At 42.8% G+C, this 501358-nt stretch overlaps 1 protein-coding gene across 2 annotated transcripts; it reads left to right on the top strand.

Moving 5' to 3' along the window:
* The first annotated feature begins 139553 nt into the window (after positions 1-139553).
* LOC135544663 (netrin receptor UNC5D-like) lies at positions 139554-473032 on the top strand. 2 transcript variants are annotated; one of them, XM_064972452.1, is made up of 17 exons: positions 139554-139799; positions 364635-364841; positions 381816-381959; positions 383888-383991; positions 410074-410248; positions 413498-413665; positions 416235-416399; positions 417704-417736; positions 421597-421782; positions 445522-445929; positions 446495-446582; positions 452859-453030; positions 455836-456066; positions 460371-460520; positions 469124-469288; positions 469710-469888; positions 472513-473032. In XM_064972452.1, exons 1-17 carry the CDS (start codon positions 139712-139714, stop codon positions 472754-472756), a joined length of 2907 nt encoding a protein of 968 aa, XP_064828524.1. In that variant the 5' UTR covers positions 139554-139711; the 3' UTR covers positions 472757-473032. The 2 variants fall into 2 exon arrangements, with proteins under 2 accessions (XP_064828524.1, XP_064828523.1); XM_064972451.1 differs by having other exon boundaries at positions 452856-453030.
* Positions 473033-501358: the final 28326 nt, after the last annotated feature.

Here is a 501358-nt window from a genome sequence, read left to right as displayed (position 1 = left end):
AGACCTGATGGACATTATTGAAAATGACATGGTCACCGATAATGTTGGCTTAGTAGTTCTCTGAGCCTGATGGACATTATTGAAAATGACATGGTTCACCGATAATGCTGGCTTGTAGTTCTCTGAGCCTGATGGACATTATTGAAAATGGCATGTTCACCGATAATGTTGGCTTGTAGTTCTCTGAGCCTGATGGACATTATTGAAAATGGCATGTTCACCGATAATGTTGGCTTGTAGTTCTCTGGGCCTGATGGACATTATTGAAAATGGCATGTGTCACCGATAATGTTGGCTTGTAGTTCTCTGAGCCTGATGGACATTATTGAAAATGGCATGTTCACCGATAATGTTGGCTTGTAGTTCTCTGAGCCTGATGGACATTATTGAAAATGGCATGTTCACTGATAATGTTGGCTTGTAGTTCTCTGAGCCTGATGGACATTATTGAAATGGCATGGTCACCGATAATGTTGGCTTGTAGTTCTCTGAGCCTGATGGACATTATTGAAAATGGCATGGTCACCGATAATGTTGGCTTGTAGTTCTCTGAGACCTGATGGACATTATTGAAAATGGCATGTTCACCGATAATGTTGGCTTGTAGTTCTCTGAGCCTGATGGACATTATTGAAAATGGCATGTTCACCGATAATGTTGGCTTGTAGTTCTCTGAGCCTGATGGACATTATTGAAAATGGCATGTTCACCGATAATGTTGGCTTGTAGTTCTCTGAGCCGGATGGACATTATTGAAAATGGCATGTTCACAGATAATGTTGGCTTGTAGTTCTCTGAGCCTGATGGACATTATTGAAAATGGCATGGTCACCGATAATGTTGGCTTGTAGTTCTCTGAGCCTGATGGACATTATTGAAAATGGCATGGTCACCGATAATGTTGGCTTGTAGTTCTCTGAGCCTGATGGACATTATTGAAAATGGCATGGTCACCGATAATGTTGGCTTGTAGTTCTCTGAGCCTGATGGACATTATTGAAAATGGCATGGTCACCGATAATGTTGGCTTGTAGTTCTCTGAGCCTGATGGACATTATTGAAAATGGCATGTTCACCGATAATGTTGGCTTGTAGTTCTCTTGAGCATGTTATTGAAAATGGCATGGTCACTGATAATGTTGGCTTGTAGTTCTCTGAGCCTGATGGACAGTATTGAAAATGGCATGTTCACTGATAATGTTGGCTTGTAGTTCTCTGAGCCTGATGGACATTATTGAAAATGGCATGTTCAGCTTATAATGTTGGCTTGTAGTTCTCTGAGCCTGATGGACATTATTGAAAATGGCATGGTCAGTATTGAAAATGGCATGTTCACCGATAATGTTTTGCTTGTAGTTCTGAGCCTGATGGACAGTATTGAAAATGGCATGGTCACCGATAATGTTGGCTTGTGGTTCTCTGAGCCTGATGTGCAGTATTGAAAATGGCATGGACATCATTGTCACCGATAATGTTGGCTTGTAGTTCTCTGGAGCCTGATGGACATTATTGAAAATGGCATGGTCACCGATAATGTTGGCTTGTAGTTCTCTGAGCCTGATGGACAGTATTGAAAATGGCATGGTCACCGATAATGTTGGCTTGTAGTTCTCTGAGCCTGATGTGCAGTATTGAAAATGGCATGGTCACCGATAATGTTGGCTTGTAGTTCTCTGAGCCTGATGGACATTATGAAAATGGCATGGTCACCGATAATGTTGGCTTGTAGTTCTCTGAGCCTGATGGACAGTATTGAAAATGGCATGTTCACCGATAATGTTGGCTTGTAGTTCTCTGAGACCTGATGGACATTATTGAAAATGGCATGTTCACCGATAATGTTGGCTTGTAGTTCTCTGAGCCTGATGGACATTATTGAAAATGGCATGTTCACCGATAATGTTGGCTTGTAGTTCTCTGACCCTGATGGACAGTATTGAAAATGGCATGTTCACCGATAATGTTGGATTGTAGTTCTCTGAGCCTGATGGACATTATTGAAAATGGCATGTTCACAGATAATGTTGGCTTGTAGTTCTCTGAGCCTGATAGACATTATTGATATGGGATGGTCACCGATAATGTTGGCTTGTAGTTCTCTGAGCCTGATAGCATTATTGAAAATGGCATGGTCACCGATAATGTTGGCTTGTAGTTTCCTCTGAGCCTGATGGACATTATTGAAAATGGCATGTTCTTGTAGTTCTGAGCCTGATGGACATTATTGAAAATGGCATGGTCACTGATAATGTTGGCTTGTAGTTCTCTGAGCCTGGTGGACATTATTGATAATGGGATGGTCACCGATAATGTTGTCTTGTAGTTCTCTGAGCCTGATGGACATTATTGAAAATGGCATGGTCACCGATAATGTTGGCTTGTAGTTCTCTGAGCCTGATGGACATTATTGAAAATGGCATGGTCACCGATAATGTTGGCTTGTAGTTCTCTGAGCCTGATGGACATTATTGAAAATGGCATGGTCACTGATAATGTTGGCTTGTAGTTCTCTGAATGGACATTATTGAAAATGGCATGGTGTTGGCTTGTTGTTCTCTGAGCCTGATGGACATTATTGAAAATGGCATGGTCAACGATAATGTTGGCTTGTAGTTCTCTGAGCCTGATGGACATTATTGAAAATGGCATGGTCACCGATAATGTTGGCTTGTAGTTCTCTGAGCGATGGACATTATTGAAAATGGCATTATCACTGATAATGCTGGCTTGTAGTTCTCTGAGCCTGATGGACAGTATTGAAAATGGCATGGTCACTGATAATGTTGGCTTGTAGTTCTCTGAGCCTGATGGACATTATTGAAAATGGCATGGTCACTGATAATGTTGGCTTGTAGTTCTCTGAACCTGATGGACAGTATTGAAAATGGCATGGTCACTGATAATGTTACTTGTAGTTCTCTGAGCCTGATGGAAATCATTGAAAATGGCATGGTCACCGATAATGTTGGCTTGTAGTTCTCTGAGCCTGATGGACATCATTGAAAATGGCATGGTCACCGATAATATTATTGTAGTTCTCTGGGCTCTTTGATGGACATTATTGAAAATGGCATGGTCACTGATAATGTTGGCTTGTAGTTCTCTGAGCCTGATGGACATTATTGAAAATGGCACGGTCACTGGGATAATGTTGGCTTGTAGTTCTCTGAGCCTGATGGACATTATTGAAAATGGCATGGTCACCACAGTCGTTGGCTGTAGTCTTCTGAGCCTGATGGACATTATTGAAAATGGCATGGTCACCGATACTGTTGGCTTGTAGTTCTCTGAGCCTGATGGATATTATTGAAAATGGCATGTTCACCGATAATGTTGGCTTGTAGTTCTCTTGAGCCTGATGGACATTATTGAAAATGGCATGTTCACAGATAATGTTGGCTTGTAGTTCTCTGAGACCTGATGGACATTATTGAAAATGGCATGTTCACCGATAATGTTGGCTTGTAGTTCTCTGGGCCTGATGGACATTATTGAAAATGGCATGTTCACCGATAATGTTGGCTTGTAGTTCTCTGAGCCTGATGGACATTATTGAAAATGGCATGTTCACCGATAATGTTGGCTTGTAGTTCTCTGAGCCTGATGGACATTATTGAAAATGGCACGGTCACTGATAATGTTGGCTTGTAGTTCTCTGAGCCTGATGGACATCATTGAAAATGGCACGGTCACTGATAATGTTGGCTTGTAGTTCTCTGACCCTGATGGACATCATTGAAAATGGCACGGTCACTGATAATGTTGGCTTGTAGTTCTCTGACCCTGATGGACATCATTGAAAATGGCACGGTCACCGATAATGTTGGCTTGTAGTTCTCTGAGCCTGATGGACATTATTGAAAATGGCATGGTCACTGATAATGTTGGCTTGTAGTTCTCTGAGCCTGATGGACATCATTGAAAATGGTATGGCTTCACCGATAATGTTGGCTTGTAGTTCTCTGAGCCTGATGGACATTATTGAAATGGCACGGTCATCGATAATGTTGGCTTGTAGTTCTCTGACCCTGATGGACATTATTGAAAATGGCATGGTCACTGATAATGTTGTCTTGTAGTTCTCTGAGCCTGATGGACATTATTGAAAATGGCACGGTCACTGATAATGTTGGCTTGTAGTTCTCTGAGCCTGATGGACATTATTGAAATGGCATAGTCACTGATAATGTTGGCTTGTAGTTCTCTGAGCCTGATGGACATTATTGAAAATGGCATGGTCACCGATAATGTTGGCTTGTAGTTCTCTGAGCCTGATGGACATTATTGAAAATGGCATGGTCACCGATAATGTTGGCTTGTAGTTCTCTTGAGCCTGATGGACATTATTGAAAATGGCATGGTCACTGATAATGTTGGCTTGTAGTTCTCTGAGCCTGATGGACAGTATTGAAAATGGCATGGTCACTGATAATGTTGGCTTGTAGTTCTCTGAGCCTGATGGACATTATTGAAAATGGCATGGTCACTGATAATGTTGGCTTGTAGTTCTCTGAGCCTGATGGACATTATTGAAAATGGCATGGTCACTGATAATGTTGGCTTGTAGTTCTCTGAGCCTGATGGACATTATTGAAAATGGCATGGTCACTGATAATGTTGGCTTGTAGTTCTCTGAGCCTGATGGACATCATTGAAAATGGCATGGTCACCGATAATGTTGGCTTGTAGTTCTCTGAGCCTGATGGACATTATTGAAAATGGCATGGTCACTGATAATGTTGGCTTGTAGTTCTCTGAGCCTGATGGACATTATTGAAAATGGCATGGTCACTGATAATGTTGGCTTGTAGTTCTCTGAGCCTGATGGACATTATAGAAAATGGCACGGTCACCGATAATGTTGGCTTGTAGTTCTCTGAGCCTGATGGACATTATTGAAAATGGCACGGTCACTGATAATGTTGGCTTGTAGTTCTCTGACCCTGATGGACATCATTGAAAATGGCACGGTCACTGATAATGTTGGCTTGTAGTTCTCTGAGCCTGATGGACATCATTGAAAATGGCATGGTCACTGATAATGTTGGCTTGTAGTTCTCTGAGCCTGATGGACATTATTGAAAATGGCATGGTCACCGATAATGTTGGCTTGTAGTTCTCTGAGCCTGATGGACATCATTGAAAATGGCATGGTCACTGATAATGTTGGCTTGTAGTTCTCTGAGCCTGATGGACATCATTGAAAATGGCATGGTCACCGATAATGTTGGCTTGTAGTTCTCTGAGCCTGATGGACATTATTGAAAATGGCATGGTCATCGATAATGTTGGCTTGTAGTTCTCTGAGCCTGATGGACATTATTGAAAATGGCATGGTCACCGATGTTGGCTTGTAGTTCTCTGAGCCTGATGGACATTATTGAAAATGGCATGGTCACCGATAATGTTGGCTTGTAGTTCTCTGAGCCTGATGGACATTATTGAAAATGGCATGGTCACCGATAATGTTGGCTTGTAGTTCTCTGAGCCTGATGGACATTATTGAAAATGGCATGGTCACCGATAATGTTGGCTTGTAGTTCTCTGAGCCTGATGGACATTATTGAAAATGGCATGGTCACCGATAATGTTGGCTTGTAGTTCTCTGAGCCTGATGGACATTATTGAAAATGGCATGGTCACCGATAATGTTGGCTTGTAGTTCTCTGAGCCTGATGGACAGTATTGAAAATGGCATGGTCACCGATAATGTTGGCTTGTAGTTCTCTGAGCCTGATGGACAGTATTGAAAATGGCATGGTCACTGATAATGTTGGCTTGTAGTTCTCTGAGCCTGATGGACAGTATTGAAAATGGCATGGTCACCGATAATGTTGGCTTGTAGTTCTCTGAGCCTGATGGACAGTATTGAAAATGACATGGTCACTGATAATGTTGGCTTGTAGTTCTCTGAGCCTGATGGACATTATTGAAAATGGCATGGTCACCGATAATGTTGGCTTGTAGTTCTCTGAGCCTGATGGACATTATTGAAAATGGCATGGTCACCGATAATGTTGGCTTGTAGTTCTCTGAGCCTGATGGACATTATTGAAAATGGCATGGTCACCGATAATGTTGGCTTGTAGTTCTCTGACCCTGATGGACAGTATTGAAAATGGCACGGTGATAATGTTGGCTTGTAGTTCTCTGAGCCTGATGGACATCATTGAAAATGGCACGGTCACCGATAATGTTGGCTTGTAGTTCTCTGAGCCTGATGGACAGTATTGAAAATGGCATGGTCACCGATAATGTTGGCTTGTAGTTCTCTGAGCCTGATGGACATCATTGAAAATGGCATGGTCACCGATAATGTTGGCTTGTAGTTCTCTGGAGCCTGATGGACATTATTGAAAATGGCATGGTCACCGATAATGTTGGCTTGTAGTTCTCTGAGCCTGATGGACAGTATTGAAAATGGCATGGTCACCGATAATGTTGGCTTGTAGTTCTCTGAGCCTGATGGACAGTATTGAAAATGGCATGTTCACTGATAATGTTGGCTTGTAGTTCTCTGAGCCTGATGGACATCATTGAAAATGGCATGGTCACCGATAATGTTGGCTTGTAGTTCTCTGAGCCTGATGGACATTATTGAAAATGGCATGGTCACCGATAATGTTGGCTTTGTAGTTCTCTGAGCCTGATGGACAGTATTGAAAATGGCATGGTCACCGATAATGTTGGCTTGTAGTTCTCTGAGCCTGATGGACAGTATTGAAAATGGCATGGTCACCGATAATGTTGGCTTGTAGTTCTCTGAGCCTGATGGACAGTATTGAAAATGGCATGGTCACCGATAATGTTGGCTTGTAGTTCTCTGAGCCTGATGGACATTATTGAAAATGGCATGGTCACCGATAATGTTGGCTTGTAGTTCTCTGAGCCTGATGGACATTATTGAAAATGGCATGTTCACCGATAATGTTGGCTTGTAGTTCTCTGAGCCTGATGGACAGTATTGAAAATGGCATGTTCACCGATAATGTTGGCTTGTAGTTCTCTGAGCCTGATGGACAGTATTGAAAATGGCATGTTCACCGATAATGTTGGCTTGTAGTTCTCTGAGCCTGATGGACAGTATTGAAAATGGCATGTTCACCGATAATGTTGGCTTGTAGTTCTCTGAGCCTGATGGACATTATTGAAAATGGCATGTTCACCGATAATGTTGGCTTGTAGTGCTCTCTGATGGACATTATTGAAAATGGCATGTTCACAGATAATGTTGGCTTGTAGTTCTCTGAGCCTGATGGACATATTGAAAATGGCATGTTCACCGATAATGTTGGCTTGTAGTTCTCTGACCCTGATGGACATATTGAAAATGGCATGATAATGTTGGCTTGTAGTTCTCTGAGCCTGATGGACATTATTGAAAATGGCATGTTCACTGATAATGTTGGATTGTAGTTCTCTGAGCCTGATGGACATATTGAAAATGGCATGTTCACCGATAATGTTGGCTTGTAGTTCTCTGAGCCTGATGGACATTATTGAAAATGGCATGGTCACCGATAATGTTGGCTTGTAGTTCTCTGAGCCTGATGGACATTATTGAAAATGGCATGGTCACTGATAATGTTGGCTTGTAGTTCTCTGAGCCTGATGGACATTATTGAAAATGGCATGGTCACCGATAATGTTGGCTTGTAGTTCTCTGAGCCTGATGGACATTATTGAAAATGGCATGGTCACCGATAATGTTGGCTTGTAGTTCTCTGAGCCTGATGGACATTATTGAAAATGGCATGGTCACCGATAATGTTGGCTTGTAGTTCTCTGAGCCTGATGGACATTATTGATAATGGGATGGTCACCGATAATGTTGGCTTGTAGTTCTCTGAGCCTGATGGACATTATTGAAAATGGGATGGTCACTGATAATGTTGGCTTGTAGTTCTCTGAGCCTGATGGACATTAAAATTGACTGATAATGGGCTTGTATGACCTGATGGACATCATTGAAAATGGCAACTGATAATGTTGGCTTGTAGTTCTCTGAGCCTGATGGACATTATTGAAAATGGCATGGTCACCGATAATGTTGGCTTGTAGTTCTCTGAGCCTGATGGACATTATTGAAAATGGCATGGTCACCGATAATGTTGGCTTGTAGTTCTCTGAGCCTGATGGACATTATTGAAAATGGCATGGTCACCAATAATGTTGGCTTGTAGTTCTCTGAGCCTGATGGACATTATTGAAAATGGCATGGTCACCGATAATGTTGGCTTGTAGTTCTCTGAGCCTGATGGACATTATTGAAATGGCACGGTCATATATGTTGGCTTGTAGTTCTCTGAGCCTGATGGACATTATTGAAAATGGCATGGTCACCGATAATGTTGGCTTGTAGTTCTCTGAGCCTGATGGACATTATTGAAAATGGCATGGTCACCGATAATGTTGGCTTGTAGTTCTCTGAGCCTGATGGACATATTGAAAATGGCATGGTCACCGATAATGTTGGCTTGTAGTTCTCTGAGCCTGATAGCATTATTGATAATGGCACGGTCACTGATAATGTTGGCTTGTAGTTCTCTGAGCCTGATGGACATTATTGAAAATGGCATGGTCACCGATAATGTTGGCTTGTAGTTCTCTGAGCCTGATGGACATTATTGAAAATGGCATGGTCACTGATAATGTTGGCTTGTAGTTCTCTGAGCCTGATGGACATAATTGAAAATGGCATGGTCCCCGATAATGTTGGCTTGTAGTTCTCTGAGCCTGATGGACATTATTGAAAATGGCATGGTCACCGATAATGTTGGCTTGTAGTTCTCTGAGCCTGATGGACATTATTGAAAATGGCATGGTCACCGATAATGTTGGCTTGTAGTTCTCTGAGCCTGATGGACAGTATTGAAAATGGCATGGTCACCGATAATGTTGGCTTGTAGTTCTCTGAGCCTGATGGACATTATTGAAAATGGGATGGTCACCGATAATGTTGGCTTGTAGTTCTCTGAGCCTGATGGACATTATTGAAAATGGCATGGTCACCGATAATGTTGGCTTGTAGTTCTCTGAGCCTGATGGACATTATTGAAAATGGCATGTTCACCGATAATGTTGGCTTGTAGTTCTCTGAGCCTGATGGACAGTATTGAAAATGGCATGTTCACCGATAATGTTGGCTTGTAGTTCTCTGAGCCTGATGGACATTATTGAAAATGGCATGTTCACCGATAATGTTGGCTTGTAGTTCTCTGAGCCTGATGGACATTATTGAAAATGGCATGTTCACCGATAATGTTGGCTTGTAGTTCTCTGAGCCTGATGGACAGTATTGAAAATGGCATGTTCACCGATAATGTTGGCTTGTAGTTCTCTGAGCCTGATGGACATTATTGAAAATGGCATGTTCACCGATAATGTTGGCTTGTAGTTCTCTGAGCCTGATGGACATTATTGAAAATGGCACGGTCACCGATAATGTTGGCTTGTAGTTCTCTGAGCCTGATGGACATTATTGAAAATGGGATGGTCACCGATAATGTTGGCTTGTAGTTCTCTGAGCCTGATAGCATTATTGATAATGGGACGACCGATAATGTTGGCTTGTAGTTCTCTGAGCCTGATGGACATTATTGAAAATGGCATGGTCACCGATAATGTTGGCTTGTAGTTCTCTGAGCCTGATAGCATTATTGATAATGGGATGGTCACCGATAATGTTGGCTTGTAGTTCTCTGAGCCTGATAGCATTATTGATAATGGGATGGTCACCAATAATGTTGGCTTGTAGTTCTCTGAGCCTGATAGCATTATTGATATGGGATTGTCACCGATAATGTTGGCTTGTAGTTCTCTGAGCCTGATGGACATTATTGAAAATGGCATGGTCACTGATAATGTTGGCTTGTAGTTCTCTGAGCCTGATGGACATTATTGAAAATGGCATGGTCACCGATAATGTTGGCTTGTAGTTCTCTGAGCCTGATGGACATTATTGAAAATGGCATGGTCACCAATAATGTTGGCTTGTAGTTCTCTGAGCCTGATGGACATTATTGAAAATGGCATGAATAATGGCATTCTCTGAGCCTGTCATTATTGAAAATGGCATGTTCACCGATAATGTTGGCTTGTAGTTCTCTGAGCCTGATGGACATTATTGAAAATGGCATGGTCACCGATAATGTTGGCTTGTAGTTCTCTGAGCCTGATGGACATTATTGAAAATGGCATGGTCACCGATAATGTTGGCTTGTAGTTCTCTGAGCCTGATGGACATTATTGAAAATGGCATGGTCACCGATAATGTTGGCTTGTAGTTCTCTGAGCCTGATGGACATTATTGAAAATGGCATGGTCACTGATAATGTTGGCTTGTAGTTCTCTGAGCCTGATGGACAGTATTGAAAATGGCATGGTCACCGATAATGTTGGCTTGTAGTTCTCTGAGCCTGATGGACATTATTGAAAATGGCATGGTCACTCTGAGCCTGATAATGTTGGCTTGTAGTTCTCTGAGCCTGATGGACATCATTGAAAATGGCATGGTCACTGATAATGTTGGCTTGTAGTTCTCTGAGCCTGATGGACATTATTGAAAATGGCATGGTCACCGATAATGTTGGCTTGTAGTTCTCTGAGCCTGATGGACATTATTGAAAATGGCATGGTCACCGATAATGTTGGCTTGTAGTTCTCTGAGCCTGATGGACATTATTGAAAATGGCATGGTCACCGATAATGTTGGCTTGTAGTTCTCTGAGCCTGATGGACATTATTGAAAATGGCACGGTCACCGATAATGTTGGCTTGTAGTTCTCTGAGCCTGATGGACATTATTGAAAATGGCATGGTCACCGATAATGTTGGCTTGTAGTTCTCTGAGCCTGATGGACATTATTGATAATGGCATGTTGGCTTGTAGTTCTCTGACCTGATAATGTTGGCTTGTAGTTCTCTGAGCCTGATGGACATTATTGAAAATGGCATGGTCACCGATAATGTTGGCTTGTAGTTCTCTGAGCCTGATGGACATTATTGAAAATGGCATGTTCACCGATAATGTTGGCTTGTAGTTCTCTGAGCCTGATGGACATTATTGATAATGGGATGGTCACCGATAATGTTGGCTTGTAGTTCTCTGAGCCTGATAGCATTATTGAAAATGGCATGGTCACCGATAATGTTGGCTTGTAGTTCTCTGAGCCTGATGGACATTATTGAAAATGGCATGGTCACCGATAATGTTGGCTTGTAGTTCTCTGAGCCTGATGGACATTATTGAAAATGGCATGGTCACCGATAATGTTGGCTTGTAGTTCTCTGAGCCTGATGGACATTATTGAAAATGGCATGGTCACCGATAATGTTGGCTTGTAGTTCTCTGAGCCTGATGGACATTATTGAAAATGGCATGGTCACCGATAATGTTGGCTTGTAGTTCTCTGAGCCTGATGGACATTATTGAAAATGGCATGGTCACCGATAATGTTGGCTTGTAGTTCTCTGAGCCTGATGGACATTATTGAAAATGGCATGGTCACCGATAATGTTAGCTTGTAGTTCTCTGAGCCTGATGGACATTATTGAAAATGGCATGGTCACCGATAATGTTGGCTTGTAGTTCTCTGAGCCTGATGGACATTATTAAAAATGGCATGGTCACCGATAATGTTGGCTTGTAGTTCTCTGAGCCTGATGGACATTATTGAAAATGGCATGGTCACCAATAATGTTGGCTTGTAGTTCTCTGAGCCTGATGGACAGTATTGAAAATGGCATGTTCACCGATAATGTTGGCTTGTAGTTCTCTGAGCCTGATGGACATTATTGAAAATGGCATGGTCACCGATAATGTTGGCTTGTAGTTCTCTGAGCCTGATGGACATTATTGAAAATGGCATGGTCACCGATAATGTTGGCTTGTAGTTCTCTGAGCCTGATGGACATTATTGAAAATGGCATGTTCACCGATAATGTTGGCTTGTAGTTCTCTGAGCCTGATGGACAGTATTGAAAATGGCATGTTCACCGATAATGTTGGCTTGTAGTTCTCTGAGCCTGATGGACATTATTGAAAATGGCATGTTCACCGATAATGTTGGCTTGTAGTTCTCTGACCCTGATGGACAGTATTGAAAATGGCATGGTCACCGATAATGTTGGCTTGTAGTTCTCTGAGCCTGATGGACAGTATTGAAAATGGCATGTTCACCGATAATGTTGGCTTGTAGTTCTCTGAGCCTGATGGACAGTATTGAAAATGGCATGTTCACCGATAATGTTGGCTTGTAGTTCTCTGAGCCTGATGGACAGTATTGAAAATGGCATGGTCACCGATAATGTTGGCTTGTAGTTCTCTGAGCCTGATGGACAGTATTGAAAATGGCATGTTCACCGATAATGTTGGCTTGTAGTTCTCTGAGCCTGATGGACATTATTGAAAATGGCATGGTCACCATAATGTTGGCTTGTAGTTCTCTGAGCCTGATGGACATTATTGAAAATGGCACGGTCACCGATAATGTTGGCTTGTAGTTCTCTGAGCCTGATGGACAGTATTGAAAATGGCATGGTCACCGATAATGTTGGCTTGTAGTTCTCTGAGCCTGATGGACAGTATTGAAAATGGCATGGTCACCGATAATGTTGGCTTGTAGTTCTCTGAGCCTGATGGACATATTGAAAATGGCATGGTCACCGATAATGTTGGCTTGTAGTTCTCTGAGCCTGATGGACATCTAATGTTGGCTTGTAGTTCTCTGATGATGGACATTATTGAAAATGGCATGGTCACCGATAATGTTGGCTTGTAGTTCTCTGAGCCTGATGGACATTATTGAAAATGGCATGGTCACCGATAATGTTGGCTTGTAGTTCTCTGAGCCTGATGGACATTATTGAAAATGGCATGTTCACCGATAATGTTGGCTTGTAGTTCTCTGAGCCTGATGGACAGTATTGAAAATGGCATGTTCACCGATAATGTTGGCTTGTAGTTCTCTGAGCCTGATGGACAGTATTGAAAATGGCATGTTCACCGATAATGTTGGCTTGTAGTTCTCTGAGCCTGATGGACAGTATTGAAAATGGCATGTTCACTCTGATAATGTTGGCTTGTAGTTCTCTGAGCCTGATGGACAGTATTGAAAATGGCATGTTCACCGATAATGTTGGCTTGTAGTTCTCTGAGCCTGATGGACAGTATTGAAAATGGCATGGTCACCGATAATGTTGGCTTGTAGTTCTCTGAGCCTGATGGACAGTATTGAAAATGGCATGGTCACCGATAATGTTGGCTTGTAGTTCTCTGAGCCTGATGGACAGTATTGAAAATGGCATGTTCACCGATAATGTTGGCTTGTAGTTCTCTGAGCCTGATGGACAGTATTGAAAATGGCATGGTCACCGATAATGTTGGCTTGTAGTTCTCTGAGCCTGATGGACAGTATTGAAAATGGCATGTTCACCGATAATGTTGGCTTGTAGTTCTCTGAGCCTGATGGACAGTATTGAAAATGGCATGTTCACCGATAATGTTGGCTTGTAGTTCTCTGAGCCTGATGGACAGTATTGAAAATGGCATGTTCACCGATAATGTTGGCTTGTAGTTCTCTGAGCCTGATGGACAGTATTGAAAATGGCATGTTCACCGATAATGTTTGCTTGTAGTTCTGAGCCTGATGGACAGTATTGAAAATGGCATGGTCACCGATAATGTTGGCTTGTAGTTCTCTGAGCCTGATGGACATTATTGAAAATGGCATGGTCACCGATAATGTTGGCTTGTAGTTCTCTGAGCCCGATGGACATTATTGAAAATGGCATGGTCACCGATAATGTTGGCTTGTAGTTCTCTGAGCCTGATGGACAGTATTGAAAATGGCATGGTCACCGATAATGTTGGCTTGTAGTTCTCTGAGCCTGATGGACATTATTGAAAATGGCATGGTCATGGTCACCGATAATGTTGGCTTGTAGTTCTCTGAGCCTGATGGACATTATTGAAAATGGCATGGTCACCGATAATGTTGGCTTGTAGTTCTCTGAGCCTGATGGACATTATTGAAAATGGCATGTTCACCGATAATGTTGGCTTGTAGTTCTCTGAGCCTGATGGACAGTATTGAAAATGGCATGTTCACCGATAATGTTGGCTTGTAGTTCTCTGAGCCTGATGGACAGTATTGAAAATGGCATGTTCACCGATAATGTTGGCTTGTAGTTCTCTGAGCCTGATGGACAGTATTGAAAATGGCATGGTCACCGATAATGTTGGCTTGTAGTTCTCTGAGCCTGATGGACATTATTGAAAATGGCATGTTCACCGATAATGTTGGCTTGTAGTTCTCTGAGCCTGATAGCATTATTGAAAATGGGATGGTCACCGATAATGTTGGCTTGTAGTTCTCTGAGCCTGATAGCATTATTGAAAATGGCATGGTCACCGATAATGTTGGCTTGTAGTTCTCTGAGCCTGATGGACATTATTGAAAATGGCATGGTCACCGATAATGTTGGCTTGTAGTTCTCTGAGCCTGATGGACATTATTGAAAATGGCATGGTCACCGATAATGTTGGCTTGTAGTTCTCTGAGCCTGATGGACATTATTGAAAATGGCATGGTCACCGATAATGTTGGCTTGTAGTTCTCTGAGCCTGATAGCATTATTGAAAATGGCATGGTCACCGATAATGTTGGCTTGTAGTTCTCTGAGCCTGATGGACATTATTGAAAATGGCATGGTCACCGATAATGTTGGCTTGTAGTTCTCTGAGCCTGATAGCATTATTGAAAATGGCATGGTCACCGATAATGTTGGCTTGTAGTTCTCTGAGCCTGATGGACATTATTGAAAATGGCATGGTCACCGATAATGTTGGCTTGTAGTTCTCTGGGCCTGATAGCATTATTGGCCAAAACCATGTTAATTATCTCTCTCTCTCTTGTTCTTGCGTGAATATGGGCCCCCTTCCTCCTTGTCTTTCCCGACCCTCAATCCTACGTAGAGAATAATACATGTAACTTACTGTACAATGTCACAGGAAGGGGTATCACAAGTGCTGATTTGGTGCAGACAATAAGCAGCTGATTACTGTAACTATAGACAGATCTTCTTTTACCTGTTTTACTGTCGACTAGTGGTCCACTAGTGTTGCACGAATGTCATTTAATAAGTTTGGTCCTCTTCTTCTTTGTGCACGTTCTCCTCCTGCTTCAGGTCTTCCCTGACCTCTGGCTTGGCCTCTGCCTCTTCCTCTTCCTCTTCCTCTTCCTCTTCCTCTTCCCCTTCCCCTTCTCCTTCTCCTTCTTCTTCTCCTTCTTCTTCTCCTCCTCCTCCTCCTCCTCTCACCCTCACTCCTTCCATTTTGGTTGAAGGCAGGTGAACCTACCTGCTGCATTTTTATAGTGCTTAAACCTGATTGGTGCGTGTACAATTTAGCAATCATGTGTTTGTGCACCTGATGGCTGTGTTTAACAGATTGGCTCATAGGTGTGGTAATTTGACAGTCAGTGCTTTGGAATTGCAAGGAAGTGACATCATGATATACTTCTGTGTCTGATGTATACAAGTGTGTTTCTTGTTTTGCAAATCACTGTGTGTAATGTTTTGCAAATAGTGTGAAGCTGACAATGTGCTTACAGTTGCGCAAATCTAGCCTTGTGTTTTGCTCCTTGAGTGTAAGGTTTTTGCTAATTGTGGGAAAAGTTCAATTTTAGTGTGTATCGTAAAAAAACTGTAAGCAAACCAGATGACACGATTTTCTTGTTTTTTTTCAAGTTTACGGATAGCCATGGGCACAGTTCAACACTCAGACATAATTTACATTAGGAATGTAGTGGAGTAAAAATAAAAGTTGTAAAAAATATAAATAGTCAAGTACAGTACAGATACCCCAAAAACTACTTAAGTAGTACTTAAAAGTATTTTAACTTAAGTACTTTACATCAATGCAGACATGTATCCACAAACTGCACTGGTATACATGCACATGCGTGCGCTCACCACACTTTCACACACACACAAACTCCCACACCAATGTACACACATACATGCGCACACACATGCACACGTACACGACGCACACACTCAGACAGCACTGTTTGATTAATCTGTTTAATCACTGAACTTCATTGCACTAGCGAGTCTGACAAAATGACTTTTAAATAATGTTGTTCAATTCCCACTTATGCTCTGAAGTGTTTACACAATCCACCAATGACTTTTCAACTTCAAAGCTTGAATTTGTGCGTCATTTATTAGATTCTGATTCAAGTCTTGTTCTCCTTGAGTTGGCAAAACAACGACTCCCCATACAGCCTTTTCCTCCTCCAACCCAGTAAAGCAGGCTTTGTCCTCCAGCTTTATCAAAGGCAACCTCTCAAAACCCAACTGCCTGTAGTCATGCTCCATTCATTTTAGGGCTCTGTTCAATCAGATCCGCTTTAGCTGACATCCGCTGAGCATTTGTTTTGGCGGTGTCGGAGATGGAACTGCATTAGAGCTGTCAAGTCGACAAGCGGCTCCTGGCATTATACCTAAAGCAGACAATGCCATTGGCTAAAAGGAGTTGCATTAAGAGAAATCCCATGCAACCTTGTTTACAAGTTCAAACACTGAAATGTGAGATGTAATCTACACCTCAATTAAGATGATAGAATTCCACATTATTTCATTTAATGATTTTCAATTTGAGTGTCAATATTTCCATATGGTTTACCTGTACTTCTTCTGACCTAGCACGAGTGGAACGGGTGGCTCCATGCCAGTGATCAAGAGCAGCTGCTAACCGATTTGACAACTCCTGCATAGTTACAGTTCTGACACGGCCAAAACTATCGCTAGTTAACACTTGAGCTGATTGAATCGAGGCCTAACATTGTATAAAGCAATGTTTGTTTATCGTGTATGAGAGTGAGAGTGTGCATGCGCTTGAGTGCATGCAGGCGTGGGTGGGCATGAGAAATACAGAGTGAAAAGAAGAGCTTTACAGAAAAAAAATGTAAAAACAGCTTCAAATCAACGTTTATTGGTCGCGTACATAGTTTAACAGATATTAAAGCGGGTGGATGAAAATGTGTGTGTTAGTAGCAATTAGAAATGAGAAATCACAATCCAATCTAACTCCGTATCAGTACTCAAATGCAATCTATGCTTATATACACCAAGAATATATATTTAAAATGATATGTACAGCAGTATATATATTGTATTACAGTGAGCTATGTTGAGAATCCAGTGTATAAATAGACAGTGTAAAAAACAAATCAGCCCAATCGTTCAAGATCGACTTCGAAATTGAACGTCTGTCCATGTCCTGAAGACGTCAGGAAATGCCTTCAAAACCGGCCAATGGGGGAAACAGTGAGTGCTATAACCATCAAGTAGGCTTGTGTTTTGCTAGCTCATTGTGGACGGGGATGGTGGATGCGTGTAATCCCATGACTCTGGATCCAAAAGTTGCATGCTCATTCGCAGTGGTGCCCTTGTTAAAAATACATGTTTTAACCCTATCCCAAATGTTAACCCTCAACCATTTGGAATGAATGGCTAAACGTAATGTTTTAACCGTATCCCAAACCTTAAACCTTAACGTAAAAACACTTTGTCATTTGGAGAAAGATCCTACTTGGAAGGAGCAACCCAGGGTGACAAAAACACTAACATTTGACTTTTGGAGCAACTTCGAAATTTGATGATTGGAGAAACATGGATAAACGTCAGAATATGAAGTCAAATTGGTAAAACTGTGAGATCTTTTTAAACAAAATGCAATGACCAGTAGTATATATATTCAAATGAGCTATGTGAAGAATGCAGTATTTAAATACACAGTGTGAATAACAGTATAAAAAAAATGGTCCAGTGTTACATATCTCAATATACATGGGGCAGCAGCGTTTGCCGTGTGTGTGTGTGTGTGTGTGTGTGTGTGTGTGTGTGTGTGTGTGTGTGTGTGTGTGTGTGTGTGTGTGTGTGTGTGTGTGTGTGTGTGTGTGTGTGTGTGTGTGAGTGAGTGTGCGTGTGCGTGTGTGTGTTAGTACAGGAGTTTGCGTGTGTATGAGGTGGGTGTGTGTGAGTATGTGATAGAGAAAGTGCGAAGGAGAGAGCTTGTATGTGTGTTTTGCATGAGTGAGTCTATCTTTGTCTCTTACTACAGGGGATGACGTGAAGGCTGTTCAACAGTCTGATGGCCTGAAGATAGAAGCTGTTTTTCAGTCTTTTGGTCTCAGATTTGATACGCCTGTACTGTCTCTGTCTGCTAGATGGTAGCAGAGTGAACAGACCATGACTTGTGTGGTCATTGGCGAGTTTCTTGGCCTTCCTTTGACACCAAGTGCTGTAAATGTCCTGGAGGGTAGACTTGATGTGCTGGTCTGACCGTACTATCCTCTGGACAGCCATATGGTTGACGGCATTGCAGTTGAAGTACCAGGTGATGTTGTAGCCCGACAGAATGCTCTTGTCCATCTATAGAAGTTTGTGAGGGTCTTAGGGGCCATGCCGAATTTATTCAGAAGCCCGAGGTTTAAGAGGCACTGCTGCGCACTATGGTGTCTGTGTTTTGGGACCATTTTAGGTTAGTGAAAGTCTGCTTTTTCGAAGAAAGACGAGTGAGTCTTTCATCCTTTAAACTCTCCATCATTTGATCATTGTCTTACCCATCCAAACCAAACCAATCAGTAACTCCACAACTCTCAACTCTACCTAAACCTTATTTTGCAGTCTGTCTATGTTCTCTTGCATCAGCCACATAACAAACTCCACCACATCTGAGGGAAAGGAAAAGCTCTCTTTCATGCAGGCCGGCTGCCAGTGAAACGACTGTCCATTAATAAACATGGTCATGGAAGTGAGGCTCTGCAGGGGTTTGTTATTGATAGCATCGGTAAATAGAAAAATCCCCAGAGGAATACTCTAAGCTTTGACTCGTAGAGCTAACACACTACTGCCAACCCGCCAATGCATGATAATAAGTCCAAAGCGAATCGAGACGGTCATAGATTAGTGTTTATTTGAAGACAGAGAGAGAGGGAGTGAGAGAGAGAAGGAAAGAAGGGACAAGAGTGGTAGAGAAAGAGAGGGAGAGGGCACAGAGGAACAATTCTCTCGTTTCCCTCCGAGAAAACATTCCATGAATTTCATGGCAGATTATTGTCTGTCTAGCTCAGTGTCAGCCATGTTTGTCAGGCTATTCAACATAGCATTATCACTTCTTTTTAGGGCAGAGATGGGGTTTTATGTTTCAAATCCCAGCCAGAGAGCATCTTCCTCTGATTGGCCCCGCCAAACTCTTCTAAAAAAAACACATATCAGATTAAGACCCATGTAAGGCCCAATGTCTCTCATTGAGATTCAGGAAGTGTTGAGTTATTCCATGTTAATGCTAATCATACTTAAAAGTACATATTTTCACTCGCTCTACCGCCAAGATGGAGGGAGTGAACAGGGGCTTAGGAGTAATGTCAGATCTCTTGCGCTACATCTGCCTCTTCTGCCTCTCCAGATCTGAGTGCCAGTGAGACGATTATTGAAGTGTGAACTTCATCTAGGGCTCCCCAGGGATTGGCTGAGGATAGCACCTTGAAATGGAGATATAGTTACTTCAAACTCACGCCAGCATTTAGACTTCTGTAGCAAAGTGTTTATCCCCTGTTAGTGGACTTATTTTCAAACAAAGAGTGAATTAATCTATGTTAGTGTGGTCTGTTAGGAAGTTTGTCGATGTGTGTAGTGCATTCTTGGAGAATAAGGATTAATCTCTGTCAAAAAAACACTATACAAGCCACACCAAAGACATGCTAATAGCTAGCCAGGGCCTTGACCTGGATTAAAGCTGAGCTACTAGCGCTAGCTATCAATACTATTCAAAGCTAAATCTAGAACATATGTGATCTTGGTGCAAATTACAGATCAAAGCAGTGAGTTATTTGGAACACACCTCACAGGATCAGGGTTCTCCAGGGAGAACCTTGGCCATCCCCAGGCTGACACACTGATCCAGTCCTCCAAGTATAGCCTCTTAGACAGACCCATCTCTTACACCTCACTGCTATTCATCTTTTTTTAACCTTAACTAGGCAAGTCAGTTAAGAACAAATTCTTATTTACAATGACAGCCTACCCCGGCCAAACCCTAACCCAGACAACACTGGGCCAATTGTACGTCCCCTTATGGGACTCCCAATCACAGCCATTTGTGACACAGCCTGGAATCAAACCAGAGTCTGTAGTGACACCTCTAGCACTGAGATGTAATGCCTTAGACCCCTGCACCACTCGGGGGCTCTTCCTCCTGTTGTTTCCAGGGACAGGGTTATGAATCATAGTCTCAGGTTAAAAAGAAAACAGCCAGAGTTCATTTTCATTCGGTTACATGTTGGTTTCTTCCATTTTGTTACATTTTCTTCAAATGTGTTACTTTTCTCGATTCCTAATTGTATTATCAAACGAGGATGTTAATGGCAAACAGAAATAAATACTTTCCACCAAACCCCTCCACATACCTGGTTAAGAGGTTTGGATCAATTGCCTACACATATGGTCTTATGAATAACCATTATCCTGTAGTCAATCAGCTCCCCCTTCTGCACCAATGACTTCTATATAACCCCCATCACAACACTGAAGTGCTTCGCCCTCCCTAGTCCCGACCACATGGTTGCCACAGCACCTTGTGTAAACCACATTAAAACAGCGACAGAAACGTAATTACACTTTAGGCATCACTAAGCATTGGCTCAGCGGTAATTCACTCCTTTCTTCTTCTTCCCCTCTTGACGACTGAGAAAAGGGATGAGGAAGGAAGATGCAGTTTTCTGAGGACCCGGGATTCAGGGAAATGCATACGGAGGATTAAGCAGGAAACACAAAGACCCCTGTACTCTCTTATTAGATGGGCTCAGGTTCTCCAATAGGTATGCGTAGAATCATTTTCCTCTCTGATGTTCTTTAGACTGGTGACCTTAGATGAGGAATATGTGGAGAAATATATATGGAACTCCTTATACTGGGGTCTTCTGTCAGAGGCAGAGCTCTTTCTGTGGTTATGAAGCATTACATTATTAAAAGTATCTCATATTCAGCAGGCAGTCATCAATATAAAACAGCTAAATGATTCTGACTGTGGCTCGTTCGTTGACTGATTGCCATTTCTTCCCTTGCACTAAGTGAATTAATTACATAGCCCTGTGTCAGCTATAAGCACCTGCAGAAAAGATGAATAAGAGGGAATAAAAATAAAAATTGTACAGTCCATTAGTGACAAATCAGGTCTCATGATTTAAAACCTGCAATTAATATGCGTACGGGCGTATGGTAGAATGTTAGAGAATATCAAATTAACTTTTAAGACCTGGGCCCTGTACGTTGCATGAATACCAACTAATGACGATCAAACATTTAATTGGCGGATAGCGGGCGTGCACAGGTTTTTGGCATACGTGTACACCCACCCTATGTTAGAAATCCGTGCCTGTGTTAAGGCCCCTGGATCTAATTAAACCAATTGAGGCAGTGCGGTGGCACACTGGATTTGCTAATGCAGCGCTGTGGAACAAGTGGAGGCAAACCCAGGGAGCTCAGAGTTGCGTGGCAACCTATGATGGTGAGCCTCTCATAAAAGCATAAAAGCATGGCTGATTTCTACTGTGTGTGTGTGGAAGGGAGGGGTGGGGGACATGTTATTGGTGTGTGTGTTTGTGTGTTTATACTCCGCTGTCCTGGCGTCGTGAGTTTATATAAATCATTGGAAGAGGGGGAAGTTTTCAGGTGTCCAAGGTGGTGATTGACTCCGCTGTCCTGGCGTCGTGAGGATGGGGGGGTTGCTGTTGGTGTGTGTGTGTGTGTGTATTTGTGGTGTGCACGTGTGTGTTTCTATAAATGTAGGTGTGTTTGTGTGTTAATGCCACAGGGAACTCTATGGCTACTCACTGGAGGGAGTTTGAGGGGGAATGGTTTGCTTTATGATCATGATTAGTGATGAGGAGATGAGTGATTGAATATGCTTTTTAGAGTTGGGGGTGGGTGGGTTTGTGAGGAGAGAAGACTGCATAGTATGTAGTGTAGAAGAGGTGGTGAGGAGTGTGTGTGTGTGTGTGTGTGTGTGTGTGTGTGTGTGTGTGTGTGTGTGTGTGTGTGTGTGTGTGTGTGTCACATCAGCCCTTCTTAATCAAGTCCAGTCAGTCTACAGCTTAGAATACCGCATATCTACTGGGAATGAGAACCTAGTCAATTTTGCTGCTGCAGCTGCTACCTGACAAGAGTGATGTGAGTTAGATATGCAGAGGCCTGGAGTAGTGGTCCGATGACTGATGCTTATCCACGGCTCCACTGTCACTCTGGGTCTTTGGCTTGGTAGAACTTTTTAGTATTGGATGCAGCAAACTGGCTAACACCATCTATCTATACACTACATAAAAGTTGAAAATATAACCCAAACCGTATTTATGGTTTAATTTATTATTTTAACTCTGTAGGTACCTTTGTCCTCCTGTTTTTGTTTTACGCCTTCATGGGAACAGCAGGTGAAACAGGTGCAAATATTCAGTAAATCAGTAAATCTGTCCCTAGTGGTAGAGTGGTAGAATAAAATAGACAGTCAGTCAGAGGGAGTGAGATAGAAAGAGTGGTAAGAGGAGAGGAAGAGAGCAATTGCTGATACGGAGATCTGCCTCATATATTCAATAGTGACAGGAATTGTGTCAGTATTCTGGGTCTATTCTTCACCACACACTGAGCTTGAGAGTCAATAACATGGGTCAGCAGCCTGCCCTGGTTTATATCAACAATGTACTGATTATACAAGCAAATGGTTTATTTATTTTCCGGTCCGTTATTAACTCAGAAATTACATGTTAGAAAAAAAAGAAAAAGAAATGACATGGTAAAATGATTATTTTATAATAAATATATGTAATTATTAATTTATCTGCACGAACATAAACAGCTGTGGTGTGTGTGTGTGTGTGTGTGTGTGTGTGTGTGTGTGTGTGTGTGTGTGTGTGTGTGTGTGTGTGTGTGTGTGTGTGTGTGTGTGTGTGTGTGTGTGTGTAGCTGTATGTACAGGATACAGATGGTATACACCGTCCAACGAAATGCTTACTTGCATTACTTAGAATTACTTACTTGCTTAATTATTTGAATTACTTACTTACTTCCTTCTGGACAATGCAACAACAATAAGAAATAATAACAGACAAGAATACGGACATAAAGTAAATGGCTCAGTAGAATAAACATTTTTAGCATGAGTATAATAATAAAGGAAGGCACAATTTGCAATTTGTGTGTGTGTTTGTGCACTTTTGCATTCGTGTGTAGACATTTAAGCTCTGCCTGCAACTAAAGCGGTCCAGCTATAGCTAGTGTGTGACTTGAAGGTTATCTGTGTCTGCATCATCTCTCATGTTGCTCCTGGCTAGCTTCCTGTGCACTCTCATTTTTCTTCCTCTCCCCCTCCCCCTCTCTCTCTCTCTCTCTCTCTCTCTCTCCACTGATTCTTGCTGCATGCCCGTGGATTGTCATTGACTTCATCGACAACTTACCTTTTGGCATAACTGAGGAGGCTGAGCATAAATGTACACACTCATCAAATATTCTAAACCTTATTGCGTTATAGTGTATCATATTTGGCTGTCTGTGCCAACGCTTTGGGGACTCAGTCAGTTTTCTGCTCCCTCTGCATTTTCTTAACCTTCAGGCAGGGGCTTTGTCCTCTCTGCACCTCCTCTGTCCCCTTCACTGGTTTTATTTGCCATTCCCCTTTCAAAAAAATGGGACTCTGCCCAGACATGTCCAGCCTATTTCCTACAGTAGTTTGGACAAGAACAGAGGAGAGGAGTCTGGGTCAAGATTGCATCTGCAGAGTCACAGACTGGGAGTGATTAAATTAAGGTACTGACAGAACAAAGTGTCATGTCTCCCCTCACCTCATCTTTCCTGGATGGGCCTAAATACCTCCCTCTGGATCCATTTTCCCCAGGCACAAACGTTGGAATGGGCCTGTGGCTGGCAGCTGCTGGACTGAAAGGACAAGCTCCACCTCGCAGAGTTGAAGGGATAATAAATGGCTTCAATTCTTATAACTGCACCACTGGTGTCCATCTCTGCTGTCCCCATAGGATAACCTTTTTCGTTCCAGGTAGGACCATTTTTTGGTTCCAGGCAGAACCCTCTGTTGAAAAGACTCTACATTGAACCCAAAAGGGTTCTACCTGGAACCAAAAGCGTTTTACCTGGGTTCTTCAAAGGGTTCTATGGGGACAGCTGAAGAACCCTTTTAGGTTCAGGATAGCATTTTTTTGTTGTTGAAGATTGTAGATGGTACATTATGGACTTTTAGCCAGGGATTGGTTGTTGACTAGGGAACTGGAAGACTGAAGAGCTACAGTACCACAGGCTTGAGAAGAGGGGACAATCCTTTACTTTGTAAAGAGATGTGAAATGAATACGCCCATCTTCTCGAGTCAAAGCTTACGCCAGAGATATGTACCTACAGGCCTAAAAATCTGAGCAGCTCACCTGGGTGCCTATAATGGTAGAGGACGGTTGAGACCCCATCGTGGTAATGCTATTCTCAGTCAACCCTTGTAACTAGCAATCACTGGCATAATGATTATTTTGCAAACATGGCCAAACAATTAAATCGTTCAGGTATTTGGGTCATGAAATTGCATCCTTGATTGGCAACAGTAGGATCTTTAGCAAGTTGTGCTCAATGGAGTTAAATCTGGTTGGTATTGAATTACGAGCTACTTAATTATTCACAGTTTCACATTCAGACAAGACCTGTAATAAAGTGCTGTGTAAAAAGCCCCATGAGCACTGACAAGTGATGTTCATAGGAGCACATCAAATGTGGTGTTGAATGAAAGCGAACATTGTTGAGAAATTAAGGCATATGTCAATTATTTGCCATCCCAAAAATGTGGAATAAGGAAAGACTTTGATTTCTGGTTAAGCAGGTTGAAAAAGGGGTTTTAGAAAACATCTAGCAGAAAAAGTCTGAAAAGGTAGTAGAAATACATCAAAACACAATAATGCGGAAGTAAAAATCCCTGCCAACTAATAAATATTTATATTTTGTTTTGCACAGATTATTTTCATTCTGTAAGTTTAAGAACTATTTCCTAGTGTCTTGTCATTCTGTTACCAAAAAACCCACATATCTTTAAGATATTTTCTCATTTCTTTCCCTCACGAGGAGGGAAGATAATGACAGTTCACAGAAGTAACAAGCAAATGTAGAACTACCGATTCGCTATAGCATTTTTACTGATAACAATTTGGTTTATGATTTATAGAGTGATGAAAACGCGTCATTCTGTTACCAAGTCAGCTACAATGGGAATTCATAGTAGTCACAAACCACAGTTGGGTAACCTGCTACTATCCTCCCTTCATAGCTGTTTTCTTTCTGTTTCTATCACGTGGTGGTCAAAGCAAGAGATTGAAAACAGTCTGGAGAACTTTCTCCCTGACTCTTATCGCTCTCTCTCCAATTAATGTCGTCTCTCCCGACTCTTACTGACACCTACCCATGAGCCCCCTTTCTTTCCATTTACTTTGTCATTGGACGTCCTTGGACGTTGAAAAGTAGTTGAAATTTGGTCTGTCCAAATTGGAACCAATTATAGAAGATCTGTTTCACAAGTTTAGACAGTATAGTAGTACAACAAAGAAAAGTAGCGTATAGGTCAGCTCAATGGAGTACTGTAATGTACAGCAGAGTAGAGTTCAGTACAGTACTCTACAGCGCAGTAGAGCACACTAGAGTAGATTACAGTATAATTTACTGCATTGTACTGTATTGTCCCGTACTGTACTGTACTCTACTGTATGTACAGAACTATCCTCTAAATCAAATCTAATTTTATTGGTCACCTACATGTGATTAGCAGATGTAATTGCGGGTGTAGCGAAATGCTTGTGCTTCTAGCTCCGACAGTACAGTAATATTAAGCCTGTATACATATGGATGAGAAATGTCAGAGCTGAACGGACTAAGATACAGTAGAATAGTATGGAATACAGGATATACATATGAGATAAGTAATGCAAGATAAGATTTTTTTATTTTTTTATTTCACCTTTATTTATCCAGGTAGGCCAGTTGAGAACAAGTTCTCCTTTACAACTGCGACATGGCCAAGATAAAGCAAAGCAGTGCGACAAAAACAACAACACAGAGTTATACATGGAATAAACAAACATACAGTAAGAAAAAAATATATATACAGTGTGTGCAAATGAGGCAAGATTAGGGAGGTAAGGCAATAAATAGGCCATAGTGACGAAGGAGCAAAAAAAAACAACTACATGGGGATGAGGTAGTTGGATGGGCTGTGTACAGGTGCAATGATCTCTGAGCTCCTCTGGCAGCTGATGCTTAAAGTTAGTGAGGGAGATATAAGTCTCCAGCTTCAGTGATTTTTGCAATTCATTACAGTCATTGGCAGCAGAGAACTGGAAGGAAAGGCGGCCAAATGAGGAGTTGGCTTTGGGGGTGACCAGTGAAATATACCTTCTGGGGCGCGAGCTACAGGTTGGTGCTGCTATGGTGACAAGTGAGCTGAGATACCTAGCAAAGACTTGTAGATGACCTGGAGCCAGTGGGTGTGGAATATGAAGCGAGGGCCAGCCAACGAGAGCATACAGGTCGCAGTGGTGGGAAGTATATGACACTGTGATAGACTGCATCCAATTTGCTGAGTAGAGTGTTGGAGGCTAATTTGTAAATGACATCGCCGAAGTGTAAAACAGTATTAAACGAATGAGATACCGTAGAATGGTGTAGAAAACCATACATACGAGATGAGTAATGCCAGATATGTAAACATTAAGTGACTAAGATACCATAAAATACAGTATATACATATGAGATGAGTAATGCAAGGTATGTAAACATTATTCAAGTGACTAGCGTTCCATTCCTTAAAGTGGCCAGTGAATTCTAGTCTATGCCTATAGGCAGCAGCCTCTAATGCGCTAGTGATGGCTGTTTAACAGTTTGATGGCCTTGAGATAGAATCTGTTTTTCAGTCTCTCTGTCCCAGCTTTGATGCACTTGTACTGACCTCACCTTCTGAATGATAGCAGGGTGAACAGGCAGTGGCTCGGGTGATTGATGTCCTTGATGGTCTTTTTGACCTTCCTGTGCTGTACTGTTGTACAGATTTGGTCCAGTCCGGACCTAGTAAATTTCATCTTGTTTGGTGCAGAGGTCATTAGAAAATTTGCCTGTATGTAGAATAATACGCAAATAGGATATTACATTTTTCTACCTTTGTGTAGCTATTCAGGATACATCACCATGAAGAGAATGACAGTCATATTTATGCATTTCTTTATAGTACAGATCAGGGACTCTTGGTGTCATTATGTTACTCTTGGTGTAGTTTACTGTAGATTTTGGGTGAACCATTCAGAAATTACAGCACTTTTTGTCCATAATTCCTCTATTTTAGGGGACCAAAAGTTTGGGAACAAATTCACTTACACTGTATGTGTAGTCAAAAGTTGAGAATTTGGTCACATATTCCTAGCACACAATGATTACATCAAGCTTGTGACTCTGCAAACTGGTTTTTGCATTTGCTGTTTCTTTTTGGTTGTATTTGTGATTATTTTGTGCCCAATAGAAATTAATGGTAGAAAATGTTTTGTGTCATTTGGGAATCACTTTTATTGTAAATAAGAATATAATGTTTCCAAACACTTCTAAATTAATGTAGATGCTACCATGGTTATGTATAGTCCTGAATTAATCGTGTATAATGAAAGTTACAGAGGCATAAGTGTGAAAGTTATAGAGGCATAAATATCATACCCCCAAAAATGTATTATAATGGTGAGAGGTTAGCATGTCTTGGGGTTATGACCTAGATCCGCCTGGTCAGTCTATGTCACGGAAAGAGTAGGTGTTCCAAATGTTTCGTAAACTCATATATGTGGGAAAAATACCATATATATATATATGGTAGTTTTGGTATATGGTATATGGTAGTTTTCCCACATATGAGTACAGTGCAGTATATATATATATAGTATATATATATGTGTGTGTATATATACAGTTTTTAGTCAGCCACCAATTGTGCAAGTTCTCCCACTTAAAAAGATGAGAGAGGCCTGTAATTTTCATCATAGGTACAGTTGATTTATTCAAACCAAGCTGCTTACCTATTACAGATTCAGTCTTCCCAGCCTGGTGCAGGTTCACAATTTGTTTACAATTTGTTTCTGGTGTCCTTTGCAAATAAATTCATTGAAAATCCTACAATGTGATTTTCTGGATTTCTTTTCTTCTCATTTTGTCTGTCACAGTTGAAGTGTACCTATGATGAAAATTACAGGCCTCTATCGTCTTTTTAAGTGGGAGAACTTGCACAATTGGTGGCTGACTAAATACGTTTTTGCCCCACTGTGTGTATATATATATATATATATATATATATATATATATATATATATATATATACTACCGTTCAACAGTTTGGGGTCACTTAGAAATGTCCTTGTTTTTGAAAGAAAATCTAAAACAGTTGTCCACTGAAATAACATCAAATTGATCAGAAATACAGTGTAGACATTGTTATAAAGGATTATTGTAGCTGGAAACGCCAGATTTTTAATGAGAGATCTACATAGGCGTACAAAGCCCCATTATCAGCAACCATAACTACTCCAATTGCATATTGTGTTAGCTAATCAAAGTTTATCTTTTCAAAAGGCTAACCGATCATTAGAAAACACTTTTACAATTCCTGACATTTAATCCTCGTGAAAATTCCCTGTTTAAGGTCAGCTGGGATCACCACTTTATTTTAAGAATGTGAAATGTCAGAATAATAGTAGAGAGAATGATTTATTTCAGCTTTTATTTCTTTCGTCACATTTCCAGAGGGTCAGAAGTTTACATACACTCAATTAGTATTTGGTATCATTGCCTTTAAATTGTGTAACTTGGGTCAAACGTTTCAGGTAGTTGGGTGATAATAAGTTGGGTGAATTTTGGCCCATAAGTTGGGTGAATTTTGGCCCATTCCTCCTGACAGAGCTGTTGTAAGGTTTGTAGGCATCCTTGCTCGCACACACTTTTTCAGTTCTGCCCCAAAATTTTCTATGGGATTGAGGTCAGGGCTTTGTGATGGCCACTCCAATACCTTGACTTTGTTGTCCTTAGGCCAATTTGCCACAACTTTGGAAGTATGCTTAGGGTCATTGTCCATTTGGAAGACCCATTTGCAACCAAGCTTTAACTTCCTGACTGATGTCGTGAGATGTTGCTTCAATATATCCACATAATTTTCCTGTCTCATGATGCCGTCTATTTTGTGAAGTGCATCAGTCTCTCCTGCACCAAAGCACCCCCACAACATGATGCTGCCATCCCCACACTTCACTGTTGGGATGGTGTTCTTCGGCTTGCAAGCCTCCCCCTTTATCCTCCAAACATAACGATGGTCATTATGGCCAAACTGTTCTATTTTTGTTTCATCAGACCAGAAGACATTTCTCCAAAAAGTACGACCTTTGTCCCCATGTGCAGCTGCAAACCATAGTCTGGCTTTTTTATGGCGGTGTTGGAGCAGTGGCTTCTTCCTTACTGTGCGGCCTTTCATGTTCTGTTGATATAGGACTCGTTTTACTGTGGATATACATACTTTTGTACCTGTTTCCACCAGCATCTTCACAGGGTCCTTTTTTGTTGTTCTGAACGCGTCTCCTTCCTCAGAGGTGTGACGGCTGTGTGGTCCCATGGTGTATAAACTTGCGTACTATTGTTTGTACAGATGACAAGTCACATGATAAGTTGCATGGACTCACTCTGTGTTCAATAATAGTGTTTAATAACCTCTCTGGGATAGGCGGGACGCTTGCGTCCCACTTGGCCAATAGCCAGGGAAAATGTAGAACGCCAAATTCAAATAAAATACTATAAAAATCTAACTTTCATTAAATCACACATGTAAGATACCAAATTAAGCTACACTCGTTGTGAATCCAGCCAACATGTCAGATTTCAAAAAGGCTTTTCTGCGAAAGCATAAGATGCTATTATCTGATGATAGCACAACAGTAAACAAAGAGAGAGTAGCATATTTCAACCCTGAAGGTGCTACACAAAACGCAGAAATAAAATATAAATCATGCCTTATCTTTGACGAGCTTCTTTTGTTAGCACTCCAATATGTCCCATAAACATCACAAATGGTCCTTTTGTTCGATTAATTCCGTCGATATATATCCAAAATGTCCATTTATTTAGCATGTTTGATCCAGAAAAACACAAATTCCAACTTGCACAACGTGACTACAAAATATCTCAAAAGTTACCTGTAAACTTTGCCAAAACATTTCAAACTACTTATACTCACAGACATGATTCAAACAGTTTTAGAAACTTCAGAGTGTTTTCTATCCGAATCTACTAATAATATGCATATCTTATATTCTGGGGATGAGTAGCAGGAAGTTGAATTTGGGCACGCTATTTATCCAAAAGTGAAAATGCTGCCCCCTATATTTTTAATGACTACCTTATCTCTGTAACTCACACATACAATTAATTATCTGTGAGGTCCCTCAGTCAAGCAGTGAATTTCAAACACAGATTCAACTACAAAGTCTAGAGAGTTTTTCCAATGTCTCACAAAGAAGGGCACCTATTGGTAGATGGGTACAAATACAAAAAATCTGACAGTGAATATCCCTTTGAGCATGATGAAGTTATTAATTACACTTTGGATGGTGTATCAATACACCCAGTCACTACGAAGATACAGACATCCTTCCTAACGGAGATGTCGGAGAGGAAGGAAACCGCTAAGGGATTTAACCATGAGACCAATGGTGACTTTAAAATAGTTACAGAGTTTAACGGCTGTTATAGGCAAAAACTGAAGATGGACCAACAACATTGTAGTTACTTCACAATACTAACCTTATTGGCAGAGGTAAAAGAAGGAAGTCTGTACAGAATACAACTACGAAGTCAAAACAGGTATTTAAGTGTTTGCAAATGGTAAAAAAAGTTATAAAGAAATTCCTTATTTATGTATTTAGACCCTTTGCTTTGGGACTCGAAATTGAGCTCAGGTGCTTCCTGTTTCCATTGATCATCCTTAAGATATGTCTACAACTTGATTGGAGTCCACCTGTGTTAAATTCAATTGATTCGACATGATTTGGAAAGGCACACACCTGTCTATATAAGGTCCCACAGTTGACAGTGCATGTCAGAGCAAAAACTAAGCCATGAGGTGGAAGGAATTGTCCGTAGAGATCTGAGACAGGATTGTGTCAAGGCACAGATATGGTGAAGGGTACCAAAACATGTCTACAGCATTGAAAGCCTGCACGAACACAGTGGCCTCCATCATTCTTAAATGGAAGAAGTTTGGAACAACCAAGACTTGTCCTAAACTTGGCCGCCCAGCCAAACTGAGCAATCGGTGGAGAAGGGCCTTGGTCCTCTGTGTAGATGGGAGAACCTTCCAGAAGGACAACCATCTCTGCAGCACTCCACCAATCAGGACATTATGGTACAGTGGCCAGACTGAAACCACTCCTCAGTAAAAGGCACATGACGGCCCGCTTGGAGTTTGGCAAGAGGGATCTAAAGAATCTCAGACCATGAGAAACAACAAACTCTTTGTTCTGAATGTCAAGCGTCACATCTGGAAGAAATCTGGCACCATCCCTACGGTGAAGCATGGTGGTGGCAGCATCATGCTGTTTTTCATTGGCAAGGACTAGGAAGATTAGTCAGGATCGAGGGAAAGATGAACAGAGCAAAGTACAGAGATCCTTGATGAAAACCTGCTCAGGACCTCAGACTGGGACGAAGGTTCACCTTCCAACAGGACAACGACCCTAAGCACACAGTCAATACAATGCAGGCGTGGCTTCGGTACATGGCTCTGAATGTCCTTGAGTGGCCGAGCCAGAGCCCGGACTTGAACCCAATCTAACATATCTGCAAAGACTTGACAATAGCTGTGCAGCAATGCTCCCCATCCAACCCGAGCTTGAGAGAATCTGGAGAGAAGAAATACAAGCTTGTAGAGTCATGCCCAAGAAGACTCTAGGCTATAATCGCTGCCAAAGGTAATTCAACAAAGTACTGAGTAAAGGCTCTGAATACTTGTGTAAATGTGATATTTCCATTTTATTTTAAATAACTATGCAACAATTTCTAAACGTTTTTTTGCTTTGTCGTTATTGGGTATTGTGTGTAGATTGATAAGAAAAAAATAACAATTTAATAGATTTTTAATACATTTTTGCCAGTCTAGCATTAGAACAATAATATCCTAATTATCCGGTAAACCGACACACAAGAGGAGGAAAAACAGCCTCACACTTGACCACTAACACCCTATGAACAATGAGTTGGCTACACAGTCTTCAAGTATACAACACCAGGAGAGCCATCAAGTGTATTGAACAATGAGTTGGCTACACAGTCTTCAAGTATACAACACCAGGAGAGCCATCAAGTGTATTGAACAATGAGTTGGCTACACAGTCTTCAAGTATACAACACCAGGAGAGCCATCAAGTGTATTGAACAATGAGTTGGCTACACAGTCTTCAAGTATACAACACCAGGAGAGCCATCAAGTGTATTGAACAATGATTTGGCTACACAGTCTTCAAGTATACAACACCAGGAGAGCCATCAAGTGTATTGCGGCAGGTAGCTTTTCAGTTAAATTTTTGGACCAGTAACCGAAAGGTTGTTGGTTCAAAACCCCGAGCCGACAATGTGAAAAATGTGTCAATGTGCCCATGAGCAAGGCACTTAATCCTAACTGCTCCTGTTAATTGCTCTAGATAAATGTTGGTCGCTCTGCTAAATGTATTGTGCCATCAATATGGCTTCTAAATGAATCTGCATAATGATCTCTGAGCCTGTTATATTGTATGGTGTATAGGCCTAGGCCTATTTATTTTCAGTCTCAATAGACAATACAGACATGTCTCTTTTCGGATGACCCTGGAGTGGATGCTGAAGGGATAATATCTAGGTCAATGCCAAAGACTCCCAGCCAACTGTGGCACTCCATGTCCTATCCTCCATCTCAAAACTCAAAACCTTTCCTACGTCTCCACCAAACACTGCTGCTCCACATTCGCTCCATTCATTAAAATCACAATTTTACCAAAACCCATCTGATTTTGTCATTACCGAGATCTACCGTTTGGTTTTGAAGTACTGAAACCAAACCATATGATTTAAATTAAAAATATTTGAATAAGGTGAATGTAAGAAGGGTAAATCATTTCAAATAGGCTACATGTTCTATTACACAGCATATAAACACTCTAAATAGGTCAGGTGCCAGACAGGGAACCGTAACTAGAAACGAAAATGAATTATTTAAGCTATATTATTCAATTATTTCAACACTACGGCCCACAAATAAATACATTGAAGCATAGGCTGGTAGGGACATAAAGCACTCAGCATTTAAACAACATTTCATTGTATTAAATCATTATAGTCTATACATTTTGCATAGTCTTTGACTTCTAATTAAATACAAATTAAACTAAAAATGACTTAGTGCCTTTGAATTCATTTTTGTAATTCATTTTTAGAAACACGAGTTTGGCCAGTCTGTGGCTTCAGGCTCATGCGATGGTACCTGGAGAGCTGACCAGCAACTGAGAATATCCTTTCCATACTTGCAGAGCAACTGGGGATGCTAAACATCCTTTTGGTGATTCTTGACAGGCTAGGCAGAGATTCAGAGTTTTTATTTTTCATTTTACCAGTCCCCATTGTAGTCAGTGGCCCCAAAGTGATCACTAGACACAGTCAACCGCAGCTGTTGAATAACTTCAGGCGTCTACACCATGACTTATTGACACCATGACTTATGGCATAAACAGGATGTCAGCTGGCCTGCAGCCGTGCCTGACACACAGCTCTATCGCAGTCAGGAAAATAGTGGTAATGTATTTGTATCTGACCGGAACATAATTGCATTTCATTTTGGCCAACGTCCCTCAGCTACTTGACTACTAACGTTATTCACCTTACTATACTTCAGAGATTGCTAACCACTAGCCTAGCTAGCTACCTTCTTTGATTACTTAATTTTGTTCTGATTTCCTTTCTTGAAGACCAATAGCAGGACGCTCCTCCGTCCCGCCTTCTGTAATTATCCATTTCAGAACCACGAGGAAGAGTATCTATCGGATTACAGACTAAATGTGAGTAGTTTCAGGAAAGTAGCATCTATCATGTGTCACTACTTCACAGGAGAGCCATTTGAGTGTAAACATTTTTTTTAATGGAAATGTGTTTTTGGGCAGAAATGCCTTCTGGAACGTGTGAACGTTCATGTGCCTTAATAACACACTTGTGTGCCATCTTTAAATAGAAATAAAATTGTTACATTATGAGCCTAGTTGGTTTAGCAAAACAGCAACCTTCCCGCTTGCCATGATTGCCTGAGATAATGAGTGGGCTGGACATGGCGAGAGACGTTCAAATTGGTCTGCCACGCTTCTGTCTATTTGAGCTGGTCAGTATGTGTAGGTAATCCTGTCGAAAAAAAAAATATTGTGTTGTAGAACTGCATAAGTGTTGCTCTACATTTTCTGGAGGACCAAGTTTTTAAATCAGTGGAATTAGAGCAGAATAGCTAAGAAGATGGAGAACACCTGTCTCCGGATTACATCAACTAAGGGCAACCATGGCATCCGTAGCAGAGAGGGAGAAGTGTCCATCCATGTATATGGGTAAGATAGTCTACCAAGTTGCATTTTCAGATATTACACGTTTCTAATTTTGTCAAAGTCGTTTTCATTTCAAGTTAAAGTGTACTGTTAGCTAGCTAATGTCAGCTGGCTCGCGAGCTAACATTACGTGTATGATCAGTGTAGTAATAGTATTCGTATCTCAGGGCCATTTGCATTGTTAGTTATAGCCTAATGTTAGCTAGCTAACATTGAACCTGGTTGGTTAGCTACCTGCAGATTCATGCAGGGTAGTAATGTCATGAGTTGGGGCTATGGTTCATTGTTTAGCTAGCTAGCTAGCTAGTTACATGTCTTAACAAAAGATTCCACTATGCAAGTATCCATTTCAACAGAATGTTAATGTCACACTACGACACGACAGCTGTAGATAGACGTAGCTGGTATATTTGTGCAGAATAAATGACGAATATGCGAATGCTCAATACCCGTTAAAAATGGCCAGTGTCAGTAAACATTGGCAAAAAAGCGTAGATTGTTGCCAGCAGCACAGTTGCAGTCACCAACACTCTGGATAACAGCTCTGATAGGGAAAGTAAAAGTGTCAGTGAGCTGTTCTCTTGTTTGTGCCTGGAAGTAACCAGCTCTGCTAGGGTGAGTAAAATTGTCAGTGAGCTGTTCTCTTGTTTGTGCCTGGAAGTAGCTAGCCAACGCTAGCCAGTTAACTTGGGTGCTTGGCTGCTGCTGTTAGGACAGAACACTCGGATCAATCCTTAAAGAGATGGGCAGGACTGAAGCTTAAGAGTGTATGAACTATGCTGGATGGGTGTAGACAAAGAAGAGTTCTCCAGTAGGTACCAAAACCTTCAAAAGCCATTTTCTCAAAACTGAGGTTACAAGTTTAATTTTCAAAACATGATTACATTCCCATTGTCCCTCAACTGTAGTGTTTGATACACCATTTTGTAGCTCTAATTCTCTACAAAGTAAAAAACACAATTTCAAATTTTGCTACATGAGACCGTTTAAATATAATTAATTTTTAACATTAAACACATATTTGACAATTCAATGCAGAGACACTGATTGTTGTTTAGGTGACTGTAAACACACCGTTTTTAATGCATTTTAGGTAATATAACTTCTTGACGGTACCCATCCCTTAAGCGCGATAATTGTCATCAGCAACAGCTGAACAGCACAGTCAAATAATATTACTAAAAATATTCATATTCATGAAATCACAAGTGCAATATTGCAAAACACAGTTTATTGATCGCATGACAAAACATTAAGTGCACATAGCATCAGCATTAAGTACACTTAGCATCAGCATTAAGTACACTTAGCATCAGCATTAACTACACTTAGCACCAGCATTAAGTACACTTAGCACCAGCATTAAGTACACTTAGCATCAGCATTAAGTGCACTTAGCATCAGCATTAAGTACACTTAGCATCAGCATTAAGTACACTTAGCATCAGCATTAAGTACACTTAGCATCAGCATTAAGTACACTTAGCATCAGCATTAAGTACACTTAGCACCTTTGAGGATCTTCGGATGTTTTCACTCACGAGACTCCCAGTTACACAACAAATGTTCCTTTTGTTCTATAAATACTATTTTTATATCCAAAATACCTCAGTTTATTTGGCATGTTATGTTCAGAAATCCACAGGAAAGAGCAGTCACGACAACGCAGACAAATTCCAAATAATATCTGTAATGTCCACAGAAACATGTCAAAGTTTTTTTTATAATCAATCCTCAGGTTGTTTTTAAAATATATAATCGATAATATATCAACCGCAAATGTCTTTATTAGTAGGAGAGGGAAAAACAATAGCTGTCCAAACTCAGTTGCGCGAGCTAAACTCATGTGACCACCTGATGCGATGTTATAGTTCTGGCTCATTTTTCTAAATAAAAGCCTGAAACTATGTTTGAAGACTGTTGACACCTTGAGGAAGCGGTTGATATCTCTTTAAATGGAGCAAAGGGAGGCTATGGAACATGGAGTTTTCAAAATAGAAGCCACTTCCTGGTTTGATTTTTCTCAGGGATTTGCCTGCAATATTTGGACAGTTTTGGATACTTTAGAATGTTTTCTTTCCTAATCTGTCAATTATATGCATATTCTAGCATCTGGTCCTGAGAAATAAGCCTTTACTTTGTGAACGTTATTTTTCCAAACATAAAAATAGTGCCCCCTAGCTTCAAGAGGTTTTAACAAATTCAGCATTTTTATATAAAAATACAGAAATCAAAATACTCAAACAAGTGACCTTCAAACTGTCTGGGGTAAAACTTGTGCTTTAACAAGAGAACAGATGAACAGGTGCTGTCCAATGCATGACCGGGAGCAAACTGCCTGCCCTCCAGGACACCTACAGCACCCAATGTCACAAGAAGGCCAAAAAGATCATCAAGAACATCAACCTTCTGAGCCACGGCCTGTTCACCCCGCTGTCATCCAGAAGGTGAGGTCAGTACAGGTGCATCAAAGCTGGAAACAAGAGATTGAAAAGCAGCTTCAATCTCAAGGCCATCAAACTGTTAACTTAAGGATCGGTGTCCCGCTAAACATTTAGGTACATATAAGTATCTTATATCGGCTGAAATCTTAAATGCTTGTTGATCTAACTGCACTGTCTGATTTATAGTAGCTATTATAGCAAAAACATGCCATGCGATGGTTTGAGTATGGCGCCCCACATCAAAATATTTTTTTGAAAATCTTCCTCTGATTTGTCATCCCAAGGGTCCAAGTTATAACATGTAGTTTCGTTTTGTTCGATAAAATCCTTATTTATATCCCAAGAAGTCCATTTAGTTGGCGCCATCGATTTGAGTAACTCGTTCAACTTGCAGAGAAAGGAATCTGAGAATCTATCCCTAAACTTTGTTTCAACAAGTCAGATACCCTAAAATGTAATCAAACCGTAATTGTCAGGACCCGGTTTCGAACCTGGGTCTCCGGAGTGAGAAACAGTCACTTAACCAACTGAGCCACGAATAGTCAGCAGAACCCAGAAGATGAGGCAGACACAGCAGTACTTAAGACGGTGTATTTAATAAAGAAAAAATCCTAAAATACAAAAAATGGCAAATCCAAAAGGTGGTAGGAAAAACACAAAAAGACCTCAAAAGAAACTCACCAAAAAATAAACAAAAACAAAAAACAGAATACCACAAGAACTTCACCCGGAATCGACAAGAGCACACAGAACACTAGGGCAGGGTGCTAACATACAAACACAGAGCACAGAACTGAGGGAAACAAAGGGTTTAAATACAATCAGGGGAAACGAGACACAGGTGCAAACATTAATGGAGATCAAGGGAAAAACACAGGGACAAAAAGCACAATGGGGACATCTACTGACAAAAACCCGGAACAACCCTGGCCAAATCCTGACAGTAATACTTCCAAAAGAAGTATGTTCAATAGGAAACTGGTTTTAGCAGGTCCGTAATGTCTTCATGGAGTTTTCTGCGAAAACTGATATTTCTTATTCATTTTTTAGCTTACAAGCCTTAAACCTTGAACAGACGGACACCCTGTGGAAGCCATTGGAATTGCATCCAGGGAGATCATTTTCAATATGACGTTTCTCTTGTGTTTTCTTTGGATTTCCTCCTACCATATATATTGTGTTTATATTCTCCTACATTATAATAACATTTCATTCAAATATTAATTTTCACAAAGTCTGCTGCCTCAGTTTGTATGATGGCAATTTGCATATACTCCAGAATGTTATGAAGAGTGATCAGATGAATTGCAATTAATTGCAAAGTCCCTCTTTGCAGTGCAAATGAACTGAATCCCCCAAAAACATTTCCACTGCATTTCAGTCCTACCACAAAAGGACCAGCTGACATCATGTCAGTGATTCTCTCGTTAACACAGGTGTGAGTGTTGACGAGGACAAGGCTGGAGATCAGTCTGTCATGCTGATTGAGTTCGAATCACAGACTGGAAGCTTCAAAAGGATGGCGGTGCTTGGAATCATTGATCTTACTCTGTCAAATATGTTACCTTCAAGGAAACACGTGCCGTCATCATTGCTTTGCACAAAAAGGGCAAGAATATTGCTGTCAGTAAGATTGCAACTAAATCAACCATTTATCGGATCATCAAGAACTTCAAGGAGTACGGTTCAATTGTTGTGAAGAAGGCTTCAGGGTGCCAACACTGCAAATATTGACTATTTGAATCAACTTCATGTAATTGTCAATAAAAATCTTTGACACTTATGAAATGTATGACGCACTTAAGCGTAGTGGGCGGAGTCAGGCGCAGGAGGCAGAAAGTACTGAGTAGTGCTTTATTTAGGCACGGGGAAAATCATGCGCTCCAAAACACATAGGCGCAACAAACACGATACCCAAAACCAGGACCAAACAAGTCAAGAGGGAAAACCCGAAAATGAAACACACTACCACACACAAACACAGTAGGAAAAATAAGCCCGCACAAAGAGCAGGCGGGCTGACCAGCTTAAATAGCCCAACTAAACGTAAACAAGAAACAGGTGTATTTAATAAGACAAAACCAACAGAAAAAGGAAAAGGGGTCGAACAGGAAGAGGAGCCACCTTCGGTAGGAGTCGTGACAAAATGCTTGAAATTATACTTCATTATTCCATAGTAACATCTGACAAAAAATATCTAAAGACACTGAGGCAGCAGACTTTGTGAAACTTTTGGCCATGACTGTAGAATAGTGAAGACATCAAAACTATGAAATAACACATGGGAATCATATACTAAACAAAAAAGTGTAAAACAAATCAAAACATATTTTAGATTTTTCTAAATTTGCCCACTCTTGGCAATCTCAATCGGCTTCACCTGGAATGCTTTTCCAATAGTCTTAATGGAGTTCCCACATATGCTGAGCACTTGTTGGCTGCTTTTCATTCACTCTGCTCATGTTTCTTGGCCCAAACAAGTATCGTATTATTATTGGTGTCCTTTAGTAGTGGTTTCTTTGCAGCAATTTGACCATGAAGGCCTGATTCACGCAGTCTCCTTTGAACAGTTGATGTTGAGATGTGTGTTACGCTGAGTAGAACAGGGGAACCCAAGAGCAGACTCAGACGAGGGATGATTGAAAGGTATTTATTGAAACACGGGGGAGATGGATTGCAGGTCAGGGGCAGCTCAGGCGGGTTACTGGAAACCAGGTACGGAAGCTGGGGCTGGAGCGAGAGGGGTTGAGACGGTAAGCAGGTCCAGAGGGGAATCCAAGGGAGTAGTAGAGTGTGGAATCCAGGACAGAGTAGCAGGATGACGAGACGTGGGACTGGAAACAGGGACCAGAGTCAGAGTGGGCAGAACTGTAGCAGAGAGGAAAACAGCATCAGGCAAGGGAAACAGGCACAACAGGATAACAGGATCTGAATAGTAACAAACGGCAAGAAATGTTCACTGACTGAGCAGAGATTACGAAGTGGCAGGGCTGAGTACGTGTAGAGGTCTTGATTATGGAACAGTTTACAGCTGGTGGGAATCTGCTCTGACTCCAGCACACCTGTCTCCGCCCACACAATCACACACAAAGAGCGTCTGATGGCTTTTGCGACTGCACTGATTGGCTCAAACGCAGTAAGAAGCAAATCAATTCCACAAATTAACTTTCAACAAAGTACAGCTGTTAATTGAAATGCATTCCAGGTGACTACCTCATGAAGCTGGTTGAGAGAATGCCAAGAGTGTGCAAAGTTGTCATCAAGGAAAAGGGTGGCTATTTGAAGAATCTCAAATATAAAATATATTTAGTTTTGTTTAACACTTTTTGGGTTACTATTGATTCCACATGTGTTATTTCATAGTTTTGATGTCTTCACTATTATTCTACAAATCAGAAAATTGTACAAAATAAAGAAAAATCCTTGAATGAGTAGGTGTGTCCAAATTTTTGACTGGTACTGTACAGTATATACTGTATTTTATTCTACTGTATTTTAGTGAATGCCAGCCCTACATTGCTCCTAATGCTCATATATTCTATTATTTTACTTTTGGATTTGTGTATTGTTGTGAATTCTTAGATGCAACTGCACTGTTGGAGCTAGGAACATTTTCATCTTTCATCTTAACTGATCCTGGTTCTGCTGTAAGTCATTACATTGCACAGGTGTCTGGTGTGTGTTTGCAAGTTTCAAGGTGTTTGTTATTGTTGTGTGTCTTTATGTATGAATTTCAATGGGTGTGTTTTATGAGTATATGGTACAAGTGTGAGCTTTTGACACTGTGAAGGCAACTTCAATGTGTGTGTTTGCGCGCGTGTGAGAGAACATGCTGATCAATAAGAATAAGTCAGCAGCATATCTGAGGAAATGTCTTTATACTTTATCTGGTGAGGACTAGAGATCGTTACAGCCTTCTCATCAATCTCCATCACACTGCAGTTCACTCAGAATCACTGAGAGTTATTGATCTAGAGATGCACTGAAAAGTCCACAAATGGAGGGTCAGAAAATGGTAAATGATTGAAGTGCATGTGCAAGATGTCAAATAATTGGTCTTGGATAGGAATTGTCTTGGAAATGGTGTAACGGATCTCGTCCTCCTCTTCTGAGGAGGAGTAGCGAGAAGGATCGGAGGACCAATTTGCGGCGTGGTAAGCGTTCATGATGTAATATTTAATTAATCAAAACTGAACACTGAAATACAAAAACAATAAAGTGAGCGAACGAAAACTGAAACAGTCCTGTCTGGCGACATACAGAATGACAGAAAATAACCACAAAAACACTAAAACAAAAGACAAAACTAAGGAACTAAGGTCAGAACGTGACAAAGGGATTGGTGTAGAAAACTTCTCATGTTTTATCTGATGACGTGACGGTAGTGCACCAGGCAACGTGAATACATATTGTGTAAAAACAAATCAACAATTCTCAGTTATCTTAATTATTGTTGTAATAAATAGCATCTTACTCAAAAGAGTGAAGAAATGAATATCCCCCTGTGATCCCATCTCAGATCTTCAAGGTTACCGATGATATCCTCCCCTTGGAATATGTGGCGTTGTGGCTTCTCTGTTTAGCTTCAGTAATAAGCTCTGATTCTTCTGAGGTTTCTCCCGCCACAGAGGGGATGATTCCAGACATCTGCTTAATAACTTCTCAATTTGTTCAATTTTCAATTAACAGGCAGCTATTGCGAGGCGGCGAGATTAAACAAGGAAGAGAGGGAAGGGAAAAATGAAAACAACAGGATGTTTCTTGTCATAGTCTTTGATCTGGGTTTTGCTTGACAACACAAAGGATTAAAAGACTTACAAATGGAGAGAGATGGAGTCCCCCTTTAAGCTGCTTTAGCCCAGCTAGCAGATCCACTGAGTTCTGTTCTCTACTCACGGCTCTCATTTAGAATGGAAGGCACACGTGCCCATCACTTAGAGTCTGTCAGCTCTCCTTCCTCTCTCTTTTCTCCTCAAATTATATTTCAAACCCCCTTATCATCTCACACCTTGTCATGCCAGGACTAATGAAGCGTTAGCAGAAGCACACATTAGCCGGAGCATGCACACACACACATGCACAAGCACACACACGCACAAGCGCAGACGACATACATATGAACACACATACAAGCACACACACTCCTGTGTGTGTGTGAAAAATACATACACAGGCACACACACCATTCACACACACGCTTGTGCACACACACACACACACACACACACACACACACACACGCACCCAGTGCCTAGCGTACACACAAATCAGGAAGAGTAGTGTCTGCCATTTTTAAGCCTGTTTGACAGTGTCTGTGAGGGGGATCTATCATTGTTCGTTGTCAGCTGAGATACTGAGATAATGGATGGATTTAATGGCTTGATTTAGGCCTCAGCCTGACTGACTGGCTAGCTTCTGACTGACTGGCTTGTTGGCATCTGGCTGAATGACTGACTGACTGGCTTGTTGGCTACACTCTTAGATATAAGGTTAGGGTATTGTGCCCTGGGGTACAAAAAGATTGGAATACATATAACATATCTTCAGAGGTACACATCATCTCACATGGTACTGTTCGGTATGTTTTAGGGTACATGTGTGGATAAAGAGTATAACAGTACATTTCTGTACCCAATATTTTGAATATGAAAAGTTGGTAAAAAAAAGAAGAAAAACCCGCTCACTGCTCTTGATAGTATCACTGTTCTTTAATAAGCCTTACGTATCGGTGTCAAGGCCTTCGTCAGAGCTTTGACCACGGCGTTGAAGCCGATATGTTAAGCTTATTAAAGAGCAGTGATACTATCAAGAGCAGTGTGCAGGTTTCTTCTTTTTACTACTCATCTAATTCAACTGCTACCGTGCACCTGCAAAAAAAGATAGCTCAGATGTGCGAGTGCCTTTTGAATATAAAAAGGTACAATCACACTCTCACTTTCGATGTACAGTAAAGGTACATTATGTTTCCCAAGGTACAAACATATTTTGTGTACCCTCAACTCTTGATGGCACTGATCTGTACCTTCGCTTAGCAGAAAAGCAATGTATTGAAGAAATGTACATATTTGTACCCACCATAAGGTACAATGATGAATTTTAAAATAACTAATGGCTTTGTCTCTGGAGTGGTACACTAAAAAGGCACATTTGTACCATAATCATTATCACATTTCCCATGCTCTACTTCCGGGAGATTTTTTAAAATTGTTTTTAATATCTGTATATCTGTACATGTTTTTGCATGTAAATTAATTGATTAAATCTCATGCTACACAAAGATAAATAACATGCATTTTTCTAAAGTAATCTAATCAGTAATATTTTTTCTACATCCGTTACTGAAATGGTTGTTTCAGTTTATAAAATGGCTTAGGTAGTCTTCTCACAATGTCCCTAACCTTGGCTGTCATTCTGAATGCTGGTTAAAAAAAGACAACTGTTGGATATCCTAATTCTGCCTGGATTCCAATAGAAAGTAAACATCACTTTGCAAGTCAGCATAATGTGGTTTGCAGGTAGGGTTACTAAAATCTGATACATTTCCCGGACACAGCTGGGAATAAGCAGGAAAATTATGGGAAAGTTAATAACATTTTGCAACCCTACTAGCAGGCCTGTAAAATGTGGTCTGTAATACCACGAGGTTCAGGCCACTCTATTAGGGTAAAATTAGTCCTCAAAATAAAGACTTATGACTGGGTTACCCAATGGGGTTATATTTGCCCCCCCCCCCCCCCCCCCCAAGATTTCTGAGGCAAAAATATTTTGGGGTGTGACATTTTCATTGCTGGACATAAACGTGATTTTAATTGAATGCATCTGTTCCCAGGTATTCCTACTCATAATAGAGAGACAGGATGTGATCATATATAAATGCAAGCAAGGTTTGAATTGATTATGTTTTAGTCAAACATATACTATATATACAAAAGTATGTGGAAACCCCTTCAAATTAGTGGATGTGGCTATTTCAGCCACACCAGTTTCTGACATGTGTATAAAATCTAGCACACAGCCATGCAATCTCCATAGACAAACATTGGCAGTAGAATGGCCTGTACTGAGGAGCTTAGTGACTTTTAACATGGAACCGTCATAGGATTCCAGGTTCCAACAAGTCAGTTAGTCAAATTTCTGCCCTGCTAGAGCTTCCCCAGTCAACTGTAAGCTCTGTTATTGTGAAGTGTAAACATTTAGGAGCAACAATGGCTCAGCCGTGAAGTGATAGATCACAAAGCGGGACCGTCGAGTGCTGAAGCGCTTAGCATGTAAAACATTGCCTGTCCTCGGTTGCAACACTCACTACCAAGTTCCAAACTGCCTCTGGAAGCAAAATCAGCACAAGAACTGTTTGTCAGGAGCGTCATGGAATGGGTTTCCATGGCCGTGCAGCCGCATACAAGCAATCACCATGCACAATGCCAAGCGTCGGCTGGAGTGGTGGAAAGCTCAAAACCATTGGACTCTGGAGCAGAGGAAAGATGTTCTCTGGAGTGATGATTCACGCTTCACCATCTGGCAGTCTGACAGACAAATCTGGGTTTGGCAGATGCCAGGAGAACGCTACCTGCCCTAATGCATAGTGCCAACTGTAAAGTTTGGGGGAGGAGGAAGGGGGCTGTTTCTCATGGTTTGGGCTAGGCCCGTTAGTTCCAGTGAAGAGAAATGTTAATGCTACATCATACATTGACATTCTAGATGATTCTGTGCTTCCAACCTTGTGGCAACAGTTTAGAAAAGGCCATTTCCTGTTTCAGTATGACAATACCCCCATGCACAAAGTGAGGTCCATACAGAAATGGTTTGTCGAGATCGATGTGGAAGAACTTAACTGGCCTGCACGGAGTCCTGACCTCAACCCCATCGAACACCTTTGGGATAAATTGGAACGCAGACTGCGAGTCAGGCCTAATCGCCCAACATCAGTGACCGACCTCACTAATGCTCGTGTGGCTGAAATGAAGTCCCCGCAACCATGATCCAGCATCTAGTGGAAAACCTTCCCAGAAGACTGGATGCTGTTATACCAGCAAAGGGGGGACCAACTGCATCTTAATGCCCATGATTTTGGCCTTCTTGCGTTTAATTTGCAGTCTACAAATGATTTGTAATTATGTTCCAGCCCCCTGACCATCCACTGAAGAAACAAATAGTCGAGGTTGAATATAATTGATGATCCCCTCATGAGATATCTAATATATTGTCATAAGAGTTTAATTTTTGTGAAAACATTCGCTTAGGAACTCACTTGGGGAAGGTCACTGGACTGAAAATGAAGGAATTCAACAACATTGTCTCTGTCACTACAGTCATGGGTGGTAACTCTACAATTCATGCAAAAAGGCAAGGTACACTGGTAAATTATATTGGAGGTGTGTTTTAGTGGGTACGTGGTTTTCAGTTAGTTATTTTGGCGACCAGTGAGTGGAAGTGTTGTACCAGTTTAAGTGGCCTATGGTAGAGGTACATTTTCTGAGGTATGAACTGGGGTACAATTGTACATATAACTAGTGATTGACGTTTACTGAAGCGTTGAGGTTGTGTCAAAAGTACCTTCAATACTCAAGGCTTTGATCAACATAGTGTACACTAGTGGCACCTGCTGGTCAAAAGAATTTAGCCAAATTATTATAGATTATGTCCCACACACCATAGCGGGTGCATAGCGTAGCCTTTTTGTCTTTTACAAAAACCAATCAGGTGGTTGTTTGACGAAGCGAAGTTTCAGACATCATTGATCACATGCTTCTGATAAAGTGATACCGGCATCAGCACACTGCTTCGAAGTATACTACTTAGCGACTTAGACGCATACCTCGGCGCTCCGGTATCAAACATAACATCACTACCTATAACTAATGGTACCAAGAACGTACCAGACAGGGCACCACCCCAGTGACAGGCGTTTGTACTCCTTTAGGAACAAATGTAAACCTTTTTTTCTGAGAGTGTAGATTCTGACTGACTGACTGGCTGGCTGAGTGAGTGAGTGAGTGAACAAGGGAGCGTTTACCTCGAGATAGTGGAGGAGGGAGATGCTGACTGACTGGCTGGTAGACTGACTGAGTCTACTAGGGAACGTTTACTTCGAGGTAGTGAGGGGAAAATGCACTTACTCTCCAGCTTCTCCAGAGTAAAGTTCATCCATCACTCCAGTCCAGTGTCACGTTAGTGTCTCTCTAAAGGCCATTGACATGCTTTATTATATGACAAATGAATGGGAAGTGAGTGTTTTCTTCTTCTCTCGCTTACCTTGCTCATCCGCCGGTAACACATTTACCTAAACAACAAGCATATCCATGGGGAAACAATTCAGGGGAGAATAATGCACCCAATGAACATAGCTATAATGTGTCTCCATTTCGTTGACATTAACCAGGTTTCTGTCCAACCACTTCAAGTCGATGAGTTACCTGATGCTTAAAAAAAAAGTCATGACAGGGCTGATGGAAAAAGGAAATGTCGGTTCAAATTCATAAATGTCGACAGACAATTTGTTCGTTCGACATGGTGGGCTATTTTTGTATCTGTAAAATTACTTATGTGAGAAATGTTGGAGGAAACGCCTTTATGCGCAAATATTGATAAACAATGTATTCGAAAAGTATTCAAACCTTTTTCCACATTTTATTAGGCTACAACCTTATTCTAAAATTGATTAAATTAAAATAATTCCTCATAAATCAACACAATTCCCCATAATGACAAAGCAAAAATAGGTTTTTATAAATGTAAATGTATAAAAACTGTTAAACTGATACCTTATTTGCATAAGTATTCAGACCCTTTTCTATGAGAATCGAATTTGAGCTCAGGTGCATCCTGTTTCCATTGAACATCCTTGAGAAGTTTCTACAACTTGAGTGGAGTCCACCTGTGGTAAATTCAATTGATTGGACATGATTTGGAAAGGCACACACCTGTCTATATAAGGTCCCACAGTTGACAGTCTATGTCAGAGCAAGAACTAGGCCATGAGGTTGAAGGAATTGTCCGTAGAGCTCCAAGACAGGGTTGTGTCAAGGCACAGATCTGGGGAAGGGTACCAACATTTTTCTGCAGCATTGAAGATCCCTAAGAACACAGTGGTCTCCGTCATTCTTAAATGGAAGAAGTTTGGAACCACCAAGACTCTTCCTAGAGCTTGCTGCATGGCCAAACTGAGCAATCGAGAGTGAAGGGCCTTGGTCAGGGAGGTGACCAAGAATCCGATGGTCCTCTGACAGAGCTCCAGTGTTCCTCTGTGGAGATGGGAGAATCTTCCAGAAGGACAACCATCTCTGCAGCACTCCACCAATCGGGCCTTTATCTTAGAGTGGCCAGACAGATGCCACTCCTCAGTAAAAGGCACATGTCAGCCTAGTTGGAGTTTGTCAAAAGACACCTAAAAGATTCTCAGACTATGAGAAACAACATTCTCTGGTCTGATGAAACCTAGATTGAACTCTTTGGCCTGAATGTCAAGCGTCAACTCTGGAGGAAGCATGGCACCATCCCTATGGTGAAGCATGGTGGTGGCAGCATCATGCTGTGCAGATGTTTTTCAGGGCAGGGACTAGGAGACTAGAGAAGATCGAGGGAAAGATCAATGGAGCAAAGTATAGAGAGATCCTTGATGAAAACCTGCTCCAGAGCACTCAGGACTTCAGACTGGGGTCGAAGGTTCATTTTCGAACAGGACAACAACCCCAAGCAAACAGCCAAGACAACGCAGGAAGAAAATCCCATTGAAATAGGTCATACCTAGCTGTGCCGGGCCGTGTGGGGCAGGGGCTTACAGGTTATGTCCCAAATGGCACCCTATTCTCTATATAGTGCACTACTTTTGACCAGAACCAATAAGGCAATGGTCAAAAAAATAGTGCACAATATAAGGAAGAAGGGTGTCATTTGGGACAGGAGTCTCTGAATGTTCTTGAGTGGCCCAGCCAGAGCCCATTCTTGAACCCTATCTAACATCTCTAGAGAGACCTGAAAATAGCTGTGTAGCGACGCTCCCCATCAAACCTGACAAAGCTTGAGAGAACCTCCTCAAATACACGTGTCAAGCTTGTAGCGTCATACCCAAGAAGACCTGAGGCTGCAATCGCTGCCAAAGGTGCTTCAACAAAGTACTGAGTAAAGGTGAATACTTATGTAAATGTGATATTTCATTATTTTTTATATTATTATTTTTTATAAGTTTTCATTTGCAAAAAAATGTACAAACCTGTTTTTGCTTTGTCATTATGGGGTATTGTGTGTAGATTGATTTTTGGGGGGGAAAAAAACAATTGAATACATTTTAGAATACGTCTGTAATGTAACAAAATGTGGAAAAAGTTAAGTGGTCTGAATACTTTCTGAAGGCACTACAATACCCATCATATCGAATTAAACTTGACAAGGCCACAATGTGGAAAAGCATTACAAGTTTATAGGCATGGTGGTTAAGTGCTAAGTGTTCATGTAAATTTACAATAGGCTAAATATCGAGCGTAGGCTGTTATTTGAATCCTGGTGATGATGGTCGGTGCTTGGCTGCCAATTATCAATTACAATTATCTTGCTTTTATTCTTATCTCATCATTAAAGCTGTTTACTTTATCAGCAAACTCTTGGCTAGAGAGCATGCGTCAAAATCAGATTGGGCAAGTTTGCTATTTATTGTAACAGTTTTTGTAACAAAACCATTGGCAGAGTTGAAAATGCAATGGAAACACATTTAACTTCAGTTGTTTACATGGGAACTAAACCGCAGAAGTGCTTTTTATGTGCACCATGTCATCTCGCACAGCCTTTTATCCGCAACAAGTCAGTTTAATGGAAACACCTCTGGTGGGAAATGCGCATTGTTTTTATGCCGATTTTAGAATATTGACATGAAAATCTGTCCCAATTGGAAGGACATCTAGCTATTGAGACCAAATTCCACTCATTGTTACTCTACAACGATGGACCACTTATCTTCCTGCACCTCAGCTGCTTCGTCTGGTGTGTGGTAGGTATATTTCTTTAATTTCTTCAATCTACTGTACAAGGACTTAGCTGCTAGAATTACTCACTGATCCTCTCATTATCAAACATTCATACTGTGGGCCAGGGGTTACACACCCCTCCATGTACTGTATGTATCCATCCCTGAAGGTCACTTCCATCATCCGCACCCTCCTTTATTACTGTCTGTCCCTGCAGTATCTCAACACCGGTCAGAGCTCTGGCACTGTTAGATAGTACTAATTACCCTGGTTTAGCATGGTTTACTGGGTGGTCTTACCTAAGGGAAGGCAGGGGTCCATGGGAAATAATGAACGCCAAGCAAAGCAAATGCAAATGCTTATCAACATTATTTAGCTCGATCTTGTGCTGTCTTCAGTAAAGGGAATCAACAGTGAAGTAAATGTAAAGGTCAATTAAGTAAATATAAGTGATTAAGTCATGGCGTAAAAAATATGTTTTGTTTCATAGTTTCATAGTGAGCAGGGAATTTGTAAAAAACGCAAATTGAATGAACAGTCGCGTAGAGAAAAACAAATGTGTCCTGACTGACAATGGAAAAGTAGTTGTGTGGTTATCCTTGGAAGAAAAAGAAAAAAGCTCCCTAAAGGAAAGAAGAAAAATCGATCACCGTGTAAATGATAAAATGATTGCCAATATGGAAGCATGCCTTCAGCATTGCCTTAATGTAAACTGACTAAGGTACAATTTGGATGGAATTGCCTGTGTGTTCTGTAATTTACATATGAATAACCTGCAAGCCATGAATTTATAGAGCGAGATTGACAATAGTATGCAATTGCTACAATTTTCCGGTTAATATTACTCACTCTCTCAGTCTCATTTGATCTGCAGAAACAAACCCAATGGAGCAGATATTCAACCAATATCTTCATTGTCAAAGATTATAATGCAATTTACAGATGCAAACTGTGGACTGATATATTTTAATATGATTCCCCCTCCCTCCCTTGAGCTGTACTCTCCAGCAGGATTTACACACTTGAGCTGCTACCACAGACCATGAGCTCTGGCACCCTACCTCAGAGCAGGTTGCTGTTCATTAGAGGTCTACCTGAGTTCAAACTGCTGTTGACACTGCATGGACACTGAGCACTAGTACTGGCTGCTGGTGACAAGTCACTTTTAACAAGCTGGTTCCTGCCCTCAAATAGACCTGGGCCTGTTGCTATGAGACCACTTTACTTTGGCATTATCAGTCTCATAAAAGGAGATAGTGGCATTTAAAAACCACACACAAGAGGTCTTTGTACTATTGCTCGATTGTATAATACATCAACAACATTACAACGGAGCTTACGGCAAGAACCTCAGAAGACAATAATCAGAATCTCCAAGTTACATAAAAAGACTATAACAGGCTACTCAACACCTGACAATAAAGGTGGCTTGTCATTTGAGATACATATGTGGATCGTTAATCTTAATCACTTAATCTATTGCCAATGATTATATACAGGCCTAAGTCATTTCACAGGCCACCTATGAAGTAGCAGGTTGCTATGAAGTCCTAGTATTTAACAGCATCTCAGAGAGCATTATCTCTCTCCAGTCTCCGGCCAATGACAGTGGCTCTAATTGGAGTGTCAGGTAACCTGGTCTATGTCAAAAAGGAGACGGGCTGGAGAGAGGCTCAAGGACATCAGTGATTAGAATTGGATGCAGAGAAGAAAGCCCTGTTGTTATCCTCATTAATCTTCTCTTGAGCTAATGTGTAAATCACTTGTTAATGTCAATAGAACATTTGCATAAAAATGTACAGGTAACTGCCAAAATAAAGGAAACGCCAATATAAAGTCTCTTAGTAAGGCATTGGGGCACCACGAGCCAGAACAGCTTCAATGCACCTTGGCATAGATTCTACAGTGGTCTGGAACTCTATTGGAGAGAGGTGAGAAAAGAAATTCTATAATTTGGTATTTTGTTGGTGATGGTAGGAGACGCTTTCTCCTGAATCTCCAATAAGTGTTCAATTGGGTTGAGATCTCGTGACTGAGATGGCCATGGCACATGGTTTACACCGTTTTTATGCTCACCGAACCATTTGTGCCATGTGTATGGGGGCATTGTCATTAGTGGTGGGAGTTGACTCCAAAATAATAGATCACTCTACTCATTGCGCGTCGACTCCCGGAGTCAATTTTTGCATTTCTGGTTGTCAAACTCAACTTCTCCAATTCAGTAATTTTTGCAACAGAGGAAACTATTTTTCACAGCAAAGAAAGAGTGAGCTAGCGAGGGAAAGAGAGAGAGAGATGGGAGGGGCAGGTAGGCATAGGTAGGCATGTTAACCACCAGGCAGAGAGTCAGAACCAATCAAAAGATTGCAATTTCTTGTCTTGCAATGTCTCACACAAGTTCACTAAAGTAGGGGCTATCAATGAGTAGGTAGAGCTATTCTACATGCAACAGACCGAAGACCAAACACACTAGCGTTTTTTATAGTGAAGAGAAAGAGTAGCAGGTGAGCCAGTGAGGGCAAGCTCTAGGGAGAGGATGGGGGCAGGCAGTCAGAACTGTGCGCATAGGCTATATCTTGGTAATCTGTATCTAGCTATGTCTTGTCTAGCAATGCCTTGTAAATTCACCAAAAGTATATTACAGTATTTATTAGGCTATCAATGAGTATGGCTAAGCTATTCTTCATAGTGCCAGTGAATTGAAGTTGAACATTGCCAAATGCATCAGTTTAATTGGGCCTAAATGTGGAATGAAAATTGTGCCTACAGTTTGTTTAATGAAACCCTGGCTGGCTGTTGATGTCCTAGATTAGGGCTCTCCAATCCTGTTCCTGGATAGCTGCCGTCCTGTAGGTTTTTGTTCCAAACCCAGTTGTAACTAACCTGATTCAGCTTATCAACAAGCTCATTTTTCCCAAGGGCTCCCGAGTGGAGCTGTGGTCTAAGGCACTGCATCTCAGTGCAAGAGGCTGGTTTGAATCCACGCTGCATCATATTCGGCTGAGATTGGGAGTCCCATAGGGCGGCGCACAATTGGCCCAGCGTCGTCTGGGGTAGGCCATCAATGTAAATAAGAATTTGTTCTTAACTGACTTGCCTAGTTAAATAAAGGCTACATTTAAATAAAAAAAATGATTATTGAATCAGCTGAGCTAGATTAGGGTTGGAGAGAACCTGCAGAATGGTAGAGCTCTATGAACAGGGTTGGAGAGCATTGTCCTAGGCAATAGATTGTAAAGCAGCATCCCAGCTAAACCTTTTGGAAATGGCACGTTCACGTTCACGTTCTCATCCGTAAACACAGTCAAGTGCAAATACGGTTCAGTAGCTCAAATCAGCAGGTTGGGGGAACATTGTTATTAGGAAGCACGTCTACCATAGATCCCTGAAATAATGATTATTTAAATACTATGAAGAGACCTATACATTTGACAGCCAAGCACGAGTTATCAGGGTAGCCTATTATTATCTAGACATAACGTTGAAATATCTTCTCACCTATAATAAAAACCTCCAGGCTCTCGAGTCAATTCATTTTGAAAAAAGTGAATTACAGGGGGCAGATTGGAAAAACTAATCCTGTGCGAGTCGTCCTCTGGAATAACGCACCTGCTTGAATAATTACAAAACCAACGACTCTAGTAATACCCGTCCGTATAGGGCTATAACATGGCAAAGAATAGGCTTATCAATGTAGAGAGAGCCGCATCATCCCATGGGATCCGTTCAAGGCTGCACACAGCAGAAATATCACAGGAATATTCTAGTTCCTACACATCACCCTCTATATTCAAACAAAATAGGCCTTTTTATAGGCTAAGTTGATGAGCAAATGGGCAGCATCATGCTCATGTCCGTCCACTAGAACACAAATGTAGTCTTCCTAGTTGCCACACCCTGATCTGGTTCAACTGTCCTTGTGCTCTGAACTGGTTTTGACCATTTGACTGTCCACGACCATTCTCTTGCCTACCCCTTTTGTATTATTAATACATATCAAAGACTCAAACCGTCTGCCTCCTGTGTCTGCATCAGGGTCTCGCCTTGTGCCCTTATACTAGTAAGACTGCCTTAATGAGTTGGCGTGTAAATGTGTCAAGCAAGCGTCAGAGTCAACTGTCATCCTATGGGGGCATAGCCATGGTATCCTTTTTATACATGACCCTAAGCATGATGGGATGATTGCTTAATTAACTCAAGATACACACCTGTGTGGAAAAACCTGCTTTGAATATACCTCGCATCCCTCATTTACTCATGTGTGGATCCAGAAGGTTTTGGTGGTGGGGAGTTGGGTAAAGTCCCTCTTTCCTTCTCTCTGTAGCTGTGTGGTGTACCTTATTCATGCCATTGTCGTCAACTAGAAGCAAAACAGCCAGCGCCAACTGTTTGTGTGTTGATAGAGTTTTGGTGCCAGGGCTACCTGTTTTCTGAGATTAGTTTGTTCAATCAGCTGTTTGCCAGCTGCCTGTCTCCCATAAAAAATTATCTATTTTACCTCAGTTGCTTTCATTTTACAGCCTCCAGCTGCCCTATTAGCCCAGTTCACAAACCAGACGCGCCGACAGTTCATTGTGGGTTTGCTCTCTCTGATTTTATGTTTTTGATGTTTTGTTCTCCCAGTTTCAGAGTTTGGAACATTTTAGGCTACTTCTGTACTCTGTAAACAAATGAAATACTGACAGGAGACTGGAAATTTAAAGCATATCAATTCACCTCTCCCATGCATGATCATAGGAAGGAAAGAACAGAAGTTCATGACCAATAATTTGACCAATATGTCTCCATACATCCAACTTATTGTATAGCCTAGTTGTTACTGTGCACCATTTGCCTCATGCAGCCCAACACATCTCCTCCGCAGAGTTGATCAGGCTGTTGATTGTGGGCGGTGAAATGTTGTCCCAGGACTCCCAAGTGTGCAGTGGTCTAAAGCATTGCATCGCAGTGCTAGAGGCGTCACTACAGATCCGGGCACTCTGTTCGCAATGTTAACATCAGCAAACCCCTCGCCCACACCATACACTCTGTCTGCCCGGTACAGGTGAAACCGGGATTCATGTGTGAAGAGCACACTTCTCCAGCGTTCCAATGGCAATAGAAGGTGAGCATTTGCCCACTGAAATCGGTTACGATGACGAACAGCAGTTCAAGTCATGGTGAGGACAAGCACCAGATGAGCTTCCCTGAGACGGTTTCTGACAGTTGGTGCAGGAATTATTTGGTTGAGCAAAAAAACCCGCCTGTGAAGAAAACTGGTGTGGAGGTCCTGAGCTGGCGTGGTTACACGTGGTCTGCTGTTGTGAGGTCAGTTGGACGTACTGCCAAACTCTCTAGAATGACATTGGGGATGGCTTATGGTAGATAAATTAACATAAAATTCTCTGGCAAAAGATCTGGTGGACATTCCTGTAGTCAGCATGCCAATTGCACGCTCGCTCAAAACTTGAGAGATCTGTGGCGTCGTGTGACAAAACTGTACATTTTAGAGTGGCTTTTTATTGTCCCTAGCACAAGTTGCACCTGTGTAATGACCATGCTCTTTAATCAGCGTATTGATATGCCACACCTGTCAGGTGGATGGATTATATTGGCAAAGGAGAAATGCTCACTAACAGGGATGTAAATATATTTGTACACCAAATTTGAGAGAAACAAGCTATTTGTGCATACAGAACATTTCTGGGACCTTTTATTTCAGCACATGAAACATGGGACCAACACACCTCGACATCATCGTTTTTTAAAAGTGCAAGATGTCTCCAGTCTTGCACTTGCTGTTTCTGGTTGATGACAACAGCCACACAAATACGACAACAAGTTAATTTTGAGATATTGATCATATTGTTTCTTAGATCATATTGTTAGAAAAACAAGTTCGTGGCCACTATAGTCATTTAAAGAAAGGCTATAGGTTCTAAATTAAGTGGTTGATGGTTATGTTGTCAAAGGTTGAACTAGTGCTGCTAGTAGCTAGCAGCTCACTGTACCTTTGCTGAAACAAAGTAGCTCACTGACATCAGGGTCAGTGAACATGACAGCAAACTAATAGTAAGTTATTGAAAATTAAACTAAAACTTCCCAGTGACCAACCTCCATTAAGTACTTGAAAACACACAGTAACCTCTTGACAGTCCAACTCTTGATTGTCCAAGCTCTTATAAAGATTGCAGCACTGGGATTGGACAAATAACGACATCAACATAATGATAAAATTACTTGGAACCTGGTACAACACTTCCACTAACGGTTGGCACAAATGTAAACATATTTTAGACCATGCCCCCAAATATGCTAATCAGCCCCCTCCAGAACATTGCCCTCACCTACACTGCAAAGTGCAGTGAAAGTAAGGTAAAAAAAAAAGAAAAAGCATTACGTCATTTTACTAAAATATTATTTTTTAACTCAGTTAAATTACGTTAACTTACTGTCAACTTACAGGTCATTTTTATATTGTGTGCCAAAAGCACAGCTGAAGTATCGTATAAGTTTAACTGTAGAACCTATCATTGGATCTCCTGGAAACGTAGGGTTCTTCGTGAGAGGGTTATACATGGAACTCAAAATGGTTCCTTTACAGAGACAAATAAAAGGGTTCTACGTGGCACCCAAAAGGGATCCCAGATAGAACTATGAAACCAGGGGGTTACAGCCTTATTCTAAATTGCTTTTTCCCTCTTGAATCTACACACAATACCCCATAATAACAATGCAAAAACAGACTTTTAAAATAAAAAATATATATACTAAAGGTCAAAAGTTTGGACACACCTACTCATTTAAGGATTTTGTTACACAAAATATATTTTATATTTGAGATTGTTCAAATAGCCAACCATTGTCTTGATGACAGCTTTGCACACTCTTGGCATTCTCTTAACCAGCTTCATGAGGTAGTCACCTGGAATGCAATTTCAATTAACAGGTATGCATTCTTAATAGTTAGTTTGTGGAATTTCTTTCCTTCATAATGTGTTTGAGCCAATCAGTTGTGTCGTGACAAGTTGGGGGGTATACAGAAGATAGCCCTATTTGGTAAAAGACCAAGTCCATATCATGACAAGAACAGCTCAAATAAGCAAAGAGAAATTACAGTCCATCATTACTTTAAGACATGAAGGTCAGTCAATGCGGATAATGTCAAGAACATTGAACGTTTCTTCAAGTGAAGTCGCAAAACCCAACAAGCGCTATGATCAAACTGGCTCTCATGAGGAATGGAAGACCCAGAGCTACCTCTGCTGCAGAGGATATGTCGCATGAATTGAACCACTTGTTCAGTTTGCCTTACATCAGAAAGAGACTGCAATTGGACATGGCACAGGCAGCAAAATATTGTATAGAGGACTTCCAAAAGGTGTACTGTCATTTTCTACTGTTTTTTAAACGTTTTTGTGTGTGTGTGTGTGTGTTAGAATTGCTTTTTGATATGTTGTATATAGTTATTTGCACTGTTGTATATAGTTATAGGTCATTTCACCAATTCGGCCTCTTGGGTACATTTGGGCAACTTGTGTGTGACACCTGGGTGACTTCATGCTAAATGTCATGTAGCTCACCCATTCCTGAAGTTATCAGTCTGAAACTTTGCACACCTACAGTTGCCCTCTTGCGTTATCCATCAAAATTATCTCCAGCATCCTATCTGTGTGGCTATTCTAGTACATGTGAAAGATGATGCTACAACAATAAAACACAGAAAACGTATGCTCTTTCTTTCTTTCTTTCTCTTTTCTTCCACCAGATCTACTGTGTTATATTCTCCTACTTTCAATTAACATTTCCACAAACTACAGAATGTTTCAAATGATACCAAGAATATGCATATCCTTGCCTCTGGGGCTGAGCTACAGGCAGTTAGATTAGGGTATGTCTTCAGGTGGAAATTGAGAACAAGGGATGCAGCCATAAGAGGTTAGAGCGGTGGAAGGTTGTCCTTTGGTCCAAATTTGAGATTTTTTGTTCCAACCACTGTCTTTGTGAGACACTCTGTAGGTGAATGAATGATCTCGCGTGTGTATTTCCCATCGTAAAGCATGAAGGAGGTGTTATAATGTGGGGGTGCCTTACTGGTGACACTGTCTGTGATATATTTAGAAATCAAGGTACACAACCAACAAGGCGATATGCCATCCCATCTGGTTTGTGCTTAGTGGGACTATCATTTGTTGTTCAACAGGACAATGACTGAACACACCTCCCAGGATGTGTAAGTGCTATTTTATCAAGAAGTGGTGATGGAGTTCTGCATCAGATGACCTGGCTAGATGACAATCCCTCAACCTCAACCAAATTGAGATGGTTTGTGATGAGTTGGACCGCAGAGTGAAGGAGAAGCAGCCAACAAGTGCTCAGCATATGTGGGAACTCCTCCAAGACTGTTGTAAAATCATTCCAGGTGAAGCTGGTTGAGAGAATGGCAAGAGTGTGGAAAGCTGTCAGCAAGGCAAAGGGTGGCTATTTGAAGAATATCAAATATAAAATATATCTTGATTTGTGTCACACTTTTTTTGGTTACGACATGATTCCATATGTGTTATTTCATAGTTTTTGATGTTTTCACTATTGTTGTACAATGTAGAAAATAGTAAAAATAAAGAAAAACCCTTGAATGAGTAGGTGTTCTAAAACTTTTGACAAGTAGTGTATATCGTGTATGTATGTGTATATATATTTATATATATATCACATTTACATAAGTATTCAGACCCTTTGTTGTGAGACTCCAAATTGAGCTCAGGTGCATCCGGTTTCCATTGATCGTCCCAAAGATGTTTCTACAACTTGTTTCGAGTCCAACTCTGGTAAATTCAATTGAATGGACAGTCATGAAGAGGACACGACAAAGCCTATTCCCACTCGGAAAAGATTTGTCATGGGTCCTCAGATCCTCAAAAGGTTCTACAGCTGCACCATCGAGAGCATCCTGACGCGTTGAATCACTGCCTGATATGGAAACTGCTAAGCCTCCGACTGCAAGGCACAACAGAGGGTAATGCGTACGGCCCAGTACATCACTGGGGCCAAGGACCTATATCATCCAGGACCTATATACCAGGCGGTGTCAGAGGAAGGTCCTAAAAATGGTCAAAAACTCCAGCCCCTCTAGTCATAGACTGTTCTCTCTGCTACCGAACGGCAAACAGTACCGGAGTGACAAGTCTAGGTCCAAGTCTAGGTCCAATCAGCTTCTACCCCTAAACCATAAGACTCCAGAACATCTAATAAAATGGCTAACCATACTATTTGCATTGTCTTTCCCCCCTTTTTTACGCTGCTCTCTACCTACATGTAAATATTACCTCAATTACCTCGACTAACCGGTGCACCCACACATTGACCCCGACCGGGGCCCCCCTGTATATAGCCTCGCTTTTGTTATTTTACTGCTGCTCTTTAATTATTAGTTACTTTTATTGAATATTTGTTTATGTATTTTTCTTATAGCTGCGTTGTTGGTTAAGGGGACGTCAGTAAGCATTTCACTGTAAAGGCCTACACTTGTTGTATTCGGCACATGTGACAAATACAATTTTTAGATTTTATTTGGAAAGGCACACACCTGTTTATATAAGGTCCCACCGTTGATAATACATTTCAAGGCAAAAAAACAAGCAAAAAAACAAGCAAAAACCAAGCAAAAACCAATGGAATTGTCCGTAGAGCTCCAAGACAGGATTGTGTCGAGGCACAGATCTGGGAAAGGATACATAAAACCTTTTTTGAACAAAAATAAATAAATCCCGCTTGAAGTTTGCCAAAAGGCACCAAAAGGACTCTCAGACCATGAGAAACAAGATTCTCTGGTCTGGTGAAACCGATTGAACTCTTTGGCCTGAATGCCAAGCATCACATCTGGAGTAAACCTGGCTCAATTCCTTCGGAGAAGCATGGTGGTGGCAGCATCATGCTGTGGGGATATTTGTCAGCAGCAGGGACTGGGTGACCAGATAAGATTGAGGCAAAGATGAACGGAGCAAAGTACAGAAAGATCCTTGATGAAAACCTGCTCCAGAGCACTCAGGACCACAGACAGGGGTGAAGGTTCACCTTCCAACAGGGCAATGACCGTAAGCACACAGCCAAGACAATGCAGGAGTGGCGTCGGGACAGATCTCTGAATGTCCTTGAATGGCCCATCCAGAGCACGGATTTAAACCGAATCGAACATCTCTGGAGATAAACCTGAAAATAGCTGCAGCAACACTCCACATCCAACCTAACAAAGCTTGAGTGGATCTGCAGAGAACAATGTGAATCTCCCCAAATACAGGTGTGCCAAGCTTGTAGCATCATACCCAAGAAGACTCGAGGCTGTAATCACTGCCAAAGATGCTTCAACAAAGTGCTGAGTAAAGGGTCTGAATACTTATGTAAATGTAATATTTCAGTGTTTTATTCTTAATGAATTGATGAGAAAAGCATTTAAATTAGTATTTAGAATTTAATCCCTTTTAGAACAAGGCAGTAATGTAACAAAATGTGGAAAAAGTCAAAGGGTTTGACATACTTTCCGAATATGCACTGTACATAGAATCCAAAAGGGTTCCCATACAGGGACATAATGAAGAACCCACAACTGTTCCTTGTGAGAGTTCAAAAAAAAATGAAGGGTCCTACGTGGCACTCAAAAGAGATCCCCCCCCCCCCCTCCATACATAGGGTCAAACTTCAAACTGCAGAATGTCTATTGATTCTAATCATTTAACAATCTTTATCAAACCCACAGATCCAGTGGTGTTGCAGGAAATTCAGGTCGCTGGTCAGTGAGCGTGACAAGTTCAAATCCCAAGTATTCATAACTGTGCTGGTCTACAAACCACGCCCATCACTATTATATTTCCCAGCGTGTTCTATTGCAGTTTGATTTTTTTATAAGTTTGTTCCAATATCTGTGTTTTTGCATTTGCATTTACAATGTCACAAATTTGCATTGTAAACAGATATTGAAGCTCTGAGTAACAGTTTGGCACCATTTGGTGAAAGCACTAAAGCCTTCAGAAAGCCTCAGGTTCCCATCACCTCTTAATGGAGCTGTCATTTGTGAATGACACTTGTAGAAGTTTAAAACAAACAATGTACATTTGTTGAATGCTCGGCACACAAATAAGATCATTTCTTGATACACCCATTACAACCAGCATGTCCAGAGATACAACCTCTCTCATCATCACCCAGTGCCTGGGCTTACCTCCTCTGTACCTGCACCCCACCATACCCCTGTCTGCGCATTATGCCCTGAATATATTCTACCATGCCCAGAAACCTGCTCCTCTTATTCTATGTCCCCAGTGCTCTAGGCGACCAGTTTTGATAGCCTTTAGTCGCACCCTCATACTACTCCTTCTCTGTTCCGCGGGTGATGTGGAGGTAAACCCAGACCCTGCATGTCCCCAGGCACCCTCATTTGTTGACTTCTGTGATCGAAAAAGCCTCGGTTTCATGCATGTCAACATCAGAAGCCTCCTCCCTAAGTTTGTTTTACTCACTGTTTTAGCACACTCTGCTAACCCTGATGTCCTTGCCGTGTCTGAGTCCTGGCTCAGGAAGGCCACCAAAAATTCAGAGATTTCCATACCCAACTATAACATCTTCCGTCAAGATAGAACTGCCAAAGGGGAGGAGTTGCAGTCTACTGCAGAGATAGCCTGCAAAGTAATGTCATACTTTCCAGGTCCATACCCAAACAGTTCGAACTACTAATTCTGAAAATTACTCTCTCCAGAAATAAGTCTCTCACTGTTGCCGCCTGCTACCGACCCCCTCAGCTCCCAGCTGTGCCCTGGACACCATTTGTGAATTGATCGCCCCCCATCTAGCTTCAGAGTTTGTTCTTTTAGGTGACCTAAACTGGGATATGCTTAACACCCCGGCAGTCCTACAATCTAAGTTAGATGCCCTCAATCACACACAAATCATCAAGGAACCCACCAGGTACAACCCTAACTCTGTAAACAAGGGCACCCTCATAGACGTTATCCTGACCAACTGGCCCTCCAAATACACCTCCGCTGTCTTCAACAGCAAAAAACATCCTGTTGCAGACTGCAATAGCATCGAATAGTCCCCGCGATATGCAACTGTTCAGGGAAGTCAGGAACCAATACACGCAGTCAGTCAGGAAAGCTAAGGCCAGCTTCTTCAGGCAGAAGATTGCATCCTGTAGCTCCAACTCCAAAAAGTTCTGGGACACTGTGAAGTCCATGGAGAACAAGAGCACCTCCTCCCAGCTGCCCACTGCACTGAGGCTAGGCAACACGGTCACCACCGATAAATCCATGATTATCGAAAACTTCAACAAGCATTTCTCAATGGCTGGCCATGCCTTCCTCCTGGCTACTCCAACCTCGGCCAACAGCTCCACCCCCCCCCGCAGCTCCTCGCCCAAGCCCCTCCAGGTTCTCATTTACCCAAATCCAGATAGCAGATGTTCTGAAAGAGCTGCAAAACCTGGACCCGTACAAATCAGCTGGGCTTGACAATCTGGACCCTCTATTTCTGAAACTATCCGCCGCCATTGTCGCAACCCCTATTACCAGCCTGTTCAACCTCTCTTTCATATCGTCTGAGATCCCCAAGGATTGGAAAGCTGCCGCAGTCATCCCCCTCTTTAAAGGGGGAGACACCCTGGACCCAAACTGTTACAGACCTATATCCATCCTGCCCTGCCTATCTAAGGTCTTAGAAAGCCAAGTCAACAAACAGGTCACTGACCATCTCGAATCACACCGTACCTTCTTCGCTGTGCAATCTGGTTTCCGAGCCGGTCACGGGTGCACCTCAGCCACACTCAAGGTACTAAACGATATCATAACCGCCATCGAAAAAGACAGTACTGTGCAGCCGTCTTCATCGACCTTGCCAAGGCTTTCGACTCTGTCAATCACCATATTCTTATCGGCAGACTCAGTAGCCTCGGTTTTTCGGATGACTGCCTTGCCTGGTTCACCAATTACTTTGCAGACAGAGTTCAGTGTGTCAAATCGGAGGGCATGCTGTCCGGTCCTCTGGCAGTCTCTATAGGGGTGCCACAGGGTTCAATTCTCGGGCCGACTCTTTTCTCTGTATATATCAATGATGTTGCTCTTGCTGCGGGCGATTCCCTGATCCACCTCTACGCAGACGACACCATTCTATATACTTCCGGCCCGTCCTTGGACACTGTGCTATCTAACCTCCAAACGAGCTTCAATGCCATACAACACTCCTTCCGTGGCCTCCAACTGCTCTTAAACGCTAGTAAAACCAAATGCATGCTTTTCAACCGATCGCTGCCTGCACCCGCATGCCCGACGAGCATCACCACCCTGGATGGTTCCGACCTTGAATATGTGGACATCTATAAGTACCTAGGTATCTGGCTAGACTGTAAACTCTCCTTCCAGACTCATATCAAACATCTCCAATCGAAAATCAAATCAAGTCGGCTTTCTATTCCACAACAAAGCCTCCCTTCACTCACGCCGCCAAACTTACCCTAGTAAAACTGACTATCCTACCGATCCTCGACTTTGGCGATGTCATCTACAAAATTGCTTCCAACACTCTACTCAGCAAACTGGATGCAGTTTACCACAGTGCCATCTGTTTTGTCACTAAAGCACCTTATACCACCCACCACTGCGACTTGAATGCTCTAGTCGGCTGGCCCTCGCTACATATTCATCGCCAGACCCACTGGCTCCAGGTAATCTACAAGTCCATGCTAGGTAAAGCTCCGCCTTATCTCAGTTCACTGGTCACGATGGCAACACCCATCCGTAGCACGCGCTCCAGCAGGTGTATCTCACTGATCATCCCTAAAGCCAACACCTCATTTGGCCGCCTTTCGTTCCAGTACTCTGCTGCCTGCGACTGGAACGAACTGCAAAAATCCCTGAAGTTGGAGACTTTTATCTCCCTCACCAACTTCAAACATCTGCTATCTAAGCAGCTAACCGATCGCTGCAGCTGTACATAGTCTACTGGTAAATAGCCCACCCATTTTCACCTACCTCATCCCCATACTGTTTTTATTTATTTACTTTTCTGCTCTTTTGCACACCAATATCTCTACCTGTACATGACCATCTGATCATTTATCACTCCAGTGTTAATCTGCAATATTGTAATTATTCGCCTACCTCCTCATGCCTTATGCACACAATGTATATAGACTCTTTTTTTTTCTACTGTGTTATTGACTTGTTTATTGTTTACTCCATGTGTAACTCTGTGTTGTCTGTTCACACTGCTATGCTTTATCTTGGCCAGGTCGCAGTTGCAAATGAGAACTTGTTCTCAACTAGCCTACCTGGTTAAATAAAGGTGAAATAAAATAAAAAATACAAAAAAACATTTAAAACAAGGTCGAGTTGTGGCTGCAAGCGAATGAGACTGGGAACTACTCTTGGGGAAAAGCATTGCTTGACTGCCGTGAGGGTGATAAGGACTATATCGCTCGTGAACTGTAGCCCCACAAACAATTTGTTCTTGAGTTCGAGTTTGCTGAGCATTTGCTGAGATTCAATAATCAATTAATGAATTCTTGTACCATGCAATAGTTTCTAAAAATGTGTTTTTCTCCTCTATGCTGTCTGCAGCATGATCTATTTTTCTGCAAGAATATATGACATACAGTTGTTGGTCGGAGCACGTCTCTTGAGACGCTGAGCCGGAGGAGCTTGTGTCAATCCTGCTATATGACTCATTGTGGCCAGCAAGCAAACGAACAACTAAAATTAACGAGTAAAAAGAGTTGTTCAAAAATAATTAATTGTTCACGAATTGTGCATCACTAATACCAATAGAAATTAAACATCACTTTGCAAGCCAGCAGAAGGTGACTTGATGCTGGTTTTGCTTTAGCTTATGTGTCCAAAACACAACAAAGGCTGTTTACCTGCGAAAACACAACAAAGGCTGCTAAACCAGCTAAACCATGCTGGTCAGACCAGCTTGAACAGCATGGACCAGTTTCAAATGTACTCTGGTCTTTACTGTTTTTTTCAGCAGGGATTTTCACTCTCTTTCTCTCTCTCTCATTTTCCTACTTGGCATTAATCACAATGGAGAAAGAGAGGTGAAGAGTATGGAAGAATAGAGAATGTTAGATCTGTGATTGATGTGCAATATCCTTTAAGAGTGACAACTGAGGTGCAAAAGCCAATAAACTAGTTGTACTAAAAAAACTAATGTCACTGAACGAAAGGAGGGAACTCTAAGTAGGCTTGTTCGGCTTCAGCATTGGTCAATGTGTCTGATTATTGACACGTTGATTGCCATGTGTCAGTACAGACACGTGATGACCGGTGGTGTGTGGTGCTTGAAGAGAAATCATTCAGGGAGAGAGGTGGTTCTGATGATGATTTATGCCTTTCAACTGGAGAGAGGGAGAGCGATGGAGGGATGCTGCAGCACTGAAAGCAGCAGAGAGAATTCATTGCATGACATCGAACTTAATTATGATAGTTTGCTTTGATCTACAATTACACATGTAGGATCTTAATTTGAGCCCAGTTTGCTACAGAAGGAAAATAATCCGGCAGCAACAGGAAATGTGAAATATTATGTGGATTATAATTAATGGATATTTTTGTCGGGGTTGATACAAGTCTGAAATTTCAAAGTTGGATTTGCAAACTAGAGAAGCCTTTTTTTGTCATTTAGCAGACACTCTTATCCAGAGCGACTTACAAGAGCAATTAGGGTTAAAGGGACGATTGCAGAATTAGGTTGCTGTTAAACAGGAAGGGTTACATCCTTCCAACTAAAAGTCTTAATACGACATATCACTTTACATTTGATCAGAATTTGTTGGAAAAGCTTTTGGGAAAAGTGACGTCAAGGAAAGAGCACGAGTGACACAGCAGGAGTGAAGCCACTGTCCACATAAGATGGTATACAAATACATCACACCATGCCCTCATTGTTTTAGAAAACATATTTTGGCACTGAATAAAGCAAAATTATTATCTGACCATATCCTGTGATTTCTTTATTCTATATCAGCTAAAAATGTTTTTAACGCTTATAAGCGTGCTGGCTTTTAGAATAGCCCCTTTTACACCACTGCTGGTTTGCTAGCTAACCACTAACAGCATTGAAACACATCACTTATTAGCAGTTCAGCAAATCAGTATTTCCCGTACTGTTACAGAACATCAAGATAAATCGTTACCATCATAGTAGACATTGAATGTCAGTAACCAAACTAGCTAAAACTCTGTTGTTGGCTGATGGTAGATACAGCTAGCCACATGCTAACTTGAGTGCTAATGTTACTAACAGTAACAGTAAATACACGTACAATGGCTAACACACACATTAGCTACCATGATATCCTCAAGTTATATGGGCCAATAAAGATCAGTCAGTTCAACAAAAATAGAGACATACCTTGAAATAAACAATCATGTTAATCCGATTGGTATTTGACCATTCATTTCTGTAAAACATGCAGTGTTGATGGACCTACTGAAGCTTGCTTGCTAGAAAGCTATCTTATTACATCCCCAAACACCATGCTAGATCCAAGTGGGCCAGTTAGTTTTGCAAGACCAGGTGTGCGTCTAGATAGCTATCTTCATTGTTTAGCATCTACTAGCTACATAGCATGACCAAACTCTTTACAAACTCCAAACTCTTTACTTACCCAATTCTCCTGAAGCTACCAGCAGGCTGTTCCTTTCTTGACATCAATGTATTGTTGGTATTTTAGTTTTTGATACATGTAATTCAAATTGTGAAAATAGAGGTGTATAATATTATTTTATAAAAACATTTGCATAAAGACCATTTTAATGGAATATAATCCATCAACATGGTTAGATTTCTGAAATATATATTGTGGAACATTTCCTTTAAAACCTCTACAGGATTGGTGGGTCCCCGCGGGACGATTGAGCTAACGTAGGCTAATGTGTATGTAACAAGAACATTTCCCAGGACATAGACATATCTGATATTGTCAGGAAGCTTACATTCTTGTTAATCTAACTGCACTGTCCAATTGACAGTAGCTATTACAGTGAAATAATGTTATGTTTGAGGAGAGTGCACAGTTATGAACTTCAAAAGTTATTAATAAAGCATATAGGCACATTTGAGCAGTCTTGATACAACATTTTGAACAGAAATGTAATGGTTCATTGGATCAGTCCAAATGTTTGCACATACGCTGCTGCCATCTAGTGTCCAAAATCTAAATTGCGCCTGGGCTGGAAGAATACATTATGACCTTTCTCTTGCATTTGAAAGATACAGGTACAATATACTGTATATTTTTTAAATGCATGTTTTTTTCTTTTTCCAGATCTAATGTGTTACATTCTGTAGGGCTGGGCGGTATAACTTATTTTACTACATACCGGTATTGATGCACGGACCGGTTTGGGTTTTTACTTTACCTTCTATAACGTTTTTTGAATGTTTTGTTTGTTAAATGTGATATGCTATGTGTGAAGTCCATTTGTATGGTTTACTCCGCTACTTGAGTCATCCCTCTCCACTCTCTCTCTCTCTCTCTCTTCATGCCGCTTTCCACACAGACCTAGTCCCACTCCATCACTCAAGGCGCGCATTTGTTGTGACCACGAGACTCTTTCGTTCAGTCTGCATGGTCAATGCAGCACATGCAACAATGGTGATGTGGACACCAAGGAACTTGAAGCTCTCAACCTGCTCCGCTACAGCCCGTCGATGAGAATGGGGGCGTGCTCGGTCCACTTTTTCCTGTAGTCCACAATCATCTCCTTTGTCTTGATCATGTTGAGGGAGAGGTTGTTTTCCTGGCACCACACGGCCAGGACTTTGACCACCCTATAGGCTGTCTCGTCGTTCTTGGTGATCAGGCATGTCACTGTTGTGTCATCGGAAAACTTAATGATGGTGTTGGAGTCGTGCCTGGCTGTGCAGTCATGAGTGCACAGGGAGTACAGGAAGGGACTGAGCACGCACCCCTGAGGGGCCCATGTGTTGAGAATCAGCGTGGCGGGTTTGTTGTTACCTACCCTTACCATCTGGCTGCGGTATTGCAAATTGGAGTGGGTCATGGCTACAAACGTGAGTGCTACAGGTTGGTAGTCATTTAGACAGGTTACCTTAGTGTTCTTGGACACAGGAACTATGGTGGTCTGCTTAAAACATGTTGGTATTACAGACTTGGATAGGGAGAGGTTGAAAATATCAGTGAAGATACTTGCCAGTTGGTCAGTGTAAGCTCGCAGTACACGTCCTGGTAATCCGTCTGGCCCCGCGGCCTTGTGAATGTTGACCTGTTTAAAGGTCTTACTCACATCGACTACGGAGAGCGTGATCACACAGTCTTCCAGGACAGCTGGTGCTCTCATGCATGTTTCAGTGTTATTTGCCTCAAAGCGAGCATAGAAGTACTTTAGGTTGTCTGGTAGGCTTGTGTCACTGGACAGCTTTGTGACATCAGATGAGCATCAGAGCCGGTGTAGTACGATTCGATCTTAGTCCTGCATTGGCGCTTTGCCTGTTTGATGGTTTGTCAGAGGGCATAACGGGATTTCTTATAAGCTTCTGGGTTAGAGTCCCGCTCCTTGAAAGCGGCAGCTCCAGCCTTTACCTCAGTGCGGATGTTGCCTGTAATCCATGGCTTCTGATTGGGGTATATACGTACCGTCACCGTGGGGACGACATCATCGATGCACTTAGTCTTCGTGCCAGTATCTGACTGTGGTGGTATTTAAAGAGCTACAAAAAATACAGATGAAAACTCTCCTGGTAGATAGTGTGGTCTACAGCTTATCATGAGGTACTCTTCCTCAGGCGAGCAATAGCTTGAGACTTCCTTCTATACCGTGCACAAGCTGTTATTTACAAAAATACATAGTCCCTTGTCTTACCAGACGCAGCTGTTCTATCCTGCCGGTACAGTGTACAACCAGCCAGCTGTATGTTGATAGAGTCGTCGTTCAGCCATGACTCCGTGAAGCATAAGATATTACAGTTTTGAATGTCCTGTTGGTAGTTTTATCTTCCACGTAGGTCGTCAATTTTATCCTCCAAAGATTGCACATTTGCTTGCAGAATGTGGAGGTTGAGGAAGTGCAGGTTTATTCGATCGCCTACAAATTCTCAGAAGGCAGCCTGCCCTCTGGCCCCTTTTCTCTGCCTCCTCTCACACAAATCACGGGGATCTGGGCCTATTCCCGAGAAAGCAGTAAATCATTCGGGTTGGGCTCGTCAGACTCGTTAATGGGGAAAAAAAGGATTCTGCTAGTCCATGGTGAGTAATCCCAGACCTGATGTCCATCAGTTTTTTTTCGGTCATATGAGATGGTAGCGGCAACAAAATGTCAGCCTTTGTTTGTAAGCTAAGTTAAGCTAAATCGCTAGTTAGCTGACTAGCTAATAAAAGTACAAACGTAGCTAGCTAATACAGCTGATACCAGTGCTGGTGGAGGCCTAAATCACCATGTTGTTCTTGCAACAGTAACTTCTAAATCAAAGAGGAACAGGCGAAGTATGAATATGTTGGCTACATGAATAAAGATTTAATGTATCCAAAGATTATAGTGTCCCCTAGGAAACACTGAACATCACTTTAGTTCCTACCCTGTCACAATAACTCGTCCATGGTATTTTCATTCATTGTCATGTCAAACACTGTATTCAAAGTGCCAACTATTATTTATATTCTAAGTATGGAATTTGAATAAACATTCTATTCCTATGATTCCAAAAGTTCACCCAAGTGTTTTGATCTAAATTGCAATTGCAACATTTGGTCAAAAATAAGGCCTAGGTTTTTTGCCCATATCGTGTCAGTTTGGAAATAACTGAAATGAGTGCAGGAATTGCAGAAATTGTTTTAGGTTGATGTTGAATTGAACAGTATAAAACAATCAGAATGGAGAAAGACCCATTGAAATCATTTAGAATATATTTGTTACCACCCTAGGCTCACGCACTACTCATAAAGCAAATGTAGAACTTTTATTAGAAAAAAACATAAAATACCGTCATACCGTCAAAACTGATAGGATATTTTGGCCATATCGCCCAGCCCTAATATTCTCCTACATTCATTTCACATTTCCACAATCTTCAAAGTGTTTCCTTTCAAATGGTATCAATAATATGCATATCCTTGATTCTGGTCCTGAGCTACAGGCAGTTAGATTTGGGTATGTCATTTTAGACGAAATTAAAAAAAGGTGCAGATCCTTTAGTTAAGTGCCTTGCTCAAGGGCACATAAACATATGTTTCACTTTTCAGCTCGGGATTTGAACCAGAACCCTTTTGGTTACTGGCCCAATGACCGTAACTGCTAAGCTACTTGCCAGTCATGCCTCAAATACACTACACTAAGTTTAACTTCTCCTGAAACAGGATGATCAAATTAAGATCCTACATCTGTATCAGTGGCCATTGAAAGTAACACTGAAGCTGCTGTTTCTCTCCACCACCACAGTATAGACAAAGTGACAGGCTGAAATCATCAACGTTAGGTGTCACTCATTCTGTTTAGCTGCTCTTTTGTTCCAAGGCCTCTTGATGCATTTACCATGCTGAAGGCAACCTTTTGTTTCCCATATTTCCTGAGTCTGGCGAGACGATGTGCTTCATTGTCTCTGTAGAATCAGCTGCAGTTGAGAAAGAAAAGAGGGGGATTTTTGAGTGATCCTGAAGAGTCCATGCATAATACATGCGAGCGCTCAGTCGGAGGCATATGGCTGAGAGCTACGCTCGCCATGTGCAGAAATTTATGCAGATTACATTATCTAGATTAAAGGAAACGGTTGGTTCAGGGATAATAAAAGAACTCAATGAATTAACGCAGCAGGTTACGCGTGGCAGAAACATTTCGTTTTCAGCTGGTGTTTAAAATGTGCTTTCTGGGTCATTTTATGCATCCTTCTTACAGTATATGTGCTTATAGATGGAGAGATTATTCTCAGAATGTGATCAGAATACATTTGTTTTCTCGGTTGAAAATGACACCATTGACATCTCTTGTGAGGATGATTTGGATCTTCTGATCGACTGCATGATCAATGTCAATAAAACACATCAATCACTTGATAAACCGTGACACGTGAGCCTCCCGACACCACAGTCATTAGCACTTTTATTGCCACTTCATGTCATCAACATCGTCATATCGTGTCCTAATTGGGGAGATGGCTTTATGATTGTGCCATTTGAGGAAATCCCTTCACGTGGGGGTGATTAGTGAAACACGTTAATTTTCCCCAAGTCGACAGTTAAGAATCCTAAGCCTACCCTCCTTGTGATAAACCGTGTTTCCAGTTGGAACAGAGTCAACAGGGGAGCTCTGATTAACACATTACAGTTACACTTGATCTCTGTACACACAGCTTTGGGGTGTACAGAGCATCTGAGGCACCACAGACATAGCCATAAGAGAAAAGATTAGTTGTTTGGAGGCAATGGTTGATTTGAGACCAAGCAGCCATTTTAAATGGCCCTTGTCTGACTTTTAAGCGGTCCAAATCATCTGCAAAACACTGTGTTCTTGGCATCACGGTATGCAATTCTCCCGCAGAAGAGTATTAATGGCCAGTCCCTTTCACAGCAAATTGGTTATGGTAGACAATGACCTTTCATGGTTTACTGGGTATTCTAGCCAATGACCAGTCCCTTTCATAGCCTACTGAGAAGCCTGTGATGGAGTGAAGGCTGATCAATTAGTTCTCCTCCAACCTGATAGAGCAAGTGTCCTCTGCTGATACACGCCGACCCTGGCTGCCATCCCCACCTCTGTCGGCTACCCATCAACCCACCACGTTACTACAGAACCTTCTCTCTCACTATTGTCACCCCTCCTCTGCCACATGCGCCACACACCAACCAGCCCCTCACCTCCTCGACCTCTGGGTGCCCAATGGAGACCCATGTCATGACCCATCACCTTGAACCATGTCTGATGCACGTTTCTCCAGGGAAAGAGCACTGGAGTGGGCGAGAGACACGCAGTTCGCCCCTGGGCTTTCCAGAGACCCAGACCTCTCATTTGTCTGAGATGACACTCCCCTGTGTTTTTCTCTTTCTCTCTTGATGTGGAGGAGAGGAGGATGCTGGGTAGGAATGATTGGGCAGGACAGGTGACTGTTCTGGTTTGAGTCGAAGCCGATCCCTGACGCTCCTCTGCCATGTTTTTTCCCCACTGAAGGTCGACGGTGAAGAGGGAGGTTAAGAGGTGTCACTCTGGCTTCTAAGACGTATAATATGCAGTGACAGACAAGTGAAACGCCTATGGCTTTGCGTTTTGGTGCTGATTCAAGACCTGGGGAATGAGTTCTCACTCTGTCTTCTCCCCTGACTCTTATTAAAGATGCATTATGCATAAATCGGCTCCGCCATTTTATGGTTGCTAAAATTCTAATAGTTATGTGACAACACAAGCAAGTATAGTGTAGAGAATCATTGTACCATCTAAACCGCTGTGAAATATATTTTCTATTGCCAAAAATATTGTATTTTCAGCTGTTTGACACTGATGTACAAAACCGAAAGTAAAAGACACAAACACTAAACTTAGGACCAGGAATCATAGAAATAGCACACAAAAAAACAGATCTACTGCTTCTTAGACTTGCTTTAAATGATAATGCCACATTTCTATGTGAATTTGGTTGGGTCGCCCAAAAAGTTACATATTGCAGCTTTAAATAAAGATGTATGTATTTTTTTGTCTCTTTTAATGTGATTGGAATTTCCCTTAACAAGTCAGATAACAGGTTATGTGGCATATAATCTGGACTACTTTATCCTTTATTCTTCGGGATGGATCCTGTGAAATCTGTCTTGAACCATTTTCATCAATAACAACACTAACAGACAGCATGGTTGACAGATGACGTTAAGCTGTCACCTGCACTCCAGAGGATTCTCTCTGATATGAGTTTTGCGTTCGCTAAACATTCAAGCAGTGTTTCCCAACCCGAGTCCTCTGGGAACTCCGAACCGCTGAACATATTTGTTTGATGGGACCACTAGCGTGTCTGATTCAGCGAGCCAACTCATCATCAAACATTTGACTTGTTGAATCAGATGTTCTAATAGAATAGAACAACAACAAAAAAGATAGGTAACAGAAACGAGTCAGAAGGACAGATGACTCACAAGGTTACGTTTTATAAGATTTGTGGGCTGGGTTCTAGAGTTCATGTCTCCTGCTAAACAGTTTGGTTGTCTCTTCTCACCCTCTCGTCACGCTGTGGTTGTATGATGAGGGGAATGTGATAGTTGTGCGAAGAGAAGACAGAACCTGCTAATTGGCCTCGGTGGATGTGATCTGTGATGTTGAACTGAAATAGGTTCAGCTTGGTCTTGTCTTAATGTTTTATCACAACGCCGCTGCTGGCTCACACATGGCACCTCTCTCTCTTTACACACATACATGGAGGAGGGTGTGTGTGTCTGTGCGTGTGTCTGTGTTGTGCACACACACACAGACACACACATGCATAGAGCCACTCACTGACACGCACAGACACACTCACATACATGGAGGAGGGTGTGTGTGTCTGTGCGTGTCAGTGTGTGTGTTTGTGTGCACAAGCACAATGCAGATACACAACACAAACATTCACACACAAACAGACACACATGTGCGTGCCCACACACACACACACACACACACACACACACACACACACACACACACACACACACACACACACACACACACACACACACACACACTAAAATGTTAGTTTTGAAAAGTATCCTATGACTCATTCCTCTCCAGCTTGGAGTTTTCCCTTACATTTAATCAAACCATTTTTATCCTGTATTGTCCTGTCCTGTATTTGTGGCAGGGGTGAAACTCTGTATGGTGCCATCCAGAATAGGTCTGAAAAGGGAACTAAAGCAACACGAAACAGTCATGTGAATACCAGCTCCCACCTCTCTTCCGCTGCTCTTTCTAAAAGACAAACAACAAAGAGATGGCTCTATGTCTCGCTCTGTGTGTACCTCTCTGTCTGAAAGTACCTGTGCAGGTCTATCATGTACAGCCCTCTCTCTCTGTCTGTCTGAGAGTGAGATCTGAAACCAAGACTCTCCCCAGAGAGGTGACTGAATGCCAAATCATCCAAATTATGCATATCACTGATATTCTTCTCCACCGAGGTGTGTGTGTGTGTGTGTGTGTGTGTGTGTGTGTGTGTGTGTGTGTGTGTGTTTAACTAAACAAACAAAAACTTGACCAGCTGGGGACTTTTTGTTGGTCCCCACAATGTCAAATTATATTTCTAGGGGGTTTCGGGTTAAGGTTGGATTAGTGTTCTGGTTAGAATTTAGGGTGAGGAGCTAGGGTTAGTTTTAGGGTTATGGTAAAGATACGGTTTAGGGTTAGGGGTTAGAGAAAAAAGGATTTTGAATGGGACTGAATTATGTGTCCCCACAAGATTAGTTATACAAGACTGTGTGTGTGCGTGCGTGCGCGGATGTGTGGGTGGATGTTTTTGCAGGTGTGCATTATGCAGGTGTGCTGCCAATGTGAAAGTATGCTCATATTTGGATTTGGTGTGCTTTATGTCGGTGGACTTGCACAGCATCCTGCGTGTATATGTAGGTGTGTGTGTGTGTGTGTGTGTGTGTGTGTGCTCAGTATGTGTGTGTGTGTGCTCAGTATGTGTGTGTGTGTGTGTGTGTGTGTGTGTGTGTGTGTGTGTGTGTGTGTGTGTGCTCAGTATGTGTGTGTGTGTGCTCAGTATGTGTGTGTGTGTGTGTGTGTGTGTGTCTGTGTGTGTGTCTGTGTGTCTGTGTGTGTGTGTGTGTGTGTGTGTGTGTGTGTGTGTCTGTGTGTCTGTGTGTCTGTGTGTCTGTGTGTCTGTGTGTCTGTGTGTGTGTGTGTGTGTGTGTGTGTGTGTGTGTGTGTGTGTGTGTGTGTGTGTGTGTGTGTGTGTGTGTGCTCAGTATGTGTGCCACGAACATATTGACCACAGCAGAATAATAATTCCTATTTAGCATTACAATTCCCCAAACATGATTTATGATGAAATCCCAGACTGGAAGCATTGCAAATAATATTTGAATATCTTATATCTGTGGTGCCGAGAGCTCAGAGTATACAATTTAAGCTTCCCTTTTTCTTTCGCAAACTCCTAAGACTATATAGCATGCAGGTAAAACACTCATCGATTTAATAGGCTTAATCTAGTAGTCAATGAGATTGTGATTTGGCCCTATATACACCTCCCATCCCCAGGCATGTTTTATAGCTCTGTTCCCCATTATTCACCCGCATTACTCTATAATAAGCTTCACATATACTCCGTGTAATGAGACCTACTGTTTGAAAAATGAAAAGGGAAGTATGAACCCAGTCTACAGTACTGACATGAAGTAATAAAATGGGTTGTAATCTGGCGCCTAATGTAAAAGTTAATTTCTGCACTTTCCCTCCATCTATATTTTTGAGATCCCATGCAGAGAGAAAAAAGCTGTCTTGACAGACTGAAATTGGATGGAACTACTACTTACCTAATTTCAAGGCGTCTGACTGGCCAAGGTCTAAGCCTCAGAGTAGCCGTCCCCCAATCGTTGCGGAGAGCTGACTGCGTGTTTTTTGGGTTAATGCCAGGCGCTTCAGGGCAAGATTACACCGGAGCTTTGGGAGATTTGATTAGTGGATTCTGACATTTATTTCCATAAAAAAAACAGGAAGCTGTGTACCTAACTGTCTGTGGATTGATTGGCTGGAAATACCCAACTTCCCACATTTCCAATCAAATCCTTCCCTGTCAATACTACCAGTGCACAGAAAGAGGCGAATGCTCTCTGACCTTGAGTGAAAGTCATTTGAACAACATAAACAAAGCCTTACCTGTCTAAAATTGTACTAAAACTATTCTGGCACCTGTTTTATATAGTTGTTTTCATGGAAGTGGAGTTATATCTATTCATTGAGTTCAAGGAATTCTAAACCATTCAAATGAAATCTATATCAGAGGAGAAATCAAACCAAACAGTTATTTTTTCTCCAATCAAACAATTTAATAAGGTGTATGAAGCAATACCAAGTAATCTCTTACAGATAGTATTTTTCCAGCTGTGCTTTATATGTGAGCCTTTCTATGAAATCCCACCTGAGTTCTGTTGGAGTAAGCTTCTGTGGCACGTGGCTTATTGAAAGATCCGCAATAACGATCCTACCATCGTGTGTGCTTGTGTGTGTGCTTTCATTATGTGCAAGCATGTTTTGCACATGTGAAATAATGTGAAACCATGAGTTTCTGGAAGACATATGGTGATATTTTACATTAAGTTTCACATGTGGATTTTCACATGATTACATAACACTTCACATTCAAATTTTCACATGAGTCATTATCATACACACACAGTGCTTTTAACTTACATATTTTACATATGGTAACAGTCAAAAGTTTGGACACACCTACTCATTCCAGGGTTTTTCTTAATTTTTTACAGTTTTCTACATTGTAGAATAATATTAAATAACACATATGGAATCATGTAGACACCAAAAAAAGTGTTTAACAAATCAAAATATAATTTATATTTGAGATTCTTCAAAGTCGCCACACTTTGCCTTGATGACAGCTTTGCACACTCTTTGCATTCTCTCAACCAGCTTCATGAGGTAGTCACGTGGAATGCATTTCAATAAAGAGGTACAACTTGTTAAGTTAATTTGTGTAATTTCTTTCCTTCTCATTGCGTTTAAGCAAATCAGTTGTGTTGTGACAAGATGGGGCGGTATACAGGAAATAGCCCTATTTGGTAAAAGACCAAGTCCGTATTATGGCAAGACCAGCTCAAATAAGCAAAGAGAAATTACAGTCCATCATTACTTTAAAACAAAAAGGTCAGTCAATCCGGAAAATGTCAAGAAATTGAACGTTTCTTCAAGTGAAGTCGCAAAACTCACCAAGTGCTATGATGAAACTGGCTCTCATGAGGACCGCCGCAGGAATGGAAGACTCAGAGCTCCCTCTGCTGCAGAGGATATGTTCATTAGAGTTACCAGCCTCAGAAATTGCAACCTCTGCTGCAGAGGATATGTTCATTAGAGTTACCAGCCTCAGAAATTGCAACCTCTGCTGCAGAGGATATGTTCATGCTCCCTGTCACCATGAGCTTACAAAGGACACCAATAATAAGAAGAGACTTTCTTGGGCCAAGAAACATAAGCAATGGACATTAGACCGGTGTAAATGTGTCCTTTTGGTCTGGAGATTTTTGGTTCCAATCACCGTGTCTTCCCACCGTGAAGCATGGAGGAGGAGGTGTGGGGGTGCTTTGCTGGCGACACTGTCGGTAATAATTAGAATTCCAGGTACACTTAACCAGCATGGCTACCACAGCATTCTGCAATGATACATCATCCCATCTGGTTTGCACTTAGTGGGACTATCATTTATTTTTCACCAGAACAAGGACCCAAACCACATCTCCAGGCTGTGTAAGGGCTATCTGACCAAGGAGAGTGATGGAGTGCTGCGTGAGATGACCTGGCCTCCACAATCACTTGACCTCAACCCAATTGAGATGGTTTGGGATGAGTTGGACTGCAGAGTAAAGGTTAAGCATCCAACAAATGCCCAGCATATGTGAGAAGACTGTTGGAAAAGCATTCCTCATGAAGCTGATTGAGAGAATGCTAAGTGTGCTAAGCTATCATCAAGGCAAAGGGTGGCTACTTTGAAGAATCTCAAATATAACATTTGTTTCAAAAAAATGGTTACTACATGATTCCATATGTGCTATTTCAGAGTTTTGATGTCATCACTATCATTATGAGATTTAGAAAATAGTACAAATAAAGAACCCTTGAATGAGTAGGTGGGTACAAACTTTTGACTGGTACTGTACATGACATATGTTTACAGTAACTATGATTCAGCGTCCTTATCTGTTGTTTGAACTCACAAGCTCTTGGTTTACTATAGCATCCCAATCTTGCTGCTACACTACCATGTCTGTGCCATCATCTGATGTCACCTGTAATCCTACACTTTGGACATCAAAGTAAATCTCATCTTTGTAAAAAATACACAAAATGAAACAATAATATTTATCATAGTGATTCAGGAGTAACATTTAAACAGAATAATATGCCCCACCAACATTAGGCAACTTAACAGAAAACCCTCAAATTGCTGAAATAAGTCAATGAAATCAATGATGAGAGAACAGTCAGAATAACTGATAACTAAAATAGCTGTCATGTCTTGTTATGTCTGTTCCTGTCCTTTCTCTTCATTCTCTCTCTCTGCTGGTCTTTTTAGGTTACCTTCTCTGTCTCTCATTCTTCAGCTGCTCTACATCTCCTCTAACTAGCTCATTCACTCTTTCACACCTGTTCTCTCTTCCCCCTCTGATTAGGTCTCTATTTCTTTCTCTGTTCCTGCTACTTTCAGTGTCTGATTCTTGTTTGTATTTTTGATGCCAGAAGCAAGCTGTCGTCTCGTTTGCTTCCACCTTGTCCTGTCCTGTCGGAGTCTGCCTGGCAGGTGTAACCAGCACTATACTAACGTTCTTTTTGTTCCGCTGACAACATTGGAAGAGGATTTATGCCATTCCTGTTTTTTCATTAAAGAACTCTGTTTTCTGTTAAAACCGCTTTTGGGTCTTCACTCAAGTTCATAACAGAAGAATCAGACCAAGAATGGACCCAGCGGCTCCGGACCCTTTTCACTCCGCCGTCGAGATCCAGGGAGCGATGCTAGGCAGACACGAGGAGGAATTGTCTGCTGCTCAACATGCCGTTGAGACCCTGGCCGTCCAAGTCTCCGACCTCACAAGACAGGTTCACCAACTCCACCTCGATCCACCGCCCACTTCCAGGGTTTCCGAGTCTCCGGAGCCCAGGATCAACAACCCGCCGTGTTACTCTGGGGAGCCCACTGAGTGCCGCTCATTCCTCACTCAGTGTGATGTGGTGTTCTCTCTCCAGCCCAACACTTACTCCAGGAGCGCAGCCCGCATCGCCTACGTCATTTCTCTCCTTACCGGACGGGCGCGTGAGTGGGGCACGGCAGTCTGGGAGGCGAGGGCTGAGTGTATTAACCAGTATCAGGACTTTAAGGAGGAGATGATACGGGTTTTTGACCGTTCTGTTTTTGGCGAGGAGGCTTCCAGGGCCCTGTCTTCCCTATGTCAGGGGAATAGATCCATAACGGATTATTCTATTGAGTTTCGCACTCTCGCTGCCTCTAGTGACTGGAACGAGCCGGCTTTGCTCGCTCGTTTTCTGGAGGGTCTCCACGTCGAGGTTAAGGATGAGATCCTCTCCCGGGAGGTTCCTTCCAGTCTGGACTCCTTAATAGCTCTCGCTATTCGCATAGAGCGACGGTTTGATCTTCGTCGCCGAGCTCGTGGAAAGGAGCTCACGTTCTCCGTTGCTCCCCTCTCACATCACTGCCACCTGCCGCATCACTGCCACCCTCCTCCGCCGGCTCGGATGCTGAGCCTATGCAGCTGGGGGTATTCGCATCTCGGCCAAGGAGAGGGAACGGAGAATCACCAATCGCCTCTGTCTCTACTGCGGCTCCGCTGGTCATTTTGTCACCTCATGTCCAGTAAAAGGCCAGAGCTCATCAGTAAGAGGAGGGCTACTGGTGAGCGCAACTACTCAGGCCTCTCCTTCTGGATCACGCACTACCTTTCCGGTCCATCTCCGCTGGCCCGGTTCATCTGCTTCCTGCAGTGCCTTGATAGACTCTGGGGCGGAGGGCTGTTTTATGGACGAGACCTGGGCTCGGGAACATGACATTCCTCTCAGACAGTTAGGGAGCCCAGGGCCTTGTTCGCTTTAGATGGTAGTTCTCTCCCCAAGATTCAGCGTGAGACGCTGCCTTTAACCCTCACTGTCTCTGGTAATCATAGCGAAACCATTTCTTTTTTAATTTTTCGTTCACCTTTTACACCTGTTGTTTTGGGTCATCCCTGGCTAGTGCGCCATAACCCTTCTATTAATTGGTCTAGTAATACTATCCTATCCTGGAATGTTTCTTGTCATGTAACCTGTTTAATGTCTGCTATCCCTCCTGTTTCCTCTGTCTCTTCTTCACAGGAGGAGCCTGGCGATTTGACAGGGGTGCCGGAGGAGTATCACGATCTGCGCACGGTGTTCAGTCGTTCCAAGGCCACTTCTCTCCCTCCACACCGGTCGTATGACTGTAGTATTGATCTCCTTCCGGGAACTACTCCCCCCGGGGTAGATTATACTCTCTGTCGGCTCCCGAACGTAAGGCTCTCGAGGATTATTTGTCGGTTTCGCTCGACGCCGGTACCATAGTCTCCTCCTCCTCCCCCGCCGGAGCGGGGTTTTTTTTTGTTCAGAAGAAGGACGGGTCCCTGCGCCCATGCGTGGATTATCGAGGGCTGAATGACATAACAGTTAAGAATCGTTATCCGCTTCCTCTTATGTCTTCAGCCTTCGAGATCCTGCAGGGAGCCAGGTTTTTCACCAAATTGGACCTTCGTAACGCCTACCATCTCGTGCGCATCAGGGAGGGGGACGAGTGGAAGACGGCGTTTAACACTCCGTTAGGGCACTTTGAATACCGGGTTCTTCCTTTCGGCCTCGTTAACGCTCCAGCTGTCTTTCAGGCACTAGTTAACGACGTCCTGAGAGACATGCTGAACATTTTTGTTTTCGTTTACATGGACGATATCCTGATTTTTTCACCGTCTCTCTCGATTCATGTTCAGCACGTGCGACGCGTCCTCCAGCGCCTTTTGGAGAACTGTCTTTATGTGAAGGCTGAGAAGTGCACTTTTCATGCCGCCTCTGTCCCTTTTCTCGGTTCCGTTATTTCCGCTGAGGGCATTAAGATGGATCCCGCTAAGGTCCAGGCTGTCATTGATTGGCCCGTTCCTAAGTCACGCGTCGAGCTGCAGCGCTTTCTGGGCTTCGCTAATTTCTACCGTCGTTTCATCCGTAATTTCGGTCAGGTGGCAGCTCCTCTCACAGCCCTTACTTCTGTTAAGACGTGCTTTAAGTGGTCCGTTTCCGCCCAGGGAGCTTTTGATCTTCTTAAGAATCGTTTTACATCCGCACCTATTCTTGTTACACCTGACATCTCTAGACAGTTTGTTGTTGAGGTTGACGCGTCAGAGGTGGGCGTGGGAGCCATTCTTTCTCAGCGCTCTCTCTCTGACGGCAAGGTCCATCCTTGCGCGTTTTTCTCTCATCGCTTATCGCCGTCAGAACGTAACTATGATGTTGGTAATCGCGAACTGCTCGCCATCCGCTTAGCCCTAGGCGAATGGCGACAGTGGTTGGAGGGGGCGACCGTTCCTTTTGTCGTTTGGACTGACCATAGGAACCTTGAGTACATCCGTTCAGCCAAACGACTTAATGCGCGTCAGGCTCGTTGGGCTCTGTTTTTCGCTCGTTTCGAGTTTGTTATTTCTTATCGTCCGGGCTCAAAAACACCAAACCTGATGCTTTATCTCGTCTCTTCAGTTCTTCTGAGGTCTCCACCGACCCCGATGGGATTCTCCCTGAGGGGCGTGTTGTCGGGTTGACTGTCTGGGGAATTGAGAGGCAGGTAAAGCAAGCACTCGCTCACACTCCGTCGCCGCGAGCTTGTCCTAGGAACCTTCTGTTCGTTCCCGTTCCTACTCGTCCGGCCGTTCTTCAGTGGGCCCACTCTGCCAAGTTAGCCGGCCACCCCGGCGTTCGGGGTACGCTCGCTTCCATTCGCCAGCGTTTCTGGTGGCCCACTCGGGAATGTGACGCGCGTCGATTTGTCGCGCTTGTTCGGTCTGCGCGCAGACTAAATCTGGGAACTCTCCTCCTGCCGGCCGTCTCAGACCGCTTCCCATTCCCTCTCGACCGTGGTCTCACATCGCTTTAGATTTTATCACCGGACTGCCTTCATCAGCGGGGAAGACAGTTATTCTTACGGTTGTCGATAGATTCTCTAAGGCGGCTCATTTCATTCCTCTCGATAAGCTCCCTTCTGCTAAGGAGACGGCTCAGATCATTATCGAGAATGTTTTCCGAATTCATGGCCTTCCGTCTGACGTCGTTTCCGACAGAGGCCCGCAGTTCACGTCTCAATTTTGGAGGGAGTTTTGCCGTTTGATTGGGGCTTCCGTCAGTCTCTCGTCCGGCTTTCATCCCCAGTCTAACGGTCAAGCCGAACGGGCCAATCAGACTGTTGGTCGCATTTTACGCAGTCTTTCTTTTCGTAACCCTGCGTCTTGGTCAGAACAGCTCCCCTGGGCAGAGTACGCCCACAACTCGCTTCCCTCGTCTGCTACCGGTCTATCCCCTTTTCAGTGTAGCCTCGGGTACCAGCCTCCGCTGTTCTCATCTCAGCTCGCCGAGTCCTGCGTCCCTCCGCTCAGGCTTTTGTCCAGCGTTGCGAGCGCACCTGGAAGGGGGTCAGGTCGGCACTTTGCCGTAATAGGGCGCAGACTGTGAGGGCCGCTAATAGCGTAGGACCAAGAGTCCTAGATATTGTTGCGGTCAGAGAGTATGGCTCTCCACTCAGAACCTTCCCCTTAAGACAGCTTCTCGCAAGTTGGCCCCGCGGTTCATTGGTCCGTTCCGTATTTCCCAGGTCATTAATCCTGTCGCAGTGCGACTTCTTCTCCCGCGCTATCTTCGTCGCGTTCACCCGGTCTTCCATGTCTCCTGTGTTAAGCCCGTTCTTCGCGCCCCCGCTCGTCCCTCCCCCCCCATCCTTGTCGAGGGCGCACCCATCTACAGGGTTCGTAAGATTTTGGACATGCGCCCTCGGGGCCGTGGTCATCAGTACCTAGTGGATTGGGAGGGGTACGGTCCTGAGGAGAGGAGTTGGGTTCCCTCTCGGGACGTGCTGGACCGTTCGCTGATCGATGATTTCCTCCGTTGCCGCCAGGTTTCCTCCTCGAGTGCGCCAGGAGGCGCTCGGTGAGTGGGGGGTACTGTCATGTCTTGTTATGTCTGTTCCTGTCCTTTCTCTTCATTCTCTCTCTGCTGGTCTTTTTAGGTTACCTTCTCTGTCTCTCATTCTTCAGCTGCTCTACATCTCCTCTAACTAGCTCATTCACTCTTTCACACCTGTTCTCTCTTCCCCCTCTGATTAGGTCTCTATTTCTTTCTCTGTTCCTGCTACTTTCAGTGTCTGATTCTTGTTTGTATTTTTGATGCCAGAAGCAAGCTGTCGTCTCGTTTGCTTCCACCTTGTCCTGTCCTGTCGGAGTCTGCCTGGCAGGTGTAACCTGCACTATACTAACGTTCTTTTTGTTCCGCTGACAACATTGGAAGAGGATTTATGCCATTCCTGTTTTTTCATTAAAGAACTCTGTTTTCTGTTAAAACCGCTTTTGGGTCTTCACTCAAGTTCATAACAATAGCAGTGCAGATGGCATTCTTCTTCAAAGTGTAAAAATGCATTACAGATACTGAATGTTTAGGGGAATGTTACAGACTTTGTGGCACAGCAGAAAGATCAGCATAGCTCAGTTCCATGTCACACATGTAGTGTTCCAAAACTACACTATGACCAAAAGTATGTGGAAACCTGCTTGTCCAACACTTTTGCCTCCACACTTCTGGGAAGGTTTTCCACTAGATGTTGGAACATTGCTGCGGGGACTTGCTTCCATTCAGCCCCAAGAGCATTAGTGAGGTCAGGCACTGATGTTGGGTGATTAGGCCTGGCTCGCAGTCGGCATTCCAATTCATCCCAAAAGTGTTCGATGGGGTTGAGCTTGGGGCTCTGTGCAGGCCAGTCAAGATCTTTCACACCGATTTCTACAAACCATTTCTGTATGGACCTCGTTTTTTGCACGAGGCCATTGTCATGCTGAAACAGGAAAGGGCCTTCCCCAAACTGTTGCCACAAAGTTGGAGGCACAGAATCATCTAGAATGCATGCGGTAGCACTAAGATTTCCCTTCACTGGAACCCAAGAAGGCAAATGTAACTGAACTAAATGACTATCACCCTGTAGCTCTCACCTCTGTCACCATGAGGTGCTTTGAAAGGCTAGTCAAGGATCATATCACCTCCACCTTACCTGTCAAACTAGACCCACATAAATTTGCTTACCGCCCCAATAGGTCCACAGACGATGCAATCGCCATAACACTGCACACTGCCCTATCCCATCTGGACAAGAGGAATACCTATGTAAGAATGTTGTTATTTGACTATAGCTCAGCATTCAACACCATAGTACCCTCCAAGCTCATCATTATGATTGAGGCCCTGGGTCTCAAACTCGCCCTGTGTGAATGGGTCCTGGACTTCCTGACGGGCCGCCCCCAGGTGCTAAAAGTAGGAAACAACATCTTCACTTCGCTAATCCTCAACACTGGATCCCCACAAGGGTGCATGCTCAGCCCCCTCCTGTACTCCATGTTCACCCATGACTGCGTGGTCATGCACGCCTCCAACTCAATCATCAAGTTTGCAAACGACACAACAGTAGTAGGCTTGATTACCAACAATGACGAGACAGCCTACAGAGAGGAGGTGAGGGCACTTGGAGTGTGGTGTCAGCAAAACAACCTCTCAGTCAACATCAACAAAACCAAGGACATGATCGTAGACTTCAGGAAACTGCAGAGGGAGCACCCCCCTATCCACATCGACGGGACAACAGTGGAGAAGGTGGAAAGCTTCAAGTTCCTCGGCGTACACATCACTGACAAACTGAAATAGTCCACCTACACAGACAGTGTGGTGCAGGAGACACAACATCCATATATTTATATGTATATATTCTTATTCCATTCCTTTACTTAGATGTGTGTCTACTAGGTAGTTGTTGCGGAATTGTTAGATGACATGTTAGATGTTGCTGCACTGTCGTAACTAGAAGCACAAGCATTTTGCTACACACGCAATAACATCTTCTAACCACGTGTATGTGACCAATAAAATGTGATTTGATTTGATTTGAACTAAGGGGCCTTGCCCAAACCATGAAAAACAGCCCCAGACCATTATTCCTCCTCCACCAAACGTTTCAGTTGGCACTATACATTTGGGCAGGTAGCATTCTCTTGGCATCTGCCAAACCCAGATTTGTCTGTCGGACTGCTGATGGTGAAGCGTGACTCATCACTCTAGAGAATGCGTTTTGACTGCTCCAGAATCCAATGGCGGCGAGATTTACATCACTCCAGCCAACTGTTGGCATTGCACATGGTGATCTTAGGCTTGTGTGTGGCTGATCGGCCATTGAAACCCATTTCATGAAGCTCCCGACGAACAGTTATTGTGTTGACGTTGCTTCCAGAGGCCGTTTGGAACTCAGTAGTGAATGTTGCAACTGAGGACAGACATGTTATTCTGTGACCTTGTGTGGTCTACCACTTCGCGGCTGAGACTTTGTTGCTCGTAGACGTTTCCACTTCACAATACAGTTGACCGGGGCAGCTCCAGCAGGGCAGAAATTTGACCAACTGACTTGTTGGAAAGTTGGCATCCTATGACAGTGCCATGTTGAAAGCCACTGAGCTCTTCAGTAAGGCCATTCTACTGCCAATGTTTGTCTATGGAGATTGCATTGCTGTGTGGTCAATTTTGTACAGTACACCTGTCAGCAGCAGCAGAATCCACTATTTTGAAGGAGTGTCCACATACTTTTGTATATATATATTGTATATATGGATCAGACAATGTCGTGTTTTAAATCTGTGGTTGTCAGTGCAGAGTAGGCTACCCTGTAATATTTGTCATGGTTTTTTTTTCTTTACAAAGAAAAGACACAAAATGTATCTGATATATAGCTTGATATATAGCTGCATTGAGCAGTCTTTTTTTGAAAACAGTGATTGAGTTATATTATTAGCCTAAATTATGACCATGCAATTTAATCATGACATTAGGAATAGCAGGCATACATATCTTACGTACAATGCATTTGGAAAGTATTCAGACCAGTTGACTTTTTCCACATTTTATTACGTTAGTCTTTTTCTAATATGGATATTTTTTTTTAATTCCCTCATCAATCTACACACAACTCCCCATAATGATAAAGCGAAAACAGGTTTTTAGAAACGTGTGCAAATGTATAAAAAATACTCAACTGAAATATTACATTTACATAAGTATTCAGACCCATTACTCTGTACTTTGTTGAAGCACCTTTGGCAGTGATTACAGCCTCACGTATTTTTGGGTATGACGCTACAAGCTAGGCACACCTGTATTTGGGGAGTTTCTCCCATTCTTCTCTTCAGATCCTCTCAAGCTCTGGCTGGGCCACTCAAGGAAGTTCAGAGACTTATCTCAAAGCCTGTCCTCCATTGTCTTGGCTGTGTGCTAGGGTCATTGTCCCGTTGGAAGGTGAACCTTCACCCCTGTCTGGGGTCCTGAGTGCTCTGGAGCAAGTTTTCATCAATGATCTTTCTGTACTTTGCGCCGTTCATCTTTCCCTCGATCCTGACTAGTCTCCCAGTCCCTGAAAAACATCATCATAGCATGATGCTAACACCACCATGCTTCACCGTAGGGATGGTGCCAGTTTTCCAACAGATGTGTCGCTTGGTATTCAGGCCAAAGAGGTCAATCTTGGTTTCATCAGACCAGAGACTGTTCTTTCTCATGGTCTGAGAGTCTTTAGGTGCCTTTTGGCAAACTCTAAGCGGGCTGTCATGAGCCTTTTACTGAGGAGTGGCTTCTGTCTGACCACTCTACCATAAAGGCCAGATTGGTGGAGTGCTGCAAAGATCCTTGTCCTTCAGGAAGGTTCTTCCATCTCCACAGAGGAACTCTGGAGCTCAGTCAGAGTGACGGGTGATCGGGTTCTTGGTCACCTCCATGACCAAGGCCCTTCTCCCTTGATTATGCAGTTCTAGGAAGAGTCTTATTGGTTCCAAACATCTTCCATTTAAGAATGATGGAGGCCACTGTGTTTTGGGGGATCTTTTTAGTACCACTCCTCAGATCTGTGCCAAGACACAATCCTGTCTCTGAGCTCTACAGACAATTCCTTTAACCTCATGGCTTGGTTTTTGCTCCGACATTCAATGTTAACTGTGGGACCGGTATGTGCCAGGTGCCGTTCCAAATCATGTCCAATCAATTGAATTTACCAAAGGTGGAATCCAATCAAGTTGTGGAAACTTTTGGCAAACTACAAGCTGGCTGTCATGTGCCTTTTGCTTCCATCTGGCCATTCTACCATAAAGGCCTGATTGGTGGAGTGCTGCTGATGGTTGTCCCTCTGGAAGTTTATCCCATCTCCACAGAGGAACTGGAGCTCTGTCAGCGTGACCATCATGTTCTTGGTCACCTTCCTGACCAAGGCCCTTCTCCCCCGATTGTTCAGTTTGGCCAGACGGCCAGCTCTAGGAAGAGTCTTGGCGGTTCCAAACTACGTCCATCTAAGAATGATGGAGGCCGGGCTTCCGGTTGAGCGATGTAGAAAGAAGTCACACGGGGTATCTCCTCCGACAAATATTTGTAAATAATCGTACATTTTGCCTAAATTCATACTTCCCATGACCTCAAAATGTGTTTCAAGTACCCAGTAATAGAGTGTAGCTAAATTAACATGAGCAAACCAGTCACACGCTTTGGAAAATCGCTGAAAAAAATGATAACTCTTCCAAATCAACTTGATCTAAAATAGCTACCATCCCACCTTCATTGAACGGTAAATCAATGAATCAACGGATGCTGAGTAAGAGAGAATTCCTGCTGCTCGTCTCTTCATAATGACGAGTTTAGGATTTGTATTTTTTCCTTTTTTTCCTTGAATGGTGTTGTTTCAAATATTTTTTATTAAACACACACAAGAATGGTGTATAGGTATACAAGACAGGTATACAATTCTTATCTAAACATAAAAGAGCATTCAGGAACAACAAGACCCAGAGCCCTGGGTGCAAAACAAATAATACAAAACACGACATACAAAACAAGGACACGTAGAAAGAAAGAGGGAAGATGTTCCCCCTATCCCCCCCCCCCCCCCAACTGCTCGGGTGGCAGGGCCAGCACATGCTGCCCAAAGGTAGATTACAATATTACAATTGAGAGTGCGTTAATAAGTACAAATTCACAGCGCCGACTCGTCCAAGTAGGAGACGAAAGGCTGCCAGATTTGATCAAATGTTAATAATTTATTGTTCAGAATGTATCTAATTCTTTCTAAGTGTACAGTGTTTGCCAATTCACTGAGCCATAATTTGGTAGAGGACGCTTCCCTCCTTTTCCAAAACAACAAGATGAGTTTTTTTGCCGAAATGAGACCGTACGAGATTAGTTGTTTTTGGGGGTTGGTTAATCTGTTTAGGGACTCAGATACTCCCAGGATTATCAGAAGCGGGTCTGGATCTATTGAAGTCTCCAAATCTTCAGAGAGGATCCCAAAAATTCCACACCAATAACTGTCAGGACCCGGTTACGAACCTGGGTCTCCGGAGTGAGAAACAGTCACTTAACCAACTGAGCCACAAATAGTCAGCAGAACCCAGAAGATGAGGCAGACACAGCAGTACTTAAGACGGTGTATTTAATAAAGTAAAAAGGAGAAGTCATTCAATACAATAATGGTAAATCCAAAAGGTGGTAGGAATAGCACAAAAAAGCCTTAAGAGATACTCAAAAACAAAAACAGAATTCCACAAGAGCATCCACCGGAATCGACAAGAATACACAGAACACTAGGGCTGGGTGCTAACATACAAACACAGAGCACAGAACTGAGGGAAACTAAGGGTTTAAATACAATCAGGGGAAACGAGGCACAGGTGCAAATAATAATGGGGAACAAGGGAAAAAACATAAGGTCAAAAAGCACAATGGGGGCATCTAGTGACCAAAACCCGGAACAACCCTGGCCAAATCCTGACAAATAACCATGCAAGCTAGAGCATAGGGCAAAGCAGTGGAGTAGTGTACCCTGCGCAGCCTGACATTTATCACACAGGGGATGCATCAGGAAATATCCTGTGCAGTTTAGTTTTGGAATAGTGTAATACCTTGAATTGTATGAGACGATGTCTGGAATTAATGGAGCATGTGTGGATATACTCCAAGCTCTCTTCCCAGTCTGCCACAGAAATGTCAGTCCCTAGTTCTTCCTCCCATTTTGCCTTGATGGCATCTGTAGAAGGTGTGCTAACAGATTGAAAAGCATCATATAGATGCGATATCAGTTTATCTGAGGTGGGGCATATTTGTATGCATCCGTCAAACATGGAAGGTTTAGCATTCCCAAATTTTGGGAGGTGTTTTCTAACGTAGTCTCTAATTTGTAGGTATCTGAAAAAATTACTTCTGGGAAGATTATAAGTTTCCCTCAGTCCCTTCTATGTATAAATCCCCTATGGTACTTATCCCCAGCTCTCCCCATCGCTCAAAGGTGTTATCAAGGTTAGAAGGGGCAAAGGAGGGATTCCTGGCGACAGGGAGCATGAATGACATTGGTCTAAGCTCAAAGTGGACTTTAATTTGCTTCCAGATTCGGACTGTGCTATGTATAATAGGATTGTTACAATAAAGTGACATCTCCAGATTGACAGGCAACAAAATCACAGCGCCAATAGAGAAGCTCCATAGTAAGCCAGCTGGATGCCGGAAGTGCGTCATCCAGCAGAAACGTAACAACGCGGAGGTTAGCGGCCCAGTAATAAAATATTACATTTGGGAGAGACAATCCTCCTTCCATCTTGGATTTACAGAGGTGTTTTTTACCTCTCCTGTGTGTTCTATAATCCCAGATGAAAGGATTGATAATTGAGTCCAGTTGTTTATGAAAGGATTTAGGTATGAATACTGGGATGTTCTGATATAGGTAGAGCAGTTGTGGGAGGAGGACCATTTTAATGGCATTAATTCTTCCGAGCAGAGAAATTGGGAGAGTTCTCCAAAATAGTATGTTTGCTTTGAGTTTTTGTATCAGAGAGGGGAAATTCTCTTTAAATAGTAAGGAGTATTGTTTGGTAACTACAATTCCTAGATAGGTAAATTTTCTGAAGATAACTTAAATGGGAGATGTTCTAGCCAGGAGGTGTTTTGCGACCGTATGGGCAATAATTCACTCTTGTTCCAATTTATTCTGTATCCCGAGAAGGTACCAAACAAATTGATCACATCAAGAATAGCTGGGATACTAGCCTGGGGTTCTGTTACATAGAGGACGATGTCATCTGCGTATAGGGAAATCTTATTTAGAGTATCTTTAGTATTATAGCCGTGTATTGCTGCATGAGATCTAATCGTCTGAGCGAGGGGTTCGATAATTAGGGCAAAGAGCATAGGCGACAGCGCACAACCCTGCCTTGTCCCCCTGTTAAGGTTAAATCGTGGCGACAATGATTGGTTAGTGAGTATTCTGGCACAGGGGTTCCTATATAAAAGCTGGATCCAATTTATGAACTCATCTCCAATATTACATTTCTGTAGGACCTTGAATAGATATGTATGTAGGTATTTTATGTAGGTATTCAAGAATTCGCTTGAATAGGAGGTAGAGGATCTATCCAAATACTGGTCTAGCACACAGTTAAGGTCCCCGCCATTGACCAGGTTAGTCTGGGAGATATCTGGAATCAGGGCAAGGACTCTTTTGAAAAAAGAGGGGTTATCAATGTTTGGCCCATAGATATTTAGTAGTTACTGACGTAGAGTGGATTTCTCCTATTACAATCATATAACGACCCTCTTTATCCGCAAGGGTGGTTTTATGTAGAAAGGGAATTCCTTTCCGTACCAGAATCGCTGTGCCTCTCATTTTGGAAGAGAAGTTAGAGTGATACACTTGCCCAACCCACCTACACTTAAGGCTGCTATGATATTCTTTAGATGGTGTTTCTTGCAAAAATATAATATCAGACGAGAGTGCTTTCAGGTGGGCTAGGACCTTGCCCCTCTTAATTGGTTCATTTAAACCCTTGACATTCCAGGAAGTGAATGTAAGCCCCACCCTCCTCTCGTTTGTAGTTCCTAGCGAACCAAACCATCACGATCAGCATATGTAGCACCTACACGCGAGCAGTATCCAACCCACCCCTCCCACCCTGCAAGCACCTTTACTTCCCACCCTGTTCCCCTAATTGCCCCAACACTTGCCCCCCCCCCCTTTTCAACCCATATTTAACAGGCATGCACAAACAGGAGAAAAAAAGGAAAAATAAAAATAATAAACACATTGTCTGGCCGATGTCAAAAAAGCACGGCGCGACCTCGAACAAGAGGTAAAACAAAAATAAAATCCCAACTATGTGTTCACCTCTCACTATCCTAGAACTTCTACTAACATATGAACTGAGGAGGCTCCCGCGAATAAAGTGTTCAGTTGGCATCTAATAAACCTAAACAGAATAAGTTGCAACTTAAACATATTGCGCATTTAAGAGTCATCCTGGGTCAATCCCAGAGATAAGCAAGATATAGCCTCAAGATTATATTGCTAAGCACTGCCGGTCAAAAAATAAACCATCCGCAACCGACATAGTCAGCCGTACCTTTACATACTGTGGGTCAGGAGATCGGAACAAGGATTTGCTCAATTAAACGTTCCCCCCATTACATGTTTTTTTTAATAAAAAAATAAATATATATATACACACATACACACACGCACGCACGCACACACACACACACACACACACACACACACACACACACACACACACACACACACACACACACACACACACACACACACACACACATACATACATACATACATACATACATACATACATACATACATACATACATAAATACATTACATACCCACAAAAAAAATTTGAATATAAAAATATATATTTAAAGAATATGTATATACATCCATATGCACATATACACATACAAACATTCATACCCCAGTATAACAATCTACACTGATTTAAAATATACACAGACATAATACTAAAATGCTAAGAGAAAATAGTAATAAAGTACAAATAGTAATTATATGTACGCACACCTACACAGCCATAAGCACTAAAGAGGGCTGGTGGGACTCTAGTCGGGAGAGCGGCCCACGGCTAGACAAAGGCAGAACGGCACAAAACATCAACTTGCTAACCAGGTGTCTGCGTCTGCCCCTCCCAACCATCACCCCCAGTCCCCTGCAAGCAATAAATAAATGGTATGGTAGTAAGAATAATGTAAGGATTGTAAAATAAATAACGAAACAAAACAAAAGTGGGGGAATATAAGTATATCCATCCGAAGGTGTCAGTGATCAAACCTGGAAGTAAAAATATGCATCGCTCTAAGCACAGCCGGGATGAAAGTGAATTTAACGTTAAATGAGAGCTCTGACCGCCATCCATTGGTCGGCTCAGCGTCTTACATGTTCGGTAGCCCTTGTTGAGCCCGTTTAATACGGTTTCACCCAATATGGTATAGTATGGATTCGAGTCCATGAGCAGGCCCTAACACGCAATGACAAGGCACTCTAACCTGTACGGGGGATTGGTGTATATCCCCGGATAAACTTCTCTGCGTCCAAAACCGAGGAGAGCCAAATCTTCTCACCAGAATGCGGGGTAATTCTTAGTCTTGCAGGGAAGAGCAAGGCTGGGCGAAGATGGAGTTTGTAGACTTTGGTCATGACCTCTCTGTAGCCGGCGCGATGCATTGCCACATCGGGCGCATAATCCTCATGTATACGGAATGGATGCCCTTTATGTGACAGGTTGCCCCTCGTTCGAGCTTCACGCAGGATAAGATCCTTGGTCATGAAACTGTGACAACAGATGATTACTGGGCGAGGACGTTGGCCCGGTCCAGGCACTGGGACAAGGGCGCGATGTGCACGGTCCAGGTGGGGATCCGAATCCAAAACATCCGATCCCATTGCATCCTTCAATAGCTTGGCGAAGAAGTCGGTGGAAAGAGAGCCCTCCTCTACCCCCTCTGCCAGACCAACAACACAAAGGTTATTACGTCTGGATCGGCCCTCCAGGTCCACCACTTTCACAGAAAGCCTCTGCACACTATCCTGCAATGACGTGCATAACTTCTCTAACTCGGCGATCCTACCAGCGTTGAATTCAGAAGCTTTCTCAAGGTCCACAATACTCTGGCCATGCGAAGCGACCGTTCGAATGATGCTCTCGATTTTGGTGTCCAGTTCAGCAATAGTGGCCTTAAGATTCTCAGCTATAGCAAAACGTAGCTCCCCCAAAGCCCGGGTAAGTTCTGTAAGTGTCACGTTGTTGCAGGTGCCTCCCGCCATGTCTGTCTCGTTGTTTAGTGGGGAGTAGGCTTCCGCTGTGGATTTATTGTCCTTTGGTCGCTTATTACTCGGCATTTTCATATAAAAAGTTACAATCTTGTATTAGAAAGAAATGTTTGTTGTAAAAAGTGCCATAAAGTAGGTTAAATTAGATTATTTCGCAAAAAAGTTGCAGGAGCCTCTCACGCACAGCCGTTCACTCCAACATGCTAGCTCCGCCCCCCCTTGAATGGTATTGTACTATAACTTTTTATTTTATTTTTTTTGTTCGGGGTGGTTGGGGGTTATGCTGGCATTCAAAGATTCTTGTGCTCTGTTTCTGTTTCTCAAAGGGATTTTAGTTTTATTTCTTTCTGCTCCTCTCTCTCTCAATCTATCTTTTTCTCTTTCTTCTTCATTTGACTTCTCTAATATGGATTAATGTCTAGTTTAACAACAAGTCAGGATGGTATTTTGGGGCTTCAAGTCAGACTGGTGACATAGAACATTTGTGGTTGTGGAGGGCAAATTAAGCGCCCCAGAGTATTTTCATATCTGAAGAGCCTGAATACTGATATCGTATTTCTTCAAGAAACGCACCTACGTGTTAACGAACATACTAGATTGCGTAAAGCATGGGTTAGACAGGTTTTTGTCATTCAAATTTTAACGGCAAAGCCAGGGAAACAGCCTCACAGATAATTTCAGATCCTGGAGGACAATATGCAATAGTTAGTGGCAACCTCTTCCAAACCCCTGTAGTACTTGCGAATGTTTATGCCCCTAACTGGGATGACATTAGATTTATGACATCTCATTTAGGCTCTCTCCCTAACCTTGACACCCACCGCCTCATCTTCGGCAGGGACCTTAACTGTGTTATTGAACTAAGACTTGACCGGTCTAATCCCAGAACATTTACTCCTTCCGGGATGGCAAAAGCTCTTTCTACATTCATGTCCCAAATGTGTTGTGTTGATCCATGGTGCTTTCTCCACAAGGTCACAAAGGACTTCTACTTTTCTTATGTTTATCAAGCCTATTCACGCATAGACTACTTTTTTTAGATAGAGCCCTTCTCCCCTCAGTTAAAACTACAGAATATTCTGCTATCCTCCCCCCACATTATGAATATTTAGCCCTATTGTCTAACAATGAATTCAGTGACTTTATTTCAACCAACAAAGATGTATTCATTCAAACAAATAAAAATGTGACTTTCAAAGCTGTATTGTGGGGAAAGATAATTTCTTACAATGCTCATTATGTCAAATAAAGAAAACTGAAAAGTTAAGAACTGGTGCACTCAATCCTGGCAATAGTCCGCCAATATTCAACTTCACCATTAATTATATGCAGAGAGGCTGAAACTTCAAACTCAGTTACATCTGCTTTCAACTGATAAAGCAGAGTTTCTGTTGCCACGTAAAAATGGCACGTACTACAAATATGAGACCAGCCGCCACATAAATTGGCACACCAATTTAAACACCAGTCAGCATCTCATCTTATCGCTCAGGGACTGTATATAACTCTTCCTGTAATCTTACAAGCGATCGCTCTAATATTAATTCAACTTTTGTCTCATTTTATTCTAACCTCTTCAAATCCGAACCCACATCAGATAATACGGCTATGAACAACTTTTTAGATAACTTGGATAGTCCATCCATTGATATGGACATGAGTAAAGTTCTGGACATCCCTCTGCATCGAGATGAGATAACAAAGGGTCTAAAGTTAATGCAAAGTGGCAAGGCTCCAGGCCCTGATGGCTTCCCTGTCAATCTTTATAAAACATTCTCAGATCAACTCTCCCCAATACTATTAGATATGTTCACCGACTCATTATCACAGGACTCTCTCTCCCCCCGAAGCTTACTCAAGCCTCCATCTCTCTTATACTCGAGAAACATAAAGATCCGGCAGAATGTGGTGGATATCGGCCCATTTCACTTTTTAACCCTGATGTTAATTTGGTGCTAAGGTTCTAGCATGCCGGTTGGAACCCTGCCTTCAGGATGTTATATCTGATGATCAAGCAGGTTTCATCAAAGGGCGACAACTGTTTTCCAATGTATGCCGTCTTTTGAACATTATACTCTCTCATTCTGTCTCTCCAGACACCGAAATTGTTGTTTCTCTTGATGCGGAGAAGGCTTTAGACTGGGTGGAATGGAATTATTTATTTCAGATTTTTGGAAAGATTTGGTATTGGGTCCAATTTTATCTAATGGATACGTCTCCTCTATTCTGTACACACCAACTCTCAACATTCCCCCCTCTCCAGAGGGACCCGTCAAGGATGCCCTATGTCCCCGCTCCTTTTTGCACTTGCGATAGAACCGCTTTCCTTGGATTTAAAATGATCATCATCATCCACTGGAATCCACCGAGCTGGTGAAGAACACAGTGTCACTGTATGCAGATGATCTACTATTATATATCACTAACCCTGTGAACTCTGCTGATGTCATGTCTCCTTAGCTGGCAGAATTCAACCTGTGAAAATGAAAATGTATATACCTATACCCTTTTCAATGTCTTCCGTACATTTTTTACCAAGTTGGATAGTCTCATTAGTCATTTTACCTGGGCATACAAATAACCTAGGATATGTAGAGCAATACCTCAAAGAAGGAGACAAGATGGAGGACTGGCACTTCCAAATGTACTGCTTTACTATTTGGCAGCCTATATTCAGAAGATGGTCTGGTGTAATGCTCCAAGTACAAACTGGTGTTCTTTAGAAGCACACTCCTGCCAATCATCCTCCCTTTCTCCTCTTACTTGTGCCCCACTGTCCTTGTGTCCTTCAAAGCATACTGGAAACCCCATTGTGCTCTCTACTATGAAGATCTGGAGACTTTCTGCCTCTTCTTGTCTAGGCCCTATTTTTACCCTCCAAATATGATCAGGCTTTTGTTTTGTGGCGAGAGAGAGGTTTGGTATGTTTCAAATATTTATTTTTAGATGGGAAGTTTGACAGTTGTAATGATCTCAAAGCTACATGTAATCTGTCTCATTCTGATATTTTCTGCTATTTTCAGGACAGTAACTTTGTTCGCTCTCATTTTCCAACCTTTCCTCAACTACCTCCCAAGACGTTGCTAGGAGAGATTTTGTCTGATTTCTCGATTATAGGATATTCTGCTTTCCTCTGAACCCCCTTCAATAAACAAAATCAAGACAGACTGGGGTAGTCTGGGTAATTTGACCTTACAACTGGTGGGGAGAAGTCTTTCTTAGGGTTGACTCCACATCCTCATGTGCTCGATTAAGTTGAATTCGGTTCAAGGTCTCGCACAAAACGAACGACACCAAAGAAAAACTTAGTAAATTCCTCTCTCTTAGTAAATTACATGAGATAGATGTTCAATCACTATGGCAAACCACATGTATATATTTTATTAATGTTATAAGCTGTCTGAGTCTTGGTCATCCTTTTTTAATACTCTCTCTAAAATTCTAGACATTGACCTGCAGTCCTTTGATAGCTATATTTGGAGTTCCATCTTGGTTGCCTAGTCTCACTAAAAGTAAAGCAGACGTTGTAGAGTTTGCTTTCCTCATAGCCCGCCGGCAGATCTTGCTTAATTGGAAATCCTCCAAACCTCCCACTGTATCAGCCTGGTTGAAAGAACTAATGTCTTTTCTACATTACATTCACTTTGAGAGGTTGTAGTGATAACTTTTTCTTGAGATGGCAGCCTTTAATTTCATTTTTGGAACAGTTGCCTCTATTGATCAGGAGTAGGAATTTTGGCCAACAGGGGATATGAGAGGGTGTGGGAGGGAAGGGACAGTATGTTGTTATGTTTTTATTTTATTTTAGTGTATGTATATGTGTGTATGTATGTGTACATATCTGCATATAAATATGGATATTTACTTACGATTATTTCCAGTTGTATGTTTAAATGTATTTATTTCTGTATAGGGGGATACAATGATTTATCTGTTCAATTTTTAATTTGTATTTCTTTATGTCCAATAAAACATATATATAAAAATATAAAATTAAATAACAAATAAAGAACGTTGAAGGCCACTGTGTTCTTGAGGACCTTCAATGCTGCAGAGATACATTTCCCCAGATCTGTGCCTCGACACAATCCTGTCTCGAAGCTCTACGGACAATCCCTTCAACCTCATGACTTGGTTTTTCAGGATGCAACCGAGCTCAATTTTGAGTCTCATAGTAAAGGGTCTAAATACTTATGCAAATAAGGTATTTCTGTTATTAATTTTGAATGCATTTTCAAACATTTCTAAAAATCTCTTTTCACTTTGTCATTATGGGGTATTGTGTGTAGATGGATGAGGAAAACATTCTATTTAATCTGTTTTAGTCGATGGTGAGGTGAGGAGAGGTGAGAGGAAGACCATCGGACTGTGCTGAACCTTTCTGTGCCCTTGTATGTGGAGAATGCCCAAGTATCGATAGCAGAAAGTGCTGCCTAAGAGCCTCTCCCAGGGGTCTTATTACCACCATGGCCCCTGGCCCTGTCACTGAGAGCAGAGGAAGGCTGGGGCTGGCCATCACTCCAGAACACACACATTGGTGCACGGTCGGATGCACACACATACATGTATGTATGTAAGACACACACGTGCACAGATGGATGTACACACACACACAGAATGACAATGGAATTTATAGCTGCCATTTTACAGGATTCATATATTTTGTGTGTTTTTTTTTGCTCTGATCTTACCTTTGTTTGTTAAATAATGTTTCCGCAATGGCCGAAAAGAGCTTTTGGACATCAGAACAGTGATCACTGACCTTTGCATGAAGATTTTCACATTCAACGAGTCGGCAGCACAGGACATACTGCTCACATCGGACCAAGCCGGGAAGGGCATTCTTTTTAATCCCAGAGAATCGGGAAGAGAAAATGACAGGAGCAAGAGAGGCCGACGTTCAGGCACCCTGACAAAACTACGGCGGCAGGTTAATAAACTGCCTCCACCCTCCCGAGTTGGTGAACGAGAACAAGCTGGATGAGTTCCTTTCAAGACTATCCTATCAACGGGACCTGAAGAACTGTAATATCTTATGATTCTCGGAATCGTGGCTTTACAAGGACATGGATAATAAACATAAAGCTGGGTTTTCTATGCATCGGCAGGACAGAATGGCAGCTTTGGGTATTCTCAAGGAGGGAGGTGTGTGTCTCTTTGTTAACAACAGCTGTTGAGTGATCTCTAATATTACGGAGGTCTTGAGGTTCTGCTCGCCCAAGTTAAAATACCTCATAGTAAGCTGTAGACCATACTATTGGCCAAGATAGTTTTTCAATCTATATTTTTCATATCTGTCTATTTACCACCACAAATCGATGCTGGCACTAAGACCACACCTAATGAGCTGTACAAGGTCATACACAAACAAGGAACACGTTTTGTTCCTTTTGCTTCTGTTTAAAAAACATTTTCCAACAGAATTGGTGGAATGAATACACCCCTGATCACATGAAAACACAGCTCACTTTCATAGCAGCCACATACAAACAGCATGATCCATTTGATCATTGTGTAATTCCTTCTCGCTTCTACGCGCTCTCCTCCTCTCACCTTTTCTGTCACGCCCTGATCTGTTTCACCTGTTCCTGTTATTGTCTCCAGCCCTCCAGGTGTCGCTTATTTTCCCCAGTGTATTTATCCCTGTGTTTCCTGTCTCTCTGTGCCAGTTCGTCTTGTATGTTTCCAAGTCAACCAGCGTTTTTCCCGTTCTCCTGCTTTTTGCATTCTCCTTTTTCTAGTCCTCCCGGTTTTGACCCTTGCCTGTTTCTGGACTTTGTACCCACCTGCCTGACCATTCTGCATGCCTTGACGATGAGCCTGTCTGCCACTTTGTACCTCCTGGACTCTGATCTGGTTTTGACCTTTTTGCCTGTCCACGATGATTCTCTTGACTACCCCTTTGGATTAATAAACATTGTAAGACTCCAACCATCTGCCTCCGGTCTGCATTTGGGTATCGCCTTGTACCTTGATACTTTTCCCTTTGCTTGTGGACTTCAGTGCATAAAACATCAGCTGTCTGTGACCAGGAGAAAAAACCTTTCCAAGCCAAACCTTCATATCATAACCGCTAACTACTACACAAAGCCTATATTGGTGTCACCATATTAGCTAATGTCATAATGAACATAGCTAATAGAACTAATGCATTAGTAAACCCGCTTACAATCATGCAATTATTGTTGGGAGAGGGAGTGAGAGAGACAGTGTGTGAGAGTGCCATAATTTAAGTCTTAGAAGTGTACAGTCAGCAAGCAGTTTAGCAGTTACACCTGTGGGCCTCTGTGGCAATAAATTAATTAAACCAAAAGCTTACTGGATATTAGCCATAGCCAGCTAGCTAACATAGCATCCGTCTCTGTTTGAGCCAGGTGTTTGAATAGGCTAAACTCCATTCTCTAACTAAGTGAAAGTGAATAAAAAATATATATGGCTATCTCACTTTTGCTCCTCATTCATTTTTAAAGAAATTAATTTGTTTAAAGCTGTTCAACTATTTTCTTTCTCTCTCGTTGAGTCAATTACTCCCCACATTTTATGCAATGCAGTGCTAGCTAGCTGTAGCTTATGCTTCCAGTACTAGATTAATTTCCTGATCCTTTGATTGTGTGGACAACATGTTAGTTCATGCTGCAAGAGCTTTGATAGGTTGGAGGACATCCTCTGGAAATTGTAATAATTACTGTGTAAGTCTATGAAAGGGGGTAAGAACAACAGGCCTCCTAGGTTTTGTATTGAAGTCAATGTACCCAGAGGACAGAAACTAGCTGTCCTCTGGTGCTACCCTACAGAGTGCTGTTGAGACTACTGTAGACCTTAATTGCAAAACAGTGTTTTAATCAATTATTTGGTGACGTGAATGTATTTAGAATATTTTTATCTAAAAAGGTAACTTTTTTAATGTTTCACTAATTAAATTTTTTGAAATTCAGTGAGGAGGATGGTCCTCCTCTGAGGAGCACCCACTGGATTATATGTACGGCCGCAACGCAATAAGCTGTTCAATATTTGGTGTGTGTGCTGCCCAAATTCTGTCAGTGTTAAGAAACGAGTAATTATATAATTTTGGAAACATGATTTCAATTTATCAGGGAGTGCTGCAGCAACTTCAGCACCCCTACTTCCCGTGGCTAGGGAGGAGGTTGGGGACTTGACAGTGTGGTGCCAGGACAACAGCCTCTCCCTCAACATCAGCAAGACAAAGGAGCTGATAGTGGGTTACAGGAAACAGAGGGCTGAGCACGCCCCCATTCACATCGATGGGGATGTAGTGGAGTGGGTCGAGAGCTTCAAGTTCCTCGGTGTCCACATCACTAAGGCGCTATCATTGCTGGAAAATGTATCCAATTGACATATTTGAGTAAAAAGGATACCTTAAAAGAAGATGACTCAAGTAAAAGTGAAAGTCACCCAGTAAAATACTACTTGTGTCAAAGTCCAAAAGTATTTGGTTTTAAATATACTTAAAGATGAACTATCACTATTTTCTGGTTGCTAAAATTCTAATAGTTCACTTAATTTCCGTTTATGTGACAAAACAAGTATAGCGTAGAGGATCATTATACCATCTAAACCACTATGAAATATATTTTACAATAGCTGAAAATACAATATTTTGGGTGTTTGAAGCTGGTGTACAAAACCGAAAGTAAAAGATGCAAAAACAAAACATAAGAATGGGAAGCATAGAAATAGCACACATAGAACAGATATAGCACTTGTTACACTTGCTTTCAATGATAATAACAGATCTATAAAAACATGTGAATGTGTTCGGGTCGCCCAAAAAGTTAGATATTGCAGCTTTAGTTATCAAAAGTAAATGTAATAGTTAAAATATGCATAAGTTTCAAAAGTAAAAGTATAAATCATTTCAAATTCCTTATATTAAGCAAACCAGATGGCAGAAGGTTTTTATTTTTTTATGGATAGCCAGGGGCACGCTCCAAAACTTTGACATAATTTACAAATGAAGCATTTTTATTTAGTGAGTCCGCCACGTCAGAGGCTGTAGGGATAACCAGGAATGTTCTCTTGATGTGTGTGTGAATTGGACAATGTTTCTGTCCTGCTAAGCATTCAAAATGTAACGAGAACTTTTGGGTGTCAGGGTAATGTTACATTATTTTTCATTAGGAATGTAGTGAAGTAAAAGTGCAAATCTAAATAATAAAGTGTATATATACCCCAACAGGTACTACTTAAGTACTTTACACCACTTGGATCTATAATGGCTCACACACACCAACACACCCATGAAGGGGGCACGACAACGCCTCATCCCCCTCAAGAGGCTAATAAGATTTGTCATGGGTCCTCAGATCCTCAAAAAGTTCTACAGCAGCACCATTGAGAGCATCTTGACTGGCTGCATCACCACTTGGTATGACAACTGCGGTGTGTGGGTAAAATTAATGGGGAATCCCAGCCAGGAAAAATATTGTCATATTTGACAACCCATATGTTGTCAAAATTGTGTTGTTTGGTCTATGTATCCTTTTAGTTCATATGCCTTGCCACCATGATTGTAGCATATATGCCAGGAGTCAGAAAGCAGGTGCAGAAAGTGAGTTTAATACTGAACAGATACAAAAGAACAAACATGGGAAGCGTACTGAATGTGAGAGAGAACCAATAACACCTACGGACTGATGACAACTGAGGGCTAAAAAAGGGGGTGTAATCAGGGTATTGATAAAGTCTAGGTGTAGTCTAGGTGTACCAAATGATGGTTGCCAGGTGTGCGTAATGATGGTTGCCAGGTGTGTGTTATGATGGTTTCCCAGGACTGGTGGTTACTAAACCACCGATATTGCACACCGGAGTGGTGGAGCGGGATTAGACGTGGCAGTACACCCCCTGACGTGCGGCTCCAGCCACAGGACAGCCCTGAGGGCGAGGAGCGGGCCGGTCTGGATGGCGAAGGTGGAAATCTCGGATGTTGTTGGGATCTAGAATGTCATCCACCGGAACCCAACACCGCTCCTCTGGACCATACCCCTCCCAGTTCACCAGGTACTGTAGCCGACCCCCACAACGTTGGGAGTCCAGGAGGGATCTGATGGCATAGGTGAAGCTTCTCTCATTGTTCAAGGGTGGCGGAGGGTGTCATGAGGGACAGCATCAGCCAGGGGACCAGGAAAAACCAACCTGAGGACCAGGAAACATCAACCTGAGGAGGGAAACGAGAAACAAGGGTAAGACCCGGTAGTCAGTGGGGAGCTGTAATCGGTATGGTACCTTATTGACCCTCCTTTGAAAAGCCCCACAAACCAGGGGCTCAGCTTCCAGCAGGGCAGGCGTAGCGGGAGGTTACTGGTGGTTTGGAACACGGGAACCTCACTGCGGTAGCGGTTTGCCTGCTCCTTCTGTCAGCAGACAGCACGTTGGAGCTTCACGTGGGCAACGCTCCAGACCTTCTTTGCGCACCGGAACCACTCATCCACCACAGGGTCTAGCTCGGGGTCCACGGGGCCAGGGCCGGCTGGTACCCCAGGAAGCACTGTAAGGGAGACAGCCCAGTGGAGGAGTGGCAAAGTGAGTTTTGGGTGTACTCCGCCCAGAGAAGGAACGGGGCCCACTCCCCCTGCAGGTCCTGACAGTGACTCCGAAGGAACCTCCCCAGCTCCTGGTTGGTCCTCTCCACCTGCCCGTTGGGCTGAAGCCGATATCCGAATGTAAGGCTGACCGTGACCCCCAGCTTCTCCTTGAAGGCTCACCATACCCGCTGCGTGAATTGGGGGCCACGGTCGGAGACGATGTCCTCCAGAAGGCCATAGTGCTGGAAAACCTGCTGGAACAGTGCCTCAGTGCCCTGGAGTTTGGTAGGGAGACCAGAGAGAGGGATAAAATGGCAGGATTTGGAGAATCTGTTCACAACAACCATAACAGTGGTAAAACCATCAGACGGGGGAAGATCAGTAACAAAATCTATGGACAGATGTGACCAAGGCCGAAGTAGTTTCCCTGCTGGAGAAAGGTGGGGAGACTTGGATTGTGTACATATGGAGCATGAGTTGACATTCTGGGTATCCAGCGGCGAGGGATGTATGTTCAACAGCCGATCTCTCACCCCAATGGGGACATATATGTGTTCTGGAGGGCAGGTCGCAGGAGCAGGTTCAATCTCCAGAGCCTGCAGATGTCCACATCTACGTCCCAAAACATAGGGCCAACAATACGGGAGGAGCGATTGTTGGGCTGTTGGGCACTTACAGGCCTCTCAACTGGCATGGAGCCACAGGGTACGGGGAAGCAGGCCTTTTGACATCCTGGCAGTGATTTTCATGCTCAACGATGAGATGGTGAGGTTGTGACGTTGGAGCCACGGGAGGCCAAGGATTACTTTGTGTACGGGTGCGGTGGTGATGTAGAAGGAAAGGCTTTCCTGGTGCATAAGTCCCACCGTGAGGGTGAGTGGTGCGGTGATGCTGCGTAAGTGTGCCGGATCCCAATGGTTGTGTATCCAGGAGAGTGGGTATGAGGTTAAGTTCAGGAAGGAGGCGAGGGCCTGGTCGATGAAGTTCCCAGCGGCACTGGAGTCCAATAGAGCTGTAGAGACAACACTTGAGGGACAGCCAGCCAGTGAAATAGGAACCATAAATGGTTTGGCGGGAATTATGGTAATGGAATACCTACACCTAACCTGGGAGACGGAAGATCACAGGGCTTCCACTCTGCTCTAGTGGTCCCGGGGTTAAGGCTCACCTGACATCGCTGACACTGGTTCCCCTCCTGGCCGCAATAGAAACAGAACCCCAGCTGTCTCCGGTGACAGCGCTCTGCCGCGGAGAGGTGTGTTGTCCCTACCTCCAATGGGTTTCAGGCTCTGCCTCAGGACAGCCCAAGGAGGGAATTGAGTCACGTGGTCGACACTGGCGCTCCCGAAGTAGGTTCTTCAGACGGATGGCCATCGAAATGAGAGTGTCCCGACATGCCAACTCCATCTGGACCTCCTGACGCAGTCCAGTGTAAAATAGAGTGCGGGGCGCCGGCTCATTCCATCCGCTGGTGTCTACCACAAGACGAAAGGTGGGGGCGTACTCTGCAGCGGTCTGAGCACCCTGCCAGAGCTGGAAAAGTTGCTCACATCCCTCTCTTCCCTATGGAGGATGGTTGAAGACCACCCTGAACAGAGCCATTAACTTCTCATAGGAACACAGCTCCTCCTCTCCACTCTCCCAGACATCCATACCTCACTCCAACGCCCGTCCAGGCAGCAGGGGATTGACCGTGGCAACTTTGGACCTCTCATGGTAGGAGCTCCCATCTGATAGGCAAAGTAGAGGGAGCGCTGGAGTAAGAAACCATGGCACTTTGATGGAGTGACGTCATATTTCTCTGGAAGGGACAGTCAGGCATCGCTGACCTGGGCAGAAGGCTGGATAGGCTGAGTGGCTCACTTGACAAGCTGTGGTAGGAGGCCCTCTGATAGGGGTATGAAGACCCTTGCTGGTTGTGTCGAGGCGGGGGAGAACGCAGAGGACACAGTTTCGTCAGCTGGTGGTGGAGTAGATGACGTTGTTCGGTAACCGTCTGGGAGAGGCTTGAATCTGCTGCTGCTTCCATATTGTTGAGGTGTAACATATACACCACGAGTCAGGAAACAGCTAATACTGAACAGATACTTAAGTGGTAATGTCTAAGAAGCTGATGTTTGTTGGATATATCGGAAAGACGAGGGCGGCAAACTGTGCTAATATATTCAACAAACATCGGCTTTGAGGGCATAATCACTTTTATACAACGTGTTACCAACATATTCAAATAATGATCTACATATTTTCCTTAAACTTTATTTTTATGAATTTATTCGTACTATTTCATCCTTCCACAAAATATAGTCCCGACACAAATCTTGGGTTGCCAGAGACGCTACCCAGTCCTTCGTTCTTTTAGTTCTGTATCTATGGACGCGACCCAGTCATTTGTTCTTTTTGTTCTGTATCTACTGTATACACGCGACCAAGTCGTTCAAACTATATGTTCCATTGCCATACTGGCTGGTAACGTTCTCTACCCTTGCTTGCTAACTAGACAACTACGGCTAATTTACAGTCACGTCAAAAAGTGCAGCCAGAATAACAGCAAACTAGCTGCATTTGCGTTTGTTTAAAGCTGTTTTCTAGTTAAGATTTATTTGGATGCACCCACAACAATGAGCTTATGATGCGCAAATTTGCCCGGCAGAAAAAAATGTGCTCTCTTGTAAGGTCACTGTTCAGACAGAACAAAGACAATCCTTGGCATTCATTTTAGTAAATTAAACCATACAGTTTTAGTTATCGACCCTGTTCCTGCTGCGCTGCAGATCTTGGGTAGAAGTGCTGCCAGATAGTTCACATCCATCGGCTCTGACGTGCACCTGATCGAGTCCCCGAAATACATGATTTGAGGTGGTAAATTCAATGTCCTTCATAAGGCACAAGCTGCGACCGATGGCTGGGTCATTTAGAAACCGGTTGAGCTCACTATGGAGTGCCAGGTAGCTGCTTATGCTGCACTGCTCCCCCTTCCCATTTTGTGCATTTCCATAAAACTGTCGGAGAAGGATGTTAAACTCTTCCTTAGTGGGTTTTCAAGTCAACAACTTTTTTTCTTCTCTGCTAGCCATCCCCCGGAGTAACGCACAGCCCAATTGGCATTCTTAACTGTGTTTTTTCTCTCTAGTTCATTGAATGCAGTATCCCCCAAATCTGCATACATGGGTATTATTGCCATCTCTTTCTCCCATTCATCCATAGTCATGCCGCCGAAAATATCAAAAGTAATGTTCCACTCATCCATTTTAGTTTTCGCAAACAAAGTATCGATTTAGCCAGTCAACTGAAAAAAGTTTGGCATGTCCTCTCTGACAACCTGCTCAATACAATTAGCATGATAAAAAAAAAAAAAAATCACCATAAAAATCTGTCAGTTCAAAATAGAATATCTGTTTTTCAATCCACCCCATCCACCTATGTAACACTTCTGCATTTACGGTGAAAGGTGACAGAGCAATGTTTGTCAGACCATCCCGAAAATCATAGCATCCGAACAGTTTGGCCTATGTAACACTTCTGCATTTACGGTGAAAGGTGACAGAGCTAGAGCAATGTTTGTCAGACCATCCCGAAAATCATAGCATCCGAACTGTTTGGCCTACAAACTATTACCTCTCTCAGGAAAGATGAGACTCTCACAAACACGATTGTGTTCTCTGTTTTGCTCTACAACCGCCACAAGCATATTGGGACTCCTCTGAGGCCAGTGCATTCAACCTTTTGTCTGTTGCATCTGAACAATGTGGGCTACACACTAATATGACCCCTCTGTGTAAAGATGAGACGCTCATGAACACGTGCATGTCGCTCAAACATTGGCTCAATTTACCCTTTGGCCATTGTCTCAACCCCAGGGCAAACGTTTTGGCCAAATTAGCCCAGACAGCTACAAGGATATACTTTTATGCTAGGATTAGGACCTCATATTGAAGTTTATAGAGATCCCACCTGATGTTTAGAACAATTTTAAAATAATCTACTTTGATTTAGATATAAGCATTTTTTGGGATAACTTGATTACCACCTGATTACCACCTGATGACCTCTTCCTAAATAATTATTAACTTTGTGTATGGTTTTCTAGAAACAAGGGTGGCTCAATTTACCACTTTGAGTCAATTTACACAGCTCTCTGGTCTTGGCCATTGTGGAGAGTCTGTTTGATTGAGTGTGTGGACAGGTGTCTTTTATACAGGTAACGAGTTCAAACAGGTGCAGTTAATACAGGTAATGAGTGGAGAACAGGAGGGGTTCTTAAAGAAAAACGAACAGGTCTGTGAGAGCTGGATTTCTTACTGGTTGGTAGGTGATCAAATACTTATGTCATGCAATAAAATGCAAATTAATTACTTAAAAATCATACAATGTGATTTTCTGGATTTTTGTTTTATATTCTGTCTCTCACAGTTGAAGTGTATCTATGATAAAAATTACAGACCTCTACAGGCTTTGTAAATAGGAAAACCTGCAAAATTGGCAGTGTATCAAATACTTGTTCTCCCCACTGTCCTTTGGGGGGTGGACCACACAGGATACTGAGTGTGGAAAAACTCAGCATCTTTGCAGTTCTTGACTCAAACCAGTGAGCCTGGCACCTACATCATACTCCGTTCAAAGGTACTTAAATATTTTTTCTTGCCCATTCACACTCTGAATGGTACACACACACTCCATGTCTCAATTGTCTCATGACTTATTTAAGTGCCTTAAAGTGACTTCTCATTCTTTAACCTGACTCCTCCCCTTCATCTACACTGATTGACGTGGATTTACCAAGTTACATAAATAAGAGATCATAGACTGATCAGGTGAATCCAGGTGAAAGCTATGTAATGGAAAGAGCAAAGAGTTTTGCATACTCCGTTTTATGTGTATATATATATATATATATGTGTATATGTGTGCGTTTTTTTGGGGGTGGGGGTGAAGGCCCCCAGAGCCCATGGGCCCACCTGCCTTGCCTAGGGTGTGGTACACCAGTACTCCGGTTACAGATCTTAAAGCTTGTAATATGAACTCACCGATGCACAGCCTCTAACAGAGAAATGCATTGTTTTCGTCTGTGAGCGAGTCGTTTGCAATCGCCAAGCAGTAATCAAGTTATAGAGGGAGAAGACAGAGGAAGAAGGTGGTGGAGAAGGAAAGAGGGATAGAGATGGAAGGAAACCAAATTATTTTCCCACAGAGAGGATCATCTATCTGTATCTTATTTAGCTGGGTCACTCAGTACTCCCCTGGTCCTGATTACAAAATTTCAGCTCACATTACCAAAGCTATTATTAATTTACTACCATACAGAGAGAGCAACAGATCATTACTTCTGTGTGTGGTGGGAGTGTGTGCGCGTGTGTGTGTATGCGTGTGCATGTGCGTCGAGCATGCTTGTGTGTACTCTCGTGCGTGTATATGTTGATGCGTGGAAGAGGGACAAAGAGAGAGAGACGTGTATATAGCGTCTGTATATTTAGGCCTATAAACTTTTTTTAAAGGTGCTAAGTAGGACCATATAGGGTCCTTCAGTTTGACCCCATAGGGGAGCACTATAAACCTCCGTGTAGGGTTTTTAATATAACCCCCTGTGAAGGGTTCTACCTAGAACCCTCTATAAATGGTTCCACCAGCCCTATTAGCCTTTAAAATTAAACTATTTATGACAATACATTACATACAAGGCCTTTCTTTGAGTGACTAGTTATACTCTAGCACTAGTCGCATTTCCGTGGGTGGCGGGTACCCTAGTGGTTAGAGCGTTGGGCCAGTAACCAAAAGGTTACAGGATTGAATCCCCGAGCTGACAAGGTAAAAATCTGCCGTTCTTCCCCTGAACAAGGCAGTTAACCCACTGTTCCCCAGTAGACCGTCATTGTAAAGAAGAATTTGTTCTTATCTGACATTCCTGGTAAAATAAAAAAAATAATATGGAGTTTGTGAACTGCTTGTTTTCAGGCCTGCAAGTCAAATTACCATTTGGAACCATTGGCACAGCGGTGTAAGGCACTGCATCTGTGCTAAGAGGTGTCACTACAGTCCCTGGTTCAAACCCAGGCTGTATCACATCTGGCAGTGATTGGGAGTCCTATTGGACAGTTGGCCCAGCGTTGGCCGTCATTGTAAATAAGAATTTGTTCTTAACTGACTTGCCTAAATAAATAAAACAAATGTGGATTTGTGAACTGACATGTAATTCCTATATGAATCCAGCCAGAGTGAGGCTATCCAACAATTGGAACTTTTAAACATTCAGAATGACTGCCAAGGTAGGGAAGACAATTGAGACTACCATATTAACTGGAACTACTAACAGATTTGATTGTATGTTATTTATCTTTGTGTAGCTTAAGATCAATGAAATAATGTATATGCAAAAACACAGATATCTAAACAAACAATTCTAAAAATCAACCTGCTAATAGAGCGTACTGGGAAATATGATAATGATGGGTGTGGTTTTCAGTGTTTTACTCTACCGACCCATTTGTCACGCCCTGGTCTTAGTATTTTGTGTTTTCTTTATTATTTTGGTCAGGCCAGGGTGTGACATGGGTTTATTATGTGGTGTGTTTTGTCTTGGGTTTTTTGTAGGTGTTGGGATTGTGAATTAGTTGGGTTATCTAGAAAAGTCTATAGTTGCCTGAAGTGGTTCAATCAGAGGCAGGTGTTTATCGTTGTCTCTGATTTAGGCATATTTAGGCAGCCATATTCTTTGAGTGTTTCGTGGGTGATTGTTCCTGTTCGCACCAGTTTAGGCTGTTTCGGGTTTCACGATACGTTTCTTGTTTTGTAGTGTTTGTGTTTATTTGTTTTATTAAACATGAATCTAAATAGCCACGCCGCATTTTGGTCCGACTCTCCTTCACATGAAGAAAGCCGTTACACCATTTGGAAAAAATATATTTATATAGTTATATTTTTTTGGATACATTGGCCAAATGTATTTTCTATGCATTTGTAAATGTGTTTTATTTGGAATACATACATTTGTATGGAAATATGTTATTTGGCATTTTTCTTATTTATATTTTATCATGTTTGGTGTGGGCAGAGTAAAAATTACACAATCACACTCACTTTGGATATTAACAGCAACACTTGGGTTATTTTACACCACTGAGTGTTTATTGACCTCTTTACAGAGTTAATTTCATTCCTGATTCAACTAGAAACATTACACTGAAAGATCTAGGTGACGAGGTAACACTGGCTAATTTGATGTGTACAAATATTCCTACATAGGTACAGTTTAAATAATTCTCACACCTATCATTTTAAACTCTAGAGGATCAAAGTTAAAACACTGAGGAAAACATTAACGCTCAGCCAATATTTTAAATAAATAAAATAAAATATCTCTAAAAAAGTTTATTGAGATTCTTCCAAAAACGGTTCTTAGGATGAGAAAGTTTCTGTTTGAATTATTTGCTTTACAAAGAACCCTTTTGGAACCTTTTTCTAAGTACGAGCACCGACACAGAATTGCAAGGGTTACTTTAATATACACTAAATATACGAAAGTATGAGGACACCCCTTCAAATTAGTGGATTCGGCTATTTCAGTCAAGGGTTACTTTAATATACACTAAATATACGAAAGTATGAGGACACCCCGTCAAATTAGTGGATTCGGCTATTTCAGTCAAAACCATTGCTGACAGATGTATAAAATGTAGCACACGGACATACAATCTCCATAGACAAAGGCCCCTTAGTTCCAGTGAAGGGAAATCTTTTTACATTTAGTTTGATTTTATTTCACCTTTATTTAACCAGGTAGGCAAGTTGAGAACAAGTTCTCATTTACAATTGCGACCTGGCCAAGATAAAGCAAAGCAGTTCGACACAAAAAACAACACAGAGTTACACATGGAGTAAAACAAACATACAGTCAACAATACAGTACAGTCAACAATACAGTAGAAAAAGTCTAGATATGATGTGAACAAATGAGGTGAGATAAGGGAGGGAAAGGCAAAAAAGGCCATGGTGGCAAAGTAAATACAATAGAAAAAAGGTTAATGGAGGCTATTTTGTAAATGACATCGCCGAAGTCGAGGACCGGTAGGATAGTCAGTTTTACCAGGGTATGTTTGGCAGCATGAGTGAAGGGTGCTGGGACTTTATGGTGTCCCAGAACTTTTTTGAGTTTGTGTTGCAGAAGCAAATTTCTGCTTGACCATTTCTGCTTGCCATTGGCTTTTCTAACTGCCTGTGTATATTGGTTTCTAACTTCCCTGAAAAGTTGCATATCAAGGGGGCTATTTGATGCTAATGCAGAACGCCACAGGATGTTTTTGTGTTGGTTAAGCGCAGTCAGGTCTGGAGAGAACCAAGGGCTATATCTGTTCCTGGTTCTAAATTTCTTGAATGGGGCATGCTTATTTAAGATGGATGGTATATATATATATATATATATATATATATATATATATATATATATATATATATAGAAAAGATATGCAAAAAAAATATGTAAATATATATATATATACACGGGACACGACAAGTGGTGGACAAAGGACGTGTCACGTTCTGACCATAGTTCTTTTGCGTTTTCCTTGTTTTAGTGTTGGTCAGGACGTGAGCTGGGTGGGCATTCTATGTTGTGTGTCTAGTTTGTCTATTTCTATGTTTGGCATGATATGGTTCTCAATCAGAGGCAGGTGTTAGTCATTGTCTCTGATTGGGAACTATATTTAGGTAGCCTGTTTTGTGTTGGGATTTGTGGGTGGTTGTTTCCTGTCTTTGTGTTTTCTGCACGGGTGAGGACTGTGGCGGTTTGCACGTTTATTGTTTTGTATTCTGTTCATGTTGAGTTACCTTATTAAAATAACATGAACTCTAACCACGCTGCGTTTTGGTCCGCCGATCCTGGAAGAAAGCCGTTACAGGACGTCTGACTGCCATCTTGGGTCGAAAAAAATCAAATCTTAACATTACAACAATACAATTACACTCTCTAGACGACTCTCAAATCAAATCACAGTTTGTCACGTGTGCCGAATACAACAGGTATTTACCTTACAGTGAAATGCTTACTTACAGGCTCTAACCTATCGTGCAAAAACAAAAGGTAAGAAAATAAATTAAACAACACTAAAAAGACAGGCTATCTACAGTAGCGAGGCTACATACAGACACCGGTTAGTCAGGCTGAATGAGGGAGTATGTAGATATGGTTAAAGTGACTATATATATATATATATATGAATGAATGAATGATGAACAGAGAGTAGTAGCATAAAAGAGTGGTTGGCAGGTGGTGGGACACAATGCAGTTAGCCAATGTGCGGAAGCACTGGTTGGTCGGCCCAATTTAGGTAGTATGTACATGAATGTATAGTTAAAGTGACTATGCATATATGATAAACTCTGCTTACAACTTTGTGGCAACAGTTTGGGGAAGGCCCTTTCTTGTTTCACCATGACAATGCCCCCGTGCACAAAGCGATGTCGATACAGAATATGGTTTGTCGGGATCGGTGTGGAAGAACTTGACAGACCTGCACAGAGCCCTGACGTCAACCCCATTGAACACCTTTGGGATGATTTGGAACACCGACTGTGAGCCAGGCCCTAATCGCCCAACATCAGTGCCCGACCTCAATAATGCTCTTGTGGCTGAATGGAAGTAAGTCCCCGCAGCAATGTTTCATCATCTAGTGGAAAGCCTTCCCAGAAGAGTGGAGGCTGTTATAACAGCAAAGGGGGGACAAACTCCATATTAATGCCAATGATTTTGGAATGAGATGTTCGATGAGCAAGTGTCCACATACTTTTGGTCTTGTAGTGTATTCTGTTGGCATGTAAATTGATTAATCAACCTTTGTGAGGGTAATTAAAAAAGGGCACTTATAGAGCACACATCAGAGCTGAGTGCCCTTCACTATGGATGAGTAGGGATATCTGGGAGAGGTTTGCCTCTTGAAATGCTAGATTAATAGGTTACCCTTTGACCCTACATAAAAGTATTAGAATGCAAGCCAAGGTAAACATTATCCTGGATGTTTTTAAATAACATCGAAATGTGAAATCCAACAACATACAGTGCCTTGCAAAAGTACTCATCCCCATTGGTGTTTTTCCTATTCTGTTGTATTACAACCTTATTAAATAGATTTTTATTTGGATTTCATGTAATGGACATACACAAAATATTTTTATTTTTTTAAACAATGTATGTATTCACCCCCTTTGCTATGAATCCCCTAAATAAGATCTGGTGCAACCAATTACCTTAAGAAGTCACATAATTAGTTCAATAAAGTCCACCTGTATGCAATCTAAGTGTCACATGATCTGTCACATGATCTCAGTATATATATACACCTATTCTAAAAGCTGCCAGAGTCTGTAACACAACTAAGCAAGGGGCACCACCAAGCAAGCGGCACCATGAAGAACAAGGAGTTCTCCAAACAGGTCAGGGACAAAGTTGTGCAGAAGTACAGATCAGGGTTGGGTTATAAAAAAAATCAGAAACTTTGAACATCCCACAGAGCACCATTAAATCCATTATTATAAAATGGAAAGAATATGGCACCACAACAAACCTGCCAAGAGAGGGCCGCCCACCAAAACTCACAGACCTGCAAGGAGGGCATTAATCAGAGAGGCAACAAAGAGACCAAAGATAACCCTGAAGGAGCTGCAAAGCTCCACAGCGGAGATTGGAGTATCTGTCCATAGGACCACTATAAGCCGTATACTCCACAGAGCTGGGCTTTACGGATGAATGTGAAAAAAATAAAATAAGCAAACACATTTTGGTAAACACCAAAGGCACGTGGGTTTACTCCCCCAAACGAGCAAACCCAACACCTCTCAACACCCTGAGAACACCATCCCCACATTGAAGCATCATGCTGTGGGGATTTTTTTTAATCGGCAGGGACTGGGAACTGGTCAGAATTGAAGGAATGATGGATTGTGCTAAATACAGTCTTCCAGAGATTTGAGACTGGGAAGGAGGTTCACCTTCCAGCAGGACAATGACCCTAAGCATACTGCTAAAGCAACACTTGAATGGTTTAAGGGGAAACATTTAAATGTCTTGGAATGGCAAGGCCCTGATCTCATTCCAATTGAGAATCTGTGGTATGACAAAGATTGCTGGACAACAGCGGAACCCAGCCAACCTGAAGGAGCTGGAGCAGTTTTGCCTTGAAGAACGGGCAAAAATCCCAGTGGCTGGATGTGTCAAGATTATAGAGACATACCCCAAGAGACTTGCAGCTGTAATTGCTGCAAAAGGTGGCTCTACTAAGTATTGACTCTGGGGGGGGGGTGAATAGTTATGCACGCTCAAGTTTTCAGTTTTTTGTTTCACGATTTTAAAAAATGTTGCATCTTCAAAGTGGTAGGCATGTTGTGTAAATCAGATGACACAAACCCCCCAAAATCCATTTTAATTCCAGGTTGTAAGGCAACAAATTAGGAAAAATGGTGAATACTTTCGCAAGCCACTGTACCACCCCTGTATCATCCCTTAAAAAGTCATCTTTTTTTAATTTCCTGAACAAATCCTGAAGCAGTTTGTCATGAAAAGTGTATTTTAGGTTTTGTGATTGGCACTGGTAGAATGACCCTGTGAGTCAAGGACGTTGCCGACGTGCAAACGTTGGTCTCAACTGTGAATGGAACTCCTTAATCTCCCTCTTGACCTCAATTATACCTCCACCATGCATTGTGCAGAGCAGTGAAACTAGTTCTGCTTCCTGTGTTTGTTTGTTTTCAGAATAAAGACTTATGAATGTGTCTTCCCAATTTTGTCAGATATCATGGAAAGATGTTTATACCATGAATCCTTCAGCAAGAAAAAGAAAGTGAAAGATAGATACTGGTGAAAGATAATAGTACCTTTGTTTAACTTTAAGAAACACTTCCTCAAGTGCCAAAAGTCAACTCGACTTGTACTATTACAGTCACAGTACAAGAGTGATTAAGATCTTACCACATTAATCTTGGGAAGCAGAGACTCTTAAATCCTCTCAAAGACCTCCCTTCATTTCTCCTCTGTTTTTACCCACATGTCCACGCTTTCTGATAACATTTTGCAAATTAAATGTTGGGAGTGAATTAAAGACAAAGTCCACTGGACATTCCTAATCCACGAGACGAGACTGCTAAACAGCTACAGGAGAAAGTGACATTTTAGCAAAAACAAGACAAAAATATGTTGTGAATAACAAGATGTGCAGGGAAAGGAAGGGGCGGGTCTAGGTGTTGTGGCGGATCAAGCCGCATACTGTATCTCAAAGTAAACAGGTAGCAAGCAGATGCAGGACCCCCAGAAATTGTTGAGAATGTGTGTTTCTCTGTGTGTGTTTATTTGTTTTTTTGTATGTGCTGAACGTCCATGTGTGTGTGCATGCATGTGTGGAGAATAGGGGAGTGTGTGTGTGTTTGTATACGTGGGTGGAGGTTTGCTTGTGTGTGTGTATGAACGCTCACTCATTAACAGAGGGAGACATGCCGATAGATACACAACCAATTTGAATTATCATGGTGACTGCTGCACGCACCAGGCAGAACCCTGCTGTTTGCTGAACTTCTGATAACCCGTATCGCTGACAAGCCTGAATCAACACCATGCTCTCAACACTATGTTAAAGGAACGATTCCTGTTCATAGATGAGCACCTTTTTGATGAATTTCAAAAGAAAAATACAGTGCCTTCAGAAATCATCACTTTTTCCACATTTTGTTGTGTTACAAAGTGGGATTAAAATGGATTTAATTGTATTTTTTTTGGTCAACGATCCACACAACATACTCTGTAATGTCAATGTGGAAGAAAAATGTTAACATTTGTGAAAAATGTATGAAAATAAAACCCTCATTTATCTTTAAACACGTTTGAATCACCTTTGGCAGAGATTACAGCTGTGCGTCTTTCTGGGTAAATCTGGGTAAATCTCTAAGAGCTTTCCACACCTGGATTGTGCAACATTTTTCCATTATTCGTTTGCTCGACAACCATTTCCAAGTCTTTCCATAGATTTTCAAGTAGATTAAGGTCAAAGCTGTAACTCGACCACTTAGGAATATTCACTGTCTTCTTGGTAAGCAACCAGTGTAGATTTGGCCTTGTGTTTTGGGTTATTGTCCTGCTAAAAGGTGAATTCATCTCCCAGTGTCCGGTGGAAAGTAGATTTATCCAGGTTTTCCTATAGGACTTTGCCTGTGCTTAGCTCTATTCTTTTTCTTTTTATCCCAAAAAACTCCCCAGTCCTTGCCGATGGCAAGTATAAACATAACGTAATGCAGCCACCACCACGCTTGAAAATATGAAAAGTGGTATGCAGTGATGTGTTGGATTTGCCCCAAACATAATGCTTTGTATTCAAGACAAAAGTAAATTTCTTTGCCACATTTTTTCTGGATTACTTTAGTGCCTTATTGCAAAAAAAGTTTTGGAATATTTCTATTCTGTACAGACTTCTTTCTTTTCATTCTGTAATTTAGGTTAGTATTGTTGAGTGACTACAATGTTGTTGATCCTTCCTCAGTTTTCTCCTATCACAGCCATTTAACTCTGTATCTAGTTTAAAATAATCATTGATTGGCCTCCTGGTGAAATCCCTGAGCGGTTTCTTTCCTCTCCGTCAACTGAGTTAGGAAGGACACCTGTATTTTCATAGTGACTAGGTGTAGTAGTGACTACACCATCCATAGTGTAATTAATAACTTCACCATGCTCAAAGGGATATTCAATGTCTGCTTTTTAAATGTTTACCCATCTACCAATAGGTGTCCTTCTTTGTAAGGCATTGTAAAATCTCCCTGGTCTTTGTGGTTGAATCTGTGTTTGAAATTCACTGCTCGACTGAGGGACCTTACAGATAATGGTACTGTATGTGTGGGGTACAAAAATTGCATAGTCGTAATTTTTTTTCTTCATCACCATTATTGAATACAGTGTTAGTCCTTGCAATTTATTATTGTTAAGCACTTTTTTTACTCCTGAAGTTATTTAGGCTCCTTGCCATAACAAAGGGGTTGAATATTTGTTGACTCAAGACATTTCAGCTTTTCAATTTGTATTAATTTGTAAAAATTTATAAAAAACATAATTCCACTTTCACATTATGGGGTTTTGTGTGTAGATCAGTGACACAAACTAAATTGAATCCATTTCAAATTCAGGTTGTAACAAAATGTGGGAAAAGTCTAGGGGTTGAATACTTTCTGAAGGCACTGTAAGTGGGTCTTGATTGTGAATTGGTATGACTCAAAGGTTCCACAACTATTCAGTACATCAGAACAACACCATTGTGATTCATCAAACTTCTCCAACACCTCTGTTAAGTTTGTCTTTAAAGGGGGAATGTATACCACCACTACCTTTTCACAACATAACTGATTGGCTCAAACACATTAAAAAGGAAAGAAATCCCACAAATTAACTTTTAACAAGGCACATCTGTTAATTGAAATGCATTCCAGGTGACTACCTCATGAAGATGGTTGAGAGAATACCAAGAGTGTGCAAAGCTCTTGTCATGACGTTGCCCTGCATTCGGGAGGAAAGTTATTAGAAGTCATGAACCATGATCACACCAAGTACGACTCAGTTCAGTGCTTAGAGAGTACTTCCGTTGTGAGGTTAGCTCCTCCGTGGATAACGTAGCTATGAAATAGACGTCTTCATACCTACGGCCACTACAATAGCGGAAGACAATGACTTGTAGTAAAACCACTACAAACTCCTTCGACACCAATTCTGACTGACCTCCAGGCATTGACCTGAAAATGACCTGATTATGTCAGACTCATTCTGAACAAGTTGTAGTCTACCAGGATACTTTTCTTCCCTTGACATGTGCACTTGTGTAAGTATAAACACACATGTACAACGGAACATCCCATTAGGATTTATGCTAGGATCACTTAAGGGTTCAAGCAAAATACCAGCCTTAGTAAAGTTGAACATTTACTTTGAGTCCTTTGACTCTACAGCTACAGAAATTACCAGTTTTCTTCCCAGAAGTCCATGTAGACTGCCCAAAACTAGTGCCTTACAGTTGTAGACTTATCATGTAGTTATCAACTTAGGATAGTCCCTAAGCAACACACCGCAAATTAGAAAAGCCCTAGATATGACATTAGACAATGCCATGATAGGGTCATTTTGCCAAGACCGTGGACGTATATAGAATACTGTGCATTTAGATGATTAAGGTGGCATAACTATATTTTGTTTTGTGTATGCTTTCATTCATTTTGTTTCACTTTCTTCGACACTTAGAAAGTGATACGGCCATAAACAACTTCCCCATACAACCATCAGTTAGTGCCACAACACTGCTTATTTGGGAGGAAATGTAATGATATATTCATGAGTGTGTGTGTGTGTTGTTAACATCTGCCTAAGTTACTCCCCAGATCTTCCAGTCTGGACGACCAAATGACGGGTCTGGAACGGCGATCCCAATCCGGACATCCCCTGCCCAGCCTTGGAGCGGACTTCTTCATTTGCAGACATCCTACCCGGGTCGACCACCAGAGGGGGAATGCAACGGCGATTCCTCAACCCGGACATCCCCTGGCCATTTCTGTGTTGCTTTGCAGCTTCCAAAACCCCTACCAAGGTAGACCACCAGAGGGGGGACTGCAACAGCGATCACCAACTGGACATCTGCTGCCCAGCCTTGGAGCGGACTTCTTCATTGGCAGAAACCCGACCCGGGTCAACCATCAGAGGGGAACCACAACGATGGTCCACAGCTAGGACAACCCACGGTAATTGTTATGTTGGTTTGCAACGTGCAGGTTAATCGCAAGATCGAACCCAACAAAGGGGGACTGTCATAACGTTGACATGAATACCTTTCCCCCTTTTCTCTCTCTACTCTACAGATTGGACTCTTGGAAAGCCCTTTGTTAACATAGAGAGAGTCTGGTAACATCAACAATTTGGGAACGGAACCATATTTCGGTAATCCAACCAGTTGAAAATATTAGTTGGTACTTAAAGAATATCATGTCAGATCAGTTGTCATTTGAGATATCATTACTGAGGATAGGATGACATAAAGTCTATCTTGGAAAATCTACACATTCTAGTTATCAGATTCACATGGAATTGCTGTGCAATTTAAATGTTTAAATACAAAACTCTTTGTGAAAAGATTAAATGTAATTTTAGCTTCTAAATGAGAGAATTGTTTTCATAAGTGAACTATGCCTACTCGGTGGCCCCACCCAGGCATTGGTTGTGAACTATGAAACACGCCCTTCTCTCCCCCACTAAAAAAGCCCATTGATGAAAAGCAACCTCTTGTGTTCCCAATAGGTGAGGACTGCTGTCCATATGTTTAAAAGGGCTAATATAAACTACAGAACTAAGCCAACCTCAGCGTGAGCTCTGGTTGTGAATGGTTGAACAACCACAACATTGTGTTCCTGATGACAGGAGGACAGATGTCCATGCATTTCAAAGGGCGAATTTCAATGTGGAGGTTACGATCGACACGCTGGAAGGATGAATTTCGACTATACCAGCCAAAATATAGCATGAGCTTATAGTATGGCAACTTGGTATATACTTTTAACTCTTATTCACTAAAGAAGTGATCCATCCTGGGCGTCGAGTTATCAGCAGCAGCTGTGGACGTGCGTTGCCTGGGAACGGACGGAACATCTCTTCGGAATGACAGGGTGCTACATCGTATCCGTTCTACCACCAGACGACAGGGCACTATAATGTATCCGTTCTACCATATTCTTCAAATGACAGGAGAGATCTCTGCTGGGCAACCCAGCCTTCCATCTTTGACCTATCTATCAAAGCATAGCTCAGAGTAAATATATTTATTGTATTTTCCTTTTCCGAATTGGCAGTTATTTAGAATAGATATGATTCTGTATTTACGATAGCATAGCTTTATAAGTTCCGATAGAGAGACAATTCTTTTGTTCCTCAGTCTTCCCGCTCTTTCATCCAAACCCAACCAGCTTTCTTTGTGTAACCACCCATCATATTGGTTTCGTCCGCCAGGGACATTTTCTTTTATGACATAATTAGTAATCAATGTATGCTCAATCCTGTGTATATGTAATTCTGTGTGAATATTTAGTAAATTAATAATTAATCCAAATGTTGTATTGCTGATTCAACTTGTTGGGTTCGTGAAGATAACCAAGAATATTATGACGTTCAGATGAGACTGAATAAGGTGACGATTAATAATTGACTGCTATTGATATAAAATATTACCAAGTCTTTCAGAGTTTATTCGGAAGGCAACAGCTCCATAAACATTCTTCCGTGGTGCCCCAAATTCCTAGTTAATTACATTTACATGATAAGTAATCAGGTAATATTAATTAAAGAGAATTGATTTGATAAAATAGCATGTCATATATCACGTAATCCATAGTAAAGACACGACACTGTCATCAAGACAAAGGATATGTCACGCCCTGGTCGAAATATATTATGTTTATTCTTCATTTATTCGGTCAGGCCAGGGTGTGACATGGGTTATTGTGGTGTGTTTTTGTCTTGGGGTTTTGTGGGATGTCTAGCGTAGTCTATGGCTGCCTGAGGCGGTTCTCAATCAGAGTCAGGTGATTATCGTTGTCTCTGATTGGGAACCATATTTAGGCAGACATATTCTTTGAGTGTTTCGTGGGTGATTGTTCCTGTCTCTGTGTTTAGTTTCACTAGATAGGCTGTATAGTTTTTCACGTTTTCCGTCTGTTGTTTTCATACATTTCAGTATTTTCATTGTCTAGTCATTTTCTTTAATAAACATGAGTAACCACCACGTTGCATTCTGGTCCGCTCCTCCTTCAACAGAAGAAAGCCGTTACAGGATGGCTACTTTGAAGAATCTGAAATATAAAATATATTTTGATTTGTTGAACACTTTTTGGCTACTACATGATTCCATATGTGTTATTTCATAGTTTTGATGTCTTCACTATTATTCTACAATGTAGAAAATAGTAAAGAATAAAATTTAAATAAACCCTTGAATGAGTAGGTGTGTCCAAACCTTTGACTGATACTGTATGTTGTAAACATATCTGAACAATACATGCATTGTTCGCATCAATGATTGTGAAAGATGTCCTCAATGATCACACATGGGATAGAAGAAAAACATGTTGATGGGTAAATTTCGATGGATAATGCAAATGTATAGCCTAATTTTGAAACATGCGCATTGCATTTTTTGGGGCTATTTGATTTAACTGGTTGTTAAAATAATACATTTGTTTTATTTCACCTTTATTTAACCAGGTAAATTAGTTGAGAACAAGTTCTCATTTACAACTGTGACCTGGCCAAGATAAAGCAAAGCAGTGCAACACAAACATCAACACAGATTTACACATGGAATAAACAAGCGTAAAGTCAATAGCACAATAGAATATAAAGAAAGTCTATATTTAGTGTGCAAATGGCTTGAGGAGGTAATAAATAGAGGCAATAAATAGGCAATAGTAGCAAAGTAATTACAATTTAGCAGATTAACACTGGAGTGATAGATGAGCAGATGATGATGTGCAAGTAGAGATACTGGTGTGCAAAAGAGCAGAAAAGCAAATAAAAAACAATATGGGGATGAGGTAGGTAGATTGGGTGGGCTATTTACAGATGGACTATGTACAGCTGCAGTGATCAGTTAGCTGCTCAGATAGCTGATGTTTAAAGTTTGAGAGGGAAATATAAGTTTCCAGCTTCGGTGATTTTTGCAATTTGTTCCAGTCATTGGCAGCAGAGAACTGGAAGGAAAGGAGGCAAAGGGGGTGTTGGCTTTGGGATGACCAGTGAGATATACCTGCTGGAGCGCGTGCTATGAGTGGGTGTTGTTATCATGACCAGTGAGCTGAGATAAGGCGGAGCTTTACCTAGCATAGACTTATAGATGACCTGGAGCTAGTGGGTCTGGCGACGAATATGTAGCGAGGGCCAGCCGACGAAAGCAGAGTTGCAGTGGTGGGTGGTATAAGAGGCTTTGGTAACAAAACAGATGGCACTGTGATAGACTTCATCCAGTTTGCTGAGTAGAGTATTGGAAGCTATTTTGTAGATGACATCGCCGCAGTTGAGGATCGGTAGGATAGTCAGTTTTACCAGGGTAAATTTGGCAGCGTGAGCAGACGAGGCATTGTTGTGAAATAGAAAGCAGATTCTAGATTTAATTTTGAATTGGAGATGTTTGATATGACTCTGGAAGGAGAGTTTACAGTCTAGCCAGACACCTAGGTATTTGTAGTTGTCCACATATTCTAGAGTAGTGATGCTAGTCGGGCGGGCGGGTGCGGGCAGCGAACGGTTGAAAAGCATGCATTTGGTTTTAAGAGCAGTTGGAGGCCACGGAAGGAGTGTTGTATGGCATTGAAGCTTGTTTGGAGGTTAGTTAACACAGTGTCCAAAGAAGGGCCAAATGTATACAGAATGGTGTCGTCTACATAGAGGTGGATCAGGGAATCACCCGCAGCAAGAGCGACATCGTTGATATATACAGAGAAAAGAGTCGGCCCGAGAACTGAACCCTGTGGTATCCCCATAGAGACTGCCACAGGTCCGGACAAAAGGCCGCCTGATATGAAACACTGAACTCTGTCGCCGAAGTAGTTGGTCAACCAGGCGATGCAGTCATTTGAGAAAACCAAGGCTATTGAGTCTGCCGATAAGAATATGGCGATTGACGGAGTCGAAAGCCTTGGCCAGGTCAATGAAGACGGCTGCACAGTACTGTCTTTTATCAATGGCGGTTATGATATTGTCTAGGACCTTGAGCGTGGCTGAGGTGCACCCATGACCATCTGGGATACTGGATTGCACAGTGGAGAAGATACGGTGGGATTCAAAATGGTCAGTAATCTGTTTATTAACTTGGCTTTCGAAGATTTTAGAAAGGCAGGGCAGGATGGATATAGGTCTATAACATTTTGGGTCACCCCCTTTGAAGAGGGGGATGACCGCGGCAGCTTTCTAATCTTTAGGGATCTTGGATGGTATGAAAGAGGTTGAACAGACTGGCAATAGGGGTTGCAACAATGGCGGTGGATAATATTTAGAAAGAGAGGGTCCAGATTGTCTAGCCCAGCTGATTTGTCCAGGTTTCTCAGCTCTTTCAGAACATGGGCCATCTGGATTTGGTTGAAGGAGAAGCTGGGGAGGCTCAGGCAAGTAGCTGCGGGTGGTGCGGATCTGTTGGCCGGGGTTGGGGTTGCCAGGAAGAAAGCATGGCCAGCCGTAGAGAAATGCTTATTGAAATCTTCGCTTGTCATGGATTTATCGGTGGTGACCATGTTACCTAACCTCAGTGCAGTGGGCAGCTGGAAGGAGGTGCTATTGTTCTACATGGACTTTACAGTGTCCCAAAACGTTTTGGAGTTAGAGCTACAGGATGCAAATTTCTGTTTGAAATAGCTAGCCTTTGCTTTCCTAAGTGACTGTGTGTATTGGTTCTTGATGTCCCTGAACAGTTGAATATCTTGGTAAATTTTCAATGCTATTGCAGTCCGCAACAGGATGTTTTTGTGCTGGTCAAGGGCAGTCAAGTCTGGAGTGAACCAAGGGCTATATCTGTTCTAGTTCTTCTAAATTTTTTGAAGGGGCATGCTTATTTAAGATGGTGAGGAAATTACCTTTAAAAGAACAACCAGGCATCCTCGATTGACGGAATGAGGTCAATATCCTTCCAGGATACCTGGGCTAGGTCGATTAGAAAGGCCTGCTTGCAGAAGTGTTTTAGGGAGCGTTTGACCCATAGTGGATGCAGGCAATGAGGCAGTGATCGCTGAGATCCTGTTTGAAAACAGCAGAGGTGTATTTGGAGGGCAAGTTGGTCAGGATAATATCTATGAGAGTGCACATGTTTACAGATTTATGGTTGTACCTGGTGGGTTCCTTGATAATTTGTGTGAGACTGAGGTCATCACGCTTAGATTGTAGGAGTGCTGGGGTGCCTCTTGGGGCTAGGGGGCAGAATTTTCACTATTGGATAAATAGCGTGCCCAATTTCAACTTCCTGCTACTCATGCCAAGAATATACAATATGCATATTATTCATAGATTTGGATAGAAAACTGTTTGAATCATGTCTGTGAGTATAACAAAACTTACGAAACCTGAGGACTAACCGTTCAGGAATTATTTTTTTTGAGGTCTATGAGCTCGTTGGAAAACTATTTTTCTTAGGAACTGGTTTTCAGTTCCTACTGCTTCCACTGGATGTCACCAGTCTTTGGAATTTGGTTGAGGTTATTCCTTTGTGCAATGAAGAAGTATGCCAACTAGGAACTGGGTAACACTGTTGAGAGTTGCGCAAGATGTAAAAGTATCGCTGGTTTGTTTTCATTCCTGTATTGAAAACAGATTGCCCGTCTATAATTTGATTGATTATTAACGTTCAAAAATACCTAAAGTTGTATTACAAAAGTAGTTTGAAATATTTTGGCAAAGTTTCTAGGCAACTTTTGAAATATTTTGTAGTGACGTTGTGATTTTTTGGAAGCTGTTTTTTTCTGGTCAAACGCACTTTATAAATGGACATTTTGGATATATATGGACGGTATTGATCGAACAAAAGGACCAATTGTGATGTTTATGGGACATATTGGAGTGCCAACAAAAGAAGCTCGTCAAAGGTAATGCATGTTTTATATTTTATATCTGCGTTTTGTGTAGTGCCTGCAGGGCTGAAATATGCTAACCCCTTTGTTTACTGCTGGTGCTATCATCAGATAATAGCTTCTTATGCTTTTGCCGAAAAGCACTTTTAAAATCTAACATGTTGGCTGGATTCACAACGAGTGTAGCTTTAATTGAGTATCTTACATGTGTGATTTAATGAAAGTTTGATTTTATATCATTTTTTTATATTTGCCGCAATGCATTTTCCCTGTTTTTGGCCCAAGTGGGATGCAACTGTCCTGCCTATCTGTAAGAAGATTAAGCATATCCCAGTTTAGGTCACCTTACAGCACAAACTCTGAAGATAGATTAGGGGCAATCAATTCACATATGGTGTCCAGGGCACAGCTGGGAGCTGAGGGGGGTCTATAACAGTAAGAGACTGATTTCTGGAGAGATTCATTTTATTTCTGGAGAGGTTCATTTTTAAAATTAGAAGCTCGAACTGTTTGGGCATAGACCTGGAAAGTTTGACAGAACTTTGCAAGCTATCTCTAAAGTAGATTGCAACTCCTCCCCCTTTGGCAGTTCAACCATGATAGAAAATGTTGTTGTTGGGTATGGAAATCTCCGAATTTTTGGTGGCCTTCATATACCAAAATTCAGACACGGCAAGGACATCAGGGTTAGCGGAGTGTGCTAGAGCAGTGAATAAAGCAAATTTAGGGAGGAGGCTTCTGATGTTAACATGCATGAAACCAAGGCATTTTCGATTACAGAAGTCAACAAATGAGAGTTCCTGGGGACACGAAGGGCCTGGGAGTAGGATGAGGGTATGGTTAAAGGCTATTAAATATGGTCGTATAGTGTGTTGGGGACAGAGAATAAAAGGATCAGATTTCTGGGCGTGGTAGAATAGATTCAGGGCATAATGTGCAGACATGGGTATGGTGGGGTGCAGGTGGAGGTAATGTCATGGCTGGCTGAGGGACTGGACCAAAGTGCAGCATGGAAGCATACATTTAGTCTTTATTCAAAAATGCTGCTGACAAAACGAAGAACAAAAAACAAACCGTGAAGCTTTGGGCTATGTGCCCTGAACAAAGACCAAGTTAACTTCCCACAAAACTGGTGGGGGAAAAGGGTACCTAATTATGGTTCTCAATCAGAGACAACGATAGACGGCTGCCTCTGATTGAGAACCAAACCCGGCCAAGCACATAGAAATAGAAAATCATAGAACATAGACTGTCCACCCAAATCACACCCTGACCAATCCAAAATAGAGACATAAAACGCTCTCTACGGTCAGGGTGTGACAGGTAAGCCAAGGATTTGAGTGATGATAAGAGAGGTTGCATCACTGGTAGAGGTTGACCAATTGATCGGAATGGCCGATTTAATTAGGGGCGATTTCAAGTTTTCATAACAATCGGAAACCGCTATTTTTGACACTGATTTGGACGATTTTTATTTATTATTATTATTTTTACACCTTTATTGAATCTTTATTTAACTAGGCAAGTCAGTTAAGAACACATTCTTATTTTCAATGACGGCCTAGGAACAGTGGGTTACCTGCCTTGTTCAGGGGCAGAATGACAGGTTTTTACCTTGTCAGCTCGGGGATTCAATCTTGCAACCTTACAGTTAACTAGTCCAATGCTCTAACCACCTGATTACATTGCACTCCATGAGGAGCATGCCTGTTACGCGAATGCAGCAAGCCAAGGTAAGTTGCTAGCTTGCATTAAACTTATCTTATATAAAACAATCAATCAATGATTCATAATCACTAGTTAACTACACATGGTTGATGATATTACTAGTTTATCTAGCATGTCCTGCGTTGCATATAATCAATGCGGTGCGTATTCGTGAAAAAGGACTGTCGTTGCTCCAATGTGTACCTCACCATAAACATAAATGCCTTTCTTAAAATCAATACACAGAAGTATATTCGACCATATAAATGACCTAATTCTCATATATTTCTCATATATTTCTGTGTGTTATTATGTTATAATTAAGTCTATGATTTGATAGAGAAGTCTGACTGAGTGGTGGTAGGCTCCAGCAGGCTTGTAAGCATTAATTCAAACAGCACCTTTGTGCGTTTTGCCAGCAGCTCTTCGCTGTGCTTCAATCATTGCGCTGTTTATGACTTCAAGCCTATCAACTCCCGAGATTAGGCTGGTGTAACCAATGTGAAATGGCTAGCTAGTTAGCGGGGTGCGCGCTAATAGCGTTTCAAACGTCACTCGCTATGAGACTTGGAGTGGTTGTTCCCCTTGCTCTGCATGGGTAACGCTGCTTCGAGGGTGGCTGTTGTCGATGTGTTTCTGTTTCGAGCCCAGGGAGGAGCGAGGAGAGGGACGGAAGCTATACTGTTACACTGGCAATACTAAAGTGCCTATAAGAACATCCAATAGTCAAAGGTTAATGAAATACAAATGGTATAGAGAGAAATAGTCCTATAATTCCTATAATAACTACAACTTAAAACTTCTTACCTGGGAATATTGAAGACTCATGTTAAAAGGAGCCACCAGCTTTCATATGTTCTCATGTTCTGAGCAAGGAACTTAAACGTTAGCTTTCTTACATGGCACATATTGCACTTTTACTTTCTACTCCAACACTTTGTTTTTGCATTATTTAAACCTAACTGAACATGTTTCATTATTTATTTGAGGCTTAATTGATTTTATTGATGTATTATATTAAGTTAAAATAAGTGTTAATTCATTATTGTTGTAATTGTCATTATTACAAATAATCGGTATCGGCTTTTTTTGGTCCTCCAATAATCGGTATCGGCGTTGAAAAATCATAATCGGTCGACCTCTAATCTCTGGACACGCTGGTTATACTGGGTGAGGTGTGTGGGAGATGGAGCAAAGGATGTATCTGAGGGGTGTAGAGGGGCTCTACAGTAAACTAAAACAATGATAACTATCCTAACAACAGTATACAAGGCATATTGACATTTGAGAGAGACATAAAGCGAGGCATAAAGCAATCACAGGTGTTGATTGGAAGAGCTAGCTAAGACAACGGGTAAGACAACAACAACTAATCAGCAAAGACAACAACAGGTAAAATGGCGATGAATGGGCAGAGAGGGTCGGTTAACTACACACAGGGCCTGAGTTCGGGGCTAGGGACGACAGATAAACAAAAAGGAGTACCGTGATAAATTAACAGTCCAGCAGACATCAGCTATGTAAGCCAAGTGATCATAGGGTCCAGTGAACAGCAATAGGTGGAACAGGGAAGCAGCGGGGTAGTCGTTACTACGCTAGCACGCGGTAGACACCTCGTTTAAAGTTAGCAGGCCGGAGTAAGTAGAATCGTCTGCTCCAACGTCGAGGGCACGTTGAGGGCACAGTGGATGGAATTACGTCTGCGGACCAGTTGTGGTGGTGCGGCGGGGCGCCGTGGCGACAAATGGTCCGGGCCAGATGGAAAAAGGTGTTGTAGTAATTTTGTTTGCTAGCCGGGAGATGCGCCTGGCTCACGGCTAACTGGTGCTAGCTTTGGGGCAGGGGCATTAGCCACTATAGCCACTCGGTAGCAGCTAGCTAGTAACAATGATCTGATGCAAAGCTCCAGAGCTTACTGCAAGTATCCGGTGGAGTAGTGGATTGTGGGAAGAGTCCGGGAGGCATCGGTTGAGTAGCCGGATGATCACAGAGTAGACCGGGAGGTGGGCCTGGCTCAGGGCTAGCTTTGGGGCTGGGTCACTCGGTGGCAGCTAACTAGCTGTGATGATCAGGAGTAATGGTCCAGTGTTTACGGCAGGATTCCGGCGTTGTAGTGGAGAAAAACAGTCCGAGGCTGGCAGGTATTATCCAGGCTAAAGAAATGGCTGGTGCCTGTGCAGAAGGTAAAGGCCGTTAGCAGTGGCTAATAATGACTAAATAGCTAGTAGCTAATAAGCTGGTTAGCCTCTGATGGAGGTTCTGGCTATAAGGTCTAAAAAACATAACTTATAAAGCGGATCCGTGTCACATTGAGTAAGGCGAGTTACCAGAAGGTATATTTCATTTAAAAATGGAAAAGAGATTGAAAAATACATTTAAATATATACAAAAAATACAAAAAGTAAACGAAAGGATGACAAACCACGTCTGCACTGCTACGCCATCTTGGATTTTTTTAAACTAAATTGAGCAAATATCATCAGTCTTCCCCCAGGAGACTTAACACGTTCGATACAATGTATCTCAGAGAGCTTATTTGACGAGCCACCATGAAATGCGCAGCCACAGGGTTTTATTTTATTTATTTATTTCACCTTTATTTAACCAGGTAGGCAAGTTGAGAACAAGTTCTCATTTACAATTGCGACCTGGCCAAGATAAAGCAAAGCAGTTCGACACATGCAACGACACAGAGTTACACATGGAGCAAAACAAACATACAGTCAATAATACAGTATAAACAAGTCTATATACGATGTGAGCAAATGAGGTGAGATAAGGGAGGTAAAGGCAAAAAAAGGCCATGGTGGCAAAGTAAATACAATATAGCAAGTAAAACACTGGAATGGTAGATTTGCAATGGAAGAATGTGCAAAGTAGAAATAAAAATAATGGGGGCAAAGGAGCAAAATAAATAAATAAATTAAATACAGTAGGGAAAGAGGTAGTTGTTTGGGCTAAAATATAGGTGGGCTATGTACAGGTGCAGTAATCTGTGAGCTGCTCTGACAGTTGGTGCTTAAAGGTAGTGAGGGAGATAAGTGTTTCCAGTTTCAGTGCTTTTTGTAGTTCGTTCCAGTCATTGGCAGCAGAGAACTGGAAGGAGAGGCGGCCAAAGAAATAATTGGTTTTGGGGGTGACTAGAGTTTCTGGTCAAGAGTCCTGATATTACTCCTGTGTTCTTTATCCTTGTTTTCAGAGCAAGTTATGCTTCTCCTACATACTGTAGCATAGACCACAAATACACTTGATCAGGTAAACCACATTTTGTGTGGAACACGTAATGTTGCCCTGAATCTTAATGGAATTGGCCGTGATAGCTTGATTCAACATTGTGCATTTGTTTGTCAAGTTACACTGGGTACATTGGCCACATCTGTAATTACCATCCGGCACATTGTCTACAGTAGGAAGGTGCTCCGTCACAACCAGACTTCACCACTTGAGGCGCAATTGTGCATTGAATCGTTTCCACATTACGCGTCATATGCGTAATGGTCATGTGAGGTGAAATGTGTATATTTTTGGATGCCAGCACAAGATCCATTGAAACGTAGTCAATAAAGCAGTGAATTGGGAGCTTAAACATACATTCCAGTATTTCATTTTCAACCACATAAAATATGCATTCAAGACAAACTTAAATACTATCAGAAACTTGTCGGATTGTTTTCACAGCTTTTCATTTCCTTTAAACCGGTCCAACTGATGTTATTTGGAAATCTCCCTGGTCCCTTAATGTCCATGAGAAAAGCAGAAATAGAGAGAGAACTTTACCCATGTCAACTAGATTGTTGCCATTGTTCTGGTGAGCAAGGCTTTTATTGATGCTTTATGACAGGTTTAGTTTATGCCACATTAAAAGGTAAGCTAATATATTTTAAAAGTTAAAGGACAAATCTTTACTATTAGGCTCAAAAGGATCCTATTAAATGAATAGGGATTCTATATGTAATTCTAGGAACAACAAAAAAATTGTAAATCGCGTGCACACATATAAGAGGAACCCGTACCGGGAAGAAATTCAATTGACTTTTACCCCTTCTTACTCTCCTAGAATAAAAGCAACAACCCTACTACTGGGCTACTTAATCTAGACATTGAACACCTACCTTGCTATTCCCATATGGGCTTTGTCTCATTGTAATTGTCAGTTTTTACTTTATTTGTTCGACTGCAGTAGCCTTGAGGCTAGCGGTAGCTCGTGCGAGAGAGAAGCCAGGACATGTTGGCTAAACGTTTCTATCTCGTCTTCGGCATAATCGCTTTGTGTTCACAAGGACAGAGCGTCTGCAGATAACCTGCTGTGCTTGCCGTGTGGGTTTGCTGCCTTATTGAAATGGTTTTGGCCTTTTTCTCTCTCTCTCTCTCTCTCTCTCTCTCTCTCTGACACACACGCCTGTGGTGATACTTTCAGGAAGCACAGTAAAATCTAAAAAGCAGTATATTTTGAGCATTATGATGTGACACCGTACATTTGCACTATGTGACACCGTACATTTGCACTATAAACATGTGTCATGTGTCTATAGTGCATTACAGGTGCTGGACATCCTCATTAGATCAAACCAATGCTTGTGTCAAGTTATATTGTCCTTATAAAGGTGCTATAACCCTTCTAAGCCTGATGTACCCTTTCAAATTCACACTTCAAAATTGAATCCCATTTTCATATGGAGTTCACAGCCATTTGTTTTCCCACTTAGTGGTGTTTTTCTCCCATACAGTGTCTACTCAACTCATATACCCACCCTCTCTCTTTACATGTAGAGGTAAGCCAATACTGCTCACACAGTATTTATCGAACAAGCCTAACGCTACTTGCCGTCCTTGCATTGTAATAATTGAAAAAGACATTCACACATTGAGTGGTGGGGAGAGTGCTTTTTAATGGAGTGTTAAATGGTGCAATAGAAGGCACATAAATTGTGGCCGTAAAGAGACTCAAGGAGACGTAATTAGAGGTCATATGATATCAAATTAATTAAAAAAGGGAAAGAAAGAATAAAGAAAAGAAAATTGTCGCATTCTCTTGGTTTCAGTTTCTTACTCATAGTGCAGTTCATAAAATTTACTCAAATTATTTTATTTTACACTGAACACAAATATAAATGCAACATATAAAGTCTTGTTTCCATGTCTGAGCTGAAATAAAAGATCTCTGACATTTTCCATATGCACAAAAAGTTTATTTCTCATGTTGTTTTTGTGCACAAATTTGTTTACATCCCTGATAGCAGGCATTTCTCCTTTGCCAAGATAATCCATCCACCTGACAGGTGTGGCATATCAAGAAGCTGATTAAACAGCATAAGCATTACACAGGTGTCCTGGAGACAATAAAAGCAATAACAGGGGTAAATTTAGATCCCAAGGGGTAAAAGATCCTTCTGAAATTTGGGACTTTGTCAAGCAACTAGTTACTGACAAAGAAAAACAAGTAATTTACCATGATTTCTATGTTAAAATGGAGGAATGAGAAATAATTTATCTTGTGTTGTTACGTCCGTCGCCGGAATGAGACCAAAGCGCAGCGTGGAAAGTGTACATCTTTCTTTATTTTCTAATGAACATCAAAAACCAACAAAATATCAATGAATGTAAAGTGAAACCGGTGCACATGACACCGGACTGGTGTCATGCTTCTCAGCACGCCCGCCCTGCAGCGCTCTTAACGCCAGCACCTTTCTCTGGAATTTTGCATCGAGCTCCTCACTCGACTCCCTGACTGGCTCTGGTTCACCCCTCGGCTCTGCTGCCCACTCCATGTGCCCCCACCCCCAAAATGTTTTTGGGGCTGCCTCTCGTGCTTGCGTCGTGTCCTAGCTTCCTGATCTCGTCGCCGTTCCTCTCTCGCTACCTCCACCTGCTTCCATGACAGGGTCTTGTCCATTACCTTCTCCCAGGTCCTGGATGTTCTCCACTTCTGGGCATGCTGCTTGGTCACTTGGTGGTGGGATCTTCTGATACATCCGTCATCGGAATGAGACCAAACCGCAGTGTGGAAAGTGTACATCTTTCTTGATTTTTTTGATGAACACCAAAAACCAACAAAAGATCGTAAAGTTCTGCAGGGCTATACAGCTACTGTGCAAAAACAAGATCCCACAAACTAGGGTGGAAAACAGGCTGCCTAAGTATGATTCCCATTCAGAGACAACGATAGACAGCTGCCTCTGTTTGGGAACCATACCCGGCCAACAAAGAAATAGCAAACTAGAATGTCCACCCAAATCACACCCTGACCTAACCAAGTAGAGAAATAAAAAGGCTCTCTAAGGTCAGAGACTCTTCCCAATTTTGATCGTGTCTCATCGCTGCAACTCCCCAATGGGCTCAGGGAAGGTGGAGTCATGTGTCATGTCCTCCAAAACATGACCTTCCTAACCGCGCTCCTTAACACCCGCCAGCTAAACCCGGAAGCCAACCACACCAATGTGTTGGAGGAAATACCGTTCAACTGTCTACCAGAGTCAGCCTGCAGGCACTGGCCCGCCACAATGAGTCACTAGGGCACCGTCATATAGGACTCCCGGCCACGGCCGGTTGTGGCACAGCCGGGAATTTTACCTGGGTCTGCCTTCGACAGCTGTGTCACTCGGGAAGCCCAGGTTTTATAAAATCCATTTTACAATAAGGCTGTAACATAACAAAATGTGGAAAAAGTCAAGGGGTCTGAATACTTTCTGAATGAAGCGTATATATACACTACCGTTCAAAGGTTTGGGGTCACTTAGAAATGTCATTGTTTTTTTATTAAAGAAAATCCAATTTTTTTCTTCATTAAAATAACATCAAATTGATCCGAAATACAGTGTAGATATTGTTAATGTGGTAAATGACTATTGTAGTTGGAAGCGGCAGCTATATCTATATAGGCGTACAGAGGCCCATTATCATTAACCACCACTCCTGTGTTCCAATGGCACATTGTGTTAGCTAATCCAAGTTTATCATTTGAAAAGGCTAATTGATCATTAGAAAACCCTTTTGCAATTATGTTAGCACAGCTGAAAACTGTTGTTCTGATTAAAGAAGCAATACAACTGGCCTTCTTTAGACTAGTTGAGTATCTGGAGCATCAGCATTTGTGGGTTCGATTACAGGCTCAAAATGGCTAGAAACACTTTCTTCTGAAACTCGTCAGTCTATTCTTGTTCTGAGAAATTAAGGCTATTCCATGCGAGAAATTACCAAGAAACTGAAGATCTCGTACAAGGCTGTGTACTACTCCCTTCACAGAACAGCGCAAACTGGCTCTCACCAGAATAGAAAGAAGAGTGGGAGGCTCCGGTGCACAACTGAGCAAGAGGACAAGTACATTAGACTGTCTAGTTTGAGAAACAGACACCTGACAAGTCCTCAACTGGAATCTTCATTAAATAGTACCCTCAAAACACCAGTCTCGATGTCGACAGTGAAGAGGCGTCTCCGGGATGCTGGCCTTCTAGGCAGCTGGGCAGTTTGTGCTACAGTATATCACCGCGTTCCTCAATCCATTCCTCTACTGCAGCACCTTGAGCATTTTCAGGTAAATGACAAATTATCCTATTGATCTCACATATGATCTAGATGTAGCATGAAATTATTGAAGATGTACAGTAAAATAACTGCTGTGAAAATAACTTGGAGACAGCTAATATTACATAATTCTGGAAGCCAAGATAAACGTTTCTATCTTGTTCAGTCCTAAAAATTCCCCCCCAAAGTACACAAACCAGTCTGATTTGCACTGGACCACGACATGAATACGGGCCTTATTTGAGCGTGAGCACAGGTTGTCGCACTCGTCTTTTAAAATAGATACTTTCCCAGTGTGTTGAGAGGCAATCAGCACCTGTCTTTGTTTCATCACACAATGAAATAGTTCGTTGACATCTTCTCCGCTATCAAAGTGCGAGGGTTCTTATGTTCCATCTGGCGGAGAAGTGATGCCTCAGATCATCTCCAAAGTGTCTCTGTTGCAGGTGTGTCTTCACAGATAAATTGTAAAGCTTCAGCTGCAAATTAACCATGAGAGAGAGGCGTCTGGCTTATTAGCCACACCTAACACAACACTGAGAGCCCTCCGCGAGAGCCTGTTCTGGCCTCTATGGAGGCTGCAGTGCATTTAAAGGAACATTGTGAATCCATATTCAACGCTGGAAAGAAAATTTAAGCTGAGGCCTTGGGTCTCTCAAACAAAACGTAGTACTTCTAAACATGGGAGCCCACCGAAAAATAGCAATGAGACATGCAGTAGAAGACTCAATGCACCGCTTGCACCAAAGGCACTCGGAATGAGTGAGGAGTTTGTTTTGGATGTGGGCAAAGACTAGAGTGTTATGTGTTATGAGTACTCTGATAATGGCTATAACCCCACTTTCTCAGAAGACTATAGGCCTATAGGTGTGGCACAAAGGATGAGTGGGTTAGAGAAACCCTACAACCACCAACTAGTTAAGTGCATCCTAGGAACCTTTGTAAATAATGTCTTTGTTAAAAGTCAATGACACATTTCAATGGATGATTTACTTTGATTCACACTTTACTGTCTGTACATATTAAGCCGTAAAGGATCAAGCTTATTTTTTTAAGTCGGGTCCAAACGCTAATGATAAGCAGAAATAAGTTGTTCCACAAGTATAGCTAATAGGACAGGATACTCCAATTACCAGACCCACTCTAGTTAATTATGGTTGTCAGGACCCGCCTAGCATCTACTTGAAAGAGTTCCCCGACCAACCAATGGAGGAAACATTTTTTTTAAAGACTTCAATCACACTTTCATCTTTCCTTCATGGGAAAATAATTACTTAATCACAGACCAGATCACCATGCTATTCAGTTATCCACTAGTAGACAATGTTGCTTCGTGTTGATTAGCCTAACCAAAGCAAACTGTCTGCAATGCATTGTGTCAATTACATACGGCACTTTGGGCGGTATCATGCTTTATGACGATAAGCGATCTATGCTATCTGTAGAGATTTTCTAACTAAACGCTCTAAGAGCAATTTCAACTCCCCTAAAATATGCACGCAATAACACACTGTTATAACTGAGTGTTGACGGGAATAACCGCACACCTCCCGTGATGTGAGAAGCCACATTATACAACTGTATTAGTATATTGGTGAAACTAGTGGTTTGTTTACATCTTTATATATATATCCTGTTGTTTTGTTGCCTATGGTGACTATGTCAACATTACTTATTTTGATAGGCCTATCTACCAGAGGGTTGTTTAAACCAACAAAGTTCTCAGGCTGACAGAGTCGCTCACATCCACTCAAAGGCCCCTTCTAGGGGTGTACAGTCTTTCCACATCCATTTGGAAGAAACTGGTGTTTTTCTCAACAGAGTGCACGCATTAAGGTCCTGCCAAACAGCTTTGACAAGGCTGTGTCACCAACTTCCTCATTTCCTTATTTTTAAAATAATTTTTTCACCTGCTTTTGCTGTTAGAAATCACATAAAATGGAACATTAACAAATGTGTTATCTGATGTAATTATCATGCTGAGTCTGAAAGGACTGCCAGGCTGAACCCACGGAGAGAGTTTGACACTGACCAGAGGGAGTGAGAGGGAGATGTGCAGGGGAGAGTGGTAGATGCAGAGGTGAGGTGGGAGCCTTTCAAAAACACATGTGAAATTTGTAGTTTCAGATGTGAAATCTTATTTTCACATGTGAAATAGCCTTTTCACATGTGAGTTGAACAACATGTTTTCACCTATTGTGAATTGCAGTTTCAAGGGAAATGTGCAGTTTCACATGTTAAAAGCGTTCACATGTGAAAATCGGATATGCAGTTTCACATGAAAAACATTCACATGTGAAAGTGAGATTTTTTTTGATTCTATGGATTTCAGGGTGGTTACATTTCTCCAGCCCCATCGCTTAGCTTTTTACCAAAACTGGCAGGGAGAATGTTTGTGGATGTTTCAATTAAAGATTGCTGCTTTAAACATCTTTAATAGAGTAACTGTGTTGTTATACGATGCAATCATTTAGTGAGTCAGTTCATTTTGTGCCATTAATATCAAGCCAAAAATCTAGAACAAAATTCTTAGTATTGCGAAAAAGTAAAATTTGGGGGGTGTAATTTTACCCCTATTTCGTGACATCCAATTGGTAGTTAATCTTGTTCCAGCTCCCCTACAGACTTGGGTGAGACGAAGGTCGAGAGCCATGAATCCTTCGAAACTGTCACGCCCTGACCATAGAGAGCTTTTATTCTCTATGTTGGTTAGGTCGGGGTGTCACTAGGGTGGGTCATCTAGGTCATTATATTTCTATGTTGGCCTGGTATGGCTCCCAATCAGAGGCAGATGTTTATTGTTGTCTCTGATTGGGGATCATATTTAGGCAGCAATTTCCCCTTTGTGTTTTGTGGGATCTTGTTTATGTTTAGTTGCTGGTTAGCACTGCATTGTTATCAAGGTTCGTTTATTCTTTATTTTGTTTTGTATTTGCTTAAAGTTTCACTTTCATTAAAATATGTGGAACTAAACATTCGCTGCGCCTTGGTCCAACCATTATTATTACGAACATCGTGACAGAAACACCACCCTGCCAAGCCGCTCTGCTTCTTGACACACTGCTCGCTTAACCCGGAAGCCAGCCACACCGATGTGTCGGAAGAAACACTGTCCAGCTGGTGACCGTTGCCAGCTTGCAGGGGCCCGGACACCACAAGGAGGGCCAATGAAATGGGACAAGAAAATCCCTGCCGGCCAAACCCTCCCCTAACCCTACCCTAAAACCCTCCCCTAAAACATCAACCCAAAAGGTTAAACAAAATATATAATACAATTTTGAGATTTCACGTGAAAGTCTTTAACTTGTGAAACTGCAATTAATCTAATCTTAAGTGAAAACATTTTATTCTCCTCACATGTGAAAAGGTGGTGTTAAACTCTAAATTGAATACATGTGAAAATATGGTTTCACCTGTAAAATTTGAGTTCAATATGCGAAAACGGCTATTGCAAATTTGACATGTTTTTTTGTAATGGAGATGCCTGCAGTATGTCGTTCTGACAGCAGCTTGCCATCTCTGGCCCTATCCTCAGCATCAGGCTAGAAGCAATGTTTACAGCACCAGTTACGCCTCACTTGAGCAACGTTGTCAAGCACTTAACCCCACCTAACAGGCTGACCTCCGATGAGGACCCTGGGAAATAAACTATTGAATCTTCACTGAATAGGGTAATTGTGCCTGAGAAGTCAACTCACATTGATTTACATGTAATACAGATGGTAGGTTCTCTATGGTATTTAGGTTCTCTGTGGCGTTGTTGTTTTTGTTGCTGCTATAGGAAATTGTATACATCTCTAGGCTAATGTTGAACATTTCACATTATCATAGCTATTCAATGTCAATCCACTCTGTGGAGCATTAGTCCATGAAGCGGATGGGAGATGTTTGAGATGTGAGAGAGGCTGACGCCGTATTGTATTCTGCACAATGCTGTGTACTCCTGTATATACCAATTACCGCTGTATATACCAATGCTCAATCAAAGTGGTATGTTAATACATAATCATGTGATCGATGGTGTGTCTAGTAGGTGTGCCCAAGGGCTAACGGATACATACACACACCCACATGCGCACACCCACATGCGCACACACATGTATATAGATAGACATGCGCTAGTGATGCTCGGGTAAGCTGTTTGTTCACTCACACACGCACACAATTGTTAATAACCCATCAGCAACCGCCCGATTATGTGTGATGAAGTGAAAATCTGAGGCCTGGACCTGACCATAACCAGCAAATATAGAAAATGCGCAGTAGGCTACAGTCAGAGACAGCAGAATGATTTTGTGCCTCATTTAGATATGTTTATGCTTATAATTTCAGATATTTTGTAAGGCTATTTGTTAGTCAACTGGTCTATAATTAGATACATGCAGCTTCTCTTCTGTCGTTATGTGTTCCCCTAGAAGACTAAAGAAACCCATGCTCACCAGAATACATTAATACATCGATAGAATGAAAGCTTTAATCGAGTTGACATCAGTAAAGTTTTTTTCTACATTTCTGCTTGTTTTGCAGAGAAAATGTGTTTAGGGAGAGGAGAGAAAATTCAATAACAAAAAAATTGTGAAAAGGTGAAATTTTCTGCACAAAATTGCCAACTGATATTAGTTTGACCAGTTGTAAGGAAATACAAAACGGTGAAATCGACCCAAAATGTTTCCGATAAGATTTCAGTTCAGCTTGGATGCATATTTTATGTTGTTGAAATACTATCTGCTTTTATGATGCTGGTAAAGATACCACCTATACAGACCGTCCCTAACTGCCAGTAGCAGTGCATGGATAAAATCACTGGGGAAGCCAAGCCAGAAAAAAAGCATATTACAACCTATGTGTTGTGATAATTGTGTTGTTTGCTCTATAACCTGTTAGTTCATATAACTTGCCACTGTGCTATAAAGGCCTAAGGCAGAGACAATAAGAGACAGAGTGGCAGAATACATTTGACCACGCCTTTGTTTCATCACAAAACCAGAGAGCAACCTCTGTCTGGTGGAATCCACAAGGCATATTGCTTGTAACAAACAGTTACATGACCTACAGCATGGTCAAGCAAGTTAATGTTTCTGACATTTTTGGACTACTGAACAACTATTGATTTAGAACCACAGAGAGTTTCCACAAGTCGCAAAGAAAACAGGAGCTGCCTCCACTATTTCAACTTCAACATTTCTACATCATTAAATCAACTATGCTTAGTCTAATACAGTGACAATCAATGTGTGCTAAATAAAATGTGTGGGTGTGTGTGTGCATTCATGCTTCTGCATTGCTTTCTGTTTGGGGTTTTAGGCTGGGTTTCTGTACAGCACTTTGTGACATCGGCTAATGTAAAAAGGGGATTATAAATACATTTGATTGATTGATTGAATTTCTTTTAAACGTGTTGAAATGCCAATATCTTCCTCCTCCTCTCTTTCGGGTTGACAAAACGTTATATGACTCTGTCATACAGTACACGCTTTTAGATTTTTGTTGTCCTAGGCTACACGGCTAAATTTCTTGCTCGCTAGCCTAACTTCCTTTCATGGGCAACGATGAGCCAGCTAGTTAACATTAGCCCACTACATCTAGCTACATATTGAACTTCCATTCTCTCAGGCCAGGAGAACAATGTATGAGTTTATGGTTAGATCAGAATCTATGTTATAATCATTGGCCAGTACAGAGAAGTAAAACCCCAAATCTGAATCTCCATCCATGGCTAAAGGGACAATTTCTGCTTGCAAGATAGCCACCCGGAGGACAACACAACGTTGTCAATGACATTTCACTTTTGATGTGATGTGATTGGTGTGAAGCCAAATCCAAACTGGCTTCCCTTCACTCTTTTTTTTTGGTGCACCAGGACCGTTCATAGTTGAGCTCACTCAGTTTAGCTTAATGATGATTGGCTATTATTTTATACATTTTTTTATCAAGGGAGTACAAATGTTCGCTACACATACAGAGACAGAGGGGCACTGTTTCACTCGCTCAGATGCTGTCTCTGGTGAGAAATTCAGCCTCTTGTGAATTGAAGGAAAATTATGAATCAGAGAGACGATAGATCAATTATTGTATATGTTTTTTTCTTGGTCAATGTTTTGTTGAAACCTGGCTTCCCTTGGCATCCATGAACCCCACTGCTAACTGCAGATTCACATTTTCTCAAGATGCTGAAAAAATGTATCATATTTCTCCACTCCTGTTTCCGAGTGTATCATTTGGTGTATCATTTTACTGCAAGAAATGCTTATTTCTGACAGTTGGCTACAGTTCCCTTGAAGTGCTATATTTGAAGGCCTATTTGAAGTCTCCATATTGAACAAATCTTCAACAAATCTTTACCAAACATTATTTTTCTGGCCCTTCTCTTCATTTTATTTCTTTATATATATTTTTTATTTCACTTCCTTCGTTTGACAATAAACGAAATCATACATAGACAAAAATAACTCAGCTTAACATTTACATACATACAGTACACCTCCACAAACACAAATGGACTCTTTCATTTCAACTCTCCATTTCGCAGCTTTCTCTTACTGAACTTTTTCTGCAAGTTCCCAAAAGCAGTTGGTGATTGGTGTGGTGAGCATACCGTTAGGCCCTGAAGACCTAAAGTTTAGGCTTACATAAAACATAATAAATGAAACACCTCAATGTAGCCTGTATATATAGATATTCCACAATTATACATGTATGGATTTTATAAAGCGTTGTTTTATCTTTATTCAACCCACCTGCACACAATATTTAATGACCTTAGAAGCCCATCCCGCGCGAGTTATGAGTCAACCCGCGCTAGTGCATGTCTCTCTCTCTTTCATTCTCTGCCCCAAAGCTGAGAGCTATTGGCTTGCGCGCCTTAATTATTTCACTCTCTCTCACACAGTTTGCCCGACCGCCGACACAGACACCGCGCACCATCTGTCTGTATTGTGAAGCAGAGATGCAGTCGCTGTTCGCCATCCTTGGCGACAGATTGGCCCTGTGTAAACGTTATCAGTGCAGGGTAACCTGTTACTGGTGACAGTCTACGACGACAAATGATCGAGACCCTCGCGCAGCATACCCGGGTCAGATTGGGAGGAAGACGACCGGCGCAATGATGGGACAGTTTTCGGGGGTATGGTGCCGGAGTTTGGTCATCCTCTTGTTTCTCGGTTTGCAGTTCCCGGCCACGGCGGCACGAGGTAAGAACAGTTCAGAATGTGTTATTCTTGTTTTTGCCAGAACAGCTGTGTGTTGGAATTTGCACTTGCACTATAGATTAGTCAGGGTGTGTTATATGGTATCCAATCGCACACACTAACTGTACTATGCTTAACTTTGTCAATATTATTTTTGGTATTGTAAACACATTTTAAATGCTTTCCCTTCTTACGTCAACGTCCGCAAATATTACACCTATCGTATGCAAAATAGTTATAGGCTACAAAAAATGTATCGTCGTATCTGACCCTAGGCTAATTATCTTAGAAAAAAGGGTTCCAAAAGGGTGATTTTGCTGTCCCCATAGAACCATTTTTGTTTCCATGTAGAACCCACTGTAGAAACGGTTCTACATGGAACCCAAAACGGTTCTACCTGTAACCAAAAAGGGTTCTTCAAAGGGTTCTAGATAGCATTTTTTTAAGAGTGTAGGGAGTAAGACAATAACGCAGTGTATTCTGTCGGCCCACACCGAAGAAGGCAGCCGCGAAAATATATCATGTATATGATCCAAATGTTTCTCAGCGATAGACGCCTTTTGGCTTTTGAATTAAAACACATTGATTGTGCACAGCGGGTAAACCGCTCGGCCAGTTCTTCCATGCGTTGACATGTGTTACTGTGATGGTCTCTCCGGGAGAATGATGGGTTCACATCCCCAAAACACTGCTCTTTGAAGTAATGCATAGTCGATAGTGACAGCTCAGACATAGTGGCTTGAGTTAGACTTGTGCTGTTGGGGTGGCAGGAAGCCTAGTGGTTAGCGCACTGGGTCAATAACCAAAAAGTTGCTGGATCGAATCCTCGAGCTGACAAGGGGGAAAAAAACTGTCGTTCTCCCTCTGAACAAGGCAGTTAACCCACGGTTCCCCGCTAGGCTGTTGTAAATGAGTGTTTGTTCTTAACTGACTTTCCTTGTTAGATGAAGGTTATATTTGAAAAAACAACACCTCTTTGGATAATTACATCATGTGCTTCTTATTTTTATTCTGAAAAGATTACATGAAATAGGCAACACATTGAAAACAATACTATTCAGGTCGTTAGGCTGTAAGGCACGATTCAACTCCTGCTATAGGTCTCACTATGGACCCTATCACATGCTCTCCTCCCTACCTTGACCTCTTGACACCCACTTATAGCCTATCATGTCTTACAGTGAGTCATTTGCAAGCCAATTACCAAATTAGCCATAAGGATTTTATTATTCCATATCAAGTATGGAAAGAAACTGAACCTGAGTAATATAAATATTAGATTAGGGCTCTATTCAGGTTCAGTGGTTTAGCTTTTTGAGGCTGATAGTTGAGACAGTGTGAGGTATTCTACTGTGTATTGGCAGACAGAAGTTCATTAATAAGGAATTGGGCCCATCCTTTTAAGCTTGTAAATAACCCTTATTGTCGTTTTCACTCTTCCCTCCTCTGTCGTTTTTCTCCTCATTCTTACTCTCTTGGCACCAGAAGCTTCAGAAACCTAATGAATTTTGTTGTTCTACATCCCAATAGAGGACATTGATATCTCCAGACCATTGATAATCTGATCAGAGCCTATGTATGCTCACCCAGCCTTGGGTGATAATATCCTAATGCCGGTTCCCGACCGTGTGATATTGTTCTGTTATGTGCACTTATTTCATGATCCACTATATCAGAGACACAATTGAGACATAGCCTGCAGGTGTATAGTAAATGGAGAGATCTGAGTATTGGGGTTGAGGAGAGAAAAGAGAGAGACACACAGCACCAGCGGCAGGTTTGACAGTGCCGTTTGATGTTTCAGTTGCGACTCTCGCCATCTGATATGGAGAGAGAAAGAGAGAGAGTGAGGGGCAGTGAGAGAGAGAGAGATGAATAAAGGGCTACAGAGAGGAGTCGTCTGTGGGAGAACCCATGTTTTATGTATCCCAAATATGTCAACCCGTCTCTCCAGCCACCTCTTTGATTTAACTGACTTTTAACATGAGATGAATTCATGAGCTCAATATGGAGAGGATTATACAGGATTTTTTTTCTTCTCCTTTTTTTGAGAATGACAAATCAATTTTTTTTTGCCACTTGCACCGAATAGTATTGGTGTAGATAATAATAAGAGTACGAATAAAGAACAGAGTAGCAGCATATGATGAGGGTGAAAGTGTGTGTTTATGTAGTGTGTGTGAATTAGAGGTCGACCGATTAATCGGAATGGCCGATTAATTAGGGGCGATTTCAAGTTTTCATAACAATCGGAAATTAATATTTTTGGAGACCGATTTGGCCGATTTTAACTTTTTTTTAATATATATTTTTAAACACCTTTATCTCATCTTTATTTAACTAGGCAAGTCAGTTAACCTCTCTGGCCCACCCGACACGCTAGTGTCCCACCTTGCCAACAATAAATGCAAATGCGCTACGCCAAATGCTAATAGCACTCGTTAAAACTCAAACGTTCATTAAAACTCACATGCAGGGTACTCAATTCAAGCTACACTCGTTGTGAATCTAGCCAACGAGTCAGATTTGTAAAATGCTTTTCGGCAAAAGCACGAGAAGTTATTATCTGATAGCATGCAACACCCCGAAATATCAAAAGGGGACGTAAATAAAATAATTAGCGTAGCCGGCGCTACACAAAACGCAGAAATAAAATATAAAACATTCATTACCTTTGACGAGCTTCTTTGTTGGCACTCCTATATGTCCCATAGACATCACAATTGGGTCTTTTTTTCGATGAAATCGGTCCTTGTATACCCAAAATGGCCATTTATGAAGACCGTCAGATCCAGGAAAAACACCGTTTTTAAACGCAACGTTATTTTTAAAAATTAAAAAAAGTTGCCTATAAACTTTGACAAAACACTTCAAACTACTTCTGTAATCCAACTTTAGGTATTAGTAAACGTTAATAAATAATCAAATTGATCACGGAGCGATCTGTATTCAATAGGCACAAGTTTGGAAAACGTAGCCCACTTTTCCGGTTCCATTTTTCACAGCTGTGGACCTGAAGACCGGATGTGGCTATTACTCAGATGACCAAGGATTTAGTTGCATCGAAATCACAACACTGGTGACATTGTGTGGAAGCTGTAGGAACTGTAATCCCATCCTTAAGTATTTTTCCTTCCAATAGACAATACATAGACTGGCGGATTGATTTTTTCTCCGTCGATTTTGTGATCAGGTTTCCTTGCGAGTTTGACCACGGAACTTGTTCTGTTATCGTCCCAGACACCATTGAACCAGTTCTAGAAACTTCAGAGTGTTTGCTATGCACACATACTAATCATATGCATATACTATATTCCTGGCATGAGTAGCAGGACGTTGAAATGTTGCGCGATTTTTAACAGAATGTTGAAAAAAGTAGCCTGATCTCTAAGAGGTTGTTAAGAACACATTCTTATGTTCAATGACAGCCTAGGAACGGTGGGTTAACTGCCTTGTTCAGGGGCAGAACAACAGATTTTTACCATGTCAGCTCGGGGATTTAATCTTGCAACCGTTAACTAGTCCAACGCTCTAACCACCTGCCTGTCATTGCACTCCACGAGGAGCCTGCCTGTTACGCGAATGCAGTAAGCCAAGTTAAGTTGCTAGCTAGCATTAAACTTATCTTATAAAAAACAATCAATCAATCAATCATAATCACATGTTAAAAGGAACCACCAGCTTTCATATGTTCTCATGTTCTGAGCAAGGAACTTAAACGTTAGTTTTCTTACATGGCACATATTGCACTTTTACTTTCTTCTCCAACACTTTGTTTTTTCATTATTTAAACCAAATTACTTCCAGACACAAATGAGAGAACAGCTCACTGACCATTTTACTCGCCATAGCTAGGCTGTTTTTATATTATGCAGAGCATTGGTGACTGTAACTGTGCTGCCGGCAACAATTTACGCTTTTTTGCCAAAGTTTACTGACACCGGCCATATTCAATGGGGGTTAAGCGTTCGTAAATTATTCTGCGCTCTAGCTCAGACAAGAGTGCTCTGAAATTGCAGTAGTTAGAGAGAGCGAATTTACCAGCCACTTCTATCAACAGTTTTGCAGTGACATTCTATTGAAATGGTTACTTGTATAGGGGAGTCTTTTGTTAAGATATGTACTTAGCTAGCTAGGTAAACAATTAACCATAATCCTTGCTCATTACTACCCTGCATTAGGCTATAACTAGCAAAGCAAATGGCTCTCAGATACGAATAATAAGATCATACACGCAACGTTAGCTAGCGAGCCAGCCAGCCAGCTAACGTTAGCTAGCTAGCCAGCTAGCTAACATTACACTTGGGGTAACTTGAAATTAAAATTACTTTCTGTCAAAATTAGTAACATGTAATATCTGAAAATGTAGCTAGCTAGAATGTCTTACCCATTGTCACGTGTGCTCCATCTTCGGCCTCTAGGTCACCAGGCTGCTCATTATTGCACACACTTGTCACCATCGTTACGCTCACCTGCGTGTCGTCAGATTCAGATTTGAATTGAGGTCTGGACATTGACTTGGCCATTCCAAGACATTTAAATGATTCCCCTTAAACCACTTGAGTGTTGCTTTATCGTCCTGCTGGAAGGTGAACCTCCGTCCCAGTCTCAAATCTCTGGAAGACTGAAACAGGTTTCCCCTCAAGAATTTCCCTGTATTTAGCACCATCCTTAATTTCCTTATTTTTCGACCAGTTTCCCAGTCCCTGCCAATGGAAAACATACCCACAGCATGATGCTGCCTCCACCATGCTTTACTGTGGGGATGTTGTTCACGGGGTGATTGAGAGGTGTTGGGTTTGTGCCAGACATAGCGTTTTCCTTGATGGCCAAAAAGCTACATTTTAGTCTCTTCTGACCAGAGTACCTTCTTCCATATGTTTGGGGAGTCTCCCACATGCCTTTTGGCGAACACCAAACATGTTTGCTTATTTTTTTATTTAAGCAATGGCTTTTTTCTAGCCACTCCTCCGTAAAGCCCAGCTCTGTGGTGTGTACGGCTTAAAGTGGTTCTATGGACAGATACTCCAATCTCACATGTGGAGCTTTGCAACTCCTTCAGGGTTATCTTTGGTCTCTTTGTTGCCTCTCTAATAAATGCCCTCCTTGCCTGGTCCGTGAGTTTTGGTGGTTAGACCTCTCTTGGCAGGTATGTTGTTGTGGTGCCATGTTCTTTCATTTTTTTAATCATGGATTTAATGGTGCACAGTGGGATGTTCAAAGTTTCTGATATTTTTTTATAACCCAACCCTGATCTGTACTTCTCCAAAACTTTGTCCCTGACCTGTTTGGAGAGCTCCTTGGTCTTCATGGTGCCACTTGCTTGGTGTTGCCCCTTGCTTAGTGGTGTTGCCCCTTGCTTAGTGGTGTTGCAGACTCTGGGGCCTTTCGGAACAGGTGTATATATACTGAGATCATGTGACAATTAGATTGCACACAGGTGGAGTTTATTTAACTAATTATGTAACCTCTTAAGGTAATTGGTTGCACCAGATCTTATTTAGGGGCTTCATAACAAAGGGGCTGAATACATATGCACTCACTACTTTTCTGTTTTAAATTTTTTGAAATAAGTTATTTTTAAATTTCGCTTTAACAATTTGGACTATTTTGTATGTCCATTTCATGAAATCCAAATAAAAATCCATTTACATTACAGGTGGTAATGCAGCAAAATAGGAAAAATTCCAAGGGGATTAATACTTTTGCAAGGGACTGTACATAATCCATGTCTTATTTGCCTCGAGGCTTAAAAGTCCTTCTTTATCCTGTCTCCTCCCCTTCGTTCTACACAGATTGAAGTGGATTTAACTTCTTGAAACTCCCCATCCCGGATCCGGGATCGTGACTAAAGCCTCAGACTCATTAGCATAACGCAACGTTAACGATTTCTGAAAATCGCAAATAAAATGAAAATAATGCGCCTACTCTCAAGCTTAGCCTTTTCTTAACAACACTGTCATCTCAGATTTTCAAAATATGCTTTTGAACCATAGCAATTCACTAATTTGTGTAAGAGTATGCTAAGCTAGCTTAGCATTTTGAGTAGCATTTAGCACGCAACATTTTCACAAAAACCAGATAACCAAATAAATAGAATCATTTACCTTTGAAGAGCTTCGGATGTTTTCAATGAGGAGACTCTCAGTTACATACCAAATGTGCAGTTTTTCCTGAAAGCGTCTTTGTGTAGGAGAAATCGCTCCGTTTTGTACATCACATTTGGCTACCGAAACGAACCGAAAATTCAGTCACCTACAACGTCAAACTTTTTCCGAATTAACTCCATAATATCGACCAAACATGGCAAACGTTGTTTGGAATCAATCCTCAAGGTGTTTTTTCACATATCTCTTCATTGATATATCGTTCGTGGAAGCCTGCATTCTTCTCTGAATTCTGTGGAAAAATACTTGCAGCTGACTTTTGCGCACCAATTTCGGCGCAGGACACCGGGCGGACACCTGGTAAATGTGGTCTCTTATGGTCAATCTTCCAATGATATGCCTACAAATACGTCACAATGCTGCAGACACCTTGGGGAAACGATAGAAAGGGCTGACTCACTCCTCTCGCATTCACAGCCATATAAGGAGACAATGGAAAACTGAGCCTCAAAAATCCTGCTCATTTCCTGGATGCCGTTTCATCTTGGTTTTGCCTGTAGCTCACGTTCTAGGGCACGCACAGAAAATATCTTTGCAGTTCTGGAAACGTCAGAGTGTTTTCTTTCTACCAATTATATGCATAGTCGAGCATCTTTTTGTGACAAAATATTGCGCTTAAAACGGGCACGTCTTTTTATCCAAAAATGATATAGTGCCCCCAGAGTTTCAACAGGTTAACATCAATAAGGGATTGTAGCTTTGACCTGGATTCACCTGGTTATTATATGTCATGGAAAGAGCGGGTGTTCCTTTTTGTTTTGTACACTCATTGTATGTTAGGATAAGGATAAGTAATCCTTCTCACCCCCCTTAATGATTTAGATGCACTATTGTAAAGTGGCTGTTCCACTGGATGTCAGAAGGTGAATTCACCAATTTGTAAGTCGCTCTGGATAAGAGCGTCTGCTAAATGACTTAAATGTAAATGTAAATGTAATGTTGCATGAATTCATAGTGGGGGTACGATAAAATTGGAAAATTATTTAATTCCAACTCTCACAATTTCACACATTTTCAACATATACTGTATTTTCCTCATTCTACGCTTGACAAGCAGTTAACTTATTCCACCACTTGGCACTGCTGTTGTCCCCTCTTCACGACTGTGCAGGTGTGTGTGGACCATGTTAAGACTTAGTGATGTGGATGCCAAGGAACTTAAAGCTCTCGACCTGCTCCACTACAGCCCTGTCGATGTGGATAGGGATGTGCTCTCCCCTCTTTCTCCTGTAGTCGTTGATCAGCTCCTTGGTCTTACTGACGTTTAGGGAGAGGTTGTTGTCATGGCACCACACTGTCAAGTCTCTGACCTCCTCCATGTAGGCTATTTCATCGCCGTTGGTGATTAGGCCTACCACCGTCTTGTCATCAGCAAACTTGTTGATGGTGTTGGAGTTGTGTGTGGCCACCTAGTTGTGGGTGAACATGAAGTACAGGAGGGGACTAAGCACACACTCCTGAGGGTACCCCGTGTTGAAGGTGTGGAGGAGGTGTTGTTGCCTACTCTCAGCACCGAGGGCCGGCCCGTCAGGAAGTCCAGGATTCAGTTGCAGAGGGAGGTGTTCAGTCCCAGAGTCCTAAGCTTGGTGATGAGCTTGGAGAGAACTATGTTGATGAATTGAGTTGTAGTCTATGAACAGCATTCTCACAAAGTTATTTCCCCTCTTCTACAGGTGGGAGAGGGCAGTGTGGAGTCCAATAGAGATTACGTAATCTATGGATCGGTAGGGCAGTATGCGAATTGGAGTGAGCCCAGGGTTGGGATGATAGTGTCAATGTGTGTCATTACCAGCCTTTCAAAGCACTTCATCATTACAGATGTGAGTGCTACAAGGCGATAGTCATTTAGGTATGTTACCTTGGTTCTTGGGAACAGGGACAATGGTGGTCATCTTGAAACATGTTGGGATTACCGAATGGAACAAGGAGAGATTGAATATGTCAGCCAAAACAATTGTCTGCTGGTCTGCGCATACTCTGAGAATGTGCTCAGGTTTTCCCCTTGGCCTCGCATCTGCTTCATCGGACCACTTCCGTATTGAGCGTGTCACTGGTATTCCTGGTTGAACTTTTGTATGTAAACAGAAAGCAGGAAGATAGCGTAATGGTCTGATTTTCCAAAGGGAGTTCTGTATTCAGAATGTGGAGTATATACACTATATATATATACAAAAGTATGTGGACACCCCTTCAAATGAGTGAATTCCGCTATTTCAGCCACAACCGTTGCTGACGGGTGTATTATATCGAGCACACAGCCATGCAATCTCCATAGACACACATTGGCAGTAGAATGGCCTTAGTGAAGAGCTCAGTGACTTTCAACGTGGCACCGTCACAGGATGCTTCCTTTCCAACAAGTCAGTTCATCAAATTTCTGCCCTGCTAGAGCTGCTCCAGTCAACTGGAAGTGCTGTTATTGTGAAGTGAAAATGTCTAGGAGCAACAAAGGCTCAGCCGAGAAGTGGTACACAAGCTCACAGAACGGGACTGCCGAATGCAAAAAATCATCTGTCTTCGTTTGCAACACTCACTACCGGGTTCCAAACTGCCTCTGGAAGCAACGTCAGAACAAGAACTGTTCATTGGGAGCTTCATGAAATGGTTTTCCATGGCCGAGCAGCCACAAACAAGCCTAAAATCACCATGCACAATGCCAAGTGTCGGCTTGAGTAGTGTAAAACTCTCTGGCAATGAACTCAGGAGCAGTGAATACGCGTAATCTGGAGTGATGAATCATGCTTCACCATCTGGCAGTCAGACGGACGAATCTGGGTTTGGCGATGCCAGTTAGAACGCTACCAGCCCGAATGCATAGGGCCAAATGTAAAGTTTGGTGGTGGAGGAATAATGGTCTGGGGCTGTTTTTCATGGTTCGGGCCTCGGCGCCTTAGTTGCAGTGAAGGAAAACGTTAACGCTACAGCAGTCAATGACATTCTAGACAATTATGTGCTTACAACTTTGTGGGAAACAGTTTTGGGAAGGCCCTTTCCTGTTTTAACATGACAATGCCCCGTGCACAAAGCACACAGAAAAGTGTGCATACAGAAAAGTCTTTTGTTGAGATTGTTGTGGAAGAACTTGACTGGTCTGCACAGAGCCCTGACCTCAACCTCATTTGGGATGAATTGGCACGCCGACTGCAAGCCAGGCCTAGTTGCCCAACATCCGTGCCCTAACTAACTAATACTCGTGACTGAATGGAAGCAAGTCCTCGCAGCAATGTTCCACAATCTAGTGGAAAGCCTTCCTAGAAGATTGGAGGCTGTTATAGCAGCAAAGGGGGACCAACTACATATTAATGTCCATGATTTTGGAATGAGATTTTCGACGAGCAGGTGTCCACATAGTTCTGGCCATGTACTGTATGTGGAGCAATCATGACACAATTTTCTGTATTGCATGCTTTCAGGGGCACTATTTTGGGGGGACTTGTGTCTCTCCTGTCCCCATATGCCTCTCTCTGCCACATTTATTGGATATGGCCAAGCTTGGCAATAGTGACAGAGCAATAGCGTTGTGACAATGCAGCTCTGATTTAATTACTTTCCATGAGTATGAACATTTTACATGGAAAGTCAGCCAAACCCCTCAAATTAAACGAATCTAATCAAAGATATGACTCACTCGGGGTGAATTGGATTGAAACACGATGGAGAAAGGTTCCCATTCATTATGGTAGGAATAATATGTACAGATGCAATATGTAGATACTGTATCAACCTGTTGTTTTCCAATTTAGATCCACACATTTTTAAACCCCCAATTTCACATGAGAAGAGTCCCTTTCTTTACCAGTGGGACACCAACCACAGTACAAAATAATACAAGGCCTACTCCGTACCATCATGATAAGATGATGGACTCCATTCAAGTCCAGCTTTAGAGATTTTACTCAGTTACCGCAAAAACATCATAATGAGCCATACAATCTCCTTTTGAAATATATGTCAGGCAGTTACATTATTAGTATTGATTAATTTCAAGATGAGGTTGTAGTTTACACCCTGATATTAGGCTAATTATATACTCTATAGGCAGTTTTTAAAGCAGTGTGTGAGTGAAGGGTGTTTCCATGAAATAAACAGTAATTACATATATTAACACAAACCTGAAATTAGTCTTTCCATATTCTGATGTTGACACAAAACATCCTAGAACCAAATTGCACAAAAACGTGTGTGTGTGAGTGCGTCTGCGTGTGTGTGTGTGTGTGTGTGTGTGTGTGTGTGTGTGCGTCTGCGTGTGTCTGTGTGTGTGTGAGTGCGTCTGCGTGTGTGTGTGGTCTTCCCTGGTTCCATTGGCATTGGATTGAATGTACTGTAGCAGAATATTCTGTGAGGATATTGAGTTGGAATGACAATAGGATTCATTGTGTGTGGATTAATACAGAATCTTGTTTGTCGTTGGATTTGTTTCTCCGTGGGGTTTCTTTGAAGGCTTAGAGGAGCTGTTGTCATTACAAACCTCTGCTGTGACCCACCTCCTCACTGTTTTGGTGTGTGTTTTGTGTGTGTGTGTGTGTGTGCACTCCATTAATGATCATTTCAATGTAAAGTTTACCCCAATTATTTGACTGGTTGATTGTTTGGTCGTTAGGCTATTGGTCGACCGACATTGTTTTAGTTGAGCAGTAACAAATATATATATACTGTGGGCCTAGACTAAAAGACCATTTATGCTTGATCTGAAAATGGGTTTGGAGGCTCCATCTGGAGGGTACGACGCAATTGTCGAGTCTCCAGAGGCATGCAGAGGCCAAATCGAGCGCCATACCGCATCGCCATGTGCCTACCAAATGTAACAATGTGGAGGGCTCTATATAGCTAATTGACATGATTGGTTGATGGTAGGTGGGGGCAGTACATCCTTTATAAACACAAACTCACTTCCTTGACAACAGCTCTGCACTGCTCCGCAAAGCGCGATAAGTATGAATGCAACCAAAGTTGTTGTTTTTTGTTGTTTTGTTTTTAGTTTCTTTCACCCCCCTTTTCCCCCCAATTTTGGGAAAGGCGAAGGTCAAGAGCCGTGCATCCTCCGTAACACGACCCTGCCAAGCTGCACTGCTTCTTGATACAGTGCTCGCTTTACCCAGAAAACCAGCTGCACCTGTTTGAGGAAACACTGTACACCTGGCTACTGTGTCAGCGCGCACACACCCGGCCCGCCACAGGATTCGCTAGAGCGCGAAGCGACAAGGACATCCCAGTCGGCCAAACCCTCACCTAACCCGGACGACGCAGGGCCAATTGTGTGCCACCTCATGGGCGATGCAGTGCCTTAGACCACTGCGCCACTCGGGAGGCCCAGTATGAAATGGAAAAAATGTGAAATGGAAAAAATGTCATGCTCTGATCCAGTGGAAAAGTAATAAAATAGGCTTACATGATTACTTCTTATCAATGCTTGACTTGGACTGAAATAAGTTCTGGTACTCACTTTGGGTGCTGATAATGTTTATATTTAGGTGCGGGAGCTCCACAATACTTTTTAGCTAATATTCTATAAGAGGAACAGGAGCTCAAGCAGTACAAAATTGGAGGTGCCGGTATTTGGCTCCGGTGAGCTCCTGCCCAAGTCAAGCATTGTTTCTTATCCCTTGCGCAAATAACCAACAGCTGTGTCTGGCCAGAGCTCACTGGCACTGGAAACTCTGAGGGGCCAGAATATTTAATACAATGTTGCAAGTTCGCTAGTGCAAGCCTAGGGCCAGACCCAAGTTAATAGTTTATACAATGTTTCAAGTTCATTGATTTATGGGATATTTATTTTTATCAGGATATTTTCTACCTGCAGGCTGCAATGTTTTTATTTGTTTACTTTTTTTACATTAGTAGTTGGCAATGGCAGTAGAAGTTACTTTTTAGGTTTGTATCATTTTCATTTCGATTTAAAATTAAGTCTGTTTTACCACATGATAATGCTAAATGTAATTTCACGGAAAATGGCATTTGAAAACCATAACTGGCACCCATATCTGTAGAAATGGTAAGATAAATTGGCATTCCACATGAAAAAGGTTGCCGACTCCTGGTGTAGCCTATTACTGGCAACTTCAGGAGAGTAATGGCACAATCTACGAAGGCCAGCAGTATCGGGAATCGTTGGGCCAGGTAAATATTTTTGTTCTTCTGGTTATCTAGATATCTTGCGCCCTCTTGAGGCGTTTGTCTTATTTCATCAAACCTTAACACCTTGATCACACCGACAGCGTCATTGCGCAAAATGGTACGCAGCATCATCTAGATATGCTTGCAACAAAAGTTCAACATTCACCTTCTGCTACCATTTCTGTCAAGCCGTCTACGCATACAGTTTGACGTATGCATTTGATAAATCCAACGTACGCACCTCACAGAATTCCCTACAATTGCCTCTGCAACACAATGCTGCAAGGCAAATGCAGCGTTTCATTGGAAATGAATGTACTTCGGGTGTACCAAAATGCAATGACGCTGTCTGTGTGATCGAGGCAGATGCTTAAAGCATCAGACAAGCTCAATGCATATAGTTGATTTCATTTCACATAGGGTTTGTGTAGTGGCATGTATTCTAGTGGTTAGAGCGTTGGACCAGTAATTGAAAGGTTGCAAGATCAAAACCCTGAGCTGACAAGGTAAACATTTGTTGTTCTACCCCTGAACAAGGCAGTTAACCCATTGTTCCTAGGCGCTCATTGAAAATAAGTTGTTAAGTTGTTCTTAACTCAGTTGCCCTAGTTAAATAAATATATGTAAAAATACACGTTTAAACATTTCAAACAATGGAACATACAACTTCAATGTCAAGTAAAATTCTCCTCTCCACATTCATGCTATTTTTACTGGTCTCTCTCTCTCTCTCTTTCTCTCTACTTCTACTCCTCTCTCTCACTCTCTCCTTACCTCTCTGCCCCCCTCCGCCAGTGGGAAACGCTTAACTGTCCAGAAAGCTTTCATTTCATAAATATATCCTCCCCTTTCTCCTCCGTGTTTCTTTCTCTCCCTCCCTCACAGCTTCTGCCAGTGTTATTTGGTTTCAGCAGATTGTTGCTGTGACAAATGCTTAGGTTCTGGAGCCATTCCTCACCTGACAGAGGGAGGAAGACAGAGAGGGACGGATGGAAAGATACGAGGACTCGGCAGAGGGGAAGGCAGGAGGTTTAGAGAGTGGCATGCCGGGGTATCTGATGTTATCCCTCATTGCCACGGCGGCATTCATCAATAACAGCATCCATCTGTCATCATGCTCCCTGACAAATACATTTGGAGAGTAATCAAAAGCAAATAGAAATGTGATGACTTTGAGGGCTGAGAAGGGAAAGAGGTGTGTGTTTGGAAAGGTTTTGATCCCGGGAAGGGAGAAAGTAAAGATTGGTGCCTGGATGAATCAATGAGAATGCACTTTGACAACATTGATACCTTTCAAATCAAATATAATTTTATTTGTCACATGCTTGTAAACAACAGATGTAGACTAATAATGAAATGGTTACTTAAGAGAAAAAAAGACAAATAATAGAAAAATTGTAACACAGGGAATAACAATAACTTGGCTATATACACGGGGTACCAGTACCGGGTCGATGTACAGGGGTACGAGGTAATTGAGGTTGATATGCACATATAGGTAGGGATAAAGTTACTAGGCAACAGGATAGATAAACAGTAACAGCAGTGTATGTGATTGAGTCAAAAGATTTAGTGCAAAAAGGGTCAATGCAGATAGTCGGTGTTAACTATTTGGTTAACTATTTAACTACCTATCTAACAGTCTTATGGCTTGGTGGTAGAATCTGTTCGGGGTCCTGTTGGTTCCAGGCTTGGTGGTAGAATCTGTTCAGGGTCCTGCTGGTTCCAGGCTTGGTGGTAGAATCTGTTCAGGGTCCTGTTGTTTCCAGGTTTGGTGGTAGAATCTGTTCAGGGTCCTGTTGGTTCCAGGCTTGGTGGTAGAATCTGTTCAGGGTCCTGCTGGTTCCAGGCTTGGTGGTAGAATCTGTTCAGGGTCCTGTTGGTTCCAGGCTTGGTGGTAGAATCTGTTCAGGGTCCTGTTGGTTCCAGGCTTGGTGGTAGAATCTGTTCAGGGTCCTGTTGGTTCCAGGCTTGGTGGTAGAATCTGTTCAGGGTCCTGTTGGTTCCAGGCTTGGTGGTAGAATCTGTTCAGGGTCCTGCTGGTTCCAGGCTTGGTGGTAGAATCTGTTCAGGGTCCTGCTGGTTCCAGGCTTGGTGGTAGAATCTGTTCAGGGTCCTGTTGGTTCCAGGCTTGGTGGTAGAATCTGTTCAGGGTCCTGCTGGTTCCAGGCTTGGTGGTAGAATCTGTTCAGGGTCCTGTTGGTTCCAGGCTTGGTGGTAGAATCTGTTCAGGGTCCTGTTTGTTCCAGGTACATCGGTACCGCTTGCCGTGCTTGTAATGCTTAATGCTTGTAACACATCCATCTAATATGAAAGATACACATTTATCAATTTATGCATCAATTCTTTGCTATGCTTATATAAAACAACACTATAAGCTTTGCCATAAACCTTATTATATGAAAGTAGTTTGATGCATTGTGTAGTAATAGGTCAGTGAATTACCTTGACAGTTCATGTCAGCAAGCACAAATTTTCAGAGGATCAACTGTGTTATGAAAACTAAAACATTTGATTTACTGATACAACCCAGTCTAGCAATTTATGGATTTAGCTAAATGATGGACCAGTTCATACATATTTCATAGTGCCTTTGCCCTGTCTGTCTGTCTGTCCATCTGTCTTGTCCTCCCAGCCTGATAGGAGCGTTTGTGTCAGTGAGGTGCAGCATGAGGGATTTGACATCACACAGGTGTGATCATTGTACAGTGGTCCCTGCAGTGTACGCTCAAACCGGTGTGATTAGAACGCTTATTTAGAACGTCCAGTTATGATTGATGCAATAGTCAGCGTTTAAGCTGGCCACACTTTTTTCACAGAAACATTTTGCACAAACAGTCCTTACAATGTTATGTCCTAAAAATGACCAGTTTATTTTTGGATGCAATGTTCAGACGGAAAATGTAGGCTACAATTAGTACTAGCGCTAACTGAGGAAAGATTGACGTAACACAAGAGGTCATATTTAGCTAACTCTTGGCTGACAGAAACCATAAATGAATTAGCTAATAGAAATTACTATTTACAATTCATCACATCACAGATAAGCTTACCACTGTAAGTAATCCGACGATACGTAGTTTGTGCGTGCCTACATATTTGTTTTTTTGCGTCAAAGATAAGAAGAGGCAAGATGAGTTTGGTCTGTTTGCAGTATGCATGTTCAAGGGGGTGTGTCATCTACCATCATTCACTTCTGAAAGTTTACTTGAAAGATCAGCCATCACTTCACCTCATGTTGTTAGAACATCTTTGGTCTGAGAGACCCAGAATGCATTGTAGGATGTCAACAAACATGGCGGCACACATAAGCTGGCAAATAGCTTAGGATTAGCTCATCATAATCAGTACAACCTTAAAAAAATATATTTTACACACATCATTTGTGTCCATTATAATTTATGCAAGAATCGGAATGCATGCTCTTTCACCAGTACTTGAAAACATGAATAGAACAGTAAATACATTATGATCCATACATACAGTATGCTACAGTAGAAATGACAACACAATATACAGAAAATAAGGCTGTCATGGGCGTCGTAAGAAGTAGACCAAAGCGCAGCGTGGTGAGCGTACATTTCCTTTTATTTAAGATAAATGCCCAAAGTTATTATTTGTAAGGAAAACAACAATGAAGGCAATGCGTGTGCCAGCTCGAAAATGTGCCAGGGGGAAAAGTTTGTGCAAGGCCTGTTCTGACTGGAGATGTGCAAATCTCTGCATACTTGATCTGGGGAAGTGCTTGGGCTTTTGTCAAAGACAGCAGTTTGTACGGCTCAGTAAAACCTCAAACATAAATTGTCCAGAACATTGAAATGGGCTACTTCTATGTGAATTAGGTGGAACACACCTCAATTAAAACTGTTGTCAGAAAATGAAACTTGTTAGAAAATAATATGAAATTGACAAGTTGAAACATAACCTATAGATTATTAACAGGCGGTGTGCCTTGGTTTGAGGGCCTGTTGCGTAACAATCACACTTTTAAACAGTGAGTGCATTCTGAAATCACATAAAAAACTCATGCTGGTGCGACCGTTAGAGATATTTGGAACTCACCGGTGAAAAGGTTAAGATTCCCCTCTCGACAAATGAACCTTGCCTCATTCCCTCTGTCGTCAGGCACCGTGGCTTGAAAAACCGGCAAAGCACTTCCTTACTTACAATAACATTTCCAATGCCCTTTGAAGATCTCCTCTACGCTCTCTTTTTAATAGCCAAATCAGAAATGCTCAACTGCAGAATATGCCTTAATGCAATATTAGCATTCAACATCAGCCTTGAACTGAACTGTTCAGAAGGCTTATAGGTTATTCTGGGCAATCACAACTTTAGCTTCCTGTCGAAGGGTTCACGTAATAATCGCTCAATTAAATTCCTATTATTCATCAACACAAAAACATCTTTATTCTACCAACTTACTCTAACTACTTAAAACATTGTCACACTTTCTTTAATTATTTAATTCACCATGTTACAACCTGTATTACTGTAGGTGATATGGCCCCTGCAGAGCCAGGCACTTTCTTCTTTGAGCTGTGTTTTTCTTCCCAGAGTGTGTTTTGCCTCTGTTAGAGTATTTCAGTGGTTGGGTGTATAACAGCAAGCCTCCTGCTGTTCTGCTGTGGTGAGAGACAGAGCACTACGGGACTGAGAGGCACACCTGCGTATGTAGCAGCTGGTGGAGACCGCCCCACGAATCATCGCAAACCTGTCCCCACACTTCCTACCCCGCTCCCTTTCTACCTCCCTCTAAGTAATGCTCTCTGACTCCCTCTCCCCATCTCCCTATCGCTGTATACTATTTCCTCCTTTCTCTCTCTCTCTCTCTCTCTCCCTCTCTCTCTCTGATGTGCTATGCTGCTGTGCTGGTGTCTACGACAGAAAGGTATTATGAGTTTAATCGGAATACAAATACTGTTTTGCACAATAGCACCGGAACTTCAAATGGAAAGGGGGTAGGGCAGGGACGGGGGTGCCATCCATGAGAAGACACAACTCCACTTGTCTGTCTACCCCTGGAGTTCACCCACTGCACATCACCTTGTTGTTTTCTCCCCGGCGGTCAGTAAGTGGGTGGCCCAGGGCCCTCCGGTGCTCAGGGTTGGTGGGTGGACGAGTCGGTTTACTCTGCCGATGACTGTCAACGTAATACCATTTGCTCCCCCTCATTTACATTTAAATGAAAACAAATGACAATTCATTTAAAAGTTAAATATGAGCGAGCGCGGTAACACGAGCCCCCCCTCTCTTTGAATTCCTCCTCTCTTCCTTCCTGTCTATAGGCAGAGGGGATATTGAGTTGAACAGCGTAATCTAAATCTGTTTATCCACTGGGGTACTGTTGTAGGTAATGTTTCCTTTCGATGCTTTTGAGCAACAAGGCCGTGGCAAGGTTACGCGGTATTGAGTAAAGTGGGAACTATGATGAGTGTCTCCTTCAACCCAAGGACTTCTGTCCACCATTAAGACTGATAACATCTGTTGTTTTCATCAATGCAGAGTTCGCGGACCGCATTCATCTAAGGCCACCTTTGTTTTGCAACACAGGCAGGTAGAATCGATAAAGAGCCGTGACTATCTCTGTTTAATTTAATCTCATGCGTTTTAAAGCACTCGCTGCTCTTCCTTCATAGTAGAGGACAAACCAGCCTCGGGCCACAGCGCCCTGCATGACTCTCATAATGTATGTACACATTATTATGGTTAGAGAGAGATTAGTGAAGGAGAAAAGCAGAGAATGACCTCTGCATAAGTTAACATTTACACTCTGGTGCCCTTAAATTGAGATTTTGTCTTCTTATCCCTCTGCTGTGCTCTGTGATCTCTGCTGTTTGAGTGACATGCCCTCATATTGCGCCTAGTCACAGCCTGAATACATATTTGTTAAAAATATTTATACTAGCAACTGATGAGGTTACCAGCGATGTCAGCCCTAGCTCTGAAGTCAAGAACTGGTGCGATTGAGCGTTACAAAACGCTGAGTATAAGATAAGTGCCAGTTTGATCCCCTACTCAAAACAGAGTGGCTACACGTGTCCTGACAAAGCCTGTGTTCACCGCAATAAAGCGAACAAACACATCTCAAATTGAAATGTCAAGTTGAACAGCCCTCGAATTGAAATGCGGAAATTGAAAAGAGTGACCAGCAACAGCAGCCGTGTTACAGTAACATCGCTTGTGTGGCTGCTTCCACAGGCATAACCAGGCCAGTATCCCACTGGGCACAAACTGGTTGAATCAACGTTGTGTCAATGTAATTTGTCACCGTATTGTGAGGTGGAATCAACGTGTAAAATACATTGGATTTGCAAAAAGTCATCAACAGCTGTTTGAGGGTGAAATTTCCACCACAGAATGTGGTCATCATGGTAACCAATTTTCAAAATAGACAACGCCTGTTTAAAATATGTTACATTTGTACCTCTGAAACAACATCAGACCTTCAACGTTATGTCCACTAAAATAACAAAACAAATGCCTGGGCAGCACCTGCTACTGGAGAATTGATCTATATACGGCAGGGTTTTCCAACCTTGTTCCTATAGAGCTACTGTCCTGTAGGTTATCACTCCAACCCCAGTCAAGCACATCTAATAATCAGCTGGTTGATAAACTGAATCAGGGGAGCTACTATTGGGTTGGTGCAAAAACCTACAGAGCGCAGTGATGTAAATTATTTAAGTAAAAGTAAGCACTACTTAGGTCGTTTTGGGGGGTATCTGTACTTTACCATTTGTATTTTTGCCAATTTTTACTTTACTACATTCCTAAATGGGATAATGTACTTTTTACTCAATTAATTTTCCCTGACACCCAAAAGTACTTGTTACATTTTGAATGCTTAGCAGGATATGAAATGGTCCAATTCATACACTTATCAAGAGAACATTGCTTGTCATCCGTACTGCCTCTGTCTGTCACTAACACAAATGCTTTGTTTGTAAATTATGTTGGAGTGTTGGAGTGTACCTCTGGCTATCCATAAATAAATAAAAAACAAGAAAATTGTGCCATCTGGTTTGCTTAATATAAGGAATTTGAAAAATATTTAAAACCATATACTTTAACTCAAGTAGTATTTTACTGGGTGACATAATTTTCTGTTAAGGTACACTATATATACAAAAGTATGTGGACACCCTTCAAATTAGTGGATTTGGCTATTTTAGGCACAGGTATTGCTGACAGGTGTATACAATTGAGCACACAGGCTTGCAATCTCCATAGACAAACATTGGCTGTAGAATGGCCTTACTGCAGAGCTCAGTGACTTTCAATGTGGCACCGTCATAGGATGCCACCTTTCTAACAAGTCAGTTCGCCAAAATTCTGCCCTGCTAGAGCCGGTCAACTGTAAGTGCTGTTATTGTCAAGTTGAAACTTCTAGGAGCAACAGCGTGAAGTGGTAGGCCACATAAGCTCATAGAATGGGACCGCTGAGGCGTGTAGCATGTAAAAATTCTGTCCTTGGTTGCGACACTCTACCAAGTTCAAAACTGCCTCTAGAAGCAACATCAGAAATAGCCGAACTGTTCGTCGGGAGCTTCATGAAATGGTTTTCCATGGCTGAGCAGTCGCAATGCCAAGTGTCGGCTGAAGTGGTGTAAAGCTTGCCACCATTGGACTCGGAAGCAGTGGAAACACATTCTCTAGAGTGATGAATCATGCTTCACCATCTGGCAGTCCGACAGACTATTCTGGGTTTGGCTGATGCCAGGAGAACTCTACCTGCCCGAATGCATAGTGCCAACTGTAAAGTTTGATGGAGGAGGAATAATGGCCTGGGACTGTTTTTCAAGGTTCGGGCTAGGCCCCTTAGTTGCAGTGAAGGGAAATGTTAACGCTACAGCATACAATTACATTTTAGACCATTCTGTGCTTCCAACTTTCTGGCAACAGTTGGGGAAGGCCCTTTCCTGTTTCAACATGACAATTCCCCCCCAGTGCACAAAGCAAGGTCATTACAGAAATGGTTTGTCGAGATTGTTGTGGAAGAACTTGACTAGTCTGCACAGATGAGTTGGAACGCTGACTGCGAGCCAGGCCTAAATCACCAACATCAGTGCCCGGCCTCACTAATACTGAATGGAAGCAAGTCCCCACAACAATGTTCCAACATCATACTAATGGCCATGATTTTGGAATGAGATGTTCAACGAGCAGGTGTCCACATACTTTTTTTGGTCATGTCTTGTATCTTTACTTTTACTCAAGTATGACAATTGGGTACTTTTTCCACCTCTCGAGGAGGGCAACTCTCCAGGGTTAGGGAGAACTAATCCACAACTATACCTTTGGTCTCCAGTCCAGGTTTGTAACCAAGCTAAGCTTTGATATGTCATTGACTATTACCACTGCGCTATTGTGAGAATGATTGTTGAGAGATCTCCACTTAAAAATGAAATAGATTCAATGCTGCAGTCGAAAACCTTTGGAATGACTAACAGAACAAATGAAATGTACCCATACTTTATCAGTCATATAATGTCATACTAATGTCATAGTAAGGTCATACTTTCCAGTTCCATACCCAAACAGTTCGAACTTCTAATTTTAAAAATTAATCTCTCCAGAAATAAGTCTCTCACTGTTGCCGCCTGCTACCGACCCCCCTCAGCTCCCAGCTGTGCCCTGGACACATTTGTGAATTGATCGCTCCCCATCTAGCTTCAGAGTTTGTTCTGTTAGGTGACCTAAACTGGGATATGCTTAACACCCCGGCAGTCCTAAAACCTAAGCTAGATGCCCTCAATCTCACACAAATCATCAAGGAACCCACCAGGTACAACCCTAAATCTGTAAACAAGGGCACCCTCATAGATGTTATCCTGACCAACTGGCCCTCCAAATACACCTCCGCTGTATTCAATCAGGATCTCAGAGATCACTGCCTCATTGCCTGCATCCACTACGGGTCCGCAGTCAAACGACCACCCCTAATCACTGTCAAACGCTCCATAAAACACTTCTGCGAGCAGGTCTTTCTAATCGACCTGGCCTGGGTATCCTGGAAGGATATTGACCTCATCCCGTCAGTTGAGGATGTCTGGTCATTCTTTAAAAGTAACTTCACCATCTTAGATTAGCATGCTCCTTTAAAAAAATTGCCGAACTAAGAACAGATATAGCCCCTGGTTCACTCCAGACCTGACTGCCCTCGACCAGCACAAAAACATTCTGTGGCAGACTGCAATAGCATCGAATAGTCCCCGCGATATGCAACTGTTCAGGGAAGTCAGGAACCAATACACGCAGTCAGTCAGGAAAGCAAAGGCCAGCTTTTTAAAGCAGAAATTTGCATCCTTTAGCTTTAACTCCAAAAAGTTCTGGGACACTGTAAAGTCCATGGAGAACAAGAGCACCTCCTCCCAGCTGCCCACTGCACTGGGGCTAGGTAACACGGTCACCACCGATAAATCCATGATAATCGAAAACTTCAACAAGCATTTCTCAACGGCTGGCCATGCCTTCCTCCTGGCTACTCCAACCTCGGCCAAAAGCTCCAGGTACCCCAGGCTCAAGGTACTAAACGATACCATAACCGCCATCGATAAAAGACAGTCCTGTGCAGCCGTCTTCATCGACCTGGCCAAGGCTTTCGACTCTGTCAATCACCATATTCTTATCGGCAGACTCAGTAGCCTCGGTTTTTCTAATGACTGCCTTGCCTGGTTCACCAACTACTTTGCAGACAGAGTTCAGTGTGTCACATCGGAGGGCATGTTGTCCGGTTCTCTGGCAGTCTCTATTGGGGTGCCACAGGGTTCAATTCTCGGGCCGACTCTTTTCTCTGTATATATCAATGATGTTGCTCTTGCTGCGGGTGATTCCCTGATCCACCTCTACGCAGACGACACCATTCTGTATACTTCTGGCCCTTCCTTGGACAATGTGCTATCTAACCTCCAAACGAGCTTCAATGCCATACAACACTCATTCCGTGGCCTCCAAATGCTCTTAAACGCTAGTAAAACCAAATGCATCCTTTTCAACCGTTCGCTACCTGCACCTGGTTCTGACCTAGATATGTGGACATCTATAAGTACCTAGGTGTCTGGCTAGACTGTAAACTCTCCTTCCAGACTCATATCAAACATCTCCAATCCAAAATCAAATCTAGAATCGGCTTTCTATTTCGCAAAAAAAGCCTCCTTCACTTGTGCCTGCCAAACTTACCCTTGTAAAACTGACTATCCTACCGATCCTCGACTTCAGCGATGTCATCTACAAAATAGCTTCCAATACTCTACTCAGCAAACTGGATGCAGTTTATCACAGTGCCATCCGCTTTGTTACTAAAGCACCTTATACCACCCATCACTGCGACCTGTATGCTCTAGTCGGCTGACCCTCGCTACATATTCGTCGCCAGACCCACTGGCTCCAGGTCATCTACAAGTCCACGCTAGGTAAAGCTCCGCCTTATCTCAGTCCACTGGTCACGATGGCAACACCCACCTGTAGCACGCGCTCCAGCAGGTGTATCTCACTGATCATCCCTAAAGCCAACACCTCATTTGGCCGCCTTTCCTTCCAGTTCTCTGCTGCCTGTGTAGCAGATTGCAAAAATCCCTGAAGTTGGAGACTTTTATCTCCCTCACCAACTTTAAACATCTGCTATCTGAGCAGCTAACCAAATGCTGCAGCTGTACATAGTCCATCGGTAAATAGCCCACCCAATTTACTTACCCCATCCCAATACTGTTTTTATTCATTTACTTTTCTGCTCTTTTGCACACCAGTATCACTACCTGCACATGACCATCTGATCATTTATCACTCCAGTGTTAATCTGCTAAATTGTAATTATTCGCCTACCTCCTCATGCCTTTTGCACACAATGTATATAGACTCCTTTTTTTCTTTTTTTCTCCTGTGTTATTGACTTGTTTATTGTTTACTCCATGTGTAACTCTGTGATGCTGTCTGTTCACACTGCTATGCTTTATCGTGGCCAGGTCGCAGTTGTAAATGAGAACTTATTCTCAACTAGCCTACCTGGTTAAATAAAGGTGAAATAAAAATATATAATCAATGATGCTATTTAAGACTATTTAACATTTGCAAATTCATCAATGGCTATTTCTTCAATTCAACCCAGGATTAAACAAAAAAATTAGCACTATGTATTGGCCAAGGGTTTCAAGCTCTGGTTGAGATCAAATGTAATCAAGTTAATAATATATATGTTGGATTCACGTCTCCAACCAACAATTAAGTTAATAAAGAATAAAGACTAAATCAAATAAAACTACATTTAAGGTTATTTGATTTGATTTAGACCTTATTCTTTAACTTGGTTGAGATGGAGCCATGAATCCAACAAATCAATCAAATCTATGTAATATCTTGGCAACCAACTACATATTCAGTATCAACTGCCATCCACTCTCTGATGCCCTCCACCCAACCGCCATCCACTCTCTGCTGCCCTCCACCCAACCGCCATCCAGTCTCTGCTGCCCTCCACTCAACCGCCATCCACTCTCTGCTGCCCTCCACCCAACCGCTATCCACTCTCTGCTGCCATCCACTCTCTGCTGCCCTCCACCCAACCGCCATCCACTCTCTGCTGCCCTCCACCCAACCCCCATCCACTCTCTGCTGCCCTCCACCCAAACCCATCTACTCTCTGCTGCCCTCCACCCAACCCCCATCCACTCTCACTTTTGTAATACAGTAAATAACCTATGAACTTCTTTACAAGTTAAGAAATTATATGTTAGATTCACGTCTCCAACTAAACCAAAAATAAAAGTTCAAGAATAGGATTAAGCCAGAGGCTCAGATAAAGCTGTCCAAGCAGTAGTAGATACCATCTCCTTTACAGTGCCTTCAGAAAGTATTCATACTCCTTGACTTATCCAACATTTTGTTTTTACATCCTGAATTCAACATGTATTAACTATGTTTTTTCTCACCCATCTACACACTAAAACCCATAATGACAAAGTAAAAAACATGTTTTTATATTTTGCTATTTTATTGAAAACGAAATACAGAAATAACTTTGCTGTGACACTCCAAATTGAGGACAGCTGCATCCAATTTCCTTTGATCAACCTTGAGACGGCACTACAACTTGATTGGAGTCCACCTGTGGCCAATTCAATTGTTTGGACTTGATTTAAAAAGAAACATACCTGTCTATATAAGGTCCCACAGTTGACAGTTCATGTCAGAGCAGAAACTATACAACGAAGTCCAAGGAACTGGCTGTAGATTGCCGAGGTAGAATTGTGACGAGGAATATCTGGGGAAGGGTAAAAAAAACTTTTCTAAAGTGTTGTAAGATTCCAAGAGCATAGTGCTCTCCACCATTTGGAAATTGAAAAAATATGGAACTACCCAGACTCTGCCTAGAGCTGGCCGTTCGACCAAACTGAGCAACTGGGCAAGATGGACCATGGTCAGGGAGGTGACCCAAGAACCCAAAGACCACTGACAGAACTACAGAGTTCCTTGGCTGAGATGGGTGAAGAAGGACAACCAGAAGGACAACAATTTCTACAGCACTTTTCAAGACGGAAAGACCAGGTACAGCTCATCACCCGTCTAACACCATCCCTACCGTGAAGCAAGGTGGGGGCAGCCAGAGATGGGCAAAAATGTCAAAATACAATTACAAAATACAGATACATTGACTTTCATGGTATTTTGTATTAAAATAAACTTTAAACTATATACATGTTTTAAAATACATTAGTAGTTGGCCTGAACAGCAACAAGAGTGTCTGCTAAATGACCAAAACCTATATGTGAAAATGAACATACCAAAATGAACTGCAAAGTACACTGGGGTATTATTATTGGGCTTACGGGAGCGTTTTGCCTGGGGGGGCTTTACCTGGCATATTGCGCTCTAGCTACTCCTTGTGGCGGGCCGGGCGCCCGCAGGCTGACTTCGATCATCAGTTGAACGTGGTTTCCAACCGACACATTGGTGATGCTGGCTTCTGGGTTCAGCGGCGGGTGTTTTGGAGGACGCATGACTCCCAACGTTGCCTCTTCTGAGCCTGTTGGGGAGTTGCAGCGATGAGACAAGATCGGAATTGGATCTCAATTGGATGTCAATAAATTTAGGGAGATATGCAAAAAAAGGAAGGAAGAATAGGAGAAAATCCCCAAATCCAGATGTGCAAAGCTGATACAGACATACCCAAGATGGCTCAAACTTTATTCTCCCCCAAAGGTGCTTATGCAAAGTATTGACTCAGGAGTGTGAATACTTATGTAAATTAGATATTTATGTATTTAATTTACAATCATTTTGCTAAAATTTCGAAAAACATGTTTTCACTTTGTCATTATGGGGTATTGTGTGTGTGTGTGTGTGTGTGTAGATGGGTGAATTCAGGCTGTAACACAACAACATCTGGAATAAGTCAAGGGGTATCAATACTTTATGAATGCACTGTAAATGTTATGTGGTTGCATTGTCAACCAAACACAATTCAATATTACTTTTTTTATACAGTAATAGCCTTAATTTTAGGCTCTTACAAACTAATATACCAGTATTTAGTAAACATGAAGACAAAACACATCCATGGCCACATTTTAAGTTTACTCTAACTATAAATGTCTTCTTATATAACTATATAATTCAACAAACTTTTGGCTGTTTTTTTGTTGGTAAATATAGGTTGCAATCTCATTGATTAACGTCTCAACCAATTATTACTGTAATGTGTACGCAGGGAGTTGGGAAGCAAGATCAGGGTATGTTATTTGCTTTTTTGTTAGTGTAGGTGATGTCGGGTCCGGTTGTCGCAACCGGGGATGCCTCAGCTGCCTCGTCGGGTGCTTGAGGACACCAGTTTGCTCATTATTACGCACACCTGTCACCATTGTTATGCGCACTAGCGCCTCATCAGACTCACCAAGACTCCATCGCCTGCCCGATTACCTTCCCTACATATGTCACTCCCTTTGGTTCTTTCCCTAGGCGTTATGGACTCTGTTTCTGTTGTCCACAACCTCAAACTGTCACACTCCAAACTCCACTGTGACCAAGACCAAAGAGCAGTCAACGGACACCAGAAACAAAATTGTAGACTTGCACCAGGCTGGGAAGACTGAATCTGCAATAGGTAAGCAGCTTGGTTTGAAGAAATCAACTGTGGGAGCAATTATTAGGAAATGGAAGACATACAAGACTGCTGATAATCTCCCTTGATCTGGGGCTCCACGCAAGATCTCACCCCGTGGGGTCAAAATGATCACCAGAACGGTGAGCAAAAATCCTAGTGAATGACCTGCAGAGCTGGGACCAAAGTAACAAAGCCTACCATCAGTAACACACTACGCGGCCAGGGACTCAAATCCTGCAGTGCCAGATGTGTCCCCATGCTTAAGCCAGTACATGTCCAGGCCCATCTGAAGTTTGCTAGAGAGCATTTGGATGATCCAGAAGAAGATTGGGAGAATGTCGTATGGTCAGATGAAACCAAAATATTTTGGTAAAGTTTTTGGTAAAAACTCAACTCGCCGTGTTTGGAGGACAAAGAATGCTTAGTTGCATCCAAAGAACACCATACCTACTGTGAAGCATGTGGGTGGAAACATCATGCTTTGGGGCTGTTTTTCTGCAAAGGGACCAGGACGACTGATCCGTGTAAAGGAAAGAATGAATGGGGCCATGTATCGTGAGATTTTGAGTGAAAACCTCCTGTGGCTGGGTCTTTTAGCATGACAATGATCCCAAACACACCGCACGGGCAACGAAGGAGTGGCTTCGTAAGAAGCATTTCAAGGTCCTGGAGTGGCCTAGGCAGTCTCCAGATGTCAACCCCATAGAAAATCTTTGGAGGGAGTTGAAAGTTTGTGTTGCCCAGCAACAGCCCCAAAACATCACTGCTCTATAGATCTGCATGGAGGAATGGGCCAAAATACCAGCAACAGTGTGTGAAAACCTTGTGAAGACTTACAGAATCGTTTGACCTCTGTCATTGCCATCAAAGGGTATATAACAAAGTATTGAGAAACTTTTGTTATTGACCAAATACTTGTTTTCCACCATAATTTGCAAATAAATTCATTAAAAATCCTACAATGTGATTTTCTGGATTTCTTTTTCTCATTTTGTCTGTCATAGTTGAAGTGTACCTATGATGAAAATTACAGGCCTCTCTTATCTTTTTAAGTGGGAGAACTTGCACAATTGGTGGCTGACTAAATACTTTATGCCCCACTGTACATACAGTTGGTGTTTACATACAATGAGGTTGGAGTCATTAAAACTCGTTTTTCAACCACTATAATTTTCTTGTTAACAGAATATACATAGTTTCGGCAAGTCGGTTAGGACATCTACTTTGTGCATGGCACAAGTAATTTTTCAAACAATTGTTTACAGACAGATTATTTCACTTATAATTCGCTATCACAATTCCAGTGGGTCAGAAGTTTAAATACACTACGTCGACTGCCTTTAAACAACTTGGAAAATTACAGAAAAAGATGTCATGAAGATGCTTTAGAAGCTTCTGATAGGCTAATTGACATCATTTGGGTCAATTGGAGGTGCACCTGTGACTTTATTGCAAGGCCTACCTTCCAACTTTGTGCCTCTTCGCTTGACATCATGGGAAGATCAAAAGAAATCAGCCAAAAATGTAGACCTTTACAAGTCTGGTTCAAGTCTGGGAGCAATTTCCAAACGCCTGAAGGTACCACGTTCATCTGTACAAACAATAGTACGCACCATGGGCCCACGCAGCCATCATACTGCTCAGTAAGGAGACGCATTCTGTCTCCGAGAGATAAACATACTTTGGTGCGAAAAGTGCAAATCAATACCAGAACAACAGCAAAAGACCTTGTGAAGATGCTGGAGGAAACAGTTACAAAAGTATCTATATCCACAGTAAAACGAGCCCTATATCGACAACCTGAAAGGCCACTCAGCAAGGAAGAAGCCACTGCTCCAAAACCTATATGAAAAAGCCAGACTACGGTTTGCAACTGCACATGACGACAAATATCGTACTTTTTGGAGAAATGGGCTCTGGTCTGATGGAACCAAAAGAGAACTGTTTAGCCATAATGACCATCGTTATGTTGGGAGGAAAAAAGGGGATGCTTGCAAGCCGAAGAACACCATCTCAACCGTGAAGAACGGGGGTGGCAGCATCATGTTGTGGGGGTGCATTGCTGCAGGAGGGCCTGGTGCACTTCACAAAATAGATGGCATCATGAGGGAGGAAAATTATGTGGATATATTGAAGTAACATCTCAAGACATCAGTCAGGAAGTTAAAGCTTGGTCGCAAATGAGTCTTCCAAATGGACAGTGACCCCAAGCATACTTCCAAAGTTGTGGCAAAATGGCTTAAGGACAGCAAAGTTAATGTATTGGAGTGGCCATCATCAAAGCCCTGACCTCAATCCCGTAGAAAAATTGTGGACAGAACTGAAAAAGTGTGTGCAAGCAAGGAGGCCTACAAACCTGACTCAGTTATACCAGCTCTGTCTGGAGGAATGGGCAAAAATTCACGCGTTTGACCCAAGTGAAACAGTTTAAAGGCAGTGCTACCTAATACTAATTGAGTGTATGTAAACGTCTGACCCACTGAGAATGTGATGAAAGAAATAAAAGCTGAAATCAATCAATCATTCTCTCTAGTATTATTCTGACATTTCACATTCTTAAAATAAAGTGGTGATCCTAACTGACCTAAGACAGGGAATTTTTACTAGGATTGAATGTCAGGAATTGTGAAAAACTGAGTTTAAATGTATTTGGCTAAGGTGTATGTAAACATCCGACTTCAACTGTGTGTATATTTAACACGTGAAGATCATGTTTTTGATTGCACTACCTCAATTGATGTAAGGATAAACAGTCCTTGGGCTAACATGGCTAAATCATCAAGAGAGGCTTGACTTGAGAGTTTGTGGTTAGAGCTACCTTATCACTGCAATAAACAACACATACCACCATAAATACTGAATGGTAGTCATGCTAACCAACTTCCATTCTGCCACGTCATTGTGACAACAGTCCATCCCTCTAAAGCAATGAACGATACTGCAATCTACCAGCACCCTTGTGATATTTTCTCTTCTAAAGTCTGTATGTTAGATATCAGTCATCCAAAACAAGACGCTGAAAAAAGAGGGTGATAAACCCCAATCGCCCGGCAGGCATGCTGAGTCACCTCCCTCCTCCCTTTTGCCATTTTCTCCGATCCTCCGTCTCATCCATCACTTTATCTATCTCTACCTGTGTGGTTTACCCAAAGACTGAACGGACTGACCATCAGAGCTGATTGCAATCTTTAGAAGGAACGAAGAGAAAAAATAGAAGGTAAAGTAATAGTGAGTGAATCGATAGGGCGATGGAGAGGAGAGGGAGACGTGGAACTCCAGCAGAGGACACTAGGGGAATCTCTTTTCTCGGCAGTGTAATCTGGCTGTGCAAGGAGAAGAGGAGGACGAGTGGTGTGTGAGGCAGGCGCTTGGGGGCCTAATTAAAGAAAGGTTGTCGTAGAGCCGGCCCCTGATCCGCTGCTCCTCTCCTCACCATACCGAAGCAGAGTTGACACGATCCATATCCCGGTCAATACAACCAGGCCTACCCAGTCAAACCCAATGAGTGTGTACCTGAGCATGGTCCCATAGGAAGTGAAAACAAAGGACTACTATTGTTCACAGGTAGTTCCATTTGGGAGGTGTAGGCTACCATTAATTCTACCTCTGTCTTAATTACAAATCAGATTTTTATTGTCAGTTTCTTTGATCAATGTGTTATTGATTTGTTATTTATGGAAAACTGGGGGTGGGCTGAAGGAGGAAACTGCCCTTTAAGCAGTGTTACAGGTTTTTTATATATATATATTTTGAGGTAGCACGTTAGCGCATAGGGTGCATCGATTGATGTCACAACTGTGCTGGCTTTCCCATCTCGGGTAGTCGGAAGGTGTCTCATCTGTGTTAGTCCAGGTGATATTTAAGAGTGGCTGGCCCAGTGCTCCAGTTGCGCTTGAGAGATGATGGGAGAGCTACAATTCACGTCAGCTGAGGTGTGATTTCGAGCTCAACCTATTTAAGTTTGAAAGAAGACAGATTTTTGGTTTGAGCTGCTTTATTTTTACCTCTCAGCCTAAGTTGTTGTTTTTTCATTTAGTTTGACTTTTCGAGGGAATACCTAGTGGACATCCATGGTGGGTGTCTTTCAGAATCCCTTACTAGTGGCTTTGCCAACTTTCACTGGGATGGATGCCAGGATGCCCTTTGAACCCCTTTTTGTTTTGGTTGTTAGTGATTTTCCTTGTTAGTTCCCTTATTGTGAGCGCCATTTTGAATTTGTGATGTGGGAACGTAACAGAATGGAGACTCGACCAGGATAATTGTTTCCCATGAGTATGATAGTTGCTCTAATCAACACATTTGAAGATCTGCTGTGCCCAGATATTTGTGCGTTCAGAATACACTTTTGTGGTACAGTTTCTGACACTGTCATCCACCCAAAGGGGTTATAAGATTGGAATCATTTTGAAATTTGCATGATGACATTCTTATAAATTAAAAACCATTAACTTTAAGTTAATAGGAAGCATTTGTGGAAGATCTTACATGGGAGATGCTAGATCAATGTACAAAGGCAAATCTGCTCGTAATTGCAAATCATTATGACATCGAAGTTGCACATGCTGATTGAAAAGCAGTAATTAAAGAGTTAGTCTATACTGCTTTGGTGGAGGAGCAAATCCTTCCGGAGAGGGAGGATGATGAACAGGGTCCTACAGGTGGTAGAGAACACCCCATAGACATACAACTGTGAGAGGTAGAACTAAATGCAAAATAGGAACATAAATTAGAGCTTGAGCACAAGGAAAAGGAAAGAGAACGTGCGACCAGACTCGCAAAAAGAAGGTGCGCATGCCACTCAATTGAAAAAGTAATTGATCTGGAAGTACTCTGAATCCAGGCAGGCCATCCTGCACTCTCAACAGAGTTTGATCTGGAAGCCTGCCACACCAATTGTGTCAGAGGAAAAACCGCCCAACTGACGACCAGGATCAGCTTCCAGGCACCCAGCCCACCACAAGGAGTCGCTAGAGCGCAGGGAGTCGCTAAAGCCCCCCTGGCCAGACCCTCCCCTAACATGGACGACACTGGGCCAATTGTGCACCGTCCTAGGGGACTCCTGGCCACGGCCGGTTGTGGCACAGCCCGGGAATGAACCTGGGTCTGTAGTAGTGCCTTTAGCATTGCGATGCAGTGCCTACAACTGCTGCGCCATTCGCGAGGCCCATCTTGTACTGCATTTAAACTAAAAAGAGGTGGATGTATATTTTACTGTTTGAGCTGATTGCCACATCCCCAAAATGTTTGGTCGCTGCTCCTCCAAAGGGTTCTTTGGGGTAAAGCTCAAAGTGTACGCCATTTTATCTCTTGACCAGAGTTCAGATTATAACACTTTTAAAGCTGTTATCCTTTGGGCTTACGAGTTGTTCCGATGCATACAGACAACAGTTCTGTAAATGATAAAAGACAGAATCACAAAGCCATTTTGAGTTCACAAGTGAACAAGCATGTCCTTTTGATCAGTGGTGTGGTTTTCAAGAGGTCAAGAACCTTGAGGATTTGAAGACACTCCTCCTTTTTGGGCAGTTCAAGAATTGCCTTCACAAAAGGGTTGCTACCTACATTCATTAGCACGATGATCTCACTTTTGAGAAAGCTGCAGTTCTGGCAGATTAGTTTGTGTTGTCACATAAAACTACATTTAACATCAAAGCACCCAGTCCAGAGAAGTCACCTCCTACTGGGAGGTTTCAGTTTTCTTCAGTGTCCAAAGATAAAGATTGGCAGAAAACTGTTTTTTCTTTTCCACCAGTTTTTCATTACTGCCGTGAGAAAGGGCACATTGTCTCTCAGCGTCCTAAGTTGAAACAGAACAATAAGACGGAGAAAAAGCCATTTCTTGTTGTGGTAGCACTCCAGCCCATTAAGTCTTTGGTTTGGACTGATGTATCTCCTAAACAAGGTTTTGGATCAGATGTGTGTGAACCCTTTGTTTCAGACGGGTGTGAGTCTGTGCAGAGTGGGAATGCTGCTAAGCAGCTGGTGAACGTACTGCGAGACACTGGGGCAGCCCAGTCCCTCATTTTGGAGGGTGTTTTGCCATTGTTTGGTACTTCAGCATCTGGTTACAGTGTGTTAGTACCAGGCATGGAGATGGGTTGCATGAAAGTTCCTTTGTATAATATGAAACTCGAGTTGGATCTTGTTTCTGGTTCCGCTGTTGTTGGATTGAGGCCTAGCCTACCAGTGAAGAGGGCTCATTCATTTTTGGAAACAATTTGGCTGGGGGGGAGGTCGTGGCAAGTCCTGTTGTTTGTAAGGAACCCAGAGTAGAGGAACCCAATGGGTTATCAGAAAAGTACCCGAGAGTGTTGCCAGAATGTGCTGTTACATGTGCTATGTCTAAGAAGATTACTGGGATCAAGTCTAGTGTTGAGGAGGATGTCAGCGATCCCACCATTGTCGATTTGTCTGAGACTTTTATGGGTGATCCTGTTTTTGGTAAACCTCCTGATTTTACCTCTCCTTTGAAAACCCCAGCGAGTTTGTAGGACCACGGAAGGAAGGGTTCCTACAGTTGACACATCGATGTCTAGGAAGCAGCTGACTGCTGAACAGAGTAAAGATATTTCCCTCTCCACTCATTTTGCTGAGATATGTCTGGAGGAGGAGTTTGATGAAGTTTGTGTGGGTTACTTTGACAGAGATGGTGTTCTAATGAGGAAATGACGTTCTCGCGCCACTTCTGGGCAAGACGATTAGCCCAATGTATCCGAAATTGTCGCTCCAGTTACGCTTTGACAAGAGATAGTAAGGTTGGGTCACGATGGTAGTATGGTAGGCCATTTTGGGGTCAACAAGATGTATGACTACTTCTGGCCTAGTCTGAAACAGGATGTTGTGGTTTAATCCTGTCATGTTTTCCAGCCGACAGGTAAACCAAACAATTTTTTACATTTAATTTACCTTTATTTGACTAGGCATGTCAGTTACCCTCTCTGGGATATGTGGGATGCTAGCGTCCCACCTGGCCAAAAGCCAGTGAAAATGCTGAGCGCCAAATTCAAATAAATTAGTGTAAAAATCAAACTTTCATGAAATCACACATGTAAGATACCAAATTAAAGCTACACTTTAAAAGCCAACATGTCAGATTTCAAAAAGGCTTTTCGGCGAAAGCAAACGATACTATTATCTGAGGATAGCACCTCCGTAAACAAAGAGAGAAAGCATATTTCAACCCTGCAGGCGCGACACAAAACGCAGAAATAAAAATATAAATCATGCCTTACATTTTTGTGAGCTTGTTTTGTTGGCACTCCAATATGTCCCATAAACATCACAAATGGTCCTTTTGTTCGATTAATTCCATCGATATATATCCAAAATGTCAATTTATTTGGCACATTGGATCCAGAAAAGCACCGGTTCCAACCGGTGCGTGACGTGACTTACCTGAAAAGTTACCTGTAAACTTTGCCAAAACATTTCAAACGGCTTTTGTAATACAACTTTAGGTGTTTTGTTAAAATAAATAATCAATAAAATTGAAGACTGGATGATATGTGTTCAATATAGGAAGAAAACAAACTGACGCTACCTTTCTGGTCACGCGCCTCTATCTAATAGTACACTTGAAGTGACCCTCGTTTTGAACAGGGCGACTTCTTCATTTCACAAAGGAGAAAACTCAACCAATTTCTAAAGACTGGTGAAATCCAGTGGAAGCGGTAAGCGGTAGGAACTGCAAGAAGGTCCCTTAGAAATCTGGATTCCCAATGAAAACACATTGACAAGAGAGTGACCTCAAAAAGAATTCTGAATGGTTTGTCCTCGGGGTTTCGCCTGTTACATAAGTTCTGTTATACTCACAGACATGATTCAAACAGTTTTAGAAACTTTAGAGGGGGATCTATCCAAATCTAATAATAATAATACTATGCATATCTTCTGGGGATGAGTAGCAGGCAGTTGAATTTAGGCATGCATTTCATCCTGATGTGAAAATACTGCTCCCTGTCACCTAAAAGTGAAGAACAAATTCTTATTTACAATGACTGCCTAAGATCAGTGGGTTAACTGCCTTGTTCAGGGGCAGTACGAAATATTTTTTACCTTGTCAGCTCGGGGATTCGATCTAGCAGCCTTCCGGTGACTGGCCCAACACTCTAACCACTAGCTAACCTGCCACCTCCAATCTGTACCGGGTTCCACCTTTGCAGACTATTCCTGCTTTTGACTAACCTTTCAGCAGTGTTTTGGTAGACTGTGTTGGTCCTTTGCCCAAAGAAAAGAGTAGTAATAATTTTCTCTTGACCATTACAGTATGTGTGCGGCCATTCCACTGAAGAAAATCATGGCTCCCAGTATTGTTAAGGCACTGGTGAAATACATTTCAACCTTTCGATTCCCGCGGGTCGTGCAATCAGACATACAGCAAGTGTTACAACAATTGGGTGTTACCCATTGCCCTTCTATTGCCTACCACCCAGAGTCTTAAGGTTCTCTTGAGAGATTTCATCAGGCTTTGAAGTCTATGTTGAGAGTTTACTGCTTTGAGTTTGAGAAAGACTGGAATGAAGGGGTCTCTCTTGTGATGTTTGCAGCATGGGAGGTTTTTCAGGAATCTCTCGGCATGAGTCTGAATGAGCATCTCAAAGGTCATTAGCTGAGAGAGGTTGGAAACACCTTAAAGAGAGAGGCAACACCTTAAACACACAAATTTGTTGGCGCACGTTAGCACTTTTCGATACAGATTGCACCATGCCTGTGAGTGCCAGTGAGAATATGGAAAAGGTGCAAACAAAAATACATTTTTGGTAAGATCAAATCTGGGTTATTTAATCGCCATACCAGTACAGAAAAAAACCCTGGCTGTGTTTTAATGTCAACATGTTGAAGCTATGATTTGGCCGAGAAGTCGGTGGAAACCTGTAGTGATGTTCTACCTGTGGCCATTGACTAGAGTCTTCTTCAAGAGCATAAAGAAAGCCCAATACAGAATGAGACGCTCGCTTTGGTACGGGCTCTTCAGTACTTCAAGGTTTATGTATCGGTCTTTACACCTCTGGTGGTCTATACCGATCATAACCCCAATATGGAGTCTCATATTGCAGGAGTTGTCCCTTGAAATCAGATATATCCGTGGTAAGGAAAACGTGGTTGTTGATTGTCTTTCAAGGGTGGGCAGTCAATAAGTTTTGTGTTTAGCCAGTGTGCTGCTCTGGCTCACAATTTATTTTGACTGCACGTTTTGCTATTTTGGAGAAGTTTTATTTGGTTGTGTTCTTTGCAAGGGGATTACATTATTTACCCTTGTTTCCCAATACTTACCAAAAAGTTTTTTTTTGTCTTGTATAATTGTTGACAGCCAGTAGACGCCATGTTTATATTGGAGAAAGCGACACACATAATTAACAACACATTTAAGTTGATTATGTTATGAAGTTAATGTTTTCTGTTGGTGGTGAACATACTTGACCATCAAAAATATAGGTGTTACAGGTTTTGGTTTTTCCATTTATATTTTGAGGTAGCACGTTAGCACGTAGGGTGCACCGATTTGTGTCACCTCGTTAGTAAGTATGTATTACACCTGTGCTAGCTTGTTGATCTCATTAGTCGGATGGAGTTTCACCTTTGCTAGCCCAGGTGTTATTTAACCTTTTCACGTGTCAGTTCCAAATATCTCGAACAGTCTAACAGTTTTTTGTTTTTTTTATCCGCAAGAATGTCAGAATGCACTCACTGTTCCAAAATCGGATTGTTACGCAACAGGACAGTTAACAAGCCTTGCCCTCAAACCAAGTCACACTGCCTGCTAATTACTGTTTCTATAGGCTGTTGTTTCATTTGTCAATTTCAAATTATTTTCTAACAAGTTTTATTTTCTAAAAACAGTTTGGATTGAGGTGTGTTCCGCTTCCTTTAATTCACATAAGAACTAGCCCATTTCACTGTTATCGACAATTTATGTTTGAGGTTTTACTGAGCCGGACAAACGTCTCTCTTCAATGAGAGCCCGAGTGTTTCCCCAGATATATAACTTTTTCTTCTTTCTTTTTTTGCGCATTTTATGGCTTGCGCCCGCATTACCTTCATTGTTGTTTTCCTTCCAAATTGGACTTTGGACATGTGTGCGTTCCAATCTAAGTAAGTGTCTTATTTTCTGCATATTGTATTGTCGTTTCTACTGTAGCATACCGTATGTATGTATGGATCATAATGTATTTACTGTTATTCACATGTTTTCATGTCCTGGTGACAAATCAAATCCGATTGTTGCCGAGCTTGTAATGGAAACGTATGATGTGTGTAAAATGCTTTTTTTGAAGGTTGTACTGATTATGATGAGATAATGCTCAACTATTTGCCAGCTATGTGTTGTGCTATGTTTGTTGACATCATACAATGCATTCTGGTTGTCACGTAAGCGTCTGTCAGACCAAAGATGTTATAACAAGTGATAGTTCACTCAACTGTCTTATGGTGCTTTCAAGAGAACTGGGAAGTCAGAAAAATATATGTCTTCAGATCGGAAGGTCGGAGCTCTAGAAAGAGTCCCCAGTTCCCAGTTGTCTGGAACTGAAGTCTGAGATTTCCAAGTTCCCAGTTGTTTTGAACGCGGCATCAGATTGGAACTATGGTATCTCAGGGTTGACAGCTCAGACCCCCCTTTCCAGGATTTTTCATTTTATTTAGCGTATAAACATCTCCTGTGTTGGCCCCCTATTTATTAATCCCCCATCATAGTCATACTTCTTACCCTCACGATACCTTCCCCCATTACAACCTCCCATGGAGTTGAAAACCCCCCTAAAATCACGCTATGGTTAGTCTAGGCAGTAGGCTTGTATTTGGGGTGATGATCTGTGAGGTTATAACATTTTATGAGCTTTGTGATTGGTCAAAACAGTAAACGACTTCTCAAGTCATGTGCTGTAGTTCTTGTATACACTGTAACATGTACATCGAAGATTTGTAATAGGAAAAGTGGCCAAACTAAGTTAATATTTTTCAGCCAATGGGTGCAGCCATCTTTGACTTTGTTTATTTGCGTCTTATAGTGAATGGCATTCTGGGATTAGGGAGGTTTTGCTTTTCAAACATCAACAAACATGGCTGCCATCGTAAATAATTTAGCTGCTGTTAGCTGAGCTGACACGCATCTCATGTCTAAACAACATTTCTCCCTTGTTCTCACCAGAGATGTGGTGCATTGTAAACAAGTCTATCTGTTAAGTTGCTAACTTGTGTTTTTGTTTTTTGTCAACGCAACTTGTTATTTAGACTGGTTTATTGAATGAGTGTGGGTGTGTTCTGTGTAATCAATCAATCAATCAATCAATCAAATGTATTTATAAAGCCCTTCTTACATCATCCGATGTCACAAAGTGCTGTTCAGAAACTGAGCCTAAAACCCCAAACAGCAAGCAATGCAGATGTAGAAGCACAGTGGCTAGGAAAAACTCCCTAGAAAGGCCAGAACCTAGGAAGAAACCTAGAGAGGAAACAGGCTCTGAGGGGTGGCCAGTCCTCTTCTGGCTGTGCCAGTTGGAGATTATAACAGAACATGGCCTAGATGTTCAAAGCTTTATAGATGACCAGCAGGATCAAATAATAATAATAATAATAATAATAATAATAATAATAATCACAGTGGTTGTAGAGGGTGCAACAGGTCAGCACATCAAGAGTTAATGTCAGTTGGCTGTTAATAGCCGATCATTCAGAGTTAGAGACAGCAGGTGCGGTCGAGAGAGAGTCCAAAACAGCAGGTCGTGGACAAGGTAGCACGTCCAGTGAACAGGTCAGGGTTCCATAGCCACAGGCAGAACAGTTGAAACTGGAGCAGCAGCACGACCAGGGGACAACAAGGAGTCATCAGGCCAGGTAGTCCTGTGGCATGGTCTTAGGCTCAGGTCCTCCAAGAGAAAGAAAGAGAGAGAGGGAATTAGAGGGAGCATACTTAAATTCACACAGGACACCGGATAAGACAGGAGAAATACTCCAGATTTAACAGATTGACCCTCGCCCCCCAACAGATAAACTGCAGCATAAATACTGGAGGCTGAGACAGGAGGGGTCCGGAGACACTGTGGCCCTATCTGACGATACCCCCAGAAAGGGCAAACAGTGTCTCACATGAATAGGCAGACCAATCCATAAAATGTTGGGCTGATGTTTGGACAATGAGGTTGGCATTATCTTTTACAATAAAAGGTGAAATTGAGGAACAAGGTTGTGAAGATCGTTTTTTTCCCCATCAGTCCAAAACATTGTTTAGATGCTTCTCAGACAACAATGCTGTTTAGACGTGTTTGTTGCATTGTATGTTCTGTGCTACTGTTCCAATCACATATTTTTCATGACACGTAGCAGTGACCACTCAACAATAATCGGAAATATGTGATTGTACGCATCAAAGGGTTAAGAGTCGCTGGCCCGGTGTTCCAGTTGAGCTTCAGAGATGTTAGGAGAGCGACACTTCACGTCAGCTGAGGTGCGATTTCGAGCTTAAGTTTGAAAGAAGCCTGATATTCCCCCTGTTTATATTTGATCCGCTTTCTTTTTACTCCCTATCCTAACCTAGTGGGCATCCATGGTGGGTGTCTTATCTTTTAAAACCCCTTAATAGTGGATTTGCCAACTTTCAGTGGGCACCCACATGGATGCTTTTCAGAACACCTTTTGAACCCCTTTCTGTTTTATAATTTGGTTGTCAATGATTTTTCTAGGAAGTACACTTTGTTGTGAGAGACATTTTGAGTTTGTCGTGTGGGAATGTAACAGCACGCAGATAGGATGAGGCATCCCAGCCAGCCCAAGCTAGCCAGCCCAGCTACGCTTTGCATACTGTTATCCTTCAGCATGTAGAACAGCACCACAAGAAATGTACATTTGGCAGAGCTGCCTCACAGAGACTACAGGCTACTTGATGAACATGTGAGTGTGTGTGCGTTTCTCCTTATCTCCCTGTGCATGTTGTGTCCTTATGTCCTCCTTGTCCGATTATCACCGTGTTTATTATAGTCCTCACATTATCACGCTAACCGGTTTTTGACATTTGGCCCTCTCCTTGCAGACCCGGCGTTTCTCCAAAGTGTTTAATAACCCAACAACGCTCTGTTTAAAAATGGCAGAAAGAGACAGGTAAAACACTGACACAATGACTCGCCTCAGGGGGAATACTTACGCCGTTGAACCGCTCCGGGCTTTAGCATTGTTCACCTCCATGCTCCCCTTTGTCCGTGGAGGTCAAAGGTCCCCTCAGTCTCCGGCAAGAGGGTGGTGGAGAGTTGATCATCCACTCATCTCAACTGTTGCTCTGCAATTCACTGGTTTGAAGGGTATGTTCAAAAGCCTTGGCATTTTCATAGAAAGACAATCAGTGTACTCGAATATACTGTATGATACTATACAGTGTAGGCTTGGGCGGTATACCCAGGTATTTGCCACGGGATGGTTTTTCAATACATTTTAATATCTGTAGCTATTTTTTAAAGGAAATACCTGCAGTCAACTTGTGCAATGTGTTAGGAGAAAAAGTAGATTGTGTTCTTATTTCACCTGCCACATTATTTTACCTTATGAAGCTTACTAAGTTCCCCAGCACAGTTGAGCCAGGCACTGTTTGTTTGTAAATAGCACAACAGGAGAAAGCTGGATCAGATGAGTCCAGCTGTGTATTGACTGGGGTCAAGTTTTATATTTAAAGTTGTGTTTTTTTCTTCTTCAATGGACTGATCAGGGACATGCAACTATAGTTTTCCTTCAAATGAAATATATTAGTGCAACACATTCAACATAAAACATTTTCATCAGATGACAACAGAAGTGCAACGCTATTTGGCTGGCAGGCTGGCTGTTTAAAATGAAAAAGCAAGGTATGTTTTGCAAAAACGATGTTTAGACCTATCATAAAGAATGTAGCCAGCTACATTTTCAAATGTTTTCCTTAAAGATAGGCTGACTTCCCCTAAAAAATGACTGGAGAAAAGAAGCCACCATCAGTCGGAGCGCTGTCTGCTCATAGAATCCCAGCTCTTGAATTTAGAAGTGCAGCTGAAGCACAAAAGTATTCTGACGCCGAGTAGAAATTACAATAAGTAGCATTTTAGATCTGTTTTTACAAAAATGCAGCAAGAGTTTTCTAATGCGTTTTATCTTTTTTTCCTGCGTGAAAAATAATTATGCGTTTACACGACCCTGACTTTAACTTGCTATCTAAGTAAGTGGCTGACTTAATAAGGTGATAGCTTTATGCTGTGTTTGAGAAGGCAAAGCCCTTTTGGATTAGTTATTTGTACAGCTGACACTGCTATCTTGATTTCCTTTCCGTTCTCAGCTGGTCTGCTCCTCCCCCTTCTTACCCCGAGCAGAGCAGGCAGGTCCGTTGCCCTAGCGACTCCAGACTCCACACAGACACAGCATGTAGACATGCTGCTGAAGAGACAGTACTGCATGTGTCAAAACTTTGTTCATTTGTACAGTACAATGTCTGTTGTTTGCTTGTAAATGTACAAACTCACCAAAAATGACATTCTGTTGCTCCTACCTACAGTATCAAATTGTATTTGTCACATGCGCCAAATACAACAGGTGTAGACCTTACAGTGAAATGCTGACTTACAAGCCCTTAACCAACATTGCAGTTAAGAAAAAGTAAGACATAAGAAAAACAAATAACTAAAGAGCAGCAGTAAAATAACAATAGCAGGGCTATATATAGGGGGTACCTGTTAGAGTCAATGTGCGTGGGCACCGGTGTCGCGGAAATATGTACAGGTAGGTAGAGTTATTAAAGTGACTATGCATAGATAATAACAGAGCAGCAGCAGCTTGGAATGGGGGGGGGGGGGGGGTTCAAATAGTGTGGGTAGCCATTTGATTAGATGTTCAGGAGTCTTATGGCTTGGGAGTAGAAGCTGTTCAGAAGCCTCTTGGACCTAGACTTCGGTACCGTTTGCCGTGTGGTAGCAGAGAGAACAGTCTATGACTAGGGTGGCTGGAGACTGACAATTTTTAGGGTCTTCCTCTGACACGGCCTGGTATATACAGTGGGGCAAAAAAAGTATTTAGTCAGCCACCAATTGTGCAAGTTCTGCCACTTAAAAAGATGAGAGGCCTGTAATTTTCATCATAGGTACACTTCAACCATGACAGACAAAATGAGAAAAAAAAATCCAGACAATCACATTGTAAGATTTTTAATGAATTTATTTGCAAATTATGATTGAAAATAAGTATAACACACAGAAATACAAGCATTAATATGGATAAATCTGGAAACTATAATTTCGAAAACAAGACGTTTATTCTTTCAGTGAAATACAGAACCGTTCCGTTTTTTTGTCTAACGGGTGGCATCCCGAAGTCTAAATATTGCTGTTACATTGTTCAACCTTCAATGTTATCTCATAATTATGTACAATTCTGGCAAATTAATTATGGTCTTTGTTAGGAATAAATGATCTTCACACAGTTCAGGCTTTTTCAACAGTCTTGAAGGAGTTCCCACATATGCTGAGGTAAAAAGAAAGAAAAACCCTGGAATGAGTAGGTGTGTCCCAAATGTTGACTGGTACTGTAAATATTTAAAACTTTATGAGCTGGATTGCCTGTCTTTGCAATTTGTTTATTTTTCATTTGCGCTCATTAGGATTTTAGCTAGCAGTCTCCATGCAAGTTTGCTATTACTTGTGCAAATGTTGTTAGCTTTCTAGTAATAAACACCCAATGGGCTTTTTAGCGTTTTGTTGGCGCCCACTTGTGTACTAAACCGGTAATAGTGCTTCTGGGCTTTTTACGTACAACAGTATCTAGGGTTTCCCTAGAATGGCGCGACAAACAAAAAACATCCAGTAAGCGGCAGTCCTGTGGGCAACAACAAGCTGTTTATGAGAGAGGTTGAAGGAAAATGGCAAGAATTGTGCAATCTCACATGCAGGCCACAAACAAATAATGGCGCAGTACAACAGTGGTATGCGGAACACCATCTTGGAATGCACAACTCGTTGATCCGTGTCACAGATGGGCTATTTGAGCAGACGACCACACCGGGTTCCACTCCTAAAAACAAGAAGAAGCAGCTCCAGTGGGCACACGATCACCAACACTGGACAATTGAGGAATGGAAAAATATTGCCTGGTTGAATCCCAGTTCCTGTTGCATCATGCTGATGGCAGTCAGGATTTGGCGTAATCAGCATTAGTCCATGTCAACGGTACAGACTGGTGGCGGTGGTGTACTGACATCCAATCTGCAGCAGTTGCATGATGTCATCGCGCCAGCATGGACCAACATCCCTGTGGAACAATTCTGACTCGTAGAATCCATACCCCAAATAATTCAGGCTGTTCTGGAAGCAAAGGGGGATCCGACCCAGTATTAGATGGGTGTACTTAATAAACTGACTAGTAAGTGTAAAGACATTATAGCCAGTTGCCAACTTATTGTGGTATAGTTTCATAATGGCGGTACTGTGTGCTTTTTGCTCCAATGAGCTGCGCCATTCCACCCAGGGCCTATAGGCTCCTTCCCTTCTTCTGTGCCCTCTTATCACCCTGACCCAGGATCACTTCACCTGATTCAATCAGCCCGGGGAAGGAGATAATGTCCCTCAGTTGATCCGTCCTGGCCTTCTGTGATCCCTAACAGGGAATACGGTTTACATGATAAGGGCTAAGGAGCCCCGTGCCACACTTCCTCACGCTCCCCTTAATTCCACATTAGGCTAATGGGCACCTATTCCCGCTCCCTGTTCGTTCCGGCATTCCATGGCATGGAGCTGGGATGGGGAAGGTAATGACATGCTGCTCACTGCCACAATGGCCCAATTATTTCCAAAATGAGATTCTGCCTTTCTCCCTATTTCCCTCTGTCTCTGTATGTTTTTTAATGACCATGGGAGTCTCGTTTTGGTGTTTAGATGTGGACGCTTAGGTCATAGGTGAAGTCCTCTATAGAGTTGTTGATGTGTGTGTTTAAGAAGGGGTGGTGTGTGGGTGTACGGCGTTAGTAGGGATTGTGTGAGTTGTTGTGTGTGCATGTATGTGTGTAGGTGCATATTCTGTGCTCCTCTGAAGGGTACTATACAGAGGCCAAAATATCCCATGTGGTCTAATTAAGGTTTTAGACAATATTGATTTCTATCTCTCTCTACCCACTTTGTCACACCGATCTATCCTAGTACCTTATCTGTCACTATTCTCTCTTTTACATCATCACTTTAATCATTTCATCAACAGTGATTTTACTGGATGTTAGATATTTGATCTAACAGCTTGTTAGATATTTGTATTCATATATTTAGATAAAAAAATAACAGAAATTCCAGTATTTGTCTACCACTACATGTCTTTGCATCTGCTCGTTCAAACCCCATAGAGCGGTATATGCACCTGTGTTTACCAACATTGAGTAAATAGAACACCTGGCAAATATTGGTGTTTATCCAGCATCAACACACCAAATATTGATGTTCAGGATCATCACTTCCTCATGGTGGACGCATGCATCTATTCCATTCTCCATTTGACACTGGCCCGTGTTGATTCTCTATCTCATTCTCCATCTCTTCTCTGACACAGAGTTGTTTCTATGTTGTCACCAACCCCTCTGAGGCCCTGCCTATGCAACGCTACCTTCGTGATGTTGTGTGAACTGCATCACCAAACAGCTGACTCGATGCCAACTTGGCTTCATAGTGTATACTGATTACAAGATGAAAGTCATGATGGGAGAGCATGGCACCCTGTTGTAAAGTGGTGGGAGGGCGCTTGGTTGTTAGAAGCACATGCTTTATGGTTCACTGCTTTCACACTGTGCAGGTCTCATACATTTTACAAGAGGGGAGATTTCAGATTGACTCCACATAAACCAACCAAGCCATATATAGTTAGTAGCCCTCATCCAAAGAGGTCAATTTATGGCAATAGTAATTTTTATAACACTAGGCACTAGGCCAGGGTTCCCCAACTGCCGGCCCACGTACTGAATTTGGCTCACGGGTAGTTTTATTTGTCCCCCATGTTTTCTGAGCAAAAAAAAAAAGTTTTTGTTTGGAATTTTCACATAAAAGACTGTAAAAAGAACACCAGGAAATCAGCGATGGCCAGCATACCGGAGTCGCCTCTTCGCTGTTGACGTTGAGACCGGTGTTTTGCGGGTACTATTTAATTAAGCTGCTAGTTGAGGGCTTGTGAGGTATCCGTTTCTCAAACTAGACACTAATGTACTTGTCCTCTTGCTCAGTTGTGCACCAGGGCCTCCCACTCCTCATTATATTCTGGTTCGAGACAGTTTTGCGCTGTTCTGTGAAGGGAATAGTACACAGCGTTGTACGAGATCTTCAGTTTCTTGGCAATTTCTCACATGGAATAGCCTTCATTTCTCAGAACAAGAACAGACTGACAAGTTTCAGAAGAAAGGTCTTTAATTCTGGCCATTTTGAGCCTGTAATCAAACCCACAGATGCTGATGCTCCAGATACACAACTAGTCTAAAGAAGACCAGTTTTATTGCATCTTTAATCAGAACAACAGTTTTCAGCTGTGCTAACATAATTGCAAAAGGATTTTCAAATAATCAATTAGCCTTTTAAAATGATAATCTTGGCTTAGCTAACAGAATGTGCCATTGGAACACAGCAGTGATGGTTGCTGATAATGTGCCTCTGTACGCCTATGTAGATATTCCAGCTACAATAGTCATTTACATCATTAACAATGTCTACACTGTATTTCTGATCAATTTTATGTTATTTCAATGGACAAAAAAAATGTGCTTTTCTTTCAAAAACAAGGACATTTCTAAGTGACCCCAAACTTTTGAACGGTAGTGTAATTGTATGAGTCTATTTATCTAGCTGCCAACTGTCCCTGTAATGTAGTTTTGATTGAGTATGTGCTGCAATCGCTGTATTGTCTGAGTACCAATAGCTCTGCCTCTCGATATTTTCAAACCAACAGCTGCTCTGATTGTTCTCGTCAAATCCATGGCTCTATTTGGCTGGGATAAGCTCAGCTATCCACATTTCAACGTATAGATGTTCTTGTAGAGAATGGTGTTCTTTATACAAGCTCACATTAATTACTGTATCGCTGTTTGGAAAGAGGAAACTTCTGTGTTCGATCTGGGAATGTAGTGATTGCGCTTTTCATTTTGTGTGTTTTGTTCACCTAATTTTAATATTCTGTCATAAAGAGGGTAAATATGTATAAAGAAATATTCCCCTGTACTTTAGGATACTTTTTAGCCAGTAGTTCTGAAAGTTGTTGGCCCACGAGCCAAAAGTGGTCCCTGGAATTTGCGTACTGTCACACAGCTCATTGGCTGAAACTCAAATTTCTATTGGGCTGGCCAACGTGGGGGGTAAATGTAGGGGAAATGGGATTCCTGAAAACATTCACTTTCAACCTAGGGATTTCGTGGCTAATTCAGGTAAAACAGTAAATCTACTCATAGAGTATGCATGTATGAACTAGAAAAAGTCGACACATCCACCCCAAAGTGGGAGGTGTAAAAAATACTTACTATTTGCAAAAATACCGGCGCATGTCTTTAATAAAAAAACATATTTTCCCATCTCGAGGTTAAATAAAATTACTATAGTAAGTGCTTATTGAGTGCCAAATAAAGTAACAAGGTTCACCGTTCAGCCACAAATACCCTTGTGACAGAGGGAATGGAAGGTTGTTATTTTCACCGGGGAGTGGTAATTGAATGGAAGCTTGTTATTTTCAACGGGGAGTGGTAATTGAATGGAAGCTTGTTATTTTCACCGGGGAGAGTGGTGATTGAATGGAAGCTTGTTATTTTCACCGGGGAGTGGTAATTGAATGGAAGCTTGTTATTTTCACAATGGGAGTGGTAATTGAATGGAAGCTTGTTATTTTCACAAGGGGAGTGGTAATTGAATGGAAGCTTGTTATTTTCACCGGGGAGAGTGGTAATTGAATGGAAGCTTGTTATTTTCAACGGGGAGAGTGGTAATTGAATGGAAGCTTGTTATTTTCAACGGGGAGAGTGGTAATTGAATGGAAGCTTGTTATTTTCACCGGGGAGTGGTAATTGAATGGAAGCTTGTTATTTTCACCGGGGAGTGGTAATTGAATGGAAGCTTGTTATTTTCACAAGGGGAGTGGTAATTGAATGGAAGCTTGTTATTTTCACCGGGGAGTGGTAATTGAATGGAAGCTTGTTATTTTCACCGGGAGTGGTAATTGAATGGAAGCTTGTTATTTTCACCGGGGAGTGGTAATTGAATGGAAGCTTGTTATTTTCACCGGGGAGTGGTAATTGAATGGAAGCTTGTTATTTTCACCGGGGAGTGGTAATTGAATGGAAGCTTGTTATTTTCACAAGGGGAGTGGTAATTGAATGGAAGCTTGTTATTTTCACCGGGGAGAGTGGTGATTGAATGGAAGCTTGTTATTTTCACCGGGGAGTGGTAATTGAATGGAAGCTTGTTATTTTCACAAGGGGAGTGGTAATTGAATGGAAGCTTGTTATTTTCACAAGGGGAGTGGTAATTGAATGGAAGCTTGTTATTTTCACCGGGGAGTGGTAATTGAATGGAAGCTTGTTATTTTCACCGGGGAGAGTGGTAATTGAATGGAAGCTTGTTATTTTCACCGGGGAGAGTGGTAATTGAATGGAAGCTTGTTATTTTCACCGGGGAGAGTGGTAATTGAATGGAAGCTTGTTATTTTCACCGGGGAGAGTGGTAATTGAATGGAAGCTTGTTATTTTCACCGGGGAGAGTGGTGATTGAATGGAAGCTTGTTATTTTCACCGGGGAGAGTGGTGATTGAATGGAAGCTTGTTATTTTCACCGGGGAGTGGTAATTGAATGGAAGCTTGTTATTTTCACCGGGGAGAGTGGTAATTGAATGGAAGCTTGTTATTTTCACCGGGGAGAGTGGTGATTGAATGGAAGCTTGTTATTTTCACCGGGGAGTGGTAATTGAATGGAAGCTTGTTATTTTCACCGGGGAGAGTGGTAATTGAATGGAAGCTTGTTATTTTCACCGGGGAGAGTGGTGATTGAATGGAAGCTTGTTATTTTCACCGGGGAGTGGTAATTGAATGGAAGCTTGTTATTTTCACCGGGGAAATAAATAAATGGAAGCTCCACAAAGGTTTTATTTATTGTTAACATATTTCTAGTCTGTCTATCTATGGGTAACAGGGTTGACGTGTTATTCTCGACCCTAGGCTACGTAGGCGCTGAGAAAAGAGTGACATAACACAATTCTCAGATGACAGAAACCATCATTTGAATTAGCTAATAGCAATTACTATTTACAATTCACAACATCATGGGTGACCTCACCAGTGATCGAAATAATAGTGTAAAACACTTTCTAAAATGCCAAAGTAATCGGACGATGCGTAGTTTGTGCGCGCCGCCATGTTTTGTTGTTGTTGAGTCAACCAAAGGCGAGATGGGTTGGGTCTGTTTGCAATATGCATGTTGAAGGGGGTGTGTCGTCTTCCATCATTCACTTCCGGGAGTTGACTTGAAAGACGATTGAAACATCCCTTTACCTCGTTTTGTTCTAACATTTTTGGTCTGACAGACATTTACATGCAACCAGAAGGCATTGTCGGATGTCAACAAACGTGACACCACATATAGCTGGCAATTAGCTTAGCATTAGCTTATCATAATCTGTACAACCTTCAAAAAAGTGTTTTACACACATCATACAGTACCTTCTGAATGTATTCACACCCCTTAATTTCTTCCACATTTTGTTATGTTACAGCCTTATTCAAAAATGTATTACATTAAAAAAAATCCTCATCAATCCACACGCAATACCTGATAATGACAAAGCATAAACGGGTTGTTTTGAATTTTTTTGCTAATTTATTCAAAGGAAAAAACGGATACCTTATTTATATAAGTATTCAGACCCTTTGCTATGAGTCTCGAAATTGAGCTCCGGTCCATCCTGTTTCCATTGATTATCCTTGATGTTTCTACAACTTGATTGGAGTCCACCTGATTTGTAAAAACACACACCTGCCTATATAAGGTCCCGCAGCAAAAATCAAGCCATGAGGTTGAAGGAATTGTCCATAGAGCTCCGAGACAGGATTGCGTCGAGGCACAAATCTGGGAAGGGGTACGAAAACATTTCTGCAGCATTGAAAACGTTTGGAACCGCCAAGACTCTTCCTAGAGCCGGCCAAACTGAGCAATCGGTGGAGAAGGGCCTTGGTCAGGAAGGTGACCAAGAACCAGATGCTCACTCTGACAGAGGTCTAAAGTTCCTCTGTGGAGATGGGAGAACCTTCCAGAATGACAACCATCTCTGCAACAGTCCACCAATCAGGCCTTTATGGGGCCTTTATGGGAGAGTGGCCAGACGGAAGCCACTCTTCAGTAAAAGGCACATGACAGCCTGCTTGGAGATTGCCAAAAGGCAACTAATGATTCTCAGACCATGAGAAACAAGATTGTCGGCTCTGATGAAGATTGAACTCTTTGGTCCTGAATGCCAAGCACCACATCTGGACGAAACCTGGCACCACCCCTACGGTGAAGCATGGCTGTGGCAACATCATGCTGTGGGGATGTTTTTCAGCGGCAAGAACTGGGAGACTAGTCAGGATCAAGGGAAAGATAAATAGAGCAAAGTAGAGAGAGATCCTTGATGAAAACCTGCTCCAGAGCAGGCAGGACCTCAGACTGGGGCGACGGTTCACCTTCCAACAGGACAACGACCCTAAGCACACAGCCAAGACAACGCAGGAGTGGCTTCGGGACAAGCCTCTGAATGTCCTTGAGTGGCCCAGCCAGAGCCCGGACTTCTCTGGAGAGACCTCCCCATCCAACCTGACAAAGCTGACAAACCCATCCAACCTGACAAAGCTGACAAACCCATCCAACCTGACAAAGCTGACAAACCCATCCAACCTGACAAAGCTGACAAACCCATCCAACCTGACAAAGCTGACAAACCCATCCAACCTGACAAACCTGACAAACCCATCCAACCTGACAAAGCTGACAAACCCATCCAACCTGACAAACCTGACAAACCCATCCAACCTGACAAAGCTGACAAACCCATCCAACCTGACAAACCTGACAAACCCATCCAACCTGACAAAGCTGACAAACCCATCCAACCTGACAAAGCTGACAAACCCATCCAACCTGACAAAGCTGACAAACCCATCCAACCTGACAAAGCTGACAAACCCATCCAACCTGACAAAGCTTGAGTGAATCTGCAGAATAATGCACAGATGTCAAAAGTTATTATTAGTAGGGAAGCTAGTGCAGGTGCCAGCCAGAAAATGTGCCAGGGAGGAAAACATTTTTGCTTGGGCTCTCATCAAAGAGAGAAGTTTGTCCAGCTCAGTAATGCCTCAAACGTAAATTGGCCGCCACAGTGAAATGGGTACTTCTATTTGAATTAAAGAGGAAGCGGAAAACACCTCAATTCAAACGGTTAGAAAATAAAACTTGTTAGAAAATAATTAGAATTTGACAGGATGAGACAGCCTACAGATTATTAGCAGGCAGTGTGCTTTGGTTTGAGGGCAGAATGGGTTATCTGTCCTGTAGCATAACAATCACATTTTGGACATTTTAATGCATTCTGACATCACGCTCATAAAATAGCTCACGCGACCATTAGAGATATCTGAAATTGACGCGTGAAAAGGTTAAGCGGCTACTACATAACCCCGGTTCTATGAACCCAAGCACAATTTATTTCCCAGCGTTTCTCTCGCAAACCCATTTTCAAATCAGGCGTGACCCCTAGTTTGGGAAATGCTGCTCTAGCTATTGTGAATGCATCCCAAAAAGTCGATCCCTTTGAGCCCCCCCCCCGTTCGATAGTTTCACCTCCCTCCCTTCCTCTCTCGCTCCCTCCGTCCCTCTCCTCTGTAGGTAGTAGAACATTAACCTTTAGCCAATGACTCTTTAATGAGGGCTGGGATTTAGGGGGTTGAGGGGACTAAGGGAGCATGGGGCCTCCCCTGGCCTCTCCGTTCCTCTGGTTCCCGGCCCTGTGAACCCTGCTCACACGCCTAGAGAAGAGGCAGTGGCATAGCGGATAGCTTTTGATCTGTCAGGGCCGCTCCCCAGCCACCCTGGGCCTGAAGCCTCTTAGCATCACCACCAGAGTGTGTAAACTGAATAATGTGTGCTAGCACGCTATGAGTTGTGTGGACCTGGCTGTAGCCTCGATGCAAGGAGAGCATGGGGAAATGTCTGACAGAGACCCAAGGACCTTTGGCCTCTCTTTGTTCTACTATCAAAGTGGCCCAGTTACGAACACAACGTCCACAATTTGAACCCGCAGAAGGGTGCATAAGTGGGTCTATAAGAGGAATGCAGTAATTTATATGCAAGCATTTGAGTTACTTCACCAATTAGCTATGTAAAGTAACGCTAACAGTCGTTGTGATTTGCATAAATGTTCTTGGCATTGAGTCAAAGCGCATTTTGCTAATTCATCCCCCACAAATCCTGGGTTTCACTGTGAGTTTAATGTGGTTTATGAGCAACTGAAAACTATGGAAATTAAAGTGTAATGATTGAAGCAGAAGGTAAGAGTATCTGACTAATTCACTGTTACGGTCTATTTGATCTCAACTGAATCCCAGCCATTAGGCCAGTAATTAACACAGTATTTATTAATCTCATATTACTGAATTTAAGTGTCTGAGGTTGCTTCCTTTGTACTGTACTCGAGTCTGTTTTTAACCGTGCATTTAGGATCTGACGATGTTAGTATCTCTTCTTGTTTCATACTGTAGTGTAGGGCTTTCATGTTATTCTGACCTCCTGCTACAGAACAGGGGGAAGGTTCCTGAAAGCTCCATGACATTAAGATAATTTTCTTCCATTGCCTACAATGGACTTAATTTTAAGTTACAAAGCTTTTGGGAACCTCACCCCATACCTGTTTCTCTATCTCCACTTCAGCTAGTCAGTCAGTTTTGTTCACGTTACACAGCAACAGTAAATCAAATCAAATTGTATTTGTCACATGCTCCAAATACAACAGGTGTAGACCTAACAGTGAAATACTTACTCACAAGTCCTTAACCAACAATGCAGTTTTAAGAAAATACCCTCCAACAAGTAAGAGACAAGAATAACAAATAATTAAAGAGCAGCAGTAAATTACAATTGCAGGGCTATATACAGGGGGTACAGTCAATGTGCTCGGGCACCAGTGTTGAGGTAATTGATTGATATGATTGATATGTACATGTAGGTATATTTATTAAAGTGACTATGCATAGATAATAACAGAGAGTAGCAGCAGCATAGAAAAGGGCTGGGCAATTTAGAATAGTCTAGGTAGCCATTTGATTAGCTATTCAGGAGTCTTATGGTTTGGGGTAGAAGCTGTTTAGAAGCCTCTTGGACCTAGACTTGGCGCTCCGGTACCACTTGCCGTGCGGTAGCAGAGAGAGCAGTCTATGACTAGGGTGGCTGTAGTCTTTGACCATTTTTAGGGCCTTCCTCTGACACCGCCTGGTATAGAGGTCCTGGATGGCAGCAGTATGTGCTGTTATTTGATGTGCTCATATGGCGCCTTGGTATATCCTTAGTGAGAAATACAGGAGCTCAGTGAGGATATCGCCCTGCTATATTGTCCTCACACTCACTGAGAGCCATAATGCTTGGTGCAATATCACTTCAATGTGGGATATCTTAGGATCTAGCTTCATAGCCCTATATTTAACTGGTCACTGGAGATTGTATACGATTTAATGGAAAGTAGCACAGTTTATATTTCAAAGGAGGGTAGATGGGGCCCGGGATATTGCTGCTGAACCCCAAATGAGGTCTGTATATCTAAATAAATGCCAGAATAAAAACCCTGCATTTGGAATGGTTTCTAAGAGAAATGGAGCTGTTTTTAGTGGCAGTGATGGGAACCGAGGGGCAGTGTGTAGAGAACAGCCATGCTAATACTGTATCTGAGATTTAAAAAAAATCTGAAATTGAGCTTGCGAGCACCTTCAGTCATCCGCTATCTCTCTATTTCAGGCTGGATCTGGGGCTTCTCTTTGACACACATTTAAGTGAGCTGACCAGTATTGAGTGTGACAGTCCCAGTTTTCTAACCTTTAAGAAAAGGCTAAGAATAAACAGAGCAAATAAACTATTTTATGATGGCTGACAAGCTGTGTAGGTCTGGCTACCTGGTTGTCTAGAAAGCCCCCAGGTGCTGAACGGTTGCTCTCCCCAACACATGCGGATAATTGGACCACAAATAACACCTTTAATGTTTATCATGCAATGTTGGTCCTCTCTCATAACGTATACAAGGTACCGCAACCTTCCACCTGTATACAGAGGTATTGTCCAATTATTGTGTCTATTTACTGTAAGTGTGTCTCTCAAGGTAGATGATATGTCTATTTGTTTTGCCTGTTCCTGTCTTCCTGTCTCCTCACAATGTTATTGTTTTGAATGCATTAAGTGAAAGCAACCATCTTTTTGATATTGAGCTGTTTTATAACAGTACATTATATGACTCTTATAGGCCACTTGTCATATTGTGCAAGTTATGGGCCATTGATTCTGTTTTCTGTAACCACACAGCATACAAATATTTATAGTCATCAATTTCTAAAAGTGGAGGATGAGTAGCCCGCCCACAAAGAGATGTCGTGCTCAACCCTCTGTTCCATCTGTTCCATTGGGAACTGAAATTTATGTCACCATACATCTATTCCCTGCGCTTTGTTTATGAATTCCTTTACTTTTGATGGATGGCGATGATGCGCGGCTACGGCATTCGCCTCTCGCGCCTCTCCCAGTCCACTGCCTGTGGTCGATGCAAAAAAACATCTCCTTATTGATTTTCCTGCGGCTACCTCAATGTCAGAACATCAGTGGGAAAATGTTATGTTTGCGTGGCGGCAGGGAGGCAGGGGTGTTTCTGTTTTGTCACTATGGCGGTGGCGACGAGAGCAAGGCCATCAATTAGTGAGTCATATCTGTCTCTATTGCCTAGACCAGGTGTGGCCTTGTCATTTGGAGGGATGGTAAGGGATGATTGTGTACCTCCCTGTCCTGTCCCCTCCGTGACACCCTCTAGCTCCTTCATTACAACAAGCAGGGTCGGGCACACCATGACTGACAAACACTGGAAATGAATGATCCCAGCTATCAGACACAGAGTGCTTTGCCTTCTCAGAATTTCGAGGAGCCATTTGAAAATGCATTCCATAGATTCATATCTGTCCTATTGGTGTGAAATAAACCACTCACATCTTAAAAGGTGAGATGAGGCTGTGTTTGGGATGCTCCATCCAACCTCTAGCTGTCAATCGGGTTGTTGTTGTTGATGGTTTGTACTTTGTATTGTTTTGACGAGATGTGATGAAACCGATAAGCCAAGGTTGTTTTAGTGTTGTAGGGTTGATCACTTTAATAAGGGAAGCACATGACCACCATAAACAGGGAATGGACTGAGCCTATCAAGGTAGTATTAAATGGGATCAAATGAAAACCAACCAGTATGAGTTTACTTTTCACTGTTTTTACCCTGGTTTGATTGACATACTACTAGTCTAGCTCGAAGGACCATATTTTATTTACTATTACTAATTACCCAAACGAACCAAATTCCCTTGTCTATTTCCCAGCTGTGTAAACCCTTCACTAGTTGCTAATTAGGCATCTCTTTACATCCTAATCAGAACCTCCTTTGCAGCAATTCCACTCCCTCGGTTTCTAGTTTAGGGATGTGTGATGTTATTTACTCGTATGGGGGTGGGAAATGGGAGTTCACAGGGAAATGCCAACGCCTTGGGGAAATGTCAAGCTCTGATCCACATTCCAGGGCGTTTATCGATCCAACTGCGTGCGCCTGCTGCCAGCTAGCCTAGAGTGGGAGGCCTGCACCCCGTGAGGTGCCCTCTCCTCCACCACTCTCTCCATTCTGTCTTTCCCAACTCCTTTTTTGTTATTTTTTGATCGGTGGGATGAGCAAGAGGACTTGTGTCCTGGAAGCATTTTCATGCACTCTCCAGACCTCCTCCAAGCCTCCTCTTTATTTCCTCTCTTACTCAGTTATTTTTTTTCAGCTTGCATTTTCCCGAGGCTCTTTTCCTTATTTAAAATTCTGGTACCAGAGTTCTTGGCGCTTTGCTCCGTGGAGGTTTGCACCTTGCCTGAGAGTGAAGCCTCACTGTTTTCATCCAGTTTCCCAAGGTAGCACAGGAAAGCAAAGAGCAGCTTTTGTTGATTTTCGCTCCCTCGCACCAACGCCACCGAACAACTAATTCTTGCTGTTTGAAATCCATGCTCTGGCTCGTGAGTTGGGATACAGGAGTTTGGAAGAGAAGAAGAGAGAGAGGAGGAAGTGTGACAGGGTAAATTTTCAAATCTCTTTGTCAGCAGCACAAAGGACGATAAAAAAATCTGGGGATTTGAGTCCAACGGCCGCTGCTAAATAGTAAAATTGGTATACGCTGGCTTATATCGGTGGTCTCATGGCATTTCAAATATGGTGAATGAGGGAAGGCTCAATTATGTTTTCCCATCAGGAAGTTGGAGAGAATAGCTTTTACAGTAAACATGTATTTTTATTTTTTATATCCTACCACATTCTCTCTGAAGATCAATACGTTTTCCCCTGGGTCGTAGGTGTGATTTCTCAATGACAACGAGAGCTGTGTGAGATAGTGGATTTATATGAAAGGTGTTGACAAAGTTTCTCCTGAAGCAGTAGTGATTACATCACTCTTGGAGCTGTGCGTTGACTTTGAAGAAACAGATATATAGTATGTGTGTAAACAGTTTGGACACAATGTACACACACAGTCAATGGTTTTTCTTTATCTGTACGATTTTCTATGTTGTAACAGTGAAGACATCAAAACTATGAAATAATTCATATGGAATCATGTAGTAACCAAAAAAGTGTTAAACAAATCAAACTATATTTAACTTGATTACAGCTTTGCACACTCTTGGCATTCTCTCAACCAGATTCATGAGGTAGTCACCTGGAATGCAATTCAATTAACAGGTGTGCCTTGTTAAAAGTTCATGTGTGGAATTTCTATCCTTTTTAATGCGTTTGAGCCAATCAGTTGTGTTGTGACAAGGTAGTGTTGATATACAGAAGATATCCCTATTTATTAAAAGACCATATTATGGCAAGAACAGCTCAAATAAGCAAAGAGAAATGACAGTCCATCATTACTTTAAGACATGAAGGTCAGTCAATCCGGAAAATGTCAAGAACTTTGAAAGTTTCTTCAAGTGCAGTTGCAAAAACCATTAAGCGCTATGATGAAATCGGTTCTCATGAGGACTGCCACAGGAACGGAAGACCCAGAGTTACCTCTGCTACCTCATTATCAGCCTCAGAAATTGCAGCGCAAATAAATGCTCCACAGAGTTCAAGTAACAGACACATCTCAACATTAGCTGTTCAGAGGAGACTTTGTGAATCAGGCCTTCATGGCCAAATTGCTGCGAAGAAACCATTACTAAAGGTCAACAATAATAAGAAAACACTTGGACCCGTGCAAATCTGTCATTTGGTCTAATGAGTCCAAATGTGAGATTTTTGGTTCCAACCAGACATGTCATTTGTGAGATGCATAGTAGGTGAACGGATGATCTCCGCATGTGTTGTTCCCACTATGAAGCATGGAGGAGGTGGTATGGAGGTGCTTTTCTGGTGACACTGTCAATGATGTATTTCAAATCCAAGGCAAACTTAACCAGCATGACAACCACAGCATTCTGCAGCGATACGCCATTCCATCTGGTTTGCGCTTAGTGGGACAGTCATTTGTTTTTCAACAGGACAATGACCCAACACACCTCCAGACTGTGTAATGGCTATTTGACCAAGAAGGAGAGTAATGGAGTGCTGCATCAGATGACCTGGCCACAATCACCTGACCTCAACCCAATTAAGATGGTTTGGGATGAGTTGGACAGCAGAGTGAAGGAAAATCATCCAACAAGTGCCCTGCATTTGTAGAAGTTTGTGAGGGTCTTAAAGGACAAGCCAAGAGGCACCGTTGCGCCTTCCATCCCACAGTGTCTGTGTGGGCGGACCATTTCAGATTGTCAGTGACGTGTATGCTATGGATCTTAAAGCTTTTCACCTTCTCGGCGGTGGCCCCATCGATGTGGATGGGTGCATGCTCCCTCTACTGTCTCCTGAAATCTAGGATCAGCTCCTTTGTTCTGTTGACGTTGGGGGAGAGGTTACTACTATTATTCTGACATTTCACATTCTTAAAATAAAGTGGTGATCCTAAGTGACCTACGACAGGGAATTTTTACTCAGGAATTGTGAAAAACTGAGTTCAAATGTATTTGGCTAAGGTGTATGTAAACTTCCATCTTCAACTGTAGGTATTCCTCTTGTCCAGATGGGATTGGGCAGTGTGCTGTGCATTGGTGATTGCATAATCCGTGGATATATAGGGGTGGTATGCAAATAGCAGTGGGTCTTTGGTGTTGGGTAAGGTGGAGGTGATATGATCCCTAACTCTCTCAAAGCACTTCATGACAGAAGTGAGTGCTATCCTAGTGAGATTTCTAAGGCAAACACAAAGTCCAGTGTGACAATGACCGAAGATGATTCTCTCTGGAGGAAATGCGGTTGTCAGTATTCTAGGTCGGGTGAACAAAAGGACTTGAGTTCCTGTATGTTACCACAATCACACCTTGAGCAGTTAATTAATGAAACATACACCTCTGCCTTTCTTCTTCCCAGATAGTTATTTATTCCTGTCTGCGCGATGTACTGAGAACCCAGCTGGTTGTATGGATGAGGACAGTTTTTCCGTAGAGAGCCATGATTCATTGAAACAGAGTATGTTACAGCCACCGATGTCTCTCTGGAAGGAGATCCTTGCCCTGAGCTTGTATACTTTATTTTCAAGGAATTGAACATTAGTGAGTAGTATACGCTGAAGCGGTGGATGGTATGCATGCCTCTTGAGACTAAAAGTCCACTCCGAAAAAAAGGTTTTCTCCACCGGCGGGTTCTTCGAGCAGTCTCTGGGATAAGTGGAATTGCCTTGGGGGTTACGAACAAAGAGTCCAATTCAGGAAGTCGTGTTTCTGGTGAGTTACCACCGCTCTAATATCCCAAAGTGATTTGAAGCTGTATGTAATGGTGCAACGGTCGTTCTGAGCTAATATTGGGAAAAATAACGCCCTGAAAAATACTGCAGGGCCTCCCGGGTGGCACAGTGGTCTAAGGCACTGCATCACAGTGCTAGCTGTGCTACTAGAGATTCTGGGTTCGAGTCCAGGCTCTGTCGCAGCTGGCCACGACCGGGAGGCCCATGGGGCAGCACACAATTGGCCCAGCGTCGTCCGGGTTAGGGAGAGTTTGGCCGGCAGGAATATCCTTGTCTCATCGCACACTAGTGACTCCTGTGGCGGGCCAGGCGGAGTGCAGGCTGACACGATCGCCAGGTGTACGGTGTTTCCTCCGACATTAGTGCGGCTGGCTTATGAGTTGGATGGGCATTGTGTCAAGAAGCAGTACGGCTTGGTTGGGTTGTGTTTCGGAGGACGCATGGTTCTCAACCTTCGCCTCTCCTGAGTCCATACGGGAGTTGCAGCGATGAGACAAGACTGTAACTACTACCAATTGGATACCATGAAATTGGGGAGAAAAAAAGGGTGAAAACATACAACAAAAAATTCATAAAAAAAATAATAAATAAATACTGTAAAGTTGCTTAGGAGCCATGAACAGGGAGACCATGTCTATCAGCACCAACTTACTGCCAGCTCTATTAGCTAACATGTTACAAGAGACCTTGATGCTAGTCAAAATGATAACCGGCATGACAGCATCCCATACGACATTCTCAGACAATTCCTTGGGGTCAAAACCATTATGGACATTATGACACAATCTAGCGTGACAGACACAGCTTGATCCTCCTGATTACTCCTAACGGTGGTGCTATGACAAAATAGCCACCATGTTAGCGTTATGTGACTCGTAGCATTGACCATCTGCCCTCTGTTGCCCTGAAATATCAGTGTGGGGCCAACAGTGACCCTCTGATTCAAACGCCAAACATCAGTCAGCAATCCAATCAGCTGGGGCAGGGTGAAGAGCTCCTGGCGGTCTGTGTCATCCACTCTCCACTGTATGACCGCTACAGAAAACCATGGTTGCCCATTGTTTCATAATATCATAACAACCTGTTGGATAGTGCTGGGAGTGATGGATATAACCTAACTGGAAGGTAGATAGGGTATAACTGGTGTTATTTCTGTAATTTAAAAAAAATGGGTTCAAATAAATAAATATTTGAATATATTTGAAATATCAGGGGGATAATAATCCTACAGCACATCATTAGACACATACCTGAAAGACAAGGAACTTGAAAATGAATGATATACAAAAACAGCAATTAACAGAGTTTTTGTTTTTGATTGATTTGATGACAGTCTCCGCTAAGGACAAACAAGCGTTTAGGAATGATGATGCTTTTAGACCTTCCACTGACTGGCAATGACAGTGTCTTGACTAGCTAGTTACCGCATGCATGTTGGATACTAAACAGACAGGCTGAGTGGGAGATTGGTAAGAGAAATTTGCTACCATTGATTCATTTAGATTAATGAGATGGATTGAGGCAAATGTTTTGTTTATATGCGTAGATTGGTTCGATAGAATGGGTGTCTGTGTTCAAAAATGTAGAACGATATTTCAGATATTGATCCGTATGATGTTAATAGATTGATTAGGTAGATACTGTAAGGCTCCAATGATAAGGTCACTCACTGGGGTTATTTGTTTGCTATGCATTTTGCAACGTTCAATAGCAGTATGACGTTTCATTTGTTCCTCCTCAGATGCTAAGGGTTTTAGTAGCTATTGATTACGTACATTTAGATTGAGATATTTTATTCAATCGATTATACCAATCAATATTACCATAGATATAAAGTCAATATTTCCATTTACTTTATATATCTGTGTTCCTTTTACACTCACATGACCTCTTATTTTTTTTAAGCTTCTGGAAAATTCAGCCCTGTATCCTTTTTGTCATCGCGTATTAAACAAGGAATTGGCACACAATCTGCGGTCGTTGTGTCGTGTGGGTTTTGAAATAGTCTGAATCCACTGGGTGCTTCTGAAACGTCTAAATATACATTTCTGCTGCCATAACTGTCCTTGTCTCCTATGCGAAAGGGATCCTTTTGTCTCCCACCGAAAATATGATACAAGTGGATTCAAAGGGCTTGATCCCAAGTCGCCCTTCATTTGATATCGGTCTAGAATAGACCGCTGTGATCTTGCCAGGTTTATTAATTCATGAATCAGTTTTTGATGGCCCACAGCCTATTGCAGGCAGGATAAAACACTGCTGCAGCAGTCAACATAGTGTTAAGAGTGTTTTGTGTGTGCGTGCGTGTTTGTGTGTGTGTGAGGACATCTCCACATGACAGCGCCAATCCCTTGCAGGGGGGGGGGGGCAACGATTCAATTACTGGATGAATCTTTTTTTTCTTGCATCCATCCTTTTTTATCTTTCCTTTTTTTCTCTCAAGGAGTTTCAAAGAGTCTAAACCCTAATGGTCTACGATTTAAATCAATTAATGTGTTGAAGGATATGTCTCTCATTCGTTCAATAACTCTCCACATTATCCTCTCACTCCCCCTTTCACCTGTCTATTTCTATCATCCACCCCTTTCTTCCCCTCCCATTATTCCTCCTCCTTCGTCTTTCTGAAATCCACCGCTCTAAAGCGGAAATCTCAATCTCCATATATCTTCTTCCGTCTCTTCCTTCCTTCCTTCCTTACTTACTTACTTACTTACTTCCTTCCTTCTTCCCTGCCCATTTTGCCACATTTATCTCTTTCTCTCTTATCCCTTACCACACTCCCTCTTTCTCTTTGTCTCTCATTTCTCCCTTTTCCTACTATCCCTTTCTCCTTCCTGTCCCCCCTCTCTTTTTCCTTCCCCTCTCCTGTCATCACCCTCCCACCCTCACTCCTGTCTTCCCTTTACCTCCGGTGAGGTGGCTGGTGTTGCATGCCCAGGGCGTGCTGCTCTCTCCCAGGCTGAGGTGGCTGAGGTGTGAGGGCACTGTTGGAGCCAACAGTGAGCTTGCATGTCTGTCATGTCATCAGTGGAGGGAGGGTCACAGCGCTCTCTCCTTCTATGGTTCATATTTTCTCTTGCTGTCACTCTCACACATTCTCTCTCTTTCACATTCTTTCTTTCCCATCGTAAGATTCTCACTGACACTGTTTCTCGCTCTCTCTCCTTGTCCCTCTGTGTCTACCTTTCTCTTTTTCTGGTATCTGTAAAGAAAACATGACCACGAGAGGACCTTGCCTGGCTCCTTCTTTCTACAGGGTGTGACAGCCTTTTCCCGCCAAATCCTCAGTATAAACGTCGCCTTTCATCTTACCATCTTTGGCATTAAATCATGAAGCTTTTACATTTGACATTTTCGGCGTTTAGCAGACGCTCTTATACAGAGTGACTTACAATTGGTGCATTCATCTTAAGACGGCAACACATCGTATCACATTTTCCCTCAACAAAGTATTTATCAACAAAGTCAGGGCGAGTAGGAAAAGGCAAGTGCCTTTATTTCTTTATTTGTTGATAATGGTAGAAACAACAATGTTGAATGTGTCTTGCTCCTTGTCGGGTAAAGCAATGGCTATATTAAAGGCTAATGCCGACAAGAAAGACGTAATAAATTGGGCTGTTTGAAAGGGGATTATATAAACATTGCCCAATTGTTTTTGCAGGCAACATACCATGCATTCTATGTGACTGGAATATTTGTATTTCTCTCTGTCTCTCGCATTCTCTCTCTGTAGTTCTGCATTCACATCTCATTTCTCTCTCTCCACTCTCCTGTATCTCTCTCTCTCTCTCTCTCTCTCTCTCTCTCTCTCTCTCTCACGCTTCGCCTCTCTCTCTCTCTCTCTCTCCCTTCTCTCGGCCTGTAATTGGGCACCCCTGGTTCAAGGATCATTAGCCAGCAGAAATTAGGAAGTGTCATAGTGTTTACAACATCGGTCCCGGGCATCAATAATTCAGACAAAGCTGCACATAAAGCCATTCGGATAATTGTCGTAACCCCAAGACATTCTAACCTCCCCTATTATTGATACTGGTGAGATGTCACGATTCATTCAGGATTATCCGCAATCATAGTATCATCCACACGAACACAATGAGTCCCACCATAGCGGCGGCATGATTCAGGTCTTCTAGCCCCTTTTAAGGATTGTGTTTTTGAGCTACAGACTTAGTCTATTTCTTCCGCATCCATTGGTACCAACCATTAGTATGTGTGATTAACGGGAGCTAAAGCTGTGCTTGTGAGACAAGGGCGGATCCTGAAGGGGGACCTGGGGCCGGGTCTGAACAAATAAAACCACACTGCACACTGCCCTAACCCATCTGGACAAGAGGAATACCTATGTGAGAATGCTGTTCATCGACTACAGCTCCGCATTCAACACCATAGTACCCTCCAAGCTCGTCATCAAGCTCGAGACCCTGGGTCTCGACCCCGCCCTGTGCAACTGGGTACTGGACTTCCTGACGGGCCGCCCCCAGGTGGTGAGGGTAGGTAACAACATCTCCTCCCCGCTGATCCTCAACACTGGGGCCCCACAAGGGTGCGTTCTGAGCCCTCTCCTGTACTCCCTGTTCACCCACGACTGCGTGGCCACGCACGCCTCCAACTCAATCATCAAGTTTGCGGACGACACAACAGTGGTAGGCTTGATTACCAACAACGACGAGACGGCCTACAGGGAGGAGGTGAGGGCCCTCGGAGTGTGGTGTCAGGAAAATAACCTCACACTCAACATCAACAAAACTAAGGAGATGATTGTGGACTTCAGGAAACAGCAGAGGGAACACCCCCTATCCACATCGATGGAACAGTAGTGGAGAGAGTAGCAAGTTTTAAGTTCCTCGGCATACACATCACAGACAAACTGAATTGGTCCACTCACACAGACAGCATCGTGAAGAAGGCGCAGCAGCGCCTCTTCAACCTCAGGAGGCTGAAGAAATTCGGCTTGTCACCAAAAGCACTCACAAACTTCTACAGAGGCACAATCGAGAGCATCCTGGCGGGCTGTATCACCGCCTGGTACGGCAACTGCTCCACCCTCAACCGTAAGGCTCTCCAGAGGGTAGTGAGGTCTGCACAACGCATCATCGGGGGCAAACTACCTGCCCTCCAGGACACCTACACCACCCGATGTTACAGGAAGGCCATAAAGATCATCAATGACATCTACCACCCGAGCCACTGCCTGTTCACCCCGCTATCATCCAGAAGGCGAGGTCAGTACAGGTGCATCAAAGCTGGGACCGAGAGACTGAAAAACAGCTTCTATCTCAAGGCCATCAGACTGTTAATCTTGAAACTCCCCATCCCGGATCCGGGATTGTGACTAAGCCTCAGGCTCATTAGCATAACGCAACGTTAACGATTTCTGAAAATCGCAAATAAAATTAAAATAATGCGTTTGCTCTCAAGCTTAGCCTTTTCTTAACAACACTTCGTGGAAGCTTGCTTCTCTCTCTGTGCCCCATGGAAAAATACTGGCAGGTGACTTTTGCGCACCAATTTCGGCGCAGGACACCGGGCGGACACGTGGTAAATGTGGTCTCTTATGGTCAATCTTCCAACGATCTGCCTACAAATACGTCACAATGCTGCAGACACCTTGGGGAAACGACAGAAAGGGCAGACTCATTCCTCTTGCGTTCACAGCCATATAAGGAGATCATGAAAGACAGAGCCTCAAAAATCCTTGTCATTTCCTGGATGCCAAGTCATCTTGGTTTTGCCTGAAGCTCACGTTAAAGGGCACGCACAGAGAAGATATTTGTATTTCTGGACACGTCAGAGTGTTTTCTTTCGAACAGTAGCAATTATATGCATAGTCGAGCATCTTTTTGTGACAAAATATCTTGTTTAAAACGGGAACGTTTTTCTTCCAAAAATGAAATAGCGCCACCATAAGTGTAAGAGGTTAAACAGCCACCACTAACATTGAGTGGCTGCTGCCTACACACTGACACTGACTCAACTCCAGCCACTTTAATAATGGGAATTGATGGGAAATGTTGTAAATATATCACTAGCCACTTTAAACAATGCTACCTTATATAATGTTACTTACCCTACATTATTCATCTCATATGCATACCTATATACTGTACTCTATATCATCGACTGCATCCTTATGTAATACATGTATCACTAGCCACTTTAACTATGCCACTTTGTTTACATACTCATCTCACATGTATATACTGTACTCGATACCATCTACTGTATCTTGCCTATGCTGCTCTGTACCATCACTCATTCATATATCCTTATGTACATTTTCTTTATCCCCTTACACTGTGTATAAGACAGTAGATTAGGAATTGTTAGTTAGATTACTTGTTGGTTATTACTGCATTGTCGGAACTAGAAGCACAAGCATTTCGCTACACTCGCATTAACATCTGCTAACCATGTGTATGTGACAAATAAAATTTGATTTGATTTGATTTGAAACATCTGTGGAGTGCGCTACAAACTATTAAAAGCTACCTATGAAAAGCTCTCACAAAGACTCACGAAAACGCACGTGTAACATGTTTTGTCCTATGACGCTCACACGCTAGTCGTTAGAAGGTGTCTACATAGACGATCATAGGACATCTCAGGACGTAGTGTCTATAATGCTGTAATAAGCTCACATGGTTGATGTCCCAAGCTCCAAACTCCACACAGTTGTCACTTGACAATTTGGATATTCATTTCTGTACCTACAGAATAACGAGTGCAACTGTTTATGTGAAATAGTTTTGTGTAGCGCTGGTTGTTCTGAAAAGAAAATGGTAAAGCACTTCATTGTGAGGCTAAATATAAGGGCTGGACATGCAGATGCATGATAGTCAGATAAATGGGATCTCGGGACTGATAGGGTTATTAATATCGACGTGTTTAGAAACATATTCTGTTCTTATTTAAAATGAAAGTGACTCCAAAATGACACAATACATTATTAACCATATATTTCTATACAAATGCATCCAACAAGTTTGTAGAGTCACAAGCCAACATACTGACTCAACTCTAGCCACTTTAATAATGGACAAATTGATGTAATAAATGTATCACTAGCCACTTTAAACAATGCCACTTTATATAATGTTTACATACCCTACATTACTCATCTCATATGTACAGTGGGGAGAACAAGTATTTGATCATTTTTATCATAGGTGCACTTCAACTGTGAGAGACGGAATCTAAAACGAAAATCACATTGTATTTTATTGCATGACATAAGTATTTGATCACCTACCAACCAGTAAGAATTCCGGCTCTCACACACCTGTTAGTTTTTCTTTAAGAAGCCCTCCTGTTCTCCACTCATAACCTGTATTAACTGCACCTGTTTGAACACGTTACCTGTATAAAAAACATCTGTTCACACACTCAAAAAGACTCCAACCTCTCCACAATGGCCAAGACCAGGGAGCTGTGTAAGGACATCAGGGATAAAATTGTAGACCTGCACAAGGCTGGGATGGGCTAGAGGACAATAGGCAAGCAGCTTGGTGAGAAGGCAACAACTGTTGGCACAATTATTAGAAAATGGAAGAAGTTCAAGATGACGGTCAAGCAAGATCTCACCTCGTGGGGCATCAATGATAATGAGGAAGGTGAGGGATCAGCCCAGAACTACACGGCAGGACCTGGTCAATGACCTGAAGAGAGCTGGGACCACATTCTCAAAGGAAACCATTAGTAACACACTACGCTGTCATGGATTAAAATCCTGCAGCGCACGTAAGGCCCCCCTGCTCAAGCCAGCGCATGTCCAGGCCCGTCTGAAGTTTGCCAATGACCAGCTGGATGATCCAGATGAGGAATGGGAGAAGGTCGTGTGGTCTGATGAGACAAAAATAGAGCTTTTTGGTCTAAACTCCACTCGCCGTGTTTGGAGGAAGAAGAAGGATGAGTACAACCCCAAGAACAACATCCCAACCGTGAAGCATGGAGGTGGAAACATTCTTTGGGGATGCTTTTTTGCAAAGGGGACAGGACGACTGCACCGTATTGAGGGAGGATGGATGGGGCCATGTATCGCGAGTTCTTGGCTAACAACCTTCTCTCAGTAAGAGCATTGAAGATGGGTCGTGGCTGGGTCTTCCAGCATGACAACGACCCGAAACACACAGCCAGGGCAACTAAGGAGTGGCTCCGTAATAAGCATCTCAAGGTCCTGGAGTGGCCTAGCCCGTCTCCAGATCTGAACCCAATAGAAAATCTTTGGAGGGAGCTGAAAGTCCGTATTGCCCAGTGACAGCCCTGAAATCTGAAGGATCTGGAGAAGGTCTGTTTGGAGGAGTGGGCCAAAATCCCTGCTGCAGTGTGTGCAAACCTGGTCAAGACCCCTACCTTTCTGAGGAAAAAAATGTTACTTGTTTAACACTATCTATTTCTCTGAGCAATTTTATTAGGATAAAATAATATAATTTCCCAAAATGTTTTTGCATACAATATAGCTCAGTATTTGAATTATTTATTTTATACAGTCATTATTACTCCTCGTTATCAAGGGTGTGTACATACACTGCAGCGAAATTGCATGTACTTTTTCAGACTTATTTTTCAGACTGTGGATTGGGGATGGGAATTGGACTTTCTGAGATATAGGGTTCAGCAGGAATGTCTAAAACCGATATATTGATGATGGTGATGCTAATGTTCCCTTGAATTAATGGGCCAGCATTCAGACATCATAATGGATCAGGGCAATGTGTGCGAGCGGAGCACAGAGCAGAGTCTGGCTCCTATTGAATTGATCATCTGCTCCGCCACTGCTGTCGGTGAGAGAGGGAGAAAGAGAGAAAGAAAAGGAGGGTGGGGAGGGAGGGAAGGAGGGAGGGAGAAAGAGAGAAAGAAAGGGAGGGAGGGAGGGAGGGAGAAAGAGAGAAAGGAAAGGAGGGAGGGAGGAAGGGAGAAAAGGAGGGAGGGAGAAAAGGAGGGAGGGAGGGAGGGTAGAGAGAAAGTAAAGTAGAGTGTGGGAAATGGGGCGAGGGAAGTAGAGAGAATAAGAGGAGAGAGAAAAACATACCACTTCATTTCAACTAAATTCCAACTAAAAAACGGTCAGATTTTTGGTTTAGTTGTCAATCAAATGTCTCACTGCACCTTCAACCGTGTAAAAGCACAGCAAAGTTGAAATGGGAATACAATGTCAGAGATTTTTTTATTTATACAACAGACTAATGTATTACATATCACTGTGCTTAATCTAATATCTGAACCAAATGACCTGGATTGCAATTGAGATTACATTAGAAGTACATGGTGCAAGGTATTCGAGACAGATTATTTCAGCATTCGTGAATACCTCCAAAGGCCTGCGACAACCTAAACATTCTCTCTGGAACATGCGCGCTTTAAATGATTACATAAAAATACATTTACAGTAACCTCAAAATGTGGCCATGGATGTGTTACTCGTTTTAAGGTTGAGCGTTCCATTAGTTTGTAAGATAACCTTAACTTAAGGCTATTTACCAAATTACAAAAGCAATATTGACTTGTGTTTGGTTGTCAACACAACCAAATATCAACATTTGAGGGAGATGTATCTTCTGATTCGATAGTTTCATCTCTGACATTGCCTGGCTTTCATTCCAGTTTGTCTGCAAAGAATTAGTTCGTAACTGACTTGCCTAGTTCAATGAAGGTTAAATGAAAAAAAAAACATGAATAATCAATATGTTAGATTTATGTCTACATCTCAACCAAAAATCCAAGTTAAAGAATAGTACTAAATCAAATAAAATCAAACTTGAAATGAAATCTGTTTTTGACCCAGTCCTATTATTTAACTTTGGTTGAGACGGAGACGTGAATCCAACATATCCATTTTTCATTTGAAAACATTCAAGGCAGACTATCAGTGGCACAGATGGAACTATCCAAGCAGAAGATACGTCTCCTTCAAATGTTGATATTTGGTTGCGTTCACAACTAAACGCAATTCAGAATCACTATCATTAAACTGGAAATCAACCAGAGCTTGAAACCCTTGGCCAATACATAGTACCTATTTTTTGGGGTTGAATTGAAACAACAGCTGTTGATGACTTTGCAAATGCAATATAGTCTTAAATAGCATCAATGATGATATATTGTATAAATGACAGAGTATGGTCCCATTTCATTTGCTCTGTTAAACCTACCCTTTTGGAATGACTGCAATGGCAACAGTAAATGTATTAGTTGACGTGGAGATTGCGCAATAATCATACTCACGATAGCACATTGGTAAAAGTCAGTGACGAGTATCATAGCTAAGCAGGACTGGCCTTGGTTACGAACCTGGATGGGAGGACAAAGGGTAGCTATAGATGGATCCAGTAGGAGGTGCTGCCTTGGCCCAGCCTGTTGTTTTTTCTGATTGTGGGTATAACATTGTACAAATTCTACATAATGTATTCAAGGTATGACTATGTTGAGCTTTGGTTACCATGATGACATAATCCTGTGGTTCAAAATGTACCCTCAAAACAACAGTTTACGTTGATGACTTTTTTCAAAGCCAATGCGTTTTCCATGTAGATACCACTTCACAATACACTGACAAATTACTTTGAAACAACGTTGATTCAACCAGTTTGTGCTCAGTGAGTAGTCTTGATTGATTTACTCTCTCTTTGTGAAACACAGAGGTCATTAATTGCTCTTCAGCAAAGGGCACAGGGTCTGTCTGTCCGCCCGACCATCTGTCTGTCTGTCTATCAGTGTCTGGCCCTCCCGTTCTGCCTCTATCCATCTACTGTATATCTATTCTGCCAGTCAGATCTGTCTATATAATAAGTTTGTCGTATCTCTTCGTACCAAAATGGTTAACTGGAGTGGATAAGTCCCTTGGCTGTGGCAGACTGATACTGATGGTGACACTCTGAGAACAGTTGGTTGGAAGTAGAGTTTGGATATTTGTTAAGGGCTTTAGTGCATTATCAGAGCCAGAATGTGTCTCTAGTCTAATCTACTGTCAACAATGCTCTATATCCTGTCACTGTGCTCCTCTCTATGCCTTTAACGACTCTTTACATAACCATTTTGGAAACAGTTCAATATGCTGCATTGATACAGGCTCTTTCAAAGGTTGAAGAAGAACACAGTCAATTTCTATCTCAGTTGTACCTCACACTTTGAATTTGAAGAAGAGGATTGGGTCATTCCACCAGTTCGGTGGCCTTTTGAGAAGTGTAACTTGGTAAAAAAAAAAAAAAAACTTTGATTTCACCTAATAATCGCCTGCACACGTTTCCACAGATGTAAATGAATCGCTAATCACATTAAATAAATCATTTTCAGAAATGACTTTGTCAATGCCACAAGATAACCCCCAAACACCACTGTAGTTAAGTGGGTTAAAATCCTCCTAGAAGTCACAGATGGTGCATCGAGAGACATGTCAAAATGCTGAATTTTGGCACTTTAGCCAGTCTTTATTCAGATTGAAAATCTGATTAATTGAATTCTCCATATTGTATATATTAAAGAGCACTTCTTTTAATAAAACAGGCCTTTAAAATGCAATTCTGGTGCACAATGTCTACTTAAAATATCAAAGGGACGCAAAAACCACTCTTCATTTAACGACCTGACCACTTGTCAACTATGCTGCAATGAAAAACAAAGAGAAAGTTGTTGAATACATGAACCCTATATTTGCAGAAAGAAACAGTTGATTATATTGAACCATGTTTCTTTCAAAGGCTAAACAACTAGATTTTCATCTCAGTTATGGTTGCTTCTCTCTACCTCCCGTTCTCCCGTACCTCGATCTTCCATGATGACCCGTAATGAGACATTTTTTATTTTATTTCCTTCCCCTGAAGCCCCACATGCTAGCTGGTTCCACCATTAACTTGCATCGTGTATCCTCCTTGCCATTCTCCCCTAGCTCCAAGCCATTCCCTGTCAAGAGGACTGAAGCTGTGGCGTGCCACTTTTAATCCTGCTGGTCTGTTCTTGGCCATGTTCCTGTGTGTGTCAAGTGATGCTATGCCTGGACAATGATGGCCAGCTTTACAGCTAGGCCCATGTTCATTTTAATTGGACCCAATTTATCATGTATCTGAACTCCGACCTCACTCAACTGTGTACAGTATTAGTGTACGGCTGGCTAGTGCACTGCCTGTTTGAGTTGGTTTGTTTTGTTTCTTCTGTCCCTCTCTTGTTGCGTTCTGGTTTGTGTTCTGTAGCTATTGGAGATACAGTAGCCTAGCAGTGTCTTGTTACAGATTGAGTCGTGGAAGAGATGAAGGGAGCAGAAGCTCGGGCGTTTGTTATTTTGAGATTCACTTGTGGAGACGCGATTGGTTTCCATGTGACCGACAAGGGACCTGCTCAACTTTTTCAAAAGGGGGCCTCATGACTTATTCACCGACTGATTCCGGTTGCCTGTCAGTTAGTCTCTCTGCGGGAGAGAGCAGGAGGGAAACGCATGAGTTTCAACTTGCAGACAAAATTAAATAAATAAGGTGAACGAAAGCACATATTGCACTTTTTTCTTTTTCTTTTCCTTCTCACTTATTTTTTGTGTTTTGCTGTTTTTGATTTGGTTGTCAGTTATTTTTTGTGCTCTGCCATTTTTCTATTTTCTATCCACATTGTCAGCTTAGTAAGCTTGTAGCCAGAGATTTTGGGAGGCGCACAGGGAGGTTTTGAGACCTCGTCATAGAGAAGCACAGGGGCTTTCATGTGCTCTTCCACATTCATGTGCTTTGTTTCTTTCCGTCACCTGTGGACAGTCAGTTGACAAGGGGGTTCAGTAGCTAAGTAACCCGGTGCAATGTAGAGGAGAGAGATATTGTGTGTGTGTGTGTGTAGAGACAGAGTTTAAGAGGGAACTGATTTTCAGTATTTCACTGAAGTTGGACAATGCAGCTTGTTCACAATTTCTGTAGCAATCACTCGACTCTGTTGTCTGAACAAAGAGGAGAATACCAAAAATGCCTCTCTCTACTACAATCAACCTCTTACATCAGAACTTCTTTTGGAGCTTTTTCTCATTCTCCTATCTACCAGACTCAACTGTATCCACAGAACACAGAACTGCCGACCCGACACTGTGAACAACTCTTACCTTATCGGACCCAGGCAATCCCTAGGTGAAAAGAGAGAAATGCTTTCATTTATCTGCTTCTCTGCCCTCATATTTAGACTCACATTGAAGTTTTTTTTACTGTTTTCTTTTCAGGACAACCAGGGCTACAAGTAGACCACAAAACAATTTGAAAGTAAACAGTTGCATTCATGAGTTTTATAGACAAATGTCAATTTGAAAAAACAAGGTCCGCCAAGCAAAAACCAGATCGAAAATGTATTTTTAAGAATGGGGCAGTAGGTAGCCTAGTGGTTAGAGCGTTGGACCAGTAATCAAAAGATTGCAAGATTGAATCCCCGAGCTGACAAGGTACAAATCTGTCGTTCTGCCCCTGAACAAGGTAGTTAACCCACTGTTCCTAGGCCGTCATTGAAAATAAGAATTTGTTTTTAACTGACTTGCCTAGTTAAATAAAAGTAAAACAAACAAAAAAAATGCTGTAAGTACATAAATTGTTTGCTTAGTTGGAAATATCCAACTAGTCAGTGACAACTGTTTGGAGTTTGTGACAGCAACTATGTGAGCTTATTACAGTATTATAGACACTATGTCCCGAGATATCCAATGATCTTCTATATAGAAGAACCATTACCTTCTAACGACTCTTGTGACTTGTAGCTCAAACCGTTCGGACTTTACAGACTTTTTTTTGTAAGAAGAAGCGTTTTTAGTATCAGCCCTTGTGTCACAAACACCGCTCTAGCTCAGCCCAGTTAATTGCACAGACAAATGGTTGGTATCCACGGATGCAGAAGAAATAGACAAATCCAATGCAAGCAGCAGTCTGTAGCTCAGATATATATATATTAAAAAAGTTCACCCGTCAAAATATGGGCCTGTGTGTTTCTCATCCCTGCAGTGAGTCAGGAGTGCCCATGGCGTTAAACTCCTAGTTGACCCAGGACAGACCAGGATAACCCAGGGTAAAATCATCAGAACTCGTTTTTTGAGTCACTGCTGCATGGACTGGACTGGCTTTAAAGGAAAAGCATGGCTAGGAAAGCAGTCTTTTGTCCACACACATTTATGGGTTTGGCTGTGCTATATCTGGGTTTGGAGGTATTCTTTTTTTTCCTTTTTTTCCGTTAAAATAAAATGGGAATGTCTGTAAATGCAGTTTATAAAAGAGGACAAGATACCGAGCCATATCATAAACCACGATTGAAATTCAATAACTCTGGTCTGCAACTATTAGTTCTGCTCCAAAAAACCTGCTCCGTGTTAATTTAAGTGATTAATTACGACAACAAGAAAGCGTTCACCCTTGGAAAACACTGCAGTGCGCTAATTATTTTTGCGTTCGCTCAACAAAAAATGCAACTGTTCAAATCTGTGTTTTTTTTTTCTTCATAATTTGTTCCTTTTTTGAAAAGGCACTGAAATGGACGACTTTCCTCATCTCTTCGGTCTTCAGCAGGGGCCTGAACAGATGATTAGACTAGACCAGAGTAACCTTCATGTTCTAAGTCCATCCAGTGAAACGCTGATGGTAGCAGACACACTGCTTTATGATGAGGAAATAGTGCCGTCCTTTCATATTTTCCGTAATCTCGTCTGTATTAGCCCTGGTGTTTCCAATAAAGCCCCACACCGTGAATTGTGCTGACGGGAACGCTTTCCTAGTTGCGAAAATCCAGGATGATATTCCAACGGAAACATAGCAACTCCTAAACCCTCTCATCTTCTACCTGTTGACAGACATTTACTGGAGCTCCTCTCTGTCTCCAAGCATCTCTAACATGCTTTGAGGCTTTTTCCATTTTTGAAAGCTTGGGCTATTTACTGTTTTTCATTTGTTCCCATACTTTCTTGTTTTGTCAAAGTTTTGGTTTTCCTTTTCCTTGGCTTGCTTCTTGCTGCTTGTGCTGATAGTTTGTTCTCCACTATAGTCTGCCTCTACTGCTTTCACTAACCCTCCTCTTTTAAGAGACCGCATCATCCTCTGTTTGTAACAGACATGAGACCATGAGTCAGTTTGTCAAACCTGAGTTCTTTGCCATTACATAACAAATGAGATTAAGAAGATAAACTAATAAACTGTAGCTGCTAATAGCTCCTAATATGGAGATTACCTTGTGTTGCACTATGCAGCATCTGTCTGAAATGTGCAATTAATTATGGCTTGAACACAAAGTTCGGGGTGCCCCAGGGTACTGTTGATATCTGTGCCTACAACCAGCCAGGTTTTTCATCTCTTCAGACTGAATTAAAATAAATAATAATTTTTTATTGTCACATTCACCAGATAGGTGCAGTGAAATGTGTTGTTTTACAGGGTCAGCCATAGTAGTACTGTGCCCCTGGGCCAAATTAGGGTTCAGTGCCTTGCTCAAGGAGACATCAACAGATATTCTTCCTTGTTGACTCAGATGTACAAATCAGCGACCTTTCGGTTACTGGCCCAATGCTCTAACCACTAGGCTACCTGCCGATCTTTGATCTTATCTTGGCTGTTGTTGATTCACTCTCCCTCTTTGCCTGCCCTCTCTCTCTTTCTCCCTCTCCCTCTCTGTTTCTCTCCTTCATGATCTCGCTCTCTCTCCCTCTCTATCCCTCGCTCTCGCTTTCTCTCACTCTCTCTCTTCTTGCTCTCTCGCTCTTCCTCTTCCTCTCCCCAAAACATAAACATCACTACACTTATATAAAGAGATGGGGCAACCTTGCCACCAGCTCAGACAAGAGCAGAGAGAGAGAGGCGGTCGACTTGGTACACTGCACCACAGGGCTCCACCAATGTAGGCTGTGCAGGTTGGGGGCCACAGCTAGTGTCATATAAGGAGATGTGTTTTGTGGGTGTGTGTGTCTACATGTGTGTTCTCTTTATTACTTTTTAATGGTGTCTGATTATCCAGTGTTCCTGTGGGCAGGTCTCGACCTCTCACTGTCATTGCCGCCCACTCTCTCCATGGCTACCAGCATGCTTCTCCGCTTCTCCGTCTCCGCGCTTAGCAACACCGAACCCAACTCGGGGGGGGGGGGAAAGTTTAATGACCACGAATACGCTCGCCCACCGCGGTCACGAAACGAAACTGCCAATAGCCTTCTCCTAACATTCACTTCTTCATCATCGCTGGGACGCAACACAGCTCTCTTAAGCTCTCTTTACCTCCTATTCCTTTTTTCATTAAGTGCTGAAATCCTATCTGGAGGCGTTGAAACCTTCTAGTGTGAAGTCACAGGTGTCTGGTAGAATACAATAGACCTGTTATGTGAAATGAAGGAACACACTGTATTTGGTTCCAAAAGCGAATATGCAAAGTTGTCAAAGTCAGCATTAACGGCCTCTATCAGCTTGTAGCAGCGTTAGCAGTTTGCAGATATGGGCACCATTTTCTGCCTTGATTTACCTTTGAGGAATGCAGGTACCGCAACTCAACTTTATAAATTGAAAATAATCTTTGGTAGGCGCGTACAACCAATAGTCCAAGATGAAGGGTGGTGCTTCGATTTATCTGTCGAGAAAGAATCCACAGCAAAAGTGGCACAAGGAAACTCACCATTAACAGACTCAGATACTTTTCCAATCGTTTGGGAGGAAAGCATAAAGTGGAGGAGAGTATGTCTCTGGCTTGGTAATGGAGGAATTTAGAACTCAGGTGTTTGAGGTTTTCCCTTTAAAGGCCTTCAGTAATTGGAGTGTCAGTACTGAAGGAATACACATCAAATACACATCAGACTCCCCGCTCCCTCACATCCTTCAGTGGGAAAGAGGAGAAAGAGTGAAGGGAGGGAGAGGTAGAGGTGGCTTGAGACAGTAATTACATTTCACTATCACCGACTAGGCAGCAGTTAAGCCTTGTTCACAGTGGCAGTTATTTTTTTGCATGTCTGACAGCCAACAACCACATTTAATTAGATGTTTCAAGCCACATTTCTGATCTGATTCCTGGCCATGCCAATTGTTTGTGAACGGTCAAATCTGGTGTATTTGCCCTCAGGTGGTTTTTGGATTGTTATTTGGCATATCTTGTTGCTTGCTAGCTACTCTGTTGTCCGTTTGACAAGAACGTGTGGCTAACTAGCTCGTTAATTGTTTACAAACACATTAGTGAATGTGATAGAAGGCTAAACAGCTACCTAGCTAGCTAGTTGACTGCTGTGGCCAAAAAGGACTCGTTTTGAAAGTTTTGTATCATCTTTTCCTTTGAGGCTTAAAGTGTTCATACACTATGATTTTGAACATTCAAAGCAACTGGGAAATGTCCATAGCAGGGATTGTTGTCACCTTAGTTTGCCACATAACTTCTGAAGTAACAGGACGCATGAACACCACCACCAATCAACCTACACCGCTGCTCACACACCCGCTGTTACTATGACAACTAGCGTAGACACGTTTACGAATGACACACAAATCTGATTTGGCAACTTGCTGTTTGGACAGTCAGTATTCCAAAACGATTTGAAAAACCAATCTGATTTGAGTATTAAGGCCTGCAGTGTGAACAAGGCTTTAGAGCTCAAGACCAATTTCACATACAGACCAATGAGTTGTGCAAAGTCTGTGTGTGTGTGTGTGTGTTTTTGCACATATGTATTAGAATGTATTAGAGCAGACAACAAAGATAACTGATTCCATTTCAATTGTTAGTTATGGTGTGTTTGTGTGTGTAAACGTGCTTGTAGTGCGCAAGTGTGTGCATGTTTGTGTGTGTGTGTGTGTGTGTGTGTGTGTGCGTGCCTGCCTGCCTGTGTGCGTGCATGTGTGTGTGTAGGAGATGCCAGTCAGTCTGTGCTAGGAAGTGGGGGGAAAGACAGTAGGTGGATGTTTTTACATTGGACAGTTATTACTGGCCTGGGAGATTGGCCTCTATACCGTTCTCTCTCTCTGTTTTGTAATTCATCACACCGCAGAACAACCATCAGCGCTCTTCAGGGAGTGTTTTGTTCAGTCCTGCAAACGCCTTCACTGTATATATCTGGCCTGCCTCTTTGAATAGTAAAATGTAGAGGTAAATTATACCCTGCAGGATGAATGGCATACTACTACAGTGCTGCTCAGTATGGGTTGTAGTGATGGAATGTGCTGATGGGGACTTTCAGGCTGGTATGAAGATGATAACAAAGATTTTATAAATTAGGAGGATGATGGCCGCCGTTATACGGGCTCCGAAACAATTATGCTATTTTGTGTTTTTTCACGTTGTTTGTAAGTTATTTTGGAATGGCGCCTGAGGAGATGGCCGCCGTTTTACTAACTAATTGTGCTATTTTGTGTGTTTTTTTTGTTGCATTATTTGTAATTTTATTTTGTACATAATATTTCTGCCACCGTCTCTTATTACCGAAAAGAGCTTCTGTGTCACGTTCTTTCAAAATCGAACCCAGGACAAGGAGACCAGGACAAGCAGACCAGGACAAGGAGTGTAGGAAGAATCTTTTGAAGGGGAGAGGTGATGATCAGGACAGGTGTGCAGATTACTGATGGGATACAGGTGCGGGTGAATATCGATCTCCCAACAAGCTAATTCGCCCGGCAACTAGACAGGGTGCGTTCCAGGACACCGGAAACACACTCCAGGACAGAAACACAGGCAAACACAGACTCAGGAAGCGGGATTCGTGACAGTACCCCCCCCCTCCGACGAACGCCACCGGGCGGACTACCTGGAGCGCCAGGGTGGAGGCGGTAGAAGTCACGAAGCAGAACGTCATCAAGGATCTGACGCCGAGGAATCCAACTCCTCTCCTCTGGACCATATCCTTCCCAATCCACGAGATATTGGAAACCTCGACCCCGCCGTCTGGAATCCATTATGCGGCGCACCGTGTAGGCAGGACCACCTCCGATCATCCGAGGAGGAGGAGGACGAGGGGACAACAGAGGACTGAGGAGAACCGGCTTGAGGCAGGAGACATGAAAGGTGGGGTGTACTCGAAGCGTTGCCGGCAATTTGAGTCGGACCACAACAGGGTTAATGATTCTCTCCACCAGAAACGGACCAATGAACCTTGGTGACAGTTTCCTTGACTCAGTCCGTAGAGAAAGATCCCGTGTAGCCAACCAAATCTTATCTCCGATCGTATAATCGGGAGCAGGAATACGGCGACGATTCGCCTGGATCTGATACCGGTCAGAAACTCTAAGGAGGACCTTCCTGGCCCGATGCCAGGTCCGGTGGCAATGACGAATGTGGGCCTGGACAGAAGGAACCGAAAATCCCTCTCCTGAGAAGGAAACAAGGGAGATTGGTATCCGTACAGGCATTGGAAGGGGGACATCCCAGTGGCAGATGAAGGAAAGGTATTATGGGCATACTCGACCCAGGGTAATTGAGATGACCAAGAGGTGGGATCAGAGGAGACAAGACAACGCAGCGTGGACTCCATCTTCTGGTTGGCTCTCTCCGCCTGACCATTAGATTGTGGGTGAAATCCAGAAGTGAGACTGACTGTAGCTCCAATGGCCAAACAGAAGGATCTCCAGACAGCAGAGGTAAACTGAGGACCACGGTCAGAAACAATGTCACTGGGCAATCCATGGACCCTGAAAACCTCCCTAACCAGGATCTCGGACGTCTCCATGGCAGATGGAAGCTTGGAGAGAGGGACAAAATGAGCAAACTTGCTGAATCTGTCCACAATGGTCAGAATGACCGTGTTCCCAACAGAAGGGGCAATCCCATGACAAAATCCAGGGCCAGATGCGACCAAGGTCGCCGAGGAATAGGTAGGGGCTGAAGAAGCCCAGAGCTGGGCCGATTGGTACTTTTGTTCTGAGCACAAACAGGACATGCGGCAACAAACCTACGGGTATCTTCTCCCATGGCAGGCCACCAAAATCGTTTGCGCAGTAGCGCCATAGTCCGAGCAACGCCAGGGTGACAAGCTATCTTGCTGGCGTGGGACCACTGAAGAACAGCAGAACGGACCGACTCAGGCACGAACAACCGACCGGGTGGACCGGGGCCGGGCTGCGTCCGAAGGGCCGCCATCACCTCCTCCTCAATCCTCCATGTAACGGCTCCCACGACAAGGTTCTGGGGAAGAATCGTCTCAGTCTTGGCCCCACTCTCATCCGTCTTGGAGAACATCCGGGACAAGGCGTCCGCTTTGCCGTTCTTCGACCCAGGTCGGAACGTCAGGGAAAAATTGAAGCGTCCAAAAAACAAAGCCCACCTGGCCTGACGGGAGTTGATGTACCCTGGAGATGATGTACCCGAGGAAGGATGTAGTGTGGGCGTGAAAATCACACTTCTCTGCCTTCACAAACAGACGGTTCTCCAATAACCGCTGCAGGACCTGCTTAACATGATGGATGTGGCTGGAAAGCTCCTTGGAGAAAATCAGGATGTCATCCAGGTAAACGAACACAAACAGACCGATCATATCCCTCAGCACGTCATTCACCAAACTTTGGAACACTGCTGGAGCGTTGGAAAGTCCAAACGGCATCACCTGGTACTCGAAATGTCCCATAGGTGTATTGAATCCAGTCAACCACTCGTCCCCCTCTTTGATCTGAACCTGATGATACGCATTGCGTAGATCAAGCTTCGTAAACACAGTAGCACCCTGTAAAGAATCGAAAGCGGAGCTCATCAAGGGCAAGGGGTACTTGTTCTTGACCGTAATATCATTCAACCCCCGGTAATCAATACACGGTCGAAGAGAGCCATCCTTCTTACTCACAAAAAAAAATCCAGCTCCCAGGGGTGATGACGAGGGACGAATGAGACCTGCAACAAGAGACTCCTTTATGTAGGTCTCCAGGGCTTCTCGCTCAGGTCGAGAAATACTGTATAACCGTCCCTTGGGAAAGGCAGCTCCAGGGAACAGCTTAATTGTACAATCATAAGGTCGGTGGGGAGGAAGTGACTGAGCTTTCTGCTTACTGAACACCTCACCCAACTCGTGATATGTTTCAGGAACCAGGGACAAATCAGGAGGAGCAGACTCACTGACCTGACTGGGGACAGCATGAGAACAGGCAGTCCTGAGGCAGTTAGCATGGCACTCAATGCTCCAACTAGTTACCTTACCAGTCACCCAATCGAACAAAGGATTGTGTTCTCTTAGCCAGGGGTATCCAAGAACCAGAGGAACATGGGGGGAAGGCAAAATTAAAAAAGAAATAACCTCTGAATGATTCCCCGACAACAACATCTTAACCGGTTCAGTCCTCATAGTGATCCGTGCCAGACTACTGCCGTTCAGAGTGGTTGCTTCAATGGCTTCCGGTAATTGCTCCTTGGAAAGCCCCAGCTGTTCCACTAAGTCGGCATCAATGAAGCTGTCATCGGCACCTGAATCGCTGAAAGCGTTAATCGCTAAACTCTGATTCTTATTTATGAGGGTAGCAGGAAAACGAGGTCTGACAGGACTCTTGAGAGGTTGAAACTGGCTCGCTAACAAACCTCCCAAACTTAACGAGACGAGCAGTTTAACGGGCGCTGAGGACAAACGGAGATGTAATGTCCCGAGCTACCACAGTAGAGGCAGCTCTTGGTCTCACGTCTACGTTGGCGCTCGTCTTTAGTTAACCCGTGCTGCCCCACTTGCATAGGTTCAGGATCTGGCGGCAGGACTCCTCTACTAATCCTGTGTGAGGGAAAATGATCAACCCGTTCTGGTCCACTTCCTGACCCGAATGGTAACCAAATCTCAGATTGATTAGATGGACCCCACTGCTTCTCCCTCCTTCTCTCTCGGACTCTATTATCTACCCGAATAGCTAAGGTGACCAAACTATCTAGGTCACTAGGCTCTGGATAGGAGATCAGCTCGTCCTTGAGTTGCTCCGACAACCCCTGGTAGAAAAACGCTTGTAGTGATTCCTCATTCCAACCACTCTCCACAGCCAATGTCCTGAATTCTATCACAAAGTCTGCCACACTGCGAGCTCCTTGGCGAAGAGAGAACAAACGTTTAGCTGCGTCCTTACCTCGGACTGGATGGTCAAAAAGCTTTCTCATCTCTACCGTGAAACTCTGGTATGACGTCATGCATGTGTCCCATCGTTCCCAAACAGCTGAAGCCCATTCCAGAGCTCTTCCACGCAGCAGTTCAATAACAAAGGCTATCCTAGCCTTGTCAGTGGCGTAAGAATGGGGCTGCAGATCAAACACTAACCCACACTGCATAAGAAACGAACGGCATCTTCCCAAATCCCCTTCATATTTATCAGGCGTCGGTACCTTGGGTTCACGGAAGGAAACTGCACCAGACACGGCAGGTGAGATGGGTGAAACAGGTGGTGAATGAATCGCCGGCAAACTGAGCTGATCCTGGATTTGTGTCAAGCTAGCAGATAAGTTCTGGATTGAACCCGCTATCTCCTGTAGCGCCGTCTTGTGTTGTCCCAATATCTTCCCCTGCTGGGTAATGGCATGGCAAACGAGTCCAGGTCCGCTGGGCTCATCCTTGGCCGGATCATTCTGTCACGTTCTTTCAAAATCGAACCCAGAAGCAGACCAGGACAAGGAGAGTAGGAATGGGTAGATATATCCAGGTGGCGTAGAGGGCAGCGGTGGTGAGTTGATTCGTGACATTCTGGATATCAGAAGAGTGATTACTCAACTCGAACTGGATGAAGATTGAAGAGTCAGACGCAAAGGATTTTCTCCAGATACCAGACCAGGCCCAAATCTCCATCATTCGCATGAAGAGAAGACCCCGATACAGGGGACGCAGGTCCGGGTGCCTTGTTAGAATTCGCCTTGGGTAACCTGCCTCTACCATCCGTCCTATTGGCCAACGTGCAATCATTGGAGAATAAACTGGATGAGCTCCGTTCAAGACTATCCTACAAACAGGACATTAAAAACTGCAATATCTTATGTTTCACTGAGTCATGGCTGAACAACAACATGGATAATATACAGTTAGCTGGTTTTTCCATGCATCAGCAAGACAGAACAGTTGCCTCTGGTAAGACCAGGGGTGGTGGTGGTGTGTGTCTATTTATCAAAAACAGCTGGTGCGCAAAATCAAATATTAAGGAAGTCTCAAGATTTTGCTCGTCTGAGGTAGAGTATGTCATGATAAGCTGTAGACCACACTATGTACCAAGAGAGTTTATCTACATTTTTCGTAGCTGTCTATTTACCACCACAAACCGATGCTAGCACTAAGACCTCCACCTTTACTCCACACACAGAGACTCTCTCCCCGCCCTCCATTTAGCAAATCTGACCAGTCTATCCTTCCAATTCCTGCTTACAAGCAAAAACTAAAGCAGGAAGTACGGAAGTACCAGTGACTCGCTCAATACGAAAGTGGTCAGATGATGCAGATGCTAAGCTACATGACTGTTTTGCTAGGACAGATTGGAATATGTTCCCGCACTCATCCGATTGCATTGAGGAGTATACTACATCAGTCACCGGGTTCATCAAGAAGTGCATCGATGTCGTTGTCCCCACAGTCACTGTACGTACATACCAGAACCAGAAATCATGGATTATAAGAAATCCCACTACTCCCTCAGACGAACCATCAAACAGGCAAAGGGTAAATACATGAATAAGATTGAATCCTACTACACCGGTTCCGACGCTCGTCGGATGTGGCAGGGCTTGCAAAGTGTTACGGACTAAAAAGGGAAGCCCAGCCACGAGCTTTCCAGTGACACAAGCCTACCAGACGAGCTAAACAACTTCTATGCTTACTTCGAGGCAAGCAACACTGAAGAATGCATGAGAGCACCGGCTGTTCCAGACAACTGTGTGATCATACTCACTGTAGCCGCAATGCTCGCCTTCTAGGCAGAGTTCCTCTGTTCAGTGTCTGTTCTTTTGCCCATCTTAATCTTTTCTTTTTATTGGCCAGTCTGAGATATGGCGTTTTCTTTGCAACTCTGCCTAGAAGGCCAGCATTTCAGAGTTGCCTTTTCACTGTTGACGTTGAGGCCGGTGTTTTGCGGGTAGTATTTAATGAAGCTGCCAGTTGAGGACTTGTGAGGCATATGTTTCTCAAACTAGACACTCTAAGGTACTTGGCCTCTTGCTCAGTTGTGCACCGGGGCCTCCCACTCCTCTTTCTGGTTAGAGACAGTTTGCGCTGTTCTGTGAAGGGAGTAGTACACAGCTTTGTACGAGATCTTCAGTTGCTTGGCAATATCTCGCATGGAATAGCCTTCGTTTCTCAGAACAAGAATAGACTGACGAGTTTCAGAAGAAAGGTCTTTGTTTCTAGCCATTTTGAGCCTGTAATCGAACCCACAAACGCTGATGGTCCAGATACTCAACTAGTCTAAAGAAGGCCAGTTTTATTTCTTCTTTAATCAGCACAACAGTTTTCAGCTGTGCCAACATAATTGCAAAAGGTTTTTCTAATGATCATTTAGCCTTTTAAATGATACATTGGATTAGCTAACACAATGTGCCCTTGGAACACAGCAGTGATGGTTGCTGATAATGGGCCTCTGTACAACTTTGTAGATATTCCATTAAAAATAATCAGTTTCCAGCTACAATAGTAATTTACAACATTAACAATGTCTACACTGTATTTCTGATCAATTTTATGTTATTCCAATGGACAAAAAATTGCTGTTCTTTCAAAAACACGGTCATTTCTAAGTGAACCCAAACTTTTGAATGGTCGTGTGTGAGAATGCTGTTCATTGACTACAGCTCAGCATTCAACACCATAGTGCTCTCAAAGCTCATCTCTAAGCTATGGACCCTGCGACTTAACACCTACCTCTGCAACTGGATCCTGGACTTCCTTACGGGCCTCCCTCAGGTGGTAAGGATAGGCAACAACACATCTGCCACGCTGATGCTCAACACGGGGGCTCTTCAGGGGTGCGTACTTCATCCCCTCTTGTACTCCCTGTTCACCCATGACTGTGTGGCCAAGCACGACTCCAACACCATCATTAAGTTTGCAGACGACACAACGGTGGTAGCCCTGATCACCGACAACGATGACACAGCCTATAGGGAGGAGGTCAGAGACCTACAAAAACCTATCTCTCAACATGATCAATATGCACCCATTCTCATCGACGGGGCTGTAGTTGAGCTGGTTGAGAGCTTCAAGTTCCTTGGTGTCCCCATCACCAACAGACTAACATGGTCCAAGCACACCAAGACAGTCGTGAAGAGGGCACGACAAATCCCCTCAGAAGACTGAAAAGATTTGTCATGGGTCCTCAGATCCTCAAAAAGTTCTACAGCTGCACCATCGAGAGCATCCTGGCTGGTTGCATCACCGCCTGGTATGGCAACTGCTTGGCCTCCGACCGCAAGGTGCTACAGAGGGTAGAGAGTACACCACTAGGGCCTAGCCATCATAAGACTTTTTCTAGACTCCAGCCATCCGAGTAAGACTATTTCTCTGCTACCGCACAGCAAGCAGTACCGGAGCGCCAAGTCTAAAAGGCTTCTTCACAGCTTCCACCCCCAAGCCATAAGACTGCTGAACAGCTAATCAAATGGCTACCCAGACTTTCCACACTGCTGATACTCTGTTATTATCTATGTATAGTCACTTTAATAACTCTACCTACATGTACACCGGTGCCCCCTGTACATAGCTTACCCAGACTATTTGCATTGACCCCCCCCCCCTGGTATGTTTTTCTACGCTGCTGCTACTCACTGTTTATAATCTATGCATAGTCACTAAATCCCTACCTACATGTACATATTACCTCAATTACCTCATTCCGCACATTGACTCAGTACCACTATCCCCTGTATATAGCCTCATTATTGTTGTTTTATTGTTGCTATTTTATTTTCATTTTTCTTGAAAACTGCATTGTTGGTTAAAGTAAGCATTTCACCTGTTGTATTCCACGAATGTGATCTATAAAATGTGATTTAATGATGTTCATGACTATGATTATTACGATGACAAGGACAATAATGATGATGGCAATTAGGGCTAGACTTAAATAGTCAAACTACTTCACTTTCAAAAGCCACCAAGGTCAAATAGGACTGACTGGGGCTCGAGTGAGGTCTCTAGAGCCACATCTTGTAATTGTGTCCTTACATATGACAACTTGTATAAAAAAAATTCTAATGAACCTCGTCCTCCATGGAGCCTATTTAAAATGGTGTTGGGGTAATCACGCATTCTATTGTTCCACCTTCATCTGATACTGGAAGTGGGTCACCGTCTCCCCGACTGGACCCAGGCATCACACACACACACACACACACACACACACACACACACACACACACACACACACACACACACACACACACACACACACACACACACACACACACACACACACACACACACACACACACACACAGTAACATACACACACAAACACACACACACACACACAGTAACATACACACACACACACACAGTAACATACACACACACACACACAACACAGTAACATACACACACACACACACACACAGTAACATACACACACACACACACACACAGTAACATACACACACACACACACAGTAACATACACACACACACACACACACACACACACACACACACACACACACACAGTAACATACATACACACACACACACACACACAGTAACATACACACACACACACACACACACACACACACACACACACACAGTAACATACACACACACACACACACACACAACACACACACACACACACACACACACACAGTAACATACACACACACACACACACACACACAGTAACATACACACACACACACACACACACAGTAACATACACACACACACACACACACAGTAACATGTACACAGACACACACAGTAACGTAATGCATGGCCAATTCATTAGGTCAGAATTGCCTGAATGGGGCTTGTCTCACACACTTCAGAGCAGTATGTAACGTCCCTTATAGCTCCCGTCTTGAACATCATACCACTCGAACAGAGGTCAATACACACTGCCTCAGCCTTTCCTACCAGTCTGTGGCGTGTTAGACTACGCGATGTTTAAGGACTTAACATAATTTGTGAAGATTTTACTCACTGAAGGGTTTTGTATATGCCGATGATAGGCGCTTAGTTAAAAGTAGTAAGTGCAATATGAAGCTTTTCCACCGGGATTTCTTTGCTTGAATGTCATCACAAGCTGAGGATAGAATTGAATTTAAATTCACTTTTGGGTAGAGTGCAGATGAGGTAGCAGGTAGAATGCATACTAAGCAGTGTGCCCTTCAGTGAAGTGCTATGCAGTATGCGGTCAGGGAGGATTACGTTTCTCTGACTTGGAGGTGTTATATAGTGAAACTAATGAGTCTATGAGTCTAATGGCTCCTTTTTGTGCCCCGACATTTATCTTTTTAACAGTGTTCTCTGCCTTTTCTTCTTCCCTCCGCTCTCTTCCCTCACTCTTCTTTTTTTGGTCCTTCGATGGAGGCTGATATGGCTTCACGTATTCCTTTAGGTTTCGTATCCCTTTCTTGTGAAAGGAACACATTCAATAATTAATTAAATTAAAGCTCCTCTTAATGTTTTATGAATGGTGTGCTCATTTCGTTCCAGCCAGCTTCACTGCCTGTGTTTTCGGTCTCACTGATCGGGCTTAGTTGAAGAAAGTGTGTGGCGCCGGCATTACTTTTCAGGTGAACTGATTAGCTCAAGACTGATCATGGCCTGAAGTCTTGTTGGAGAGACCTGTCTGTTTCAATGGTGTCCGAAGGGACTTGAATTATGGGTCAGCCCATGGAAATCGAATTGGTAGAATAGTTTTTTTTTAAACACTAAGAAAGCCAGAGTGTTAATGTGATTAATGATGCATTCAATTGATCGAGCATTTCAAACCCACCCAGTAGTGCTGCCATGTGTCATTTCAGTCCAGTTGGAATAGAGTGCTTTTTTTTTTTTTTTACATTTTTCGTAAATGTCTCGCCAAATGTCTCTCTTTCTCTCCCTCCAACCATGATATTATAACCGTCTTTCTACTCATAGTGCATTTCTCCCCTCTCAAACAAACCTCTCACTGTTTCGAGTTGGGCCAGGATGTGCAATGTTTCAGGACTGCTTCGTTTGCCAGTTCCTATCTATCCCCTTACAAAAAAATAGATGAAAAAAATCACATGAAAAAAATAAAGTACCTATACGGAGGTGTAAGGTGTCTTATCGGTGGATGACGCGCACACACATGTTCTCTAACGTTGAGTGTGAGCTATAGCCCAGCACATCACACAACTAGTGGCTAATGTGTTTGCCCGGCCCATTATGGCTCTTGCCTCCTCTTCCTGTTGGTCTGCCACTTCTCTTTTGATGAGGAAATATTGAGTGGAGGCTGGTAAACCCCTGGGTGGTGTCTCAGCTGCTCACACCAGCGATGTGCTCGGACTGTGAAAATGGGGGAAGGGAGGAGGGGAAGGAGAAGAGGGGACTGGGTGAGAGGGTTTGCAGGCAGGTGGAATTGCTCTCCATCTGTTGGGCTGGAAAATCTGCCTGAGGAAAGAGAAGATGTGTGGGAGGTGAAAGAGAGGAGCAGCAAGACGCGGTAATGCACTGTGTGAATGAACAGCGTGCAGAATGCACTGAAGAAAGAAAGTTTATCTTCAATTCCGGCATGGCCCGGCATTGCAAGGCATCACAATATTGATGCCAACAGTTAATCCTGAGAGCTGGTAATCAATGTAATCAATGGGAAAAACAGTAATATACTATACGTTTCCCATCAGGACATATGGCTTGGGAAACTACTGTAATATACGGTCATAGGCCTTTACCGATTTACCATGAATAAATATGGCCTGGGAAAATAAGCAGTTTATAGTTACAGAGATTCTCTGGTACTTTATAGCCAATAGTTCTAAAAGTAGGGCTCACAAGCCAAAAGTGGTCCCTGAAAGGTGCGTACTATGTCATACAGAATGTGCAGATATGTGCTCCACTTCATTGCTCTCGCTCTCTCTCTCGCTCTGCTGTGGGGGCATTATGTGCATCTTGCTAGCTGTCACTCAAATTGCTAAAGGGCTGGCCCACGTGGGTGAAAATGTAGCCCCGTCGATGCTCCTTCATGTTACTGATGTTGAGAGGGAGAGGTTGTTGTCCTGGCACCACACTGCCAGGTCACTGACCTCCTCGCTGCAGGCTGTCTCATCATCGCCGGTGTTCGGGTTTACCACCGTTGTGTCGTCAGAAAACTTGATGATGGTGTTGGAGTCATGCAAGGCCACGAAGTCATGGGTAAACAGGGAGTACAAGAGGAGACTAAGCACACATCCCTGTAGTGCCCCCGTGTTGAGGGTCAGTGTGGCGGAGGTAATGTTGCCAACCTTCACCACCTGGGATCGGCCCATCAGGAAGTCTAGGATCCAGTTGCAGAGGGAGGTGTCCAATCCCAGGGTTCCAAGCTTGGTGACGAGGTTTTGAATGCTGATCTGCAGTCAATGAACAGCATTCTGAAATATATGTGTATTCCTATTATTTAGGTGGGTGAGGGCAGTGTGGAGTGCAATTGAGATTTCATTGTAGTTGGATCTGTTCGGGAAGTATGCAAATTGGAGTGGGTCTAGGGTGTCTGGGATGATGGAGTTGATGTATGCCATAACCAGCCTTTCAAAGCACTAATGCACCCTGGAATTCTGTCCGGACCCGGGGCCTTACGGGTGTTGACCTGATTTAAAAACCTTTCTCACGTCAGCCTCGGAAAGCGAGATCACCCAGTGCCCTGGGTCAGTGGGGGCCCTTGTGCACGGCTCTGTGTTATTTTTGTCGAAGCGTGCATAAAATGCATTGAGTTCGTTTGGTAGAGATGCATCGTTGGGCAGATCACGTCTTGGTCTTCCTTTTGTAATGGACTGTAGCCCCTGCCACATGCATCAGGTGTCGGCACCTGGTTAATAGGTTTCCACCTTGCTTTTATATATTAATTTGCTTGTTTGATAGCTCTGTGGAGGTTGTAGCAGGACATCTTGTACTTGTTTGTGTCCTCAGTGGAAGCTGGCTGCGATCGCCCTGTGTGTTGTAGCCTTAAGCTAATGTGTTTAGCACCACCTCAGTGTTAAGGGCTTTTGATTGGGGAAGCAGAGAAACTTCACGTCTGCGATGCAATTCCTTATTTTAAATGTTTACTTCTTTCTACCCCAGTAACGATCTTGTCCCAGGATAGTAACTGCCGATCTGATGATCGAAAGTTCTTGTCTATCATAACAAATAATCATGGACACATTTAATACAAAAAAAAGGAACGATAAATGCAAAGAAAATCACAAAATCAGAACCAAATAAGTGTTATTCTCAGGATGAATGTGCGCATACACACATGCCACCCCCCACACACACACACACACACACACACAGGCCTAGGCTCACTCTAATATGCATAGGGATGTAAGAGATCCATGAATAAGGCAGAGCGGTTGGCTCACTTAGAGCTGTATCACATGGCAGTGGAGTGTGTCGGAGCAGAGCGCTGCCGTCAACAGCCCAACATAATGGATGGCTGTGGTCGGAGCCCTGAGAGCCCAGGGGTTTCACTGCCACACGCACGCGCACACACACACACACACACACACACACACACACACACACACACACACACACACACACACACACACACACACACACACACACACATACACACACACACATACATCATCATGGACACTCATATGCTAGCACACGCGCATAGGCACACACATTGTTTCCACGTCATGAAGGACCCTGTTAGGTTTTAGATAGCACCTTTTTTTCGAAGTGTGTACAGTTATGTGCATATCTGCATAAACACGCAAACACAGATACCAGTTCCTTCTCATGATGCTTGCGGTTATTTCAAGCGGGCTGCCACCTTAGATGAGCAATTGTTGTAAGCTTTGAGCTGTTATTTAAAAAATGTATCAGTGCAGAAACCCTTAGCCTTAAATCTACATGATGAAATACTATCTACAGCCTACACTTGGAATACATAAATAAAGGACGTGTAGTTATATATCAAATATAAAATGCTATATTGTGTAAAAACACTGCGATCATTTTATCAGTAACGCATGTATGCAGGCAGAGCTGTGTGCATGCGTATGACATGAGTAAAAATGAGAGCTCACTTATTGTGTCATGTTGTTTCACTTCAGTGGTTTTCAATAGGCTGCATTAAGGTCATTGCAGATGTGTATGGTTTGGTGACTGGTTATTGTATAACTCCAGACCTATACTGTATAATGAAATCGATTGTTAAGCAGACTGTGTGTGACGGTATTGTGACGTCACTGCTTCTTTTCTTCTCTCTATATTACAACAATAGTATAGCAGTCATTTGTTTGCTCTTTCTTTCTCCTCTCTTCTTCGGTGTCCCTTCTTTCGATGTCTAGCCTCTCGCTCCCTTCTCCCTCTCTTGTGTGTCTCTCCCCGCTCTCAGAGTATAGATTACCATTGTGTTTGTTCTTTTTTCAGTCTCGTTCGTTCGGTGCACGATAACGCAGCCTGCTGCCTGTGGTAATTGCGTTTCAAAGCGCCGGGATCAAGGTGACTTTACGCCAGTAAAACAGGAATAAGAGACAAACAACGTTTCAAATGGGTCACACAGATTCAATTCTCTCTCTACAGGAGAAAGAATAAACCTCTCAGTCCAGGAGGAAGAAAGTTTTTTTTAAATGTAATTTCCTCTTCAATTGGGCTTCTTGATGAATAGGAGGAAACTACCTCCTCAGGCCTCCAGATGCCGCTTGGAGAAATGCTTCCCTATTAAATTGCACAGACGAGAAGACCCCAACTCAATTTAACATGATGGCGATGGACCCGAACGATTTAAAGCGGTGTATAATGAAGACCGATTGCCTAGTCATCTTCCTTATTGTCCAAAGACAGACCCATTCAAGAACTTGTTTTTTTTGTTTTTATACAGGAAATGTTTGTTCATGTAACATTACATAGGAAGTAAGTGTCGCCTGCTGGGAGAAAGTATTGAAGTTGTTTTTGTGCTGAGTCGTGGAGAGAGCGAGAGAGTGAGTTATGGCTTGGAAACAACGATGGGAATAAATTGCAGTGCAGATAACAAAGAGCCTCAATCCTTACTGTGTACAGCCATAAGAAACTACATTTACAATAAACCCTGATGCCTCGCTGTGTAAGTCCATAAGAAAGTACAGTACCCTTTAACCCCAGCATCTATCTGTGTAGTGATGTCTGTAAGAAACTACATTTCCCATAAACCTGGGTAGTAGTGACACTTGGGACACACGCTGTAGGTGGTCATGGGCTATGCCATTTAAATATACTGTATATTTTCTGATATATTTTGAGGCTGTTTCAGAGTCTCTTCTATGACTGCTCTGTGATATGAGCTGGGCAGAAAACAGAAAATACAAAGGGAGAGAAAGGGTGGAGGGATGGAGGAAGAGAGAGAAGAAATGTGTGTGTGTGTGTGTGTGTGTATCTGTGAGTGTTTGCTTTTGCGTGTGTCTCACTGGGCGAAAAGGGTCAGTATCAGGGGATATCTTTCTCTAGATATATCTGACATTTTATTATATATAAGTAGACACGCTCCTGATACTCATGTCCTTAATTTCTTATATTGAGCTAGGATATTTTCCGTAATGGGACAGTTTCTACATGCATCCAATCCAGACCTCAGAAATCTCCCTGCTACCAAATGAGTCCAAGGAGATATCTGGGATGAGATCCCTTCAAGACACTCCCCTGATGCGCGTGCACCCGCTTACATATTTGTCTAATATTTTAACTCTGGAAGTGTATGTGTCAATATGCTGACATATCTAAGCCTTTATACTAAGGCATGAACGAATCCACATGCTTTTAGAAATGTATCATATCTGTAGTCCTTACCTGATCATTTATGGATCCGTATTCCTTACATGATATGACATTTTCATCCTCATATGTCTGATTGAAAAGGAGCTAAATCTGACACGTGATCAACGTCCAGCACCCAAAATGTTTTACCAGTTTAGGCGCCAAAAATCATTGTGCTTCTTAACATGAAGGTGACATAACTGAGCATTTGCACTACAGTGGTTCCTCCTTTAGAAGTAGCGAGCTTATGTCACGGGACTTAGAGGTAATATGTGGTTTAGTATGGTACCCCGCGTCACCACTTCATTGCTCTAGACCAGTGCAAGGGGGAGTTAGATCACTGATTATGCTTTGGCTCCTACTGTGTCTCTAACTGACATTGAATGGGCGACATAAGCCGAAATAGAAACTGATAGTTGTGCACGACTTCAGTATTACTTACTAAAACTTTTTAAAACACTAAGGTTTTCACTATTTTATTTTGTTAGGATTATTTTTCTCTTACTGTTGTAATGTAGGCCACTCCCGATCAGTCACGTTGTACAGCACCTGAGTGGCGCAATGGTTCAAGACACTGCGCAGCAGTGTAAGCTGTGTTGCTACAGATGTAGGTTTAATACCCGGGGCAGCCTCGACTGGGAGACCCATAAGATGACTGTAGGTTTTTGTTTTTTCTCACTCGAAAAACATAAATAAATAATTCCAAACAACAAACTGGCTTTATTTATTAGTAACAATGTCTCACACCATGTTCAATAATGGGCTTTTTCCTCGCTCATTTTACATTATTTGAAAACAAAATAATCTCCAAAATATGTAAAGGGCATTGCACTAATAATGGTGCTGACTAGGGAAACGTTCCCGATATTCTGTTCTTAGTGCCAGTCTGCACATTCAAACGAAAACAATGTAACTCATAATGGCATCTTTATGCTTTCATTAATAAAATAGTGATAAAAATACTCTTTCAAAATCCGATGTTTATTTAGTTATGTATCCATAATGAATTACTATGGGAATAAATATCACTGAATTACAGAAATATCCTCCAATCCTCTATATGCAATGTATTCTATGCTAAAGTACTCTGAAGTGTTACATTTCTAAATCAAAACAGTATTTCTTCATCAACATCTTGATGCTTTTGTTAATTTTTATTTTATTTATTTCACCTTTATTTAACCAGGTAGGCTAGTTGAGAACAAGTTCTCATTTGCAACTGCGACCTTCCCAAGATAAAGCGCAGCAATTTGACACATACAACAACACAGAGTTACACATGGAATAAACAAAACATACAGTCAATAATACAGTAGAACAAAAGAAAACAAAAAGTCTATATACAGTGAGTGCAAATGAGGTAAGTTTAAGGAAATAAATAGGCCATGGTGGCGAAGTAATTACAATATAGCAATTAAACACTGGAATGGTAGATCGGCAGAAGGTGAATGTGCAGGTAGAGACACTGGGGTGCAAAGGAGCAAAATAAATACATAAATAAATACCAGTATGGGGATGAGGTAGGTGTTTACAGATGAGCTATGTATATATAATAATGATAAATATACTCTTTCAAAATGCTTATGTTTATTTAGTTACAGATCCATAACAAATTACTATGGAAAGAAATATCAAACAAATTGTTGCTTACTGGAAAATACTCTTTCAAACACACGGTCACGTTGTACAGCGCCATTGTGGCTATAGGCAGGGATATATCTTGGCCTTTATGAGTGGCGCACAATTGGCCCAGCGTTTCTCTCCATCAAAAAAACCCCCAGAAATAAATGTTTTGGCCTTTAAAAATATTATTTTGGCCTTTACTCAGATTACAATCGCTCTCTTTTGTTTAGAAAAAAAGAAATAACATCCAAAATGTAATTATATATTATCAAGTTGAGGACAGTCATATGGCCTGCACCTAAATAAAGCTGAGTGATTCACTCATTCATGGCTCTGGATCCAAATAAATAAGTACCAACATTATTTCAGATAGTCTTAAATAAAGAATTGTTTTGGTTATCCTGACCTGGACACCATGTACAGTATTATAATAGCCATTATTTACATTTAAGTCATTTAGCAGACGCTCTTATCCAGAGCGACTTACAAATTGGTGGATTCACCTTCTGACATCCATTATGAACTATTAGCAGGAGAATATACCTTTACCAACACCTCTCTGTATTTTTTTGATACTTTGTGCATGGGGGCTCTGGAGTGGATGGGGGCTCCCACAAGACATCGAACCTGCTACAGATGCAGGTTCGATACCTGTGCCGGCCGCCATCGGGAGACTCATGTGGCTTTTGGTTTTAATTAGAATCCTCCAATCCTCTATAAGTAATTATTGGCAGAGAGTCATGTCTTGTTTTTCGATATAAGCCTTCCGTAGGCGACATGAGTCTCACTAGTGTTGAGGTATGTGCTGTTAAAAGTGGTGTAGGTCTTACTTATTTAAAGAGCATATTGAAGTTAGAAGCAGGATTTGAAGTAAGAGCCTACGACGCTTTTAGCACCGTTTCATGCTGCTCTGAGGCAAGCATGGGGACTGGTCTTGTTAAATCAAGCATGGGGACTGGTCTTGTTAAATCAAGCATGGGGACTGGTCTTGTTAAATCAAGCATGGGGACTGGTCTTGTTAAATCAAGCATGGGGACTGGTCTTGTTAAATCAAGCATGGGGACTGGTCTTGTTAACTTCTTGAAACTCCCCATCCCAGATCTGGGATCGTGACTAAAGCCTCAGGCTCATTAGCATAATGCAACGTTAACGATTTCTGAAAATCGCAATAAAATGAAAATAATGCCCAGTCTGCTCTCAAGCTTAGCCTTTTCTTAACAACACTGTCATCTCAGATTTTCAAAATATGCTTTTGAACCATAGAAATTGACTAATTTGTGTAAGAGTATGCAAAGCTAGCATAGCATTTTGAGTAGCATTTAGCACGCAACATTTTCACAAAAACCAGATAACCAAATAAATAAAATAATTTACCTTTGAAGAGCTTCTGATGTTTTCAATGAGGAGACTCTCAGTTACATACCAAATGCGCAGTTTTTCCTGAAATTGTCTGTGTGTAGGAGAAATCGTTCCGTTTTCTACATTGCGTCTGGCTACCGAACTTGAACCGGTTCAGTCACCTACAACGTAAAACTTTTTCCGGATTAACTACATAATATCGACCAAACATGGCAAACGTTGTTTGGAATCAATTTTTTCACATATCTCTTCATTGATATGCAGTTCCAGTGGTTGAACTTGCTTTCCTCTCTGTATCCCATGGAAAAATACTGGCAGGTGACTTTTGCGCACCAATTTTAACGCAGGACACCGGGGACACCTGGTAAATGTAAATTTGGATGAAAAACGTTCCCGTTTTAAACAAGATATTTTGTCACAAAAAGATGCTCGACTATGCATATAATTGATAGCTTTGAAAGAAAACACTCTGACGTGTCCAGAACTACCAAGATATTTTCTGTGCGTGCCCTAGAACGTGAGCTTCAGGCAAAACCAAGATGAGACGGCATCCAGGAAATGAGCAGGATTTTTGAGGCTCCGTTTTCCATTGTCTCCTTATATGGCTGTGAATGCGAGAGGAATGAGCCTGCCCTTTCTGTCGTTTCCCCAAGGTGTCTGCAGCATTGTGACGTATTTGTAGGCATATCATTTGAAGATTGACCATAAGAGACCACATTTACCAGGTGTCGAAATTGGTGCGCAAACCTCAGCTGCAAGTATTTTTCCATGGAATTCAGAGAAGAAAGCAGGCTTCCACGAACGATATATCAATGAAGAGATATGTGAAAAAACACCTTGAGGATTGATTCCAAACAACGTTTGCCATGTTTCGGTCGATATTATGGAGTTAATTCGGAAAAAGTTTGACGTTGTTGGTGACTGAATTTTCGGTTCATTTCGGTAGCCAAATGTGATGTACAAAACGGAGCGATTTCTCCTACACAAAGATGCTTTCAGGAAAAACTGAACATTTGCTATGTAACTGAGAGTCTCCTCATTGAAAACATCAGAAGCTCTTCAAAGGTAAATTATTTTATTTATTTGGTTATCTGGTTTTTGTGAAAATGTTGCGTGCTAAATGCTACTCAAAATGCTAAGCTAGCTTAGCATACTCTTACACAAATTTGTGAATAGCGATGGTTCAAAAGCATATTTTGAAAATCTGAGATGACAGTGTTGTTAAGAAAAGGCTAAGCTTTAGAGCAGGTGCATTAGTTTCATTTTATTTGCGATTTTCAGAAATTGTTAACGTTACATTATGCTAATGAGCTTGAGGCTATAACTGTATACAGGTTTTTTTCATAGCCAAACGTGAACAAAACGGAGCGATTTGTCCTACACAAATAATATTTTTTTGAAAAACTGAACATTTGCTATCTAACTGAGAGTCTCCTCATTGAAAACATCTGAAGTTCTTCAAAGGTAAATGATTTTATTTGAATTATTTTCTTGTTTTTGTGAAAATGTTGCTGGCTGAATTCTAGGCTTATAGCTATGTTAGCAGTCAATACTCTTACACAAATGCTTGTTTAGCTATGGTTGAAAAGCATATTTTGAAAATCTGAGATGACAGTGTTGTTAACAAAAGTCTAAGCTTGAGAGCAAATATATTTATTTCATTTCATTTGCGATTTTCATGAATAGTTAACGTTGCGTTATGCTAATGAGCTTGAGGCTATAAATTGAATCCCGGATCCGGGATTGCGCGACGCAACAGGTTAAAGGAGGAACCACTGTATATTCAGTAGTAGGCTACAAGGAATCGAAAAGCAAACATTGTCATTTTTATTCCAAAACATATCTCTGCTATTTCTGTTTCAAAATGGCAGCATAGCAAATCCAGAGCTCCAATCACAACACATTTTCTGTAAAGATGCAAACATAGGCCAATCTTTGCTAAAAATGTATTTTATTATTTAACAAAAAATAAAAGTTGCACACCCAATACCCCTGCCTGCACTGTTTGTTATGGACGATGGATGTAGATTGAGTCATTAGCGGAGCAGGCGGTGGTCCCTTGCAGTCCAGACCCAACGTGTTGGTAGTGTTGGTCTGTGATCCACTCTAAACTATCAATGCATAAATCATGAATCAAAATTGTGTTGTCATTGCAAGATAATATTGTCATTTTACCACAACTCTACCTGCTTCATTTATTACGAGAAAGCTAACTGGAACAAGCTAGATAGCCAAGTTGCTAGTTAGCTAGCTAGCTAAGTTAGTTAGCTAACGTTGGCTATCTTATATTAACCAGTAATACAAAATATGCCCAAGCGTTTTAAAACATTAGCTGTCACCATGAGGCTTGATAGGGGGTAAAAAAATGTATTCCTGAAAGGAAGAAAATGTTATTTGTTAGCTTTTATCCCATTATCCATCCTAACCAGCTGAAAATATACCCCAGGGGTCAGCGCAATACCGTCTGGGGTAGAGGTCGACCGATAAATTAGGTGCGATTTCAAGTTTTCATGACAATCGGAAATAGGTATTTTTGGGCTCTGATTTGCCAAATGTTTTTTTTTTATTTTTTTTATTATAATAATAATTATAATTATTTATTTGTTTTTAATTTAAAAATGTTATTATTATTTTTTAATTTTTTTTAAATGATGATGATGATTATTATTTTTTAACATCTTTATTTAACTAGGAAAGTCCATTAAGAACACATTCTTATTTTCAATGACGGCCTTGGAAGGGTGGGTTAACTGCCTTGTTCAGGGGCAGAACGACAGATTTTCACCTTGTCAGCTCGGGGGACCCAATCTTGCAACCTTACAGTTAACTAGTCCAACACAATATCAACCTGCCTGTCTCTCGGTGTACACCACAAGGAGACTGCCTGTTACGCGAATGCAGTAAGCCAAGGTAAGTTGCTAGCTAGCATTAAACTTATCTTATAAAAAACAATCAATCACAATCACTAGTTAACTACACATGGTTGATGATATTACTAGATAATCTCTAGCGTGTCCTGCGTTTCATATAATCTGACTGATCATACAAGTATCTAAGTATCTGACTGAGCGGTGGTAGGCATAAGCAGGCGCGTAAACATTCATTCAAACAGCACTTTCGGGCATTTTTCCAGCAGCTCTTCGTTGTGCGTCAAGCATTGCGCTGTTTATGACTTCAAGCCTATCAACTCCCGAGATGAGGCTGGTGTAACCGAAGTGAAATGGCTAGCTAGTTAGCGCACCGTAATAGCGTTTCAAACGTCACTCGCTCTGAGCATTCTAGTAGTTGTTCCCCTTGCTCTGCATGGGTAACGCTGCTTCGATGGTAGCTGTTGTCATTGTGTTGCTGGTTCGAGCCCAGGGAGGAACGAGGAGAGGGACGGAAGCTGTACTGTTACACGGGCAATACTAAAGTTCCTATAAGAACATCCAATAGTCAAAGGTTAATGAAATACAAATGGTAAAGAGGGAAATAGTCCTATAATTCCTATAATAACTACAACCTAAAAATTCTTACCTGGGAATATTGAAGACTCATGTTAAGAGGTTAAGAGGAACCGCCAGCTTTCATATGTTCTCATGTTCTGAGCAAGGAACTGAAACGTTAGCTTTCTTACATAGCACATATTGCACTTTTACTTTCTTCTCCGTCTCTCTGTTTTTGCATTATTTAAACCAAATTGAACATGTTTCATTATTTACTTAAGGCTAAATTGATTTTATTGATGTATTATATTAAGTTAAAATAAGTTAATTCAGTATTGTTGTAATTGTCATTATTACACATTTAAAAAACGGCCGATTAATCGGTATCGGCTTTTTTGGTCCTCCAATAATCGGTATCGGTATTGGCTTTGAAAAATCTAAATTGGTCGACCTCTAGTCTGGGGTACGCCAATTAAAAATGTGATTCACATTTTAAAGTACATTTATATTTTCCAACAGGGCTATACATTTGGGTGAGGTTCATTTCTCGCCTGAGAAGCCTCGTTTCACTGCCAAAAATTAAATTAAGCCATCTAGTGTTCAGCGAAATAACAACACAATGTCAAATTCTGGTAGCCTCGTCAAATAATTAACATCCAATCACATTAACCGTTACTCTCTCGCGGGGAACCTTCACTCTTCCACAGATAGTCAGAAATAAAACATGACAATAAGCCACAGAAGTTTTTTGAGTGAGGATAAAGACAACTTTAAAATAGTAAGACATGTATTAAAGCAACAGATACCATTAATAAGAAGGGGCTAGAAGCGTCTTATATGGTGAGCTACTGAGTGGCTAGGACACTTTATACTGAGTGGAGGATTTAATTATTCCTGCTGCCGCAGATATGGCTGGGACAATGCTCGGGGGAAAGGGCCTAAAAAACTATACAGACAATTCTTTCATCAAACAACACTTTTTCATGTTTCAATTACTGCTTCACATACAAGCCAGTGTATCCTGTGCGTTACAGCCGGGTGAGTCAACAGACGTGGCGGGCCTGGCACTGCTCCTGACATATGTCCATTACGTTTATGGGGGTCATCCTTTTCTGGAAACCAGGACAACATGAGAGGATATTTTTAAAGTACTGGGCAGCTTTGTGACAACAAATGGTCAAAATGTGTTGGTATCTGTACTGATGGTGCAACAGCCATGACAGGGAGACATAGTGGAGTGGTAACGCACGTGCAAGCAGTTGCTCTTCACACCACTTGAGTAGACTGCAGCATCCACCGAGAGGCTCTTGCTGCTAAGGGAATGCCTGACACATTGAAAGACGTTTTGGACACGACAGTGAAAATGGTTAACTTTGTTAAAAGTTTGGCCCCTGAACTCTTGTGTATTTTCTGCATTATGCAATAATATGGGCAGCGACCATGTAACGCTTTTACAACATACAGAAGTGTGCTGGTTATCAAGGGGCAAAGTATTGACACGCTTTAAAAAAATTGATAGACAATCTTAAAATGTTCTTTACTGACCATAATTTTCACTTGTCTGACCGCTTGCATGATGACGTGAATCTCACACGACTGGCCTATCTGGGTGATGTTTTTTTCTCGCCTGAATGATCTGATCTGATCTGTTAGCTACTTGGGATGTATTCTTGATAGAAGCTTGGGAGGTGTGAGAATGGTCAATGAAGTGCTAGGGAAGGTTAATGCCAGGACTAGGTTTTTGGCTAGAAAGTCCAAGCTGCTTGATAAGGACTCCATGAAAGTGCTAGCTACTGCCCTCATTCAATGCCATTTTGACTATGCTAGTACTTCCTGATTTGGGGTCTTATCTAAACTTATGAATGGGAATTTCCAGATAGCCCAGAATAAGCTGATCAGGGTAGTATTGAAGGTGAGTCCACGTACTCACATAGGCAGGAGCTGCTTTCAGGAACTAAACTGGCTGCCTGTTGAGGCTAGTGTGTCCCAGATTAGACTATGTTTGGTTTACAGGAGTATTTATGGTCCTGCGCCCAGATATCTAAGTGATTACTTTCCTTGTTAGGGATGCACACAATCACAGCACCAGAGCAGGTGTTGCTGGTGTGCGCTTATACAAGTTCAGGAGTAATGCTGGGAATGGTACTTTCTTGTATACTGGAGCCTCAGAATGGAATGAGTTGCCTCTGTCCATAAAAACAACGTCCTCTCTGGGCAGCTTTAAAAATAAAGTAAAAATATGTTTGATGTCTTCTGTGCACCTATGAATAACCTCTATGATGTAACTGGAATGATGAGATCGATGTTCTTCTTCTCTGTTTTTGTTTTATTATTTCACTGCCATACTGTGTTCGATCTTGTCTAGCCATCTTGTCTCAAGAGGACAACAATGGAAATAAATCCCAGACTTTATTGTGTGTTATTCTCAATGATTTTTTATGGCTTTTTCAAGTTTTATGTGTGCTTGTTCTTTCTAAATGGTCGAAATTAATAAACTAAACTAAAACTGAATCTAGGATTACAGGGACTACCTGCAACTACAGTTGAAGTCGGAAGTTTACATACACTTAAGTTGGAGTCATTCAAACTGGTTTTTCAACCACTCCACAAATGTCTTGTTAGCAAACTATAGTTTTGGCAAGTCGGTTAGGACATCTACTTTGTGCATGACACAAGTAATTTTTCCATCAATTGCTCACAGACACATTATTTCACTGTATCACAATTCCAGTGTGTCAGACGTTTACATACACTAAGTTGACTGTGCCTTTCAACAGCTTGGAAAATTCCAGAAAATTATGTCATGGCTTTAGATACTTCTGATAGGCTAATTTGTATAATTTGAGTCAATTGGAGGTGTATCTGTGGATGTATTTCAAGGCATACCTTCAAACTCAGTGCTTCTTGACATCAGGTGAAAATCAAAATGAATCAGCCAAGACCCCAGAAAAAAATATTGTATACCTCCACAAGTCTGGTTCATCCTTGGGAGCAATTTCCAAACCCCTGAAGGTAACACGTTCATCTGTACAAACACCATGGGACCACACAGCCGTCATACCACTCAGGAAGGAGAAGCATTCTCTCCTAGAGATTTACGTACTTTGGTGTGAAAAGTGCAAATCAATCCCAGAATAACAGCAAAGGACCTTGTGAAAAAAAAGTATCTATATCCACAGTACAACGAGTCCTATATCGACATAACCTGAAAGGCCGCTCAGCAAGGAAGAGGCCACTGCTCCAAAACCGTCATAAAAAAGCCAGACTATGGTTTGCAAATGGACATGGGGACAAAGATCGTACTTTTTGGAGAAATGTCCTCTGGTCTGATGAAACTGTTTGGCCATAATGACCATCGTTATGTTTGGAGGAAAAAACGGGGGTGGCAGCATCATGATGTGGGTGTGCTTTGCTTGGGGACTGGTGCACTTCACAAAATAGATGGCATCATGAGGAGGGGAAATTATGTGGATATATTGAAGCACCATCTGAAGGCATCAGTCAGGAAGTTAAAGCTTGGTTGCAAATGGTTCTTCCAAATGGACAATGACCCCAAGCATACTTCATAAGGTTGTGGCAAAAAGGCTTAAGGACAACAAAGTCAAGTTATTGGAGTGGCCATCACAAAGCCCTGACCTCAATCCCATAGACAATTTGTGGGCAGAATTGAAAAAGTGTGTGCGAGCAAGGAGGCCTACAAACCTGGCTCATTTACACCAGTTCTGTCAAGAGGAATGGGCCATAATGCACCCAACTTACTGTGGTAAGCTTGTGGAAGGCTACCCAAAACAGTTGACCCAAGTTAATCAATTTAAAGGCAATGCTACCAAATACTAATTGAGTGTATGTAAACTTCTGACCCACTGGGAATGTGATGAAAGAAATAAAAGCTAGAATAAATCATTCTCTCTAGTATTATTCTGACATTTCACATTCTTAAAATAAAGTGGTGATCCTAACTGACCTAAGAAAGGGAATTTTTACTAGGAATTGTGAAAAACTGACTTTAAATTTATTTGGCTAAGGTGTATGTAAACTTCCGACTTCAACTGTATATTCAATGTGCAGGACAAAATTGAGGCTAAGATTAAGAAGTTGGAGCTCTTTTCTCTTTTCTCTTTTTCTTTTTCTTTTTCTTTTCAACACACAGGTATGTCCTTCATTGTATGATTTTTGTGTGTGCAAATGAACTCAAACTTACGGGCAATGTCAAATGTGATATAGCAAAGCACCTGAGTGAGCTGGGTGCGCAATTACGCAGGTACTTTCCCGAAACGGATGACACAACTAACTGGATTTGTTATCCCTTTCATGCCCTGCCTCAGTCCACTTACCGGTATCTGAACAAGAGAGCCTCATCGGAATTGCAACCAACGTTTCCTGAAAATGTTATTTAAATCAGAAGCCACTGCCAGAGTTTCTTGCCGTGGCAAATCTCGCTGTTAAGACACTGATGCCCTTTCCAACCACATACCTATGTGAGAGTGGATTCTCGGCCCTCACTAGCATGAAAACTTAACACAGGCACAGACTGTGTGTGGAAAAGGATTGAAGACAGACTCTCTCCAATGCAACCCAACATTGCAGAGTTACAGTATGTGCATCCTTTCAAGCACACCCTTCTCATTAACCTGTGGTGAGTTATTCACAATTTTTGATGACAAATAAGCTTTTATATGCAAGATGGCTCAATAAAGAGCTAAATTATTTATATATTATTATTTTTATTATTTGTGCCCTGGTCCTATAAGAGCTCTTTGTCACTTCCCACGAGCCGGGTTGTGACACAAACTCACACTCGTTCTCATGTTTAATAAATATATTGTATAGTGTGTGGCAGGCTTTCAATGATGGCAAAAAAAAAACACATTTGAGATTGTGCTGACCCTGGTGCTAGAGGGGGTACTCAGCTGGAGGTTGAATGTTTGAAGGGGTACGGTAATATAATAAGTTTGGAAATCACTGATCTAGAGAAAATAAGATTTCCACATAGGCCTTTCAGGAGAATGTAATGAGTCAATAATATCCTGAAGGAATCCAAAAATGATTTGTGCATGAAGAAAAATATGGATTTCACATTTGACAAATTATTGAGCATGTGCTGAAAACTCTGAAATGCATCAGAAATCGTCCTTATTTTCAACATATCGAAAAGCATATCAAGATCTGGATATGAACCTCAGCCAAGAGAATCATATCAGGAATCAATACCTTGAATGTGCTGAGAAAACACAGATATGTGATGCATGAATACAGTCAGTAGTTGTCAACATGGAGAGAGAAAATAGGATGTCACATATCTCAGGATATTGAATGAGTCCATAGGAAATATCCATGTGTGATATTCGGATTAATTCCAATGTCATATATGTTTAAAAGACACATCTGGATTCAGAATGTGTCAGAATATGTTGCAAATCTACAAAACTCAAATATGCATTGGAAATGGTCTGTAAAATATCAAAATTTGTCATGTAAAGATATCCCCTAATATGGACCCTTTTCGCCCATTGCCTGTGCATGTGGGCTTGTGTGTGTGCACGTGTGTGTGTGTGTGTGTGTGTGTGTGCACGTGTGTGTGTGTGATGTCTATGATGAGTGTTTCCTATGGTGTTGAGGACATAAGCAGGTCACACACACACACATATACACATGCCTCATTCCTGTCGCAGCAGACCCAGAGGATTAATTTAACGAGCTGTCGAACGCTTATCCTTGACAGCCCTCGTTACGAGCGTCATGTAGAAGAATCTCCATTTGACTGCTGCCTGCCGTAACTAATTGACTTATTTTGCCTGTCTAAGCAGTACTGAAAGCTCTCATATTTCATATTCATTTATTTTCTAAGGGAAACGTCAGAAAACTTCAGTGATAAGACATAAGAGTGATGCGTCCTCAGAATACCAGCTGGGGGGACGATACTTCCGAGACTATTCCGTCCAGTGGATTCAATGTCCCCAATGCCAAATGTGCCACCATTTTAACTTAATTTACTGCTTTAGTTAGCAACTCTTACAACTTTAATAGCTCGAGACAGAGCTTAGGTACGATTTGCGCACAGAATGTTATCCAGTCACTGAGATTTCTCTTCATCTCATTCTAACTACATTATATTTTATCAAGATTGAAGAGGTCATATTTCTTCCCTCTCAGGTCCCCCTCCTCTGCTCGCCTGGCGCAGTAACGAATGCATCAATCTGGCTTTAGCTCGATGCTATGCTTACACCCAAACAGATCGGCCTGTTTGTGTTTTGACTGTAGTCCCTCTGCCATAATTACCAATGTTGTGTGACACTGTATTAGACTGTGTCAGACTCTATTAGACTATCAGAATTTGAGACTATATTGGACTGTGTTAGACTGTGTTAGATTGTGTTAGACTGTGCGAGAGTGTGTTAGACTGTGCGAGACTGTGTTAGATTGTGCGAGACTGTGTTATATTGTGCTGTGATAGACTGTGCGAGACCGTGCGAGACTGTGCAAGATTGTGCGAGACTGTGTTGGACATTGTTCTACGTTGTTTGACCTTTTTAGACTGTGTTAGACTCTGATGCCATGTTAGACTGTGTTAGACTACATTACATTACTCTGTAAGTATGAGACTGTGCAAGACTGCGAGTACACATCCACACACACTTCCCCTCTGCGACTTCCCTCACATAGCTTCTAAGAGCAGCCGTATCGACTTGAGTGTAGTTTCATTTGTCTCCTGGAAATGAGAAACAATGCCAGAACGCTGCACTCTCGCCCACATCCAGCTTAATTTAAGGAGGAACCTCAGCCAGTTGTGTCTCTCTCTCTCTCTCTCTCTCTCTCTCAGTGCACTGTTTGGATGGTGGACTTATTTTGGAGTGGCAGGTAGCCTACTTTTTTATGTGATTTTTTTTACAATCAGATGAAAACCTCATGACTGGCTGTGTTCATGCCACATTAAAACGTAATACATTTTTACAGTTAAAATACACGTTTTTACTATTATTCCCATGAAAACAAAATGTATGGGCCTAATAGCGCGTGCACAAATAGGAAGTTCCGTGAAAGAAAGATCCCCGAATGTCACAGTAAAATTCACACTTTGGCCTGGAGGGATGACAGACATGAGGACAAAAGTACACATGCGCACACGTACAAAGACACATATAAGCACACACAAACACACGCATGCAGACGCACACACACACACACTCTCGGTCCCACACACATTCACATGGACAAGCCTCACCCCCCCTTATGTAGCGGTTAGGGAGTGGTGATGGATTGACAGGATAATTGAAGTGAAGCTGGGCTGTGTTCCCTGTGCTAGATGGAGTACTACAAATGAAAGGCACACAGGCAAAACAGATACAGTAGAGGGCAAGAGGGCTGGACACACGCCCACTCACTCAACCATACTATCCCTACAACCCCACCAGAGGAGGAAGAGAGGAGAGATGGGGGACTAAGAGAGGGGGAAGAGTGGAGAGACTGATGAAGGGGAGGAGAGGAGGTGGTGGGGTTAAGAGATTGAGAGGGGAGAAGAGGTGCGTGGGTGGAGGGAATGAAATAGAGGGAGGGAGAGAGATGGAGGTGCGTGTGAGAGCTTGATGGTGAGGGGAGGGAGAGACCGAGGAGACTCTTTGAGAGGAGGAGCAGAGAGACAGATTTTGGGAGAGGAGAGATGGGCGGGACCTCGTTAAGACTCCTCGCTCATGTTGGAGCAGCAGGCCGTCCTGTGTTTGTGTGTTGGGGGGGTAGTGTGTCTGTGTGGTGCGGAGGGATGGTAGTGTGTGTGATAGGTTAACCCATGTTTGTGAGAGAGAGAGAGAGATAATCACCCAACATGTTTTCCATAATGTGTATGTTGTATTTGATGTTTGGTGTGACATGGTGCTTTTATTGTATTGCAGAGCTCTCCCGGAAATAAGGGAATTTATCTCAGTGATTTATCAGTTAGATGGACATACCTAATTATTTTGTATCCTCTATTCTCTTCCATGTGCTGTGGTCCTTTGCCACCACCAACTTGCACTGGTATAGGTAAGAAAGTCATTTTAGCTTTCTCTCTACTTTTTGCATCTGTTTGTGTTTTTGCATGCCTGCATGTGTGTGCGTGCCCAAACGCATACGTGCGTGCCTGCATGCTCGTCCCTCTATGCATGTGTGTATCTGAGAGACAGCCAGAGTCTGGTAAGGGCTTGTGCTCCCCAGCATGTTGACAGTGAACATGGCAGTTCATTAATCCGCCTAAATCCAAAGTTGTTCAAGTGTGGATTCTATTTTCACATTCCCTATTGGTTCCTCTTTGTGGATTAAGCAGTAGTTCAAGAGCGAGTGGCAAGCTCTTGCCCATTGCCCAGTACATCTTATAACTATAATTGGCTTGTAATGGATTTGGGGTCGCCTTTGCATCAGTGATACGGCTGGGTCTGAGGGCGAAAAGATGACAGCTTTTGAGCCTCTCTTGTTTTTGTTTTTTTTATTTATTTTTTCATCCAGCACATTTTGGAGCCTCTGGTTTTTGGATAATTCCTCTCTTCTCGACATAATGTCATTTTTATCCCTGTGGTGGTACGGGGTGGAGGAGGAACGTGACGGGGCTGGAGATTCAACATGTCATGTGTCAGCCAGGCTTAAGGCCTCTGTCACCACCTATGTCGGTACCGCCAAGAACCCCATTCTCTCTATCTAGTTGAGGCCATGTGGAGGGCTCTGTCCTTACTTATTTTCTTGATTATTTCCTTTCAAGTTGTCTTTTTCATGGTGGAGGGTTTACGGACTGTTAGTTTAGCGGTACCCACTGTTTTTTTTTTCAAAGTTAGGGAGGAAGAGGACAGAGTTTTATTTTCCTGGGGGTTTTGAACGGTGTGGTGTGCGCAATGGTTTCGCAGCCTAGTGCGGAGGAGGCGCTGTCGTTACGGCATGGATTCAGGTATGTTCCTGAGATTGGAGTTAAGGTGGAGAAGGTTCTGCTTGCAGTCGGCGAACAGGTAAGAGCTGAATTTATACATTCCACATCCAGAATGATCAAAGCTGTGGTTGTGCTCATGAACAGAGTAAATTTGGTGGGTAGGCTCATTGCCAGTGGAATATTTGTAAGCAACCAGGGTGGTAGTTGCGAATCTGCCTTCGTTTATTGCGGATGATCAAATCTGTGAAGAGCTCGTAAAGAGTCCGTTTGGTAAGTTTGCTAGCAGTTTTCGTGTACTGTCGGGAGGTTTTCATGCAGAGGCCGTTAAGCTTGTTGTTTTGTTCTGGAGGAAAGTGTTAATGTTTCTGAATAACAACAACAACAGTTAAAAGTGAGGCATGGGGGGGGGAGGCTCGACGTCGCGTTTGCCAGCACAGACACTCTACGGCGCTTTGAGTTTGGGGATTTGGGGCATAAGAGCTTTGCTTGCCCACAAAGGCCGTAAACAAGGTGAGGGTAAAAGCGCCATATGGGGACATCGAGATCAATGTGCAGGGGGCCATGAGACTCAGTCAGCAGAGGCTGGGCCTTGTCATGCTATAAATGGTGGTGTAGATGAGACTGGGCCTAGTCATGCTAGAAATGGTGGTATAGCTGAGGCTGGGTCTAGTCATGTTATGGATGGTGGTGTGGTGTAGCTGAGGCTGGGCCTAGTCAGGTTATGCCAGTGGATGAGTATAGTGGGGAAGGGAAAGTGACTAGGGGAGGTGGAGGAGGGTGTCAAGCGGAAGACGAAAAAGGAGGAGAAGAAAGAAGCTGGGAGGGGCGAGGCTGTTGTGGTCAAAATCACTAAGGGACCTTTGCCTGGTGCTGGGGGGAAGGCCCCGACTACTGAGAAAGGGCAGGTGGTCAGGATGAGAGATGGAGATGAGAAGGAGGAAGGTGAGTCTGAGGAAGAGGACGGTGAGGAGGCTTTCTTTTCAGACTCCTCCTCAATGGGACCAGTCAGGCAGAGGGGTCAAAGTACACGGTGAGGGAACTGTTAAGGTTCCCGAATTAGACTAAAGGGAAAAAGGTTAATCATGAAGCTTTTTTTTGCGATCTGGGAAAGTTTGTAAGACCAGTACAACACGGTATGAAAATTGAAGGGCATGGTGTCCTCTCAAGCAGGAAACGTTTTAGGTTGAGGAAGTGGGTTACAACCAGGTGTAAGGGTCTACCTTCAGATGCTGTTTACAGTTTTTTTTTCTGGCACTAGGACGTTTTGAGCTTTGCTATTGGTCTCTTTCTTTGCTAGCTTTTCTCCCACTTCCTATGGAGACTCATCGGGCAGGCTCGCTTAATATAAATGGCACAAGAGACACAGGAAAGAGGAGTCTGTTGGGTGAATATGTAAAATAAACAAAGGTGTTGTTTCTGCAGGAGACTCCTAGTGATGTGGTGAATGAAGACGATTGGGGGCTCTGGTGGAAAGGGGCAAGTGTTCTGAGCCATGGAACGAATGTTAGTGCAGGGCTGGCGGTCTTTTATGCACCTGGTCTGGCCGTAAACAAATGCTCCTCAAAGGAGGTGTGTAGGGGTAGACTGCTTGTCGTAAAAGCAGAAATTAACAACCGGGTTTTGTCCTTATAAATGTGTATGTGCCTAACACAGGGATTGAGAGGGGGCGTCTGTTTGGGTATTTTAGACAGGAACTCTCTCAGGTAGCGCCTGAAGAGATGCTGGTGGTCGGTGGGGACTGGAACTGTACGATGGATTTAGCAACAAAAAAATGGGGAGGAGCCTCATTCAGGATCAGTGGGGGTGTTAAGGGACATCATTAAGCAGTTTGACCTAGCGGATGTTTGGAGAACTAGACATCCCAACACAAGCCAGTATACATGGGGTGAAGGTCTTTGGGGATAGGGTGAGTGCAGCCAAACAAAATCGGTTTTACATGTCCAGGAATCAGAGCAATAGGCTGTTGGGCGCTACCATTCTCCCGTAGGTTTTCAGATAACCACATAACCATGACTCGCCTGTTTATTTCACCAGGGCCTCGGCAGGCATCCTTTTGGAAGTTTAATGTAAAGCTCTTACAAGATGCCACTTTTTGATCAGTATACAGCTCTCTCATCCTCAGAGGCTCGTAGAGTATTGGGGAACTCAAGCGTAGTATCGGTGAAGTGGTTGTAGAGCGGGCTAATTTAGCTGAATTACATAGGGACCCAGGTTAAAGCAAAGGGAGCAGTGGTAAGAGCTAGGTTCTCCATGCTCAAGGAGATGGATGCTCCCAGCTCCTTCTTCTTTGGTTTGGAAAGACAGAGCGGTAGAGCCAAGGGTAAGCATTGTCCACGGCTGTCGGATAGGCGGGTGACCTCTGTGGTGGGGGAGATGCGGGACTGGACTGTGGAGTTTAATACTGAGTTGTATAGGCCAGAACTGTGTGATCCTATGTGTGCTCAGGTTTTCTTTGTACAACTCTCTAAGCTCTCTCTGCCACTGAGGGATAAAATGGACATTCCCCTGTTGTCCCATGAACTGGCAGATGCCGTAACCCAGATATCCCCCGCCCGTGCACCGGGGATGAATGGACTCCCTGTGTAGTTTATAAAAAAATCTGGGGAATTATTTCTTCAAATTGTATTTAACCTTTATTTAACCAGGAAGAGATTGAGATTTGAAATCTCTTTTTCAAGAGCGTCCTGGCCAAGATAGGCAGCACCAAGTCATTACACAATTACAGACAGACAACATGAAAAACTACAGGTAATCTAGTAAAAACCATAGAAATCACAAGAGTAGTACAAAATCATAAAACGGCAAATTTAAAACATTGACAGGTCAAGGAATCAGCCTCAAAATCCTTCATCAATGATTTATAAGCATCAATCGGGACAAGTTCTTCCAGTTTAAAAGTATTTTGTAAGGCCTTCCAAGACGAGAGAGAGCAGAGGACATAAAAGCCCTTTTACCAAATAATTAGAATAACTGGACTGGACTTCTTCTGCGTGTTGAGTGAGTGCGTCGGGGTAGGAGAGTTGCCAATGAGGTGTCTTCGGGTGGCTCTGACTTTCCTGCCCAAAAAGGGGACTTGTGTGAAGTTGTGTGAACTTAAAACCTCTTGAAACTCTGGGGGCGCAATTTCATTTTTGGATGAAAAACGTTCCCGTTTTAAACAAGATATTTTGTCACAAAAAGATGCTCGACTATGCATATAATTGATAGCCTTGGCAAGAAAACACTCTGAATTTTCCAGAACTGCAAAGATATTGTCTGTGGGTGCCCTAGAACAGGAGCTACAGGCAAAACCAAGATGAAACGGCAACCAGGAAATGAGCAGGATTTTTGAGGCTCTGTTTTCCATTGTCTCCTTATATGGCTGTGAATGCGACAGGAATGAGCCTGCCCTATCTATCGTTTCCCCAAGGTGTCTGCAGCATTGTGACGTATTTGTAGGCATATCATTGGAAGATTGACCATAAGAGACTACATTTTCCAGGTGTCCGCCCGGTGTCCTCCGTCGAAATTGGTGCGTCATTTTCAGCTGCTGGTATTTTTACATGGGATTCTGAGGGGAAAGCAGGCTTCCACGAACGGCATATCAATGAAGAGATATGTGAAAAAACACCTTGAGGATTGATTCTAAACAACGTTTGCCATGTTTCGGTCGATATTATGGAGTTAATTTGGAAAAAGTTTGACGTTTTGGTGACTGAATTTTCGGTTTGTCTCGGTAGTCAAATGTGATGTACAAAACGGAGCGATTTCTCCTACACAAAGATTCTTTCAGGAAAAACTGAACATTTGCTATGTAACTGAGAGTCTCCTCATTGAAAACATCCGAAGTTCTTCAAAGGTAAATGATTTTATTTATTTGGTTATCTGGTTTTTGTGAAAATGTTGCGTGCTAAATGCTACGCAAAATGCTAAGCTAGCTTGCAATACTCTTACACAAATGCTTGATTTGCTATGGTTCAAAAGCATATTTTGAAAATCTGAGATGACAGTGTTGTTAAGAAAAGGCTAAGCTTGAGAGCAGGCATATTATTTTCTTTTCATTTGCGATTTTCAGAAATCGTTAACGTTGCGTTATGCTAATGAGCCTGAGGCTGTATTCACGATCCCGGATCCGGGATGGGTAGTATCAAGAGGCCTGTGGCATTGCTCTGTGCAGACTACAAGAAAAAGAAGGTCCTTGCTAACAGACTGAAGTCCCATCTGGACTCTGTAGTGCACAAGGACCAGACATTTGTGTACCGGGATCCTCAATCACAGACAACTTGTTCTTAATCAGGGACATGTTGGACTTGTTGAGAGTTTCTAATGTGAACTTTATACTGGTTTATACTGGAACAAGAGAAGGCTTTCAATAGAGTGGACCATTTGGGGAAAGGTTTTGGGCCTGTGTGAAGATGTTGTACGCTGGGTCATCATGTATGGTCAGGGTGGAACGGAGGCTCAGTACGCCAGCCTGTGTGAGGTGGGGCATTAGACAAGGATGCCCTCTATTGAGGCAGTTATATACACTAGCCATTGAGCCTTTTTTGGGCCTCCTACGCAGGAGACTGCAGGGAGTGTGCTGGGCAGGCATGGGTGTGTTGACAGGCATATCTGTTTCGGCGTATGCTGATGACGCTTCTGTGATGGTCAGGGATGGGCAGGATATGCAGGCACTAGAGGTTAGTCGGAAGGTGTACTAGGGAGCTTCTTCAGCTAAGGTGAACTGGGGCAAGAGCAAAGCTCTGTTGTGTGGGGCATGGAGTGATAGCAGCCCCCCTGCTTCCAGGGGATTTGCAGTGCGGTTGTGAAGAGTTTACCATTTTTAAGGGGTGTACCTGGGCTCGGAGAGGTGGGTCAGGAAGAACTGGGAGGGGCTATCACAGGCAGTGGTTTTCATGACTGGCCAGGTGGAGGTGGCTCCTGACCCAAGTGTTATATAGAGGGAGGGTGCTGAGAATCAACAACCTGGTGGCATCCTCCCTGTGGCATAAACTGCTCGCAGACCTGCAAAGCAAGCTGGTGGATGTTTTCTGGTCGGGCCATCACTGTTTGAGGGCGGCAGTGTTGTTCATGTCCGTCCACGAAGGAGGACAGGGCCTGGTGGTATTGGAGAGCAGGGTGGCTGCATTCATACTAACTTCTGTACCATACTGATGTCGGCTGGAGAGAACCATCTTGCGCGCTGCAGAGGAGAGCTGGTGGATTAGGGTTGGACCGGCAGCTATTCCTCATGACGTTGGAGAGCCTGACTACAGCAGGTCTCTCTGATTTTTAATCTGCTGTGCTGAAAGCCTGGCAGCTGTTAAGGCACACACGAGAAGGGGTTGTGGGGCCTGTGCTGTGGGTGTGGGAGGAGCCTATCTTCCACTTCAATTGGCCACCCTGCAGAAGCAACTGTTGGCAGAAGGTTTACTAAGGCTGGGTGACCTGTGGCTGATGTTGGAGGAGGGAAGTCCTGGCACAACAAACAGGACTAAAATCTCTTAGGCTGCTAGAGAGATTCCTGGGGAGGTCCAGGAGGCACTGTCTGAGTCAGTAAGGGAGGTGTTTGAGCAGCCACCAATGTTTCCGCCACTGCAGGTGGGGCAAGGGGGTATGGACGACTTGTTGGACTTTAACACACTGAGCTTAGGAGTGTTTGGGGGGGGTGTGAGGTAAACACTCTTCAACCTCTGCATTAAACCTTTTACGGCTGAGGTTCCTGTACAGGAACCAAATCAGCGGAAATTCCAGAGCGCCAACTAATTGTACCTCAAACTTTCATTAATATTCACATGCAGGGTACTCAATTCAAGCCACACTCGTTGTGAATATAGCCAACATGTCAGATTTGTAAAATGCTTTTCGGCGAAAGCATGAGAAGCTATTATCTGATAGCATGCAGCCCCCAGAAACACACAAAGGGGACGTAAACAAAGAAATAGCGTAGCCGGCGCTACCCAAAACGCAGAAATAAAATATAAAACATTCATTACCTTTGACGAGATTCTTTGTTGGCACTCCTATATGTCCCATAAACATCACAATTGGGTCTTTTTTTTTTCGATTAAATCGGTCCATATATACCCAAAATGTCCATTTATGAACACTGTGAAATCCATGGAAAAAGTCACGTTTCCCAACGCAACGTAATTTTTTAAAATTCATAAAGTTGCCTATAAACTTTGACAAAACACTTCAACCTACTTCTGTAATCCAAGTTTAGGTATTAGTAAACGTTAATAAACAATCAAATTGATCACGGAGCGATCTGTATTCAATAACTAGAAGTTTTCAAAACAAAGTCCAATTTCTAGTCGACATATTTTTTGGGTGCACATCTGAAGACCGGATGTGGTATTCAGTGATCTGACCAAGAATAAATGGGCCTGGAAATCACAACACTGGCGGCATTGTGTGGAAGCTGTAGGAATTGCACGCTCAGTCCCATCATTTATGGAAAGCCATAGACAATACAGAGACTGGCGGATGGATTTTTTCTTCTTCAATTTTGTGATGAGGTTTTCTTGGGATTTTCACCACGGAACTCGTTCTGTTATAGTCACAGACACCATTGAACCAGTTCTAGAAACGTCAGAGTGTTTTCTATGCACACATACTAATCATATGCATATACTATATTCCTGGAATGAGTAGCAGGACGTTGAAATGTTGCGCGATTTTTAACAGAATGTTGAAAAAAGTAGCCTGATCTCTAAGAGGTTTTTAAGGTGAGGAAATTAGGAGCCTAACAGGAGTGAAGTCACATCAGTGGCAGGGGTACATGGGGTGGAGTGTACAGTGGGTTTTAGATAGAGGGGACTCTATAAACTCCCAGTACCAAAGAGGTCAGGGGACCTCCAGTGGAGGGTTCTACATGGAGCCCTGGCTACTAATAGCTGGTTGGCACGGGTCGACCTGGGAGTCAACCGGGGTGTCCTTTCTGTGTCATGCGTGAAACTGTGCATCATGTGTTTTTCTGTGTTATTGCCATTCATGTCTCTGTTGGAATGTCTGTGTGAGAGGTTGTGTAATTTAAAAAGTTTAGAACAAACTCTTATTTACAATGACGGCCTACCCCAGCCAAACCCGAACGACGCTAGGCCAATTGTGTGCCGCTCTGTGGGACTCCCAACCACATCCGGTTGTGATACTGCCTGGAATTGAACCAGGTCTGTAGTGACACCTCTAGGATTATGATGTAGTGCCTTAGACCACTGCGCCACTCTGGGTGGAATGTAATGTCGGGATGTTTATAATGGGGTACATGTATTCAAATAAAAAAATTAAAAAAAATGCCAAATGTGTGTTGTTGAATTTTCTGTTTGCTCAGGCAAAGTTTGCTATTTGGATAGCAAGGAGGAACAGGGTCAAAGATAACAGACCCTTTACTATTATTTAATGGGATGGTCTCTGCTCGCTTTAGGGTGTAATTTGAGTTCCATCAAATTATAAAAAGTGTGGAGATGTTTCAGGAGATATGGTGTGTCGGGGAGGCCATCTGTATAGCTGGGGAAGATGGGTTGGATATACAGTAGTAGAAGTGGTGAGGTTTTGGTTATTGGGATGTGTGATGTTGTAGAAGTGGTGGGGTTTTGGTTATTGGGATGTGTGATGTTGTAGAAGTGGTGGGGTTTTGGTTATTGGGATGTGTGATGTTTTGTATTGTGGGGTAGAGGGAAATGTGAGTATACAGCACATGGGATTTTAGTTTTTTAAAGTGGGGTCGGGTAGGGTGGGGGGTGGTGTTGAGGTTTTAAAGAAATGGCGATACATCATTAAAGACAAAAAGTCAAGTCTCTCTCTCTCTCCTATTTCTTGCCCTCTGCTCTTTCTTTCGCTCTCTCTATTTCGTCTTTACAAACATATTTTTCTGTCTCTCTCTCAGGAATTCAATATGCAATATTGAACGGTACCTACAGTGGTATTCAACAGCATACATACAGCACATGTTACTAATAGGCTTGCATAGGTGTGAAACACTTGCCAGCTCTGAGGCTGAGTTCACTAATTGTTTTTTCGACCAATCAGATCAGCTCTGAAAAAGAGCTGATGTGATAATAGCTGGTCAAAAGACCAATTAGTGGAAAATAGGTCAGAATTGGGCTGCCTGTGTAAACGCAGCCATACACACACACAAAGCACTCTAATTAAAATGACGACTCTCTTGCCACTGCTAGACAGATACAACATAACACACAATAGACACACAACACACACTTATGTTTAAGGTCAGAGGGTAATGGCAATACAGTTTCCACCTACATGACTTTGTGTGACAGAAAAGTTCTCAAACTTCACGGAATGTTGCTAATCGAAATGTAGCATACCAGCTTTTGTATAGTTCATTTACATTCTGGCACACCTCATAACGTAATGTATTGAAGTACACACACACACACACACACACACACACACACACACACACACACACACACACACACACACACACACACACACACACACACACACACACACACACACACACACACACACACACACCAGGGTGTAATGGCCCAGCCCAAACTAACGAGACCGGAGGTGTGCTTCCTCGTTTTCATCCCAGAGTCTGATCGTCCATGGCCAATTATCACTTGGGCTAACGAGCTGGTCAATTAAGGATGCTCACTTATGTTCATTTAAGATGCAACGCCATAGAGGATGCCTGCGTGCAAATGATGGGAAGACACTCACACAGTAGGACATAGAGTGGTGCAGCAAAACAAGATGCTGAAGGGACAGAGTGTGTTTTCTGTGTTATACTCTATGCCCCCTGTGGTTTGTGTGTATGTTTTGCACATACTGAATGTTTCTGTGTTTTTGTTTGCTCTCCAAACCATCTGTGCATTGTAATATGATCTAAAATTATGTCTTGTGATGTTTTTTGATTGTGTTAAGAAATTAATCTGTGCAATCTGCGTGTTAGAGTCTGGCCTGGTTCAGGGCGAGATCTGAGTGATCTCTATTTGCGGTCGTGAGCCTCCCCAGTGCCACTCAGTCACGGTCCAGTGGTCCAGTTGAACGCGTGACCAGCCCTTTGATCTTCTCTTCTTGTTTTCTCTCTCTCTCTCTCTCTCTCTCTCTCTCTCTCTCTCTCTCTCTCTCTCTCTCTCTCTCTCTCTCGTACACACACTCGCTTTCTCCTTCTTATTGACCCATCAATAAGGGTCCACGTGGACTGAAGCTCACACTCACTGTTCATCTGTAGTGGCTGCTCTGAATAGACAGAATGCATAAAAAATCCCCACTGGGCAATAATGATGGCACAAAATGAAATACCATCCCACTGGGCACACAACCTCATTTCAACGTGGATAATTGTGTAATATTTGTTGAGACATTTGTCAATGCAATTACAACCTATATTCACACAATCACTATGCTTTCAGCCATCTAAAAGCACAACCAAATTCCAATGGAAAAACAATGTCTGATTCTTGGTTAAGTTAACATTTACATTTTAGTAGCTTAGCAGAGACTCTTATCCAGATCGACTTACAATTAGTGCATTCATCTTAAGATAGCTAGGTGAGTTATGTCATCATGGACATCAACCACCCGAGCCAAGGCCTGTTCACCCCGCTAACACCCAGAAGGCGAGGTCAGTACAGGTGCATCAAAGCTGCCACTGGGAGACTGAATAACAGCTTCTATCTGAAGGCCACCAGACTGTTAAATAGCCATCACTAGCCATCACTAGCCAGCTACCACCCGGTTACTCAACCCTGCATCTTAGAGGCTGCTGGCCTATCTACATAGACATGGAATCACTGGTCACTTTAATATTGTTTACATACTGTTTTACTAATTGTATATGTATATACTGTATTCTACTGTATTTTAGTCAATGCCACTGCGACATTGCTCGTCCTAACATTTATATATTTCTTAATTCCATTCTTTACTTTTAGATGTGTGTGTATTGTTGTGAATCGTTAGATACTACTGCACTGTTGGAGCTAGGAACACCAGCATTTCGCTACACCCACAGTAACATCTGCTAAATATGTCTATGTGACCAATGAAATGTAATTTGATTGGATTTGAGACAACAACGCATCACAATCGTATCAAGTACATTTTTCCTCAACTATGTATTTATCAGCAAAGTCAGTCTTAGTTGTAAAAGACGTGTGAATGTAAAATGTCAATAATAAAACACATCTCCAACTCAATAGAATAGGACCAAATCAAATTAAACTGTAAATGCAAATAACATGGGATTGGATTTAATTGAGATGGAGAGCCAACAAATTCGTTTTGTATTTGTAGACAAACTGGGGTTAAAGCCAGACTAAGTCAGTGGCCCAAATGGAACTATTCAAGCAGACCATACATCTCCTTCAAATGTTGATATTTGGTTGTGTTGACAACCAAACACAATTCAATATTATTAAATATAATTTCATTTGAATTCAACCAGAGCTTGAAACCCTAGGACTATTCTATTGTCAATAATGTTTTATTCTGTGTTCATCTCAAACATGTGCTGTTGATGACTTTATAAATGCTATATAGGCCTCCATAGCATCATTGATGATTGACAAAGTATGGTCACATTTATTTTGCTCTTCTAAACCTACCCTTTGGAATGATAACAAAACTGAATATATTTAGCTAAGTGGAGATCTCTCAGTTATCATTCTCACGATATCACATTTTTAATAGTCAGTGACAAATATCATAGCTAGGTTTGGTAATAACCAGCAGCATACCACCCTGCATACCACTGCTGGCTTGCTTCTGAAGCTAAGTAGGGTTGGTCCTGGTTAGTCCCTGGATGGGACACCAGATGCTGCTGGAAGTGGTGTTGGAGGGCCAGTAGGAAGCACTCTTTCCTCCGGTCTAAAAAATATCCCAATGCCCCAGGGCAGTGATTGGGGACACTGCCCTGTGTAGGGTGCTGTCTTTCAGATGGGATGTTAAACGGGTGCCCTGCCTCTCTGAGGTCATTAAAGATCCCATCGCACTTATTGTAGGGGTGTTAACCCTGGTGTCCTGGCTAAATTCCCAATCTGGCCCTCAAACCATCATGGTCACCTAATAATCCCCAGTTTTCAATTGGCTCACTCATCCCTCTCCTTTCCCCTGTAACTATTCCCCAGGTTGTTGCTTGTTCTCAGTCAGCTTACCTGGTAAAATAAACCATGGATTGGAGACCAAAGGGTAGCTGTAGATAGATCAATTCTCCAGTAAGAAGTGCTGCACAGACAACAACAAAAAATGTTCTGATAGTGGATATAATGTAGAGAATATGATGTTTTAAATATAGAAATTCAACATTTTATACAAGCTTTGTATATGTTGAAATTTGGTTGCCATAATCCTGTGGGATATAATTTCACTCTCAAATCCAATGTATTTTCCATGTAGATTCCACATCATAATACGTTGACAAATTACGCTGAAACAATATTTCAACCCTTTTCAACCATTTGTGCCCAGTTGGATATCCTTTGGGGAAAAGTTGAATTATTAGTATCAGATTACTTTCTTGTACTTAAAGGCCCAGTGCCCAATCAAAAACATGATTTCCTGTGTTTAATATATATTTACACACTATGAGGTTGGAATAATACTGTAAAATTGTGAAAATTAGGACAATGCCCTTATAGTGGAAGACCTGTTTATAGTGGAAGACCTGTTTGTGTCACGCCTTGGTCTTAGTATTTTGTGTTTTCGTTAATTAGTTGGTCAGGCCAGGGTGTGGCATGGGTTTATGTTGTTGTATTTCATAGTGGGGTTTTGTAGTATTTGGGATTGCGGCTGAGTAGGGGTGTTGTAGGCTTGTAGGCTTGGCTGCCTGAGGCGGTTCTCAATCAGAGTCAGGTGATTCTCGTTGTCTCTGATTGGGAACCGTATTTAGGTAGCCAGGGTTTCACTTTGTATTTCGTGTGTGATTGTTCCTGTCTCTGTGTTAGTGTTCCACAGACAGGCTGTATAGGTTTTTTCACGTTCCGTTTGTTGTTTTTGTTATTTCATGTATCGTCATTTGTTCCATTAAAAACATGAGTAACCAACACGCTGCATTTCGGTCTGACTCTCTTTCGACAAACGAAGAACGCCGTTACAGTTTGAAAAGACCTATTTTGGTGGGATGGAGTTTTGGCCTTCCATGGTAACATCACCATGCAGTAAATTAGTTAATTGACCAATAAAAAAGAGAGTTCCAAACCTCTCTACCAATAACAGCTCACTTCATGTTTTCTGTTCCCCGCTCAAACCACTCCCAGATAATTCTTGCTTGAGAAAATACCGTTTGCTAAGAAGCTATTTTTTGTTTCTTTTCGACCAATTTAATTGAAAACAACACAGTAAGGTATTGAATTGTTACCCAGAAATGATTTCATAGAGATAAAAACATTGGTCCTTTAATATTATTATTCACATAGTCATTAATGTGTATGATGAACACTGGTTTATATTAATGTTATTTTTGCATGCATAACAATGAATGAGTATTTCATTGAGTGCTTACCTGTTCGGTGTGTGTGAAGAATAAAGCAGTAGACAGAGCCATCTCTAATGGACATCTCACCTTTGCCCCCTGTAGATACTTTAATAATCCAATCATGTGGCCAGTATCTATCTGTGACCATGACAAAGGAATATTAACACACCTCAGAGTCTTAGTCCTTGACATATAATAATACATTTTTAAACCCATAGTGATATTCAGTTATGTGGTAGAATGGTAATCACTCCCTTCCCATCAGTAATTTAAGAGCAGGGTAGGCCGGTGGCCAGTCTTTCCTGCAAAGGGCCGACGTGGCTGTGGGCGCAGATTCAACTTATCAACGTCTATAATGCGATATTAATTAAATCAGTAGTGTTGCTGCTGGGCTGGAACCAAAGTTGGCACCCACACCACACCAGCCGTTTGAGGATAACATTGGCCAGAGTCTCATAACACTGTTATGACATTGCCCCACATAGCTCTTGATGGCCAGTGTCACACCTCCCCCCCTCAACCTCCTCCAACTCTCTCTGTTTTCCTCTTTAAGTGAGACTGCCTGCCTGGCGTAGCCTAAGTAAGTGAACTCCTTCTTTTTAACACCACAAGAGAGAGCCCATTATGATATGTACTGACTCTCCCTTTCCCCCCACTGTCCCCCTAATTTCTATACACACTGTGACTGAGGCTCAAGTCAATTTAGCTCCCATTAGCACCATCCAACCTCCTCCTCCTGCCTTAGATTGGTGAAGCACAGTGGTGTACTAATGCTAATGCTACCGCTAATACGCTAGTCACCTCCAACTCACTGCGGCAGCCATATTGTGTTGCAAATGAAGAGCCACGGCATTGTGATGAATGACCCGTTTGATAGCGGCTACATTAAAGCTACATTAGCTCACCCCCCCCCCCTTCACCACCACCCCTCCATCTTTCTATCTATCATATTCCTCATGCTCCTATTCCCCCTCACTATATCAAACAAAACTGCCAACTGTTATAGCTCATCATTTATTTATGCATGGCATTTATTGTTGTGTTTTTATTTGGGCTTCCTATTAATCACTTGCTTAAAGGCAGGAGATTGTCGCCTCGCACTCTAGTGCTCCGTCTCTCTCTAACTTTTACTCTTTTGCCCTTCCTTTTCTCATTTTCTCTCCCATTCAACCTCTCTCTTTCTCTCTCATCCTTCTCCTCTCCTCCGGTGGATAAAAGGGGAAAGGACTTTGAAGGGAAAATTAATGAAGGAACCCCAGGTCCTCGGTGCAGTAGTTTTTTGCCGAGCAGTGATTATCATATGATTATTAGTGATGGACAATTGGCCTCCCAGATCTTCCATTATGAAGGCGCTCTCAGGGATCTCATTATCTCAGTGTAAAGGAGAAATAGCCGGGATGTACGTCGTTCTGTTCAGGCCTAGTCCACTACCCGCTCTTATTCTGCTCTGATCTATATAGACTCTAGGGAATTACATTCGATCACTAGGGCCTCACTTAGCAAGGCTGGACTAAAACAATGTGAGGATACATAGAAAAAGTGTATGAATTAGTAAGAGTGCTGCAATGTGTTCAGCCTTATAGTGTGTAAGAGGATAGGCTTTTTGATTCTACTAAAGCACTGTGAAGCTACATCGGAAAAGTGACTTAGTAAGAGTTCTGCAATATGTTTTAATCTGCATTATGTAAAAATATGGTTTTTGTTTATATTTTCATTGCATTTTAATGCAACAAATAACATTAGCAGCGTCGAATCTGGAGGTGATTATTATTGACGTTCAAGGGAAGATTTCTAGCCTCTGATGTTGTTTGCATTTGTTTTTCTCTCCGTCCGACAGGTGCATCCATCATCAAAATGCAATTTCATTTTTTTCTACTTCTCCTCCTTGCCATTGATAAAGTTGCTGACTTGCACCAATCCTCCAGGTGGGATCGATACCCTGTTTGCGGTAATAACGGCCTGAATGCACAGTACCCCTGCTGCTTGAGGTGACACCCTCCAAGGACGAGGACTGCGGTGCGTTTACAAGAGGCCTGCGCTGTTGAGCATAGGACGCATGCTTGCCTCATTCACATTATAGGGCCAAACTGAGCCAATCTGTACTGAGCTGTCCTGCTTACACATTCACCAAAGTTGCAGGAACGGTGCTTGAAAAGACAATTTGAAAAGATGATATCAGAGCCAACACAGTGCGGTTAGGGTCAGCCTATAGTGTGAATCCGGCATCTGTGTGTATGTACCTGGCTCCTCTACATCCATTGACAACTTAAGGAATATGATGTATGTAGCCTGAGGCTTTTGAAGGCCTCCCAGGCCACATCCAAAGAGGTTATTAAGTTAGAAAGTACAGGAATAAATATTGGATTGGTGTAAAATAGCTTCGCTAATTTAATTGAAGACTGCTGCGTGTTTTTGCCCTCTTGGATTAGTTTGGAACTCATTTGGCTCGAGGTAGTTCTTACCCAGCAAGGTTCTTACTATATTCATCCTTAGTCTAAGGAGTTACAGGTTTAGGTAGATACCGTACACGTAAACCAATAAAGTGAGCCGCAACAAATGGATGTGACCAAAAATGTTTTGTTGTTCAGTCTCATACAGGGCTTTTTTTTTGTACAGTGTATCAATAAAGTCTGTTATGTCCTACTTCTTCTCTTGACCTTGTCTGCTAGCATTGTTCATTTAGAGCTAACATCACACATTAAAATATACTGGCCCTTGGGGTTGAAATGATCTTTCTGACAAGAATCTTTGTCCTTGGATGATAACTTCTGATTTTTTTGGGCAGGCAACTGAAATGTCTCAATATACTTCACAGTTGACTCGTAATAAGTGCACTTTGGGTAAGTGAACACTGCTGGTGATATCCATGCCCCATTTTAGTGCACATTGTCACAACAGGCCCACAGCATTGCATTCATCAATCGACTGTTTATCAATCACGTGTCAGACGTCTCAAGATGCCATTGTGCCCTAGAACAGAAAGTCTGAATAACTCAACATCACCGAGCAGGATAAAGATGTAAGATAGACAGGCAGTCGGGCCCCAGCTATAGCTGCTTCTTGCGAGCGTCATTTGTTTTTCACGTGGGCGGAAAAGATTAGCCGAGTGAGTGATGGAGGCAACCTTGATCAGCCCTTTCGCTGGATCCGGACGTATATCCGATCCCACTGCCAATCCCGCACAACCATCAACCAATCACCGGCCCAGAACGTGCATATTTACCCTGGGTAAACACCCCTGTTTCTCACCCCGCCGTCAGCGCGCGGTGACGAGACTATATGAGGCATCGTTCGCCGTACGTTCACTGTAATTGCCCAGCGGGATGATGACTGGGGGTAGTCCCCCCACCCCGGCCAAAAAACGACAAGGAGCCATTCCCGAGGAGAGAGAGAGCGAGAAGGAGAAGAAGAGGGGGGGTGGGTCGGTAGAAGATAAATTCTGCTGCTTTTCTTTCTTTTTTTTCATTACGGCTTGCCCTTATTAAACTGCCAGGGTTTGAGTTGTTTGAATTCATCAAGTCGATCCGAATTAGCTGCAAGTCATTTTGCCGAAACGGGCAAAACCGGAAGCGCTTGCGGAGATGGAGAGGGTGAATCAGTTGACTGAGCAGGGAATGGAGGAAATGGAGCAAGGAGCTGAGTGGAAGGATACAAGGGGAAAGGGAAATCTGCTAGTCTCATTAGTTGTGATGATGATCATAGGGACAAAATGCACATATCACTACTGCTTTTATAATTGGGGCTGGGGATGAAGTCATATGGCACGGTCCAATTGAGATGGAGGAGTGAATTATACTCTATGGTTTCTATACTGAACAAAAAAATAAATGCAACATGTAAAGTGTTGGTCCCATTTCTAAAAAGCTGATAGAAATATCCCAGAAATGCTCCATACGCACAAAAAGCTTATTTCTCTCAGACTTTGCCCACAGACTTTATTACATTCCTGTTAGTGAGCATTTATTCTTTGCTAAGATAATCCATCCACCTGACAAGTGTGGCGTATCAAGAAGCTGATTAAACAGCATGATCATTATACAGGTGCACCATGTGCTGGGGACATTAAAAGTGCAGTTTTGTCACACAGATGTCTTGGGTTTTGCACACTCCCTCCACCAGAGTTGTTGCCAGATCATTGAATGTTTGTTTTAGAGCCCATAGTTTTAGAGAATTTGGCAGTACGTCCAACCGGCCTCACCACTGCAGACCAGGTGTAACCATGCGAGCCCAGGACTGCCACATCCGGCTTCTTCACCTGCGGGATTGTCTGAGACAAGCCACCCAGACAGCTGATGAAACTCTGGGTTTGCACAACCAAATAATTTTTGCACAAACTGTCAGAAACCATCTCAGGGAAGCTCATCTGCGTGCTCATCTTCCTCACCAGGGTCTTGACCTGACTGCTGTTCGGCATCGTAACTGACTTCAGTGGGTAAATGCTCCCCTTTGATGGCCACTGGCACGCTGGAGAAGTGTGCTCTTCACGGATGAATCCCAGTTTCAACTGTACTGGGCAGATGGCAGACAGCATGTATGGCGTTGTATGGGCAAGCGGTTTGCTGATAATGTTGTGAACAGTCTGCCCCTCTAACGGTTGTCTCTGTTGTGGAAGAAGGTGAGGACCAATGCGCAGCGTGGTAAGTATACATTATGCCTTTTAATGAAAACGAATACTCGAACAAAACAACAAAAACGATAAACGACACAGTTCTGGATGGTTAGCATACACTACAGAAAATAATCACCCACGACTCAAAAGTGAAACCAGGCTAACTAAATATGGTTCTCAATCAGGGACAACGATTGACAGCTACCTCTGAGAACCATACCAGGCCAAACACAGAAATCCCAAATCATAGAAAAAAGAACATAGACAACCCACCCAACTCACGCCCTGACCATACTAAAACAAAGACATAACCCCACGTTCTGACCTTAGTTATTTTGTTATGGTATGGGCAAGCATAAGCTATGGACAACAAACACAATTACATTTTATCAAAGGCAATTTGAATACAGAGATACCATGACGAGATCCTGAGGCCAATTGTTGTTCCATTCAACCTCCGCCATCCCCTCATGTTTCAGCATGATAATGTGCGGCCCCATGTCACAAGGATCTGTACACAATTCCTGGAAGCTGAAAATGTCCCCAGTACTACCATGACCTGCATACTCACCAGACATGTCATCCATTGAGCATGTTTGGGATGCTCTGGATCGATGTGTAAGCCAGCTTGTCTTTGCACAGCCATTGAAGAGGAGTGGGACAACATTACACAGGCCACAATCACAGCCTGATCAACTCTATGCGAAGGAGATGTGTGTCCATGTATGCTGATGATTCAACCCGCTGCACTAATTGGGTGTCCCCGATGTTTCATGTTTTGTATGGACCCCCCCCCCCACACAAAAAAGAAAAAGAAAAGATCTGTCGCACTGCAGTCACACCAGATACTGACTGATTTTCGGATCCATGCTTATACTTTTTTTTAAAGTTAGAGTATCTGTGACAAACAGAGGAATATCTATGTTCCCTGTGATGTGAAATCCATGGATTATTTACTGATTTCTTTATAAATTAACTTTGACTCAGTACAATATGACATTTTTGCATGATATATTTATATATTTTTTCAGTGTATCGTTTGATTTACACAAGATGCCTACACTTTGAAGGTGCAAAATATTTTTTTTGTGTGTGAAACAAACAAGAAATAAGACAAAAAACAGAACTTGAGCATGCCTAACAATTCACCCCCCCCCCAAGTCAATACTTTGAAGAGTCACCTTTTGCAGCAATTACAGCTGCAAGTCTCTTGGGGTATGTCTCTATAAGCTTGGCACATCTAGCCACTGGGATTTTTGCCCATTCTTCAATGTAAAACTGCTCCAGCTCCTTCAAGTTGCATGGGTTCCGCTGGTCTACACTATTCAAGTGTTTTAGCAGTATGCTTAGGGCTATTGTCCTGCTGGAAGGTGAACCTCCGCCCCAGTCTCAAATCTCTGGAAGACTGAAACAGGTTTCCCCTCAAGAATTTCCCTGTATTTAGCACCTTCCATCATTCCTTCAATGCTGACCAGTTTCCCAGTCCCTGCCGATGAAAAACATCCCCACAGCTTGATGCTACCATTCTTCACTGTGGGGATGGTATTCTCGGGGGATTGAGAGGTGTTTGGTTTGCTCCAGAATTGGTGTTTTCCTTGATGGACAAAAAACTCAATTTTAGTCTCATCTGACCAGATTACCTACTTCCATATGTTTAGGGAGTCTCTCACTTGCCTTTTTCTTTTTTCTTTTTTTTAAGCAAAGGCTTTTTTCTGGCCACTCTTCCGTATAGCCCAGCTGTGTAGAGTGTATGGCTTAAAATAGTCTAATCGACAGATACTCCAATCTCCGCTGTGGAGCTTTGCAGCTCCTTCAGGGTTAGCTTTGGTCTCTTTGTTGCCTCTCTGATTAATGTCCTCCTTGCCTGGTCTGTGAGTTTTGGTGGGCGGCCCTCTCTTGGCAGGTTTGTTGTGGTGCCATATTCTTTCCATTTTTTAATAATAGATTTAATGGTGCTCTGTGGGATGTTCAAAGTTTCTGATATTTTTTTATACCCCAACCCTGATCTGTATTTCTCCACAACTTTGTCCTTAACCTGTTTGGAGAGCTCCTTATTCTTCATGGTGCCCCTTGCTTAGTGGTGTTGTAGACTCTGGGGCCTTTCAGAATAGGTGTATATATACTAAGATCATGGACCGATCATGTGACACTTAGATTGCACACAGGTGGACTTTATTTAAGTTATATTTTTCATTTCACTTCATCACTTCAAACTATTTTGTTTAAGTCCATTGCATTAAATCCAATTCAAAATCAATTTAAATTACAGGTTGTAATGCAACAAAATAGGAAAAACGCCAAGGGGGATGAATACTTTTGCAAGACACTGTAGGTACTTCAACTTTGTGTTTTAGCCTTCCAGATTGGTTGTGTATAGCGGGGGAGAATAATATTCCATTGTGATTGGAGGGATTGTGATGTCACCGTTGGTGTGAAGCGCACTGTGCGAAAAATGTCAATATTAGGCTTTATCTTTATCTATATACATTGCATTCAGAAAGTATTCAGACCCCTTTTTCCACATTTTGTTACGTTAAAGCATTAAAATATTTACTTTGATCCATCTACACACAATACCCCATAATGACAAAGCAATGCATAAATGTACAAAAATAAATAAAACTAGAAATACCTTATTTACATAATTATTCAGACCCTTTGCTATAAGACTTGAAATTGAGCTCAGGTGCATCAGGTTTTTATTGATCGTCCTTGAAATGTTTCTACAGCTTGATTGGCGTCCACCTGTGGTAAATTCAGTTGATTGGACATGATTTGGAAAGGCACACATCTGTCTATATAAGGTCCCACAATTGACAGTGCATGTCAGAGCAAAAGGGAAGAGGGAATTGTCTGTAGAGATCCGAGATAGGATTGTGTTGAGGCACAGATCAGGGGATGGGTACCAACAAATGGCTGCAGCATTGAAGGTCCCCAAGAACACAGTGGCCACCGTAATTGTTTTATTTTTCATTTTATTTCACCTTCATTTAACCTGGTAGGCAAGTTGAGAACAATTTCTCATTGACAATTGCGACCTGGCCAAGATATAGCATGTAAAACACTGGAATGGTAGATTTGTAGTGGAAGAATGTGCAAAGTAGAAATAAAAATAATGGGGTGCAAAGGAGCAAAATAATCGGGGGAGAAGGGCCTTGGTCAGGGAGGTGACCCAAGAGTCAGATGGTCACTCTGAAAGAGCTCAAGAGTTCCTCTGTGGAGATCGGAGAACCTTCCACTAGGACAAATATGTCTGAAGCACTACACTAAATCAGGGCTTTACGATATAGTGGCCAGACAGCAGCCACTCCTCAGTAAATGGCACATGAGAACCCGCTTGGAGCCAAAAGTCACCTAAAGAATCTTAGACCATGAGAAACAATATTATCTGGTTTGATTAAATCAATATTGGTTTCTTTGGCCTGAATGCCAAGCGTCACGTCTGGAGGAAACCTGGCACCATCCCTACGGTCAAGCATGTTGGTGGCAAAATCATGCTGTGGGGATGTTTTTCAGTGGCAGGGACTGGAAGACTAGTCAGGATCGAGGGAAATATGAACAGAACAAAATAACCCTGTTCCGCTAGCGGAACACCCCGCAACAGCCATTGAAAGTGCAAGGCGCCAAATTCAAAACAACAAAAATTCCTCAAGCATACAAGTATTTTACAACATTTAAAATATATAATTCTCGTTAATTCAGCCACAGAGTCTGATTTCAAAAAGGATTTACAGCGAAAGCACCACAAATGATTATGTTAGGTCACCACCAAGCCACAGAAAAACACAGCCATTTTTTCCAGCCAAAGAGAGGGGTCACAAAAAGCAGATATAGAGATAAAATTAATCACTAACCTTTGTTGATCTTCATCAGATGACACTCATAGGACTTCATGTTACACAATACATGTATGTTTTATTTGATAAAGTTCATTTTTATATAAATAATACATTGGCGCGTTACTTTCAGTAGTTCTAAAACATGCGGTGATTGTGCAGAGAGCCACATCAATTTACAGAAATACTCATAATAAACAATGATAAAGGTTACGACTATTATGGAACTTTAGATAAACTTCTCCTTAATAAAAACGCTGTGTCAGATTTTAAAAAAACTTTACGGAGAAAGTGAGGGGAGGGGAACGGCACCGCAGTACCTCCAGGCTCTGATCAGGCCCTACACCCAAACAAGGGCACTGCGTTCATCCACCTCTGGCCTGCTCGCCTCCCTACCACGGAGCAAGTACAGTTCCCGCTCAGCCCAGTCAAAACTGTTCGCTGCTCTGGCCCCCCAATGGTGGAACAAACTCCCTCACGACGCCAGGACAGCGGAGTCAATCACCACCTTCCGGAGACACCTGAAACCCCACCTCTTTAAGGAATACCTAGGATAGGATAAAGTTATCCTTCTCACCCCCCCTTAAATGATTTAGATGCACTATTGTAAAGTGGCTGTTCCACTGGATGTCATTAGGTGAATTCACCAATTTGTAAGTCGCTCTGGATAAGAGCGTCTGCCAAATGACTTAAATGTAAATGTAAATGTAAAGCAAACCATGCAATAATATGAGTACAGCCTTTATACAACAAAGCAGCCAAAAAGATATCCCCCATTGTGTAGTCAACATTTCTCAGAAATAGCATTTTAAATATTCACTTAGCTTTGATTATCTTCATCAGAATGCACTCCCAGGAATCCCAGTTTCACCATAAATGTTTGATTTGTTCGATAATGTCCATCAGTTATGTCCAAATATCTTCTTTTGTTAGGGCGTTTGGTAAACTAATCCAAAAGCGCGTTCAGGTCGTGCCGAACGTCGGACGAAAATTTCAGAAAGTTCCGTTACAGCCCGTAGAAACATGCCACCTTTCACATGAGCGCGCCAGACCGAGGCTGTGGCAGACCACTCACTCAAAGAGCTCTTATGAGCGTTTTTTATCCAAATTTACTAATTATATGCATATTCTAGCTTTTACGGCTGAGTAGCAGGCAGCTTAATTTGGGCAAGTTTTTCATCCAAGCAACCCAATACTGCCCCCTAACCCAAAGAAGTTAACTTTCAAAACTCTATGTACTGCCTTGTAATTAGGCAGCATGCCATTGAATCAAGCTTAGGCTGTGCCATTTTGGGCACCTGTCACGTTGCACTCAGCAATTACAGACTTGCGCCAAATGAGGTAGCTAGCTAGCTAGCTAGCTAGCAAACATAGTGGCACATAACCAGGAAACATGGCATAGCTAATAAGCACATTTGACAAAAGATACTTCAGAATGTTTTTTTAGCACATATGATGCCCAAATCCTTATGTATAAGCAACTAAGGTAAACTCACTCACTTTTGTACATCGCCTTGGTCCGTACAATTGACCTTATTTTAGCGCCCAAAAAATACTTTCAGATCAACTATTATGTCATTACCATTGTAAAGCACAATTTCTCCACTTTCCAACAGAATCAATTACATGAACTCCACGCTGCCTGTTTCTACATGATTCAAGAAGGCAATGAGCTCCATCGGGTCTTTTTAAAAATGGCGGGTGGGGAAGCGAATCTAATGCGTGGTAGTGTGAAGGTGTGTGTGGCAAAACGGCTTTTTTTCACTCGATCTGTCCAACTTATCACCTTATCGCCTCTAAAATGTAAATAAAACACTATAAAGAGTTTATATAATGTGTCATTACATACCTATTTGAAAGTTTGTGTCGAATTTGAATCGGGTTTTTAGAGCGCCGCTAAAGTGATCTTCAGAAGTAAACAGCGGCTTTGAGAGTCATGATGCTTGCAGTGATGATGCAAAAAATGCGTCACTGTCCATTTCTTGTTTTTAACCTCTTGAAACTCCCCATCCCGGATCCGGGATCGTGACTAAAGCCTCAGGCTCATTAGCATAACGCAACGTTAACGATTTCTGAAAATCGCAAATAAAATGAAAATAATGCGCCTGCTCTCAAGCTTAGCCTTTTCTTAACAACACTGTCATCTCAGATTTTCAAAATATGCTTTTGAACCATAGCAATTGACTAATTTGTGTAAGAGTATGCTAAGCTAGCTTAGCATTTTGAGTAGCATTTAGCACGCAACATTTTCACAAAAACCAGATAACCAAATAAATAAAATCATTTACCTTTGAAGAGCTTCGGATGTTTTCAATGAGGAGACTCTCAGTTACATACCAAATGCTCAGTTTTTCCTGAAAGCGTCTGTGTGTAGGAGAAATCGTTCCGTTTTGTACATCACATTTGGCTACCGAAATTACCCGAAAATTCAGTCACCTACAACGTCAAACTTTTTCCTAATTAACTCCATAATATCGACCGAAACATGGCAAACGTTGTTTGGAATCAATCCTCAAGGTGTTTTTTCACATATCTCTTCATTGATATATCGTTCATGGAAGCCTGCATTCTCCTCTGAATTCTGTGGAAAAATACTTGCAGCTGACTTTTGCTCACCAATTTCGGCGCAGGACACCGGGCGGACGCCTGGTAAATGTGGTCTCTTATGGTCAATCTTCCAATGATATGCCTACAAATACGTCACAATGCTGCAGACACCTTGGGGAAACGACAGAAAGGGCAGACTTACTCCTCTCGCATTCACAGCCATATAAGGAGACAATGGAAAACAGAGCCTCAAAAATCCTGCTCATTTCCTGGATGCCGGCTCATCTTGGTTTTGCCTGAAGCTCACGTTCTAGGGCACGCACAGAAAATATCTTTGCAGTTCTGGACACGTCAGAGTGTTTTCTTTCGAAAGCTATCAATTATATGCATAGTCGAGCATCTTTTTGTGACAAAATATCTCGTTTAAAACGGGAACGTTTTTCATCCGAAAATGAAATTGCGCCCCTAAAGTTTCAACAGGTTATTAAACAATGAGAGAAGTGCTACACTTGATGGAGAGAGATTGTAAGACAGAAATAGTTGCTTTATGTGTGCTGTATGTTACGGCATGACACGTCACGATGTAATGCAGGGTCAGTTTTTTTTACTTTTCTCCAATACTATAGAGCCATTACCATGTCGATCAATGCTTGAATAGAAACATAGTTCACACCCCAGGTTTTGAAGTCAACACAGTCGCTACAATCCCATTAGTTTTCTTTGCAGCCTTGTTTGAATGTCGTTGTTGCGCACATTTGTACGGAATTGGGTGAGTTTACTTTAGCTTGTTAACGTTATCCATCAACACTTTTTTACAGCGCGTTGGTAAGTTAACTCGCTAGCTAACGTGTTTGGAACGTTTTACAATTCGGATAGGGATCTTGACAATGGATATATTCTCCAAAGAAACACTACCACACAAATGATGTTCAAACATTAAAATGTATAGCTACCGTTATCCTTTGAAGCAAAGTAATTAACTTACCGTGTGAACCCTATGTATCCCTACATTACTTCCCCACCACCCACACGATACAGTTAATAATCATTAATACATTTTTACCATTAAGAAATTATCCAATGTCGCGGGGACCGTCCGCCATGTTGGAAAGATTTTGAAATGCCACATGAACGTAGACGTATATGACGTCAGACGTATTCAAGGTCAAATTTGACAGATGTTTGTGCCTGTCAATCTATCATCAGAAGTCCTTTTTACATAAACACTCCGATACATTTCATCTGAATAAAAAAATACCAGTCTCACGAAAACAAAAGTCAGGTGCATGTTATGGGAACCTTACACAGTTATGTTACTACAATGTTTTCACATATATTATGTTTACAGAACTTAATCCAATTATTGAATATATAATATTGAATGTTCGTTCGGGTTTACATTGTAGCTTCTCACTCTAACGTTAACTTCTTTGAGTTATTTTCTGAACAGCTTTTCACTCCTTTGTTTCTCCAGTTGGCAGTTCGACCAATTAAAAAATTATAGTTGGAATTCCCCAGCAGAAAATATGGGATTCTTGAATGTGCTGAGAAAACACATATGTGATGTATACAGACAGTATTTGTCAGCTTGAAGAAAATTCAGAATTTGATTCAGAATTTGTCAGGATATGGTTGATATCCACAAAACTAAAAAATGCATTGGAAATGGTCTGTGTTTTCTGCAGTATCAGTGGCCACTTTTCGCCCAGTGGCGGTTGAGGAAATGTTAATGATATTCAACGTTAATTGGTTGAAGTCATCAGGCGTGTGATACAGGGCCTGTAGGGAAATGGATGGCCTTGTGGGTTTCCTAGTGTGGTTTTCCTGTTCTGTGAGAGATTCCTTATACCCCAACCAGGTTTCTTTCAAGGGCACACACAGCACGTGCACATGCGTGGTGCGAATATACACACGCACACACACATAGTTATGCTGTATACTCCTCTGTGCTCTCTCTAAGCCTATTCTGTTTGGGAATCCCTGTGTATAGAATGCTGATGTTGTTTGGATATCCTCCACTGTAAGGTTAGCCCAGGCCAACTTACTATTCTCCAGCACACTAAGGAGCAGAGGGAAAAACACTACTGGAGAATTTAAACAAGGATATATATTAGCCTTTTTTTACTGGGCCTCATTTGAATAAAATGGTCTTTATTCTACAGAAATAGGAGGCTTCTGAGCCACATGGTTCAGATTTTATTTTTCATGGATTACAGTGAGAAGGATGACGATTTGACCAACACTTGATTTGCGTTTTGCATTAATTGACTCATTCAAATAACGCTTTGATGGTTAGAATTGCATCATCGCAGATAGAGAAAGAGTATATAACTAATTAAGCTTTTAAAACGGTTGACTTTTGATATCTGACTTTAACCTTTGATGTAAATTTAAAAGCTGACTGAACAAATGAATTGTTAGATTTAAAGCACTCACATCCTAATTCTGCAGAGAGTGGGTAGCGTACTGCATGTTAATTGGTGAAACAGTGTCCCAGCCCACTTTACTATGGTTACATTGAAATACATAAATACCACTTTATATTATGACTAGAGGTCGACCGATTATGATTTTTCAACGTCAATACCGATTATTGGAGGACCCAAAAAAGCCGTTAATCGGCCGTTACCGATTTAATACGTTTTAGGTTGTAGTTATTATAGGAATTATAGGACTATTTTCTCTCTATACAGTGCCTTGCAAAAGTATTCGGCCCCCTTGAACTTTGCGACATTTTAGGCTTCAAACATAAAGATATAAAACTGTATTTTTTTGTGAAGAATCAACAACAAGTGGGACACAATCATGAAGTGGAACGACATTTATTGGATATTTCAAACTTTTTTAACAAATCAAAAACTGAAAAATTGGGCGTGTAAAATTATTCAGCCCTCTTAAGTTAATACTTTGTGCAGCAAACTTTTGCTGTAAGTTCAGTGAGGTATGTCTCTATCCAATTTTCCACATCTAAATGACATTTTTTCCCATTCCTAAAACAGATCCACCTCAGTGAGGTTGGATGGAATTGAACAGCAGTTTTCAGTTCTTTCCACAGATTCATTGGATTCAGGTCTGGACTTTGACTTGTCCATTCTAACATCTGGATATGTTTATTTTTGAACCATTCCATGGTAGATTTTGCTTTGTGTTTTGGATCATTGTCTTGTTGGAAGACAATTCTCCGTCCCAGTCTCAGGTCTTTTGCAGACTCCATCAGGTTTTCTTCCAGAATGGTCCTGTATTTGGATCCATCCATCTTCCCATCAATTTTAACCATCTTCCCTGTCCCTGCTGAAGAAAAGCAGGCCCAAACCATGATGCTGCCAACCATGTTTGACAGTGGGGATGTGTATGTTCAGATGAGCTGTGTTGCACGCAAACATAACTTTTGCATTGTTGCCAAGAAGTTCAATTTTGGTTTCATCTGACCAGAGCACCTTCTTCCACATGTTTGGTGTGTCTCCCAGGTGGCTTGTGGCAAACTTTAAATGTCTTGGAATGGCAAGGCCCAGATCTTCATAAAGGCCAGATTTGTGCAATCTGACTGATTGTTGTCCTATGGACAGAGTCTTGCTGTACATCTCTGCAGTTCATCCAGAGAATCATCCAACTTGAAGGAGCTGGAGCAGTTTTGCCTTGAAGAATGGTCTGCAAAAATCCCAGTGGCTAGATGTGCCAAGCTTATAGAGACAAATAAACCTTCACAAGAGATCTTGCAGCTGCCTAATTGTTCTTGTTCTTCATGATGTGACTCTACTTTTAAGTATTGACTTTGGGGGTGAAAAGTTATGATTACTCAAGTTCTATTTTTTTGTCTTATTTCTTGTTTGTTTCACAATCCTCAGAACTGGAAAGTTTGCTGCACATAAAGGGGCTGAATAATTTTGCACGCAATTTTTCAGTTTTTGATTTGTAAAAAAGTTTGAAATATCAAATGTCGTTCCACTTCAAAAATCTATTTTAATTCCAGGTTGTAAGGCAAGCAAAATGTGTAAAAATCTCAAGGGGGCTGAATACTTTTGAAAATTTCAATTGTACACTTAAAACTTTATTATATTCAATGTTGCTATCAAAGTCATTCCAAAGGGTAGGTTTAATAGAGCAAATTAAATGTACCCATACTTTATCACTCATATATCATCAATGATGCCTTTTAACCTCTTGAAACTCTAGGGCCCTACATGCTTACATCATTTTTGGGGCAGAGGATTGGAAAAATGGCTACCCAGTAAAAGAAAAAAGCTGCAATATTTTGTCACAGCCATATAAAGATGTCATTGGCATGAGGCGGTTTCAAAAAATGCGTATAATTGGATTTTTATCTTTTGCCTGTAAGTTCTCTGCCTATCAGTTCACTCCAGAAAATTCCAAAGCTGTCAATTTAGCTGTCGAGCATCTTTTCGTGACAAAATATCTTGAAAACGGGAGCTTTTTCATCAAAAAACAAAATAAACCCATAACAAGAAGTTAAATAAAGTTGAAAAAACAATTAAAATAAAAAAATTTTGAGTGCCTTACAAAAGTATTCATCCCCATTGGCGTTCTTCCTATTTTGTTGCATGACAACCTTGGATTTTTATTTGGCTGTGGACATACACAAAATAGTTGAATTGAAGTGAAATAGAAAAAAATCACTTTCAACACAAAAAATCCCCAAGGGTGTCTGCATATGCATTGCTATGAAGTAAATGTACCCTGTGCATATCAATTGGAAGTCACATTTAATTAAATAAAGTCCACCTGTGTGCAATCAAATGTCACATGATCTCACATGTTCTGACCCCAGAGTATGCAACACCACGGTGCACCACCAAGCAAGCGGCACCATGAAATCACAGGTGCTCTCCAAACAGGTCAGCTGACAAGTTGTTTACAGATCAGGGTTGGAAAAAAATATCAGAAACTTTGAAATCCAGCACCATTAAATCCATTATTGAAAGAATATGGCACCACAACAAACCTGAAGAGATATGGAAAAAACACCAAGGAGGGCATTACAGTTCCAAACAACGTTTGCCAAAGTCCACAGATATTATGGAGTTAATTCGGACAAACAGTTTGACGTTGTTGGTGACTGAATATGTTTGGTTTGTTTCATGTGGGAGACTGCCCAAACATATGAAGAAGGTACAAAACGGAGACTATTTCAGCTACATCAAAGATGTTATTTCTGGAAAACTGAACATTTGCTATCAACCCGAGAACCATCCCCACAGTGAAGAATGGTGGTGGCAGCATCAAGCTGTGGGGGTGTTTTCATCAGGAGGGACATCCGAAACTGGTCAGATTTGAAGGAATGATGGATGGGGCTAAATGGGAAATTTTAGGGGAAACCTTTTCAGTTTCCAGAGATTTGAGACTGGGACGGAGGTTCACCTTCCAGCAAAACCCTAAGTACTGCTAAAGCAACACTCAAATGGCTGAAGGGGAAACATTTAAATGTCTTGGAATGGCTAAGGCCCAGATCTCATTCCAATTGACTGTGGTACGACACAAATTAGCTGAACTAGCGGAACCCATCCAACTTGAAGGAGCTGGAGCAGTTTTGCCTTGAAGAATGGGCAAAAATCCCAGTGGCTAGATGTGCCAAGCAGTACCCCAACAAAGACTTGTTAAAAAAGGTGACTCTAAAAGTATTGACTTTAAAAGATGCATGCTCAAGTTCTATTTTTTTTTTATTTCTTGTTTGTTTCACAAAAAGTGGAAAGCATGTCGTAAGCATGTTGTGTAAATCAAATGATACAACCCCCACAAAATTATTTTAATGAGGTTGTAAGGCAACAAAATGGTATAAATCTTTGTTGAATACTTTTACAAAACATACCCAGAAGAGACTTGCAGCTGTAATTGCTGTGGCAGACTTAAAAAGTTATGCAATTGTAACAAAACGGATTATATTCAATGTTGCTACAAATTCCAAAGGGTAGGTTTAATAGAGCAAATTAAATGTACCCATACTTTATCACTCATATATCATCAATGATGCATTTTAACCTCTTGAAACTCTAGGGCGCTATATCATTTTTGGATAAAAGACGTTCCCGTTTTAATGCATTTGTCACATTCTATTTGAATTGAAACAATAGCTGTTGATGAATTTGCAAATGCTATTGGGTCTTAAAACCTCTTAGAGATCGGGCTACTTTTTTCAAAATTCTGTTAAAAATCGCGCAACATTTCAACTTCTGCTTATGCCAGGAATATAGTATATGCATATGATTAGTATGTGTGCAAGAAAACACTATTTCTAGAAAATGGTGTCTGTGACGATAACAGAACGTTCCGTGGTCAAAATCGCTCAGAAAACCTGGTCACTAAATCGACGGAGAAAAAAATCAATCCGCCAGTCCATGTATTGTCTATTGGAAGATTTTCATGGGATTAATATGCTTCCAACGATGTCGCCAGTGTTGTGATTTCGATTCAACTAAATCCTTGAGACATCTGAGTAATAGCCACATCCGGTTGTCAGGTCCACAGATGTGAACAATGGAACCGGAATTGGGCTGAACAAAAAAATACAGATGATTGATCAAATTGATTTTATTAACGTTTAGTAATACCTAAAGTTGGATTACAGAAGTAGCTTGATGTTTTGTCAAAGTTTATAACTTTTTTTCCTGGAATTTCTCAGTTTAATTATAAATGTCTACTGTACTTGCAAAATATACCGATTTAAAAACTGACGATATGTAGGAAAATCGCCAATTGTGTTGTTTATGGGACATATAGGAGTCAAAGAATCTCGTCAAAGGTAATGAATGTTTTATATTTTATTTCTGTTTTGTGTACCAAAACGCTAATTCCTTTGTTTAAACTTCTGGTATTTCGGGGTGTCCTGCTATCAGATAATAGCTTCTCATGCTTTCGCACATTTTACAAATCTGACTCGTTAAGATTCACAACGAAACACGGAATTGAGTACCCTGCATGTGAGTTTTAATGAACGTTTGAATTTTAACGAGTGCTTTTTTGACGTAGTGCATTTGCATTTATTGTTGGCAGGGGGTGCGGTTGCGTCCCGGGTGGGCCAAGAGGTTAACCTGTTGCGTCGCGCAATCCCGGATCAAGGGATTCTATTTATAGCCTCAAGCTCATTAGCATAACGTAACGTTAACTATTTAGAAAATCGCAAATGAAATGAAATGAATGTGAGCTCTCAAGCTTAGCCTTTTCTTTACAACACTGTCATCTCAGATTTTCAAAATATGCTTTTGAACCATAGCAAAACAAGCATTTGTGTAAGAGTATTGAAGCTAGCTGCATTTAGCGTAGCATTTACGCGAAACATTTGCACAAAAACCAGTAAAGGATTCAAACAAAATCCTTTACCTTTGATCATATTTTCAATGAGGAGACTCTCAGTTACATAGCAAATGTTCAACAAAGATTCTTTGTGTAGGAGAAGATCCGTTTTGTACATCACGTTTGGGTACCAAAACAGAACTTTTTCCAAATTAACTCAAAATCCTCAATCTTTTATTTTATTTTTAATGTATTTCTCCGGTGAATCGCTCAGGCAAGTGCAGATTGAATGAACAAAGTCTCTTTCTCCGGTGAATTTCAGTTGGATGACACTCGGAGGACACCCGGACACCTGGCAAATGTAGTCTCTTATGGTCAATCTTCCAATGATATGCCTACAAATACGTCACAATGCTGCAGACACCTTGGGGAAACGATAGATCGGGCAGGCTCATTCCTTGCACAATCACAGCCATATAAGAAGACAATGAAAAACAGAGCCTCAAAATCCTGAGCATTTCCTGGTTGAAGTTTCATCTTGGTTTCGCCTGTAGCATCATTCTGGGGCACTCACATACAATATCTTTGCAGTTTTGGAAACATCAGTGTCCTCTTTAAAGCTCAATTATATAAGTGGAGATATTTTTGTGACAAAATATTGCGCTAAAACGGGCACATCCAATTAAATTAGATGTAACAGGTTATTTGAAAAAAGCGTTTTCATCATCATTTGTCGCAATATAGAAAGTTCGACACAAGAAAAATCCACCCCATTGAATGGATAAAAATGTTGCCGATTTCTACTATGTTGCTATGATTTTATTTAGAACGGACCACCAGTCCTTTTGCATAGCAACTATGCAAAAATAATTAACGACTGGGTCGCATCTGTAGCAACATGACCAAAATAACAAACAAAAAATATTTTGGTCCGGACTGTGCAATTGTACATTCTTCTGGCGGAAGAATGAAATCGTATGAATCTACTTATCAAAATGAAGTTGTAATGAAAATATGGAATTCATTGTTGCTGCCTCATTATTACTGCATCTTGCCTTATTATTTAACTGTAATACATGTCATTTGGTTATTCTATTAGAATAAACACAGTGATAACACTTTAATCTGTTGTGTAAATAAACAAAACATCTGACAGTTTATTCCAATAAGAATTTTGCTATGCTTTTAAATGGTTGAAAACACGGTGATAGACATTTGAAATTCAGCAAACTTTTAACTGTCTTTTTTGAGTGAGTTGGTGAATATGTAATCTAATTGATTGATGGTGCAATCAAATATTACCCAATTATCCACTTTGAAATTACGTGGTGTGCCTAGTGGGTTGATTATTTGAAACAGCTGTAGTAGTGCAGGGTTAAAACAGAATCCTGCACACCCACTAGCTTCCCATGTACATGGAGTTGGAGATTCCTGGGTTTTAACACAGAATATGGTAGATCTCTTTGAGAGGTTTGGTCAGGTTTCGGAGAGTTATGCCCTCTGTGAGCAACATGAATATACATTGGTGTAAAAGTCACAGCGATGGTTTTCCACACATTAAAGACAACCTCTCGACTGGACAGGCTCAGAAAATTGGTTTTCCGTCTCAACTCTCACATGACTCCGGCAACAGCCCAACAATTAAATATTCAATCGGATTCTCAAAGCTTCAAAATTATCCTAGAGTTTTTGATTAGTGTTGCCTTTTTGTGGATTGCTTTTTAACGACCAGAAAATTGAATTCGTGAGTATGCCATATTCTCTCATAGTATGATTACAGCCTATCACCATGAAATGTAGAATATTTCTTCCAGAGAACCTTTTCAGTCATCAAGCATGATTTTAGAAAAATGGATCCAATTAATCCCAGTGATGATTATATAACACACAATGTGTTCAGAACAAGAAAGGCCACAGATTGATTTACCTTGCTAGAGGTCAACAACTGTACAAAGAAATATATATATGAAAACGACTTGCAGATATTCAAACTATGTGCAAGATACATCATAATTACATCATATTACAAGATGAAACGGTGAAGCTATTGTTAACATTGACTGTAAGAAAATTATGCAGTGTTTAGCAGCACTGACATTAATAGTAAGAAATGCTGCATTGTTTACTACCAAAACATGACAGAACTGCCTGCCAAGGTAATGTGGCAACCAACCTGGATGACTTGTCTTAGCAACATGGTTTATAGTGCATTTGATGCAAAGCTATGTTCATGTTGTTTTACTTCGAGACGATGCAAGTACTTGAATAATTAAATATGAGACATTCCACAATGCCAAAGATGCTCTTCTTCAATTACATGCTGTTGGGTTTGGTGGAGAGATATTATTTTGATGAATATATTTGGTAATGGTGTCTTTTCCCCAATCTGGTGATATGAAATATGAAGTTTAATGAGTCAATTCTAAGATTCATGACTGCAAATTCACCTGATTTGATCCCACCTCTGCTATAGTGATATCAAAATGGGATGTGAAACTCACACAATAAACTCTGCAAAAAAATAAACATTCGTAAAAATCCAAATAACTTCACAGATCTTCATTGTAAAAAGTTTAAACACTGTTTCCCATGCTAGTTCAATGAACCACAAACAATTAATGAACATGCACCTGTGGAACAGTCTTTAAGACACTAACATATTACAGATGGTACGCAATTAAGGTCATGAAAACTTAGGACACTAAGTTTTCATGACATTAATGAAAACTTAGGACACTAAAGAGGCCTTTCTACTGACTCTGAAAAACACAAAAATAAATATGCCCAGGGTCCCTGCTCATCTGCGTGAACGTGCCTTAGGCATGCTGCAAGGAGGCATGAGTACGGGGCGGCAGGTTAGCCTAGTGGTTAGAGCGTTGGACTAGTAATCGGAAGGTTGCAAGTTCAAACCCCCGAGCTGACAAGGTACACTTCTGTCGTTAACCCACTGTTCCTGGGCAGTCATTGTAAATAAGAATTTGTTCTTAACTGACTTGCCTAGTTAAATAAAGGTAAAAAAAATATATTTAAAAAAATGTGGCCAGGGCAATAAATTGCGATGTCCATCCTGTGAGATGCCTAATACAGTGCTACAGGACAGACAGCTGATCGTAACAACACCTGCACAGGATGGGTACATCTGAACATCACACCTGCAGGACAGGTACAGGATGGCAACAACAACTGCCAGGAATGCATAATCCCTCCATCAGTGCTCAGACTGTCCTCAATAGACTGAGAGAGGTTGGGCTGAGGGCTTGTAGGCCTGTTGTAAGGCAGGTCCTCACCAGACGTCACCTGCAACAACGTCGCCTAACGTCGCTCAAACCCACTGTCGCTGGACCAGACAGGACTGGCAAAAAGTGCTCTTCACTAACGAGTTGTGGTTTTGTCTCACCAGGGGTGATTGTCGGATTCACATTTATCTTCGAAGAAATGAGTGTTGTAGGCCTGTTGTAGGCCTGTAGGCCGAGGCCTGTACTCAGGATCGATTTGGAGGTGGAGGGTCCATCATGGTCTGAGGCGGTGTGTCACAGCATCCTCAGACTGAGCTTGTTGTTTATGTCTGAGTTGTTGAATCTTGTTATGTTCATACAAACATTTACACGTTAAGTTTGCTGAAAATAAATGCAGTTGACAGTGAGAGGACGTTTCTTTTTTTGCTGAGTTTATAAGTCATTTTGCGTTGACCGTAACCACCAGATCCAATTTCCCTCAACTGCATTGGTAGAAAAAAACAATTGTCATTGTAAGACTTGATCCTACAGCCACTTGTGCACTTTTTGAAAAGCACAAAATGAACAGATTGAAGCCAACACTGCATAATGCCACGTAAGTCAGTGAGGAATGAGCAAGACATATTTATTGTTTATTTTTCTGTGTTGCTTCTTTTATTAATTTGTGACTTGGCTGCCTCATTTGCTCTATCACTTGTAATCAGGCATTCAGTTTGACAGCTAGCTCAGGGACTCCCAGGACCCAGGGAGGCTTTTTATTTACAGTATTGTCAGTCTGACAAGCGATGATCCCACATAGGGCCACAGTAAACTGAGAGAGCCACAGTTTATCCACCCAGCTTAGCCATGGCAGTCTCAACAGTGGGGATAAACAGAGTCACAGAGAGAGAGTTGAAGAGAGAGAGAGATGAGTGAAGGCTGCAGAAGGGTGTAGAGAGGGCGGAGTGAGATGGAAAGAGTTCATAGAGAGAGATGAAGTGAAAGAGGCATATGAGGGAATACTGAGAGGGAGGAGAGAGAGAGTGTGTGTTGGGAGACACATGGAGAGAGAAGAGAGGTGGAAAGATCAGGAAAGCTAACCTATGAAATGTAACAGACTTCGAGAAGTCAGGCTGAGAAGTACCGCGGGAGAGGAGGAGGAGAGGGAGAAAGGGAAGGAAGGAGGGAGAGGTAATGAATAGCAAATCAGCTTCTTTATAAAACTCCTGCCTTCAGTGTTCAATCAGGCCGCCCCATATTGGCAATTTTCCTCAGGCACAATGGAGCAGGCCCTAGAGGACCCTGGCTCTGACTCTAGCAAGGAGAGAGAGAGTGAGAGGCGTGGGTGTACCTCGACGAGGTGGTGTCCCCGTGGTCTTTCAAGCGTGGTGGATGGATATGTGCGCAGGAGGTGCGGTGGCAGGCGGCTGTGGGGGCAATTTGCTCTTTGTCCTCGCTTTTGTTTCATCTTTATTCCTTCTCCTCTGTAATGTGACAGGTAATGAAATGGCGTGCCGGGGAGAATCAAGCCCACTTCCTGACCTGATTTGCATAGTGGGATTTCCTCTCCCCCACTGTGGCAGGAAATAGGCTCTGGGATGGCAGAGGTGATTGGCTGGGGTGTTGTACAGTGTTCCTGGTTGGGGTCAATGACGTAGAGTTGTTGTGTATTCTAGACTGAACTGAGGACTTTACTGTTGCTCCAGATAACCCCACTTCCTCCCTGGGCTCTTTCCATCACTTCACACACACAGCCTTCTATGTCAGATCTAATACACTTATACAGATGAACACATAAAATAGCTAAGCATTGAACATGCACTTTACACAGTAGTAAAGTCAAAATATGGCAATGACTAAAATGTGACGGAGGTGGTGGAGGTGGTAATGATGATGATCATCATCATCCCCCCCCCCACCATCATCATCATCATCATCATCAATCAAAATATATTTATACATTTACATCAGCAGTTGTCACAAAGTGCTTATACAGAATCCCATCCTAAAACCCCAAAGAGCAAGCAGTGCAGATGTAGAAGCACGGTTGCTGGGAAAACCCTAGAGAGGAACCCGGCTCTGAGGGTTGGCCAGTCCTCTTCTGGCTGTGCCGGGGAGATTATAAGAGTACCAATAAGGCCAGATCATTCTTCAAGATGTTCAAACAGTGGTTATAGAGGGTGTAACAGGTCAGCACCTCAGAAGTAACTGTCAGTTGGCTTTTCATAGCCGAGCATTCAGAGGTTGAGACAGCAGGAGCAGTAGAAAGAGACCTGCATAGCGTCATCATCAGTGGTGACCTGTCATTCATGCATTATTTCATAGTTTTGATGTCTTCACTATTATTCTACAATGTAGAAAATAGTATAAAATAAAGAAAAACCCTTCAATCAATAGGTGTGTCCAAACCTTTGACTAGTACTGTAAGTATTCAGACCCTATGAGACTCGAAATTGAGCTCAGATGCATCCTGTTTCCACTGATCATCCTTGAGAGTTGAGTTTCTTTAACTTGATTGGAATCCACATGTGGTAAATTCAATTAATTGGACATGAATTAGAAAGGGACACACCTGCCTCTATAAGATCCCACAGCTGACAGTGCATGTCAGAGCAAAAATGAAACCATGAGGTCGAAAGAATTGTCTGTAGGTTTCCAAGACATGATTGTGTGGAGGCACATATCTGGGGAAGGGTACCAAAAAATGTGTGCTGCATTGAATGTCCCCAAGAACACAGGGGCCTCCATCATTCTTAAATGGAAGAAGGTTGGAACCATCAAGACTCTTCCTAGAGCTGGCCACCCGGCCAAACTGAACAAGTCGGGGGAGAAAATCAAATCAAATCATCAAATAACATTTTATTGGTCACTTACGGGTGTCGCGGGTGTAGTGAAATGCTTGTGTTTCAAGCTCTGACAGTGCAGTACTATCTAACAATTACACAACATATACCCAATACACACAAATCTAAGTAAAGGAATGAAATTAGAATATATAAATATATGGACGAGTAATGTCAGAGCGGCATTGTCTAAGATACAGTAGAATGGTATAAAATACAGTATATAGAATACAGAATATATACATATGAAATGAGTAATGCGAGATATAGTGTTCCATTTATTAAAGTGGCTAGTGATTTCAAAGCTATGTATATAGGCAGCCGCCTCTAATGTGCTGATAATGGCTATTTAACAGTCTAATGGCGTTGAGATAGATGCTGCTTTTCAGTCTCTCAGTCCCAGCTTTGATGCACCTGTACTGACATCGCCTTCTGGATCAAATCAAATCAAATGTATTTATATAGCCCTTCGTACATCGGCTGATATCTCAAAGTGCTGAACAGAAACCCAGCCTAAAAAACCAAACAGCAAGCAATGCAGGTGCAGAAGCACGGTGGCTAGGAAAAACTCCAGAGAAAGGCCAAAACCTAGGAAGAAACCTAGAGAGGAACCAGGCTATGTGGGGTGGCCAGTCCTCTTCTGGCTGTGCCGGTTGGAGATTAAAACAGAACATGGCCAAGATGTTCAAATGTTCATAAATGACCAGCATGGTCGAATAATAATAAGGCAGAACAGTTGAAACTGGAGCAGCAGCACGGCCAGGTGGACTGGGGACAGCAAGGAGTCATCATGTCAGGTAGTCCTGGGGCATGGTCCTAGGGCTCAGGTCCTCCGAGAGAGAGAAAGAAAGAGAGAAGGAGAGAATTAGAGAACGCAAACTTAGATTCACACAGGACACCGAATAGGACAGTAGAAGTACTCCAGATATAACAAACTGACCCTAGCCCCCCAACACATAAACTACTGCAGCATAAATACTGGAGGCTGAGACAGGAGGGGTCAGGAGACACTGTGGCCCCATCCGAGGACACCCCCGGACAGGGCGGCAGGGTAGCCTAGTGGTTTGAGTGTTGGACTAGTAACCGGAAGGTTGCAAGTTCAAACCCCCGAGCTGACAAGGTACAAATCTAATCTTGCCTGGTTAAATAAAGGTAAAATAAAAAATAAAATATAACCCCACCCACTTTGCCAAAGCACAGCCCCCACACCACTAGGGGGATAACTTCAACCACCAACTTACCATCCTGAGACAAGGCTGAGTATAGCCCACAAAGATCTCCGCCATGACACAACCCAAGGGGGGGCGCCAACCCAGACAGGATGACCACATCAGTGAATCAACCCACTCAGGTGACGCACCCCTTCCAGGGACGGCATGAGAGAGTAAGCCAGTGACTCAGCCCCTGTAATAGGGCTGCTTTGACAGGAAGCCAGTGTAGAGAGGCTAGCACTGGAGTAATATTATCAAATTTTTTGGTTCTAGTCAGGATTCTAGCAGCCGTATTTAGCACTAACTGAAGTTTATTTAGTGCTTTATCCGGGTAGCCGGAAAGTAGAGCATTGCAGTAGTCTAACCGAGAAGTGACAAAAGCATGGATTAATTTTTCTGCTTCATTTTTGGAAAGAAAGTTTCTGATTTTTGCAATGTTACGTAGATGGAAAAAAGCTGTCCTTGAAATGGTCTTGATATGTTCTTCAAAAGAGAGATCAGGGTCCAGAGTAACGCCGAGGTCCTTCACAGTTTGATTTGAGACGACTGTACAACCATTAAGATTAATTGTCAGATTCAACAGAAGATCTCTTTGTTTCTTGGGACCTAGAACAAGCATCTCTGTTTTGTCGGAGTTTAAAAGTAGAACGTTTGCAGCCATCCACTTCCTTATGTCTGAAACACATGCTTCTCGCAAGGGCAATTTTGGCGCTTCACCATGTTTCATTGAAATGTACAGCTGTGTGTCATCCGCATAGCAGTGAAAGACATTATGTTTGAAAACATTATGTTTTCGAATAACGTCCCCAAGAGGTAAAATATATTCTGAAAACAATAGTGGTCCTAAAACAGAACCTTGAGGAGCATAGAAATTTACAGTTGATTTGTCAGAGAACAAACCATTCACAGAGACAAACTGATATCTTTCCGACAGATAAGATCTAAACCAGGCCAGAACTTGTCCGTGTAGACCAATTTGTCCGTGTAGACCAACTCGAAAACAAGTCTGCAAGTTGTGACCGGAAATGACGTGGATGATAGTGAACAGGCAGTGGCTCGGTGGTTGTTGTCCTTGATGATCTTTTTGGCCTTCCTGTGACATTGGGTGCTGTAGGTGTTCTGAAGGTTAGGTAGTTTGCCCCCGGTGATGCGTTGGGCAGACCGCACCACCCTCTGGAGTGCCCTGTGTTTGCGGGCGGTGTAATTGCAGTACCAAGCGGTGATACAGCCTGACAGGATGCTCTCAATTGTGTATCTGTAAATGTTTGTGAGGGTTTTAGATGCCAAGCCACACTTCTTCAGGCTCTGACAGGTGCTGTTGTGCCATCTTCACCACACTATCTGTGTGGGTGGACCATTTTAGTTTGTCAGTGATGTGTAAGCCGAGTAACTTGAAGCTTTCCACCTTCTCCACTGCGGTCCCGTCGATGTGGATAGGGGGGTGCTCCCTCTGCTGTTTCCTGAAGTCCACGATCATCTCCTTTGTTTTGTTGATGTTGAGTGATAGGTTATTGGTCAGGAAGGTGACCAAGACCCGATGGTCACTCTGACAGGGCACTAGAGTTCTTCTGTTGAGATGGCAGAAACTTCAAGAAGGACAACCATATCTGCTGCACTGGCCTTTATGGGAGATTGGCCAGACGGAAGCCACTCCTCAGTAAAAGGCACATGACCGGCCGTTTGTTGTATGTTAAAAGTCTCTCAGATCTGATGAAACCAAGATTGAACTCTTAGGCCTAAATGCCAAACATCATGTCTGGAGGAGTGTGCAAAGCCACTCAATCATCAATCATCAAATATATTTTGATTTGTTTAACACTTTTTGGGTTACTACATGATTCCATATGTGCTATTTCATAGTTTTGATTTCTTCACATGATTCTACAAGGTAGAAAATAGGAACAAAAGAAGAAACTCATGAATGAGTAGGTGTTCTAAAACTTTTGACAGGTAGTGTATATTATGATTAGTTTGCCTGTTTTGCATGTTATTTTGGCATTAATACGTGTCAGATATCAGTTTACAAACAATGTAAAAAATAAATCAGTTAATAAATCTGCACACAAATATGGTCTCTTTTTTGAGTAAGGCAGCTCCAAATTGCAGGTGTTTCAGCCTAGCTCAGTGATTTCTGTGGTGGTGGGGTAGCCAGCAGAAAATACATAGCAAACCTACTGGCAATCTACTGGCAAATCCTTTTCAATCCGTGTCATATTAATTGAAATTATAGCTAAAATCTATCGGTGCTCATCAGCCATTAACATTACACAACAAGTTGGAAATCACAAAGGGGTTTGGAAGGTAACAGTGACTAACTGCAAGTATTGCAAAGCAATCACAAGCCTGCTATTCAGTGGTGGGTGTGTGGTCCAAGTCTGGGTATCGTGGTATCCAATTGGTAGTAGTTACTGTCTTGTCTCAACGCTGCAACTCCCGTACGGACTCAGGAGAGGCAAAGGTCGAGAGCCATGCGTCCTCCGAAACACAACCCAACCAAGCCACACTGCTTCTTGACACAACGCACATCCAACCCAGAATCCAGCTGCACCAATGTGTCAGAGTAAACACCGTACACCTAGCGACCGTGTCAGCGTGCACAGCACCCGGCCCGACACAGGCGTCACTGGTGCGAGATGAGACAAGGATGTCCCTGCCGGCCAAACCTTCTCTAACAGTGCTGGGCCAATTGTGCGCCGCCCCATGAGCCTCCTGGTCGCAGTCAGCTGAGGCAGAGCCTGGGCTCGAACCCAAAATCTCTGGTGGCATAGCTAGCACTGCGATGTAGGGAGGCCCTTCTTTTCCAAGTTTAAATGGATAAACATTCAAATGCCATGGGCCAGAAAAGGTTGAATACATTGACCATGCTGTCAGTCTAGCATGACTTCTTACGCGTTCCAAACAACTGGAAACTTGGAACTGGAGAATCTCAGATTTCAGTGAGTTCAAGACAACTGGGAACTCTGGAAAAAAACAAGCTCCGACTGGGAAAATACATTTTGAACAGTCATCCAACTCGAAATTCCAGGTCGGGAACTGCCCTCTTTCCAGAGCTCCTACCTGAAGATCACTGACATCATGATTAAACCTTGTTTTTTTCCGAGTTCCCAGTTGTCTTGAAAGCACCATAAATCCAGAAAATGCCAGACTTTGATGACAAAGTTTGATGATAAGGACCGCCGTGCCACCTTCCTGTTCAAATGAGCACAGAACAACAAGGTGGGTCCAAAAATGTATTGTATGCTGCTGCATACTGATGTAATATGCCAGGGAGATTTGTATACTGTAGCTAAGAAAGTCATACTTTTTGTATGTTATGTAGTAAGCTGTTAGTAGCCCATGTGCCTCACCCTAATAATGTGGTCCCTTTCCCCCTCTTAATTTAGCCTACTGTTCTGACATGGTGGTGCACATTTTGCCTATAGCCTGTTTAAGAGAAATGTGATCATTGAATATTGTGAGTTTCATTGTCTGCTTATATGCCCCCTTTATTTATCCTACGGTTGTGACTTGGTGTACAGGGAGAATACTGTAAGAACGGCCCATGTTCTGAATTCAGTCGCTGTACATTTCAACCGTGCTGAACAAATAGTTATATTGACTATATCCGTCCTAGCTCGCTCATTTAATGTCTTAATCGAAATTACGGATTGCCTCGTATGTGCTGATCGTTCCCTTATGCCATAGTTTGTACATCTCAAATGTCAGTAGAAACCACATTTGTTTAAGCAAGTCAGCCATATCAGCTATGTTTTTTAAAAAGGCAGTAAATGAGGCTGAATGAACTGTTGCGCTGCCAGACAAGGCTCCGCTGATAACCAGGTGTAGCGGAGGTAAGGATTCACTCCATGGGGCTGAAAAGAAAGCTCTGCAGTTGGGACAGCTTTATTTAGGTCATATAGGCCACCGTTTGTCACCGTTATAATGCAATTAATGTAATGTTTAGTGTTGTGTTGTGTAGTGGCTTTGCTAGCATACTGTGCATCTAAAAAAGAATTGCAGGAGTTTACCAAGATTTACATGTTAAGATCACCTCTGGTCATCATCGCTATCACAACAACTGTGGTGTGAATGAGTTTCATAACCCAGCTATCAGTCCTTCCACAGATCATTGATCCCGATGAGACGACCCGCTTCTCTCTTTTGTCTGACTGCAATTGGTTTTGTGTCATGTCAACAGACATTTTCAAATAATATTGCTCATTAAAAAGTGAAGTGAGCGTGAGAGAAACACAGTCACACATAACTAATTTAGCCAGGCCTAATAGGACACTTGATCATGGCCGCTTGAGCATTTATGTTATTAATTTGGCCGGGCACAGTTTCCCCTCCTTCAAACTGTGGTGGTTACATAAAGGAGGGAAACAAAAAGAGCATGCTAATTGGCTCGTGAATGTGATGAAATGTTGATCAGCCTGCCTTACAAACAGAAATGTTAAATGCCTTTGTTCACCCACCAAATACAGTACACATTCACTCTCTTCCTCTCTCTCTCTCTCTCTCTCTCTCTCTCTCTCTCTCACACACACACACACACACACACACACACACACACACACACACACACACACACACACACACACACACACACACACACACACACAAATCATACAAACTATTTTACCTAATGTAGGCACAATTCAATATACAGTACAACACACACTCACACACCCATCGAGAATCTCCTTCACACACACACACACTCTAAAATACACACACACCCCACAAACACACAGCCAATGTGATGGACAGTAGGGGTACTCAAAGGAGGTAATTACACTGGGGAGTGGTGGAGCTGACTCCAGATGGGCTTGGCAGGGCCCTACTGAAACCTGCTGAGTGTACACATCTCCCACCTCACAGCAACAAACACACACACACCAGCCCAGCCTAAAAAAAACACATTCCCCTGCATTAGGCAACCTGAAGTGATGGCTCCTAGCTACACAAGCTGACATTTTTTTAATAATTTTTTAAATTTCATCTTTATCTAACCAGTTAGGCCAGGTGGGAACAAGTTCTCATTTACAATTGCAACCTGGCCAAGACAAAGCAAAGCAGTGCAACAAAAACAACAACACAGAGTTACACATAATCAAACGTACAGTCAATAACATTTAACATCACATTTAAGTCATTTAGCAGACGCTCTTATCCAGAGCGACTTACAAATTGGTGAATTCACCTTCTGACATCCAGTGGAACAGCCACTTTACAATAGTGCATCTAAATCATTAAGGGGGGGGGTGAGAAGGATTACTTATCCTATCCTAGGTATTCCTTGAAGAGGTGGGGTTTCAGGTGTCTCCGGAAGGTGGTGATTGACTCCGCTGTCCTGGCGTCGTGAGGGAGTTTGTTCCACCATTGGGGGCCAGAGCAGCGAACAGTTTTGACTGGGCTGAGCGGGAACTGTACTTCCTCAATGGTAGGGAGGCGAGCAGGCCAGAGGTGGATGAACGCAGTGCCCTTGCTTGGGTGTAGGGCCTGATCAGAGCCTGGAGGTACTGCGGTGCCGTTCCCCTCACAGCTCCGTAGGCAAGCACCATGGTCTTGTAGCGGATGCGAGCTTCAACTGGAAGCCAGTGGAGAGAGCGGAGGAGCGGGGTGACGTGAGAGAACTTGGGAAGGTTGAACACCAGACGGGCTGCGGCGTTCTGGATGAGTTGTAGGGTTTAATGGCACAGGCAGGGAGCCCAGCCAACAGCGAGTTGCAGTAATCCAGACGGGAGATGACAAGTGCCTGGATTAGGACCTGCGCCGCTTCCTGTGTGAGGCAGGGTCGTGCTCTGCGGATGTTGTAGAGCATGAACCTACAGGAACGGGCCATGATGTTGGTTGAGAACGACAGGGTGTTGTCCAGGATCACGCCAAGGTTCTTAGCGCTCTGGGAGGAGGACACAATGGAGTTGTCAACCGTGATGGCGAGATCATGGAACGGGCAGTCCTTCCCCGGGAGGAAGAGCAGCTCCGTCTTGCCGAGGTTCAGCTTGAGGTGGTGATCCGTCATCCACACTGATATGTCTGCCAGACATGCAGAGATGCGATTCGCCACCTGGTCATCAGAAGGGGGAAAGGAGAAGATTAATTGTGTGTCGTCTGCATAGCAATGATAGGAGAGACCATGTGAGGTTATGACAGAGCCAAGTGACTTGGTGTATAGCGAGAATAGGAGAGGGCCTAGAACAGAGCCCTGGGGGACACCAGTGGTGAGAGCGCGTGGCGAGGAGACAGATTCTCGCCACGCCACCTGGTAGGAGCGACCTGTCAGGTAGGACGCAATCCAAGCGTGGGCCGCGCCGGAGATGCCCAACTCGGAGAGGGTGGAGAGGAGGATCTGATGGTTCACAGTATCGAAGGCAGCCGATAGGTCTAGAAGGATGAGAGCAGAGGAGAGAGAGTTAGCTTTAGCAGTGCGGAGCGCCTCCGTGATGCAGAGAAGAGCAGTCTCAGTTGAATGACTAGTCTTGAAACCTGACTGATTTGGATCAAGAAGGTCATTCTGAGAGAGATAGCGGGAGAGCTGGCCAAGGACGGCACGTTCAAGAGTTTTGGAGAGAAAAGAAAGAAGGGATACTGGTCTGTAGTTGTTGACATCGGAGGGATCGAGTGTAGGTTTTTTCAGAAGGGGTGCAACTCTCGCTCTCTTGAAGACGGAAGGGACGTAGCCAGCGGTCAGGGAAGAGTTGATGAGCGAGGTGAGGTAAGGGAGAAGGTCCCCGGAAATGGTCTGGAGGAGAGAGGAGGGGATAGGGTCGAGCGGGCAGGTTGTTGGGCGGCCGGCCGTCACAAGAAGCGAGATTTCATCTGGAGAGAGAGGGGAGAAAGAGGTCAGAGCACAGGGTAGGGCAGTGTGAGCAGAACCAGCGGTGTCGTTTGACTTAGCAAACGAGGATCGGATGTCGTCGACCTTCTTTTCAAAATGGTTGACGAAGTCATCTGCAGAGAGGGAGGAGGGGGGAGGGGAGGAGGATTCAGGAGGGAGGAGAAGGTGGCAAAGAGCTTCCTAGGGTTAGAGGCAGATGCTTGGAATTTAGAGTGGTAGAAAGTGGCTTTAGCAGCAGAGACAGAGGAGGAAAATGTAGAGAGGAGGGAGTGAAAGGATGCCAGGTCCGCAGGAGGCGAGTTTTCCTCCATTTCCGCTCGGCTGCCCGGAGCTCTGTTCTGTGAGCTCGCAATGAGTCATCGAGCCACGGAGCGGGAGGGGAGGACCGAGCCGGCCTGGAGGATAGGGGACATAGAGAGTCAAAGGATGCAGAAAGGGAAGAGAGGAGGGTTGAGGAGGCAGAGTCAGGAGAAAGGTTGGAGAAGGTATGAGCAGAGGGAAGAGATGATAGGATGGAAGAGGAAAGAGTAGCGGGGGAGAGAGAGCGAAGGTTGGGACGGGCGCGATACCATCCGAGTAGGGGCAGTGTGGGAAGTGTTGGATGAGAGCGAGAGGGAAAAGGATACAAGGTAGTGGTCGGAGACTTGGAGGGGAGTTGCAGTGAGGTTAGTGGAAGAACAGCATCTAGTAAAGATGAGGTCGAGCGTATTGCCTGCCTTGTGAGTAGGGGGAAGGTGAGAGGGTGAGGTCAAAAGAGGAGAGGAGTGGAAAGAAGGAGGCAGAGAGGAATGAGTCAAAGGTAGACGTGGGGAGGTTAAAGTCGCCCAGGACTGTGAGAGGTGAGCCGTCCTCAGGAAAGGAGCTTATCAAGGCATCAAGCTCATTGATGAACTCTCCGAGGGAACCTGGAGGGCGATAAATGATAAGAATGTTAAGCTTGAAAGGGCTGGTAACTGTGACAGCATGGAATTCAAAGGAGGCGATAGATAGATGGGTAAGGGAGAGAGAGAGAATGACCACTTGGGAGAGATGAGGATCCCGGTGCCACCACCCCGCTGACCAGAAGCTCTCGGGGTGTGCGAGAACACGTGGGCGGACGAAGAGAGAGCAGTAGGAGTAGCAGTGTTATCTGTGGTGATCCATGTTTCCGTCAGTGCCAGGAAGTCGAGGACTGGAGGGAGGCATAGGCTGAGATGAACTCTGCCTTGTTGGCCGCAGATCGGCAGTTCCAGAGGCTACCGGAGACCAGGAACTCCACGTGGGTCGTGCGCGCTGGGACCACCAGATTAGGTGGCCGCGGCCACGCGGTGTGGAGCGTTTGTATGGTCTGTGCAGAGAGGAGAGAACAGGGATAGATAGACACATAGTTAACAGGGTACAGAAGAGGCTACGCTAATGCAAAGGAGATTGGAATGACAAGTGGACTACACGTCTCGAATGTTCAGAAAGTTAAGCTTACGTACAAGAATCTTATTGACTAAAATGATTGAAATGATACAGTACTGCTGGAGTAGGCTAGCTGGTAGTGGCTGCGATGTTGACACTACACTAATCAAGTCGTTCCGTCGAGTGTAATAGTTTCTACAGTGCTGCTATTCGGGGCTAGCTGGCTAGCTAGCAAGGTTGATTGCGTTCCGTTACTTTAAAAGAACGACAATAGCTGGCTGGCTAACCTAGAAAATCGCTCTAGGCTACACAATTGTCTTAGATACAAAGACGGCTATGTAGCTAAGAGCTACGATCAAACAAAACAAACCGTTGTACTGTAATAGTTACTACAGTGCTGCTATTCGGGGGCTAGCTGGCTAGCTACGTTAGAAGAACGACAATAGCTGGCCAGCTAACCTAGAAAATCGCTCTAGACTACACAATTGTCTTAGATACAAAGACGGCTATGTAGCTGGCTAGCTACGATCAAACAAATCAAACCGTTGTACTGTAATGAAGTGAAATGAAAATGTGATACTACCTGTGGAGCGACGCGGAATGTTGACCGGGTAGTTGGAGTTCAATTCGGTAGAGGTTGGCTAGCTGTTGGCTAGCTAGCTAGCAGCATTTCCTACGTTAAGGACGACAAATAGCTGGCTAGCTAACCTCGGTAAATTAAGATAATCACTCTAAGTCTACACACTCTAAACTGCACAATTATCTTGGATACGAAGACAACTATGTAGCTAGCTGACACTACGCTAATCGAGTCGTTCAGTTGAGTGTAATAGTTTCTACAGTGCTAGTGGACAGTGGATGTTAGCTAGCTGCTTAGCTAGCTGCTGGGCAGATACGTTAGGATGACGAAATACGATAATTATGCAATTGTCGTTGATACAAAGACGGCTATGTAGCTGGCTAAGAAGAAATTGCTAAGATTAGACAAATCAAACCGTTGTACTATAACGAAATGTAATGAAAAGTTATACTACCTGCGGACCGAAGTGTAGATGCGACCGCTCGCTCCAACCGGAACCGGAGATAACACAATAAGAAGATCTATGTACAGTGTGTGCAAATGTAGAAGAGTAGGGAGGTAAGGCAATAAAGAGACAAAATAATTACAGTTTAGCATTAACACTGGGGTGATAGATGTGCAGATGATGTGCAAGTAGAGATACTGTGGTGCAGAAGAGCAAGAAGATAAATAGCAATATGGGGATGAGGTATTTGGGTGTGCTATTTACAGATTGGCTGTGGACAGGTACAGTGATGGGTAAGCTGCTCTGACAGCTGATGCTTAAAGTTAGGGAGGGAGATATGTTTCCAGCTTCAATGATTTTTACAATTCGTTCCAGTCACTGGCAGCAGAGAACTGGAAGGAAAGGCGGCCAAAGGAGGTGTTGGCTTTGGGGATGACCAGTGAAATATACCTGCTGGAGCGTGTGCTTACGGGCTGGGTGTTGCTATGGTGACCAGTGAGCTGAGATAAGGCGGGGCTTTACCTAGCAAAGACTTATAGATGACCTGGAGCCAGTGGTTTTTGGCGGCGAATATGAAGCGAGGGCCAGCCAACGAGACCATACAGGTTGCAGTGGTGGGTAGTATATGGGGCTTTGGTAACAAAACGGATGGCACTGTGATCCAGTTTGCTGAGTAGAGTGTTGGAGGCTATTTTGTAAAATACATCGCCGAAGTGAAGGATCGGTAGGATAGTCAGTTTTACAAGGTTATGTTTGGCAGCATGAGTGAACAACAGACCCTCCGATTTGACACAATGAACTCTATCGGAGAAGTAGTTGGTGAAACCAAGGCTATTAAGTCTGCCGAAAGAATGCGGTGATTGACAGTGTCGAAAGCCTTGGTCAGGTCGATGAAGACGGCTGCACACTACTGTCTTTTATCGATGGCTGAGGTGCACCCATGAGCAGCTCGGAAACCATATTGTATAGTGGAGAAGGTACGGAGGGATTCTAAATGGTCGGTGATCTGCTTGTTAACTTGGCTTTCGAATTTTTGGATGGATATAGGTCTATATTAGTTTGGGTCGAGAGTGTCTCCCCCTTTGAAGAGGGGGATGACCGCATCAGCTTTACAATCTTTGGGGAACTCAGACGATACGTAAAAGAGGTTAAACAGGTTAGTAATATGGGGTTGCAACTATTTCGGCGGATAATTTTAAAAAGAGAGGGTCCAGATTGTCTAGCCCAGCTGATTTGTAGGGATCCAGATTTTGTAGCTCTTTCAGAACATCAGCTGTCAGGATTTGGTTGAAGGAGAAGAAAGAAGAAAATAAAGAGGGAAAGAATTGAGTAGACAACAGGTATTATATACAGTAAAGAGTGGGTCAGAATAGAGGGGAAAAGCAAGAAGAGGGCACTTTACAGTTACAGGTACAGTATGAGGGAATGGAAAGAAAGGGAGGAAAGATTTCCCAGAAACACTGCATAATCAAGATATGACAGCATTCTGTTAGTGTATTACATTTTTTTTAAACATACATTGCTACCACCTGGGTTAAAAAAGGGTTTGATTTAGCTATATAGGCCTCCAGATTTACGATTATTTGATAAATGAGGGCCTTTGTATTGTATCCCAGATTGCCAGTCGAAAATTAATGATTTGGAGCCTTTCAGAGGCTCTCTGAGAGCTTTTCCCAAGGTTTCAGCCTGAATACCTGTCAATGAAACACTGCTGGGCATTGATGTATGTGCTCTTTGTTATCGCAAATAATTTATATTTGATGTTTGAAGTATTACATAGCTTTTATTCTATTACTGAGTTCTCGGGAAATAAGGGAACATTTCAAACATCTCAATTATGTATTCATGTCTGTGTGTTAGATGGACATGTCTAATTATTGAGTATCTCTATTCTCTTTCGTGCACTGTGGACCTTTGCCACCATAAATCTGTGCTGATTTAGGTAAGAGTAGAATTTTTTTTGTGTTTGTTTGATCAATATACTTGAGCCCAGGGAGTCTTTTCAGCTTTGCTTCTGGAGATAATGGATTTTTAGGTTTGTTTTGTTGTGTGCTGTTGTTCCTTAATAATGTAATCTAACACTGCTCTATACGCTCTTAACAGTATGAGTGAAGGTTGAGATGCCTGACTTCAGAGATGCATAGAGTTAATCCTTTAGTTGGAGGTGGTAATGGCTATTTCATGTCTGTACAGAACCATGCATTATAAACATCTCAGACATTTTAATGGCAGCTACCCTTGGTATGGGTTCTGTTACCCTCCATTCACCTCTCCTCCTGGTGCTGAGGCCTAGTTTTGCAGGCGTCATGTGGCGCCTCCACGTTTAGGCATTGACCGCGTTTGGCCACATGCAGTTGGCCTGCTTTCAGTGGTCTAGCAGCGTGCCCCATGCGGCCCCCATGAGGACAGACACACAGATGGCCACAGTGGGGGTCCGCATGATGGGCAGCCTGGCTACCAGACCACCCTGGCATCCCAGCATCTTTCTCTCCGGATGACAGTGCTCCAGCGCCGCAGAGCAGCAACATCAGAGCCCCAACATGTTGCGATTCACGCATTAGCACTGAAATGATCTAAATGCTAATGTAGCCTCTCTTTTTATTCGCTCCAGATAATATGTTGTTGTTCGTAGGCTAATGGACATCTAGGCTTGATGGATCTGTGGATATGACCCCTCCCCCTTCATCCCCCTCAGTTCAGGCTGCGAGGGATGTTATTACAATGACGAGTCAATCATTAAAATAGTAGCTACCTTATGATGGCCGAGCACAGCCTCAGAATATGATTAACCACAACAATGTTCAGCGGTAAACATTTGCCGTGCCTTGTTATTTGTTTAGTTAGTTTGCATTAATCAGTATGTATTAATTTTACAACATGTGCCCGCAACAAGGTTTTTTCTTCTCCAATGAGGCTTGTGTAGTTGAATTATTAAGCTCCCAGTTTTTTAAAGGTACATGGTTTTTTAAAAAGCGAGGAAATTAACACAAATTCTGAATCTAAGCGGCTACAGAAATCGAGGGATCCAATTCCGTCTCGAAAAGCGAGCTTGAAGATCAAAGCCGTGACTTTATCTCCAAACTAAGTCAGAAAACATTTAAAGAAGAAAGCAGAGAAAAGGTTATCAGTGAAGAGCATGTCATTTAGTTGGCTCTTTCTAAACTGATCCCTCGGATAAAGGGATGATTTAGGGAGAGAGACTTTGGCTTTCTAGGCCTGGCGAGCAAAAATACTTTTTGTTTTTAAAACTTTCATCTCAAATGATTGTCGTATTTGTACTTTATATTCTAGCTTTTCAGTACGGCATTGCTTACAACATTCCATGTAACTATAATCAAAGCCTGTCAACATCTTTGAGAGCTTAGGCGGTGGAATCTGCGATAATCCACCACTCCAGCAACACTGCAATTACCAGTAACTGACACAGTTTGATGTTTGACAGGTAATTATTATTGTGAATTATGTTGAAATGGCAAATCACAGCGTTTCTTTGATGGCGTCTCATAATGGCTTCTCCGTTAAATCAATGGGGTTTGTGGACATAATGTTCTCAGCTGGTCTTCAAGCTCTATGATATTTCACGACAGGGACATTGCTTCATAATATTTGTGAAAAGGAGATGTCTTCCAAATATAGACGAATGTATAACCCAAGAAGATAGAATATAGGAAAATGGCCAATGAGTGTTATTGTATGCTGCTGTACAGAGTCAAAGATGATGCATTGTATTACACCGGAGTGTACAGAACGTACAAACTTTTAAGCAAGAATGTGAGACGCAAGCTTAATTGATGCAGGGAGGGGAAAATGACACTTGTATTGTGTGTCTCGAATGACTAGGTGGAGTTGAGTGATGGGTGAAGTGCTTCTCTGGAAGCATTAAAAGCCATCAAGCTCTCGCTGGAATGATCAAGTGGCAGATGAGATGTCTCCAGGTTAATTAACATCATCATGACTGAGTTCTTAATTGAGTTTGAGAGCTGCTTTTTCATCAATCTTCTTTAGAGTGCCACAAATCACTCTCAAATAGTCGCCAGGGAGTTATACATGTTTAAAGTATGTTTATTTACATTACTGGAGCATTGAAGTGGTAATTCACTACAAAATCTAAATTTGTCAGGTGTGTTGATGGTGTATTTATATCCCATTCATTGGGGTTGAGCCATATAGCTGGGATGGGATGTGTACTCTTCACCTCAAAAGTGGTCTAAAGTTGAGAACTATCACTTTACAATTGAATGCAATGATTGAGAAGTATGGTCAATAGTGATTTCAGTATGAAAAAGGTAACGGTACTAGGATAAATCCAGTGTGGTGTCAGTGTGATAAAACCCCGTGCTTCTTATTAGTTTGCTACTTAGGCAGACTATAATGTCAAACTAAATAGAATTAGTCAAATGTTTGCCTTTAGATCATTGCTGCAGTCAAGTTTGGACATGAACACAATGTTTTCTAAAGGTGTTCTAAACCAAGATCTGGAAACTGTCACCTTAACAGTGCTACTTAGGCTCAACATTATTGAAGGTTCAATCTAGTTCAATCCAATACCTTGATGACGTTCTGTGGTCTTGAAAATATTGTGAAGCAACACACATCTTAAGGCAATCTCTACCTTGTAATGAACTCCCTTAATGTACTGAGCAAACATTACATTGGGAATTGATTTGGTTGGAGATGTGTATTTGTCAGACAGACCAGTATGTTTATGCTTCAGTGTAAAACTCAGCCTCCCTAGCCTCTATCTCTACCGTGAATTAGGTGCCATATGCCGTACATGTCCTCTGTGCTTCATTGGCTATGCAAGTTATTGTTCGTTTTAGGTGAAAAAGCACTCTGGAGTCTAATTCTGCATGTTGTTATGAAACCGTAATCATTTATTTATTTTCCGAGCCGAATATTCATTAGCGTTTTGATGTATAGGTATATTAATTTACTTCCCTTTTTGCTGTTAGGAGACCAGACATTTATGCATATTTTGTGTGTAATTAACTCACGGCGTGGTGTTGACAAAAGGTTTGGCTGCATTATGGGGGATGGATGATGCCGTAATTATCTCTTAATTTATCCTAACAATGCCAGACTAATCAAAAGCCCCCTTAATTTCCTTATTGTGGCCTTGATTTAAAATGGATGCCTTACACCCACAGCATCCATCACCCGACACGGGAAACAAGCAAGAAGGGGATGATTTGGTTAATGCCTCATTATGACAATGTCTCAAGCCGCTGGTGAAATTGATAGGGGTAGTTTCATCCACTGTCAGTTGCATAGATCGCATATTACCCTGGCATACTAGGCTAATTGTTGGCTAGTCATGTCACTACTCTGTAGCTAGAGAGTGCCTCACTCTCTGTCTCCCTGGTCTCTACATTGGTCTGTAGAGTGTGCCCATTAATACCTCATTCTTCTTTCTCTCTCTGCTCTCATATCTCTATTGATTGCTGGTTAAGAGTGACCATCTCTGCCTCAGTCTCATATCTCTCTTTCTCTCTGGTCTCTTGTCTCGTCGTTGGTCTGTAGAAGTAGAGACAGTCGCCTTGGTCCCTGTACTCTCTCCTCTAACGAGGCCAGTGTTTGGCATTGTGATAGAGAGCATCCCCAGGGGACAGGGATCGGACCTCGGATAATTAGCAAAGGCACCTGGATCGTCAGGAGAGGAAAGTTACTGACATTTATTGCTCTTAATAGTGTTTCCTGAGCCTCGACCACCTTTCTGTCTCTCTCTCCCTCTCTCTCTCTCTCTGTCTCTCTCTCTCTCTCTGTCTCTCTCTCTCTCTCTCTCTCTCTCTGTCTCTCTCTCTCTCTCTGTCTCTCTCTCTGTCTCTGTCTCTCATCTCTCTGTCTCTGTCTCTCTCTCTCTCTCTGTCTCTCTCTCTGTCTCTCTGTCTCTCTCTCTCATCTCTCTCTGTCTGTCTCTCTGTCTCTCTCTCATCTCTCTCTCTCTGTCTCTCTCTCTCTCTCTCTCTCTCTGTCTGTCTCTCTGTCTCTCTCATGTCTCTCTTTTTTCCCTCTCTGTGTGCTCTGTCTCTCTCCCTCCCACCCTCTTTCTCTCTATTGTTCCCTCACTCTCTGTCCTTCTCTCTCTCTCTCTGCGGGTCACCATCCTCTGTTTCCCTGACGTTGTTATCCTTGGCACCTGAGAGATAAAGTCACTCGTGATGACTGATGACCATCGGCCCATGCAGAGCCACCTCAGAGAAAGCATAATGATACAGACAGGCTGTGTATTATGGCTCCTCAAGGCTATGTCTAGAAAGCCATGTCAGGGCAGTGGCTGGGCATCAGACGTAGCATTAGCAAGTCTGTCGTAAATGTCCTGGTAAATAAAGCAAATGTTCGTTCAACCCAATGTCCCAATATGGCAGCCAAGGCCTTGAAACAGGTTGACTGTTAAGTGTGAGTATAAGCAGCTTTATTAGACATGGTGGGCCATACAAACCGGGAGCGCACAGGGTCTTTGAAAGAGCTGTTGATGATTCTGCGGTGATGGTGTGTTCATAATCACCAGCTGTGGTCACCTCTCTGATGCAGCGTCTCGGGAATCTCTCTGGAACACTGAAGGAGCTCATTATGACACGTTCCAGATGTCACCTCTGCCTCTAGTGAAGCCTTGCTGACGTCATGTTGGCTGCCAATCCTAGCTGTGTGTATGTGTTTGTGTCCATGGCGACGCTCTGCTGGCCTGACAACCTGGCCAACGGTCAGGGCCAATGGGCTGATTGTTGCTAAGGGCCAAGTTTTCACGTTCTGTATGTCGCTCACTCTCGCTGTCACTTACTCTCACTCTGTTTTCACTGCCTGCTCTACCTTCATGCTTCGCTATTTCTCATTCTCATAGATCATCTCTCTCCTTTTCACTCTCTCTCTTTCTCATCTTTTCCCCCCCTTACTCCCTCTGTCGTGCTCTCTCTCGTTCTCTCTTTTTCAACGCACTGTCCTATACCGAGTCCCTACACATCACCCACCATGCATCATGTTTGCAGCCTTAGGTAGTGTGTAGTATAATGTAGTCCGACCTTGAATCACTTCACAGGTGGCTATAATGAAATATAGCATATACATATAGAATATAGAATAGTATATATATATATATATATATATATATATATATATATATATCCTATTCCTCATATGCAGGTGTAGGATCTTAATTTGACCCCTCTGTTGTTCCTGAGAATTCTCACAGAAATGTTGGCCAGCTAATAGTCTAACCACCGATCAAGCAACATTACATCGTCGGAAAAGTGCAAATGGACTAAACGTTCAAATCCTGTTGCTCCAGGATTATTTTTGCTGCGACAATAATGGTCAAATTAAGATCCTATCTGTAGGAGGCAATGCAACCATTTTATCACTTAAATGAACCTATTTAAACCACCTAGTTCTACCTACACTGTGTCATGTAAGGAGAGACATTATGTTATTATCTTAAGTTATTTACATTCCAAGCTTAGAATTTATTGATTAGAATATGCATGAGCCATTATCTCGCTATATTTCCAGCCCAAAGACAATATAAGGAAATTGTCAGATAGCACGAACGCAGAGGCCACTTGCACTTTGTTGCACTAACTGCGTAATCACACTCAAAATGATTGTAATTGCATCCTAGCAATGCAACAAAGATGATACTTTTATGGATTGAGACTCGGTCAGATTCAAAGCTATTTTCTCTGACATTTACACGCAATCTAACTGTCGCATAGTCAACCCTACAAAACTGTAATGGAAAATATAGCACTGTTATTTAAGTATTTACTTTATGGAATAACTAGAGTGTCATAAATCTGCATAAATGTTTCCTTAAATGGCTTTTGTACTTTCCTTCCAGTGAGGGATGGCCTATATTCCTGCTCTGATTGGACTGATATGATCTGAGACTGAGATATAGAATGGAGTTAACACTATTTGCCTAATGTTTAGCCCACTGATGAAGGATGTGAAAACATGAACTAGTTTCTGGAAATGTGCCTAAAAGAATAGAACTAAAAGTATTTCGTAACAAACCATTTTGTTTTTTAATTACCAAAACGTTGTACTGGTAATGTTATTGTCACGTGTGCTCCCTATCCGGCCTCTAGGTCACCAGGCTGTTCGTTATGGCACACACCTGTTACCAGCGTTACGTGCATAATGAACCTCACCTGGACTCCATCACCTCCTTGATTACCTGCCCTTTATATGTCACTCCCTTTGGTTTCTTCCCCAGTCGTTGTTGTTTCTGTGTCATGTTGGTGCGCTGTTCGTTTATTTATTAAATGTATTCACTCCCTGAACTTGCTTCTCGACTCTCAGCGCACATCGTTACAGAATGACGACTCACTAAAGGGAAGCATCAGGAAGTGTTGTTTTGGTGTTGGAGGTGATGTCGGGTCCCGGTATCCAAACCGGAGCTACCTCAGCCGGTTTGTCGGGTTCCCCTGCCTCAGCTGGCCCGACGGGTTTCCGGACCTCAGCGGGATCGATAGGCTCCCATGCCTCAGCTGGCTCGACAGGCTGCCATGACTCAGCGGGTTCGATAGGCTTCCATGCCTCAGCTAGTTTGATAGGCTTCCATGCCTCAGCTGGTTCGATAGGCTTCCATGCCTCAGCTGGCACATCAAGCTCTCACGCTTCAGCCAATTCGTCAGGTTTCTGCGCCTCAGCGGAGGCGACCGGTCCACTCCGGATCCCTGGGATCGTCCCTTTGGTTGGCATCCTGCGGCTGGAGCCGAACACGCCGTGGAGGGGGTACTGTAATGTATGCTTTCTCTCTGGCGCTCAAGGTTGTCATGCTCCCGCACCTCAGCCGGATCGACAGGTTCCCGCACCTTAGCAGAGGTGACCGGTCCGCTCCTGATCCCCGGGGTCGTCATCTTGGTCGGCGTCCTGCGGCAGGAGCTGTGCGTCGGGGAGGGGGTACTGTTACATGTGCTCCCTCTTTGGCTTCTCGGTCACCAGGCTGCTCGTTATGGTGCACACCTGTCACCAGCGTTACGTGCATAATGAACCTCACCTGGACTCCATCACCTCCTTGATTACCTGCCCTTTATATGTCACTCCCTTTGGTTTCTTCCCCAGTCGTTGTTGTTTCTGTGTCATGTTGGTGCGCTGTTTGTTTCTTTATTAAATGTATTCACTCTCTGAACTTGCTTCCCGACTCTCAGCGTACATCGTTATAGTTATTACCACTTAGCCTAGCCGTGTAATTTCAGGTTCCATCACAAAACAACTGCTGTTATAACAGGAAAAGTTATGATTTATAGATAATATATTTTCTCTCTCAAGATATGTTTTATGTATGTGTGTTATTTGTTTGACTACTGTTGCGTATAGGATATGTCCATGTCTACCAATCACTTAATAGATAAAAGAAAAAAGTTTGAATTAATAAAATGTACATTTTCGAAAGTCAACTATAATATGTTAGCCAAGATCAAAGCGTTTATAAGTTCTATATAAATCCTGTATTTAAATGGAAAATGTTGTGTTCAGACCTTCCTCCTCTGCATTTGTCCTCATGAATGTTGTGCTGCTACCATGTTGTGGTGATGTTGTGTTGCTACAGTACGTGTTGTTGCCATGCTATGTTGTCTTAGGTCTCTCTTTATGTAGTGTTGTCTCTCTTGTCATGATGTGTGTTTTGTCCTATTTTCATTTCATTTATTTGTAATCCCAGCCCCCGTCCTCGCAGGAGGCCTTTTGCCTTTTGGTAGGCCGTCATTGTAAATAAGAATTTGTTCTTAACTGACTTGCCTAGTTAAATACATTTTTTTTAAATGGTTTTGGAGGCAGCTTTGCAGAGTGGTCACGAGCTGGCACAGCCACAAAGTCATAAAATCTGATTTTAAACCTAAACTTAACCACACTGCTAACCCTAATTCCAAACCCTTTTTACAAAATAACAAATTTTGACTTTGCAGCTGGCCCATCTAGCAGAAATCACTCAGTTTTGCCTCAAGGTCATGACTCATTGGGTTTGTTTTGAACATCAACCGGCTTCTGTCTTCGGCAGGCTGATCTAGAGCGGTAACTACACGTATGAATGAGTTAAGCTGTTGTATTAGCTGCTGTGTGTGGGGTTGGGCGATATCCACATTTTCATATTTCCAATTTGCCCTCATGAGGAACAATATCACATATGTGTCACATTTGCGTGTGTGCATATGTTATATACTGGTCTTCTGATTAAACCTCTTAAGGATATTGCGACGCTAGCGTCTATCCTAGCCAACAGCCTGGGGGAAATGCAGAGCGCCGAATTCAAATAGTACGAGATAAAACTCAAACTGTCATTAAATCACACATGCAGGGTGCATGATGCATGCACCCCCGAAACACATGAACGCGACGTAAACAAAATAATTACACAAAAACGCTGAAATAAAATATAAAACATGCATTACCTTTGACGAGCTTCTTTGTTGGCACTCCATTATGTCCCATAAACATCACAATTGGTTCTTTTTTTTGTTTAATTCCATCCATATATACCCAAAATGTGCATTTACAAAGCCCGTCTGATCCAGAAAAAAATAGCTTTCCAAAACACAACGTCATTACAATTTTTTTTAAAAGTTGCCTATAAACTTTGACAAAATACTTCAAACTACTTTTGTTATCCAACTTTAGTTACTTGTAAACGTTAATAATCGATAAAATTGATCACGGGGCGATCTGCATTCAATAGCAGCAAGTCAATAAAACATGGACGATTTTCTCTCTTTCATAACTCTCCGCCATGTTGGAGTCAACAGAAATACGAAATTACAACATAAATATTCCCTTACCTTTGATGATCTTTCATCAGAATGTAGTGCAAGGAGTCCTATGCAAGGAGTCCTATGCAAGGAGTCCCATCAGAATGTAGTGCAAGGAGTTCCACAATAAATCGTTGTTTTGTTCCATAATGTCCAATACTAGTGTCCAATTAGCTGCATTTGCTATCACTTTCAGCTCACCTGCCCAAAAACTGACTGCTGGTCCAGGACAACTCGCACGAAAACTTCCAAAAGATATATTCCAGGTCAAATAAACTGGTCAAACTAAGTAGAGAATCAATCTTCGGGATGTTATTTTCATATATATCCAATAACGTTTCAACCGGTTTTCAGCTGCAGCCAAATGGAACGGCGGTAGCACCCACAGAGAAATGCGCCACAGGAAAATGGCATTCTGTCGGGACACTGACTATTTCCCCTCCCATTCAGGTCAAAGTTCACAGCAAATGCTCCATTCCACTTTCTACTGAATGAGGACATCTAGTGGAAGGCGTAGGAAGTGCTACCAGATCCATATCTTGTTGGGAAAGGAAGGGGCGATGACGTCAAAGTTGCCCCACATTCAGAATTTCACTTCTTGTTTGGAAGATTGCCTGCCCTATGAGTTCTGTTATACTCACAGACATAATTCAAACAGTTTTAGAAACGTCAGTGTTTTCTATCCGATAGTAATAATAATATGCATATATTAGCAATCGAGGACAGAGTAGGATGCAGTTCACTATGCGCACGCAATTCATCCAAAGTGAAAATACTGCCCCCTATCCTCAACAAGATAACTCTGTTATTAATTCTCAAGTTTTTGCTGAGGATGTTTTAGTTGTGCAAGTTTACATCTAACTAAGGTGTTTAGTGTAGTAATTATAAAAAATAAAAATGCACAACGTGTTGTCTTACTGTATGTAAACAAAGTCGGAGCTGCTGGCGTGTCTGTCTCACTGTCTATGCTATTGGATAGAGAGCAATCACCACAGCTGTTCACCCCATGTTAGTGGGAAAATGGACATCATCAAATCAAAACCCAACCTTTATTTACCCGTTGTGACCCACGGATCTTCCAAACTCTGTTTTATACGAGACAGACTTTATGACCAAAAGTATCCTATTTATACTTTGTAGTGTATTTTAACCCTAGAATAACTGTTTCTGACCCATATTGATGCCGACATTCGTTGATTTTAAAGGCAGTCGCTCTCTAAAGACGTATCTGTAAGTATGTCTCCCCTAGCCTGGCTTGAGCTATACAAGAGGACCCAGTTCATGACTGTTTCCCACAGGACTCATTTGAGTGCAGAGAGAAGCACTCAGATATCAGTAGCAGTGATGTTCACCAATTAGCCCCGAGAGCCATGATCACACAGATGATCAAAGCGTTAGTGCCACTTTGTGTGTGTGTACATGCGTGCATGCGCATGTGTTATCCTTTGACCTGCAGAGTTGGTTGTTGTGCTTTCACCGAACACACACACACTCTCTCTCTCTCTCTCTCTCTCTCTCTCTCTCTCTTCAACTTAAGGGGCTTTAGTGGCATGGCAAACACATGTTCACATTGTCAAAGCAAGTGAAATAGATAATAAACAAAAGTGAAATAAACAATAAAAACATGCAGTAAACATTACACTCACAAAAGTTCCAAAAGCATAAAGACATGTAAAATATCATGCAATGTTGTCATGATGTGCAAGTAGTTTAAGTACAAAAGGGAAAACAAATAAACATAAAATGGGTTGTATTTACAATAGTGTTTTTTCATCACTGGTTGCCCTTTCTGTCATGCCTGTTCCTGCTCCTGCTCCGCCAGGCTGCCCATCATTATGCGCACCTGTCACCATCATTACGCCCACCTGTCACCATCATTACGCACACCTGTCGCCATCATTACGCGCACCTGTCACCATCATTACGCGCACCTGTCACCATCATTACGCACACCTGTCGCCATCATTATGCCCACCTGTCACCATCATTACGCCCACCTGTCACCATCATTACGACCACCTGTCACCATTATTACGCCCACCTGTCACCATCATTACGCGCACCTGTCACCATCATTACGCGCACCTGTCACCATCATTACGCGCACCTGTCACCATCATTACGCGCACCTGTCACCATCATTACGCGCACCTGTCACCATCATTACGTGCACCTATCACCATCATTATGCGCACCTGTCACCATCATTACGCGCACCTGTCACCATCATTACACGTACCTGTCACCATCATTACGCGCACCTGTCACCATCATTACGCGCACCTGTCACCATCATTACGCCCACCTGTCACCATCATTACGCCCACCTGTCACCATCATTACGCCCACCTGTCAACATCATTACGCCCACCTGTCACCATCATTACGCCCACCTGTCACCATCATTACGCGCACCTGTCACCTTCATTACGCCCACCTGTCACCATCATTACGCCCACCTGTCACCATCATTACGCCCACCTGTCACCATCATTACGCCCACCTGTCACCATCATTACGCCCACCTGTCACCATCATTACGCGTGTCAGCGCTTCATTGGACGCGCATGGACTCCATCACTTTATTGATTGCCTCCCCTTTATCTGTCTATTCCTCAGTTTGATCTATGTGTCAGCATTAATGTCGTTATGTTTCCCTTGTCCAGACGCTGTCCGTGTTGTGTTTCATGTCTGTTATTTATTAAATATTCACTCCCTGTACTTGCGTCTCGTCTCCCAGCATCTATCCTCACATTTTCAGGTCACAAATGATTGCACACTGTGGTATTTCACCCAATATGGGAGTTTATCAAAATGTGATTTGTTTTGAAATTCTTTATGGATCTGTGTAATCTGAGGGAAATATGTGTCTCTAATATGGTCATACATTTGGCAGGAGGTTAGGAAGTGCAGCTCAGTTTCCACTTCATTTTGTGGGCAGTGTGCACATAGCCCCTCTCAATAGCAAGGCTATGCTCACTGAGTCTTTACATAGTTTTAATTCATGTTGGGTCTGTCACAGTGGTCAGGTATTCTGCCACTGTGTACTCTCTGTTTAGGGAAAAATATCATTCTAGTTTGCTCCATTTTTTAAATTAATTATTTCCAATGTGTCAAGTAATTATTTGTTTTCTCATGACTTGGTTGGGTCTAATTGTGTTGCTGTCCTAGGGATCTGTGGGGTCTGTTTGTGCTTGTGAACAGAGTTAACAGAGTCCCAGGACCAGCGTGCTTAGGGGACTCTTCTCCAGTTTCATCTCTCTGTAGGTGATGGCTTTGTAATGGAAGGTTCGGGAATCTCTTCCTTTTAGGTGGTTGTAGAATTTAATGGCTCTTTTCTGTATTTTGATCATTAGTGGGTATCGGCCTAATTCTGCTCTGTGTGCATTATTATAACGTTGTACACAGAGGATATTTTTTTTTGAATTATGCATGCATAGTCTCAATTTGGTGTTTGTCCCATTTTGTGAATTATTGATTGGGGAGTGGGTTCTGTAACTGATTGAAGTATTTTTTGCCAGATCCTAATTGTTATGTCGAATGTTTTGTTCCTTTTGATGGCATAGAAGGACCTTCTTGCCTTGTCTCAGATTTTTCACCGCTTTGTGGAAGTTACCTGTCACGTTGATGTTTAGGTCGAGCTGTATATTGTTTTTGTGTGCTCTAGGGCAATAGTGCCTCGATGGAATTTGAATTTGTGGTGCTGGCAACTGGACCTCATTTGGAACAACATTATTTTTGTTTAATGAGATTTACTGTCAGGGACCAGGTCTGACATAATCTGTGCAGAAGATCTAGGTGCTACTGTAGGCCCTCCTTGGTTGGGGAGAAAGCACCAGATCATCAGAAAACAGTAGACATTTGACTTCAGATTCTCGTAAGGTTCTAGTGTCCTCACCAATTCGTCGATATACTGAATATGTTGAAGAGGGTGGGGCTTAAGCTGCATCCCTGTCTCTCCCCACAACCCTGTGGAAAGAAATTAGGTTTTTGACAGTTTTAACTGCACACTATGTTTTACGCCAACACCACTTTCCATCAATTTGACCCTCATGCCAAACTGAGTCAAATTATTTTTTTAAGTCTACAAAGCATCCCTCTCTCTCTCTCTCTCTCTCTCTCTCTCACTCACACTCACACTCACACACACACACAGACACAGATCGTCAGCACTTCAAGCACAGTCAATGACACTTAACATTTGAAAAGCTGTGAAACTCGAGCTGCCGGATCTATAGAGGGCAGGAGGGTCATAGTTCCTGCCTCGCCCCGGTTATATCCCCTCTGCAGGGTTAGCTGATGGGGGCTCGGCTAACTGCTTCAACTCATACCTGGTGTTCCTGTATCACTGGTCTGCTAGCCTAGTAGAGCCTGTTGGCTTCAGAACAGCACTTTAATGAGGAGAGATTCAGTGTGTGTGAGAGTGAGAGAGTATACATTCAGTACTAGCCAAAAGTTTGGACACACCTACTCATTCAAGGGATTATTTTTATTTTAACTATTTTATACAGCATAGAATAATAGTGAAGACATGAGCACTACTAAATAATATAGTAACCAAAAAAGTGTTAAACAAATCAAAATATATTTTATATATTTGAGATTCTTCAAAGTAGCCACCCTTTGCTTGATGACAGCTTTGCACACTCTTGGCATTCTCTCAACCAGCTTTATGAGGTAGTCACCTGGAATGCATTTCAATTAACAGGTGTGTCTTGATGAAACTGGCTCTCGTGAGGACCGCAACAGGAAAGGAAGACCCAAAGTTACCTCTGCTGCAGAGGATAAGTTCATTAGAGTTACCAGCCTCAGAAATTGCAGCCCAAATAAATGCTTCACAAAGTTCAAATAACAGACTCTGTTCAGAGGAGACGCTTGAATCAGGCCTACGTGGTTGAATTGCTGCTAAGAAATTACTACTAAAGCACACCAATAATAAGAAGAGACTTGCCTGGGCCAAGAAACACGATCTATGGACATTAGACCGGTATAAATCTGTCCTTTTGGTCTGGTGAGTTCAAATTTGATTTTTTTGGTTCCATCCGCCTTGTTTTTGTGATACGCAGAGTAGGTGAACGGATGATCTCCACGTGTGGTTCCCACTGTGAAGCATGGAGGAGGAGGTGTGATGTTGTTGGGGTGCTTTGCTGGTAACACTGTGATTTATTTAGAATTTAAGGAACACTTAACCAGCATGGCTACCACAGCATTCTAAAGCGAAACACCATCCCATTTGACCAAGAAGGAGAGTCATGGAGTGCTACATCAGATAACCTGGCCTCCACAATCACCCAACCTCAACCCAATTGAGATGTTTTGAGATTAATTAGACTACAAAGTGAAGAAAAAGCAGCCAACAAGTGCTCAGCAAATGTGGGAACTCCATCAAGACTGTTCGGAAAGCATTTCAGGTGAATCTGGTTGTGAGAAGGCCAAGAGTGTGCAAAGCTGTCATCAAGGCAAATGGTAAATATACTTTGATTTGTTACACATTTTCATGGTTACTACATGATTCCATATGTGTGTTTCATAGTTGTCATGTCTTAACTATTATTCAGCAATGTAGAAAATAGTAAAAATAAAGAAAAACACTTGAATGAGTAGGTGTGCCCAAACTTTTGATTGGTACTGTACGTGGGTGTGTATATGCGAAATTCAAGCCACAAACATAATTCTGCATTATTTCAACCTTTCCTCAAACTGCTGTTTAACTCTTAACAAAAAGCAGAGTTTGCCATTGACCTGCTAGGTCTGTCAGGGAGCATAAGGCCAAATCTAGTGTTCCATAAGACAGCTACACTACAAACATCTATCAAATGAATGGAATGTAAAGAAGGATTCATAGTAAAGATTCATAATTGCACCATTCACTGCAGAAGAATGTGGGAGCTGTCAGAGATGTGAGGACTGGAAGGTCAGAGATATTATCCTCTGACAGGGGAATAGGAGAGGTGTGACCGAGATGGAGGGAGAGAGATAGACCAAGAGAGGTAAAGGGAAATAAGAGCGGTAGAGAGAGGAGAGAGAGGGTGGGAGAGGTGTAGAAGTAATGGGAAATATGAGAGATATGAAAGAGAGAGAGGGAGGGAGAGAGAAGGAGTTAGAGATAGAGTCAGCGGTAAAGGGAATAGGAACAGCAGGAATACACGCAGAATATTTCATGTGTAGGAAATGACATGACACAGAGAGTATTGAAAACGCCCCCTGAGCCTCTTGCTCTCTCAGTCGTGAAACAATCCTCCCATTTTTACCTCGCCTGCCTCCACTCCTGCTTTATTCTCCTCTCCCTCTCCCTGATATTACCCGTGGCTAGGGATGGACACACTGAGAACGATTTTGAATTAAAATGACAAAATGGAGATCATCATCATCTCCCCAAGATCAAGTGAAAGGAAATGGCCCATGAAAAAGGCCTACGTATGCTAGTGTGGGTTTTATGAGCATGTGTGTGCACGCTTGTTCCTGTGCGTGTGTGTGTACTTGTGCGTTCGCATGTGTTTGTATGCGTGCATGTGTGGGTGCTTGTTTGTGTGTGTGTATTAATATGTGTTTATTTGGGTGTGTATCGACATATGACTGAAGCCCACCTCTGTGTGTGATGTGAGGCATCAGAGATTGGGTTCCACTTAGATGGATCGTGGGTAATGTAGCGTATCAAAGGGCGGTGGGACGGTCTGGTCCACTCCTTTCTCCTATTGCCATCACGTCTAGTATGCACCCACACTCAGGACGGCTACCTCAATTCCCCTCGTAGTGATGTCAGCAGTTTTGGCTGTTGGACATATACTTGCATCCTACATGTAGCGTCCCCCAATCCCCGATATTCATGGTCCCTAGTTAGTATTCCACTTAGACTCTCCCCAAATACTTTGGAGGTGAATGTTCAGTTTGAACATGGTTGTGATTAGGCTTGCAAAGGGAGTGTATATTACTCAAAACCTTTTCTCCCCAATTGGTAGTTACAGTCTTGTCCCATCACTGCAATTCCCGTACGGATTCGGGAGAGGCAAAGGTCAAGAGCCATGCATCTTCCGAAACACAACCCAGACAAGCCGCACTGCTTCTTGACACAATGCCCGCTTAACCCAAAAGTCAGCCACACCAATGTGTCAGAGTCAGCGTGCATTGTGCCCGACCCGCCACAGGAGTCACTAGTGCACGACGGGACAAGGACATCCCTGCTGGCCAAACCCTCCCCTACGCTGGGCCAATTGTGTGCCACCCCATGGGTCTCCCGGCCTCGGCCGGCTGCGACAGAGCCTGGACTCAAACCAGAATCTCTAGTGGCATGGCTAGCACTGCGATACAGGACCTTAGACCACTGCGGCACTCGGGAGGCCCAGGGCTGAATGTTTTAACAACAGAATAAAACAATGAATAAAAGTCCCATGATGGTAGTGATTGCCCATTACAGCTTATCACTTATTAACCATCATTTATACACATTACTTTACTTTAAGAAAATATATACATTTGTTTCAGTTGATGACTTTATTATTTCATTACATTTCATCATCTCATCTCGATAGAGCTGCTGCCTTTGCTGTCTGACAAAATCACTATTTTAGTCGTTCTTCAAAGTAAACAAGGCATTTATGACTGCTGAATACCAACTATTAATCACTTAGATTGTGTATTTGCAGCAACAGCAGCTCTCTATATCATCTCACGATCACATTCTTCTGTCTCTTCCGTAGGATGCGTAAAAGAACACAGACCGGACAAGTAGATGCGCAAAGGATTATGGTCATTTTAGTTCATTACTAAGTTTTATGCTCTAAACTATGTATAATATTGTACTTTTGTCTGAGGGAAACTACACTGAGTGTACAAAATATTAAGAACCTAATATTGATTTGAAATCGGTGCACCTGGCACGTACTACCATACTCCGTTCAAAGGCACTTCAATATTTTATCTTGCCCATTCACCCTCTGAATGACACACAATTCCCAATTCCTTCTTTAACCTGTCTCCTCTCCTTCATCTACACTGATTAAAGTGGATTTAACAAGTGACATCAATAAGGGATCAAAGCCTTCACCTGGATTCACCTGTTCAGTCTATGTCATGGAAAGAGCATGTTTTTTTGTACATTCAGTGAGTGGCGCACCGGTCTAAGGCACTGCATCTCAGTGCTACAGACCCTGGTCACTACAGACCCTGGTTTGATCCCGTGCTGTATCACAACCAGCCGTGATTGGGAGTCCCACAGGGCGGCGCATAATTGGCCCAGTGTCTTCCGGGTTAGGGGAGGGTTTAGCCCTGGGTCGGCCACCATTGTAAAATAAGAATTTGTTCCTAACTGACTTGCCTAGTTTATATAGAGGTAAAAAACAAACTGAAATAGAATTCAAATAATTGAACCAACTTTGGTCGTTTAGTTGTTTAAAAAACGAAAAATAACCGACATTTCAGTTAATTGCTCAGCACTAATAAGATAATAGAAAAAGAAGCTGTAAAACATGATCCTAAATATAAACCATTGACATAGTGAATACCATTGGTGTTTAATATGAGGGTCCAGCATGAAATATCCTTTAATTTTTTTTATTTTTTTTGTAAATGTTTTGGCGCCAAACTGGTGGCAGTTGTGAAAAAAAGTAAATAGTTGGAAGAGTTAATCGAAAAATATTGCCATTGTTGATTAGATGCATTTTTTTTATTAATTAGGCTATTGAACCATACAGTCTATCCACTGGAAACTCATGGGCAATAAGGACACATACAGTATATAGAAAAATGTATAATATAAATGCATTTTGTTTTTGTTATTCAAGTAGAAAAGTGACCATAAATGACTGAAGATTCCACTAACTTCGGTAAATTGCTGTGAGATTTGCAACCCTGGTTGTGATACAGGGAACGACTGTTGTTCTCTGTGGTGTGTTTTTGTTGTTTGACTTAATAGTGGTTATCTATTTATTTGAGCTTTTTCTGTCTGTGTCTTCCTTCTTGTTAAAAGAGATGGTCTATTAAAGTTGAACATTTGTTTTTTGGAAAGCACAAACCAGGCCATTGAGATCTGGTTTTTAGAATTGGCTTAATGACACAACATTTAACAATGGTGTAAAATGCACAGTATATTCCCACATAATCAGACACTACCCACTGGGCACAAACAACATTTCAATGTTTATTTTGATTTAGATTTGGTTGTTTTTTTAACTAACCTGAATTCAACATGAAATCAACCAAATATATATTTCACATTGGATTTAGGTTAAACGTTGGATGAAAACATTTTCTTACATTGATGACTTCTTCTCAGTCCAAAGCTGTTTTCCATCATATTGAATTTGAAATGATGTGGGAACAACATTGATTCAAGCAGTTTTTGCCCAGTGGGTATATTCCACAATCCATGAAGACCACTCTGAATGCTATCCCAAAAATGTCTTCATTCTAAATAGTATGCTATTGTGGAAATTGGGGGTTCTCATCTCAACTGTTTCAGGCGGTCACTGCCATCCATCCCCACCCTCGTCTTTAATTACACTGTAGTCAGAGCAGCCAGACAGACAGACCGACACCTCCCAGACTGATCAATACGTGGACAGGCTCCAACACCATCACATCCCTGGGAGAAATATGATGGTGTTGGAGCGAGAGTGAAAGAGAGAGAGAGAGAGAGAGAGAGAGAGAGATAGAGAGGTCCATGGGAGAGAGACAATGAGAAAGTGGGAGGAGTGAGGGAGAGGGAGAGAAGAGTGGAAGGGGGGAAAGAGCGGGAAATGAGAGAAAGAGAGAGTGTGAGAGAGTGGAATAAAGAGTCAGAGAGAGAAAGAGGAAGGAAAAGAGAGAGTGTGAGAGGGGGGGAAAAAAAGAGAGACAGAGAGAGAGAAATAGAGAGTGAGAGAGGAAGAAAGAGACACAGAGAGAGAGGGGAATAAAGAGAGAGAGAGGAAGGAAGAGAGAGGGTGAAAGAGAGGAATAAAAAGAGAGAGAGAGAAAGAGAGAGGGTAATAAAGAGAGAGAGAGAGAGAGAGAGAGAGGTGATAATAAAGGGGGAGAGAGGGGAATAAAGAGAGAGAGAGGAGAATAAAGAGAGAGAGAGTGTAATAAAGAGAGAGAGAGGAATAAAGAGAGAGAGAGAGAGGGGGAATAAAGAGAGAGAGAGAGAGAGGGTAATAAAGAGAGAGAGAGAGAGGGGAGAATAAAGGGAGAGAGAGAGAGTGGAATAAAGAGAGAGAGAGAGGAGAATAAAGAGAGAGAGAGGGTAATAAAGAGAGAGAGAGAGAGAGAGAGGGGGATAAAGAGAGAGAGAGAGAGGGTAATAAAGAGAGAGAGAGAGAGGGTAATAAAGAGAGAGAGAGAGAGGGTAATAAAGAGAGAGAGAGGGGAGAGTAAAGGGAGAGAGAGAGGAGAATAAAGAGAGAAAGAGAGGAGAATAAAGAGACAGAGAGAGAGAGAGGGGGGGGAATAAAGAGTGAGAGAGAGAAAGAGAGAGGGGAATAAAGAGAGAGAGAGGGGAATAAAGAGACAGAGAGAGAGGAGAATAGAGAGAGAGAGAGGAGAATAAAGAGAGAGAGAGAAAGGGGAATAAAGAGACAGAGAGAGAGAGAAGGGGGGACTAAAGAGACAGAGAGAGAGAGAGAGAGAGGGTAATAAAGAGAGAGAGAGATGAATAAAAAGAGAGGAATAAAAAGAGAGAGTGAGAGAGAGGGGAATAAAGAGAGAGAGAGAGAGAGGAGAATAAAGAGACAGAGAGAGAGAGAGAATAAAGAGGAGAGAGATAGGAGGAAGGGTAATAAAGAGAGAGAGAGGAATAAAGAGGGGGGGGGGGGATAAAGAAGAGAGAGGGGGAATAAAGAGAGAGAGAGGGGAATAAAGAGACAGAGAGAGAGGAGAATAGAGAGAGAGAGAGGAGAATAAAGAGAGAGAGAGAAAGGGGAATAAAGAGACAGAGAGAGAGAGAAGGGGGGACTAAAGAGACAGAGAGAGAGTGTGAGAGAGGGGAATAAAGAGAGAGAGAGATGAATAAAAAGAGAGGAATAAAAAGAGAGAGTGAGAGAGAGGGGAATAAAGAGAGAGAGAGAGAGAGGGGAATAAAGAGACAGAGAGAGAGAGAGGGGAATAAAGAGAGAGAGAGAGAGAGGAATAAAAAGAGAGGGAGGAATGAAGAGAGAGAGGAGAATAAAGAGAGAGAGAGAGAGAGGGGAATAAAGAGACCAAGAGAGAAAGAGAGAGGAATAAAGAGACAGAGAGAGAGAGGAAGAAAGATAGAGAATGAGAGAGGTGAATAAAGAGAGAGAGAGAAAGAAAGAGAGAGTGTGAGAGGTGAATAAAGAGAGAGAGAGATTGAGAGAGTGGAATAAAGCGACACAGAGGGAGAGAGAGGAATAAAGAGAGAGAGAGAGTGTGAGAGAGAGTGAGAGAGGGGAATAAAGAGAGAGAGAGAGAGAGAGGGGGGGGGGTAATAAAGAGCGTGAGAGAGAGAGGAGAATAAAGAGAGAGAGAGAGGGGAGAATAAAGAGAGAGAGAGAGAGGAGAATAAAGAGAGAGAGAGAGGGGAATAAAGAGAGAGAGAGGGGGGAATAAAGAGAGAGAGAGAGGGGAATAAAGAGACAGAGAGAGGAGAATAAAGAGAGAGAGAGAGAGAGGGGAATAAAGAGACAGAGAGAGAGAGAGGGGAATAAAGAGAGAGAGAGAGAGAGAGACAATAAAGAGAGAGAGAGAGAGGGGAATAAAGAGACAGAGAGAGGAGAATAAAGAGAGAGAGAGAGAGAGAGAGAGGAATAAAGAGACAGAGAGAGAGAGAGGGGGGAATAAAGAGAGAGAGAGAGAGAGAGAGAGAGAGAGGGGATAAAGAGACAGAGAGAGAGGAGAATAAAGAGAGAGAGAGAGGAGAATAAAGAGAGAGAGAGAGGGGAATAAGAGACATAGAGAGAGGGGAATAAAGAGAGAGAGACAGAGAGAGAGAGAGAGAGGGGGGGGTAATAAAGAGAGAGAGAGAGGAATAAAAAGAGAGAGTGAGAGAGAAGAATAAAGCGAGAGAGAGAGAGAGGGGAATAAAGAGACATAGAGAGAGAGAGGTGAATAAAGAGAGAGAGAGAGGGTAAAAAGAGACAGAGAGAGAGGGGAATAAAGAGAGAGAGGGGGGAATAAAAAGAGAGGGAGGAATGAAGAGAGAGAGGAGAATAAAGAGAGAGAGAGAGGGGAATAAAGAGACCGAGAGAGAGAGAGAGAGGAATAAAGAGACAGAGAGAGAGGAAGAAAGATAGAGAATGAGAGAGGTGAATAAAGAGAGAGAGAGAGAAAGAAAGAGAGAGTGTGATAGGTGAATAAAGAGAGAGCGAGAGGAAGATAGAGAGAGTGTGAGAGGTGAATAAAGAGAGAGAGATGAAGAAAGAGAGATTGTGAGAGGGTAATGAAGAGAGAGAGAGAGAGAGAGAGAGAGAGAGAGAGAGAGAGAGAGGGGAAGAAAGAGAGAGTGGGTGAGAGGCCTACGTCTCGTTACCATAGTAAATACACAGCATTTCCTCCGCAGCACCCAAGGAACTAGCTACCACTTTTATCTCATTTAGTACCTGGCCCTCATCCTCTTGCTCCTCCTTCTCCTCTTCATGCCTTTCATCATCTTCACAAAGAACAAGATCCCTCGCTTTGTTTCAGCACCAGAGTGGAGGGATGTACTTTATAATACAGGATACGGCCCCACAAATGCATTAGCCTCTTTCTAAAGAGAGTGGTGGTGGGAGGCATTTTTCTCCCTACAGAGCTACTCACAAATAGTTAAATAGTTCGTCCATATAAAAGACATCCCCGGGTGGATTGTTTGTGTGCCCGGCTCCATATCTGGAAATTAACATAGAGACCACTCAACCACAGATCTCTTTGCAGGGGAATATGTTGCACATGGTGACTGTAGAGAAGGCTGAAGCAGAGAGAGAGAGAGAGAGGGTCCAACGTTACTTTTGAGAATATGTATTCTGATATTCAGATGTAAACACTCTGGGGAGGCTGCTGAGAGGAGTCACAGAGGCATAAGAAGGAAAGGAGAGAAGAAGGAATGGAGGGCTGAGTGAGTCATTAGAGCTTACCACATGCCCAGAGAGAGAGGAAAGAGTGGTAAAATGAGTTAGAGAGAGAGGGGTAGAGAAAGGTAAAAGAGTAAGTAGAGAAAGAGGTAAAGTGACGTGAAAGAAGAGAGAAAGAGTTGGCGAGAGGGGCGATAAAAAGAGTGTCAGAGAGAGGCAGAGACATAAATGTGGGTGATTTACAGAACGAGGTGGGGAGAGAAAGAAAGAAAGATGAGATGGAGGGAGAAACGTAAAGAGGCCGAGTCAGGGCTACTGTGTAGAGGAGGCGTCAGCGTCAAGGGTGTCTCAATGAGAACACATAAAACACTCCCTCATTCTGTCTGCTGTCAGCACTCAGACACTGGCCCACAAATAGGGAAGTGACACACACAGACACACACACACACACAAGCAGGAATACACTGATGTTTGAAATCGGAACGCCACAAATCATCAAAGTGCATACTGACTGTATGAGATACAGTATATCTGTTGGTACCCCTGCTACGTTGTTATTACACAACCACACACATTCACAGGCCCAGTTTTGCAAACATACACTTTAATATAAAGTGCTCTAGTAGACAGTCAAGCTGGCAGGGGAGAACAACCCAACTGAGGGAGTAGAAACACAAAGGCCAAGTCCCCTTTGAAAGTCCACAGTTAGAGCTATCCCATTGCCTGTACTGTATGTCAAAGAGGACCTGAGTTGTGCGCCTTTCACTCAGGTTCCACTTATGAAGTGAGGGCTGAGGACAGAGGATTGTGTGAGCAGGTAGCACAGTGCATGTGTGTGAGTGTCGCTGCCAGGGAGAGGAAGAGGTCAATGAGGCTGCTGAAGTGACATACTCAGGCTCAGGCCCTAATTGACATGTTAGAGGGGAGAATGGAGACACACATCCTAGTGATGACAGGGAAAGGTGAGTGCGTGTGTTAGAGCTGGTGCGATATGAATAAAAAAGTAACATCGTAATAAAATTAACTATTTTGCTGGACAGTTACTTTACATTAGCAGCAGGGCACTGATCTATACATTTTTTCCCCAGTGCCAAGTAAGACGACTGAGATCGTAGCCTATGATTCAAAAGGTAACATATTTGATCTAACATATCCAGGGATGCACAATTGATATTTTGATGTGGAACCTGTCAGAATAGGATCCAGAATGATCCGATTCTTTGGGGGCTCTTCAGAGAATTTGCTGACATCTTTGTGCATATTGGCCTGTAGGCTACATTACTCACCACCTGAGGAAGTGGGAACTCAAAACACTATAAATATGATATCATTGGTACAGTATATAGCCATGTAGGCTAATTGATGAATCTATCCTCTCCGCGGGAGAACCATACTACAGCCTACTTGGGTTGTAAAGTGGTGTCATTAACTCAATATTAAGAGGTAAAAAAATCAATTATGTACAAACAGAAAGCTGTGACCCTCCTCTCTGTAACTATAACATTAGTTGCCTTTAAAACTGTATTTTTCCTGCAATTCCATTTTGAGCAACGGTCATAATGTTTGTGCTTCTCAGAATATATCTCTTCCTCCTCTGTGCGCACAGTGGGGAGAGGGAGTGAAAGGGGCTTGCTCACACAGTGGGGAGAGGGAGTGAAAGGGGCTTGCTCACACAGTGGGGAGAGGAAGTGAAAGGGACTTGCTCACACAGTGGGAAGAGGGAGTGAAAGGGGCTTGCTCACACAGTGGGGAGAGGGAGTGAAAGGGGCTTGCTCACATGGGGAGTGGGGAGAGGGAGTGAGTGAACAGGGGGAGAGGGAGTGAAAGGGGCTTGCTCACACAGTGGGGGAGGAAAGGGGCTTGACAGTGGGGAGGGGAGTGAAAGGGGCTTGCTCACACAGTGGGGAGAGGGAGTGAAAGGGGCTTGCTCACACAGTGGGGAGAGGGAGTGAAAGGGGCTTGCTCACACAGTGGGGAGAGGGAGTGAAAGGGGCTTGCTCACACAGTGGGGGAGTGAGAGGTGGGGAGAGGGAGTGAAAGGGTGGGAGAGGGAGTGAAAGGGGCTTGCTCACACAGTGGGAGAGTGAAAGGGGCTTGCTCACACAGTGGGGAGAGGGAGTGAAAGGGGCTTGCTCACACAGTGGGGAGAGGGAGTGAAAGGGGCTTGCTCACACAGTGGGGAGAGGGAGTGAAAGGGGCTTGCTCACACAGTGGGGAGAGGGGGGCTTGAACAGTGGGCTTGCTCACACAGTGGGGAGAGGGAGTGAAAGGGGCTTGCTCACACAGTGGGGAGAGGAAGTGAAAGGGGCTTGCTCACACAGTGGAGAGGGAGTGAAAGAGGCTTGCTCACACAGTGGAGAGGGAGTGAAAGGGGCTTGCTCACACAGTGGAGAGGGAGTGAAAGGGGCTTGCTCACACAGTGGGGAGAGGGAGTGAAAGGGGCTTGCTCACACAGTGGGAGGGAGTGAAAGGGGCTTGCTCACACAGTGGGGAGAGGGAGTGAAAGGGGCTTGCTCACACAGTGGGGAGAGGGAGTGAAAGGGGCTTGCTCACACAGCAGCCGAGAGTGAAAAGGGGACAGGCAGATATTTTCATAGCAGGAATCAACATAATGCATAATGGTTTTAGAATAAGCTACATGATCATTGTGTAGCAAAATTACAGAAAGTTACCCACATACTCAAAATGCGTTGGTAAGAGGAAGGCAATGAAATGTTGGTGCAGGTCATTTCATCACAGCTTGTCCCAGCTCGTGTTGTACAGTATACCAAAACTTCTGTATTATTTCAATACTAGAACATGAAAACGGTTCAGTACTATCATTTTTGTTACTTTTGGTACTTGTGTAAAATCTGTCTTAAGTCATATACAGACTGGGAGTTTCGAGTCTGTCTAGTTTTGTCTGAATCTTCTCAAGGGGACAGTAGCTAGTCAGGCTACTTGCACATGCAGGTGACACACTGCGAGCCACTTTTAAGAAGCAAGCAAGGGGAGAGAGAAAATGCTGACAGCATCGCTTCTTCTAACGAAAACATCATACCTCTAAGACCGCGCCTTGTTGACAAGACTGTCTGCAGAAGCGAACTAGGGAATACTTTGCTTGCAGAGCAGATGAGGGCCAGCCCTTCGAAATAGCTAAGCAAACGTGTTACAAAGCAGTGCAATGCAAGGGAGGTTTAGTTCCAAAATGACAAACTAGTTTACACATGACATTTGCATTGTAATGTTAGTCTTCAAGAAACTAAATTGTGAATTATGTTTGAGTGACAATGACATGAACACACATTCAGTATGACATTCATATGAGCATTATGATATGATTAGAGCCCAAAAGTAATGTGAAATGCATTCATAACAACATTATCAAGGAAGGCAAGACCCAGATGCAGACTCCAGAGAAGGTAGAGTGGCCAATGAGACGGTGCTGCTAGCAGCTGGGTTACCGAGGGGCTGTGGGGTTACCACCGTGGTAGGCTGCCTCCCAGACAACCTGCGGAATTTCTCCAGCAAACCAATGCCCGGTCGTAGCGTTCCGCCAACGTTTGGTCCCCCTCCATAAGGCCACGAAGCAGTTCCTCGTGCCTACCAATGGTGGCTCCTTGGGAGGAGATGGCGTCACGCAGCTGGCCTGGGTCTGCTGGGTCAGTCATGGCCAGTTCATACTATGTTTATTACAGCAACAGGGCTTGGCAAACGACAGGTCAAGTCAGGCAGGGGCCGATAACCAGAGTAGTGGGGGAAAGGTACAGGACGGCAGGCAGGCTCAGGGGAAGACAGAGTGGTCAGGCTCAGAGACAGCACAGGCAAGGCTCAGGGGAAGGCAGAGTGGTCAGGCTCAGAGACAGCACAGGCAAGGCTCAGGGAGAAGCACAGGCAGAGTGGTCAGGCTCAGAGACAGCACAGGCAAGGCTCAGGGGAAGACAGAGTGGTCAGGCTCAGAGACAGCACAGGCAAGGCTCAGGGGAAGGCAGAGTGGTCAGGCTCAGAGACAGCACAGGCAAGGCTCAGGGGAAGGCAGAGTGGTCAGGCTCAGAGACAGCACAGGCAAGGCTCAGGGGAAGGCAGAGTGGTCAGGCTCAGAGACAGCACAGGCAAGGCTCAGGGGAAGGCAGAGTGGTCAGGCTCAGAGACAGCACAGGCAAGGCTCAGGGGAAGGCAGAGTGGTCAGGCTCAGAGACAGCACAGGCAAGGCTCAGGGGAAGACAGAGTGGTCAGGCTCAGAGACAGCACAGGCAAAGCTCAGGGGAAGGCAGAGTGGTCAGGCTCAGAGACAGCACAGGCAAAGCTCAGGGGAAGGCAGAGTGGTCAGGCTCAGAGACAGCACAGGCAAGGCTCAGGGGAAGGCAGAGTGGTCAGGCTCAGAGACAGCACAGGCAAGGCTCAGGGGAAGGCAGAGTGGTCAGGCTCAGAGACAGCACAGGCAAGGCTCAGGGGAAGGCAGAGTGGTCAGGCTCAGAGACAGCACAGGCAAGGCTCAGGGGAAGGCAGAGTGGTCAGGCTCAGAGACAGCACAGGCAAGGCTCAGGGAAGGCAGAGTGGTCAGGCTCAGAGACAGCACAGGCAAGGCTCAGGGGAAGGCAGAGTGGTCAGGCTCAGAGACAGCACAGGCAAGGCTCAGGGGAAGGCAGAGTGGTCAGGCTCAGAGACAGCACAGGCAAGGCTCAGGGGAAGGCAGAGTGGTCAGGCTCAGAGACAGCACAGGCAAGGCTCAGGGGAAGGCAGAGTGGTCAGGCTCAGAGACAGCACAGGCAAGGCTCAGGGGAAGGCAGAGTGGTCAGGCTCAGAGACAGCACAGGCACGGCTCAGGGGAAGGCAGAGTGGTCAGGCTCAGAGACAGCACAGGCACGGCTCAGGGGAAGGCAGAGTGGTCAGGCTCAGAGACAGCACAGGCACGGCTCAGGGGAAGGCAGAGTGGTCAGGCTCAGAGACAGCACAGGCAAGGCTCAGGGGAAGGCAGAGTGGTCAGGCTCAGAGACAGCACAGGCAAGGCTCAGGGGAAGGCAGAGTGGTCAGGCTCAGAGACAGCACAGGCACGGCTCAGGGGAAGGCAGAGTGGTCAGGCTCAGAGACAGCACAGGCAAGGCTCAGGGGAAGGCAGAGTGGTCAGGCTCAGAGACAGCACAGGCAAGGCTCAGGGGAAGGCAGAGTGGTCAGGCTCAGAGACAGCACAGGTAAGGGTCAAATCCATGAGGGCGAGAAAAAATGAGACTTGGGAAAAGCAGGAGCTGAGACAAAAAACACTGGTTGACTTGGGAAATAAGACGAACTGGCAACAGACAAACAGGTATAAATACACAGGGGATGATGAGCGACACCTGGAGGGGGGTGGAGACAATCACAAGGACAGGTGAAACAGATCAGGGTGTGACAAATATATTTATACTACTTCGCATTTGCCTGGGCTTGCTAGCAGTAGCCAGCAAGCTGCCCTGGGTGGAGCATTGCACCCTGGGAAGTGAAATGCACTCTGGGATTTGTAGTATGTGGTGTAAAAATCTATTGTATTTCTATGGTGTGTAGACAATTGCAATATACACTCAGTGTACAAACATCGTAATATTGAGTTAAAATCAAATCGAATTTTATGAGTCACATGCGCCAAATACAATACACCTTACAGTGAAATGCTTACTCACAAGCCCCTAACGAACAATGCAGTTTAAAAAATATGGATAGGAATAAGAAAGAAAAGGAACAAGTAATTAATGAGCAGCAGTAAAATAACAATAGCAAGACTATATACAGGGGGGTACCGGTACAGAGTCAATGTGCGGGGGCACCGGTTACTTGAGGTACATGTGCATGTAGGTAGATTTATTAAAGTGACTATGCATAGATGATAACAACAAAGAGTAGGGTGGCTACCCTCTGTCGTGCCTTGCGATCGGAGGCCGAGCAGTTGCCATACCAGGCATTGATGCTACCAGTCAGGATGCTCTCGATGGTGCAGCTGTAGAACCTTTTGAGCATCTGAGGACCCATGCCAAATCTTTTCAGTCTCCTGAGAGGGGAATAGGTTTTGTTGTGCCCTTTTCACGGCTGTCTTGGTGAGCTTGGACCATGTTAGTTTGTTGGTGATGTGGACACCAAGGAACTTGAGGCTTAACCTGCTCCGCTGTATAAATATACCAGCCCCGTCGATGAAAATGTGGGCATGCTCGGTCATCTTTTTCCTGTAGTCCACAATCATCTCCTTTGTCTTGATCACGTTGAGGGAGAGGTTGTTGTCCAGGCACCACAAGCCCAGGTCTCTGACCTCCTCTGTATAGGCTGTCTCGACGTTGTTGGTGATCAGGCCTACCACTGTTGTGTCATCGGCAAACTTAATGATGGTGTTGGAGTCGTACCTGGCCGTGCAGTCGTGGGTGAACAGGGAGTACAGGAGGGGACTGAGCACGCACCCCTGGGGAGCTCTAGTGTTGAGGATCAGCGTGGCAGATGTGTTACTACCTACCCTCACCATCATGGGACAGCCTGCCAATAAGTCCAGGATCCAGTTTCAGAGGGAGGTGTTTAGTCCCAGGGTCCTTAGCTTATTGATGAGCTTTGAAGGCACTATGGTGTTGAACACTTAGCTGTAGTCAATGAATAGCATTCTCACATAGGTGTTCCTTTTGTCCAGGTGGGAAAGGGCAGTGTAAAGTGCAATAGAGATTGCATCATCTGTGGATCTGTTGGGGCGGTATGCAAATTGGAGTGTGTCTAGGGCTTCTGGGATAATGGTGTTGATGTGACCCATGACCATCCTTTCAAAGCACTTCATGGCTACAGATGTGAGTGCTACGGGTCTGTAGTCATTTAGGCAGGTTACCTTAGTGTTCTTGGGCACAAGCACTATGCCGGTCTGCTTAAAACATGTTGGTATTACAGACCCAGATAGGGAGAGGTTGAAAATGTCAGTGAAGACACTTGCCAAGTTGGTAAGTGCATGCTCGCAGTACACGTCCTGGTAATCCGTCTGGGCCTGCGGCCTTGTGAATGTTGACCTGTTTAAAGGTCTTACTCACATCAGCTGCGGAGAGCGTGATCACACAGTCTTCCGGAACAGCTGAATGTTTTGGTGTTATTAACAGTCCTGTAGCTTAGCATCTGCTTCATCTGACCACTTTTTTATTGATCTAGTCACTGATGCTTCCTGCTTTAATTTTAGCTTGTAAGCAGGAATCAAGAGGATAGAATTATTGTCAGATTTGCCAAATGGAGGGCGAGGGAGAGCTTTGTATACGTCTCTGTGTGTGGAGTTGAAGTGGTCCAGAGTTTTTTTTTATCCATCTGGTTGCACATTTAACATGCTGATAGAAATTTGGTAAAATGTATTTATTTTTCCCTGCATTAAAGTCCCCAGCTACTAGGAGCGCCGCCTCTGGGTGAGCGTTTTCCTGTTTGCTTATGGCGGAATACAGCTGATTCAATGCTGTCTTAGTGCCAGCCTCTGTGGTGGTATGTAAACAACTACGAAAAATACAGGTGAAAACTCTCTAGGTAGTTAATGTGGTCTACATCGTATCATGAGATACTGTACCTCAGATGAGCAATAGCTCAAGACTTCCTTAGATATCGTGCACCAGCTGTTATTTACAAAAAATACAGTTGAAGTCGGAAGTTTACATACACCTTAGCCGAATACATTTAAACTCAGTTTTTCACAATTCCCGACATTTAATCCTAGTAAAAATTCCCTGTTTTAGGTCAGTTAGGATCACCACTTTATTTTAAGAATGTGAAATGTCAGAATAATAGTGGAGATTATGATTGGTTTCAGCTTTTATTTCTTTCATCACATTCCCAGTGGGTCAGAAGTTTACATACACTCAATTAGTATTTGGTAGCATTGCCTTTAAATTGTTTAACTTGGGTCAAACATTTCAGGTAGCCTTCCACAAGCTTCCCACAATAAGTTGGGTGAATTTTGGCCCATTCCTCCTAACAGATTCGGTGTAACTGAGTCAGGTGTGTAGGCCTACTGCCTCGCACACGCTTTTTCAGTTCTGCCCACACATTTTCTATGGGATTGAGGTCAGGGCTTTGTGATGGCCACTCCAATACCTTGACTTTGCTGTCCTTAAGCCATTTTGCCACAACTTTGGCAAAAGTATGCTTGGGGTCATTGTCCATTTGGAAGACCCATTTGCGACCAAGCTTTAACTTCCTGACTGATGTCTTGAGATGTTACTTCAATATATCCACGTAATTTTCCACCCTCATAATGCCATATATTTTGTGAAGTGCACCAGTCCCTCCTGCAGCAAAGCACCCCCACAACATGATGCTGCCACCCCCGTGCTTCACGGTTGGGATGGTGTTCTTCGGTTTGCAAGCCTCCCTCTTTTTCCTCCAAACATAACAATGGTCATTATGACCAAACAGTTCTATTTTTGTTTCATCAAACCAGAAGACATTTCTCCAAAAAGTACAATCTTTTTCCCTATGTGTAGTTGCAAATCGTAGTCTGGCTTTTTATGGCGTTTTGAAGCAGTGGCTTCTTCCTTGCTGAGCGGCCTTTCAGGTTATGTCGATATAGGACTCTTTTTACCGTGGATATAGATACTTTTGTACCTGTTTCCTCCAGCATCTTCACAAGGTCCTTTGTTGTTGTTCTGGGATTGATTTGCACTTTTCGCACCAAATAATGTTTATCTCTAGGACACAGAACAGTCTCCTTCCTGAGCGGTATGATGGCTGCATGGTGGCTAGCGATATGATGGCTTCATGGTCCCATGGTGTTTATACTTGCGTACTATTGTTTGTGCAGATGAACGTGGTACCTTCAGGCGTTTGGAAAAATGCTCCCAAGGATGAACCAGACTTGTAGAGGTCTTCAAAAAAGAATTCTGAGGTCTTGGCTGATTTCTTTTGATTATCCCATGATGTCAAGCAAAGAGGCACTGAGTTTGAAGATAGGCCTTGAAATACAATTGACTCAAATGATGTCAATTAGCCTATCAGAAGCTTCTAAGCCATGGCATCATTTTCTGGAATTTTCCAAGCTGTTTAAATGCACAGTCAACTTAGTGTATGTAAACTTCTGACCCACTGGAATTGTGATACAGTGAATTATAAGTGAAATAATCTGTCTGTAAACAATTGTTGGAAAAATGACTTGTGTCATACACAAAGTAGATGTCCTAACCGACTTGCCAAAACTATAGTTCGTTAACAAGACATTTGTGGGGTGGTTGAAAAACACATTTTAATGACTCCAACCTAAGTGTAAGTAAACTTTCCGACTTCAACTGTACGTGTGCACTCATGTCCATTTATCTAAGCTCACATCAAGCGCAGTTTTGTAGATATTATTTTAACATTTCCCAAACTCTAAAAACCTGTTTAGAGTAGTTTCTCTGATACTATACTTCTCATTAATGTCGGTCTTCGATATTAGCTGATATTTCCTCTCAGTAGAGTACATTCCGCCTAGCAGCTGCTGAATAGGCAGATTCCTATTAGAAGGAAAGCAATTCCCTTCACCATTTGGGCCACTGTGTTGACCATTACTCTGGTACTGCAGAGTGTAGTAATGTAAACGGTCATGTTGGGTAGTTTTCAGGGTTGTATACCAAGTCTGGCACAGTTTCGTCTTGTTATTGCTTCATACTCTTTTTTTGTTAACTTGTGTTTTATGGGACTTTTAATAATGGGGAATGCATGGGAATGTGCTGTTTAAGTGGGAGTAGGTTGCTGACTAGTGTGAGCTCCAGGGGTAGCTGAGTGTGCATATAGAAGTCAATGCATCTGGGTCGGAAGGAAAACTACAAGCTATCCCCCAAAGGTTTCTTTACGTGGTCATACATGCACACACACACACACTCTTAAACTCTTCCTCAAGATCCATTCTGCCAGCGTCACACACACACGACACACAAACAACCATGTTACAGGCCATCCATTTGCTTAATGTCCTTAGGCTGTGAACATGAAGAGGGTTGAAGGAGAATTTTAGGAGACAAGGTATCATGTCCTTTTTCGTCTCAAGGGTGATTTAGTCTGCCGCCAGGCAGGAGAGGAGGGCAGGGAGAAGGAATTTGTGAGCGGACTGCCGGCGGTCTAAAGCCGATGTGTCTGATTAATGTCTGGACCTGGCCCGTCAGACTGACCTGTAGGTTGAGCCTGTAATTTAGGTTTCACTACAGCGAGAGTGGAACACACTGCCTCACACACACACACCCACATTCACACACACACTCGTTGCTGAGTCCATTTCACCTCCATCAGCAGTGCCCGACATTGACCATTTAGTTAACCAATCACTCTAAATGCACTTATAAACTGACGATGGCTGTGTCTTATCTCTCAAGACAAGGAATAAAGAAGGGAAGGAAGGGGTGTTGAGAGGAAGAAGTGAAGGGGAGAGTGACGAGGGATGGCTGTTTGAGGTGTAAGTGATAGCCCGCATTGGCAAAAGAAATTGAAGGACTTTTCAACGCTGGTTTGACCAATCGGAATCCACACTTCAAGATTGTTTTGATCACGCGGACTTGGATATGTTCAGGGTAACCTCAGAGAATAATATCAGCCTATACGCTGATTCGGTGAGTGAGTTTATAAGGAGATGTTGTATCCACTGTGACTATTAAAACCTACCCTAAACAGAAACTGTGGATAGATGGCAGTATTTGTGCAAAACTGAATGTGCGAACCACCGCATTTAACCATGGAAAGGTGCCTGGGAATATGGCCGGATACAAACAGTGTAGTTATTCCCTCCGCAAGGCAATCAAACAAGCAAAATGTCAGTATAGAGACAAACGTCTCAGACACGAAACGTATGTTGCAGGGTCTATCACGGATTACAAAAGGAAAACCAGCCACGTCACGGACACCGACCTCTTGCTTCCAGACAAACTAAACAGCTTCTTTGCCCAGTTTGAGGATAGTACAGTGCCACCGATCTAGCCCGCTACCAAGGACTGTGGGCTCTCATTCTCCGTGGCCGACGTGAGTAAGACATTTAAACGTGTTAACCCTCGCAAGGCTGCGGGCCCAGACGGCATCTCTAGCCGCATCCTCAGAGCATGTGCAGACCAGCTGGTTGGTGTGTTTATGGACATATTCAATCGCTCCCTATCCCAGTCTGCTGTCCCCACATGCTTCAAGATGGCCACCATTGATCCTGTACCCAAGAAGGCAAATATAACAGCCCCGTCAATGAGAATGGGGACGTGCTCGGTGCTCCTTTTCCTGTAATCCACAATCATCTCCTTAGTCTTGGTTACGTTGAGGGATAGGTTGTTATTCTGGCACCACCCGGCCAGGTCTCTGAATTCCTCTGTATAGGCTGTCTCGTGGTTGTCGGTGATCAGGCCTGCCACTGTTGTGTCGTCAGCAAACTTAATGATGGTGTTGGAGTCGTGCCTAGCCATGCAGTCCCGTGGGTTCATGAACATCCGGAGTACAGGAGGGGCACTGGCACTTGTCATCTCCCGCACCCCTGGGGGCTCCTGCCTGTGCCATTAAACTCCAGTGGTTGAGGATCAGCGTGGCAGATGTGTTGCTAGGCCTACCCTCACCACAAGGGCACTGGGGCCTGCTCGCCTGTCAGGAAGTCCAGGATCCAGTTGCAGAGGGAGGTGTTTAGTCCCCAGGATACTTAGCTTGATTTAGTGATGAGCTTTCCACTGATGGAAGGTACTATGGTGTTGAAAATGTAAATGATGTAAATGTGAACAGCTGAGCTTAAGTCAATGAACAGCATTCTCACGTTGGCCATGGAGAGCGTGATCACACATTCGTCCGGAACAGCTGATGCTCTCATGCATGCCTCAGTGTTGCTTGCCTCGAAGCGAGCATAGAAGTGATTTAGCTCATCTGGTAGGGTCAAGTCACTGGGCAGCTTGCGGCTGTGCTTCCCTTTGTTGACTGTAATAGTTTGCAAGCCCTTTCCGTTGACTGTAATATTTGTATTGATGCTTTGCCTGTTTGTTGGTTTGTCGCAGGGCATGGCAGGATTTCTTGTAAACTTCCGGGTTAGAGTCCCGCACCTTGAAAACGGCAGCTCTACCCTTTTGCTCAGTGCGAATGTTGCCTCTTATCCATGGCTTCTGGTTGGGTTATGTACGTACTATGGGGATGACTTCCTCAATGCACTTATTGATAAAGCTAGTGACTGATGTGGTGTATTCCTCAATGTCATCGGAAGAATCCCGGAACATGTTCCGGGCTGTGATAGCAAAGCAGACCTGTAGTTTAGTATCTGCCACATTTAACATGTTGATAGAGATTTGGTAGAACTGATTTAAGTTTCCCTGCATTAAATTCTCCGGCCACTAGGAGTGCCGCCTCTGGGTGGTTTCCTGTTTGCTTATTTCCTTATACAGCTGACTGAGTGCGGTCTTAGTGCCAGCATATGTCTGTGGTGGTAAATAAACAGCCACGAAAAATATAGCTGAGAACTCTCTAGGCAAGTAGTGTGGCCTGCAGTTTATCACAAAATACTCTACTTCGGGCGAGCAAAATCTAGAGACTTCCATAGATTTCGTGCACCAGCTGTTGTTTACAAATATGCACAGACCCCCCCCCCCCATCTTACCGGAGTGTGTTGTTCTATCCTGCCGGTGCAGCGTGTATCACGATGGCAACACCCACCCGTAGCACGCGCTCCAGCAGGTGTATCTCACTGGTCATCCCGAAAGCCAACACCTCATTTGGCCGCCTTTCCTTCCAGTTCTCTGCTGCGTGTGACTGGAATGAATTGCAAAAATCGTTGAAGTTGGAGACTTTTATCTTCCTCACCAACTTTAAACATCTGCTATCTGAGCAGCTAACTGATCGCTGCAGCTGTACATAGTCCATTGTTAAATAGCCCACCCAATTTACCTACCTCATCCCCATACTGTTTTTATTTATTTACTTTTCTGCTCTTTTGCACACCAGTATCTCTACCTGCACATGACAATCTGATCATTTATCACTCCAGTGTTAATCTGCTAAAATTGTAATTATTCGCCTACCTCCTCATGCCTTTTGCACACAATGTATATAGACTCCTTTTTTCTTTTTTTTCTTTTTTTCTCCTGTGTTATTGACTTGTTTATTGTTTACTCCATGTGTAACTCTGTGTTGCTGTCTGTTCACACTTCTATGTTTTATCTTGGACAGGTCGCAGTTGTAAATGAGAACTTGTTCTCAACTAGCCTACCTGGTTAAATAAAGGTGAAATAAAATAAAATAAAAAAAGAAATATCCAGCTAGCTGAATATCCATGTCGTCATTCAGCCACAATTCCGTGAAACATAGAATATTTGCGTTTTGATGTCCCATTGGTAGGATATTCGTGATCGTACCTCATCTAGTTTATTGTCCAATGATGCACGTCGGCGAGTAATATTGACGGTAACGGCAGCTTTCCTAGTTGTCTTCTTCGGGTCCAGATGAGGCATCCGGCTCTTCGTCCTCTGCGTCGCTTCCTTTTGCGAATAATTGGGATGTCTGCCCTGTGGGGTGTTTGGAGAATATCGTGTGAGTCATGCTTGCTGCTGTTATTGTTGAAAAAATCTTCGTCAAATCCGAGGTGAGTGATCGCTATCCAGAAGCTCTTTTCTTCCGTAAGATACGGTTGCAGAAACATTACGTACAAAATCATTTACAAATATCGCAAAAAAAACCACATAATAGCACAATTGGTTAGGAGACCGTAAAACGGTGGCTATCTCCTCCGGCGCCATTTTCAGAACAGCAATCTTACTGCTCCATGAAGTGCTTTGAGATAAGATTCAAAGATCATGTCACCTCCACCTTACCTGCCAGCCTAGACCCACTTCAGTTTGAATACTGCCCCAACAGGTCCACAGACGATGCAATCTCCATCACACTACACACTGCCCTATCCCATCTGGACAAGTGGAATACCTACATAAGATTGCTATTCATTGACTTCATTAAGCTTGAAGCCTTGGGTCTCACCCCTGCCCTGTGCAATTGGGTCCTGGATTTCCTGATGTGCCGCCCCCAGGTGGTGAAGGTAGGAAATAACATCACTTTGCTGATTCTCAACACTGGGGCCCCACAAGGGTGCGTGCTCAGCCCCCTCCTGTACTCTCTGTTCACCCATGACTGTATGGCCATGCATGCCTCCAACTCAATCATCAGACGACAACAGTAGTAGGCTTGATTGCCAACAACAGCCTACAGGGAGGAGGTGAGAGCTCTAGGAGTGTCAGAAAAACAACCTATTACTTAATGTCAACAAAACAAAAGAGATGATCGTGGACTTCAGAAAACAGCAGAGGGAGCACCCCCTATCCACATCAACGGGACAGCAGTGGAGAAAGTGGTAAGTTTTAAGTTCCTTGGCGTATATATCACGGACAAACAGAAATGGTCCACCCACACAGACAGTGTAGTGAAGAAGGCGCAACAGGAGGCTGAAGAAATGTGGCTTGTCACCTAAAACCCTCACAAACATTTACAGATGCACAATTGAGAGCATCCTGTCGGGCTGTATCACCGCCTGGTACGGCAACTGCACCGCCCACAACCGCAGGGCTCTCCAGAGGGTGGTGCGGTCTGCACAACTCATCACCGGGGGCAAACTACCTACCCTTCAGGACACCTACAACACCCGATGTCACAGGAAGGCCAAAAAGATCAATAAGGACAAAAACCACCCGAGGCCAGTACAGGTACATCAAAGCTGGGACCGAGAGACTGAAAAACAGCTTCTATCTCAAGGCCATCAGACTGTTAAACAGCAATCACTAACTCAGAGAGGCTGCAGCCTACATACAGACTTGAAGTCATTTGCCACTTTAATAAATGGATCACTAGTCGCTTTAATTATGCCACTTTAATAGTGTTTACATATCTTGCATTACTCATCTCATACTGTATTTTATACCATGTTTTGCATCTTGCCTATGCTGCTCTGTATTTGCTCATACATATATTTATATTTATATATTCTTATTCCGTTCCTTTACTTAGATTTGTGTCTATTAGGTAGTTGTTGTGGAATTGTTAGATTACTTGTTTGATATTGCTGCACTGTCGGAACTAGAACCACAAGCATTTCGCTACACTCGCAATAACATCTGCTAACCATGTGTATGTGACCAATAATATCTGCTAACCATGTGTATGTGACCAATAACATCTGCTAACCATGTGTATGTGACCAATAACATCTGCTAACCATGTGTATGTGACCAATAACATCTGCTAACCATGTGTATGTGACCAATAACATCTGCTAACCATGTGTATGTGACCAATAACATCTGCTAACCATGTGTATGTGACCATTAACATCTGCTAACCATGTGTATGTGACCAATAACATCTGCTAACCATGTGTATGTGACCAATAACATCTGCTAACCATGTGTATGTGACCAATAACATCTGCTAACCATGTGTATGTGACCATTAACATCTGCTAACCATGTGTATGTGACCAATAACATCTGCTAACCATGTGTATGTGACCAATAACATCTGCTAACCATGTGTATGTGACCAATAACATCTGCTAACCATGTGTATGTGACCAATAACATCTGCTAACCATGTGTATGTGACCAATAACATCTGCTAACCATGTGTATGTGACCAATAACATCTGCTAACCATGTGTGACCAATAACATCTGTGACCAATAACATCTGCTCACCATGTGTATGTGACCAATAACATCTGCTAACCATGTGTATGTGACCAATAACATCTGCTAACCATGTGTATGTGACCAATAACATCTGCTCACCATGTGTATGTGACCAATAACATCTGCTAACCATGTGTATGTGACCAATAACATCTGCTAACCATGTGTATGTGACCAATAACATCTGCTAACCATGTGTATGTGACCATTAACATCTGCTAACATGTGTATGTGACCAATAACATCTGCTAACCATGTGTATGTGACCAATAACATCTGCTAACCATGTGTATGTGACCAATAACATCTGCTAACCATGTGTATGTGACCAATAACATCTGCTAACCATGTGTATGTGACCAATAACATCTGCTAACCATGTGTATGTGACCAATAACATCTGCTAACCATGTGTATGTGACCAATAACATCTGCTGATGTGACCATTAACATCTGCTAACCATGTGTATGTGACCAATAACATCTGCTAACCATGTGTATGTGACCAATAACATCTGCTCACCATGTGTGTGACCAATAACATGTGATTTGATTTGAAATTGTTCGGAAGATAATGCTTCGTCAAGCAGCCGACCGGCCAGGCATGAATTTAGTCTTCTGCAGTCTCCTGGATTTGACCATGTCACTGACAGATTGAAAAGCTTAAGTGGGTGTTGGGGGTGTATTCACTCGCCTGAGATCACTACAGCGCAATGCTCCTAATGGGGCCCAGATTGGCCCTAAACACTGGAGGGAAGAGACAGGATTTGAAGAACATTACAGGACGGCAGTTAGAACTGGTCCCCTCAGGACTGCTAACAATCAGGTGAAGCCACACAAACACACAGAGGCAAGAACCGACACACACAGTCACACATACTGTACACAGACACATCCACACAGACATACAGTACAAACAGGTGAAGCCACATAGACAACACACAGAAATGCAGGCACATACACAAGTGCATATGTGCTCACACACACGTTCACACACACACATATGCGCGCGCGCACACAACACACACACGCGCACGCACGCACACACACACACTATTGACTTTTGCATGGCTTAGTTTGGTCTCATAACACCCAAGTAGATCTTCTCAGCTCCTAGACCATCGATTTACATCTAATGAATATGCTAATATGTGTCAGGGAGCTCACGGTGGTTACCTGTGTGTGAGGAGTAAGCGTCTGATTAGGTCCGATAGATTTTAATGTGGCGTGAGGATTAAGCGTTGCTGTGATGTTTATGTGTAGGAGGGAGAAATTGCCACCTATCCCCATAAAAAAAACACTTAAAAGTTGCTTTAATTAAAAGTATATATTTTTAGATTTAGCCCCTCCTCGTGTTGCATTCTGGGATGCGTCAATGTCCAGGATTAGCAGTAAGCCTGGGTGTTTGGTGAATGCATTCGTTAATTGAGACACGCACGCAGACAAGCACGCACTCTTAGACCCTCAGTCAATGACTGCCACATATATTTAGTTAGGCACACAGTTAATCCACAAACACGCACACACACACATTTGTACACACTCACACACTTGTCTCTTTCTCCCAAACACACACACACATCTGACAGCCAGCAGGATGAATAAACAGGAGCCACCCAGGTGTAATTATGGTCCACCATGGACCTATGTCTCATGTTTATAAGATGAGGTTGTGGTCTCTCCTTGACCTGCTGTAACTTTGACATTGTTTGGTATGCCACTAGGGCGCCCAGGACTACCATTAGGAAGCATATTTGTCCAAGGCCATCAAAATAATATTAATTTATAACTATTTTATGGTGATTACTTAGTCCCATCTCTCATTAATACGCACAAGCACCACTTTGGAGAGCTTTGTTTATACCTTTACAGTTCATTTAAATGTGCACACACACAAGGGATAGGGACTAGGGCAAGGGACTAGGGGTGATTTCTGGACCCGCCTTAGCTTTTAGAAATACGTAAAGTATCAGCATCATCCCCGTTTGTGAGGAGAGCTCTTTGGAATTTAAGGTTATTAGTAGAGGAATGGCTCAGCGTTGGAACCACAGTGGGCAGACATAGTTGATGGTTCTGTCCACAGTCAATCAAGACCATGTAATGGGAGCTTTATTGCCTGTGATAGCTGGGTGTTGCAGGAGGTTCATAGCGGCTGTCACCTCTTAATTAAAGTCCAATAATATCTCTAATGAGGAGAGATCAGGGGCTTCTGTCAGCGGCCATTACTCATTTGACACCCCATTTACCATATAGTGCTACTTTTGACCAGAGAGCCCTGGAGAGAGCTGGCTTTTGTGTGTGCTGGCTTTTTTTCCAGACCATCACTAACAAACCTGATTCAACTAGTCAATGGTTTGATAATTAGTTGATTAGCTTGTGTGTAAGTGCTGTCCATGGTGGAGGAACAGGAAGAGCACTGCTTTCAGACAACTTTATTTTCTCCCTGTGTCCCTTTGTCCCTCACCTTAAACAACCTTGTGCTGAGACAAGCAAACAGCAAACCGTGACTCTGCTGCACCGCACAGGTGTTCCTCAATGGAATAGTCAGGCAGGCGGGAGACACTGAGCAATGACTGTGACTTTCTTATTTGTGTTTGTCATGGGCATTTGTGTATAGTGTGTACTGCACTGCACACATAACCAGGTTACTTAAGTCGCGCCTGGAACACAGTGTGACCAAGGAGCATACTGTGATGCACCACAAGGCTCCCCTATGGTCATTCCACCCCACCCCCTCAACAGTCTTTACTCTGCCTCCACCCCTATGGTCATTCCACCCCACCCCCTCAACAGTCTTTACTCTGCCTCCTCCCCTATGGTCATTCCACCCCACCCCCTCAACAGTCTTTACTCTGCCTCCTCCCCTATGGTCATTCCACCCCACCCCCTCAACAGTCTTTACTCTGCCTCCTCCCCTATGGTCATTCCACCCCACCCCCTCAACAGTCTTTACTCTGCCTCCTCCCCTATGGTCATTCCACCCCACCCCCTCAACAGTCTTTACTCTGCCTCCTCCCCTATGGTCATTCCACCCCACCCCCTCAACAGTCTTTACTCTGCCTCCTCCCCTATGGTCATTCCACCCCACCCCCTCAACAGTCTTTACTCTGCCTCCTCCCCTATGGTCATTCCACCCCACCCCCTCAACAGTCTTTACTCTGCCTCCTCCCCTATGGTCATTCCACCCCACCCCCTCAACAGTCTTTACTCTGCCTCCTCCCCTATGGTCATTCCACCCCCCCTCAACAGTCTTTACTCTGCCTCCTCCCCTATGGTCATTCCACCCCACCCCCTCAACAGTCTTTACTCTGCCTCCTCCCCTATGGTCATTCCACCCCACCCCTCAACTGTCTTTACTCTGCCTCCTCCCCTATGGTCATTCCACCCCACCCCCTCAACAGTCTTTACTCTGCCTCCTCCCCTATGGCCATTCCACCCCACCCCCTCAACTGTCTTTACTCTGCCTCCTCCCCTATGGTCATTCCACCCCACCCCCTCAACAGTCTTTACTCTGCCTCCTCCCCAATGGTCATTCCACCCCACCCCCTCAACAGTCTTTACTCTGCCTCCTCCCCTATGGTCATTCCACCCCCCCCCTCAACTGTCTTTACTCTGCCTCCTCCCCTATGGTCATTCCACCCCACCCCCTCAACAGTCTTTACTCTGCCTCCTCCCCAATGGTCATTCCACCCCACCAACAGTCTTTACTCTGCCTCCTCCCCTATGGACATTCCACCCCACCCCCTCAACAGTCTTTACTCTGCCTCCTCCCCTATGGACATTCCACCCCACCCCCTCAACAGTCTTTACTCTGCCTCCTCCCCTATGGACATTCCACCCCACCCCCTCAACAGTCTTTACTCTGCCTCCTCCCCTATGGACATTCCACCCCACCCCCTCAACAGTCTTTACTCTGCCTCCTCCCCCATGGTCATTCCACCCCACCCCCCAACTGTCTTTACTCTGCCTCCTCCCCAATGGACATGTATATATTCATCACTGCCACAGCTATTATGATGTCTATAGTGCTATTTCTATTTATGTTGTTTTTCAGACCATTTTCATAGTTCTATTTCACTAGTCCTGCATGTTGGAGCTCGAAGCCTAAGATTTTCACCTTACCCTGCAATCCCACCTGCAATCTATGTGACTATGAAACAATCTGAATCTGATCTGAATCTCTACCCCCCTCTCTACCTCCTCCACCCTCTGTAAAGGGAAGGCCTGTGTGTGAAACAAGCCGAGAGCCATTTTTAACATGCCCTTGTGTCAGAGCCTGAGAAATGGGTGTAACCATCCTTGAAAGATCATACACATTTTGTTGTTGTTGTTTTATGAGGCGACATCAGAGCGTACTTAATAGTTGGGGGCATCTGAGGCGATCAAGAATGAATTGGGGAAATTTTACATTAGTAATGTACAGTAGAGTGAGTGGTTTCTGTTGTGGAGCTGTTTGTGATGGGGTTGACACGAAACAGTTGAATCTCAGAGTACATTTCAGGGCTGACTGGTTGTAAATTGAAACACCACATTTCTACTCCATTGGTTAGAGATGTACGATCATAATTTGAGCCAGGTTGGTATAGCAGTTAAATAATCCTGCAGAAACAGGAAAATATAATTATTATGGGGATTAGGGGTTGATACATTTGTCTTAAGGGAAGTCTTGAATTTCTAAGTGGAATTTACAAACTTCAAGTTTGAAAGTTCCTGCATTGCAGGACATTTCTCCTGCAACAGAGTGACCAAATTAAGATCCTACATCTGTAATTGCTGATAAATGTCGGTGGGTTCCACTTTTTGGTTTCAAACCGTACCACCAAAGATGCTTTAGTATGAAGATGCCTCGACACTTCTCCAATAGAAATCCCGGATCAAGAAGGTGATGTCATGGCAACGTTAGCTAGCCGTGCTAATACGCAGAAACACGTAATTGGGTCTAATGGTTGTGTCGCGCTGGACTGCGCATGTGCATGCTGTCAGATCAAAGCACTGCGTCAATATAAAGTTGTCTTTGAAGAAAATGAAACGTGTCACTTCAATCAAGGTCGTGCCGTTAGAAATAGAGAAAATTAACAACTAAGGAAGATTTTTTTCATTTATGTCATTGACTTCCCAAACCCCGGTCTGGTCTGTCGAGCCTGCTACGCGAAGCATTCCCGGAAGTATCGCAATGTTGGGTCTCTGGGTTTGGAAACTCTGTGGTACCACCATGTCTACAACAGTACAGCATGTGCATACTTGCTGACATAAACACTAGTCTCATTCCTCTCAACGTATCCGCTCCTCTTCCTTTAGTAAGCAAGAGGTCTGATTCCGACACGGCCTTGTGTCTCAACCCTGTGTCTCTTCTCTATTATTCATGTAGTACCCATTTAAAAGTCTTCTCAGTTTACTGTTGATGTTTTTTTGGTTTGGCTAATGTCACCACCAACCACTCAGGTCAGATTACCAGACTGGTTAAAAGTAATGTTCAGAGCCCTCCACTGGGATTCAAAATGGAGGACCGGTGTGTGCCTGCGACTACTGCTCAGCCCACACATAAAGACACGCTTGAGTGGAAATGAGAATGGATCTGCAGGGGAGAGTAGAGGTGAGATTTTGTCCATCTCTCTTGGCTTTCATGAGAAGGACTGAGAAGATGCACTGCAGATGAAAGTGGCATGTGTGAAGTATTGTGCTCTTTATTTATTCAAAGACACTGTGAAGTAGGGTATGGGGACATATAAGAGCTGGAGTATTTTATTTATTTATTTCACCTTTATTTAAGCAGGTAGGCAAGTTGAGAACAAGTTCTCATTTACAAATGCAACCTGGCCAAGATAAAGCAAAGCAGTTCGACACATGCAATGACACAGAGTTGCAAATGGAGTAAAACAAACATTCAGTCAATAATACAGTATCAACAAGTCTATTTACGATGTGAGCAAATGAGGTGAGATAAGGGAGGTAAAGGCAAAAAAAGGCCATGGTGGCAAAGTAAATACAATATAGCAAGTAAAACACTGGAATGGTAGATTTGCAATGGAAGAATGTGCAAAGTAGAAATAAAAATAATGAGGTGCAAAGGAGCAAAATAAATCAATTACATTAAATACAGAGGTAGTTGTTTGGGCTAAAATATAGGTGGACTATGTACAGGTGCAGTAATCTGTGAGCTGCTCTGACAGTTGGTGCGTAAAGCTAGTGAGGGAGATAAGTGTTTCCAGTTTCAGAGATTTTTGTAGTTCTTTGCAGTCATTGGCAGCAGAGAACTGGAAGGAGAGGCGGCCAAAGAGAGAATTGGTTTTGGGGGTGACTAGAGAGATATACCTGCTGGAGCGTGTGTGACAGGTGGGAGATGCTATGGTGACCAGCAAGCTGAGATAAGGGGGGACTTTACCTAGCAGGGTCTTGTAGATGACATGGAGCCCGTGGGTTTGGCGACGAGTATGAAGCGAGGGCCAGCCAATGAGAGCGTACAGGTCGCAATTTAAAAAAAAAACTTTTTTAATTTTTTATTTGACCTTTATTTTACTAGGCAAGTCAGTTAAGAACAAAATCTTATTTTCAAAGACAGCCTAGGAACAGTGGGTTAACTGCCTGTTCAGGGGCAGAACGACAGCTCGGGGATTCGAACTTGCAACCTTTTGATTACTAGTCCAACGTTCTAACCACTAGGCTACCCTGCCGCAATGGTGGTTAGTATATGGGGCTTTGGTGACTAAACGGATGGCACTGTGATAGACTGGATCCAATTTGTTGAGTAGGGTATTGGAGGCTATTTTGTAAATGACATCGCCAAAGTCGAGGATTGGTAGGATGGTCAGTTTTACAAGGGTATGTTTGGCAGCATGAGTGAAGGATGCTTTGTTGGGTATTCGAAATGGTCGGTAATCTGTTTGTTGACTTGGCTTTAGATTTAGGTCGGTAGCAGTTTGGGTCAAGAGTGACCCCTTTGGAGTGTCTCCCCTTTGAAGAGGGGGATGACCGCAGCTGCTTTCCAATCTTTGGGAATCTCAGATGACACGAAAGAGAGGTTGAACAGGCTAGTAATAGGGGTGGCAACAATTTCGGCAGATATTTTTAGAAAGAAAGGGTCCAGATTGTCTAGCCCGGCTGATTTGTAGGGGTCCAGATTTTGCAGCTCTTTCAGAAATATGTATGAGTATGACTGTCCTATCATTAAGTTTTAAGGTTTACTCCATCCTACTAGGTTTTGTTAGTAATAGGGATGAGAGGTCGACCGATTATGATTTTTCAACGCCGATACTGATTTTTGGAGGACCAAAAAAAAGCCCATACAGAATTTGGTTTAAATAATGCAAAAACAAAGTGTTGGAGAAGAAAGTAAAAGTGCAATATGTGCCATGTAAGAAAGCTAACGTTTAAGTTCCTTGCTCAGAACATGAGAACATATGAAAGCTGGTTGTTCCTTTTAGCATGAGTCTTCAATATTCCCACTTAAGAAGTTTTAGGTTGTAGTTATTATAGGAATTATAGGACTATTTCTCTCTATACCATTTGTATTTCATATACCTTTGACTATTGGATGTTCTTATAGTGTAATGGCTGTTGGAAGGAGAGGACCAAGGTGCAGCGTGGTATGAGTCCATATTTTTTAATGAACACAGAAATAACAAAAATAAACAGTTCTGGCTGGTGCAGACACACAACAGAAAACAACTACCCACAAATCATAGTGGGAACACAGGCTACCTAAGTATGGTTCTCAATCAGAGACAACGATTGACAGCTGCCTCTGATTGGGAACCATAGCAGGCCAAAAGCAGAAATACAAAACATAGAACAAAAACATAGAATGCCCACCCCAACTCACGCCCTGACCAAACTAAAATAGAGACATAAAAAAGGAACCAAGGTCTGGACGTGACATATAAGCACTTTAGTATTGCCAGTGTAACAGTATAGCTTCAATCCCTCTCCTCGCCGCTACCTGGGCTCGAACCAGGAACACATCGACAACAGCTACCCTCGAAGCAGCGTTACCCATGCCGAGCAAGAGAAACAACCACTCCAAGTCTCAGAGAGAGTGACGTTTGAAACACTATTAGCGCGCACCCCGCTCACTAGCTAGCCATTTCACATTGGTTACACCAGCCTAATCTCGGGAGTTGATAGTCTTGAAGTCATAAACAGCTCAATGCTTGAAGCACAGCGAAGAGCTGCTGGCAAAATGCACAAAAGTGCTGTTTGAATGAATGCTTACGAGCCTGCTGCTGCCTACCATCGCTCAGTCAGACTGCTCTATCAATATCAAATCAAAGACTTAATTATAACATAATAACACACAGAAATACGAGCCTTAGGTCATTAATATGGTCGAATCCGGAAACTATCTTTTTGAAACAAAACGTTTATTCTTTCAGTGAAATACGGAATCGTTCCCTATTTTATCTAACAGATGGCATCCCTAAGTCTAAATATTGCTGTTACATTGCACAATCTTCAATGTTATGTCATAATTCTGGCAAATTAGTTCACAATGAGAGAGGCGGCCCAAACTGTTGCATATACCCTGACTCTGCATGCAATGAACCCAAGAGAAGTGACACAATTTCACCTGGTTAATATTGCCTGCTAACCTTTCTTTTCGCTAAATATGCAGGTTTAAAAATATATAGTTCTGTGTATTGATTTTAAGGAAGGTATTGATGATTATGGTTAGGTACATATTGGAGCAAGGACAGTCCTTTTTCACGAATACGCACCACATCGATTATATGCAACGCAGGACACGCTAGATAAACTAGTAATATCATTAACCATGTGTAGTTAACTAGTGATAATGATTGATTGATTGTTTTTTACAAGATAAGTATAATGTTAGCTAGCAACTTACCTTGACTTCTTACTGCATTCACGTAACAGGCAGGCTCCTCGTGAGACAGGTGGTTAGGAGCGTTGCACTAGTTAACCGTAAGGTTGCAAGACTGAATCCCTGAGCTGTCTTTCTGCCCCTGAACAAGGCAGTTAACCCACCGTTCCTAGGCCGTCATTGAAAATAAGAATGTGTTATTAACTGACTTGCCTCATTAAATAAAGTTGTAAAAAAACATTTTTTTAAATCTGCAAAATCTGCTTCCAAAAATAGCGATTTATGAAAACTTGAAATCGGCCCTAAATAATCGGCCATTCCGATTAATCGGTCGACCTCTAGTAGGGATGGTAGTGGTAGTGTATAGCATGCATGACATTGGTTGGAGTTGTAATAGTAGAAGTGGTGCCAGCAGCATAAGGTATAGGCCCATTCATATCTGTGACATTTGCAGTTCAGTCATTCAGCAGACCCTCTGATACTTTATATACAAAAGTTTGTGGATTGGTGTATGTGGCTATTTCAGCCACACCCGTTGCTGACAGGTGAACAAAATCGATAACACAGCCATGCAATCTCCATAGACACACATTGGCAGTAGAATGGCCTTACTGAAGAGCTCAGTGACTTTCAACGTGACACTGTCATAGGATGCCAGCTTTCCAATAAGTCAGTTGTTGGATAGGGGCTGCCCCGGTCAACTGAACTGTAAGTGCTAATATTTTGAAGTGGAAAAGTCTTGGAGCAACAACGGCTCAGCCGTGAAGTGGTAGACCAAACAAGCTCACAGAACAGGACTGTCGAGTGCTGAAGTGCGTATGTTGTAAAAAAAAACTTCTGTCCTCAGTTGCAAAACTCACCAATGTCAGCACAATAACTGTTTGTTCGGGACTACATGAAATGGGTTTCCATGCCCGAGCAGCTGCACACAAGCCTGGGATTACCATGCGCAATACCAAGCGTCGGCTGGAGTAGTGTAAAGCTTGCCGCCATTGGACTAGCATTGGAAACGTGTTCTCGGTAGTGATTAATCACACTTCACCATCGGCAGTCCGATGGACGAATCTGTGTTTGGTGGATGCCTGAGAATGCATAGGGCCAACTGTAAAGTTTGGTGGATGAGAAAAAATGGTCTGGGGCTGTTTTTCATGGTTTGGGCTAGGTCCCTTAGTTCCAGTGAAGGGAAATCTTAACACTACAGCATACAATGACTTTCTAGACAATGATGCAACAGTTTGGGGAAGGCCCTTTCCTGTTCCAGCATGACAATACCCCGTGCACAAAGCGTGGTCCATACAGAAATGATTTGTCAAGATTGGTGTGGAAAAACTTGACTGGCCTGCACAGAGCCCTAACCTCAACCACATTGAACACCTTTGGAATGAATTGGAACGTCGACTGCGAGCCAGACTTCATCGCCCAACAGCAGTGCCGACCTCACTAGTGCTCTTGTGGCTGAATGGAAGCAAGTTCCCACAGTAATGTTCCAACATATAGTGGAAAGCCTTTCCAGAAGAATGTGGGCTGTTATAGCAGGGGGAACCAACTCCATATGAATGCCCAAGATTTTGGAATGAGATTTGACGAGCAAGTGTCCACATACTTTTGGTCATGGAGTGTCTGTACTGTATATGTAAAATTATTTAGGGAATACCAGATACATGCACAAATACCCACGTATCGGTACAGTTTAAATCATTCTGTTTTTTTAAACTCAGCAGATTACTCAAACTCCTGATGTTAAAGTTTAAACATTTAGGTAAACACATGCTCAGGCACTATTTCAAATAAAGAAAATCTAATTGCAATGAAATAGCGGTATTCGAATTCAGAAGGGTTCTTGCCTTCCAAAGAATCCTTTTTGCCTCCCAAAAATCATCAAAGAACCCTTTTTTCCAAAAACCTTAGGATGTTAATAGTTCTAGGTAGAACACTTTGCCTTACAAAGAGCCCTGGTCTTCCAAAAAGAGTTCTTCAGATGAAAATGATTCTTGGTAGAACCCTATCCCTCGGCAAATTACCCTTTTAAAACCCTTTTTTTTCTAAGTGTACCATTCGTTTCTATTGGGCACAACCAAACAAAACTGCAAATGCATCCAACAAATTTGTAGAGTCACAAGCTTTTTGTAGTCATTGCGTGCTATGAATGTGGAACCAAGTACTACTACTTTAATACTACAGGTGACCCCATTTAGTCGACTGGTCAATTGTTTGGTTGATAGGCTGTTTGTCATCCACGAATTCTTTAGTCTAGCAGTAGCAGTAAAATACACCTGTCCGTGGACTAATCAATTGTGGAGGCCGTGGGGATGGCACAGTCCATCACTCTAAGATGTGCTACTGAAATAGTATATGGTTGTATTACATAAGAGCAATGGTGCAACACTAATAAAAAAGTATATTATTTTTTATAACAAATGCACATTCTCCCGCGTTGGAAAGCGGTCCCTATCTGCAGTTCTGAAACATCAGTGCGCTGTTGAATTGCAGCCTTCCTAGACCATGTTGCTATGTGCATAATAGCAAAGTTCCCCAGCACTTTGGTGTTGAGGACAATGTGGTGGAAGCAGAAGTGAAGACAGGAGACATTGATAACAGCCCTTGCCTTCAAAGCAGCCCTTGCCTTCATTGTCTAAGACAAGTGAGGAGAGAGGAATTGTGCTTGGCTTTATGAATCATCCATATATATCGACAGAAACAAGACAGATCCTGTTTGAGTGTTTGTTTAATAGCCAACAGATTCCCGAGCACCAAGCCTCATGCAACCACATGTCGGATAAACAATTTCACAAATTCAACTGTTTTTTATCTTTGCTATGCTGTAATAAAGGCTTTACACGTTTCCCCCGTTATAACAGCTACTCTGGTATTACTTATAATCGAATTAGTGTTGTTTACACCGATCCAAATTGTCAGAAAAACTATATTTATAATAATAATAAAAACCCACATTTTTCTTAATCTCCTTCTTATTGTTTTTATAACTATTATTTTGATGATCATAATTATAATAAGTCATGTCATTATCATTAGTAGGCTTAGTATAGCAGCCTTGTATATTCACCGTCGAGATGTCGGCCTAAGAGCGCATCCTGTCTAACTTACTAAAATACTTATATAGGCTACTGTATGAATCAATCATTCATTCATTCATGTCATCACACAGCATATCAATCAATCAATCAATCACATTTCTTTATAAAGCCCTTACAACAGCTGATGTCGCAAAGTGCTGTACCGAAACCCGGCCTGAAACCCCGAACAGCAAGCAATGCAGGTGTAGAAGCACAGCATTGGAGTCATTCATGACTTGAAATGCAATCAAGAATTTTAGTTTTAAAATAAAATAAAATAACAATGCTACCTTTGAATAATTGGAATAATTAGTGTAAACGATAAATAAACATGTCAGCAATTGCATTCATTAATGTGTACGACTGTTTTCAGTCTTTGTTAATAGCAAATTAGAGTTGTATTAATAACATGGCCAACTTAGCTAGCTAATAAGTCTCTTAATATTATTGGTGTCCTTTAGTAGTGGTTTGTTTGTAGCAATTTGACAATGAAGGCCTGATACACACAGTGTCCTAATTGTCTGTTACTTGAACTCTGTAAAGAGTTTATTTGGGCTGCAATATTTCTCAATTTCTGAGGCTGGTAACTTATCCTCTGCAGTAGAGGTATCTCTGGGTCTTCCATTCCTGTGGCGGTCTTCATGAGAGCCAGTTTCATCATAGCGCTTGATGGTTTTTGCGAAAAAAGTTATTGAAATTTTCGGCATTGACTGACCTTCATGTCTTAAAGTAATGATGGACTGTCGTTACTCTTTGCTTATTTTATCTGTTCTTGCCATAATATGGATTTGGTATTTTACCAAATAGGACTATCTTCTGTATACCAACCCTACCTTGTCACAACACAACTGATTGACTCAAACACATTAAGAAGGGAAGAAATTCCACTATTTAACTTTTAACAAGGCACACCTGTTAATTGAAATGCATTCCAGGTGACTACCCCATGAAGCTAGTTGAGAGAATGCCAAGAGTGTGCATAGTTGTCATCAAGGCAAAGGGTAGCTACTTTGAAGATAATATATTTTGACTTGTTTAACACTTTTTTGGTTACTACATGATTCCATATGTGTTGTTTCATAGCTTTGATGTCTTCACTATTATTCTATATTGTAGAAAATAGTTAAAATAAAGAAAAACCCTTGAATGGGTAGGTGTGTCCTAACATTTCTAGAAAACAAGTTATATTAAGTTGTAGCTAGCTAGTATTAGCAACGTTTGGTGGTCAATGAGACTGAGAGCTAGCTAACCAGCTGAGCTAGCAAACAAGGTAACAAAAGTATAATTTCAGATTGAAAAATAGTACGTCAACAGGCTCTGCATTTCATGAATCACAGTAACAAGTTCCTCTCATGCACTGTTCAATTATTTAAACATTTAAACAATTAAGCACTTTTATGTTTTTCCCAATGCCCTCACTAGCTATTATGTGTTTCAAACATGAGCTTGTCTGAAGTGTCGGAACTCGACGACATTTTCTATCATTTGGATTGCTGCGATTGGTTGCACCAAATTCTAGGGTGGGGCTTAGCGAAGGGTCAATTACACCCTCACTTTCTTGCCCTCCATATCATCTTTGATATGTTACGTCTGCTTCTCCGTCATAGGACAGACAGGGATATAATTAAAAGCATTGTGTGGAAGAAATATACAATCTGAGCAGCAATCACACTCTGGCAACCAGACAGCTCACTTGGCTAATGCAATGAGAACTCTATTATTAAAATGATTTATGAATATATTTACTTTTTTTTGTCGCTCGCCGACGTTAAGACAGGTTTAGGACATTGAAAGGATAAAATAAATCTTAAAAGTTTTCGTTTTGTCATTTCATTAAATGTCTGGCAGAGAAGTAGAATGGGACTCAATAAGGAAAGTTAATATCCTGAGAAAATAATGTCAGCGGATCGTTCTGGCGAATGTATTAATATCATTACTCATCTGTCATCGTGCGCGAGGAAGACTATGTGGGGAAAGCGTCACTCTTGGAGCCCCCCCCCCAATAAACATATCTCCTCTGGCTAAATTAACTCCATTGGAGCACCATAAAACAGTGACCAGTCACATCGCTCAACCACAGAACAGCGCAGTCATGATAAAGACAAAATATTGGGATATTTCCTAGTGTTCAATGGTTACACCTCTCCAATCCCATCCTTCAGCTTTATACCAAACCAAGTGGCGGGTTTACGTTAGGGATTGAAACACAGTTTCAGCAATGGTTACACCTCTCCAATCCCATCCTTCAGCTTTATACCAAACCAAGTGGCGGGTTTACGTTAGGGATTGAAACACAGTTTCAGCAATGGTTACACCTCTCCAATCCCATCCTTCAGCTTTATACCAAACCAAGTGGCGGGTTTACGTTAGGGATTGAAACACAGTTTCAGCAATGGTTACACCTCTCCAATCCCATCCTTCAGCTTTATACCAAACCAAGTGGCGGGTTTACGTTAGGGATTGAAACACAGTTTCAGCAATGGTTACACCTCTCCAATCCCATCCTTCAGCTTTATACCAAACCAAGTGGCGGGTTTACGTTAGGGATTGAAACACAGTTTCAGCAATGGTTACACCTCTCCAATCCCATCCTTCAGCTTTATACCAAACCAAGTGGCGGGTTTACGTTAGGGATTGAAACACAGTTTCAGCAATGGTTACACCTCTCCAATCCCATCCTTCAGCTTTATACCAAACCAAGTGGCGGGTTTACGTTAGGGATTGAAACACAGTTTCAGCAATGGTTACACCTCTCCAATCCCATCCTTCAGCTTTATACCAAACCAAGTGGCGGGTTTACGTTAGGGATTGAAACACAGTTTCAGCAATGGTTACACCTCTCCAATCCCATCCTTCAGCTTTATACCAAACCAAGTGGCGGGTTTACGTTAGGGATTGAAACACAGTTTCAGCAATGGTTACACCTCTCCAATCCCATCCTTCAGCTTTATACCAAACCAAGTGGCGGGTTTAAGGGATTGAAACACAGTTTCAGCAATGGTTACACCTCTCCAATCCCATCCTTCAGCTTTATACCAAACCAAGTGGCGGGTTTACGTTAGGGATTGAAACACAGTTTCAGCAATGGTTACACCTCTCCAATCCCATCCTTCAGCTTTATACCAAACCAAGTGGCGGGTTTACGTTAGGGATTGAAACACAGTTTCAGCAATGGTTACACCTCTCCAATCCCATCCTTCAGCTTTATACCAAACCAAGTGGCGGGTTTACGTTAGGGATTGAAACACAGATTCAGGATTGTGCCTTTAATTAAGGCCATCATTGCAAATGATCACCATATGTGTCAAGAATAATAAATCAAGACAATGTCCTTCAAAATAAGCCTTAAAAAAGTCACGGTAAGACAGTATGAGACAGAGGCAGAAAGAGAAATGTAATATCAGAATATATAATCTCTCCATCTGTCTGTGTGTGTAACCCTCGCGGCTACAGCCGCTAAGACCCATACCTTTCTATCCCCAGGCCCAAATGTCACACCTACAGCAGGAGATTAAGAGATCGTCCGAGGCTTAAGTTCAGCTTTAAGGCATCATGAAAAAGTTGGACACGTTCAAAGCCCCATCTTTCATGTGAAAGGTCTCTTCCTAATATACAGGCAGAAGATATAAAGGTGCTAACTGCCACTGTCTATTGGCCTGATTCGTCCTGCAGCTCTACATTCTCCACTTTCTTCTTCTGCCTAACAGGCAAACGTTGGACATGATGGCCCAGTGTCTTAGGAAAATACAGTAGCTCGGCGGCTCTGAGACCACTGTCCGTGGGGGATGAGCAGCCCGACCGCGCACCTCCCCAAAATTCCTAACTTGCGCAGTTCCGCATACGCATCTTCTATTCATTTGGATAGGGTGATGGAGAAATTTCTGGAGCCTGGCTGAGAATCTAAAAAGTATGAAAGCCAACGATCCAATATTCTCAAAAACTGATGTGCGTACCCTTACACGCTTTTGGACTCTGATAAGCGCTTTACACCCACCAGCCAACAGCACATTACACACAACCATCCCCAAATAAGCACCGAAAGCAAAAAGTTGAATTTACTCACTCACTTCTCCAACTCCCCATTTTCCCCATCTATGAGTTAGGAAAAAATCTCCTCTGAGATCCCTGTGAATTTCCTGACATATTGGATGCGAGAGATGGATGCAAATGAGTGTAGTTTGAGGGATTTATTTAGGTGCATTGTTCGGCAGGATGTTAATGTGAGTCTATGAGAGGGGAGCTTCAGGACTCGGGGCTGATGGGATGGAGATGGGAGGCTCTTTGTCAGTTTGACATCCAGGTAACCCACTTTTACTTTGCCGCTTCTTACACTTTGATTGCGAGAAGAGCTGAGGGAAGCACTATCTCCCTACCTGTCAAGCTGAGGCTGGATGAGGCTGGCATGCTGTCACCTAGGTGGATACACAAACCCTATGAAGATGCACACAAGGATGCACACACTCTCTGAAGTTTTGGGATGGAAAGATACACAACCTCTATGAAGTATGCAGGACACACACACACCTCCCGTGACATTTCAGAGAACACACACTCTATATGTCCATTTTGGGATGGGGCGATTGTTCTGGCAATTCTCACATAGAAACTTAATTGTGAGGAAGGATGTTTGACAAATATAAACAGTTCATTTTGAACCTCTAAGGTTCTATTTCTCATATGTCAAAAATGAGTGAGTCACATATAATCGATCTTTAGATGTTTCTTCATATGTTTGTGAAGTTACATTTTAATTGAAAGAAATTAAGTTATACAGTGTGGAAAACAAGTATTTGATACACTTTCAATTTTGCAGGTTTTCCTACTTACAAAGCATGTAGAGGTCTGTAATTTTTATCATAGGTACACTTCAACTTTGAGAGACGGAATCTAAAAGAAATCAACAAAAAATGACATTGTATGATTTTTAAGTAATTAATTAGCATTTTCTTGCATGACATAAGTATTTGATACATCAGAAAAGCAGAACTTAATATTTGGTACAGAAACCTTTGTTTGCAATTACAGAGATCATATGTTTCCTGTAGTTCTTTACCAGGTTTGCACACACTGCAGCAGGGATTTTGGCCCACTCCTCCATACAGACCTTCTCCAGATCCTTCAGGTTTTGGGGCTGTCGCTGGGCAATACGGACTTTCAGCTCCCTCCAAAGATGTTCTATTGGTTTCAGGTCTGGAGACTGGCTAGGCCACTCCAGGACCTTCAGATGCTTCTTACGGAGCCACTCCTTGGTTGCCCTGGCTGTGTGTTTTGGGTCGTTGTCATGCTGGAAGACCCAATGCTCTTACTGAGGGAAGGAGGTTGTTGGCCAAGATCCCGCGATACATGGCCCCATCCATCCTCCCTCAATACGGTGCAGTCGTCCTGTCCCCTTTGCAGAAAAGCATCTCCAAAGAATGATGTTCCCACCTCCATGCTTCACGGTTGGGATGGTGTTCTTGGGGTTGTACTCATCCTTCTTCTTCCTCCAAACACGGCGAGTGGAGTTTAGACCAAAAAGCTCTATTTTTGTCTCATCAAAACACACAACCTTCTCCCATTCCTCCTCTGGATCATCCAGATGGTCTTTGGCAAACTTCAGACGGGCCTGGACATGCGCTGGCTTGAGCAGGGGGACCTTGCGTGCGCTGCAGGATTTTAATCCATGACGGCTTAGTGTGTTACTAATTGTTTTCTTTGAGACTGTGGTCCCAGCTGTCTTCAGGTCATTAACCAGGTCCTACCGTGAAGTTCTGGGCTGATCCTTAACCTTCCACATAATCATTGATGCTCCACGAGGTGAGATCTTGCATGGAGCCCTAGACCGATGGTGATTGACTGTCATCTTGAACTTCTTCCATTTTCTAATAATTGCGCCAATAGTTGTTGCCCATCCCAGCCTTGTGCAGGTCTACAATTTTATCCCTGATGTCCTTACACAGCTCTCTGGTCTTGGCCATTGTAGAGAGTCTGTTTGATTGAGTGTGTGGACAGGTGTCTTTTATACAGGTAACGAGTTCAAACAGGTGCAGTTAATACAGGTAATGAGTGGAGAACAGGAGGGGTTCTTAAGGAAAAACTAACAGGTCTGTGAGAGCCAGAATTCTTACTGGTTGGTAGGTGATCAAATACTTATGTCATGCAATAAAATGCAAATTAATTACTTAAAAATCATACAATGTGATTTTCTGGATTTTGTTTTAGATTCTGTCTCTCACATTTGAAGTGTACCTATGATAAAAAAAAATACAGACCTCTATATGCTTTGTAAGTAGGAAAACCTGCAAAATTGCAGTGTATCAAATACTTGTTCTCCCCACTATATGCATAAGCACATTTGAACTTTTCTATCTCAATCCAATCACAAGCCTGGACAAATACAGACAGACCAATCAGAACACGTCTTTGCCATCTCTCTTTGAGTATAGTCTAGGCTTGCCTCGGCAGCAATAATGGCATACAAGCAAAGAAACAACACTGAAATCCTAAAATATGAGAATCTCAAAAGTAGCCCTGTTGTTTATTTTAAGACATATAATTTGGAACAATATACCATACAAGTACATAACATTTCCAGAAAAGGCTCTCTGCTAATTCTGAAGTTCTGATTTATTGTATGAGCACCACCAACACAGTGAAAGGTAAATTGATTCAAAGGGAACTCCCTCTGCTGGTGATTTGCTGAATGTGCAATCCTAAAGGAGGGCTGTGATTGGTTAATGACCTATAACCTCAATTTATATTTATTAAATGGGTCATATCATTAAAAGTACCAGAGAGCCCATTCTGGAATTTGGACGTGTTATTTCACCTTTATTTAACCAGGTAGGCTTAGTTGAGAACAATTTCTCATTTACAACTGCGACCTGGCCACGATAAAGCAAAGCAGTGCGACACAAACAACAACACAGAGTTAAACATGGAATAAACAAACATACAGTCAATAATATAAGAGAAAAAGTGCATACAGTGTATGCAAATGAGGTAGGATAAGGGAAGTAAGGCAATAAATAGGCTATAGTGGCGGAATAATTACAATATAGCAATTAAACCCTGGAGTGATAGATGTGCAGAAGATGAGTGTGCAAGTAGAGATATTGGTGTGCAAAGGAGCAAAATAAACAACAGTATGGGGATGAGGTAGTTGGATGGGCTATTTACAGATGGGCTATGTACAGGTGCAGTGATCTGTGAGCTGCTCTGACAGCTGGTGCTTAAAGTTAGTGAGGGAGATATGAGTCTCATGCTTCAGTGATTTTTGCAGTTCGTTACAGTCATTGGCAGCAGAGAACTGGAAGGAAAGGCGGGCTTTGGGGATGACCAGTGAGGTATACCTGCTGGAGCATGTGCTACGTGTGGGTGCTGCTATGGTGACCAGTGAGCTAAGATAAAGCGATGCTTTACCGAGCAAAGACATATAGATGACCGGGAGCCAGTGGGTTTGTCGCCGAATATGAAGCGAGGGCCAGCCAACGAGAGCATACAGGTCGCAGTGGTGGGTAGTATATGGGGCATTGGTCACAAAACTGATGGCACTGTGATAAACTGCATCCAATTTTCTGAGTAGAGTGTTGAAGGCTATTTTGTAAATGACATCGCCGAAGTCAAGGATCGGTAGGATAGTCAGTTTTACGAGGGTATGTTTGGCAGCATGAGTGAAGGAGGCTTTGTTGCGAAATAGGAAGCTGATTCTAGATTTAATTTTGGATTGGAGATGCTCAATGTGAGTCTGGAAGGAGAGTTTACAGTCTAACCAGACACCTAGGTATTTGTAGTTGTCCACATATTCTAAGTCAGAACCGTCCAGAGTAGTGATGATGGACGAGCGGGCAGGTGTGGGCAGCGATTGGTTGAAGAGCATGAATTTAGTTTGGTCTGTTTGTTAACTTGGCTTTCGAAGACTTTAGAAAGGCAGGGTAGGATAGATTTAGGTCTGTAGCAGTTTGGGTCTTGAAGAGGGGGATGACCGCGGCAGCTTTCCAATCTTTGGGGATCTCAGACAATACGAAAGAGAGGTTGAACAGGCTAGTAATAGTGGTTGCAACAATTTCGGTTGATAATTTTAGAAATAGAGGGTCCAGATTGTCTAGCCCGGCTGATTTGTAAGGGTCCAGATTTTGCAGCTATTTTAGAACATCAGCTGACTGGGTTTGGGTGAAGGAGAAATGGGGGAGGCTTGGGCGAGTTGCTGTGGGGGGAGCAGGGCAGTTGACCGGGGTAGGGATAGCCAGGTGGAAAGCATGGCCAGCCGTAGAAACATTCTTATTGAAATTCTCAATTTTTGCGGATTTTTCAGTGGTGACAGTGTTTCCTAGCCTCAGTGCAGTGGGCAGCTGGGAGGAGGTGCACTTATTCTCCATGGACTTTACAGTGTCCCAGAACCTTTGGGAGTTTGTGCTACAGGATGCAACTTTCTGTTTGAAAAAGCTAGCTTTCCTAACTGTCTGTGTATAATGGTTCCTAACTTCCCTGAAAAGGGTTGGTTTCAAATATACTTAAGTATCAATTTGTCATTTGAATGCCAGGCACACCGGCTTGTATGTGTCAAGAACTGCAACGTTGCTGGGTTTTTCACGCTCAAAATCTTCCTGTGTGTTTCAAGAACATTCCAGCACCTAAAGGACATCCAGCCTATGTCAGGCCAGTGGTCAAAAACCGCTCATTGATGAAAGAGGAGAAAGGAGGCTGAAACAAAGTGTGCAGAGCAACAGACAGGCTACAGCTAGTCAACTGAACTACTAGTACAAGACCCATAAAATAAATCACAACTCGTTGTACCTTGACACGAATGGGGTATGGCAGCCGATGACCTTACGGAGTTCCACTTCTTTCAGCAAAAAAACAAGAATCTGCGGTTGCAGTGACCTAAGGAACAAAAACACTGGAGACACTGGAGAATTGGAAAAACATTGCCTGGTCTGATAAATCCCGGATCCTGCTGTTTCACACTGATGGGAGGACTAGGAGAAAACCACATGAATACATGCATCCATCATGCCATGTGTCAACACTGCAGGATGGTGGTGGTGGTGGTGTGATGGTGTGGGGTGTGTTTTCATGGATTGTGCCCCTTTATTAATAGCGGAGCAACATTTGACTGCCACAGTATATCAGGTGCATCCCCTCATGGCAGCGGTGTATCCATTTATGAATAGATTTTTTTCAGCAGGATAATGCCCCATGCCACAAGGCTAGGATTGTTCATGAACGGTTCCATGAATATTACAGTGGATTCAGCTTACTGCACTGGCCTGCCCAATCACCAGATCTCAATCCACTTGAGCATCCGTGGGATGAGATGAAACATGCTATTCGGAGTAGAGGTCCTCTACCAGTCAACTTGACACAACTGTGGGACGCATTGGAGTCAACATGGGCCAGCATCCCGGTGTAATGCTTTCGACACCCTGTAGGGTTCATGCCCCAATGAATTGAGGCTGTTCTGAGGGCAAAAGGGGGTGAAACTCAATATTAGGAAGGTGTTCCTAATGTTTTGTACACTCGGTGTATATTTGCATTCTAATCTAGAACTCAGGGCATGTATTCTGATTTAGAACAACAGGCCATACTTTCTGATCTAGAACTCAGGCCATATCTACATTCTGAACTAGAATTGTGAGGTGTTGGACAATCCATATTTTGCACCCTTGATTTAACCTGAGGACATACTGAATCCTCTTCCATAGCAGTTTGCAGCAAACATCTGCATTGTTTCCCAGCTGTGTGTTTCAGTGTGTGCTCTGTTGCTGCTCTGTAGCCTGTCACGTACCACAGCAGCACACCTCGGGCACTACATCATCTGTGTTGATGTGTTTGGAAATTGTTGTGGAAATGGTATTGTAGGCAATACGCTGCCCCAGCCAGTGCCTCTGCAGGACTTTGATGGCAATCACGACTCCATGGCGCCCTCTCCATCTTCCATTGTGTTTCTGAAAATCCCCCAGTCAGAGATGGATCCAGGAATCTCATCTCCTACTCCCCTCCTCTCTTCCAGTCCTCCTCCTCCTCCACTCCTCCCTGATGGAATACACTGCCCTACCTGTCAATCATCCACTAGAGAATTGGCCTCCTGCTCCCAATGCAGCCCGCATGTGTGTCCGTGTGTATGCGCGCGTCCGTGCGTGCGCATAAGTGTGGACAGTATGTGTTTCCCCCATCGGGTGAAATAATTGATGCCTTGTTGACTAGTGACAAGCTGTGTTTCTCTATGTGTTTACAGAGACACATGGCCTGTGTAAGTAGCTGTGTGCACAGATAAAGGCAGATTTGACAGGAAATAAAAAATGGTGTGATGTGTTTTTGTCCGTAAGATGAGACGAGGAAGAGACACAGAGAAAGTTAATGGGCTTTCTGTGCCTTATGCCTCAACCCTGTTCTCAAATGTCAACACGGTCATGTGTTAGTAATTAATGAATTATTATTCCGTTTTCCTACTTAATTAGCAAACAAAGAATTCATTAGAAAATGTGTTTGTTAATTTATGACTAAGCAGCCGGCTCCCGGCGGCATTAATACTGTATGTTGTGCAAAGCGTAATAATATGCTATCTGATTGGCTCGAGCAAGAGGAAATTTAGTCTTTTTTCTGTTTCATCAATTTTTTCAAGCTCTGGTTGTACTTAGGCCCAGTTAGTGGTTAGGAAGAGAGAGTGGAGTAATTCAGCCGTACATGTCTCTGTGAAGGTAATTAAAGGATAGTTGAGTTTGTCTTCTGAAACAATGACCCTGAAAATTACATTTTTATCATGCTATATGCCATGTTCTATCTCTTTCTCGCTTTCTCTCCCCTCCCACTCCTCTTTCCCCTCCCACTCCTCTTTCCCCTCCCACTCCTCTTTCCCCTCCCACTCCTCTTTCCCCTCCCACTCCTCTTTCACCTCCCACTCCTCTTTCCCCCACCCTCTTTCCTCCCACTTTCCCCTCCCACTCTCTTTCCCCTTTCTTTCACCTCCCACTCCTCTTTCCCCTCCCACTCCTCTTTCCCCTCCCACTCCTCTTTCGCCTCCCACTCCTCTTTCCCCTCCCACTCCTCTTTCCCCTCCCACTCCTCTTTCCCCTCCCACTCTTCTTTCCCCTCCCACTCCTCTTTCCCCTCCCACTCCTCTTTCCCCTCCCACTCCTCTTTCCCCTCCCACTCCCACTCTTTCCCCCCACTCCCACTCCTCTTTCACCTCCCACTCCTCTTTCACCTCCCACTCCTCTTTCCCCTCCCACTCCTCTTTCCCCTCCCACTCCTCTTTCCACTCCCACTCCTCTTTCCCTCCTTTGTTTTACTATCTATATCCATCTCACTCTCTCACTTCTCCCTCTCATTCTCTCGCTCACTTTCTCAGTCTGTCTCCCTCACTTGCTCACTTAGTTTCCTCACTCACTGTCTTTCTCTTTCGCTCTCTCACTCTCTTTTTCTCTCTCCACTCTTGAGTCCGTACAGGAGTTGCAGCGATGAGACAAACTACCATTTGGAGACCATGAAATTGAGGAGAAAAAAATAAAGAAATATATTTTAAAATTCTGCAAGACTTATATATTAGGCTATGTGAGAGGTTATAGACCCACAGTCAGTGTCCAGATTTGAGTTACTATTCCGTTTAACCCATCTAAACAGTACAGTTTCCTTGACATGCCATATTTAAAGTCCCCGTCTTGTGGCTGTCAAAATGTTACAGCGCCTCACAATCATTACAAATGGAACTGCTATCGTCCACTTTTACCACTTCACCAAATCTTTCCCACATATTAGGCCAGCTGTTCTGGCCCTCCCTTCTCTTTGTTTTCAACTCTCCATTTTGCTGCTTTTCTCTTATTGAATTCAATGTTAACTTTTTCTGCCCAAGTTCCCAAAATGTTTTGGCAATTGGCATGTATTTATTGTGTGTAAAATTAAAAGCTTAGGCGTATGCACTAATGCCAGATAAAAAATAATGAAAGTAAAACCACAATGTAGCCTATAGATATGAATTGCACAAGAATTATAGGCAACATATATTGATTTTTGACACCTACCCGTCCTTCATCCACGCAATATTTCATGACCCTAAACCCGCCCGAGGATTTAACTGTGGGGACTGCGGGTTATGAGTCAACCCGCGCACCACAAACACACACACACACACACACACACACACACACACACAGAGAGAGAGCCTGTTTTCTGTCTCTGCAGTCGGCTCTTTCTGTGTGAACAGCCTGTCTATGACTCCCAAAATAACTCAGTCAGATCAGGACTCCCTCCATCGATGCTTTTTTCTCTCCTTTCAAATGTTCATTAACCCCATATACAGTGCATTCGGAAAATATTAAGGCCCCTTGACATTTTCCACATTTTCCGAAATACCTTAAGTTTTCAGACCCTTTTATATGAGACTTGAAATTGAGCTCAACTGCATCCTGAACGACACACACCTGTCTGTATAAGGTCCCACAGTTAACAGTGCATGTCAGAGCAAAAACCAAGCCATGAGGTCGAAGGAGTTCTCTGTAGAGCTCCGAGACAGGATTGTGTTGAGGCACAGATCTGGGGAAGGATACCAGAGTAATCGGGGGTGAAGGGCCTTGGTCAGGGAGGTGACCAATAATCCAATGCTCACTCTGACAGAGTTCATCTGTGGAGATGGGAGAACCTTTCAGAACGACAACCATCTCTGCTCCACTCTACCAGTCAGGCCTTTATGATAGAGTGGCCAGACAGAAGCCTCTCCTCAGTAAAAGGCACATAACAGCCCCACTTGGAGTTTGCCAAAAGTCACCTAAAGACTCTCAGACCGTGAGAAACAATTATCTCTGTGTATCTGATATAATATATTGGTTTATGGTGTTATGTAGTTTATTCTGCTTGGTCACCTTTATTTGGGCAATCCATGCTGTTCTCTGATAGACCATTCTTTGTGTAGGTCCTTCCGGGTTGCTGCTGTGACACGCGCACTGCATCAGCAGATTGTGTCTGCTCCATAATGTTTGTGTGTGTGATAGAGCCATCACTCACCCCCATGGCAGTGACATCTTGTTTTCCTCTCACGCTGTGTGTGATGTATCTGTGGCCCCTTTGCGTTTTTGCCGGGGTGGCCCTTCGGTCATAGATCACCGTGGAAACGCTGCGTAGCGAGACGGGCGTGGCAGTCTCCCCTGACAGCGGCGGAGTGGATTGAGTGTGTGTGTGTGTGCGTCGGCTCTCTCAGCCCTCTGGTCTCACACAAACACAGACACAAATACATACTGACCACATGATTCACAGACACACACACACACTTACCACATGATTCGCTGTCAGTACGGCAGACTGGAGAGCCATGACATCAGCAGTCAACGGGCTGAAGTCTTGCCACCTCTCCCTCTAACAGACACTATCAGACACTGACCACAGACATATAATCAGACTACTTCTTTAAACTAGGTGATGTTCGAGCTATCAAATGACAGGAGAATAGCAGCTGTAAATGGGTTGTTTATCCATATCTGATTACTGAGTCCTGAGGTCTATTAAAAAAACAGAAGTCCTCACAAGGATAGTAAAACAAGTACAATGTGTGACTTTTTGCCAGCCCCCACAAGGAAAAGGGCTATTTTAGGCTTCGTGGTTAGGCTTAGGGTAAGAATTAGGGTTAGGGTAAGAATTAGGGTTAGGGTAAGAATGAGGGTTAGGGTAAGAATTAGGGTTAGGGTAAGAATTAGGGTTAGGGTAAGAATTAGGGTTAGGGTAAGAATTAGGGTTAGGGTAAGAATTAGGTTAGGGTTAGGGGGTTAAGAATTAGGGTTAGGGTAAGAATTAGGTTAGAATTAGGGTTAGGGTTAGAATTAGAATTAGGGTTAGGGTAAGGGGCAAGAATAGGGTTAGAATTAGGGTTAGGGTAAGAATTAGGATTAGGGTTAGAATTAGGGTTAGGGTAAGAATTAGGGTTCGGGTAAGAAATAGGGTTCGAATTAGGGTTAGGGTAAGAATTAGGGTTAGGGTAAGAATTAGGATTAGGGTTAGGGTTAGAATTAGGGTTAGGGTAAGAATTAGGGTTAGGGTAAGAATTAGGGTTAGGGTTAGAATTAGGGTTAGGGTAAGAATTGGGGTTAGGGTTAGAATTAGGGTTAGGGTTAGAATTAGGGTTAGGGTTAGAATTAGGGTTAGGGTTAGAATTAGGGTTAGGGTAAGAATTAGGGTTAGGGTTAGAATTAGGGTTAGGGTAAGAATTAGGGTTAGGGTTAGAATTAGGGTTAGGGTAAGAATTAGGGTTAGGGTAAGAATTAGGGTTAGGGTTAGAATTAGGGTTAAGTTTAGGTATAGGTTAAGGAATAGGAGTAGGGGTAAAGGAAAATAGGGTAAGAATTAGGGTTAGGGTTAGAATTAGGGTTAGGGTAAGAATTAGGGTTAGGGTTAGAATTAGGGTTAGGGTAAGAATTAGGGTTAGGGTTAGAATTAGGGTTAGGGTTAGAATTAGGGTAAGAATTAGGGTTAGGGTTAGAATTAGGGTTAGGGTAAGAATTAGGGTTAGGGTTAGGGTAAGAATTAGGGTTAGGGTTAGAATTAGGGTTAGGTTTAGGTATAGGTTAAGGAATAGGAGTAGGGGTAAAGGAAAATAGGATTTTGAATGGGAATAAACAATTTGTCCCCACAAGGATAGTAAAACAAACGTGTGTGTGCGCATCCACACCGGCAGTCATGGGTCATGACCTCAGTAAAATTCCACATGACTGTTGAGTCATGGTAATCTCCTTTGATGCACTCTGGACATGCTTTGGTTGTACCCAACTTGCTAACTACCAGCAGGTCCGAATAGCCTGGTACTCAGGGCTCTATTGTCCCTCTAACCACTTATCGAGAATCACATCAAACACTTATCATCCAAACAGTATCGTGATTTTATAACTCACCTCACTGTGATTGATCAACTTGAAAAAAGGAGTTCAGTAACAGGTTGAAACTGAGTGGAAAACATGGTCCTTTTGGATGTTGTATCAAAGCCTAGCACATTGAAATGAACAAAGCTTTCTAACATGCTGACCACAAAATAAATGTACACGTACATGTTATTCAGTCATTGCACTCGCACTGCTCACGCGGGCCAACGAGTGTCTGCGTTGCCAAGCGCTAAAATAGAAGTCAGGTTGTATTTGTGACGCTGAACGCGGTGCAAGTCCTGCCTCTCCTCATCTCCTCATTGGTTTATAGAAGCATATGCCCACGTGCCATCTTCTAATTGTCTATAACCACGTGCGTGATTGAAAGATGTGAGGTTGGTCGGTCAGCTGTGGTAATACACCTTGTTTTGAAAGTTAAATGCCAATCGCCATATCAAGTCCAAAGAAGAAAAAGACGGGACGGAGGAGAGATGACTAGAAACGATTTGGTTGACCGTTTTATGTGTGGATTAATTGTCGGAGTAGAGGACCTTAAAATGACAACTCAACGTTTATATCTCAGGACAAATTAGCTAGCAACAGCAAGCTAGCTAAATAGAACAAATTACCTAGCAACTGCAAAGCTAGCTAGCTAACTTGCCATAAGTGTTTAATGCTTTTTGACCTGTCCCCAAATTAATATAATTGGTTATATCCAATATAATTGGATCGCGTTTGGTGTGGGGGGACAAAATTAATTTGCGCACGATGGCATCCGGTTTGGGTATGGTGTAAGGTGATGACTAATTCAAAACACCCATACACATAATAGAGCCTATGTACAATATGAGCCAAAGCCCCCCCCAAAAAACGTAATTAATATTTAGATTGTGCCATTATACAATACATAGCCTACCGCATATTATGCATGGCAGAAATACATACAAGCAAACTGATTGAAGATATCTTTGGTACATAATTGGTCTAGCCTATACTCCAAAAAAAAACAAATTCTATTAATCGCCTTTGAGTGTGGACTGTATTATTACGCACAATGGATGGACTGGTAACCTTATGCTACACACCAAACTTTCTATCCATGAGTCTCGGAGAGAAGGTATAGGCCTAGGCGTTGCTTTTGGTTCATTGATTGTGCAGGGCGGCTTACAGAGTTAGCCTACAATTATAGTGAATTTGTATTTGATTTAGAATATCATAGAAATAGGGACTTTTTAAATATTTTAATAATTAATAGGCTGACACATTACCTTTAGCTACATAATATCTCCCCACAGTGCATTTCCATCTCCTCCTCTTTCACCTTTACTTTCTCGAGACTAAAGATGACAAATAACTCTAAATCAAGCATATAGGACCTGTTTCAAATGATCACTTTCCTGCTCACTTCATATGCGCACTTGCTCCGGAATGGAAAAAATATCCTTTCTATTTATTCAGTTCAATTAAAAGAATATAACAAATAATGGAACGGGACTTAAAAGCATATTTGGTGCTGCTAAATGATCAAGCCTGGAGCCTATGGCATGGAGCATAGCCAGATAGGCTAACATACGGTACAAATAAAAAATAGTTTTACTGTGATGGTGTATATTACATTATTTATTTTTAAATGTAGATGTTCCAAAGGCGCACATCAGCGGCTTGTATGAGTGGAGGCCTAGAGATTCTGCGAGGGATTATGTTTATTAATGGTCAATTACCATGAGACCGGCAGTCTTTTGCATGACAATAACCGTCTGACAAAATGTCATGACCGTCACAGCCCTACAGTATGTGTGTGTTTGTCTCTCTGTCAGTGTGTGGGTGTGTGCTGGCATCGTAAGGTTTTGTCGCTATCCAAACACAATTAATGCATGTCACCTCTCCACGCATCAACAAATTGGAGTGCTCCAGGCAAGAGGAGATAGCTAGCCCAGGGGCTAGTCATTCTAGTCATTTCTAAATGAAAAGGATGTCTCTTTTGTTCAGTTCCACGAACCAGAGAGAGAGAGAGCGTAGTGGTGTGGGTAGGAGAAAGGTAGCTGCCAGTGAGAGCTGTAATTTTCACAGCCAGAAATCGCACACACAGACTCAGTCAGAATATCAAACACACACACACACACATACACACACAGGTTAGGAAATCAATTATACACACACACCAGGGCTTGACATTAACTTTTTTAGTTGGACTGATATTTTACTTGTCCGAAAGTTCAAGTGTGTGTGTGTGTGTGTGTGTGTGTGTGTGTGTGTGTGTGTGTGTGTGTGTGTGTGTGTGTGTGTGTGTGTGTGTGTGTGTGTGTGTGTGTGTGTGTGTGTGTGTGTGTCCACCATGGGCCAAAAAGGTGACAGAAAGGTATGTTGTATGATGCAAGCAGCCACTTAACAAAAACACTTTCATTTGCTGGTCTCTGATCCCATGAATTATACAGTATCTCCTGACTTTGTGGCCTTGAGCAAGGCAATTAACCCCTTCCACAAAGTAAAATACTGCACTGATAGGCTACTGCATGAAACATGTGGCCGTTCAACCCTCTGTCTGGAGAGCGACTGGGTGTGCAGGCTTTTGATCCAACCCTGCTCAAACGCACCAGATTCAGCTTATCAAGGCCCTGTTGGGCAGCTGATTTTTTTTTACAGTGTGGTGTGTTCGAGCAGGGCTGGAGCAAAAGCCTGCACTCCAGTTGCACTCCTGGACTCTCTTGGAGGATGGTTGGCCACCATGCAACATTACAATTACAACCAAATACTTTTTGTCTTTTAAAATAATTCCCTCATTCAATGAACCAGGGATCAAATTGCTGAGGTGGGCGATGTAGCTAACTAAGATGTTTATCTAACTTGAACAAAAATATAAACGCAACATGTAAAGTGTTGGTCCCATGTTTCATTAGCTGAAAAAAAAGATCCCAGAAATTGTCCATACGTACAAACAGCTTATTTCTCTCATGTTTTGTGCACAAGTGTGTTTACATCCCTATTAGTGAGAATTTCTCTTTTCCAAGATAATCCATCCACCTGACAGGTGTGGCATATCAAGAAGCTGATTAAACAGCATAACCATTACACAGGTGCACTTAAATGTGCAGTATTGTCACACAACACAATGCCACAGATGTCTTAAGCTTTGACGGAGCGCGCAATTGGCATGCTGACTGCAGGAATGTCCACGAGAGCTGTTGCCAGAGAATTGAATGTTCATTTCTCTCCATAAGCCAACTCCAACATAATTTTAGAGAATTTGGCAGTACGTCCAGCCGGCCTCAAACCGCAGACCTTGTGTATGGTGCCGTGTGGGCGAGCAGGTTGCTGATGTCAACGTTATGAACAGAGTGCCCCATGGTGGAGGTGGGGTTGTGGTATGGGCAGGCACAAGCTACGGACAACGAACGCAATTGCGTTTTATCGATGGAAATTTGAATGCAGATGTGATGAGATCCTGAGGCCGGTTGCTTGTGCCATTCATCCGCCACCATCACCTCATGTTTCAGCCTAATAGTGCAAGGCCCCATGTCTCAAGAATCTGAACACAAATCTGGGAAGCTGAAAATCTCCTACTTCTTCCATGGCCTGAATACTCACCAGACATGTCACCCATTGAGCATGTGCGGGATGCTCTGGATTGACTTGTATGACAGCATGTTCCAGTTCCCGCCAATATTCAGCAACTTCACACAGCCATGGAAGAGGAGTGGGACAACATTCCACAGGCCACAATCAACAGCCGGATCAACACTATGCAAAGGAGATGTGTCGTGCTGCTTGAGGCAAATGGTGGTCACACCAGATACGGACTGATTTTCTGATCCACGCCCTTACATTTTTTTTAAGGTATCTGTGACCAACAGATGCATATCTGTATTCCCAGTCATGTGAAATCCATAGATTACGACCTAATTTTGCTATTTCAATTGACTGATTTCCTTATATGAATTGTGACTCAGTAAAATCTTTGAAATGGTTGTATTTATATTTTTGTTCGGTATGTTTGTAAGGTAAAAATATCCCGTGTTCAGTGGAGATATTGACAGCATAGGAGTTACTGGTCAGTTAGGCTATTCTAATGATATACGTTTACTTCACATAGCTGGTATATTTTTTAAATCATTTTTTAAAATGTAACCTTTATTTAACTTTGAACTATTGAGTAGAGGAGAATCCTAGAGAGGTTTTACATCCGGAGGAGGCAGCATTGGTTTCATCCACTGTGTACCCGTATCAACTGCGTGTCGGCCAATTGAGGTTTTACACGAGTACCGGTGGAAAGTTATTTTAGGATATTGGACATGGAAAGGACATTAATACATGCTAATAGCTAAATAGTTAACCAGCAAAACTACACTATGTTTTGAGCTCTCTAGTTAGTCTGTTGTACATCATTATTTTACCTGCTGCTCAAATGTGTCTCTCTCGTTCTCGCCTTCTCTCGCTCTCTGCTCTGGCAATGACCCGCTGGCACACGTAGACTTTTCCAGGGTTTTCATTGCTGACCAAAAATAAGCTATAACTTGGCAAATATCTCAGTTACTAGCAATGAATATCAATAAATGTGCAGATGCGACTCGCTTTAATCTCGATAATGCATCTTGCGACTGCATGATTGAAAGACCGCTCGTGTCTGTCAATGCAGGCCTTACAATAATTATACTCCGATGTGCTCTGCAGAGATTGGGAGGACAGTGTGCCACGCAATGCATCCAGAGGCCACTGATCCAATTATTATCGAAGTAGCCTAATTGTTTGATATTGTACATTCTTCTTGTCCCGGGCAAGAAAACGGTTAATGTCGAGCCATGCAAACACACAGCCAGAACATAGCAGACACATTTATTAATCGGTAGTCTTCCTCCTGCAGGAGAGCTTCTGTAGTGAGGTAGAGGGATTAGATGCTGGACAGACTTGGTTAACTATAATCCTGGAGATGGAGTTGGAGAATGCGTCCCCGCTACCTATAAAAAAACATACACACAGGGGATGTTCAGCTCTTCAAACCTCTCGATCACATACACATACATACTCTCACACATTTATACATATTCACCCACACTCTCACACTCTCACACACTTACAGGTGTTTTCACATTTAGAAAACCCTCACACATACACATACACAAACCTCCCTAAATCTCCCTAAACCCCCTCAGACGACACACAGGCGAGGTTCCAGGACGAAAGCTGAGGGATTTAGTTTGAGTGTAATTACACCTGATAGGCTTCACATCCTTCATAACAAGCACCGGCTGCGACACACCCACACACACACACACACACACACACACACACACACACACACACACACACACACACACACACACACACACACACACACACACACACACACACACACACACACACACACACACACACACACACACACACACACACACACACACACACACACACACACACACACACACACACACACACACACACTGATTACTGTGTGAGTCAGACAGAGGAAATGTGGTAGTTAATTATTGTTGCCAAATCACTCCCTGAAATGAGCGGATTGTGAAGGGCTTGGCTTTTGAAAGATCAAAGAGTGTCAATGAAGTGTAGCCTGTCGTCATATTGAGGTGGTTAAGCAGCATCTATTGTGGGAGTGTTTTCTACGGGAATGTGGGAAGGCCTGGGTGTCATCTTCACTCAAACTCTCCTGATTCTTTATACATTGTTGCAGATGTTTTGTTGTGGATTAAGGTCTGTGGATTAGATTTTCTAAGTAATTGAGTTGCCTGTGGTGCACTTTTGAGATGTTGGGATATTAGCGATATTTGTGGAATGTTACTGATATTCTACTCTACTTTACTCTACTCTGCTCTACGGCAGGCGGCAGGTAGCCTAGTGGTTAGAGCATTGGGCTAGTAACCAAAAAGTTTCTGGTTTGACTACCCGAGCAGACAAGGTAAAAATCTGTTGTTCTGCCCCTGAACAAGGCAATTAACCCACAATTCCCCAGTAGGCCGTCATTGTAAGTACGAGTTTGTTCTTAACTGTCCTGCCTAGTTAAATAAAAAATAAAAACATGTTTTTAAATACTCTTGCTCTCCTCTAACATTGTCCCGATCCCTGTGTCTCCCCAGGTTCCAGGAGTGATGCTCTGCAGCTTGGCCATTCAGTCGTTCGACTTTATTCTACTGTGCTCTACTCTGTTTAATGTTATGTTCTTTGTCCCCAGGTTCCAGGAGTGATGCTCTGCAGCTTGGCACATCAGGGACCCTCCCCCACTTCCTGCAGGAGCCCGATGATGCCTACATCATCAAGAGCAACCCCATCAAGCTCAAATGCCGGGCCCGCCCCGCCCTGCAGATCTTCTTCAAGTGCAATGGGGAGTGGGTCCACCAGAGCCAGCACCAGTCTCAGGAACACACCGACCAGGGCACAGGTGAGACACACACTGACGTGACATAGGACCACACAGACACACACTCACGTGCTAATGCAGGCTCACACACAAATGCACTCACAAAAACCTGCATGCACAGATATGCACACTTTTATGGATGTACACACACATGCTCATGTACTTACACGCACACGCATATGCACACATACATTATACAAAACTTCCAATCGCCCCATAGGCTCTCAATTCATTTGGAGTGATAACATGGTGCTCATAACATAAAGAGTGAAGGCCATTGGAGGTTTAAAGGAAACCTATTGACTGTGCCCAAGACTAGGTCCAACTCGTCAAATACTGTTGCCTTGCCACGTTAGCGTACATCTCACACTGGATCCAAACTAATATGACATCATTGCGAGATTTGACTTTGATCTCTTGACTGTGGAGATGATTGTCTTTTTCTGATGCAACTTGAACAAATACAGAATATTGTGTTTTTCACCGTCATTCAACTTGCGGAGAACTAGAGAAAACCCCTGGGCTGTCACTCCTGTACTTTCTCTCTTTCTTTCTCTCTCTCTCCCTCCTTCTCTCTCAGTCTCTATCTCAGCCAACTCTCAAAACTTTAGCTCTATGCTTCTCCCCACTGTGACATTATTGTATTATCTTATTATTTTCCAACGTCCTCATAAAGGTGTGACGGACAATAGACTTACATTGGTAACATGTTCAAAATCAACGGCAAAGTAACGGAGTTGTTCAGCGTTAAATCCTTTGTCATTAGACAGAGTCAGATCTCTCCTTCATCTGTGTTCTCACTTCTAGATGCCAGTCACACACACACGCACACACACGCACGCACATGCACGCACGCACGCACACACACACAAATACACACAAATGAAGGACACCGTCATTGACTTTTGTTTGTGTTTTCTATTTGTAAGTCTAACAGCGTTGATTCTTCACTTTAGATACACACACACACACAGTACATACACACATGCATGCACACACCCGCACACACACACACACACACACACACAATCAGTGAATCAACACAGGACATTATCTTCCACACAGTTACAATCGAGCTCCTGCCGTCTCTTTATTGCCTGGTGTCTGCTTTTGCCGAGTTACCTCCCCATCTGGCTCCTTATTAGGATTCATATGTCTGATGTGTGCTTGCGTGGCTGTGCTTGCGTGTGCACGTGCATGTATGCGTACCTACCTGCGCCTGTGTGTGTGTGTGAACCTTAACAGTCCACCTGTGCCATGAAGAGGGCAATAAAACAGCAGCCTGGCTGGCTGCATCAGAGGCTTGGATAATAGACAGAGCTGAGTGTGAGGGTCTGGAGGTCTGGTTGACAGAAACATGGGACTGTAAACACTTGGATGTGTCTGAGTGGATATTTGCATACAACGCACTGTGAAAGTGTAGACAGAAAAATGAAAAAAATAAAAATAAACAAGAAATTCATTAATATCAAAACAAGCAATATCACAACGAGCAATGTCAGAGTCCAGAATATAAATACTTGGTGTGTATGGACAATATTTAAGTAGGACCAAGGTACAGTATGTGCAGCAGTAGTTATATAGGACGAGTTATGTTGAGAATACAGTATGTACATATAAAATGATTAATCAATTAGCTTAATTTCTCAGAGCTCAAATAACATTTCAACAGAACAGCATTGCAGGAATGCTACTCTTATCTGTTCTGTGATGGGAGTACACAGCGTTGTACGAGATCTTCAGTTTCTTGGCAATTTCTCGCATGGAACAGCCTACATTTGTCAGAACAATAATAGACTGACAAGTTTCAGAAGAAAGTTATTTGTTTCTGGCCATTTTGAGCCTGTAATCAAACCCACAAATGCTGACTCTCCAGATACTTATCTAGTCTGGAGGCCAGTTTTATTGCTTCTTTAATCAGCACAACAGTTTTCGGCTGTGCTAACATACTTGCAAAAGGGTTTTCTAATGATCGATTAGCCTTTTAAAATTATGAACTTGGATTAGCTAACACAATGTGCCATTGGAACACAGGAGCGATGGTGCTGATAATGGGCCTCTGTAGATATTCCATAAAAAAATCTGTCGTTTCCAGCTACAATAGTCACAATAGTTCAAACCAACCCATATACATGAATATTCAGTAAAAATAAGTGCAGTGAGAGTTCATTCCCAACAGATCACATCATTGAAGTGTGCGTGTGTGTCAAATCAAATCAAACTTTATTTGTCACATGCCCCAAATACAACAGGTAGACCTTACCGTGAAATGCTTACTTACAAGCCCTTAACCAACAGTGCAGTGTACCTGTGTGTGCGTGTCCCTGTGTGTACGTGTGTGCCTGTGTGTACGTGTGTGTACACGTGCGTGTGTGTGTGCACGTACCTGATTGTGTGTGTATGCGTTTGCACGTGTGTGTGTGTATGCGAGTCTATGCATGGATATGTGTATAATAGCATGTAGGTGGCATCTTATTTCCCCTTTGTATGAATGTTTTAACCTCCTCCTGCAGATGCTGTGATGTTGTGTTGTCGCTAACAAAAACACACTGCCTAGCGTGATTAGCATCAAGGCTAGGCCCTGATGCTGCGTGCAGTTCTACCTTATAGGTAAACAGGCCACAGAAAACATGAAGCATGAGTCTGATGGAGGTTGACAGTCGCGCTGCAACACTTCCCCTAAAAGCAAAGTGAAAGTCATCTCCGCAGGGAACAAGTCTGACTGCAATCTGAACCCACTGTCAACTCTTCCTGCGGCGTGGGGTTAATGTTTCATTGTGTCTGTGGGGGGAGGGAAGGAGTGTATGTGTGTGTGAGAGGGTTTGCCTGTGTACGCCACACGTGTGCCTGAGGAAATATCTAGGGACACACACACAGGGAGATAATAGCGGGCCACTGATTAAAGGATTATAGAACATCGTCAAGATGAACATTCCACTTCCGTGTTCCAATCTCTCCTCTGCTGTACCTTCCATGATCTCCACTTCCGTGTTCCAATCTCTCCTCTGCTGTACCTTCCATGATCTCCACTTCCGTGTTCCAATCTCTCCTCTGCTGTACCTTCCATGATCTCCACTTCCGTGTTCCAATCTCTCCTCTGCTGTACCTTCCATGATCTCCACTTCCAATCTCTCCTCTGCTGTACCTTCCATGATCTCCACTTCCGTGTTCCATCTCTCCTCTGCTGTACCTTCCATGATCTCCACTTCCAATCTCTCCTCTGCTGTTCCAATCTCTCCTCTGCTGTTCCACCTTCCATGATTCTCCCACTTCCCAATCTCCTCTGCTGTTTCCATGATCTCCACTCCTCTCCTCTGCTGTACCTTCCATGATCTCCACTCCACTTCCTCTGCTGTACCTTCCATGATCTCCACTTCCTCTCTCTCCTCTGCTGTACCTTCCATGATCTCCACTTCCCTCTGTGTTCCAATCTCCACTTCCTTTTCCATGATCTCCACTTCTGTGTTCCAATCTCTCCTCTGCTGTACCTTCCATGATCTCCACTTCCGTGTTCCAATCTCTCCTCTGCTCTACCTTCCATGATCTCCACTTCCGTGTTACAAAATCTTTGTTTCCATGTTTCTCCAGAAATCCCATGTTTCTCTATATTCCCTAAGCTTTCTTGCACTGAGAGCACAACATACTTCAAGCTCAGTTTACAGGCGATTGAAAAGAACAAGGTGCAAAGAGTAAAATGCCGCAGCAACAACATGAAAGTTACAGTTCTGAGGATGTTCATATGGCAGCACATTTCTCCTCCTCTCATTCATTTATCCCTCTACAAGTTTCCCTCAGTCTTTTGATGTTGCAGATCAGAACAGTCTTAAACGCAAAGTTGTTAGGATTGCTTGTGTAATCGTTGCTTTCCAGATTGAGCTTCCATAGCTGAATGCTGTGACGCTGTTAAACTTAACCCAGGAGGTTTTAGGAATGGTATCAGTTCTGTTCAGGTACAGTATTATAGAGGATCACTCCTACTGGATTTGGAGAGGGAGTAACTATGTTGGAAATATTGTAAGGTACTCAGATGAGGTAGCAGAATTGGGTCCATAAAGCATTAGGAATAAACCCAAAAGTGCAGCTCTTTGGCCTGATTCCAAACCCATGTCTGGATAAGGAGGGACTTGAAAGAATGGCTGTCAACAAAGAAGACGAGTGACCATGTTGCTGATATCTATCTTATCTATCTATCTGCAAGGAAAGGGTAAGGGGCCTATGGAGAGGAGACAGGCATTGGTTTGGAATTAGGTCTTTGCATGTGGGAATGGAGACAGGTGTATTGCAGGCCATGGTCCCAGATATACATTGGTATTGGAGTGGAGAAATGGTTGAGTAGGTTGAGAGACATGGAGAGAAAGAAGGAGAAGGGAGGTTATTTGTTCCTGACGGTATCTTTGACTGGGAGACAGTTGATACCCAGATGAAGATGGCGAGATAAAGAGAGATGGAAAATTGAGAGAGAGGGGGAAGGATAGAATATCCGTTCCACTGCTCCCTATGATGGAAAGATGGCAATGATAGTCGAAGAGGGAGAGGGAAGAAAAGAAGGAGGGAGGGGAAGCAGAGGACAAGAGGAGAGGCTATCAGTTCCCCCAAAGTCTTTGTTGAAGAGATATTTGAGGAGGAGGGGGGGGAGGCAGGAGGAGAGGGGGGAGAGAGAGGCAGGAGGAGAGAGGAAGGGAGAGAGAGGCAGGAGGAGAGGGGGGAGAGAGAGGCAGGAGGAGAGGGGGAGAGAGAGGCAGGAGGAGAGGGGGAGAGAGGGCAGGAGGAGAGGGGGGAGAGAGAGGCAGCAGGAGAGAGGGGAGAGAGAGGCAGGAGGAGAGAAGAAGGGAGAGAGAGGCAGGAGGAGAGAAGAAGGGAGAGAGAGGCAGGAGGAGAGAAGAAGGGAAAGAGAGGCAGGAGGAGAGAGGAAGGGAGCGAGAGGCAGGAGGAGAGAGGAAGGGAGAGAGAGGCAGGAGGAGAGGGGGGAGGGAGAGGCAGGAGGGGGAGAGAGAGGCAGGAGGAGAGGGGGGAGAGAGAGGCAGGAGGAGAGAGGGGAGAGAGAGGCAGGAGGAGAGAAGAAGGGAGAGAGAGGCAGGATGAGAGAAGAAGGGAGAGAGAGGCAGGAGGAGAGAAGAAGGGAAAGAGAGGCAGGAGGAGAGAGGAAGGGAGCGAGAGGCAGGAGGAGAGAGGAAGGGAGAGAGGCAGGAGGAGAGAGGAAGGGAGAGAGGCAGGAGGAGAGGGGGGAGAGAGAGGCAGGAGGAGAGGGGGAGAGAGAGGCAGGAGGAGAGAGGGGAGAGAGAGGCAGGAGGAGGGGGGAGAGAGAGGCAAGAGGAGAGAGACGGGAGAGAGAGGCAGGAAGAGAGAGGAAGGGACAGAGGCAGGAGGAGAGAGGGGAGAGAGAGGCAGGAGGAGAGGGGGGAGAGAGAGAGGCAGGAGGAGAGGGGGGAGAGAGAGAGGCAGGAGGAGAGAGGGGAGAGAGAGGCAGGAGGAGAGAGGAAGGGAGAGAGGCAGGAGGAGAGAGGAAGGGAGAGAGAGGCAGGAGGAGAGGGGGGAGAGAGAGGGCTCTCTGTTTCTGTGGAGGTCCATCATTTTGTATGAGGATCACAGTCGACCTGCAGAGACATCATCTACCTCCCACCAGGCAGGGGCTCAGAGAGAGAGAGAGAGCGAGGCAGAGGATGAATACTCAGTCATCAAGGGAGCAGAGAGAGAGAAGATGAGAGATATGGATACAGAGATACAGAGATACAGGCACAGTAGCAGAAGTAATACTCCACTACGGAGACAGAGAGACAGAAAAATATCATTGAGAAGTCAACGAGAAAGGAGCAAGAGCGACTTTAGACTTAACAGGGTTATAATAACCCCCTGCAGTTTAAGTCAATTTCTGCTCCAGTGCGTTTTTATCAATAATAGTCTGTTTCCGTTTTGCATTGGTGGCATCCCAATAGGGGAGTCTCAATCCACTAAGTCCGCCGATGACGGCCGTTGGCCTGTGCAATGGCTGGGAGCTGCAGTAGAGTGGTTATTGTGAGACGAGTGGTTTCTGTCACACACAAAAAAAAAGAACGGTTTGTGTTACAAAACTATTATGTCTCCATTCTGAAAAACGTAGACTCTCACAAACACGCACTGTTGTCGGTTTTGCTCTTTGACAACCCAAGGACGACCATGTCCCAACTCCATACAAAATGAATATGCAGTAAAAACAAAATGACTGGAGATGAATAAGGGTTATTCCACATAAAAGAATAAGGGTTATTCCACATAAAGATTGTCCCTGATGTTTTCCTGAGCTTTCCTCATAGAGAATGATTTGTATCTGTCCCATTATGGTCTCTGTGAGGGCACGGGAGGCGCCAATGGGGCCATCTCCATGTTGAAGTAGTCCATTTTCTTCTTCTACTACTACTATTATGAGTTGGTATACAAACTGAAAGGGTGCGTACTGCCACCTGGAGTTTGTTGTTCGAACAGGTATAAAGCCAGGGTTGGCTATTTACTTTCCCCTGCAGTAATGCAATGTTTGCTCACAAGCATAATTCATTCGCTGATCCCTCCTGATGACCCGGATGAAATGAGATAATCCTAATTTCACCAAGTTTAAAATGGTGAAAGTCTTCAATGGCGCTGCCCATGCTAAAATGGACTTGTTGGCCCTAGAGTCCTCTATCTATCTCTATGGCTTTCCTATATCTCTCAGATGGCGCTGCCCATGCTTTAATGGACTTGTTGGCCCTAGAGTCCTCTATCTATCTCTATGGCTTTCCTATATCTCTCAGATGGCGCTGCCCATGCTAAAATGGACTTGTTGGCCCTAGAGTCCTCTATCTATCTCTATGGCTTTCCTATATCTCTCAGATGGCGCTGCCCATGCTAAAATGGACTTGTTGGCCCTAGAGTCCTCTATCTATCTCTATGGCTTTCCTATATCTCTCAGATGCATTTTTAGAACCTTCAAAACATACTTATTTTTTTATATTTTTTGCCTTTTATTTGTTTGTTCTTCAATGTGTTTCTATGTACTAGTAGCAGTAATAATTTGTACGTATTGTTTTCTAACTACAGATGCCGTATCTTAATTTGAGTGAGGAAAGCAGGAAAATAATCCTGCAGCAACAGGAAATGTGAATTGTTATGTGGATTATAATTCATGGACATTTTTGTTAAAGTGGAAATTACACATTTTAGAAGCCTTTTAAAACCTCAAATACACAAGTTTGCATTTCCTGCTATGCAGGGAAAATTCCTACAACAACAGAATGATCAAATTAAGATATGGCATCTGTACAGGGGTCCTAAAATACATCATCAAACAGCTAGATGGTCCATTTTATTAATATCCAAACAGTTCCATATGTTAAGTTAGTAGATTTCTTATAAAAGGGTATTTGACCTACAGGGGTATGACTACTACTCACAAGCTTATTTACATGTGGGTTAATCAGACAATCTGGAGACGCCATGAACACGCGTGACTTCCAGCGTTTTAAATGACTGAATTATCATGCCTTAATGCATGCGTCCCTTTAGTTCTGGGATGACGTGTGACACACAGCTGGGATCAGACTGAAGATGTTGCTGGGAGCATGTTCCAATGTTCCACCTGTCTGCTAGGGTTCGTCTCGTGTCTGGCCCTCAGCCAGCCATCCCCCCCCCCCCAATGTCACATCGCACAAACGTTTCCCTGAAGCAGCGTTCAGAAACAGCAAATTAGTCATACGCGACCCCTGAAGCTACCCGCCTGTCGCAGCGACCCCTAACCACGCCACTTTGACAACAAGCCTCGCCTGTGTCTTCGTCCATGTGCGCGTCTGCCTCGTGAGCATCTCTAGTGTCTACGAAGAAATAGCATTTGGTCATGACGCTAAGTATGACAGAGACATCCAGGGCCGAGCGGAGCACTCACACACACAAACACTAAACCACACACACACACACACACACACACACAAAACACACACGGTGCTCTGCCAAGCTGTGCTGGGTGGATCAGGAGGCACGTGTAGCTGGCGCAGGGCTACTCCACAGACCCAGCCAGAATCCAGACAACGGCACAGAGAACCAGAGAGAGATCACAGCACAGGATCACTGCCGGGGAGAAGGATGGAGGGAAGAGAGGAGGATGGAGGGAATGGGGAGTGGTAGAATGAGGGTGTCGTGTCACGTCTGCTCCCGCTCTCCCCCCCCTCCGGCGTGTGAGGACGCCAGGCTGCCCTGCATCACGCACTCCTTCCATCCATTACGGACACCTGCCTTCCCTCGTCACGTGTATCAACGATATTGGACTCACCTGTACTCACTCATCATCTGTTTATTGCCTCCCCTATATTTGTCAGTTCCCTTGCTCTGTTCCCGGCTGCTGCATGAATTGTCTTTTGTTTGTGCTACCTGTTTGTTGACGCTGTTCCTGTCTCGTTCCATGTCCGTTATTTATTAAATGTTTTACTGCTTCATCTCTCCAGCGTCATTCCATGTGACAGAGGGGTGCAGGGAGAAGGGAAAGAAGGAGAAGGGGAGGAGAGAGGGAGAGAAAAAGAGCAGCATTATCCATGCCACCTTTAGAAGGAGAGAGTAAAGGGAAAAGAAAAGACATGGAGATAGAACAAGGGTGGAGGAGAGAGAACAAGGGTGGAGGAGAGAGAACAAGAGTGGAGGAGAGAGAACAAGGGTGGAGGAGAGAGAACAAGGGATGCTCTACTCCTCCTCAGGGTCTGTTGTCAAGGCGTCATGGCACTCTGTCAAGAGCCATTGGCAAGACCTAAGCCACAAGGAAAGACCTGAGCCACAAGGAAAGACCTGAGCCACAAGGAAAGACCTGAGCCACAAGGAAATACCTGAGCCACAGGGAAGGTCATGAGCCACAGGGAAAGTCATGAGCCACAGGGAAAGACCTGAGCCACAAGGAAAGTCATGAGCCACAGGGAAAGACCTGAGACACAAGGAAAGATCTGAGACACAAGGAAAGACCTGAGACACAGGGAAAGACCTGAGCCACAAGGAACGAGAGGGAGAGACATGGGCAAAGAGGTACAGGAAGAGAGGAAAGATAGAAAATAGGCGAGAGAGGGATGGAGATGTACAGAAAGAAGGGAGGTAAGAAAGGAATGGAGATGTACTGTGATTGACACACACACACACTAAATCCATTTAGAAGCACACAAAGAAAGAAAGCAAATGAGGGGAAAAGGGTTAAATAGTGGAATGCCAGGTCACTGATACTGTGGCTAAGCTTTTTGATCTGCACACAGTGTGGAGGATTCTTGGAGAGAGTGTGACTTCCTGATTTTCTCTTACTCCATCTCCCCCTTCAGTCAGCCCCTCACACTGGCACTCACTCAATAAGACATTAGTTTGGGAGGATTATTTGATACCATTAGTCATGGATTTCCTTGTTTGGGCCACATATTCATTCTTGGATGCACACTCACGCACACATACACATACAGGCCGACAGACAGACAGACAAACACACAACACAGCACACACACACACACATTGCTCCTTTATGCCCCTTTGCAGAAATGACGATCTGTTGCTGTTCGAAATCTACCCAAACCGCATTTTCCTTGTATTTTTCTCCATTGAGAGAGAATCTATTTCCTCTGAGAAACATGGATGTGCCCCTTAGTTGTGGCACATGCAGATGTCTAATGTGTCTCCACAGCACCAAGTGCACAGATCTGGATACTTTTTGAAAGAAAAAGGACTGCGCACAGTGGACTTCTGAATGTTCTGACTATTATTCTGTGGAATAAAGCAGAATTCAAAAAGCATATTAAAGATGATAATTGCGTCGTGTTGACTAAATCTGCATCCCAAATGGCACCCTATTCCCCTATGAGCCCCGGTCGAAAGTAATGCGATGTTGGGAATGGGGTGCCGTTTCGGGACGCAGGATAAAACATAAGTAAAGGAAATTGACTAAAACAGAGTGCCTAACCACACGATTTTATGGCCTAGTCAGCATTCACTCGCAGTTCTACAATATCTTACATTGCTTCATAGTGAGTAAAGATGAAGCACTTCTCCCAATGGACAGGGAGTCATTGTGATTTAAAAGATAGCTGAACCCAAATCCCCCTTTAGACGTCTTATTGTATTTAAATCATAAACTAAGTCGCTTGTCAGCAAGCACTTAAACTAGAGATTACAGAATCACTGACATCAATATGAAACTTTGAGACAGACAGGCAGGCAGACAGGCAGACAGACAGACAGACAGGCAGGCAGGCAGGCAGGCAGGCAGACAGACAGACAGACAGGCAGGCAGGCAGGCAGGCAGGCAGGCAGGCAGACAGACAGACAGACAGACAGACAGACAGACAGACAGACAGACAGGCAGGCAGGCAGACAGGCAGACAGACAGACAGACAGACAGACAGACAGACAGGCAGGCAGGCAGGCAGGCAGGCAGGCAGGCAGACAGACAGACAGACAGACAGACAGACAGACAGACAGACAGACAGACAGACACAGGGGGCCCAAACTGAAAGCTCAAGACTAACGGATGTCAAATGCACTTGAAAAGGATCTACCGTTTTAATGTTGTACTTTATAACAGTAATTTTTCTGGTGATGGTGCTCCCCAGGGCTATTCAGCTTATCTTATGACAGGTGTGCACAGGCCCTTAGGTTCCACAGTTGTGTTGGTTTTCGTCGCCCCTTGGTACTTGATGCTTCTGAACGGCTGTAGTGTGGACACACCTGGTTTAACTGGTAGAAATCAGTGTCAAGGATGAAAATCTGCAGGATTGCAACACTCTGTGTACCTGTGTACCTGTGTCTTATGACTTCCATATTTCTGTTTATCTGTCTCAGTAAATATCAGCCCAAACTCTCTCTGTCAAACAGGTATGACCTACAGCTGACAGTTTGACAACTGACTGCAAGTTTCAATTCTGTCTCAACCCATTTGTGGTCCTGTCTGTCTGTCTGTCTGATGTATATTGTGGATAAAGAGCTACCTGTCTAACAGAACACAGAGGTTGTTCCTTAATGGAAGCCTTTCCAACATAATCCAGGTAGAATCCAGGTAGAATCCAGGTAGGCCCCTTACTTTTTTCAATTTTTACTAACGACATGTCACTGGCTTTGAATACTACAGCGATCGAAATGACTGCAACACTTAACAAACAGCTGCAGTTCGTTTCAGAATGAGTGGCAAGGAATAAGTTAGTGCTAAATATTTCAAAAACTAAAAGCATTGTATTTGGGACAAATTGTTCACTAAACCCTAAACCTCAACTAAATATTGTACTGAATAATGTGGAAATTGAGCAAGTTATGGTGACTACAACAGTAGCTAAGATGGGGAAAAGTCTGTCCATAATAATGCGTGCTCTGCCTTCTTGACAGCGCTATAAACAAAGCAGGTTCTACAGGTCCTAGTTTTGTCGCACCTGGGCTACTGTTCAGTCATGTGGTCAGGTGCCAGAAGGGGGGACTTAGGAAAATTGCAATTGGCTCAGAACAGGGCAGCACAGCTGACCCTTGGATATACACAGAGAGCTAATATTAATAATATGCATGTCAATCTCTCCTGGTGGAAAGTGGAGGAGAGATTGACTTCATTACTACTTTTATTTATGAGAGGTATTGACATGTTGAATGCACTGAGCTGTCTGTTTGAACTACTGGCAAAGCTCGGACACCCATGCATACCCCATAAGACATGTCACAGTCCCCAAGTCCAAAACAGACTATGTAAGGCGCACAGTACAACATAGAGCCATGACGACATGGAACTCTATTCCACATCAAGTAACTCATGCAAGCAGTAAAATTTCATTTTAAAAAACTGATTAAAATAGACGTTATGGAACAGCAGGGACAGTGAAGAGACACAGGCACAGACACATGCATGCACACACACAATAACATACGCACACATACATATTGATTTTGTGTTGTAGATATGTGATAGTAGAGTAGTGGCCTGAAGGCACACACTTAATGTGATGTGAAATCTGTTGTGAATATATTGTAATGTTTTAAAAATGGTATTACTGCCTTCATTTTGCTGGAGCCCAGGAAGAGTAGCTCCTGCCTTGGCAGCAGCTAATGGGGATCCATAATAAATACAAATACAAAATGCATGCTGGGAGTGGCCCGCTGAGAGGACTCTTGGAGCCGAAAACACACACACGTCACGTGTACAGACACACAAACACACTCTCTCACTAACCCCCAACCGCGATGGGCAAGTTTGGAACAGTCTGTGAAATTAGCTTTATATAGCAGGCAGGGAGAATAAAGTTATCATAGACAGAGCTGCTTTCCCCTTCGGAGAGCGGCCCTGAAATAGTTTTGAAGACTGTTCTTTCTAAGATATCCAGCTGAGCTTCCTTATTATGCATTAATGTTCCCATATGGTCTCATATAGTTTTTTGTATACATACAGTCTGTCGCTGTTGGAGAGACTTACAAAATAAAACAACCAATTACATACCAGCCATATATTTGTTCATGATTATGGATTGAATCACAGCTTGAGATATGCATAAATAAATGGAGGTTTCAGAGCGTATCGTACACACACTATGGTTTCTGTACATCAAGGTAAAAGGATCATCCACTCAAAAAAATGTATTTAGGAATTATTTTTATTAGTCCAATGTTGATACAGTCCCAAAGTGCATGATTGCATGTCAGAAAAAAAGATATATAACTTTAAAAAATCATTGCGTTTTACATCATATGATTGAGATTGAGTCTTTTCAATACCGGGGTGTTGACGAATCACAACGCACCTTTTTGTGAATAACTGTTTTGGAACCATTTTTTTCCAATGTACTGTATCCATAGAAATAATGTGAGGGTACAATGTACTGTATCCATAGAAATAATGTGAGGGTACAATGTACTGTATCCATAGAAATAATGTGAGGGTACAATGTACTGTATCCATAGAAATAATGTGAGGGTACAATGTATTGTATCCATAGAAATAATGTGAGGGTACAATGTACTGTATCCATAGAAATAATGTGAGGGTACAATGTATTGTATCCATAGAAATAATGTGAGGGTACAATGCAGGTGGCAGACCTCCAATATACCATATCCATTTGAAACCATTTCCTCCCATTTAGTCTCTTGGTAATCTGCAGATATGTATTAAATCAAATCAAATCAAATTTTATTTGTCACATACACATGGTTAGCAGATGTTAATGCGAGTGTAGCGAAATGTGTCAGGATTTGGCCAGGGTTGTTCCGGGTTTTGGTCACTAGATGCCCCCATTGTGCTTTTTGACCTCATGTTTTTTTCCCTTGTTCCCCATTATTATTTGCACCTGTGCCTCGTTTTCCCCTGATTGTATTTAAACCCTTAGTTTCCCTCAGTTCTGTGCTCTGTGTTTGTATGTTAGCACCCAGCCCTAGTGTTCTGTGTATTCTTGTCGATTCCGGTGGATGCTCTTGTGGAATTCTGTTTTTGTTTTTGAGTATCTCTTGAGGCTTTTTTGTGCTATTCCTACCACCTTTTGGATTTGCCATTTTGTATTGAAGGACTTCTCCTTTTTTACTTTATTAAATACACCGTCTTAAGTACTGCTGTGTCTGCCTCATCTTCTGGGTTCTGCTGACTATTCGTGGCTCAGTTGGTTAAGTGACTGTTTCTCACTCCGGAGACCCAGGTTCGTAACCGGGTCCTGACAAAATGCTTGTGCTTCTAGTTCCGACAATGCAGTAATAACCAACAAGTAATCTAACTAACAATTCCTAAACTACTGTCTTATACACAGTGTAAGGGGATAAAGAATATGTACATAAAGATATTTGAATGAGTGAAGGTACAGAGCAGCATAGGCAAGATACAGTAGATGGTATCAAGTACAGTATATACATATGAGATGAGTATGTAAACAAAGTGGCATAGTTAAAATGTATTACATAAGGATGCAGGCAATGATATAGAGTACAGTATATACGTATGCATATGAGATGAATAATGTAGGGTAAGTAACATTATATAAGGTAGCATTGTTTAAAGTGGCTAGTGATATATTTACATCATTTCCCATCAATTCCCATTATTAAAGTGGCTGGAGTTGAGTCGGTGTCAGTGTGTTGGCAGCAGCCACTCAATGTTAGTGGTAGGCAGTTTAACAGTCTGATGGCCTTGAGATAGAAGCTGTTTTTCAGTCTCTCGGTCCCAGCTTTGATGCACCTGTACTGACCTCGCCTTCTGGATGATAGCGGGGTGAACAGGCAGTGGCTCGGGTGGTTGATGTCCTTGATGATCTTTATGGCCTTCCTGTAACATCGGGTGGTGTAGGTGTCCTGGAGGGCCGGTTAGTTTGCCCCCGGTGATGCGTTGTGCAGACCTCACTACCCTCTGGAGAGCCTTACGGTTGAGGGCGGAGCAGTTGCCGTACCAGGCGGTGATACAGCCCGCCAGGATGCTCTCGATTGTGCATCTGTAGAAGTTTGTGAGTGCTTTTGGTGACAAGCCGAATTTCTTCAGCCTCCTGAGTTTGAAGAGGCCCTGCTGCGCCTTCTTCACGATGCTGTCTGTGTGAGTGGACCAATTCAGTTTGTCTGTGATGTGTATGCCGAGGAACTTAACTTGCTACCCTCTCCACTACTGTTCCATCGATGTGGATAGGGGGGTGTTCCCTCTGCTGTTTCCTGAAGTCCACAATCATCTCCTTAGTTTTGTTGATGTTGAGTGTGAGGTTATTTTCCTGACACCACACTCTGAGGGCCCTCACCTCCTCCCTGTAGGCCGTCTCGTCGTTGTTGGTAATCAAGCCTACCACTGTTGTGTCGTCCGCAAACTTGATGATTGAGTTGGAGGCGTGCGTGGCCACGCAGTCGTGGGTGAACAGGGAGTACAGGAGAGGGCTCAGAACGCACCCTTGTGGGGCCCCAGTGTTGAGGATCAGCGGGGAGGAGATGTTGTTACCTACCCTCACCACCTGGGGGCGGCCCGTCAGGAAGTCCAGTACCCAGTTGCACAGGGCGGGGTCGAGACCCAGGGTCTTGAGCTTGATGACGAGCTTGGAGGGTACTATGGTGTTGAATGCCGAGCTGTAGTCGATGAACAGCATTCTCACATAGGTATTCCTCTTGTCCAGATGGGTTAGGGCTGTGTGCAGTGTTGTTGAGATTGCATCGTCTGTGGACCTATTTGGGCGGTAAGCAAATTGGAGTGGGTCTAGGGTGTCAGGTAGGGTGGAGGTGATATGGTCCTTGACTAGTCTCAAAGCAAAGCACTTCATGATGACGGAACAGGAACAATGGTGGCTCTTGAAGCATGTGGGAACAGCAGACTGGTATAGGGATTGATTGAATATTTCAGCCAGCTGGTCAGTTACCTTAGCTTTCTGAATAACAATCCCTATCTCATTGGCATCATCATATGTCCTCCCTATTGCCAGTCTGAAATAGATTACAGTGGTTTGTGAAAGTATTCACCCCATTGGCATTTTTCCTATTTTGTTACCTTACAACCTGGAATTAAAATGGATTTTGGGGGGGTTTGTGTCATTTGATAAATTCATTAAAAATCCTACAATGTGTTTTTTTTTGTTTTTTTTCTCATTTTGTCTGTCGTAGTTGAAGTGTACCTATGATGAACATTTACAGGCCTCTCTCATCTTTTTAAGTGGGAGAACTTGCACAATTGTTGGCTGACTAAATACTTTTTTGCCCCACTGTATATACAGAGATCATGTGACAGATCATGTGACACAGATTGCACACAGATTGACTTTATTTAACTAATTATGTGACTACTGAAGGTAATTGGTTGCACCAGATCTTATTTAGAGGGTTCATAGCAAAGGGGGTGAATACATATGCACGCACCACTCGATTTTTTTTAAACAAGTAATTTTTTCCATTTCACTTCACCAATTTGGACTATTTTGTGTATGCCCATTACATGAAATCCTATTAAAAATCCATTCAATTACAGGTTGTAATGCAACAAAATAGGAAAAACGCCAAGGGGGACAAATACTTTTGCATAGTCAAAATGATACCGTAATTGCTGGACTATTAAGCGCACCTGAATATAAACCGCACCCACTGAATTATTAAAAAATATGTATTTTGTAAATAAATAAGCCGCACATGTCTATAAGCCGCAGGTGCCTACCGGTACATTGAAAAAAATGAACTTTACACAGCCTTAAACGAAACACGGCTTGTAACAAAAATGAATAGGCTTTAACGAAACACGGCTTGTAACAAAAATTAAACAATAGCCTACCAAGAAAGTCATTGGTCACTATCTTCCTCCTCCTGTGCACTGAAACCACTGAAGTCATCTCCTTCGGTGTCGGAGTTGAATAGCCTCAGAACTGCTTCATCCGATGTTGGATCGCTGCCCTCTTCAACACGCAGCAGTCCAGCCTTTCGAAACCCGTTGAGGATAGTGGATTTTTTGACAATGCTCCACGCTGTCAGCAGCTCTATTTCCTTTTCCAACAGCCAGATCGATCGCCTTCAACTTGAAAGCTGCATCATATGCATTTCTCCGTGTCTTTGCCATGATGAGGGTGACAAAATGACTACCGTAATCAGAATGATGGGAAGTTTGAGCGCGCTCGATTTACGTCACATTATGTGACGGTGCTCAGTTTTTTGGCGGCATGAATCTTGTGAAAGCGGGAAAAATCCATAAATTAGCCGCGTCATTGTATATACCGCGAGGTTCAAAGCGTGGGAATAAAGTAGCGGCTTATAGTCCAGAAATTACGTTAGTCAAAATGGTGATAATAAGAAAATGTCTTTATATAGATTTGTCAGGCTTCAGAGTAATCATCTGTGGATAATAATAAGACAGACACTCATCTCTCTGCACACCTCTTCATCTGTTGGGGACTGATACGCTCTTTTCGCCTGGATATTTAATCTCTTATCGCCTGGATATCTCACCAAGTCTTCTGATTACGTTGTGTGATATTCTGTTTCTGATCATCTGGGATATATTCGGATTATGTAATCTATGATGGTAAACTGTGTTGGTAATCTGAGATGATAATCTGTGTGCTCCTGCAGGGCTGAAGATCCGGGAAGTCATGATCAACGTGTCCCGTCAGCAGGTGGAGGACTTCCACGGCCCTGAGGACTACTGGTGTCTGTGTGTGGCCTGGAGCCACCTGGGTACCTCTAAGAGCCGCAAAGCCACCGTACGCATCGCCTGTGAGTAGCAGAACCATACCAACAGGGGGTGGGGGGGGGGTGGGGGGGGGCAGGAGTGACAAGGAGGGAAGATGAAAGAAAGAGAGAAAGTGAGTGAGGGAGAAAGAGAGAATCTGTGAATTTCTATTTGATTTTAAATAGCCAAGTAATAGGTAGTATCTATACAGAATATCTCATCACCATGCGTTTCCATCTCCGCCTCTCTCTCCTTCATTCCTTTCGTGCAGATTGGCTGTCAACAGTTTCGTGAAATATGTTTTGTTGTGAAAACATGTTAGGAGGAAATGGTGGTGAGATATTCTGTATAGCTAAAGGTAATGTGTCAAACAATCAATTATTAACATTTAAAAAATTCCCTATTCAAAATGTAATAGAAATACTGTATGCTGCCCTGCACAATCAATGAACCAACCGCATCGCCTAGGGCTATACGTTCTCTCACAGACTCATGGATATAGATTTTGGAGCATAGCACAAGGTAACCAGTCCATCCAGTATGCATAATAACACAGTCCACACTCAAAGGCAATTACTCAAATTTGTTTGATTTTGGAGTATAGGCCAGACCAATTATGTGTCAAAGACATTTTAAATCACTGTTGTTTTGTGTTTTGTAAAATGGCACAATCATCATGTTAAGGTTTTTCCATTCGGCTGGAGCTCATGAATCTATGCATGTGCATAAGCACTAATATGCGTATGGCTGTTTTTAATGAATCGTTACCTTTTTTTTACACCCAAATTACGGCGTGCCGTGTAAAGGCACGGGGACGAAGACCAAACAAACACTATACAAAACACAGGGTTGAAACCCAAAACAAAAGAGCGAGGAGTAGCTCGAAGAAATAACACACACACACACAATGATTAACACACGGGATGAGACCTATAATCATCTGCACAATCCACAACGACACAAAAGCCAAAACACACAGCACAAGGACATTGTAACAATAATCGACAGGACTCTCGTAAACCAAGGGCATACTTATACATTTACATTTACATTTAAGTCATTTGGCAGACACTCTTATCCAGAGCGACTTACAAATTGGTGAATTCACCTTATGACATCCAGTGGAACAGCCACTTTACAATAGTGCATCTAAATCATTTAAGGGGGGTGAGAAGGATTACTTTATCCTATCCTAGGTATTCCTTAAAGAGGTGGGGTTTCAGGTGTCTCCGGAAGGTGGTGATTGACTCCGCTGTCCTGGCGTCGTGAGGGAGTTTGTTCCACCATTGGGGGGCCAGAGCAGCGAACAGTTTTGACTGGGCTGAGCGGGAACTGTACTTCCTCAGTGGTAGGGAGGCGAGCAGGCCAGAGGTGGATGAACGCAGTGCCCTTGTTTGGGTGTAGGGCCTGATCAGAGCCTGGAGGTACTGCGGTGCCGTTCCCCTCACAGCTCCGTAGGCAAGCACCATGGTCTTGTAGCGGATGCGAGCTTCAACTGGAAGCCAGTGGAGAGAGCGGAGGAGTGGGGTGACGTGAGAGAACTTGGGAAGGTTGAACACCAGACGGGCTGCGGCATTCTTATACAATTACTAATCACTGGGAATTGGGGCCAGGTGTGCATAATGAAAGTTCCAGAAAGTTCCAGAGGGATCCGTGACACAGTGAGGTGAGTTTTAAAAGTACTGTAGGACTACTGTTTTGAGGATAAGTGTTTGATGTGATTTTCTATTGTATTTGCATTGACCTCAGAGTGGTTAGAGGGACAATAGAGCCCTGAGTGCCAGGCCATTAGGACCCGATGGTAGTTAGCAAATTGGGTACTACCAAAGCATGTCCAGAGAGCATAAAAGGAGATTATCGTGACTCAACGGTCACATGGAATTGTACTGCGGTCATGACTCATCACGGCCAGTGTGGCGGTAATACCGCAACAGCCCTAATCCTGTCTCCCTGTGTCCCTCCTCTCTCCCAGACCTGAGGAAGAACTTTGAGCAGGACCCCCAGGGGAGGGAGGTGCCCATTAAAGGCATGATTGTACTACACTGCCGTCCACCAGAGGGAGTGCCTGTCGCAGAGGTAAGGCCTGCATGTTTTAACTCACAGTATATACCGATTTCTACAATGCTTTTCTTATGGAAAGTGTTATAATGCATTATAGCAGCATCAAGTCGTTTTTTTTGTTGCCCACAAAGCATTTGTCAGTTACATGTCTTTGTCATATTTGTATTACTTCTACTCCAGGTTTACAGCATCCAAAGGCACATCCTCATTTCTCTGTGAAGAGATGATTGTTCCCATTTGAACTGTTTCCACTACTAGCCCCATTCCCTTCAGCATCTGAGTGACTGGCTCTTGTTATGTGTTTACCTCAGAGTGGAGATGGTGATATAGGCCTGCTGTATGCTTCAGGCCATATCTATCTCCTCGCATCCCTACGTTGTATAGTGAAGGGATGTAGAGTTATGACTTATTAAGGTGCCATGGATATTATTTGTGTGGCTGCTCCTCTCCGTTCTCATGTCGCTTTCATCTTCAGGGTGAATAAGAAATCAGCTCTTCACCGGCATGTTTACTTTCAGTGGTATGAATGTGTGTCCGACCATGTGTGTCTTGTACATTTGCATGTTTATTGGACTGCCTTGGATTGGTGTGTGTGTGTGCCTGCCTGCTTGCCGGCGTATGTTTGTGGTGTTAATGTGTGTTCGCACCTTCCTGCCACTGCCTTAACGCAGTTTCTCTGGACACCTCCCACAAGGTCAGAGCCCCCCCCTAAATCTAATGAGTCATCCAGACAGCCACTCACAAAGAATTGACTACCGATTGCTGTCCATGGTGCTGAAATTGCAACGTGTATATGCAAAGCAATGATAGGCTTTCTGTGGTGCTAATGAATAAATCTTTATTTGTAGGCCTATTTGGTTGTCATTTTCACGTGTTAAGCCTGACATTTCACAAAGTTATACACGGTGTTGCAAGGCTGCCATGCTGGGTGGTTCGATACAATCGCATACTAATCAGCCTACTAATCAGCATACTAATCAGCAACCAATAGATATTTGTTGAATATACAACTGCCCTGTGCAGCCTACTTGAACCTGCATGACGTGAGCCATCCTCACGCTCTCTCCCAGCTTGGACAGAAAGTTGTTGTGTGTTAAACCAGTCTAATAATGCCAAATAATGCAAAACACGAGCTTACCTTGGATTGTTTCATTATGCAGTCGAGCCTACTATCTATAGCTGTATATAGTATTTAGCTGCTATTTGGCTGCTATTTATAAACTTGTTATAAAAAATTACACATCAAATAGCCTAACAATGAGGAAAAAAAGTAGTTGGCTTGAGGAAAAATGTTACCATTATTGTTGAACCTCAGGAGGTTTTGTCTGGCTAATAGCCTAAACAAATGGGCTGCAATCAAGGTACATTCAATTAAATCAAATCTGAGAGCCTCCCCTGTCTTCTGATGTCCTCTTTCTGCTTCTCTCTCTCTTTTTCTCTTAGAAAACAATCCTCTCTGTGTCTGTGCTTTTGTTTTAAACATAGAGGCCTATCGTAGCTACAGTATGCGACTGCGTCACCTTGCATTTTTTGTGCGTAAATGTTTTCACCAAGGCCTGTAGGTCCAGGTTGCGGGCCCAATTGTTTTCTTTACCGAGTATTGACAACCCAGACAGTCTTTCCTGAGACATTGTGCATTATATGCCCATTGCTCTGCCCATAATTTAAATGTAGTCTTGAATGATGCATGGAAAGATATACCAGAGATAAGGGACAGTTGATATTGCAACCACACAACTCAAACCACTTTTTTTTTGTTTGAGCCCTCAAGAACTGTTGTCCGCTAAAAATGATATTCTGTTTGCATCTGCCAGTATCCAGACGACCTGTCCCAGTGCTTCCTATCCACAGGGTTGGGGAGAAACAGATGACATGTAATTCGTCACCTGTAACTGATTACAAAGAAAAACTGGAACAGTAATCTGTTACGTTACCAGCAAAAATGTTGTAATCAAATTACTTTGAAAAACTAGATGATTATTTCTAGGATTACTTTTAAAGTCAGAAAGCATACCTTATGGCACCTTTCTATGTTTTGACATTCAACATTTAAAAAAGGCGAGTTTAAGTTTGTTCCGCCAGAGGGAGTCTGACCACAAGTCAGAGACCACTATGATGACACACCAAATGATGACCACCAATCAGAGACCACTATGATGACACACCAAATGATGACCACCAATCAGAGACCACTATGATGACACACCAAATGATGACCACCAATCAGAGACTGATGACCACCAATCAGAGACCACTATGATGACACACCAAATGATGATGACACACCAAATGATGACCACCAATCAGACCACCAATCAGAGACCACTATGATGACACACCAAATGATGACCACCAATGACCACTATGATGACAATCACCAATCAGAGACCACTATGATGACACACCAAATGATGACCACCAATCAGAGACCACTATGATGACACACCAAATGATGACCACCAATCAGAGACCACTATCATGACACACCAAATGATGACACCAATCAGAGACCACTATGATGACACACCAAATGATGACCACCAATCAGAGACCACTATGATGACACACCAAATGATGACCACCAATCAGAGACCACTATGATGACACACCAAATGATGACCACCAATCAGAGACCAACACCAAATGATGACCACCAATCAGAGACCACTATGATGACACACCAAATTGACCACCAATCAGAGACCACTATTGACACACCAAATGATGACCACCAATCAGAGACCACTTTCTGATTTTCAGGCAGTGCCAAGCTACAGTGCCATTTTTTGCATATTTTTAATACTGAGTGTTATCAGATCTTCTCCAAAACCTAATATTAGATAAAGGGAACCTGAGTGAACAAATAACACAACAATTACACTACCGGTCAAACGTTTGCAGACAGCTACTCATATATTTTATATTTGTGATTCTTTAGCTTTGATGACAGCTTTGCACACTCTTGGCATTCTCTTAACCAGCTTCACCTGGAATGCTTTTCCAACCGTCTTGAAGGAGTTCCCATAAATGCTGAGCAATTGTTGGCTGCTTTTCCTTCACTCTCAACTCATCCCAAACCATCTCAATTTGGTTGAGATCAGGGGATTGTGGAGGCCAGGCCATCTGATGCAGCATTCCATCACTCTCCTTCTTGGTAAAATAGCCCTTACACAGCCTGGAGGTGTGTTGGGTCATTGTCCTGTTGTAATCCAAGATGGCGTAGTAGTGAAGACGTGTTGTGTTTTGTTCGTGTCTCATGTATTTTTGTATTTTTCGTGTTTATATTTCAACTTCATTTTCAATCTCCTTTCGATTTTTAATTCGATTATACCTTCCGGTAACCTGCCTCACCCAATATGATATGGTATCGCTATTATTATTATTATTTTAAACTTTAGAACACATTCTAGAACCTTCAGAAGCTAACCAGCTAATTAGCTACAAGCTATTTATTAGTCATTGTTAGCCACTGCTAGCGGCTTTTTCCTTCTGCACAGATACCAGCCCTGTTTTTAGCCTGGATAATACTCGCCAGTCTACCAGTATCGGACTGTCTCTCCACAACAACTCACCGTGGCACCCAGTATCAAAGCTATCCCTAAGGCCCACCTCCCGGCCTACTCAGCTGTTTACCCGAACCCCACTCATACACAGCTAGAGCCCAATACTCCACCGGATCCCTGCTATATACTCTGGACCTTGGCACCGGTTCACCGCTGCTACCGATTGGCTATAGTGGCTAATGCCACTGCCACGAAGCTAGCACCAGTTAGCCGTGAGCCAGGCGCATCTCCCGGCTAGCAAACTAAATTCTACAATACCTCTTTTGCCATCTGGCTCGGATTCTCTTTCGACACGGCGCCCCGCTGCACCACCACGACTGGTCTGCCGACAAATACTCCATCCGCTGTGCCTTCATCCGACCTCGTCGGAACAGACGCTACTAACTTTAAACGCTGTGTCGCCCGAGTGTTAGCGTAGTGGCGGCTCCCCTGTTCCATCTACTGCTGCCCTCTGGACACAATGATCACTTGGCCACATAGCTGATGCCTGCTGGACTGTCCATTAATCACTGTACTCCATTCTGTTAATTTATTTTTTATCTGTCGGCCCCAGCCACGAACTCAGGCTCTGTGTGTAGTTAATCCGAGTTAATCTGTTGTTGTGTTAGCTGATTAGCTGTTGCTGTCTCACCTGTTGTTTAAGCTAGCTCTCCCAATCAACACCTGTGATTACTTTATGCCTCGCTGTATGTCTCTCTCAAATGTCAATATGCCTTGTATACTGTTGTTCAGGTTAGTTATCATTGTTTTAGTTTACAATGGACCCCCTAGTTCCACTTTTCATACCTCTGATACCTCCTTTGTCCCACCTCCCACACATGCGGTGACCTCACCCATTACAACCAGCATGTCCAGAGATACAACCTCTCTTATCATCACCCAGTGCCTGGGCTTACCTCCACTGTACCCGCACCCCACCATACCCCTGTCATTATGCCCTAAATATATTCTACCATGCCCAGAAATCTGCTCCTTTTATTCTTTGTCCCCAACGCTCTAGGCGACCAGTTTTGATAGCCTTTAGCCGCACTCTCATACTCCGTACTCCTCCTTTGTTCTGTGGGTAATGTGGAGGTAAACCCAGGCCCTGCAGGTCCCCAGGCACCCTCATTTGTTGACTTCTGTGATCGAGAAAGGCTTGGTTTCATGCATGTCAACATCAGAAGCCTCCTCCCTAAGTTTGTTTTACTCACTGCTTTAGCACACTCTGCCAACCCTGATGTCCTTGCCGTGTCTGAATCCTGGCTTAGGAAGGCCACCAAAAATTCTGAGGTTTCCATACCCAACTATAACATTTTCCGTCAAGATAGAACTGCCAAAGGGGGTGGAGTTGCAGTCTACTGCAGAGATATCGTAATATCATACTTTCCAGGTCCATACCCAAACAGTTCGAACTACTAATTTTAAAAATGACTCTCTCTAGAAATAAGTCTCTCACTGTTGCTGCCTGCTACCGACCCCCCTCAGCTCCCAGCTGTACCCTGGACACCATTTGGGAATTGATCGCCCCCCATCCAGCTTCAGAGTTTGTTCTGTTAGGTGACCTAAACTGGGATATGCTTAACACCCCGGCAGTCCTACAATCTAAGCTAGATGCCCTCAATCTCACACAAATCATCAAGGAACCCACCAGGTACAACCCTAAATCTGTAAACAATGGCACCCTCATAGATGTTATCCTGACCAACTGGCCCTCCAAATACACCACCGCTGTATTCAATCAGGATCTCAGCGATCACTGCCTCATTGCCTGCATCCACTACGGGTCCGCAGTCAAACAACCACCCCTAATCACTGTCAAACGCTCCCTAAAACACTTCTGCGAGCAGGCCTTTCTAATCGACCTGGCCCGGGTATCCTGGAAGGATATTGACCTCATCCCGTCAGTTGAGGATGCCTGGTCAGTATTTAAAAGTAACATCCTCACCATCTTAGATAAGCATGCTCCGTTCAAAAAAGGCAGAACTAAGAACAGATATAACCCTTGGTTCACTCCAGACCTGACTGCCCTCAACCAGCATAAAAACATCCTGTGGCGGACTGCAATAGCGTCGAATAGTCCCGGCGATATGCAACTGTTCAGGGAAGTCAGGAACCAATACACGCAGTCAGTCAGGAAAGCAAAGGCCAGCTTTTTCAAGCAGAAATTTGCATCCTGTAGCTCTAACTCAAAAAAGTTCTGGGACACTGTAAAGTCCATGGAGAACAAGAGCACCTCCTCCCAGCTGCCCACTGCACTGAGGCTAGGTAACACAGTCACCACTGATAAATCCATGATAATTGATAACTTCAACAAGCTTTTCTCAATGGCTGGTCATGCCTTCCTCCTGGCTACTCCGACCTCGGCCAACAGCTCCCCCCCCCCCCCCGCATCTACTCGCCCAAGCCTCCCCAGCTTCTCCTTTACCCAAATCCAGATAGCAGATGTTCTGAAAGAGCTGCAAAACCTGGACCCGTACAAATCAGCTGGTCTTGACAATCTGGACCCTCTATTTCTGAAACTATCTGCCGCCATTGTCGCAACCCCTATTACCAGCCTGTTCAACCTCTTTCATAACGTCTGAGATCCCCAAGGATTGGAAAGCTGCCGCAGTAATCCCCCTCTTCAAAGGGGGAGACACCCTGGACCCAAACTGCTACAGACCTATATCCATCCTGCCCTGCCTATCTAAGGTCTTCGAAAGCCAAGTCAACAAACAGATCACTGACCATCTCGATTCCAACCGTACCTTCTCCGCTGTGCAATCTGGTTTCCGAGCCGGTCATGGGTGCACCTCAGCCACGTTCAAGGTACTAAACGATATCATAACCACCATCGATAAAAGACAGTACTGTGCAGGCGTCTTCATCAACCTGGCCAAGGCTTTCGACTCTGTCAATCACTATATTCTTATCGGCAAACTCAGTAGCCTCAGTTTTTCTAATGACTGTCTTGCCTGGTTCACCAACTACTTTGCAGACAGAGTTCAGTGTGTCAAATCGGAGGGCATGCAGTCTCTATGGGGGTGCCACAGGGTTCAATTCTCGGGCCGACTCTTTTCTCTGTATATATCAATGATGTTGCTCTTGCTGCGGGCCATTCCCTGATCCACCTCTACGCCGACGACACCATTCTGTATACTTCTGGCCCTTCCTTGGACACTGTGCTATCCAACCTTCAAACGATCTTCGATGCTCTTAAACGCTAGTAAAGCCAAATGCATGCTTTTCAACCGTTCGCTGCCTGCACCCGCACGCCCGACTAGCATCACCACCCTGGATGGTGCCCACCTAGAAAATGTGGACATCTATAAGTACCTAGGTGTCTGGCTAGACTGTAAACCCTCCTTCCAGACTCATATCAAACATCTCCAATCCAAAATCAAATCTAGAGTCGGCTTTCTATTCCGCAACAAAGCCTCCTTCACTCACGCCGCCAAAATTACCCTAGTAAAACTGACTATCCTACCGATCCTCGACTTCGGCGATGTCATCTACAAAATAGCTTCCAACACTCTACTCGGCAAACTGGATGCAGTATATCACAGTGCCATCCGCACTTTGCTACTAAAGCACCTTATACCACCCACCACTGCAACCTGTATGCTCCTGTGACTGTGGCTGAAGTTGGAGACTTTTATCTCCCTCACCAACTTTAAACATCTGCTATCTGGGCAGCTAACCGATCGCTGCAGCTGTACATAGTCCATCGGTAAATAGCCCACCCAATTTACTTACCCCATCCCAATACTATTTTTATTGATTTACTTTTCTGCTCTTTTGCACACCAGTATCTCTACCTGCACATGACCATTTGATCATTTCACTCGTGTTAATCTGCTAAATTGTAATTATTTGCCTACCTCCTCATGCCTTTTGCACACAATGTATATAGACTATTTTTTTATTTTTCTACTGTGTTATTGACTTGTTTATTGTTTACACCATGTGTAACTCTGTGTTGATGTCTGTTCACACTGCTATGCTTTATCTTGGCCAGGTCGCAGTTGTAAATGAGAACTTGTTCTCAACTAGCCTACCTGGTTAAATAAAGGTGAAATAAAACAATAAAAATAAAACAAATGATCGTCCCACTAAGCCCGAACCAGAAGGGATGGCGTATCACTGCAGGATGCTGTGGTAGCCATGTTGGTTAAGTGTGCCTTGAGTTCTACATAAATCACAGACAGTGTCAACAGCAAAGCACCACCACACCATAACACCTCCTCCTCCACGTTGGGAAATACACATTCGGAGATCATTCGTTCACCCACACTGCATCTCTCCAACACGGCAGTTGGAACAAAAACTCTCAAATTTGGACTCCAGACCAAAGGACAAATTTCCACGGGTCTAATGTCCATTGCTCGTGTTTCTTGGCCCAAGCAAGTCTCTTATTATTGGTGTCCTTTAGTAGTGGTTTCTTTGCAGCAATTCAACCATGAAGGCCTGATTTACACAGTCTCTTCTGAACAGTTGATGTTGAGATATGTCTCTTACTTGAACTCTGTGAAGCATTTATTTGAGCTGCAATTTTTAGGCTGGTAACTCTAATGGACTGATCCTCTGCAGCAGAGGTAACTCTGGGTCTTTCATTCCTGAGAACCAGTTTCATCATAGCACTTGATGGTTTTTGCGATTGCACTTGAAGAAACTTTCAAAGTTCTTGAAATGTTCCGTATTGAATGACCTACATGTTTTAAAGTAATGATGGACTGTCAGTTTTCTTTGCTTATTTGAGCTGTTCTTGTCATAATACGGACTTGGTCTTTTACCAAATAGGGCTGTATACCCCCCCCCCACCTTGTCACAGCACAACTGATTGGCTCAAATGCATTAAGAAGGAAATAAATTCCACAAATTAACTTTTAAGAAGGCACACCTGTTAATTCAAATGCATTTCAGGTGAGTGTGCAAAGCTGTCATCAAGGCAAAGGGTGGCTATTTGAATAATCTCAAATATAAAATATATTTTGATTTGTTTCACACATTTTTGGTTACTACATGATTCCATATGTGTTATTTCATAGTGTTGATGTCTTCACTATTATTCGGCAATGTAGAAAATATTGAAAAATAAATAAAAACCCTTGAATGAGAAGTTGTTCTTAAACTTTTGACCGGTAGTGTACGCACTTCTTTAATTTATTACATAAACAATATTTTGCAACACCCAATGCCCCTGTGTGAAAAAGTTATTCACCATTTACACACATAACTAGTTGTGCCACCTTCAGCTTCATTGACTCTAACCAAACACTGCACTATCACCATGTTGCTTCCCCTGTCTGCTATTCTGTGGGGGGGTGTTATGGTCCAAGTCTGAACCCAGAAGATTTTAAGACGATTTAAAACATCTGGAAGTGTGGTAGGAATAGCTCTTTTCCAAGCTCAAAAGGTTAAACATCCACAGAGCACAGAACAAAACACAATCATGGGCAAATAATAATGGGGAACAGAAAAAACATAAGGTTGAATACATTGGCCATGCTGTCAATCCAGCATGACTTCATTCAGAGAATGCCAGACTTTGATGACAAAGTTTGACCACAAGAAGGAACGCCGTGCCACCTTCCTGTTCAAGCGAGCCCAACAACGAGTCCAAAAAATGTCTTGTATGCATAAACGATGTAATATGCCAGGGAACAAAATGTATTCTGTAGCTAAGAAAGTAATACTGAGTGTTTGTTGTGTTGTAAGCTGTTAGTAGCCCATGTGTCTCACCCTATGAATTTAGTCCCTCTCCCCCTCAGAACTTAGCCTACTGTTCTGACTCATGTACTTTTCTCCACGAGGAGGAAAGTACATCATGTACAATCATGTATGCCAGTGACAGTCTCTTCCCATTCAAATATATTTATTTCAACAAAAGGTTCAATAATAGACCCATGTAATTCCAACTGATATTGTTTTTTATTGTTTGCGCAATGCGCTGTCTGTGCGTCGGTATATTTTCTATGAAATGGATGTATTTTCCTTCCTTTTTAGACAACATAGGCCTAATAGAATACTTGAAATGCTAACCGCTAACCGTGTCTCTCTATCTCTCTGTGTGGTGACTTAAAGAAGAGTAAAGTTAAGGCCTCAACATCTTGCTGCATTTAGGGTCCATTCAGGGTCACTTGCTTATACTTGTCTTTATGATATACGAATGATATACTGAACATAAACGTAATAATGTTTGTGTATGGTTCAAAAGTCTAATCTCGTGACAATGATCGAAACACACAATCGAGACTACTTGTAACTGTCGCTTCTCCAGAGAGATCGTTTTTCTTAATTTCTTAATTTAAACTCGTAAATAACTCGGCCTACCTAAGAAGCATTAGGCTCTCAGTCTGATATGTGCTTTTGAACACCTGAGTAAGTGCCACTCATTGCGCTTGCATCGTCGTAGCTTTGACCACAGCAGTGGTATACCAGTATCCTCTTACTTTCAATTAGTTCAATTATTTATTTTTCAAGACCTGAGGCACTTTAATCAGGCACATTCTTGAAGCCCAAGAAACAAATACTTAGCTTCCTAGCAAATATGGATATTAAAAACGTTTAGTAATGACTTTTGGAGGGTTACTGTCAAATAGTCATCAATGACTGGCGCACCGGCCCCCAGAGCTTGTGGGCCACCCGCCTTGCAGGGGCCGCTAGGGTGTCCGGTACGCCAGTGCTTCCTGCGCGTGTGTGTTCTTACACCTGTGTGTCTATGACAGGTGTGTCAAACTCATTTTGACAAGAGAGGCACTTTTGGTCTTCAACGAGGTCCGGAGTGCCGCACTGAGAGTTGGTTATATTTCCTCGCCCTCAGAATTTGCACAAAAGAACACAAAAAAAAAAGTTGACGGCGCTGAGGAGGGCGCGCATCTTGCCGGTTGCTGCTCAACTTAGCTTTTTTTATGGCTATTTTTACATTCATTATTGCTTTGTTTGCTCAGAATGTTTGTGCAATAATTTCCTACGATCACAAGCACTTCTGGATCATTAATCGGAAGCTATGTGCTTATTTCTCAGCCTCCCAGATCAGGAATCCTGCATTAGTTCCTTTGTTCCCCACACGGCGGGCTCACCAGTCGCTGCTGACCAAGATGACTGAAGGCAACGCTGGCGACAAAGAAAACGAAGGAAAGGAGTGTAATGGTTTTCTTCTGGGGAAAGAGAGGCGGACCAAAATGCAGCGGTGGTTAGTTTTGTGCATCTTTAATAAAGATGAAAGTACAACAATCTACAAAACAAGAACCGTGAACAACCAAACCAGTCCTATCTGGTGCCACAAAGACAGGAACAATCACCCGCAAAACCCAACACAAAACAGGCTACCTAAATATGGTTCCCAATCAGAGACAATGACTAACACCTGCCTCTGATTGAGAACCATATCAGGCCTAGCATAGAAATAGACAAACCAGACACACAACATAGAATGCCCACCCAGCTCACGTCCTGACCAACACTTAAACAAGGAAAACACACACGAACGATGGTCAGAACGTGACAAGGGGGAGTCCAAGATAGGCTAAACGGACGGGCTACACGGCCTCCTCCTCCTAGTATCCTGATGTTCGCTGGGGAAAAAAACTTTGTGAACTCAGAGCTTCAATCGCAGAGAGACATCAGGGAATGCTGTGTCTTAGTTTTTACAGCGACATGGCATACGGAAAACACGCTCAATGCTGCTATTCAACCAGACGGCGTTTCCATTTTCCCTATGGATGGAACGGAAGCTTCTGGTAAGAATAGGGGGAGGTGTACCAAAGTTGAAACCATCTCGAGATCCTGTTCACCCAACCAGGAGATTCTGATGCAAAATGCCAGCCCCACTATATACCTTTGAAATGTACGTGTTATTATCACAACTGTGTACATACCGCCACAAGAAAACACCAAGGCAGCACTCAGTGAACTGTACAAGAACATTAGCCAGCAAGAATCCTCTCACCCAGAAGTCTTTATTTTGGAGGGTGATTTTAACCAAGCACGTTTAAAACAAATGTTTCTAAAATATCACCAACATGTATCCTGCCCCATGAGAGAAAACAATGTACTGGACCATGTATATGCAAACATGTATTTGTGACGCGTACAAAGCCATCCCCTGCTCCCACTTCGGCCAATCAGATCATGTCTCTCTGTTACTTAAGTTGCTGCCTACAAGCAGCAACTTAAGAGGGAGCCACTAACACAGAGAATAGTGTGGCGCTGGAAAGAGGAGGCAAACTCAATGCTGCAGGACTGTTTTGAGAATACTGATTGGAATACATTATAGACACAAAAGTATGTGGAACCCCTTCAACTTAGTGGATTTGGCTATTTCAGCCATTGCTGACAGGTGTATAAAATTGAGCACACAGCCATGCAATCCCCATAGACAAACATTTGCAGTAGAATGAACTTACCGAAGAGCTCAGTGACTCAGTGACCAACAAGTCAGTTCATCAAATTACTACCCAGCTAGAGCTGCCATGGTCAACTGTAAGTGCTGTTATTGTGAAGTGGAAACATCTACGAGCAACAATGGCTTAGCAGCGAAGTGGTAGGCCACACAAGCTCACAGAAAAGGACCAACTGTTCTCGGTTACAACACTCACTACTGAGTTCTGAACTGCCTCTGGAAGCAACATCAGCACAAGAACTGTTCGTCATGCCCCGTGCACAAAGCAACGTCCATACAGAAATGTTTTGTCAAGATCAGTGTGGAAGTACTTGACTGGCCTGCACAGAGCCCTGACTTTAACCCCATCAAACACCTTTGGGATGAATTGGAACGCTGTCACGCCCTGGCCATAGAGAGGCTTTTTATTCTCTATTTTGGTGTGACTAGGGTGGGCGTTCTATGTTCTTTTTCCTATGTTTTTGTATTTCTTTGTTTTTGGCCGGGTATGGTTCTCAACCAGGGACAGCTGTCTGTCGTTGTCTCTGATTGAGAACCATACTTAGGTAGCTCTTGCCCACATGGGTTTTGTGGGTAGTTATTTTCTGTTTAGTGTGTTTTGCACCTGACGGAGCTGTTTCGGTTGTTTCTTTTGTTCCTTGCTGTATTTAGTGTTCATTTTATTAAAATAATGATGAACAGTTACCACGCTTCATCTTGGTCCTCACCTTCTTCCACCAACAGCCGTTACAAACATCAACTGCGAGCCAGGCCTAATCGCCCAACATTAATGCCCAACCTCACTAATGCTCTTGTGGCTGAATGGAAGCAAGTCCCCACAGCAATGTTCCAACATCTAGTGGAAGCCTTCCCAGAAGAGTGGAGGCTGTTATAGCAGCATAGGGGGGACCAACTCCATATAAATGCCCATGATTGTGGAATGAGATATTCGATGAACCGGTGTCCACATACTTTTGGTCATGTAGTGTTAGTGTATGTTCAAAGATTCATCCCCCCGGGACATCCATCAACATTAAGGAATATACTGTACTTCGTCAGTCACAGGCTTCATTTGGAAAATGTGTTGATGTTGTACCCACAATAAAAATCCGGGCATACCCCAACCAAAAACTCTGGATGAATGGAGATATTGGAAAACAAAACGAACATCTTCAACCTGTCCCTATCCCATGCTGCTTCTAGGACACCACCATCGTTCCAGTGCCCAAGAAAAACAAGGTGACATGCCCAAATGACTATCGCTCCATTGCACTCACCCCGGCTACCATGAAGTGCTTCAAGAGGCTGGTCACATCAAGGCCAGCATGCCAGAAACACTGGACCCACTCCAATTTGCCTACCGCTCCTACAGATCCACGGAAGATGCCATTTCCATTGCTATTGACATGGCCGTAACACAACTGGACAAGCAAGAGAACACCTACAGTATGTGAGAATGCTGTTCATTGGGTACAGTGCAGCACTCAACACCAGCTCCTCTGTCAGCTCAGTGTAGGCCAATGCAAGGTTCACTCTGCACAGGAGGGACAATAGTTGATCATCTTCCAATGCTAGGTCTGCGTTACAAATGGCACCCTTTTCCCAAGACGGGGTGTCATTGTAAACATGTTTGATAGTTTCCTTTACTAGTGCATACAGTACCGACTCATTCACCGACTCATTGAAGGGTATTTCTTTATTTTTACTATTTTCTACACTGTAGAATAATAGTGAAGACATCAAAACTATGAAATAACACATATGGAATAATATTTTAGGTTTGAGATTTTTCAAAGTAGCCATCCTTTGCCTTGATGGCATTCTCTCAACCAGCTTCACCTGAAATGCTTTTCAAACAGTCTTGAAGGAGGTCCCACATATGCTGAGCACTTGTTGGCTGCTTTTCCTTCACTCTGCTGTCCAACTCATTCCAAACCATCTCAATTGGGTTGAGGTCGGGGGATTGCGGAGGCCAGGTCATCTGATGCAGCACCCCATCATTGTCCTTCTTGGTCAAATAGCCCTTACACGGCCTGAAGGTGTGTTGGGTCATTGTCCTGTTGAAAAACAAATGATAGTCCCACTATGCACAAACACGATGGCATGGCGCATCACAGCATAATGCTGTGGTAGCCATGCTAGTGTGCCTTGAATTCTAAATAAATCACTGACTGTGTCAGCAGCAAAACACCCCCACATCATCACAACCTCATTCTCCATGCATCTCGTTCGGAACCAGACATGTGGAGATCATCCGTTCACTTACTCTGCGTCTCACAAAGACATTCATCAGACCAAAGGACAGATTTCCACCTGTCTAGTGTCCATTGCTCATGTTTATAGGCCTAAGCAAGTCTCTTCGTCTTATTGGTGTCCTTTAGTGGTGGTTTCTTTGCAGCAATTTGACCATGAAGGCCTGATTCACACAGTCTGCTCTAAACAGTTGATGTTGAGATGTGTCTGTTTTCAAACTTTTCACTGGTACTGTATGTCCTCAATGATTCACACTAACTGGAGTGTCACAACCTAAAGCAATGTAACAAAGCCAATTATTTCTAGAATAGTCCTCTAGTACACTGAAGATTCACTCTTTCTGTTCTGACAATCAGCCAAATGTTAGTGTGGTCTTCGATCAGATTGTACCATATAGTCAACTCCTATAGCAACACGGCATGACAATAATCATACAATAGGAGTTGGCAAGACAATTGGTCCTGGGTGGGGCAGTGGTGTTTGATCCCAGGCTGTGTCACAACCGGCAGTCCAGGGTAGTGGAGGGTTTGGCTGGTGGGGCTTTCCAATTGGTCCTGGGTGGGGCAGTGGTGTTTGATCCCAGGCTGTGTCACAACCGGCAGTCCAGGGTAGTGGAGGGTTTGGCTGGTGGGGCTTTCCAATTGGTCCTGGGTAGGGCAGTGGTGTTTGATCCCAGGCTGTGTCACAACCGGCAGTCCAGGGTAGTGGAGGGTTTGGCTGGTGGGGCTTTCCAATTGGTCCTGGGTGGGGCAGTGGTGTTTGATCCCAGGCTGTGTCACAACCGGCAGTCCAGGGTAGTGGAGGGTTTGGCTGGTGGGGCTTTCCAATTGGTCCTGGGTGGGGCAGTGGTGTTTGATCCCAGGCTGTGTCACAACCGGCAGTCCAGGGTAGTGGAGGATTTGGCTGGTGGGGCTTTCCAATTGGTCCTGGGTGGGGCAGTGGTGTTTGATCCCAGGCTGTGTCACAACCGGCAGTCCAGGGTAGTGGAGGGTTTGGCTGGTGGGGCTTTCCAATTGGTCCTGGGTGGGGCAGTGGTGTTTGATCCCAGGCTGTGTCACAACCGGCAGTCTGGCGTAGGGGAGGGTTTGGCTGGTCTTTCCATGGCTCATCATGCTCTAGCAACTTCTTGTGACAGAGCCGGGAGCCTTCAAGCTGACTCCGGTCGTCAGTCGAACTGTGTTCCCTCTGACACATTGGTGCGGTTGACATCCGGGTGTAAGCGAGCAGTGTGATAAGAAGTAGGCGGCCAGGCAGGTCATATTTCGGGGGACGTATGAATCAACCTTCGCCCAATGAGGAGTTGCAGAGATGAGCCATGTGACCTAATTCGGGGAGAGAAAAAAAATGGCTTGTTGTAATACCACCCTGAACTCGCCTGTTCAGGGTCGTGTCTGGTTAGTAACGGGACCAGAGACGGACTGGTGCCGTATGCAAAAAAAAAAAAAAAAAAAAAAACGTTTTTGAAATAAATCAGGATTTGGCAAGACAGCATAAACAGATCTTGTCACCGTAAGGACAGCTTCTATATTGTCCTCCACATGAAGGTCTGAGAGCCGACAGTCCACCACACTGTCCTACAGAGAGAGAGAGAGAGAGAGAGAGTAAAAATATATACACTGAGTGTACAAAACATTAGGAACATGTTCCTAATATTGAGTTGCACCGCCTTTTGCCCTCAGAACTGCCTCAATTAGTCTGGGCTTGGACTCTACAAGGTGTCGAAAGCATTCCACATGGATGTAGGCCCATTTTGACTCTAATGATTTCCATAGTTGTGTCAAGCTGGCTGGATGTCCTTTGGGTGGTGGACCATTTTTGATACACACGGGACATTTGAGCGTGAAAAACCAAGCAGCGTTGCAGTTCTTGACACACTCAAACCGGTGCGCCTGGCACCTTCTACCATAATGCGTTCAAAGGCACTTAAATCTTCTGTCCTGACCATTCACCCTCTCATTGGCGCACACACAATCCATGTCACAATGCTTAAAAATCCTTCTTCGACCTGTCTCCTTCCCTTCATCTTCACCGATTGAAGTGGATTTAACAAGTGACATCAATAAGGGACCATAGCTTTCACCTGGATTCACCTGGTTAGTCTATGTCATGGAAAGAGCAGGTGTCCTAAATGTGTTGTGCACTCAGTGTATTCCTGCTACACACACATCACAACTGCTACTACTAAGACTATTATTTTGATTGCTAAATACTGTAGAATTTAAACTCTTGCCCTCTATCCTCCCTTCCCCAAAACACATGTAAACATTGGTCTATAAATTGTGCCTTCCTGTATTGTACTTATGCTCAAATCTTTCATCTATTCCACTGAGCCATGTACCTTATGTTCACCATTCTTATCTTTTATTGTTTCTTATTGTTGTTGCATTGTCCAGAAGTAACGGGCAAGTAAGAATTTCAGCGGAGAGTAGTGTTTACCATGTGTATCAGCAAGTAAGAATTTCAGCGGAGAGGAGTGTTTACCATGTGTATCCCGTATATATGAGTGTTTACAATGTGTATCCCGTATATATGAGTGTTTACCATGTGTATCCCGTATATATGAGTGTTTACAATGTGTATCCCGTATATATGAGTGTTTACCATGTGTATCCCGTATATATGAGTGTTTACCATGTGTATCCCGTATATGAGTGTTTACCATGTGTATCCCGTATATATGAGTGTTTACCATGTGTATCCCGTATATATGAGTGTTTACAATGTGTATCCCGTATATATGAGTGTTTACAATGTGTATCCCGTATATATGAGTGTTTACCATGTGTATCCCGTATATATGAGTGTTTACCATGTGTATCCCGTATATATGAGTGTTTACCATGTGTATCCCGTATATATGAGTGTTTACCATGTGTATCCCGTATATATGAGTGTTTACCATGTGTATCCCGTATATATGAGTGTTTACCATGTGTATCCCGTATATATGAGTGTTTACAATGTGTATCCCGTATATATGAGTGTTTACCATGTGTATCCCGTATATATGAGTGTTTACCATGTGTATCCCGTATATATGAGTGTTTACCATGTGTATCCAGTATATATGAGTGTTTACCATGTGTATCCCGTATATATGGCTATTAAGACTTGAGACTGACTATCCATCATTTTTGGAATTTTCTATGGTCACTAACTGTCTAGCTTTCATTTCGGTGAAAGTCAAGACACAGTCAAGCAACTGTATGAATGTAGGTCCATTATAATTTCTACACAGTTTTGCTTTGGTTTTAGTCATTTTTTAACTATTTTGAGTTAGTTTACACATTCATGAATGTGACTCCAGTGAAGAAAGTCAGTGGTTAAATAATACATAGAAGTCCAGCCGTTTCTCCAACATGGCTCTCAACCGAGGAGATATCCTCATCTACAGTGGGAATGTAACCATCTGAACATCTCCACATGAATCTGGGGAGTAACTATAACTCCTCTAACCACACATCACTTCAAGTGGAACTGACAGCGTTTGAACTACTTTGCATATATGAAACAAACAGACTTCATATATACTTTATAAGAAGTTTTAAAAATAGGTTTTATTTGACTGCAAGTTCCATGACATAGAGTAAGGCTTTGTTGGCAGAATATATGGATGCAGTTCAATGCAGTGGAAAAGCATTCTCTGGAGTAATGAATCACGCTTCACCATCTGGTAGTGAGACGGATACCAGTCCGATTGCATAGTGCCAACTGTAAAGTTTGGCGGAGGAGGAATAATGTTCTGGGGCTTTTTTCATGGTTCGAGCTAGGCCTACAATGACATTGTAGACTATTCTGTTCTTCCAACTTTGTGGCAACAGTTTGGGGAAGGCCCTTTCCTGTTTCAGCCCCCGTGCACAATGCGAGCTCTATACAGAAATCCTTTGTCGAGATTGGTGTGTAAGAACTTGACTGGCCTGCACAGAGCCCTGATCTCAACCCCATCAAACACCTTTGGGGTGAATTGGAATGCCGACTGAGAGCCAGGACTAATCACCCAACATCAGTGCCCGACCTCTCTAATACTCTTGTGGCTGAATGGAAGCAAGTCCCTGCAGCAATTTTACAACATCTAGTGGAAGCTGTTATAGCACCAAAGGGGGGACCGACTCCATATTAATGGCCAGGATTTTGGAATGAGATGGTTGACGAGCAGGTGTCCACATACTTTTGGTCATGTTGTGTACCTTACTCACCAATACATATTGATATCAGGATGTAAACCTCATTGTTTGCTGCCTCCAGCACTTTGAGACTCACTGTTTCAAGTCAGTCATAACGTGGCTAATAGGTTAGCTTATCTATTTACGTCGCTATTTATTTAGAAAGCTAATTATATGGATCCTAACATTAGCTAGCTAGCTGCTGGGAAGTTGACATGTCATTGGAGGAGTGGGTGAGTGGACGACTTTTACGCCGTATCGTATTCCGGTGGCTACAGCTAGAGATGCAGGTGTCATTTGGTTATCTAGCAAGGATAGTGAATCACCTTGCTAGCTAGCTATGTTGTTAGCATATCTCTTAGGTGTCAATCAAATGTATTGGGCATCAATCAAATGGGAGGGCAGGCAGGCAAGTTCCCATTCAGTTGTCGAAACATGGGTTGGGACAAGCATGATTTGGCAGGCAAGCTACAGAAGGGTGAGCAGGCTACTATTCCGCCTCGTTTATCATTGCAATTTTGATGGTCAACTACAAGTTTAAAAAGTTTGAGAGGGTTTATCTACTATTTCCTCATTAGATTTTAGCTCATCTGGCTCTGGCTAACATTGATTAGTTGCTGATCTCTTTGTTGTTGTTGATGTGCATAGGCAACTGAGGGAGAGAGAGCCTACATGTTCATGGTTGTTTGACCAATAGGACTGTAAAGGTCCCAAATGTAAGTGGACTCCCATGGTATTTACATATTTACAGAAATCCATAGAGGTGTATTTTGTGAATTTTGGTAAATGCTTTCTAATGATCTAAAGTCGTGCTGTTGTTACTGCCTGTAAACACACAGTCCAGTTCAAAGTTAATGATGGCAGGCCCATTTGGCAAATGGCTTATTTGCATATAGGCCTAATGTAGCTCTGATTGGTTATGGTGCACCGTTCTGTGTCGAGTCCGGTCCTGATGTGCGTTCAGTTCGCTTGAACGGTTGCTGCGTTGAGGAACAGTTTGTACTGAACGACACATTTTCCAAAATCATCATTTTACATTCTTGAACGGACTTTGAGGTGTGTTTCCTCCCATTCGGTTTTATTTACTGCAGGGTCTATCAATTGTACAAACACACGGCTGCTTTCCCACTCTGTATTGCTATAGAATATTCACAAATGCCTCACTCTATGTCATTCCCAAGCATTCTATGAAAGTATGACAATGTGAAAATATCCGTATCTAAGTGCTTGCTTCCCAGTTAATGTAAAATTTATAAAAGGTGTCATCTTCTTCCTGGGGGAGTATGTGAACAGATTATAATATGATTTCATGTTGCTAAAACGCTGTCAGTTCCACTTTAATGGACTTTACCACCCCTGTTGTGAGTGTAGCTCGGAAGACATTTTGGATCAGACAAAGGTTCAGAAACTGTTTAGAGTTGATCAGCTGACCTACTGTGCTTTTTTAGCTGCTACGACTTAATTTACTTTGGTCATGCTGTTTATTTGAATGCTGTTTCACATTTTGATGCAATTTGCATCGTGTTATGATTTCATGAAAACACATTATTGCTGAGCTAATACAAGCTGTGCACAGATGAATCAACATTTGACTCAACATTAACTAACTTGCCGACAGTTCACCGGATTTATCTATGCATATGTAATGGTTGTGATTGACCATACTGTTTGAAAGCAATGCAACATATATCATCACAGCATCCTCTCTGTTTCTTTGTTCTGTTCGCTCAGACAATGTCAACAATGGTGTAGTGCTGTTTTGTTAGGTACTGTAACGCCCCCCCCAAAAATGTAAATGGTGTTATAATTTCTCAATCAATGTTTGTACCGACAGATTATCGTTTAGCATTTTAGAATATGCGTAAAATGCATCCTTAAGTTCTCCTGTGTGACGCAGCGGTCTAAAGCACTGCATCATAGTGCTGGGGGTGTCACTACGGCCCCAGGTTCAATCCCAGGCTGTGTCACAGCTGGCCGTGACCGGGAGACCCATGAGGCAGCGCACAATTGGCCCAGCATCATCTGGTTTAGGGAAGGGTTTGGCCTGCTGGGATTTCCTTGTCCCATCGCTCTAGCAACTCCTTGTGGTGGACCCGGGTGCCTGCAAGCTGACTTCGGTTGCCAGTTGGACGGGGTTTCCTCTGACACATTGGTGCGGCTGGCTTCTGGGTTAAGGGAGCAGTGTGTCAAGTAGCAGAGCGGCTTGGCAGGTTCGTGTTTTGGAGCACGCATGGCTCTCGGCCTTCACCTCTCCCAAGTCCATAAATATATGTAGAGATTGGACAAGACTGTAACTACCATTTGGGGAGAAAAAAATAAGTATTTTTTTTTTAAATGCATCCTAAATGCAGCATCTGCTTATACCCACAAATATTATCTGAAGAAATGTTTTGATTTTTAATACCCTCAAACACCAAATTAGGCATCCTTAATCTGTCAATCGCGAATAATAAAGTATTGTTTTACTGATGATCATTTGATCTCAATCAGTTTCATGGGATTATGCATTTAGATCTGAATTATCTCGGTTTCGTGAGCGAATTAGAGCAGATGGTGGTGACCAGAGATGAGCAGTATTGTTAAATTTATTTAAAATATAGTATTTTGTCACTTGTATTACACTGATCTTAACTACTCTCTGATGTATTTTGTATTTTGTACGTACAAAATACTGTAATTTGTATTTTCAAAATACTTTTCTACACCATTTTTTCACCCTGCATTGGTATCAGAAGTAAATGAACTATATATAAATGTACATGTAACAATCTTGATAAATACTTTGTTGAGGGATAGTGAACTTGATATGATTGTGATATGTTGTTGTGTCACCAACTGTAGCTATCTTAAGATGAATGCACTAATTATAAGTCGCTCTGGATAAGAGCATCTGCTGAAATGGCAATGTAAAAATTAACAATTGTAAATCATGTTGAGTATTACTCTAATGGGCTTCGCCCTGAAACAAAGCCAATAATAATACCCAGTGTGCTTTGCAGTTCATTTTGGTATGTTCATTTATGCATTTACATTTAGCAGACTTGATCAACTAAGGTAGATAAACAACAACATATCACAGTCAAGACAAGGCAAGAAACACATTTTTGTCACCGTTACTGAGAATGTTGATGCTGTTCGGGCTACTTGCACATTTATTGTTGTATTTTACAATACAAAATACATGTATTTTATTTAAATAATTACAAATACAAGTATTTTGTAGTTTATTTTATACTTTGACTTTTATGGTATTTCGTATCTGTATTTTGACATTTTTGCCCATCCCTGGTGGTAACAAATAGCATAGCTAGGCCTACTTTTATATTGTTTCAATCAAAGCACATATTTTGCCTAGTGATGCCGTGGCTTTTAGCCACATGAGAAAAATAATGTGACCACTCAGCTAATCATCCTAAAATCTCATAAGAAATAAAGTGGTGTTTTTGGTCTTAACGGTATCGTTATACTTTGCTATTCTATTCGGTGACGTTGTGTGGAATACTAAATAGTATATGACTTTGCAGACATTGATTCAGCTTTGATCTAACTTAGTAAACAAGCACCACTGTGAGAAGTGGCGGAGCGAGGCTCTGGTGCGCTCCGGCAGCACTACACCCCTGAATGTCACTCCATCTGGCTCAGTAGTAATGGAGCCAAAATGGCAAAGTCAGTCGCTGCTTGTGTCCCAGAGTACAGCTGGTGGGGACTGTGACTGGAGCAGACACATCTGAACTAGATGCTTGATGGCGCTATCTACACTCCCCTCTGTATGTATTTGGACAGTAAAGCTAACATTTTGAATTTGGCTCTATACTCCAGCATTTTGGTTTTGAGATAAAATGTTTCATACCAGGTGACAGTACAGAATGTCACCTTTTATTTGTGGGTATTTACATACATATCTGTTTTACCTTTTAGAAATGAAAGCACTTTCTTACCTCGTGTCCCCATTTGAAGAAGTCATAATTATTGAGACAAATTCACTTGTTGTGTATTAAAGTGGTCAAAGGTTTAGTATTTGGTCCCATATTCCACACAATGAAGACATCAAGTTGTTGGATGCATCTAAAAGCTTGTTTTGCTTGTGTTTCGGGTTATGTTTGCCCAGTAGTGTAATTTTGGAGTCACTTTGATAGTAAGTAAGAATATAAGATGTCTGCGAACACTTCGAGATGAAAATGGGTGCTACCGTGATTATGGATAATCATAAATGAGTCATGAATGATGATGAGTGAGAAAGTTACAGAGGGACAAAGATCATACCCCCAACAAATGCTTCCCTACCTGTCACGCCCTGACCTTAGAGAGCCTTTTTATTTCTCTATTTGGTTAGGTCAGGGTGTGATTTGGTTGGGCATTCTAGTTTGTCTGTTTCTTTGTTGGCCGGGTATGGTTCCATACCCTGCAGCTGTCTATCGTTGTCTCTGATTGGGAATCATACTTAGGCAGCCTTTTTCCCCCACGTGTTTATGGGTAATTATTTATTTTCTGTTAACCTGTTTTTTTTTGGGAAGGTTTCTCTTCGATTAAAGATGTGGAATTACATGCACGCTGTGCTCATTTATGACAGGAAGTTTGAAGACAGTGAACGTGACACTACTCCGTCATAGGTAATGGTGAGAGGTTAGTATGTTCTTTTTGTAGCCTCTAACTTTGTAGCCTCTCACTCATCATTATTCATAATTAATTTATGATTTTTATTAATCATGGCATTATCAGGATTTGTTTACATGTAGAAGTGTTCAGAAACATCATATATACTGACTTAGAAAGTAAATGACTCCAGTCATTATTCACCGTTCAAATCCAATTGGGCAAAACAACCCAAAACAAACTGTAAATGCATCCAACGAGTTTGTAGAGCTTGATGTAGTAATTGTGTGCTATTGCACCAAATACTAAACTTTTCACGACTTTAATACACTATAAGTAAAATACTTATGACTTCTAAATCAGATACCGTATGTTTGGAAATATCCTCAAATTAAAGGTGACATTCTGTACTGTTGTGTCATATGAAACATTTGATTTGAAATACAAAATCCTGTAGTATAGAGCCAAACAAATAAATAAATAGCATCACTGTCCAAATACATGCAGAGGAAAGTGTATAAAACACCTGGCTGTTTTGTTGAAAGTGAAAAGCAAGAACCTTGAGCGACAATGGGGTTCCTATCCGAGCCAAGATGGTTTCGTTGTACACCTGGTTTATTGATAGATCCGGCAGAAAATAAAATATTTTTGTCAAGTTTAATTGTGTTGCAAATGTAACGCAATAGGAAGTGAAGGATCATCTCTGGTAAATGATGAAAGTAGCATAATGAAAACACAATTACAGTATCAGCCACAATGAAAGGCCCATATTAACTGTCAAGAAGATGATCACACAGATTACTCAAGGCATTAAAGGAAAAAACTTTGAAGATTTGGAGAGGAAAAAAAAATACTTTTCAATAACTTTGGGAGGAACATTTTTTACTTCACAATCATTAGGCTTCGTATTAAGCAACCAATCTTCCACCACCAAATTGTAATTAATCATTAAGTCGGCTGATCCAAAGTAATTTAAAGTGCTTAAAATGTCATTATTCACTGATAAACATAACATTTCCAAACGACGGCGAGATAAGACAAGGACACACCGAAGGTTTAGTGCACAGCCTCCACCACAGCGTAATGTCACTGTCACATTCCGAAAGCTCATTTGTTTAATGTGATTTCTCCAAAAGTCACCGGAGTGTCGATGGGGGGGGGGGGGAGGGGATGGAGAGGAAGGAGTGATGGAGGAGGCGTAAGGGGCTTGTTAATGAAACTCATAGTTAATTGAGTTGGATGGAAGGAAACGGGCAAATGCCGCAACGTTTGGTAATTGCCTTGTTGTCGCTTTCACTTCCACTGTTAATGAATGTAAATGTGGCGGCCGGTTACTTTTTTGTTTCGGAGTGATGAGTTATTACACCTGATTTTTATGTATGTGCTGATTGGAATGACCTGATTGGCGCTTAGCTTTGTTGTTGAGTCAAGGTTAGGAAGTAGTAACTCTGGCTCCTTTGGTTAATTCTCTGCAAATGAGGGGCGCGGGGCGCTGCCACGGATGTCAACTTTTTCATCTCTGCAATTTGGAGCAGCTTCAAACCGTCACAATAAATATCAATGCCTAAATACCGCGTGCCAGTCTCCCCGCTCCCTGCTGGCTCGCTCCTGTCATGACACCAGTAGATATGGCACAACCCTGTACCGTGACACACTTGAGAACAGTCTGACCAGTCAAACGAGATGGGTTATCAAGACAGACTGCCACACTGTCAGTATCAGTTTGTCCAGACGGAACAGACACAAGACTAACAGATGGTTGTGGGAGACCGAGGCCATGAATTAGGCAACTTTTAATTAATGTATAAAGCCTTTCCATTACATATGTGTGTTCTATTTTGTTTGCACCTTCAGCTTAAGACATGTGCTTCACCAATTAAAATGTTTTGTTACGGTTTAAGAGAAAATCAACTTGGGGAGACTGCATCAGACACTTGTCAACACACACACACACAAACCTTCATTATGTGCAATCACTCGATCACACACTTCATATACACACACACCTCAGAGTGGACATGGCTCAACCCAGTGCTACTTGATGCATTCTAATTGGAACAAATGTGGCAAATGATGTGCCTTTATGTCCCTACATCCTTATCACAGTCTCCGTATCCTCCACTCCCAACCAACCCCAACAGCCAGACTCCGGGACTGCCACCACAGAATGCAAATCACTGCACAGACAGACAGACAGACAGACAGACAGACAGACAGACAGACAGACAGATCCCCTCTGTTGAGTACATGTCGTTGGTAGCAGTGCTGGAGAATGTAGTTGGAAATGCAACGTGGGGGTTGATTAGTCATTAAAGGCCAGGAACGATTGTGTGGAGAGAAGGGCCACCAGCTTAGTTTCTCTTGGCGCTCTGGAGCAGAACTGTGAAAAGAGTGAAATTAAAAGCACATGATGAAAGACTTCTCTGGCCATCAAAGGGAGAGAAAAAAAGCCACTTGTGACATGACTGGTGATTTATGGATTTCTCTGCTCGCATTTGTCTATTGGGGGCATTACCAAAGAGCAAAGCAATCTCTGAGGTTGTCTGTTATTGGTGGTTCTGGTATTCCACTGGCAAATGGACACACACACCAATAGGGCTCCCAGTGGGGTGAGGAGAATTGTTTTTTTCGTCAAACACACAGTCATAAATCAAGCTTTGCTCCCAAATGCCCTGGCTAGTCGCTCTCATTGAGCACCTCCACCCAAAGGCACATTCATTTCAATTTACTGGGCCAGCCATGCGATATAGGGAAGCATCAGTGGAGCGTTAGTTTAGTTTGTAATTCCTAATTACTTTCGCTCGCAACATGGCTTCTGAATTGCTAATGGTTGGAGTGAGTGACCCTGCTGAGAGCTTTGCTTTGATTGGTTGAGGGGGGGCTGGGAATCCCTCTGATTGGTTGATGGGAGTTGCTTACATAGGCTGATTCTAATAGTGAGGGTTGGAACGCCTACTTCGGGCCAGTGAATTATATGTATGTAGTGATCGATAGAGCATTGACATTAAATTCAGGGTGAGTCATTAGGAAATATTTAGTTTACAATGTTACTCCAAACCTGTGCAAGAATTATTTCAAATGTACCTTTTTAGCAGCCTCACTCCCATTCTTCATTCTGATTGGTGGATTTCTGATTTTGACCAATGGCAGCCTCACTCCTTATTAATCTCTGTTGTTCTAGGTGGAGTGGTTGAAGAATGAGGAGCCGGTGGGCTCGGATGGGAATATCGACACGCGGGCGGACCACAACCTGATCATCCAGAAGGCGCGTTTGTCTGACTCGGGAAACTACACATGTCTGGCCAGCAACATCGTGGCCAAGAGACGCAGCCTCACCGCCACTGTGGTCGTATTTGGTAAGACAACTGGATTGTATTCATTAGGATACACCGTAGCAAAATATTTCAAAACATTGTGCAATTAGCGTTTCTTATTGGACAACTTCAGGTAGCCCGTCCTTGTTTCTGTCTGCTTTATTCTATTTCGTACCTAATGAATACTACCTTTCCCTATGCAGCAGGCCTTATATACCCTTTATTTCGATTACTTTGAGCATTTGATTGAGTCAGTCTTGAGAGACAGACAGCATTTTCACTTTTTGGACTATTCCTTTTTGAATTTTCCCCCTTTTTCTCCCCAATTTCATGGTATCCAATTGTTTTTAGTAGCTACTGTCTTGTCTCATCGCTACAACTCCCGTACGGGCTCGGGAGAAACAAAGGTTGAAAGTCATGCGTCCTCCGATACACAACCCAACCAAGCCGCACTGCTTCTTAACACAGCGCGCATCCAACCCGGAAGCCAGCCGCACCAATGTTTCGGAGGAAACGCCGTGCACCTGGCAACCTTGGTTAGCGCGCACTGCACCCGGCCCGCCACAGGAGTCGCTGGTGCGCGATGAGACAGGGACATCCCTACCGGCCAAGCCCTCCCTAACCCGGATGACGCTAGGCCAATTGTGCGTCGCGGCCGGTTACGACAGAGCCTGAGCGCGAACCCAGAGTCTCCGATGGCACAGCTGGCGCTGCAGTACAGCACCCATAACCACTGCACCACCCGGGAGGCCCCTTTTGGGACTATTCTAATTAGGTCCATTGCACAAAGACAAGCTCAATCAAGAGCAGCTTGATTTTTAAGGGGTGCTCAATTGTTTCACTAAGTCACAGTGTAGTCAGACACAAAGTACAACAAATAAACCATACAGAGTTGTCCTATTTTGACACACAATGAATGGATATTATGTGAGAATTTTCCTTGCAAACAGCATCCCTTGTATTCTCTCTCCTATTTTACACTCAGCCTTTGAATTTTTCCGTCATTCGCCGTAGCATCATTCACATCACATGTATTTGTCTTCTTCTTTCTTTTAATGTACCTGCATAGGTACGTTCCACATGCATTTTCACATTGTTAGCATCTCCTTTCTCTTGACATGTATCTGAAGAAGATGTTTTCTGGCCTTCTGTCAATTCATTTACTCCAATCAGTCTCTCATAGGCAGCAGACAGCAGTAGGTGTTAATAGCAGTCAGAAGCTGACATGTCTTGGTGTTATGTTCCATCCTGTGACGGGAATGTGATGAGCAACTTGGTTGCTGGTTGAGCTTAAACACAACGAGACGTTTCAAGACATCGGGAAGGCTTTGACATAAGCTGTCAAAACTCCACAGCTGCGTGCCTGCTAGCTTCCTGGAGGCTAGGATTCTCTGTTGCTTGTGCTTTCGCAGGCTCGTACTGTAGGAAGGAAGGAAAGAGTGATAGGAACCAAATAGCACCTATCATAACTCTACAGGACTGTGTGAACAGAAAGACAACGATAAAATCTAATTAATTAAACCTCATGAAACATCTCTGAATATTATATTTTTTTTCCTCTTCTCTTATTTATTCAATTCCTCTCGCAAACCCACTTTGCTAGTTCAAAACCTCCTCCTCTGTGTCAATGAGACCAAATCACCACACCGACAGCTGGAAATCCAGCTACTGTTTTTGTCTATACACAGAACCTGTTGAGGCCTATCAGTCATCTGTGTAGCTAAACTACTTGGCCAAAAGGTTGTCAAACATCTCACTCCAAAATCATGGGCATTAATATGGAGTTGGTCTGCCCTTTGCTGCTAGAACAGCCTCCACTCTTCTTGGAAGGCTTTCCTCTAGATGTTGGAACATTGCTGCGAGGACTTGCTTCCATTCAGCCATGAGTATTAGTGAGGTCGGGCACTGATGTTCGACGATTACGCCTGGCTCGCAGTCTGTGTTCCAATTCATCCCAAAGGTGTTTGATGGGGTTGAGGTTAGGGCTCTGTGTAGGCCAGTCAAGTTCTTCCACGCCGATCTCGACAAACCATTTCTGTATGGACCATGCTGAAACAGGAAAGGGCCTTCCCCAAACTGTTGCCACAAAGTTGGAAGCCAAGAAATGTCTAAAATGTCATTGTATGCTGTAGCATTAAGATTTACCTTCACTTGAACTAAGGGGCCCGAACCATGAAAAACAGCCCCAGACCATTATTCCTCCTACACCAAACTTTACAGTTGGCATTATGCATTGGGGCAGGTAGCATTCTCCTGGCATCCGCCAAACCCAGATTCTTCTGTCGGACTGCCAGATATGGAAGCGTGATTCATCACTCCAGAGAACATGTTTTCATTGCTCCAGAGTCCAATGGCGGCGAGCTTTACACCACTTCAGCCGACGCTTTGCATTGTGCATGGTGATCTTAGGCTTGTGTGAGGCTGCTCAGCCATGGAACCCCATTTCAAGAAGCTCCCAACGAACAGTTCTACCACTTTACTGCTGAGCCGTTGTTGCTCCTAGACATTTTCACTTCACAATAGCAGCACTTACAGTTGACCGGGGCAGCTCCAGCAGGGCAGACATTTGATGAACTGACTTGTTGGAAAGTGGGCTTCCTATGACGGAGCCATGTTGAAAGTCACTGAGCTCTTCAGTAAGGCCATTCTACTGCCAATGTTTGTCTATGGAGATTGCATGGCTGTGTGCTCTATTTTATACACCTGTCAGCAATGGGTGTGGCTGAAATAGTCGAATCCACTCATTTTAATTGGTGTCCACATACATTTGTATATATAGTGCCTGACTATTTGTATATATAGTGCCTGACTACCTGTCATGTTAATGATGAGCCTGGAGGCCCTGCTGGGAGAGAGAGCCTACAGACAGACAGACAGATGTAGTGGAGTAATGTGTTCTCACACTGACATTTGTTTCCTGTCTGACGATGAATGATGATCAATGGACTCATAATCAGTCAATCACTCAGCTTCTTTTGAGCCTAGCACATCAGAGAGAGAGCGAGAGAGAGAGAGAGCTCTCTGACATGCCTTTGGTTTCTTGGCCTGTCACACTCCAGTGTTTTAGGCAGTTAGTTGTGTGTGGAGGTTTTTTACTCTTCCCGCCCAATACTCTGCTGTCATGTTACATTTTACATGCCTCTCTCCTTTTCCCCCCCTCTCTTTTTCTCTGCCTGTTCTTCTCTCTCTCCTTCTATCCTTCTCCTTCGACCTCCTTCCCATCTCCTTTGCCTATTTTCCATCTCTCCCTCTACTTCCTCCCTCCTTCTACACCTTTGTCCATCTCTCCAGTGAACGGAGGGTGGTCATTGTGGACAGACTGGTCCGCCTGTAACGTGCGCTGTGGGCGAGGGGTCCAGAAACGCTCCCGTACCTGCACCAACCCCGCCCCTCTCAACGGGGGCACCTTCTGCGAGGGCATGTCTGTCCAGAAGAGTACCTGTAATGCCCTCTGCCCAGGTCTGTTTGTCTATCTATCTGTCTGTCTGTTCTCATTCTATTGACTGTCTGGGAGGGGGATATGTTTGTTGTAAGGTTGCATTATTTGCCAAAACAATCTGTATTATGACAGCACTCCTCTCCAAGGAGGAGGTGGGCTCCCCTGCTGCTGTTAGGATCATTTCCCTCCAAACCGCTTTCATAAACCGCTTTCATCGTCTGACCCCATTTCTCCCCTCCGAGAGAGATGGAGAGAGAGCGAGAGAGATCGAGAGAGATGGAGAGAGAGCGAGAGAGATGGAGAGAGAGCGAGAGAGATGGAGAGAGAGAGAGAGAGAGAGAGATGGAGAGAGAGAGAGAGATGAGAGAGAGAGAGAGATGGAGAGCGATATGGAGAGAGAGAGAGAGATGGAGAGAGAGAGAGAGATGGAGAGAGAGAGAGATAGAGATGGAGGGAGACAGAGAGAGAGAAAAAAAACATGGATAAAGAATATCATGCGGTAAGAAAGGAAAGAACCAGAAAAAGACTCCAGCCACCCAACCAGCGATAGACTGTTCTCTCTGCTTCCGCACGGCCAACGGTACCGGAGCATCAAGTCTGACACCAACAGGCTCCTGAACAGCTTCTATCCCCATAAGACTGCAAATTGCTAACTAAATGTCTAAACAGACTATCTGCATTGACCCTGATATATACACCACCGTTCAAAAGTCACTTAGAAATGTCCTTGATTTTGAAAGAAAAAATTGATCCGAAATACAGTGTAGACATTTTGTAAATGACTATTGTAGCTGGAAATGGCTGAATTTTAGTGAAATATCTACATAGGCGTACGGAGGCCCATTATCAGCAACCATCACTGCTGTGTTCCACTAGCACGTTGTGTTAGCTAAGCCAAGATTATCATTTTAAAAGGCTAATTGATCATTAGAAAACCATTTTGCAATTATGTTAGCACAGCTGAAAACTGTTGTTCTGATTAAAGAAGCAGTGAAACTGGCCTTTAGACGAGTTGAGTATCTGGGGCGTCAGCATTTGTGGGTTTGATTACAGGCTCAAAATGGCCATAAACAAAGAACTTTCTTCTGAACCTCGTCAGTCTATTCTTGTTCTGAGAAATTAAGCCTATTCCATGCAAATTTTCCAAGCTTTTAAAGGCACAGTCAATTTAGTGTAGGTAATCTTCTGACCAGCTGGAATACCTTGAATTATAAGTGAAATAATCTGTCTGAAAACAATGACTTGTGTCCTGCACAAAGTAGATGTCCGAACCGACTTGCCAAGTTTGTTAGCAAGAAATTTGTGGAGTGGTTGAAAAACGAGTTTTAATGACTCCAACCTAAGTGTATGTAAACTTCCAACTTCAACTGTATATGTTGATGCCTAATCACCATACAGCTAGACATATTTACCTGTACAATGTACATTTAAATATGTAAATATGGTATTGGCTCTGACCCTGGAACTGACCCTGTGTATAGCTTTACTTACTTTCTCGTGTTCTTCTTATTTCTATTTCTCGGTTGTTTTTGTTCTACTTGAATTGTATTGTACGGCTGACATTGAGTACTGCATTGTTGGGAAATAGCTTGCAAGAAAGGCTTGAGCATGTGACAATAGGACTTGAAACTTGAAAAGAAAAGGATAAGAAAGAGAAAATGGAGAAAGAGAAAAGGGAGACAGAGAAAATGGAGAAAGAGAAAAGGGAGACAGAGAAAAGGACCTTGAGTGCAGGATAGTTAACAACAGAAGGGTTTAGAATAGCAATATTACAGAGCAAGTGAAAGAAAGAAAGACAGAGCAAGAGAGAGAGAGAGTGGTGCTCGTTATCAGAGCAGCTGTCTAATCAGCACTGTCCAAGTGTTCCTCTGCATGCGGTGAAATGTATGGTTTCAGACCACCGTACCAATCACCAGGGAAACGTGTTGGAGAAAAGGGCCATCTCAACCACTCTTCTCTCTCTCCTCCTCCCTCTCATTCTCTCCCTCTCTTATTCTCTATCTCTCTCGCTCTCTCTCTCTCTTTCTGTCTCTTTCCTCTCTTTCTCTTCCATAAGCCTCTCTCTTTTTCTCTTTTTCTCTCTCTCTCGTCCTCTCTCTTGTTCTCTCTCTTCCCCTTTCTCTCAACTCTCTCTCTCTCTCTTCCACAAGACTTTCTCCCCCTGTGAGTCCCAGCCAGTCTGCAAACACAGCATTTGCATTTAGATTAGCGAGGCAAAGGGAAACCTTGAAAACCTATGGAATTGGTAAGGTGGCGAAGGAGACTTGATGGAACAAGACAAAAAAGAAAACTGTCACCAGGATAGGACATAACATGCTATTATTTCTAATGCCGTCCCTGGAGAGAAAGAAGAGGGGCTTTTGTTTGGTGGGCTATAGCGCTGGTCCATTGTATGTGCTCTATCGGCAAGTTCCATATGGGGGTGCAATTATGTTCCCCTCAGCTGTTTGCTAACTCTAGGAATGTATGATATGTGTTGGGTCTAAGGCTCTGTGTGTTTCTCTCTCTCTCTGTGTTTGTGCGCGTGTGTGTGTGTGTGTTTACTTGTCTGTATTAAGCGTGTATTTTTTTGTTGACCTTCTCTCTCAGTGGATGGTGGCTGGGGAGAGTGGACAGATTGGACGGTGTGCAGTGCGGAGTGTTCGAGGCAGCGCAGCAGAGAATGTACAGCCCCGGAGCCTAAACATGGAGGCAGGCTTTGCAACGGGGCCGCCCTGGGAACAGATAACTGCACCGGGGGCCTCTGCACTCAGAGTGAGTAACGTCACATGCAGCTTCACCTGGTAGATATTGTCATCGTTCAAATCTTCATTATAATCTTCACCGTCGTCGTCTTTGTGATCGGCAGAATGTTCCTCTTAGGGGATCATCATCATCGTCATCATCATCGTCAATGCCACACTTATTTTGTTGAGAATTAAAACATTGCCAAAGACAAAGTAGTCTTCTATTGGCTGGCTCGTTTCCAATTGCAACACCAGCAGTGCTGTGGACAAATCCATCCTTAGTTCCTTAGTGCTGCCATAAGCAGTGACCCACATACAGTGGTTTGGCAGCATGGGATGAAAGCAGAGTTTCAATTATATCGTGACATTCCAGGGCTTTTTTCTCAGGGGACTTAGTATTTGTATTTTGTATTTAAAAGAAAAAGTAAAACGTTTTATGGGCCTAAGTTAAGACATGTATTTCAACAGTAAGAATGTCTTACCTTTTATTGGTGCATGAACACAACCAGTCATGTTGATTGTCATCTGATTGTCACTTCAAAAGGTAGGCTACCTGCGCACGTTCATAATACAGTCCACTCCCAAATAATTCCAGCATCCAAACAGTGCACGTTAGTTATAAAACACCAAACAGTGTAATGACATTGAGGGATGTTCATGAGGCCTACACTCCATTAGCCTGAATTAATGTATGGGTTTGGGCTGACAAATGGACCTTTTTCTGTCAAAAGAAAAGTGAGAGCACCTGAAAATGGGCTGAAATATTGGACGCAAGTACAAATGAGAAAATAGGAGAATGATTAACTTAGAGCCCCCCCCCCAAGTTTGCCTTCTGTTACATACAGGGGAGCTTGTCTCATGAGTTCATAATCCACACACTGGATGGATCCATACTGGATCCATACTTATTTCTTAATTCTCCCGCTGCCCATATTTTCTCAAGTCCTTTTTTAACCCTCCATACATTCTCGTCCTCCCTAAGGGAGACAATCAGCCTGATGTTTGTCACGCCAATATCCACACGCACTCACACATCCCTGGGTGATGGAAAATCCTATCACCCGAGGCGATCTCACTACCTGCCGTAAAACACACACATTGTGATCGGGATCACATTTGGGCATGTACACACGTGCGCGCACACACATACACTCCCTGTGTCATAAAGAGTATTATCACTGGGCCAATCTCACTACCACGACACACACACACACACACATTGTGTACATGCGCACACTTAAGGGTGCTTATTGTAAAACGACTACAGGTTACATCCTGTATTATTCCATCCAAGTAGAAGTGAAATGACACGGTTCCTCTGTGTCTTTGCAGATCGAAAGCTGCTACACGACGCCAAGCCACGGGGTGAGTTCTCCCCAACCACCATCCTGCTTTAGAGCACAATGTAGCACACTAAAACCACTATGGCTACTCTGCTCTAACAGACATTATATGTTGTCATGCCACTTCTCACAGACACAACTCTCCAACATCATGATCCAGATCCATTATTCCCACAAGCATGATCATGTCAACCAATATTGAACATTATCTTTCCACCAGCATCATTATCCTATCGTTATTAACTACACCGTCAATGTGGTTTCCTCAATTAAAATGGGTCTACTTACCACTATGTTCAGCCAACTGCACAAAGTTTCTACCGGTAGCTTGTTAACATTACCAGCTAACAAACAGTACATCCTCAAACGCGCCCTTCTGCTGCTTGACAGGCAGAGCCCACAAAGGATGGGAAATAACCTAAACCATAGCTGTCAGGTATAGTTCATTTGATCACTCAAATATCCAGTTAATGGTGGCCAATATTGAGAGACATTGTCAGGCTACCCTCACGTATCTGAAGTGACATGATCAATTGATGCAGTTACTGCTGTATAACTCTGATGATAGAGCGACTGTAAATGGGCGCAATTGTCTTGCATGGAGGAATCGGAACTGTGTATTTCTGATTTATGCTTTTTGAGAGGGGATGATATTACAACCAAATATGATTATTCTTATTAATTATTTATTTAATTTAAAAAAATGTACCCCTTTTTCTCCCCAATTTCGTGGTATCCAATTACGTTGGACGTACCAAGTACGGACTCGGGAAAGGCGAAGGTCGAGAGACCTGTGCTTCCTCCGAAACACAACCCGGCCAAGGCACACTGCTTCTTGACACAGTGCCCACCCAACCCGGAAACCAGCCGCACCAATGTGTCGGAGGAAACACCGTACACCTGGCGACCGTGTCAGTATCCACTGTGCCCGGCCCGCCACACGAGTCGCTAGTGCGCGATGGGACAAGGACATCCCTGCCGGCCAAACCTTCCCCTAACACGGACGACGCTGGGCCAATTGTGCGCCGCCCCATGGGTCTCCGGGTCACGGACGGCTGTGGCAGAGCCTGGACCCAGAATCTCTATTGGCACAGCTAGCACTGCGAGGCAGGGCCTTTGAGAGGTCTACAATCAAATAGTTAACATTTATGAAACAATAATTTGAAGATGGCATGCAGTTGTGAATGGTTTTAGCAGAGCTGGGATCTCCTTGTCCCCCAGCAGGCAAATCGAACGCTGTGCACCTTATTGTGTGTTTTTATTGACAACAACCTATATAAGAAAACTTATTGTCATGATGAACACCATCAAAATAATGATCTTAATCATAAAATGCTATTTTAATGCTAATTACTTGTGACACCACAGCTGTCCCATTTTTACTTGTGACACCACAACTGTCACAGTTTTAGTTTTGTTTTCTTCTTTGTGGGAGTGAGGGAAAAAGATGCAGCCAGTCTGCCAAAACTTAGCGAGCCCCCAATTAACCTGCCACTTTTAGCTGCTAATGCCTCTTTTGCATATTTTGGCAAATGCTCCTTTTCTTGGAGCTTCAGTCTTCTTAGTGATTTTCTCAGTTCTGTTCCTGTGCAGATCTCATTATCTTTGGAGAACAAGCTAAGCCAGCAGTGCTTCCCTTTACACACACACACACAAACTTTTTTTTAAATCTGTTGTGGTGTACTGGTGAGACCAGATACAGCATAATCATTGCAGATGAGCTAATTTAATGAACTGGTCTTGTCACCATATAGGGTGTTCACCCATAAAATCATTAATTCATTCAAGGTTTATACAAATCAATAGAGAATTACGTCAGAAAAACAATAGTTCAAACCCTATGTCTCTACCATACACAGTACCTGTCAAAAGTTTGAACACACCTACTCATTCAAGGGTTTTTCTTTATTTTTACTATTATCTAAATTGTAGAATAATAGGGAAGACATCAAAACTATGAAATAACACATATGGAATCATGTAGTAATGAAAACATTTTTACAGTGTTGAAATTCTTCAAAGTAGCCACCATTTGCCTTGATGACAGCTTTGCACACTCTTGGCATTCTCTCAACCAGCTTCATGAGGTAGTCACCTGGAATGCATATGAGCCAATCAGTTGTGTTGTGACAAGGTAGGGGTGGTAAACAGCACAGCCCTATTTGGTAAAAGACCAAGTCCATATTATGGCAAGAACAGCTCAGATAAGCAAAGACAAACGACAGTCCATCATTACATTAAGAGATGAGTCAGTCAATGCGGAACATTTCGAGAACTTTTAAAGTTTCTTCAAGTGCAGTCGCAAAAAAACATCAAGCGCTACGATGAAACTGGCCCCTCTCAACGTATATTGATCGCCAATATACTGTAGCCAATCTAAGTAAATGAAAGCCGAGGATCTGGAGATGAAAATGGCAGGGGAAACATGATTATTTTGGCTGGTCCAACCTGCGGAAACTACTCCACATCTCCCAACGCCAAATATGAAGAGCTACAACCAAGAGCGGCGCGGTCTAAACTAGCAACGGTCACAGCAAATTAATGTTCTTACTTCATCAACACTGTCAAGTACAAGTATATTAGGGTAATTTTGCAGAGAACAATAGAAAGATTAATGCTATATTATTTATAATGACATTGGTGCAAAGAAAATGTTTTGACATAAATGTCATAGATGCCTCTTGAATTGCCCAGTCTTTCTCTATATTCTAGAGCAGTGAGTGAACGCCCGACACAATATCCCAGTAGAGCGCTAAGGGCCTTCCGAGTGATGCCAGAGCGAAACAGCCTTTTGACAGTCAGGTGCTGGGCTTGATTAGAATCCTAGTTGTGTGCATGTGCATACAGTGGGGAAAAAAGTATTTAGTCAGCCACCAATTGATTCAAACAGTCACACACCAAACTCCACTATGGCCAAGACAAAAGAGCTGTCAAAGGACACCAGAAACAAAATTGTCGACCTGCACCAGGCTGGGAAGACTGAATCTGCAATAGGTAAGCAGCTTGGTTTGAAGAAATCAACTGTGGGAGAAATTATTAGGAAATGGAAGACATACAAGACCACTGATAATCTCGCTCGATCTGGGGCTCCACGCAAGATCTCACCCCGTGGGGTCAAAATGATCACAAGAACGGTGAGCAAAAATCCCAGAACCACACGGGGGGACCTAGTGAATGACCTGCAGAGAGCTGGGACCAAAGTAACAAAGCCTACCATCAGTAACACACTACGCCACCAGGGACTCAAATCCTGCAGGCCTCTCATCTTTTTAAGTGGGAGAACTTGCACAATTGGTAGCTGACTAAATACTTTTTTGCCCCACTGTATGTGTGTGTGCATATATGTGTGTGTCTGCCACCAGTCAGGTGCTGGGGTGATTAGGACGACTTTCCTAGCAAGCTTCCTCATTAGTGCATTAACTGGATGCAGTGGGGGGAAATACCGCAGCACAGCGGAGTGAGGAGACAGGAAATGGAGAACAATATGCCACAGAAGGAAGCAGGTTTAAACCTGGAATGGTTCTGCCCAAAAATAACTCCTGCTAGAAACTTTTCAGTTGTACCTTAGAAGTTTTCAGGAGAAGCGCATTTAGAGAGGTTACTGTGAAAGTTTTGGGTGAACATGACTTTACTGTGCCTCTCCCAAAGCGTTTTAATTCAACATATTTTAAAATGAGGTGCAAACTTTGTGCAGCAGTGAAAGCTGTGTTGGTCTGGCCAGTATAGCAAGAAATATAGATGCCACTTTACTTGACCCTACCATCATTAGGCCCATATAACACTATTATAATATGACCTTCTGAATATAGCTCTGAGTTGATACCTTGTCTTTTTCTCTGATGTTTCTACTCTGATTAAAGTGTCTCTCGCTCTCTCTCCCAGGTCTGGAGGTTAGCAGTGACGTAGCGCTGTATTCGGGCCTGGCGGCAGGGGTGGTGACTGTGGTGGTGTTGATTGTGGCAGTGACCCTCTACCGGAGGAACCAGAGCGAGTACGGTGTGGACGTCATTGACTCCTCCGCCCTCACTGGGGGCTTTCAGTCCTTTAGCTTCAAGACCGCCTGCCAAGGTGAGCTCAGAGAACACAGACAGACAGACAGACACACAGAGACACAAACACACAGCTGAACACACATGAACTTTGGATAAGATGAGCCAGGGAGGGGCACACATACACACACACACACGCCAAGTTGAAGCAGAAAGACACACACACTTACACTGCTCAAGACACACATTGCTGTGGTCCAACAGAAGCTCAGTGTGTGTGACTGACTGTCCTTGGTGGTTACTTTGCGCTCCATTCAATCGATGTATGTTTAATTACTTCATTTAAAAAAGTCCTTGTGTCCAACAGCAAGGTTGTGTTTGGTTTGCTCAGTAACACAGTGCTGACACCACCCTACTGTCTAACTTATCTGTCTCTCTCTCGCTATCGTTCTCCCTCTCTCTCTATCTCTCCCTCTCGCTTTTGCTCTCTTTTTGTTTCTCTCTTTCTCTCTCTCATCCTGTCTGGAGTGGAGTGGGGCAGAGACCAGACACAGCTCTCATTTCTCATGATTCTCTCTCTCGCTCTCGCGCTCGCTCTCTCTCTCTCAAACGCTGTCCCATGTGCCCTCCATAATTGTTCAATTGGGTTGAGATCTGGTGATTGAGAAGGCCATGGCATATGGTTTACATCGTTTCCATGCTCATCAAACCATTCAGTGACCACTCGTTCCCTGTGGATAGGGGCATTGCCATCCTATGGGAGCATAGCCATGGTAGCCAAAATTATGGCCTACCCAGCATTTGTATACATAATCCTAAACATGATAGGATGTTAATTGATGAATTAACTCAGGAACCACATCTGTGTGGAAGCACCTGTTTTCAATATAATTTGTACCCCTCATTCACTCAAGTGTTTCCATTATTTTGGAAGTTACCTATATATATCTGCTCTACACTGAGTGTATAAAACATGAGGAACTCTTTCAATGACATAGACTGACCAGATGAATCCAGGTGAAAGCTAAGACCCCTTATTTGGGCCTCCGTCCTCCCAGAGAATTGGAGTAATACACACACACACACACACACACACACACACACTTTTTATAGTGTGTGTGTGTAACTGCCTATCTCTTTAAAGAAATTGAGTAGTTGCTACGCAACCATGGTCAGTAGACACTGGCGGTGAGGTTCCCCCGGAGGTTGGGCCCCCCAAAAAGTATATGAACACCTCATAAGCCATGAATTACTTGTTTTTCTATTACAGGAAATTTGCTTGAATGTCAGGACAATCGTTGTCCGGCAGGGAAACATTATTTTTCTAGTTGAAAAAAATATATTCTGTTGCATTATTTGAGTTTAAAATGTACATTTAGGGGAATTTATAATATTATAATATTGGAATCACTAATAGAATATGAATTTTGGTTAAAATATGTTACATTTAATTAGGTTTAAGAGTCATAAAGCAACTGAAGAAAAACTAAATTGCTACTGTGTATGCCACAGATAAGAAAAATCTACATAAAACATCAACTCAGATTTTTGTCTAACGTCCACTCCGTCAGAGTGCTGAAAGATCTGATAGTTGGTATATTTATAGTTTTCCATGTTTTACAAATGTTTGCATTGAACTTTTATTTTTAGAGGCAAAAATATGTCTGTTTCGAGTATCTGTTGTCACCGCTGTCAGTGGCTTGTCAACTTAACTCAGCCACGTCCCTTTTTCAGGACCCTGCCTTTCAAAGATAATTTGTAAAAATCCAAATCCAAATAACTTCAAGATCTTCATTGTAAAGGGTTTAAACACTGTTTCCCATGCTTGTTCAATGAGCCATAAACAATTAATGAACATGCACCTGTGGAACTGTGGAACTGTTGTTAAGACACTAACAGCTTACAGACGGTATGCAATGAAGGTCACAGTTATGAAAACTTAGGACACTAAAGAGGCCTTTCTACTGACTCTGAAAAACACCAAAAGAAAGATGCCCAGGGTGCAAGGAGGCATGAGGACTGCAGATGTGGCCAGGGCAATAAATATAAATATCAATGTCCGTACTGTGAGGTGCCTAAGACAGTGCTACAGGGAGACAGGATGGACAGCTGATCATCCACGCAGTGGCAGAGCACGTGTAACAACACCTGCATAGGATCGGACCATCCGAACATCACACCTGCGGGACAGGTACAGGATGGCAACAACAACTGCCCGAGTTACACCAGGAACGCACAATCCCTCCATCAGTGCTCAGACTGTCCGCAATAGGCTGAGAGAGGCTGGACTGAGGGCTTGTAGGCCTGTTGTAAGGCAGGTCCTCACCAGACATCACCGGTAACAATTTGTCCGATTTGCGTTTACATAGAGGCCTGTACTCTGGAGTGGGATCGATTTGGAGGTGGAGGGTCCGTCATGGTCTGTGGCGGTGTGTCACAACATCATCGGGCTGAGTTTGTTGTCATTGCAGGCAATCTCAACGCTGTGCGCGTCAGGGAAGACATCCTCCTCCCTCATGTGGTACCCTTCCTGCAGGCTCATCCTGACATGACCCTCATACATGACAATGCCACCAGCCATACTGCTCGTTCTGTGTGTGATTTCCTGCAAGACAGGATGGCAGTGTTCTGCCATGGCCAGTGAAGAGCCTGGATCTCAATCCTATTGAGCACGTCTGGGACCTGTTGTTTGGAGGGTGATGGCTAGGGCCATTCCCCCCAGAAATGTCTGGGAACTTGCAGGTGCCTTGGTGGAAGAGTGGGAACTGGCAAATCCGGTGCATTCCATGAGGAGGAGATGCACTGCAGTACTTAATGCAGCTGGTGGCCACACCAGATACTCACTGTTAGTTTCGATTTTGACCCCCCTTTGGTTTAGGGACACATTATTCAATTTCTGTTAGTCACGTCTGTGGAACTTGTTCCGTTTATGTCTCAGTTGTTGAATCTTATGTTCATACAAATATTTACATGTTAAGTTTGCTGAACATAAACGCAGTTGACAGTGAGAGGACGTTTCTTTTTTTGCTGAGTTTACATCACTGATCTACGGTCCCACCAATCCTCAGTTTTCCCATCTGATCAACCATTTGGCTCCTGAGTGGCGCAGTGGTCTAAGGCACTGCATCTTAGTGATAGTCGTCACTACAGCACCTGGTTTGATTCCAGACTGTATCACAACCGGCTGTGATTGGGAGTCCCATAGAGCGGCGCGCAATTGGCCCATCGTCGTCCGGTTTAGGGTTTTGCAGAGGTAGGCCGTCATTGTAAATATGAATTTCTTAACTGTCTTGCCTAGTTAAATAAAGGTTCAATAAATAAAACCATTTACCCAGCTTTGGTGCACAAGTTTGTCTATTCTTAGTAGCTCATGTAGTAGTCCAACTCACTAACAAACACAAGTTGGAATCAAAGCTTAAAGTTCTAAAGAATCTCTCTCAATTATAACACACAAACACAAGTAAAAATCTCATTAGCTCATTTCGCACTCTCTTGGCCATTAGCGGAGAGTTTTATACAGAGTTGTTGCAATGGGGGAGTGTTTGTTACACCTCTATTGCAGTGACAAGTACTTTGAGGCACTTCCCGTTTGTCATGGTGAGGTGTTTTTAGCATCACAGTTTCCATGTTGTCATCGAGACCAGGAAGTTGTTTAACACAATTGTTGCCAGGGTTTGCCCATAAGAGTTAGGCATGAGGTTAGGTTTAAAATCATATTTTAAGATAAATTGTAGAAATGGGGTATAGCCATAATTATGACTTGGTGGCTGTGGTAACTAGTCATTGCCACTTACCCTCCAACCGTAATTGACATTCACTGTGTCACTTATTGGACCACTGATGACTAACAGCACACCACTATAAATCAAATCATTTTCATAGTCCACACCTGTTTACAAATTGTGGCAAACAGTGACATGCTTACTTTCAGGTCTTTCCCAACAATGCAGAGAGAAGGAAAATAATTATTTTTATCTCACATAGCTCATTGGTACACCCTTGTGGTTGAATATATATGTTTCTATTGTAGGTCCAAGGATACAACAATGAATAATGTAGAACAAATAAATACCACCAAAGGATACCGTACAACTTACTGTTATGAACACCCTGTGAAACCCAACCTGGCAATATTTAAGATTTTAATACAAACTTCTATATTTTTGGTACTGTTGTGACACAATAATTTTCACAGATTTTTGTACACTCACATGGTAATCAGACTAAAATACAGAATTCTGGTGTGTGGAATATTGAGGAGGTGGTTGCTGTGTGAGTGGGAGGTTCTGCCTGTCACTTGTTCTCAACAGGCAGCCAGTCTCAAAGGGGACTAGAAGAGGGAGACTGGAAAGTCCAGGCACTGCTGCTCACTTTGTTCTGAGTGTTTGCAGTGTTTTGAGTTCATCTGTGTATCTCACATATTATGTGCCCAGTATGATAGACAAGAAAACTCTTAGCAGATAATGACAATAACAGTAGATGTAAATGAAAAGTTGGAAGGTGGTTGGTAATGGAGGACATCAGGTGGATCCACGTCTGGGTGTTGGGCAGAACTCCTAGGGTGTGGAGAATCGGAGCAGAGTGAATGGGAACAGGGTAGGAGACAGACAAACAAGCAAACACAGGTTACACTTTACTGTGAGAAAATGTGATAGATTAGTGCAGTGTTATAAAAGGGAGACTTTAACACTTTTGTACATAATCAAACATATTTCAATATCTTACATTGCCTACCTCAAGCTGGTCCCCCTCCGACTCAGGGCACAGAGAATCAGACTGATCCGAACTCACTGGTTCTGGTGGATGGGATACATCCTAGGGGGATCGGCCAATCGATGGTCCTAAAGTCATTTGGAGAGGTAGATTTTTTTAATATTCACCTTAACAGATGGTGACCCCAGCTAAGAGCTTCCCAGGTCTCGCCTTCCCTTTGTCCTTCTTCCAAACCAAGTAACTCACCCGGATGTAGTAGCCCTTGGTCCCTCTTCTTGATTCTGTTCCGGTAGCTCTCCTGTTTCTCCTGCACCTTGTCGATGTTCAGTCTCACCTTGATTGATAACAGGAATAAATGCAATTACATTTCATATTACAAATACATATCTCTTGGGAGGGACAGAAAATAAATTAAACAGCAGACAATCATTTTTACCTGGTCAAAAACCTCCACATCCTCCTCAGCCCGTGCCTGAAGGTGGTCCTTGAAGGCGTTCTGATCTGGTTCGACAACTTCCACCACATCAGGTGGAGTTTCAGTGATCTGAAAGTAGGTTTTACAAAAATAGCAATAGACAAACATCACTAAGTCAGTCACACATTTGAAAGACTTCAGTATATGGAATAATTGTATATACAATTGCATTGTTTACCTCAGTCAACAGCTGTGGTTCCCATCCGTGGAGGCCTGGATGCTGTTGTTGTGTGCAAAGAGAATTACCTTCAGGTTGTTCGCCCACCCTTTTTGCTATCAATCAAGGGACTTGCCCATGGCAGTCTTGAGGCTCTAGTTGATCCATTCACCAAACCTGGAGGAGGGGTTAGGAAGCGACAATGTAAGATATTGAAATATGTTTGATTATGTACAATGGAAAAACAAGACAAACTAATTGTAAAAAATGAATAAATCATTGGTGACCGAATATAACATAAGATCTGTACCTTGTTCCAGTGTTCATGACCTCGGTCACTCAAGATGACCTCAGGAGAACCGTGTGTGTATAAGATGTCTGCCATCGCCTTGGAGGTGGCCTCGCCAGTCTTGTCTTTGATGGCTATCACACAAAACAAAAATCGATTTTTGGTTCCAACCACCCTTTTTAATGGGTTACAGAAGGGAATTTAGAGTTAAGCATGTACTCCTTTACTGACCTTAATGGGTATTGCCTCCATCCACATGGTAAAGAGATCGGTCGCCATCAGATACCAGCTGTTGCCATTCCTAGATTTCGTGAAGTGTCCGATGAGGTCCACCCCTAACATTTAATGTGTTAGAGAGATGACTTTATTCTTACCCTTTTCTGTGTCATACAGAATGTAGATGTTCATATTTGTAAGGTTACTGATACACAATAATATTGAACTCTGCTGAGGTCAAATAAATCAACCATTAAAAATGACTTATCAGGGCAAAATTTGACTCTGGACACATACCGATCATGTCACATGGTGAAAACAACTTTGATGGGCTTCAATTCCGGTGCCACAGTCGTCGCCCTCTCAAACTTCTGACAAGCTAGACAGGGTGCTGACCTTTAAGCAAAAACTGTCAAATTGAAACATTGTGTGCTCTCTGATATAACATTAATTGAAATCATAATTTCAGATATAATAGAATGTTTAATAAAACAAAAGGTTATTTCAATTGCCCAGCTGTCCACAATTCCCTGTCAGAATAAGTGTATGTTGATTTTGGCAATCATGCGCTTCACTTCAAAATGGCCAGCATGTATCAGTCAGCACGGCCCCCCTTCTCCTCCTTAGTAAAAATCACCATCCTGTCTGGCTGGCCATCCTTCCCTCGTAGGTACGTGTGATTGTCCAACAAGTTGGAAGAGAAGAGTTGTTGAAATACTCAAGTCTAAGTACATTTGCGCTGCTGTCTTTCTGTCGGTCTTCCACGCTCTGTCTGTCTAGCGAAGACACCTAGTTAAAGGGCATTTTGAATTACCATAATTGCTTACACCGATCCATTTGACTGGTCAAGATTAACTTATAGCTAGATACCTCAATATGACAGACAAAACTATATCAGTGGAGGCTGCTGAGGGGAGGAGGGGCTCATAATAATGGCTGGAATGGAGTCAATGGATTGGTATGAACCCCATTCCATTTACTCCAATACAAACATTATGCGCAATCCTCACCTCTGCCGCCCCCACTGAAGTATATGAATAACTAGCGACATGTAGATGACCAACGAGCTAGATGATAAATGGTTGTACATAGTGTGGCAGTTTCGGCACCATGCTCTTAGTAGGGCAGGGTTTACGCATACAAACACACCACCAGTCCACGTGAAGGGTTTACATGGTTATTTTTCTAATCAGGTACCAGCAGCGTTTCTGATATACAACACTCAAACAAAGTCAAAACGTTGTCACCAGTGGAAGGTACCACTCTGCGTCTTTGGGGGTTCACTCCGTGTTGAAATCTCCAGTTCCCTTATTCCGGTAAACCTCCTTCTCCAACCTTATGCTCAGTCGCTCCAACAGCCTCCTCCTCGTTCACCTGCCGGGGTCAAGGGACAGACCAAGAAAGCAAACCCAGGGCGCAGTTAAGTAGAGTTCCCTGATTAGTTTCACCTGTCTGCCGTTTAAGTCTCTAATTACAACTGGAGACAGGTGTGGCTGTTCTGCTGCAGTCTTGCAGTCCAGAACATATAATTTCAAGGACTTCAGAGCCCATTTGATTGCCAAACACAATTTCTCCACTGTTGCATATTTGGTTTTGCGGGGGATCAACTTACAGCTAATGTACATCCCAGGATGTTCCTCTCCCTCCACTTCTTGCGAGAGTACAGCTCCAATTCCAGTGTCTAGGTTTCTAGAAACCTCTGATAGAATACAACACAGGCCATGCATAAGGCCGTTGTCCGTTGAAATGCCTCTTCGGCCGCAGTGTTCCACTGTACCATGACAAGTTTGGCCTTCCGGGTCAGGTCACACAGGGTTCCTGCAATGATTGATCAAACGTCTGTAACAACCAGTTATTCCCAGGAAAGCCCTTACCTGTTTCTTGTTCACTGGTTGAGGCCAATCCTGGATCGCAGCAACCTTCTTCTCTTGTGGTTTGATCAACCCTAGATCTATGGAATAGCACAGATTCTTGCTTCACCTAACCCCAGCATGCATTTCTTTGGGTTGGCTGTGAGTCCTGCTTGTCGAAGGTCGTTAGTACACTGTTAGTCGTATTAGGTGCTCTTCCCACGTGACTGCGGGATTATCACATCGTCCAGCTAGGCTGCAGCATAGGATTGTTGTGGCCGCAAATTGCGGTCCATCAGACTTTGACACATTGCAGGGGCTCCATGAAGTCCAAAGGGCAGTCTCACATATTGGAACAGCCCGTCTGTAGAGTGGAGAATGCCATCTTCTCGAGAGCTGCCGGGGTCAGAGGAACCTGACAATACCCCTTGGTTAGATCAAGTGTACTGATGAGCTGGGCATTTCCCAGTCTTTCAATCAACTCATCTATTTTCGGCATGGGATAAGCATCAAATTCCAAAATAGCATTCAACTTATGGAAGTCATTACAGAATCGTTGTTGTTGTTGCCTACCCATCACCACCTGAGGGTGTCCCGTCAGGAAGTCCAGGATCCAGTTGGAGGTGTTCAGTCCCAGGGTCCTTAGCTTAGTGATGAGTGGAGAGCACTATGGTGTTGAACGCTGAGCTGTAGACAATGAACAGCATTCTCACGTAGGTTTTCCTTTTGCAAAGTGGAAAAGAGAAGTGTGGAGTGCAATAGAGATTGCGTCATCTGTGGATCTGTTGGGGCGATATGCAAATTGGAGTGGATCCAATGTGTCTGGGAAGATGGCGTTGATGTAAGCCATGACTACACTTTCAAAGCATTTCATGGCTACAGGTGTGAGTGCTATGGGCCGATAGTAATTTGGACAAGTTACTTTGGCGTTCTTGGGCACAGGGACTTGACATTTTCATCAAGTTCTTGACATTTTCCGTATTGACTGACCTTCATGTCTTAAAGTAATGATGGACTGTCGTTTCTCTTTGCTTATTTGAGATGTTCTTGCCGTAATATGGACTCGGTCTTTTACCAAATAGGGCGATCTTCTGTATATCAACCCTACCTTGTCACAACACAACTGATTGGCTCAAACGCATTTACTTTTAACTTCTCTAGGGTAGGGGGTAGCAATTCGGAATTTTGGATGAAAAGCATGCCCATTGTAAACGGCCTGCTACTCGGGCCCAGAAGAGATGATATGCGTATAACTGGTAGATTCGGATAGAAAACACTCTAACGTTCCCAAAACTGTTAAAATAGTGTCTGTGAGTATACCAGTACTGATTAAGCAGGTGAAAACCTGAGAATAATTCATTCAGGAAGAAGTTTTTTTTGTTGGTTTTGTAGTTTTCTATTTAATGCCATGACAGTATCCATTGACTTAGGACTCAAATTGCAGTTCCTATACCTTCCACTAGATGTCAACAGTCTTTAGAAATGGTTTCAGGCTTGTATTCTGATAAATGAGGGAGTAGGACCAGTCTAAATGAGTGGACCCTGACGTGTCACAGAGCATTTTCATGCGCAATCCCGAGAGAGTGCATTTCTTGTTTACCTTTTATATTGACAACGTTATTGTCTGGTTGAAATATTATAGATCATTTAGGCTAAAAAACAACCTGAGGTTAAATATAAACATCGTTTGAACTTGTTTCTATGAACTTTACAGATACAATTTGGATTTTTTGTCTGCCTGTTTTGACTGCGTTTGAGCCTGTGGATTACTGAAGAAAGTGCGCAAACAAAATTGAGGTTTTTGGATATAAAGAGACTATCGAACAAAAGCAACAATTATTGAGTAAATTAATGTCTTCTGAGTGCAACTATATGAAGATCATCAAATGTAAGGGATTCATTTTATCTCTATTTCTGAGTTTTGTAACTCTTCTGCTTGGCTGGTTACTGTTTGTAATGATTTGTCAACTGGGCTATGTTCTCAAATTATCGGAAGGTATGCTGTCGCCGTAAGCTTTTTTTTAAATCTGACACTGTGGTTGGATTCACAAGAAGTTAATCTTTAAACCTATGTGAAATATGTTTGGATTTGAATTTGGTGCTCTGCAATCTCACTGGATGTTGGCCAGATGGGATGCTAGCATCCCACATACCCTAGAGAGGTTAACAAGGCACACCCTTTCACACGTACCTTCACCCAGGTGTGAACATTCTACAGTGGTCCCTGAAGCGTACGATCACACCCGTGTGATTAGAACGCTTATTTAGAACGGCCAGTTTCGAATGACGCAACAATCAGCATTTGAGCTGGCCAACACGTTTTTTTTTCTTCCAAAAACTATTTACACAAACACAGTCCTTACAAAGTTATGTCCAGAATGTGAGCAGTTTGTTTTTGGATACAATGTTCAGATATTCACAGAAGTATCTATAGCATAACACAATCATCCAAATGTAGGCTACATTTGTCCAAGTGCTAACTAAGGAAAGATTGACGCAACACAAGTGGTCAAATTTTTACCATTTCGGCTGACATAAACTACAATATGAATGAGCTAATAGCAATTACTATTTATAATTAATCACATCACAGGTGAGCTCACCATTGATCGAAATAATTGAGTAACACTTTCTAGAAATCGGAAGAAATCCGACGATGATTAGTTTCAGCGAGCCGCCATGCTCGATAATAAGAGAAGACAAGATGAGTTTTGTCTGTTTATATTATGCATGTTTTACATTTACATTTAAGACATTTAGCAGACGCTCTTATCCAGAGCGACTTACAAATTGGTGTTGTAGGGGTGTGTCGTCTACCATTCGTTCACATCCCACCATTCACTTCCTGAAGGTTTCAAAAAATGAGGGAACCATTACTCACCTCATTTTGTTATGACATCATTGGTCTGACAGACAATTACGTGAAACCCAGAATTACATGTCAACAAACATGGCTCCACACATAGCTGGAATTAGCTTAGCTCATCAGAATCAGTACAACCTTCACAAAAGTATTTTACACACAATATGTGTCCATTACAATCTATGCAAGTATCGGAATGCATGATTTAACATCGGTACTTGAAAACGTGAACAAAACAGTAAATATATCAATAATTACCACACAAAACATTTCTGGTAGTGATTTATTGATACAAGTTGCACGTGCCGTCAGTCAATCACATAAACTCTCACTCCCACTCTGAGCCATTCAGTGTTGTTGTTTATAAATGTAGCTAGTGAGCTAAGCTGTAGCATTAGCAATGTCTTTCAAAAGGAGACAGCTCACAAATGCGGAAATTCTGGAGATTTTTTTAAAATTCTGACAATGAGTAATGAAAACAACTATGACTGCGGTGCAGGCAACAGACGGAAGATGTGAACACGTGTGTGTGCAGGACGGGAGATGCTCAAATGTCTGCAGACTTGAACTGCACAAACATTTGGGAAGTGCTTGGGGAATTTTGACCCGGTCAGAAATGTCTAAAAAATGAATTGGTCCGCAAAAGTAAAAATGACTACTTTGATGTGAATGAATGAGGAGGCAGAACACACCTCAATTCAAACTGTTCTTAGAAAATAATTTGAAATTTACAAGTTGAAAAAAGCATATAAATAAAAACAGGCTGTGTGCCTTGGTTTGAGGGCAGCGCGGATTAAATGTACTGCTGCGTAACAATCACATTCCGGAATGGAGAGAACGTTCTAACATCATGTGCAGAAAATAACTCACGCTGGGGGCGACTCACATATGAATTGGTTAATTGAAATGCATTCCAGGTGACTACCTCATCAAGCTGGTTGAGAGAATGCCAATAATGTGCAAAGCTGTCATCAAAGCAAAGGGTGGCTATTTGAAGAATCTCAAATATAAAATATATTTTGGTTTGCTTAACACTTTTGGGTACTACATGATTCCATGTGTTATTTCATAGTTCTTCACTGTCTAAACTATTATTCTACAATGTAGAAAATAGTTTTTTTTAAATAATAGAAGACTGAAAATAGAAAAAAATGACACTGGATTTTCAGTCATATTTTTGTTATTATTTAAAAATATATATATTATTTTTACCCCCCTTTTTTCTCCCCAATTTCGTGGTATCCAATTGTTAGTAGTTACTGTCTTGTCTCATCGCTACAACTCCCATATGGGCTCGGGAGAGACGAAGGTTGAGAGTCATGCGTCCTCCGAAACACAACCCAACCAAGCCGCACTGCTTCTTACCACAGCGCTCATCCAACCTGGAAGCCAGCCGCACCAATGTGTCAGAGGAAGCACTATGCACCTAGCGACCTGGTCGGCGTGCGCTGCTCCCAGCCCGCCACAGGAGTTGCTAGTGCGTGATAAGACAAGGATATCCCTACCGGCCTAACACGGACGACGCTAGGCCGGATTTCAGTTTTCCTGCATTACAATCACTGGTCGCTAGACGCCTCGCCTCTGGATGAGCATTGTCTTGTTTGCTTATCGCCCTATACAGCTCGTTGAGTGCGGTCTTAGTGCCAGTATCGGTTTGTGGTATCGGTTTGAATGGAAAATATACATGAACTCTCTTGGTAAATAGTATGGTCTACAGCTTATCATGAGGTATTCTAACTCAGGTGTGCAGAACCTCGAGACTCCCTTTAGGCCTAAGCCCTTAGATTGCAATATCTACTAAGCGAACATAATGAATTGCTTTATGATCATAAAATGTAGCATTTAGCTATTTTCATTTGAATTTTAGGACCCCTGTAAGTGTAAATAAAAAAATAAAAAATGTGTCTGATGAAACATTGAATTTGGCCTTTGTAGCCACTGTAGCCCATAGAAACGTGTTGAATAACATGTTCATAAAAGGCAAAACAGACAGTCAAAAAATGTATCATAAGGAACAAGGTTTTGAAGTATCTGTCACAGATCTGAGAGATATAAGAAAACAAATTTTACAAATTTTACAAATTTTAAAAAAATTTAATTTTAAATTTATGCACTTTTACAGCCTGGTACTGGGTTACCTTCAGACGACTCCCATGAAACTTGTGTGCATCGTACAGCAGAATAACTGACCCCTTTATGTTCCGTATCGGTTACATATTATTTTGAATCTCCAACTGTTCGGTCTGGAGATGTCGTAGAGCCAACCACCAAAACTGTTGTGAGATTAAACACTATTTCAATATTGGTGACATATTAGTTTGTAACTCACACGGTTTAGTTTTTACAGATGATTTCGTGACAATTTTCTCGTCCGGATTCTCTCGTGTAGAAAAGGGCTGCTTTCATTGCTCCGTGTTATGGAATAGGCGCAAACGTTAGGGGATTGACCTGCAGCGACTACAAGAAATGGTAAGTCTTGCATAAATACACATGGAGCTATTCAATATTCAAAATAAAGTCACCATGTGACGTGTGTGTGTCAATCGACTCCTTCATATTAGAGATTGCGCATCAGCTGTTGTTAACAAAGACGCACACCACCCCCTTGAGCTTACCCATCTGTTACGTTCGTTAGACTGAGGAGACCAAGGTGCAGCGTGGTAGGCGAACATCTTACTTTATTTTAAATGTACACAAAAAAAATAAAAAATACAAGTTCTGCAGGCTACACAGCACCTATACAAAATCAAGATCCCACAATCTAAGGTGGAAAACAAGCTGCCTAAGTATGATCCCCAATCAGAGACAACGATAGACAGCAGCCTCTAAGATTGGGAACCATGCCCGGCCAACAAAGAAATAAAACACATAGATTTGCCCACCCAAGTCACACCCTAACCTAACCAAATAGAGAATAAAAAAGGCTCTCTAAGGTCAGGGCGTGACAGTACCCCCCCGCCAAAGGTGCGGACTCCGGCCTCAAAACCTGACTCCATGTGGGAGGGTCCGGGTGGGCATCTAGCCTCGGTGGCGGCTCCGGTTCGGGACGTAGACCCCGCTCCGTTCGCTGATCCATCCACTTCCGTAGAACCGGACCATGGATCGTCGCCGGAGGCTCCGGACCGTGGATCGTTGCCGGAGGAACTGGACCATCGATCGTCGCCGGTGCTTCGAACCGTAGATTGTCGCCGTGGACTCGGGACTGCAGACCGTCGCTGGAGGCTCTGGACTGCCGACAATCGCTGGGGGCTCTGGGCTGCATATCGTCGCTGGAGACTCCGAACCTTGGATCGTCAATGGAGGCTTCGGGCCATGGATCACCACTGGAGGCTTTGGACCGTCTCAGAAGGTTCCGGACCGTGGACCGTCGTTGGAGGTTCCAGACCGTGGACCGTCATTGGAGGTTCCGGACCTTAGGCCGTCGTTGGAGGTTCCGGACTGTGAAACGTCACCGGAAGCTCTGGACTGGGAACTGTCACCGGAAGCTCTTGACTGGGAACTGTCGCCGGAAGCTTGGGGCGTGGGACCGGCACTGGTGGTACCGGGCTGGTGCTACGCACCTCAGGACAAGCGCGAGGAGCAGGCACAGGACATACTGGACTGGGGAGGCGCACTGGAGGCCTAATGCGTGGGACCGGTACAGGTGACACTGGGCTGGTGACACGCACCTCAGGGCGATTCCAGGGAGGTGGCACAGGACGTACTGGGCTGTGGAGGCGTACATTAGGGCGAGTGCGGGGAGAAGACACAGGACGTACCGGACTGGGGACACGTACTTCAGGGTGAGTACGAGGAGGAGACACCGGATGTACCGGACTGGGGAGGCGCACTGGAGGCCTGATGCGTGGGACCGGCACAGATTGCACTGGACTGGTGACACGCTCCTCCAAACGCCTACGTTGCCGCATACTCCTTGCCAACTCCGTTCTCCGGTATCCCTCATCGCACTGTTCTATTGAATCCTGGCACTTTCCCTAGGTCGACCAACCACCTCTCTACATCCTTCCAGGTTGTCTCTGGTTCACACCTCGGTACCGCTGACCACCCCGTGTGCCCCCCAAATTTTTGGGGAGCTGTCCTTTGGGCTGTCTTTGTGGACGCGAACCCCGGTGTCGTCGTTGTTCCTCCCTCGCTGCCTCCGTTTGCTCCCATGGAAGGTGATCCCTTCCGACCAGTATCTCCTCCCGTCCAGGATCCCTTACCATCTAAGATATCCCCCCCATGTCCAGGATGTCTGCTCCTCCTGGCCACGCTGCTTGGTCCGTTTGTGGTGGGATCTTCTGTTACGTTCGTTAGCATGAGGAGACCAAGGTGCAGCGTGGTAGGCGAACATCTTACTTTATTTAAAATGAGCACCGAAAAACAACAAAATACAAAAACAAACGTAAAGTTCTGCAGGCTACACAGCACCTATACAAAATCAAGATCCCACAAACTAAGGTGGAATACAGGCTGCCTAAGTATGATCCCCAATCAGAGACAACGATAGACAGCTACCTCTGATTAGGAACCATACCCAGCCAACAAAGAAATAGAACACATAGATTTTCCCCACCCAAGTCACACACTGACCTAATCAAATAGAGAATAAAAAAGGCTCTCGAAGGTCAGGGCGTGACACCATCACTACTGTTCTGTCCTAATGATGCATAGAAAAACCAGCTAGTTGTACATTATCCATGTCTTTGTTCAGCCAAGTTTCCAAGAAATATAAGATATTACAGTTCTTCAGGTTCCGTTGATAAGATAGTCTCGAACGGAGCTCATCCTATTAGTTCTCCAGTGATTGTGATTGTACATTTAAGTGATAATGCCAGAGAAGCCGGTGTTTGGAGGATATATTGGGTGTTGTTAGGCCCAAGACGAACCGTGCCAATATATCTTCCAAACACCAGCTTCAATGGCATTATCACTTTTATACAACAGGTTACCAACATATTCAAATAATGACTGACATATTTTCATTAAAAACGTTATTTTGATGAATTTATTCATATTATGTCATCCTTCTACGAGATATAGTCCCGACACAAATCTAGGGTTGCTACCCAAGCCGGCTGGTAATTCATTCTATCAGCTCGGTTGCCAGACACAACTTTTTGTTCTTTATCTATTGACCAGACCTGACCCAGTCGTTCAGTCTTTTTGTTCTGTATCTATGGACAGCCGTTCGTTCTAAATGTTCCATTGCCATGCTGGCTGGTAATGTTCTTATCCCTTGCTTGCTAGCTAGCCAACAATGGCTAACTTACAGTCAAGTCAAACAGTGCAGCCAGAATAACATCAGTAGCTGCATTTGCATTTGTTTAAGCTGTTTTCTAGTGACATGTATTTGGCTGGCATAGAAAATGTCTTTCTGGAGCACGTGATGCCGTGGAGCTGAGCAGACGTTGACAAACCGAGCTCTTCAAAGTTATTCTATTTTTACCTAAATAACAACGTTGAAACAATATTCTAGCATCGGCTGATAAATTGTCAAGTACTTACCTTCCCAAAGAGCCATGGACCTCCGACCGAGAGGCAAGAAGGACGACCAAAACGTTGTTGATTCCCAAGATAACGATAACGCTACAGCTAGCAAGATTAGCATTAGCCCTCATAACTCAGACGACAGTTCCAGACTGTTGCTCTCAGCAGCCTCTTGCGAGCCTGCCGACATGCTGGCTACTCTCCTCCGGGAAATTCAGGATGGTAACAAAGGTCTTTCTCTGAAAATCGATAAGAAATCGGCTGAACTCCATTCCTCCATTGACGACCTGAAATCCTCCATGAATGATCTCCTTTTGAGAACGACTGAGGCAGAGTTGCGCATTAGCACAGTTGAAGATACCATCGCTAGACATGACCAGGTCTTGACACAACTGCAAAAGGACAATGCCTACCTCAAAAACAAAGTAGATCAGATGGAAAACCAGAGTAGACGTAGTAATATCCGTGTGGTGGGATTGAATGAGGACAGCGAGGGCCGTGACCCGGTCTGTTTCTTCACTCAATGGATCCCGGAGGTCCTAGGCATAATCAACTTCACCAAACTGCTGGAAATCGAACGCGCCCACAGAACATCAGCGCCGAAACCCCGGCCAGATGAGCCCCCATGAGAGGTCCTGATCAGTTTCCTCCGTTTCCAAGACAGAGAGAAGATACTGCAACTCGCAAGAGCCAAAGGGGACATCACCATCGATGGAAAGAAGGTCAGCCTTTTCCCAGATATGAGCGCGGATCTCGCCAGATGCCGCAAGCAGTTCAGACCTGCTGCCAAAGCACTGATGGAGAAGAACATCACCAACCTGCGCGGATGAAAGTTCAGTACAAAGGCCGAAGCCATCTCTTCAACACACCGGGAGAAGTGCACACTTTTCTCAAAGAACTGAGCAACGTCTGAGCCAGGACGGTCTCTCTGGGGGATAAAACGCAGTTCGTTTGTTTTCTCTTATCCGGACTGAACTGCTGGTATCTCCCGGTCACTTTAATTGACTTGTACATTTTCAACTAACCGTATCTTCCCGGGGTGAGTTCTATTACATTTACAGGAGAGTATATTTTGGTTTAGTCCATATCTACTGGGCGAAGCAATAAGTGGGCTTAGGCCCACTGCTTTCCCCCTCATTTATGTTAATCTTTCGTAAAGAGACTCAATCATCCCTTACCGTGGGCAGTAAATATTCAGCCATAAATATCTATTCACAACGTTTGTTTTCAATTTAGAGAGCTCGCAGGTTTTAGTTACGCCAAGGTTTAGCTAGTAAGAGCAAGATGGAAAGCGAGCAGCAACGTATCTCTACAAGTGTATTCATGTTTGATTGTTGGGACTGTTGTTCTAGCCTGACAATCGGGGTGGGTGGGATTTTTATTATTTTTTTCTTCCTTTTTTTCTTATGTATATTGTTTCCTTCCTAAAGAGACACACAGGTCACTTTTGTGCTCAAACCAAAGTTGAAACATTTCCTAATTATCTGCATATGATAGATTACTATTCAGTTACATATTTGAAACCCAACCTATGCTTAACCCACTAAAATATGTCACATTCAACGTAAAAGGTCTTAACAGCCCGATTAAAAGGAAAAGAGTCTATACATACCTTAAGAAATTAAAGGCTGACATTGTGTTTTTACAAGAAACACATCTTACAGCCAGTGAACACAAGAAATTGAAGAGGGAATGGGTAGGACAAGTTTTTGCATCCTCTTTTAACTCCAAAGCAAGAGGAACTGCAATTTTGATAAGTAGACACATCCCCTTCTGCGTCAACAACACCATCTCTGATCCCTCTGGCAGGTTTGTTTTGGTGCAGGGGCATTTGTTTTGGTGCAGAGTCTTGGACCCTATTGAAAATTTATGCTCCTAACTTCGATGACCATATGTTTATTCAGAATGTCTTCCTTCAGGTTGCTCAAGCACCACCAGGATGGCTACTGGTTGGAGGAGATTTAAATTTTTGCTTAGATACAGTTCTTGATAGGTCTTAAAAAAAGCCAGAGAAGACAACTGCTTTCCAGAGTCCTTCTCTCAAGCAGTGATTACTGTAATCCACAAGAAAGGGAAAAACCCGCTGAAGTGCGCCTCCTATAGACCAATCTCTCTCCTTAACACAGATTGTAAACTGGTCACCAAGATGCTATCTAAGAGACTGGAGTCATGTCTTCCACCGTTGGTCAACCCTGATCAGACTGGCTTCATAATTAATAGATTGTCCTCCAACAATCTCAGAAGGTTCTTTGATATAATTCACCTTGCTAACAAAAACAAAATGCCTAGTGTCGCAGTCTCCCTCGACGCTGAAAAGGCCTTTGATAGGGTTGAATGTCCATACCTCTTTCGCGTCTTGGAAAAGTTCGGTTTAGGTACCGTGTTTGTAAATTTGATAAAATCACTCTACAAATCTCCTAAAGCTAGGATTGCTACCAATGGGATTACTTCCTCCTCTTTCCCTCTTTATAGGGGGAACAGACAAGTTTGCCCAATTAGCCCCCACCTCTTTGCCCTCGCCATTGAACCGTTGGCTGAGGCTATTAGAACGTGCCCTGACATACATGGCTTTGAGGTGGGCCCCCATACCCATAAATTATCACTCTTTGCGGACGACCTTGTCTTATTTCTAACAAACCCAGAACACTCCCTCTCTCACTTGCAGATCCTACTACAGTGTTATAGTTCTTTCTCTGGATATAAGGTCAATCTTGATAAAAGCGAAATCTTACTGTTGTCTGTCTTTGACCATCATACCATCAAGCACAAGTTTCCTTTCAGATGGTCGCCTATGGGCTTCACATATTTGGGCATAATGGTGGATGGTAATCTGAACAACTTCTATAAACTCAATCTGGCCAGTTTGTTGCAAAAGGTGGAGGTTGACCTTTGTAAATGGATGGACTTACCTCTCACTCTACTGGGTAGAATCAATGTAATTAAAATGAATGTCCTGCCCAGGTTTCTATATCTGTTTCAATCTCTCCCTATCCCTGTTTCCGCAGCATTCTTTTTCTCTTTCGACAAGCTGACCAGACGGTTTATCTGGCATGGCAAAACCCCTGGGGTTGGCCTGGATAAACTGATCCTTGATTACAGTCAAGGGGGCTTAAACCTCCCCAATTTTAGAATGTACTACTGTGCTGCACAGTCTAGGTTTCTGGCTCAGAGGTTTGACAAGGGTCCCTCTCCCTCATGGTTGAACATTGAAAAGCTTGAGGTAAATGATGACACTGGGGCAGATTTGTTTTACAAATGGGACAGAAAATCTATAAAAACCATCACAGACAACCCTTTAATCATACATTCTGTCCTGGCATGGTGCAAACTGCACGAGCTGTTTGGACGAGGGGATTCCTTTCCCTAAAACCCCTTTATGGAACAATAGATTGATCCCTATGTTTTTCCAGAATAGTAACTTTAGACCATGGTCTGATTAGGGGATCACTCTTCTGGAACATTGTTACAAGGAGGGAGTTCTTATGTCTTTTGATCAGCCGAAACAGAAATACCACTTGCATAACAGGGACTTAACAGGGACTTCTTTAGCTACCTACAACTACGAAACTTTATTAGGGTGACTCTCAAGGGACAATGGAACCTACCTAAGATGTCACCTATTGAACAACTCTGCCACGCAGACCAACCACTGTTCAAGACCATTTCCCGTGTTTACAATGCTCTTATGTCAGGACTAACACTGCCTGGGCTAGATAAACCCCGACTTAGATGGGAGAAAGATCTGGGTATTGATCTTGATGAGTATGGTTTGGGGTTTTAGGGCTGGGTTTCTGTAGTGACCTATGCAGGAATGGGTTTACATCCACATTGAACTCCAGATACAGACTGATCCAGTTTAATTTCCTCCATCAGCTCTATATCACCCCATCTAGACTGCACAAGTTCAACCCAGATATCTCCTCCCTATGTTTTAGATGTGGCTCAGATGAAGGAACATTCCTCCATTCCACTTGGCAGTGTTCAAAACTACACGGTTTCTGGCAGGGGGTATGCGATACCATATCCTCAATTCATGGGGTTGCATTCCCTTTAGACCCGGAAGTCTGTCTACTGGGTAACTTTACTAACACCAATCTTAGGCAAAGCCATACTATAAAGCTAACAGAAATATTGCTAGCGATTGCCAAGAAATGTATTGCCTTGAAATGGAAATTGGATTCCTCCCTGCCAGTCGCAATGTGGCTTTCGGAAGTTAATAGTTGTATCCCTTTGGAGAAAATCACTTACTGCTTGAGGAATAAGTTAAATACATTTTACAGAATTTGGCAACCTTTTATTGACTATATGGAGAATCTCCCCCCACATCTCTATATATAATCCTCACATAATGTTTCACACGTAATGTATAATATGTAGCCTACGGCAGGTGATCCAATGTCTCGTTATTTTGTTATTTTTTATTTTTATTTTTTATTATTGTATGTTTGTTTATATAACTATAATTTATTTTTGTTACGTTCGTCTGTTACTGTCACTTTTCCTATCGTTGTCTAATATCTTTTCACTTTTGTTTTGAATGTCCTTAATTGGAAAATGCAAAAATAAAATAATTTTAAAAAAAACTCTGTTGTTCAGAGGAGCTAGCCAACAACACAGTTTCAAACTGAAGCTGGAAAGACAGCAAACTAGCTGCACTTGGTTTTGTTTAACCTTTTTTCAACTGACATTTCTTTGTATATATCCATAAAAATTATGCCAGCTGATTCATGATTTAGACTGACTGAGAAACACTGCCTGCCTGTCTGCCTCGTCCCTACTCGCGACACGTTCATTACTATGGGACAGCTGGAGATTGAATTTAAATATTGAAACAATGTTGCAAATGTAGGAGAGACGAGCAGCAAGATGTATGAATATCTCCACTGTTGAAAACTAAATGTTGGTCTTAAAGAAATGTGAGATCGTATCTGGATGCTTTTTCTAGTGGAGATCAAGTTTATAAATTGCCTGGCTAGGTCAGATGGAACAGAGTAAATAAGCATTTCAACGTCTTAGATTTAGCCGGTGGTAACTTGTGGAATAGACATCGGCTGGAATGTTCAAAAAAGTTACGATCACCACAGTAAAGACAGGAGCCTGTAAAACGGCCGCTATACACTGAGTCAAAACATAACACCTTCCTAATATTGAGTTTCACTCCCTTTTTTTTAAATAATTTTGCACGCCCAATTTTTCAGTTTTTGATTTGTTAAAAAAGTTTGAAATATCCAATAAATGTCGTTCCACTTCATGATTGTGTCCCACTTGTTGTTGATTCTTCACAAAAAATACAGTTTTATATCTTTATGTTTGAAGCCTGAAATGTGGCAAAAGGTCGCAAAGTTCAAGGGGGCCGAATACTTTCGCAAGGCACTGTAAAAGCTGCAGGCTAAGGTTAAATCTAGACTTGGTTTCCTCTATCGTAATTACTCCTCTTTCACCTCAGCTGCCAAACTAACCCTGATTCAGATGACCATCCCACCCATGCTAGATTACGTAGATGTTCTTTACCATACGGCCATCAGATTTGCCACCAATGCTCCTTATAGGACACATCACTGCACTCTATACTCCTCTGTAAACTGGTTATCTCTGTAAACCCGTTGCAAGAGCCATTGGTTTATGCTTATTTATAAAACCCTCTCAAGGCCTCACTCACCCTATCTGAGATATCTACTGCAGCTCTCATCCTCCATATACAATACCCATTCTGGTGGTCACATTATGTTAAAGGGCCGCAAAGCACACACATCACTGGGTTGCTCCTCTTTTCAGTTTGCTGCAGCTAGCCACTGGAACGAGCTGCAAAAAACACACCGTCTCTTCATTCAAACACTCAATCATAGACATTCTTACTGACAGTGGTGGCTGCTTCACGTGATGTATAGTTGTCTCTACCGTCTTGCCTTTGTGCTGTTGTCTGTGCCCAATAATGTTTGTATCATGTTTTGTGCTTCTACCATGTGCTACTGCCATGTTGTGTTACTGCCATGTTGTGTTGCTACCAGGCTGTGTTGTCATGTGTTGCTGCTATGCTATGTTGTTGTCTTAAGTCTCTCTTTGTGTATTGTTGTGGTTTCTCTCTTGTTGTCACGTCCTGACCATAGAAAGCCTTTATTTTCTATGGTAGAGTAGGTCAGGGCGTGACTAGGGGTTATCTAGTTTATTATTTCTATGTGGGGTTCTAGGGTTGTTTTTCTATGTTGGTGTTTGTGTATGATTCCCAATTAGAGGCAGCTGGTAATCGTTGTCTCTAATTGGGGATCATATTTAAGTAGCTGTTTTTCTCACCTGTGGTTATGGGATATTGTTTTGAGTTAGTGCATGTAGCATCTCTGTCGTCACGGTTTGTTGTTAGTTTATTGTTTATTTGTTTTATGTTTTTGTTAAGTTTCACTTTATCATTATGTGGAACTCAACATACACTGCGCCTTGGTCCGACATTAATTATAACGAACGTGACACTTGTTGTGATGTGGGGTTTGTCCTTGCCCCCCGCAAGAGGCCTTTTGCCTTTTGGTAGGCCGTCATTGTAAATAAGAACTTGTTCTTAACTGACTTACCTACTTAAATAAAGGTTAAATCTACTTTTAAAAAATTAAATAAAAATTAACAGATGACATCAATAAGGTATCATAGCTTTCACCTGGATTCCAGCGCCATTCTTCTTTCAGGCCAATATCAGAACTGTGTCCGATGGCGCTAGTAGCGCAGTGGGTAACCAATAGTTGGCATGCTGCTGTCAGCTACCCCCACAAAAATACTAGAGTATACTATGGTATTAAAACCCATAGTGAAGTGTTGCATACACAACCAGTCTGTTAAGCAGATGTGTTTTCTTGGGTTTTCTGAGACAGTATCTGAAACCTCTGTACCTTCTGTGTCCAGGGCTCTCTTTCCTAAATCTCAGTCCTACAGTATCGAGCTCCAAATATCCGCCTGATACGATAGATTAAGTTTTCCATATGCTCCTTTGTCGTGAACACAGAGACTCAGCTGCATTGATCCATTTTTATTATTTTTATTATTTCACCTTTATTTAGCCACGTACGCCAGTTGAGAACAAGTTCTCATTTACAACTGCGACCATGCCAAGGTAAAGCAAAGCAGTGTGACGAAAACAACACGTAATTACACATGGTATAAACAAACGTACAGTCAATAACACAATAGAAACATCTGTATACAGTGTGTGCAAATTAAGTAAGGGGGTAAGGCAATAAATAGGCCAATAGTGGCGAAGTAATTACAATTTAGCTTTTTACAGTGGTGTGATATATGTGCCGATGAGGATGTGAAAGTAGAAATACTGTTGTGCAAAAGAGCAGAAAAACAAATACGGGCATGAGGTAGGTTGGTTACTGACGGTCTATGTACAGCTGCAGCGATCGGTAAGCTGCTCTGAGAGCTGACGCTTAAAGTTAGCGAGGGAGATATAAGTCTCCAACTTCAGTGATTTTTGCAATTTGTTCCATTGATTGTCAGCAGAGAACTGGAAGGAAAGGCGGCCAAATGAGGTGTTTGCTTTGGAAACAGAACATCTCCGTTATACTATGTACACTATATTTTTTTGTTTAGTTTCAGTAACACTTTTTAGTTACACTTTATTGCAATTTAATCCAGTCCTTTCAGAGCCACTGGGGGACATCAGTGATGATAACTAGGAATCAGTTTGTGACTAATCACATTGTCCATATCTTTTTGTCTGTCAATTAACTAATCAACCAACCAATCATCCAACAAATAAATTAACCAATCAATCAATCATGTATTCTCTCTTTTCCAGGCAACCCCCTGTTGATCAACTCATCCCAGCAGCCGGACCTAACGGTGTCACGGACCTACACCAGCCCCATCTGCTTCCAGGACTCCATGGATAAAGAACTCATATCTCAGGAGCCTTCGCTCTTCGACCCCCTGCCCGACCTCAAGGTCAAAGTTCACTCCTCTTTCATGGTGTCCCTGGGCGTATCAGAGAGGGGGGCCGAGTACCACATCCAGAAAGCCCACCCCCAGACCTTCCCCCGGGGACTGGCGCCCGACTACAGCGGTGTGGGGTTGGAGGGGACGCTGAGAGGAAGGAGGGAGAAGACCCTCCTCGGCCCCCTTGCACCGTCTACGCCATCCAGGCCCCCGCTCAGGACGGCCGGGGTGTTCGGACACGCGGGAGGGAGGCTGGTGGTGCCCAATACAGGTGAGGGTTGTGGTTCGTAAGGGCAATGTACCACACACATGTACACATGCAAATGCAAGCGAAAATACACAGGCATGGAGGCTACCACACACACAGGTCTACATACCACATACATAGAGGCACACACACGCACAGAGGCGAGGATCACAAGATATATACATACTCGCGTGCGCACGTACGCACACACACTGTGGGTGTCCGGTCTATTTAGTGCAGGTGACAGTCAGAGAGGCCAGTCAGGGTCTCTGGGGCTCTCAAATCAATGTTGCCAACAGTGTACCACACACACACTACCACCAACACTGGAGCCCACAAACCATTCCTAGAGTGCTCATCTAACCTGCCAGTAGATTAAAGTGTCACAAAGGACAGGAGGTGTGTGTGTGTGTGTGTGTGTGTGTGTGTGTGTGTGTGTGTGTGTGTGTGTGTGTGTGTGTGTGTGTGTGTGTGTGTGTGTGTGTGTGTGTGTGTGTGTGTGTGTGTGTGTGTGTGCACATAGGTGTGCAAGTGTGTGCGTGTGTCTCGTGATAATCTCCTCTGTTCCTCTCTCTCTCTCTGTCTGTAGGCGTGAGTCTGTTGGTGCCCCATGGAGGGATAGCTGTGGACACTACCTGGGAAATGTACATGGTCATCAACCAGGAGGACAGCAGCAGGTATAACACGGCACAGAGAATCAGGCTGCCTGCCTCCCTCCCTACCTCTTATCGCTCTCTCTTTCATTCTACCACTTCATCTCACTCCATCTCTCATCCTGTTTTCCCTATTTCTCACACTCTCTCTCCCACTTATTAACACCCACACGCACGGGTGTATCACTCACTCACTCACTCACTCACTCACTCACTCACTCATTCATTCACTCACTGTCACCGACACACACATCCCAACATACAAACACAAACATACCCACATACAGTGGTTCCTCAATTAGAAGTTGCTTCATACTGTGGTATAGGATGTGGTATGCTGTGGTATGGTACAGTGCGTTACAGTGCTTACCGTTAATGCCCACCAGAGGGCATCTTTGAGAACATCTACACTTCATGATTACAATTTAACTCTATATTTCATTGTAGGCCGATAGAAAGAAAAAAAGGAAGGTCAAGCCCGAATTTCAATATTGGCAGAATATTGTATGAAATACAATTGGGCATTTAAATGCAATTCAATCTGGTAGTTTCAATTCAAATGTGACTCGTTCCGTTCTCTATTCTCTTGTTGATGTAATATCCTGGACTTTATGATTATTTACATTCTCCGGTTCACTGCACTCTATTGGTTTTGACTGACAGCTGTTATAATCTTGAGCTCCGCACGCGACTAGAAGATGCCCCTATCCCTCCCGCTAATTGGGCTTTTGCACATTTGTAGTGTGAATCAGGGAAATGCTGTACATCGATAGTCGTCGATGTGTTTCGACCTTTGACCTGAATGCGATTATTTTAGTTTTATAGCCACCAGATGCTTCTTTCTATTGTTGTTATTTATTCGGTAATGAGTTAAGCACACAGACTCAGCCATAAATTAGTGAGTCTGTGTGCCTGCTTGAGTGGCTGAGCTGAACTCTTCAGAAACCAACGACAAAGTTACTATTGAAGGCTTGGCCTATTTAGAAGGCTATTTTGCATGTTTTAATTGGTTCAGATAGAATCTAGATTCGGGCCTACTACCAATTAAACCAATTTATTTATTTCTCTGCGCCCCTCACTGCATCAAGACCCGAATTGTCTGCTTTATATGAGGCTTTCATTTAGGAAGGTCATAAAAAACATGATACTAAGATAAGGTATTTCAAAAGAACAGAATAGCATGTTTTGAGTTTTATTTATCTGTGCTTAGTAGCCGAGGCTATATGGCTGCTCCATTCTTCATCCTTATCATTCAGTTAATTCAAATGCAATGTTTACAATGATCCGTTTCTGTCTGGTTTCTATCTACCCATTCATCAATTCATCAAGAGACACATTAGCGCCTGGGTACCAATGATTTACACCGAACCTAAAAGCATAACCAGCATTCTAATTCCCCCTTGCGGTGACGCAATATACCGTACTACATACCATAATATACCTCAATGCACTGCAGCGTAACCTGGAAACTTTTAATTGAGGAACCACTATATACACCGCCCAGCATGCAGCCTTAGCTCATCTTGCACACTCTACAGGGGAGGACTTGATGTGTCAGGAAGAGGCTGGCAGTTGCAGACACGGCCCTGCAGATTGCAGCATAGCCCTGAGCGACTGGCTCGGCAACTGGCTCAACCCCCTCCTTCCTGTGTGACTAGTTAAGGCTGTGAATGTTAAAGTCTTCAGTGTTAAGGTTATCTGCCATCATTTGTCAGATAGAACAAGACAGACTCTAGGTAACTATTGCCTGCTATGGAGAGCCCATTGCCATGACTTAGCTGTCAAGACTTTCACGAGGCTATTACTCAAGGCGAAAATGGCAAGACAGTTAAAAGACATTCACAAGAAATGTAATATTGTTGACTTTTCTCTGAGAGGCTTCAAGAAGTTCTCTCACCACCATGAGTCAGTCTGTTTGATCATTTTGTTTGTGATTTGCTTTGCAGACCAAAAATGTGTAATATCTCGGACACATCTGGATGAAACCATCCCAAAAACGTATCACCCACCCCTGACAACCTGGTTAACAGGTTGGCCCCTTCAATGAAATTACATTTCGTCTTCTCAAGGAGCTTAAATATGTGACATTGATTGTCAAATGTGTCAAATGTGGCTGTAATCCATGTCATCCCTCCTCCCTCTTCCACCTCCCTCCTCCTCAGAGCACCCCAGAGGCTTCTGGGTAGCGAGGGTAAAGATAAGGATCAAAGGTCACCTATAGTTTACGCCTCAGAGCTTAGGGGTAGACTGCCTGTGTCTGTCCCGTGAGGTGTGCGCTACTCTAAACACTCCTTGATCTCCCTGAGCCCACACCTTTAGGTTTCTGCCTGGTCCCGATAACGTTGTTTGCTGTTTACTTCCTGCCTGGCATTAGAGGGAGTCTGGAGGGCAGCGCACTATTGAGCTGTCAATCACAGTCTTTTGACAAGCGCATAGAGAGACCCTGGGAGAAATTAAATGTTTTCCTCCTATTCAGACTTCAGGACGAATCCAACTACATGTGGCGGTTTGGCGGGGGATCTCCACTTGGCTGCAGGATAGGAATCGATCAGCTCAGCCTTGGTGGCTCCAGGGCGGCCGTATGGAGACTGAGATGAGAAGCTTTTCCTCACTAGGGAAGTCTTCACACTGCAGTCTAGAGGCCTCGGTGGGGGTTATTAGATATTACTGAGAGATCAGGAGAAGAGTTAACTGTCTAAGTCAGCGGTGCTGAGCTGGAAAGTTTGTATTTAGAGGAGCCTTATGCTGAACACACACAGAAAAGTGTTTTAATGTCACGTGCTTGTCACAGAGGCAGTTCCTGGCGCTCGCCTCATCTAATGTGTTAAAGTCTTGGCTTCGACTCAGCGAGCGAACGAGGTCTTGTTGTGCACTGAAAAGCTTGAAACTCCGTAGGGAACAGTATCCAAGGTTGTTACGATGTTTTTTTTTTCTCTAAATGAAACCATAAAATCCCCACGGGGTGTTAGTGCCTTGAAGTGCAGTTATTGTTTGATCCTTGTCAGACCACCACGGTATAGCCTTAACACGTGGCCTTAACACGAGATCAGGAGATCTCTGTGGAGATCCGATCGGTGACCAAGTGTGAATGAGAGATCGACTGGAGTGAAAAGGGAAAGTGTGGCTGACGAAGAATGGAGGTGTGAGAGGGAGACTGCGAGGTTGTTCGGAGGAGTTGCAATAGAGGGATGAACGATCGAGAGTGAGAGAAGGAGTGTTGATGAGGAGTTACTTCCGGTGGCCTTCAGTCAAACCTCTCTCTGTTTGCAATCATGTTACTATTCACTTGGCCTTTTTATCTTGTTTACGGAGCTAATTTATGCGTAGAAAAATGGTAGTCTATTTGTTTGCATGTTTTCAGAATAGGAGTTTCAGTGGATCATAGAATATCATTCAGCATCACAATGCCAGTCAAAGCATTCCAACATGAAAACACTCCATTATGAAAACATCAACAACCCAAAGTCACCCGACCTGATCCACCTCTCAAACTAATTCCATTGAACAAATCATTTCAATTTGTTCCCGAGATACTCAAGACAGAACCATTGAAACATTTCTAGTTTTTCATCTTGTCATCATGTTTTCTTTGAAAAGCAAATGTTTTCTATTCTCCTCTCTTCAGGCTAATTATCAGAGTCTGATCTGCAGGTAACCTTGATGTTCCTCTAACAAGTGGGCCTAATTACCATAGCGCACAAAGACACACACACACACACACATATATATATATATATATATATATATATATATATATATATATATATATATATATACAAACTGCTCAAAAAAATAAAGGGAACACTTAAAAAACACAATGTAACTCCAAGTCAATCACACTTCTGTGAAATCAAACTGTCCACTTAGGAAGCAACGCTGATTGACAATAAATTTCACATGCTGTTGTGCAAATGGAATAGACAACAGGGGGAAATTATAGGCAATTAGCAAGACACCCCCAATAAAGGAGTGGTTCTGCAGGTGGGGACCACAGACCACAGACCACTTATGCTTCCTGGCTGATGTTTTGGTCACTTTTGAATGCTGGCGGTGCTTTCACTCTAGTGGTAGCATGAGACGGAGTCTACAACCCACACAAGTGGCTCAGGTAGTGCAGCTCATCCAGGATGGAACATCAATGCGAGCTGTGGCAGAAGGTTTGCTGTGTCTGTCAGCATAGTTTCCAGAGCATGGAGGCGCTACCAGGAGATAGGCCAGTACATCAGGAGACGTGGAGGAGGCTGTAGGAGGGCAACAACCCAGCAGCAGGAGCGGTACCTCCGCCTTTGTGCAAGGAGGGGCAGGAGGAGCACTGCTAGAGACCTGCAAAATGACCTTCAGCAGGCCACAACTGTGCATGTGTCTGCTCAAATGGTCAGAAACAGACTCCATGAGGGTGGTATGAGGGCCCGACGTCCACAGGTGGGGGTTGTGCTTACAGCCCAACACCGTACAGGACGTTTTTCATTTGCCAGAGAACACCAATTCGCCACTGGCGCCCTGTGCTCTTCACAGATGAAAGCAGGTTCACACTGAGCACATGTGACAGACGTGACAGTCTGGAGACGCCGTGGAGAACGTTCTGCTGCCTGCAACATCCTCCAGCATGACCTGTTTGGCGGTGGGTTAGTCATGGTGTGGGGTGGCATTTCTTTGGCGGGCCGCACAGCCCTCCATGTGCTCGCCAGAGGTAGCCTGACTGCCATTAGGTACCGAGATGAGATCCTCAGACCCCTTGTGAGACCATATGCTGGTGCGGTTGGCCCTGGGTTCCTCCTAATGCTGGAGTGTGTCAGCAGTTCCTGCAAGAGGAAGGCATTGATGCTATGGACTGGCCTGCCCGTTCCCCAGACCTGAATCCAATTGAGCACATCTGGGACATCATGTCTCGCTCCATCCACCAACGCTACGTTGCACCACAGACTGTCCAGGAGTTGGCGGATGCTTTAGTCCAGGTCTGGGAGGAGATCCCCCAGGAGACCATCCGCCACCTCATCAGGAGCATGCCCAGGCGTTGTAGAGGTCATACAGGCACGTGGAGGCCACACACACTACTGAGCCTCATTTTGACTTGTTTTAAGTACATTACATCAAAGTTGGATCAGCCTGTAGTGTGGTTTTCCACTTTAATTTTGAGTGTGACTCCAAATCCAGACCTCCATGGGTTGATAAATTTGATTTCCATTGATAATTTGTGTGATTTTGTTGTCAGCACATTCAACTATGTAAAGAAAAAAGTGTTCAATAAGAATATTTCATTCATTCAGATCTAGGATGTGTTATTTTAGTGTTCCCTTTATTTATTTATTTATTTTTGGATATATATATATATATATACACACAGAGACAAACATACACACACACAAACATGCGTGCTCACATGAACACACAAACATGCAGCACAGCTGCAGGCTTTCACCACTGTTGGCTTATTTATTCTGTATTAAAGAGAGATCATAACCAATGTTCTGCTGCTGATTGCTTTCATTTGAACAATGGAGACTCATTAAACACAATAGGCACTGATAATCATCTGATAAATGAATAACGAATAAAGCAGAGTGAAAATCCTGTGGCGAGCGAGGTTGATCTCACTTGGTTTACCCCATATCGTGTTCAACTGATGTTTCAGAAAACAATATAACACAGACATATGCTTTTATTCTCCGTTGATGGTTAGCCTACCCTCACAGTAGAATGCTAGCCTACTTGTTTCCTCCTAAAAGAAAAAAGGTTGTGTACCCAAACAGACCTATTCCAGCCAGTCAGTATTTGGATGTTTGTGATGTTTCACTCAACACCAACAAACAGTGGTCCTGATCCCTTCGTTAGAGTGTCCAGTTAATCAGTTTAGCTGAAATCACTCCTCTGACTCTGCCTCTGGTCGCTAGTCGGACCTGTCACTCAGGCTTAGGCGGGGGGACACCAGCTTGGCCCTGTGACAGCAGGGGATAGCAGGGCCATTCTACCCACAGTGAGATTGACCCCCAGGCCTGCAGCAGCAGGACTGACGGTTGAGGCTCAAATAGTACGAAGTCAAGCAGACATCACTTTTCATTGAGCGCTGGGCTGTAGAAAATATGTGTAATAGTGCAGGCCCTTTTGGACTCATGGCAGCCTCATCAAAGTTTCTGTGTTCGCAAGAATGGGGACCATATGCCAATGCTTCTTTTTCCCCTCTTGCTCATGTAAAGCCATTATCCATTATGTTTAAGAAACATGCCCTATTCATGTACGCTGTCTATGGAGAGTTTGGAGTGTAAACCCATCCTGATGTTTTTGTTTGTGTGTTTTCAGCAGCACCCTATCAGAAGAGAGACAGGAGGTCCTGCTGAGTCCAGAGGTCACGTACGGTCCGCTGGGCCTTGACCTCTCCTGCCCCGTCGCCATGACGATAGCCCACTGCGCTGAGGTTGCCGCCGATAACTGGAGCATCCGCCTCAAGAGGCAGACACAGGATAACAAGTGGGAGGTGAGATTATCCTGAAAACATTTCAGAACATTAAGAGGAACAGTGTGGCATTTTCTCTCTCAGAACCTAACTGTGTAAAAGACTCTGTATAATTCACAATTGATATTGTAACTTCCCTTTTATAATATCCATGAGTTTATGTAACCTGAGTTCAAGTAAACAACATTCAAATGCGTTCCAGACGATGCAAATGCCTGCCACTGTAATCAAATCAAATTAAAACTGGCCCAGATTTTTTTATTTATTTGACCTTTATTTAACTGGGCAAATCAGTTAGGAACAAATTCTTATTTTCAATGACGACTTAGGAACAGTGAGTTAACTGCCTTGTTCAGGGGCAGAACGACAGATTATTACCTTGTCAGCTCGGTGATTCGATTATGTGCCATCTATGTTACGGTTATTTTCTACAACTTTGCTTTCTTCGTGGGCCATTAATGTGCAAGGAAAATGTCACCCAACATCCAATGAAACATTTCCATATACTAGATTGAGATAAGTTGATCTCGATTTCTTTGTTCCTTACAAAAAAGCAGGAATATTCAGTGTTCACCTTGTCTTTTTCCCTAAAACTGAGAATAAGATTCAATCACATAATCTAAATTCCACATATTCTGTTCTTCATACTGACTTCTCAACCTCTATTCCACTGAGGTTCATTGAGCTGCCAGTAAGGAGGAACTATTTCACTCACTCATGTTAGCATGGACTTCTTTGAAAAGTAGTGAAAGCTCAAGTCCAACCTCTCAACAAAAAAACATCCCACGCTGTCTTTCTCGGAGGGACTCCCTCGTTCTCTCAAGCTCTTTGCTCCGACATCAATCCACACCCTCCATTTTTCTCCATCCATCCACCCGTCTATCCATCCCAGCAGACGAATCAGCGATGTTCTTTTGAAGGCCCAATGCAGTAAAAAACGTGATTGTCCTGTGTTTTATATTTCCACGCTATGAGGTTGGAATAATATTGTGTAATTGTGAAAAATAAACGAATGCCTTTTTACTGTATGAGCTGTTTGAAAAGACTGGCTGAGAGGGGACCGGCGTGTGGGTGTGCGTGGAACCCCATCATTACAGAAGCATCCCTTTCCACCACAATCCCTTCATCAGATTCCTTTCCTCCATCAACCATCCCTTCTACTTCCTCTGTGGTCACATCAAAGAGCAGAGACAGCAGCAGGGGACCAGAACTATATTCTCCACACACACACACACACACACACACACACACACACACAATATATATATATATACTGTGAAATTGTGAAAATTATGATAATGCCCTTTTAGTGTAAGAGCTGTTTTAAAAAAACACCTACAATTTCTGCCTATTTTGGTGAGATGGAGTTGTGGCCTGCCTGTGGTCATCACCAGGCGGTAAATTAGACCAATAAGAAAGAGCGTTCCAAATCTCTTTGCCAATAACAGTTCGTTTTCAGTTTTTCCCTCCTCACTCAGACCACTCCCAGACAGTCCTAGCAATATTCTTGCTTGAGAAATTGCTCTTTGCTAACAAGGTATTTTTTATTTCATAATTTTGATTCAAAACAAACACAGTAAGGTACTTGATTGTTGCCCAGAAATGATTTAATATTTCTACATTTGAACTTTAATGTTTAACTTACTTCATCAAAGGAGTGTTGGAGAGTGACCGGTAGCTCACCTAGGCATAGTTGACCCCGGAGCTCAGAGCTCCTTGTGCCTTGCGTTTGACCTGTAACGGTCAACAGCCCTGGCCTATTCACTGCCTATGACATTTACACTGGATATAATTTGCTGGCAAGAGACGCTTGCTGCACAAAAGGCAGCTATCAAAGACCAGTCGACGAATGAATGTGTGCGTGCGCTGTGGGTTATATGCTGACAGGAGAGAGGGAGAGCAGGGGGAAGAGGAAAAGATAAAAGGAGGGATAAAGAAGAAAGAGAGAGAGATAAATGTTTAAAGACAGATAGAGAGAATGGGAGAGAGAAGGTGAAGAGGGAGAGAGAAATTGGTAATTGAATTGAAATAAATTGAGAAAGACCGAGATGAGAGAGAGAGAGGCCACCCTAGTCTTGCCCGTGTGAAGGAGCCGTGGCGCAACCTGTCTCCTTTACTGTGAAATAATGAGCCCTTTATCTCAGGCAGAATGCCAGGCCAGCCTCTTCAAATGTGAACCATCGCTGGAATTAGTGACATTACCAGAGATGGAAGGCATCTCTCTCCTGCTCCCTCTCAATCTCTCTCTCTCTTGCTCTCTCTCGCTTTCTCTCTCCCCTTATCTCCCATCCCCCCTGTCTCTCTCTCTCTCTCCCTCTGCCCCCACCTCCTCACCTTCTTTCTCCCTCCTCTCTTTCTTCCTCACATTTTCCCTTAATGCTGCTAAGCTTTTGGGGCGTTTGACTCCATCATTTTTTCCCCCTGCCTGCCTGGCTGGCTGTCTGGTGAGGGTGAGGTATATAGAAAGTAGATTCCTTATGTCTGCTGCAGAGCTAATGGGCCAGGTGTTGCATCTAGGCCAGTGGATTACATTACGATATTATGCAGCCTGGCTTTATAGGCTTTAACCATGCCTTATAAGCTTAGTACAGGGGGCCACAGGGTCACTGGGATGGTGCAGTAGGTGATTTAGGAGGGGAATTGAGCACAGAATGAAGGAGAAATTACCTATGCATACGGTGTGGTAATCACGTTGCTGTTCACGATGCCCAATGTGCTGATTGCGTCTTTATCCATCCCCAGGCTTTTTTCCACATTAAAAACCATTCGATTATGGCCCCAACCCGCACCTAACTCCTTATTTTTGTCTCTCTTCCTCTCGCACAGGAAGTAATGTCGGTGGAGGAGGAGAGCACTTCCTGCTACTGTCTGCTGGAGGCTCAGTGCTGCCACCTGCTGTTGGAGCACCCAGGGCGCTACGCCCTGGTGGGGGAGCCTCTGAGCCAGGAGGCTGTGAAGAGGCTGAGGTTGGCCGTGTTCGGTAGTGCAGACAACACCAATCCACTGGGATACAGCCTCAGAGTGTACTGTGTCGACGACACCCCCTACGCATTCCAGGTATGGAGAAGGTGAATGGATGGATGGATGGCTTGATGGCCAACAAGATCGCATAGTTTCCCTTCAAAATTCGACATATTATGGATGAATGTGTATTTTTTATGCATTAATTCTGTGTGGTTACAGGGTTAAAACAAAAACAACTCAAAGGGTTAAGTTTAGGATAGAGGGGTAAAGGTTAGAGCTATGGTTTGGGGAAGGCTTAAAACAAAATAATTTAAAAACGACACACTATTACCATCAGGTATCATCAGCATTCACACGGCTTGCAAGAGCGTTGTGAACTGGTATATCACAGTGGTCTGAGCAGTGCTCTCCAGCTCCTAGCATCCCAGTGCTGGGCAATCATTTTTATTTGTATTTTTTTGGTGCGCACCGAGGAAGGCATACTGTATATCGACGTTCTCAGGACCATTTCAAACATCCCAAATAAAAGTATGTTGCTAGTGATCAGTCTGGGGTGGCTACTTGGCTGGCTAACTAACTAACTGATTGGCTGACTGCTTGAGTGACTGACTGACGGATGGATGGATATATTGACCGACTGCCCATCACACTAGTTTAGGCTGAGAGTAATCTGTGAGAGGACAAGATGTCAGTGACCCTTGTCTAACAGCTAGCCTGCAGTAATAGGTTTCAACTGACAGGAAGTACTATGCAAAGGTTATACTGTACACAGGACAGCTTGCTAGAAGGCTGTGTGTGTGTGTGTGTGTGTGTGTGTGTGTGTGTGTGTGTGTGTGTGTGTGTGTGTGTGTGTGTGTGTGTGTGTGTGTGTGTGTGTGTGTGCTCATCTGTCATCACGCCTCCACATTGTTACTTTCTTTCTTCCGTCAGATTTTCACGCTCCACCCGGAGATGAGAGAGAGAATAAAGCAAAATACACCAAATAATGCAGAGCATATTTAGGCCAACCCGCTAATTATGTACAACCACCTAAAAGGAAGCTATTCCCAAACCTTCCATAACAAAGCCATCACCTACAGAGAGATGAACCTGGAGAAGATTCCCCTAAGCAAGCTGGTCCTGGGGCTCTGTTCACAAACACAAACAGACCCCACAGAACCCCAGGACAGCAACACAGTTAGACCCAACCAAATCTTGAGAAAACAAAAATAATTAACAAAAAAAAACTGAGCAAACTAGAAAGCTGTTTGGCCCTAAACAGAGAGTACCCTGTGGCAGAATACATGACCACTGTGACTGACCCAAACTTAAGGAAAGGTTTGACTGTGTACAGAGTCAGTGAGCCTTGCTATTGAGAAAGGCCGCCGTAGGCAGAGCTGGCTCTCAAGAGAAGACAGGCTATGGGCTCACTGCCCACAAAATGAGGTGGAAACTGAGCTGCACTTCCTAATCTCCTGCCAAATGTATGACCATATTAGAGACACATATTTTCCTCAGATTATACAGATCCACAAAGAACATCGAGAACAAACCCAATTTTGATAAACTCCCGTATCTACTGGGTGAAATACCACAGTGTGCCAACACAGCAGCAAGATTTGTGACCTGTTGCCACAAGAAAAGGGCAACCAGTGAAGAACAAACACTATTGTAAATACAACCCATATTTATGTTTTTATTTTCCTTTTTGTACTTTAACTATTTGCACATCGTTACAACACTGTATATATTGGGGTGTCAGGGTAGCCTAGTGATTAGAGTGTTGGACTAGTAACCGAAAGGTTGGAAGTTTAAATCCCCAAGCTGACAAGGTACAAATCTGTCCTGCCCCTGAACAGGCTGTTAACCCACTGTTCCTAGGCCGTCATTGAAAATAAGAATTTGTTCTTAACTGACTTGCCTAGTTAAATAAAGGTAAAATAAAAAATATACATATTTTGACATTTCTTTATTCTCTTGGAACTTCTGAGAGTGTAATGTTTACTGTTCATTTTTATTGCCCTTAAATTGAATTGAGAGAGAGACTGTTCGACAACTAGGCGACAAGGAGGGACGTTTAATTACAAAGACAAGAGACATCGTTGCAATGTTTCGTCCCCTGTCTTCTTTCTGGGGCTTAATTGAATATTTGCAGTGTGTTAATTAAATGTTTTTCAGCATTCTATTCCGAAAGATGAACCTGGCAAGGGAGCACACACATTACAGAAAGAGGGTGGATAAAGAGAAAGAGAGATAGTTAGGGAGAGAGTGTGTGTGTGCATTCTCTCTTTAGTTCTGTAAAGAGATGATGTATGGATCGTATTCGATGAAGAGTATCTACTGCCTTGTCACACAGACTAATTTCAATCACGCTCTCATTCTCTCTCATATCGATAGCCATTATCCTCTTTCTGCCTCGTTCACACAAAAAGACACACACACACACACACACACCTACACACACACACACACACACACACACACACCTCTGACAGCAACCAGTTGCTTTAAATCTGTGTGTTATTCTCCAGAGAGGTTGTGATTTGACAGATCTTGGCTCATTGGAGCAGATTCAGTTATGGATGCATCAGTCAGAGGGGAGCCTTACATGGTGAATAGAGAGAAATTGCATTTGGGGAACCCACCAACCAATTGTCTCTGTCACTCTGCCCTTTTTATTTGTCCTGTTTTGGTGGGGGTTTTGGGCTTCATATGACGAATGATTTCCCTTGTGATGCCCAGCAGGGTTGCGATTTTTCCATTTCCTAAACTCGGTCCTGGGTACCCCAAGGGGTGCACGTTTTGGTTTTTGCCTTAGCACTACACAGCTGATTCAAATAATCAAAGCTTAATCATGGTTAAACATTTTTCATTATTTTTTTTATGGTCATTTTTTGTTTTAGTGTGATTGGTCATGAGTCAATTATTTGAATCAGCTGTGTAGTGCTAGGGCAAAAAAACAAAATGTGCACCCCTTGGGGTCCTCAGGGCCACGTTTGGGAAACACAGACTGTCTGTCTGTCTGACAGACAGACAGACAGACAGACAGACAGACAGACAGACAGACAGACAGACAGTACATGCGTACGCACAGACACACACAAAGACACACACACACTCACTAATGCTCCCGGTCTCCCTAGAGAATCACACAACAATACCCACGGATGAGAACCCAAAAAGCGTGAAATCACCAAAGTCCTTTCATCAATAGAAAATGCTATTCTGGAAGATTAGGCTTGATTTCTGTCTCTTTGTGTGGCTTCTCATGTGATGTCAATGAATTCAACTGAAACAGCATTTTAGGGGAATTGTGCTGCCTGATCTTATTTATTGGACGTTTTGATGCCAGGATTTGTTTATTTGTTTCATTGTGTGTTTGGGAGGTTTCATTCTACGCGTGACATGATTATGGAATTCTTTCTAAATGAAGAAAAATGCCTTTTAAGCAATTATTCCACTTGCTTTCTCTTGCAAAGGGGGCTAACTGAATAGCTAATCTGCCCATGAGCTGTTTAATGCAACTGGTTAGAGCTGTTTAGATATTCAAGGGGAGTTGTTCAGAGCTCGGGTTGCAAGGGAGGGTATATTACTGGAAACTTTTTAAGTTTACCAGTAAACTACCAGAATTTCGTATCTTTCAAGGTTATGTAACCTGTCACAATACATCTAGTGGCCCTTTTGGGGACCTCACATTATCCCAGGTGTCTCTGGCCCTCCGTGTAGCCTTATCACATGTTAAATATATGAAATAATTAAATAAGATGATTTAAAAATAAAACATAGAATGACAAAGCTGTAAAACATTTTCCTAAATATAAACCATCAACTTAGGGAATACCATTGGTATTTAATATAGGTGTTTCAGCATAAAATATCCTTTAGATTTATTTACACACTATGTATTTGTTGTCAATGTTTTGGCGGCAAACTGTTGGCAGTTGTGAATAAAAGTCAATATTTGGATGAGTTGCAGAGGTAATTGTTGATTTAGATGCTTTTTTTCATTAATTAGGCTATTTTTTCTAGAACCACATCATCTATCTACCAAAAACTCACAGACAATACGGACGCAGATATAGTAAATTAATTATATATACTTTACATTTTTTTTTGTAAGTTATTCAAGTATAAATTAACAACGTTACGATAGATTGCCATATAGTTTCTGTTAATTACCAAAATTACCGAAGATTCCAGTAACTTTGGTAAATTACCGGTAGCTTTGCAACCCTATTCAGAGCACTGCTTCTCACTGCAGTCCATGGGGTTACAGATGAAGGAGAGGGGTTGTGACTGAATAATATAGCTTTTCTATGTTCTGTAATCCATGTATACTATTCTGCAACGATGTAAACACACCCGGATTTAATGTAATTCTCACCCTTTGATCTCTCCTTCCCTCATCTCCCTATCAGGAAGTGGCGTCGGCCGAGCGGGTGAGGGGTGGTTGTCTCCTGGAGGAGCCCAAGACGCTGCTGTTCAGGGGGAACTCCCTCAGCCTACAGCTTTCCATCCAGGACGTCCCCCAGTTCCTCTGGAGCATCAAGCCTTTCACCACCTGCCAGGTAGGGGATGGAGGAATGTGTTGGGAGCGGGTGTCGGGGGGTGTGTGGGAGAGGGTTAGAGAGGGAGTGTGGGTGTGCATGGAACCCCATCATTACAGACACCTCCCTTCCACCACAATCCCTTCATCAGAGTAATTTCCTCCATCAACCATCCCTTCTTCTTCCTCTGTGGTCACATCAAAGAGCAGAGACAGCAGCAGGGGACCAGAACTATATTATCCCCCCCCAACCCCCTTCACTAACACACACACACATAACATATTAATTGACTGGCTGTTTGTTTGTCATTGAAACTACACAGTATGTATTAACTGAATTGACTTTGAAGAATGGAATGTTAACATGCAAGTCATTTAAGACTGGCCACCTCCAATTCAGTTCTCATGGATACACAACCACATCCCCAAGAGGCTGCTGCCCTTCAATGATTAGCTGAAGTCTTTTAGTGGCTAAAGTGATCATTGATCTGGTCTGGTCTTAAAAGCCCTGGGCAGTCATTGCCGTGATTTTCCTGTGTTTGTATATATTTCCACACTATGAGGTTGGAATAATACTGTGATAATGCCCTTTTAGTGTAAGAGCTGTTTGAAAAGACCGTCTGAAATTTCAAGCTGTGAATTAGTTAATAGACCAATAAGAAATAGAGTTCCAGACCTCTCTGCCAATAACAGCTCATTTTCAGTTTTCCCTTCACCACTCAGACCACTCCTAGACAGTCCTACAAAATTCTTTCTTATTTTAAAACCTCTTGAAGCTAGGGGGCACTTTTTATTTTGGGAAAATAACGTTCCCAAAGTAAATGGCCTATTTCTCTGGACCAGATGCTAGAATATGCATATAATTGACAGCTTAGGATAGAAAACACTCTAAAGTTTCCAAAACTGTAAATATATTGTCTGTGAGTATAACAGAACTGACATTGCAGGCGAAAGCCTGAGAAAAATCCAATCAGGAAGTGACTCTTATTTTGAAAGCTCTGTGTTCCTATGCATCCCTAGTGACCATTGAAAGGGATATCAACCAGATTCCTTTTTCTATGGCTCCCCTAAGGTGTTTACAGCCTTTAGACATAGTTTCAGGCCCTTATTTTGAAGAATGAGCGTGAACGACCACATTACGTAAGTGGTCAGGTGGGGACTCTCAGAGTTATTTTTGCTCAAAAGAGAGAGGCTGCCAATGTTCCTCCCGGTCCTAGTGAAAAGCCAACTGTCCCAGTTGATCGAATAGAGTTTATCGAATAGATATTTGAAAAACACCTTGACGATTGATTATAAAAAACGCTTGCCATGTTTCTGTCGACATTATGGATATAATTTGGAATTTTTGCGGTGGATTCCTGGGCATAACGCACTAAACTAGCAGAGGTATTTGGATATAAAAAATATCTTTATGGAATAAAGGGAACATTTGCTGTCTAACTGGGAGTCTCATGAGTGAAAACATCTGAAGATCATCAAAGGTAAACGGTTAATTTGATTGCTTTTCTGATTTTCGTGACCAAGCTTCCTGATGCTAAGTGTACATAATGCTATGCTAGGCTATTAATAAACTTACACAAACGCTTGTATTGCTTTCGCTGTAAAGCATAATTTCAAAATCTGAGACGACAGGGTGATTAACAAAAGGCTAAGCTGTGTTTCGCTATATTTCATGTGATTTCATGAATATGAATATTTTCTAGTAATATTTTTTGACTGTTGCGCTATGCTATTCAGTGTTGCTGATAACGAATACACCGGATCCACGATGGGTAGTTCGAAGAGGTTAAAGAAATCACTCTTTGCTAGGAAGCTATTTTTGGACCTTTTAACTAGTAGTGAAATATAAGAAAGAGGGCAATGCAATTAGCTTGCATTTAGGCATAGTGTTGAGCAAATCTTGTCATCCTGGACCTGTATTCAACATGTGCCTCAGAGTAGAAGCTGAGGCACATGCTGATGTGCTGATGTAGGATCAGGTCCCCATCTGTTCATGTAATCGCATTAATTAGGATCTAAAAGGCCAAATTAATTCTATATCACTACTCCTAATCTGAGACTATTTGTGAATACGGGCCCAGAGCTAGATTAGGTCTATAGTTTAGGGCTGTCCCCGACTACAAAAAATCTTGGTCAACCGAGAGTCGTCTGTTCTTTTGACCAATCGATTGGTAGACATTTTTAAACATGTATTTTTCAATATATAGACAAATCCTACAGTATGTTTTAACAAATCAACTATATGTAGGCTACTGAGTTTGTCTGATCCTTTAAGCACTGCGATTAAAAATGAAGACACAAAATACTAAAGAGGGAGCCAGAGATCGATATAATTAAATGGTAAAAACATGACCGGTCGGGAGTAGGCTACAGTAAGAGGAAAATATTCCTAACATTTCCACACCCTAATTGTTGTCAAAGTTTATCTTCGAATAAATACCTTAGTGTAACAACAGTTTTAGTAAGTAATACTGTCGAGTAGTAACAAAAAATATGTGTGCACATGCAGGACAGAGAAATCGCAATTCTTAGACTATTGTGCTAAATTCAATCACCTTCATCCTCATCATTCAGTTCATTGAAATTCAATTTTGAAGTTGTGCACAATTATCAGTTCCTATTTGGTTTATGCTACCCATTCATTGTCAGTTAGCATAATCAGTGCTCTAACTCCCACTTGTGCTGGTCTGTAGCAATGAAGTAGTGACGCAGGGTATTGTACTAAACTACAAATGACCTGCAGTATAAACTTTTAGTTGAGCTACCACTGTATTTAACCAACCGGGTTCAATGTTAGCTAGCTAACATTAGGCTATAACCAGCAAAGCAAATGGCTCTGAAATACGAATAATAAGATCATACTGTAACGGCCGTTGGTGGAAGAAGGTGAGGACCAAAGCGCAGCGTGTTCGAAACGGAACACTAAAATGCAAAACAACAAATAGACAACCAAAACAGCTCCATCAGGTGCAACACACACTAAACAGAAATTAACTACCCACACCACCTGGTGGGAAAAGGCTACCTAAGTATGGTTCTCAATCAGAGACAATGATAGACAGCTGCCTCTGATTGAGAAGCACACCCGGCCAAACCACACAGAAATCCAAAACATAGAAAATTAACATAGAATGCCCACCCTAGTCACACCGTGGCCTAACCAAAATAGAGAATAAAATCCTCTCTATTGCCAGGGTGTGACAGTACCCCCCCTCCCAAAGGTGCGTACTCCTGACGCAAAACCTGACTCTAAAGTGGAGGGTCCGGGAGGCCTTCTTTACGGCGGCAGCTCTGGTGCTGGACGTGGACCCCACTCCACCTTAGGCTTGGCTCATTTAGGTGGTGCCTCTGGAGCGGGAACCCTCGCAGCGGGCCCCGGACAGGCAGGAGACTCTGGCAGCGCCGGGCAGGCGGGAGACTCTGGCAGCGCCGGGCAGGCGGGAGACTCTGGCAGCGCCGGGCAGGCGGGAGACTCTGGCAGCGCCGGGCAGGCGGGAGACTCTGGCAGCGCCGGGCAGGCGGGAGACTCTGGCAGCGCCGGGCAGGCGGGAGACTCTGGAGGGAGGAGACGGAGAGACAGCCTGGTCCTTGGAGGAGGCACAGGATAGACCGGGCCGTGGAGGTGCACTGGAGGTCTCGAACTAAGGGCCTGCACAACCCGTCCTCGCTGGATGGTGATTTTAGCAGACACACGGGAGACAGTGTGCAGCGCCGACGCAGGAAATGCTGGCCCGAGGAGACGCACTGGAGGTCTGGAGAGCAGGGCTGGCACCATCCGTCCTGGCTGGATCCTCACCCTAGCCCGGCAGATGCAGGGAGCTGAGATGTAGCGCACCGGGCAAAGAATGCGTACTGGAGACACCGTGCGCTCCACCGCATAACACGGTGCCTGACCAGTACGATCCCCGCCATGGTAAGCACGTCTTGGAGAGCTGTAGCGCCGAGCTGGCACAGGATGTGCAGGGCTAGGGAGGCGCATGGGAGGCCTGGTGCGTGGAGCTGGCACAGTTTTCACCAGACGTCTAGCACGCACCTCAGGGCGAGTATGGAGAGCTGACTCAGGTGACATCAAATCCCGGACACGCTGCGTCGGGCGGATGTCGTGCCTCATGCACCAACACAGCAACTCCCCCATTACTCTCTCCTCCAATCTCCCCATTAACCTCTAGTAACTCCCCATCCCGGGTCCGGGAGCGTAATCATCAACTGACACTAATTAGCATAACGCAACGGACATAAATATTCCTAGAAAATATTCCTATTCATGAAAATCACAAGTGAAATATATTGAGACACAGCTTAGCCTTTTGTTAATCACCCTGTCATCTCAGATTTTCATTTGTGTAAGTTTATCGATAGCCTAGCATAGCATTTTGTCCAGCTAGCAGCAGGTAACTTGGTCACGGAAATCAGAAAAGCAATCAAATTAAATTGTTTACCTTTGATGAGCTTCGGATGTTTTCACTCACGAGACTCCCAGTTAGATAGCCAATGTTAATTTTTTCTAAAAAATATTATTTTTGTAGGCGAAATAGCTCCATTTGTTCTTCACGTTTGGCTGAGAAATCGACCGGAAATTACAGTCACGAAAACGCCGAAAAATATTCCAAATTAGCTACATAATATCGACAGAAACATGGCAAACGTTGTTTATAATCAATCTTCAAGGTGTTTTTCAAATATCTATTAGATAATATATCCACCGGGACAATTCATTTTTCAGGAAGACCGATTGGAAAAATGGCTACCTCTGTATTTTTACGCGAGAATCACTCTGAGAGCCATCAGGTGACCACTTACGCAATGTAACCGCTTACGGGTATTCTTCAACATAAATGCGTAAAACTACGTCACAATGCTGTAGACACCTTGGGGAATACGTAGAATAAGTAATCTGGTTGATAGCCCATTCACTGCTCAATAGGGAACGCAGCGCTTTCAAAACATGAGGCACTTCCGGATTGGATTTTTCTCAGGCTTTCGCCTGCAATATCAGTTCTGTTATACTCAAAGACAATATTTTTACAGTTTTGGAAACTTTAGAGTGTTTTCTATCCTAACTGTCAATTATATGCATATTATACCATCTTGTCCTGACAAAATATCCCGTTTACTATGGGAACGTTAGGTTTTAACTAAAAGGTTTTAACTATCATTCTTCAATTCCACTGATTTCAAAACTTGATCCTCCATAAAGTGGAGAGCAACACTTATGCAGATCAACAACACAATATTTTTTTTAAAGAAGCCAGATTCAACAGGATTACCTTTATATACTGACCAGCTCAAATAGACAGAAGCATTCTATATGGCAGACCAATCCGAACTCATCTCTCAGCATGTCCAACCCACTCATTATCTTTTTATTTTATTTTACCTTTATTTATCTAGGCAAGTCAGTTAAGAACAAATTCTTTTTTTCAATGACGGCCTAGGAACAGTGGGTTAACTGCTTGTTCAGGGGCAGAATGACAGATTTGTACCTTGTCAGCTCTGGGGTTTGAACTTGCAACCTTCCGGTTACTAGTGCAATAAGGTCCACCAAAGTCCACCACTAGGCTACCATGCCGCCTCTGCCAATCATGGCTAGCGACAAGGTTGCTTCTTTTTTTGTTGCTAAACCAACTACTGTAGGCTCATAATTTAACAATTGTATTCATATTTACAGATGGCATACCAATTAGTTATTAAGGCACATGAAAGTTCACATGTTCCAGAAGGTATTTTTGCTCCCCCCAAAAATTGTTTCAAAACAAAAGTTTACATTTAAATGGCTCTCCTGTGAAGTAGTGACCCACGACATACGCCTAGTTTCCTGAAACAAGTCACATATGTTGATCTCTCTCACTTTCACTCGCGCTCACTCTCGCTCTCTCTCTCAATTTTATTCAAGAGCTTTATTGGCATGGGAAACTTATGTTAACATTACCAAAGCAAGTGAAGTAGATAATAAACAAAGTTAAATGAACAGTAAACATTGCTTTCACAGAAGTTCCAAAAGAATAACGACATTTCAAATGCCATTATGTGTACAGTGCCTTGCGAAAGTATTCGGCCCCCTTGAACTTTGCGACCTTTTGCCACATTTCAGGCTTCATTATCAAAATTGGGTTTGTTCTCAATGTTCTTTGTGGATCTGTGTAATCTGAGGGAAATATGTGTCTCTAATATTGTCATAGATTTGGCAGGAGGTTAGGAAGTGCAGCTCAGTTTCCACCTCATTTTGTGGGCAGTGTGCACATAGCCTGTCTTCCCTTAAGAGCCATTCCCGTATCCGGGAGCATAATCATAAAGCTCATTACCATAACGCAACGTTAACTATTCATGAAAATCGCAAATGAAATGAAATAAATATATTGGCTCACAAGCTTAGCCTTTTGTTAACAACACTGTCATCTCAGATTATGAAAATATGCTTTTCAACCATAGCTACACAAGCATTTGTGTAAGAGTATTGATAGCTAGCATAGCATTAAGCCTAGCATTCAGCAGGCAACATTTTCACAAAAACAAGAAAAGCATTCAAATAAAATCATTTACCTTTGAAGAACTTCGGATGTTTTCAATTAGGAGACTCTCAGTTAGATAGCAGATGTTCAGTTTTTCCAAAAAGATTATTTGTGTAGGAGAAATCGTTCCGTTTTGTTCATCACGGTTGGCTAAGAAAAAAACCCGAAAATTCAGTCATTACAACGCCAAACTTTTTTCCAAATTAACTCCATTATATCGACAGAAACATGGCAAAAGTTGTTTAGAATCAATCCTCAAGGTGTTTTTCACATATCTATTCGATGATAAATCATTCATGGCAGTTTGGTTTCTCCTCTGAACCAAATGGAAAAATGCACGCAGCTGGAGATTGCGCAATAATTTTGACGGAGGACACCAAGCGGACACCTGGTAAATTTTGTCTCTTATGGTCAATCTTCCAATGATATGCATACAAATACGTCACAATGCTGCAGACACCTTGGGGAAACGACAGAAAGTGTAGGCTCATTCCTGGCGCATTCACAGTCATATAAGGAGACATTGGAACACAGCGCATTCAAAATCTGGGGCACTTCCTGTATGAAATTTCATCTTGGTTTCACCTGTAGCATTAGTTCTGTGGCACTCACAGACAATATCTTTGCAGTTTTGGAAACGTCAGAGTGTTTTCTTTCCAAAGCTGTCATTATATGCATAGTCGAGCATCTTTTCGTGACAAAATATCTTGTTTAAAACGGGAACGTTTTTTTATCCAAAAATTAAAAGAGCGCCCCCTATATCGAAGAAGTTAAGGAAGTTTTGGGAATCGCTTCCTTTTAGGTGGTTGTAGAATTTTACCGAGTCTCAATCTGGTGTTTGTCCCATTTTGTGAATTATTGGTTGGTGAGCGGATCCCAGACCTCACAACCACAAATGGCAATGGGTTCTATAACTGATTTAAAGTATTTTTAGCCAGATCCTAATTGGTATGTCGAATTTGATGTTCCTTTTGATAGCAAGCACCTTCTTGCCTTGTCTCTTAGCTCGTTCACAGCTTTGTGGAAGCAGCACCTAGATATTCTGCACAGATTCTGACAGACCTGGGCCCTGACAGTAAAACTCAGCAAGACAAAAAATAATGGTGTCCAAAAAAGGTCCAGTCGCTAGGACCCCAAATACAAATTCCATTTAGACACAGTTGCAAACAAAAAACTATACATACCTCAGCCTAAACATCAGCGCCACAGGATACCTGTGGCGCTGATGTCCTAGCGATTGGACCTTTTTTGGAACACCATTATTTTTGTCTTGCTGAGTTTTACTGTCAGGGCCTAGGTCTGTCAGAATCTGTGCAGAAGATCTAGGTGCTGCTGTAGGCCCTCCTTATTTGGGGACAGAAGCACCAGATAATCAGCAAACAGTAGACATTTGACTTCAGATTTTAGGAGGGTGAGGCCGGGTGCTGCAGACTGTTCTAATGGCGTCGCCAATTAGTTGATATATATGTTGAAGGTGGGCGGGCTTAAGCTGCATCCCTGTCTCACCCCACGGCCCTGTGAAAGACATTTATTTTGCCTATTTTTGTGTTCATGGATTTTATAATGTCCTATGTTTTTCCCCCAACACCACTTTCCATCAATGTGTATAGCAGACCCTCATACCAAATTGAGTCAAAGACTTTGCCTTTGTTTTGATTTGTTTATTTGTAATTTAGGGTGTGCAGGGTGAATATGTGGTCTGTCATACGGTAATTTGGTAAAAAGCCAATTTGACATTTGCTCAGTACATTGTTTTCACTGAAGAAATGTAAGCATCTGCTGTTAATGATAATGCAGAGGATTTTCCCAAGGTTGCTGTTGACGCATATCCCACGGTAGTTATTGGGGTTAGATTTGTCTCCACTTTTGTGGATTGGGGTGATCAGCCCTTGGTTCCACATATTGGGGAAGATGCCAAAGCTGAGGATATTGTTAAAGAGTTTAAGTATAGCCAATTGGAATTTGTTGTCTGTATATCTTATAATTTCATTGAGGATACCATCAATACCACATGCCTTTTTGGGTTCTCACTCTCTCTTCTCTCTCCCCCCCTGCCCTTCCTCTCTCTCTCTCTCTCTCTCTCTCTCTCTCTCTCTCTCTCTCTCTCTTCCTCCAGGAGTTCTCATTCTCTCAGGTGTGGGCTAGTAACCAGCACCCCCTGCAGTGTGCCTTCTCATTGGAGCGTTACAGCCCCGCCTCCTCCCAGCTGTCCTGTAAGATCAGTGTGCGCCAGGTCAAAGGTCAGGAGCAAATCCTCCAGGTCTACACCTCCGTAGTCGAGGTAAGGGGAAGAGTGTGTGTGGGAGGAAGAGTGTGTGTGTGTGTGTGTGTGTGTGTGTGTGTGTGTGTGTGTGTGTGTGTGTGTGTGTGTGTGTGTGTGTGTGTGTGTGTGTGTGTGTGTGTGTGTGTGTGTGTGTGTGTGTGTGTGTGTGTGTGTGTGTGTGTGTGTGTGTGTGTGTGTGTGTGTGTGTGTGTGTGTGTAAACCCCAAATGGATGTGATGCTGTTATACTAATAGGCTCTCTCATTAGAGTGATTGTCTCTGGATTTGACTGAAGAGCTTTTCTTAATGAAGCTCTCAGGGGGCTCTTGACTTGTATATTGCATCGGTTTAATTCTTTGAAGCCATATAATCTGCTGTTATCTGTAGAAATGCATTGAATAATGAAATAAAACTTATCCTGTAATGGTTTCTTCCTCCAGAGTGAAAAGGAGGTTGTACCCTTCTTCACTCAGTCGGACTGTACCATCACATCACAGATGGGGTCCAGGGCTTTCAAGATCCCACTTTCCATCCGCCAGAGGATCTGTGCCACCTTCGACACAGCCAACGCCAAGGGCAAGGACTGGCAGCTGCTTGCACAGAAACTCTGCATAAACAGGTGAGATACCATACGCAAGCACTTGCTCACACACACACACACACACACACACACACACACACACATACACGCTCATACACTCATACATACACACACACACATTCACACACAGAAATGCTTTCTGGTACTATAAACAAAGAAACCTTGGTCCCCATCCTTAAATTCTAGTCCAACTGTTATACTGGCCCATGCAATGTTCATCATGTTTAAATTTGACTAGCAGCCATCTTGAGTACCACCCGTGTAAGTCCATTAAATTTAGGTAGTCTAATAAATTATATTGATTAATAATGACACTACACGCTACAGAAATGTGTATAACGTCTACTTTGTTTTCTCTATTGGCTTGGTCAATATGACTCATCATGAAATGACAAAATTACAGAAATTATCAATCTTGACTGATTCAACTCTGTCTACCAATTGTCCCCATGGCTGTGCCCAGTTCATTTGCGTACGGGTTGGTTTTTAGTCTGAACCTTCACCACCATGGGAAAGGGAAAGGGGGAAACCTAGTCAGTACAACTGAATGCATTCAACTTCATTGTGATGCCAATCCTTATCTGCTATCACCAAGCAGCCCTACCAGAGACCAGGCCACAGGCACACATGGCTGATCTCATTATATCTGTACACACACACACACGCACACACACATACATACACAGACTGAGAGACATACACACACTGAGACACATACATACACAGAGACACATACATACATTTGGGTGAACTGCAGGAAGGTCTCAGGCCACCAGTTGCTCAGGCTGGAGCTGTAAGAGAGAAATCGAGAGAACAAGTTTATCATTTGATGATAATATTATGAGGACATTTTTTTGAGACTGGTGTTTTGCGGGTACTATTTAATGAAGCTGCCAGTTGAGAACTTGTGAGGCATCTGATTCTCAAACTAGACAATCTAATGTACTTGTCCTCTTGCTCAGTTGTGCACCGGGGCCTCCCACTCCTCTTTTTATTCTGGTTAGAGCCAGTTTGCGCTGTTCTGTGAAGGGAGTAGTACACAGCACTGTACGAGATCTTCAGTTTCTTGGCAATTTCTCGCATGGAATAGCCTTAATTTCTCAGAACAAGAATAGACTGACGAGTTTCAGAAGACATTCCTTTGTTTCTGGCCATGTTGAGCCTGTAATCAAAACCACAAATGCTGATGCTCCAGATACTCAACTAGTCTAAAGGCCAGTTTCATTGCTTCTGTAATCAGTTTTCAGCTGTGTTAACATAATTGCAAAAGGGTTTTCTAACGATCAAGTAGCGTTTTAAAATGATAAACTTGGATTAGCTAACACAACATGCCATTGGGACACAGGAGTGATGGTTGCTGATAATGGACCTCTGTACGCCTATGTAGATATTCCATTAAAAATCTGCAGTTTCCAGCTACAATAGTCCTTTACAACATTAACCATGTCTACACTGTATTTCGGTTCAATTTGATGTTATTTTATTAATGGACAAAAAGTTGCTTTTCTTTCAAAAACAAGGACATTTCTAAGTGACCCCAACCTTTTGACCGGTAGTGTATGTCCCTCTCTCCCCCTTTCATTCCCTCCATCCCTCTCTCCTGTAGAAGTATTTCTGGGATATCTGCCAGAGCTTTATTTGCTTAGAATGTTGGGGATTTTAGCGGTTCAATATTGGGTGATCTCTATTCCCTCAGCAGAAGAAGAAACAGTCAATAATAGATGGCTCATTTCTTAGCCATCTTGGCTGTGTTTACCCAGGTAGCCCTATTCTGATCTTTATGTCACTAATTGGTATTTTTACCAATGCGATCAGAAGTTTTGACCATAATTGGGCTGTCTGTATGAACATAGTCTTGGTGTCTTGTTTCCACATAGCCTACCCTTGCCACCATTACTCTCTCTCTCTCCCTTTATCTCCTTGTCCTGCAACCCCCTCCCTCCCCTCTCTCTGATCTTCCATCTATCTTTTAGGAGTGTGGAAAAAGGGGGGGGGGAGGTAAAGTTTACTGAGTAGAAGGGTGACGGAAGCCGCGTGACATAAACCAGAAAACTGTGCTGGTAAACAACATGAGGCATTTCGGGAATGGGAGAAGGATTTGGGGAGTATTTTCTAACCAGTGGAAGCCGCCAGCATCATTTAATGAGAATGTCTCTACCTTGTTAAGCATTTTTGCTATTATATATCTGGGTGTGTGGGAGCATCATCACCACACCTGAGAGAGAGAGAGAGAGAGAGAGAGAGAGAGAGAGAGAGAGAGAATCTACTGTGATGAAACAGTGCCCTCTGGTGAATGTGAGTTTTAACAACAGCCAAGGTGGTGCGATAGCGGTGAGGGAGTAGGAATTATATGCTGAATTTGATATTCAGGATGATAATATAAGAGATGCAATATACATGTATTTGTCTCCTTCTTCCTTTTCATCATCCACTCATTTTTCCCCTTATACTTCTTGCCCAGTGTCTCCCAAACCTCTTCCTGAGTAACCGCAGCTAGTACCTCTTGTTGGATCTATTCCAGTACAAGCATATATGAATCATCTGGTCAACTACTCATCAAGCCCCAGTATTCGATATGAACAGTGTCCTCTCTATCTCTGTTTCTCTGCCCCTCTTCCCACTTCCCTCTCCCCTCCCTCTAGGAACCTGTGTTTCTTTGCGCGTCAGGAGAGCCCATCGGCGGTGATCCTCAGCCTGTGGGAGGCCCAGCACCAGGACACAGGGGACCTGGACTCTCTGGCCAGCGCTCTGGAGGAGATCGGCAAGGTCCACTCCACCCACTCCACCTCCAATAGGACCAGCACGCAGACCACCACAGGGACCACCACAAAGACCACCGCTACCCTGGGCCGCAGTACTGAGGAGCTGGATGCTGAGTTTACCTAACTAGGGGAGGGATGAACGGATGAACTGGAGCCCCAGCAAAGGATCACAAGGCTGGGAATGAACTAGCCAAAACAGGGGAGACCAGGCCACAGGCACAGTGGAGGAGGTCATACAGAAGACTCCAGTCAGGGGAGGATTGGACAGAGAGCAGACATGACTAAGTACTACAGGGGAACTAATTAACTACTTTAACTAAAGTCAGACCACCAGGCTGAATGGAGGGGTAAGAGGGACAAGATGATAGGAGAACAAGAGATGCTGGAGGGGAAGGGTATAAGGGAGAGAATGAAAAGGGGTGAGGGGGACAATGGTTTGAGAGGGGAGGGGTGAAGACCAGGGATAGGGGTGCAAGAAGAGATGGGCATAAGGGATAGAGGGAGAAGTGGACAAGCAAGCAGTGTAGTGGGTTCTAGAGGTCTGAAGGTTCTGTCACGAGAGGGCAGCTACTGTTGTTTAGGTAGAAACAGACGGAACTAATTACAGTAACCTAGGGACTACTCCACAACAGAGTCAAAAAGTGAACCACAACTGAACCACAAACCAACAAGTGGCACTCTTTCTAACCTGGACTATTAAGCCCTACCCCTCTAGTCATTCCCCTCAATAGCAAGAATTCTTTGTGTAACGTGAATATGTTGTTGTTTATTTTATAGTATCTCTTTTGTTGTGTTTTTCCTTGCACATTGAAGGAGTGTTAATGCAGCGACCTGCTGTGGAACCAGAGAGAAACAAGCTCTATCTAGGTATTGTTGACAACATGTTGTGAAAAACAGTCCGTATTGACGTCTGCCATATGATGTCACAAACATTTGGGTTACCCATACCTGGGGTTACCCATACACACACGAGCATACTACTTAGAATGAAGGAATGTATTGGGGCATACATTCAGAGTGGTGTGTATTGGGGCATACATTCAGAGTGGTGTGTATTGTGGTGTATGCTGATATTGGGATGCAGCCAATATGTCATTTTACTGAATGGCACTGAAAAAGTTCTGGTGTCACACTAAAGCAGTGACATTAATTAACAAATGGCTATCTGCAGATGAATGAAGGAGAATGTATGAGGGATGGTCGAAACATCCCAGGCTGTCACATGGGTAAGATCAACACCCACACACAAACAAGCGGAATGGCACTTTCCTATCAGGTGGATATTTTTTACCTAAATGTATTGGTCAGAAAATGAATTGAAGTGATTAGAGTATTTACGTGTGCTGTTAACCCTTAAACTCCCACTCCAGTGGTGCCGTAGGCCAAGTCAGGCTAACTAACTAACCCTTACTACTACCAGGAAACACAAACCCAAATATTATTCAACTTCAAAAAGTTGCCCACCCACATACACACACAAAATAGGTCAAAATAAAAAAGGTAAACTGTGAGAAACAGTGTGTAGAACTGTCATGGTGTTGTTTCATGGAATTTACAGTGTTTTTACATGCTAGTACCTAACTATAGTAAGCTGTCCAGTCTCCTCTACCTAAAGTGTGGGAGACACCAGGCACGTGGCAGAGGTGCTCCCAACATTGTTACAGCATTTAAAACCATCACACATGATAGCAGGAGCTGCAGCTTGGAGATGATGAACTCACACACACTGAACTGATCTGAAATACACACACACACACACACTCTGGGCACATGCATACACAGTTCTCCAATGTAGTGAGAGGTGCATGCCTAACTGAAAAGAGCTATCTGTAGACATCAGTTTGTGGGTGCATGTGTGCGCACCTGGACGTGTGTTTGTGTGTCATGAATTTGAAGATCTGGCTTTGTCCCTTTTGAGAATCCAGCCTAGTGCTAGTATTTGAGTTCAGTCTGATGTGGGATGTGTGTATCTCTCACAAGCTACTGTCTTTAGATCGGTATTCCTTTGGAGAAAAATAAAGAAACAGTACTGATTTGAGTAAAACGATATCTATGTCAGACGTACTGAGACATTAGTCTGACAATTTATCGCGTTTATTTTGAGCTGCTGTTTTTACATAATCTGCCCTTCCTTATTAGGAAGAAATCTAAGAGAAATCTAAGAGATCCTTCCTAGTTCTCATACTGCAATTATTATATTTTTGGTTAGAGTAAAACGTAACTATTAAAAATAGTTGAATGATGATTTAATGCTGAAAATATTATTAATATTATTATGCATACAGTGAGAGGCATTTATAATTAATTAAATTCAATTAAGCCATGAACGTTCTTTATACATACTCTATAATCACATTTGATTGACTTAGCTATGTTTTACAACGCTATACAACGCTATACATTTTCAATGTTAAGCAGGTGAATAGTACGATGATTATTATGCTGCTTATCACTGTTTGATGTGTATTTTTGCTGATTTATGTTCTTTTTTTTTCCTCAACATGATTTGCAAATGTATATACTCTATCATGTTTTGAAATAAATATGCATTGAAATTCACTTGTTTTCTTTGTTCTGAAAATTACATTGTAATTAACCTTAGGCCGGGATTCAATCAACATTGTGCCTTCAAGAGGTCATTTTCGCTTGAGCCATTTGCCGTATTTACCATCAATGCAATCTCCTTTTAAGCTGTTGGCTGTCAAGTGCTTGATAACGTGCCTTGGATTGAATACTGGCCTTAGGTTTATTACAACAACGAGGGTGTCCACACACTCTGCCCAGATTGGGTGAACACGTGCTTTGGTGATGAAATGTCACTTCTTTCTGTTATAAACAGTAGTGGGTAAAATCACGGAGGAAAAAACAAATCATACGACAACCTACTGTATAGCACCAGTCAAAAGTTTGGACACACCTACTCATTCCAGGGTTTTTCTTTATTTTTTACTATTTTCTGCATTGTAGAATAATAGTGAAGACGTCAAACTATGAAATAACACATATGGAATCCTGTAGTAACCAAAAAAGTGCAAAGTTAGCTACACACAATAATACCAAAGACAATATCAGCATATAACGTAGCTAGTTAGCTGTAACATTGCCTAAACAAACTGCACTATCAATTTAGGATTCTACAATTTCACCATGTTCAACCTGCAGATCGATGTGCCTCACAGAGTGGAGTTTAACATTCGCAACAGCAGATATCCTTTTGAGATCGGAAATGTTGCCTATGCTACAACAATGGGCCACTTTAAGGAGTGAATGGGAGTCTATTGGGCGCTAGCTTAAAAACACATTAGCACAAATTTCATTAACAAGTACAACATTACAAATCTTTTCCGAGATTAGATAATTAACTTGCGATCTGTAATATCGTATAGCTTTGGAATCGTGATATTACGTACCAGAGGTGGGACCAAGTCACTGTCATTCCAGTCACGAGCAAGTCACAAGGTCCGTGTTTCAAGTCGAGTTCCAAGAAGGGGTCAAGACTCGAGTCAAGACCAAGTCATGCTTTCTAAGAGCATGTCACGTGTGCTCCCTCTCCGGCCTCTAGGTCACCAGGCTGCTCGTTATGGCACACACCTGTCACCATCGTTACGCGCACCTGCACGTCATCAGACTCACCTGGACTCCATCACTTCCCTGATTACCTTCCCTATATATGTCACTCCAGCTAACTATATCATGCCAAAGAACATCTTGTGCTAAATTGTCCAGCAGAACTTCTATTTTCAAAAATACGTTTTAGGTTTTACTTAAAGCTAGTTAGCCAAAGTTTCCTAGATAATAAGTAGGACATAGCAAAGGTGCGAGCAAACTTCTTCTTCTTCTATGGTGTATTGTTGTTTGCACAATTTTGTGTGCATCATGCACACTACTGTGTGGGATGGAAAACAGGATCTTATCCTTACACAGACTCAAGGGGAGCCTAGAAGGGCCATCTACTGGCGTCTTCAAATATAAAATCCTTAATTTCCAAAAACTTTTCTGCCGCAGCCACAATAATATCCAGTTTCATTGACATCTTTGAGACTTGAGCCGTACAATTTTTAACTGTGGCAATGAACGAAACAAAATCCACCTTTTTAACACACAGTGTATCTTTTGACTGTTAGAAAACATTTACTACAGGCTGTGGTACATCCACTATCATAACTCTTTTAATTGCCTCCGCATGGGAGATGTGATTGACCACTCTAACATTTGCCACCTCAATCTCCTTCACCCTTATCTTCCAGCCTGGTCTCATAGACTGGACGTAGCATAGTACCTCGTAAATCTGTGACACTGACATTGTTATGATTTGTTACCTTTGGCATGGTTATATAAGACAGATGGTTACATAAAGCAAAAACTAAAGTAGGATGGTTGGTTGGGGTGGATGGGTAGGTGATATAACGTCTAGCAACCCAAAGTTCGCAAGTTTGAATATCACCACGGACAACTTTAATGATCAGCTTTTCAATTACTTAATCATTTTTTGCTACTTTGCAATAACTTAGCATGTTAGCTAACCTTTCCCCTAAGCCTGACCTTAACTTCTGGGGGCAGTATTGAGTAGATTGGATGTATAAGGTGCCAAGAGTAAACTGCCTGCTACTCAGTCCCATATAATATATGCATATTATTAGTATATTTGGAAAGAAAACACTGAAGTTTTTAAAACTGTTTGAATGTTGTCTGTGAGTATAACAGAACTCATATGGCAGGCAAAAACCTGAGAAAAAATCCAACCAGGAAGTGGGCAATCTGAGGTTGGTCATTTTTCAACTCAATCCCTATTGAAGATACAGTGGGATATTGGTCATGTTGCACTTCCTACTTCCACTAGATGTCAACCGTCTTCAGAACCTTGTATGATGCTTCTACTGTAAAGGAGGGGCTCATAAGGGCTCTTTGAGTCAGTGGTCTGGCAGAGTGCCACAAGCTCATGACGCTCGTTCACGTGAGAGTTAGCTCGCATTCCATTGCATTTCTGAAGACAAAGGAATTCTCCGGTTGGAACATTATTGAAGATTTATATTAAAAACATACTGAAGATTGATTCTATACATCATTTGACATGTTTCTACAGACTGTAACGGAACTTTTTGAAATTTATTCTGCTCCTAGTGAACGCGCTTAGTGAGTTTGGATTTGTTTACAAAACGCGCTAACAAAAGTAGCTATTTGGACATAAATGATGGACATTATCGAACAAAACAAACAGTTATTGTGGAACTGGGAATCCTGGGAGTGCATTTTGATGAAGATCATCAAAGGTAAGTGAATATATATAATGTTATTTCTGACTTCAGTTGACTGCACAATATGGCGTATATCTTTTTGGCTTGTTTGGTCTATGAGCGCCTTACTCAGATTATTGCATGGTTTGCTTTTTCCGTAAAGCTTTTTTGAAATCTGACACAGTGGTTGCATTAACCTCTCTGGCCCACCCGGGACGCAACCGCACCCCCTGCCAACAATAAATGCAAATGCACTACGCCAAATTCTAATAGCACTCGTTAAAACTCAAACGTTCATTAAAATTCACATGCAGAGTACTCAATTCAAGCTACACTCGTTGTGAATCTAGCCAACGAGTCAGATTTGTAAAACGCTTTTCGGCGAAAGCATGAGAAGCTTTTATCTGATAGCAGGCAACACCCCGAAATACCAGAAGGGGACGTAAACAAAGGAATTAGCGTAGCTGGCGCTACACAACATGCAGAAATAAAATATAATGTCCCATAAACATCACAATTGGGTCTTTTTTTTGATTAAATCGGTCCTTGCGTACCCAAAATGTCAATTTATGAACACCGTCAGATCCAGTAAAAACACATTTTTTTAAACGCAACGTTATTTTTTAAAATTAAAAAAGTTGCCTATAAACTTTGACAAAACACTTCAAACTACTTCTGTAATCCAACTTTAGGTATTACTAAACGTTAATAAACGGTCAAATTGATCACGGAGCGATCTGTATTCAATAAGCACGAGTTTGGGAAACGTAGCCAACTTTTCCAGTTCCATTGTTTACAGCTGTGGACTTGACAACCGAATGTGGCTATTACTCAGATGACCAACGATTTAGTTGAATCGAAATCACAACACTGGCGACATCGTGTGGAAGCTATAGGAACTGTATTCTCAGCCTTAAGTATTTTTCCCTTCCAATAGACAATACATGGACTGGCGGATTGATTTTTTCTTCGTCGATTTAGTGACCAGGTTTTCTGGCAATTTTGACCACGGAACTCGTTCTGTTATAGTCACAGACAACATTGAACCCGTTCTAGAAACTTTGGAGTGTTTTCTATGCACACATACTAATCATATGCACATACTATATTCCTGGCATGAGTAGCAGGACGTTGAAATGTTGCGCGATTTTTAACAGAATGTTGAAAAAAGTAGCCCGATCTCTAAGAGGGTTTAAGGAGAAGTGTATCTAAAGTTCCATGCATAACACTTGTATTTTCATCATATATTATGAGTATTTCTGTGAATTGATGTGGCTCTCTGCAAAATCACTGGATGTTTTTGGAAGTACTGAACATAACGCGCCAATGTATACTGAGATTTTTTTTTATATAAATATGAACTTTATCAAACAAAACATACGTGTATTGTGTAACATGAAGTCCTATGAGTGTCATCTGATGAAGATCATCAAAGGTTAGTGATTCATTTTATCTCTATTTCTGATTTTTGTGACTCCTCTCTTTGGCTGTTGTTTTTCTGTGACTTGGCTCTGACCTAACATAATTGTTTGTTTGTTTTCACTAATAAACATGTGCTTTTTCTTGCCAAACGTAAAGTGATTCCTATTGGAAATCGGACACTGTGGTGGGATTAACAAGAAGTGTATCTTTAAAATTGTGTGAAATACTTCTATGTTTGAGGAATTTTAATTATGGGATTTATGTTGTTTTGAATTTGGCGCCCTGCACTTTCACTGGCTGTTGTCATATCGATCCCGTTAGCGAGATCTCAGCGCTAAGAAGTTTTAACCAGGTGATTCTCACAGAATCTTTCCAAACATGAAATCAAAGACTTGCATCAACAAATCTCCTTTTTAGGCATTAATAACAATGTCTGAAGTATTTGAGCTTTAATTTAAAAACATTTACTAACAATTTAACGCCTTTTTGACCATTTTTTCCAAAACAAGTCCTTAAAAATCTCATTATCGCAACGTTCTGAAAACGTAAAGACTATTAGGAAAGCTAATACATTTTCATTTTTTTTATAAATGTATTATTAACAGTCATGCACAGTTACTTGAAACTCTGACATAATATATATTTTTTAAATTAACATTTTTACTTGATTTTGACTGATTTCTCTCATTATCGCAACACCTTACGCAATGTACAACCTAGTATTTTTGCTTTTTTATTGAAACCTGAAAGAACATAACGTATAGAGTCTGCACATGCATTTCAAAGCAAACTACTATTTTTCCATTCATTAAATTAACATTAAATGAACACCTATCGCGGTAATGATTCATAGGTTTCATAAATGAGGTTGATAATTTCGGTAATGATAATAGTATACTAAAACTGGGGTGTGGTTTAAAACGTTATTACATTTAATGTCGAGTTCAATTATGTTCAAATAATTTAATTTTGCAGTGCTTCAAAAGTACATAAAAAGGCTAAAAACAGAGAACATATAAAAACAACACAGACAGAACCATTAGAACGGTGCTAAACAGGGCAACATTAGAACATATGACACAAAACATGTAAACCATTTTACAAAAATTACAGACCACCTAGGGTGAATACCCCATTCTGATTTCTCAATACTTGTCATGTGGGGGTACATTTAATTCTGAACAACCATGCTAACAAGAACAGGTGTGGAATGTGCGCACAGCTAAAATATCAGACAAATATAAATTCACGTACCATACTGTGCACACCACAAACTTCTAATTCATGGAAGTCGTCCAGTTCATTCGGGAGAAGGTACTATTTTTTCCCCCAATGTTGATTGGTTGTGTCTCGTATACATTTGTTTCTGAACTTCAAAACGATTGTGAATGAATTACATTGGCAAGGTAGCTGTGGTATAAGCAGGATATTGCACTAGTAGAAAATCAGTTAACCTCATTCCAGGGGGTTAAAATGCCCTCCGCTTCAAGATAATGAGATCAACTTGGAGGTAGGGTGCACGTGGCCGTTGTATGGCGGTAACCCTCACAGTCCAATCCTATCACCACCCCAATGCCTCTTGCTACCCTCGCTATCCCCCTTCCAATTCCAGTGTTTTACACACGTTTGTTTGTGTACTTTGCCCAGATCTCAGGCAACGCACAGAAGTGTCAAAGTGAGGATGTGTGCAGGTTGTGGCTCTGGGATGATGGCTTTTATGTTGTCCAAGTAGTACCAGACTTTTTCTCCCTCAAATCTGATGGATGGAATTAAAAATGTGTTCGCTCCAGCACAACTCATAGTGTTGACCTCGTATTGACCTCGTGCCAATCTGGAAAAGAAGTAAAACAAAAAAAATACTTAATAGGACTCAGGATTTATCATAAACAACATGGCCACCAAATATTTCTACACACCTGTGTGATGGCGCCAGGGAACAGTTCTCAGTCATATTGTACGAGGACCCACTTTCCCATTTCCAAAACTGGCTCAGCATTCTCATTTTCTGACTCCACATTGTCACGGAAGTCAAATACCTTTGGACTGAAGCATCGACAGGCAAAATCACAAAAGCAGAACACTTCTCGGGTGTGGATAAGGCCTGGTTTTGTCAATGTCAGCTTAAGGAGAAAATATTAGTAATTTTAGGTGAAATTCAACTTCGAAATTAAACTCAGACATACACATCATCCATTATTTGATATTAGTATAACATACTGAACGCTAAAATAAGTCACAAGTAGAGAATGATGCTCAATGCTCAATATGGTGCAACATCTAATGCCTGTATAAAGACATAGAGAATACAGACTATTATTGAAACACTGTTTTGCATGGATCTTTACACTCACATCACATACTGACGGAACTTCTAGAATCCAATTATCCAATATCTTTCCATCTTAAACCATCCCTCTTTTAGAGTTTGTAGGATATTTCCTCCAGGAACCCAGGTAAGTATATAAGTTTCACTCTCTCTTTTTAGTTACATACATTATACATTCATAGCATGAACAGTAATTAACAGTAATTAACTACATTTCAATACTCAATTTATTTCAGTTTTAAACCATCTCTTGTTTACAGTTTACAAGATATTTCCTCCAGGAACCCAGGTAAGTAATAAAGATTATTTTAAAACTTACTTTCAGTTTAACACTCACCTGATGAATTCTCATCGTCCCAGGTACTGCCTTCAGGTACGGCGGAACTAATTAGCCACTTGTTTTGATGTCCTCCTCTGTTATTTTGAAGAGCCTCACAGATGAATTGAGATTCAGCTGCTCAAAGAGAATGTAGGCATCTGGTATGCTGGTACCACAGGACACAATTCTATCAGTCAGGTTTTTCAGGGCGCCGGCCACTCCATCAGGAGCACTCTTTCTGTGAAATTCCATGTTACAAGCTTAAATCCTCGCACGAACGGCACTGCTGAGACAAGGTAAAAGGTGGTTCTATTCCCATCTGAGATGAAGTGGATGATCCTGGCATTTGGATGCTCCTCTCGTATGCTCCTCAGTACTGGGTCAAGGTGAGCCCATGTGGCTGTGGCGTTGTGCTGAAGACAGGCTGACAGTGAAGCAGATGACTCCACCCCTGCCCCCACCAAGATAGATAACTCCGGTATGGAGGGTGTGAGGTCCACCAGCTGTTCAATGGAGGTATGCCTCTCCTCAAGAAACACATTCCTCACTTCCTTCTCTTCAGTGGACCCATCTTTGCATTTCTTTGTTACTGGTACAGATTTAGTAACCCACTCCTCCCATACGATGATGTTTGCTTTCGTTGAAGGATCCAGTGTTGTGTGAAATGTCTTATGCTTGCAATTGTTGCATGTCCTGTACACTACACACACTACACACACTGGCCTGTACAGTGTCCCTTGGGGATGATGTTTCTATGACCGCAAGCTGGTGCAACTTCAACTTCAAGCCAAAGTTTTCATGCATTTTGCAAACACATGTTTCTCTGTCTGTGACTCTTCACTGGCCAATCCAAATTGGCTTAAGTTTAAAGAATTGAGCCTTGGAAAGGTTGTGCCTTGGATTCTCAGACAGAAAAATGATATTCATCTTGATGAGGGAAGCGGCTAACAAGTGTGCGCATTAGTCTTCTCTGGCTGTTATTGGGTAATGTTCTCTGATGACCTCTGTGGTTTACATCTGGACCTCTCTGCCTTCCTTGTTGACAATTACCTGCTTCCTCTTTGGCCATCATCTCAAGTCTTTTCAGTCTTTTGTTTTAGGTTGGCCATCTCTTTGGTCCTCTCCAGAAGCTTCTCTTCTGTGTAGTTCAACTTTGACCTCCGTTTTGATAGTGTTTTCTTTCTTCTGTTCCTCTTTTTGGGGTGATTCCTTTGGGTTAGATGTCTTCATTGGTCCTAGTGTCTGTAGAGATGTCTCTCTTCTTTTAGGAGTTGAGTTGATGGCAGGGACGTTGACCTGCTGAGGTGAGAATAACTGTTCTCTTGGAGAGGATGTGTCTTGAAGATTTTGAATAACTTCATTTGCTTTTTGAACATGTTGGCAGCAGGGTAGCCTAGTGGTTAGAGCGTTGGACTAGTAACCGGAAGGTTGCAAGTTCAAGCCCCCGAGCTGACAAGGTACAAGTCTGTTGTTCTGCCCCTGAACAGGCAGTTAACCCACTGTTCCTAGGCCGTCATTGAAAATAAGAATTTGTTCTTAACTGACTTTCCTCGTTAAATAAAGGTTAAAAATTAAAATGTTGAAGTGTATCATCTTCCTGGCTTGATGATGTCAAATACAGCTTTTAGCTGTTTCTTTCTTCTGTAATACCTTTTTGACTTTTCCTGTCACCGTTTTTTCTTCTTTTCATGTTGCTTCTTTGTCAGATCTTGAGATTTCTTGATTTTACAATTTTGCTTTTGTTTTTGATATTTGGAAATGGAAAGGAAGCATGACATGAAATGAGCAAGTCTCAAAACATGGTGTGTGTGTGTGTGTGTGCGTATACATCCTATAGTAGGGTTTCTGAATGGCTTACAGACTGTGTGGACATCCTATAGTACAAACTAAATGGCTTACTGATTTTGTGTGTGTGTGTGAGCGTGCGTGTGTGTGGTGGACATGTGCGCGCGCATGTGTAGACTTCATAACACTGTAGGGTATTGACATCCTATAGACACTCTCTGAGTTCTGTCAGCCTTCGCTAAAGCTTTCTTTTTGTCACTTGCTGACTGTCTGCAATTAAACAGGACATAAAGCAAAATATCAACAGTTAGTAAATAATATTTAAATTAATAGTTAATTATATATATTTAAAAATACAGTCTGTATGATTAAATTCCCATTACCGAAACAGAAGTTCTCTCTACCGCAACTGGCCTTAAATTGCAGCGGTAAGTGAGAATGGTGTTGCGGAAGATGAGGCACCTTTAACATGTTTTGCTAACAATAGAGAAGCCATGATGACTAAGCACATTTTTACTCAATGTACATAATTAGACATGAATTAATTATATTTTCATGGAAAATTGAAATCTAACGTTTTTCTAAATGTGTAAAACTACCTGTATCGGTATTGATAATCAATACTGTCATGTACGCATTCTGACAAGAGAATGTTTAACCGGATGTGTTTACCTGGAGAAATATAAATATATGCTTACCTGGTAGCCATCCTGAACGTACTGGCAGATGTGTTGCTTAATTCAAAATCAAACTTTATTTAAAATTCTCTGTGTGTGTTCAAACAAATCCTTCAAAAATGTTGCGGAGGATGAGAACATCAGTCATGGAACGTTCGTTTTCCACTATTTCTTTTCATTATTATTACACATGAATACAGTTAATAATGTTTCTGACATTTGAAAACATCTCGTAGAACATCCATGTATTTTTCCAGAATATTTTCATTTTACGCGTTGCAGCAATGATAATTGAATCAGAAAATGCAATAAAACACAACAATAATTCATTCCTATGTTGAAATTACTCTTTGTGCAAGGTAGAGAACACTTTTATCTTTATTATGACATTTTGTTATACTACTAAATTACATGTTTTATATTTAAAATTATTACTGGTATGTTAACGGTTTCATGAGAATAACACAACCCTTTTAGCTAACCCTAACACTAATCTTAACCCTTTTAGCTAATGCCAACTTTAACCCTTTAACCTAACTCCTAAACTTAACCTTCACCATAACCCCTAGCCTAGCTAGAATTCGTTTAGAAAATTTGAAACATATTTTACATTTTGCACATTCATAACATATAATGCAAATTCTAATTTGTAAAATATCATACGAAATGGGCATATCATACGAATATGGGCATCGACAAATTAATACATACTATATGAAACTTGAGCGTATTTATGGACAAAATAATACCTGAGATCGGGTTGTCTCTTCAGGTATTCAACCTGAACATCAAATCAAATCAAATTTATTTATATAGCCCTTCGTACATCAGCTGATATCTCAAAGTGCTATACAGAAACCCAGCCTAAAACCCCAAACAGCAAGCAATGCAGGTGTAGAAGCACGGTGGCTAGGAAAAACTCCCTAGAAAGGCCAAAACCTAGGAAGAAACCTAGAGAGGAACCAGGCTATGTGGGGTGGCCAGTCCTCTTCTGGCTGTGCCTGGTGGAGATTATAACAGAACATGGCCAAGATGTTCAAATGTTCATAAATGACCAGCATGGTCGAAAAATAATAAGGCAGAACAGTTGAAACTGGAGCAGCAGCACGGCCAGGTGGACTGGAGACAGCAAGGAGTCATCATGTCAGGTAGTCCTGGGGCATGGTCCTAGGGCTCAGGTCCTCCGAGAGAGAGAAAGAGAGATAGAGAAGGAGAGAATTAGAGAACGCACACTTAGATTCACACAGGACACCGAATTGGACAGGAGAAGTACTCAAGATATAACAAACTGACCCTAGCCCCCCGACACGTAAACTACTGCAGCATAAATACTCGTCACCCCTGTGATGGCTCCTTTGACTGGTGCTCTGCTCCAAAGTTCAACACACAATACATCTGTTGTCCTGATTATTTTGAGGCCCACTGAAATCTTCCTCTGTTCTTCAGAAATACAATGAATCAAAATAAAACCACTCCTGGTCACTCTGATAGACTCCACTTTTCCCAGCACATACAGTTGAAGTTGGAAGTTTACATACACTTAGGTTGGAGTCATTCAAACTCGTTTTTCAACCACTCCAAAAATTTCTTGTGAACAAATATTTGTTTTGGCAACTCGGTTAGGACATCTACTTTATGCATGACACAACTCATTTTTCCAATAATTGTTACCAGACAGATTATTTCACTTATAATTCACTGTATCACAATTCCAGTGGGTCAGAAATGTACATACACTAAGTTGACTGTGCCTTGAAACAGCTTGGAAAATTCCAGAAAATGACATCATGGTTTTAGAAGCTTCTGATTACATAATTTGAGTCAATTAGAGGTGTCCCTGTGGATGTATTTCAAGGCCTACCTTCAAACTCAGTGCCTCTTTGCTTGACATCATGGGAAAATCAAAAGAATCATCCAAGACCTCAGAAAACAAATTGTAGACCTCTACAAGTCTGGTTCATCCTTGGGAGCAATTTCCAAACGCCTGAAGGTACCGCTTTCATCTGTCCAAACAATAGTACGCAAGTATGAAAGTGCAAATCAATCCCAGAACAACAGCCAAGAACCTTGTGAAGATGCTGGAGGAAACAGGTACAAAAGTATCTATAGCCACAGTAAAACGAGTCCTATATCAACATAACTTGAAAGGCCGCTCACCAAGGAAGAAACCACTGCTCCAAAACCGCCATAAAAAAGCCAGACTATGGTTTGCAACTGCACTTGGGGACAAAGATCCTACTTTTTGGATCTGGTCTGATGAAACAAAAATAGAACTGTTTGGCCATACTGACCATCATTATGTTTGAAGGAAAAGGGGGAGGCTTGCAAGCTGAAGAACACCATCCCAACCGTGAAGCACAGGGGTGGCAGTATCATGTTGTCGTGGTGCTTTGCTGCAGGAGGGACTGGTGCACTTCACAAAAAAGATGGCTTCGTGAGGGTGGAAAATTATGTGGATATATTGACATCTCAAGACATCAGTCAGGAAGTTTAAGCTTGGTCGCAAATGGGTCTTCCAAATGGACAATGACCCCAAGCATACTTCCAAAGTTGTGTCAAAATGGCTCAATCCCATAGAAAATGTGTGGGCAGAACTGAAAAAGCGTGTGCGAGCAAGGAGGCCTACAAACCTGATTCAGTTACACCAGCTCTGTCAGGAGGAATGGATTAAAATTCACCCAACTTATTGTGGGAATCTTGTAGAAGGCTACCCAAAACGTTTGACCCAAGTTAAACACTTTAAAGGCAATGCTACCAAATACTAATTGAGTGTATGTAAACTTCTGACCCACTAGGAATGTGATGAAAGAAATAAAAGCTGAAATAAATCATTCTCTCTACTATTATTCTGACATTTCACATTCTTAAAATAAAGTGGTGATCCTAACTGACCAGAAACAGGACATTTTTACTAGTATTAAATGTCAGGAATTGTGAAAAACTGAGTTTAAATGTATTTGGCTAAGGTGTACGTAAACGTCTGACTTCAACTGTACTTCACCATTTTCAATCCTGATTCTTCACGACGCACTGTCACATAATGTTAGAGACAACACAAAGATCCTGGGCACGTTCCAGTTCGTCTTTATTTCAAACGCGTTTCACAGATGGGCAGATCAAACAAAGTCGGAGGAATGTCTCTAATAGTAGCGATAATATGGCTTGAGATCTTCAGATGAGGCCTTCATTCCTGGAATAAATAAGTGTACCAATATATCATCAAGCAAGACACATCATGTGAGTTGACCATTGGTCTGAAAACCAACCATTCTGTACCTGGGACAGAGCGACAATGCATCACACCCAAAAAGGATAAATAACTATTGTTTAGCTGTGCAACTAAAATAAGGTTGCATAAGGATACATAAGGGTTTAATAGTATAAAACCTATTTTTAAGTGCATTTATAAATGGTTAATAAATAGCTGGAGGTAAAGTGACTCTTTTGACCAATTGTTTTAACCCATTTATTAAGGGTTTATAATGCGTTTATCCATGTTTAATAACCGTTAATAATGTGATTATAAACCCTTTACAAATGTAACCTTACTGTAAAGTGTTACCGTTTTATGAAAGATGACGAGTTCAACTGTGATCCTGTCAGTAAGCCTTAATTCATCCAGCCTGGCTGACGCAATGCTATTTTCCATTCGTTTTTACACTCTTTCTCCCTGGCCTCCATTGATTTAGTCACCCTGATTTTGGCCATCCTACAAGGGTAGAAACTCCAATAACAGATTATGATAGAGACCATTGGTTTTCTTAGAGGACTAACAACTAACACGTTTTTTTTTTACTCATCGGTCTAAAGATGCGTTTTTGATTGGACACCCTACAAGTGGATGGTAAGTCTGCATCATTATCAAACCCATATTGTTTATCTCCTTGAAATCAAATCACTGTCCTCAGTACAGTCCTATGTCTCTAGAAAATATTCACACCCCTTGACTTTTTCCACATTTTGTTGTGTTACATAGTGGGATGAAAATGGATTTAATTGTCATTATTTTGTCAACCGCCAGGACAGAGAAGAGCTTGGACTGGGCTTTGCGGGAGCTGCCCTCCCGTAGGGGTGGGATATCCAAGAGACCAGAAATGGCAGAACAGAGTACTCAAATCAACATGCACCAAATACAACAGGGACCTTACCATGAAATGCTTACTTACAAGCCCTTAACCAACAATGCAGTTTTAAGAAAAACAAGAGTTAAGAAAATATTTCCTATATAAACTAAAGTAAAAAAAATAAAAGAGTAACACTAAAATAACAATAACGAGGCTATATGCAGGGTTGGGGTGTAGGGTTTGAGTAAAGCCTGAAGGTAGCGAGGGCAGTTCCTCTTGCTGATTAGTAGGCAAGTACTATGGTCTTGTAGTGGATGGTGGAGTGTGCAGAGGAGTGGAGTGACTTTGGGAAGGTTGAACACCTTTGGCAGCTATTACAGTGATTACAGAGTCTTTCTGGGCAAGTCTTTTAAGAGCTTTCCACACCTCAATTGTGCAACATTTGCCCATTGTTCTTTTCAGAATTATTCAAGCTCTGTCAAATTGGTTATTGATCACTGGTAGACAACCATTTTTCAGGTCTTGCAATTGATTTTTTTTCTTAGGTCAAAACTGGAACTCGGCCACTCAGGAACATTCACTGTATTCTTGGTAAGCAGCTCCGATGTAGATTTGGCCTTGTGTTTTAGGTTACTGTTTTTCTGAAAGGTGAATTAATCTCCCAGTGCCTGATGGAAAGCACAATGAACCAGGTTTTCCTCTAGGTTTATGCCTGTGTTTACCTTAATTCCTTTCCTTTTATATCCTGAAAAACTCTGCAGTCTTTAACAATGACAAGCATACCCATAACGTGATGCAGCCACCACTATGATTGAACATATGGAGAGTGGAACTCAGTAATATGTTTAGTTGGATTTCTCCCAAACATAACACTTTGTATTCAGGACAAAAACTGAATTGCTTTGCCACGTTTTTTTGCAGTATAACTTTCGCGCCTTGTTGCAAACAGGATACATGTTTTTGGAGAAAAAAAAATCTGTACAAACGTCACTCTGTCACTCTTTTCACTCTGTCATTTGGGTTACTATTTCGCAGTAACTACAATGTTGTTGATCCATTCAAATGTTTCTCCTATCACAGCAGTTTCCTTCCTCTTCGCCAACTAAGTTAGGAAGGATGCCTTTATCTTTGTAGTGACTGGCTGTATTGATACACCATCCGAAGTGTAATTAATAACTTCACGATGCTCAAAGGGATATTCTACCTCTGCTTTTGTTTTTTCACCCATCTGCCTTTCTTTGGGAGGCATTGGAAACCCTCCCTGGTCTTTGTGGTTGAATCTATGTTTGAAATTCACTACTCCACTGAGGGACCTTACAGATAATTGTACGTGTGGGGTACAGAGATGAGGTAGTTTAACGGCGTTCTTCGTTTGTTGAATGAGAGTCGGACCGAAATGCAGCGTGGTGTTTACTCATGTCTTTAATGAAGAAAAAACGGAACGATACATGAAATAACTAATAAAAACAAAAACAACAAACGGAACGTGAAACCTATTACAGCCTATCTGGTGAACACTACACAGAGACAGGAACAATCACCCACGAAATACACAGTGAAACCCAGGCTACCTAAATACGGTTCCCCATCAGAGACAACAAGAATCACCTGACTCTGATTGAGAACCGCCTCAGGCAGCCAAACCTAAACTAAACACACCCCTAATCAACCACAATCCCAATGCCTACAAAAAAAACAATACGACAACACAATAACATAAACCCATGTCACACCCTGGCCTGACCAGCTAATTAACTAAAACACAAAATACTAAGACCAAGGCGTGACAGGTAGTCTTTCAAAAATCATGTTATACATTATTATTGCACACAGAGTGAGTCCATGCAACTTATAATGTGGCTTGTTAATCACATTTTTACTCCTGAACTTAGGATTGCCATAAGAAAAATGTTGAATAGTTATTGACTCAAGACATTTCAGCTTTTCATTTTTTATGAATTGATATAATGGGGTATTGTGTGTAGGCAAGTGACAAAAAAAAATCTCAATTTAATTCATTTTAAATTCAGGCTGCAACACAACCAAATATGAAAAAAGTCAAGGGGTGTGACTACCTTCTGAAGCCACTTTATGCTAATTCATCCCCCCCTTCCTCTCCCCTGTAACTATTCCCCAGGTCGTTGCTGCAAATGAGAACGTGTTCTCAGTCAACTAACTGGTAAAATAACGGATAAATAAATAAATTAAATAAAATGTGCTATAGATTGTAGTATATGTAATCGACCACTAGATGGCAGTATATGCAAGACCTATGTTTTCCCCAGTCGAAAATTGTGAGTAGGCATATCCAGACATCTTCATGTTATTAAGCTTTATATGGTACGTAGTTCCCAGGACATATAATGCAGCCTCACATTCTGGTACAGTATGTGTAGCCCTTTAAATCTCTGTGTAGTGTCTCAGTTTACCATGGCACCATGTGCAGCTAACTACACCCTGTCAGATCATGACTGAAGCCTCTCAGCACATGAACAGGGGACAGCTCATGGAAGTACAATTAAAAGAACAACAAACATCCCCAACCGCTCATATAACTACAATGAGTAGAACGAACATTCCCATTCAAAAAATGTTCTGTGCAATGGAAAGAAAAGTGTTCCCAAATGTGCTTCAACCCAGCTTGAACAAAAAGGGAATCAGGCTAAGGAACTTCCCCAAAATATTGCTTACCCCAGGACACTTCAACGGGTGACTGTCCAGGAAATTAAAGAAAAAGAAGCACTCTGTTTCTGCATAGACCTGATGTGTTATTGACTGGAGATACAAACAGGCTTGCATGTTCTGTACACAGAATCATAATACATGATGCTAAAATGCAGAACTTTCCCAGTTTTATGACCTACAGATATATTGGATTTATGCTTATAGCAACAGACTTAGAATTTCAAAAATGTGAATTAAGATTTAAAATTGTATACTTATCACGCCTTCTCTCAGACAGCTCTCTACACATGATGCAACAATGACAAACTCTACATGCTTGCCATGCCACGGGGCGGCAGGTTGCCTGGTGGTTAGAGCATTGGACTAGTAACCGAAAGGTTGCGAGGTTGAATCCCTGAGCTGACAAGGTAAAAATATGTTGTTCATCCCCTGAACAAGTCAGTTAACCCACTGTTCTTAGGCTGTCATTGAAAATAAGAATTTGTTCTTAACTGACTTGCCTAGTTAAATAAATATGAAGTGTCTCTCTCTCTCTCCCAGGCAGGCAGACCGTATGTGTCCCAGGGCCAGCTACGGTGAGGCCAGCCAGACCATGCCTCCTACCCTTCCAGACGCTACACATCCATTGGTAAACCCAGACATCCACCCCCTTCTTCCCCCCCAACATACCCCAATACTCTCTCCCACATCACCCCCCCCCCCACCACCACCCGGCCTGCCTGCCCCTGAACAACTGCTCTGACTCAATCAACGGATTAAAGATGACTCTCTTCTCTCTCTCTTTTTTTCATTCTCTCTCTTGACTTTTCTTTTCTTTCCATGCCGGATGAAAGGGCTCCCAGACACCCACTCCATACGCATACCATTCGGGCCGGGACACACAGGAAGTCTGTGTGCTCACTGCTGCACAGAGGGGAGGGGTCAGGGGGGGAGGGGGGGTTCAGGAGGGTGAGGGGGGAACAGAGTACAGAGGGAGAAAGTGGGAGAGTAAATAGAGAGAGAGGGGTAAATGCAAGTCATGTGAACCTCATGAGCGCAAACTTTTACAAAAGTCCAAATTTTGTTTTCTCGCTCACCAACTGGGCTTGTTTTGGAGTCTTTTATTACCCTTCTTTTCTCACCGTCTGTCACTCTCTCCCTTTTATGCTGTTGTGTGTTGTAGTTGGGACCAAACTCATTTGTGTTTGTTGAGTTGACCTATATTGCTATATGTTCCTGCATACAATCAGATATGTAGGCCTGTCTTTAATTGACTTGGAATTTTGAACAAAACAGCTCACTCTTTCCTGGGTGCATTGAACCAGTATTGCTGTTGTGTTGCTCATCAAACACTAATTGAAACGTTAAACGTTAAATCTGATTTGCACACTACTGACATATTTTGTAGTCCCATCTTTACGATGTAGTAACATGTTTGTGCTGCGTCCATGTTGTGCTGCTGTCATGTGTTGCTACCATGCTGTGTTGTTGTCGTGATGTGTGTTTTGTCTTACATTATTATTTTTAATCCCAGCCCCGTCCCTGCAGGAGGCCTTTTGCCTCTTGGTTGGCCGTCATTGTAAATAAGAATTTGTTCTTAACTGACTTGCCTAGTTAAATAAAGTTGAAATAAACAAGTACAAAATGAAAATTAGTCTGGGTAGTACATGATAGCATCATAATGTTGTCTCTCTGAGGATCCTTGGGATTTGTGGATGCAGCAGATAAAAACATTTGGACACACCTACTCACACCTACTCATTAAAGGGTTTATCTATATTTTACTATTTTCTACATTATAGGATAATAGTGAAGACATCAAAACTATTAAATATCACATATGGAATCATTTAGTAAGGCAAATGGTGGCTATGTTGTTTAACACTTTCTCGGTTACTACATGATTCCATGTGTGTTATTTCATAGTTTTGAGGTCTTCACTAATATTCTACAATTTAGAAAATAGTAAAAATGAAGATAAATTAGATGTGTTCAAACTTTTGACTGGTATAAAGTACACTGCTCAAAAAATAAAGGGAACACGTAAACAACAGTCAATCACACTTCTGTGAAATCAAACAAATGGAATAGACAACAGGTGGAAATTATAGGCAATTAGCAAGACACCTCCAATAAAGGAGTGGTTCTGCAGGTGGTGACCACAGACCACTTCTCAGTTCCTATGCTTCCTGGCTGATGTTTTGGTCAGTTTTAAATGCTGGCGGTGCTTTCACTCTAGTGGTAGAATGAGACGGAGTCTACAACACATACAAGTGGCTCAGGTAGTGCAGCTCATCCAGGATGGCACATCAATGCGAGCTGTGGCAAGAAGGTTTGCTGTGTCTGTCAGTGTAGTGTCCAGAGCATGGAGGCGCTACCAGGGGACAGGCCAGTACATCAGGAGACGTGGAGGAGGCCGTAGGAGGGCAACAACCCAGCAGCAGGACCGCTATCTCAGCCTTTGTGCAAGGAGGAGCAGGAGGAGCACTGCCAGAGCCCTGCAAAATGACCTCCAGCAGGGCACAAATGTGCATGTGTCTGCTCAAATGGTCAGAAACAGATTCCATGAGGGTGGTATGAGGGCCCGATTTCCACAGGTGGGGGTTGTGCTTACAGCCCAACACCGTGCAGGATGTTTTGCATTTGCCAGAGAACACCAAGATTGGCAAATTCGCCACTGGCACCCTGTGTTCTTCACAGAAGAAAGCAGGTTCATACTGAGCAAATGTGACAGACGTGACAGAGTCTGGAGACGCCGTGGAGAACGTTCTGCTGCCTGCAACATCCTCCAGCATGACCAGTTTCGCGGTGGGTCAGTCATGGTGTGGGGTGGCATTTCTTCGGGGGGGGCGCACAGCCCTCCATGAGCTCGCCAGAGGTAGCCTGACTGCCATTAGGTACCGAGATGAGATCCTCAGACCCGTTGTGAGACCATATGCTGGTGCGGTTGGCCCTGGGTTCCTCCTAATGCAAGACAATGCTAGACCTCATGTGGCTGGAGTGTGTCAGCAGTTCCTGCAAGAGGAAGGCATTGATGCTATGGACTGGCCCACCCGTTCCCCAGACCTGAATCCAATTGAGCACATCTGGGACATCATGTCTCGCTCCATCCACCAACAGACTGCACCACAGACAGTCCAGGAGTTGGCGGATGCTTTAGTCCATGTCTGGGAGGAGATCCCTCAGGAGACCATCCGCCACCTCATCAGGAGCATGCTCAGGCGTTGTAGGGAGGTCACAGGCACGTGGAGGCCACACACACTACTGAGCCTCATTTTGACTTGTTTTAAGGACAATACATCAAAGTTGGATCAGCCTGTAGTGTGGTTTTCCACTTTAATTTTGAGTGTCACTCCAAATCCAGACCTCCATGGGTTGATAAATGTGATTTCCATTGATCATTTTTGTGTGATTTTGTTGTCAGCACATTCAACTATGTAAAGTTGCGAGTTCAAAACCCCGAGCTGACAAGGTACAAATCTGTCGTTCTGCCCCTGAACAGGCAGTTAACCCACTGTTCCCAGGCCATCATTGAAAATAAGAATTTGTTCTTAACTGACTTGCCTGGTTAAATAAAGGTAAAAGAAAAAAAAAGAAAAAAGAAAAGTATTTCATAAGAATATATATATATATTTCATTCATTCAGATCTAGGATGTGTTGTTTTAGTGTTCCCTTTATTTTTTTAAGCAGTGTATATACGTTTGCTATATAAAAAGTCAGTGAAGCCATTTGAAACAAATTGTTTTTCTTCAAGGTGCCTAGCATTGGTAAGGAAATTAGCTTTGGTATGCATATTCTATGGAAATTGAAATAATTGCAGTTACGTGTGTGTCTAACCACACATCTGCCACTCCCAAGGACCGGCGTCAAGTCGCACGCTTTGAATCACTGTACATTTGTGCCTGGTAGAGAGCTAACTGCCTCTCGCTGGATCAGACAGAGGCTGACGCATGGTTCCTCCTCCAATGTCTCTGTTTCTCTCTCACACACTTTTTCACTTTCTCTCCCCTATTTTTCCTTTTCCTCGTTATCTCCCTCTCTTCAAATGTTTCATTTTGTTATTTTTCTCTTTCCCACTTTCTTTCTCCCTTTCTCTGCCCTCGTTTTTCTTCTCTGTTCCTTCTCTCTCTCACTCTCCAAATTGTTCTCTTGTCTCTCCAATAAACACTCACAAACTGTACATCTACGCACAAACACCCGAGAACAGGCTCATTTCCCACCGTATTCATGGTGTTAATCCTGTGGTGAGCTGAGGCAGCCTCCCTCTCCTCTGATAGGTTTGGTTAGGGAAAAAGTGTCAGGTGACTAATCAGGCCACATTACTATAATGTTTGATCATGACCTCCTGACTGCCTAGCTCTGAGCGTGTGTGTGTGTGTGTGTGTGTGTGTGTGTGGCTGGCTGGCTCCTTCCATGGAATCTGCAGAGGTGCCAGGGAAACACCATGATGTCACCGGCCTGCTCCAGGACCCTACAAAGAGAGACACATTCCTCTCTGTCAGATCTGAGCCTTCACCATGTTAACACTGACTGTGCTGCACCCGCCCGCAGCCAGACTGAACCAGTAAGGAGTCTCCCTCTTACATTCCTGCTCTCGCTCTCTCTGTCTGTCTCTGTCTGTCTCTGTCTGTCTCTCTCTCTCTCTCTCTCTCTCTCTCTTTCTTTCTTTTACCAGGCCCCAACCCACCTACGCACGCTTGCCTGTTTTAGATCTACCGCTTCTGTGTGTGTGTGTTTGTGCGTGTGTGTGTGTGTGTGTGTGTGTGTGTGTGTGTGTGTGTGTGTGTGTGTGTGTGTGTGTGTGTGTGTGTGTGTGTGTGTGTGTGCACGTGCTTTCCCCTAACCCGGTGAGCAGCAGAAAGATAAGCAGTAATCCCCTGCCTTTCCGGCCTTGACCTCCATCTCAACAGAACACACACCCCGACGAACCCTGACCTTTGACTGTAAACAGACTGGTCAGCTTATCCGGTTGTTGCTCTTAAGCTATCTCACTCTGCAGGCACTCCTTGCAGCTCTTAAAGCACCCCTGTCTTTAAAAAAAAAACTTTGTTGAATTCCCAATGAGTGTTTGTGAGATAGTCAAGAGAAGAGCTCCTCTAAAAACGTTGTATTGAATTCCTAAATGTGTGTTACATATTCAAGAAAAAGACCCCTTCAAAGGAATAATTCAAGATTTTGGGAATGAAGCCTATTATCGACTTCCCCATGGTCAGATGAACTCGTAAACGTAATGTTGACGTCTTGCGCTAAGCTAGTTAGCATTGGCTTGCAAAACTACTTCTAACTTCATAAAAACGTAACATTTTTATCCCCTAGTACATTTGATTCTGGGGAAGTAGATAAATGGCTTCATTGCCAAAATCACGAATTATCCCTTTAAACATTGAATTCCCAATGTGTGTTTGTTAGATAATGAAATTCTTCTTCCGTATGCTTGTTGTAATGTTGCCAATAATTGCATAATTACAAGAGTGTGGAGTGTGGCGGCTGGCTTCCGGGTTAAGCGGCCATTGCGTCAAGAAGCAGTGCGGCTTGGTTGGGTCGTGTTTTGGAGGACGCATGGCTCTCGACCTTTGCCTCTCCCGAGTCAGTACGGGAGTTGCAGCGATGAGACAAGAACTGTAACTACTACCAATTGGATACCACGAAATTGGGGAGAAAAAAGGGGTAAAAAAGTGTGAAGTGTGTGTACCACAGGAGGTTGGTGGCAACTTAATTGGGGAGGACGGTCTCGTGGTAACGGCCGGAGCGGAATCGGTGAAATGGTATCAAATACATCAGGATTCCATTGGTTTGATGCCATTCCATTTACTCCGTTCCAGCCATTATTATGAGCCGTCCTCCCCTCAGCAGCCTCCACTGGTGTGTACACTGACCTCTGTAGTCTGTACTGCAGGGACATGTACAGTTTCTATGGCTGTATTGTTCCGTGTATGTCAGGGTGTTGACAGCCGAAATGCTGTGAATGCAGGGTCATGTGGGTGGAGGCTGGCGTGTACAACTGCTGTGTACTAAGTCATGATCCCACTGTTTGCTTTGTCAGTTTGTCTCTGTCATCAATTAGTGTCGTTGAACAACTCACTCTCACCCAGTGTCAACCCACCCTGACATAGTCTGACAAGATAAACTGGAGGTTACTTACATTGTCATCCTTTCCTGGTGCCTATAAGGTCATTACAATGCTGCATAGGGAGACAACCATATAAACAAATGTTCCTGTCTAAGTCAAGTCTGTCAGCTAATGCTTTGGGTGCTGTAGTAGTGGTTACACTTCTAAGGTTACTGTTAGTTTGTGCAGATTGTTGCATCATAATTTGAACAACAAAAAATGTCATTGTGTATCGGTCACACCTGTTACCACTTAGTGTCTTGTAAAGATATATCCAAAGGGGATTTAGAAACTAGGGCTAATGTGTCGATCGAAGAACGTGATGGAAGTGATCCGATGTTTAGCATTCAGGAGGATACGACAGTTGTGTCCAATATAGGGAACACTGTAAAAGAGCAAATCAAAGTCTTTCAACTCTGTCTGTTGGAAGAGCAGAGCAGATGTAGTCAGGGGCAATATCATATTTTCATAGAACTGCACAGCCGGTTGTTGATTAGCCCTTGGATACTGTAGAGTACCACACCCTAGCAATTAACATGCGATTACTGCCACATTATCATGTTTAGTGCAACATGAGACATCTCTCATCTCTATATCTGTCTGTCCAATCTGCACAGTAAAGTATTTAATGCAGTAATTCATGCATTTCATGTAGTAGTTAACGCTCAGTAAAACAGAGTATGTGGTGTAGTCTTTCATGACATAGTTCATGCACAGTAAAACAGAGTACTTTCAAGCACGAGAGCACCGAACCACATGAGGTCTCCCCTGGAAGTGAATTTCTTAGTGAGTCCTGCAGCCAGGTGCAAACAGAACCACTGCCCCCCCCCCCTCCAAACTGGGCATTATACCAACATCTCCAAGCTCAACAGCCCGAAGAAACAATACGCTGTAGGCGTCACACGATAAGTTGTTGACGCTCAGGGAGGTTTTCCTTCCCTTTACTTTGGGTCCCCTTTCCCTCCACAGGTCAGTGTAACAGCCAACCCCTCTCCCCTCCTCCAAGTGGAGTCCTCCTCTATCTGACTTCCCATCCGCCCACACAGGAAACACAGGTTTACCACGTCAACCAATGGAATCACTGTATGAAAATGGTATTTATTCACGAAATTGAGGGCGATAAGAGGTTGGAAAGGTCTATTACTGTTCAATAGCAGACAGTAATGGATGATTTTGGGGTGAATTGTTAAAAAATAGGAGCAGATATGCAAACAGTGCAAGTTTTTGAGAGCTAAAATGAATTGAGTACATACAGTTCCAGGTCCTAGTCAGTGTGTAACAACAACTTCAAGCTTCTATCAGGAGAAGCCAGAGAAGCTTGTAAACAAGCCTATCACAACACTTCCTGTTGTTGAGCACGTCGTCAAATGGCCTCACCAGCAGCAACACAGGAAGTGATCCGAGTGGAAGAAGTGGTCGCCAATTATTTCCTAGATAGTACAAAAGCTGAAACACATGTTTATTTTATGTGAAATGTTTTGAATGGGGATGATGCATCTGTTATTTAACTTGAACTCTTTTGCCAAAATTTCGTTTGGTTCCGTCATGTTTATATCTTTAATCAAACTATGGTGGTGAGACATGAGGGATTTGGCAGAGAGTTTAGACCTAAGAGAACTAATGATGGAAAAATATTATTTTCAACACTTCCTTTTCGTATTATGCTGTGAATGGACCCAGTGCACATTATTACTCTTTTCTCTTTCCCTCTGAATTGCAGTGTGGATTTCATTACTAAAGCCAAATTAAGCAGTAGTGTGAGTAAACTGCATCTCTATGTAAAGAATGAGATGTTTAAACTCGCCAGGATTAGTGTTTCCAATGGCAAGCCACAAGAATGAGATGTTTAAACTCGCCAGGATTAGGGTTTCCAATGTCAATCCACAAGAATGAGATGTTTAAACTCGCCAGGATTAGTGTTTCCAATGGCAAGCCACAAGAATGAGATGTTTAAACTCGCCAGGATTAGGGTTTCCAATGGCAATCCACAAGAATGAGATGTTTAAACTCGCCAGGATTAGGGTTTCCAATGTCAATCCACAAGAATGAGATGTTTAAACTCGCCAGGATTAGGGTTTCCAATGGCAAGCCACAAGAATGAGTCACGGTCCCGTGTCAAGCCCTCTACAGTTTGATGGTTACCCACAAGTCTCACTACAGTGGCACTTAAATGTTTTTCTACTTTGTTCCTTTTCACAACAGGTCAACATCAAATAAAAGTTATTGGTCACGTGATTTAACAGATGTTATAGCATGCGCAGCTAAAGGATTTTGTTAATAGCTCCTAACAGTGCAGCAAAAATGTCAAACAAGTACACAAATAATAATCAAAAACAATAAACAAGAAAACAACAGAATTACAACCCAAACAACAATGTGTCAGAAATCCAAAATGTATGTAAATACACCAAAAAGATACACTTGATATGTACAGCAGTAGATGTATTACAGTGAGCTATGTCGAGAATCTGCACTCCAATTCATCCCAAAGGTGTTCGATGGGGTTGAGGTCAGGGCTCTGTGCAGGCCAGTCAAGTTCTTCCACACTGATCTCAACAAACCGTTTCTGTTTGGACCTCGCTTTGTGCACGGAGGTGTTGTAATGCTAAACAGGAAAATGCCTTCCCAAAACTGTTGCCACAAAATTGGAAGTGCAGAATTGTCTGGAATATCATTGTATGCTGGAGCGTTAAGATTTCCCAAACCATGAAAAACTGCCACAGACCATTATTCCTCCTCCACCAAACTTTACAGTTGGCACTATACATTGGGGCAGGTAGCGGTCTCCTGGAATCCGCCAAACCCAGATTTGTTTGTCGGATTACCAGATGGTGAAGCTTGATTCACCACTCCAGAGAGCTTGTTTCCACTGCTGCAGAGTCCATTGGCGGCGAGCTTTACAACACTCCAGCTGACACTTGGCATGGTGATTTTAGGCTTGTATGCGGCTGCTCGGCCATGGAAACCCATTTCATGAAGCTCCTGACGAACAGTTATTGTGCTGACATTGCTTCCAGAGGCAGTTAGGATCTTGGTGGAGAGTCATGCAACCTGAAATAGCCAAATCCAGTCATTTGAAGGGGTGTCTGTCCACATACATTTGTATATATAGTGTACAGTACATTAGAATGAGCTATGGGAAGAATACAGTATATAAATACACATTGTGAAAAACAGTATAAAAGAAACGGTCTAGTGTTTCATGTCTCTATATACATGGGGCAGCAATGCTGATTGTGTGTGTGTGTGTGTGTGTGTGTGTGTGTGTGTGTGTGTGTGTGTGTGTGTGTGTGTGTGTGTGTGTGTGTGTGTGTGTGTGTGTGTGTGTGTGTGTGTGTGTGTGTGTGTGCGTGTGTGTGCGTGTCGGCATTGATGCACCTGTACTTTCTCTTTCTGCTCGATGGTAGTGGAGTGAACAGACCGTGACTCGGGTGGTCCGTGATGATCTTCTCGGCCTTCCTGTGACACTGAGAGCTGTAAATGTTCTGCAGGACAGGCAGCATGCCACCGTTGGGCTGACTGCAACACCCTCTGTAGAGCCCTTCGGTTGAGGGCTGTGCAGTTGCCTTATCAGGCAGTGATGTAGCCCAACAGAATGCTCTCAATGGTGCATCTGTAGAAGTTTGTGAGGGTCTTAGGGGCCATGCCAAATGTCTTCATCCGCCTGAGGTTCTTCACTATGGTGTCGGTGTGGGCCTAAGTGATGTGCACTCTGAGGAACTTGAAGCTTTTGAACCTCTTCACTGCAGCCCCATCAATGTGGATGGGCTCCCTCTTCTGTCTCATGTGGCCCACAGTCAGTTCCATTGTTTATTTTACATTGAAGGAGAGGTTATTTTCCTGGCACCACTCTGCCAGGGCTCTAAGCTCCTCCCTGTAGGCTGTCTCGTCGCTGTTGGTAATCAGGCCTACCACTGTCATGGTTAAAAGGGAGTACACGAGGGGGCTGAGCACACACCCCTGGGGGCCTACGTGTTGAGGATCAGCGTGGCGGAAGTGTTGTTGCCTACCATGACCACCTGGGGTCAGCCTGTCAGGACGTCAAGGACCCAGTTGCACAGGGATGTGTTTAGACCCAGTGATAAGCTTGGAAGGCACTAAGGTATTGAAGGCAGAGCTTTAGTC

This window comes from Oncorhynchus masou, chromosome 8, assembly GCF_036934945.1.
Source record: "Oncorhynchus masou masou isolate Uvic2021 chromosome 8, UVic_Omas_1.1, whole genome shotgun sequence".
Classification (NCBI taxonomy): domain Eukaryota; kingdom Metazoa; phylum Chordata; class Actinopteri; order Salmoniformes; family Salmonidae; genus Oncorhynchus; species Oncorhynchus masou.
This window is presented reverse-complemented; position numbering and strand designations above follow the sequence as displayed.

Coding starts and splice junctions, on each gene's coding strand:
- LOC135544663 (XM_064972451.1), top strand. CDS start 139,712: ATGATGGGACAGTTTTCGGGGGTATGGTGCCGGAGTTTGGTCATCCTC. Junction 383,992..410,073: donor AGGGAGTGCCTGTCGCAGAG/GTAAGGCCTGCA, acceptor CTGTTGTTCTAG/GTGGAGTGGTTGAAGAATGA. Junction 410,249..413,497: donor CGCCACTGTGGTCGTATTTG/GTAAGACAACTG, acceptor CCATCTCTCCAG/TGAACGGAGGGTGGTCATTG.